This window comes from Hippopotamus amphibius, chromosome 6 (genome assembly GCF_030028045.1).
Source record: "Hippopotamus amphibius kiboko isolate mHipAmp2 chromosome 6, mHipAmp2.hap2, whole genome shotgun sequence".
NCBI lineage: Eukaryota > Metazoa > Chordata > Mammalia > Artiodactyla > Hippopotamidae > Hippopotamus > Hippopotamus amphibius.
In genome coordinates, this window is record NC_080191.1 from 54,208,204 (window position 1) to 54,784,919 (window position 576,716).

Below are 576,716 nucleotides of genomic sequence, written 5' to 3' on the forward strand. Positions count from 1 at the left end.
AATTTCTCTCTGACTTCAGTGACACTAAAATGCACTGCAAACAATGGTGCTGGCACAGTTCCAGTGTTCTGGACACTGCTTCTTAACATAAAATGAGTTCACAAAGGCTGGGGTTTCATTTCTGAGGATAACAGATACTTTAAATACTGTACACTTTTGTGTCTACACATACAAAGTAAAGCAGTGAATCGGGGCAATTATCCCTGTAATTCAAGTGTGCCCTTTCCTCCCCACATACATATTTTGGCTTTAATTATCTGAACATTTCAAACGAACAGTGTCTTTTTTTCCCCATGGATGGTCGCTTCATTTCTCTATTTTGAGTGTGTAAATTTAACGTATTCTCTGCTCCATACATGGAGACGAAAGTTCTGCAAATATATCATTTCAGAAGCAACACTTTTCCTTTTTCTAATGGAGAGCCACATAGCATCTCAAATATGATTCAACAGGCAAAAGATAGTTTGCCTGTGGAGTCAGAATCTCACACAAGCAGGGACAACTCGTCTCCATCCTCCAGCCCCAAGAAACAGAAGAGGACAGTAGAGGCCCTGCCACCAGGGAGCTGACAGAAGCTGTCATCCAGGAGGCAGGAACGCAGTTCACCTGTGGCCTGAGAATTATCATCAGACATGTTGACAGGCGTGCAGGCTGTGGAGGGAGGCAAGGTCTCTGCCAGCCGGTGAGACGATGGAGGGGCCCCCTCCTCTCATCCAGCAGGAGTGAGATACTGCTGTCAGCATCACTGATGGGTACGAACAGTGTAAGGCATGGATAGATTGTTCCTAGACACTTTGTGGAGATCCTTACCAGGCTTGGGGGTGGGAGTAAGGCATTTGAAGGATGAGATTGGAAATGTGCAGCATCTTCAGCGCTGGAGCACACATGTTGTGTGATTAGCTGGTGCCCCGAGGGCTTGGATGAATCACCCATCCCAATGTACTTGCGTTAGTTTAAGGGGAAAAATGCTCTGGTTTGGCAGGTGAGCCAAGGAGTCCTTTATTGCTGTTGTTTGTCCTTTTCACTCAGCTATGAAAGGAATGTGTCGCTTTCTTTCAAAACTGTGTAGACAGAGATAAGGACTTTGTCCCAGGAACCCTTAAGGGACTACAATTGAGTAAAAGGAACTCATTTAAAATACACATTAAAGTCATCCTCAGTTATGCCAGAATCTCTGAAAATGAAGGATTTTTAGGGTTACGAAACATAGGACAGGGGAGAGTAACCCTAAAAGACCTCGCATAACTGAAAGGGAAACTGTATGGTTTTCATTGTGTCATGGCTACTATTCCAAGGTTTCAGACTGCAAGAGACTCTAAAAGGTTCTTGGTGTTGAGCAGGAAAGTTTGTGGATTTCAAATAAATGCCGAGTGAGTGAGAATGGGTGTGTTCTGCTGGGAAGTCAGTGCCTTTGTAAACCAGCTGATAATGAAAGCAAGATGCCTCATTTCTGGAAAGAGGGGATCTATGGGGCCACATATCCAGGAGATGGCAAGAAGCTCGATTCATGAAAGCTGTGAAGGATGAGGTGAATGATTGAAGTCCTTTAAGATGAATGGCCCAGAAAAAAGTCTGTTAGCAAGTCCTGGGAACTGTGAGCAACCGATGTGGCCACAAGGATGAAGGAAAGATGAATTCAAGATGCTACAGTTTTCGTTTTCTGGTCATAAGTCAATATTTGTTTATGTCAGTTTACCTCAGAAGTAACATTTAGTCATGAACTGTTTTAACGTAATTTATTATTGATTCAGGCCGAAAACACCAGCAGGGGCCCTGCAGGGAATGAACCCCTTGCTTGGAGGTTGGGTTGTTCTGTTCAGTGGTCAATACCCTCAGCCACTTGCTGAAGGCTTGTGGTGCTTCCTCACAGATCTCAACTTTCCATTGCTTCGACTTAACGCCTGTCTACCTGCCTGCTATCCAGCCTTGATCATTTTCCTGCTAAAATCTCCAGGCAGGAAAGAGTCTACCCATTCTGTTCCTTCTTCAACCCCTTAAACTTCCCTCCCCACCTGCAGATGGGCCCTCCTGTCTCAAAGTCTTCCACGATGTCTTCTCTCCTCCCGCTCCTTCTCCTCTTCCTCCCCTGTCCTCCTCCTTTCTCTCTGTCTCCCCCACCCTTTCCTGGGCCCTCGCTCCCAAATTCAAATTCAGTGAGTTGGCTCATGTGTAGTTCTTCTCAGCCCTTCTTTGATCTTAAACACTTCTGACCACTATATCCTTTTAAGAATAATTTGTTTGCCTTCTGTGTTCTCGGCCTTTCTCTCTGATTCTGTATCTCCTTTCATCTCCCTTCATCCTCCCACCCCTTACCTGTGCACACCTTCGAGTCTCTATTTTTGGCACTCTTCCCTCTCCCCATCTTCTCAAGACCTTTCATTCACTCCACAGCTCCATCTAAATCCTTGTCTCCAGTTTTAATTTCTGACTTGCCTACAGGCAATTCAGCTAAACTCGGTGTGCATTGGGTGCCATCCTGAGCGTCCAGCTGCCTACAGGATACTCTCACTGTCCTTCCTGATGGCACAGTTAGCTGAAAATGCCCAGACTTAGCATCTCCGCTCCTAAAACTATTTCCCTTTGTCAATGGCCGCATTTTTGGTACCTTTCATCCTGCTTCCTGTCTTTGAAGTGAAACTACCTCCAGACCTTTGATTTTTTCTTATTGCTCAGTCCTCAGATCCAAGCTGTTATGTTTCTTACTTCAACAGGGCCTTCTGTGCAGCCTTTCCTCACCCCATCTCCCCAGATACGATTTTCATTTGCTTTCCTTCCTCTTTGACAGTTATTTCTGTGTCTCCTGTACCCGGAACTCTTCTACTGCTTCTTCCTGCACCAGGCCAGCCTTTGATCCTCCACACCTCTCCCTCTGCCCGTCGTTGCAGGGAGCCCACAGCAGCAACTGTAACCTCTGCATGAGAACTCACAAGTCTCCCAGCAGGCTGCAGGGTACAGTGGGGTCGGATTGGCCAGCGTTTGAACCCTAACTGTAGCACCTACAGGCTGTTTACTACCCAGACCCCAGAGCTGTAGATTCTTCCTTTGCAACATCTCGCACACTTTCCTTTTCCTGTTTCCACTCCCACCACCTCTGCTCAAGCCCACGCCATGGCTCACCCGGAAAGTGGCAGAAGCTCCTCAATAAGTCTTCATCCAGGTTCCTCTTTTCAACACACCATCATCATCATCATCGTTCTTGCTATGGTCTCTCTGTCATAGTCCACTGGAGGCTTCCGTATATATTCTTATCACATCATTCTTGTAAAAACCCTTTGCAGTATAGAGAGGAGAGGAGCACATGAATAAACTACAGATGATGAAATGAAGGTGTAGGATGACTGGATGATTGTCCAAGATTTCAGAGCTGGTGACTGGTGGAAGCAGGACCCACATCCTTCCAGTCCCAGGGTGTGAGCCCTGAGTTCCCTTATAGATTTCAAATGCTAAACAACAATCATATCCCTCATCTGCTTCAATCTTCCAACAGCTCTTCACTGTCCACAAATAGAGTCTAATGTCTTTAGCCTGGCCCTCTAGGTAGAACCCCCATGGTCTCATTCCGAATTATGTACTTCTCCAGGTTCATTTCCTGGAGGAATAAACCAATTCCTTAGGTACAATATCTGCCCACCACACTCCATACTTTGAGCTTATCTCCCACCTATGGCGTCTTTTATAGTCTATTATCCGCTCAGCAGCTAGAGTGGTTTTTTAGAAATGTGAGTGACAGTATGTCTCTGCTGTGCTCAAAATGCTCAGAATAAAATGCGAAGTCTTTGCCGTGGGACGCAAAGCCCCATGTGATCTGGCCCAACACTCCCTTCAACCTCATCTATAATTCACCTGCTCAAACCCTTGCTACCTTATTCTTCACCTATACTTTTCAGACACACCCAGTCTATTCCCTCCACAGGCCCTTTGCTTGTGCTATCCCCCCTGCCTGGGGGGCTTCATCTCTTGAAATCCACACAGTGCCCTCTTGCACTTCCATCAGATTTTTGTCAGAAGGGCTTTCCCAACTGCCTTCTTTAAAACAACACTTGTCCCCCTTGTCCTGCTTTAACTTCCTTTCCAGGGCCTCACACGACCTGGTTATAGTTTTATCCGCTATCTCTCCTCCCCCTAGAATGTAAGCTTAGTGAGAGCAGGGACTTTGTGTGCTTAGTTTATTCCTGGATCCCCAGCACCTAGAACCATGCCTGGTGCATAGTAAACCCTCAATAACCATCTGCCAGATGAATCAATCAATCGATGAAAATGAGGCTTCTTGTCATTTACTGTCTCCACATTCTCACTCAGGCTGCTCTTTCTACTTGGAATTTGTGGAGTATCCACTTTGCACCTGACCTTGCAAAAGAATCCAAGGCCATGCCACCTCAGTCCCTCAGTCCATCCCAGTTTCTGGACCAATTCTTGTACCTCCTGAGCATCCCCAATCTCTCCAGCAATTGGGCTCACGCTCATCTACACTCCAATAGCAATGTCCTTGCGTCCCTTTTATGACATTTATTGCATCCTATCTGTGGAGTGGATATTTGTGTATGCATCTCCACTGCCCAACCAGACCACATTCTCCCAGGAGCAGAGACCTTGTATCTATAACAGTTCTGGGCACTCACCTCGACACATAGTATTTGCCTAAGTAGAGAAGTATTTATAAAGATGTTATGAGAGTGTGATTGCATAGTCAATTACATTTATACATAGAAAAGTAGATATAAATGAAAGACAATAGGCTAGATGTAAGATCACAAATCACAGAGGGAAGAGAAAAACGGAAAAATCAAGAACAGCATACATTTGTGATCCTTCACAGAAGTACATACCCTTCTTTGGGTTCAACTCTTCCCTTAAGAAAATGACCTGGAGAATGTGATTGGTTAACTTAAGATGACTTTATATCCGGACAAAACTAATTCAAAAAGATAGATGCATCCTTATGTTCACAGCAGCAGCCAAGACATGGAAACAACCTAAATGTTCATCAACAGGTGAATAGATAAAGAATATGTGGTACATATATACGATGGAATACTACTCAGCCATAAAAAAAATGAAATAATCTCATTTGCAGGAATATGGCTGCAACTAGAGGTTATCATACTAAGTAAAGTAAGTCAGAAAGAGAAAGACAAATATCAAATGATAGACTTACATGTGGAATCTAAAATATGGCACAAATGAACCTATCTACGAAACAGAAACATTCACAGACATAGAGAACAGACTTGCAGTTACCAAGGGGGAGGGGGAATGGGAGAGGGATGGACTGGGAGTTTGGGGTTAGTAGATGCAAAGTATTATATATATAATGGGCAAACAAAAGTCCTATTGTATAGCACAGGGAACCATATTCAATACCCTGGGATAAACCATAATGGAAAAGAATAGAAAAAAGAACGTATATATGTGTATAACTGAGTCTCTTTGCTATGCAGCAGAAATTAACACAACATTGTAAATCAACTATACTTCAATAAAAAATGATTTTTTAAAAAAGATGCCTCATCTTCATTTGCTCATTCAAAGTCACCAGCCACCATGGTAGCTGAGATGAGGACAGACATCCATCAGTCTTCCAGGCAAGGAGCCTGCTTTGCCAATGCCCACAGCTGTCAGCACTTTCCCACCGGCCTGTGACATTGTTCTGACAACCTGGTCATGGTCAGAAAGGTCACTGACCCTCAACAGGCTGAGGCCATGGGTCCGCTTCCCAGCGTCACTGGGGATCACTCCAGGCTGTGCACTGACCCAGCTCCGAGACCAGGGTCAGTGAGGTCAGCTGGCAGGAGTGAGCGGGAACAGTCACAGAACCATCATGCAAAAACCTTTACTGCAGAGTCCTGCCTGGCTGCCTCCGAGGTGAAAACTCAGAAGCAGGAGGTGGGAGCAGAGATGGAAGGGTCTCTGGGCACTCAGGCGACAGCAGCACTGGGCAGATGGGCTCAGGAGGGAGGACCAGTCACGGAGAACCGGCCAGAGTCAGGTCTGAAGGTAAACCAGAAACTCACAGGCAGGCCTGCCCAGGAGGCCTGTGGTAGTTGCACCAGCTGTGCTGGCAGCCAGTGAGCAGCTGCCCCGGCTTTGTCCCCTGCTGGCCCAGTACCAGCAGCCTTCTGTGTTCACCTCAAACTCATCTGCAGCCCTCTCCTGTCCACTTTTACCCCTCTCTCCCTCCCATGAGAAGCAGTGTGTGTGGCATCTGCAGAAATCCAAGGAGAGCCAGGTACACATCTGCAGTACAATGTTCCCATCTGCAAGATGGGTAGAATAATGTTTATCTGTTCCATGCCTCAAATGAAACCCTTGTGAAAAATTGCCTGGTAAACACTCATGGTTACGATATCTTTATTAGCTTTCTTCATCCTCCCAATTTATTCATTCCTCACCTTCCTCCTCTTTCCTTACCTGCCCCTTTACAAATCTATTCTAACATCATCAAATCATATTTGTAAAAATACAATGAAAACAAATTTAAAGGTACCAAATCCACCAAATGAGATAGTTTGTGCTTATGAGAACTTTATTTTTGTTCAGGATTCCAGAATACTACAGACACTATGTTTTAGAATATAAAAATTACTTGAAATTGATTGAAATGAGGCAGCACTAATTTTACTTCAAATCACCTTTGGTGGTTGCAGGAAACAGAGCTTGTTCACTCGGTGGACCTGAGGTCCAGGGTGATGTTCACAAAAGCGGAGTCTGGAGTCCTGGGTGGTGTTGTGCTGGCAGGAATCATTCTGGACCAGTTTCACACCTCCTACCTCAAAACTGCTCTCTCTGGCCAATAAGAGGCACTAAAATGTAGCCACCATTTGGATGAGGCAAGAGCTCTAAGCTAAAATGAAAAACTGTGTCAACTCATTGAGCTCTAGCTCCTTTCCAACTAGGAACAGAGAACAATCTGAATGATAAACAACTGTCTGTGTGTCTGACACAGAAGAGGGAGTTGTTTTAAAATGTTCATGAAGAAAATAAGGCAGGCAATTAAAAAGTTTTTGTCCTCAGAGAGTTTCTCAAGTTTTAAGGGGGTAGATAGATGCTGTATCCTCACTCTGGAATCTGGTTCTCTCTGGTGTGGGCATCCCTGGATGGGTACCCAGTAGGAGAACTTACCTGACTAGCCAAGTAGACAGTAGAGGATCCTGGACACGTGAGGAGGGTGGGATTTGGTGTTAGCCCAAGGATGCAAAAGCACTCCCAAATGCTACCCTTGTCAATGGCTGAATTTGGTCTGGACAAACTAGATTAAAGGAAGGAGATTTGATCTCCTATTTGTTATGTCCTACTGTCATAAAAACAGCTACCATTATTGAATACTTACTCTGTGCCAAATGTTACTCTAAGCGCTTTGCATTTAAGTCTTTATAGCAACTCTACTTACTGTTCCCATTTTATGGATGGGGAAACTGAAGCCCAGGGTTGTTAAGTCAGCTGCCATAGGACTGCCAGCCAGTATGTGATGGAACTAGGCTTTGAATCAAGGCACTCGGACTCCAGGGTCCAGTCTCTTAGCTAGATGCCTGCTTACCCTGTGCAAGGGGGTTTACCTAAGGCCAGTGGAAACTTTCCCTCTCCTCAGGACACTGACATAGCCAAAACTCCATCCCTCCCATCTCTGCCCGTACCTGCCAGCTCCCTGGGGCACAGCAGAGCTCCAACTCATTGTTCTTGCATTCTTCTGAAGGCTAAGTATATTTTCAAAAGTGCTAACAGCCGACCTTCCTAGTGGCGCAGTGGATAAGAATCCACCTTCCAAGGCGGAGGACATGGGTTCGAGCCCTGGTCTGGGAAGATCCCACGTGACACAGCTACTGAAGCCCACACACCCGGAGCCTGTGCTCCACAGCAAGAGAAGCCACCGCAAAGAGAAGCCCGCGCAGTGCAATGAAGACCAACGCAGCCAAAAAATAAAAACCCAAAAAACCAAGAGCAACCACAGCAAGGAGCAGGTCAGGGGAGGCTACATCCTCCATCTCCCCTCCATCCTGAGTTAGGGGCCAGTCCTTAAAGCCAGGGGCGGGGAAGGACTCATAGGACCCAGCAGTCCTGTGGCCAGAGCCAGGTTCCCCCAACCCTTCCAGGGAGGAATGCAGGGAGAGGGCCCAACATCTGTTGCTCCTCAGACACAAACACGTGCACACACTGGGGAGCAGAGAATTTGCTGTGTTTAATCCTCTCCCCAGTGATTACAGGGGTAAGTTACTGATTTCTGCCTCCAGGACTGAATTGCTTATCTCTATGTTATTTTCCATTGGCTCTTCCTTCTGCACTGGAAAGGCAGGCTCCCCTCTGGGGTTCTACCCTGGCCCGATGGCCCTGTGCAGACTGAGTCTTCCTCCCCGTTTTGGGTTGTGGAGTTTGCAAAGAAGAAGTCAGGCTCACGTGTTCCCAGAGTGACTCAGTGGACAGAGACAGTCCACGTGGAAGCTGGGGGCCCGTCGTCCTCACCTGACAAGACTGATCATTATCACAATCGCTAAACTATGAACTCTAGGAGCCTAGGGACAAATCCTTGTCCATTATTATTTCTCCAAACTCTAGAATAAGGCCCAGCATATGGGAAGGAAGGGCATGTGTAACTCAAACACCATCCTGCCTTGGAGGGCTTACACCCTCTCCAGGAGGATGCTCCATGTGCATCTCTAACTAGACACAGAGAAACTTCAAATGATGGCAGAAGTTGGGGGAGGAAGAAATGGCATCTGCTTGAGTGGATTCAGAAAGACTAGATGAAGACCCTGGCATTCGAGACGGGCCTTGAAGGACAGATAGGACCTCAGTAGACGGAGGAATGGGGGTGAACAAGGCATGCTCCCGGAAAGCACGGGAATATTCAGGAAACAAGGTGGTTTCCTTTGGCTGGAGCACAAGGTGCATGTAAAAGAGCAGTAGGAGCCAGAGGGAGGGTGGGGTTTGGCCAGGCTGGGGAGGCCTGGGCGCCTCCAGCAGCATAGCTGGTTCAGGGAAGCAGGAAGGCCAAGGTGAACAGGGCTGGCTGCCTTCCATGTTGTCCCGCCTCTATTTCTCATCTGGTTCCGAGAATCAATTGTTCTGCGTTAAGTGGATGGAGGGACTTTCCTAACCTCCTATCTGTGCTCGTAACTAGACGCAGTGGAGCCTGCAACAATGGCTTTCTATTTAGAATCAGAAATCAGGCTTTGCGATGGCCTTCTCCGAAGAGGAGGGAGAGAACGGATGGTGATCTATTTGTGGAAAGACTATAGGGAGAATGTAACAATTCTAATTCTTTCAAACTCCAATAGGCTGCTTTCCTTTATTAATAGCATACTCTGCTGGTGTAAAAGCACATCCTCAACTCCCCAAATTTGAATTATTCAACTGGACTCCTAAGTGGGAAATGCTGGAGTGTAAGAGTAACTGGCAAGCCTGCAGAGGTTTCTAGAGATAAGGCAAATGAGTAAAGCATATTGTTCATGTAAAATATTAAAGTGTTACAAATTAGGCTAAAGTCCCCTTTGACCAACCTCTGCTCCAGCCTCATCCCTCACTGTCCTCCCCAAAGCCTCTAGCAGCCATCAGACTGCAGCCACTCCCTGCGGTGAGCCCTGAGGAAACTCAGGATGTGAAAATACAGGATACTGGCCCCAGAGAGCGGGAGGTGCAGATCAAAGGAATGATTTCAGTGAGCCCAGACTCTTGCATCTTCCGATACAGAGAAAAGTACTGAATTCCTTAACTTGAGATATCTGGTTTTCTTTATTTAACAGCAATCTTTTGATGTTCCAGATTACCTGCCCTTTGTTGCAAAACTCCTATATATCCTGGCTCCTCCCCTCGCTTCCTCAGAGCATTATTTCAGAGTTATCTGAAAAATGGTCTCCCAGGCTACAGCCCTCATTTTGTCCCAAATAAGACATAACTTGCAACTCTCACGTTGTGCATTTTCTTGTCAACACTATCATTCTTCTACATATATTTCCAGAACTTTTTTCTATACCCGTTTAGAAAATGCATACTCGTGTTTTGTGTTCATCTACCTAGATGTATTGCTCACGTGGTTTCAAAATTAGTTTTCTAAAAGCCTGAAGGTGGAAAATGACGAGAACACTGAGTACGTTTTGCAGCAGAAATAGGAAGCTCTTCATATTCTGTAAATAGAGCATTTGTCCACTTAACCTTGGATTTTCCTTCCATGCTCAGGAAGGTGTGAAAGGACAAGTTGATCCTGTATTTTCCTGTTGGGTTCCTTACTTGCTTCTGGCAATTGCTGCTAGATTCCTCACCGCACACATCTGACAGGGGTAAACAGAGGGAGAAACCCAAGGATGGTCAGGGCTGTCACCCATTCTGCCCATACAGAGGTGGAGAACCCTCTCCCCACCAGCTGCTGGAGGGATGCTGGCTGCTGGGTCTCCAGACATTTGCACATACAATTTTGGTAAGGAAAACCTGCCTCAGCCCAAGAATGATAGCATTGTCTCCATGGCTTTCTTAGATCTCCACTTTAATGGTGACATTGTGCAAGTTCTCATGTCTTTTATTTTAACCAGAAAACACAGAGTTTAAAAGCCTTGCAGATAGTGGCTTTCCATCAAGATAGACAAGCAGGCTTGTTAGATAACTCATAGACTGGAAACATTTAAGTGACTTATTAATAAATTTAACAATAAAGATTTCTTCACTTGGATGATAAAGCACACCATTTGAGCACTTTTGAGTTCTCTTGCACTTCCTTTGGCCCCGAAGAGTATTAACACTCACAGCGTAAAACTTAGAAAGTCAGAATGCATTTTCATGTCACCTGTTGCCAAGGATCAGCTCTCTGGCTGAATTAACCACTGATTCTTATTCTGCTTTCTTAAAGTGACAAGCTAATATAACCTGTGATAATTTCATTAGAGGGCAAGCTAAGGACACATCACCCTCCCCTCTTTATTTCCACATGGCACTCAGAGTCCATTTCGGTTATTGTCAAATATTACAAAAGCTTCTCCTGCTTTCATTGCAAAGGCAAATGACAAATTGCTTTGAGGGTCGGGTTTTATGAAGATGATAAAATCCCCTAATAGGTTTCAGGTGCTTCTTTGCCACCAATCATGAGGCCATCTTGAGGTCACTGCACGGATATTATCATAGCTCAGTGATATTGATACGACAGGTGGGCCTGATGTTTTGCTTCTATATCTCTTTTAAAGTCTCTCCCTTGAAATTTTGAGGTCTTAGAGACTGAGATCTGCTATACAAAGGGAAACTGACTTTGCCTTCCAAGCTTCCGCAAAGATTCCATTTCTGGTGTGACCGTATAATCTTCAAGAGCAATTTTCCCTGCCTCCTCTTTGTGCTGTGAAGCAATGCATCTCTGCTTAGCACCAAGCATGATTCCTCATCAAAGCCTGGATGTTGCCTGATGACAGTATCCCAGTCACCTGACAAAAGCAGCATCGGCTTTGGGTATCAGACAGTCTTTTGATTCCCTGGAGCTGCTCCAGGTGGTCAAAAGACTGTCTGATACCCAAAGACATGCTGTGAGTGAGTGAGTGTGGAGACAATACTACAGATTCTGGAATCTGAGGTCCAATCTGATGTGGCAGCATCAGAAAAACATATTTGAAAAGAGAGAGGAGTGTACTATTCTGAAAGAACATTTTCTATGCCAGTCTTATAAATGGCAAGGTATCCATTACACTCAACTGTAAGTTTTGCTTAATTTTTAAAGCCTCATATTAAAATGTTCAAGGTTTATATTCAAATAGTTATTTCCAGAGGACTGTAAGCCCAATGAGTGAAGGAAACAGGCTTGGTGTTCCCTTTATCATGCCTCAAAGTGACAGCGTACTCAGCGGGTGCCTCAGGAACATCTCAGAGACATAAATAGCGGAACTCTGCTAATGCTGCTGTCACACTCAGAAAACCAAGGAGAGGCCGTGTTGCAGTACCTCCAGGAACACCATCCTCACCCTGGGATTCTCCGGCTCCTTCTGGGCAGAATATCACTCTCATCCTCTGTTCCCCCCCACCCACCCCACCTCCTGCTTAGGGGAAGAATGAGCACCCTGTTCCCAGCAGCTTTCTCTAAGTGGCTGCCGACAGCCCCTCTCCGCTGTCTACAGCCAACGGGGACCGGGATTGTGGGTCTCCACGCAGGCCCCAGGCCACATCCCATCAGGAGCTGAGTCTCAACCAAGCCCAACCAAAGGGACTCCACATAACGTCACTTATTTGTCTGGTGTGGTTTCCTCTTCTGAAGAAAAGGTCTTTCAGTTGTTTCAGCCTGCCTTTTAACCACAGCTTCCCCATGACCAGAAGGCTATTACATGCTGTTATATTATAGACGATTGCACAAGTCAAGGGCAACACTGCATCAGTTTCAAATAGGACTGCTCTCAGATTTGAGCCCCTGAACCTTCTAGCTAGGTGGCCCCAGGAAAATTCTCAACCTCTCTAGTGCTCCATTTCTTTATCAGCAAGGAGATGATGGTGTTGATGATGACAGTGAGGATGTGATATCTTTTTATATGGCTCTTTGTTGTATTAAAGGAAATAATACAAGCAAAGCACTTAGTAATATTTAGCAATATCGAAATCTCCCAATAGGTAGTAACAATTATTAAATTTTCTTTTCCAACTTCCGTGATCTTTCGTGTATGCTGTAATACATAGTATATATTTTTGTCTTTTTTTTCAAATTATTAAAAAATGCTAGACAATAGGCTGATAGCTCATTTGTCCATCATCCAAATACTAAACAGACCTCCGTGAAACAGATTAGTTGTATGTGTCCCACGAATGGAGAAAGCAGTAAACGAGGAGAAAATATCCTGTCAGAAATGCAGGATATTTTTTAAAGTGACTTCTATGATGAGGCCTGAGTATTACCAGGCTGTTCTCAGCATGGTCTTCCTCAGTATTACACAGTAAGAATTAATATTCAGAAAGGTAACCCTGCGCTACAAGATATGTATCAGTGAGAAAAAGATCCAATTATTTTAAGATGATATTTTAAGGCAGCAATATCTCTGAAGATTTTCTGTATTATGTATGCAAAGGAAAGGGAGTTCTGGTGACCCCCAAATTCAGTAAGCCATAACACCCCATTTCCCAAGGTTTTGTTTAATCCTGATGTCCTGAACTGAGTGAAGGACATTTGTGGATTGGAAGATTCCTGGCTGCGTGTGGTTGAACGAGTGTACACCACGTTTCTTTTTTCTGTCCTCCTCCAAGACCATGTCGTTAGTGATTATCTCTGGCTTAGGCCTTGAAGTAAAGCACAGAAAATGCATAATCAGAAGATAAGATTCCACTGAAAGCATTTTTTTTTTCATACTACTACACGAACCCTGAAAATACTTCTATGAGGCAAATATTAATATGCAGAAATTACTAATTCTGTTGTTAGAGAAATGAAGGACAGTAAGCAGTTGAAAGGCCACCTGAACTTCACAATAGTAGCTACTCTTCTCCAGCTAATTCATACCAGTATTTAGGTCTGTGGATCCCCCAATCACCTACCACATTGCCTTTGAAGACTTGTGAAAACCTGCAGTTCTGACTTCCCTTTAACCTGAATTTCACTGATTTGGGGGAGGATGACCATTTGGGGAGGGCTGTACTCTGTCTCCTGGCTGGAGGCACAGTAGCCCATTCACTGCACGAGTCTCTGAGTGACTCATAATGCAGCTGCAGATTTATGGCCAGTTGATGGATTTAGGGGCTGTTGGCTCTTTTGTTGAATTTCATATTAATAAAGAAGGGGGCTCTGTAAAAACTTACTGTTGCACGGAGGGAATGCATGAAGCATCACAGAGCAAGGATTATGATGTCTTTACAACGAAGAAGTAGGGTAGAACCATGCCTTCTTTCATCAGGTTCTGCAGTCTTAAAAGCAAGTAAGCTCTGAGGGAATTTACCCATAAAATTGGCAGGACAAACTAAACTCCAGCAATTATATATAAACTCCTGTTTTCCTCTTACCACCAAGAAGTTACTTTTACTGCCAAGACATAACGTGGTTTGTTTTTTTTTTTTTAAAGATCAGACATAAACACTCCAAGGTTGAATTCTGGCAAGTTCCCTTCTTGTCCAAGTTCTTAATTTATGGCAACATGCAGCATAAACATCAGTTTTCAGCTACCTAAGAGAAATCAAATCCTGGTTATGTAATATAACAGCATAAAGCTCTGAAAGAACACCCAAACTTGTAAAGGAGGGGACCCATTCCTCTTTTTTATGGAAAATCTCCTCTGGCATTAGGAGCTAATCAGGCTCTCAATGTACAAAACTGACTGTGAGATGCCAGGGAACAAGCATTCGCATTTGCTGTCCATCTGCTATGTTTTAGCCACAACGTATATCTTATTTCACTTATTGACACAACAGTGCCTCAAGGTATGATTTCACTCCATCATACAGGTGAGGAAAGTAAGACCAGCAGAGATTAAGTAACAATCTCATTAGGGTCACCTCAAGAAACTGTGGTGGGCAGGATTCTGAAAATGCCTCCTAAGATTCTATGGCCCTAAACCTCGGAACATGGCAATACATATACACAGGTGTATGTGTATATATATATATATATAATGAGATATCACTCCCATGATTATGTTATACCACATAGCTCAGCTGACCTTAAAATATGGAGATTATTCATGGACTTGATTTAATCACATAAATCCTTACAAGCAGAGAGCTTTCTCTGCCTATTACTGGAAGAAAAAGTCAGAGAGATTTGAAACATAAAAGGGCTTGATGTTAAAGATGGAAGATGGAGGAGACCACATGCAAGGACGAGAGAGATGCCTCTAGAAGATGAGAATGAACTTTAGCTTGACAACCAGCAAGGAAAATGGGACCTCAGTCCTACCACCGCAAGAAGCTGAATGAGTTTGGAAGTAGAGTCTTCCCCAGAACCTCGGATGAGGACACAGCTAGCCAACACCTTGCATATAGATCCTCAGCAGAGAATTCCACGGAGCCGTGCCAGATTCTGACCTACGGAAACCGTGAGATAACAAATGGGTGCTGGTGTAAGCCTCTACATTTATAGAAATCTGTTATGCAGCAATAGAAAAGTAACTCAGCAATTAAGTGGAGGAAATGAGGTTCGTACTGTGCTCCACTGGCTTTAACCAAGTCAAAAAGAAAACTTCCAGCCGAATCACAAAGCTGGCCTAAATAGGTTAACACAAAATAAGGAACTAACTTATCTCCATAAGAGATTAGAAACATTAGCTCTTGGTTTAGTATCTGCCTCCACCCCATCCCTGACGTCATCCTCAGGAGCAGCCACGCTTTTGCTGACGGACCTCTGTTTGTCACTCTTGTCGTTCATATTGTGTTGGTACCTTCATTCCATCAGGCTTCCCAATCTTCCAAAGAGTTTTCTCATTCATTATCTGATTTTCCTTTCACAACTACTCTGCAAGGCAGATGGGACAGGAATAATCATCCTCACACTCTGGATGAAAAAAACAGAGGAGTAAACCAATTCTGGCTTGCCTCCAATTGCAATGTTTTCCTTGAGATTAAGAAACCGAAACTCGGAGAAATTGAGTGACATGCCTGGATCACAAATATACTGGGTTTACACGTCCCGGCCTTCACAGTACCCTGAGCTGCAGTTCCTTCTCCCTCAGCCAGCAGACCCCAGTTGAGCTACACCCACAGCCTCCTTCCCAACCACACCCTTCTGACTTGGGTCCCCTCCTCACTCAAGGCCCTCCAGCCAAATGGACCTTCTTCCCAGTGGCTACCCCCTCCTGCCTCAGCGGCTTTGAAATGGCTGCAAAGGTTCTCTCTGCCTGGAAGATTTTGATCTTTCTCCTTTGGCATATTAACCCCTACTCATTCTTCTGATCCCAGCTCAAAGGACAATTTTAGGGACATCTCTCCTGAACTTCTAGAGTAGGTATAGATTGTCTCTGTATCCACCCTCATATCTTTGACTTTCCACAGCGGGCAATTGATACTGGCTTGGGTATTAAGTCATTGAAACGGATTCTCCCCATTATATGGCCATTCCACTAGGACTGGAATGGCATCTCTTTTGCTCCTCTGTGCCTGGCATGCCCCTGGCACGTACATGGGGCTCAGCAAATACTGGATGAATCAGTGAATGCACTTATTCATTTACGTATGAATGAAATCATGTAGCTACTCTTCATGCAGGCAAGCCATTATATCAAGTCCCTGAAGAGGTCAACGAAAGAGGGGACTTTGGCAATTCTAGACTACATCTTTCTACCTGCACCATGCTTATGCCAAGCCCAAGAAGTGAGGGTAGGGCCTTTCCAGTAAAAATGTTACATTCCCACCTCTTCAAAAAAAAAAAAAAAAAAAACCCTTCACAATTCTGACTGGAAAGTACCCTGTGCCCCCCTGAGCATTTCCTCCTTTTCACTGGCTGGTGTGGATGGTATTTCTCACCTTCTCACAATGACAGCTCTACTGACAGATCTGCTGAGAAAGAGCCATCCTCCCCTCCCCCAGGTGACTGGCTGTAACCCAGGCACACACTGGAAGCTGCCGTATAGACCATGATTCTCATGTGACTGGGTCTTTCTCTTCTCACAGCAGAATTCAGCTTATAAGAACTGCCCTCACATATTTAGTCATTCACAAATAAATTGGCACTTTTATTTTATTTTCTTAACATGAGTTATTTGGGAAATTGTACGAAAGATTGTACTAGACTGTTCCTTTCCAGTTCTGAAAAATTCTGTCAGTCTGTGATTTACTAGTTTTGCACTTCAGACTTTGCAGCCACGGAATCACAGCATTGTCTCATTTATTGACCAGAATTTTCCATTTTCAGAAAGTTCTATGGCAATGTGGAAAATGCCTTCTTCTATGAAGCGGGACATGAGTAATGCACTAAAGTTACTCTTAACCTAGGTTAAGCTATTTATCCCCTATGCATCTGCCAAGTAGTTAGCTGTCTAGTAAAAAATACTTTAGTAAAAAGGCTCTGACTTTAAAGAACCCATCAAAGAATCATCTTATTATATGAATAACTACCTTCAATTATATCAATTTTGTTTGTCGAGTTTTTTTTTTAATGTGTACATGCAAGCCTGACCATTATGAAATTAACTGTCCCACCTCTCTTATCCTATCATTGTCAATAATCACACACTGAGTGCACACCCAGTAAAGTAGTTTGGTCCCTTTTGCAGTTTTGGAGGAAGAGGATGTAGGCAATGCATGGTTTGGACATTCTGAGTGGGGAGCTTATCCCTGGGGTGTTTAGGAAAACCCAATACAAGAAGTGGAACTACAACTTCTCCTTGGAGGAAGGGCACCTCTCCTTAAAGAACACAAGAAAGCCCATCCCAGCCACAGACACAGAAATTCACATGATATCATCTAACATGGGAATACTACTTATTGGTAGATTTGGTTAATTGAAACATTTGAGTAGAATAATAATAATAATTATAAAGATAAAAGACAAGGTGATCAACAGGGGCTGGATTAATAGGACTTAAATAGTGGGCTAAGAAATTTGAACTTGATTCTAAACTAGGGAGCCAATGAAGTTTGTTCAAGGGGTGGCTGATGTTCACGTGAAAGGTACACCCTTCCTCTCCTATATGAGAACAGGTGTTCCTTCCCTTGTCTGTACACTGTGAGTACCAAGTTGAGAGTGGGGTTCCCTGGCTCAAGCATTTTTCTCTAACAATCCTGAGGGACTCTTTGAACACATAGTATTGTGAGGTCAGCAAACAAGAAATTAACATATCCACGTTACGGTATAACCCATATACAGTTTTCTTTTTCTTTTTTTTTTTTTTTTTTGCCCACGGGCTTAGTCAGCATGTGGGATCTTCCTGGAGCAGGAATCGAACCAGTGTCCTCTGCATTGACAGGCGGATTCTTATCCACTGCGCCACCTAGGAAGCCCCATATACAGTTTTCTAAAGCAAAGAATATATGTTAATATGTAAACAACAAACTGCAAATACTATGCAGACATCCCAGTAAAGTGTTTGAGCCTTTCTTACTAAGAAATCTGTGAGACAAATAAGACTGACATTGTGAGGCTTCACATCCATCACCTTCTTTTCAGACAAATATCTTTGTCCCAAGCCTGTCAAGCTCTTCTTTTTTCATCTTCCTGATTTAGGATAATTTGGTGATCCTTGTAGGTACCTAACTGGGCCACATTCTGTGATAATCCACAATGGATTGATTATTTCCTTTCATTGGAGATAGAATATAACTCAGAGATCAACTCCCAGTCAAGTTACAGCTTCTCAAAGTTAAGTGTGTAAGTAGAGAGACTCCCTCGACTATAATCCTAAACTCAAGCACATTTTTTTTCCACTTTACCCCTGTGCAAGCCTGGACAATGCTGACATTTAATTAGGCGTGTTCTCCTCCAACATGAGCTCTGTAAAACCACTTGCCTCAGCTTCAAGTGACAGCCCAGGGAAGAACTTCCTTTCTGGACAGGACCGCAGCATTGGTGGTGGGGGGCTGAGATGCCTCTTGGCTTGGGAAGAGCAGAGGCCTGGGGTTAGTGCAAAGAGAGAAGTGCAGGTTGCAGACCGTTGGGCAAGTCTCCCCACTACTCAGAAGGCTCGAGTCTTTGATTACTCTCTGGGTCAACACTCTTAAAGTCCTTCCTGGCCACACAGCTTGGTTTTCCTTTTTGCCATTTGGGGGCCCTTTCTGTGTTATTAGCTATGCAAACAGTGCCCTACTGAGATCATGCTGGCAGCAGCACTGTGCAGAGAGCATGGAAGCCTGAAAGTGGACCTGTCCCTGTCAGCAATGTACATGATGAGGACTTGAACTAAACCCAGAGTAAGAGGACTGGAAAGAATAGATGATAGTGCTTCATCATAAAGTATGATATTTTTAATTGTAAGATTACAGGAGATGTTTATTAATTGAATTAGCCCACATCAAGTTTGTCTTTTTTTTTTTTTTTTTAACTTGCTGAATAGTTTTAAAAGACCCCTTCTGTTCTTGAAAGGTGAAAGGATACATTTCCTAAAAGAAATAGGAGCTCAAAACACCTTGCTGGGAATATTGGAGTCAACTCTCAGGAAAGTATTTGGTTGCTGGAAAGTGATCATGAAATTGGGTTCTTCATAAACAAAGTCCTTCTGTAATTACAGAAAAACTTACTTTGAAACCAGTATCCTGAGCGTGCCTGGAGTTAATCTCATTACAAAGGACTCCAATCTACACAGGCAGTTGAGTCCGTGTAATTTGTGGGGTTTCCATCTTCTATCATATTTCTGTCCAGATATTTGGTAGGAGGGTTTTGTCTGTACCTAAGTCAATTGTCCAACTATGATGAATAAGTCGAGGGAAATTACAAAATTGAAGAAACCAATTTTTAAAAGAATGATTTTTAAGGTAACAAATTTAGAAAAAGCATGACGTTTCTTTGGCTTCTGATTTAATTTGTTTCATCACAAAATTCCAAAGAAAAGTGGAACACCTCAGAATTCATACACAATATGTTGATATTATGTAATCAGGTTTTGCTGAATTAAGTTGGAAAGAAAACGCTAATGGGAATAAGGATTTTGATAATATAAATAAAGTTGACTTTTTGAAGGGAAGGGGGCTGAAAAAGAAAAAGAAAAAAAAGTCTAGAGAGAAGAGATCTGTGTGAGGAGGCAGAAATACACATGTAAGAGTGATTGTGATGGGAAGGTGGATATCACTTCTGTTCTGAAGAGAGTGATACAAGAGAAACAGTTAGGAGATCTCACCATCTTTAATGGGTGTTACACATGATTCTAAATATTCAAGGAGGGACTTCCCCGGTGGCGCTAGTGGTTAAGAATCAGCTTGCCAATGCAGGGCACACGGGTTCAAGCCCTGGTCTGGGAAGATCCTATGTGCCGTGGAGCAACTAAGCCTGTGCACCACAACTACTGAGCCTGCGTCCTAGAACCACAACTACTGAGCCCTTGTGCCACAACTATTGAAGCCCCCGTGCCTAGAGCCCGTGCTCTAGGGTTAGGGTTAGGGTTAGGGTTAGGGTTAGGGTTAGCCACTGCAATGATAAGCGCACACACCACAACAAAGAGTAGCCTCAGCTCTGCACAACTGGAGAAAGCCTGCACACAGCAACAATACCCAACAAAGCCAATAAATAAATAAGTAAATAAATAAATTTATTTTAAAAAATAATAATAAATATTCAAGGTATAGTCACTGAGCAAGCATGACAGAACTAACATATTTAAAATATTTCATTTATTCTTAATAATTCTTAAGTTTATCCAGAATACTCTATGTTAATAGAGTCTAATTGCTAAAGGTGGTGAATAAAAGTGTCCCTAAGTTTAATAACAAAAGAATTTGGAGAAAAAAAATGTGTGAGATATTTATTATAAATTACATATATGAGAAAAACTCAGTTTACCATAATATTTTAGCAAATCAGAAAGTTTGTGCTAACTTGAAAGTATTTTGGGGTTAGAATGACATCATCATCTGTTCTCGTTTTTCAAGAAGTTCCCAGAAATAAAATAAAAACTTAATCGTTCTCCATTCACTGCTTAATTCATCTTTGCTCCCCCACATCCTCACACTTTCTTCAAAGACTACACTTTATGAGCCTACTGATAACTGCTTCTTCCATTATTAAACTCTTTAAATTTAAATTTCAGGTCTTCATATTTTCAAATATCAATGTTCCCCATTCAAAATGAATTTTCCTTTTTTTTTTGAGAACTTCATGGGATTTAATTTTTTTAATTTTGCAATTGTCTTACAGGATCGAGCTACATTTAAAAATTCATATTTTAACTTATTAACTATATAATATGAAAACCCAATTCTAGTTCATTTTGCAGTTGATGCGAGAACAACCTCAAAAGCCTGGTTTCATTGGAACTTTTCCTTCTAGAACTTTTGCTTGGAATAAGGTATTTTTTTATCCTTCAAGAAACAGCCTGCCACCATTAAAAATGGAAATGAAAAGAGGAAGGCCGTTCCGTTGGAAATCCAAAGCCTCCGAATTTGCCAGCAGCTTCTAAAGCGTTGTTACAGAGACCTCAGTGATGGCCCTGGGTAATTATTTCTAACATGATGTTGTGTCTGAGAGACAACTGCCAATTTACAGTCTCAAAGACCATTTGGGGGCATTAACGAATAGGAGTAATTATGGGGTTTCCCCCTTTTCCGCTGATCATTTTGTTCTCTATAATTAGTTCCCTTTTTATTCCTTTCTATAGCATGTGCATTCAGATCTTGAATGTAAAATTCCTTTTCTCACAGGCAGTAGGGTTAAGTCTGAAGTTGCATGGGAGAAAGGAAAACTAGATAATGTCTAAACTCCCAACACACAAGGGTGTGGGCTTCAGTGGGCTAAAAGTCCACTCCCCACACCCCCCACCATTTGTGTTAGTTCATGTACTAAGTGAGCCTTCTGCTAATTCTAAACCAGAAGCATAAATTGTTCAGTGTTGCTTTATTTTGGTATAATACCACTGAGAATGGTCTTTGTTACAGAGATATTCACTCATCTGCATAAAATAATATTGGTTTTGGTTAATTTTTTCTGCAAACATCAATATTTATAAAGCATGTATACATACATCTTACTTTACTATGTTGATCAAAACTGAGAACGTTTAGGCAATTGCAGGAGTAGATAAAATGATGATGGCGGCCATGAGCTATTTACAGTCCTTATTTTCACACATTTCTGTTAGCCTGGCACATTTCTGTAGTGCTTTTTGCATCACTTGGTGCTTCTTTGCTGTCTTCTTGCCCTGGCTGATACCTTAGGACCTCCTCCTCTGCTTGGGCCTCTTTAGCAGCAGGCAATTACACTTTTTAAGGAATCTGATGCGCTCACTACGCTAGTCCAATAATGGGTGGGATAACCCTTCATTATATTTATTATCCTTGATAGGTAATGAATTTACACTTGCCCCCTGGACACCAGGTCTTAACCCACTAGGCTACTAGTAAAGGAAATTTAGGCACCCTGTTGAAAGCTGGCAGTGGAGATATTCTGAAGTATCAGGATTTCTGGTGAATTCCTCTACCTACTTTTTTTTTTTAAGTATTTATTTATTTATTTATGGCTGCATTGGGTCTTCATTGCTTTGTGTGGGTTCTCTCTAGTTGTGGTGAGTGGGAGTTACTCTTCGTTGTGGTGTTTGGGTTTCTCATTGTGGTGGCTTCTCTTGTTGCGGAGCACAGGCTCTAGGCTCTCAGGCTTCAGTAGTTGCGGCATGTAGGCTCAGTAGTTGTGGCTCGGGGGCTCTAGGGCTCAGGCTCAGTAGTTGTGGTGCACAGCCTTAATTGTTCCGTGGCACGTGGGATCTTCCTGGACCAGGGATTGAACCCGTGTCCCCTGCATTGGAGGCAGATTCTTAACCACTGGGCAACCAGGGAAGTCCCTCTACCTACCTTTAAGCCCAACACAGCTAGATATGAATAACTGCAGACCTTTCTTATTTTATCTTTCACCCTGTAGGGTAAGCACAACTTCCTGATTTTTAAGTCTTCTAGTTGATTAGAGGCTTGAGAGACAGGAGCACCAGCACCAGCACCAACATCGCCTCTGATCACCGCTCCTGGTTGGAGAGAATTTGAAGGCACATATCCTAAGACGCATTTGCTTACATTCTTGGTTTTCTGTCTTCCCTACATGAGACTCTGCTGTAAGTTCCTTTTCTTACCCCAAATGCTTTAACACCATCACAATGTTCTAGATCTTTTTCAAACCAAATTTGAAATAGAAATAACTTAAAAAATTAAAAAGGATAAATGCTACCTGTGTTTTTCCTGAGGTGCTCCTATAATCCAGTGGACAGTATATTTCTGATCTTGGGTGATCATAAATTCAGTACAGCCATCATCAGCACCATAAAAGTTATCACCCAAAGTCATAAAATGAAAAGGAGGTATGACCCAGCCTTTTAACTCTGTAAGCTTTGCAAACATTAACTCCCACATGTGCCTGGATCAGTGACCCTGAAATGTGATTCTATACAAGACTGTGTCTGGTCATGCTGCCTTTCACTAGGAACAGCTGAGTTAGTGGGACACATGGAGAACCAGAATGCAGAGCCCCATGTTTGAAGCCCGCTCCGTCATTACAGTGTGTGGCCTTGAGCGAGTCACCGAAACTTCCTGAATGGCTGTGATCATGTATGTAATTTAGGGGTTATAGGTCTGTATGAGGCAGGATTGAGATGCCGTAAGAGACACTCCATGATCTCAAAAAGCAAAAACATTTCTTCTAGACCTGATGTTATTCAAGAAAGAAAAGGGTATGATTTGAGGGATCTACTGGTCTAGGCTGGTTGCCTTCAGATCTTTCTTGCCGTTTTCCTGCTCAGTATCACAAGATTGCAGGGGTGGTGGTGAGGATGTCCCTGCAAGGTGAGTGTTCCAAGTTCTGCATCAGCTTGGTTCATCCAAAGCAAGGTATTGAATTGGGGGGTGAAGGATGGGAGAAACCAAGTATTTCTCCCCCTCCGTGCCAGTGTCTAAGACAGTGGCTGTTTCACCAGCAGGCACCTTCCATCTGTAACACACCCCTCTCCCCACTCCTCCTGCTGGGGGTGATGGCAGCTTTCCAGCATTGTTAATTTCTGGACTGCCTTACTGTTTCCTATTGGATTCTTGGTTCTTCCCTCACTTGTGGAGGCAATTCCCTACATTAAACTCTCTCTTTTATAAATACTTTAAGTGGTTTCTGTTCCCTTCTTTGACCTTGACTGATATTAGTAATAGCATTAGGAAGACCTTTCACCAAAAAAATTTTCCTGATACTGGATGCATCATTAGAAAGTCATTCCATTGGATTCCATTGGATTCCTTTCCACAAAGGGGGAGAGCAGCATATTACAGCATGGAATGCTATATAACCGCATTTTTACAGCTCTTATGTTGTCATTTCATCCATCCATCCACCCATCAAATATTTTATATCTATTATGAGTTAGGAATTGAGCTAAGTGCTGGGTACATACAATGAACTAGATACACAGTGTGTCGGACCAGGCGATTTCAAGGTCACTCTCTAATGACCTGAAGGGCAGAGTGCACTTATTTGGGAGTCGGGAGTGATCATGCGGGTTAGGTGTCTAATGCTGTGCTTGGCACCCAGCATCAACAAAAGAGATTTCGCATTCCTGTTGCCAGGAGCCACCTCCCACCTCATTAATAAACTGAGGTGATATGAAGCAAGCTGGACAGGAAACGTAATAACCATTACATAGATAAAGAACCAAAGTTCAGAATTGTTATCTGCAGCTAATAAGTGTCAGTCTGCATCTGATGGTCACACCGCTTCACTGATTGCTTTACTCGAGGTACTCTGTGCTAAGAAATGTGCGATTATGTGGGGCCAGGGAGTGGGGTAAGAGAGAGAGCATTTTGCAGGGAACCAGGAGCTCCTGCTTCTCCTCCCTGCTTCTCCAAGTTGTCCCCAAACCCCATCTGTCAGACACTAACACAGTCATCAATAAGGCTCTTTGAATATCAGGTGTTTGAATCTAAGTGTCAGATGAGGGCCAACACCTAACTCACAGGATTGATAGAGACCATGAATGTGGTACATGCTGTATGGTGAGGGGCTCCTGCTTACTTCGTGGAAAGTAACAGCATCGAGAAACAGGGCTCCAGGTACTGGAAAGGGTCTGATCCAGCCTCCTGAGTCTCCACGTCCTGTCTGTGAAAGGAAACAAGCACCTGTCCTGCCGATCTCACGAGGGTATTGCAAGAGCAACTGAAACCATGCTTGTTTGAGTTACATTGCAAATCTTCCGTGGCAAATGTATCCTGAGAAAAACCCAGTTTCATAGATTTAGGTAATACAAGTCAGTTGTGGAGACAAAATAAATTGTCAAACAGAATATAAACTGCAAGTTGTAGGGAGAGAATTATGACACTGTGTGGCCCTATTTCTCAAAACCATATTTTATTTCAAATCTTTATGATAATTTCCATAAGTGTGTACATGCGTCAGAGTATATAAAAGGGGGAAATCAACAACAATAATAGCTAACATTTATCCAGCAAGTATGCCAGGAAACTTCTAAACCTTTCCTGGTCATTATCTTATGTAAATCAAAGAAGCAACTCTGTGAGGTAGGCACTATCCGCATTATTCCCATTTTACAGAGGAGGAAAGCGAGGCACAGAAAGGTTAAATAATTCTCTCAAGGCTACAAGCTAGTAACTGCTAAAGCTGAAGGTCTGTGAGCAAGTCACGAAAGAGTGCATTCTTACGAACTACAGAACCTAAGAGTCAATAGGCAAACACATACGACTGCCGTGGAGGGTGGTTCAGTGTTGGGAAATCACTTCGCATGCCTTTGGCGTTCATTTTAGGCACCTTCGACCCAAGTTATCATCTCACTACACACACAGCTGGAGCCTTTAAACACCTGTCTGGCTGTTTCAAAGGTTAGTCTTCTTTGCCTCCTTTTCCACTTTTACTTTCTCTAAGCAAAGGTTAGTTGGTACATTAACCGAGGTGATTAGGGTAATGACGCCTGAAAAAGAGTGCGCTTCCTCCCTCTTCGTACATATTATCACCCAAGAGCTTCTGTGTTAATACTAAAATGTCGACTTCAAAGAATTATTTGGGATATTATTTTTACAAAATCATATGGGAAAATATCAGGTCCAAGAGAAAGCTGAAGCTAAGAATCCCGGAAAACGAAGTGATGTGTCTGCGAAAACAGTAGCAGGGATTTTTTTTTTTTTTTTTTAATTTTTCCCCCCAGGGGCTGTAATTTGACTGCTCTCTTTGGCAAAGCTCCAGAGACAAGTCCAAGTGCTTAATCTCTCTCTCTTTCTCTCCCCCCTCCTCCTCCCCACCGTTCTCGCCCGGGCAGAGGGGAGGAGGGACCGCAGATCCGCTGCTCACGGCGGCGGGGCCCGCATCCCTGCGCCGGGAGGGGCGGGTCGGGGCGCGGCCGCCGAGCGGGCAACGCGGCCAAGCGGCGCGGCAGAGCCCCAGAAAGAGGAAGTCCGAGCCGGGGCGGCGGTGCAGGGCGCTCGGCGGGCGCCGGAGCCGGCGCAGCGCAGCCGCACGTTCCCGGGCCGACCCGCGAGCGCCGCCCGCGCCAGGAGCCGCCCCTCCCCCGGTAAGCGTCCGCTTCGCTGGACACCGGGTCCTTTTCCAGGGATGGGACCGCTCGGCCGCGAGCCCCGGGGAAGGAAGGGGACCCGGGGACCCTGGGCCCGGCGCCCCAGATCCGCAGGTGGAGGCGAGCGGAGCGCGCCGCCGGGTTCCTGTCCCCCGCGCGCTCCCTCGCGGGTGGGGGCCGGCGAGTTGGGGGAGCGCCCTGCCGCCGGGACCCGGGCCCGCCGCTGCCCGCCGCCGCCTGGAGGGGGCGACCCGCCGCTGGGCTCCGGGCTCCCGGTCCCCGAGTCCCGGCCCCCCAGTCCCCGGCGCTCCCGCCCCTCCACCCGCAGCCGCGGCGGAGAAGGGGTTCCTTCGTGCGCCCAGGAGTGTTACCAACTCAAACGGGACAGTCGGAAAGCGGGACCCGAATGCCCTCCGCCCTCGGTCAGCTCCCCACCACCGGGCCCGGGCGCTTGGCCCCCCAGGACCGGCGAACCGCGGTGGGCGTCGGAGGCCGGGGCTCCCTGGCGCGTTAGGCTTGGAGGATCCCTGCCTTTGTAGATCTGGCCTTGGTGTCCGAGCTCTGCAAATATGCCTTGGGGGGCGGGGGGGGGGGAGGTGTAAGCCGGTGGCCCGTCTGTCATGGGGGTTAATATCACACCTGGTCCACGGGGACTTTGCCGACCTTCCTGGCCTCGGAGGACAGCCGGGTTTGCTGTGATGCCCGCAGCCCGCCCCTTACCCCCAACCTTTGTGTCGTCGGGTGAGATTCTGGTTCTTAAACCAGAAGCCCAGGGAGATTCTAAATGGGAAAAGTCGTTAAACGGTGGCATTTCATTCGGTTCATGGGAAACAAGGAGGTGGATGACTTTTTAAATGCTTTGTAGAGTCTTGTTTGTAGAGCCGGTATTTCATTAAGTTCTGGTCCTTAACCATCCCTTTGTACCACCCTCAGGTGGTCACGGCTACTGCACATATTTTTGAAATTGTAGAGGGTGAGTCCCGGGAAGGCTGTTTGCAGCCGACATCACGGAAGACAAGGTCGATCGCAGAGGGAGATTTGGTTTGGGGGTTTTCCGACGACTGGGTACAGAACTTCCTTGTGTTTCCTATTTAAACCAGGGAACCAGCATGTTGACTCTGGGTCAGATGCGTCTTGGAACAGAATTCCAGGCCTACGTAGCTCGTGTAATGCTATAAAAATAGTTATCAAGTCTTAAAATCAGTGTCTTCAGGCTGCTCAGTTTCTGCAGTTGGCATATTTCTAAAGAATTTATAGACTTTGGACTTTGATTAAACGCTATTAAAACATTTCCAGGACCATGGTGTGTGGGAATAAGAAACTCCACTCTGACTTCGTCTTTGCCAAGTCAGACCTGAGCAAGCTGCTCCAGCTCTGGTGGCCTTGGTTTCTCGCTTAGTGAAGTGATTTAGAGGAACCTGAGAGTTTCTAAAGCTTCACGCTCACTCCTCACCGCCCCCTCCCCCAGTAGTACTTATTTGGTCTGCTATAGTTAAGATTTAGATACAAAAGTGATGGTTTGATATTATAGTCCTTTACCATCTTCGTGTTTGACTTCCCAGTTCCTCACTTTGCTTTTGGTCCTATTTGAAGCCTCCTGTCTAAGCCGCCAACCCACCTGAAGAAACATTTCCCCAGAGTTCTCCCTCCTCATTGGCTTCATCGTCATTAGGTCATCGACAGCCATTGCAGCTTGACTTTCCTTTTCCCTGGTGGAGCAAAGCACAGTGAGAAACGGTTACCTGGCAGTCAGATCCATGCCTGCATCCTGCTTTCCTTGATTTTTTTTTCCTGTTCATCTCCATCCTCACCATGGTCACCAGCTTCCTTCGGTGACTTTTTTTTTTTTGAAGTTGATACTCTTTTTAATTGAAGTATAGTTGATGTACAATATTATATGTTACAGGTGTATAATATAGTGATTCACGATTTTTTCCTCCAGTGACTTTAATATGGATGATGTTACCAAATACAAGCTTAAATATTTCCCTCTGAGACTCAACCTGTGCTTCAAAAAGATTAAATGATCACTTTTTAACAAATCAGTAGGAAGTGGCAACATAAGTTTTCAAAAGCAAGAATAACCAGTGTAAGAATAACCGTTTTGCTCTCCTCCTTTGAGGCTATGATTTTTTAAGTGATTTAATTAAGATTTAATGGCTGTAGTCTGACACATAAATATGGGAGATGTTTGAGTAGCACTAAATCTCTTGAGCCCTTAGTAAACTAAAAGCAATTCCTGGATCTATGCTCTGATTTTTAAAGGCTGCAATCCACTTTTTACAGATTTCTCATCCCTCCCACTTTGCAGGTAGTTGGTCTTTCAAACAGTTGCCATCTTTGAATCCTCCTGCAGGCAAGATTAGATCCATGGAATAGTAAAACTAGAATGGATCTTGGATGATCTAGCCCAGACCCTACATCTTAAAGATTTGGGAAAGAGCTAATGGTTAAGAACAAGTGCTCTGAAACTAGCTGACGTATGTATGAAGTTTGCCTCTGCAGCTCAATAGCACTGTGATCTTGACCCCTCTAAGGAAATTATTTAGACATGGATTATTTTATAATTGAGAAAATGTCACAGTCATAGTTGATCATTCTGTCCAGATTATCTCACCTTGGCTCATTCCTTCCTCTGTAAATTTAGGAAATAGTGACCTTTTCCTCTTGAGCAGTGCTGAGCATTGATTATTAGTAATGAAATAATCTGTAGTAAGTGGTGGGCACATTGTGTGCTTCCAGGATGATTACTGTTGATCAACCAAGTCCCAAGAGTGAGTGGTTTTGCTGGCGGTTACACAGCTCTCAACTGGCAGAGCTGTGATTTAACCCAGGTTCACTTCTCTTAGCCCTGGACTGCACTACCTAGAAATGGTGGTGGCACAGGGACATGTTTTACATTAAATGTAACAGTTCACTATTTAAGAAAAAAATACCTTGCCTCTTTTGACTCGAACATGGTTTCCAAAGCAAAACGTTCATGTATTCAGACAGCGATGAGAGTAGAAACATTTTCTAGGCAAAGACCCGAGGCAACCTAGTGCTTGTGTGTGGCAGGCATCTCAAATATTCATGTTTCATTACAGCCTACATCAGTCTTGCTTTATAAAATGAAGAGCTGACCCCAAACCGTTTGGGCCTTCAGAGCCATGGGCATCTGTGCCAAGGAGAACTTCCTAACCGCAGGGCCTGCCTTCAAGTAATTAAGAGATGACTACATGCTCCGCTTCACATTGCACGTGCTGATGAAAAGCAACAGATGCTTGAGCAGAGCTGATAGAAATACAGGCTGGCCATCCTTGCGCGGGGGCCCAGGCTGGCTGTTAAAGTTACTGGGCCACAGGTCATCCAGTTGCTCAGAACAACTGCATGGGTGCTTGGGTGACCCCCATCCCAGTGATTAGGAGTTGCCTGTAGATCTAGCTCAGTTTTCATGTTCGAGTCATGTTTGAGTATCTTTTCAATCTGTATACACAAAGTTACCCAAAAATGTTTCTCTGCTGAGATACAAGCCATGTGAAAATATCCAAACTTAAACATCTCCTTTTGGTAAATATTGAATGACTGTTTGACGGAAAGCAAAATGAGGCTGGATTCATGGATCCAAAAAATCCCTAACCCTCCTCTGCTTTCCCCCTTCCCACATAATCCTGGAGGAAGAGCCACTTGAAGAGTGTTAATGTTAGGCTGAGTTTTAAAAAGATTCCAGCTATGCCCACTTGCTGTAGTAAACGGATGTCTTTAATTAAGAAAGCTGTTTGGGTAAGCTTTAATGACCAGGGTGCTGCCGAGCCTGCAGAAGCCACTTATCACCGGCATTAGGAAGGTCAAACCATTACAGCATTTGGCCAAAAGCTAGCAAGCCCTTAAGTATGGGAGGACATCTTTGTAAAATATCAAAGACAAAAGTTGAAATGGGTGTGAGTATAATAATCGCTGAAACTTTAGAATTCTCGTCAAAGGAATCAATAAATCAGTAAGTCATCATACCGTTCAGCTGGCTCTAATGTTTGAAGTGGCAAATAGATCTTACCATGGTCCATTCTGTGTCCAGTCACATTAAGCACCAACTTAAATGGCCTGAGTGTGGGTACAAATGGAGGAGGAGGATGGGAAGTTCTAGATCAGGGGGTGGTGAACCTCTTCCTGTAAAGATCCGGATAGTAAGTATTTCAGGCTTTGTGGTCCATGTATATCCCTGTCTATATATTCTTTGATTTGTAGAAGGGGGGATTGGTTGTTTACATAAACCCTTTAAAAATGTAAAAACCAATCTTTGCTTGAAAGCCATATAAAACAGTCTTTTCACTGGAAATCTAAATAAATGTCAGTAAACCAAAAAAGGAAAAAAAAAAAAAAAACTGTGGCAACCATAGTTTGCCAGCTGCGTTCTAAATGAAATATTCTGTGATATCCTTCAGTATTTTCATGGAGCCCCCAAATGGAAAATTTCATAGGCTCTGTCTAAGCTGACTCACTATAGACTGACTTATAATCAAATCTCCTGTTACTCTCTTTTCCAGTCACTCTCTTTCCTCTTTACACCAGGCTTAGAAGTCTCTGTTAGACATAGCAATCAGTTGATATAGGAATGACTGCACCAGATTTCAGCCTTCATCCTTGAGTGAGATGCAGAACAGGGAGAGGAGCTCAGCTGGGATGGAACAAAGTCCACATTGAAATAGGTTATTGATGGAGATCACTGAACACATGAAATGAATTTCAAACCCCCTAGGATGGCACCCAAGGCCCCCATGCTCTCTTTTCGCCTAGTACCGCCCATGTATATTCCACATCTCTCTCACTCAGGATAATTCACAGAGCCCTACATGGGCTGTGCTCTCTCTCACCAATGGCGGGAGCCTTCCATACACAAAGTTTAAATATACATCTCTTCCGGATCTTATTGGGAAGAAATATGGGCCCCTGCACCCCTATATTAACACAGGACCTTACACGCAAAGCATATAGAAGGACAGAGAAATGTGGTGATCCCCAGTGGACAAATATTACCTTTCAAATTTGGGGTAACAGTCTTATTCTTCTCTGTAGCTTCAGGGAGCCTGTGTCACATCTTTGGACCAGTTGCAGAATCACCACTTCCAGGCTTTGTATGTGATACACAGTATAGCACCGATGTGTCTGGATTTGAAGTCAGGCTGCGCTGATATCTAGTCCTGGCTTCTCCACTTTACCTGCTGCCCCATCTTTAAAGTCGGTAATAAGAATGACCTCTCAATTGCTAGGAGTAAATGAGATTTTTTTTTTTTTCTCTGCAAAGCTTTTAGTTCAGGGTCTGACATGTAGTGATTGCTCAATAAATGGCAACTTTTGTTCATTCCAGAGTCATTTATTGAAAACCTGGTACCGCTAGGCATAGCAGTTGAATACAAGAGCCACGGTCTCCGTAGAGACCAGTAAGCGGGGAGAATCAGGGCGAGGGATGGGCCACCTTAGACTGGTGCTCCAGGAAGCCTGTTAGAGAAGGCAGAGTTTGAACTGCAGCCTTAAGGATATTGATGAGTCCTTGTTTCATCAAATCTAAGATGCTTTTGAAATACACCCTTCTTTAATACAGCATTAAGAAAGAAATGCTGTCAATAAAATTGACACAGTCTCTTGTGAGATGCATCCCTAAGTTGTGAAAAATGTACATCTTAGCAGCAATGAAAGGCATTGATATTAGTGCTCAATAAATATCCATCAGATAAATTAGTGGTGACTTCGTGGACGCATACAAGCTTCGGCGCTGATGGTTTACATTGTAACTGAGTTTGTCTCTTCTGTTTCTTAGGTCTGAAAGATTGACTTGGAACTAGCAAAGAGTAAAATATAGTAAATTAAAGTATCGTGAGACATCTGTGATCCAATGTGCTTTAAAAATAGTTTAAAACATTCGCTTTGGTCCTCTCCGTGAGCAAAGTGTCCTGGTGACTCCTGTTGAAGTGAAATTGGCCTGCGCATAACGTGGGTAGGAGTGTAGTCGAGCAGCTCTTATAGCCGATAATTCCTTCTGGCAGCTGTCTGTAGAGATGTGTGAATCTTCAATGCACAGAAATGCCTTCCTAAGGGCAATGAAGGCATTAGCTGGAGCTTATTTCCTTCTGTTTCCCGGATTTAATTTAACGTAAACACTGCTTCTCCCCTCTGTATCCCAAGGGGCTGATCATTCCTCTAACCAAGCAGGTCCTCTGTGATAATGAAATGGAGGGGGCTGCCTTTACAGCCACCCCCCCTTTCCTTCCTCTGGCACATCTCTGGGCTTTCACAGTCCAAGCAGTGTTCTCTTCTCTCTCCCCACCCTCCTCTTTGCTTAGAGAGTAAAATACTGCTTAAGTCTTCGCTTTCTGACCACCCTTTAAACTGATCCCTCGTCAAGATATCTTTCTGAACCCAGTTTGGAGCCTGCTCCAGCTCTCCCCTCCTGTCCAAGATCTCAGCTTCTGGATGGATGACTCAATGGGAGCTTTGACAATACCCCGCTATTTCTAGCTGTAATAAAGTGTGCTTTCATGCTGTTTTGACTTTAATTTCAACATGTCACTCAAGTCCTGTGCACACGTCGGCATGCCTGCCGTCCACCCATGGCGAGCGTGCCTTTTCCTCTGCTGCCTGGAGGCTGTTCCTTTGGGACACTTTCAGCAACCCCCACCCTCTCCCAGCAAAGTTCCCTTCCTGCACCCTGCCTGACTGGGAGGGGTCTGTCAGTGCTCCGCCAGGGAGGAAGCAAATGCAGACCTTGCATCCTTCCAGCCACATCCTTCCTCCCCCTTCTCCTGTGAGTGAAGCCCTCAGGCTGTAAGGGGTCTTCAGAACCCACACCAACTCTAGCTGAAATATGAGTCCTTGGAAACACGTAGATGTAAAGGAAAGCCCATTTGTAGGCATTCCAGGGATGCGTATTAACCATAGTCCAGCCTCAGGGTGATGGAAGGCTGTCTCCGACCTGTGGCCAGAATGCTGATCAGGGTGGAAGGGGTGTGTGAAGACGGGAGGCTACGAGGAAGGGGTGGGGCCATCGCAGAGTTCAGCTTCCCGTGGCCGTGTGATTACAGGCAGGCCTCAAACACTAACATCTGTGCTTCTCTGATGTGCTGGGAGAGAGGAAAAAACTGTAATCTGGGGCATAAATATACGATCCTGTGTTTGTTCCCTCTAACCATGTAAACCTGTTATTAGTTTAAGCATCTATGTTGTGCTAAAATATGATAGCTGCTTCAAAGGAGGATACGGTAGCTGGTCTGAAACAGCTTACGGTTTAAATACTCTGTTGTCTCACACTTTTTAAAATCTGAATAAACGAAATATATGAATTATGAAGCATAAGAGTCAAAATCAGGAATATAGGATTACTGAGGGCGGTGGGTAGAGGAGCATATTAGAGGAGACATGGACTTTAAAAGTGAATTCTTTAAAAGAAAACCCTTTGGGAGTTTGGGATTGACATGCACACACCACTATATTTAAAATGAATAACCAACAAGGACCTACTGTATAGCACAGGGAACTCTGCTCAATAATCTATACTAACCTAAATGGGAAAAGGATTTGAAAAAGAATAGCTACACGTATATGTCTAACTGAATCACTTTGCTGTACACCTGAAATTAACACAACATTATAAATCAACTATACTCCAATATAAAATAAAAATTAAAAACAAAAAAAGAAAGAAAACTTTTCGTGCCCTTCCCATCATAGATCAGCGTTTTTAGAGAATTACTTGCTGAGGACTAATGAGGGTGAGGCTGGAAGGGTGATGAGATGGACCGGGAACAGACGGGGAATGGGCACCCAGATGGGCTGATGAGGATGGGCTGTGTCTAGGAAAAGTGCTTTGGGAAATACTTGCAAGCTTTTGGAATATAGTTATGGAGAAAAATCTTGGTGGTCTTGGCTCTCTTCCACGTTTATATGAGATAAACGCTTCTTTTCCCCTCTCTCCTTTAACAGTTGTTTAGATTAAACTCTAAGGAATTGCCATTTAATCACAATACTTAATGATGTCTGATCTTGACACTAAAATGGCAAGGAGAGCAATGTGAAAATAATGTTTCTGTGGCATGTGGACCCCTGTGGCCCAGGGGTGTACCAATCACAAGGAAGCGTTACCTTGAGCAAGCTGGAATCCAGATGACTTCTTCAAAGTGTCACTATTAGGAAACACTCCTTTCTTTTTCTTTCTTTCTTCCTACCTTCCTTCCTTCCTTCCTTCCTTCCTACCTTCCTTCCTTCCTTCCTTTCTTCCTTCCTTTCTTCTTTCTTTCTTTCTTTCTTTCTTTCTTTCTTTCTTTCTTTCTTTCTTTTTCTTTCTTTCTTTCTTTCTACAACTTATTCTGATAGGAAAGCAAATATCAATACTATGAAGTTCTAAAAATCAAGTTGTGGGACTTCTCTGGTGGCACAGTGGTTAAGAATCTGCCTGCCAATGCAGGGGACACGGGTTCGATCCCTGGTCTGGAAAGATCCCAAATGCTGTGGAGCAACTAAGCCCTTGTGCCGTGACTATTTAGCCTGCGCTCTAGAGCCCGTGTGCCACAACTACTGAGCCCTTGTGCTGCAACTACTGAAGCCCGTGCTTCTAGAGCCTGTGTTCCACAAGAGAAGCCACTGCAATGAGAAGCCTGTGCACCACAATGAAGAGTAGCCTCCACTCACCAAAACTAGAGAAAGCCCATGTGCAGCAACGAAGACCCAACACAGCCAATAAGTAATAAGTTAATTAATTAAAAATAATAAAATAAAAATTGAATTGTGATGAGCGCTGTAATAGCCATGCCTTTCAAAATCCATAATCCCCCTGAAGAGCAAAAAGAGATTTATTTCACTGTATAATCTGCCACATCAAGATGTGACACTGTCTAACGTAATCCCGTAGTTGAAGAAATTTCCAAATAGGAAGTTAACAGGTGTTTGTTTTTACCTTCTTATATGAGTGAAGAAGAGAGCACATTTCTGTACTAGCTGAAGGCATAATAGCTAGCAACAACTATTCTAAAAAACTCCTTGGCTTCAGATTACTAATATGAGCAGAAAACATAGTTTGCAAATGTTCAGAAATGAAATACCATGCTCTTAAAAGGGAAAATTCTTACTCGATACTTCAATATGCGTAATAGATATAGCCATCAAATCTAATCCTTTCTTGCTTTCTTTGCTTGCTTATTGTAGTAATGGTAGTTCAAGCACTGTTTCTGTGACATTAATTATGGGGAAAATGGTGTGCATGGGAGAGATAAGTTTGTTTTTCTAAGGTCTGAATATTCAGAGTTGAAATGTGGGAATAGTCTGGAATTAGGCAGTCTATATATGTCATTTGAATGTTATTTGAAAAGGCCTGCTACCCTGAGGGTAAAACCATATAATAAAGATATTGTGAGGCTTAAATGAATAATGTATATATAGCACCCAGTACATAATAAGCCCTTGATAAATAATGGCTCTTTATTCTGTTTACTGGGTGTCACAGTTAAGTTTTATTCCCTGCTCCTAGACGTCTGGAACAATAAACCAACCTGAAAATAACTGGAAAAAAAATCTCAGTGCTAGAAGAATGGCCTTTTTCCGGAGGCAAAAGTAAGAAAGAGGGAAGAGCAACACTTTGTCCTGTTGGTTTTTACTGTAGTAGAGACAGAATAGTCCTTATACTCGGGAATTCAGATTAGAAGTAGCATATTCAACAAATAGAATTTCCTAAATTCTGGGGATACGTCGGTGACCAAAACAGACCAAATCGGGTGGAGGGGAGAAATCTATGTGACGAGTGCCCTAAAGAAAAGACGAGAACGAAATGGGGTTGGGGGTGGAAGCGGCATGCTGTATGCCTGGGTGGTCAGAAAGGCCTGAGCTGGGTACATTGAGCCAAGGTTTGTATAATAAGAAGGGACCTTAAGAAGGTATGAGGGAAGGACATTCTAGGCGGAGAGGAAAAAAATAAGTAGGGAGGCCCTAAGAGAGAAATAAACTCCGTAAGTTCTAGGAAAAGAAACGCAGGCTGTGTGTGAACAAGGAGGGCGACAGAAGAAAGTGGGAGGTGAAGGTGGAGACAGAGGTAGGTCCCGGATCTCATAGGTATTTGTAATATTGAAGGTCTTTATCATGGCTTAAAAGAGAAATATCATACAATATCGCTTATATGTGGAATCTAAAAACAAAACAAAACATACAAATGAACTTATTTACAAAACAGAAACAGACTCACAGACTTAGAGAACGAACTTATGGCTGGCGGGGCGGGGGTGGGGGGGGAGGAGGGGAGGGATAGTTAGGGCGTTTGGGATGGACATGCCCACACTGCTCTATTTAAAATGGATACCCAACAAGGACCTACTGTCTAGCACAGGGAACTCTGCTCCATATTCTGTAACAACCTCATTGGGAAAAGAATTTGAAAAAGAATAGATACATGTGTATGTATAACTGAATCACTTTGTTGTACACCTGAAACTAATACAACATTGTTAATCAACTATACGCCAATGTAAAATATAAATTTTTAAAAAAACAATAAAAGCACCATGCAAAGCCACTGGAGAGTTTGTAGCAGGGGAGTGACAGAATCTGACTAATTATCATTCAGTTGGGAGCAGTGGTACAGGGAGGATGCTGGCAGAGGAGGTGCAGAGATGCGGGTTGATTCAGAACCGGAATGTCAGCCAAGGCAGTGCAGCTCAAAGAGAAGGAATATATGAGATTCTGGGAGCAGTGTGGCCACTATTATTTGTTTTGACCTATCTGCCTAGCAGCCAGTCTCCATCTTTTATTTCCAAAGTAACCAAAGCAGCACGTGACCGTGAGTGATGCTCTCCATGAAGCCGTGATGGACAAGCTCACCTCCCCACACACCGCTCTCCCTTCCAGCTCCTTAGCATCCCTCATTTCCAGCACTTATGACATGGTATTGCTGATAACCATTAGTTGTCTGTCTTCCCCTCCCTCACTAGACTACTGGCTCCTTGAAGGCAAGTGTTTGAACAAACTAATTTTTCCTGTTACTGGTTGAGATGAGCTTTAAGGAATCTGGGCAAAAAGAAATCTCTGTTTTTCACAAATTAGTTGAAGACAGGAAATTCTGAGTAGGTAGCTAAATATCTGGAGAAGGACCAGGAGGAAGAGAAGAAGGAGGAAGGAAAGAAGAAAAAAAGAGGAGAGAGGATAAAAAGAGGAAAGGCAAAAGGAAAGAACAGGAAACCCATTGGGGAAATCCAGAGGAGCTCTGAGTGAACACGCCAGAAAGGTTTGTTCAGAAAAATGTTTTTGTTCAAAGGATTTTCTGTAAGATGAGTCCAGTAGCTATTGGTTTAAAAACTGTAGGGTCTGCAGTAAGTACAGTGCTGTATGAATATGTACGTCTGTGGCCTGCCTTGCACTGGTTTATAGCATGCTTGGAAACTTAGTGTTTATTCTGAAATAGAAACAACTAGAGAGAAATTGTAGTGGTCAGAAGTCTTTCTGATGTTCCAAGCCGGTTGAATGACCAATATGCATTTCCAGACTGGGTATCAGCCCTACACCAACACTATACACATACTCTCTTATGCATGGGCAGGGCACCCCAGACCCTTTGGTAGATTGTGAGTCTCTGGAGGCACAGAGATTATGCCGTATTCGTCCTTGTATTCCAGGTGGAGAGCATGGCCACTGGCACACTGTTCACCTTTAGTCAACTGTTTGACTTGAAGTTGGGTCCAGGTCTCTATTTCTACTGCAAAGTGGACATGAGAAGTTTGATGTTCACTGTGCGTGTGGGGGTTCTGGAGGAAAACCTTAATTCTAGTTTACCTTATTAGAGCTTAGAAATGTAAAAACAAATTTGAAAAGTCTATATTTGTTATTCTCATATCCCGAATTTAACACCCTTACTGAAAAATAAGAATATAGCTAAACCACATTGGTGTTATTTTCAGGTGGTACAATAATTGCTCTGTTCTTTGTAAATTTAGTTAACACAGGTCTTCGAAGGATCCCTTTATGTTAAAAGGAAATGGATTCTGGTAGCCTAGTTTTAGTTACTATGCCTATTAGAAAATAATCAAATGAAACAGTTCTTAAAATATTCTGATTTAAATTTTCTGGCTCAAATAGTGAGGACCGATGTGTTTCCAAATAAATCCAGAGAAAACCTGTGCAGCAGCCCATCTGAGCCTCCCACTCTTATTCACATGCCTTCTGGGACTTATCTTTTGGCTTTTGCACAATTGATTCAAAGTCACCCACCCAGAACTGGGCTCATAATCTCCATTTCCAGACCCACCTCTAACTTCCTGGGGTTGTTTTTTTTTCCCCTCCTTTTCCAATTCTTAGTTAATAGACCACAATTCTTGGTCAGGACAAGCCATTTTTTTTTTTCCTTTCCTGCCTTGTCCAATCCGTTAGCAATGACTTCCTAACTAGTTCTCCATCCATATTCACTTACTTGTGCCCCCTTCCCATCCTTTCAGATGCTTCGCTCTTGGCTCGCCCACCAGCATAGTTGCTGAGCCAGCGTGGGTTGATGTATCTAGAATACACATCTGACCAGTGACTGTTTCATCATAGAGGCCTCTTCTAATGGTTTAACCCAACGGAAAGGTTGATGGTAGAACTTCAGGTGGAGATCAAAGTTCCAGGTAGAGAGCCTTAGGTGTTCCTCTGGTCATATTCCCCCTCTCATATCTCAGGTCCAATCCGTAGGCAGACTGGGCTCTTCCTCCAAAACATCCAGCATCCTACGACTTCTCATGGTCTTCACTGCTGCCGCCTGGTCCAGTCCACCTGCTCTCTCCCCCTGGATTAGTGCAGTAGGTTTCGAACTGGTCTCCTGGCTCAGCCCCACACCCCCTACTGTCTCTTTCCCACACAGAAGCCAAAGCGATCCTGTTCCTAGGTTAGCTGATTCAAACTCCTCTAATTTTTTCCCATTTCACTCAGAGTCAAAAGCCAATCCATGGAACAGCCTCGGAGCTCTTCCCCGCTGGGGTCCCTGCCCTGCTCGCTTGCTCTGGTATATCTCCTGCTCCTCCTCACGTGCTCACCCTGCCCCAGCTCACTGGCCTCACTGCTGGTCCCAGATATGCCAAACAAGCCCCAGCCTCAGAGTGTTTTCATGACCTCTGCCTGGAACTTTTTTCCCTGCATATCAAAGCTTTACTGTCTCACGTCTTCCAGTCCCCTGCTCAAGTATCCCCTTATCAAAGAAGTCTTCCTGATGGTGCTCTAGAAAACAGGAACCCCACCACACACACACACACACACACACACACACCCCATAGCTTTCTTACCCTACTTCATTTGTATGCATAGCATTTACAAACACTTAACAAAGGATACAGTTGTTTCTTGTCTGTTCTCCTTGAGAAGAGAGGCCTGTGCTGCTCTTAATGCATTTCCAATGTTTTAGAACAGTGCCCAGCAGAGAGAGAAGCTTTATTTTTCGAATAAATCAATATCACCTCAGCAATTGCCATCTCTTGCCTCTAAATCAGGTCAATTCTGTTTGTCTGATACTATTGTACCATGTTCTAGTATGAGATCAGCGCCTGTGTTGTGTGTGGATGTGGGTGTGTTGGAGTAGAAGTGGCAGAGAACCTGCATTGTGACTCCACCTTCCTCCACCCACCATCCTCCATCCCTGCGCTCACCCGCCTGGGCTTCGGAAGAAGCTCCCTTTGGAGGTCCACCTGGGCCTCTTGCCTGCAGTGTCTGCTCTCTAGCACCACCCAACCCCGGGAAAGCTTACTCTTGTCTGTTCTCCCATATCTGCCTTATTCCTCCCCAGTACCCACAGCACCACTCAGAAAATACCAAGGCACTGCTTGATATTTAGGTCTAATCTTTTACCCTGCCTTCATCCAGAGGCTACTTATCCATCAAGATAGGCAGTGTGGTGTAACAGGTAAATATTCAGACTCTGGGGCTGGGCTACCTGGATTCAACCAAGGTTCCACCACTTAGAGTTTTCATGACCTTGAGCAGACTTTTAGCCTCCCTAAGCTTAGGGACCGCACCTTACAGATGAGGAAACAGTACCAAATTCTGGGGTTATGATGAGGATCAAAGACAATCATTCTTTAATGTATGTTTGCAAAACCTAGTTCTAACATAGAGAAAAGGTTAGGTAAATGTTCGCCATTGTTTTAACATTTCTTTGAAATGGGCATCTTTTAGAAAACTCAAATTGCTCTCTTCTTTCTCAGAAAACTGCATATCCTTTAATTACCATTTTATTGAACTTCATGAGTATTAATGCCTTATCTTGATGCAGTTATCAACTCATCCAGGTCTTATTAATTTATGTGTATAAAATAAATAAATACTGCCTGCGTATAGGAATACTGTGTTTATCCACCCTCCTCTCAGCATTTCCCACCTGCCTTCCCTGCTTTATTTTTCTGATTAGCACATGTATCTGCCTGATTGATACACCGTGAATTACTGTTTATCTTTAAAACTCCATGGAGGGAGGAATGCATCTTCTAAGTAAGGAAATTTCCAAATAAACACAAGTAGAGAAAATAGCATAATGAACCCCTACCTACCCATCTTCCAGATTCAACAATTATAAACATTTTGCCAATCTTGTTTCATGTTTCCCCATGAACCCCCTTCTTCCACTTTGACGTAGTAAAAGCATATCCCAGATGTCATGTTATTGTACCCATAAGTGTTTCAATATGCATTTCCAACTGATAAGAACATACTTTGCCATATCACCACCACACAATTAATATGCCTAATTTAAAAAATAGTTTCTTAATCTCAACTTTTTCTCTGTCCACAGTCAAATTTCCATTAGAGCTGGAGATTTTTGACCTGTTTGGTTCACTGTCACATCCCAAGTACACAAGACATACTGTAATATTTAAATAAATGTGTGGCTAAGTTGTGCTCTAAAATTTTATTTTTGGAAGACAATTCCATACAAACATGATAAATGGCGATTGTGATCTTGGGCTAAAAGAAAGCCCACTTGACACACAATGTCAATGTCTTTTAATGAGCAGATACCTTTGGAATTCTAACTTGGGACAGGTTGTCTCTGAACCTGCCTCTCTTGCCTCAGAGGAGTCTGAAATGCCACTCCTCCTCCCTTCTAGAACAGGAAATGAAGTTAGCATGGTTCATATTTTTAGAGTTGAATGGCCTGCCTTCTGATTATAAACTGTACTACGTATAAGCTATTTCTTCCTTCATAAAAAGGAGGATGATTGAAACTACTGTAGAGGGTAGTTATGAACATGTAGTGGATGAACTGTGTAATGGTGCTTGGCCTTTAGCAGCTGTTTAATGGACAATTGTGATATCTCTCTTGTTGCAAGCCACTGTTGTTGGCAGTTTCCAAGGTGAGAATTTCCAAGCCGGTGGGGAGTGGGGGGTGGGGAAGGCCCCCAAAGGTTGCTTGGAGGCAAGGCTACCAAGCAGAAGCGGGCCCTCCACCATGCTCCCTCCCCAGGCCTCCCTGGCCCTCCATCTAGACTCTTCTCTCTCTCTCTCTCTCTCTCTCTTTCTGTCCAGATCAGCCCTCCAGGTTTTCTCACTTTTGCTGTGGTCTACTGTGCAATGGTAAACAGTGTTTTAGTTTTACTTCTGGGCAGTACTGCTGCCTTTTTGAGAGTCAATTTGAAGAGCTTTAACTTCTAATGAGACTTTAAAAGTCGTTATAGTTCTACCTTCTCTTTTGAGTAAACATGAGAGAAAAGTCGTTGCGTGAAAGTCAGATTCTGTGCTCTCCTGTCACTGTCGATGGTTGTATCACCTCTCCAAAATTGCAGCTCTGTTTCTACCAACCCCCGAATGAATGACTGGGTTACCTTTTAGATGCCTCTCTAAGTAAGATTACTGTCAGGCACATCAGGGTCCCTAATAAATTCTGAGGTCACAACTAGTCTTGTCAATAACACATTGGTAAGTCACTTCTCATACTAGGTCTAGATGCAAGGTTAGTCTTCCTCTCCATCATTGGTCTGATACATGGAAGCGCCTTCTCGATTTCATGATTTGAAGGAGTTGCCCTCTGTTTCCAAGACCATACCTTGCTCTGAGGCAGATTAGCCTGGAATTTGAGGTGAGTAAAGCTTTGGATAACCTATAACCTATAACCTCAGAAAAGCTCAGTCCCTCTCCACAGCGCAGGGGTTTGAAAGCATTAGCTCCAACTCTGATAGTTTTGTAACCGAATATACACCCTGGAGCCCTTTTCCGCATGACATGTGTGGGTCCCCTCCCCTCCAACCAACCCCCAAGTCCACGCAGAGTTCTGTTTGCTCTGGCTTGGCCTCCGTCACCCCTCCGAAAGCTGCCATCTGCTTCATTCCCCTTTCTCCTCCATCACAGCCCCTTCTCCTTTCTAAATCTCCCCAGTGACTCCATCTGGTCATATGCATATACTTAAATTCTCACAACAGGAAAAATAATACAGATGGAAATTCACAGAGGCTAGAATTTTTTGTGGGAAGAGATAGACTGAAGTGGGATTGCAGTGAGCAAAGTCTGCTGTAAGGAATAGAGGTGAAATTCTAAATAAGGACCAAGGAGACGGGAAGGTGCCAGGGCATCTGGGAGCAGGTAGGCGGAGAATGAAAGGCAGTGTGAGGGCGAGGGTGGTGGTCATGAAGCTTTACCTCTGTTCCCATTTGCCTCCTGTCTTGTAGTCCCCTGTTGTGCCAAGGAGTACTGACTAGCTCAGGCAATGTTCCAAAGGCTTTGCACGTATTTACTAATTTCATGATCACAAGCACTTTGAATATGTGCAATCATTCCCATTTCATTGATGAGGTAACTGAGGTGTAAAAACAGATAACTTGTCGAAAGACACTCAGCTAATCAATGGCAGCCCTGGATCAGTGCTCAACAGACTGGCTTCAGATCTCATGCTCATAGTTCTTGGTGTATGAGTTAGGACTGGATTCAGCTGCAAGTGAGGGGGATGGGGGACACGGGACTCACAGGTCTGTAGGTCTGAAACTAGCAGGTAGCTCTCTACTCATAGGGACCCCAGCTCCTTCCATCTTGTTGCCCTGAGAGATGTCATTTTCATCATGGGCGGCCATATGCAGTCGGCCCTCCGTTTCCCCGGATATCGCATCTGCGGGTTCAACCAACCAAGGAAAGAGGTTGGTTGGCTGAATCCGCGGATGTGAAACCTGTGAATTCAAAACGCGCGGATACGGAGCACTGACTATATTTCGTGTATTGCACCATTTCATACAAGAAATTTGAGCATCTGGGGATTTCGACATCTGCGGAGGCCTCCTGGAACCAACCCCCCGAGGATACTGAGGGACAACTGTACCTAGTTAAAATTGAGGGTGGCTAGTTGGGGTACAGCTCTCTTGAGAGAAAAGGAAGATGACATTGCAAGGCATGGTATTCCAGGGGGAAGGAGCGCCAACAGCCAGCGTCTCTGAACTATACTGTTTGACTGCCTTGCAAAGCTGTGGCTCATGGTAGCTGCTTAAGTATTTGATTGACTCTTGGGGTGTCTTCCCTAAAGGAAAAAAAAACCACAATGTTTAACATCTGACGGGATGCCCCATTTAATTACAAATAAATATTAGATGCTAGTGTTTGATTAACAACTGGGCATTTCCAACAAACATTTCATCCTGGCAAGGGCTGTTTACTCACAGAAGGCCAGAAGCAGTCTCTTCTGGAGAGGAAACTTCTAAAGAAGCTAATCATCATAGGATGTCATTCATTCATGGTGACATTAGGAAACAGCTGAAAACTGATACTGTCTACTTGCCTCCTTCAGCTTAATGTCTTGTAGGAACTTGCTTTTTTGTCAAAGAGGTGTACTAGTTAGACACTTGCTTGAAGGAGTCCACATTTGGACTGAATTAATTAATCAAAGAAATGACTGAGGTTGTCATATTCTCAATCTACTATCATAGAAAAAAGTTGGTAAATGTGGAGTTCTAGAGTTAAGACTTCTATTGAGGGAGGAATGATTTAAACATTAATGAGATCAGAAAGAAAATCAAGAACTTGGATAAAAAAGTTTTTTACCGAGATTAAAAATTTGCAGAAGTTGTGCTTGAGTTAAATTGTATATTTGTCAGAAATTTAAATTCTGTGACTTTTCCTCTGTTGCATGTTCCCAGAGAATTACAGGAAATCCTTTCTAACAGGGTATCCTGAGTCGGAGGGTCTGTTAAGTTAAAAAAACACTCATTTGGTGGTATGCTTCTGGTGAAGATTATAGAATCCATTATGCTTCACTGAGTTTGAAGAACTGCAGTCACTTTAATCACACTTGTTTTCACGGTGGCCCAGAGAAGAATTAAGAGACTTCCTTTTTAAAAAGTTTTTGCCAAGACAGCGCTTTTATTCTCCAGTTGAGTCAACGGAATTGTCTTCTATTGGAATTCCAAAATCAGACTTGATGTCCCAGTGAAATTTAAAAGTAAATTGGTGAGAAGTAATTAACCAGTGAATTACGAGTGTGGCAAAATAAACGTGTGCTTTATAAGTGTTTTAACTACTCAGATGGCTGGGGACGTTCAGAAGAAGGCTGTGGGTTAGTGTGAAGCCTCGGTAGTGCAGAACTCTGTCTCCTTGGCAGCGTTTCCACGTAGAACTCAGTAAGGTTTGGGTCTAACTTGAGTTGCCCAAGAAAATTAAGAACAGTGATGGTGATGGTGAGTGGAAAATAAAGCTGCCAACCGGTGCGAGCGCCCTTGTGAGGCCAAGCTGCAGAGTGCTCACCACGGTTTATAAATGCAAAGGATTTCCTTCCATTCTCCAAGGACGTTTGACAGACAAATAATTGCCGCTTATTGATGGGCATATCAGCAGGCATTGTCTTGAGGAGGGCCTGGGGTGTGGGAACAGGTCTTAAGGGGTGATGAAAAGTGAATATGGTGTGTGCTGGTAAATGTTTAACGACCTATGGGGGTGGGGGGCTATGTGTGTGTGTGTGTGTATACACACAGGAGACATACATATACACATATATATATATATAAGTTTATGGTAAATTATGGTAATATAAAGGATGTGTAGCACATAGTTTGCAAATAACGATAAAAATTGATTCTCAGAGAATGCTTTTGTTGATGTTTGCTGAGCTTCTTATAGTCATAACCAACCTATTAATAAGTGAATTTAGTCTCAACATGAATATTGTTAGATATTTTCTTTGACATTAATATGACAAAAGTGAAACAATGAAGATGTGTGTCAGAGCTTCACAGGTTGTCAATGACACGGGCTTCCTCTGCTGAATTGAAGGCTGAGTGAATGTTTCCTCATTTGTTGGTGCTATTTTTACAGTGTTGTAGCTCCAGACATAACTCCCTGTTATGTTTTAATCTGTGCTATTAACATTTTCTCCGTCACTTTCTCAGACATGAAGAGAACAAATCAAAGCCCAGATTTGTAGCACTTGCCAGCTTCCATGGTGTAACTAGTCCCACTGTGGCTACTTTCAAGCTACCAGAGTTGGGGAGAAATGTGTAATATCATGACATTTTTAGCCATTAATATGATATTTCTACCATATAGGTAAAGTAGATGTCAATAACCTCAAGAACATAGGTAACGGTAAAATACAGTAAAATAATAAAGTGATGACTGTTGAGCATTTATACCTTTGTTTCTAATGCAATTTATTGAACTTTAAGATTATGTTATTTACATTTTAATGAGGACTTGAACAACAGGCTCACAAAATTCCTGAAATGTAACAGTTGGTTCTTGTGAGAGGATAAGGAAAAACATGTTGACTAGGAGAGGGTTAACCCTCAGGGTGTACAGAAGCATCGCGAGTATAACTGCAAGTGCACATCTAGGAAGTTTTTGACCCGATGAAACATATTTTGAAAAGCAGTGGTGATTTTCCTCCAAGTGTGGAGCAAATGCATCTAGGCAACTGAATACAGGTGGTCTCCAGGTTACTAAGGACAATTACAATCCAAAGGATGGGGCAGCCCCTGCCCAGCCATTGCTGGAGATCTCTCGCTGGTTACCCCAGGCTTTTTACTTACTTGGGGGTGAGGGGAGTAGCAGCAGAGAGAGAGTCTTTTGTGAAAAACAAGGGAAGAGAGGACTTCCCTGGCTGTCCGGTGGTTAGGACTCCGCGCTTTTCACTGCTGAGGGCAAGGGTTCCATCCGTGATTGGGGAACTAAGATCCCACAAGCCGCAAGCCACAGCCAAGGGGACGGAAGGAAGGAAGGAAGGAAGGAAGGAAGGAAGGAAGGAAGGAAGGAAGGAAGGAAACCAAGAGAAGAAACTATGGAAAGTGAAAAACAGTTTAGACTTCTTTTGGGGACAGAGCCTAGACCTTTGGCCTCAAGTGATGACTTGTCTCAAAATTCTACCTATTAAGGGATCCATGTTGGTTAAAGACAGGGGGTGGAGAAGTGGTTCCAAGGTCATCTCTGCTCTGAGTTCAGGGTCCCTTTTCACAGCCTCAGCACTCCTTCTTGTCAGCCACTCCCAGCTGCCCTCTGCTGCCATAAGTACGCTCATATTCTTTCCCATTCTCCACTCTTCTGCCCCTGTAGAGAATTTCCCAGCTTGCTCCACCTTAGCGTTTGCTCAGAGCCATCACTCATCTGAGCAAACGGAAGACCTCAGAATTCACACTCCCTTAGGGGGGCCACAGGTGATTGTAAAGATAGACCTGTTTTTCTGACACATTTTCATTTAAATTAATTCAGTGTTAATTAATTAACATTCATTAATGTTAAATTAGTTCGGCTTTATTCCTAATACCCACTGAGCCCCTCTATTAGTGTAGAGGAGTGGATGATGAAGTAGAAAGGAGGGCAGTTTTGGAGCAGAGAGCCTTTGAGGACCTAAGGGCAGCTTTTATGGAGCAGGTGGAGAGGTAAAGAAAATAAAGTGCATGCTTCTAGATGCTTTCTTTCATCAGACATGAAGGAAGAAATGTTCTTCTTTTTTCTCCCTCCCACTTCACGCTGCCCACAGCTCCAGAGACCAAGGGCTCCGAAGAATGCTGCTTGGACCACTTATAGTTTGGGGCATAAATTGATATTTTTTCCCCAAAAGTTGTGGTTGGAGTTAAGGAGGGTGTTTCTGTAGCACTGACATATTTAGGCTGCTGTATTGAGATTAACACTGACATTTATGCTGCTGTGTCTTCTACGTAAATGCCATGTTTATGTGATCACAGTCCCACAGTCAGCTTTACATTTTTATTGTCTTTACTTTTTGGTCTTTGTGTTTACTTTTGTTGTTTACTTTATTGTGTATATTTTTCTAGTCCTATTGCGTTTTTAATCTGAGAAGGGATTTTTGTATGGGTCAGTAGGAATAGTTCTAGACCTGTACTCCTCAAAGTTGCAGCCTGGCCATGGGCAGGAAGCCCCAGCCCCGCTGCGTTCTCCCCGCAGGAAGACGCCCTGACTCAGGGGCCCCCCCAGCACTGCCCGTTCCCGGCCACACCCAGGCCAGACCTGGCAGGTCCTGATCCCTCAGGAGGTTGCTGCAGCCTCCCAGCCTGTCCTTTGTTCCCCCTAGACCCCTCCAGTATTTGTGCAAGCGGGGAAGGGCTCTGTGTAAACACTGTCACTCCCTCCCTGACCATCGGGCACTCCACACCCTCTTAATCCAAGTGCTGGTGAAAAGAGCCAATTGTGTGTTCTGTTTTGCTTATCTTTTAAATTGCCAGATCTTTTTGACTGACTAAGCTTTTTTTTTTTTTAAGTTGTCTAGACTTCTGCTGTAATGAGTGTGTGTGTGTGTGTGTGTGTGTGTTCATTCAGTAAATGTCTGTGTGCCTATTCTGTGCCAGGCATCCTTTATTTGCTGTGCAGGCACTTAGGGTACAAGGGTGAACAAAACTGAGGATCTGCCCTTGTGAAGTTTGCATTTGCTGCAGGAGACAGATATCAACAGGTAAACCTCAGGTGTTACCAAGAGTGACCAGTGCAATGAAGAAGAGTCAGGCCAAGGTAACAGGATAGAAAAGGAACTTGGATTGGGCAGGAGGGCACTTTTTCTTACTGTTACCCAGATACACCTCATCTGTGGATGTTAAAAGTGGTAGCCAGAAGTAAATAAACTGCCATTTATCATATCTCTGTAAGAGAAAGAAAAACGTCCAGCTTCTCTTTCTTGGGTTGAATCTCCAAGGTTCCCTGACTTCAGTTTCTGGGCCTCAGTTTCCTAATGTTAAGATGCATTTAATAATAGTAATCGGTTCCTGGAGGTATTGTAAAGAGTAATGGAGTTAGTGCCTGTAGTGGGCGTAGAACAGTGCCTGGCAAATAGGAAGTCCTCAAACGGTAGCTCTAATGTACTGTAGTGATATGTGATGAGTATCTAGTGCGTGTGCCAGGAGGCTGTGCTCCAGAATGTCAGGATGTAGAGCTGCTGCTTCACCTGGAGGCAGTAAGTGAGGAACCTCAGCTTCCCTCTTTGTAAAATAGGATCCTCTTAGTCCACTAGCTGCAGAGGGTTTTGTTGTGCAAATCGGTTTAAGCAACTTGAGAGCACAGTTTGAAAACTGGGAACTACTATTGGAAATACCACAGCAGATGGTGGCATTGAGCACTAATAGGGCTCAAAATAACCTACTTAAAGTCCCTAAATATGAGTCCCTTCAAAATACACACCGTAATCATTTATACCCACATATCTTGTCCTCCTTTTATGATGTTTTCCCTTTAGGTGACATCTCATCTCTGGAACACCCTATAATTTGCTACGTGGTGGCGTTGGTAGTGCCTTATCACGCGGTACTCAGGTTCAGTTGTGTTGTTAGTGCAGTTGACCTTGAACACATTTGAATCCAACTCACATTTGAGCCTCTCTTTCCCTTATTGGTCCCTCCCACGACCCCTCCCCTGAGAACTCTGTCCCCCTCTGGGGTCTGCTTGCTCACGCCAGCCTGCTCTTCACGTCATACCAGGTGGAAGGAAGCAGAAAGCTGAGTGATGATGTCATATTGTGAGATATCAGAAGTATACTTTCGTTAAATGAATGAATCTTGATAAAAGCAAAAATGTTATATGAACATTTATTGTATATGTGTGAGGCACTATTCCAGATGCTATATGATGAGTAGTAGTTTTAGCCCAAAGATAGAGGATAATAGTTTGTTATTCTATGTACAATAACAAAGAGGAAGCATTCCCAGTTACAGGCTTCTTTGGAAATGGCAAAAATCAGAGTAACTGGAGCCACCAGGCTGTGTTCCAGTGTGGGGGCAGCGTGGTGGGCTTTGCCCTGTCTCCCCAGCTCACCCACCCCCATGGGGCAGTCTTTGGTGCCAGAGCTTCTCAGAGAGCATTGAGCTACCTCGAGAATTCTCCCCCCTTCTCCGGGTCCCTTTTCTTGAGCCCACTGACTCGGTTGGACCCACTAAGGAGATGCACACCCCTTGTCAGCTCGCCTCTGCCCAGGATGGAGTCCACAAGACCCTCTCCCCTCATCCTGTCCAGGCAAGCGTTGTCAAGGGGAGATGTTCCCAGAGGATGTGTTATTGGAGGTCATTGTAAGACACACACATGGGGTTTTACCACTACAGGAAGTTGGAAGCTTTTCCCTTAAATTGAAATGAGAAATCAACAAATGTTTGTTTCAATATGTCCTAAGTGCATAAAAGTGTGTGAGGCCCAACTAGGGGTTAGAAAAACCAAAGGGAATTTTAGAGTAGCACCTCCCCCTCCCAAGGAAAAAGACCTTGTCAACTGCAATTGTTTCAACCTCTCAGACAGAGAGGAGGTGGCACTTCCTCTTGTGACCAATAGATAGGAGTCTTAATTAGCATCTTTTGTTGTTCTTCTGTAGGAAATGAGTGAGCCAGCTTGCTGAGGCCACTTCTGTCATTTGTTAGGTATCCTGTGTGTCAGGGACATGTTCTTGAAGTTTCACTTCTCTTTTCCTCAACCTCACGCTAATGTAATTCATCAAGTGACACTGAAGTCACACTTGATGTTATCGTGCCTTAAACCACACAGGTGCAGCCAGAAAGAGGAAACCAGATGGGGAGGGTTTTTTCTCCTTTCTCACTTTGCAAGTTAAATAACCCTGGCGGGGGGAAGCAGCACATAGTTTTGTGAGAGCTCGCGGTGTTGAGCCAATGACAATACCATCTTTGGTAGTACTTTGTGAGGACACAGCCACCGTTTTAAATATTCTTTAGTAAAAAGCATTAGCAGGGCACCTGGGGTTTTGTTCTTAACTGCATTTCCCCACTCCCCACTCTTTAAAATCATGAGGATCTAGAGCAGGGGCCCAGTGTGCATCCCTAAGACCCTTTCAGGGGTCCATGAGACCAAAACTATTTTTATAGTAATACTAAGACCCTATTTGCCTTTTTACTCTCTTCTCTAATGCGGGTGCAGTGATGATTTCCAGAGACATGACGTACGACAGCACAACAGACTGAATGCAGAGGGAGGTGTGAGAATTCAGCTGTCTTCCTAAAGCCAGACATTCAAGAGACTTAGAAAAGTGCAAAACAATGACTCTCGCCTCACGAAATGTTTTTCGGTTAATACATACTATTTTTTACTAAAACGTGATTTATATGAACATGCCACGGATTTACAATGGCTCTTTTAAAATTAATACATATTTTGAACTTTTTTTAGTTTTAGTTTCTAATATGATAAATATTAGAATTCATAACCCACATCAGCAAGAGCTCTTTGGGGTCCTCAGTAGCTTTTAAGGATGCAAAAGGAGCCTGAGAAATCGCTGCGAACCACCAACCTGACACAAGAGCCCTCCGTGGAAGAGTACGAAAGGTCTGTGTTTCCCTCCTCCTTAGGGAGGGAGCAGGCAGCACCTTGGAGGGTACAGTCCCGTGTGGAACCCCACAGAGATTGCCTGTGCCTGGAGAATTTGTTACAGATTCTCACTCAGCCCCTTGGCCCCTGTGAGAAGACCCCAGCCTCTTCTTCCAGCTCTCTCTCCCATTACTGTCCTGTTCACAGCCCTATGTTGTAGTGCCTGGGACTCACTGCGGTGCCCTCCTGCTCCTTGTCCATGGGGTGCTGTTCCCGCACCCCAAGGGACCCCTGCTCAGGAGAACCCTGCCTCCTTCCGCATCCCCTCAGCTTTCCTCTTTGCTACGTTCTGTAGCAGGAGAAAACAGTCCCCACTTCACGGAGCAGCTGTGGAGAACAAGTGAGTTCATCTCCAAAGTGTTCAGCGCAGGACCCCACACAAAGTCAGTGCTCAGATGCAGCCTTCCATTGTGAATTAAATGATTTAATTCCCATTCAGATTACAACTCCTTGTGGGGCCTGGCGATGTGACTGCTGCAGGATGGTCTCTTTGAAAAAATTCAACCAGCACAATTTTAGTTTGTGCAAGAAAGATGGAAGGCTCTGTTACCATCCTCATGATCCTTACAGGTGTGGTGATCAAGGCTTCATCCTTACTTCAAACAGAAATTTGGGGATTTCTGTTTCGGTTAAGGAATAGGAAGGACATTAACCGAAAACTTTCTATGCCCCAGTCACTTTCCATAGTTTTGTTTTGTTTTTCTCCGTCATCACCACAATCAGCCTAACTTCAGCAGCGACAGACAGGGTTAGCTGTGGTCCCCAATGAGGAAATGGATGCCCGAAAAGAAGGAACTCTCTTTGCACCAAGGAAGAAATCCGTATTTGAAATCCATTTGGTCTGAAATAAAAGCCCATACTTTTTCCATAACAATCAGATGTAATGAGCCTTGATTGAGTTATAGGTCAAAAAAACTGTAACATAATCTTAGGATAGTATATTAGTTTGCTAGGGCTGCCATATCAAAGTACAACAGACTTGGTGCCCTTAAACAACAAAAATTTATTTTCTTACAGTTCTAGAGGCTGGAGGTCCAAGATCAAGGTGTCAGCAGGGCTGATTTCATTCTGAGGCCTTTCTCCTTGGCTTGTAGATGGCCATCTTTTCCCTGTATCTTCACGTGGTGTTTCGTCTGTGTGTGTCTGTCCAAATTTCCTTATCTTATAAGGAAGGACAGGAGTCGTATTGGATTAGGGCCCACTCTAATGACCTCATTTTCATCAAATTACCTCTTTAAAAACCGTATCTCCAAATACAGTCCCATTCTGAGGTACTTGGGGGTTAAGACTTCATCATATGAATTTGGGGAGATATGATTCAGCCCATAACAGACAAGTGGTTAACTTTGAACATGGACTGGATATGAGACGGTATAATAGAGCCCTTTTCACAGGTGCAATCATGGATTGTAATCCTACAAGAAAGTGTCACTTTGGGGGAATGCATTTTGAAATACATAGGGGTGAGGAGTGATACCTGTGTGTTACCTTCAAACAGTTCAACAACCACAAAAAAGTTGTAAGAGTGATTTAAAAACTGCAAAAGTCACCATAATGGGGACAGACTCAGAGAAAGTGTCAGCAAAATAAGCAATAAATGGGTTTTGTTGTGCAAAATACATGAGAACTCTTGCAGATCATTAAAAAAGACCAAAAAAAGGCCCATATTTTGTTTCCAGGAAGGAAGAGCATATAGAAATATTGCATATTTTCCCAAAGAGAGGGTGTGATCCTCTCCAGAGGTCTTCAGGCAAGGCTCAGAGTTCCTTGGCCTGGCTGAGTCTTCCTGAAGGCTAAGGATTGAACACTTTGGCCTTGAGAGATCTGTCCAAGTCCTTGTGATTAGGAGTCAGTTTTGATCTCCAGTGTGTTTCTGTCTGTGAAGGACAGTGGGAAGTTGGTTCTGCTCACTGCCTGGTACTCTTGAGTGAAGGGGGAAGCTACAACTGCTGCCCCCATGTTAGCTAACTCACTGCTTCAGACTTCACAGGGCTCAGGTGTACCCTGTTGGCAAGTTGTTCTGTTTTATTTTGTTTTGAGGGGGGTTGTTTTTATGTTTTAAGTTTCAGCTATGATACCAGCCAGGTATTATGGTATATGCCTAAAATAAGTAAAGCTTTTTTTTTTTTTAATTTATTTTTTATTTATTTATTTAATTTATTTATTGGCTGCATTGGGTCTTCATTGCTGCACACGGGCTTTCTCTAGTTGCTGCGAGTGGGGGCTACTCTTCATTGTGGTGCGCAGGCTCCTCATTGTAGTGGCTTCTCTTGTTGTGGAGCATGGGCCCCAGGCACGTGGACTTCAGTAGTTGCAGCACACGGGCTCAATAGTTGTGGCTCACGGGCTCTAGAGCACAGGCTTAATAGTTGTGGCACATGGGCTTAGTTGCTCCGCGGCATGTGGAATCTTCCCTGGGCAGGGCTCCAACCCGTGTCCCCTGCATTGGCAGGCAGATTCTTTACCACTGCGCCACCTAGGAAGTCCAAGTAAAGCTTTCTGAATAGGTGGTTATCAATTCCATTTCAGAAAGCTCAAAGGCCCAATATCAAAGAATGCCAGCCCATTGGTTAGTGTGCTTGAGGAATAATATCCCATCAAGTATTAGGAATAGTTCAGCTTTTATCCTGAAACTTGTGTATGTGTATGTGTGGGTATGGCAGTTTCACCCTCAGTTCAGGTCAAGGCTATAAAAAACTATTTAAAGTTAGATATCTTTGCACTCAACTGTTAAAGTCAGGAAAGCTTATGAATGAGAATAAGCAAATAAACCGTGATTTGTAGTGAATGGGCTGCTTTGAGAGGCAGGGAAGATGGAAAGTCACTGTCTAGACTCCATGGTGTGGTGAGTTCTCTTGTCACATAGATCAAGGGGAGAGTTTGCTCCCAGGCTGTGTTTCCAGAGGTGTGATATAACAAGTTAAATCAGCAAGTCCATAGACAGACCTGTTTGTTTATACCATGTCAAATTCTGGACAAAATATTTATTGGAAGAACGAAAAATATTTATGTCTTGAAAGGCATTGTCGAGGCAGACAGCAATGGGAAGAAAGTTTTTAATCATTTTTCTTCCTGAGGTCTATTAGAAGCTACAAAATCTACTTTGAAATGACACACTTGCAAGAGAATCAAGGACATTATTCTCTCTACTCTTGAATCTCGCTAACATTGCAACAATCTCTGCTCCAAATTGAAAATTTTTCTTTGTTCAGAAGTAAGGTTATCATGGTTTTTTCCGTTAAGAAGAGTGAACATTTCCATGGGTTATTGTGGTGCAAATTTCAGGAGTGAAGAGAAAGAAACTTGAGCTTACAAGTAACAGTGGTCTTTTTTTAAAAAAAAGCAACACTAACATCATTTTTGAGAAGAAAACTTAAACATCTGGTTTCCTTCTGGGAAACTGCACTGTTTTTTTGACCTTTATCTTTAAAAAAAAAAAAAGTCTTTACTAGTCTAGTTTGCAAGTATGAAGTTAAAAGAATTACTACATACCTGAAAAATCCAACATTGGCACATTGACTTTGTTTATTAAGATTATAGGGTTAACAAAACCGGATATACATGTGTCCTGCCTGGCAAATTAAATGTAAATATCCGTGTCAATATATGCTTGCCACAATTAGGAAAAGATTTCCACAGCACTGTTGCCTTGAGCATCATTGGAGGAGCTTATTGCCATCTGCGATCATCAGGAACTTAAATCCCGGATTACATAGATAATAACAAACAATTGCCGCTTTGTTGACTTCCAAACACGTTGCTGTGCGATGTGCAGGGAGTTTTATGGAATGCAGACTTTAGTCCATGTTTTAAGAACAGATATAGGCCTCCATTAATATTTATTTTTAATGATATCCTTTGTAACCACATGATGATGGGATTTTTAAATAGAAGCCATGCTGGTACAGAATCACTACTGCAAATTTAACTAGTCTTATGTCCAGCATATGGGAAACAGACTGAATCCAAAGTAAATGTTTTAAAGGTTTGGTAATATTGGAATGATTGTCTAAGGAAATGCTGTTTCTGTAGAAAAGCTGAGCGATGAAGCCATGATGTCGGCATTTGAACTCCCACTTTTAGAGGTTTGAAATGTAATGTGTTTCAGGTTGTTTTCTTCTCTGAGTGGGATTTTCTTGTTTTACTGTAAGATGCCACTGCTGTTTAATACGTGTATATTTTTCTTGGTATAAACTTCAAAAGGGATGTCGACCTAGTAGAAAACTCCTCGCCTGAAGAATGGCATAAGGCAGCAGCTTTCCACACACAGCATTTCAATTCTGGTTTCTCTTTATATTCCTTTGAGCTCAATTTTCAAAGAGTCCTTAGCAAATGGACATTTGTTTGGGGGATGGTATTTGGGTAGGAAAACACATGTACACACATACCTGTCCCTGCCCTGCTATGTTATACCCTCTCTATCTAGATTATGTATTAACTTGACTCAGTCAGACAGACTTGGGGTTGAATTCATCTCGTTCGATAGAGTTGGTTAATATTCTGCCCCTACTATTAATGGCCCCATTATCTAGCAGAGAGGATAAGATGATTGCATAACCATTGTATTATTCTGTAAAATAAGAATCTGCTGTAACAATATCCCTGGGTGCCTCACAGGCACATAAGGTTAAGGAGTTCTGTCTAGTTGACAAGTGGTGACGTGCAGGTGATGAGGCCTCAAAGTGGGCTGGAAAGCAAGTGGAGACGCTCCCCCAAGAGAACGTGTGCGTGCGCACGAGTGTGTGTGTGTGTACATGTGCGTGTGCCCACATGCGGGGGGACATGCTGAGAGATTGATAGAGAGGAAACTGAGGATTCTAGCCTGGGAGACTAAACTGATGTTGGCCATGGTGGAGGAGCTGACCAGGGAACCAGTGTGGGTGTGAAGGGTAGGATTTCCCACTCTAGTTCCGGGTTTGTGATGACGTCAGTACATCCAGGTGGTGTGTACTCGGGACAGTTGAGTTGAAATAGAGAGTTGAGCACAAGGACACATTGCTGCTTGGAATATATGTTTTTGAAAGCCATTTGGCAATTTGTATCAGGCCTCAAGTGTCTGTACCCTTTGACCCAGTAATTCCGTTTTCAACATTACACCCTAAAGAAATAAACCTTTCTATACACCTATTATATGCAAGCTTTTACATTGCTGCAATAAACAACCTAAATTTTCAACAATAAAGGATTGAGTTATTTATGTATATTCATCCAAGAAACTATTTTGTGTAATTAAGATTTCCCAAGATTTTATCAATGATAAAACTAAAATATGTAAGATGTGAGAAAGGAGAGGATAAAATCAACATGGAATAACGTACTTTAAAAAAAAAGTTAACACTGCATAGAATAGAAAGGCAGGAAATTAGATAAGAATGCTAATAATAGTTATCTTTGAGCTTTGTAAAAAAATTTTAGTGAAGTATAGTTGATTTACAATGTTGTGTTAATTTCTGCTGTACAGCAAAGTGATTCATTTATACACATATATGTACATATATTCTTTTTCATATTCTTTTCCTTTATGATTTATCACAAGATATTGAATTTAGTTCCCTGTGCTATACAATAGGACCTTCTTGTTTATCCATCCTATATATAATAGTTTGTATCTGCTAATCCCAAACTCCCAATCCTGCCTCCCCTACTCCCGCTTCCCCTTGGCAACCAGAAGTCTGTCCTCTGCGTCTGAGTCTGTTTCTGTTTCATAGGTATGTTCATTTGTGTTGTATTTTAGATTCCACATATTAGTGATATCGTATGGTATTTGTCTTTCTCTTTCTGACTTACTTTGCTTAGTATGATAATTTCTAGGTCCATACATGTTGCTGTAAATGGGATTATCTCACTATTTTTTATGGCTAAGTAATATTCCATTGTATATATGTACCACATCTTCTTATCCATTCATCTGTTGATGGATACTTAGGTTGCTTCCATGTCTAGGCTATTGTGAATAGTGCTGCTATGAACATAGGGGTGCGTGTATCTTTTTGAATTATAGTTTTGTCTGGATATGTGTCCAGGAGTGGGATTGCTGGATCATATGCAACTCTATTTTTAGTTTTTTGAGGAACCTCCATACTGTTCTACATAGTGGCTGCACCAGTTTACATTCTCAGCAGTGTAAGAGTGTTCCCTTTTCTCCATACCCTCTCCAACCTTTATTATTTCTAGACTTTTTGATGATGGCCATTCTGTGTGGGTGAGGTGGTACCTCATTGCTGTCTTGATTTGCATTTCTCTAATAATTAGTGATGTTGAGCATCTTTTCATGTGCCTATTGTCCATCAGTATGTCTTCTTTGGAGAAATGTCTATTTAGGTCTTCTGCCCATTTTTTTATTGGGTTGGTTTTTTTTGTTTGTTATCTTTGGACTTTTTAACACTTTGATTTTTATTTCATTTATACTTTCCTGTATTTTTCAGGATTTTCAAAATGTCTACAATTAGGGAAAAAATGTTTTATTTGTTAAGTAAAATTAAGGATATTTATCTGGTCAGCCTCTTCCCAGCCAGAGTGATTGAGGACATAGGCTATTTGAGGGGGTGGGGGTCTCTGAAGAGACCATTCTTTATGTTTGCCCAGTAAGTACGGTCCACCGTTTTCTCTTCAGAGCAGTCTCTACTTTGTTCAGCTGGGAGGCGAAGGGAAGAACAGTACTCAGGAAATAGGTCCTGGTTAGGACCCTGGCTTTACTCTGGATGTGATGGGAAGCCACTGGAGGGATTTAAAGCTGGGGATGCCATGATCCTGCAGATGAGCAGAATTGCCCTGGCTTCTCTGTGTAGACTCAGCCCTGGGAAAGCACAGGTATGGGCAGAGACATCAGTGAGTAGGAGGCTCATCACAGTCCTGATGAGAGATGATGGGGTGAGAGCTGCAGAATTGGTGGAGCAGCGTTGGACATCTGCCAAGAGTGGCCCACTGAGGTTTGTAGACAGCTTACTTGTGGGGCATTGGAAAGAAAAGGGTAAAAGATGAAGCCAAGGATATTAGCCTGAGCATCTGAGTGCATTTGGCATCATTTGTTGAGGCGGGAAACACGGGGGAAAGGCAGGTTAGCAAGGATGGGAAATTAGGAGTCTGTGGTCAGGCTGGATCTTGAAAAGGCGTCTCAGCTTTTAGTGGTGATGCCAGGTAGACACCTGGGTAAGTGAATCTAGTGTTCAGGAGAGACGTCTGGGGAGGAGATGGGCATCTGGAAACTATCAGCAAATCAATGATGTTTACAATCATGGAGCTAGATAAGATCTCTTACAGAGAAAGTGCAGGCAGAGAAAAAGCCCTAAGGCAGATTCTGGGGCATCCCAGCACTTAAAGGATGGATGAGGAGAAGGACGCAGTCCAGGATACTGGGAAGGAGTGGCCAGTAGGGGAGGAAAACCAGGAGTCCTCTCTCTCAGAAGCGAAGTGGAGAAGGCATATCACAATGGCTGCAAGGTCATTTGCGCATGAGCTACCATGCGCAGCAGGAGTTCTAGGAAAAGACAAGCTCTAAGTGTGCGTTTCAGGATACTTCTGCCCCTGCTACAACGGATTCAGGCCTTCCCTTTCTCCTCGCCAGCAACCACTCCCCTACTTGGCTAGCAGGAGGATTACAGAAGCTTCCAAGCATGGCTAGAGCATTCTGAAGATGGGGATGAAGGGTTGAACTGGACCCGTCAGAAGAAGAGGATTTGGGCTGGTGGAGGAGGTGTAAGTGGGAGCAGGGCTTTGTGGGGGTCAGGTTCCTGCCAGGGCTTCTTAGCCCCAGCTGCTCCCAGGGGCTGACTGCAGCTTTCTCTGCCACCACCACCAGGCTGTCCACCAGAGTTTTCCTGCTCCCTGGCCTCCTGAGGATGGGAGCAGGGTCATGAGCGTGCAGCGTTTCTGACATTTCCTGAAGCGTTCTTGGTGCACGTAGCAAAACATCCACAGTGTAAAGTTCTCTCCTAAGAAATGCCTGTTGTTATAATGCTCAGTGGAAAAAAACCAAAAGGTCAGAGTACACTAACTTGTTTACTCTCCATTCTCCATTATAAACAAACAAGCCAGCAAGACTGGAAGGAAAGCACCACTGTTTTGTAGGCATGATCCTCTCTGAGTTATAAGTGGTGCTTTTTCCTTGCCTTCCTTTACTCTCCAGGCTTTTTACAGTGAGCATCTATTATCTTTATAACTTAAGAAAAAGGTATATTTAAAGAAGTCTTGGGAATTCCCTGGTGGTCCAGTGGTTAAGACTTGGTGCTTTCAATGCCAGGGCCCGGGTTCAATCCCTCAGTGGGGCACTGAGATCCCGCAAGCTGCGCGGTGCCGGGGGTCGCAGTGGCTGGGGTGGGGGCGGAGAGTGGAGAGAAAAGAAAGAAGAAGAAAAAAGATTTCTTCCAAAGTTCAGTACACTTTAACAATCTACCTTGGCGATTTGGGTACCCAGAGGGCTGCTATCAGAGTCCCCGGTGCTGCAGTAGACGGTGAGACTTGGGGTGGCCTGGACATGGGGCACAGGTGGGGTGGGAGTGGTGGCGAGACGAGAGCTGAGGCAGCTGCTCAGGCCCCCCAGGCCTGCAGGGGAGTGCTGCCCGGGGTGGCCAGGCTGCCCTCCTGGCTTCCCTCCCGTCTCCCTCCATGCCCTGCTCCCAGCAGGGTGGCGGGGCACACACCGTTGTTAGGGAAGGCAGTCCAGGGGCCATCACACATTAGGGACTGGTGTGCGTTTTCCCTCTGGGTCTCCCAGTAGCCCTGTGAGGGAGGCCAGAGGGCGCTGCTGCCCCTCAGTTAGTTACCAGGAGGCTGAGGTCTGAGGGGTGGCAGCTCTAGCAAATTCCGTAGCCAGGACCAGAAACTCGGAACCTTGTTTCCTTACACCAGTCAACGACGGTTTTCAGTCTTTTAAAATCATAGCATCTACACAGAAACAAAGTTTTATATGGAAAGGTGTAGATGGATGTGAAAAATATAGAATTGAACAGCTTGGCGCAGGAGTGAAAAGTAAGGATACCCCCTCCCCCTCCTCGGGAGGGAGTATGTGAGGTGGGGAAGGGATTCTTTATGGCCGCTGCTCAAGGAGCAAAGATGGAAACCCACTGGCTCAACCCATGCTGAGCCGTGAGGGACGGAAAGAAGACACTCAGCCAGCAAAGGGCTTGGGGAAGATAGCAGACCCCTGGAAGGGCTTCTGGCAAGTTCAGTGTCAGAGAACTCTGGAGGAAACTTCCACAAAGTTTACAAGATGATTGACACCAAGCAAGAGCTGAACTTGCAGCAAGAGAAGAAAAATTTCTGGAGTGGGAAGCAAATGAATCGGCACACGGGAACGGACTCGTAAGAAGTGTGTGGACTGAAAATTCTCTGCTTGTTCCATGTTTTCCTTTTAAACACGACTGCCTAGAAGGGTGGAAGAGTATGGCCTGAGCCTTACTTAGGAAATGAAGAGAAAGAAACTCATGGTGAGGGCGAGATGAGGGACTGGTAGGGCTAAAGGGGAGATGAGAAAGATGTGCTTCTACAGTGGCGTCCGCTTTCAGACTCACTTTATTGAAGAGAGAAACCCCTTCCTTTAAGAATGCACGTGAGGCAGATTGGAGCATCTGTTTGTGATGGTGAAGTGCAGGGTGCTCAGCTGATGGTCACCGTCTTCACTGAATTCAGAGGTGGACGTGTTCATTGAAAACAGGTGTGGAAGGGAAGCCTTAGACCTACGACGTATGTGTGCTAAGGTTCTACAACGTGCTAGGACATCCAGCCTGGCTTTCTTCTGCCAGCTCAGCAGGACAGGGTTTGTCTTCATCCTCCAGCTTGTCATTGGTCACAGCCATCCTCCCTGCCCAGCCACCAGCACCGTGTGTCTGGAATCTCAGGTGGGAGCCTACGTGTTTGTGTGTGTGTGTGTGTCTGGGCACCGAACTCAAAAGTGGCTTCCAAAGCTTTGACTCTGGGGATTCTTGACTCACTTAGTCTAGTCCATTTTTATTGAGCTCCAGGTGTGTGCTGAACCCTTTGCCTGTTCCAACTTCCAAAAGCCATCAGTCTTTAAACTCTCAACTGGCTCTGTGGCTCCCTGTTTTCTTCCCAGCCATAAGTCCTTCCAGACACCCCATCTATGAAGTGCCTCTGTGTTCATCTTTGCCAGTGCTTTGCCCTGAGACCCTGTTGGATGCCACGATCCCCAGTCTTGACTGTGGCCTCTGCTGTCGAGCTCACTGCTGCTGCCTGGGAGAGAGAACCCAACAGGCCTGCCAAAGGCCATCTTCCAGGGGACCTCCAAGCCTGGGGGCCCAAGGGAGGTGGCCCAGGGCTGGGGCTGATGCAGGTGTCAGGTGTCACACTAGCTGAGAAAGAAGGGAAAGCATCAAGCACTTCCAAGGGCAGCTTTACAGACAGCAGAAGGGAGGAGGGGCCCATCATGGGCAGTGCAAAGGGGGACTACTCTTGAGTTCTAACGAAAACAGACAGTTGAAGTTTGGGCGCACATGGGGTAGGGGATGGGGTGGGGAGGGGGATTCTGCAAAGAAGCTCCAGTTGGAGAGTCTGCTTTGTATCCAGAGGCCACAGATGATGCCCTGTCTTACGTGGTGAAGTCTGGAGTAGCTTCTCCACTTCTCTCTGCGTAGGAATCACCTGCAGGTTCCGACTGCCTTGCCAGCTCCTCCCAGATGTCCTGCCTGGACCACACGTTGAGTAGCAGGGCCGTGGGGGGTGCCCCAGGGCGTGGCTGAGGGGGGTGTGTGCTGGGAGAGGTTAAGGAGACCCCCTATCAGGTTATTTTGGGGTCCTCAGTACGCGAGCTGGAGCTGTCAAGAGGGATGGCTGGAACGGAAGTAAAGAAAGATGGGAATGTGGGTGCAGATGGGCGGTGTCCCTGAGCGCTCCTCTGCAGAGACCTGGACCTTCAAAACACACACCCTGAATGGACGTGAGCCTTGTGGGAACTTTTGCAATGTTCGTGATCTTTGTTGTGGTCGTGATCCTTTTTTGACCAAAAGTCTCACAGCAAAGCTAGTTGGTTTCTGTATGACTCTCTATTATTTTAGTGAATAGTAATACTTTTGTCACAAGAGAGTCAATTTATGTTATTTGCTAGGGAGCGACTTGTGCATATTGGCTGTCAAATGTCCTGAATTTTACACAGACCACTTGGCTGTATGTCTGTATCATAGGCTTTGACTTCCAGAGCAGTGCTGTATTTTTATATTTTATATGCATATTTATATACATAAATATGTATATTCTATGTAACTATTATACATACCTATACATAAAAATCAAAGTAATTAAATCCCAGAATCTTGGTACCAAATGGTAAAGATTAGTCCAGTCCTCTCATTTTTATATGAACTATTGATTCAAGAAGAATAATGAATAAGTTGGGCATGTTCATGTTTAGAAGTCCTTCTGGTTCATTTAAGATCTAAATTACTAAGCTAGACCACATTACCACATTCTATTATGAATAGGATGAAGGGGACTCCTTTCCTTTTGCGAAAAGAAAAGCAGCTTTAGGCTTAATAGTAAGGTCGGGTTTTGCATTTCCACAGTCATCACCTGTCAGTAGCACAGGCATCCAATCTCTGGGAACAGTCATCTTTTGCATAAATATTATGCTCAGTCTGTGATATCATAATTTTTAATATTAAAAAAACTTACTTTTCATTCGTGTAATTACTTTTTCATAAAACCTCTCAATTATTGCAAAACAAAACCTTCCTTTACTTGTGTGTAGAATGGACATTTGAAAGCGACCAGGGTTCTGCCGGCCCTGGTTACCCTGAGGTTAGTGTTCACTCGTGAGTGTCAGCTGCCTGGGGGGACTTGACTCAGAGAACATGGTATGTCTTTTGAATAGTTTGCTTTATTTACTTGCCTTTCAGTGATGGCAACAAAGCTTTTCATGGTTGCAAGCACAATGTAAACTTGTTCTAATAAATATATGCAGTTCAACTAAGTGAATAGTGAGAACTCCTGACTGTTAAGCTGGTGGAGATAAAGGAGGGGTAAGGAAGGAGACCCCTCTGACAATAGATCTGCCAATACCAAGGTCCAGAGACCCATGCAGTCAATTCACTAATCCCGTAACAGGCAGCACAGGACTTGTCATAGGAAAGCAAGAATGATGGCCAGCAGAGGCAGCCTGCACATGTACCAAGCACCCCTTGATCCAGCAAAGCCTGAAGTTGCATCCTTGACTATGCAAACTGCCCTGCCCAGTGTTCTGTGACCCCCAGCTGCAGTACCGTTCTGTCTCTTGCGCTTTAGGTGAGATTCTCGACAGATGTGAATCAGCTCAACATGTTTGAGTAGTACCCTGTGGATGGCACTTTGGGAATGCCCAGAATTAAAGTTACAGCACTTCTCTCTAGCATATATAGTAGGGCAAAGGACATATCCCCACATATCCATTAACAAAATAACACAAAAGTATGCAGGGCGCCACACATGATTTATTGTCAATCTAGAAAGGGAACACTAACCTAACAGTAGGTGAAATCACGATTGATCTGGACAGAAAAGATATATTCCTGTTCCCCAGGGCCTGCATCTAAGAGGGACAAAGATAGAATAATGATGGTAATGGCAGAGGAGGAATTAGGCCAAGTGGGGAGGGTGGGGAGGTTTAGAGAGATGTGTAATGTGCCCATGTGCAATGTCTTTGTCTCAAACATACCATGTTTTTCCTGCCTCTGCCCCTGGCTCTCACTGTTCTCCTTCTACAAGTCTTCCCTTTTTTTTCCCCCTCTGGAAGCCCTGCATGAGCTTCAATTCACAACCTCCTGCTGCCTCCCCATGAGCATTCGTGGGCTATCCCAATCTAACCAAAAGGCTTCCTGATCACGTTTCAGCCCAGTTTGTTGAGTATTCTGTCCCCGTTGCTTCTGGGAAGGCAGAGTATCGCATATACATCGTGCAAGGGCAAGCACCGTGATGTACCAGGGATGGAGGAGAGCACTCTGTATGGGTGGGTTAATCCACTGGGTTGATGCTTGCTGAACTTCTGTTACCTTGTGTCAGGCACTGTTCTTGTGCTGCAGATGATGAGCAAAAGAGGAAAGCAGCGACCCCCTTGGAGCGCAGAGTTCAGCTGGGAATACAGACGGGAATATGGTATTACAGTGCAGGGGAGAGGATGCACGTGTGGTAGATGTGTGCAGAGTTCAAGAGCAAATGGGAAGGGCTGTTACTGAGTCCAACAGGCCAATAAATCGAGAGACGAGGTGTTGGGGCAAAGAATAGCCACTTTATTTGGAAAGTCAGTGGACAGAGAAGATAGTGGACTAGTGTCCCAAAGAACCAACTTACCCAAGTTAAAAATGAGGCTTCTGAAAGGGGAGGGGGTGTGGCTGGTTGTTGCAAACTTCTTGATGCCAGAATCCTTTGTTCTTGCTTCTGGCCTACAGGTCTGGTCACAATGCTCCTATAAACCTCCAAGATGATTGTTATTTTCTGTTCTGCAACTTATTATCTCTATATGAATAGAAAAGGTCAGAGCCTTGAGAATGGGGTATCATGTATATTTCAGGCTATAGGCAACATTCTTTTACACAGGTGCAGAGCTGGCCACAGGCAACAGAGCACACAGTCAGAACTGAAGCAGTAGATCCAACATGGAGTCAGGTTTGTTCTTTTCTGTTGCAGGACCTCAGCCCAAACCAGACTGATCAGGGAAGGATTCCCAGAGGAGCTCATATATGAACTGAGTCTAGAAGAATTAGCCATTAAGTATAGATGAAGAAATATTCATTGAACATGTAAAATGCATTTAGAAAATCTTGACAGGCACAAAAATGCAAATGCACGAGTTTCAACGCGTTTTCTGTATGATTATGTTAAGCCTTCTCAACAACATCGTCTTTGTTTCCTTAAGGATCTGACTGGTGCCCAGGCTGAGCTCAGAGCCCAGGGTGAAGTCTCTCTAGTGAACAGTGTGAGGAAGATTCAGAGGGTATCAAAGAGGTCTGTGACATGCTTCTCAGTTTATTCATTATTTAAACAACTTTTTGCAAAAGAGTGTATGTGATACATGATGATTAGGGGATGGGAAGGGAAAAAAACCTCATACACCTAAATTCTACAAGCCAGAAGTGGCAATCACTTGTAGCATTTTTGTTTTGCAACTTTCCAGATGTTTTCCCCCAAGCTTGTCTTTTTTTATTCTTCCAAAAATAGGATCCTACTATCCTATACATCCTGGTCCACAGCCTGCCTTATACAGCCAATATTTTCTGACTATATTGAGCATTTGTTAGAGTATAAACTCTATAATGAAGTGATTCCAAGTGCTCTTAACACCTGCAGTTTGCTTTGTGAGTCCAACAGAGATACAAAGAATCAGTTTTCAAACTTTTTATTCTTACATAGATGGTGTTGGTTGTAAGCCTAGGTGATTAAAAGACAAGGGAGAGGGGAATGAAGAGGAACTTTATCTCGAAGCCATGTTTTAAAGAACACTTTCTAAGACGTTTTGCCATGAAATGGTACGTATCACTAATGGTTGGTTTTATTTACTAGAAAGTTTTTGGTAACACTAGCAGGCTTTAAGTTAGAGGATATCAAAGACAAAAGTTCTCATGCCCTTCTAGGATGACTTCATTTGAATTTCCCTTTTCTAACTTAGTTGATATTTTGCTAATGATGTAATTATTTATTTAGGCTTTTAAACTATTTCTGTGCAAATACCTTTTGCAATGCTTTCTTTTTGTTTAAGCACCTTTTATTTATTTTTACTAAGACAAAAAACACACCACGTCTGGGAGCAACCAACAAATGGACTTGCTTTCCTTTGAAGACTCATAATGCAGTTTCACATTTTTGACTAGTGACTCTGGGCCTGAGGTCCCACAGATGAGACAGAGTTTCTGTCCTTGAGGTCACCATTCTAATGAAGAAGCAGAGCCAGAAACGCACTGCTCAGGGTTGCCGTCCTGAAGGAGGTCATTGGCATTGGAGCTGAGTCTTGAGGGATAAAAGAGAGTTGGCCAGGTGACAAAGTGTGGGAGTGACACACCAGGCAGAGGTGAGAGCAGGACGGAGTCCAGAGAGGCAGGAAAAGGTGCATCTGGCAGAAGTGGTACAGGCAGGCAGAATTGCCAGCACATGCAGTGCTGTGTGAGGCTCGTAGGAGTAGTAGAGCCGGTAAAATGTGGGGCTTTACTCTGATGGGTAATTAGCCAAGAGACTGTTATGAGCTGTTCTCCAGGCAGTTGAAGATGTAGGTTTGAAGGCTTTGCTTAAACTGTAAGTAAAGATTCAGGAGCCTCTGAAGACCTGTGCCTTCATCATCTCAGTGGCAGAACAAGGGAACAGAAGCACGAGTGGAGTCAACAGATGAGGAAAAAAGAGGATCATAAACAGTGACCCTGAAAAAATATGGTCAAGTAAGGAAGATGATAAAAGCGGAGGGGAGGACGAAGAGGGCACAGGGTCCAAAGGGGATGTTTAGCATGGTTGAGAACGGTCACGGGTATAGGCTGAGAGAAAACAGCCAGTGGCAAGGGAGAGTTTGGACGTCTGGGAGAGAGTGACGTACGGATGAGATTGAGGATGCTGGTGATGAGATGGCCTTCCTCAGTTCTGAGCATCCTCTCCTCTGAGCCTGCAGGAAGACAGTAAATAGAGTGAAGCCAGAGGTGGACTGTGAGTGCAAGGCCTAGGAAGTTGAGAGAGAGAGAGTTGCTGATGGCCTCATTTTCCTCAACATAGCAAGCTGCTTTCTGAGGATGGGATGGGGGTGAGTTAGAAGGTCTGTGGGGCAAAGTGAATGCTAAACCTGCTGCAGAGAGGAACTATAGAAGGAGCAGATAAGGATTAAGGCAGGAAGAGCTATCCCAGAACAGTCTCTGGCACACAACAGGTGTTCAATTAATGTTCAATTAAAAAGTAATGTCAAAAGATGGTTGACTAGCGTCAAGAACCCAACTGAGGTTGGCAACCACGGATTTATTGTGATATCATGATGCATGTGTGGTCTTTCTTCTGTTTTAAGTCTCAGAAATATAGTAGAAAGATGGAAAGTAGAAAGATGGAAACTAACCTAGTGTTGGTCTTTTCCTGGGAGTTGCAAAGTTCAAGAGTGGAAGGGAGTGAAGTGTGCTGTTAAGAGAATGGTAAGGGCATGAGCCAGGAGGATCTGCTCTACTAGGAGAAAAAGCAGAGGTTCAGGGGTTAAGGGGTGGAGGCAGGAAAGGTTGGAAAATGGGACTGTCACTTTTTATTATGTGTCCATAAATACCATGCATACAAAAGTTTCCTCATTTTTAAATGATGATATTCATATATTGTTAATTTTAAGTTTTCCTAAGATAAAATGAGAAGCAGTCTAAACCTCCAGCAACAACAAAGTACACATTCAAGTTCAAGGTGGTAATGCGAGAAACCTATACATGATGTTCCTGGGAATTTGTGATGATATCAGTTTCAGTGGGGTAAATGTGACTGTGAGGAGTCTCAATGTCCAGCACAATATTAAAAATCAAAAAAAAAAAAAAAAAATCAGGCCTTCCTAGGTGGTGCAGTGGGTGAGAATCTGCCTGCCAATGCAGGGGACATGGGTTAGATCCCTGCTCCAGGAAGATCCCACATGTGGAGCAACTAAGCCCGTGCACCAGAACTATTGAGCCTGTGCTCTAGAGACTGTGAGCCACAACTGTGGAGCCCATGTGCTGCAACTACTGAAGCCCACGCACCTAGAGCCCGTACTCCACAACAAGAGAGGCCACCACAATGAGGAGCCTGTGCACCACAACGAAGAGTAGCCCCTGCTTGCCGCAACTAGAGAAAGCCTGTATGTAGCAACGAAGACCCAACACAGCCAATAAAATTAATTAATTAATTAATTTATTTATTTAAAAAAATCAGACCTGGTTCTTTCTCCCTCCTGAAATATAGGATGGTGCTGAACTCATATTGATGGCTACTACACACGTTCACGTTGAGGGCCTGGCGCCATCCCTGTGTGGGTACCACTTATGTGCTGAGTGTCGTGAGTAACTAGGAGACGTGGAAGAGATTGCCTGACCATCAGACTGGTTTTTCATTTGGTTGAGGAGAAAAGGTCAACTAACCTGCCTTTTTAAATAAAGTGTGTGATCAAGTGCCCCACATGAGCAGTAGAGAATAATAAATATGAAAATGATTTTGCAGGGTAGAAAAAAATGTGTGGCCTAGGGTAGCCTAAGAAAGCTTGGTGGATTTGGTGAAATTTTAAACAGTAGTTGTAGAAAAAAGTATGAGAAGCTCAAAAGGCAAGTAGTATACCCTCAGTAGGTTATTCATTGCTATCTTGACTTTTGTAATTGAACCACATTCGAGGCTAACTTGAAAACTGCAAAGAGACCTGAAACATAACTTTAGGATACAGCTTTTAAAAATAAGTAAATAAATAGAAATAAACACTTAAAATATTTTAACACAAGAGTAAATAAATTTTTCCATCACTGGGTCAACTGGTGGAAATTCAGACATGGAAAAAACTAACTTTCAATTCCAGATCCTAAGCCTAATTCTGGGAGAAAATCCATTAAAGTAATGAAGTTAGGAAACAATTGAACAATGAATATTTTGTAGATAATACAGTGAATGCTGGGAGGTACATCACCATTTTCATGCTTTTGGATAATTATAAGCACCAACATCTTTGCCTAAGAGTTACCAGGCTGAGGTTTGTAACTGAATTCAGGATAGTAGTGGGTAGAAATTTATAGGATATTATCCTTCCAAGAAGAGGTAGGAGAAATTTTTTGAATGCAGAAACTTAAAACTACCCAGATTTTAAGCAGTTGAGTGACTCTTCCCCTGGAAAAATAATTAGTTCTCAATCCTTTTTTAATTTGAATATTCAATAGAGCTGTGGCTGGGAACCGAAGGAAATGAAAATGTAGGTGGATACGGTTCCTATCCATAAAGGGCTTATAACAAAATGCTTTGAGTTTCACACAAATGTTTTGCATTATTTCATTAAGTTTATTCCAGTACATTTCAATTAGTTTCCTGGAGTGCAAGTAAATTGCAGCTTTCACTGCTTTTTGAAAAAAAAAATTGTTTTGGGGAGTTGTGGAGATTTACGTGCTGCAAATTTCCCTTTTAATAAATGAAATTGAAATGTTTTCAATGCCCTGAAATAACAGAGTGAAAATTTTAAGTCTTATAATTAAAATGAAAATATAAAAGCTATGGAGGGACATTGTAGAGGAGTCACAGTTCTGTTGTTTTTTCTTTTGGAATTTGTGGATCAACTATATGTATATAATTTGTAGTTCAAAAGAATTGAGAAATGTGTCTGTTTAGGTCTAATTTTGTCTTTTCAATGTTTGTAATCTCAGTTGTCTTCACTCATGGGACAAACATCTCAGCTTATCTGGAGCTACATTTTTTAATCTTCCTTTCATGGGTTCAAACGTATTAGTAATCATACGTGTTTCCAGTGAGTTATGAATGTGGTTTTTTTTTTTATTTTTTCAGTTTCTAGACCCTGGATTTTTAAGATACTCAATTGATTTAACAGTTTTACAAGGAATATAAGTAAACACGGCCATGTTAAACATTCGTGTTAATTGTAAACTATATCCTGATTTCAGGTATGTTTTTAAAATGTTAAGTGTATCTTAAAATAAGGAAACTTGCTAAATGTGCAGTGATTTGGCAAGCACCCAGGAAAGCTGTCAAATGTATCAAGGGCCCTCATTCCCTGCACTCTGCAACACTCATGATGGATTTTGATTATGTGACTTGCAGAAGGCAGGACTATGGGCTTTTTCCATTTAAAATTTAAAATAATATCATCTATCTTTTGGGTGTTAACATTTTTAAGTTGAAGGGAATGAGACAATTATTATCTTTCATGGCTGTGTTGTCATTAGTAGATAAGTTAACGGCTTCCTATGCAAATAACTGGGGATCAGTATACATAAGATTTGCGTTCTCTTTAAGACAAAAAAAATTATCAAGAGATATGAATCCCTCTTCAGGGTCATCAGACAAACTTCAAAGTGTTAATGAGCATAAGAAGCCCTATTTTGAATTTTTATATGTTATGTAAATAACAATGTGGCATAAAACAGCTGGATCACAGTATGTCATTTATGGGTTTTTTTAAAGTTAGTGTAATGTATAATACTCATAAATGTCACACTTATAGAAAGGGAGCAGGGTGTCTTTTGAACAGCTTTTATGTAGAGGGAGCAGGGCCACTCTGGTTTACCCAGCAGTAGCTGTGGTACCATTGTAGCATCTAATGGCCTGTTATGTGATTACCTTTGCTCAGTTGGTCCCTGTTTTTGGTTCACTAAGGACTTCCTCCTCCTGTCCTTTCCTGCGAGCATCCATTCTTCACGAGAGTACAGATATGCCCCCAGACAAGGGAACAGATCTTCCTGTCCTTCATCTTGTTTGTACTCTTGCTTTCAAATCAGAGCTTAGATAAAAAAATCTGTGTTTAATCATTTTCGGTTAGCTTCATGTGTTTGGAGCCCTAGGTTTTTCTCACTTTGAAACGTTCTCTTTGTTAGCAGTTAAATGCCTCATGAATAAGACTTGACTTATTCTACTCTAAATAGATGTATTGTTTTAGAAATCCAAATCGTTTGGAAGGGGCTGAAATCGAACATAGAAACTTCATTCCTTAAGTGACAGCCACTTCTAATAGTCGCCATATTAGTGTCGGTTGTCACCAACTTATTTCTTTTCTAAAGCATCTATTGAACATCTGCTCTGCAAAATGAGGATATTAGCATCCTTTATTCATCTCTTCTCCCCATGACTAAGGCGACAAACTAGTCCTGGTTTACCCAAGACTTTCCCAGTTTTAGTACTGAAAGTCCCACGTCCAGGAACCCCTCCTCGCTCTCAGGAGGGTCCCCCCTTACCTATAAACTCCCAGTGTGTTAGACCATAATTTTTACAATATCATGGTAATACTTATTGTTAGAACATAACTATCAATGCTTGTTTTGCCTATAGATTGTTTCTAAAAATCAAAAGCCAATATGCAAATAGTATTCACTGTGGAGCCATGGAATCTAATAAGATCCATGGAGAAAGAAATTCTGCACTGAATCACTGAATTTTGCTGCTTGAAGGAGATTGTTACAACGGCTTTGATTCTTTATACACACTCCTCTGCTGTGCGGTTATATTCAGCTTCTACTGTTTTTCTGCATCCGTGTGTTGTTCCCTTCCTGGGATTCCTGTTTTCATTTGGTAGACGGTTCCCTGTGCGTAACTTTTTATATACAATATGCACGGATGGTAAGCTCTGTTACTGCATGTTGGGAAATGTCTGATTTTGCCTTCACACTGGATTGATAATTTCAGTCTAGATTCAAAATGATAGTTCCTCAACTTTGAAGGCATTGCCGCTCTGATACCTACAATCTACTGTAGCCAATAAGTCTGGTGCTAGACTGATTCTTCTAACTTAGTTGATGGTGTATGCGTGCGTCTATCTGTCTACCTCTGAAGCTTTGGGGAATTTTTACTTTATCCTTAGTTCTGATGTTTCACCAGTGATCTTTTGTTTATTAATCCTTTTTTGGTTTGTTTGTTTTGGCCTTTATAATCTGAAGTCTCCTCTAGTTGAGAATATTTTCTCCCTACTAATACTTATGTACTCTTCAGTTCTTCAGCTATAACTCCAGGGGATGGATTTTGGACCTCCTGGAATTGATTCTCCATGTCTTTCCTATTTTTCTTTCTTTTCTTTTCTTTTCTTTTTTTTTTTTTTTTTCTGTATGTTCTGGAGATTTTCTTGGCTTAAATTTTGCAGCCTGCTGGATGAGTCTTGAGCCATGTAAATTCTATTACTTAGTCCATTGAGTTTTCTATTTTGGCATTTATTTGTTTAATAATCTGAGGATGTTCCCATTCTTGTTCTTTTTTTTTTTTTTTTGCTATGAAAAGAATGTGAATATCTATGACCATTGTTCCAGCCCTTAAGAAAGTATTATTCTTGACAGTGATGATCTTGACAGATGATCTTCTTGGATTACTTAAAATTTTTCTTTTCTAGCATGAAATACTTCTTTAATTTGTCAGTCTGTAGATAGCATGTATTACTGTTTTCCACCAAAACTCCAGCTCCAACTAAGTTACTCACCTTGGTTCCTTGGAATAGTTTAAGCTTTTTAGCTTCCTGTGCTCTCCCTCTGTTCGGGAATGTCTTTCCTTCCATCTCCTAACTCCTCCTAAAGGCTATCCTGATTGCTCCCCCTGCACCTCATTTATACAGAAGGTCTGGGACCCCCTCTCAACCAGAAGCAGTCTCTCCTTTTTCTTAACATTCATGGAGCCTTGGGACTTCCCCGGTTGCCCAGGGGTTAAGACTGCATGCTTCCAATGCAGAGGGCATGGGTTCCATCCCTGGCTGGGGAACTAAGATCCCACTTGCTACATGGCACAGCCAAAAGAGAAATTCCTGGACCCTAGATTGAAACTTTCTTGCCATTGCCCCTCCCTCTCTCTTGTTGAGGGTCACCACTGCTAGAGCAGGATTCCTGAAATGAAGGCAGATAAGGGTGTCAAGAGGACGAGAAATTTCCCAGACATGGGAGGGATGGGGTGGGGAGTTCCAGTGAGCAGGTGGAGGCTGCCTCTGCCAGGTACCTCGTGAAAAAGGGCTAGTCCGCAGTTAGGGACTTACAGCGGTACCCCTCACCTAGAAACTTTATTGGACTGAAACTTAATTTTTCAGATTATTTTGTGTTCCAAAATTCTTCCAAGTAGTGATTAGTCAATAGATGACCAAAATAGAAACTGTTAAAATTCTCTTTACATAGCAGGGAATAGAATGATATAACCTGGATGCATTCCTAAAATTTCTTTGTGGTTTGGCTTCAGTAAATTACTACTTTACATACAGCTTTTAAAATATATTTAGACTTAAGTTTAAAGAGTGAGAACCACTTGTGTAAACATAATTGAATGCCATTCTTTTAATGAATGGGGTAATGTTATTTGTATTCTTTCTTCACTTCCTCTGGAAAGCCCATTTCTTCAGGGGAGGGCTTAAACTTATATTCACCTTGAAAAGTGAAAGGAATTCACCTTAGTGTATTTTAACTCAGCCAGAGAATTCTCACTATTGCTACTGAAAACTGCTTGGCCCAAGTCCCTGAGTATGATGTTTTTTTAATTGGATTATCTGTCATAAAATAGCAAATGACAGTGTATATGTCCCTAAAGCAGTAAATTAGTATGTTTCGGGGATTAGAATAACCCTTATTTTATGTATGCTTTCATAGAGAAAATCCTCCCTTTCCCTTTTTTTGAAAAGCAATTTTGCAGTTAGTGTTTCACTGAGACGGGAACCGGTGATGAAGGGCTTCCTGGGCGGGGCTAAGGAGCCTGGGTTCATCAGTCAGCAATGAGGGGCCTTCTGAAGGATTGAAGCAAAGAAGCCACGTGATCATATGTGTCATATACATGACAGGATGGAAGTAGGATTGGAGGCAGCCCAGAGGGGAGGTCGTGATATAACCCATGTCAGAAAGTAATGAAGCCGTGGACCAAGGCAGTAAAAATGGTTCCTGTCCAACTCTAAAATTTTATGCTGTATTAATTGTGCTGCCATTAGACTAATTTACTGGTTATTTTGCAAAGATTTAGCCCTTTTAGAGCTAGAAGGGATTTTGGAGGTTCTTAAGCAGTCCTTTCATTTCACAAATGGTAAAACCTAAGGTCCAAAGAAATGAAGTGATTCCTCTAGATCAGGCAACTCATTACGAGCCCAGCTTGGGCTTGGACCCAAGTCTCTTGATTCCAAAGCCAGAACTTCTCCTGTGATGCTTTCCCCCTGTCCTACCTACTCTCTGCTAGGCACTTTCCCAACCCCATGTCCCCCCTAAGGATCTGTCACCTGGTGGTTGATGACACACTGGGATGTTGACTGACTATTTTTCTCTAGTCAGCTCATGCCCCAGCTCTTCCAAATGACTTATTTCTAATCTTCCTCACTCTTTCCATATGCTCATTCTTGTTCATCGCATTCAGAAGATCTTGTCTCATAGTTCCTAGAGAAAATAGAAATCACCCGAGAACACACTGGGCTACTGCCTGCCAACAAATCTGCTGACACGCATCTGCTGGTCTTTATTTCTTTATTATAACAGCAAAAGTGTCCCGCCCTTACCTAATGCTGGGTCCCGGGCCCTGGGTCCCAGTTCCTCCTGTCTTTTCAGAGATATATTTTTATTATCTTTCCTGTTCTAGTATTTTCAACCATTTCATCTCTAAAAGATGTGTCCTATCATCATTTATATATCAACTGGACTTTTTCATGTAAAACCCTGCTTAGAATACCTGTCCAGTGAGCACATTTCACTCACTTATTCACTTAATAACTGTTCGTGAGCAACCACCATGTGCTAGCTGTTGGGTATGCTGTCATGTACAAAAGAAATGGGGTCTTACATGGTCTAATGGGGCAAACAGATGCTAAACAAATATCAGTACTTGCTGAACGTTTAGATTGGAAAGTGCAATCCTAACCAATTTTATGGTAGCAGGTCCTACATTTCATTGTTTTCATAGGTGCTATATTTCAGTTTCATAGTAAAATTTGTGGTAGTGTGTTCTCTCTAGAATATCTGTGCATTACCAGAGGCCTGGCCTTTGCTCTGGGTTTAATTGTAATATCACGTGACCAAACGCCTATGCTTTTATAGGCTATTGTACACACCAAATATCCGGGCTAAAAATGCACATAAACTGAATCTGAAGAAATATTCATCTTTTCATGGAGTTAGAAACTAAGAACCACATATATTTATTCTAAATAAAATTTATTCTGAAATAAATAAAAAGCACTTAATATAATCTAAACTTGCAAGATAGATTGATGAAAATCCTAATGATTTTCCGTGGAGAAGACCAAAAAAATTATACAGAAAGAATCATCTGTTAAGTTTAGACTCTACAAAATATTTTTAATGACATTCATATTAAGTTTGAGCCTTTTAAAATTAGCAAAATAACTGTGTAAGCACATACTAGGTATGCTAATGACAAATTTTATAAAAAGAAAAATTTTTCTCAAGTACAGATGTAAAATGACAAGGTTTCTTTGCATATGTCAGTTATCACCCACTAGTTTCCTCACGGGCTACATAATTCAATTTTAGCATTTCCCCTCTTTTTAGAAGTAAAAGCAGTCCACATTAGCAAAACCAAAGATTTCCAGGAAGTACTAGTTGCTGTAATGGTGGGGAATGTGTAGATGAATAAATCACTGTTTGGTAGGAACTGTAAAATGTTTTCTTGGAAGTCTGCCCTCCATATTCAGGTTTCCCTGAACCTGAAAGCCTATTGAAATATCCTCAAGATGAATGTTAAATAAAAACTCTGTGATATATTTGGTCATTCATTTTTTTAAAAAACTGATATGTCAAAGCCTGTTTTTCTTGACTGATGTGGAAAGGTTGAGGAAAAAAAAGGCCATCAGTGAAAGGAAATTACTTTTCTAAATATAACATTCTGAAGTGAGGTAACAGTTTTTTCCATATGTTGCTTGCATAAAAGTGGTGTTTTTACAGAAGTGTATTGCAGTACTTACCATTAAATAAACTGGCAACCACAAATTCAAATTTCTAACGCTCTCTCCCAAAATATTAGTTTATTAAATAGCTCGTATAAGAAAAAAACGATATCTTTGGTTTCCCTTCACAAAAATCTGTTTTACTTTTGAGCCAGTCCAACTTTAAAAACCACAGCTATTTGAATTCTGTTCATTTCAGGGAATTTTATGATGTAAACTAACACTGTTCATTTTCGTTGCTTATTCACATTCTTTTTTTTTTTTTTTTTTTTTTTTTTTATTTTTTTTTATTTTATTTTTTTGGGGGGTACACCAGGTTCAATCAACTGTTTTTATACACATATCCCCATATTCCCTCCCTTCCTTGATGCCCCCCCCTCGAGTCCCCCCCACCCTCCCTGCCCCAGTCCTCTAAGGCATCTTCCATCCTCGAGTTGGACTCCCTTTGTTATACAACAACTTCCCACTGACTATTTTACAGGTGGTAGTATATATATGTCTGTACTACTCTCCCGCTTCTTCTCAGTTTCCCCTTCACCCCCCGCCCCCTCCCATACCTCGAGTTCTCCAGTCCATTCCCTGTATCTGCTTCCCTGTTCTTGTCACTGAGTTCATCAGTACCATTTTTAGATTCCGTATATGTGAGTTAGCATACAATATTTGTCTTTCTCTTTCTGACTTACTTCACTCTGTATGACAGATTGTAGTTCTATCCACCTCATTACATATAGCTCCATCTCATCCCTTTTTAGAGCTGAGTAATATTCCATTGTATATATATGCCACATCTTCTTTATCCATTCATTTGTTGATGGGCATTTAGGTTGCTTCCATGTCCTGGCTATTGTAAATAGTGCTGCAATAAACATTATGGTACAAGTTTCTTTTGGGATTATGGTTTTCTTTGGGTATATGCCCAGGAGTGGGATTACTGGATCATATGGTAGTTCTATTTGTAGTTTTTTAAGGAACCTCCAAATTGTTTTCCATAGTGGCTGTACCAACTTACAGTCCCACCAACAGTGCAGGAGAGTTCCCTTTTCTCCACACCCTCTCCAACATTTGTTGTTTCCAGACTTTGTGATGATGGCCATTCTGATTGGTGTGAGGTGATACCTCATTGTGGCTTTGACTTGCATTTCTCTGATGATGAGTGATGTTGAGCATCTTTTCATGTGTTTGTTGGCCATCTGTATGTCTTCTTTGGAGAAATGTCTATTTAGGTCTTCTGCCCATTTGTGGATTGGGTTATTTGCTTTTTTGGTATGAAGATGCATGAGCTGCTTGTATATTTTGGAGGTTAATCCTTTGTCCGTTGTTTCATAGGCAATTATTTTTTCCCATTCTGAGGGTTGCCTTTTAGTCTTGTTTATGGTTTCTTTTGCTGTGCAAAAGCTTTTAAGTTTCATGAGGTCCCATTCGTTTATTCTTGATTTTATTTCCATGATTCTAGGAGGTGGGTCAAAAAGGATGTTGCTTTGATGTATGTCAAAGAGTGTTCTGCCTATGTTTTCCTCTAGGAGTTTGATAGTGTCTGGCCTTATATGTAGGTCTTTAATCCATTTGGAGTTTATTTTTGTGTATGGTGTTAGGAAGTGTTCTAATTTCATTCTTTTACATGTTGCTGTCCAATTTTCCCAGCACCACTTATTGAAGAGGCTGTCTTTTTTCCATTGTATACTCGTGCCTCCTTTGTCAAAGATAAGGTGCCCATATGTGTTTGGGCTTACTTCTGAGTTCTCTATTCTGTTCCATTGATCTTCCTTTCTATTTTTGTGCCAGTACCATACTGTCTTGATCACTATGGCCTTGTAGTATAGTTTGAAGTCAGGAAGCCTGATTCCACCAACTCCATTTTTCCTTCTCAAGATTGCTTTGGCTATTCGGGGTCTTTTGCGTTTCCATACAAATCGTAAGATTTCTTGCTCTAGTTCTGTGAAAAATGCCATTGGTAATCTGATCGGGATTGCATTAAATCTGTAAATTGCTTTGGGTAGTACAGTCATTTTCACGATGTTGATTCTTCCAATCCAGGAACATGGTATATCCCTCCATCTGTTTATGTCATCTTTGATTTCTTTCATCAATGTCTTAAAGTTTTCTGCATACAGATCTTTTGCCTCCTTAGGCAGGTTTATTCCTAGGTATTTTATTCTTTTGGTTGCAATGGTGAATGGGAGAGTTTCCTTAATTTCTCTTTCTGCTCTTCCGTTGTTCGTGTATAGGAATGCAAGAGATTTCTGTGCATTAATTTTGTATCCTGCTACTTTACTAAACTCATCAATGAGTGCTAGCAGTTTTCTGGTAGAGTCTTTAGGGTTTTCTATATATAGTATCATGTCATCTGCAAAGAGTGATAATTTTACTTCTTCTTTTCCAATTTGGATTCCTTTAATTTCTTTTTCTTCTCTGATTGCTGTGGCTAACACTTCCAAAACTATGTTGAATAACAGTGGTGAGAGTGGACACCCTTGTCTTGTTCCTGTTCTTAGAGGGAATTCTTCCAGTTTTTCTCCATTGAGAACAATGTTGGCTTTTGGTTTGTCATATATGGCTTTTATGATGTTGAGGTAATTTCCTTCTATGCCCATTTTCTGGAGAGCTTTTATCATAAATGGATGTTGAACTTTGTCAAAAGCTTTTTCTGCATCTATTGAAATGATCATATGGTTTTTATCCTTCAATTTGTTGATATGATGTATCACGTTGATTGATTTGCGTATATTGAAGAATCCTTGCATCCCAGGGATAAACCCCACTTGATCGTGGTGTATGATTTTTTTAATGTGCTGTTGCAGTCTGTTAGCTAGTATTTTGTTGAGGATTTTTGCATCTATATTCATCAGGGATATTGGTCTGTAGTTTTCTTTTTTTGTGACATCTTTGCCTGGTTTTGGTATCAGGGTGATGGTAGCCTCATAGAATGAGTTTGGGAGTGCTCCGCCTTCTGCAATATTTTGGAAGAGTTTGAGAAGGATAGGTGTTAACTCTTCTCGAAATGTTTGATAGAATTCGCCTGTGAATCCATCTGGTCCTGGGCTTTTGTGTGTTGGGAGATTTTTAATCACTGCCTCAATTTCTGTACTTGTGATTGGTCTGTTCATGGTTTCTATTTCTTCCTGGTTCAGTCTTGGAAGATTGTATTTTTCTAAGAATGTATCCATTTCTTCCAGGTTATCCAATTGATTGGCATATAGTTGCTTGTAGTAGTCTCTCATGATGTTTTGTATTTCTGAGGTGTCCGTTGTGACTTCTCCTTTTTCATTTCTAATTCTGTTGATTTGCATCTTCTCCCTTTTTTTCTTGATGAGTCTGGCTAATGGTTTATCAATTTTGTTAATCTTCTCAAAGAACCAGCTTTTAGTTTTATTTATTTTTCTTATGGTTTCTTTCCTTTCTTTTTCATTTATGTCTGCTCTGATCTTTACGATTTCTTTCCTTCTGCTCACTTTGGGGTTTCTTTGTTCTTCTTTCTCTAGTTGTTTGAGGTGTAAGGTTAGGTTGTTTATTCGATCATTTTCTTGTTTCTTAAGGTAGGACTGTATTGCTATAAACTTCCCTCTTAGAACTGCTTTTGCTGCGTCCCATAGGTTTTGGGTTGTTGTGTTTTCGTTGTCATTTGTTTCTAGATACTTTTTGATTTCCTCTTTGATTTCTGTAGTGATTCCTTGGTTGTTTAATAGTGAATTGTTTAGCCTCCATGTGTTTGTATTTTTTGCAGTTTTTTTCCTGTAATTGATATCTAGTCTCATGGCGTTGTGGTCTGAGAAGATGCTTGATATGATTTCAATTTTCTTGAATTTGCTGAGGTTTGATTTGTGACCCAAGATGTGATCTATCCTGGAAAATGTTCCGTGTGCACTTGAGAAGAAAGTGTAGTCTGTCGTTTTTGGATGGAATGTCCTATAAATATCAATTAAGTCGAGATGGTCTAATGTATCATTTAAAGCTTGTGTGTCTTTATTTATTTTCTGTTTGGATGATCTGTCCATTGATGTAAGTGGGGTGTTCAAGTCTCCCACTATAATTGTGTTACTGTCGATCTCCCCTTTTATAGCTGTTAGCATTTGCCTTATGTATTGAGGTGCTCCTATATTGGGGGCATAGATGTTTACCATTGTGATATGTTCTTCTTGGATGGATCCCTTGATCATTATGTAGTGCCCTTCCTTGTCTCTTTTAATAGTCTTTACTTTCAAGTCTAATTTGTCTGATATGAGTATTGCTACTCCAGCTTTCTTTTGACTTCCATTTGCATGGAATATCTTTTTCCATCCCTTCACTTTCAGTCTATATGTATCCCTTGGTCTGAAGTGGGTTTCTTGTAGGCAGCATATAGAAGGGTCTTGTTTTTGTATCCATTCAGCCAGTCTGTGTCTTTTGGTTGGAGCATTTAATCCATTTACATTTAAAGTGATTATTGATATGTGTGTTCCAATGACCATTTTCTGAATTGTTTTGGGTTTGTATTTGTAGGTTTTTTCCTTTTCTTGTGTTTCCTACTTAGAGAAGTTCCTTTAGCACTTGTTGTAAGGCTGGTTTGGTGGTGCTGAATTCTCTTAACTTTTGCTTGTCTGGAAAGCTTTTGATTTCTCCCTCAAATCTGAATGAGATTCTTGCTGGGTAAAGTATTCTTGGCTGTAGGTTTCTCTCTTTCAGGACTTTCAGTATATCCTGCCATTCCCTTCTGGCCTGCAGAGTTTCTGTAGAAAGGTCAGCTGTTATCCTGATGGGTTTTCCCTTATATGTTGTTTGTTGCTTTTCTCTTGCTGCTTTTAATATTTTTTCTTTGTGTTGAATTGTCGTTAGTTTGATTAATATGTGTCTTGGTGTATTTCTCCTTGGGTTTATTCTGTATGGGACTCTCTGTGCTTCTTGGACTTGGTTCATTATTTCCTTTCCCATGTTGGGGAAGTTTTCCACTAGAACCTCTTCAAATATTTTCACAGACCCTTTCTTGTTTTCTTCTTCTTCTGGGATGCCTATAATTCGAATGTTGGTACGTTTAAGGTTATCACTGAGGTCTCTGAGGCTGTCTTCTAGTCTTTTTATTTTTTTATCTTTTTCCTGCTCTGTGGCGTTTATTTCTTCCATTCTATCTTCCAACTCACTTATTTGTTCTTCTGCCTCAGTCATTCTGCTGGTTAGAGCATCTAGAGTATTTTTAATTTCAGTTATTTTGTTATCCATTGCTGTTTGTTTTTCTGAGTTCTTATGAACTGTTTCTTGTACTTTCTCTAATTTGTTATCGAGATTTTGTATCATTTTTACTATCATTACTCTAAATTCTTTTTCAGGCATTTTTCCTATTTCCTCCTCATTTATTTGGTCTTGTGGGTTTTTTTCCTGCTCCTTTGCCTGCATGGTGTTTCTTTGTTTCCTCATGGTTGTCCAAGCTTTTGGGGTTGCTTGTCCTGGTGATAGAGGTGTTTATAGAAGACTGTCCAAGCCTCAGACTAATGTCCAAGTATTGGATTAGACGAATATTCAGTTTGATGGCCCAAGGACATCTTTGCTATCACCAAGAAGCAAAGTTCGGTCAGGTTCTCCATCTGCCAAACCTGTCTCCATAGTGAAAGAAGATAGGTTTACACTTCTCTTCCCATTAATGTTTATCCATCCTGTACATCTGGAAATCCGGTGCGGAGTCCCCCGGAGAGGCGGGGCGCGGGCGGCCGGTTCCTCTGGGGCCCTGCTCGCGTCCGATCGGACCCCAACTTCTCTCGGTCGCTGTCGCCGGGGGCGGCTGGGGCGCGAGCCCAGACCAAGGGCGCTGCCTCACCGCCACGGAGGCACTGCCCGCTCGGCCCGTGAGGAGGGCGGGAAATCCGGCCCCGAGGTCTACCGGCCGGGGCGGGCCTCCACCTTGCCTCCGTCTGCGGGCTCCCGGCGGCGGCTACCGCCCCGGAGAAAGCTAACGCTGCAGCTGCTCTGGCAGCCGCTACCACCACCGCCCGGCCCAGAACGCGTCGCGGCCTAATGCTGTCATCCGCCGCGCCGCCACCTCTCTGCTTATTCACATTCTGAATCACTTCAAGTTATTGATCTCGGTTGAAAGAAGCTCTTGGATGCTAATCTATATTCCTCTAATCTATAAAAGGTGTTGCTTATAAAATGTTTCTTCTTAGAAATGCTCATCCCTTTCTGTAGTTTCCTGCATTTTATTAAGTACAGAATCTGCCAAAACTTTATTAACTTTCATAGTCACCTTCCTTCTTATTTCTGTCTGGACTTGAGGATCTTTGGAACGTCTTGTCTTACTCATAGTATTCCTCCACTGGTGTACTATTAAGCCCCGAATTCTAATATTAGAGTTATATTCTTTTTATGCTTTCAAGAGCACAGCGGGTAGCATGCTGCCTCTGGACGTTGTTGCTAGCTAGCTCTGTGACAGCCCATCCCACTGACTGGAGGTTCCTTGGGGGGTAAGATCGGAGATCTGTCCTAGTCACGGCTGGGTCCTCAGTACGCATGCCTGGTGCATCGTTGGTGCTCAGATGTTGGATGCATTCAGGTCATTTTAAGAGTAACACAGGTTGCTTGGGTGATAGGAAAATGAGTTAGGAAAGTGTTGATAACTGTATTATAGCACTTGCAATATAGCTACTCTCCAGTCTGTTGACCAGTATACATCCCTTCAAAGCCTGCTGTCTTGGGAAGAGGCTGGGCATTTTTCTCTGTAATCCTAGTGCCTTTGACAGCACTTGAATGAAGGTCATTCATTCAAGAAACATTTACTACTTCACATTCTTGCTCAGTGTCCCCTCCAACATTGAAAAATAAAGGAAAATGTTATTAGAATCCCCAGTTTGTTTGGCCAGCTTTTTTTATGAAGAGGCCCACTTTGCTCTAAGAATGAAAAAGAGAGGCACATACAGGGGAATATGAGGAAGGGGTCATCTAACTCCTAATCTCTGATTCAGTGTTAGAATTAAGGATCAAGTCATCATGCCAGCTGTTAGTCTCTTCAGAAATGTAAACAGGAAATGACAAAATCTAAGCTCTGGGTCATCAAAATCTGGTGTGCAGAGTCTGTGTTGTCTATCTGCTTTTGGTTTCCTTTCTAAAAGATTCACAGCCAACTTACCAATAAATATAGCCCAGATTTGGGAAGCATGCAGTATCAGCCTAACATTTCTTAATAATATATATAAAGAACATTTATTAATTCTGCCTACACACAGTTGGTGTGTGATCCTGTGGAACTGGATCCAGGAACTGATACAAACTAAAGACTGAACTTGTCATTTCATCAACTTATTTCTGTGCAGCACACTGTGCCTGACGAGTCATGCAAACCTGATGTATAACATCAGAGTCGAGTCAGTAGACCCTTCACTTGAACAGTTTTTTTCTAATGTATCTATTAAAATGCCACAGAAAGCAATTCATTGTATTAAGAGTTGCTTTATGTATGCAGTTTTCCCAAGAACACACCCATTTCGTAATTTGAGATGTATTCCTCAGAGACTTTGCTTCACTCACTTTATAACCTCCGTGCCTGGCACATAACAGGCATTTACTATATACTTTAATCAAATTGTGGGTAAAACGAGTACATTTACTGGTTAGGAAACCAGTAACTATTAGTTACTGAAAGATGTGTACATCTTCTCTGTAGTCTCTACTTCTAAATTCTAGGGTTTCAGTTTTTTTGCTTTGTTTTAAGTGGCTGAGACCCACTGGATCTCTTTAGAAACACAAAATGGCCAATTAGAGATATCAACTTAGAAATAGAAATTGACTTGCATTTCCAAGGAAAGCTATAGAGGGTCAGTCTTTGGAGGTCTGTATAGAATAGAAATATAGGTCTGTGCATAATAGATCCTAAATACTCATTGAGTGAAAAAATAAAAATTGAGTCTGAGGCATATAAATAATTGCCTGCTTGAATGAAACAATTTTGTGATCGTTTAATACTCTTATTCTTAAATATTTGATGATTTAATTTCCCCCCCTCCATTCCTACCTTGGTCAGTTTCTGTTGTGAGTTCTGTAGCTGATGGGGTTTTCTTGCTTATGTCTGAACAATTATGGGTACACATGGCATCCCAGAATCAAGACTTGGTTCTCTGAAATGAGTAGTAAACTTTTGACAAGAAAAAGCCAGGAACTACACTTCCTAACTTTTACAACTTCTCTGTATATTTCCAGATACATTTTTTTTCAAGTTAATAGCCTTTCTAGAAAAAGGAGGATACATTTTTAAAAGGTATATTCTCCAATGATAACAAAAATTAAGTTCCTAGAAACATATCTGATGAAAGATCTTTATGTAGACCCTGGAATAACTTTAACTTAATTGAAAGATACTTTTAAAAGATCTAAATAATTGGAGGGGGGATAAGGTATTCATAGATGATCTCATTATTGTAAAGATGTCAATTCTTCCAAATATAGATCCAGTGCAATCCCAGTCAAAATTCAACATGTTTTTGGTGGAACTTAGATTGATTCTCAAATTTATACAGAACAAAGATCCAGAAATAGCCAAAAAAATTCTTAAGAAGAAACAGGTAGAAGGATTTAGAGATGTTATTTATATTGTTATAAAGTCAAAGTGATTTAGACACTGTAATTCTGGCAATAGGGATAAGTTATTAGACCAGTAAGACAGTATTTCAGAAACAGGCCTACATTTATATAGAAACCTGACATGTGACAGAGCTGAAATGCAAATCAGTGGAAAAAATAAATTAATAAATGATACTGGAGTAAAAGCTTATCCTTATGGAAAAAGTGAAAAGGCACCCTGCCTCACAGCATACATAGTAATTAATTTCAAATGGATCAAGGACTTAAATATGAAATACACAGTTATAAAACTTTTAAAAGAAACGTAGAGGAATATCTTTATGTCCTTGGGGTAGAGAAAGAATTTATTAAACAAGACACAAAAATCATTACACTATAAAGAGACATATATAACTGCATTATATTTAAGAACTTTTCTTTGTCAAGAGACTGAAGATAAACCATAACCCATTACAGACGGATGGATTTACATTTTGGGGAATACATAAATAACTCAAACAAATTCATAAGAAAAAATAGTTCAGTAGAAAAATGGGCAAAATATATGAGCAAGTTTTTCACAGGAAAGGAAACTTGAGTAGCCAACACACACATGAAGTCATGCTCAACCTCAGTAGCAAATGGGAAAATGCAAATTTAAACCACAGTAATACCATTTCTCATCCATCAGAATAGCTGTCATAAAAATTTTATAGTATCAGGTATTGGCCATATATGGAGTGAAAGGAACTCTCATATATAGGCATACATCAGAGATATCGCAGGTTCAGTTCCAGACCACTGCAATAATGTTAATGTCACAATAAATCAAGTCACACAAATTGTTTGGTTTCCCAGTGCATATAAAAGTTATGTTTACCATATATGTTGTAGTCTATTGAGTTCGCAATGGTATTATGCCTAAAAAAAAATGTGTATACACCTTGATTTAAAAATATTTTATTGCTAAAAAATGCTCACCATCATCTGACAACACAGGGTTACCACGAACCTTGAATTTGTAAAAAAAGAAAAAAATGCCATGATTTCAAGGTGCAATAAAGCAAAGCACAATAAAATGAGGTATGCCTATACTCTGGGTGGAGTGTAAATTGGTACAATTACTCTTGAAAAAAATTGACATTACCCAGTAAAGTTCAACATGTGTATGATGAACAACCCAGCAGTTCCTATTCAGGTAAATACAGTGTAGAAGCTGAATACAGTGGCCATGTACAACATCGTGTGTGAATGGAAAGGAAAATGGAAAACAGTCGAAAGGTCCAACAGTAGAGCTTGTAAATATACCACCAAGTATCCGATGAAATTCAAATACTATCCATCAGCACAAACAATTACGCTGCAAAGTGACATGGAGGAATCTCACAGATGTAAGATTAAGTAGAAGAAAGCAAGTCACCTTGCAGCATGTAGAGGTCTGTTTTACAGTTGAAAAGCACACCGAATTGACCAGAATGAGATTCCTCCACATAGGCTCCTTTTCAGGCCCCACGTTTGCAGGATGGCTACAACGACTCTGGCCTCTAAATCTTGCCTGGTTCGTGTCTCATAGAAGCAGGAAAAGTTCTGCTTCCCTAGTAATTTTAGTAAAGTACCCCAAATTAGATCTCATTGGTCCTGATTGGTGTGGCTTGGGCCACGTGCCTATCCGTGCACCAATCACAGAAATCAAGGCGATGAAATACGATGAATTGTTTAGCCTCATTGATATTCAAAGCTCCTGGGCTGATAATAGGACAAAGGAGAGGAAATCACTGGTATGGTTGCCAGGAGGGGGGGGTAGATGGATTTGGGCTTCCAAAACTACAAAGAATATTATTCTGCCCCCTTTCAGTAGCCAAATGGAGAAGGTTTGTGTTTCACTAGCTATTGTTTCTTGCTTATGGTCTATGAAGGAAATGCGGCAGCTCAAAGAAGGGCAAGTGGAAGGGAGAAAGTGGTCTTTATGTTGCAGGGAACCTGCAGTCCCAAGTTACCTGGCATTCTCAAATCGGAATGGATAGACGTGGAGCGGCACCGCAGGAGGGCAGGTGTGGGGCAGACGCTGGACTCTAGTGCCAATACAGAGATTCCTTTTGGATTTATGTGATCAAACTGTGTATCTCCTCAAATTTACTTTGTTTTTGTCTACTTGACCATCTATGTTGCTTATTTAAGGAATACTTTCTTGTTACTTCGGGCAGGAACGCTGGGAACGTTGCCCTTTTTTCAGCCTTATTACCATCGAGTACATTATAGTCTACACTGGCCTAAAGTTCTGTGATTTCTGTCAGCCCCTTCTGTGGATTTTCACCCTCACTTTGTTTCTTCTATGAAGTTTATGTGTTGTGCTCAAGAAATAAAGACAATAGATTTCATGCTTATAAACAAATCTTTGCCTCTCCTGTATTTCAAATAGTTGACATTTGAGGGAAAGTGTCTGTGTCTTGGGTATTTTGCACAGTCATTATCCTAAGTAGAAATGTTTTTATCAGGCATGACTTTAAATCGTTCCTTGTTTAAACCATGCCAAACTCAGACCACCAAATCTGCTTTTATCTAGTCACTTGGTATCATCGTCCTCCAAAGCTAACAGGCCTTTAATTTTGTCCTAGTATAAAGAGTAAATGTGATCACTTTTGTGGGTAACTTTCATTAACATTCATTCTAGAATAACTAGAATTGATCCCATAGTTATTGTCAGAAACCCTTGGCTTTTAGTTGCCTCACTCTGTTGTCTAAAATGAAAGGTAAGCTTATTTTAGACACTAGCTAAAAAGACATGGTAACGTATTGGACTTATGTCTCCTTTTTATAAAACCAACCCTGACATTTTATTTATTTTTACTCTCAAACTCACATTAACTGTGGTTTGCCTATAAAACTTATTTTAAACATCATCTTGCATGCACTCCTGACTGTAAAATAAGTTTCACATTGTTCTTTGGCCAAAAGCAATAAAATGTGACCTGTTTTATCATGGTTCAGTGAAGTACAATTAGCATTTTGTTTTCAGAAATATAACATCAATGGCTAATTATAACATTTCCCTAACCTTCAAAAGTGTAGTGAAGTGTCTGGAGATATTTTTATGTCAAATTCTATTTGTATTTAATGCCCTGAGTATAATCTATTAGTGCATTTTGCACTTACAGCCGGATAATCAAATATTCTTAATGTGTTTTTTTTTCTAAAAATTCTATAGTGAATTTATAGAACAGTCTGTGAGATCAAGTATTCACTTATAAATAAGCCCCACTTATTGTAAAAGCCTCTTGCCGTTCTCATATTCCTATAATAACACTTCACCTTGCACAGACCAAAAATATAAATTCATTAGTTTACCTCATATTGAATTTCCTGGCTAGATGATGCTTTTTTTTTCCTTTTCTAAAAAAGTACATTTATACTTCTCAACATTCCTCATGAGGAAATCATTGACCTTAAACATTTTCTATATAGGTTCTTTAAACATAATTTTTCTGAATATGATCTGTTTTCAGATTATCTCTTTTTTCATTTGTTTGTGACTAGCCCTTGCTACCACTGGACAAAAAGCATTGTTTTTTTTTTTTTTTTGTATTTCACATGAGCTGATGCCACTTTTACTATTTCCAACAAGGTTGGTTTTTTTAGATAGTTCTCTTGAGTTTTCTAGGAACTCAGCCTTGCACCTGCGGATGGTGGTATTTGGTCTGTTCATTTCCTTTCTCTAATGCTTTGTGAGCATCTTTTTATTTTCTTCCTGACTTTTTAGCAAAAATGTTGTCTATTGGTGTTAGATCTTTTCAAAAATCATGGTAGGTGATCTTTCTATTTCTAGATTACTGAGAGGTTATCAGGTATAAGTGCTGAGTTTATCACATGCTGTCTTGTTATCTATGAAAATATGAGTGTGTTGATCTGAGCTATTGATAGAGCATGAGATTGATTTATATAATATTTACAGAATAAGCTCAGTTACTATTGTTGTGTCATTACTTTAATATACTAGAAATCAAGTGTTCTGAGCACTTTATTTGATATACTTCCATCTTATTTATGTATGTCAAATAAGTCTCTTACTTTTTTCCTTCTTTGTGTCTTATCAAGTTAGGTTATCTGATAAGCTTCACCAAACTGAAGAGTTTCATTTGTTTGATATCCTGAAAGCTTTTCATATAGTTTGGGAATTGTCTAATCCTTGAAGTAAACCATATTTCTTAGCTTTCCAGCTTTTATATTTCTGGTTCAGTTTTAATAATTAAATACCACCTTAGAAAACTGTTTCCATTGAGATGTTCAAATTTATTCACAGGGATCTTTTTATATGGCATTCTCAAGTTTATCACTTCTTCCATGTCTGTGATATATTCTTCTAATAATTTGAATTTCATGTTGGATTTTTTTTTAAATTTTATTTATTTATTATTTTTGGGAGGGTACACCAAGTTCAGTCATCTGTTTTTATACACATATCCCCATATTCCCTCCCTCCCTCGACTCCCCCCCACACCCTCCCTCAAGTCCCCCCCACCCTCCCTGTTCCAGTCCTCTAAGGCATCATCCATCCTCGAGTTGAACTCCCTTTGTTATACAACAACTTCCCACTGGCTATCTATTTTACAGTTGGTAGCATATATATGTCTGTGCTACTCTCTCGCTTCGTCTCAGCTTCCCCTTCACCCCCCGCCCCCTCCCAAACCTCGACTTCTCCAGTCCATTCTCTGCATCTGTGTCCTTGTTCTTGTCACTGAGTTCATCAGTACCATTTTTAGATTCCGTATATGTGAGTTAGCATACAATATTTGTCTTACTCTTTCTGACTTACTTCACTCTGTATGACAGACTCTAGGTCTATCCACCTCATTACATATAGCTCCATCTCATCCCTTTTTATAGCTGAGTAATATTCCATTGTATATATATGCCACATCTTCTTTATCCATTCATTTGTTGATGGGCATTTCGGTTGCTTCCATGTCCTGGCTATTGTAAATAGTGCTGCAATAAACATTATGGTACATGTTTCTTTTGGGATTATGGTTTTCTTTGGGTATATGCCCAGGAGTGGGATTACTGGATCATATGGTAGTTCTATTTGTAGTTTTTTAAGGAACCTCCAAATTGTTTTCCATAGTGGTTGTACCAACTTACATTCCCACCAGCAGTGCAGGAGAGTTCCCTTTTCTCCACACCCTCTCCAACATTTGTTGCTTCCAGATTTTGTGATGATGGCCATTCTGACTGGTGTGAGGTGATACCTCATTGTGGCTTTGACTTGCATTTCTCTGATGATGAGTGATGTTGAGCATCTTTTCATGTGTGTGTTGGCCATCTGTATGTCTTCTTTGGAGAAATGTCTACTTAGGTCTTCTGCCCATTTGTGGATTGGGTTATTTGCTTTTTTGGTATTGAGCTGCATGAGCTGCTTGTATATTTTGGAGGTTAATCCTTTGTCTGTTGTTTCATAGGCAACTATTTTTTCCCATTCTGAGGGTTGCCTTTTAGTCTTGTTTATGGTTTCTTTCACTGTGCAAAAGCTTTTAAGTTTCATGAGGTCCTATTTGTTTATTCTTGATTTTACTTCCATGATTCTAGAAGGTGGGTCAAAAAGGATCTTGCGTTGATGTATGTCATAGAGTGTTCTGCCTATGTTTTCCTCTAGGAGTTTTATAGTGTCTGGCCTTACATGTAGGTCTTTAATCCATTTGGAGTTTATTTTTGTGTGTGGTGTTAGGAAGTGTTCTAATGTCATTCTTTTACATGTAGCTGTCCAATTTTCCCAGCACCACTTATTGAAGAGGCTGTCTTTTTTCCATTGTATACTCGTGCCTCCTTTGTCAAAGATAAGGTGCCCATATGTGTTTGGGCTTACTTCTGAGTTCTCTATTCTATTCCATTGATCTTCCTTTCTATTTTTGTGCCAATACCATACTGTCTTGATCACTCTGGCCTTGTAGTATAGTTTGAAGTCAGAAAGCCTGATTCCACCAACTCCATTTTTCCTTCTCAAGATTGCTTTGGCTATTCGGGGTCTTTTGCATTTCCATACAAATCGTAAGATTTCTTGCTCTAGTTCTGTGAAAAATGCCATTGGTAATTTGACCGGGATTGCATTGAATCTGTAAATTGCTTTGGGTAGTACAGTCATTTTCATGTTCTTCCAATCCAGGAACATGGTATGTCCCTCCATCTGTTTGTGTCGTCTTTGATTTCTTTCATCAATGTCTTAAAGTTTTCTGCATACAGATCTTTTGCCTCCTTAGGCAGGTATTTTGTTCTTTTTGTTGCAATGGTGAATGGGAGAGTTTCCTTCATTTCTCTTTCTGCTCTTCCATTGTTCGTGTATAGGAATGCAAGAGATTTCTGTACATTAATTTTGTATCCTGCTACTTTACTAAACTCATCAATTAGTGCTAGCAGTTTTCTGGTAGAGTCTTTAGGGTTTTCTATATATAATATCATGTCATCTGCAAAGAGTGACAATTTTACTTCTTCCTTTCCAATTTGGATTCCTTTTATTTCTTTTTCTTCTCTGATTGCTGTGGCTAAAACTTCCAAAACTATGTTGAATAATAGTGGTGAGAGTGGACACCCTTGTCTTGTTCCTGTTCTTAGAGAGAATTCTTTCAGTTTTTCCCCATTTAGAATGATGTTGACTTTTGGTTTCTCATATATGGCTTTTATTATGTTGAGGTAATTTCCTTCTATGCCCATTTTCTGGAGAGCTTTTATCATAAAGGGATGTTGAACTTTGTCAAAAGCTTTTTCTGCATCTATTGAGATGATCATATGGCATTTATCCTTTAGTTTGTTGATATGATGTATCACGTTGATTGATTTGCGTATATTGAAGAATCCTTGCATCCCAGGGATAAACCCCACTTGATCCTGGTGTATGATTTTTTTAATGTGCTGTTGGATTCTGTCAGCTAGTATTTTGTTGAGGATTTTTGCATCTATATTCATCAGGGATATTGGTCTGTAGTTTTCTTTTTTTGTGACATCTTTGCTTGGGTTTGGTATCAGAGTGATGGTGGCCTTGTAGAATGAGTTTGGGAGTGTTCCGCCTTCTGCAATATTTTGGAAGAGTTTGAGAAGAATAGGTGTTAGCTCTTCTCTAAATGTTTGATAGAATTCGCCTGTGAATCCATCTGGTCCTGGGCTTTTGTTTGTTGGGAGATTTTTAATCACTGCCTCAATTTCCGTACTTGTGATTGGTCTGTTCATAGTTTCTATTTCTTCTTTGTTCAGTCTTGGAAGATTGTATTTTTCTAAGAATTTATCCATTTCTTCCAGGTTATCCAACTTATTGGCATATAGTTGCTTGTAGTAGTCTCTCATGATCTTTTGTATTTCTGAGGTGTCCATTGTGACTTCTCCTTTTTCATTTCTAATTCTGTTGATTTGCATCTTCTCCCTTTTTTTCTTGATGAGTCTGGCTAATGGTTTATCAATTTTGTTAATCTTCTCAAAGAACCAGCTTTTAGTTTTATTAATTTTTGCTATTGCTTCCTTCTTTTTCATTTATTTCTGCTCTGATCTTTATGATTTCTTTCCTTCTGCTCACTTTAGGGTTTCTTTGTTCTTCTTTCTCTAGTTGTTTTAGGTGTAAGGTGAGGTTGTTTATTCGATAATTTTCTTGTTTCTTAAGGTAGGACTGTATTGCTATAAACTTCCCTCTTAGAACTGCTTTTGCTGCGTCCCATAGGTTTTGGGTTGTTGTGTTTTCATTGTCATTTGTTTCTAGATATTTTTTGATTTCATTAGTGATTTCTTGGTTGTTTAATAGTGAATTGTTTAGCCTCCATGTGTTTGTATTTTTTGCAGTTTTTTTCCTGTAATTGATATCTAGTCTCATGGTGTTGTGGTCTGAGAAGATGCTTGATATGATTTCAATTTTGTTGAATTTGCTGAGGTTTGATTTGTGACCCAGGATGTGATCTATCCTGGAAAATGTTCCGTGTGCACTTGAGAAGAAAGTGTATTCTGTAGTTTTTGGATGGAATGTCCTATAAATATCAATTAAGTCGAGATGGTCTAATGTGTCATTTAAAGCTTGTGTGTCTTTATTTATTTTCTGTTTGGATGATCTGTCCATTGATGTAAGTGGGGTGTTCAAGTCTCCCACTATTATTGTGTTACTGTCGATGTCCCCTTTTATGGCTGTTAGCATTTGCCTTATGTATTGAGGTGCTCCTATGTTGGAGGCATAGATATTTACCATTGTGATATGTTCTTCTTGAAGGGATCCCTTGATCATTATGTGGTATCCTTCCTTGTCTCTTTTAATAGTCTTTAAAGTCTAATTTGTCTGATATGAGTATTGCTACTCCAGCTTTCTTTTGACTTCCATTTGCCTGGAATATCTTTTTCCATCCCTTTACTTTCAGTCTATATGTATCCCTTGGTCTGAAGTGGGTTTCTTGTAGGCAGCATAGAGAAGGGTCTTGTTTTTGTATCCATTCAGCCAGTCTATGTCTTTTGGTTGGAGCACTGAATCCATTTACATTTAAAGTGATTATTGACATGTGTGTTCCAATTACCATTTTCTTAATTGTTTTGGGTTTGTATTTGTAGGTTTTTTCCTTTTCTTGTGTTTCCTACTTAGAAAAGTTCCTTTAGCACTTGTTGTAAGGCTGGTTTGATGGTGCTGAATTCTCTTAACTTTTGCTTGTCTGTAAAGCTTTTAATTTCTCCATCAAATCTGAATGAGATTCTTGCTGGGTAGAGTATTCTTGGCTGTAGGTTTCTCTCTTTCAGGACTTTCAGTATATCCTGCCATTCCCTTCTGGCCTGCAGAGTTTCTGTAGAAAGGTCAGCTGTTATCCTTATGGGTTTTCCCTTATATGTTATTTGTTGCTTTTCTCTTGCTGCTTTTAATATTTTTTCTTTGTGTTTAATTGTCGTTAGTTTGATTAATATGTGTCTTGGTGTATTTCTCCTTGGGTTTATTCTGTATGGGACTCTCTGTGCTTCTTGGACTTGGTTAATTATTTCTTTTCCCATGTTGGGGAAGTTTTCCACTATAAGCTCTTCAAATATTTTCTCAGACCCTTTCTTTTTTTCCTTCTTCTTCTGGGATGCCTATAATTCGAATGTTGGTACATTTAATGTTATCACTGAGGTCTCTGAGACTGTCTTTTATTCTTTTTTCTTTTTCCTTCTCTGTGGCGTTTATTTCCCCCATTCTATCTTCCAACTCACTTATTCGTTCTTCTGCCTCCATCATTCTGCTGGTTATAGCATCTAGAGTATTTTTAATTTCAGTTATTTTGTTATCCATTGCTGTTTGTTTTTCTGAGTTCTTATGAACTGTTTCTTGTACTTTCTCTATTTTGTTATCGAGATTTTGTATCATTTTTACTATCATTACTCTGAATTCTTTTTCAGGCATTTTTCCTATTTCCTCCTCATTTATCTGGTCTTGTGGGGTTTTTTTCCTGCTCCTTTGCCTGCATGGTGTTTCTTTGTTTCCTCATGCTTGTCCAAACTTTTGGGGTTGCTTGTCCTGGCGATAGAGGTGTTTATAGAAGACTGTCCAAGCCTCAGACTAATGTCCAAGTGTTGGGTTAAACAGATACTAAGTCTAGGAAACACATACATGTATAAGACACACAATTACTGAATCCATTAGGACATAAGGCTCTGGAAAGACCTGACAGAACCCCAGTATGCTATCAGATATTCAGAGAGAAACCCAACAGAAGTTGACAACTGAAACAGAACAAATCAGAGACAAAAGCAAAAGTTAACAAACAAATAACACCTTACACATACAAACACTAATCCAGGGAGATTTTGTAAGCTAGAATCAAATATAGAAAAGAGCTAGAGTACCACCAGACAGAATGGAGATTCTCAGAATGAAATTAGACAATTGTACTAAGAACTAAGATAAAGACAAAAACCTAATATTAAATACCAAGGTGGTGCGTCATCTGGAGAATAAAGCAAGGAGTCTCAGCAGATCGATAGTGTTGCTTATAAGTATGTTAAGATAAAATAAACTAAAAATAGCTGGAAGAAAGGGGAACAGAAGAGCGTAGTGTGATTGGAAATATGCAAATAAAAAGAAAGGAATAGAAATGTATAAAAGATAGGCATGAAAGGAAAGTATGAGAGATATATTGTCTGTACTACCAAAAACTTAGCTAGATATAGAAGTATATAAAAAGGCAAAAAAATAAAAATAGAATTAAAAAAATCATTAAAAAATTATGTTATAAAACTTGTAGATCCCTTAGGACTAAGATCGTAATTAATAAAGGGAAAAAAAAAGAAAAGAAAAAAAAGAGAAAAAAAAAATATCCAGAACTGATCCCAGAATGGACCAGTTCAATAGGATTGATACTAATATTTCTGTTTCCTTAGAGTCTCAGCTGTAAGTGTCCTTCTGCTCGCCTTGGGTTTTTTTGCATTATTCTGTGACCAGCAGAGCTTCCTTTATTGTTCGTCTGAGGGTCGGTGTGTGGGGAGGGAGAGGGTACAATAGTGGCTCCTTTCCCTGGGAGTGAGTGAGCAGTGGCGCACTGTTGTTTCAGTCGGGCTTGGAGGTGCCTGTTGCAGCGGGACGCCGGTGGCTCAGGTGTAAACAGAAAGTCTCAGAGTTGGGCCTCTCTCGGGTTTTTTTTCCCTTCTCGGCAGCCTCCCTGCTGCTGGCATTCCAAGGGGTTTTAATCCAGCCCCGCCCGAGTGCCTGAGGGTGCTTGTTATCCCTGAGCACCTTAGGTGGCCCACAGGGCGTCTCTCCACTGCCTGTTGCAGAGGCTCCGAAAGAGAGAGAGAGAGGCTATGCGCGCTGCTCCTCCCCCCCCCCCCCCCCCCCCGCCCGTGAGCCTGCAGCTTCCAGCCCCAATCATGGCCAGGCAGCTCTCAGGGGCAGGCACTCCTCCCCGCGGACCTCTTCCCTCCTGTCCTCTCGGTCCGTCACCTTACTGGCAACAATGTTTCTCACCTTGAACCAGCTCTCCAGTTCCCACGCTCCCGCTCCCGGACCCTCTGTTCCACTATGATTCGATGTCTCAGTCCGGAAACGCTGAGCTGCGGTGCGGACCCTCAGTGTGTTTCTCACTCCCTCCCGTCTGCCACGGCTCCGCCGCTTCACCCTCTTTGAGCCGTCGTAGATGCCTCCCTACCGGTTATGTCGGGCTCCTTGCAGTCCTTTCTGGTGTCCGAGGTCGTCTGCTAGTGTTCAGTTGGTTCTCTGTGGGATTTATTGCGTCTTTTGGTGCATTCCCAATGCATCTGTGGAGAGGGATGCATTCCACATCCCTCTACTTCGCCGTCATCTTTTTCCCATTCATGTTGGATTTTAAGACTAGATTTCCCTGAAATCTGTCTATGAGGCGTTTCATTCTATAATGAACCAATGACTGTTTTTTAAATATTGAAATCACAAATTCCCACTTTTATTTTTTTTCTGCCTTTCCTATATTACATTTATTGCTGTTTTTGAACTTTAGTTTAAATATGCAGTTTATTTCTTTGTTCTCTCCAATTTAGGGGAAAAAAAAAAGTTACCAGTGTCACAAGTAAAACTGCATTTCTTACTCCCCATACAAAATGAAATTAACTCACTTTTACCATCTATCCCCACTTTTTCATAATGTGATCCAGGATTTCACACTTAGATGAGCTTAACTATTATAGCAATGTTTTTATTAGACATTTTTTCCAAAAAGTTGAATTTGCACTCTATTTGGACTGTTTTTAGAATAATTAGCATACTTTATTCCCTATTTACTGCTTTTAATGCTTACCACCAGTGGTACTACATGACTACTTTTTCACTGTTTTTATTTGGATTCATCCCTCAGTCAACTGGAAATATTTTCAAATAACTTTTGTTCATGAAGATACCTATCTGATACATTTCTAGGCAAATTTGTTTTTCCTATACAATGTCTGTGGTTCTTTCTTTTCAAAAATAATGACCAAAAAAAAAGCAACCCCAAATTTTACCACATCTAAGCATCACCCCCATTAACTTCTACTTTCCCAACTCAAGTACTTTGCAAAGGTGGAAACTGAGAGGAATTATTGGATACAGCCATGGAGAGGAACTCAGGGATAGAGTGGCCATGGCCTTAGAAGGAGGTTCCCATCCCGTGGAGGACTTGCACTTCAGAGATAAGGATACTTGGGCTGAGACTGAGTGAAATCATCCATTCTTCTTCTGCTCCTTGGAGTTTCATCTCTCTTCTTAGTGGAGGAAATGCTTCTTGGCTCCTGGCAAGTCATTGAACTTAATTTTTAGTGCTATTGAAAGTTCAAGTCTTTTTTAGATTTTCTGAGTATTTCAAGGGGAAGGGAAAACCAAGGATTGGACATGAGTACTACACCACACCCTGTAAGGTTTTTTTTAATTAAAGTGTTACGGTTATTGCTATAGGTCCACCATAGACCAGTAGCATAGATGTGACATTTTCCTAGGAAAATTATGGTCTTTTTGCATCCAGTATTCCTTTTGCCACTTAAAATTGGCCCAGATATCTATCCATGTTCCACTGAAATTATTCCGGAAAAGTGACATTTAAGTAAAAAGCAATTTATATTTTGTGTTTCTGCTACAGGTGGAGACGGATGTTAGCAGTTGATGGGTGAAGACACTGGAAAGGCTTCAACCATAAAAGTGAGCTGTTTTCATTTTTTTACCACTTGAGTATGAAACATGCTAAAAGATTAATAAGTTCATAATTTAGGTTTGTTAGGTATTTTTGTATAAGTGCCCTCTGTGAGCAAAATTTTTCTTGTTTTTTTTTTAACTATTTTGTAAAACAGAATAACAAATATTATAACCAAAGGGTGAAATACAAAAGAAAATTCATATTTCAAAGTGCATACATGAAGAATAAAAATGGAGTCAGGAAAAGTAAACCGTAGTGTGACCCAAATTGGAATCATTTCTTCCTGTTGGCCCTCTACTGTTAATGAGTCAGTCTTTTAGGTCATATTTTAAATGCTTTTCACTGGCCAGAAAAGTTCTTCCTGTTCTTTTAAAGTTCCTCTTTTTTCTTTAAGATTTAAAATCTCAGTCCAATTTTGTGGTGGTAGTACTTGAAGAACCACAATGAATGATAAAAGGGAAAGGAAGGAAGGAGATATACCCTTTTGTAAGGTCTAGGCAATTATTTTATTCTGTTTCTCCTTTCCCAAGTCCTTAATTTATCATACTCTGACCACATTATAAGCTATTTGTCAAGACTTGAAATGTTGAGCTGACGTTACTCAATCCCATATCGAATGCTTACTAGCATGGAAGGAATATGTGAAGAAACTCAGTCCTGGGAAGCATAACATTATCATTTTACTCATTTATACTTTCAGTTTTACACCAGGTCTTTTTTTTAACCAAACAGTAAAATAAGAGTAGAAGTAAAGCATAAGTGCGACAAGGGGTTAGAGTTTGCCTTTAACTAGCAAAATCATGAATGTTTGATACACTGCATTATTCTTCTTGAGGTACTCAAAGTTATTACAAAGACAAATGGTATTTTAATGGACTAAAGATGTCTTTGCTTGTGTTGGAGTTCAGAGTTCATCGGTATTTTGTTAACTGGTAAAATAATGGTTTTCTTACCTCAGATCCTCATTACTGGCAAGAAAGTCCTAGAAGTTCTTTTGTCTAATGTATGACTAGAACACTAAGTGGCTTAAAAATCAAGAGACTGAGATCCAGAGCTGACTTACCCACTACACACAGTGCCTGGGGTCTATGATACTTTTGGTGGCCCACAAAAATGTTTTAATTTTAATTCTTTCCCCAAAAATGAACAGGATAATAGTGCATATATAATAACGAACCCAACCTGGATTATATATTTTTTTTACCAATGCAGTCATGAAATACAATTTTTAATATTCTTTTTTATGGCGGAAGGGGCCAAAGTGCCCCAGAGCTCAAGAAAGTCATCACATGCCCCTACCTGGGTCACAGTCAGGCACACTGTATATATGTGACCGATTCAGTCATATGAACATTTTTTTCTTTTTTTGAAGAGGAATAATCATTTCTTTTTCAGAAATGAGTTCATAGGCTTGTCTGCTCATCAGAGAGATACACACACGGTTCTGTCTCCAAAGAAAGAAATGACATCTTGTTAGGTTAGATAGCTGTGGTTATTCATAATGTTTTCCTAGAGTAAAATAAATATTTCCTCCTCTGAGAGACCCATTGATGTTCTGTTTGCTTTGTCATATGATATGGAAAATAAAGGAAGGGAAAGAGGGACTAGCCCAGGATTCTTTGGTCCCGTTTTGGACAAGCATTTTTGCCTGAGGAGTGTGTGTTCCATGAGAACAGTGGTGACCCCCTCCCCCCGCTGCTTTGGGCATCTAGCATTTTAGCTCTTAGATCTTCCGTAGTTGCTGATCTGTGTGGCTGAGTACATCACATTTTCAATTACCATGACTGATCTGGTTTCGTTTGTTTCTGAAGCCATGATCTAGTGTTGGAGAAAGTATCTTTGTCGGTCTTCAACTTCAGTGACCACGTGAGACTATCTTCTAAAAGTCACTTGTTGATTTAAAGCTAAGTGTGTTGAATGTCTGATGAACTTTTCCAAAATTGGTACCCATCCAAACATAAATTCCCTCAGAGCCCAGTCTCTGCATGCTCTGCTGGTTGCTATCTACCCTAGAGAAAGCCAGACATAAGGGAAGCTCAAATGTTTGCTGAAGGAATGAATGAGCTAATTTCCTTCTTTAGAGAAGTCATGGTCCCCCCACCCGAGAACTAGGGCTCCAGGCCTCTGGTTTGAGGTAATAGCAGTGGAGATTGGATACCGGAAGGGCCACATCCCCAGTGCCTGGATGGGGTGGGTGACCCTACAGTGGCCAGCCTCCACCTCAAGACTCAGTTTACCCTTTCACAAAAATGGTTGGGTTAGAAGGAGCTTTTTTAGTTTTCTAGAACTTTATTTATTTATTTATTTTTGGCTGTGCCACGCAGCTGACCGGATCTTAGTGCCCTGACCAGGGATCAAACCCAGGACCCCTGTAGCAGAAGCAAGGTGTCCCAGCCACTGGACAGCCAGGAAATTCCCTTCTGGAGCTTCTTAAGACAACAACAGAAAAGACATTCTGATGACCTCCTCCAACGTCGTTCCCCTCTAGACTTCCCTCACCCCATGCCGGTCTCAGGCTGGTTCAGGCCCCCCCATGCTCCCTCTTCCTAGACCTCCAAAAGGAAGAAGTACCCCTGTATTTCTAAAACAATTATTTTAAACGTAAATAGATATAATTAAATTGTTAACCCCCCTCAAAAAGTCATGTTATACCTCTGGAGTGTTCTGAAATTGTTTGGGGTATGTAAGTGAACTGCAAAACCTCTAGTTCCCAGACTAGCAAATATCTGGGCATGTACACAAAAATGTATATGGCACATCAGTATAAAACAATAATCTATCAGTCTGTTACCCACAAACTACAGATAAGACCTGTTCTCTTCAGAGAAGCAGGCCAGTAGATGCCATTGGGTACCAACTGATCAAATTAAGCTAGGAAAGCACAAGAATGCTAGAGAGAAGTGCTGCTCTTTCCAGCTATTGAAGACTTAGTCTGGAGGTGTAAACAGGAGTCCACCAACCTGAATTAGTAGTATTTGGTTAGGTGGTCCCGATTTACAGAAATCTTTGAAAAATCACGGGTGTATAGACCTATTTTGCACCGGTTTTTGACCCCAAGGGAACTAGAATGCATTATTTTTCTCTCGGTATGATGTGTGTATGTGTGTGTTATTCAGTTTCAAGACTGTATGTTTGATGCAAACTATTTACATATAGAATGGATAAACAACAAGTTCCTACTGCTGAGCACAGGGAACTATATTCAGTATCCTGAGATAAACCATAATGGAAAAGAATATGAAAAAGCACGTATATATATGTATAACTGAATCACTTTGCTGTACAGCAGAAATTAACACAACATTGTAAAATAAAATTTTTTTAAAAAGACTACATCTTTGAAATACCACTAAAACAATGTGTGTACCCATACCCATATAAACGTATTTTATTCCTGGATAAACTTGCCTGTACATTTTAGTATTGGTGCCTTCTTGTCGAGGGTTTCACCTGCCCCAGTTCTTTGATGAAAGTGTGTCAGGGTGGAGTTTAGAAGCGCATAGCATAGAGCTGCCCAGGCAGCTGAGAAATGCCAATTAAATGTTCCAAGGCACTTAGCAGGCACTGGGATACTCGGGGCATCCTGACCTTTACAGTCCTTGCTGGCATTTTCTGAACCTTACTATGTGGCCGTGCTCCTCTCTGGAGGGTGTGAACATCACTCTAGCTTCTTCTATCCCTAGCTGAGGATGCTCACAGCTCTTTCATGAGCAGTTGCAGGAAGCCCGTGTGCTCTGTGATGGCTCAAAAGTCTTGAAGCTGAAGGCTTTGTGGGGTTGCAGTATTGTGGCTGTTACCCCTAAGACTTACAAACAACGCAGCAAAGGATGCTCAGGGAGGAATCGACACTGCACAGCCCTTTTCATAGCCTGTAAGTGACCTTGCCAATGTGTTCTAGGTCCCTGCAAGTGTTTTACTTAGGGCTGATAGATTTGTTGGAAGGCAGCTAATAGAAGAGTTATCAGTGGCTGCAACATAAATGATGGACATTGTGAATAAATCACTCATTATATTGAGCTAGACATTGCTAATAATATACCCATCTGGCGCAATTCTTGGCACTGAGCTAGAGGACAGGGACTTAATGCAGTGGGATCTTTAAAAAGTTATTGAGATGCTTTCCTTCAGTCTCTTCCATTGCAAATCCCTTGATTATCTCTTAACATGGAGGTGTCATGAAAATAATTTTTAAAGTATAATCAAATATTAAAAGTGTTATAATAACTAAATATAGTGCTACAAAAATATAGCACTACAAAAATATAGTTATGCATTCAGAAAGATGTACAGATTTGACTCTCTGGCAGATGGGCACCTCTCCTTTTTTAAAAAATATCTGCTTTTAAAGAGTTCCAGAGATGGGTTGCAAAACAGTGTGAGTGTACTTAACACTACTGAACTGTATGCTTAAAAATGGTTAAGATGGTAAATTTCATATGTATTATACCACAATTAAAATTTTAATATCTTCTAGAAGTTTTCACACTTTAAGCTAGTATAGACATTAGACACCCTTTTAGGGGGAGGGGAGTGAAAGAGGAAGACTTCGTCATTGTAGATCCTTCAATATAGCTGGGAAAGGTATGAGGGGAAGGTCCCATCCATTTTCGAGAGAAAAAGGACATAAATTACAAAAAAAAAAAAAGAAGAAGTACTTGTTTTCTCATGAAGGGATGACCTTTAGGATAAGGAACTATTTCCCATTCCTGCCATTGAGCATAAGAGGATTCTCAGGACAGTATGTTCTCAATTTTGTGGAATTATGGTAATAGATTTCTGTCAAAAACAAGGACAGGGAAGTGGGCTTCATGGTCAAATAAGTTTGGGATTTAAGCAAGGTTAATGATTCCTTTTTCTGCAGTCTCTTCTCTGCTGCCCTGAATGGTATGTCTTATCAAAGAGGCAAGGTTCCCAGACTTACTGAAACAGAATATCTCCTCCCTTCCCAAAGTCCCCTGCCTATTTGCTTTTTGACCTATAACTGTGTAGTTCTGTGGAAAGTAGCCAATTTAGGATCAAGTATGGAAAGAAGAAGTGACCAGCACAAACACAGAAATGGGTTCTAGGAAGAAATATAGATGAATGGAAGCCACAATTGTGACCTGTCTCTGTAGGAGGAGCCAAAGAGGACATTTGGAGAGCAAAGCTCTACACGGTGACTCCAAGAGCTCCATCTGGATAACCAGTCATGGAGCCAGCCCTCGAGTTTGCTAGTGAGGGAGTCTGTCCCCTTTTGCTCTCCCCTCAGACTGACCTGTATGTTCCACACATACAACCTGTGAGGCATCTTGAAGCATTTGGCTAAACCACTGGCTCAGGGATCAGCAGAGGATGACATTCAGTGTTCTGAAATTCTCATGTAGAAGAACGTTTCCTTAAACCTTTTGCTATTAAATTGCCTCCAACTCAAAAACATTTGATAGATTCTGATGGACTCTTTATTGAAAGAGATGTAGCATAAAATTATTTAGCATAGGTTGTTATTGATACATCATTAAGAGTGATCTGTTTCAGGATGACCGTTTTATAAATGAATGCCTACTTTGTGTAAAGCACTAAGTGTTGTGAGGAATGCAAAGGCAAGAAGACCAAGCTTCTGTCTTTGAAAGGATTATAAAGTGAGTCAGAGAAGGTAAAACATATCTAACAAGTAACGTTTCTATGAAGCAGTATGTGATGAAAGGTGATAATAGAAATTTAGAGTTCCAAAGGACTTAGAAAGGTGATCTGAAGAGCCATACTTCCCATATAAATTATTCACTTGGGGATGTCCCATGTCTTTGAAAGTAATACTTATTTTCTGTTGGGTAGAGTTATCAATTAAGTCAAAATCATTTAATTATTATTCAAATCATCTGTATCCTTACTTAACTTTTTCTCATTTGAGCTGTCATTTTCTGAGGGAGGTGTTTTGGAGCTTAATTGTGTGAATGGATTGCTAATTTTTTCTTTTAGTTCCATCAGTTTTTCCTTTGTCTGCATCAAAGCTGTACTTTAGATATACAGAGGTTAACAGGCTATTTGCTTGTTATGTAGCTAGGTGCAAGATAATTGTTGTGTTTTGGAAATCAGATAGAATATCCAATCCCCATGAAGTATGGGCTCGCAGAGGATTATTGAAGGTCTCATGTTTTTAACATCTGCCCCGATGATGAACCTGGGGTAGACCTGTCCAGGGCTTGCAAAGGGGCCATCTAATAGGCACGGGAAGGCCATCACATAAAATGTCAAAAGAACCAGATGCGTTCAGTGGTGCCAGCTCTGCTTTCGGCAGCTGTAGATAATGAATCCAGTGTCTGCAACAGTTAGTGGTAATATTTGAGAAACTTGTAGAAGCACTGGACTAGATTCACCAAGCTTAGGAAGTCAGTACAGCACAATTATCCACCATAGCTTTAGGTGATCAAGGCCTGTATTCATGTTGACTGAATAAAGCCAACATCCCCTCTGCCTCTGTCTTGGCCCCTTGCTTCGTCTCTTTCCAGATTCCAACTATCACTGTTTCAGCTGTAGTTTCCAAGGTACGCATACTTGTAGAAATCTGTGTTTTATTGCCTTACACCATCATGCCTTTTCTTGTGCCATAAGGAAAGCCTGTTCTGGAGGAAGATTACATTTGTGATAAAGACTTTTTAGAGTTAAGTCGGGTATTAAAGCAATCATTGTGTTTTAAATTGAAAGATGTGGAGTTGCAATTGATCTTAAGTCCTGTATTAAGTAGAGTATTTTCTTTTAATATTCTTTGTCTTAAAAAATGTGGAATTGGATATCTTAAAATGTTGTAACTTCATATATATTCCTTTGATTTCTAAAGCATAGTCATTCAAAGAAAAACAGAGTTTAGCAATTTCACAAGTCCTCATAAATGGAATATTATAGCAACCAGGTTCTTAAGCAAATGATCACCAAATCCTTTTTCTCTGGTTTCCCTTTTCTCTCTAAGCCCTCTGTCTCATTTCTAACTCTTTTTTGAGTGTTTGCAACTGGGGATCTCCCAGTCACCTCTAAGGCCACTTGTTCCTAAAACTACCTTTTAACTCCTACTTGAGGAAAATGAAGATTTTTTTGTGCAGTCTTATCATTTCAAGTGCACATTTGACCTCTCTCTCCCTTCCTCCCCCGCCCCCACCTCTACCCCTGATACCTAAATTGTCACCAGGTCTCACTAAATTTACCTCCCCATCTGTCTCAGCCCTTCTTTTCCACTTCCACAGCCTTCACAGAAGGGAAAAATGAACAGCTGGGTGTTTGCAACATGCTACACACTATATACTTTTTCTTATTTCATCCTTTTAGCTTTGTGCATTTATCATCATGAATTGGACTTCACAGGTTAGGAGACTGAAGTTCTTGGAAATTTAAGTCATTGTCCAAAGTCACACAACCAGTAGTTTTAGAAACAGGATGACTTGTAAATGCCCAAGTACAACTCCAAGTCCAAGTCCATCATCTTCTTTGCTGCCCTGGAGTGTGTGATACCGCCCACAGCTCAACCATGCCGCGTGTCTCCATGGTATCACACTGGAGCGGAAGAACCAGATTCTCTTTCTCTCTGGTTTCTCCAAATTCGTGAACCTCCATTTCATTCTGTCCACCAGCCTGGTCCACGCACAGGGCTGGGTTAATGATGTCATACGTCTAGTCTGAAATTCACAATGGTACATTGTTGCTTGCTCCATAAGCTCTGACTTATTTCTTTCTTTCCATCTTGAAGTCAGCTGTTCTAGAAAAGTGTATTTTCTGCCACCCAGAACTCTCTCTGCTCCTTGGAGTTGGTGTGAGGGAAAAACTGTGGGCTCTGGGGTCAGCTGGACCTGGGCATGCCATCACTGCTCAACGCCTTCCTGGGAAGCTACGGGCAAGTTTTTTTTTTTTGCCATCATCAGCTATAAAATCATGATGATAAACTCAGTTCAGTTTAACTGTGGGTCCAGAGAGTGCATGTACAATGCCAGCTGTAGTGAGAGGCTGGCAGGCTCTCAAATGGAGCTGGAAGGCAGTCTCAGTAATACTATTATCTAGACCTTATCTATCCTCTTAAACTCAGTTCAAATTCCTCCTTCTTTATTAATGACTCCAGCCTGATTTTATCTGCCTCCTCCTATATCAGCCTCAGAACAATTCATTTAGCAATTTTAATTATGTAGTGCCTCTTCACACTACTTTGTGGTCTTCAAAATCCTTCTTGAAATGCCTTCTTGAGTGTTCATTCCTGCTCTGATGGACTGAAGTGGTTCAAAGGCAGCACTAGGTCTTATGCATACGATCTATACAGTGGTGCCTGATATGTAACTAACTATTCACAAACTTTTTTGATTCAAAATTAAGAAGGTTCACACATTTTCATGTGAAATCAATAGCCTGCCATTCGTTTTAAGTACAGAGAATTCCCAGGTAAATTCCTCCAAGTAGCATGATTAGTCCAAATTTCTTTGCTCGTAGTGCTGAATGTGAAGAATATTGCAGAGTAAACTTTGAAACGCCAAGAAATCTTACTACCCAGTATTTCTAATAAAACTGTGCTTTAAACCCTGGGCAATCTTAAAACATAGCTGTATATACTTTCATGTTTTATTTTCTTGGAGTACCTCCAAGTTAGGAAATACTCTAATTTTCTTCATAACTGTTATTTTCTAGGCCTAATTTTTTTTCTTGGGCAGATTTTCATTTTTCCTTTTTGCCTCTTCAGTCCAGATAACTTTTTCTCCCCTCCTCTCCTGGCCAGGTTTTCCACTGGGAGAGTCTGGTGGGAAGGATGTTGGTGTAAAAATAAACCTGAGGAAGAATCAGAGAAGATCTCTCTCTCTCTCTTTTTTTTTTAAGCTCTTTATTGGAATATAATTGTTTTACACTCTTGTACCAGCTTTTGAGGGAGAAGATCTCTTTTAGAGATAAAAATGTGGTGGCACTTTTAAACTGCAGGAATCGTTTTGTTAATTACAGGTCTTTTAGTTTTATCTAATCACCCCATATTCAGAGCCAGTTTTTAAAACTCCATGCTTTATCATTTCTAACTGGAGGTTTGGGGATCCTCTCTTTCAACAATATAAGTATTGGTGAAATTATCATTTAAAACATGTTATAGGCAAGTTTCACCTGCCGAAGTACGTGTTCCATCCTAAAGTCACATTTAAATGCATTTGCAAAATCTATTTTAAACAAAAGTTATATTACTAATTTTGGCAGTATTTGCCTATATGGAAAAGTTATTTGTTAAAATATTTACTTAAGAAAAAAGAAGTCTCCTTGGTCTGCAGGCTTAAAGTTGTAAAACTGAACTGCGTGAGATCTTTTGGAAGAACCCTTCCCAGGGGAATGGTCTTCTTCCTTCTTGCGGTCAAGGAGATGGGGTGAAGGTTGGAAACCACATCCCACATTGGAATGCCCAGCTCAGTGACCTCATCTCCCTTGTCCATCTGGGAGGCAATTCTAGATAAAGCCCCAAAAGATGTAGACTCGGCACACACCACCGGTAGGATCTAGCAAGATCTCTCTCTTAGCAAAATGAACTTTCCAAAGAAAATTTTCAAAAATTCAAAAATTTTCAAGACTATTTGAACAGTCAAGACTAGGATTCTGTAGGGAAGGACTGGTAAGGATTCAGTCAGTAAAATCATGTGTATGCACAGCATATGTTACACGTGGGCAATCTTCAGTTTAAGCCAGGGTTGTTTTCCAAAAGTTCATTTGAAAAATATTTTGGAGTGTATTTTTTCCTCATTAGACATAAAGCTATGCATGGGAAGTCCTCTGGCAAACAGAGCCTGTTTAACCCATGTTGTACATGGAAAGCAGTTCAGGCCATTTGGGTGGCCAGTTGCCCGTACTAATACTCTTCCCCACTATTCACATAAACAATTGCAATTCCAATATTTGTAAAACTTCTCACAACTAGAAAATGTGGCATAAACATTTTTATGAAGCCATGTTTCTTGATGTTGGGGTTTAGAGAGACACGTATTGGCTATAAAACTATAGTTACAAAAACCTGAGTAATCATGTATAAGAATAATTCAAGAGAGCTTCATCAACATATCAAAGCAATAATAGAAGCACATTACAGTTATATAGCACTTTCAAGTTTGATATATTTATAATTAATGCCAGTTTGAATTTTGAAACTCTGAGACGCAGGCATTCTTATTTACTTTGTGCAAGAGCTTAGGGGGGAATACTTTGAAATGAACCGTAAGATGAGGCCTGGTATCCTGAGGGGAGAATCAGGAGACTGTAAGAGTGATGCCCTGTGTGGGCCTCTTAGGGAGAGGAGGGAGGAGTAAGTAATGCAGAAGAGTGAGCCAGGGACTTCCCTGGCGGTCAGTGGTTAAGGCTCTGCGCTGCGCTTCCACTGCAGGGGACGCAGGTTCGATCCCTGGTCGGGGAACTAATGTCCTGCATGCCACACAGTGTGGCCAAAAAAAAAAAAAAAAAAAGGAAGAGTGGGCTGTAGAAAGGAGGAAGATACATATCATATAGCCATCCTCCCTTGTACATCCCGAAGTGAGAATTGCCTGGCTATGGTGATACTAGGTTGAAGGAGAGAAGAAGGGGGAAGGGAAGGAAATCTTTGCCTTTCAAGTCACCATCTTCTCAATCAGTGTTACCTCCTGGTCTCTGAGACATAGTCTTCCATAAAAGCACTGATAACCTATGGTTTGATCCCACATTTGAGAATCATTATGGATTAAAAAGTTTTTACAGGGCTTCCTAGGTGGCGCAGTGGTTAAGAATCTGCCTGCCAATGCAGAAGACATGGGTTCGATCCCTGCTCCAGGAAGATCCCACATGCCACGGAGCAACTAAGCCCGTGTGCCCAAAAAAAAAAAAAAAAAAAGTTTTTACAGGCAGAGTGGAAACCCTATATACCATGAGAACCTGGAACACATTTTCCTGTAGAAATAAACAACCATTTACCAGGAGTCTTTTGGAATATGTTCCATTTTTAAATTGGTTCTGCCTGTATATGTACAGTTGAGTGAGCCTGAGAAGCGAATAGTTAAATGCTGGATTCTCGTGGAGGATGTAGGGCTTTTTGCCTTTGGAACTCAATGAACTGTTGTACCTCTTTACATCTAGAAACCAGTCTTAACGGTGTGTTTCTTAGACACGAAATAAAATTTCTAAGTTTTCCACGTTTATAATTTTTATGAACATGAGCTTTCCTATCTGAGAAACTTTAAACACTTATGAAAATAATTATAATGCTCATGGGGTCACTTTAGAATACAGAAACCAGATGGTAAGAAGTTCGTTGACATGACCAGCTGACCTGCTGTGAGATACTGAACACTTCAATTTATTTTTCTTCCTCCATGATCATTCTTCTGAACATCCTGAAAGACATCCAAGAAAACTTTTTCTTCTAATTATTTCCGACTACTTCTCAGAAGTTCATTCAGACTTATAATTAAACAAATCATCCATGCTTTGGGAGCACTAATTTAAACATCAAATGTTTGTATTTATATATAGAAAGAGGATTAATTATCTCTCCCCACCACCAGGTTTCAGCCCTAAAGGCAAGTTATTTAGTTTGGTTCTTCTCTTGTGTACTGAGCAGTTGCTCAGCAAATGGGTTAAATAATATGGTATCTTGATTCAGGAAAATGTGGTTCCCAAATGAGCCATTTAGAGAAAATAACATGTGACTGTGAGTAGAAGGGATAAGGAGGTAGATATTTCAACAAAGCAAGTTTTTGGGAAGGGAGAAGTGGAAAGTAGATGTTAGGTAATCAACCAACAATGCCTATAAAATTGGGGCTATTATATTTAATTGTTGCAGCCTTATTTCTAAATAAAACAGTTCTGAGTATACTCTTTCCATCCCCAGCTCTTATCCCTATATACTATTGCAGACTTTCTGTACTTCTACAAAGTTCCTCGAGTTATTTCTTGGCACCTTGGAGGGAGGGGGAGCACATCTCATATTATGAACAGCTGTGGTGTTGTCTTCACCTTCTGATCTAAATTGCTGAGCTCTCCGTGTCTGGAAGGTGCCTGAAATCCAGCCAACACTGCCATCCAGTATCACTCACACACAGCCCACCCTGGGCCAATTGGTGCTTTGTTCTTTGGAGCATGTGCCAGAGTCACGCTATATTCTGTGCAGAATTGGGGCAGGTGCTTCTAATATCTCATGGAGTTTTAAGTGAAAATTACTCTGTTAGAAAATACTTTCTGCTTTCTATTCCTCTATCTTTAGAACTCAGGCATAAACTATAGAGACAGGGCCTGAGGACATTAGACCCATAATTGAAGGATGGCTTCCAGGCTTCTGCCTTGGACAGCTGGGTGGAACTAGGTTATAACCAGGAAGACAGGCTCCTTGTGGTATTTAGCATCCAAGTTACATAGATCAATGTAGGCAATTTCGTTACCTATTTATCCTTTATAATGCTGTATATATGGGAAAGTGAGTCCTCTTTCCACCCTGGCAGGACTCTGTATAAAAGAGGCAAGTTATATAAATATATTGTGGACATACAATGTGGACGAAATGTATTAAAAGGACCAGATGGTCCACTTTCTGCAGTCTGATGTAGTTGTCTGAAGTAAGCCAATATATTCAGATTGGAATATTGCCAAGAGAAAAAGATTTAAGAACAAGGGTAAACTCGGCCTTCCTCTCAGCAAGCTGAGATCACCACAGGATAACACTGGCTTTCCCCTTCAAGGGCTTCTTTGGTCTGGCTCTGTCCAGCTGAATCTCTTGTTACTTCTCCATCCCATACCGCCTCTGCTACATTGGTCCATTCACTGCTGACTTGCATCTGTTTGTCATCTTGTCTATTCATGAAATGCCCTTCTTCTCTGCTTGCTGTAGAATCCTACCCTCCAGATAACCAATAAGCCTAGTGTCTCCACCTCTCTCTGTACTCACCTCAGCCATACCTAGGTGTTAATTTTAGACACCAAAAAGATCTAGTCCTAAATATCTCATGTTGCTCATAAGGGAACTGAGGAACAGAGAAAGTTGGTGTCATCACCAAATTTACACAGCAAGTTTATGTCAGAAACTGCATTAAAATCAAGATGTCTTGTCTTCGAGCCCAGTATACCAACTGCATTTATAAAAGTCTTTAGTTTTTCTGCAAAGCAGGTATGTATATAGATACACACACATATACATTTTTTTTAAACTTATGAGCAATAAGAAAGATGGGTTTTAAAAAATTGATTTGCTACATTAGTCTGTATAGAGGTGGGAATGCCAACTATTTAAATCTTACAACATGAAAATTGGGCCTGTTTGAACTTATATTAGGGCTGGGTTTATATTACCTTTGGTTACCTAACTACTAAGACTTCAAGTTTCTAGCATTCCCAAATATATGATCATCAGACTTTTAAAATCTTGTATTGCTGTAGACGTGACTTTTAAAAAGAATTTCCACACGTGGACTTTATGGGTACCTAGTCTTTGACTAAGGATTGACACTAAGAAGGCTGCTCGTTTCTACTATCTGTTCAATCAAGTCTTTGTGTTTTCAGCAAACATAAGAGATAGTATCATGTTGTCTTATTGCAGCACTAAGATGGGGTTAAGGCAGAACGGATTTCTGTTTGTAACATACAATCTAACGTTATAAAGTATCTCAGTTTCCAGTGACAATGTCCAAGAGTATCATTAATTTTCCTTGTTCATAAGAGTGTAGTTTTTCCTATTTGCTATAGATGTGTCTAAACAATATGTTTTATTAACTCAAGCAGAAATATCTTCCTACATTAAAATGACCTAATAGCATATGGTTTTCCTTGTGTGTAAGGAGCATATGCTGCTTGGACACATTTAGAAAAACAAAATTCAGGCGTATGGAAAGATAGGAAGTGGTGAAAAGCAGAATTGACCCTCCTTTAGAACTAAAAGTGATATGAAATCCACCAACAATAACAAGTGAAAATACTGTGTATTGTTGTCAACTGCTACCTGTTCCTTGAAAAGATTTCTCAACCAGCAGGTGTAAAAGGTTTCAAGACCCCTTGTCTATTTATGAGATGTGTGTCTAAAGAGATATAAAGAGCAGAAGTATTTGAAGGTTGACTTGTATAAAAGAGTGTATATAAAATACTTATATACAAATAGGTCTTTCCAGGAATATGAAAGGAAGATTCATTCTAAAAGCGTACCTGCTGTTTTTTTCAGCTTGTTGTCAGGTGTGAGAGATTTTCTATGCATCGGAGAAGGGTCCCTGTGCCCATATATTGCTGTGCCCTGGTGCTTCCGCTAGGACTGAGTGTGAACCTCCCTACTGTCCGTACCTGCCAAGAAAGGACGTAAAGCATTGGCTGCCCTTCCTGTAACTTTTCTGAAAACATAACAAAAAATTATCCCGGGAGCATTAAACACCAGAACACCTTCTAGACAAAATGCAAAGTGATTCGGTTCTTTACGGCTCCCTCAAATATTTTTCAGCTCCCTATAGTCTAGTTCCAAAGGAGGAATTATGGTTTTCTCTGAGAGCCAAAAGTTTCCTTTGTAAATTCCTGGATTTTGGGGGGTGATATTTTTTCTCTTATAATAAAATTTAACAGTCCATCTGAGAAATTGTACCGGTATTGAGCATAGTTTCTATTTTGGGGTTGTTGGAGGCAATTGTTGAGTGCTAACCTCCTCATTGATCCGTTCGGACTCACTGGTTTCCATGGAGACTTGCTGGCTCACGACCAAATGAGAGCTCAGCATTCCTGTCAGCTGGGGTGCAGTGTTCCCAATCAAGTCTGACTTGAAATACTTGGACAAAGGACTTTAAAATCAGAATGCTTTATACGTCATCTTGAAAATACGGTGATTATTTTGGGAGAAGAGTGCAGCAAAGGTTTAAAACTTTGTGTTTCATGTATTTAAATTTTGCTTCATTTCTGGAAAACTAGTCTTCTGATGATACAAAATCCACAGTTTCTCCAGTCCTCCTGCTCTGTACAAAGTAATACAAAGCAGAATATCTCATTTGACCTTAAATGTAAATAAAATGAGAGCCAAGTTATTGTGACCAATATTTTTCATGCATCTGGCAGTAATCTTTTTATTTTATGGCAGTGAAGACTCAAAGTAATTGTCGATCCTAATTTATTTTTAAACATTTTAGCTTAAGCCTTCTTCTCAGGGCTTCTTTGTTTCTCTCCCACCTAGTATTGTAGGATGGCTAAAATAAGATCACTGTAAATACCAGCGTTCATTTTTTTAAGTCAGTCATTTGCACAAATACACTGTGGATTCAGGAGAGACAGAGGGAAGTTCCTGACTTAGAACTAGCCCTCAAATAGAGATGGGTGGGAGCTCACAAGGCTCATAACTGTAGAGAGCTGGGATGTGTCTTTATTGTACAAAAAGAGCAGGAGCAAAGAGAAAGAAAATATGACTTTGGCCTGGGTGTGTGGGGGTTGATGAGGCATCTGAGATGGCATTTGTGCTCCTACAGAGGGCATTCTATGACCTACTTTGATGCCCGACTCCCTTGCAATTACTTCTGCTCGAATCCACAAGGCTTCACTCTAAGGGGAGAATTAACGCTTTAGCTAACATGGAAAATCATGAGATGTTCTTTGGGGGAAACTTTATCTAAATTACTTTCAATACTTTACTTGATGCCAGAGTTACCTGAACTATTCATTTAGATCCTTTCGGCGGAATCCTGTGAAGCAATTGTAAAAAATGATTCTTACACTCAATCACGTTCTTACCAAAGGTGTTCTCCATGCTGACATCACACTGACCCAGGTTTTGACCTTGAAATGTATTTCTGATTTCCCTTTGAAACCATTCCTGAGATTACTAAGGGATTTTTGTATTTAAAGAAAGACATGGTTTTATTAAGTTTTATCCCTGTTCCTTCAATGAAATAGATGTTTATTTTTCTTCATAAACCCCACGGATTTTGATAGAAATATCAAGAAAAACCATCAAGGAAAAGATTTTATATAATATTTTCACATGTGCTTATGTTTTCAAAGTAAATAAGCAATGAGGAATCAGTTTTCAAAAATCAGTAATGGTGGTGGTGTCTTTCTAATAAAAAAATTGACTTAAGTAGATTCACTTTTCATAGCCTCTCACTGACTTTTATTTCATTAACTTTATAAGGGCTGTGATCCATTTTATCATATTTTTAAAGAAATGGATAAGATAAATGTTGGGTTTTTAACAAAGAATAAACCCAGGAGCAAAGCATAGAGCTGGAAGGATAGTTCGGAACGGCAACATTAAGATACTGAGCAGGGCCACCACCTACAACTACACAGACCCACTCTACACACACCACCAAATGCTGGTCACAGAGGCGCCGGCAACAGGGCCCCCTGGAACTGTGCCAACCTGTCAGCCCTACACCTAAGGGTTATAAAAATGTTTTCACCTTTTTGGGTTCCTTCAGCAAACTTTTGGGTTCCTTAATTATCCTAGGATTGTTGGGGAAACCCTGGATCACACAACATTCATAGCTAAAGGGCCTTTTTATTGTGGACCCCCAAGAGTAGTCCATTTGGCCAAGGCAAATGGCCTATGTTACAGCTCCTAAGTTGCTGTTTTTCCCCATCCTAAAGCGTGCTCCTTTAAAGAGGAAGGGGCAAAGCCATTATGGGTAAAAAGGAACCAGACCCCGAGACTGTGGAGGCATTGGTTGAGTCAGGAGTCCTCCCCAGCTCACTTGCCCAGGCTTTCACACAGCCAGCACTTAAGGACGGGCTCCATATGCCAGGCACTGGAGCGGCTGCTGAGGATACCATGGTTACCACGGAGGTGACACTCACAGGTAGCCTAGAGCTGAAAAATAATTGTAAAGACCATCATAAGTGTATAATTACACATTGTGATGAGTGCTATGAATGAAGAGAACAGCGCACTCTTAAGAGAGTGGATTTTCGTTGGCAGGAAGGCCGATCCTGAAGTTGGGACATGAATGATAAGTGAATGAGTGAAATCCAGAGCGTGTAGAGGCTGGTGAGCAGTGATGAGCGTGGCAATGAGACGGGACTGGTGAGGCTGGTGAGGGCTGTATCGTGCATGGGGTTGCAGGCCATGTTGAGCAGTCTGCTTCTCTTCTAAATGCAGTGGGAACATACGGGTTTTAAGCAGGGGAGTGATATAATCCAGCTTAGTTTTTTGAAGGTTTGCTCTTTGGGGTACAGAAGGAATTGCAGACAAGAGTGGAAAGGAGGTAACCAGTTAGGAGTCTTTTCTTTTTCTTTTTTAATTGAAGTATAGTTGACTTATAATATTTGTTAGTTTCAGGTATACAGCAAAGTGACTCAGTTGTATATATTTTTTCAGATTATTTTCCATTATAGGTTATTATGAGATATTGAATATAGTTCCCTAGGCTATATAGTAAATCCTTGTTGCTTATCTATTTTAGGTATAGTAGTTTTTATCTGTTAATCCCGTACTCCTAATCTATCCCTCCATCCCTCCGTTTCCCCTTTGGTAAGCGTAAGATTATTTTCTATGTCTGTGAATCTGTTTCTGTTTTGTACATAGATTCATTTGTATTATTTCTTAGATTCCACTTATAAGTGATATCCTATAAATCATATAATATTTGTCTTTTTCTGTCTGACTTATTTTACTTAGTATGATATTCTCTAGGTTTGTCTATGTTGCTGCAAATGGTAGTATTTCATTCTTTTTTTATGGCTAATATTCCTTTATATATATGTGTGTGTGTATGTGTGTGTGTGTGTGTATCACATCTCCTTAACCAATCATCTGTTGATGGGCACTTGGGTTGTTTGCATGTCTTGGCTATTGTAAGTAGTGAGGAGGCTTTTCAATAGTCTAGTCAAGAACTAATGGTCCCTTGAACAAATGGGATCCCTGATATTAAACCAATTACCCTCCAGGGCACACAAAAGATGTGCAGATGTTATCGAGGAACCACTCTTTAAATAATGGAAAAAAAGCATGTGACCAGAAGTCTTCTTCCCTTAACTACTTCACACAGTATAAGTGGTGCAAGGACTCCCTCTGCCTGGGTTCTCTCTATACCATACAGAAAATTAGAGCCTGATTCCAGCATGGTCCACATGAATAATTCAATGCTACGAGGTGCTGTGCAATTCTGTCCAAATTCTAGAAATTGCTGCTGCCTCCTCTGCTTTCTCCTTTGTTCCTTGAAGTTCTGGGGGGACTTGTATTGAAGTTCCAGCGGGCATTTGTATTGTTTGTTCTTGGAGAAGAGTGAACATCAAAATTCAGGATGATTTGACAATTGTCTGAGAAGTTGAACCCTTTGAAAAGATCTAAGTAATTGCTCACTGTAACTATAAGCTTATATTGAATTGAAGCTATATTTCACAAATAGTAACATGGAGGTGAAAAGAAAATACAAAAAATTTTGTCATTATTGCCTTGACACATATGTGTAATATTATTAGTATAAACTATTTAACATATAAATGTATGTAGTAAATATACGCAGTAAACATATACATATATTAAGTTGATTATAATGTATAAAATATATTTGAGGAATTTTTTCAATTATATTTTATGTGAAATAGTTTCTGTTTATTTATTTATTTATTTATTGGCTGCATTGGTTCTTCATTGCTGCGGGCAGGCTTTCTCTAGTTGTGGAGAGTGGAGGCTACTCTTTGTTGCGGTGTGTGGGCTTCTCATTGCGGTGGCTTCTATTGTTGCAGAGCACGGGCTCTAGGTGCACAGGCTTTAGTAGTTGTGGTACGTGGGCTTCATTAGCTGTGGCTTACAGGCTCTAGAGTGCAGGCTTAGTTGCTCTGCACCATGTGGGATCTTCCCGGAGCAGGCATCGAACCCGTGTCCCCTGCATTGGCAGGCGGATTCCCAACCACTGCGCCACAAGGAAAGTCCCCAACTATTATTTTAAGCACTATTAAAGCATTGATGCATAATACCTTCAGCTGTTTGTTAATGTAGTATAATTTTTTTCTTTGAATGTTATGATATAAAATCATATCAAAGATTTTAGAATTAAAAGAAATTTTTTAAGATGAGTAGGTATAACACTCCTTTTTTTTTAAACAGAAGTAAATAAAAGTATTTCCCTATTATGGACTCAAAAAATCATAGTCTACCCCTCTCCAAAAGAGAAATACAGGCACAGTCCAAAGTGACTACATTTTTAGTCGGTAATTCAAAGAATGAGAAGAGAAAAATATGACTATTTATAGTTTTTTGTAGATGTTTAATTTCATTTCCACACAGGTAATTTTATAATGAAAGGGGGGTGAGGACTTCTCATGTGTCTAGTTTGGGTAGGAGGGAAGGGCACGATGATGGGTAAAAGGAAGATAACTGGTCCCCTCTGCTGCCTTCCTTTCTCTTTTAGTATTTCTGCAGGTAGACTCATAGCATGAGTGTCTGCTTCTAACTAGCAGGAAATAAATAATTCAGCATTTTCTGCTACATATCAACTCTCTGCTTATTTTCCCCCTCAAATTACATATTCTGGCAAGATTTCTCACTTGTTAAAATGTTTAATTATTGTGTTTGGCAGTCATGGTTGGTTGCATTCTATAAACAGATACCTACTTCAAACATTGAACCTGATTTTTTTCATAGTCTGCCAGAAAGTGAGACTATTTGATGTGCAGTTCGAATGCTCTATTTCTGATTATATAATTTAGGTCTGGGAATAGAATCTTGGCATTTGTCTACAGTCCTTACACCATAGAAAATTAACCTTTAGCATCCTCTTTAAAAGGGAAAATCTTCATGGATACAAGTTCCAAAACCACTATAAAGGTAAGCGTCATTCTATTAAAAGACCCTTTTATCTTCAAGCATATGCACATGTGTCTAAAACTGCATTATTTTTAAACATTCTGTGTAATCTGTGACCTCTGCAGAGCTGTAGCTAACTCAGCCCCCCATCCTACTCAGTGTTTAGATGAAAAGCCTGCTAGACAAAGTTGCTTTTCTTCTGCCTGTCTGTAGCCAGTGCTTGCTATGAGATGCTGAAATATATTCAAAAACACTTCTCAGGGCACTAGACTCCCGTTTAAGGCAGCGTATATAGTTGAGAAATTAGGTAAACCAAAGCCCTTAGTGGACTATTTTCTCTCTAAACTCAGTTTCTAGAAGAAACTCTCCCTCCCCACCACAAACACAAAGTAGTTAAACATGAGGGATTTATTTAAGGAAAAAAGATAAACCTCCAAAAGTGTGTTATGTGATCAGTTCTCATTAAATCCTCTTCACCATCTTCTCCTCCCAGGGTCTGGTGCTATTCGCCTTGTGGAGTTGACCCCAAGGCAAAGCAAGAGTCTGAATCATCAGAGGAAGGTTAAATTAGCATTTGGACACCGTACTTACTTATTGAGTTGGGAAGGTGTATGACTTCAAAAAAAAATTAACAAGAGTTGAAAGAGTTTTTTATTGTTAACCCTGAAGTAACTAGAAAGTTCAGTTAGGCAGAACATCTCATCTCTTGAGGAAATTGAGTAATTGCTATTTTAGTTAATAACAATGACAGAACTAATGACCTCAGAGGCCAAGCGCTCTTCTCCCTGACTTCCCCAGAGTCAGCTTCCTACCGGGAAGTTATAGAAGCTCATCTGAAAATGATATCCGCCAAAATGAGGAGTGGAGAGATGGTTGGCTTCAAGCTCTTGTTACAAAACAGAAATAAACTTACAGACATGGAAAACAAGCTTATGGTTACTGAAGGGGATAGAGTGGGGGAGGGTGGGGGAGGGATAAATTAGGAGCTTGGAATTAACAGATATACACGACTGTACGTAAAACATATAAACAAGAACTTACTGTATAGCACAGGGAACTATATTCAATACCTATAATGGAAAAGAATCTGAAAAAGAATATATATGTATATGTGTATGTATATGTATAACTGAATCACTTTGCTGTACATCTGAAACTAACACATTGTAAATCAACTATACTTCAATTTAAAAAAAAGAAAAAAAAAAAAAGAAACAAGCTCTCGTTACAGATTATTGTAGAACTAGGTTTATGGCACCTGGGTTTCACTGGTACTTCAAATTGCATGATGCCAGATTATACTTCACACCTTTCCTAGAAAAGGTACATGCAAATTGGGAACCGTTTCCTCTTTGAAAATGTAAACCCAAAACTTTTGTAGCGTTGATGACGTGGCCTGGCTGAGTCGTGTAATGATTCCGGGCAACGTTGGGGGAGCTTATCACGTGACAGCAGGCAGCGTGGGCTACGTGCTTTGCAGGCGCTTTGTGATTTTCCTGGTCCCATCCTGTGATAACAGCTCCCGACAGCTCTTCCTGTTCCTTCTTGCCCCCTTCATTCCACGTCCCATTGCCTGCTTTGGGAACTTGCCTAAAGTCACTCAGCTCCTAAATGGCAGAAGCAGGACATGCACCAGATCTTTCAGACACCACAGCGCATGCCTTTCACCACCTGCACTGTCTCCAGTGCATGCTCTCACACAGACTCATGTGTTCTTGCTCTTTTTCTTCTTTCCCTCATGCTTTTCAGTTGGGGTGGGGGTTTGGAGGAGGGAGGTCCTGCTTCACAACCTTGTCTTTCAGTTTTTCATGTTTCTAACATATTTGAGAGTATCCCCTTTCTTTTTTACAGAACCTTCATCTGTATTCTGTTTAACTTTGGTAACCTTCTAGGGGATCCATAATGCATTTAACTAGGTTCTCAGCCACTTACCAGCTAAATGATCCTGTGCAAATTGTTCAGCCCTTCTGAGCCCTAGTTTCCTCATCGGTAAAGTGGGTGCAATATTACTTTTTCTTCAGAGTGATTTTATGTAAAGCACCTGGCATGGCGCTGGTGTACACCCTTTCTGAGATAGTTTTATGATAGCCTCTTGTCTGTAATGATAAAACGTATTTCCTTTAGTGGAAGATTAAGCACAAGGATAATTTAAATCTAAGATGATAAAATTATATAGCAAGAATGAGCCTACAGAAATATTTCTTGCAGATATCATAATAAAAAACCTATAAAGTATAGATGAATTGAGTAAAAACTAGTAAAAATTATTAACCACAAGATATAATATGAAAGAGAAAAATTTCTAAGATTCAGACCACATACCATAAAAGATATGTATACCTCGACAAACTCCCAGTGAACTGAAGAACTATGGATTTGGAGTAGCACAGTTTCAGCTACAGAGGGAAAATTTTTGTTGAAAGAAATGAACTTTGAAAAGGGAAAGATGGGAAAGTGTATTTATATAAAATTCAAAACCTTTTAAAACTAAAACAGAGTGAAAGCAACAAAGTGAGAAAATATGCATGGCAAGAATTAGAGACTTGATAACACAGATGAATTTATATAAATGTGAGCACAATATCAGATTCTAATTAAATAAGTGGTCCAAGGAAACATTCAGCTATTTCACCCAAAATAAAACAAGTAGAAAATTTAATTTGTATATTCAACTTCAACAAATTTTAAAATAAATTTTACACCTACCAAGTAAACGAAAGTCAAAGGCCAGATCTGGAAAGGTTGTAGGGAAAAGAGATATACTCCTTCGTTATTGCTGATGATGTAAATAGACTCGACCTTTAGGGATAAAGCCTGGCACTATATAGTAAGAACTATCAGTCTTCCTTTTAGATCCTGTAGTGCTCTTCCTGGGAATTTATCCCAAGGATATCATGAAATAAGCACTTATTGAACCACTGCAGTGTGAGAAGCTGTAAGAAGCAGAGATGGAGCAGATAGATTCTAATCTGAAGGAGCAACTAATGCAATTTAAAGGCACTAAAATAGTATGTGTTCAAAAATGTTTTCAAAGAGTTAATCATAATGGGGAAAAAAATGCAGGGTAGCCTAAGTGTCTGACAATGCGGGACTCAGCATTTCCCTGAATCACCCACCACCCCGTGACCAAAACGCCTCTTTTCTTCCACGCACCCCACGATGCCTCCACCACAGGCCTGAGCCCCTCCCTGACTCCTCTCTCTCCTCACACCCAACCCTGTGGCATCAGTTCCCAAGCCATGGGTATCCCCCCTCCAGCTGTTTTCATCCGGGTGACCATCATCTCTTTTTTAGCTGCTCTTTATCTCCCTACTTGCGTTCTTACTTCATCCAATCTGTTTTCCAACTTCATTTAGTGTCTTCGTTCAAAATGCAGATCCAGTCATGGTACGTCTCAACTTCAGACCTTTCAAAACCTTGTCATTGCTTCACGATAAAGTCAAACTCTAAGATATATAAGGCTCTTCATGGCCTGGTTCCTGCTTAGCTCTGTAGTCTTGTCTCCTGTTTCTCCCCCTCTTTATACCTTCTACACACACACGCACACCAGTTACTACCTCACTACGTTGCTTACAATTCCCTCAAATGGGCACCCTGGGTCTTTGCACGTGGCATGCCCTATATCTACTCCTCACCTCATCCTGAAACTCCAGGCTGGCTGATCCCTGTGTATTCCTGTTTGTTCCTCTGGATTCAATTCATATATCATCCCCCGCCCAAGGCATCTTCATGACATAGACCACTTTCTGATATACACAGATACAAGAGGAGGAGGCCCACCTGTGTTCACAACATCTGACCACCCATTGTGTCGAATGTTGTCTTTATTGGGAAAGAACTTCTGAATTCTGAAAACTCTTGTCTGAACAGTCTGTTTCCCATTTAACTTGAGGCAAAATATATTATCCTGCTTAATCTCTAACATAGTGAGTTGTAATACTAGCTTTTATACTATTTTACTGACAGTGGTAGCTACAACCATTTTAAATTATATATAAGAATAGCACTTCTTTGTTCACTTCCTTGCTGTCTGCAGAAACAAGAACAGATATCTGGGACTGCCAGGTTTAGGAGCCTTCAACAACCATAGCCAAAGAGGAAGGAGGGAAGGCTATATCTCCAGTGGCATCAAGGGGGAGGTTTAGACCATTGGGAGGTGAAAGGGAGGTCACCCCAGGAAGGAGCTGACCTGGTTAAAGCTGCATCTCTCTGAGACTGCCTGAATCCCGAAAGCTAGAAAATATAGTAAGTCAACTATTGATTAATTTAAAACCCTAATAACAAATGTTTTCGGCAAGAGTAAAGAAGGAAACCTTTTAAGGTCTCTTCATTGTGTTCCCTTGTCTTTGATGTCAGTAATATTTGTGACCCTTTAAAGGTTGGTATGAGTATTACCTGGTACTTAGAGACCAAATGGGGGAAGAAAAACGGTAAATATGTTTTCTCACATTTTCTAGTCAAATATTTTAAAACTGCTTCCAATGAACACCTAAACGGAGGGGCGCCTGCACAAGCTTTAATAATTCTATAAAATGAGCATGGAGACATCTAACTCCTTATACCACTGACAACTCTCCATATGTAAACAAGAATTATTTCTTAAAAATAATCCACTAACTTCAGGTGCCATAGTAAACAGAAGTTTTTGTATTAGGTTCAGCCTGAATTACCCATCTTGACCTAATCTAATTGATGGAAGTGGTAGGAATTACTTTTGTGCAGGCAGGGATAAAGACTAATCCCAGTCAATCAGCGCCTTGTAATTAATCCACATACTCTTTTTAAAAGAGAGAGAGAAATGTTGGCATTTCTCTGGTTTAAGGTTATGCACCAATCTAATAGAGAGTTCTACAATTTTATAGGGTTCAATTTCAGGGTGGAATTACAAATAACAAAGGTTTTGCTGTAGCAGGTGGTTATTTCTAACTGCCAAGTGTTGAGGCTTCCTTGGGAATCTGTTTTAACCATCCATATGGAGTAAGTGTATGAGTGTATGAATTAAAGACAAAACATTTAGGTGCCTTTTAAATATGGCTTGAAAACATGGGCTTTATCGTATTCGGTGAACATTGATACTGCAGTTTTTAAAACCTGAAATCTTTGAATATCAATTAATTAATTGGAAGTCAGTCTAAACATATCACCTTTTATTTCTGAGAAAATAGATAATACACCCCTGAAAAAAAGGACAACAATGTTAATAATTTTATAAACCAATATATTAAACAAATTCTTATAAAACTGCATATATAAATGAAGGTGCCACGCTAAAGGATGGTAGCTTTGCCTTACTTTGATATAGAGGAGAAAATAAATGTGGAAATCATTTTTGCAGTATATTAAGTATTTGGCATGAGAAGGCACCATTGCCTCTTCTTTATGCCAGTTGCTGTGTTTTTAATAAAATACACATTTAAGGGACTTCCCTGGTGGCACAGTGGTTAAGAATCCACCTGCCAATGCAGAGGACACGGGGGAAGACAGAGCTTCAAGAATAAGGGAGCGGCCAAAAGTGTCAGATGCTGCCAAGAAATTATAGGAGAAGGAGACGGGTAAATACCAGTGGGACTGGGAAGCATTATACTACAGAGAGCTGTCTGGGTGATTGGGGAAGGTGAGGCGAAAACAATTATAGGTTGGAGTGAGCTGGGGAAGAAATAAAGAGAAGTACAAATGGCCCGCTTTTGATTTGTACTCCTGAGTAGAAGAGACCTACAGCTGCAGGAGGATACAGGGAGAGTCAAGGGAACGTCTTCTTAGATGGGCGAGTCTGAGCATGTTTTCCTGCTCTTAGGGCAGGTAGAGAAGAGATGCCTTTGACAGCTAATGCATATCTCTAAAGAGCAAGCCCTGCTTGTGTATGTGCGAATCCAAATTCTACATGAATTTACAAATACATTTGTCAGGGATTAAGAGCATCAGCAGAAACCACACATGTGTTATGGCACGGAGGGGATTATATTGTAGTGCTGGGTGGATGTTGGCGCAGCAATTCCGATTCAGAGCAGTTCAGCCTGGGTTGTGGTTATCACTTAGAGAAAGGAAACGAGGATAGAGCATCACCATTTTCTTTTCGTTTTCCTTTGTTTTAAACCTTTGTAAAATTTCCTCCATGTTCCTCATGTTGAGAGCTGTACAAACACAAATGGCTCCCCCACCCTTCAGGTTTCGAAAAGAGGTTTTATCTCCCATCCCCTAGAGCAGTTAGCTATGTTCAGCTCTCATCCCTAAATGTGGTACTTTGATCCAAAGACCATTGCCAAGTCCAGAGCAGAATCTCAGTGGTATCTGAGTGAGAGAACCAAGCGATCCAGAGTCAGCTTGAGGCCCCATAGTGTGGGGAGACTGTCAGACTTGTGGATGAGCCATCGAAGTCCAGATTTTGCCCCGCCTCAGTTTCCTCTCGGCCTTGAATGCGGCATGGAATTGGAGCAGCTAGTCCAGTGCTGCCTGGATCAGCCTGGCAATACTCACTTGCAGTTCAGCCTCCTCGGCAGTGCGTGCAGAGCTTGCTGTCTTACATCGTTGTTCCAGCCTTGATGTCTAGAAAGCCTGTAAACAGACTCTCCCTTTCCTACAACTGACTCTGCCTCAATACACCTGCACTGTGTAGGTCAAGGGCAGGCAGGGGTAGCCTGCCTCCAAAAGCCCCCAAAGTAAGCCTGCACTTGCTGAGGCCACCCAGCTGTCAGCTTATTGAATGAGACCTGAGCCCTGCTTGGGACCCTGACCCTCTTGAAAGAGCCCCTCACCTAAAAAAAGAAAGAAAGAAAGAAAGAAAGAGAGAAGAAGAAAAAAAAGAACGGTCCCCTCACTCCTCACCTGTGGGCAAAGCCATCTGAAGCTAAATCAGCTGACAGAGTCAAAATTACACATGGGATAAGGCTTAAAGCTGCTCACCAGGTCACCCAAAGCCAATGGTATGACCATAAAAGCCAATGGTTGTGGGACTTCCCTGGTGGCACAGTGGTTAAGAATCCGCCTGCCAATGCAGGGGACACGGGTTTGTTCTCTGGTCCGGGAAGATCCCACATACCGAGGAGCAACTAAGCGCATGCTGAGCATGTGCTCTAGAGAACCACAACTGCTCAGCCCATGTGCCACAACTACTGAAGCCTGCATGCCTAAAGCCCATGCTCAGTAACAAGAGAAGCTACTGCCTCGAAAAGCCCGCGCACTGCAACGGAGACCCATCGCAGCCAATAAATACATTAAAAAAACAAACAAAAAAAGCCAATGGTGGCACCAAACAATTTACTGTAGATTGCCAAGTAAACACCAGTGGCCCACAGTTAGTACAGCAGCCGTCAGAAGCATCAATCTTCAGGAGTTATTTTGTTCCCCAAATGCCATGTCCAAGAGCCAACCCACCAGATGTTGGGGCTTGAGGGGAAAGGGCAACTAAGGCCCTCTCCTTCCATCCAGGTTCTGAACCAGTTTGAGAATTTGAAGCAAAGGAGCAAGGCAGATGGAGACTAAACCCCTGGTTTTATTACTGATAAAATCAACATTGGAGATTGTGTCTTATACCCGTGGGCAGGTGAGCATCCTGATACTCAGCTCGCATCAGAAGCCTTCCCACCAGTAGGCTGAACAGGGGCAGCCCTCCCCACTTAGGAGCAGAGCTTTCCTGGGAAGTAAAGCAAAACCCATGCTACCTGTGGCTAGTTCTCTGCCAAAAGAGCCAAAGAGTGGGGCTAGATTACTTCTGCCCGGTTTTCCCTTCTACATTTGCTGATCTAATTCCTGTTTCCTGCCCCCAAGAGAAATGTGTGTGAGGAGTCGAAGAGAGACCAGGAGCTCTTGGAACCCCACCCAGGTGGAAGAAAACTTCAGGAGTCAGGAAGAAATTCTCCACATAGCTGACCCTCCGCCCCATAGCTCCTTCCTGAAGTAAAAGCGGGAGGTCAGATATTTGCTACAGAGAAGGAAGCCATCCTGAGTTCTGGTAGCTCAATGCATATGAGCAGTTGACACCGTATCATCACAGCTTGACATGCACTTACACCATCAGCATTTGCTCAGAGCCCTCTGTTTCCCCAGAACCAGGTCCTAAGAGGTTGCAAAGAAGCATGTGGCTGAGTCAGCCCTCATCCTCTTTAGAAGGTGGGTGGGGGCAGTACTTATGTTTCTGAAATTTAGAGAATAGTTGGTTAACTCATAGACACTAGAGAAAATTAGAAGCAAACATCCATGAGCTGATGTTTGTTGAGAGCCATGTGGGCCTTTACGGAGCCTTCAGCGTGATTCTCGCTTTCTAGATATTCTGTCTAAAGAAAAAGTGTGTTTCCTTCCTCAGTGTGCCCCTTTTCCAAAGTGGAGTGGGAGGGTATCTTATAATAAGACTGGTGGGGGTTGAGGGGGTTGGGATGACCTCATGGGCTCGAGGGTGAGCCGTTTCCCTTTGCATCCTGGTGAAGGGCCTCTGGCAGGCCTCTGGCAGGAAGTGGATGTATAGGAACTGGGAAGGGTGGGGTTGCCCTCCGCAGGCAGGACATCACTCTTCTTCCTCTTCCTGACCACATTTCCCACAGCAGTCATGGTCATTGCTCAGCTTCCTGCCGGGGAAAACCTTGGCTACGAGCGTCCACCTGCTACAACCAGCAGACCAAGGACAGCAAAGTGTTCCCTGCTGCTGCGAGGCCTTGAGTTTCCATGCGGATCCCTTGACAATGGTGCGTGGGGCCTCAGACATCCGAGCAGAGACGGAGCCGTCCTTTGTGGGGTGGGCGGCGCAGGATGTCCCTCCCTTGGCAAATCTTGTTCTGGCCCAAGACCTCCCAGGCGAGCGAAGCGTGGGGGTCTGGGGTGGAGAAAAGACAAGGCGATGTCCTAGAACTGCTGCCACAGCCAGGGTGGCTTCGGGGGCAGAGCAAGCAAGGGGGCTTCACGGGAGGCTGAGGGGGTCAGGCGGCCCTCTGGGTGTGCACGTGAAGGGTGGGCGTCGCTGGGTCCCGGCCCCCGTGTGGGTTTTCCTCATCCAGCAGACTGGGAGCTGGTCCCACACACTGTGGCCACCTTACCATGAAGGGTGCAGACTTCAAGAAGCTCCCAATCAAGAAGGTTCATTTCTTCAGACCCTCTTTGATCAACTCCAGGCTGGCGGGGGCAGCTAGAGAACACGCAGGCTCCTGGGGGTGGTCTTAGACCTGGGAGAGCAGTCATTGCGAGGCAGGCCCCAGGCATCTGTGTTGTATAAAGTGTTTCTGATGCACAGCGAGGCTCGTGGGCAGCTGGGTGAGTGGGTCAGACGTCGAAGGCCGCAGCAGAGCGGGCAAGCGCTGCGGTTGTGAGCCTGGGGACGCTGAGAACAGAGGAGCCGGACCCACGGGAGGATTCAGGGCTGGGGCCTGGGAGTTTTATTTCAAGCATCCGTTGGCCCCATCTACCTCCTTTCTCACGTGCTTCCGTCTCACCTCGGTGGCGGATAACAGCAGCTGTGCCGGGTCCTCGATGTCTGAACTGGGGCGGTTTGCTGTGCTTCTGGCCACGAGCTCTGTGTCTCCCACTCTGGACTTCTGATTGGCCCACTCAGGATGGGTGGCTGCTGTCTGCCGGGATCTCAGATACGTGGCAGCGCTAACGGTCGAACCTCAAAGAAGAGCTCCGTCTGAGGGCGTTAGTAGATCTCTACAGTCTTCAGGGCTGATCTTTTGCTTTCAGCATCACTGTGTTATCTCCACCACCTCACCCTGAAAATGGGGCCAGGTGGCCTCTGCTCGTGCTGATAGGTCCTCTCCTGGAATCCCTACCACCCTGCATTCCCAGTCGGCCCAGGCTCTTACAGTTGGACACAGAGTCCCCTGAGAGGTGATGCAGGGTAAATGCACACACTGTGTTCCTGCCTCCTGACTCTGTCCCCTGATGAATTCCAGTGACCCCGGACCATCCTCAAGACCCCTGCTTAATCCCTCACCTCTAAGCCAGGACCAGACCCCAGGCTCCCCTACTGTCCTTCCTTGATGCCACCCCACTCCCACGGGGGTGTTCCCAGCAGAAGGGAGGTTCAGACTGTCTTTGTTACTCTGGGGGTCACAGGAACTGAGAGACTGTTGAAGGCGTCTTTCCTCTTTTCCCTAAAGGGCAGGTAACGTTGCTGTCTGAGCAGTTCCACCCGGAACCCCAGAAGCACCAGCTCAGCCCTCAGGGGCAGAGGTAGCTGCCCAGGCCAGAGGGAGCCCCCACTCCGGTGAGGAAGAGGGGAAGGCGCCACAAGGTGGTGCCACCAGGACCTGTCCCCCCTCAGCAAAAGTTGCTGCTCCGTGACCCCACACTGTGCCCCAGATGCATATCTGAACCCCGTCTGAGGTCAGGGGACAGAGAACAGAGTCAACAGCTTCCTACTGTCAGACCATTTCAAATCCCCATGCTTCATTTCTGCCTTCCCTCCACCTGCCATGATAGCAAAGTTTCTCTACAGTTTGGGAAAGTCAAAACAATAAGCAAATGAGGGAAATTTCGACTAAATGAATATGTAAAATATGTATCTGCAGAACATGACTGCTTTTCAGTACACTGGAGGCTTAAAACAAAAAAATACTGTAAATGAATCTGGAGGGATTTGGGGAATTTGCCTGCCTCCTGCAAAAACAACCTTGATCTTCTTAGATAAGGTGTAGCCAGGGAAGAGAGACAAAAAAATGAAGTCAGGTAGTGGATTGTTTCATCTGCTCCATCTGTGTAATCCGTAACCATCATTAGGACAGAAAATAATATTGAAAGGCTCAGCCTGCCTACAGTTAATTCAGGCTGAATGAATATAGCGTACCAAGGGATTCTAGAACCTTCTACCACTTGCCCCTCCCATAGCTTTAAGGCAATCATTGGTCTCTAATGGATGTGCACCTGGCATCTTGACCAGTAGGGGGCACACGTGAGCAGTATACTCTGTGCATGAAGCTCAGGTCCCACCTACCAGTCTGAGGCAACTCCAGCTAGCTCACCAGGAGGGAGGAAAGAATTAGGTCATCAGAATAAGTTCATTTTTTAAGAGTTCTTGAGCGTTTACATGATTGTGAATTTTTATTAAATCCCCATAATCAACTTTCCTCACCCACAAAAGCTGATATAGTTCTGTGATAAGAACACCCAGACATTAGAAATGCTTTTCATACATTGTAAACAAATTCTGTTTATCTAGACGACTGGTTCTCTTTGGAAAGACAATTGTCCAAAAGCTATTCCAATTTGGGAGAGAAAATAAGCTGGGAAAAGAGTAATAGATACCGAGAACATGCACCCCTCCTCCACATCCACAGTCATTTTTGTTTGTTTGGGGAGTTGGGGGGGGTGGTTTAAGTTTATTGAAGTATAGTTGATTTACAATGTTGTGTTAATTTCTGCTGTACAACAGAGTGACTCACTTATACGTATATATCTTCTTTTTCATATTCTTTTCCATTATGGTTTATCACAGGTACACAATCATTTTTAAATGTTGAAAAGTTAGGCTTTACTTCTTTAAGTGAGAAATGAAGAATTAAAAAAAACAAAACACAAAGCTCTTCTACAAAGGAGATTGGCACTTCTGTAATATTGACCATCCTCTTCTACTGACTGGCTCTCTGGATACCCCTCATTTTTGTGTTTGCTGTTTTCTGCTTCTTCTCATCTCCCACTTTCCCTGGGCCTCCTGGGGAAGGATCAACAACGCAAGGGTGCGTGTGTGGGTGGAGGACGAAGGCAGGTGGAACCGCCCGGACCTGTCTGTCTGGGGTGCAGCACCATCGCAGGTGGGTGAGATCCTCCTGACGGCGGCAGCCTGACCGGGCTATCCAGCCCTCCCGGTCACCGAGCAGCACCATGGCCACCTGGGGGACATGCTGTCCACAGCCATGATGGGGGCTCTGGTCAGAGGATGGAGGAATCGAAGCTCTCCCCGAAGGGCAGAATCCAAACTCCTTATTCCCCAGAGAAAGGATGGAATTCAGACTCGGGGTAGGTTTCTGACTTTGCAATGACTGTATGATTTTATTTTTAAAGAGTTCAGGAAGGTGATAATGAGCTTTACAAGCTTTCCCCTCCTTCAAATGGAGCTGAGAAATCTAGAGTCTGTTTTTCTTCTCAGGTTATTATAAATTATGGCTAACTCGTGGTGGGAGGTTCATTTTCTCTTTTCTTAGTCAAAGACATAGGGACCTTCAGTAGTCACACAGTACAAGATCATTATCTCACCTTCTTTTCCTTCAAAAGCTTTTACTTTAAGATGTAATCCTTGTTCTATGATATATGTATTTGACTAGTAAGACAGAAAAGGTTTATTGGCTTTTGGCAAATTCTAGTCTAAATCATATCACTTTGTTACTTTCTGTATGGTAAAAGTAGTTAGCTTCTGTGGATAAACAACAAAGTCTTAATGTAGAGCACAGGGAACTATTGATATGTTCAATATCCTGTGATAAACCATAATGAAAAAGAATATTTTAAAAATGTATATGTGTATATAACTGAGTCACTTTGCTGTACAGCAGAGATTGGCACAACACTGTAAATCAACTGTAGTTCAATTAAAAAAAAATAAGTAGGTAGCTTCTGGGTTTCCCCATTAATTATTTTTATTTTTTGTTACTGTTGTTTTAAGGCAGCAGTAGAATTCGTGACCAAAATGTAGCTCTCCTGTTAACTTAGTTCCAAAGGCTGTGGTGGCCTTTTCTGAAAGAAATTTGCATTGGAATGGAAAATCTTTGGAAATTCCTGGCCTCATTCAGTTCTGTCTAGACCTTGGACTTCTTAATGATGCTTACTTAGAAGGGAACTCTTTGGTCTTACTGATGATTGACCTATGAGAGAAGCACGGAGCCAGCAGAGGAAGCAGGAGTGAGCCCAGAAGAAATCAACTCCTGGGGGCTTTCTGAGCTGGCCTGCTGCCCTCAGAAGGCTTCTGTCTGACCCAGAGCCCTAAGAAGGCCCCACACAGTAAATGCTAACTGTTCCTTCATTTCAACAAGTATGTATTGGAAGCCTGTATGTGTCAGGCATTTTTGTAGATACTGACTTACTCTGGTCTCTAGCTAACCTACAGTTGAGAGGTATGAAAATTAAATGTTGTGATTTGTCTGACAGTGGTTTCCAACTGCTGATGGTATTCAAAAATAATCAAGCCAAGAGACTATTGTGAAAATGGTCTAATAAGTTTATTCGTGGCAAGATAGTCAATTTCTTATTTAACCAGAAATGCAAAAGATAGAAGGCTCTGCTGTGTTCTAAACTGCCAGAAGCGTTAGTGATTATTGGTAACATCTGGCATTCAGAAAGATGTGTTTCAAACATTGAGCAGCCAGTTGAGCTCCTAGTATATTTACTTAACAACATTCAGAGCTTTACAAGATGGCAAAGTAATATGCTAACTACCATGTGAGGGCTTTTTTTAACAGCTTTTATAATTTACATGCCATATAATTCATCCGATAAAAGGGTACAGTTCAGTGGTTTCTGTTACATTACATTATTCATTTTATAAGTTGTGGAAAAATCTATATAACACAAAGCTTGCTATTTCAACCATTTTAAAGTGTAGAGTTGAGTGGTGCTAATTACATTCATAGTTTTGTACCACCAACACCACTGTCTATTTGTAAAATTTTTGTCACCCCAAGCAGGGAACCATGAAGCAGTGACTCCCCATTCTCCCCTGCTCCTACCTTTGGTAACCTCTAACCTACTTCTTGTCCCTAGGTATGTCCCAATTCTAGTTATTTCAAATAAGAGGGATCATACAATATTTTACCTTTCACATCTGGCTAGTTTCACTTAGCATAATGTATTCAAGAGTTATCCACAGCATGTATCAGAACTTTATTCCTTTTAATGGCTGGGGGAATATTATGTTTTAATTCCCTTCTATTTTATTCTCCCTCCCTTAAATATACTGTAATTTCTAACCTGGTGATAAAAGAATCTTCAGATATTTTTCAGTCTACTGGTAGTTTTTTATTTATTTAAAGTCTGAAAAGACTCTTAGGAAGGTATTTATTTTCAGTTAGCTCTTTAAAGGCAGGAGCCATAGGTTAATCTTTTTAAAAATCCTTTTTATCCCTAACATCTAGCCCAAGTCCTGGCCTAGGGTAGTTATTCAGCAAATTTATCTTGAGATGGACAGATGAATCGTTTATAAGGTTTTACTCTTAGGTACCAGGAAAGAAATTTTCAATAAAAAATAATATAAGCTTTACGCTTTAATTCTTTATTTTCTGGAGCAATGGTATTTTCTTTTGATGTAAAAATTGCTAGCGGCAATTATTTCGCACTGCATAGAATCACTAAATATCAAGAGTAGGTTATATTAATATATATATATAAATATAATATACTTATGTTATTACATAATATAAATATTTAACTGTGACATGTCAAAAGTTAACTCAGGAAATCTGGCAATGCCTAGTTCATACCAGTTTAGAGAACATTTGGTGATTTTTGTTGTTGTTGAGGGTGATCAGAGTATCCCAGCTGCTAAACAGTGTGATGTCAATCAAGTCTTCTCAACTCATAGCTGCTCTTGACGCTCTCTGCACAGTTACTCTTTCTCAGTTCTGGGCTCGGCAGCTGGGAGCAGTCAAACTGAAACAGAAGCTGCTCCAAGTTGGAGAAGCCCTTTGACACCTCACTGGAGTAAGGAAATGGGAGGCAAGGGTGGATCTGGGTGACTCACAGTGTTCATCTTTAAATACCAAACGTAACTATGTTTCTGCCAGTTTTGTCCAAATAAGTAAGGGTGTATGTGTATGGGCAGTCTGACTGTTTCAAAAGCTGTGAAGGACCTGAGAGAAAGGAAGAGGACTACAAAACAAAGCCCTTGATGAGGACTTGGAAATAAATCATCAAAGGATGCTTTTGCTGTAGATGATTCCCCACCCACTTTCTCAATATCTAACCAAGGACAGATATTTGCACATTTTATTTTTTTAAATCTATTTATTGGAGTATAGTTGGATTACAATATTGTGTTAATTTCTACTGTAAAAGCAAAGTGATTCGGTTATACATATATATACATTCTTTTTCATATTCTTTTCCATTATGGTTTATCCTGGGATACTGAATATAGTTCCCTATGTTATACAGTAGGACCTTGTTGTTTATACATTTTAGATGTAATTGTTTGCGTCTGTTAATCCCAAACTCCCAATCTATCCCTCCCTCTCCCCTCCTCTCCCTTGGCAACCACAAGTCTGTTCTCTATGTCTGTGTGTCTGTTTCTGTTTTGTAGATAAGTTCATTTGCATTTTCACATTTTAAATTGCAACTAAGTGACTTGCTTTGTTGAGTGAAATCATGTCCATTTTAGCGCATGTACTATTTCAGAAGTTCTATTCTTCAATGAACCTCCTGTGAATACCAGAAAAACTTGGCCGTGTCGCTCACTTGCAGTGTAGCAGAGGCAGCACCCACCATTCACTTTGCCTGTTGTCCTCCCTGCTTATCTAGATGACGAGCCCAGTTAGAGCTCCATAGCTTGATACTCTAAATCCACCATGGCCAGCGTCCCACGTAGGGTAGGCACTTAATGACAATTTGATAGCAGGGCCTTCAGAAACATGACTGCAGAATGTTATCAAGTAAGGAGGCTGGTTTTCATAGACGGACAGCCTGTATAATCTATCTTGATGCCTTGTAAGTCATACCAGGTACTTAAGTTATTATTGCTTTTCTCATTTCAAAGGCATACGGACTACCATTGGCCTCAATATAAAATAATAATTTCTGACTGTAGGACTCTACACCCTGTAGTCGAAAAGAAAGCCCTTCCTTCCTCATTTCTCTGTGACAGCCTGTAATCATCGTTGAGTAATTTTCAAGATTCTTTCTAAACCACCATTTCCTTCATTATGTTGGCTGGGGAACAGCTTCTCCTTGTATGAATGGGATGGTTCTCATTCCTTTGCAAGCTCAACCACCCACCTAGTAAGAAAAGGTAGCTGTAAATCTCAGCCAACTTTCTTTTTCAACAATTATGCTGGGAGCAAAGTCAGATGATAAAGTCAGCTTACCACCAAATATTTACTGAGGACCTGGGAGAAGTTTCAGGTAACCATTAAAGAGAATATAAGTTCTACCCAAACCTGATTCCCTCATTCAGCTCCAGCCTAGACTTGAAGGAACAGGGATCAGGGGTAGATCTGGGTTTCTGTACAGCTAGAACCTGGCCCAGCTCCTTCTTTAGGACTGGGAGCAGTTTTAGATAGCCTGGTTAGGCTTCTATAAATTTCAACTGGAATTTTTAACCTTACCCCATATACGGCCTTAGCAACTTTAGGCAAGGGTAAAGTGAACACTGAGAAATTGCATAGCACAGCTTGGTGTATGGTTTATTTATAAACTAAAGTTGTTTTATCTTTGTAAACCAAAATTAAAATTAACTCCATTTTATAATGAATAGTAATAACTAAATATGAAAATAATGTTTTAAAATAATTTATCTGTTGCTGTTTTCTGATGGAATTTAATAGATCTTATACTCTGACCTATACTAAGTTTACTTAGTTTAAAAGAGCTATATATCCCTTTTCCCATATTTCCCCATAATTAACTATGTAATTACTATTTGATAAGAGCCCCTTATTTTAATTAGAATAATCATAGGGCTTATGATTCAATAAATATTCACTGAGCAACTGCTTGTGTGTAAGACTAATGGACATACTAGAAAGATAAAAGAATTACTAAGGCGTCTCCTTTTTTTTTAATTGAGGTGTAATTGACATATACCATTATATCAGTTTCAGGTGTACCATATAATGATTTGATATTGGTATATGTTAAGAAATGATCACCACAATAAGTCTATTTAACATTTGTCACCACATGTAGTTACAGATTTTTTTTCTTGTGATGACAGCTTTTAAGATCTATCTAAGGCTTATCTTTGACCCCAAAAGCATGTTTGTGAGCTAGAGAAAACAAATATAAAGAAATGCAACAAATATAATAGGAATAAACAGAATTAAATAATTGGCAAATGTATATTGGAGGAAAAAATGATTAATTTTAAGAGACAGTATAGTTTCCCAAGTAAATAGAACTTGAGTTGGGCCTTCCAAACCATTGAAGATACTTTCAACTCTGAAATTAGGGCTAATAGAAAGTGAATATTTGGTTTCGTTACACTTTCAGCTATTTTTCACTTATGAAGGTTCTACTAAGTCAAACTGAAGGCTTGAGATTATTATAGTTATATACTGTCAGGGGCAATTATAGTATAGAAGCAAATTCACTCAAAGGCCCCGAGTGCACTGTGATTTCTATACTTAAGGAACAGTGGGAGGAGCATCTCAAGGGCAGGCACTTGCCTGAGCAATAGCCTGGAGGCATGAAAAGCTGACAGTATTTGTAGGGAGTATTGAGTGATCCAATATGGCTGTAGTACCCGGCCAGATCCTAGAAGGCTAACTGCCAAGGTAAGGAGTATGGACTTGATCTGTAGACCATGGGAACTATATCAAGCTTTCCTGGCAGAGAAAATTCAGAGTTTTAGAAGAGAGCCATGTAAAGAGATGGCTTGGGGCTTCCTAGGTGGCACAGTGGTTAAGAATCTGCCTGCCAATGCAGGAGACATGGGTTTGATCCCTGCTCCAGGAAGATCCCACATGCCGCAGAGCAAATAAGCCCGTGTGCCACAACTATTGAGCCTGCGCTTTAGAGCCCGTGAGCCACAACTATTGAACCCATGTGCTGAAACTACTGAAGCCCACATGCCCAGAGCCCGTGCTCCGCAACAAGAGAAACCATGGCAATGAGGAGCCCGCGCACCACAATGAAGAGTAGCCCCCACTCACCACAACTAAAGAAAGCCTGCGCACAGCAAAAAAGACCCAACACAGCCAATAAAATTAATTAATTAATTAATTAATTTTAAAAATTCTGTAAAAAATAAAATAAAATAAACAGATGGCTTGAAGAAGCAAGAAATTGAATTTAGCAAGATATATTAAAGAAGTCATTGTAAGCATTCAGCCCAAAACTATGAAACTGACAGTAAGGAGAGGAAGGATGGAAAGAAGAGACATAGACTTAACTGATTCTATTTTACAGCCTGTGTACAAGTTATTATGGCAGTTGCTTATTAAGCTCCATTGTCTCAATGATTGTACCCATGGGATTATAATTTATGGAAGTAACTGAGTGATAACACAGAGAGATTAATGCCACTAAAAGATTTTTATTACTTACATTTCTCAAGGAGAGGGGTGGGTGGCTGGCATGCCATGTAGGGCCACATGGAGAAGCACCAGTCTTGGCCAGGAGGCAGAAAGAAGTGAGAGGAAAGCCTAGGCCAAACCTTTATTGGGGTCTCCATGTGGCTGCCCATGCAGGGCAGGGCAGGGCCCACAGCTTACGATTGGCTAGTTAGTATAATTCCAGCTGGCCTTGGGGCATGGGGGCTTCCCCTGGTTGTCTGGTACCTGGCCTTGGGTTCTTTATAAGAGTTAGATAAGGGTTAGGAGTAGAGTATGGGCTCTGGATCACAGGGGAGAGGTAAACAACTTTGGCTGTTTGGTCCTAGAATTAATGGATGCTAAATAGACAAATACAAAATCTAAGAAAACACAAGTTTAAAGATCTCTGTACGTATCAGGACACTTGGCCAGTGCTTTGTATGCATTATCTCACTTACTCCTCTCAGCAATCTGCAGTAAGTACCAAATTGTCCCCATTTTACACATGAAGCGATTGAAACCCAAAGGGCTTCAACGATTGACCCAAGTTCATACAGGTAATGATTTCTCCAGCCAGATTCAATCCTAGTCATGGTCCACTCCACCCCCTGCTCTGCCCCACACAGTCTTCTCCACTCAATTATTCCTCACTCTGGGCTCAGGACGTGAGACTAGTCCTGCTGAAAAGGGAGTGGTAGAAACTTGTAGAAGCTTCCCCAGAGCTCACTGGACTGGGGAACAGAGGTGGATTCATGTGGTTCACTGTGTCTCTGTAAGTCTTCATGTTGCTACCTGCTTTGTCAGAATAGCGTGAAGATGTATTTGCATACTGGTGGCCTACCATTCAGCACGTTATAATAAGCAAAGAAGTAAAATGTCTTAAGTCTAAGCACTGTCTCCTCCCTTCCCGGAAACTGATTCTTGACGTTTGGCTTTTTTCCCTCTGATCATTTTAACTCTGGGACTTGGAAGCTCTCATGTCAGCAAACAAAGCCTTTGGCAGACTCTTGTCTCCTCTGTGTCATGAGCCCGTGATCCAAATTGCCTATGGAAGAGGCTCTGGATTCCCGGGGATAGACTCCGAGGTCCTGCATCAGTCACGACCCCGTTTGGTCATGGTCCAGCACGGCTCCGTGGATCAGCCAGCCGCTCCCCATGAGGTCTGTCTCTTTGCAGCCGCCATGGCGTTGTGTTCTCACACATGGCTGCCTCCTCACTCCCTCTCTCCACACATCTTCATGCATCACTTCCATGAAGAGCCAGCTCCGTGCTCAGCCTCTGTGGGAAGGTGTCCACAACACACATAAATCATGCAGGCACACACAGGAAGCATCTCCTTTGCACAAAGCCATGAGGGGGATACAGAGGCATGAGTGGCCCTGGTCAGGATCTCAGAGAGCTTGTGACTGGCTTGAGAGGTGGGGTAAAATGGTAAAAAACGCAAATAACACCTCAGAAAATGGAGGCTATGTCACACAAGCGTTTAGAAGTTATTCCCCACCAAAGCGGTGCCGCTCTGTATCAATTAGTTATTGCTTCGCTCATCTTCACCTTTCTAGTGCTTCTGATGGTTTACCTGGGCACTTTCTCTCTTGAACTGGGCTGTGAACCATCAGAGAGAGGCATCACAAGTCTAGTTTATAAGAGCCTTTGCAGAAGGAACATGGCAGCAGTCCCTGTTTTCTACCCACCAGAAGGCCGGTTATATGGGGATCGTCCCTGTCCTTACATGCAGAGCTCAGCTGCATGGAGTTAGCATAGCAAAGCGGGTAAACGTATCAGCCCCAGAGTTAGACTGTCTGGCCTATATACCAGTTTTACCGCTTCATAGTTATATGACTTTGAAACTTACCTCATCTCTCTTGTGCCTCATTTTTCTCAAGTGCAAAATAGGGATGATAGCAATACCTACCTTTTAGAGTTGTTATGAGAATCAAATGAGTTATTATTTTTTTAAGCTTAAAAATGATACCTGGCACATAGTAAAAACTCATGTTGTATGTGGTCCTCATGACTAATTCCCATCTTTTAGAGGTTTTTCTAGTCAATTCCTAGTAACTGTCTTATCCTTATGAGTCATCCGTTCCATTAATCTTCTCTTCTAGTGAATTTTACAAAATCAAAGTTTGGAAACTTGAGCATAAGCATTTCCCCTGGAATACTGGAATTGTTGGTGTTTTATCATTTCTGCATGGACATTTTAGTAGCTAACAATGGCTTTGAAAAGAATTGGGAAGATACACAGCATCTGTTGGTCTCCATGTTGGAGTTTCTGTTGTGTTTTTGTTTCCATGTGAACTTGTTTTTTTTCTAAAGTTTATAAGCCTTTTGCTTCACGGTGAGATTCAGCAACACGTTTCCGTTCCAAAGAGCAATATTTGTCCTACTTGAAAATCAACCCTGGTTTCCATTTTCTTTACAAAGAAGTCGCTCAATGCTTTTATGCTTCCAGAACTTGCATTTAGCTTGATGTTTTCACAAATGTAATTTTTTCATGTTTGATCTTTTTGAAAAACTACTTAAAAGCTGGAAATATATCATATTGTCCTTTGGCTTTTGTTTTGTTGGTCTTTTTATTGATGCTGAGTTGCCTTTAGTTGGCCTTCATTTGAAGTAAAGGGTAGAAAATGTTAGGAATTTACTACAAATACAACTCTGGTCTATAGACTAGGAGCCTAGACTGCGGAAAGTATTTCTTCCTTGTAGAGAAAACGGCTGATTGCCCTTTCCTTGAAATGTTAAGGTACAGGACAGTGGTGAAGAAGACAGATCTGGGTAGAATCCTGGCTTCTGTGCTTCCACGTGTGTCACTTTTGACTTGTTACATAGTTTGCCTAAGCCTCAAACTGCCCAGCTTTGAAATGGGGACAACCGAATTCTTATAAGGACCAAATGAGACCTTATAATTCTTGTAAGGATCACCACGTGTTCACAGCGGCGCTGAACAAACACAAGCTCGACGACATCCATGATTGTTACTTTGCAGAGATCCGACCTGAGAGTTTCTATGAGGATCTCTATCTGGCCATTGACGTTTTCTTGAAAACAAAATGTGCCCCCCTTGAATGGAGGAGATTTTGTGTAAAAATATCTGTAAAGTAACCAGGGGTGCTTACTGAAATCACTCTAGAAGGGCGGGGGCAATAAAAAAAAAGAATTCCAATTTCGAACCTTCACCTTCAAAAAAATGTTACTTTATCATTTTCTTGACCACTTTCACAGCCAGTCAAATGAACCTGGGGTGCTCTTTGTGTAAGTTAGGCAGAGAGTACAGAAAACTGGTTTTAGCCTAAAATAGTGTCCAAAGCCTTGGCTATATATCAAGGTTGTGATGAGGGAGAATTCAGATCACAGAGAATATTTTAGAAAGTCTTCCCTCTGTAAATATTTTTAAAAGCCCATATATCTTTTAAATTATTTCTTTGATAGCTTAAGTTGAAAGTCTGGGGTGCCTGGCAGTGGAATTCATGCTAAAACCAGGAGACTGAAGGTGATGCCGCCGGAGGTGAGGGCTCTGTGTGTGAAGTCTTTTCCCCCTCCTCCCCAAAGCCCTGAGCCACTTTAAGGCCTGCGGTGATGGCAGGCTGCCAGCTCTGGAAAGAAAAAAACAAAACAAAACTGCAGTTTTCATTTGAAATCAGAGGATGACATTTAGACACTTCTTAGTCTTGCACTAAACACTTTGACTATCTAGTTACACACGCACACATCACATGAATGCACACACGCCTGTCCTTCTTTGGGCAGCACCAGTGCTGGGTCCAGGGTCTGTTTTCTGCAGCTCCATTGATCTCACTGTGTGGGTGTTTGTGAAGAAACAGCATCTCTATCCAAAATGCATGAAAGGAATTTTTAGCCAGCTAGGATTTGAAAAATGAATCACTGATTCATGAGCATCATTTTACAATTGCTTTTTAAGTCCCGGGATATAAGAAATCATCTGTGCAAGGGACAAAGGTTTCAAGGTAAATACTCTTAGTGTGTTGAGATGTTGTCCACAGGTGGTGTTACAGTGGCTTAAGAAATCAAACTTGAAAACAAGAAAAAAAAAGAAATCAGACTTGAAAGCTGCTACGGAAGTGATTGTCTCTCTTTGTTTTTAATAAATTTATTTATTTACTTATTTATTTGCTGCGTTGGGTCTTCGTTGCTGCATGCGGGCTTTCTCTAGTTGCAAAGAGCAGCGGCTACTCTTTGTTGCAGAGAGTGGGCTTCATCATTGCAATGGCTTCTCTTGTTGTGGCGCATGGGCTCTAGGCACGTGGGCTTCAGTAGTTGCGGCATGTGGGCTCAAGAGTTGTGGTTCGCAGGCTCTACAGCACAGGCTCAGTAGCTGTGGCACACGGGCTTAGTTGCTCCATGGCATGTGGGATCTTCCCGGACCAGGGCTTGAAACTGTGTCCCCTGCGTTGGCAGGCAGATTCCCAACCACTGCGCCACCAGGGAAGCCCCTGATTGTCTCTTTACTTGTGATCTGTAAAATAGAAGACTTTGTTGTATTTCCACTTGTGATCTGTAAAATAGTAGACTTTGTTGTATTTCCAAGAGTAAAATCACTTTGGAACTACCAAGAAAATATGCAAAAATTATGCTATGGCCAACAAAAAATTTTTGGTTTTGATTATTTTTGTGGGTTCCAATTATATATGTGTATGTGTATATACATATATACTGTACTAAATTTTGCTAAAGATTGTTTGGAAACCATATGCTATTATCAGAAGTACCTTTTTTTTTTTTGGCCACACCACATAGCATGCAGGATCTTAGTTCCCCGACCAGGGATTGAACTCATTCCTGCTGCAGTAGAATTGTGGAGTCCTAACCACTGGACCATCAGGAAATTCCCTGGAAGTGCTTTTAAATATATGAATACTTTTAAGCATTTAAAAATTTCTCCATGAGCTGAAACAGGGTGTATGTGATGATTTAAATCTGAAAGAGTAAGGATCATTACAAACAATTTGTCAACTCTTGAGCTTAAAAAAAAAAATGGATAAAATGGTAAATTTTCGATTACTTAGGCCGCAGAACAATTTGGCATGCTGTAGGCAATGGAGAGAACACTGAACTTGGCCTACAGCTGTCTAGCTGTGTACCTTGGGCAGGTTATTTGAGTACTGTCTCGGTGTCCTCAGAATCTTGGGGGGTGGGGGGAACTGAGCTTAGGGCCCCTGCCCTTGAAGGAAGGAGTCCTGGGTAGGTGGGGACTAGAGGAGGGGAGTGGGGAGACTTCAGGACACTCAACTGGGATGTGAGTCAGAGTGCCTGGGGATGGGGAGGTGGCATCAGTGTGGTCCAGGACAAGCTTCTCCTATTTCAGAACCTTGCCCAGGGCTGGCCCTGGAAGGGAGGAGACTTCGGCAGGAGTTCTGCTCCATCATTTAGAATTCCAGTGACCCCAGCGGGGGTCATCAGCTCTTTGTGTACCAGTGGAGGCGAGTGTGGCTTCTCCACCCATTGAAACATCTGTTTATTCTGGCTGGCCTCACTGGGGACAGATTGACACAGACAGCTTCGCCCATGCAAAGGAGAAATGCTGTGTTTTGTTTCCTAATACCAAAGCCACTTTTTTAGGGCGAAGAATCCAAAATGTCACCACATCATTATCTGCTCAGGAAAGTAGTTCTAGTCGTTTTTGACAGACCTGGAGGATCTGCTTCTTATATGAACTTCTAAAGACATTTTGTTCTTCTGGTGGGCTGCTGCTGCTTTTTTTGCTTTTATATTTCAGCTAAAGAGCAAACGTTGGCAGATCAATTGTGTTATGTCAATTTTGAAAGATATTTGTTAACAAAAGAAGTTGTTGGCTTGTTAATAGTTGAACTCCCTAGCCTATGTATTATGCAAATGAGATACAGGGGAAAACCTCACCTATTCCAGCTGATTGAAATATTCTGTTTTAGTATTTCCAAATACATATATAAGAAAACAGAGTGTGCTCACAGAAAAATATGTTGGGAGCCCTTAAGGAGTTGATAAGGCTAATTTGTAATTAACACAATGTGGGGAAATGTAACAAAATCCAATTACGCCAAGCCAGGCAATACAGAAAGTTCTGAAGCTCCTCATTTATCCCTCTATGACAGTTGTGCAGATCGTGTGTTTGCACAAGGATAGGATTTGTGTACGAGTCTCGAGTTCACCTCTCACTTTAAAAGAGGCTAAGTGGCTTCATCATAAGCTTTCATATCTATAGCTGATTTGGAAAACAGGTTAATCCGATTACAATTGTTAAGCTCAGTCTCTGGGAAAAAAATTTAAGTTCTTTTTTCAGAGTCTTATAATGTATACAATTTATGAGCTTAACATTAATCTTTTTCTCATGGCCAGAACATACAAAGGCAAATTTCAAAGTAACACCAGATGAGAGTGATTGTATTCACCGCCTTTACATCTCCTTTTAATTTCTTCTCTTTGTTCTTATGTCCTTCACGACTAAAGTGTAACTGTCCTTAAAACTGGCGAAATTCGAATATATTCTGTGGTCTGGCCCTATGTCAATGTCCTGGTTTTGTTACCGTACCATAGTTACACAAGATGTTTGTGTTGGGGGAAACTGGGTGAAGGATACAGGAGACCTCCTTGTACTGTTTTTTTCCCAACTTCTTATGGATTTATACTTATTTCAAATTTTTAAAAATTTTAATGTAACTGTTCTCTAGAACACTTATCTGAGGTCTCTAGTGTCTAAGCAGGTATTCCAATACGATGCTTTGGTTCAGTACGTGACTTCCAAGTATTAAGTCCTGTAAGGTTTTGTAGGTAACAGATAATTGCCTTGTAAATGTAGATGCTCCATAAATGCTTCTTGGGGTCCATAGTCTCTAATCACCTTGCTCATGGGGAAGAGAGACTTTTTTTCCCCCACATCTTTATTGCTTTAAAATTTTGTGTTAGTTTCTGCTGTACAACAAAGTGCATCAGCTATATGTATACATATATCCTCATATCCCCTCCCTCTTGAGCCTCCCTCCCACCCTCCCTGTCCCACCTCTCTAAGTCATCACCAATCATTGAGTTCATCTCCCTGTATTATGCAGCAGCTTCCCACTAGCCACCCGTTTTACATTTGGTAGTGTGTATATATGTCAATGCTACTCTTTCACTTTGTCCCAGTTTCCCCTTCCTCCCCCATGTCCTCAAGTCTGTTCTCAACATCTGCATCTTTATTCTTGCCCTGCCACTAGGTTCATCAGTACCGTTTTTTTAGATTCCATATGTATGAGTTAGCATACAGTATTTGTTTTTCTCTTTCTGACTTCCTTCACTCTGTATAACAGACTCTGGGTCCATCTACCTCACTACAAATAACTCAGTTTCATTCCTTTTTATGGCTGTGTAATATTCCATTGTATATATGTGCCATGTCTTCTTTATCCATTCATCTGTCGGGAAGAGAGACTTTTGGTGATGAGGTCCATCTGCTTACTCAGGTCATGCCCTTTGGCCCTCCCTACTTGCCCAAGCAAGTGGGCCAATCCCTGGGCTCTCTTAAATACCAGGAGCAATAGTGTGGAGAGCTAGCTGACGTTCCTTGAGCACCTAGTATGTGCCAGGCTCTGTCATGCCGTATACTCATTAAATCGCTTAAGACTCAGAATACCCCGGGACAGCACAAAAATGAAGCAGTTTTAAGTGTGGTGAGTTTAAACAATCATTAAGTAATGTCCCTACTTTCCAAAGAGGTCACTCTACTAGGAATCTTAACGAAAGGCAATGGATCCTCTCAGCTAAACAAATAAACAGAAAAATTTCCTTTTGATTTATAATGCAAACAAAAGAAAACTTTGAAATTGTCTAAGCGTCCTCTTCTGAGAATAAACACTGGCCATCATCCATGACCCGTGCTTGTTGCTAACTCCTGCTATGTTTAGCATCGAAAGAGTCAAATTTCAGATCACACATTTTGGTAAATGGCTCAGGATGAGAATAATATTTACTATCGGCAGTAAGCAGGTTTGTATTGCTTCAGATTGGTGATGTGTGGGGGTAGGTGGAGACATTCAGAACCAAGCTCCAATGTCATAGTTAATCATGGTGTCACATGCCTGCCAGCAAGAAGCTTCCAGATGTCTTAGCTACATCGGGAGGAAGACAGCATTCCCTGGCTCTGCTCAGGGCTACTTGAGCAGTCGCCCTCTGACTCTCCCATCATAGGGCAGCTCTTATCCACCATTTATTGGGAAGATGCAAAGTGAGGAGAGCAGAGGCCTCATTCTGGCTTAGCCACTAACTAGGTCATTGGTTCTTTTTTAAAAAAAATTTTTATTGAAGTATAATTGATTTACAATGTTGTCTTAGTTTCTGATATAAATCATTGATTCTTTTTTTTAAGCTCTTTATTGGAATATAATTGCTTTACACTGTTGTGCCAGTTTGTGCCGTACACCAAAGTGAATCAGCTGTATTTATACATGTATCCCCATATGCCCTCCCTCCCATGACTCCCTCCCACCCTCCCTATCCCAGCCCTCTAAGTCATCACCCATCTAGATCATTGATTTTTAAAACATGTTCCTAAGACCAGCAGTATCAACACCATCTGGAGACTTATTAGAAATTCTCAGGCCCTGCCCCAGACCCACAGAAGCAGAAACTCTGGCAGTGGGACCATTGATCTGTGTTTCACAGGCCTTCCAGGTGCTTCTGAGGCCAGCTCAAGCCTGAGGGCCACTCGGCTAATTTAACTTGGGTGATCCTCCTTCCAAGCTTCAATTTCTTCTTCTAAAAACTGGAAGACTTATATGTAGTACACTATTTCTAAGGCCTCCTCTCTGAACTCCAAGGCACACATCCCAAGCCCTCTAATTCTATCCATGATGTAGAGCTACCCATCTGGAAGTATTACATAGTGAGTGAGGGGACAGGCTCTGAAATCTGACTGCCTGGGTGCCAATCCTGGTGCCCCCACTTGGTAGCGCTGTACCCCTGAGCCACCTACAGAATGATCCTATTCGTTGTATTTTTCACCCGTAAAAGTGAGGTGATAGCACCTGTGTCCTTAAGGGTGTTGTGAGGATTTGATCTCAAACATAGCATCTGGCACACAGGAAGTAAGTCACACCTCAGGTGTTAGCAGACCTGTCTCTCTCCACCTAAAAAATTCTGGAACTTTGAGGATGGGATTTGTAGTCATACAGCTTTATTTCCTATGCCTGGGCTACACATTAAAAATACGCTTGAGCACTTGCTAAAGAAATGAGATAATAAATTATACACGTGAGAATTTTTATTCATAGGAAGGCTCCACGTTGGGGTATGTCTAAGGATGGCGTGAAAACTGAATTTTTTAAAATAAACTTATTTATGTATTTATTTATCTATTTATTTATTTTTGGCTGCGTTGGATCTTCTTTGCTGCGCCTGGGCTTTCTCTAGCTGTGCGAGTGGGGGCCACTCTTTGTTGTGGTGCTCAGGCTTCTTGTTGCAGTGGCTTCTCTTGTTGTGGAGCACGGGCTCTAGGCTTAGTTGCTTCACAGCATGTGGGATCTTCCCAGATTAGGGATCGAACCCATGTCCTCTGCATTGGCAGGCAGATTCTTAACTACTGCACCACCTGGGAAGTCAGAAAACTCAATTTTTGAAGAATAAGCAATTATTCTTTAAGAAGACATCGGTTGTCATCACAAATCTGGCAATGGGGATGCCTATAAGAGCTGTGATTGCTTCCATGTTATAACCAGAAAAAAATGAATACGATGAGTTTGGACTTATCTGTGTCTTGGGTTCTTTTTAACCATTGGATTATTGTCTATTCATAACAGGAAGGAAACTAACATGATTGGGTGTCCGTTAGGTGGCACGCACCTTGATGGGTGTTTTATAAGGGTCACATCAATTAAATCGAATAGTAACCCTGTGAAATAAGATGGTCCTGACTTTAAAGAGACTGAAGTTGATTGAAATTAAAGTTCATGATCATGGGACTTCCTAGGTGATGCAATGGTTAAGAATCCGCCTGCCAATGCAGGGGACACGGGTTCGAGCCCTGCTCTGGGAAGATCCCACATGCCACGGAGCTACTAAGCCCGTGCGCCACAACTATTGAGCCTGTGCTCTAGAGCCCATGAACCACAACTACTGAGCCCATGTGCCACAACTGTTGAAGCCCACGTGCCTAGGTCCTGTGCTCCACAAGAGAAGCCAGTGCAATGAGGAGCCCGCGCACCCCAACGAAGAGAAGCCCCTGCTCACAGCAACTAGAGAAAGCCCGTGTGCAGCAACGAAGACCCAATGCAGCCAATAAATAAATTTAATTAATTAATTAATTAATTAAAAAAAAAAAACCTGCTCTTAAAGTTCATGATCATAGAGTAAGTTATAGATCCAAGATTTGAAAGTAGGTTTTTCTCAATCCGTAATTCACCCTTTGGCATCACTAACTTAACTATTTATTATACTTTTAAAATAGAAAACTAAGTTTCCAACAAATGAGACCTGAACATCTTTTGCTACTTCACAAACACAACTGGACAATGCAGTAGCTGTCTAGAGCTCCAGCATATAGAGCACCTTTCAAAGGGCACTGGGAACCTCTCACCATCAAAAGTGCTTCTTTCATTTGCACCTACAAAAATAAAGGACCTCACCTAAGCCTGTGTTTTCATCATCATTCTCCTGTCTGTGTGGGCCTTTGCGTGAGAAAATGGCCAGCGTCCTTGGAAAGGTACCAAGCTGCCAAGGAGGGGAAGCCACACCCGGCTTTCCTGTCTCACCGTAGAGAAAATCCTACTCTTCTTTACTGTGTCTCTCCCTCCCGCCTCCTTCCCATAATTTTATTCAAAGTGAAAGCAAGTTAGGATACACAGATTATCTACTGAGGGTTTTTAGACTTTGACTTAGTTAATACTTAAAATATAATTCTATTCTGTCCCTTAGAAAAGCTCTATTCTACTTGAAGAGCTCTTCTTGTTGTAGAAAAAAAAGTCAAGACGTTTTGTTTTTTTTTAACCTTAATTTGGAGGTATGGTAACATTCTTGGGGCACAGCTGTGGCCCTCCACCCTGGAAATACGTAAGAATCACTTTAAGAAAAAAATCCTAGTGCCCTGGTCTCGCCCTCCAGAGGATATGCTGTTCTTGAAATAACATTTGATTATTGTTTAATACGTTGATTTCTGAAGACTTGCAGGATTTTGTGTAGCATCTTTACATAGTTGAACATACTTGGTGCCTTTGAATTTGCTTATATACTGTTATTGTCCCTGACAATAACTAAAAACTAGACTTCTTTCAAGTCCTTTTAATTTGGCTGACTTAGAATCTTCACTCTTGTGATTTTCATTTGGAGTTTAGAAAAGAGTTTAGAGATAGCAAATATTTATTTTCTATTGGCCTTGAAGTTTAGAGTTGAAAGAATCCTCAATGATTAATGGTCCAACTCTGGTATTTACCTGTGAGGATGCTGAAACTCAATCTAGGTTGATTCCTTGAAGTGATGGAGGAGATGACCAGGATCCCAAGTGCAAACCTACTGGTACCAACCCAGCCATCTCCACACTGGCGCCTGAGGGATGGGGAATACCCCCCACCACACAAATGCACTCTTGATTTTACCGTTGGCTTCAGTCCCAAGTCTTCATCTGGTCTCCTTACAACAAAATTGCTCAGATCTCATGTGGCTCTCAAGGGCCTCTCTTATCCTTTCAGAACAAGCCCAAATATGGAGACTGAAGTGGTTTTTCCTACAAAGCACCTCATCCTGGACTCCAACCTGATTTCTGACTATTTCTAGGTATTATATTCTATTCCTCTTCTGGGGAGCCTCATTTTAAGTGTCTGAGGTCTCTATTTTATCACTGAGCCCATAAAGTGTTTCTTCTTTGGGGCGATGGAGTAAGGGATGCTGAAGAAGGGGTTAGCACGATCTTGAGCTCCCCTGAAACAATGGTGCCCAACCTTTATAATGCACAAAAATCACCCGGGGAGTGTAGTTACCAATGCTCATTCTGGGTTCCCGTCCCTAAATATTTCAATTTGGTGTTCTTGGGCAGGGCCCAGCAATCTGATTGCTTGTTGAAAATACAAGCTGATGGTGACTGTATTAATCAGCTCAGGCTGCCGTCACAAGATACCACAGACTAGTGGCTTAAATAACAGATATTTATTTTCTCACATTTCTGGTGGCTGGAAGTCTAAGGTCAGGGTGCCAGCAGGGCGGCTTCTGGTGAGGCCTCTTGTCCTGGCTTGCAGAAGGCTACCTTCTCCCTATGTCCCCACATGGCCTTTAGCTCTGTGCAGAGTGGAGAAAGACCTCTGTTGTCTTTTCTTCTTCTCTTTTATTATCTGAGTTCCCGGTGTACAGCGCTATAATTCAACATCTGTATGCACTACAAAGTGATCACCTGCACAGTCTGGTTACCATCAGCCACCATGCAGTGACCCCTTTCACTCATTTCACTCACCCCCCAGCCTCCTTCCTCTCTGGTAACCTCTAATCTCATCTTTGTATTTATGAATTTGTTTTTGCTTTATTTGGTCTGTTTGTTTTGTTTTCTTATACTCTACATATGAATGAAATTATATGGTATTTGTCTTTCTCCTTCTGACTTATTTCACTTAGCATAATGCCATTAAGGTCCAACCATTTCATCACAAATGGCAGAATCTCATTCTTTTTTTATGGCTGAGTCATATTCTAGTGTGTGTGTGTGTGTGTGTGTATCACATCCTCTTTATCCATTCATTCATCAATGGACACTTAGGTTGTTTCCATATTTTGGCTACTATAAATAATGCTGCAGTGAACACAAGGGCGAGGGGTGCCTACATCTTTGCAAATTAGTATTTTCATGTTCTTCAGATAAATACCTAGAAGTGGAATAGCTGAGTCATATGTTAGTTCTGATCTTAATTTTTTGAGGACTCTTTATACTCTTTTCCTTAGTGGCTGCACCAGTTGACTTTCCCACCAACAGTGTGTGAGAGTTCTAGCCCTTTCGTCTTATGAGGACTCCAGTCCTACCAGATTAGGGCCCCACCCTTACGACCTCGTTTAACCTCAGTTATCTCCTTAAAGGCTCTACAATTACAGTCAAATTGGGGGTTAGGGCTTCACCATATGAATTTGGGGGCGGGGGGGAGAGTGCACAATTCAGTCTATAACAGTGCCTTAGGGGATGGTGAACCACACCTGGAAAATGCTGGTTTAGAGTGCGTACTAACAATCACTGATTTCATTCATCAAACACTTGGTTTACAACACCATTATGATAACTGATGTATTAAAATTTATAAATAGATTAAAATCTCTAAATGTCTACAAAAGAATGAAAAGCAAAGTATATTTTGAAGGTATGCCATCAGAATATTCATTTTTATAAACTATCAATGGTTTAGCTCATCTTCAGAGGAAAATTTTTCCCCATTTTTTTAATTGAAGTATAGTTGATGTACAATATTATATGATATAGATGTACAATGTAGTGATTTCCAGTTTTTAAAGGTTATACTTCATTTATAGTTATTATAAAATATTAGCTACATTTCCTGTGTTGTGCAATATATCTTTGTAGCTTTTTTTTTTTTTGGCACACAGGCTTAGTTGCTCCGCGGCATGTGGGATCTTCCTGGAGCAGGGATCGAACCCGTGTCCCCTGCATTGGCAAGCGGATTCTTAACCACTGCGCCACCTAGGAAGCCCTGTAGCTTATTTTATACGTTACAGTTTGTACCTTTCAATCCCCTACTATACATATATTGCCCCTCCCCCTTCCCTCTTCCCACTGGAAACCACTGGTTTGTTCTCTATATCTGTGAGTCCATTTCTCTTTTGTTATATTCACTAATTTGTTGTATTTTTTAGTCTACATATAAGTGATATTATACAATCTTTGTCTCTGTCTGACTTGTTTCACTTAGCATAATACCCTCCAAGCCCATCATGTTGCTGCAAATGGCAAAATTTCATTCCTTTTTATGGCTGAGTAGTATTCCATTGGATATGTATTCACCCCATCTTCTTTATCCATTCATCTGTTGATGGACACTTAGGTTGCTTCTATATCTTGGCAATTGTAAGTAATGCTGCTGTGAACATCGAGGTGCATGTATCTTTTTCAATTAGTGTTTTTGTTTTTTTGGATATATGCCCAGGAGTGGAATTGCTGTGTCAAGTGGTAGTTCTATTTTCAGTTTTTTGAGAAACCTCCATACTGTCTTCCACAGTGGCTGCAGCAATTTACATTCCCACCAACAGTACACGAGGGTTCCCTTTTCTCCACATCCTCGCCAACACTTGTTGTGTTCTTTCTGATGGTAGCCGCTCTGAGAGATGCGTGGTGATAGCTCCTTGTGGTTTTGATTTGCATTTCCCTGATGACTAGCAATGTTGAGCATGTTCTCATGTGCCTGTTGGCCATCGGCATTTCCAGAGGAACTTTTTTGCTTTTTAAATAAAATCATGGAATGAGGTTTATTGGAAAGGAATCCCCTGCTCTCTAACACTTTCTCATCACGGGGTTTCCAGAAGAGCATCCCAGAATAAAGTCGTGGGCACCATCCTGTCCCCTTTAGACCTGAATCAGGGTTTCCTAGGCCTCGCTCTGCTCTGGCCCTCACCCTGAATGTCTAGGCTATCACCTGTGTCGAAAACATGTATCCTCGTAAACACGCTTCAGAATCATGAACAGAAACGTCAGCAAGCTAAGTAGCCTGAAGTTTGTTAGACTTTCCTGATCCGTCTCTGTCTGGAGGAGCTTTTCCCCTCAGGGAAGATTTTAGCTTTCTGCTTTTCTACCCCATCAGGATTAGGGGAAAGTAGCTGGTTTTGTTTTTCTATCCCCCTCACTCACTCCCCCCTCCTCACGCTCCAGAGGGAAGAGATCACATATCAGAGACATTTCTTCTTCAAAAGGGCTTGGGTATGCCCGCAAATCCTCATTGAGGCCTCTGTGTATTAAAATTTTTATCTCCAGGGTTCAGAAAGAAATAAACACTGGGATGGGGTACAGGATGGGGTTTTTTCCCCTTTCTAGGAAAAATGCTGGTGATTAATGCCTTTGGGTATCTTCTTAAACGCTCAGTGTCAAAATGAATAAATGCTCTTCACAGTGAGGAGGACTGCTAAGTCCTCTTTTTTTCTTGCCCTCAAACCCAATCTTACAGCCCTTGTTTATTTTGATGGGACTAGGATCTCCAGTTCTAAGTCTTAACTTCTGTCCTATTATTTTTTTTTAAAAGGTACAACAAAACTAATATTCTATGAGATTAGAATATGATATGTGAATTTTAACATTTATAGTTGATCTTGGCTTAAGAGTATCAAAAGCGAGTCCTTACTTCAATCCTTGGGTCTGTGTGAGGGACACTCAAATGTTGCCAGACAACTCAGTATGTCATTCTTCCAGGGCTGTGGTTTTTGTCTTATTGTCCTAGGATTTTTATTTTTATTTTTTATTATTTTGGGGCACTTTTTTAAAAAAAATAAATTTATTTATCTATTTACTTATTTATTTGTTGGCTACATTGGATCTTCGTTGCTGTGCATTGGCTTTCTCTAGTTGCGGTGAGTGGGGGCTAGTCTTCCTTGCAGTTTGCGGGTTTTTTGTTTTTGTTTTTGTTTTTTTGGCGCGCAGGCTTAGCTGCTCCGCGGCATGTGGGATCTTCCTGGAGCAGGGATTGAACTCACGTCCTCTGCATTGGCAGGCGGATTCCCAACCACTGCGCCACCTAGGAAGCCCAGTCTGCGGGTTTTTTGTTGCGATGGCTCCTCTTGTTGCAGAGCACAGGCTCTAGGTGCACGGGCTTCAGTAGTTGCGGCACACGGGTTTAGTAGTTGTGGCTTGCGGGCTCTAGAGCGCGGGCTCAGTGGTTGTGGCGCGCAGGCTTAGTTGCTCCATGGGATCTTCCCCAACCAGGGCTCAAACCCGTGTCACTGGCAGGTGGATTCTTAACCACTGGGCCACCAGGGAAGTCCTGTCCCAGGATTTTTAAATGTCAAAAATTATGACACCAAGTTACCTGGGTGTTTGGTTTGGCAGAATTACCAATTCAACTGCTTCTTCCACCTTAATTCCTCCACAGAGACCCTGAACACTTATTGATATGGTAAAGGTTTGTGAAAGCACTAGTAGAATAAAGACTTTAGTTAATAGTAAATGTGGAAAATGAGAATAAAAGCTAGTGAGGTTAAATGGTAAAGACAGTTCCACGGAATTCCCTGGCAGTCCATTGGTTACAACTCAGTGCTCTCACTGCCTTGCGTGCAGGTTCAACCCCTGGTCAAGGAACCAAGATCTTGCAAGCCAGCCATGCGGTGCAGCCAAAAAATAAAATAAAATAAATTTAACTCAGTTATCTTAAAAAAAAAACACAACACAGTTTCAATTTCCTGACCCACAATTAGTATTCTCCCCATGCTGCTACTGGAAACATTTTCCCCTTATTCCCTTCACTGAGTCTTTCCATGGTGGTTTTGGTCTTATGGTACTTTTTTTCTTTGCCTAATCTTGTATGAAGTAACAGACAAGTGATATTTTTAATTCTTCATGTTTCACTTTTATGTGACTTACAATTGAAGAGAAATAAATTGCTCTTACAGTGTCATTTCTAGTAATCTGGTCATTCGAGGACTACTGGCCTAGTATACAATGTAGTGTCCACGAATCCATGAGTGTGACCCAGAGTCAAATGCTTCCAGGCTCCAGAGCCAGGTGGGTCCTGTAAAAGAGTGAATGGAGATGAGTGTGGTACTAAAAGGAGTGGTGGGACCTGCAGCAAACTAGAAAGTACACGGCCAAGGTGAAGGAACAAGCTTAGCTCCACCCATTGCTGCTGAGTGGGAATAGAAGTCAAGTGGTGACCGAAGCTTATCGTTTCTTTTTTTGGCACCTCCTCCCCAAGCAGAAAAATCTAGATTTTTATGTGAAATATTGATTTGTTTGTTTTGGATTTCTATTTTCAAAATATCTTGATTTTTAAAATTTGATTATCAATTCAAAAACTTTAAAGCCAGTGTTGACAAACAACACGTCTTCAGGTGACACCCTGTCTGCTCCGCCTCCGCTCACAGCTTCCGGGGAGTCTTCAGCTCACACCAGCCTCCCCAGCCCTGTGGGTCTGGGTTAGGTCATAATAGAAGACTAAATTTTACCAGCTCAGTTGTCCCTTGCCACCAGCACAGGGTCCAGATCTCATTCCCTCTACTCCCAGGCAGTTCCCCCTGGCTCCCCATTCCCCCTACCTGCACTGCCACTGCCCTTTGCCCCAGGATGCCCACCCTCCCAGGGGCCCTTGCCCTGAGATATTTGGAGTCTCCAAGCTCCCCTGGGAGTTCACCTGGTTGCCACCCAGCCCCCACCCCCAGGCTGCAGATGTTCACCTCTCTCTCTCTCTCTTTATGGGAAAAGAGCTCCCTTTCTTCTTATGTTTTTCTCTTAGATACTCTCTCACAGATAAGTTGCTTGAGCTGTTATAGCTGTTCTCTCTCTCTCTCTCTCTCTCTCTTTCTCTACTCTCTCTTTTCTTTTTACCACCCAGTCTCTTCTTTCTCCAGGACGTTCACAGGTTGCCAGGGTGGCTGGGGTGATGTTTCCAAGTCCAAGGTTGTACTGCTCACCACATGACAGGCCAATAAATCAAGAGATAAGCTGTTGGGGTGAGGAATAGCGACTTTATTTGGAAAACCAGCAGACTGAGAAGATGCTGGGCTGGTGTCCCAAAGAACCGTCTTCCCTGACTTAAAATTGAGGCTGCTAAAAGGGGAGGGGTGTGGTTGGTTGTTGCAAACTTCTTAGTGTCAGAATCCTTTGTTCTTACAGCTGTTTACCTAGGTCAGGTCACAGTAAACCTCCAGTGAGACATGTTATTCTCTGTTCTGCAGCTTTATGTCTCTATGAATGGAAAAGTGTTATACCTTTAAAGGCCAGAGCCTTGAGAATGGGCTATTCTGTATATTTCAGGCTATAGGCAACATTCTTAACTTGCAGAAAAAGCAATAGAATACAAAGGTTAAAGTAAAAGGGACAGATCCAATATGGAGTCAGGTTTGTTCTTCCCTACAGTGAGGCCAGCCTGAGTAGTTGCCACATATGAGATCAGAAACCAGTACTTCCTCTGACCCTCATGTACTTGTGCTAATTCTATTTATCAGGCCTGACTTCCTTCCCCAGTCTCTCCCAGGACCACTAAGTCTTTCATTACTTCAGCTCTCTCACCTCCAGCCCCAGCCTCTGCTGCCCACAGAAAATCTGAGATGTACACCTGAAACTTGAACTGAATCCCAGTTTCAGATATTGTCAGGATTCTTTTTCTAGGAACTAATTAAATAGGCCCCTTGAAAATCAGTCAATCAGTCACTCACTCAGTCAGTCCATCCATCAATCAAAACAAGGAACCGGGTTAGGGACCACTATAAAGATTCTCCCAGTCTTACCCACCCAATTTCCCTGGAGGCTCAACTAGGCCACCCATTACAGTGAATTTGTTCGAATCACCATCACTGCATGTTTTCTTAAAGTATACGAGCTCCTAGGATAATTTAGAACTAGCCATGCTTTCCATGACCTGTGGACTATAGGAGCATAATTTTTGCAGTTATACAGTGATATCAACTTTTATGTGACCACTATTCCAGGAGTATATTAAGGCAGGTACTTAATTGGGATGCAACCCCAAATTATATCCCTCTGTGGTAAAATGAACTATTCCATAATCGATGTTCTAACTTGGTTACCAGAATGAAATTTTGCAGAAAGTGGAGATGATGTCAGTGAATAAGTAATCTTGACGCTAGGTATTGGTCTACTGTCAGATGACATTATTAAAAATCTTTGTGGAGAATCTTTCTGTTTATAATAGATGAGTTAAGGTGTCTTACCACAAGTTCTGCTGCATGAGGAATTACAGATCATTTGAAGCAGTTTCCCTACACAAAGGCCACATGCTCTTGGGTTTTGTATCAAATCATGGTTGTCTGACTGTAGTAGTGGGACCACATTTAAGAGCCTCAAGTTATATGAGAGCCTCAAAAGAGACTGTGTAGTTAAGAAGTGGGTCATCATGTCAATACATCACCCCTAACCACAGAATTTTGGATTCGAAGATTTGGAAGGCGTTCTTTTTTATTTTAATTTGTCTTATCGAAGTATAGCTGATTTATGATGTTATGTTCATTTTTGCTGTACAGAGAGTGAGTCAGTTATATACATATCTATATTCTTTTTCAGATTCTTTTCCATTATGGTTTATCACAGGATATTGAATGTAGTTCCCTGTGCTATACAGTAGGACCTTGTTGTTTATCCATTCTATATATAAGTTTTCAAAGGCATTCTTGAATGCCGTAGGCTCCAGTGTGTTCACTTTACTAATCTAGAAGGAATCTGGAACCCAGAGAGGTAAGTGACTTGCCCAAGGTGACCCAATTGTCTAGGAGAGCTGCGATTCCACACATCCCATCTTCGGGTCTGTGTCCCTTCCATGTGTCATAAGCGGTGAATGATGGTTTGGATTGAACAAAATAAGCTCAGCTTTGGGGGTGGTTTTTCCTATGACATCACTAGAATGATAGCCGTCCTTGTGGAAATCTAACTCCCCAGTATTCTCAGAGCAGCTTCATTCATTGGGGTTTACATTTTGTCGTGTCCTAATTTGCACAGATTCCTAGGCAGATGTCTTATATCTGGAGCCAACTGGCACCAAGAAGTTGTTCCTGGGTTTGGGTGTCCTGGGATAGGTGATCAGATGGTCCTGGGAAGTACTCAAGGCTCACATGTGCACAGTCAGTCCCTAAGTGCCCTAGAAGTAGCGCCACCAGCTGAGTGGGGTAGCCCCTCCTCCAGGCTGTCCTTTTGTGACTGCTTCTCCCCGTCGACTTCTTTGATGTTCATTTTCATCTGATTATACCTAGATGAAATGCCGGGCAGGGCAGTTTACATTGTGATTTACTGTAACCACACCTTATAAGGGGCCCTGTCCAAGTGGTTGCTCAAGAACAGTCATGGTTACTACCCAGGCAGCTCTGCCCAGTGTCTGGAGGGGGAGAAAGAAAAGCCCAGAAGAGAGAGGCTGATGCGTGCAGATTAGAAGGTGGGTTACCCCAGAGTAGAGAAGGAAACGAGAAGATTTTTTAATAAGGAGGCAGAGTTACAGTAAACATAGTTATTAATTGTGGTATGCAAGAGTATATTTGCAAATAAGATTAACCAGAGAAAAATCTAGGTCGAGTGGTCACCGTGGGCCTAATGCCAAGAACACCAGCCGTCTACGCTTTCGGGAAGCAAAACGATCTGGATGATCTCTTCTGTCTGCCTGGTTTCCCCCAGCTAACTTAGCCTTCAGATGTCAGTTCACACACCCCTCCCACAGGGAAGCTTCCCTGACCACCCCAAACCTGGCCTGGTCCCCCGAACATGTTTTCACAGCCCCCCATGCCTTCTCTGCAGAGTCTGCACCTTGTGTGGAATTAATCACTTGTTCGTGCAATCGCTCAGTGTCTGTCTCCCTGGTCACACTCTGTGCCCTTTGAGGACAGAGTGTTGTTACTGCATCTAAAAATCTGATCTAAGAGGAGCGGGGAGAACATTTTTTTCCCAGAGGCCGTTCTCCAAAAGGGGTGTCTTTTCAGTATTTTTTGCAGTGGTAAGTAGGCATGAGGATTGTTGAGATTCTGAAAACATTTTGGTGGAAGCTGCAGGAAAACAAGATCTTGAGATGCATGAAGAAGGTGGTCCAGGGGCAGTGCCATGTTCAGCACTTCCGTGCTCCCCACAGCCCAAGGGGCACCTCCCCCTACCACCCCCTTGAACCCTGCCTCCAGGCATCACTTAGGGCAGTTACTCAACAAATGTTTTTTTAAGGACTTTTATTGAAATATAATTGACATACAATAAACTGCAGGTATTTAAAGTGTACAATTTGATATTTTTCCTTATTAGTATTGTATATATGGCAATCCCAATCTCCCAATTCATCCCCTGAATAAATATTTTTTAATGTGTATTTATTTATTTATTTGGCTGTGTTGGGTCTTAGTTAGCAGCACGTGTGATCTTCTTTGGGTCATGTGGGCTCTTCATTGCAGCTCGGGCTTCTCTCTAGCTGTGGCGCGGCCTCTAGAGTGCCCGCGCTCAGTAGTTGCAGTGCATGGGCTTGGCTGCCCCAAGGCATGTGGGATCTTAGTTACCTGACCAGGGATGGAGCCCTCATCCCCTGCGTTGGAAGGCAAATTCTTAGCCACTGGACCATCAGGGAAGTCCCACTCAATAAATATTTGAATGAAGGGACAGGTATGAATGGAAGACCTGATAGCACCTCAAATAATTAACGAACTTCAAAATGGAGGTGAGGTGTGATCTGAATTGTGTTTTCCTATAGTAGTCCTTGAAGAACTTCAGCTCAGTGTGAGAAGACTTTAAAGATTAGATTACTTTAAATCTAATAAAGATTAGCTTGCCCAAAGTGTGATGAACTAGCTGAGCAGGGATCGAATGTCTGGTCACAGTCTCCAAGCAGAGACCAGCCATGCTTGGTGAGCTCTTGTAAGTGATCATTCAAACACCAAATAAGGATTTAGATCAGAAAACCTCAAAGTATTTTCCAATATTGAAATACTGTTATGGTGGGATTTTAGTCTAGCTATCCTCCACTCACAAATAAACTCCATAAAGGCAGGGGTTGATACCCATTTTCTTCACTGCTGTATCTTTAGTGCTTCTATAGTACCTGGCACATACTAGTTGTCCAATAAATATTTGTTGAGTTAACAAATACATCAGTAGATATCAAATTCAAATATGTCTCTGGCATAGAATAGATTTTAATTATTTATTTCATTGACCTGAATCAAGCAGCCAGTAAATCAAAAAGGGCTAAATTTGGGCAGTATACCACCTAGTGAAAAGCTGTGGTCAAACATGAGGACTAAGCAAGTGAAAGCAGACTGTTATCAGCTTTTCAGACCAGAGAGTCTGGAGTCAGTATGAAATTGTATCAGCTGGGGACCTGGCAAGAAACTGGATTCGCTCGGCTGGTTCTAGCGGAGAGTTTAATGAGCGGGCAGCTTCGCTGAAAGTGGTGTGGCCATGGGAGTCAGGAAGGAATGTGTGGCACCCAGAGACTGTAGCAACGGCGCGAAGCCTAACCACTGTGCTTGGGGACAACCCACAGGGACCCTGGACGGCCAAGAGGACAACATGGAGTTAGGTGAGCCCAGTGAGAGCTGGAGCCATGGAGGCCGGGCTGCCTCGGGTGTAGCTGCTGCGAAACCCCAGATCCCTCATTGGCCAGGGGGCAGGCAGAAAAGCCCTTATTTCCTTCTCCTCCTGCCTCATAATATGGTGTGTCCCATTAGCCAAACGCAACCAGAAGCCACCCAGCAGGGAGCAGGGTGTGTGGAGAAGGATGGGGGTGGGGAAGTGTCGGCACATGGGGAATCGCCTTCACGTAATTTTTTAATTTGATTTTTAAATTTTATATATGTTATTTCTTCTACTTTAACTGCACAAATAATACCTGTTCCTTAAAGAAAAGGTAGAGACTAGATCCCAGTGGGTAGTGGGGGAGCTTCCCCTGTCATCCCATCTTTCCTGCAGCTTATGGGGATGTTTTGGCTTTTTCTCCTTCTTTCTCGCCTTCTCTCTCTTCTTTTTCTTTCCTCTACTTATAAAGGATTTGAAAATTTTTATTCAGAATAAACCAAAATAAATTTGGTGCCACTTGTTTCTTAGCCTAATTAAGATTAACCCTGTAGCCTAACAGACAGCCCTATTTCCTTTCCTTTGTTCTGTTAACATAAACAAGTTACTTCATGTCCCTCTGTGGGAACTGGGAATTAGGCAAGTGTTTAGACACACAAAAACTCTCAGCAAGCTTGGCTCTCAGCTTGGATACCAAGTAATTAAACATAAGATGAAAGATGAGTCCAACGGCGCTCGTTCTCTAAGACTGTAAAGGAAATATAAATTCAGGCGGCCTCAGCTTGCTGTTATTGTCAAGGTGAAGTTACTATTTGCTTTCTATATTACTTGAAGGGCAGTTTGAAAACAGAGGGGAGAGACAGTTTAGGAAAACAGAGCAAATGCTCATGGATACAGATCTTGTTACATCTGAGCCGTTGCTTCGTCACATTCGTCATGCTTGTCATTATCTATCTGATGCTTGTGCAGTCCCGCGGGACAAGAGCTTGCAGAAGGCAAAGCCATGTCTATTCATTGAGCCCAGCATGGAACCTAGAGTTAACTAGGTACCCGGTTAGTGAGCGTGAGTTAGTGGTCGCCGCTCTTAGTTAAAGTAGAGAGAAGGTGTGGAGGGAGACGGTCAGCAGGTCGTTCCTGCGTTTGCCAGAGCTCTGAAAAGCAGAGACCGGGACGCGTGGCAACAGACGGGTGTTTAAGACTGTTGTAATACCATAACTAAGGCAGCCGCCTCATTACGTTCTTGGGTTTAAAAAAGAACCTACAAAATAATAAATCCCTTAGAGAGGAATAGATTCTGCTTTCCTAGGGTGGGATCTCTATTTGGCCTTTTACAAATTTCTGCCGGAATGGGGTTGTTCTTGAGAATGGGTTCAGGAGGCCAAATGAATAGAAGCTCCAACCACCCCACTTCAGTTCTAGAAATTAGATAGCCTCTCCCTGGGATGAACCCATTTACTCTCAAGTCATACACCTAGAGGTTCAGCTGTCAGCCACTGTGATTTTTTGTTTTTTAAGAACTTTTATTGAGGTACAGTTAACAGACAATAAACTGCATATATTTAGAGTGTACAATTTGGTATCCTAATCTCCCAATTCATTCCCCCCCAACCCTCCCCACTTTCCCCACTTGGTGTCCATACATTTGTTCTCTACATCTGTGTCTCTATTTCTGCCTTGCAAACGGGTCAATTTGTACCATTTTTCTATAGTCCGCATATATGTGTTAATATACGATATTTGTTTTTCTCTTTCTGACTCACTTCACTCTGTATGACAGTCTCTAAGTCCATCCATGTCTCTACAAATGTCCCAGTTTCACTGCTTTTTACAGCTGAGTAATATTCCATTGTATGTATGTACCACATCTTTTTTATCCATTCATCTGTCGACGTCAGCCACTGTGATATTGAAGGTAGCTTTGAGATTGGGGAAAGACGACTGATGGTAGTGATTCTAAAGAATGGCAGTTGCTGGAGGGAAGATTCAGAAAGAGCTCAGAGACTGATTCATAGCCGCTCCGGGCAGCTTGTCTATGTCTCCTCTGCAAGCTTACATCCTCACCGCTGCTACTTTTGAGAACTGTCTCTCTGAACCCACCATCTTGGAGTCTACAGGATGGGGGTGCAGCTGGAGATGGCGAGCTGAGCCCTCCCCATCACCCCATGCTCCTGGAGCTGTGCGGGAAAGGCTGGCCAAGGGGGCTGTCTCTTTCCTCAGCCAGGACGTGAAATGGTTTTGCAAGCTCGCGTAAGGGTTATGAACCTCCATGGTTGTCACTCTGAAACTATAATAGAGTCTTGTTTTAATTATTATTTTGGAAAATACTGCTGCAGGATTTCAAAAGAGTCTCCAAGCCCCTTCTACAAGTTCAAGTACATTTTTTTAAAGAGCGTTTTCAAAAGTATAGATTGCGTTGAATGCCTTTAGTTATGAATGGATTAGATGTGTGTTATCTCCCGGAGAAAAATGTGTCTGGAAACAGACTGCATTCTTAGAGGGATAATTAGTTCATTGTGCTTAGCACAGCGAGTCCTCCCATGGTGTCCTTAAAGATGGGACTGATCTAAGTATTGAAAGCAAAAGACTATTTGTAACATATTGCTTGCTTGATATCTAAAAATTGTTCAGTTCAAAAATAACTAAGACTTGATTTCATCATCTCTGGACAATAAAGACCAAACAATCCTAATAAAAGGACAGAGTGAAAAACAGAGCTAACGATTATCACAGAGACAAGAAGTGAGCCCACGGAGGAACTCCTCAAACAGCACGACTTTAGCAAACAATTCTAATAAAAGGACAGAGTGAAAAACAGAGCTAACAATTATCACAGAGACAAGAAGTGAGCCCACGGAGGAACTCCTCAAACAGCACGACTTTAGAGTCCCCAGGATGTGTGCCCTTCCAGGCCATCTCGGTTGGTTTTCATGGCAGACTGGTATATAATGGAGAAGTTAAATCCTGACTTGGTTGGCAAGGTAAGGGTGAGTCGGGGAAAAAGTGTTGTGAATTTGTGTGTTTGTTTTCTAAAGTTTTCTAAAGTTCTTAACATTATGCCTCCATACTGACATTTTTGTGCAATAGGGGATGAGGAATTATATTTTAAGGTGGATAATTTGAGTACTGGTAACTATTGATTATTTATTGTTTGGTTTCCCTAGTTGGATTCAATACTCCAGGAGTAACAGGAAATAACACTCCTTTCATTTAATATCTCCTAGACTTGAGGGCTTCTGTCTGCCTTAAACCTATGTCTTTTGCTGAGAGTAAACACTTCGTAAATTTGTGAAGACAAAGTCACTTATCATTAAAATTATTTCACTTTGAAAATAGTCCTTGAGAAAGAGAAAAAACAGATGAGCTCTTTTGTTTGTTTAACAAAGTATACAGTGTGGTTTATACAACAATAGCAAGGCAGTTTATAGCTGGTGACATTAGCTGGGTTGAGTGTAGTCTGGAATAGTCTATATAGATTTTTAATAAACAAAGACTGCAGTGCAGAAGGGTGTTAGTACATGATATTTCACTTTCAGGAGGAAGGTCACTGTGTCCTCCTATGGGGCATCAAGGGGATGTGTGACACCTCCTGGCGTACAACTGACTTTAATGTTTAGCAAATTTATTCTTTGGCATGTGCTTAGAAAATGTAATCTCATGCCTTTTTCTTTCAAAGAAAAAAGTTCTAACACACTAAAAAAAAATTGAGTGTTTTGTCAGTGGCCTGTGCATTAGAAAATAGTGGATTTTACCATTTGTCTTAGGAAATGTGTCACAGTGGCAATATCTTAAATCACAAAATAAACAGGTCCCCCTTCCTCTGGCCTTTAAATTGTTACGCTCCATATATAAAATATTAGTTGTGACTTGGAATACCCCTTATAACTTCTAGCACCTTTGCATCTGAAAATGTAAGATGCCTGTCTGAATCTGCCTTTCCCAATATGGATGATGTGAAGCAAAATCTTTCCTTGAATCTGAAAAACGTATGCATGCCTTTGCCCTCCTTCCTTTCCCCAGGCTGCTCTTTCATCCTTCATTGCGCAGCCTCCTGGAGCTGTTGCCTGGCTGCACAGTCAGCAAAGTCTGTCCATTAGGTCAGATCCTGCTCAGCCCCCAGAGCTGCGTGTTATCTGTGCTTCCTCCCTGCGGCTCCCAGCCCTGCCACACAGCCCCAGTCCTGCCTCCTTCCTGAAAGGCCCGTGTGGATCCTCGGAGGGATACTCAGGCTGATGACAACACCGCGGCAGTGACTCCGTAACCCTTCCTGGGGCTGTCAGAGCTGCAACTGACCACTCTTACCCTAAACCAGAAACAAGCGGTTTCTCATAGTGGACTTGCAGGCCCCATGGCAGATTCTGGGAAGAGATGTTTTTAAATGGCAGGGCTTTCCGCTCTTCCTCCAGTTAGGCTGCAAGACTGGCCAGCAGTTGACTGGCTGGCTGGCTGGTGTCCTGCTGGCTGCAGGCATGTCCTGTGGGTGCTGCTCTTCTACCCCTGGTCCCCAGGCTTGACAAGGATACCGTGAATAGCTCCCGTGCTTCCTGTAGCCGGTGTTGGAGGGAATTCACAAAAGCCGCGTTCCAGTGAGCGTGTCTTTTCCACCTAACAAGGCATATATGTGCATTTATCTGTGGCCAATCTCACTATCATTTAGAAAGAGATTTTGCTGAGCAAAAACAATCTTTATACCTCCCGTTAATATTGGCAAATAAAAATTATGCAGCCAGAAGTGGCACAGATACTAGTATTCGTGCCTTTTACACGTCATGGGATTAATTTTGCTGCATGCACGGAAGTCCAGTGGCAAGACAGCAGGACACCTGCAAGACCTGCTGATGACCCCATGTAACCGGCGTGGGGGTGAGATGGGAAGGCCTGGAGAGCAAAGCCATTGCAGAGCTGAAGTGAGGTGATCAGTGGCCTGAAGAAAACACTGAAGAGCTCCGCTGCTCTCTGGTAGGAAAGAACCTTGAATGCTGCTCAAAAAATGTAACTTTCTCCTCCCTTTCTTGTCCTCTCTGCTCTTGTGTGTCTCTGTCCTCCCTCCTGGGCCCTGCACACTGCTTATCTGTTAATTCACCCAGCAACAAAATCTTTCCGATGCTCAAGTCTCTTCTATAAAACAGCATAGTATTTGCAAATAACCTGCACCCATCCTCCTGTCTACTTTAAATCATCTCTAGATTATGTATAATACCTAATACAATATAAATGCTTTGTGAATAATTATAAACACAATGTAAATGTTATGAAGTTGCCAGTGCACAGCACATTCAAGTTTTGTTTTTTGGAACTTTCTGGAAATATTTCTTTTGGAATATTTTCCATCTGTAGTTGGTTGAATCCATGAATGTGGCACCTGCAGATACAGAGGACCAACTGTACTTGGTGCTGGGATAAATATAAAGACAGTGTGTGTGTGTGTGCGCATGCGCATGTGCGTGCACACAGGTGTGTTCCGGGCTCTGCAAAAGCTTAAAATTTTAAAAAACCTAGATTCAGAATTCTATGAACCCCCCATGTTTGTGGATGCAATATAGGGTGGTTCCTTGAAAGTTACATGAAAGGTCTTTATTCATACAAGGTAATGATTTTGCAAAAGCAGGAATCACAGGTGAACAAATCACTGACTCATGGGACATATATGGCCTGTGCTGTCACTTCAGAGCTGTCCCTCAAGCTAAGTCAGTTGTCCAATGTAGAAGTTATAGACTTCCCAGTAGCTACACTCAAAGTAGCTTTGCTGTTTTTGTTCACTTGTAATATACACAACTTTTCTCAGAAATGACTTTTTAAAAATACGTTTCTTGGGGACTTCCTAGGTGGTGCAGTGGGTAAGAATCCGCCTGCCAATGCAGGGGACACAGGTTCGATCCCTGCCCCAGGAAGATACCACATGCCTCGGAGCAACTAAGCCCGTGCACCACAACTATTGAGCCTGCGCTCTAGAGCCCACGTGCCACAACTACTGAAGCCCACGTGCCTAGAGTCTGTGCTCTGCAATAAGAGAGGCCACCACAGTGAGAAGGCCGCACACCACAACGAAGCGTAGCCGCTGCTTGCTGCAACTAGAGAAAGCCCATGTGCAGCAACAAAGACCCAACACAGCCAATTAAAAAAAAAAAAAAAAAAAGTTTCTTGGCCAAAAAAAAATCCAAGTACATTAAAACTTTATTGGAAGATAAAGGAGTTAACTTGTCATCTGCAGATATGCACAGAAAACAAATGAGTCAAGAAGAAGCCAAGAGGGACTTCCCTGCTGGTCTAGTGGTTAGGACTCCTTGCTTCTGCTGCTGGAGGTGTGGGTTTGATTCCTGGTCGGGGAACTAAGATCCCACATGCCACATGATATGGCCAAAGGGAAAAAAAAGCAGCCGCAGCAGCAGCCAAGAGCCTCTGCATATAGCACCCCATCACAGAATTTAGGTCTTTGTGTCTTCCACATGAATATCAAATCTATAGCATAGGAAGGTTCCCTGCTCCCCCAGCTAATAATCCAGGGTAGGAGAGAGACAATTAGAAAATAAATATAAGACCATGTGACACTCTGTAAACAGTCACTTAAATGGAAAGAGTAGTGGGCAGGAGCGGTTGTGGAAGATTAGGTGTGGCTCATGAGATCTGAGCTGACTCTTAGTTAAGCAGAAATGGAGGACTTGGACACAGGTATGGGGGGGTGTCATTTTGGGGAGCAAGAGATCGCTGTGGAGGACAGAATAGAGGTTTAAGAGAGTCCCCACAGCCCAGGGAGGGCCCTTCCTCTCAAACTGCCTTTTCAGCATCAGTGACTTAGTGATTTCCATCAGTGAATTTTGTGGGAGAGAAATCATTCCAACAAGTTGTCTTCTGAACTGACTGATACATTTCCATCAAAATGGCCCACTGAAGTAGCCCTGTATATGTTCAGCCTTATTTGAAAGGAAATAGGCATTAAAACAAATTATCCTATTATGTTGTTAGTTTAAAATCACTTAATAGGCATAATAGAAATAGCTATATTGAAGATGATCAGCTAATGTTATTTTCCGTAACCACAAGTGAATGCTTTAAAGGGAACTTCTATTTAAAGGATTTTGATCTTCTGAAATAGTTTAGTTTTTGGTATCTGTACGTGGGCATAATCTATACTTTGAGTTTTAGCTCCACAGCGCAGTGGTATCAGTTTTCAAGAACATTTTTGTACTCCTGAAGACCTTCATCTAAAGAACTCAGTCTCTTTCTCAAATATGAACCTTTCGAATCTTGATATAAAAATAAATATAGCATATTAAGAAAGACAAGTAGCCTTAAGGGAATGGAAACCCAAAATAATTTGAAGTTCTCTCCTGCCGAAGTGTGGGAGTTAGATCCTTCTGTCTTTACTACTTAGTATTTATGAATATAAAATCACAGAACTAAGCTGTTTTTCTAAGAAATGTCTGTAAGTTTACATTTTAGGCATTTGTCTTCAGATAGATTTTTCAATACTGTTTTTAAAACACTCAGGCTTAAGAGTATCCCTAACTTCACTTACTTCAAACTGCATTAATTATCTCATTAAAGGAAACTTCCTTCAGCTGTGCGTTATTTCTGCCCCACCCCCATCCCCAAACATCACTTTAAAACTTATGTGAGAGTTGTGTCCATTTCCTTTGAAACAGACTTAAAATTTGGGACGTGAACTTGAAAATATGAGAGCGCCGAGACCTTGCCGCTTTTGTGGAGTTTAATGAGAACGGTGGCCTGAGCCAGGAAGGTAGAGCCCAAGCAGCTGTAGGCGAGTGTGGGTTGTATTTGATGTTCACAAAGGAATGGCAGTCAAGGGGTGTTGCTCAGCGAAGTGTGCATTTTCAAGTTACCCACAGTGGTGTCTATTGTCCTGTTTCTCAATTGAATGATGTCATGTTTCATTTAAGGCTCTTAGTGATGCTGAAGTCTGTGGTCTGCACACCAGGGGGAAAAAGGCAGGGAGAAAGTTGCCAATCAGGTTTTTGTAAAGCCTTTGTGTGTTGGGTTTTGAGAGATAAAAGCTGACTCATGCAATATTTCTACGGAAGGAGCTGCACAGACTAGTAAAGGCTTCTGGTTTTACCTGACTGAGCTCCCAGTGAGGTCACTGCATCAGCTGAAGGCAGACGATGTGGCTCAGCCTGGGTAGAGCCCAGGTAGGAGCAAATGTGGATGTGCCTGGGGAACCGATGCCCGACACCCTCGGTCCTGCCTCCTGGAGCAGCGGAACCCGTCCGCCACGGTGAGAAACTGTCGCGGGGGTTTTCTCCACCACACTGCGCAGGGCCAGCAGCTTGCCTGGATATATTACAGTTGTTCTGTTACTAATGCGAGGCACTGAAAAGAGTTCTCCAACAATGGAATTAGTCTAGAAGGTGATTTTTTTATTCCTCCACCTGAACTGCAGTCTGTCTCCAGTGGTGTTTGCCTTGTTTTGCTTTGGATTTGATCTTCCCTTAAAGTTAGGTTGAAATAATCTAGACAGCTGATGTTGGTGACTCTGGGGAGAAAACTAAAACCCTAAGTGTTCGTGCAGCGACTGCTGAGTATTTTCATGTGCTTTCTTTATGAGGCTCACGCAGGTTAAGCTAGGAGAACAAAATAAATGTTTGCAAATTTTGTGCTTAGCAACTCTAGTGTTGAAATGTAGTCTGAGTCTAGTGGTAACCAAAGTTGATTAAGTAAATGCAGTTTCCATGTTGAGTGTTTATTGGTAGGAAATTCTTTTGTTAGGAGGAATAATTGGAGAGAAAAAGGCATGGATTGTAGTCAGTGCTGTTGCACGTTGGAATCTGATTTTTATTTTGTCTTTTAATTATTTTAATTTAGTGTTACTAATATATTTGGGAGAGGATGTATATATTTGAGAGAGGATGTATATATTTGGCATTCCTTTTCACTAATCATATTGAACATGAAATTATTTTCATTTAAAATATTTAAATATTTGATACCTACTGAGGATGTGATTTTTTATTTCTTTAAATAACTTTTTCTGATTATAAAAGTGATACACTTATTGAGGAGAAGTGATATTTACAGGTAAATATCAAAGGAAAAAAAATCATCCGTTCTCCTGTTTGGTAACACCGATGACAGTATTTTATTCTACATCCTTTCGATCTTTTTCTAATGTGGATAATAAGTAGTATTTTAAATTATAAATTGGGATCACAGTGGACCTATGTTTTATAAAACACCCATTTTACTCAACTGTGTGTTATGACCATTTTCTACACCCTTAAGGATTTGAAAGGTCAGGACATTTAATAGTTTTACATTGTACTTTATTCACTCAGATCTCTATTGTTAGGCACTCTGTATTCTCTTCCTCTTTTTTTCTCTGAGAAAATGTTTAGCGTACTTTATGGATGGTTTATTTTCTCAGAGTGCTATTGTTAGCTACTTGGATTTCTCCTCTTCTTCCTCCTCCTTTTTCTCTAAGAAATGTTATTTAGCCTAATCCTCCCTCTCAAGTGCGCAGAGATGTTTTTGGAACTGAGTGTGCTGTGCGTGTGTATGCAGCTATCATTGTGTCGTTACTGCCTTGAGACTGATATTTCCACACGAACAAGAAGGAAGCCGGAGCATAGATTATGATTTAATCTAAATTAAAAATAGAGGTTTTTTTAGCCTTTGGCAAAATCAGTGATGTATATTTCATCATCCAAGACCTGGCATTAGGAGAATGTAGAAGAAAGTTGCTCTTTTGTGGTTACTGCTTGTCCTGTGATTCCAGCTGGGAATGGGCCATGCAGATGTGGCATCCAGTGACTTGGTATTTATTTCAGAGTAGGAGCTGCATCCCCATGGTTGGATGGGACCTGAGGAAGTCATCTAGTCCCGCTGCCTCACTTACGCATGAGGAAATCAGAGACTCAAAGATCGCAATACAAACCTCCATGGTACAGAGCCAGGGCAGAAATGCAAATCCTCTAAAGGAGAGACTGTTATGTCATAACTTGGTTTCTGGCTGGTTCGCTGAGCTCTTTCTGTACACACAGTTGGGCACATAGTCATTCATTCACACACACACACACACACACACGCTATAAGCACATTGGTATCGTGCACTTTATACAAGTAGCTTATGTTTAGCGCATCATTTCCTGATCTCTAAGCTCTTTTTCCACCCTATTCTATGAATTAAAGCCAAGTATAAGAAATAGTGGACTAGAAATCAGAAACCATAGTCTCCGATTCACAGTTCAGCCTCGAGCATGATGTTACCTAACCTCTGTATCTTTTTTCCCATCTATAAAATGTCCTAAAAGTAATGACACATGTGAATGAACCGTGAGGCTTTGGGGGGTGGGGGTTGTTTTGTTTTGTTTTGTTTTTTAAGGATACTTTTGATAGAGCATTAAAGCACTGGCATATCATGGGAAGGCAGATCTGTTATAATAGAGGCTGTTCGGGTTATCTCTTGCTGCATTACAAATCACTCCAGAACCTAGTGGTTTGGAACAACACCAATCGTTTCTAATCTCTCCAGGTTTCTGTGAGTCAGGAGTTCAGGAGAGGCTCTGCCAGATGGTTCTGGCTCAGGGTCTCACAATGCGTGTCGTGCCGTCAGACATGACAGGGCTGGGGTCATCTCGGAGGCTGCTCTCTCCTAAGTCTGGTGCCTGAGCTGAAAACACTCAGACAGCAGGGGCCAGATCAGTCTGGGTCCCTACAGCTTCTCTCTGCGTATCAATGTGGTCTCACTACGTGGTTTCTCCAGCACATCAGCTTCAGGATAACCAGACTTTTTAGCGTGACCCAGCTATTGCAAGGTCCTTCTGTCTTCAGGCTCTGCCCTACTCTAGGGCGTTGGTGTCGTCTTCATGGTTCAGGCAAGGTCCCTGCCATATCTGGGTCCCAGTGGGAGGGGGAAGGATGTGGAGGAACAACGTCTGATGCTTGAGAAATGGACCCCCAGAGGAACACATTATCTTTTCTACTGGTGAGACCTTGACTGCGTGGCCACATCTAATGGCAGAGAGGCTGGGAAGTGTGCTCAGCTGAAACTCTATTCACTAAAGAAGAAGGGGGAGTGGGTTTGGGTGGACAACTACCAGCCCCTTGAAAGTGACAGCAACCCACAGTGTAGGTTTAACCCCACCGCATAATCACCTTCACCTGCCTCACTAAGTCACCTCCAAAAAGCAGAGAGTAAAAGTAAAAACAGCTGCATATTCATAAAGTGCCGAAGGGAATTCCTTTAGGTCCTCTTTTAACCAAACTGGCATGCCTGTGACCTCAGATGCAGAAATTCTGGAGTCACCATTTAGCTAAGGCAATTTAGCTAGTATATTAGCTGCGTTAGTTAGCAATATCTAACTCAATCCCCACTCAACTGGAGGAGCCATTATACCGCTTAGTTTTCACAGATTAGAAAGGAATCACTTAGTAAAGTAGCTGAATATTTAGTATCAGACTCTACAGCGCGAAGAAATCTTTGATTCTCTTTCAACCCCTCGCCTCTTGTTTGAACAAGAGCATTTCTGCAAAGCAGTTTTTCCCATCCTTGATCTTCTTGTCCAGATTTTTGCTTTACTGACTCTTCGATGGTAACAAGGTTTTTTTTTTTAATTATTTTGGAAAGTTTTAAAATTTACAGAATATTTGCCAAGATAGTTTGGAGTTTCCAAGTTTCCTTTCATCCAGCTTCCCCCAATGTTAACATCTTGCTTTACCAGAGTACACTGGTCAAAACTAAGAAATGAACATGGTAAGAAGATATTTTTTCCTTCTTCATTACCAAACAGCTACAAATAAGAACGAAAATCATGTTCCATGGGTTGAACACTCTGAGCATCAAAGAACATGTGTAATTGTAGCCCTGAACCTACCATTAATACATGCATCATGTTGATATTTTAGAAAACCAAGAGATAGAAATTCACGTTGATATCTGGTAGCTTTTATTCATTGAGCCCTTCATTTTTAACTCAGAGATGTATAGAGGATTCCTTACATACGTGGTGTTGTCTTTGAAATATATAAATGAGTATTTTTTTATAACTTTGACTCTTACAAGTTTACTTGTTTTTTAAATCATGAAGTCACTTTACAACTTGGAGGCTCTCCCAAAGCCTGGCTCTGTATTAAATGAACATTGCTGGCTGATAGAATAACTTCTTGCTGATACTTTAGTCTCTCTCTTTCTTCCTCTTTATAGGCAGTATAATAAGGAATTACGTAATTTTAGTTATTCACTGGTCCTGAGCAATACACATTCTCTTGCTGTCCATGACGGTCCTGCCAAGGAACTCCGATTAGGTATTTGAAGTCTAGAATAGCAATGAGTGGAATTTGGACATCCTGATCACTCCTCCCCTGCTGTGCATATAGTTCTGCCTGGCCTTGGAAAGCTCTCCTCGGGGGTTGCGACAGGGAGTGGTCAGCTGTGACCCCATCAGTCTCCCTTTCAACTTGTAAACATGGTCAGAGAAGCCTGGACTTTTCCTGCCAATGAAAGTTCTACTTCACCCCTAAATCAGCCTCAGAGGCAAGTTAGAGCCAAGAAGTGCTACTTTTGATTCTGGCAGTGACATTCCAAAGGAGGGCAATTAAAATAGTGAACATTTGAAAAGCAAACAAAGAAAAACCAAGGAATTCAAACTCTTTCACCTAGAAAAACATTAGAGAGCCTTGTCGTGAAGTAAAATATGTGCAAGTTATCTACATGGGAGCTATATAGCCGTATTGTTCTTTTTACTGGGGATGGCACGAGAAGGAATGTTTTTGATTTGATGGATTTGGGGCTACAGTATTCCTAGTTGTAAGAATCAAGGCCCCTCTACACGTGCTTCCACCACCACCACCACTTCCAGGTTTACCAAGGCTCAGAAGGACCAAGACGCTCAAGGCGGGAAAATCAGCTTATTTTAGGGTGTTCAGTAGACTGTTGCTACATTATTAGTCCTGTGTTTGAGATTTGGTAAGAGAAAGAGCGAGATTTTGAAAAGGAAGGCAAAGCAAAGTAGCAAATTACCCAAATGTTAACACAGCCACCAACATCTTTCACTCAAGGCAGAGGATAAAGCTTTCTTGCCCTACAGTTTTCTCTCTGGGTGTTTCCGTTTATCACGGGAAACCAGCTACCCCAACATCCAGTACCCAGCGCTTGTCTCCCAGTTTTCGCCAACTCATAACAATGTTGTATATTAATGAATGGAGTAAAAAAAGATAAACTTCAAATTGTATGCACCTCTTCATTCACTATTGTTGGAACAGAAGTATAAGGAAACAAGTTTAAATCTTATAGAATAATAGAATTATCTAGAAGATTTCCAGATGAGCACTGTCCAACTGAAATACAGTGCAGGGCATGTATATATTTGTAATTTTCTAGTAGCCACATTTTAAAAAGTAAGATAAAACCTGTGAAAATAATTTTAAGATCTTTTATCTAACCCACTATTCCACAATATGATGTCAACATGTAATTTATATAAAAATTATTAGTGAAGTATTTTATATATTTTTGTTTCATGCTACATCTTTGAAAGTTGGCATATATTTTACACCTGTAGCACATCTCAATTTGGATGAGTTGCATTTCAAGCACTCAGTAGTCACATGAAGCTACTGGCTACTGTGTTGAACAATGCAGCTCTAGACATAAATATGAATAATTGATGAATTGTATTAGGAAGAATAAGCCAGACAGGGTGGAAATCAAATTATTTTGAAGGAGGTGAGAACAAGACTAGACAGTTTTTATGAGGTATATTTCCTTACGTGAGAAAACTATAATTATCTTCTAAGCAATGAATCAACATAAAAAATGTTATCCATTAACAAATGCAGTCCCCTATTATATGCCATTATATGACCTAGCTTTAAATGTTTCACTTCTGTCATCGGCAATTTTGGAAAGTGTTTAATTTGGGGCAGAAAGCTTGGCTAAATACTAGAGATACCAAATATCTCAATATTCTGTTTTATAAAATGCCTGGTTGGCAGTCTGAATAGGCTGGACCAGTGGCCTAGAGTACAAGCCCTGGTACTGGAACACACGAAGCCTTCCTTGGAAAGAGGGTCCAGTTCATGCTTGTATATAAGATTCATCCATGAAGGGTTCCCTGTTGACCCGAATTTCATATCCCACTTTTTCCAGCCTTTGAAAGTATAAAAGGCACTATCAGCCCTAGCAGCCCAACATGGCCTTCTCTAAAATGTTTTCTGAAACATCTGGCAATTTTTTGTTCCTCTTTAATCCCTCGGTCTCTTGGCTGGGTAACTTGGAGTGAAAGTAAGTAAAGAAATGAGTCTCTCTCATGTTCATTTTTCACCATCCTGATAATGAACACTTGCCGAGTTATATAACTGTCAAATATGGTTTTCTCTACTGGAGAGGAGGTTGATTCTCCTCTGGTTGGAAAATCACTTGTCCTGGAGACAGTGTATCCAAATCTGTGGGGAGTAGGTTGATCTAGACCTTTCCAGATGCTCTTTCATTTAGAGTAGTATATGCAACTTATGTTTGGTCCTAGCTCATTGTCTCATTGGCCCTTTGCAACCTTAAAGAACCCTTATATACGTCCCAAGTTAGTGCCCATTCCTGAAAGTGACATCAGCCTCATGGTTATGGCTGTGGTGGATGCCGTTGTGTGTCTGCTCCTAATTTGAACTGCCCAGGACTCTCTTAACACCAATCCCAAACACGTGTAAGCATGCTTTGCTGCAAACATACCTAAATGCCTGGCTGCTTCTTGGAGCCTTCCAACACTCAAGTTCAGCACAAGTGCCTTTTAACTACTATAACCAATCCACGTTTTATAGGCCATAAAGTTGTTACAGAGAAAGCAGAAAGAATATTGCAAAAGCTTTAAAAATTTGCGGCAAATATACCATGTGGTAGTGGTTATGCTGGTAATTTACTCATTTCCTCCACATTTTTTAACCATTCCTTCTTGTTGACCCAAGTTATTCATAATGTTAATATTTACAATATAATCTTGTGCTAATATTTGCAATGAATATAAACTATCTAGAAAAAGTCTGAATGTTGAAGGATATAGACTTGATAATTTTTTTAATTAATTTATTTATTTATTTGTTTATTTTTATTTTTGGCCCATTGCTATGCACGGGCTTTCTCCAGTTGTGGCGAGTGGGGGCCACTCCTCATTGCAGTGCACAGGCTTCTCACTGCGGTGGCTTCTCTTGTTGTGGAGCACAGACTCTGGGCTTGCAGGCTTCAGTAGTTGCAGTTCGTGGGCTCAGTAGTTGTGGCTCATGGGCTTAGTTGCTCCACAGCATGTGGGATCTTCCCGGCCCAGGGATCGAACCTGTGTCCCCTGCATTGGCAGGTGGATTCTTAACCACTGAGCCACCAGGGAAGCCCCAATGGGTTTTTTTATATTTTAGAAATATTGGTACCAGCTGTTTGATCATCTTTATTATTGTCAAGCCAAATTCATGTTCCTTTTGAAAAAATAATCATTAATCTATAATCTTGTTGTATTTGTCTTATTATAACCTTCCATACCTAAGTTTCACTCTTTTACTTTTCTAACAAGACCTATAAACATGGATTTCGGTGGATTTTGAAATGAAGCAAGTTTTCATTAATCCAACTCTTTATTATGAGGCATTTTGCGTCTATAAACCTGAGATGGCATTACTAGGGGGATAATGTGTGGATCCTGCCTTACAAATGAAGAAGATTGGAACTTTGTGTGTTTCACCGAAATAGCTTCTGCAAGTTTAAAGTCCATGCAGGGTCTTTTTTTGGATCCAAGATTTAAGTGCTATAGACTTTAAGTAACCTACTGACTTTGCAGATATTCTCCTCTTATTCCCTTTTCTAAATACTGACAGCCCCATTTCTTTAAAAATGGTTCCAGTGTTTATTATTTAATCACATCATCACACTGTCATGTTATCTGACTCTACGTGTGGAATATGTAGTTCATCAAATATACTCTGTAACAGCGTAACTCCATGTATACTGTGGAATGCCAGCTTTCAAGAAAAGATTTAAAGAAATGTGATGGGCCAGTTAAGTTTTAAAGGGGATGTGGGTCTCAGTATTTTGGATTTTCTTGCCCAGTATTAGAAAATTATCGTCCATGCGACACTTTCTTTAATGCTGTGTACAAGTAAAAGTTTAAAATTGTCAGCATCGTTAAGTCAAGCAGTGGTGCTTCACGGTTGGTAGCTTAAAATTTTGTGGAGTTATAGTGGAGTACTTAAAAATCTAGGACAGTGTTTCTCAAAATACTGTAAGAATCATGTAGGATGCATTTTAAATACATAGCATCACCTGTGGTGCTTGTTAAAGCTCTTGATTCCTTGTGCCCTCAGCGCTGAGCTTTGATTTAGTAAATCTGGACTAATCTGCTCTATTAGTCATCCCAGGTGCTCACACTTTGAGGCCATGGATGCAGTACTTCTCAGACTTTAAAGTGCATGCACATGGCATTGGTGTCTTGGTAAAACGCAGACTGAAGTTTGGTAGCTCCATGGTAGCGCCGGAGACTCTGATTCTGATGTATTTCCAAGTGATGCTATAGAAACTCCAACTTTGCAGCTCAATGTCCCACTGGTATCTTTACATTTCCATCTATACCTAACTCACTGCCTTTTTACTTTTGACCATGTAGATTGAGCTCAGTTCTAACCACCTTTAAACCTTCTGTTTGATATGTTTAAAATACTTGCCTACCTTGCTTATCTTGTCCTTTTTCTTTTTAATGTATATAGATGTGCGCCAGTTGCATCTTGAAGTGCCATCAGCTGTAACACAAGCTCCAGATCCTAAAACCACAGCCAGGCCCTCCCACCCCCGAGAACTGAAAGCCATGGAGCTCTCGGACAGCGACCGCCCGGTCAGCTTCGGCTCCACATCATCCTCGGCCTCCTCCCGGGACAGCCATGGTTCCTTCGGCAGCAGAATGACCTTAGTTTCAAACAGCCACTTGGGCTTGTTTCCCCAGGATAAGGAAGCAGGGGCCATAAAGCTGGAGCTGATGCCAGCCAGGCCGTTTTCCAGCAGCGAGCTGCAAAGGGACAGTGCAGCCGGGCAACAGAACGCGGATGAAGGCAGCGAGAGGCAGCCCTGGACCCAGCTCAGAGTGGAAGCCAACGGGGCGACCAAAACAGGGACAGAATCGGCCACCAGCCCCAAGCTGCTCTATGTGGACAGAGTTGTGCAGGAGATTCTGGAGACCGAAAGGACTTACGTGCAAGATTTAAAAAGCATCGTAGAGGTAAGGCAAACTGTTGATTTTTTAAAGTTTGTCCTGCAGGATCAACATGCTTGCAAAATAAAGAGCAAGGCCAGGTGTCGCCTAAGATGCAAGAGTGGTGTGAATGTTTAAGCAAATCGTAAGAGAAATGCTAGGAGCAGCCTCTCTTTGTTGAGATCCTCTCAGTATTTGCACTCATGAATTGATTAGGTGTTAGGACCAAGAATGGTGATACCAGCGTGTACACTAGTGTGTTGTGTTAGTGAATCCTGCCCCAAAGGTCTGAGAGTCCCTGGCAGAGAGTGGAGCAGACAGAGGATGGAGGCTTCCTGACTTGCTGGTGTCAGGTGTGTACTAACTGAGCCGGTCAGGCCATCTTCAGCTTAATCACAATTGTCTCCTGGTGTCTGGAGCTTCCAAAACTTTAGATGCCTGTGTCTCACCACCAGAGATGGATTTCATGTGCCTGGGGTGTGGCCTGGGGGGGGGGGGGAGGAAATTATGGAAGATCCCCAGGTGATTCTTTTGTGCAAACAAGCCAGGCAATTGCTGTTTGATGCTGTTTTCTACATTGGTTGGTATTTGAGAGAAGGTGGTGATGGGTGGAGAAAAACCCTGGGCTTTGTTTTAGGCATTTGCTTTTCTTTTATAGTAAACAAGTTTGCATAGATTCTTTGACTCCCTGCAAATTGAACTCAGCTCAGGTACCAGATCACAGAATCTGGAAATGCAGTTATTAATTTATTGCTGTGGTTTTCCCTGTATTATTTTTCTTTTTTTAAATTTTTATTTTATATTGGAGTATAGTTGATTTATTCAATTAACAATTTGACTTTAATTTAGAGAGAGGTTTTTAAGGATAAAGTAAGAATTACGAGAGCAGTTCAGATGTTAATTCATTCTCAATTAATGATTTAAAATATTAATATTTCAAAGGCAAATTGGTATAAGACTACACTCCCTTTGCTGCCTAGTACAAGCCCAGATTCTTTCATGCATCAGTGCCTACTTCCTGTTTTAGACTTTTAATCTAAAATGTGTTTTGGAATAACGTGGTGGAATATTTGCTGATGAGGACATTTTCCACCAAATACGTACATTCTTATACCTTTAGGGAAAAAAAAATTCTGAGGCACGATTGTGTGTTGAGTTCCACAAATGATCGAACCAGACACTGTCTACTAAAAATAGTTATGACCTAACTTCCCAGTAAAAATAGAAAAATCAATTGATGCTCAACCAAAACAATATGTGATACCAAATGTAGAATAAACCAGGCCAATTGTTTCTTTAATTTCAACAATGATGTCATTTGTACTTGAGAAGAAATACCTGTGAAACTGCCAAAAATTTTGAAACCTCTCAGGAAATTTATGGTTGTCAAACCTTTCTTTGGTCTATCCTTTTTTCTTTCTTTCTTGGAAACTTTACCACTTCATCAAAACTCACTTCACTGACAGAGAAAGCTTTAGTGACTGAGCTGGGATTCCATGAACACTCTTGTTTTTTCTGAGGCTAGTTGACAAACCTTAGATGAGAAGAAAGAAGATATGTATGAAAGAAAACAGAGCAAGATAGAATTTTTTCCCTAAGGAAGTTTTATCAGAAGTTTTATTCCAAGCTGTCCAGATGTTCTTGCCTTTTTTTCCTTATCAGTGAATTACCCATGTTTTATACTAGGGGTTGATGGACTTTTTCTATAAAGGGCCAGATGGTAAATATTTTAGGCTTTCTGGGCCCTAAGCTGTCAGTTCTAACTGCTCAGTTCTGCCACTGTAGCCCAGCAGTAGCCTCAGACACTATATCAATGAAGGGGTGTGGAAGTTCCAGGAAAACTTTAGGGCTGGGTTGGACCCAGGGGCCATGGTTCACCAAGCCCTGTCTATATTAGACTATAAATTTGTGCCTGCATTTCATCAACTGTAAAAAGAGACCAATAAATAATACCTGCCTTATAGGGTTGTTATTATGAGAATTCAATCAGATAATACATAAAAAGCCCATACAACAGTGCCTGGCACGTGGTAAGCAATTAAGTGGAAACTGTCATCATTACGGGCCTCTTCTGAGTTTGCTGGTTGAGAGGGAACATCATTTATAGCTGTGCTATGTCTTACCTGAAGTCTTTCACAAAAATAGATTGGTAATTCATTACAGCAGAAATTTAATTAGGAAAAAGTAATTTTATATTGGTGATGGGACTTCCCTGGTGGCACAGTGGTTAAGAATCCACCTGCCAATGCAGGGGACACGGGTTCCACCCCTGGTCCGGGAAGATCCCACATGCCTCGGAGCGTCTAAGCTCGTGCACCACAACTACTGAGCCCATGTGCTGCAACTCCTGGAGCTCATGCTCCACAAGAGAAGCCAACGCACTGAGAAGCCTGTGCACCGCAACAAAGAGTAGGCCCCGCTCGCCACAACTAGAGAAAGCCTACACACAGCAATGAAGACCAAACACAGTCAAAATAACAATAATAATAATAAATGGGTGATTCCAACATTATTATTTTGAAGGCAATTGGGTTATTTCTAAAGAACCCACGGAAAATCTAGGTGATACATAATTAGGGAGAGGAAAGATGAAGAAGGGTGTTGGGAGGGAGGGTGGTTGGGAGAAATGTCCCAAACGTAGAGGGAGGCACTGGGTTGGAAGATGTAGATGCTGCTTTGTTCCAAAGTCACCAGGATGCTTTGAGTCACATCCCCTCCCCACCTAGGAAAGTGCAGAATCTCTTCAGATCCGAATCGCTCATTGCAGCCTCTTCTTCACACACTTTTGTATGTGACCACCTCTGTTTCTCAAGATCACAATTTTCACAGAATGGTTAGACCCGTTTTCTCTAGTTCTTTCCTTTATGGAGAGTAACCAAAGATTTTCCAGCTTGCAGCAACTTTACCCAATAAAGACGGTTATGAGGGGTATTCTTTTAAAATACAAAATGTCAACTCCTTTAAAAATCTGTTTTCCTTGGTCCATTGCTAACCTGTTCTTATAATTCTGTAGTTGAATTCTCTAATATCCTCGATTTTTCAAGGGCAGAATTTTCAGCTGGGAAAAGGACTACTTAGTAACAACCCACCATAATAAGCTCTCAGTACACAAAGAGACAGAGTATGTTCATTGACGTTCTAAGAAAGAAGGATTTTGGGGGAAAAAAAGTCTAATCATTTATAGAGATAACTGGAAAGTCATTTTTCACTTACGCAATAGCACAAAATTTCGGGCTGTCCTCACTCTACTGAGTTCCCACTAATTAATATCCTTCAATAGTCTCAGTTTAATTTCCCCATAAGTAGTGCATTTTACCTGTAGTATGTCCTATCCATATATAATCCTCACCACTCAGGTTTAGGTTTAGTTCATAGAATTTATAAACAGAAACATTTTTGTGAAAGGTCATAGATATATATATCCTGATGTAAAAGATGTTATCACAGTATGCTTTGATAGCTGAACATGGTACCAAATAACATCAAAGTAGCTTATTTCTGGGAAGAGACCCTGCTGACGTTATCTGGGCAATAGGATTCTCAGATGTTGGTTACAAGGCAAAGAAGGATGTATGTCTTTCTTTCCCTATGTAGGGACATTGTATTAAAATAATCCCAAGTATACTGGTATTTTTTTTCTTCCCCATGCCATTTTGGAATTCAAAAATGAATTCCTAATGCTGTCCAAAAATTTCACTGAGAAATGCTATTGTTTTTATTGCTATTGGTCTTTAGTCCTTGCATCCTCCCCAGACCCTTTTCTCTGTCCCCTGGGCCCCTCCCAATGGCTACTCCATCCTCTGCTCCTTTGCCTGGCATCCTAGTGATTTGCCTTTGTACACTTTACATTTTAGAGAGAGAGAGGTAAGGTCTTGACTATCACCCATACTGAAAGAAACAATAGAGCTGTTATTTCCATTTCTATATATGGCTCCTAATAGCATTCACAGATAAAATGAGATAATAAGTATGAAAGCAAGTTTTAAAAGTTAAAAGTAAAATCGCCAAAGATACAATTTGTGGAGAGAGAGAAATTCATCGCTGGAAAGTAGGAAATAAGGGTTTCTTTCATGTTTAATGGGACCTTAGATTGAGCAGAGACTCTCATGGGTAGAGGGGGTTTCTTTAATCTTTCTAAATAATCTATAAAAGAGCCTTTGACAGGCTCATAAGGCTTGGCCCCAGAGATAGTTCATGGCCTGTTTTAACCTTTTAGGAAAGTTTTTAAATAGTTCATAACATCATATAATACTATGTAGTTAGAAGTCACATCCCTACTACAAAATGGCATCTTTGAAGTATAAGAAATGCTAAATTAAATCATCTTTGGAGATGTTGAGGACGTGTATTTAGTGAGGAAAAAGTGGGTAAAATATTAAAAGTAACGTGAGTTTATTTTTTTCTACCATATTCCAGAAAGCTAAAATACTTTTTCAAGCACCTTTATCCGTACAGTGTGTTAAAAAGTTAAGTGATTATTATAGCCTGTGTAAAATTTAAAGAGCCAAAGCCTTAAGCAATCCTTGTTGAAAGCATTCAGCTTTCAGCATTTCAGCATTGTTCAAAAGCTGTAGTTACACAAGGATTAGACTGTTGATCTCCACCCCCCAACTCTTGTATTTATTGGTCAACACAGACTCTTTGTTTATTGTATGATAGTACAGTGTCAGGGTAGGTGGACGAGAGAAGGATGCTTTCACACGCTTAGTGACATGAAACACACCGAAAGTTCTTCTGCCCGTTGCCATAGCTTAGAGAAGAGGCTGCCCTTAGCACCAGAGGTATTCATTAGTGGAAGGAGAACTCTCTTACACTTGGGAAGCGAGCCTCTCCCAAATCTGTGCACAGTGAATGAAGGAACCCAGTGATCAGGCCCAGGGCATTTGTGCAGTGACTCCACCGTTGACTCTGCCTAGAGACTTAGCTCTTACGCTGGTGAGGTGACTTAGACTTGGATAAAATGGAATCTGAGTGGGCTTTTGTCCTGTGCCACCCCTCAAGGACAACACTGTCGAGCTTGGAGGTGGTTTCTCTTGAAGCCTGGCTTCCTGTGGATTCTGTTGGAGAGAGAAGATGGTTTGATGTGGAAAGGTCTGTTTATGGCTCTGCTACTCTTTTCCCTTGGCTGTGAGAGGATGGCTTTGCATGAGCATTTCCTGGACCAGCTGTAACCACTTAGGATAGTTGACAAGAGGAGGAAGGTTTTGAACCAAGGGAGAAGGCTGTTTTTGCTTTGTTTTGTTTTAATTTATTTATTTTTATTGTTTTATTTCTTGGCTGCATTGGGTCATCATTGCTGTGCATTGGCTTTCTCTAGTTGCGGAGGGAAGGGGCTACTCTTCATTGTGGTGGACAGCCTTCTCAGTGTGGTGCACAACCTTCTCAGTGTGGTGGCTTCCCTTGTTGCAGAGCACAGGCTCTAGGCGCTCAGGCTTCAGTAGTTGTGGCACGTGGCCTCAGTATTTGTGGCTCGTGGGCTCTAGAGCGCAGGCTCAGTAGTTATGCCTAGTGGGCTTTAGAGCACAGGCTCAGTAGTTGTGGCGCACGGGCTTAGTAGCTCCATGGTATGCGGGATCTTCCAGGACCATGGGTTGAACCCGTGTCCCCTGCATTGGAAGGCAGATTCTTAACCGCTGCACCACCAGGGAAGCCCCAAGGGAGAAGGCTATTGAGATGCAGCGAGCTGTCATAGATTTGATTGTCTTTTTATCTGCAGATGTCCTCACTTACTACTTTCCCTCCAGTTTAAATAACATTTATTAAACTGACACTTTTTATGATGTTCATTTAGACTAACATTTTTTGAATACTGAGGAAAATATGTGTTCAATGCTAGAGTGTAGGACTTGGCAGGGATTGTTTTTAACGAAGGCTTGTTATGTGGGTGGATTTAATAAAGAACTTACACTGTAGTACTTGCACAATGTAATGTTCTTTTTCTTTTACCTGGCATTTGAGCACTTTTATTTGAAAGTGTCTCTTTATGTTTCCTTCCAAGGGCTTTTATCATAATAGGAGAATGAGATCTTTCCTAAAACCATTTAAAATCTATGTAATTTGGAAGCAAACCTGTTAAGTAGTTTCATGCTTATGTAGAAGTTATTCCTCAAATAGCACATCTAACGACTGTATGTGAGCCCCCCAAACTTCACTTTGACTCTTGGTTTCCATGCCTTTTTGTTGTTATTTTGCCCCTCCTTCCCTACCCTGCCCCACTCTCCTCTCTTGTCACCTTAACAATGACAGAAACTTCGAAGGTGAGACCATGGTGGTTGTGAGTGGTCATCTCTTCTACTGTTTGCAGCTGCACATGGGAGGGAGGACAGGGATCCGGCCTTTTACGTCTTTTGTCCATTTGGAATGTTCTATTCATACCTTCTGATTTATTGTCAATGAACATCGAGACTAGTTCAAGGTGGGCAGCATTTAGTGTAAGCAAAGTGAGTTGAGGTTTCCAGAGCTGCTGTGCAAAGGTAGCTGTGGGCTGTTCACACAAGTGTGTGTGTACTTATGAATGATGTTAGTTTATTCCCTCCAAATCATTCTGGCCAGATCTTGAGTCAAAACTTAGGAAGATTATTCAAAATAACTATATTGGTCAGATTCTCCCGGGAGTGTGGTAGACAATGAGTATCACCAACGTGAAACCTTAAGCTTTGTGACCATGCCCACCACCTCAATGAATCCGAAAGGCTGTAAACATACTACATAGCTACCACGTCTAAATTTTCTAGATATGTGCCTTAATAACAACAGAAACACTAAAAAATAACATTAACAGCAACTAATATTTCAGTACTTATGGTATTTTAGGCACTGGATTAAGCCCTTATAGCCTCACCCACAGCCCCATCATGTGGGTACTATTATAATTTTCTTATTTTTAGCAAAAGAATATTCCATGTACAAAGAGTGAAGGAACTTATTCAAGGTCTGTAAATGGTTAGTGGTAGAACTGGAAACCAAGTTTCACTCCAAAGCCCCTCTTTTACTATTACACTCTTATTGTAGATCTCCTGTTGGAGTCTAGAAGAGGCGCAAAGATTGTGGTCTCCTTCCTAAGCTCTCCAGAGCAGGGCGTTGCAACAGCAGCACAATAGACATTTGGGGCTGGATAGTTCTTGGCTATAGGGAATAGTCACGTGCATTATAGGATGTTTAGCAGCAAACCTGGCCTCTACCCACTAGATGCCAATAGAACCACCACCATCCCCACTCATGACAACCAAAAATGCCTCTAGACATTGCCAAATAGCCCCTGAGGGACAAAATTCCCTTGGTTGAGAAACACTGTTCTAAAACTTTGGAAGACATAGTGTATAAGGGTAGGCTACGCCACAGTAACAAATAGGCCCAAAATTTAGGGAATTCATACAACAGACGTTTCTCCTTTTACAGTCATGCATGTGTGTATTCAGGCTAATGGGAGCTATGCTCCTCCATGCAGTCATTCAGGAACCAAGCTGATGAGGCTCTGTCCTCTTCAGCAAGGGGCTCAGAAGGTTGTTCTCGTTGTGCCATCTTGGCTAAAAGGACAAGAGGACATGGAGACATGCCCTGGGGAAGGGGCTGGGGGTCCTGGTGGGAAAGGGGTGGGGGGTCCTGGGACAAGCATAGAAATGGCTCACCCCTTCTCTCATTCCACATCAAACTCTAAGTTTGGAGATATATTCTAGCTGTGTGCCCAAAGAAGGTAGGAAACATTTTTTTAAATAAATTTATTTACTTATTTATTGGCTGGATTGGGTCTTTGTTTCTGTGCGTGGGCTTTCTGTAGTTGCTGAGAGTAGAGGCTACTCTTTGTTGTGGTGCATGGGCTTCTCATTGTGGTGGCTTCTCTTATTGCAGAGCACAGGCTCTAAGCGCATGGGCTTCAGTAGTTGTGGCACATGGGCTCAGTAGTTGTGGCTCAGGGGCTCTAGAGCATAGGCTCAATAGTTGCGGCGCATGGGCTTAGTTGTTCCCTGGCATGTAGAATCTTCCTGGAGCAAGGATCGAACCCATATCCCCTACATTGGCAGATGCCACCAGGGAAGTTCCAGTAGGAAACATTTTTGTGAGCAATTGCCAGTGTCCACTATGCATTATATATAACTAAAACATTTTCATTATAAAACTGACACCATGTATCCCACCATCACTAAAAGTAAAGATAAAAATACATAAAGAAGAAAGCAGGAAAGATTTTGATGATGCTTACTGCCAAGATTATAGTTAGTCTCTCTACTAAATAACCCCATAGAATGTTTTAAATGGAATTGGACCTGGAACAGATTCAGATCAGTGTACTTTTTCTTGTTCCTCTCTCCCCTCTTTCATGTCTCCATCACCACCACCCTCTTTTTCTCCCATGATTCCTAAGGCCCTCCCCTCTTTTGTTTTTGTAGTTTTTCCTATCCATATGACCTGTCAGTGGGGCTCTTTGGAATTATTGAACATGGTAGCATTTCAGTTTAAAAAGAGGGCTTCTGGGTCTAGCATAGTTCAAAGGCAGGGACTGTGCTACTCTTGCTAGTGTTCTGGAAATCTTTTGGGTAGACTGGAATCAATGATGATAATGGACTACTGCCATCAAACCTTAATAGAATGATGATTTTGGAAGCTGCAAGTTTATTGCCACATTGATAAAGTTTATAGGAAAATTGAATGCCCTCCTTTTTACTGCCCTGCCCTTCTTTTAAACTCATTTCTGGTAGCCATTCTGAGAAGCCAAAATGAAAATTATGGACACTTAAGAACAAGTAAGCAGTGAAAAACCTAATTGTTGAAATTGTTTTAATACATTCTTGGGCTTTGCTCACCCTGAATCAACTGACATCATCATGGATGGTTTTCCGTAAGAAGTTGAAGTCAACTCGCATCCTTCCAGAGGTGAACTTGGAGAAAGTAAATTTACCATTGATAAATAATAGTCAATTTATATTGTTAACCTTTATGTGGAGTACAGTTTTCACATCACTAAGAACTTTGTACCAATAGCATAATGAACACCAATTGATATATAATTATGGATTTAGTGATTTCCTCACTGTCTCCTTGAGAATACTAAGCCTCAGGAAATGGAAAAGTCACCCTTGAGTTCCTGACAATCCTGACTTGTGACTTGCTTGAGGCTGGAACCAATAGTTGAGGTCAGTCTGAAGCTGTCCTGGTTATTGGAGGCCCTGAGTCAGGCTTTGTAACCCATTCTCACCAAGAGTTCGTGATCTGAGAATAGATTATAGTTGCAGATTGTTTTTAGCTTCCATATCATATGTCTTATACCCAAGAAAGAATATAGATGATAGAAGGAAAAGGCTATATTAATTTCAAAGTGCCTACAATCAGTTCTGCTATAATTCAACATATGACATGTGTGCTCACTCCCTGTGCAAAATCATATGAGGGAAAAACACGGAAAAATGGGTTCCAAGCACAATACTCAAAAACATCATCAGTGACACACAAAAAAAGAAAGATAGGAATCTAACAAAAATGGAGGCAGCTTTATACATGTTAAATGGTTAAGAAATACATGCCTTCTATGGGAAATATGATACTTCACCTTGGAAAAAAAACCCTGAAACTTCTTGTGGGAGCCACCTGGTTCCCACAGCTGCCACCCTCTATGAGAGGAAGAGAACAAAGGGGAGTGAGAGGAAAAAGAGTGAGAAAAAAAGAACAATAAAAAGGAAAAAGAACAAGAGGAAAAATATAAAGTAGGCTAAGAGGAAGGAGAGAAAAACTGAAGAGAGAAGAAGCCATGTGCAGCGTTGCAGTTGAGTTATTATGAAGTAGGGTTACCTAACATCGATGCAAAATTGATATACCTGCCATGGATGGGTGTGGCTGTGAGGCACGCAGGTAGACTGAGGTAGCTGGTAGGTGTTTGGAGGGGTGGGGGTGTATTTGTATTCCTCTGCTGCTCTCTGGAAGTGGCTATGCTTTTCTGTGTTCACCTAGCATTTATTGTGGATACAATCCTGCCTAAGCAAAATTTGGAAATTTGAATTTAGTTCGAGTTACTCTCTAGTGTATTCATCATGTGGGAACACACTCATGTTTTCAAAGCAAATGTTACAGCAGAACTGACTGTCCTTATTCTCTGGAGTATTATGACTTGTTACAAATGGGTCTCACCCCTCCCCCGTCCCCTTTTCTCAGACCAGAAGATTGAAGAACAATATACCTGTTGTCAAAAAACATGATCTTCCGTTTATGTTAAGTAGAACTAATAAAGACAATGACAAATATCCCTAAAGCACTTTTTATTTCCTCTCTGTAAGAAAAAAAAAAAATGGTTTAAAAGAATTTCAAGCTCTCTTAGCAATTTGAGAGTTTATTCATATTTCTGAAAACTAACAAATAGATTTCTTACCCTAATCTTGGACCAACATATGATTACTTGAAAATGCCAATAGTTATGGAGTTGTCAGAAATTTTTCTTTCACTGAAAGGATTTTCACAATTTGGTCAAATACTCTTACGCAAACTATAGCTCTTGCTGTCTATAAAACTCATGACACCAAGGAGATTTAAGGGGTAACAGTGTATTTCTCATGTTAAAATTACAATATTTTCCACCTGTACTTGCAGATTCAGAGTTAGACAATGTATTAAGGGAAAGGATAGACTGACTTACAGACATAACTGAGTACAGTGATTTCTTTTGCAAGATCAAGCACTAAGAAAAATACCTGCAACTAAAAAGTCCCTTCCCATTTTATTAAGCTTTTCTTTTAAGGCAACATTTTGATTTTTGATGAAAAGGCATTTCAAAAACTTCAGACAGGTGACTGAGTAGCTATTATTACTGGTCTGCTAAAGAACTGCTAATATATTTCAAAGACTGCCTGTGGGCAAAATTCTGTTGAAGATTTGCTAAAACCAGTCATGTTCAGTTGGAGTAGAATTACGCTGCCTTTTGGATGTGTGTCATCTTATATATTCAATTATACTGAGTGGGTAGAAAATTATAGAATTCAGGAAATTGTGTTCTCAACAAACCAAGCTTCAGTTAGGAGTAATTTCCCATGGCTGGAGATTTCTTCCAAAGGAAACATGTTGCTTGCACCTTGTGAAGCTAATCACATCAAAGAATCTGCCCAGGTCATTTGACAAGCCTAAAGCAAGCTGGTGTCAGAGCAACCCTGCTCTGTAACACCTAGAAAAGGAAGAGGGAGGTTGGGCTGATGTGGGACTTGTTAGCCTACATAGTTTAGTAGTTAACTGTTTTCTGATCATTCATGCTTTCAATTTCTCCTCTGCCCACCAAGACTACTCTGCCACTTAAGGGGGATGGCATTGTTCCATACAGCAGCTTGTGTGGAATGTTTTATATCTTTTTAAAGCTGGTAAAAAGTATGTATGATATTTATTATTTTAACTATTTTAAGTGTACAGGTCCATGACGTTAAGTACATTGACATTGTTGTACACTGAACGACATCACCGGCATCCATCTCCAGAACTGTTCTATCACCCCAACTTGAAACTGCATACCCATTAAACAATAATTCTTCATTCCCTCTTCCCTCGGCCTCAGGCAAAACTTTTTTTATTTTTAAAAATTGTGGTAGAATACACATAACATAAAATTTACTGTCTCAACCATTTTTAAATGTACGGTTCAGTGGCATTATGTACATTTCACAATGTTGAGCAACCAATCCCTAGAATTCTTTTCATCTTGCAAAACTATTGCCTGTTAAACAATAACTCCCCATTCTCCCCACCCTCCTTCCAGCTCCTGATAACCACCATTCTACTCTCTGCTTCTGTGAATTTGACTACTTCTCATGCCTCACATAAGTGGAATCATATAGTACTTGTTCTTCTGTGACTGCTTGTTTCACTCAGCATAATGTCTTCAAGGTTTATCCATGTTGTAGCACGTGTCAGAATTTTCTTCCTTATTAAGGCTGAATAATATTCAGTTGTATGTCTATATCATATTTTGTTTCTCCAGTCATCTGTTAGTGGACGCTTAGACTGCTTTGAATAGCACTGAATTTTTGATTCAGTAGGATCATGCAAAGTTTCAGAACTGGAAAATAACTCAGGGACGTCCAGCTGACTATAGATTCTGAAAGGGTGAGGTGTGTTGTTAAGTTGGTACTGCCAGCGATCAGCGCTGCCGTTGGCACTTAATAGGCCATCAGTAAACATGTGCTGAATGAATGATCAAGCTCTGTTCAGTCATTGTTATAGGTAAGGAATGGAGAAGCAGAGAACCAAGTGATTGCTCCAACTGGATGCAAATCTTAGTTCTGTCACCTACTACCTTTGATCTCAAACAGCTATTCAACTTCTGTAATCTTCGTTTTTTCTTCTTAAAATGAAAGGTATTGTGTGCCTCATAGGATGTTGTGAGGATGAAGGGAGGTAATGCCTGTAAAGTGCTTTGCACAGACCTGGCACAGCATAAACTTTTAACAGCTGAAAGCTGTTCAAGCCCCAGACCCTGAAGCTAAGTACTGGCAGTTCCAGGACTGTATCCATTTCTTTTAGAAACAACTGGAAAAATACAAGAAACGTGGTCAGGGAACTAAGATCCCACAAGCTGCGTGGCACGGCCAAAACAAAAAACAAAAAAAAGGAGGGTTCTCATACATACTTATTAATGACATTTTCTGGAAACACATTACTTTTCCTGCCCGTTTTCTGCTTCTCAGCCATTGACAAGGAGGAAATTGACATGGACGCATGTGAAGGGTGGAACTTGTCACTTCTATACCCAGCCACCACATAGTTTAGACAAAACCAGAGCAGTGGTACAGAGGGGAAGTGGGAACAATTAGGGTCACTTCCTGAGCAACTTCTTGGGACACATCTAAAGCAAACTGTGGAATTACCTTTTTGCCCCTAGCACAGAGATAGGTAGCTTTTTGAGGATGAGAAATTGTCTCCTGCAAGACCAGAGAGTCTGAGCTTGTCCACTTACAATAATTAACAGACCAATTGATACTCTAGGACCCTATCTTGCCAACTTCTGTTTTGAAGTAGGAGCTGGCTCTAAAGTTCCAGGTCCTATTTGAAAGGAAGAAGGAAAAGAAGTTTAGTGATAAATTGCATAAATTTACTTAATATTCAAAATTATCTAGAATGTTCTAGGTACTATTTTTGGCAAGAAAATCCGCTAGAATAAAATTCCTAGTTCAAAGATAGGACAGAGTAAATCATCATAAAGATCCCTTATGAGAAGCACACAGTTAACAAGTCATCAGCTAGATTCATACCAAGGATGATAAGGCCTCATAAACAGGTTCAAAAGGGCTGTTATTTGGGCAATTAAAAGCTGTCACCTAAGAAATCTGGTTAGGTGGAGCACCTAAAAATAGGATATTTCTAAAGCAGAGGCTATACTTAAGTATCACCTGGGGAGCTGTTACAACTCCTACCCCCTCAGGTGCACCCTGGACTAATGAAATCTGAATCTCCCAGGGTGCTATCACTTTTTCTTAAAGCTCTCCATATTCCAGTAAGCAATCGACATTGAGGTCCACTGTCCTAAAGAGATTTTTTTCCCCTTTGTTATAAAGCAAACAATAGACATTTAAAGGCAGCACAGGTTACCCCACCCACCCCCATCTCCTGTGACAAAATGGTGAAAATGAAGAAGAGCTAAAATCTGCAAGAACTGTATCCTAACCCTGACTCTGCCATTTCCCTTTGTGATCTTGGATGTTACTAAACTTTTCTAAGTTTCAGTGTTTTCACCTGTAAAATGGGAATAATGGGATTGTTGTGAAAATAAAACTATCCATGCAAAATGCTAGCACAGTGCTAGGCATATAGCAAGCCCTCAAGTGGGAATGCTTATTAATATTAATATACTTAGTATTATTTGGAAAGGCCAGTAATTTCTGGTACATTTAAAAGCATCGTAATATTGTTCTTTTTTTTTTTTTTTTTAGTTTGATTTATATATTATTTTATTTTATTTTTTTTTTTTATTATTATTTTTTGGGGGGTACACCAGGTTCAATCATCTGTTCCCATACACATATCCCCGTATTCCCTCCCTTCCTTGACTCCCCCCCCATCGAGTCCCCCCCACCCTCCCCACCCCCGTAATATTGTTCTTGCTATATATGTTAACGTATTATTTCATAAAACTATTTTAACTTTGCAATTTAAAAAGGATGTATCTTGTTGCAATTTTTAGTTTATCTGATATACTTATATGTAGCTGGAATTCATTTCTAATATCTTATGGGGCTGCCAGGGATGCAATGGCAGAATGAAATTATTTCCAGAATTTTGGTTTGAGCTGAACTAAACTGCGATTGATTGAAGGGACAGAGCACTGGTCTGGGCTCCAGCCCCACGCCGACAGTCAGCCGTGCACCATGCACAGCCAACCAGGCTGACCTCAGCTTCAGCCTCTGTAAATGAGTCTAATTCAAGAAGCCAAAATCTAAAGATGACTAGAGGTCTCATCTCCTCCAGCCTCAGCTCTCAAGAATGTAACTAGGAAATCAGTGAGTCCTTTGAGCAGCCAAAATAGATATTTCAAACGCCAAACAGTAAATCCTGTGTCTTTACCCAAAGAGAGGCCCCAAGCTCTCACTAAGAGCCTATTTACTCTACATGTTTAAAGTAAGCTTAATTAGGGAATTCCCTGGCAATCCATCCGGTGGTTAGGATTCTGGGCTTTCACTACTGACAGCGGGGTTCAATCCCTGGTCAGGGAACTAAGATCCTGCAAGCCACACAGCATGGCCAAAAAATTAATTAATTATTTAAAACAAGCTTAATTATTTGGTTTCCTAGCCCACAGCAAGGGGAGGAAGGGGGCCGGAGGAGGTGGATGTGATGGCACTAAGGAGCCAAAGAAAGAACTCCTTAGTAAATAAATTACTGTAAGGCCATTTAGACTGGGTACAAACTCACCTCGTCACCCTGGTTTCACTTGTGAATTACACCCCGTAGCATAACCAGAGTCCTTACTAATGAGCCTGACTAGCAAGAACATTTTTTATGGTGTTTGATATAGCATCTAAAATATATCGCCTGATGCCTGGTCTTCATAAACAAAGTGATTTTTTAATTATGATAATTGACTTTTTAGTGACATATAGTTGGTTTACGATATTGTGTTAGTTTCAGGTGTACAGCAGAGTGATTCAAATATAGGTATATATTCTTTTTCAGATTCTTTTCCATTATAGGTTATTACAAGATATTGAGTATAGTTCCTTGTGCTATACAGTAGAACCTTGTTGTTTATCTATTTTACACATAGCAGTGTGTATGTGTTAATCCCACATTCCTAATTTAACCCTCCCTGCCACCCCAACCCCCGGCCAGTTTCTCCTTTGGTAACCATAAGTTTGTTTTTTATGTCTGTGAGTCTGTTTCAGTTTTGACTTTTTAAATGTTTTTCACTGTTGTAAAATATACATAACATAAAATTTATCATTTTAAGTGTACAATTCATTGGCAATAAGCGCATACCCAATGTTGTGCAACCATCACCACTATCCATTTCTAGAACGTTCTTTATCATCGCAAACAGAAACTCTGTACCCATTAAAGAATAATTCCCCATGCCCCCTTCCCCAGCCCCTGGCAACCTCCAGTCTACTTGCTGTCCATGAATTTGCTAGAATCAAACAATAGTTGTCCTTCTGTCTCTGGCTTCTTTCACTTAGCATAATGTTTTCAAGGTTCATCCATGTTGTGATGTGTCAGAATTTCATTAATTATAACTAACTTTTAATACTTAGAGAAAATTCTTATGCACTGACTGATCCCTTAACAAAAGTGAGATGTCCCTTTATAAAAAGTGAGACATCCTTAACTCTGTAAGGAGGGGTGTTATGAAAATAATAAAGGTGTGATGAGAAATTACAAGCATCTGTCCAACCCAAAGCAAAATGGAATGCTTGTTCTGAATGTTTTTGTTTTGTTAAACTAACGTGAAAGAACCCATAATGATTCTTGTGCTTGAATCTTTGACACAAACACACATATATACACAACCCAAAAGAGGCCACATAGAAACTGGAAAGAAGCTGCAGCCTGTCTCTGATTTCAAATGGCAAAATCACATTGAGGCAAAATTATTCCTGTTTTCTCTGAATGCTGCTTAAAGAACATTATACGGGTGTGTGTGTGTGTGTGTGTGTGTGTGTGTGTGTGTGTGTGTGTGTTTGGGGGGAGGCAGGGTGAGCCATTCCTTTAAACTACACTTTAAAATATTTTCTTCTGAAACAAGCCTTTTTTCCTCTTTGGACCAACAAGAAATATTACAAGTGTTCCTTCAGTTTTATAAGGGGGCTTAAAGTTAAGTTGTTAACCTTCAAGTGGGAGATGAGTCAGGAGGCGACCGCCACTCTGGCCACTGCAGCAGCCTAGGATCAATACAGAATGGCTGAAAAGACTGCGCTTTTGTCCCTTTTGCCATAAAGCAGTGGATAAATCACTCAACCCAGGGGGCTGTTTATGGCCTTGTAAATGGTGTTCCCAATGCAAATGCACGCAGAGAAAAAGGGTGAGAGTTAATCTACTTTTGATTAGAGAAGCGTTTCTTTTCTTGTGCAAAGGCGGGAGTTAGGTGGGTGGGAAGAGAATTAAAAAGGAACGCAGAGTTTGGGAACCTTTGTCATCTTTGAGAGGCTGTGTTGTATAAAGGCTGTCCCAGAGACCAAGGGGAGGGGAGGAGGGGAGGGGCAGGAACAAAAGAAGAACACTGGGTTGGGTTAAGATTCAATACAACTTTTGCCACTTGGAGAGCTTGAGAGATCTGTCAGGGACTCATTAACCCTTGCCTTCCAGGCTCTGCTTCGCCCCTGTAGCAGATGGATCCACTTCACAGGAATTCACTATGCAAACATTCAGTGCTGGGAAAGCTACAACAGAACCCCTGGTCCTTGTTGATGTCACTTTCGTGGGAGAGAAGGAGCTACAAAGAGATTTTTAGAGCACTGGATGTTGATTCCTCTGGCTTCCTTTATCCTGGAATTATAAACGTAAATGCCCAGGGGAGCCTTTGACCCAGACAGAGAGTGGGAAGGATCAGAGAAAGATTCCTGGAAGAATCGCCAAAGAGGAGTTAGCCAGGTCCCGACAGTAGGAGGGACAGTCTTGGCAGTAAGAATGCAATATGTAAAGACGGTGACTCATGAGAGAACAGGGGACGTTCCTGAAGGTACGGAGCGAGCGCCTGTGTGCTGGGGAGGGGCGTGGGGGAGGAAACAAGAAAGTGATAACAGATGAGCCTAGAAAGATAGGCAGGGGTGCAAGCCTTGAGGGCCCTCCCTCTGAACATCACATTTGAGCTCAAGAAAGATCACTCTGGATTCATTCTGAAAAGCTGGAGCGGGTGGGGCCCACCACGGAGGGAGTAGGTAGAATGTCCTTGCCGTAGTCCTGGTGGAGAAGAGCAAGGAGACCAAGGCCTTGGTGAGGGAGCCGAGGGCTGTTTCAAAAGAGCTACAGGTGGGACAGGCAGGAGTTCTCGTCCAGGTGGACAGAGCAGGTGAGAGGGCCGGGGTCTGGGAGACTTCCGAGTGTCATGGGGACTCTGAGTGCCTGTGTCTCCCCTAACAATCTTCACACCCTCTCCCGACAACGCCGCTCAAGGACTTCGCCTTCCTATGACACTCTTACTACCAGGGGGCAGAGAAGGGTGGTGGGTGAGCTTTTTACTATAATTTGTCGGTGTGCAAGTAGAGTGAATTTGCTTTTGAACCAAAAGAAGTTCCGATCTGGCTATCTCCCTCTTCTACCAAGGAGGGACCTGGGATACACCAGGCCACACAGCAGCTGCTGCTGCCAGCCAACGTGTGCTGGGCACCCATGCGGGGCGCCTTACATGAAGCTTGTTGTTTAACCCCCTGAATAATGATCAGGTGGGTAGTTGTATTACTTCTACTTAGCCGAGGCAGTGAGTCTCAACAAGGCAAGTAACCCACCCAAGGGCGGCTCTCAGACCCAGGCTGCCTGCCTGAGTGGCTGGTACAGTTCCCACCACACGGCTTCTGGAGCCGGGGCTGGCGCCAAGGCCTTCGGGAGGAACCTGCTCTTCTGTCCCCAGTGCCGTGCTCTGCCCTCAGGTAAACCTGCTGTCCTGGGAAAGCAGGTCTGCAGCAGATGGAAACTGCTGCAAGAAAAAGTGTGTTGAGATTATAAAACAACTGCTATAGAAATGCATCCTACACAATCTCTTGAAAAATCATTTATGAAAACTTCGTCCTATGAGGTGTCCCGCCCTGCCCTCTCTTTTTCTCTCTCTCCCCCTCCTTCCATCCCTTCCTCTCTCTCTTTTTCAGTTCTAACTAACAAGACGGCCATGGACATTGTGCTTTGGATTTAAGAGAGGAGAAAAATTAGTTTTCCCCAAATCACACGTTTTACTCTGTGGGTCTTTGAATTGGAACCAGGCCTCCAATACAACAAAAGGAAATCTTTGAATTTACCCCATTCAAGAGGCCCAACACTCTTCAAAAAAGTCAAGTTTCTGGGGAGCGTCCCATCATGCCGGCCCACCTGCATCCCACTTTTCCCTTCACATAGCACCTCTTCCGGCTCCCCTGGAGGTCGCCAAGCCCACGGCTGTTTCTATGTCAATAAATAACTTCTGGTTAAGATTATGCTATAATGAGATCAACAGCAGTATAGCCAGGGAAGCAATAAGATATATCCTTAGTGCTGTTCATTGTTTCAGGTACAATGAATGGAACAGTTTCCCCTATGCATTTCCATGTGCAGCAGTGGATTACCTAATGCCACCAGAGTATAATCACATTCATCCTCATTGAAAAACTGCCCATAAAGAGATTGGTCCCTGTATAGGTTTTTCATTTCAGCATCGTTGTATTGCAATTTTCAAGTAGAATGACTTGACCTTGGGACTTCCCTGGTGGCCCAGTGATTAAGAATCCACCTGCCAATGCAGGGGACACAGGTTTGAGCCCTGGTCTGGGAAGATCCCACATGCTGCAAAGCAACTAAGGCTGTGTGCCACAACTCTTGAGCCTGCAAGCTACAACTACTGAGCCCACACACTGCAGCTACTGAAGCCTGCATGCCTAGAGCCCGTGCTCCGCAAGAGAAGCCACTGCAATGAGAAGCCCATGCCCTGCAATAAAGAGTAGCCCCTGCTCCCCACAACTAGAGAAAGCCCACACACAGCAACGAAGACCCAATGCAGCCAATAAATAAATAAATAAATAAATCTTTAAAAAAAAAAATAGCTTGACGTTAAGGGTCATCATCAATCTGTGTGACTCAGTAGATGGGAAGTTGAGTCATGTCTTCCGGCTTTTTCCTCTTTCTATTTAATGTTGTCCGGGTAGCCCCTGTCTTGGGCTCCCTGGACAACTTTTATTTGTTTCAGGGTTAGCGTCCCAAGTAAATTAACATAAATTGCTCTAGGCTTCTGTGTCTAAAGCCTTGTTTCTTCTCCATCAAGTGAATGCTACTTGAGCACCTACTGTATACAGAGCAATTGCTATGAGAATTGCCTATATCACAGTTCCTGTCTCAATAAGAGACTAAAAAGTGTTCCAACTCATTAAATAAGTCACATAGTTAATTACTGTCCCATACATCATGAAGTCAAGCATATACTAACTGGTCATGTGTATGTGGCAAAACTGACTGTATCTGTTTTAAGGGGCCATTATTTGGTATCCTTATTTCCAAATGCCTGGTGCTCTAGAATTAAGAGTCCTCAGATGAGGTATGGGTGATTTCTTACTTTCAAACAGGAAATGTTTTGCTGAGAAATCCAAGGCCACATTTTGATGTTTAGTGAAGGACTTTAAGCCATTGGTGTGTGAAGTGATGTGCAGAACTCTGGAGGAGGTCAGAGTACCAAGGACAAAAATTCAGACTGACCTTTTTTTTAATTTTTACTTTTATTTCCTTATCTATTTTTGGCTGTATTGGGTTTTCGTCGCTGTGCGAGAGCTTTCTCCAGTTGCGGCGAGCGGGGGCTACTCTTCATTGCGGTGCATGGGCTTCTCATTGCGGTGGCTTCTCTTGTTGCAGAGCACGGGCTCTAGGATACGCGGGCTTCAGTTGTGGCGCAGGGGCATGTGGGATCTTCCCAGACCGGGGCTTGAACCCATGTCCCCCTGCAGTGGCAGGCAGATTCTTAACCACTGTGCCACCAGGGAAGTCCCCAGACTGACTGCTGTCCAAAGAGTGTGCCAGAGGTTACTCTCATAAACTGACTACGATACATGCTCCCCTGTAAATCAGTAAAACCCCTTCCAGGGTCACTTACCCACCATCATGAGGAAGCTTTGCTACACGGATCTGCATTTCTTTGTACATTTCATTTCAGTACATCAGCCCTTTCCCCTGACAAAAGCCATGCTTTCAGAGCTGCTGCTTCTCTCTTCACTATTGATTGATCTTCATTTTATAGTGATTGTTGATTCTGTAGCTTTTAAAACTCTCTGCTTTCCAGGCTTTGCATTGTTTAAATTTTTTTAATATACTTAAAAGTAGCTTGGTGCTGGGAGAGCAGGAAAAATTCATTTGTCGTGTTTCCGCATGATTGGCTTTGTAAAGGACTGTGTTCCTATGGGGAGACCTACATAGAGTCATGCAAATAAAGAGGGATGGAATGACCAACCCTCGGGGGACTGGCAGGGGAAGTGGGATGCTTTGAAGGAGTAGAGAACCATGCACTAGTGAGAAGGAAGAGAACTTGTGAGCGGGATGGGAAAGCGTGAGCCACTGTTGAAAGTGAAATGGCAGAGCTGAGAGCTGGTGTGCTTGGCTGATGGAAGAGCAGGCCTGGGATATGTGTTGATGAACACATGAAGGAAGTGGGTTCATCCTGTGAGTGGACCAATGTTACTTCAGATACAGTACGTGACAACCCTGGCACAAAGCAGTCACCTAGTGAGTGAGAGCTGCCATTTTGGTAGGCTCCAGACTCATACCTAATAGAAGCTACATTTAGTCCCAAAGTCAGCAAGCTTCTTCTACTGTCTAAAGGTACTATGTTAAGGACTAAAATCTTTGAAGCAGTGGTACGGGGTTCGGGGAGCCAAGCTGTAGTCAGCTGGTACTGATTTGAATGCAACCAAGTCACTCTCTGCGTGAACTTGCGGAGCAATTGAACCTTTCTAAGCTTCCAATAAAACGGACTTAATAACAGGACTCACCTCCTGGGGTTACTGTGAAGATTAAATGAGATAATGCACATAAAACGAGTGAGCTCAGTACCTAGCACCAAACCTTATAATAGTAATAATAATAATGATAAAGCTAATAGAAGTAGTAGTAGTAAATAGCAGTGAGGAGGAGTGAAACCTCAGATGATCTAATAATGTAAATCTGTTTTACTGATCTTTTCTTTCCCATGTACAAAACCTCTTGGGCTTTATTTAATTTTTCTTAATTACCACGTTTCACATTACACCAGCAGTGCCAAGGCTGTAATTGAGATGAATCAGTTTCTTATTTGCAGTCCTTAAAGCTTTACCAGCACATAATCCCTCTGCCACCTCATCAGCCTTTTCTTCGTTTTTCCCCCTGAAGGACTGCAGCCACATCTAATTATATCTGTCTGCTTCCTCACCTCATTCAGGACCTGGAGAGTAAAAAGGGAGTATATGCTAACTAAAGTTAACCCAGTGAGGAGGAAAATGTAACAGGAGTCAAAAGAAAGTTGGGGTGACCAGAGGGCTCGAGGGCATGGTAAATAAACTTCCTTCCCTATCTCATCAGCACCTGCTAGGACTCTGGTGCCATGCTTTACTGCAGGCAGCCTGGGAAACTCTCTGGTTGACCATTTTGAAGATTTTAAACCTATTTTATATTTATTCACATTCAGTAAGCACATAGATTATCCCAGAAATGCTTTCCTCCTTTTTTGGTAGCTAGAAATGATGATTGGATTAAAGAGTACAAAGAAAAAAAGTAAGGGTAGGTTTCAAATAAGTATGGAAAGATATTTCAGTATACAGCAGGACCTCTTCATGGACATGTGTCTACCTCTCTTATTTTAAGAAGAGCTTTTGCATATGAGAACATTGTCAATGTAATTTGAAAACCCTAAGCACATTTTTTAAAATAAATATTTAACAAAGCAATCGAAAATTAAGGATTTTTTTGCTGCTATTACAGAAGGCACTTCGGTAAGAACTTTTCTATTTGTTATAACGAAGGCTAATAGAAGAGATTAATTTTAGTGTTATATTTGTACCCAGCTTCTTAATTATAACATTTTTAGATTTATTTATATACATTAAATTCTTCCTCCTGATCAATATGAAGTATTGATTTTTTTAGTGTATGATATACTTTAGGTGCTTAACACATTTATTCATTTATTTTTTGAAATTTATTTATTTGGCAGTGTCAGGTCTTAGTTGAGGCATGCGGGATCTTTCATTGTGGTGTGCGGGCTTCTCTCTAGTTGTGGCACATGGGCTCTAGAGTATGTGGGCTCAGTAGTTGCAGTACACAGGCTTAGTTCCCTGGGGACTGAAGCCGTGTCCCCTGCATTGGAAGGCGGATTCTTAACCACTGGACCACCAGGGTACTTCCCTGGTGGTCCAGTGGTTCAGATTTTTATAATGGTTGTCAGAAGTGTACCAAAAGATGGGCAAATAGTTGCTTTAAGGACTTTAATATATGAATGCTAATCCTGTTTTTTAATGTACTGCTTGTATCATTAGATTACTGTAGACTGCCTGTTCATAAATATTTTCTGCTTATAGTTTTTGGGGAAAACCAAACAAATATTCCCTGATATTTGCTCTTTCTATTCAGTACTGCTGTTTTTAACAGAACTCCTGCTCCCCTACCCCCTCCCCAAGTTTCTCTTTCTGGGAGGAACTGCCAGCCCCTCCCCCTCTCCAGGTCCAGCTGTCCTGTCTCCTCCCCAGGGGCACCTCCTACCCCCACCCCCTTCTTTCAGGAGGAAGAAGTGAAACAATAGAGGGAACTGAGCTGGCACAGGTGTCATTTGTCACAGCTTAGCAAGAAGGCCATTCCTGGCATTTTTTACTGATGTCTTAGGTATTGAAACTATTATGGAAGGTAAATGAGGCTGAAACCTCCCTGGTTTTTTATTCTTCTTTAACTTAAATATCCCAGAGCATTAATACTGACTTCCACATATGGCTAATTAAGATCAGCCTCTATACCATCAATTAGGAAAACTCTAATGAAAACTGATATCAATCATATCAACAACAGAAGCTGCTTTTAACTTGAAATTAATTGGGGTTTCAGTCCTGCGCTTGCATGTGTGGGTCTCTCTCTTCTTTCTCTTTTTTTCTCCCCTTTCAGGCTTTCTTCCCTCTTTCTCTTCCTGCCTCATTTCTTTCCTCTTCTTCTCTTCTCTTCCCCACCTCGCTCCTTTCTCTTCCCCTCCCCCATTCTCCACAACAGTGTTGGCAGAAAGGTTTGTCCTGTTGGTGATGTATTTTCAGTACAGTTCTCCATGGTGGGGGTGGGGGGAGCTATGTTATATAGACTCAGGGACAACATTGTTCCCACAGTGAGAGCTTTTGTTTCCAGCCTGATGGGATGGCCAGAGACCCCCACTCGCATGTCTTTGGCTCTGTCTTCCTCCCCCATGGATGTCAATAGAGGAAGAAAAGAGATTAATGTGAAGATTAGATTTCTGATGCTTTATCTGCAGGCTACAGCAGGAACTTCCACTGTAAGCCCTGTTTAGTGGTTTATTTGGTAGAAAGATAAAATGTTTCTTTCACTTGAAAATGTATTCTTCTATACTCTCACAGCCCTTTGTAAATAATTCTTATAATACTTAAATTGTTATACGATGACTTATTTCTTTTTCCCTTACTCCCTTGTAAGCACCTAGAGGGTCAGGGATCCTATCTTACTCGTTTCTGAATGTCCTCTCCTGCAGTTACTAGCGCACAGGTCTGTGCCCCTGCAAAAATCTTTATTACAGTAATTAGGTACATTATAATAAAGCTATTGAATGGAATACAATGTAGCCGTTATAAAGAAAGAACTGTGTTTACATATAGGAGTTATGTGTATTTACATACACGGAACGGAAAAACAAAGTTGTGAATCAAGCATAGAATCTCATTTTTTACAGGTAAAATTACGCCCCAGAACATGACCCAGAAGCATGCACACCACATCTTTATTTTGTTTATTAATTATTTTTAGTATGGTTGCTTTACAGTGTTGTGTTAGCTTCTGCTGTACAGCAAAGTGGATCAACTCTATATAGATGTGTGTATAATCTGCACTGTTTTTAGATTTGCTTCGCATTTAGGTCACCGCAGAGCACTGAGTGGAGTTCCCTGTGCTATGCAGTCGGTTCTCGTTAGTTGTCTGTTTCGTACGTGGTAGTGTGTGTATGTCATTCCCAGTCTCCCGGTTGATCCCACCTCACCCCCCTTCCCCGCTTGAGAACCACCTGGCATAGCACAACTTTAACCAGACTTACTTCTGGGAAGAGAGAGGGAAGGCCCTTGAGAAGGAAGAGGGAACTTCTTATTTCACACGCTCTGACGTGTTAGAATTTTGTTTTCTACCTCATAAAGTGAAGCTGACCAGTGTCAAGTTGGTCAGATAGACAGGACTGTCTGCCCAGACTTCCCGGGAGAGGTGCTCCTCCTTCTGTCTGCCACCTTTCCTCTCGTCCCTTTGCCCTGGCGCTTATGGTCACTTTCTGTCTTCCTCTGTGCTGACCATTGCCAGTTATCGCCTCTGGTCATTCCAGGCTTCCTCCCTCCATCTTCTCCTTCCCTACACCTCCCACCAGCCTGCTCGTGGATGGGTGGGTGGGTGGATGGATAGATGCACAGCAGAGTGGATGGATGGTTAGATGCACGAGTGGAGGGACAAGTCAATCGACTGATCCTACCTCTTCTCCTGTTACTGCCCTACCACTCTCCTTCCTTTACATCCCAATGTCTCAAAATGTATGTTCAGCTATTATTCCACTTCCACATCAGTCTGCAGCTCTCTCTGGTTACTGGATTTGGGACTCTGTTATCCCCCGAGTTTCCCTGAGACTGTTTCTGAACAAGGTGGTAGCACATGTCTGGCACTATGCTCCAAGATCCTTGGAGCCATACGAAGCCCCCCCCCTCCCCGGCCATGGCTCCAACTTAGGGGCGCAACCTTCCATCAGCATGGACAGGGTTCTGTGCTGCCCAAGGCCTCGCAGCTCTGAATTTGCCTCGCTGCTCTCCTCCGCAAGGGTTCTGTGGTGTTCTCACTGCAACATGGGAGACTCTCTGGAGGTACCATGGCCTGCTGATGCCCTCCGAGGTTGCAGTTTGCTACCACTGAGACAGTCCGAAGCCGCTTTCTCATGGCCAGGACTGGACGTGCCCCGGGCCCTGAAAGTTTGGAGGACATTTCGGCCCCATGCTTCTGTCACTGTTGCATAGGACAGGGCCCAAAGCTGCACAAAGAGCTCTCTCAACAGACAGCTCAATTTTTCTTCTTAAATCCTTTGCCCAGCAAACCCCTCCTTGGGGATGTCCTACAGTCTCCCCCATCTTTACATGTCCAAGACCAAGGCACTGTCTTCACCGCCAGGCCACCATGCTCATCTCTTCAGTTCCCCTGGGAATGCGGAGAGAAAGTGCATGAGTGGGGATTCGGGCAGGGGCCTGTGATTGTGAACCCGTCGTGTCCCTCATGATGTTCCCAGAGGACAGCATTTGTGCAGAGGGCACAGCTGCAAGATAAAACTCGAATTTCTTCTCCGAGTCTCCTCTAACAAGAGCAGGATGAGTGACCCTGAGCCACATGAAGACCTACCATGTAGATGAGCGAGGCCAAAAGATATGCCTTGTCTCCTTTTTACCTTGAATCCCCAGAGATGTCTTTAAGTGATCGGTCTGGGTGTGAGGCAGTCCAGCGCAGAAGGTCTCAGTCAGCCAGAAAGGCCGAGAACCACCCTGCCAAGGCTTCTGCAGGTTAGCTTTCCCTTCCCAGCCACCTGGGAAAGAAACTCAGAAGGAAGGATGCAAGCTGGTAGAGGCTGCAGCTTGGAGGGAGCACCCAGATCTCTCCAAGCTGCAGCCAAAGGGACAAGGAGACGAGGGGCTGGCAGTGTCCTTGCTGGGAGCCAGGAGAACAGCACCCCTCCTCCTCAGAGCTGAAGGTTAGAGAAGAGACTCCTTTCTCCTGAAAGCTGTCCTCCTTGACTGGCTCCTTTTTCTCAGTCTCCACATCTAATTAATACAGCTCCTCTCTGTGGAACTTGTGGAGGACTGGCTCTGGTCTTACCTGTGCTGCTGCCCGGGTCTAACTGGCCTCCAAACTGGCAGTTTTATAGCTAGTGATTCATTTTCTGATGCTGGAATGATCTTTGGTCTCTTGGCATCCATCAGTGGTTGCCTCCACCGACAGAGCACAGAAGGTTTTCCATGATCAAGCCTATCCTGACTGCAGCCTCGTCTCACTTTGAAGCCCCACCTCCAGGGTCTGTGCCCTCTTCCCTCAAGCCATCTCAGCTCCTTTTTAAATTTTTATTTTATTTATTTATTTGGCCATGCCACATGGTATATGGGATCTTAGTTCCCCAACCAGGGATCAAACCTGTGCCCCCTGTAGTGGAAGCATGGAGTCGTAACCACTGGATAGCAAGGGAAGCCCCTCAGCTCCTTTTAGTGTTCTGACTGCACCCTGCATTTCGTTACCATGCGCCCCTTTACTCTTTTCAATCTTCCTGGATGTTGTGTCTCCTTCTAGTTTCTCTCTGTTCTAACTCGTGGTCCTCTTTAATGATTCAGCTCCACCATCACCTCCTCTAGAAGTCTTCTCCCTGCCTTGGAACTGCCCACTTCCTCCTCTGCCTCCTCTCTCCCATGTGCTGAATATTTATCAGTCATGCTGCCTAAACACTGTATTGTACTTATTTGTTTACACTTGTCTTTCAACTACACAGGGGGCTCCTTGGGGGAAGGGATCATGTTTTAGTCATCTTATTTAATTCCTAGCTTGTAAAACAGAATTTGGCACACATTCTTATGACCTCAAAAAGAGGAGGGAAGGAGAGTTTGTATGAATAAATGTGAGTGCTTTTAAACTATAAATTGATGTACAAATGTAAGTTATTGTAGTATCAACAGCATCCCAATGTAATACATGAAATTTGGAGGCAAGTTTTATATAAACAAATGATTACTTTCCAGTAAAGGTGGAGGAGTTGGAGAAACAGAAAAAGATGCATCCTCCAAAATAAAGACCAGAAATCTTACATAGGGGTTATATAAAAGGGCTTAGAATTCAGAAGTACTAATACAAAAATTAGACCCAAAAGAAGAAGCCAAAGAAAAAGAATTTTGAAACCTGAGCAGGAGGATTTAGGAACATAATCTTTTCTTCATTTTGTTTCTACAATGTGACTACCTTTAAGAAAACATATTAAGGTACTGATCTAAATAAATCCTTTTTCTTCTTATGGTTTATCATCATTTTCATGTTAAACAGATTATAATTTTTAAACATTTTAAACATTATTTTAGAGGAAAAAGGGAAATAGGCATGGGGGTATTAACTTAATTCTTTCAGAGCATCTTAAAGATATAAAGTGAGCTACCAAGGACATTGAGTTTGAATTCTGTCTCAGTTCTAGAAGTATCCTTTCTCCAGCATCTCTGCTGGACCGTTGTCTAGACCAGACCTTCTCAAACAATCTATGGTGAGGGACAAGCATGTGTGTGGGTGTGTGTGTGTGGAGGGGGGGTTCCTATTAGCCACACACTGACACTTTTGTAAAACAAATTACTAGAATTACTAGAAAAACAAAATAGAAGATACTAGACATGCAAAATACAAGCCCAAATTTATCATTAGATTCAATAAATATCATTCTGTCAAAATGCTATAAAAGTTTTTCAAGTTCTGCACTTATCTTGTTGTAGATCAGTAACAAACAGTTTGCAAACTGGCTCCTGTCCATTTATCACACTTCAAATAGCACCAAGTTCAACTTCACTTGGGTATTTTCAATAACAGACACCACAGGAATGAAAAAGTTATTGAGAAGAGGGCACACATGTACAAATCTTACAGTGGTGGAGATGTTGATTAGAAAAGAAATACTTTAGGGACTTCCCTGGTGGTCCAGTGGTTGGGAATTCACCTCCCAATGCAGGAGACAGGGGTTCTATCCCTAGTCGGGGAACTAAGATCCCACATGTCACAGGGCAACTAGGCCCGTGTGCAGCAACTACTGAGCACACGAGCCACAACCTGAGAGAAGCCCGAGCACCACAACTAAGACCCAACACAGCCAAAAATAAAATAAATATTAAAAAAAAAAAAAAAAGAAATACTTTAGGCAAAATTTATAGTAGTATAATAAAAAAAATTTTGAATGGTATAAAGCTATTTTTTGTGTGTATCTCCTCCCTACCCGCCTCAAAATTAAGTGAATTCTTTGATCCTCTTGGAGAATCATTGTTTTCAATGCAAAAGTTTTAAATTGATCTTTCATTGTTAACTGTAGGGTAACCATGGGTACTGACATCAAGCCAATAAAATTAATAAGCAGCGTGACAGGCTCTAATAAATTTCATTGGTGTCTTTACTCTGTCATTTGAGCACGGAATGAACTATTATTATCACTGAGCTTCAAACCTCTCATTTTGGCTTCAGATAATTACAGCTGGTAATGCAGTGCATGCAACAGTAGTTTTCAGTAACTGGTTTAGGGTTCAAGTATCATATTTAAAAGACTTAATTATGATCAGTGGGGGAACACGTTGTGGCTGTATGGCTTTGATCTGTTTTCTAGAGTGGCCTGCAAAAATTTGGACTCCTAACGATCTATTTGCTCAACGATTTCAGAAAACAAGCAGCTTTTAAAATCTAGTTCCTCTACCACGGACTCTGGGGTTTTGAAACTCTTTCATTTGGAGGTGGGCCATCCTCTGTTGGAAGTGGGCCATCCTCTGTTGGAAGTGGGCCATGGTTCTTTGTCTCTCACCCCAGATGAAATTCTTCAGCCCCCTTAACTCAATCTTTCCCTGACATGAAGAATTTAGTATCAGGTTTCTGCAAAATGAGCCAGTTTCTCACTTAAAGTGAGAGAAAGGATTCTTCCTTTTCTCCTTAAACCCCACTGCAGCTGACCAGGTGAATCTGGTAATGTGTGTGTCATGCTGCTGTTCTGTGTGGATCACGCCTGCCAATATCCTTCTGTTTCACTTTTTAATTTCATAGTCATCTATAACCTTCTGTTTTACCTTCTTAATTTTGCATATGATGTGTCCTTTTAAAATGTTGATCAAAGTAGTAACCAGCTATCAAATATAAGCATTCAGTGCAGTTAAATATTAGCCCATCTCTTTGTACCATGTGTAATTTTATGACACTATCAAGGAATACATTTATTTATGTATTTATTTTGAGGACGCCTGAGTTAGATTTATACTTGTTCAGAATGCACTCTTACTTCAGTTCTAGCCTTCTTTCACTTTTCTTATTTGGGCATTATCTCTGTAGCCTGTACAGATTCTTAAGCTCCTTATAATTGTTTCATTCATGAAAGTAAGGAGGCTGCGTCTTGCTCTTGTGGGTTTTTAATGGCAATTGCACTTAAACCTTGGGAGTCTAATTTCGTATTGAGATGACCACCAAGCTTGTTAAAACATAAAAAGGCTTATGAACATCGGTTCATCAGCATGACCATGATTTTAGCAATAAAGAACCAGAATGGTAAGTTATTTGACGCAGTCTGTGAACCGTGCTGCGGAGACGGTTCCTGATGTAGCCCGGCCTGTTTTTCATTTGAGGAACAAGAAGGGCGTGAGAGGGTGGCTGTGGCTTATTAAAAGACAAAAGCAACAATTATCTGATGGTTCTTACATTTCAGCTTCTCCTTTCACTCGTTGTGCTTAAATACTATTGTGTTTGCGACTGGCCACTGGAATGTTGTTGAGTGCTGGGATTTTCACGGTCTGGCTGACTTTTCCCAGGGTGGCTTCCCCAAGTGCTACAGAACTCTGGGTGATGTCTGGTGGAGAGCCATCCTGCATTGTTCAGCCCAGGGCAGGGGACTGTATTTATTTTTGATTTTACGTTATTTCAGCTGTTTTCACTTTTTTCTTTATTGTTTTCGTGCCTCCTACCGAGTTCTCTTGTCAAGCCTGGCTAGGGGGAGGGGACACTCAGTTATGGACTCAGCACACAGGGTGGAGCGCAGTTTTCCCCTCTCTCAGCAGTTCAAACAGCTTCTAAGCCACGTGCCTTTAACCCGCTGTGGGTCTGGGCCCGCGTCAGCTCCGTTGGGAGCTGTTTCCGTGTTAAAATACGTAAACTCGTTTCAGATTGTCTGTGGCTCCCTAACACAGCCTCTTGGGCAGCAGAAGTGAGTGACAGGCCTGTTTTATTTTCTAAAGTTTTTTTAAAATAATCTGGTATTTGAGGATAAATTTAGTTCTAGACTTTAGCAACTGATAGCTTTCTCACTTAAAAAGTTACCTTTAAAACAACTGTATCACATTTCAGATTTTTTTTTTTTACTGCACCACATGGCCTGCAGGCTTAGTTCCCCAACCAGGGATTGAACCCAGGCCATGGCAGTGAAAGCGCTGAGTCCTAACCACTGGACCGCCAGGGAATTACCAAATTTCAGAATTTTTGTTTCTGGTTTCCCAGTATATGAATTTTAGAGTATCTTTTTATCCTATAAATCAGTCAAGGAGACAGCAGGCAATGTTGTTATGCCAAAACTCTGACTCTATGGGTAACCGTGGTCATTACATTATCCATCTAGGGAAGTGCTAGTACATTTTGGGGGTAGGTATGTCAGTGTACACAAACTCCTTCTCCTTGCTCAAACTCCCTGCTCTATAAGTAGGGAAGTATTATCATTATTAATATAAGAGAGAGTCTGCATTCTCATGGTAGAGTTAATAAGCACATTAGTATAATAATTACTAATAAATAAAAACAGATATGAAAGATTTATCACATAATTAAAGATGACTTGGAAAAGGACAGGAGTATTTAAAACATCCTTCTCTTTGATTTCACAGGATTACCTTGACTGCATCAGGGACCAAACGAAACTTCCTCTGGGGACGGAAGAAAGATCAGCCCTTTTTGGAAACATACAGGATATCTACCACTTTAATAGGTAAGTTAATACTCAAAAGATTGTTCTCACATAATAGCATTATGAATTTGTCTCAAATGAACGCTGCCTAAGAAAACTGACCTGAAATCCCTGATTTGACTTCATAAATTTTTGTGGCCTGTCATGCCATGAAATCTTCTACCTAGAGACATGCTTGTTTGTATATGAGCCTCACAGTTATTCAAAATCCCATCCTGCTGCATCCTGCTGGCTCAGAGAAGAGACCTATTCGCCCTGACAGAGCAGAGGCATCTTTCTTCTACAACAGAACATGAACAGGGCATCCAAAAATATATGCTGGCTTTGTCCGCAGCATCCCCACCTCCACTGCATTTTCTAAAAATTTTCTTCTGCCTAAGGAGTAGGCAGGAGAGAGTAAACACATGATAAATACTTTAATCATAACAGATATTAATTCAGATTAATAATTAAAAATTGCAATGCTTAATTTAATTCAAACATGTATTGAGTACCTACTGTGTAGCAGGCACTGGGCTTAGAAAAGTGTCATGGTAAACAAGACAGACAGGGAGCTGAAGGGGATGGGGCGAGCAGATCAGTTCTTATAATGTATTGTGGTACTTCTTGGAAGGCCAGGTAAAGAGCACAGACTCTGGTTTCCAACATCTCTGGGCTTGCATGCCAACTGAGCCATGTATATATTCTTTGGGGAATTTTAAACAGAATACAGATGGTCCCCGACCTATGATGGTCCAACTCATGATTTGACTGTACAGTGGTGTGAAAGCAAGATGTGTTCAGTAGACACTATACTTCAAATTTTGAAGCTCCCTGTCAAGCACACCGTCACGAGGTTAAACAGCCAGTACACTTACAACCATTCTGCTTTTCACTGTCCGTACAGTATTCAATAAATTGCATGAGATATTCAACACTTTAGTATAATGGAGGCTTTGTGTTCAATGATTTTGCCCCAGTGTAGGCTAATGTAAGTGTTCTGAGCACATTTAAGGTAGGCAAGGCTCAGCTTTTGTGTTTGGTAGGTTAAGTATATTTTAATGAATTTTTAAAAATAAATTTATTAACTTGATTTATTTTTATTGGCAGTGTTGGGTCTTCATTACTGTGCGTGGGCTTTCTCTAGTTGCGGTGAGCAGGGGTTGGGGGCTACTCTTCATTGCGGTGCATGGGCTTCTCATTGCGGGGGGGGCGCGGGGGGCAGGGGGGAGGGTTTCCCACTGCGGTAGGTAGCTCCTTGTGTTGATGAGTGCAGGCTTCAGTAGTCGTGGCTTGCTGGCTCTAGAGCACAGGCACAGTAGTTGTGGCGCTCGGGGGCTTAGTTGCTCCGCGGCATGCGGGATCTTCCCAGACCAGGGGTCGAACCCGTGTCCCCTGCACTGGCAGGCGGATTCTTAGCCACTGCGCCACCAGGGAAGCCCTTTAATGCATTTTTGAGTTATGATATTTTCAGCTTACCGTGGGTTTATTGGGATATAACCCCATCATAACTGGAGAGGGATCTGTAGAAGAACTAACTCCCTGACTTCGTCTGCTCAGATCTTCCTTTCTCAGTAACATTTACCCGCGTGCCTTCTCTCTTTCTCCTGCCTTTGGCAGTTTCTGACATACCCTGTGATTGACTTTTAGGTCCGCTGCTGCTTTCCTCCCCACGCCCCCTCACAGAACCCTCCCTGAGGGCAGGGATCTGCTGGTTTTGTTACTACCAAGGGCCTTAAACAGTGTCTGGCTCACAGGACCCTCCAAACTTTTGTGGAATAAAGGAACAAATGGAAACAATAGGAATATCTACCTCATAGGGTTATTGCCAAGCTTCAGTGAGCTGATACACCTTAAGGGCCTTGCTCAGTGCCCGCACAGCGTAACCAGCACCATATTAACCAGTGATGACATTGATTTTGTTATAGTAAAATCCCCTTATCAAGTTCAACAATGCCCTGTCATTGGATGACTCGACCATAATGCAGATTATAAATCCTGCCGCTCTTTGCTCACTGAAGTTGGTATCTGTGAGCTCCTTGAGGGCAGGACCCAGCTCTCCATTGCCATCCCTAACATCCGTGTGGATCCCTGACACCTCACCCAAGCCTGGCCTCTGGGAGGCGTGTTTGCGTTACATCAACTCATCCCTTAATTTTGAAAGCCTGGAATATGAAAAAGTGTTACAACATCTCTTTTATTGGATTCAAATGACTTTGAAAACAAACCCAATTTGTATGTTCCAAGGCAGTGGTTCTCAACGTGGGCTACACACTAAAATCACCTGGGAAGGATTGTGTGTGTGTGTGTCTGTGGGGCGGGGCGGGGGGGGGGGTGTTACGTTTTGGGGGGTTTTTTTTGGTTTGTTGTTGTTTTTTAATATGATGACTCCTACCCCCAGAAGTTCTGATTAATTGGTCTAGGGTGGGACCAGGGCATCTGGATTTTTTAAAAAGTCCTCAGATGTTTGTAATTACATGCAGCCATGGTTGAGAAACACTGCCTAGATAAAATAAACACAATAATAAGAAAATAGAGAAGGGGCATTAAAAAATTGAATTAGGGGAAATTCCCTGGCAATCCAGTGGTTAGGACTCTGTGCTTTAACTGCCGAGGGCCTGGGTTCAATTCCTGGTCAGGGAACTAAGATCCCACAAGCCCAGCGGTGCAGCCAAAAAAAAACAACATTGAATTTAAGGAATTTAGAATCTGTGTGTTTATTAGCAATGTGCTGGTGTCAGAGCAGGCTACCATTTAGCAGTCGCTGAGGGTAAAATCCCAGGAGCCCCTCCGTGGCTTCTCTGCCCAGATCCCACCAATGGCACAATAAGCCAGGAAGAGGAACCAGGCCTAGATGCTGGGAGGCCCTGGCCTGAGACTTCTGGTGGTTTGGCTGTAAGTTGACTGTAATGACTGTTTATCTAGGGCTTGCTTCTTGCCAGAGACCATAAAGCTTTATGTGCATTGTCACTTTATATAAGTCTGGGCTTCTCTGACTCCAAACCCCAGGCATTTAGCCGCATTGCCTCCTGCCAGAGAGGAGCCCTGCTTTTCAGATCTTGTTTTGTGGCATAGTCCAGGAAAGGTTTTCTATTCCCTGGCACTTAAATCTTCATGTGTCTCCTAATTTAAAGGAAGATAAGACTGAAGTAGCCCCCCCCCCATGTCAACAAGAAGGGACCTTAGCTGCAAAAGTTGCAAGACTGAGAAGATCTTTACATGCCTGAGTCATTCTCAGTGCTTTTCTCTTTGGTGTTCTCTGGACGAGAAAGTCAGACGTGACTAAAATAAACTGAATCAGGGTGAGTGGATGATACTAGATGAGGCATCAGTGTACTGACACAGTTCTGTGTGACAGTGTTCATGCCTATCCCTTTTGTAGGTCACGTTCGTGTATCTCCTGCACATACATTGTCTCATTTAATACTCTTAACAGCTCTGAGACAGAGAAGATGCAAAATGTATACATATTGATTAGACACAAGAATCAGTGTAGAAAGTCCTTTGCTCAAGGACATAAAGCTAGAACTCCAACCTAACCTATTTCGAACACCTGGTTTTGTCAAATATCAACTGATATTCTTATTATTTTTTAATTATTTTCAAGAATATCTTCCTGTTTAATTTTTACAGTTGAATTGTCTGTACTATTTTGTCCCTATTGGCTTTTATTTCCTTTCTCTTAAATTTGGACTCTAAATTTAGAGCTCAAATGTCTTTGCTATTATATTTGATCAAATAAGAGTATTGATGTGACTTTTTATGTTGATGCCTTATGAATCCTCTATTCCATACCCTGCATCAGTTGATTTCAAAGATATAGCTATCTGGTAAATCTATGGTTAAGGCTCAAAATAATTTTAAAGTCTCTATTACTAGTTTAGGTCCAGGTTTTTCAACATAATATGCTATTGTGCTCAACTAAGCAAGATTTAAACCTCTAAAAATTAAAGAGGGCAAAAAGAAAATGGTTTTATGCTGGCCTGGAAAATTCAGCTGATTAGATTTTGTTTTTCAGGAAATATTCCCAAAATACAGGAAAGCATAGAGTACTGTGATAAACACCCATGAAGCACCCCCACTCTATCAAGGCCTTCCCTTGTGCTGTAATTGCTTTAGAAAGTCTGGAAAGCAAAAAGCATTATAAATAATGCTGAGTCCCCTGATATACCCCTCCTGACTGCATCCCGCTCTGTGGAGAATGGCACAGTGATGTGCTGGTGTACCAGTTCTCTAGGATGGGGACAAGCGAGGGGAAATCTGGGATTTATAGTGTTTGCCAACTTCTGTGGTGTAAACACACTCATCACAGCACATTTCAAGCTACTAAGAAGACATTACTAAACATGGAATTAGGAAGAGATGTACAGAATTGGCTCAGAAAAGCCAGTATAATCTGGCTCAAAATATCACTGTGACTGTAACTGCTGTCTAAGACTTGGTGTATCATTCCCGAGTATGATTTTTGTTGCCATGACTATATATGTAAGTATTTATTTAAAATACATTGCATGCTTTAACTTATTTCAAAAATGGCATAAATTGTGCCAACCTTTTAGAAGTTTTTTTTTTTTACTCAGTGTTGCTTTTGAGATTTATAGCTCTACTTGGCTTATTTTAACTGCAATGTAATATTCCACTGGGGGATATGTTACCTTGCACTTTGCCGACTGCAGTAAGACTAAGCCTCTTTCCTTGTTTTTTGGCCACTTTGATTTCTTCTTTCTGGCTCCTATCCATTGCCCATTTTTCTGTCAGGATGTTTCTTTTTCTTATGGTTGTATAGGAGTTCTTGATGAATTCTGCCCGGAGATCTTTGTGGAGTGTGTGTTGCAAACCTCCTTTAGTATGAGACTTGGCCTTTAACTTTAATCATGGTTTCTTTGAAAAGAAGTTGTAAAATTCATGTTTGACTACTCTAAGGAAATATAATTTTTATAGTATGTGGATTTTGTGTTTGCTTACAAAATTATCTACTACTCTCAGTTTGTAAATACAGCAAAACCTTGATTTGCAAGCATAATTCGTTCTGGAAACATGCTTGTAATCCAAAGCACTTGTATATCAAAGTGAATTTCCCCATAAGAAATAATAGAAACTCAGATGTTTCATTGCACAACCCAAAAATATTCATATAAAAATGATTACAATACTGTAATATAATACATAATAATAAAGAAAATACAAAATAGAAAGAAAAATAAATTAACCTTCACTTACCTTTTAAAACCTTCGTGGCTGGTGTGAGGGAGACGAGAGAGGAGGGTTATTGTGTAGGACAATTTTGACTACCACTAACGGAATCACTGCTATCTATTGGCTCAATGGAATCTTTTTCTTTTCATGCAACTTTAACAAGGAACCTATCCGATGACACTTGCTTTTGCCTCCTTTTGAGGATTTCGCAGAAGTGTGACATTGCATTGTCATTAAACAAATTCATCGCTCACACTGCTACAGCCTTATTCGGGTGGTGCTTTTCTACAAAAATTTGCACTGTTTCCCACATTTTACATATCTCCTTAACCTCATTTGAAGTGATGGATTCCTCCGCCTTTTTCTCCTCCTCCTCTGCAGACGAGATCTCCTCCATAACCTCTTGCTGTTGCCTACAATGCAGACCCATCAGTTCCTCAGTGGTCAGCTCCATTGGCTCAGTTGTGATCATGTGACATTTGGTGTCACGCACTACTTGTATTGCAAGACATCGCTCGTTTATCAAGTTAAAATTTATTAGAAATGTTTGCTCGTCTTGCGGAACATTCGCAGAACAAGTTATTTGCAATCCAAGGTTTTACTGTATACTCTATATTTTCCCTAAAAGTCTTAAAATTTTGCTTTTCACTTATGTCCTTAATATAGCTAAAATTGATGGAAGTATGGTATGTGACAGGAAATCCAAATCCCTATTTTCAGGTAATTCCCTGGTTGTCCCAACAAAGGGACTCCTCACTTTCATTGCTGAGGGCATGTGTTCAGTCTCTGGTTGGGGAACTAAGAACCCGCAAGTTGCACGGCATGGCCAAAAAGAGAAAAAACAAAAAACCCTTATTTTCATATGGCTAGTCGATGGTCCCATCACCACAGACTGAAAAGTGCATCCTGTCTATGCTGATTGGTAGTTCCACGTTCCTCCCAGGTGAAGTTCATATGTATGTATGGGCCTGTTTCTGGGCTCTGTGTTTTGTTCTGTTGTCCTCTTTGTCCATCCTTACTCCATACTATATTGTCTTATTTGTTAAACCCATATCGCTCTTCTTCAACAGTGGCTTAATTTAGCATTCTTAACTCTTAGCACTGTCAGGTGGTTTTGTTTGTTTGTTTGTTTTTTGTTTGTTTTGTTGCATTGGTTTGTCAAGCTCCATGAAGAACTCTGTTGGGCCTTTTATTGGAATTCAGTTTAATTTATAGATTAATTTTGACAGAAACTTTGAGTCATCCTGTCTGTAAACATATCTCTTCAATCAAGCTTTTTTAAAATGCCCTATAATACTGTTTTATAGTTTCTCCATCACATTCATACACTTAACTTTTTAAAACTTATTCTTTTTGATGTCATTGTTGACTAGAATATTTTTTCTATTTTAAATTAGCCATTATTGTCATGTAGGAATGCTTTTAGTTTTTACATGTTGATACTATATCCAACTTTCTAAACTGTCTCATCAGTTCTAATAATGATTTCTAGATCCTTTTGAATTTTCTATGTTGACAGTGGTGTCTGAAAATGAGGAGAATTTTTTGTCTTCCTTTAGAGGTCTTCTACCCCATATGTTTATTTTTCTTGTCTTACTGATTTGGGTAAGTCTTCCCATACAGTGTTGATTTGATGTTGGCATTCTTATCTTCTTTCTGACATTAGTAGTAATGCTTTAACTGTTTTAACATTAAGTATGATCTTTGTTCCAAGACTTAGATAGACACTGGTTTCTATTTTGCTAAGATTTTAGTGTGAATAAATATTGAATTTTATTGAGTGCATAATCATCCTTTAAGAAAACTAGCATATGGTTTTTCTCCTATTAATAATGTGGCAAATTATATTAATAGGCCTTCTGATTTGAATCATATACAACTACTAGAATAAACCCTACCTGGCCGTGATGTTTCATGTATTTATGCATGATGAGTTTGATTTGTATTTTTTTAAGAACTTTTTCACGCATGTTCATAAATGACAGTAGTGTATGATTTCTTTCCTCTTACCGTCTTTGTACAGTTTTGCCATATTACTAGATTCAAATTGTTATTTATGAACTGTTTTGGAATACAATTGAGATTTCATTTTTGTTTTCTTTTTTTTTTTTTTTTTTTTTGTAGCCAAATCTTTCTCTCATAATCCCTATAATAGCCTAGAAATTTAAGATGCTGGTGTTTTGGTGTCTGGAAGAAATTCCCAAACGGTCAGGAAACTAGCTCAATCCAAAGAAACCACTTTCCCCATTTTAACTTGCCCCTAAACTCCCAAAACTTTTTTTTAACTGCATACTAAAGAAGAGCTGTCAATTGTTTTTTACACAGCATCCCTTTCTTGTAATACAGAAGAGTTATCTCAACTGTAATTTCAATCTAGCTTTAAGGATAAAGAGTGAGGAAGTAGAGACCATTCCTCCACACTGGAATTCTATTTTTAAATTATTTTTTAGCAAGTTAAAATCATCTAAGCTCTCTTCCTTCCTCAAAACATGAGTAAAATTTTCCTTTTTCCTTCAACCCTTTCTCTTTATTCGGTATACCTATGTTGTCATTACTGTGTATAAATCTGGGCTGAATCTAATAGTATAAAGATGAATGACATCATTGTGTGGCAGAGGCAGTAAGTCTTATAATCAAGGAATGAACAAAATGCTTTGAGGACTCTGAGGAACAAGCAGTTAATTTTGTCTGAGGGGCTAGAGAAAGCATCACAAAGCAAGTAACTTATGTCTCAAGACAAAAAAATTATTTGGGCCATGCTTTTTTCCTCCTTTGAAATGTGCTTTAGAAAGCAAATCATGGGATGCATACAACAATAAGGCAGGGGAAGGTGGGGGAAGTTTTCTTTTCTTCGAATGCATTTTCATACCACCCAAATGTCCTTGGCTACTGCACAATAGTAGAAATACATGTTTACCCACAGGCTTTTTTCAAGTAGATTTTTCAAGGCCAGTGCCCATGTATCAGTGAAATTAATGGGGCATTTGGTACTATTAACCTCACCCCATTTTCTGTTCTCTCGTGCACATGTACCTCTGTGGATGCAACAAGTTAAAATGCCAGCTGACCTAGTTGGGTGGGTGGGAAAAGGAAGTGGTGCTTAGAGTCCATTGCAGACCGGAAGGGAAGAGGCCCTGTTCCTGAATCTTGTTCAGTGTAAGGCAGTAGAATCTTCAAGGTCATATTACAGTTCCTGGCTTCGAGTCCATATCAGGGGTCAAAGAAAATCTTACATGGAATGTTCTGTAAAAAAGAACTGTGTTTCTTCTAACTGCCCATTGAAAAAAGGAACTTGAACTCAAGTAAGAAATCTTTTCTTTTTCATGCTCCTACTCAAAAAGGAGGAAATATTTGGAACAGTTGCTCTGGGAAAAGGGAAAATACCCCAAACCTGAAGGTAGAATGACTCTAATTTTAGCTCTGAGTACAAAATACAATCTATGAGTCACTCCTTCCTGCTAGTGTACTTGTAAAGTTGTTCATTAGTTACACTGATGCTATGAGAAACCTAGTCCCCACCCCATTAGGCTGTAACTCTAGAAGTACAGTCTGTTTCTGATCTTTGTGGGGGTGTATTATTTTATAGTTAGTTGTCTTCCCACATCCTGTTGTTCACCAAACACCAGCCAGTGGCTTCTTTTCTATACCTCACACAAGAACGCACCATGTTCATTCTGTCCTCAGACTCGCTACCAATTTCTTTCTTTTTTTTTTTTTTTGACATACAATAAACTGATTATATTTAAAGTGTACAGTTTGATTTTTTTTCTTATTAGTAATGTATATATGGCAATCCCAATATCCCAATTCATCCCACCCCAACCCCTCCCCCACTTTCCCCACTTGGTGTCCATATGTTTGTTCTCTACATCTGTGTCTCTATTTCTGCCTTGCAAACCAGTTCATCCGTACCATTTTTCTAGATTCTGCATATATGCATTAATATACAATATTTGTTTTTCTCTTTCTGACTTATTTCACTCTGTAGGACAGTCTCTAGGTCCATCCATGTCTCTACAAATGTCCCAGTTTTGTTCCTTTTTTACAGCTGAATAATATTCCATTGTATATATGTGCCCCGATTTCTTAAATGACTTTCTCTTCCAACCCTCCCCAAACTCAGATCACCTCCTCGGAAAACATTCCATGACTGCTCCAATGCTCGTGCACCCCCACCCAGCCTCAGTCGCTCTCTGCCACACTGTCCTCTTTATTTCCTTCATAACACGTAGTACAATATCGTATTCTGTTGGGTTTTTTGTTTTTCAGTAAAACCAATACTTTACTATTTTTCACATAAACATTCATATCAAGCAATATTGTATGTGAGTTTCTATTGGTAAAAGAATGAAATTTCATTAGTTTTTTTAAATTTTTATTTTATTATAATAAGAGCACTTAACATGAGACCTACCCTCTTAAATTTTTAAGTGTTCAATACATCATTGCTAACTTGGGTACAACGTGGTACAGCAGATTCATCCTGTTTAGCTGAAATTTTGTGCCTGTTAGCAACTCTTTCATTTACTCTTTTTTTTTTAAATAAATAAATATATTTATTTATTTACTCACTTACTTATTGGCTAAATTGGGCCTTCGTTGCTGCACACTGGCTTTCTCTAGTTATGGCAAGCAGGGGCTACTCTTTGTTGCGGTGCTTGGGCTTCTCAGTGTGGTGGCTTCTCTTGTTGTGGAGCACTGGTTCTAGGCACGTGAGCTTCGGTAGTTGCAGCATGGAGGCTTAGTAGTTTTGGCTTGCGGGCTCTAAAGCACAGGCTCAATAGTTGTGGCACACGGGCTTAGTTGCTCCAAGGTGTGTGGGATCTTCCCAGACCAGGGATTGAACCCGTGTCCCCTGCATGGGCAGGTGGATTCTTAACCACTGCGCCACCAAGGAAGTCCCTCCTTCATTTACGCTTACCCCCACCCCCTGGTAACCACCATTCTACTATCTGATTCTATGAGTGTGACTATTTTAGATTTCTCGCATAAGTGGAATCATGCACAGTTTGTCCTGTGACTTGTTATTTCACTTAGCATAATGTCAGATTTCATCCATGTTGTCACAGAATTTCTCCTTTTTTAAGTCTAAATAATATTTCACTGTACATTTTCTGTTTCTATTCATCTTTGTCCATTCATGGGCACTTAGCTCGTAACCACATTTTGGCAATTGTGAATACTTCTGCAACGAACATGGTAGTGCTGATATCTCTTCAAGACCCTGATTTCAATTTTTTTGGATAAATACTCCAAAGTCAGATTGCTAGATCATATGATAATTCTACTCTTAATCTTTTGGAGAGCCTCCATATTGCTTTCCGTAGCGACTGCACCATTTTGCATTCCTACCAATGGTATACAAGCGTTCCAATTCCTCACATCCTTGCCAACAGTTGTTGTCTTTTGTTTGATACTGTGTTGTTTATTTCTTCAGTTATTAACACTTATCACTCCTGATCAGAGCATAAGCACCATAGGACAGAGCCTTTGTCCATGTTCTTCACCCCATCGCCTCAGTGCCTATAACAGTGCTTGACACACGAGGCTTTCAGTAATCACTCTGTTGAATGAAGAACAAACGGGGTGGTTGGCCAACTGTATCGGGATGATTGCTCTGATGACAGGAGCATGAAAGAAATCCGGCTATTTCCTCCTCACTGTTTCCATTATTTTAGAAAAGGGTTGTAAAGGAAAGCTGGCCAGGTGACTTTCACAAGGCCTCCCAGGCGGGCAATACCAGGCTGAAGACACCATGATGCAGAGTCTAGCCCTCAGCTTTCTTGAGTTGATCAGGAAACAAATCTTTCAACAGTTGTGTTTATAACAGAGTATGGGACTGGGATTCCAAAGCCCTGATACTAATCCCAGCTATGCCACTAATTATTCGCTGTGTGACCTAAGGTAAGCCACCCCCCTTTTATGAGCCATGGTTTCCTCACCTGAAAATTAGGGGTTGGGACTGGAAGGTGTCTGAGCTCCCTCCCAGCTCTGGTTCTTGAGCAATGAATACCATTCATTTACAGATGAGCTATACTAGATCCTGCCTGGGTCCCCTGAGACACTTCCTCCTACCAGGAGATCCAATCTGGAGATGAAATTAAACCTCAGAGGGGAGCTTGATGAGAGTGTAACATTGAGAACACAGGGAGTTAAATATTGTCAAGGAGTATTTCTATTAAGCCTTGAGAAGTAATATGATGGATTCTACTCAAAATTCTCTGTTCAGAAAGAAGATTTATATTGAAAGGCCTGGATACAAAACCTACATCCAGAGCACTCCATCTTCTAGTAGTGGAAAACACTGGTCCAGATATGTTGCTTCCTTTGCTGTTCCTTTTCTTTGACCTTTTCTCTTACTTTATCCACTATTTATCAATAGATCCCAATGATTAGATTTCAATTGTCTTTAATTTAATCACACCAATCTTTCTATAAAAGATATTGTTGCAAATATCAGAACTATATTTAAACAAAACAAAAAATAATCTTACAAATGGTATATTTTATAGGAATATTAGGAAAGAATGTTTGAAATTGGGACTATCCTGAAAACATGCATTGGTAAAAGTTCCTTTCAAAGTGCAAGATATCAATGGATTATAATGTAACAGGATATAGTATGTAACGGTTTCAGACTCCAACAAACCTCTAAGAAACTATCACTTGTTGAGTTTCAGTGTATCATCAAAGAAGGATATCCGTACTCATCTAAAATGACATTGAAATGCTCCTCCTTTTTCCAGTGACATAACTGTGTGAGGCTGTTGAATGCAGAGCATATATGAGCACCCATCTGTGTTCTATTAAGGTAGACATTAGAGATTTGCAAACAATGTAAGACAGTGCTACTCTTCTCACTAAATTTTGTTTTATAAAATCTAATTTTCAGAGAAAGTTACTTGTATTAACATGTACTAAATTTATAATTAAATGAATTGTTCTTTTTAAAATTATATAGCAGTCTTAATTTCTAATAAGTATTGATATAATCCACATAAAGGATTTTTAAGAGGTAAATAGGTCTTGCCACCAAAGGGGTTGAGAACTACTGCCTTGAGTAAGGAGCACCCCATGCCAAGCTCCACCTCTGTACAGAGTTTATGGTCAGCATTGTGGCATCTTACCTTCAAACAGGAAAGAACAAATGAAGATCCCCAGGTATTTGGGGAGAACCTCTAACAAGAACGACAGAAGCAGGACTTCCCTGGTGACACAGTGGTTAAGAATCTTCCTGCCAATGCAGGGGACACAGGTTCGATCCCTGGTCCGGGAAGATCCCACATGCCTCGGGGCAACTAAGCCTGTGCTTCACAACTATTGAGGCGGCACTCTAGGGCACGTGAGCCACAACTATTGAGCCCACATGCCACAACTACTGAAGCCCTTGTGCCTAGAGCCTGTGGTCTGCAACGAGAAGCCACGGCAATGTGGCACCACAACGAGAAGTAGCCCCCGCTCGGCGCAGCTAGAGAAAGCCCGTGTGCAGCAACGAAGACTCAACAGAGACAATAAAAAAATAAATTAAAAAAAAAAAAGAATGACGGAAGCCAAAATGATCAGACAAAGGGCAGTCCAGTGGAAAGCCAAGGCAGGAGAGGTGAGTCCCAATTCATCATCACCATCATCTCTTTCTTGGAAGTAAGAGAACATTTTGCACTCGCAAAATAGAAACATAAGCATCCAAAGAGCATGTAAAAACAAGCAAACAAACAAACCACATTTTGAAATTAAAAATCAGATAGTAGAAATGAAAAAATTCCATAGAAGGGATAGCAAATAAACATGAAGTCTCTCAGAAAATAGAATGATAAACGAGAAGATGGAAAATAGAAGAGGAAGAATAAGAAAGATTAGAGTATCTAATCTAATGGAGTGGAGGAAATATTAATATTTCCTTAATATTATTAAAGCCATAATTTAAGAACAGAGGTTCCCTTGCTTTTTGGTCCCAGGATCTGTATATGCTTAAAAATTACTAAGTGCCCAAAAAGCTTTTTTGTTTATAATTTATGATGTTTTGTTTACCATGACCAAAATTAAAACTGAGAAACTGTTAAAATATCAATGTATTCAATAGTAATAATAAATCCACAAATTTCTAGAAAAATGTACTACTCTTCCCACTAACATTTTTTGTGTTGGAATTGTTTTACATTTTTACTAATCTTTTTACTGTCTGACGTACTAAGAAGACAGCTGGATTCTCGTATCTGCTTCTAGTTCTTTCCATCTGTGATATCACAGGTCATGTAGCCTCTGGAAAGGGCACTGTACTCTCGCGAGAGAATGAAAGTAAAAAGTCCAATAGTGTCCAAGTATTTTTATAAAAACATTGACCTTAATGGACTTCCTGACAGGATCTCAAGAACCCAGGGGTTATTTTGAGAACCGATGCTCAAAAACACTTCCCAAATATACAGATTGGCTCTGCGCATGAAAAAAAAAGCCCTGCCTCAAAAACCAACCATCGCAGAATTTCAGAACCATATTAACAAACAGAAAACTCTAAAAGCTTCCAGGATAGAAACACAGGTCACATGGATTAAAATGATCTTGGACTTCTCAGCAGCAGCATTAGAAATCATAAGGCAGCAGATGGTGCCCTGAATACTCAGAGAAAAGAGCTTCCAACCAAGAATTCTATACCCACTAATATTATCAGTCAAGTATGAAGGGAGAACATTTTGAAACAGGAAAAGTCTCAGAAAATTTACTGCTTGTTATTCCTATTCAGAAAGCTGCCGGATGATAGAATCTCCCAAAGGAGAGAATATAACTTACATGGTATCTAAGAAACAAGGCATCCAACATAAGAGCTAGGGAAAGGCATCAACAGAATGGTGTTGAAGAGAGGACCCAGCAGGCCTAGAGAACACCTCTCCAGGTGGGTGGGGAAGGACAGTTGGCTCTGGGAGAGGTGGGGTGGTCGCCAAGAAAGAACACAACCCATAGATGATCTGATGTTTGAACTCTGTGAGACGAGGGTTACACTTCTGGTGCAAAGTTTGAAGGTAAACGAGTGGAGTGTACTTTCAAAACAAAGCAAAGGGGCTTCCTAGGTGGCGCAGTGGTTAGGAATCCGCCTGCCAATGCAGAGGTCACGGGTTCGATCCCAGCTCCAGGAAGATCCCACATGCCGCGGAGCAACTAAGCCCGTGTGCCAAAAAAAAAAAAAAAAAAAAAAAAAAGAAAGAAAAGAAAAAGAAAAAAAATTGAGACCATTTTAACTCCAGGGAAGACATAGTTGTACAAGAAAAGAAATGTAGTTATGGTGTACTCCAAGGCTCAGCTGAGAATAATATTTTCATAGCCTTTAAAATGTAAACTCTGACTTTGAATCTAGTTAAATTTCGTAACAGAGCTTGTTGAGAAGATGGGAGGAAAGGAAGCTTGGGGAAATTACGGAGTAAATATCTAAAACTGAAAAATAATGAAAATGCATTACCAGCATGTTTGGAAACAGGAGTACATACAGCAGAAACAGCCAGGAACTGAAAGTGTTTCTGCCAAGCGGCAGTCGAGAATGAGAAACAGAAAGCAAGAAACTGTAGAACTATTTTCATCATAATCCCTGTAGAACTGTTTAACCTTTTATTAAATATGTTATACACAGCTAATTAAAATAAACACTTAACATATGGGCTTCCTAGGTGGCGCAGTGGTTGAGAATCCGCCTGCCAGTGCAGGGGACACAGGTTCGATCCCTGCTCCAGGAAGATCCCACATGCCGTGGAGCAACTAAGCCCGTGTGCCACAACTATTGAGCCCATATGTTGCAACTACTGAAGCCCATGCGCCCTAGAGCCCGTGCTTCGCAACAAGAGAAGCCACGGCAATTAGGAGCCCACGCACCACAACGAAGAGTAGCCCCACTCACTGCAACTAAAAAGAAAGCCTGCGCAGAGCAAAAAAGACCCAACACAACCAATAAAATTAATTAATTAATTAATTTAAACAAATAATAAAAAAACAAAATAAACACTTAGCATACTAAAGTACATATTAATTCAAGCTACATGGAGTGCAATTTGGAAATGTGTTAACATTTAGACTGAGAATGCCCTATGATCCAGCAATCCCACATATAGAATTGTATCCAGCCATGGGAGACAGGTTACATTAATGATGCTACATCCACACAAGGAAATATTATACAGTTAGTTACTCAAAATAATGAATCATTAAAAATAATATAGATTTTCATCTGAGGAAAGAGATTTCCTCCCCAGGCGTATCTTTCCGTTAGAGCACTATCTCTGTTTATAATTTTGTATTTGTCAGTGTGATTTTTACACTGAATGTCTGACTCTTCCAGTGGATTTGAAGAGACCAGGAACCATATCTCACTTGTCTCACTTGTGTGTTTGTTCTTAGTGCTTTGCACAGTATCTGGTACCTGGAAAGCTATTGGAGAAAGAGTAAGTGTGTGTAGGCATGCATGCAGATGTTGACAAACGGTTTGGAAGACTGAAGTATTAGGTAGGGCTTATCTCTGGGTGGAAGAGTTACAGGTCAGACCTGTGTTCACACCCCTGCTCCACCAGGGGCAAGTCCCTTATCTAAGCATTGGATATGACAAGAGGCCCTCGGTTATCCAATTAAATACGATTCTTTGTAAATGCCTTATAAATGTTTAAACTTCTAAGTTATTTAAAATGTCCTCAACCCTCAAACTACAACCTAATACATTCTGACTTTTATTTTTTTATTAGTGAACTTCTACAAGACTTGGAAAACTGTGAAAATGATCCCGTGGCCATAGCAGAATGCTTTGTGTCCAAGGTAAGCAGGGTTCATCTCTCTGAGCCAACCAGGACAGAGACAGAGCACACGTTTTCATTTTAAAGTTAAAATGACCGGTGTGCTCCGTATTGGATGAAGTTTGCCACTAATCTCTCTCACTCAGAGTGTTTTTTTTCTCCCCACTAGCTAGGAAAAAAAAATACAGTTCCCAGTAAGTCAGGAAATGGTAATAACTTAGTAGCTGTCCTAGAACTTGTATAGTAGCTAAATGATGTTACATATCTTTCCTAGGAAAAACTTTAAGCTTGGGAAGAGGAGAGTCCAGAATAGAGGAATGTTAGAAAAATAAAAGCATATGTAAAATACCACTAGACCAGTTACAAAAATCTGTTAGAATCTAAATATTTTAATTATATATTCTCTAAATAAATATTCTTTAAATATTTTATTCATATTTATTCATTTATCCATTTTGTGTATTTTATACTTCTATATATATAAAATATGTGGCACTAGCCTAGTAATTTGGGGGATAAAGAGAAGCAGAATTAATCTCCTGCCTCTTAAAAATACACTCTAATTTTCCTACATTTTTCTTAAGTTGCATTGATGGTGTAGAAAAATACAAAGGAAAGGATTTGACTTAAATTTTAAATTACAGTCAGTTTATACTCTGTACCTAGATAAGAGATAGAAATCTGAAAAATACAAGGGGATTCTTTACAATATTGCTTTCTCGATGTACTACGTACTGTATATAGAATCTTATCTCACGTTTCTCTTAAAAATTCAACAGCTTTTGTTTAGAAAACCTCTAGCAGAAATTGTTTTTGCAGCAAAACTTCATGTGATTTTCACAGTTGTGGTTTCAAATATACAAAGGTTGAAGCAAAGTTCATGACGGTGCTTTGGGGTCAACCAAGAGTTAGCACCTCATTTAGAGTCCTGGAGTCCAGTGTGAACTTGGAGATGTCCTCCCAGCCTGGCTGGGCTCTGGGCTTGTTCCACAGGGTCATTTCTGATGATCCAATGGCTTTGAATCCAAACATAACACTCTAGGTTCTGCTCAAGTGTGGTTCCTTAAAGGCAGTTGAAGGGCTTGTATATAAAACACGCCTGACTTTGTGGGTGGGGGTGTGTGTGTTAACATACAAAATGTTTGTGCACACATGCTTACACACACAGTTCTTTTCACAAGTGGCCTGTGTTATAGTGAATTCTCTTGCAGGGTAGCAATTTGGAAAAGGAAAATGAAAGAGGGAGAAATGGGTAAAAAGATATGCCGAGTATATCAAAGAAGCTGTGTTACAAGAACCACAGCACATAAACAACATAGAAGCTTTTGGAAACATTGGCGCTTTTACTGGTAACTGTAATCACATGTTGATTAAAGATGGTCCGGCATATGCTTAGCTCTGGCTTAATTATTCACATAAAAGTTTGTTTATGTGTCAGGTTGCCAGCTCCCAAATCTGATTTCTCGTTGTGATCTTGCCAAGTTTAATGAGAAGACTGATTGCAGCACTCCCCACGCTCGTGTGTGAGCAGGGGATCGCGAGGGAGGGTGTCGTTCTGGCGCAGTCCACTTCTTACTTAGCACCCTGAGATTTAGAAGATGTTAGTTACACTTTCTGAAACACAACCAGCTGCTCACCTCTGGGGAGGAATGGAAAGTGGGTTTCATTGAGAGGCCATTAATGAAAGAGGTAAAGCTGGCAGTTGCCGTCTGCTTTTATTTGAGTCACTGGGGTTTCCACAGAGAGTCACATTTGACCTTGCTTTTGTGGTATGGAGAGGTGACAGAAATCCTTCCTGATAAGAGGAGAATGCAGTACTGCTTACTTGCTGCCTGTAAAAGAAGAAGAAGCTGTAAAAGCCATTCTCGGGAGGGATAAAAGTCCCTGCCAGGCGGGCCAAGCTCTCCCCCAGCTGAACATTTATCTGCATTCAGGACTCTGGAAACACCTGGAATGGATTTCCTTGGTTTTCTGCCTTCACCTCCACTCTCATTTCCATCCCTTATCTTGACTGTCAGCCAGGCTGACGTGGGCATCATTTAAGAGGGAGAGAAAGTTTGTCTTCAGAGACCAACCTCCCCTTAACCTCCTCCTCTCCCCTGACGCACGGCTCCCCCCCCATTGGAGCCTTTCTCTCTTCAGTGCCTAAGCAGGCGTGCGCACGCACGCGCGCGCGCGCACACACACAAACACACACACACACACACCACCCAATTATTGAAATTATCCTCAAGAAAGTGCTGGTATCAGATATTGGTATAATTGGAGTGCACTCAAGTCAATGTCACCTTACCCCTATGCTATTTACATAAGTAACCTTTCTCATAGTGTCCTGTGAAAAGTACTCAGAAATCAATGTGTGTGTGTATGTGAGAGAGAGAGAGAGAAAAAAGGAGAGAGAGAGGTGGGATGGGGAGAAACTGACCTTATGGCAGAAGAAACCCTAAAATCATACAGATTGCTATACTCTGGTTATTCATTCAATAAACATTTGAATCCCCTCTGTGTTCAGTTGGCCAGCTCTGACTGTCATATTTTGGTTCTTTCATAATTAAATGTCTCATTTTGACATCATCTATAATTGCAACTTGAAAGAATTGAATAACCAGAAGAAAATAGAAGAAAATATCTATTTTTGTATAATTTTTTTTATCATTGCCTTTTTTCTCCCTAATTACTTCTGAAAGTATGGGTACATATATCATAAGAAATAGATATTTAGGGATTAACTAACTAGGAGTTATTGACTTGTGTAAAGCTGTTATTTGAATTGTCCACAGAGCTTATAAATCCAAGATCCAGTATGCATTTGGCTTTATAATAAGAATTTGTCCCTGATTTAAATCAAAACCATCTAATTTAAGATAGGAATAGAGCCATGATGTCACTAAATGCACAGAAATTCAGTGGTGCAGAAGCCTTGAGGCTTTATTAGGGTAGGTGTGTGTAGGTTACATAGTTTAGATACGTTTAGATATGTTTTCATTGAAGCCATTGTGTTTAAGTTTGATATTCCACATGATCCTAAAGGTCCTTAATTTTGAGGAAATCGGCCTGATAATTGTTAAATCCCAGGTTAAGTGCAGCAGGCAGCAGGAAAGAAGCAAGAAATTGAAAGAGTGTGAGCAAACCCAGAGAAAGTCTCCAGTCAAATGTTAATTTCCTAGAAGACCTCAGGCAAATCACCTTGCCTTTCTTATCGCTGGAGCTGGGTGGGACACTCCAGTGCCTTCAGGAGTTAAGCAAGTGAACACAATGGGTGAATGGGCCCAGGTGGAGGCCAGAGCCATCTAGGTACTTCTGTCTCAGGGACAGAAGTGTTATGTGAAACTGTAGGCCCAGGGCCAGTGGATCTAACACTTTTTCAAGAAAAGCCAGAAATCAAGATATTTTTATCTTCTTTTAGAATTTGGCAATTAACTTAGATTTTTTTTAGTACTATGCTAAAAAATTTGGCAGCATACTAAGTTGGCAAGGCCATGGGGAAACAGACACTCCTGTAATTGTGGGGAAACAAAATAGAGCCTGTAAAGGGGAATTTGGCTATATCTAGCAAAATTACATCTGATTTCACTCTTTATTCCAGCAATCCTACTTCCAGAAATCTATTCCAAAGATATAGTGACAAAAACTCAACAAAGGTGATGCTATGCTTTGTAGTAGTAATTGTTACAATTTACAAATCTATACAATATATAGAAATATATATTTTATATATGCATAGGTACATATGCATATATAAATATATGTATAGAAATATACAATATATGGAAACAACCCAAATGTCCATAAACAAAAAGCCGGTTGAATAAACTATGGTATATCCACATAGGAGAATAGTACAAAGCAGTAAAAGCAAATAAAGAATATCTCTGTACACTACTAGAAAGGTGTGGGGTGGGGAGTATAGCACTGTGGTTCTCAGAGTGTGGACTCTGGAGCAGCAGCAGCAGCATCATGTAGGAACTTCTTAGAAAGCAGATTCTCAGGCCCCACCCAGACCTACTAAATCAGAAGCTCTGCGGGTGCAACCCACTAATCTGTGCTTTAATAAGCCCTCGAGGTAATTTTGATACTCAAGTTTGAGAATCACTGGCATAGCTCGTTTTTATTTCTTTAGAAATGGAGGAGGTTGTATCTATATTTAAATGTATATGTTTAAAAAAATAAAAAAGGATAAACTGTAAGATTAAAAATTGGTTCCTGATGGGGAAGAGAGGGAATAGTCTAGAAAGGGAAGGATTAGAAGCCAGACTTCTTTAAATGTACATTTCCTTGGAGTAGACTTTGAAACCATGTATCTATTTTACATAATTATAAAACAAAGTTTAAAACAGTCTTCAAAAATTGAAAGAGAAATGAGACAATGAGCCTAATTGTATATCCAGTTTGTGGCATGACCACACAGAGGAAATTCCAATCAATTGAAAAATATGCAGTAGACAAAATACAGCAAATAGGTCCCTAACTGTTTTCAGTAATGATATCATATATGATGGTATTCTGAAATTATTGTGTATATTGTGGGATAAAGCAAATGAGTATTTACATTTGTGTCAATGAGAACTGGAATTGGCAAGAGAAACAAAATACAGAGTAAGAAAGAGGCAAATTAAAAACACTATAGTCCTGAATCTGAGTTGCAAGCATGAGTATGAACTAAGCAGGTATTTTAGCTTTAAGAAAACACCATATTCCTAGCTTTGTCCACTGAAAAACCCTAGGAATAGTAATTAACCTAGTAGCAAGAGCATCCCTAAAACTCAGATTGTGGTTTCCACATACTACTTCCTATCTAAAGGAATCAGAGCTCCGGGAAGAATGAGTGTGGGGAAGGAAATGTACAAGGTGGTCTGGAACATCTTGTCATATCAGAAAACAAGGAAGCCACTGGAGGCTGTAGGTCAGGTCACGAGTGATCAAGAAGAGGCTCCTACTGGGCAAAGATGGGATCATTTGAGCATCAGTAAAGATAACTAACTGAAAACAGCTGAAAATCATGAAATGTGTTTATATTCATGAAATCACAGTGATATTAAAAAAAAACACAAGCCCTTTATAGGATGTTAGAGAACCAATGCATTATTTTGAAAATTAAGGAAAAGAATCAAGCAGTTACTCTTGATTCTTTTCCTTACAAACCACAAACTGCAGGGTAAGTAATCTAAGGCAGTTCCTTTTTTTGGAATGATTCTGGCTAATACATGAGGACAGAATAGTAGAAATACCACCATTTTGCAACCCCCCAGGAATGAACAGATCTAGGCAATAATTACCAATGGTTATTAACAGCACAGAAAGAGAGAACCAGACGTCACATGCCTCCCAGTTTAAGTACCATCCAGCCTATAATGTGCTCAGGCCAAATTATGAAACTAAATCCAATCAAACCTCTCCTAAACCACAAAGAGTGTGGAGGGCAGGGGAGCAGAATAAAGGAAGCCCTAGGTGTGTGATCAGCAAAATTGAGACTGTGGGAGACTCTGCAGGACAGACCATCTGGTTTCTTCAGTGTAATTGCAAGGAGAAAATAAGAGGGGAAATTTATAGATTAGAAGGGACTTAAGAGATATCAACAATATCAAGTTGCTGTGTGTGGGTGTTATTTGGATTCCAAAGCAAACAGCAAGCTATAATTTTTTAAAAAAGAAAATAGGAAATAGGAATAATGATGATGAACCATCATGATATTATGGAATTATTTATTTTTTTATTTATTGATGTATAGTTGATTTATTATTTATTTTATTGAAGTATAGTTGATTTTCAATGTTTTGTTTAATTTCTCCTATACAGCAAAGTGACTCAGTTATACATATGTCTATTCTTTTCATATTCTTTTCCATCATGGTTTATCACAGGATATTGAATACAGGTTCCTGTGCTATAGAGTAGGACCTTGTTGTTTATCCATCCTATATGTAATAGTTTGCATCTTCTAACCCCAACCTCCCCGTTTAAGTACAATCCAACCTATGATGTCCTTCCCATGGAATTATTTAAATATGATAATAGCACTGTGGTGTTGCTTCTTTTTTAAAAGTCCTCATATTATAAAGGCATATACTAAAATATTTAAAAGTGAAATGATATTATGTCTAGAATTTGTTAATGAGGGAACCTGGAATATGATCATAGCAAAAGGCAAGAAGCCCCATTGATTAGCCAGACATTTAATGCATTTGACGCATTGCTGCCACACGACATGCGCACAGAGGAGCAGACTTGGATCCTGCTCTCAAATAATTTTCAGCTTCGTAGGAGAGAGAGGGGTTCAGTAGTTCAACAAACATTGTGTGCCAGATGAGCACAATATAGCCCCCTCCTGCAGGAACTCACAGCGTAGAGTGGGAGACAGACATATGCAGAAAATGTCCCAATTGTTTGGCAAATGCTGCAAGATAGATTGGTATTGGGTGTTGTGGGAGCCCAAAGTAGGAGCAGTCGGCTCGGCCTAAGAACTCAAAGAAATCCCCTTAGAGGAAATAAAGTTCAATGTCAAAGGGTGCCTAGCGGCTACCCAGTGAAAGATGGGGAAGACAGTGGGCAGAGAAAACCACACACACAGGGCTTGAGCATGTACAGCATCTTTCTTGTGCCCTGCACATACTTCCAACATGTTCTGACCACATGATATTTAAATCATCTACTTATATTTCTCTCCCACACTGCAAATCCCCCAGAGGACCACGAGCACCTGGGGGCAGATACCCTATTGCCTTCCTCTTCCTATTTGTCTTCAGATTCATGAAACACAGCAGATGCTCAGTAAGTGTCTAATGAACTCGAGTTCATGTGGATTCTAGGTATAACTCAAGGTAGGTAAAAAGGCACGGGTGATTGCCACAGGGGCTCAGGAGACAGGCCACTGTGGGTAGAGAAACAAATTTAAAGGTATGAATGATGTGTCTTTCATTTTTAATTGAATGTTGATTTCCCTGCTTTTTTAGCCTATAAACTCTCTTTTGTTTCCTTGCAGAGTGAAGAGTTCCACATTTACACCCAGTACTGCACTAACTACCCGAGGTACGCCCTGTGAGTGGGCAGGAATACTTTTGCACACCTTCATATTGTTTTAAGTCAGCGCATGCAGTGTATGTAGTTGGTAGCCGTTACGTGCCTGGCGCTGTGCTGAGTATTGTGGGAAAACTGAGCATGCTGAGAACAGATCGCAGGGGTACCCAGATACCGATCTGTTCAGGCCTGGGGACTCCCCAGCAGAGCCAGCACAGGGAAAAATTGTGAAAGACCTTGAAAGAGACCAAGAAGATTGTTAGGTGTCCTTCAGTGGAAAACTAAGTAAATCAGTTGTGTTCGGCCAGAAGTTTTATCTGTTAACCCTTTCGCATGCGTGCTATGTTTTTAAGAATATGGGGTGCACTGCTAATGAGTTTATATAATCTAGCCAGGGATAAAATATGTTACTTTTTTGTCATATAAGTTTTAGGAACTACTTAAGTTTTATGGAGTTTGGAGAAAGGAAAGCTCATGATAAGCTTATGTGAGAAAAGAGGACTCATCATCTCACCTGGATCATTGCTTCAGTTTTGCTGACAATGGGGGTGCCAACAAGAGGACCATTTAGGGAGCCGCCTCTGGACAATATAGTGACTGTTTCAGTAAGGGAGTATGGCCGGAGACCATGGCTCACACTGTAGGAAATTCTTTTCTCTGCAGAAGACATTTATTGAGCATTATTGATTTTGAAGTACTGCACTCAAGCCTATAAATACAAAATGTGGTTGAATTTAGTTTTCCCAGCAATCTAGAGATATTGAGAGACTGAAGAAAAGCAGAACACAGAGGACACACTGACAGCACAGTGCCTGGCCCCTGATAGGTCCTCAACAAGTGCTAGTTCATCATCATCCGTGCCCCATCCCCACTGCATGGATGACATCATTGAGCCTCCAGTAGGTTTCTTGCTTTCACAGGGGTCACATAGCTGATACATGACCAGATCTGGCTGGGATTTGAACCGAGGTTTGTCCCGCCTCAGACCTCATGCTATGACATTCTTGTAAAGTTTCAGAAGCTTTGTGACTCCCCTCGCCCCATACCTTTCTACTGTCTGTTTGCCCACATGCCTAGCCAGATTCAGGTTATGTTAGGGATGAACTGGGAAGAGAGCTCGGGAGATTTTATCTCCTCTGTAGCCAGTCTTGGTAGAGACATGCCCCTAAGAATAAAGTGGGTGATGGGGTCCACCTAGAAGAGAAGCCAGTAGACTGAGTCCCTCATGCCACTGTGTTCGGGAAGAACGTGGGCCATTCCTGCTCGAGGAAGGAAGCGTGAATTAAAAGACATGAAGCCAGAGGCTCAGGCTTACTGATGGCAAAATACTTCCCATTGGAGGATTTCCATCTCCTCCTCTAAATATTGGTCAGGATATTGTGGTATGGTGATTTATTTGGTTGGTGGTCAAGCAAGCCCAGGTTTCCCTAAACACAAAACAAAACAAAACCCCATATGCAAATTAGTACATTTATCCATATCCTTATCTGTAGACCCAACCAGTTTATACAGTTTCACTTAAACAATGTTGTTTCCACCTCTCTCCTGAAGATATCAGGAAATTGTAGGATGCCCCAACGAAAGCCGTGGTCCTTATGCTAAAAGCCAGCATTGCACCACACCCTAATGCAGAGAAATCACAGAATCAGCCCTCAGCTTCTCCACAAAACTTCCTCCTATGGGAAAGGAAAAAACATTCCAACTCTGAAGAATCAACAAAATTCCGGACCCAATTATCAGGATCTAAGATGCAAGAGAGTCTTGTTTGGAGGATTATGTCTGTGTAAATTTCATTATAAACATGTCATTTGAAGAAATATCTTCTGAATTTGCAATTTTGGAAGTTTATGTTAAGAAGATTTTTCTGACTTAGTGATAAGAATGGAGGGTACAAAATGAAGGCAGCTTTTTATAAACTAGGCTGCTTCAGGGTCAGGGGACAGGCCCAGTCGTTTGTGCAGGACATTTTGGAGAGCCTGTCCTTCGTGGAGCACAAGTCTAAGCTTGGTGTACACCAGCAGCAAATAGGAACTCCTATCCCTTGCCTTCTAGCAGTTTATATTCTTTTGAGGGTCAGAACTGAACCAGATACAATAGTGGAACCAGCCATTAGGAAAGATCAAATCGATGAATACAAGTCGATGTAGTACCAGCTCAGTCACGTGTAATAGAAGTTAAAGATGCATGAGATAAAAGAGGAGTAAGTCCCAGCAAGGAGAAGTCAGGACAGTTTCCGTGAGGCAGTGGTTTTTATCTTGGGTCTGACTTTGAAGAAGGAAAGAATCGTATTAGCAGGGAGACGCTCCCCAGGCCCTCTCAGTGAAGCAGGCACATCTGGTTCTTGCCCAACTGTGTGCTTTGCATATTCATAGAAAAAGATGTCCTCCCGTCCCCTTGCCTCCCATCAGTTTGCTCTCTGAGGCCCGAGTTTCCCTCCCCTGTCTTCACAAGCCGCGAGCACCAGGTGTCTCAGCCCATCTGACAACACATCTTCCCCCTTCGGATCCAGGCTGGTGATATTAAATGTCACGTGCACACCTTGACAGATGTCCTTCTTCATACCAGTCACGCCCCAGTGACTTCCCTGGGAAGAGGCACAAGCTCTCCCTCTTGTCCCCAGGGAGGGGCATAGACCCACTCAGGTCATTGTCCTCAGATGTCTCCCTGTGACCTGAATCTGGAGTTCAGTGTGCTCAGGATTTCTTGCAGGTGTCTTATCCTTGGGCAAGAACTCAAGACTTCAGATGGTTAGAAGGCCAGTGGGCAGCTGATTCTGACTCTAAAGAATCTTAGAAAAGTCCCTAGGTTACATAATAAAGAATAGTTTTGAAATCTTGACTTAAGGGAATAATAAATTGTTTGAATAGATATTTCTCCAGGCAATCAGGCACAAAAGGGATTCTGATCGCTTAATTAGGAGACCTCCATCCATGTCACTTCCTTCCAAGGAGTTTTATTTTGTTGCTTGGTTCTGTTTTTCTAAATTAATTCTGAAAACATATTACTGGCTTGGGGAAAAAGGGGCTGAAATTACTTCCACCTGCTTCCTTCTAAGTTATGAGACCATAAGATTTTAATTTACATGTGTGTGTGACTACAGAAGCCCACCAACTTGCTTTATGTGTAAGATATGAGCATTGTTTTTCAACCTTCCCTCTAGGATGTTTGGGGGCCGTACTTATTGCCTCTAGGGGAGCTGGGGTGGAGGAAGAATTCTGACCCACTTTTCTAATATGCTCTGTAAGGCACGCTTCTTAAGGACCGAGGTTATCCAGCTGTTTCACAAGCTGAATTCAGAATGAGGAGAGACACTTGGAAATAGAAAGAAGGATCTGTTCAGAGATTCTCAAAGGGAAGTTCCTTAGGGGATGAGGTCTCCAAAGACCTGCACGTAATGTCACACACTTTGTGCATTTATGTAAAGGCAACCAGCAGAGCGGTGGCAAACGTCCAGTACAGGGCTGGATCTACTGGGAAGAAGGCACTCCTTTTTCTTAGTACAAAGGTGCCTAGTCCTCGCGATCTAACTTGTGAAAACTGAATACAGATGTGTATTTGAGCACTGCACAAAGATGCCCGGATGGGGCATAATTAAGGGCTGACATTCAATTTAAATCCCCTTTGCCGAGGCCTGTGTACTGGCAAGGGCAGCATCTCCCTGGAGGAAGGAGCTTGCTGCTTAGATGCCACATATCCATGTTTTACTGCCTTCTTATGGTATCTTTTTCTAATTCATGCACCTTTTCTTAACCGTCCCAGAAACATTCTAGCATCTATAGTTCTTACCTGTTTTAAGGTATTGACACACTCTGGCATTTAATTTTTGAATACTCACGTTACGAGTTACAATTTAGATTTTAAAATATTTCTTCTTCTTGCAGATCCGTGGCTGTGCTAACAGAGTGCATGAGGAACAAGGTGCTGGCCAAATTCTTCAGGGAACGTCAGGAAACTTTGAAACACTCTCTGCCTCTGGGGTCCTATCTCCTGAAACCAGTTCAGCGGATTCTCAAGTATCATCTCCTTTTGCACGTAAGTTTCTGCCTGCACTTGAAGGATGTTCTAGGGGATGGGGATTCTGGGTGTGTCTATTAAGTTTAGGAGAGAAAAAAAAAGCTGTGGACATATGGAAACATTTTCCACACTCATACTTTACAACTGACTAATCTGCTTTGAGGAATCCGAGATATTTATATTCTAGGCCTGCAGCGTCATTGACAACAGCCAAGTAAAAAGATTCATTTTAGCTCTGATGGTGATAGGGGTCAGGAGTCCTTCACTCTGGGCAGTGGCAGTTTCAGGCAGGGAGCTATCATCTTAATGGACAACAGATTTTTTAGTCATGTTTTATTTTATTTCCATGAGCCCGGTTCAGTAGGCAGTTGGGAGTGAGAGCTATTTGTCATAGATTGGCTTTTGTAGGAGCAAAGAGAAGGGACTGAAAGGGGAGAAGACAGATGAGCAGCGTGATGAATGATCTTTGAGCTGGGCTTCGCATCACTTCAGGGTCTGTTTTCTTTATATCATTTCCCATTATTTGTACAAAACTCAAGGAGGCTTTAGGAACAAAAGCAGACATAGCTCTCACACATTCTCATTTCTTATCCTCTAAGGAAGCTGATAAAAATGGGGAATAGTGTTCTTAAAAGTAATTGCACTCTGTGAGTAGGGTTGAGTGCCTTTGCAGCTTGAGAGAGGATAGTGGAGTGGTTAGGAGCAGGGCTCTGGGGCAAGACTGCCTGGTTTCAGATCCTGTAAATTTCCCATGTTCATGGTGCCTCACAGGCAGGCAATAAAAATAAGCTATTATTTTTCTTTTATTATTTTTAATACTACATTAAAAATCTTAAAGAGATTTAAATCCAGTGTTCCTCTCTCTATCAACATGCCTGCAGTTTACATGTATCTCTTTTTAAATGATTCCAGGTTTCTAACTTGGATAAGCATTCCAAGGTTGCTTAGTTCACACGCATTAAAAATTTTAAGAACTCTTTATGATCCAACTTTATCAGAAGTTTCTCTGCTTTGTCTGTTGGCCTGCGTGGCTCATCTTGGAAGAGGTTTGTGTCCTATGAAGCCACATCAGGGATATTACTTTAATTGTTAATCTGGTATTGATGACCTCTACATTTAGTGGAATTAATTTGCTAAACCAGTGTTCAAATAATTCTTTAAAAAATACTAGCTTTCCCCAGGATAGATTTTCGCTGGACTCTGTTAATATGGCATCTAAGACCAGTATGTCCCAATAATCTCTGCTTACGGCTTTCTAGACAGCAAGTCAATCGGAAGAAAAGTCTCAGATCTCCATTACTTAAGCATGTCAGATATAACACGTCAAGATTCTTACAAAAAGTTAACTGCTAGAAAGCACTGCCCTTACCCTCTAAATTAAAAGCCAATGTCTTAGTTCATGCTGCTATAACAAAATACCATAGGCTGGATGGCTTAGACAACAAATATTTATTTCTCACAATTCTGGAGGCTGGAAGCCCAAGATCAGGGGACCAGCAAGGTTGAGTTCTGGGTTGCAGACTGCCTTCTTCTCCTCGCTTCCTCACATGGTGGAAAGAGACAAGACTGCTCTGTGGGGTTTCTTTTATGAGGGCACAAACCCCATTCACGAGGGCTCCACCCTCATGGCCTAACCACCTCCAAAGCCCCCACCTCCTAATACCAGCACATTAGAGGTTAGGATTTCAAGATATGAATTTGTGGAGGGCACAAACATTCAGTTCATAACAGCTGAAAGTGAAGAAAAAGGGAAGAACAGTGGTTAGATTAATTTAAAACTAACTTCTGCTTGCCTGAAGTATTTTTGCTTTTATAGTTGGTTTAGAGTGTTCCTTCTATATCGTTCACATCACTTTGAAGTTGTGTAGCCACCCGTGAAAATCCCCACAGGAATACACTCTGTACTTCTGAGTCTGTTTATTGATGAACAGGATTGCCTCTCAGACTGAAAGAAGAAATGATTATTTTTTATTTAAAGTTTGCTCTTAATCTTGAACTTACCTGGGAGTTGTTAGTTTAGTGATAAAGTTTCACAGGACCTTTCTAACAGCTGAGTCTGAGTGTAGAAAGAAAGTGTAAATTCCTTTCCAGTTTCTAGCTGGATGAAAAATTTGAGGATTCAGTAAAAGTAAACAAAGTGTGACTATAAAACAATGGAACTAATCTTCATAATTTATAAGATTCAACCTCCACCCTTGAGCTTAACGTCTGTGCATGATAAGTGTCATAGGAACAGTCTAATTGACAACATCTTCTTACTCTTTCAGATACTTGCATTGAAGTTTAGATACTTACAACTTATTGTTGCTCTTTTAAGGACATACAGCTTCAATTAAATAAGCATTTATTTACCACCCAGCTCTCTGGTGGGCAGTGCTGAGAAGATAAAGGATTAAAGGAACTATGCAATAGTCCCTATCCTTAGACTCACAGGAGTCTAGGGACATGTGTCTTATGTACTTAAAAGAATTAGAATAGATTAGAATCCTGTCCCTTTCTCATCTCCCTGGAATTGTGGAACTCCAGTGTTCAGTTAAGTGCTGGTGTTACATCTTTCTGACCATCAGAGAGTGAATACTTGAACCATGCGCTCTCTCTCAACACTCTGAAGGATTATCTTTAGTGGGTTTCATTTGGGCTTTAAGGCCTTGACTACATAAAAATATCTTGCTACATAGGTATTTTTTTAACATAATGTTCACTATTTTTTTTTTTTTGAGGCCATTACATATTAAGCCGTATGTGTTAGTTTTGCTTCCTCTTTGAGAAAAAAATGCACACACACACATATACACATATTTCCTATGTCATAAGAGTGAGAACTGTATTACTGGGAACTGTACTACATTGGCCAACAGGAGGTTCAGAAATCTCCAACTATAATATCAACCCTCCTATCTATCAATACTAGTCACGCTACTATCTCTGTGAGACTTAATGGCATGTATATACTTGTTTTGTTTCATCCTCCTTGTCAAATTCCTCCTTGTGAAATTCAACGATTTCTGTTTTTCCTAGCTCCATTTTTATTCGTATCTTACCATCTTGTTGTAGTTATTTCTGGTAGTTATCTCAAAATCTCAAGGTAAGTTGGTAAAGCATAAATAAATAAGCAAAAATAAAATGAGAAACTAATCATAGAAGGGCCATTTGTTTCATTGAATATATGAGAAAAAATTTTGAAAATAATTAGGGTGTTTTGTTTTTAAGGAAATAGAAAATCACCTTGACAAAGACACAGAAGGCTATGACGTGGTGCTTGACGCTATAGACACAATGCAGCGCGTGGCCTGGCACATCAACGACATGAAGCGGAAGCACGAACACGCCGTCCGGTTACAGGTGAGGCCTCAGGGTGGCAGTGCCTGGTGGGGCTGTGGGCCTGTGACTTGTTATCATTTCCCAAATCAGATATTAAGGCTGTTCAGTGTTGCAGTCATTCATGGTCTTCACAGATCCCCCTGAGAAAAGATCAGGACATGGGTAATACTGATCACTGTTTACTGTGGCTATTTAAGTGAAAGTTACATTGTAACATTCAAACTAATCCTTCGCTCATAGCCCCTTCCTTGACCCAAGTTAAAAATTTGAGTCTCCCAAGCCCTTATTTTATATTAAATACCAATAAGTAATTCTTGTTGAAAGCAACTTTCTCCAAACTGTTTAAAGGGGTTTAAAGCCTCTATTCCTCTCTCACTAATTCATGCAAAATCACAAGGTGGTAAACGTGGTGCTGGGGCAGGGGACTCGGAAGAAGGAGAGCTAAGCCTGGAACCAGGTCCTTGGCAGTTTCACTGGGGAGGAGACTTCACCAGTGCCCTTTAGATTCCTCACTTTTAAAACAAGACACATCTGCTAAGGTCCCTTCCGTTGTCAACATTTTGAGCCCTAAATTCCTGGGAACTTTGGTTAGATGTTAAGTCAGCAGTCACATCCTGGGCACCTCAAAATTGCACTATTTATTTTATATTTTTTTAATTTATTTACTTAATTTGTTTATTGGCTGCTTTGGGTCTTCGTTGCTGCACATGGGCTTTCTCTAGTGGTGAGCAGGGGAGCTGCTCTTCATTGTGGTGCACGGGCTCCTCATTGCAGTGGCCTCTCTTGTTGCAGAGCATGGGCTCTAGGCAATTGGGCTTCAGTAGTTGTGGCACATGGGCTCAATAGTTGTGGCTCACAAGCTCTAGAGTGCAGGCTCAATAGTTGTGGCATATGGGCTTAGTTGCTCCGTGGCATGTGGGACCTTCCCAGAGCAGCGCTCGAACCCGTGTCCCCTGCATTGGCAGGTAGATTCTTAACCACTGCGCCACCTAGGAAGTCCCAAGATGCACTATTTAAAAAGAAAAAGTCACGTGGGCTCAGAGGCTAGTCCTAGGCTCCTGGTTGTCCCTGGAGTAAAAGCAAAGCCTAGTGTGACTCCATGCTACGCAGAGCACCTACATCCAATTAGGGGGCAGGGGTGGGGGAGAAGCTACGTTTTTCAGCCCATACATCTGAACAAAACTCTAGGTTTCATCTATAGGCAGCCAGAGTGTGGTACAATGCAGTTGACTATGAGAAATCAAAGGAAGACGACATTCTAATCTTCCGGGCCATATCTGCTTTGTGTAGCAGTAAGAAAGGTTTGAATGCTTCATCGTTCAAGTGTTTTGTGGACATAATGTCAGACATGTCTGTTAGATATTCAGAAATGGCTGAATATCTGGTTTTTCATAGCTTATGAGTCTGTCTGGCAGTTTGAAGACACCGCTAAATCAGGCTTACCCCCATTTCTATCCATTTCTACCTTCAACAAATGATGTTTTGGGTGATTTTGTGGGATGCTTAATTAAGTGCTGTTTGTGAATGTTTTCATTTTTCCAAAATAGCAAAGTCAGCTTCCTTTAAAAACGTTGATAGGGACATACAATAAATCCCAAAGAAACTTCAAAGTCGTGTTATCCATTTATATTTATCAAATTCCATTAAAGACACAGTGGTGAAGAAACATTCATTTCCTTTCTCCAAATGAAGGGGATTAACATCAGGAAATTTCTGAGAAGATGTATCTTGTGTGATCTTTCTCGGGATTTCATTTTGAGTTACTTGCATGTGGTGTGACTTCAGTTTCTGGAAGGAGGTTTTTCAAGTCAGTAGCTCTGAAGGTTTTTGTCCGGGGAATAGAGGACGAGCACATCATGAGAATGACCTCTGAGAAGGCCACACACCAGCAGCCTCTTTACTTGGCTTTTGAAAGACAACTCCACTGCTTTATCAAGGGATGGCAAGAAGTAACTGTCAACTTGTAAATTAACAATTTGATTCGTTTCAGTTAACCCTTAAGTGACACCAGCCATAAATGTAGATTTATGTCATGGACCTTAGACACCATCAGACACCACGAAGGGCCCTTAGACCCCATTGCAGATATTTAGACACCATTCTTGAGGCTCAACAAACGCGCCCCTGTGTCCTCGCCACCTTGCCTTCCCACCTCCTGTTTGATCACAGGGAACGTTCACTTTTTCAGGAGATACAGAGTTTGCTCACCAACTGGAAAGGGCCAGACCTGACCAGCTACGGGGAGCTAGTGCTCGAGGGGACCTTCCGCCTCCAGCGGGCCAAGAATGAGCGGACACTCTTCCTCTTCGACAAGCTGCTTCTCATCACCAAGAAGAGAGATGACACGTTTACATACAAAGCTCACATCCTGGTAGGTCCGAACAGGGGTCCTGGGCGAGGACTGGGGGTTCTGGTTCTGCTCCCTTGCGAGCCTGCCTCCCCGTCTCTGCTTGCCCCTCCAGTGCGGCAACCTCATGCTGGTGGAAGTGATCCCAAAGGAGCCCCTCAGCTTCAGCGTCTTCCACTACAAGAACCCCAAGCTGCAGCACACAGTTCAGGTACCAGCACCCCCGCACCTCCCCGCGAGGCTCACCCTTGTGCACGATGAGTGCCACGTGCCAGGGGACCTTTCTCACGCTTTCTGGTCATCCCGTGTGTGTCGCATCTGGTCCAAGGGTTCTAGGAGTATCTGTGTCTTGTGAGTGGTGGGTTGCATGACTGCCCACGTCTCTTCCTGGCAGGCAAAGTCGCAGCAAGACAAACGCCTGTGGATTCTGCACCTGAAAAGGCTGATCCTGGAAAATCACGCAGCGAAGATTCCAGCTAAGGTAAGGGCAACAAACAGTAAAATGGAAAGGAATTCAAGTTCCAGGGAGACAGGCTGGAATAAATGTGCACCTTCAAAATTAGCACAGTTGATGTCATACAGAGTGAAGTACGTCAGAAAGAGAAAAGCAAATATCGTATATTAACACATATATGTGGAATCTAGAAAAATGGTACAGATCAACCGGTTTGCAAGGCAGAAGCACAGACACAGATGTAGAGAACCAACATACGGACCCCAAGGGGGAAAGCGGGGGGGTGGGGGTGGGGTGAAGAATTGGGACATATATGTGCCAATATGTACAAAATAGATCACTAATAAAAAAATAAATTGGGCATAATTCTGTGTCTTAAAAAATTGACAGTCGAGAGAGAGGCTACATAAGGGATCAACTGAACCAACCATTTATACTGAAAAGAGTCACATGTAGGGAAATTCTGTGGAGATTTTTGGGGGTTTTTTTGTTGTTGTTGTTCCTTTTGAAGCTTGAAAGAAGAAAAATAAGGAAAGGACTGTAAGAAAATTTCTAGAGAACAAGTAGAAAATAAAGGGACTTATGAGAATTCTTCAGAGGTGTGCTAAGTACCTAGGGTGAATAAAGCTGGCTCAGGTTCTGTGGGAAGCAAGACCGAGACTCGCCCGTGAAGCAGTTTGCAGACAAGGGAGCTACTCACAAAAATGATGAAATGTTTGCTAAATGTGATGAATTAATTAATAGAGGTGTAAACCAAGTATTGTGGAAGAGTAAAGTGTTCTATTTTACAGCTGAGTGAAGAAAGGAAGGAAAATGCCTTTTACCTCAGCCTTGAAGGATGAGGAATCTTTTTATTAGATGGGGAAAAGAAAAAGGAAGACCAGGCTGAGAGGACAGCATAAACAAAAATAGGTGTGAACAGAAGCCCTGTGTTCCCAGCACACAGACTGTGCTCAAATGGAAAGGTCGAGTCCTCAAGAGATGGAGCAGGAGGTGAGATTAGAGAAGCGGAAAGCAGCCAGCTGACCTTTGAAGTGCTTTGAACACACACATTGAGGAGCCTGGATTATCGTGGTGGGGAACTACTGAAGGTTTTGGAGGAAGGGGGTGGTGTGGTCTGCCCTGTGTTCTGAGAGTGTAACTTTGGGACAGTGTGATGGATAAGCTGGTGGAGTGTGACTAGCGAGAAGAATTAGTAGGCTTCCGTAGTGGTCTAGAAAAGAGATGAGGAGCACCGCCAGGGAGCGTAAGAGAGGGAGGAGAGTCGGAGCCCATCGCAGAGGCGGAGGGAACAGGATTTTGCCCACCAAGTGCAGGAGAAGAGGGAGAAATAAGACTCGAGGATAAATCAGGAGTTGGGCCAATAGGATGGTGTTGGGAGTTCCAAGACAGGCTGCCAAGGGAAGGAACCGGTTGGATGGACCTGAGAGGGAGGAGCAGTGACACATGTGCAGAGGTGCAGAGGTGAGTCAGCTGCAGGGAGAGAGGCAGGTCTGTCCACACAGCCAGTCACCTGTGTTCTGAGAGTGTAACTTTGGGACAGATTTGATAGGAGGGCCCATACAGACATGTAAAGGAAAGACGGACCCGTGGGAGTCCCAGCATCTGAGTGGCCAGCAAGGGTTGGGGGATTGGGAGAAGAACGGAAGGAAGAGAGGCCAAGTGAGGCAGTAAGAAAACCAAAGGATCGAGGCGGGGGGAGTCAAGGAAGGGAGGGAATACGGGGATATGTGTATAAAAACAGATGATTGAACTTGGTGTACCCCCAAAAAAAATAAATAAATTTAAAAAATTAAAAAAAAAAAGAAAAAAGAAAACCAAAGGAGAAAAATATGATAACAAAGGAACCTCACTGAGAAAGAGTGGAGTAACTGTCGCAAGGGCTGCAGAGACGAAAACAGATTCAAACAGAAAAGTAGACATTAGATTTGGCAACTAGGAGATAAGGGAGAGAGGGCATTGGGCTGAAGAGAAGGGGAAAAATGAGAAACAGACCAGGTGTGGCCTTCTTTTTTAAACAAAGTTCAAAAGAGACAGACGGTGGTAGTTTGAGGAGAGGTAAGATCTAAGCGAGATGCTTTGCCTTCTTGAAGAAGGTCATGGACGCATCGGCAGAGGGGCGAGGGAAGGGAACAGGAGACAGTAAAGACCAGAGACAGGACACCCCTGGGAATGTAACTCCAGGGAGATGGCAGAATAGGATCATCGTTAATCCCCAGATTTCAGGGGGCCATGTACTGTAAATATAGCCTCATAAAAACATTAGATTGTAAATTTAATGATGGAAGCTCAAAACTTCTTATTTACTGAAAAAGTAGGCAAGAACTGCTAATGCACGCCGCCATACGTAACAGTGTGGCTTTTTCAAACTTTTAAAGGATGGAAGAAATCTCATTGGTCTTAGGAACCAAAAAATTGATGCAGCTCCAAATAAAAGTAATAAATCTATTCACTTCTTCTACACTAATTACACTATTTGTATTAACTTTACCAGCAGGTATAGGGGTTAGTCTTGGGAAGGGTCAGAAACATCTTCCCTGAGCTGGGGGAGAAGAAAAATGAGAGAGGATAAACTTTGAGGCAGACTTGAGGCAACTTGAAGGGTTCACCTTCATTGAAGTCGGTGGTGATGGCACCTACTGGGTGAGTGAAGCAAAGTTGGGGCTGTGTGTGCGCGGGGACGTGCAGAGGTTCCGAACACGTGCTAGAGAACACAGGCTAGCGAGTCGGTGGGGATGACGACAGTGATCTGTGAAAGGATCCTAGACCCCCACTGAAGACCCCCCATTCATCACACCATGAATCAGCGTGATGATTCAGCAACTTGGAAGCTAGTGTGAGGAGCCCTGGTGCATGTGGGTTCCCCAAGGCTGAGGATCCCCAGAGCGATGAGGGGGAAGGCTAACTGGGCAAGGGAAGGCAAAGTGCCAGCCGGCTTCCGATCGGTAGGGACCAAACATGATTTCCAGGCTGAGTGGAGCGTGAAGCCAACCAGGAAAATAGGCACAGGTCGAAGGATAAGTCAGAGAACTGGTTCAGCAAGAGTTAAGGTGGAGAGATGAGAATACAGAGATCTGTAGTTGAAGAAGGGATTTTTGGAATCCCACCTGAAAGTGAGGGCACCTCTGGGTGAGGCTAAGGCTCTGGGGGCGGCTGTGATTGTGCGTTGCTATTCTGGAGTGGAGGGAAAGGTTATGATACCCTAAAGGATACAGATATCCATGCATCTGGGCAAATGGTCCATGCTGGGGCGGGGAGGATGAAGTGGAGCCGTAAATGGGATGATGCCTATGAGAGTAGAACTTGGTGGAAAATAAGGAGATCTGAGATTTCTGAGAAAGGAAGTCTATTTGCTCTTTGCATAGTTTTTGAAAAGTATTGGGAGCTTGTTCTCAGGTGCTGTCACCAGTGATTCTGTGCCCAGGAAATGAATGTGCATAGGGGTGTGCTTTGACTTCAGCATGAGTCTCATCTCATCAGGGTGTTCCAAGGTGTCAGGTAACTCATGCAGAGAGCCGATTGCATTTTCTTCATGGTTAGTCATTTGTTCGCTGACCTCGTGCCTTAGACTGTCCTGCTGAGCAATGGCTGGGTGTCTTTGATGTGCTCCACCTCATGTTTACCTGTCCCTGGGAAAATCAAAACTGCAGAGGGATTCTGAAAGGCAGGTTTTGGCCATTACAAAATGAAACTATCTTACAGATCTTCCTCTTTCTCCCACACAAGGCGTGTGCATTCCCTTTATGTTTTATAATGGTTAATAGAGTCACAGTAAAATTGTGCTTTTTTGTCTGAGTTCCTGATCTTTAAGAATGTAAACATTCTATTTTATTTTATTTTATTTTAGCTACAACTTCTTGAACACACAGTCATTGTGCTGAGTACTTTATATTCCTATTCCACCCTTAGCAAAACACCATATAAAAAAGGTCTGTTCCAGGGCTTCCTAGGTGGTGCAGTGGTTGAGAATCCGCCTGCCAATGCAGAGGACACGGATTTGATCCCTGCTCCAGGAAGATCCCACATGCCACGGAGCAACTAAGCCCGTGCGCCAAAAAAAAAAAAAAAAAAAAAAAAAAAAAAAGGTCTATTCCCCCCATTCTAGAGAAATGAAAACAGAGGCTCAGAGACAGTAAGTAAATAGCCCAAGTTTATAGAAACAGTACCTGACCGAGCCCAGATTCAAACTCAGGTCTGTCTGGCTCCAAAGAACATCTTGACCACATTGTTCCCAGGGAAAATGAAAACACACTTATTTAATGTACTTTATCCACTGTAAGGTTACAATAATTTTCTGTTTTGTTTAAGCAGGATTAATTACTAAGTTGAACTTTTCACTTTTCTCAAGATTATTTCTTAAATTATTTTCAATATATATTTAGTTTTCAATATATATTTACTCCTATTAAATAAAATAATTGCATAATGGGAACAAACATTAAAAAAAAAAAATGTACCACCTCTACTTGTTAACACAGTAGTTAACACAGTAGAGGTTAGTTTCCTCCTAACCCCCTTCTGGTCCTTTAATTCAGTGATAGTCCCTGGCTGACCCCTAGTGGAAAATGTGGGAATAGTACATTTTCTAAATGAAAGGTCAAGACAAGAACAAAAGTTCCTAAAGTCAAGTTTATAGATACCAAGAAACTTCCTGGAAATTAGCCATATGGTCCCTTTGTGTACATGGTATATAAACTTTCTTTCATCCAGGTTAATTGGGACTAAGGTGCTGGTAGAGACTGTTGCATTTTATACATTCACATGGTTCTGTAAATGCACTTTGCAGAAATTGAGCTAACATTTGTGTCTGAAATTAACTTCAACCAGTAACCTCAAACTCTGAATGTATGATAAAAATATCAGTTATAAAAATCTAAGCATTTTTCTCAAAATTAAGGTGACTGCATCAAGATTTTTTTTTTTTTGCCACGTAGCCTAGCCACTTTTACTGTGATATCAAATAGTGTGACAAAGTATCAGTAAAATTATTTTTAAAGTTATTTTTAGCATAATGTTTGTAGGTTCGGTTACACTACCTTGGAAAATGAAAATGACATTAAAAAGGCAGGAAAGCCTACCTGACTTTTTTCTTCTTTGAATCCTCAGGCAAAATGATTCATGTTAAGGCCATTAACTTATCTTTTTATAGTTCCCTAAACATTGATAACATATGGCAACAATTACAGCAAAAAGAAGCCTCAAAGCGATAAACTTCAGAAGCTCCAGGTTGAGGTGGGGAGGAGTATGCGTGTAGGCGAAGCAAGAGCCAAGGTTATCAGGGCCATCCCCTGCGGGAGTAGATGGTAACTAACTTATGTTGAGTGCCTGTCATTTGGTCCTGGTAGCAACTTGGAAAGGTCAGTCCTATCTTACCATCTTAAGGGTGAGGAAACATATGCGGAAATGTGAGAGCACCTACCTAGTTAAGTGCTAGAGCCAGGTTCACAAACCATGTCCTCCAGGGCCCTTCCCCATCACTGCAGCTCTTTCTCCCTCTCTGGGAGATTCTAGGGCACACAAAAGTGACGGTAGGCGCAGGGATGCTGCAGGGAGCTGGGAAAGTTAGCTGATGATGATTGAATAATATTTGAAAGGAGAGAAACAGAAGAACAGTCCAGCAACTATATTTTGCATTCAGTTCAAGAGTTACAATGCCCCAATGACATGGGGAGGGCTGGTGGTATAGATCCTAAGCCCTATCCGTTGAGCCTTTGTGTTGAGGTCTGAGCACGGGTTGGAAAAGAATTTCCAGACACAAGGCAGAATGTAAGGAAGATAGAGTTTATTAGAAAGAAGGGATGCTGTAAAGACAGTGGGACAACTTCCTGGCAGACCAGGGAGAGCTGACCCTCTGGTGGGCTTGCATCTAACTTTTATAACCCCAAGACAAGGAAAATTCCTGCTAAGAAAATGGCATTAATCGACTGGTCAGTGTGCCAAAGGCAAAGGTGACATTAGGTGATAGGCTAGGGTCCTATATGGTGAATACCTTCCCTAATATGGGGTCGAGTTATCAGCTAGCCCAAGTCATGAGTCAAAGATTGCTGTGAGGGTCGGGTTAACTCCGGAATTTGGTTGCTATGAGGGTCGGGTTAACTCTGGAATCTTGTCTTGTGGCTTTGGCATAGGGCGCCACACTTTGGTTCCATAGATCAGGGCTGGATTCAATAGAGCAGGGTTGGGTAGCAGGAATTTAGATTTTATGATAAGCTGCTCAGCCAGGTTCTGGAGCCTTTAGTGAAAGTTTTTCTCTCTCTCTTATTTTCCCTTCCTCCTCCAACTGCCTCCCTTTGTCTCTTTCCTCCTCCCTTCCTCCCTTCTTTCTTTCTAGGTTGGGGCCGTAAGCTTAGCTCTGGGGCACCACTGGTGTACCCACACAAGGACGCTCATCCCTTTGAATCCCTTGAACTATGTGTTAATACCTAAAAGAAATGAGGTGTTTTTTCTAAGCTTTCAAAAACTACTCATTCAGGCGGGATAAGACCTGCATTAGGATTGGTAGTTTAAAGAAGAAGCAAAAAAAGGTCATTGCAATTATAGCTACACCTTCTTTCTTTCAGGCCAAGCAAGCAATACTTGAAATGGATGCCATTCGTAAGTTTTGTTTTCTACACAGTTTGAAATCTCGTTGTCTACTTGTATCTATCACATTTTCCATCTTCAATTTTATAGAGAATGTCAATTGTGAGAAAGTAGTCGCTCTCTATTCACTGTTTTAACACACAGAGCCAGCCGGCAGTGTACCCTCTTCCTAACCCACTGAATTGTTTCTTCACTGATTTCTCCTGGTTCATCTGTGAACCGTCCCCTCCCCACACCCCCACACCCCCTCCCCCACCACAGCTCGTCACGTCTCTGCATCAGCTCACAATGTAAGATACGCTTCTAGGGTCACGTCTTACCTCACCTACACCACCACCAAAAAGGAAGGTCCCACAACGCATTTCCCACCTCACCCCATTGGCGGAAGATCTATGTTGATTATCTGCAAGGATCACGCTGACTAGATAAGTATTGGTTTTCCTGATGCAGCTCACAGTTTAAAAGTACAACTGCCCCTCCTATGTGATTGTGTTTCTAGACTTCTCATAGCAGGCAGAGAATAAATGTAAGTGAGGTCTTTCCTATAAAATAAGACCTGTTCAAAGCACTTAGCACATTCTTCTTACCTCTCAGATTACATAGAATTTTAAAAGAAGGAATAGCTTTAAAGACTTACAGCCAGGTCTGACAGACACTTTTACTTAAAACTTTCTAAATAAGTTACTTATGAGGAATCTTTCCCCGGATGCAAACACTGACTGATCACTTACTCCACCCTACCCTACGCTACCCCACCCCACCCCACCCCCCCAGCCTGCTGGCTGTTAATTCTCGGGTCGGGGGAAGAAAGAAACATTACTGAAGTAGAAAAATGAGCACCACCACTGTCACTGAGATTCCCCATTGCATGTCCATCAGATCCCGAGAAATCATGCGAGGTGGTCCCCACCAGAGAGCTAGGCTGGGGCTCCCTGCCCTGTGTTCTCTGAATCCATTTATTTTATTAAGTGGAAATCTCTCTAAGATTTTTTTTTTATTGAGGTATAGTTGATTTACAGTTTTATGTAAGTTCCAGGTATACAACGATTTTTAAAGATTATACTCTGTAGTTATTATAAAATATTGGCTATATTCCCTGTGCTGTACAATATCTCTCTTATTGATTTTATAAATACGTATATATGTGTATAATACATATGAGTATTCTGACGAGAGCACAAGGTCATCGATGGGCATGTAAGAGTTAGGAGAAAAGGTGGAGGAAGATGAGGAACCAGAGAGGTCGGCTGTTCAACATGACTAGCTACATTTGACGACGTTGTTTGCTTATTCCCAAGCCCTGGGCTAGCTCGTAGACACCATTAAGATTCCCTGAACACAGAATGATATCAAGCCTCTAACCGGTGCCTTGTGCCTCTCTGCCAGGCCAGGCTTAGGCCAGAGCAGCTCAGCCTAGGAAAATAACCTTACTGCCCTACCCTAACTTTGGTCTCAGCTGCCTGTGAACAGAAGTAGGCCAGTCCGTTGGACCAAATGACCTCATTGAGATAACGTTGCCTCTGACAGTGGAGAAGTGTATCTGTTCTTTACAATCCTCAAAACTTTCTCGCACTTCAGACAGCTTTGGAGAGCCTTAACCCCAATCTGAAGAACACCAGTCTACGTCTACATCCTAAAATTGTTTACCTTCAGGCTTTAGGGTGCAGATGGCCATTGAATATGCTTCCGTACTTTGGGATTAGACCAGATTTTCTTAATCCAAAATTTGTGTACCCCTTAGATGAAATAAAATGAAAATCCCTTTCCTGAGAAGAGAACCTAAACCACTTATCAAATGTTTGAGGAGCCATGTCTAGAAAAACATGGAGAGTCACTGCCCTGGAGGACAGCTTCCACGGGGGCAGGATGGGCTTGGTACCCTCCACCGCCATGCCAGGCACAATGCCTCACAAAATTGCTACCTAGATGGAATTCTTCAGGTGGTTTTACCTCGACAGGGCCTCTGTTGTGGCCCCCCACTGCAGTCTGTCATGGACTTTGGTAGCAAGTTCAGCTGCAGGGATTTTTATGTTCGTGGAATTGTCTGACCTCTGTGGGTCTTAGAGTTGCAGGTGAGTCTGCGTGGGAGTAGGAAGGTATCACACCTTACACATTTGAACTAACTTTCTAGGAAGGGGAAAGCCAAGATTGTGGCTCTTTCAGCCAGAGAGTGAAAAAAAGAGAGTACAGAGAAAGAGTGCCTGTGTGTGCCTGGTGGGTGCTGGGTGGGGGTGGGAGAGGGGATGTGGTTTAACTTCCTAACACACTCCTGCAGGTCTCACAGTACACACAAAGTCTTGAGATGCACATTCAACACCAGTTATGGAAGGAGGGGTTCTATCACGCCTGAGGCAAAAGAGTAAATCCAGAGGTATCCCAAACAAGTCCCGTCCACTTTCTGAGACGTTATGGAACCCTTCATTCTTATAGATGCCTGTGGTTTTCACTCTACAGATTACCCAGGCTTCTGTTACAGTCCGGAGGGGGAGACGAAAGCGTTTTGTGGCCCTAAAGACGGTTCTGCTCCATATCGGCTGAGAAGAAAATCTGGTAAATAGGATGTGGTAATCAAAATAATTATCGGGTTTTAGTCGTGAAAGTCCCTTTCAGTCTGACAAAAAGATGTTTTCTTTCTGGTTTTTGAGCACCCTGCCAGTTTGAATACATTTGAGGCTGCCTCCAGGTGGGGCTCTCAAGCTTTGGTTCTAAAACTCTTTCTACTTAACTCTCTATTTTCCAGTGACTATAAAACATGTCAATCAACTCAGTTAGCTTTGTATAGATTTTACCATTGGCGTGCAGGTACTTAAATTCTATTGACTATCACTAGTGAAAAATTGTATCCTGTAAGTAACACATACCAAAGATTATTCAAACCTAGAATTTTAACACACATTTGCTAAACCAGACTTCATGTTGTATTCCCTTAGTCCTCAGATGTTTTTTTTTTTTCATTTATGTCAGCATTAATGAGTATCTACCTAATTTCCTGCATTGTGGTAAGAACTGGGAATATAAGAATAATATACAAGATTCCTGCTTGCAAGGAGTTTATAGTCTAGTGGGGGAGTCAAAAAAGGTTGAAGAAATACCAGTTCATACAATGGAGCTGTGGTAGAGGTTGAATGGAAGGAAGAGTGGGGAGACAGAGAGGTGAACCCTCTAGGTGGGAGAGAGAAGGCTACACAGAGCAGAGGACCAGTACCCCCGATGGAATCTGAGGGCTGAGGAGGCTGATGGTTGGGAATAGCACATGCAAAGGCCCTGAGACTTGAGGCAGTGTACTTTAGGTCAGACAGCTATTGCCAGGTGTTTGGCCTGGCTGCAGGGTGGGCCGGAGGTGGAGGTGGGCATGGTCAAGTGTAAAGAGATGTGTCTGGAGAGATGGCAAACTAGGGCCTGATCATGGAAGGCCGAGTAGACCAGGCAGAGGGTTTGAACTTGATCTTGCAAGCTGTGGAAGGATTTTAAGCAATGAAATATTTGCCTTTTAAAAAGAGAATTCTGGCTCAATGTGGAAAATGAAGTAGGTAGGGAGACGGGATGGGAGGCTGTTCCTCTAGTCCGAGTGAGAGATGGCAAAGGGTTGGAATAAGACAGTGGAGACCGGGGTGGAGCGCTCCTGGAATCCCACAAGACTGTGCGGATGAAAACAGGAGAAACTTAAAATGATGGCCTGGTCGCTAACTAGGGAAGGTAACGTGAATGACGACCAAGGTAAGAAATGCAGATGGAGGAGCAGATGTGGGGGAGACTGGCGACCTGAGACTGGGACATGTTGAGTTTGCTGGGTCTGTAGGCACATTGGGGACATGTCAGGAAGACAGTTGGCATCTGAGGTCTGGGGCTTGGGATAGGGCTCTCGCAGAAGACTATAAAATTGAACATTATCTGCTTGTAGGTGGTAGTTAAAGCTAAGAACATGGTGCTACTAGTTGGTAGGGTTGGTTTTCAGTTAGGTGATTCCAGATTGCACAGCTTAGTGTTTATCCTACAGTTTTGACAGAGTGAATGTCTTGTTAAGTATCTCTAAGCAATCAGGATTTAGGTGAATTTGATAGAAAATTTCTAGAGCTCTATTCATTTGCCCACAAGCTAATAACTCACTTATAAAGAATTGATTTGGTTTTGCAAATGATTCTGGCCTTATTTTTTCTCTCAGAACCTTCTTCAAGATCACATAAAGTTTTGAAAACCAGTGGTAAGTCCTAAAATAACTTTTTTTTCCCATTCTTGTTATTATCTACTAAGTCAAACCATACACAGAAAAATAAACACCAGATGAATTACAGATTAACAGATTTAATTAACTTCTATAAGTAATCGTGCCCCATTATAAAATGTAAAGCTAAATGACATAAAATGTTTGCAACATGGATAATAAGCATAAAGAGATTAATGCCGGAACTTCCCTGGTGGCACGGTGGTTAAGAATCTGCCTGCCAATACAGGGAACACGGGTTCAATCCCTGGTCCGGGAAGATCCCACATGCCACGGAACAGCTAAGCCCGTGCGCCACAACTACTGAGCCTGCACTCTAGAGCCTGCAAGCCCACAGCTACTGAAGCCCACACGCCTAGAGCCCATGCTCTGCAACAAGAGAAGCCACCACAATGAGAAGCCCATGCACCGCAACAAAGAGTAGCCCCTGCTCTCTGCAACTAGAGAAAGCCCTCACGCAGCAACAAAGACCCAACGCAGCCAAAAATAAATAAACTTATGTATTTGTTAAAAGAAGAGATTAATGTGTGTGAATGCTGACGTAAGACATCTTAGACATTAAAAAAAAAAAAAGTACTCTTTTTTTAAAGGGAGAATATAATTGGACAGTTTCACAGAAGAAACACAAGCTGCCAATAAAATTTACAAATGGTCACCCATATTAGTAATCAGAAAAAAATCATACATTTAAATGAGATAGAGGGGAGAACGCTGTGGGCTTCGCCAAAAGAAAAGAAAAATAGGCACTCTGAAACTATTGATATATAAATTCCTGCATCCTTTTTGAAGAAAATTTGTTAATGCCCATTTAAATTTAAAATGTGCATCTGCCCTTGAACCAAGAATTTCAAGTTTTTCACTTGTAGAAATTTCACAATGTACACTTCCTGTGTAGAAGTACCCAGGCAGCGTGCACAGAGGAGTATGTGTGTTCTTTGCAGTGTTTGTAACAGGACACCACATAAGATGCCCGTCTAGTGGGAAATAGTTTAAAAAGTTGTAGTAAATCCTGGAATAATACATGGAATATTCTGCAGCTATCAAAAAGAATCAAGTACATATCTGTCTGCTGATAAGAGTGTCCACATATATTTAGCAGGAACTGCAATTTTGCATATTGCACCTTTACTTTAAAAACAAACAACAACAACAAAAAAAAAACCTGTGCTTTGTTGTGGGATGGGGGTAGTGGGCATGGGAGCTGGAAAGATGAACATGGAACTTTTGAGTGTGGCTGCCTCTAGGGTAGAATTTGTGGAGAGGGTTCAATCACCTTTTATTTATTTACTTTTTAAAGATTGATTGATTGGCTGCGTTGGGTCTTCGTTGCTGGGCATGGGCTTTCTCTAGTTGTGGCGAGCAGGGGCTACTCTTCATTGTGGTGCATAGCCTTCTCATTGCGGTGGCTTCTCTTGCTGCAGAACATGGGCTCTAGGTGCATGGGCTTCGGTAGTTGCGGCACATGGGCTCAGTAGTTGTGGCTCACGGGCTTAGTTGCTGCTCGGCACGTGGGATCTTCCCGGACCAGGGATCGAACCCTTGTCCCCTGCACTGGCAGGCAGATTCTTAATCACTGCGCCACCAGGGAAGTCCCAATCACTTTTTATTTTAAATGCTTCTGTAATTAAACAGTGTTTAAAGATTAGACACACATGATCAGGGTATCCTAAGGGTATCTATGAGGATGTGGCTGGTACATCGCTCCCCCACAATTCCTCTTGCACCCTCCTTAGCACAGCGCCAAAGTGATCCTGTCAATAACTACAGTATCTTTCAATGAAAGCCAATATAATATTTAAAAATTAACAGTAGCATAATCTTACGTTTAAGTGAGTTTCATGGCTTAGGGCATGTGGATTTTTTTTTTCAGGTAATATATATTTGCGTCGGGGGAGGCTTTTGAAACTGTTACTATGAATTGTTGCATTGCTCTCAGGGATTAAGGAAGGCACTCATTACTTAGATGTATGTAAGGTTGTTTTACATATAGTGCAAGATCTATACTTGGATAACTGAGAGACATTTTCTAAAAATTAAGTCTAAAGAGCCCAGAGGAATCTTGGGCTTCAATTATTAACAATAAGTTTAAAAGTTCTATAAAAGATGAGTGCTTACCTATGTATGAGATACATTTTTAATCCTCAAACTTAAAAAATAAAAAAACTCTTATTTTTTCAGAAACAGCACAAGACATCCAAAAGGTAAGTACTACTACATTTCTTATTTTGAAATGTTTACTTTAGGCACCCTTTATACCTACCCTTTCCTTATATATCTCATCTCCAGCTTATCTTCCAAGTGTAAACAATTATTTTACATGTTGAAATAGATTTAAGTTAGGGCTTGTTCTTATCAACTCTCCCTCCACCTCACTGTCCCCAGCTTCATCTCTCAGAACCAAGACAATGATTTCTTCATCCTTCTGCCCCACGTCTCTACTCAGAAGCTATTACCTTAGGGTGTAACACCCATACAAGCTAATGTGGTCCACCCCACATTGCCCTATGCCTCTGTGCATATAAGACCGAGGCTCTTGCATCCTGAGTACTTGCTCCCTTTTCAAAGCATCAGCCTTCAATCACAAAGATCCCCTTCTAAGAATATGGTCCTGCTGCTGATATAAGAGGTGTGATCATATGTGGTATAATGAAACTTCACTATATCAAATTTTGATTTTCCTTCATCTAATAAAAGGTTAGGAGAGGAGGAATAAAAATGGTATGTTCTATTGGAAGACGTATATTCAAATTTATTACCTATGAACAATAAATATTGTATCCTGACCTGAGTAAACCATGTCCAATATGCCTACTGACTGATTAGCTTAATTAACCATTCTTAGAGAGCTGATCCTGTCCTCTTGTTCCATGTTCTGTATCTGCAACGATGTGGCTGTGAAAATCTCTCCCCAGGATTCCACTTACTCCACTCCTGGGCACGGTGCTAAAGTGACCCTGTTAATAAATAATATATCTTTCAGTTGAGATGTTTAAATGTCTAAAAATCAAAATCAACACGGTCTTATCTTTAAGTGATTTGCTTAAAATTAGAGCATGTGGATTTTTTTCAGGTAGTACATATTTCTGCTTGGAAGCTTTTGAAATTTATTAACACGAACTGGTTCATTGTCCTGAAATATAGCATGAGATTTTGATTTTTTTAAAAGTACACCTTGTTTTCATAAACAAACACTGGGAAGGTGCCAAACTGTGATCACTGAGCAAGCCTGGTTTAGTGCCAGGTGGAGGAATCACTCTATTAGTCCTGGAGATTCAATCTCAAGAGCTTCTCAGGAACTTTCTACAATAGCGATCAAGTCTCTGTATGGGGACTAGCTAAACTTTATAAAATCTGAAGACAAGAAAGGAATAAAGCACCAATGTACTTTTTTCCTCAGTGGTAAAATTCCATCTCCTGACAAAAATGAATTATACTAAATGCAGGGAGAGATGATAGAGATTAACATTTCCCCCAGAATATACATTCTAAAGCTGTGTGTGTGTGTGTGTGTGGAGAGAGAGAGAGAGAGAGAGAGAGATGGAGGGAAGGAGAGAGGGAGAGAGATTTAGCTCAATATAAGCTGTGGATTAAGACATGAACTCAAATCCATTTCTGCCGTTTATAAGCTGTATGACTGTAAGCAAGTTGTTAAAAATTACCAACACTTAGTTTCCTAATTTATGAAAGAGTTATAAAGACTAAATGTGATATGTTTTTTAATGTGCTTAGTACAGTGTTTGGCACAAAGCAAGTGCCGCATATATTATAGCTGTTATCATATTATTAAATAACCATAATGCTGAGAATGTGGGAAAATATTCATCTTGAGGGCTCTGCACTACTTGCTTCTGTGCTGTGTCCAATCTGTATAGTGATTATTTCTAAACCTAAGAGCTTCTTCAGTTCTCCTGATGATTTATTTGATGTAAAATTTCAGCTTCCAAAATACTGCTAACTTCACTTCAAGTGTGGTTACCTTTCGAGACTTCCCTGGCCGTCCAATGGTTAGGACTCTGCGCTTCCACTGCAGGGGGCATGGGTCAATCCCTGGCAGGTAACTAAGATACCACAAGCCAGGAAGCGTGGCCAAGCAAAAAAAAAAAAAAAAAGAAGTGTAGTTACCTTAAAAATATACTTTGATACTAACAATTCGGGTTTCCTAATTTTCTAAAATGTCTGGAAATTTTTCTGGAATGAAAGATTTTAAGAAGGTATTACCTCTGGCTGTTCACAAAATTGTTTTGTTACACTTCCATAGTGTTTTGTCATGATTTAACTAGCTGATACTAACTTGTTTTATTTTATAAAATGTAGTTACTGGGTGCCTATATTTTATCAACATTATACTGGTGCAATCTAAGAGGAAAGGGGAGAAATATTAAAGGGTAAATGAAAACAAACAAAGAAAAAAACCCAGCAGAGCCATAAATATACTACATTATATGTATTTGTGTGTGTACATATATCTGTATGTGTGCATATTCATTGATTCCTAGTCCTCAAATGGTCCACAGTTTTACGATTTGAAAAAAGTGAAAAGATTAAATGACTTCTTAGACCTTTTTAGTTTTAAATTTTTAATAGAAAAATAACATTCAGGATGAATTTTATTCTTGCCCTCCCTGATAGACAGGCAGGTAGGGAGACAGACAGACATATTAATAGGTGGATATTCCAAGGTAATATGTATCCCAGTTTCATTGATCAGTGATGAAGAATTCTTGCTAATTTGACATTTCCAATAGATTAATATCGTGTTTTGACCAGAAAATATGTCCCTGGTACTAATTAGTTTGAACCTATCTTAACCCTTTCAGCTCTTTGACGCCAATCCCCATACCCACGGGGGGCATCGGAGGGCAATGCATTCATTCCCTACCTGCACAATTGAGCTGCATCAGGAGAGTTTCCAAGTTGTAAGAGACCCATTGTGTTCTATGATTAAAAATCATTAATGTCACTCATATTTTACTTCCTAACAGGCATCTAAATATTACTTAAGTGTATTTTGAAAGAAAGTAAACATTTCATTAGCTCAATAGTGGATTAAATTCCTGCAACAAAGGCTCTTTTGCTTAGAATCTGTAAACCAAGGCAGTGCTGATCGGGTTCTTGCAGGTCTGCAGATTTAAAGGAAAACCCTTGGGGGTGCAGCCAGATCACTGACAGGGGTGTTTCTGGTCCACTGGAAGCCACGATAAGACTGCTAAGAATCAAGCCCCAAACAGAAACCAGATACCGTGGCCCTCGACACCTATATATATTCATTTAATGTTATTTGCCAAGGACACATCGCAATTATTTGAAGTTGCTAAGAGTTCTCTGTGTTTAGCTGACTCCCTGCAGTGCGGTAAGGTATTTGGAGTCAAACCTGGGTTCGCATGCTAGCTTTTCCACTGACTAGGGAGAGCAAGTTACTGAATCCTAAAAGCTTAGATTTCCTTACTCTGAAACTGGCACCATCATATCTAATTCAAAGACTGATTGTGAACATTAAGTTTGGAGAGTGCCTTCAAATGGCCTAGGCTATTTCTAAGTAAATATCGGTTCCTGTCCTTTCTGCCCCCTTTTCAAAAAATCTGCTTTTCAACTCAGTTAAAATCAAATCATGTTTACTGATCATTTTCTTTAAAAAGATCACAGTCTAGTGGGAGAGGCAGTGTGTAAGTACAGGAGAACATCCTAAGTTCTGTGTCCTGCGTGCTGCAATTCAATCCCTACGTTTCTATCCTCCTCAGGTTTCCAGAGGGGAAGGGTCTCCCCAGCTGACTTCAGCAGGGCCCTCTCCCGCCCAGAGGAGCAGTCCGCCGAGCAGTTCTGCCATCATCAACGCACTGCGTGGGGGCAGGGCCGTCAGAAACATCTGGACCGACCACCAGATCCGGCAAGCCTTGTTTCCCGGTCGAAGGTCCCCGCAGGAGAACGAGGAGGATGAGGATGATTATCAGCTGTTCCTGCCATCCTTCTCCTCTTCAGATCTGAACTCTGCCCGACTGTGTGAAGATGGCACGTCCAGTCGACCTTGCAGTTGGCACATGGGACAGATGGAGTCTGCGGAGACCCCCAGCTCTGGCCACAGGGTTGTGCGGCGGGCCAGCAGTGCTGGCGAGAGCAACACGTGTCCCCCCGACATAAGAAATAGGGACGGTGACAGCTCTCAGTACAGCTCCGGAAGGGAACTGCAGAATGACCCTAAAACAGGGGGGCGGGACGGGATGACTCCCTTCGGGTCCTCTATAGAGTTGACTATTGATGACATAGACCATGTCTATGATAACATAAGTTATGAGGACTTGAAACTGATGGTTGCTAAACGGGAGGAGGCTGAAGCCCCTCCCCCCAAATCAGCCAGGGACTCTGCTCGCCCCAAGAGCACCCCAGAGCTGGCCTTCTCAAAGAGGCCAGCTGGCCCCGAGAAGAGCCCTCTGCACTCCAAAAGAGATGGAGCACCGCCAGGCCGGGAGGCCTGGAACCAAAGCACACATGAACTCCAGGTGGTGGAAGAGAATGTCTACGACACCATCCGGCTCCCAGATGCGCCCTCCCAGGACTTCAAGCGCAGCAGCCTAAAGCGTCCCAAGAGGAGCACCTTCCTGGGCCTGGAGGCCGACCTCGGGTGCTGTGACAGTCTGCGGGCCTCTGTTTCCCAGGACAGCCTCCAGTTCAGCGAGGACGAGCTGCCCTACCCGCCGGGACCCTCTGATAGTGATTATCTGAGTTTGCTCTATAACTCCTTCGGCTGCAACTTGCCCATAGCCGATCGGTCCATCTCTGATAAACTGTCTGAAGAAGTAGATGAAATCTGGAGTGACCTGGAAAATTACATCAAGAAAAACGAAGTCAAAGCCAGAGACCGGCTCCTGGCGGCGTTTCCTGTTAGCAAAGACGATGTGCAGGAGCGGCCTCTGGCGGGCAGTGCGCCGGAGCGGGGCGCGCGCTCTTCGCTCTCCCTGCCCGCGGGCCGGGCTCTCCAGGTGCCGCCCAGAGACAGGCCGGGGCCGGGCTCCTGCACGCTGGACCCAGCCCCAGCCTCCAAAGACAGCTCCTGCCTGAGTCTCCACCGGCTGTCTCTGGCCAGTGACCTGCCACCCACGGAGAGTCCCTACGACGTGGCCGGCGGCAGCCTGTCCCCTGTGGACCTGGAAAATCCTGACCCCAGCATGGACAGCGCAGACAAGACCAGGAACAGGGTTTTCCTGATGGCCAGGCAGTACAGTCAGAAGATCAAGAAGGCAAATCAGCTGTTAAAGGTGAAAAGTCCAGAACTGGAGCAGCCGCCCGGCAACCAAGTGCAGAAGCCAGTGCCCAAGGACCTGGCGGCCATCCTAGAAGAAAAGAAGCAGGGCGGGCTCGCCATCGGTATGTCTCCCGAGCTGCCCTTCTCCTTGTGAGGACCGGGAGAGAGCCACATTCTGGTTCTCAGTGTCCTTAGCACTGTGACGTTGCTGTCACCCAGGCGTTCATTCTCACAGCCAGACCACAGATTCAGACACCCATGGATGAGGCCAGCCCTACACCCACCGAATAGCACCAGTGGGAGCGCAGGAGGGTCTGGAGGGTTTTCTGGTGTCCGTGACACCATCACTCCAGATGTGATGTTTGAAGCAGTTTTCTCTGATATAATCTAAAGCTGAAAAATAGCTATCAGTTTCACTGGTGGCATCTAGAGCTTTTCCCTGTGTATCGATGTGTTAGGAGGAGTAGCTGGGTAGCAGGGTAAGAGTTTAAAGTTTGGACGCTTATGGAATAGGATCTCGCTTTGCTCCAGAATCCCAACAAAAATGCCTACTCATCCTAACAAAGACAAAAAGGAGCCCTTTTTGCATTTTTTAAGCTCTTTATTGGAATATAATTGCTTTACACTTTTGTACCAGCTTTTGAGGTACACCAAAGTGAATCAGCTGTATTTATACATATATCCCTATATCCTTCCACCCTCCCTGTCCTGGCCCTTTAAGGCATCACCCATCATTGAGTTGATCTCCCTTTGGTTTTTGTTTTTTGTTTTTTTTGTGGTTGTTGTTTTTGTTTTTTTGATATTTATTTATTTATTTGGCTGCGCCCGGTCTTAGTTGCGGCATGCAAACTCTTGGTTACGGCATGCAGGATCTATTTCCCTGACCAGGGATCGAACCTGGGCTCCCTCCATTGGGAGCGTGGAGTCTTAGCCACTGGACCACAGGGAAGTCCCTAATTTATTTATTTATGTGTGTATATATATATATATATTTTAAGCTCTTTATTGGAATATAATTGCTTTACACTCTTGTACCAGCTTTTGAGGTACACCAAAGTGAATCAGCTGTATTTATACATATATCCCTATATCCCCACCCTCCCGTGACTCCCTCCCACCCTCCCTCCCTGTCCTGGCCCTCTAAGGCATCACCCAACATCGAGTTGATCTCCCTTTGTTATACAGCAACTTCCCACTAGCTATCTCTTTTACAGCTGGTAGTCTATATATGTCTATGCTACTCTCTCACTTCGTCCCAGCTTCCCCTTTGCCCCTCGCCCACCCAACCCCATGTCCTTCAGTCCATTCTGTGCATCTGCATCCTTATTCTTACCCTGTCACTGGGTTCATCAGTACCATTTTTTTTTTAGATTCCTGCATTTTTTTTAAAGCTGTTCACACTATAACTCAGCAATTTTTCACGTGTTGCATTTACTAGTTGCTTTTTTTTTTTTTTTTGAATATCTGCTTTAGTGCATTTAAAACCATCTCATTTGGTATTCTCATGTGTGCTTCCAAGAAGTTTAATTCTTTGAGTCAAGCCTCCTTTTTGGAAAGAACCAAACCAGGATCACAGGTAACATTGGTACCATTAGGGTTAAAAAAGTGAGCTAGATGATCACCTTTGACTTTTTCTCTATTATAGAGAAATACATATCCCCTGGCTAAATTACACAGGGTATTTGCTGGAAGGCCATTGATATGAATAAAACACAGGATTGTCATGGAAAATAAAAAACCCAAGGGTGCTCTCACCTGAGGAGTTTTTCACCTCCAGACTCAGAGAGATTTCTGGGGTTGGCCCTAGGAATCTGAATTTTTTTAAATGAGGACTTTCCTATTTTAAGAATCCCTGCCCTAGATCTTCTTACAAAGGATTGCCTCTGTATCAAAAAACCAGGGGACTTCCCTGGCGGTCCAGTGGTTACGACTCCCTGCTTCTGCTGCAGGGGACACAGGTTCATCCCCAGGTCGGGGATCTAGGATCCCACATGCCGCATGGTGCGGCTGGAAAAAAACAAATGAATAAACAACAGCAACAAAAAGTAAAAACCAGATGGCTCAGTATCAGGGCACATTTCGTTAGCTTGATGACGACATGGCTCATCTGGGCCAGCTGGATGCCACTAAGCTCCTTTCTCTGGGACCTCTCTCTTAGGTGGAAACCAGAGATTAACAAGGGGATATCTGAGTCCCAAGTGAATTCAGAAGTTGCATGACAAGAATCTGTAGGAAAAAAAAAATTTTTTTTTTAAGTTTGGGAGCGTTTAAGAATTATCTAAAGCCTTCCTTGTTTTCCAGAGCTAATCATACAGTAAGATTTCTTAATACATAGGGAAGTTAAGTCCTGGAATTGCTTCCCGAAGGATTTTACAGACTCTCTGTGACTCGTTCTTCTTCTTTTTAAGTAAAATAAAGGTTAAATGTGATTTCTATATGCATGTGAGAGACTAGATCACCTATATTTTTCTCCTTGCAATCATATGTTTGAATTAGTTCACGTCCCTTTTCCAAAGCTAGTGTTTGCTAAGCTGGTTTGTTGTTACACATAGAAAAGTGACTGAGTTCCAGCTGCAGGCGGACTGTTTTGGAGCACAGGTGGCATTGGAACCAGTAGTTTGTTGGCAGTTCAGCCACTGACTGAATCCGCGCTGGGCCTCAGAATGAGAGAAAATATAATACCAAGGTTTCTGGTGGTGATGGATTGATTACGCCTGCAGACCATAGTTTAAAAAGCGGTCATTGCCTGAGGCCAGATGTTTGGAATATGGACCATCCGTTAACATGCAAAGTTCTAACCCTGGTAGAAGCAAGGTCAATCCTGAATCATTAGGGCTTACGACCACCTTGCATAGTTTTCTTTTTTACCCACCTTGTAAATATTAATAGATTCCCCTTTGGGGTTTTCTTTTGCTTTTCTTCCACTTTTGGTTTGTTCTTTTTGTTTTGCCTACTGGTGTCTCCTTGGGCTCCTGTAGGATCTTTTTTCAATTTTGTGTCTGGGCCCTTTCTTGACCCGGTGGGCTACTATCCACATTCTCTCCAACCAAGATCTCTCCAGTCATCTTCTGAGAGTGGCATCTCCCCCTGCTGGCTGGCAGAAGCGTGTCCCTAAGACCTGCCATCTCTCAGACCTGAGGAATCTTCCATCTGGGTGGATCGAGACCACTTCCTGTGCCCACCAGGCTTTCAATCAGTTGACGTGATGACTCCTTTTCTCTCTCTTGTTTATCTGGGCACAGAACGTCGTAATCGAATGGACCGATTCTCCAGACTACTCCGTATGGGCCTTGCCACTTTGCCAGGAGCTTGCTCTCGGTGTTGTGCGGAAGGAGGAGCGCCCTATTCACCTGCTGAAACTCTCCAGCACCTTTATTGAACTCTGTAGCCGGGGTCTACAGGCCCCGGGCCAGACTTCCGCCTATAAATCACCCAACCAGGTCTAGTCCCTCCCACCTTTTGGAGCCTATTGTAGCATGCTGGCCATCTCGTTCTGTCAGGCCTCTCTCTTGACAGTCTTTGAGGCCAAGGAAGACTTTGGGTACCCCTGCCCTCCCCCAACCCCCCCCCCCCTTTTTTTTTGGTGATGTCTTTCATGGGAGAAAACTCCATACAGGCTTGAGGAATTTTCTTCCTTGTGTACAGTAGGGAAGGCAAAATAACATTTTATGCTCTGCGCTACATCCCAAGTAATATCAGAAACATTGATTTTAATCCTCTATCTTGAAAATAGTGTATTTCATACTTCTCTCAACAAGGCTCACTTCAAATTTTTATCCAGAATCATGAGTATTCTGCCTTCTAAACATGCAAAAGAGATATATACCAGAGAGAGCCCTGAGGTTGTCACATAAGGATAATGTACATGTTCTATAAGGACTGTTACTGCCAGAACTAAGAATGAGGGGGAGTTTTGATCCACCTGACTAATAGTAAGCTTTTCAGGCTAGAGGTGTCATCTTGGGCTGGCTATTTCCTGTACATCTGACTAAGGGAATCTATTTAAGGACAGCCTTTGCTCTGAAAGCATGTCTCATGTTCACGTTGGCCTCAAGCCAGTTATAGACTCTCTAAGAAGTCTATAAGCTTAGAAGGTCAAGTGAAGACCAAAAAAACAAACAGGCACAGTATATTGTCTATGTGTGAGATACTTTCTATTCCAGATTTATAAATGGTCAACTTTTTATCATCCAAAGATAAACTGTGCCCATTGTGAGTTGTCTATAATATATATGTCTACATAGTATTTTACGAAAGGCTGTTTTCCTGCTTCCTCTTTTCCTGCTAAGCCCAAATTCTAGGCTGCGTTTCCACTCTCAGTAGTATAGTCTTAGGAAAAGCACATTTATTTTTAACACATGTTGAGAATAAATGAAGGCAGTCCAAAAATTATCTGAGTAATTAAGTAGCTCTTGAGACCAATTTCTGTCTAGAACTATGCTTGGTTTCCTGTGGGGATTGTTCTCTCAGATTAAAAGCTCATGGGCTAGATGGAATAATAAACCAGCTTAGATAAAACAACTAGCAACACAAGATTGTGTGCATATGGGCATGCATGCTTACACCACCAGCAGCTAAGTATTAGGGCGCGTACTAGTATATAAGACTTCAGAGAAATCAGTTAGAAAAAAATGCAGGGAAGTGATAGGGCTTATAGAGGGTCTTGAAAGGTAAATAGGATTTGATTAAGCAAAGGAAAAAGAAGAGAGTGTGATAAAGAAAAAAAGGCATGAGAAATACTATGGATATTTTGGATAATACATAGTTTCAGATTATCTGTTCCATCATGTTCTGAAGTCAAGAGCTAACTGTTCTTACAAGATTTTATAGCTAAACTTTGGTGCTGCAATAGTTTGGCTCTCACTGCTTTCTCACTAGTTGTCATTTTCTTGGAACCTTGTGAAAGTACAGAGCCTTCCTGATTCAGCTGTGGGACCAGGCTCAGAGCCACATTGTAGCTGAGAATGGCTTGGGAAGAACCATCTTAACTTTCAGGTGTGACTGCTAACCAAAGACAAACCTAAAGGTCCAGTTAACGTTGGTTGGATTTCATAGTTAACGAAACGTTGTGTATTTCAGGATGGTTAACATGGGCACCTTGGTGTCCATGTAGACTTTCAGTCTCTTAAGGGGTTACCAGATCTTAATTGGTATTGAGAGTCTTTACTATACCCTTTAAGGAGTAATAGCGCAAGGTTTTGATACTAGAAATTCTAAACTAATAATCTCTGTCCTTCCAAGGAATTTGGACTTGAAAGTCTCAAGGATCTGAATGAATGTAGGATCTATAATGAGAAGATAAACACTATTTATCCTGATTCCGGGGAGTAAGGGGCAAGTAATCTGAGGGGTGCAGTTAAAGGGCACACAGAATAACAGCACATTGTTTTCTGTCTTCCTAGAAGACAGACTGGAAAGAAATGGCAGAAACTCAACTAAATATTTAGTTTAAATTCGAAGAATAATTTCCTAACAACAGGTTACTAAAAATATAAATAGCTTGAAGAGGAAGAAAATACAATATCACTTGCTGGTCATTATATATAGGATAGATTCCCTTTGTAGAGACTATGTTGATGTGGTCTGAGCGATTTATAGGATTCATGGAATTCTTTGATTCTAGGGTGGTCATGTGGGTACCTGGATTGGGAGGTGGGGGGGAGACAGCTCTTGAAACTGACATCTCTGGGCTCTCTCTTTTAAATCATTCCTGGCCCAAGAGAAGTCTCTATATCTATATCATGGTTCTGTTCATGTCTTTAGAGATGTCCATACTCAGAAGTGGAGTAGACAGAATAATGGCCTCATAGCTTAATTTGAAGTGGCAGTAGCTTTCGTGGAAATAATGGTAACATCCTGTTCTGTTCTGCAGCCAGTAATAGAGAGCACTAGGTTATCGATTATATGCACAGGATGGTTCCTTCTTAATGTCTTGGAAGCATAGACTTCAGTGCCCGGCTTCTCGGTGATGGGAAAGGAGATGTGGATCAGTCAGTACATGAGGTTTTGCAGTCCTGGAAGGGACGACCTCCCGTCGACATCCCCAGACAGTGGCAGTGGAGGGCTGCCTGGAAACAAGAAGTGCAGGAACAGCCTCTGGGAGCAGACTCTTCTGGGAGTAGTTGTCTGAGAGCAATCCAGACTGGTAAGGCAGGGGTAGCCACTGCAGGCTGGATTGTGGTCATGCTTCTTGAAATGACTACTTGAGTTATTTTTCATCGACCAGGGTTTAAGTGCTGACTTTCTCATTTTTATGATGCCTGTTTTTAGCACTGACACTAGTCCGTGCTTGTAAAGAACACTAGAAATTTTCATTACAACAGGGAACCCTTGCAGACCTGCAGCTGAAATAAAATAATCCAGAATTAGATCAAATTAAATGAAGCGTTAGGTGGCTTTTTTATTAAACTGTGGATGATTTTGTTAGTTTGTGTTGCTTAGTATTTGATGATTTCTCATTCTCAAACTTAAAAGTCCTGTCTACTGTTTAAATTTTTTAAATATGTTGTTAGGATGTTCTTATTTTTTAAATCTTCACATGTAGAAATGACTTGTATATTTATTGTTTTAATATTTGCCTTCCAGGTGCCAGAATTGCTGAGTATTCCCAACTGTATGACCAGATCGTATTCAGGGAGACTCCCTTTAAGACTCAGAAGGATGGCTGGGCCAGCCCTCAAGACTCCGCCAACCTCGGCTCTGCATCACCTTCCCACACCCTACATGGTAGTGAGGACTGGCTTTTGCATTCAACCTATAGTAATGGAGAGTTAGCAGATTTCTGTCCCCGGCCAGAGCAAGACTTGAAGTCCAAATATCCCACTTTAGAGATCAATACAAAAAGTACCCCAAGACAATTGTCCGCAGCTTGCTCGGTGCCTTCTCTTCAAACCTCTGACCCTCTGCTGGGCTCCATGCAGAGACACAGCGTGGTGGTCAGCCAGCCAAACAAAGAGAACTCCTTTCAGGGCCATCTTTACAACTCTCTGGGTCGGAAAGGAATCAGTGCTAAATCTCAGCCTTATAACAGGTCCCAGTCCTCTTCCTCCATCCTGATAAACAAGTCCGCAGACTCCATCAACTACCCTGGTGAAATGGGGAAAAAGCAGCCGCTATCTTTACACAGAAGCTCCAGGTGGGAGAGTCACCAGGATTTGCTGCCGGGTATTGCCGACTCAGGCCAACAGGGCACTGAAAAACGCTCGGATCTCACACTCCAGGACTCACAGAAAGTTCTGGTAGTAAATAGAAATTTACCTTTAAGTGCCCAAATAGCTACCCAGAACTATCTTTCCAATTTCAAAGAGACTGAAGGAGACGAAGATGACTATGTGGAGATCAAGTCAGAAGAAGATGAGTCAGAGTTAGAGCTATCTCACAATCATAGAAGGAAATCTGACCCAAAGATTACGGATGCTGACTTTGCTGACAACATCTGCAGCGACACCACCTCTTACTCTTTGAATAGCCCGTGCACTCCAAAAAAGTCAGTAAGCGGCAAACTTGGGATTTCACCATATCTGACATCATACAATGATTCTGACAAACTGAATGACTATCTCTGGAAGGGACCATCTCCCAATCAGCAAAATATTGTCCAGTCTCTAAGGGAAAAATTCCAGTGTCTTAGTTCAAGCAGCTTTGCCTAAGGTTCTCAAGAGTAGCTGCCTGAAATAACTTCTTACTATGTTCATGCATTACAGATACTGAGAGGTGTTTTGTATGTACCAGATTAAAACAGTTTTGTAATAACCAGAGATGTAAAATATACTTTCTTTAACAGCACAACTTTTTGAAACAGCTGGCAATCCAGCCGGGATTGTACTGTAGCATGTCAGCATCTAACACTGTGTTTTCTGATGCTGACAGTCTTCATGTTTCATGTAAGTCAATCTTACTTGAAAATTTTTAGGCTTTTTTTTTTTTTAACATGATGGCCATAGTATTTTTTCCCACATCCTGACAATTAGTGCCCAGACTTTAAGAAATGCAATAATCATCTCCTATTATCCAGAAACCACAAGTAGTTTTATCCTAGGACTCAAAGGCAACAAAGAGGCCTTTTCATGTTTTTTAGGAAGAAAGGAAACTAAAGCTGTTTAAAGGATTAGGCTTACCTCTGATATTTTTGTTAAATTTGTGACAGGACCCTAGACTAACTTAAACCAGGGATCTCTAATTAGAGTATTGTCTAGGTTTTATGGTTTTAGGGTTTCCATGCTGGGATTCCTACATCAGTTCATTAAAATGCAGAAAATATGTAATTATTAGAAATTAGAATGTAGCATGACCAATTTTCTGTAAGCAAAATCCTTACCTGTCTTCCTGAACAAGGCCTGGAGAATGTGCTGCTCGTCGTTTATTTTATGTTTAGTGGGGTTAAATGAATGATTCTCCTAATGGTTTAAAACCAAATACAAGAAAATGCAAATTGACTTATTAGAAAAGATGGGTTGATATCTGGATACAACTTGATTATCTCATTATATGACAGCTGGGGATATAGGTATATAATGGGGAGTAGATAGAACCCTTCATTAGCTTTTGTGCCTGTTTCTAATCAACACGAAGTAAACCATAAGCTAAACTAAAACAAAGCGCTTTAAGGCTGCCCTTCCCAGAGCAGTTTTTCAGATGTCCTTTCATAAGTTTTGTACTCAGTCCAATGACCTGATCCCAGCCTTGAGAATTTTATTGACTGCAATGAAATTTTCTAATCCAGACATAACATAGGGGTCTTTTTTCATTGTTTGGGGGCATATGGAAGAACGGAATCTTTGGTTACTAAGTTCTGATTAATCACATCTTACTTTTATTCTGTAGTTATGGTCTTTAAGTAGCAGTTCTATTGTGATGTTATGTACTAATACAACTCTTTATGGAAGGAAACAGAAAAACAAAAGCAAGACCTTGTGAGTAAAATGCAAAATTAAAGAAGCTAAAGAGAAAAATGATGGCGGATTTGTTGCCACTTTATAAAAATATTCTATTTTATTGACGACTCCAATCAATGCAACAAGAATGTTTTCTCAAACAGTGGCCTTTGCATTTTCACTTTAAGCCATTTTTACCTTCTGTGGCCCCTTCCCCACCCTCTCAGTTTTCATCTTAAAAGATATGATAATCTGTGTAGGGAAAGGGGATCCGGGCTTTTCATTTAAAGATAAGCAATGATATTGACTTGAATCAGTGATATCTATGTACCATAATTCTTTTTCTCCCTTTAAGTGCTATGCCTCTTTTTCTTAGCTGAAAAACATAAAATGTGACCACCCTTATTTTATAAAACAGGTACCTGAGGCATTCATTTTCCTTTTTAAGTAACAAAAAATAACGTAGGTTTCTTCTTTCTCTATACTGTACTTTCTTCTTGTAGCTTATAAAACAAAGTCCATATTGATGAGCATTGTTCTGGAAACATTTCTTCTTTCACTGCCTTTCTTTAAACATGATATGAGTTTTCAAGATTAAGCAGCATCAGAAAAGAGAAGCACTGTAACAGTATAGATTCTCAGACTTGCTAGAGGTATTTCTTAAGTGCGTTTACAAAACAGTTACCTGACTTTTCTCGTCCCAGGAATGCAGTTCCCCACTTCTCTGCTTTTTAGTTTGTAAGACCCAAATTCTGTATTATCCATATTACTGTGGCATCTTACTCTCAGAAATTATTAATTCTCCACACCAATGTCCTGTTGCACTTTGCTGTCACTTATAGGAATATACCCCACTGCACGAAGGCTGCTGTCTTACTGTATAAAATGTCTGTATGGTTGTCTTTAGGTTCTAGGACAAATCTGTAGTTCTATACATCCCTTCTGTCAGCCAGGATACAAATTTTGACATCTATGTATATATATATAATCAAGTTCATATTTTCCCTCAAAGTTATCCATTGAGTGCTTTTGTTTAAAATAGTTTCTTTGGGGGGTGGGGTAGGGATGTATATAATTGGGGGAAAAGAGTTATATGTACTTAAATGGATGTCAAGTTCTTATTAGGTCTCTGTACTGAAGGTTCCATTTTTTTTTATAAGTTCACTTTTCACCTACTCTATTCTTTGTGCAAAAAAAAAATGCATCTAGGAAAACTTAGTTTAAATACTGTATATATGATAATGAAAGTTAGTAATGCTCATTATTTAATAAAGTTTGTAAAGTACAAAGTAAAATATAGTGTGAAATAATGTGTTTATTCTCAAAAGATGAAGATTTTTCTGAACTACACTCAGTTATAATACTTTGCCTTGTCTTAAGTGCTATGCAGAAAATGGTTCAAGGCAGAATTTCCTATTGATTCAGTGCTTAGGAATCCGAGCTTCCACTGCAGGGGGCACAGGTTCAATTCCTGGTTGGGGAACTAAGGTCCTGCAAGCTGAGCAGCACAGCCAAAAAAGAAAGAAAATGGTTCAGGGTAATGGTGATATACCATGTTTCAGTGGCCTGTGACAAACCATTTTCTATATCTTTTAATTACTTTTCAAATATTGAATTTAGCCTGGGATTATCATACCCTTCTCTGAAATTCCCTTTAGAAAGTGCCTTTCCTGATAACTGGCTTTGATAGTGTGAGAAGATCTTAGAGCAGCCTAGCGTGGAGCTGTGGGATTGAAGTCAGGTGAGGTAGAGGGGAAGGGCCCAGAATGCTGAGATTTTTTTGGTGCCAAAAGGCAAACTTGTCTAGTTTACTCTGGTGGTGCAAGCCCATGGGCAAAGCCCACTTTGTGTATCTATGAAAAACAACAGAGCTTGATTTTCCAGACAATGGCTTATTTGCAATGCATCAAACAATAGGAAAGGAAGAGAAGCAAAGGGTTCCACTTCATTAGTTCTAAAACCATGTTTATTCAGCTCAAACGTAAAAGAACAGGGCTCGGATAGTAAGTAAATCATCTGCTCTACGGGACAAACACAAGCCACCAAATATTCTGTTGTTTGTATGGCAAGCTATGGCTCTCCATATAAGCATCACAAGACCATGAGCAAGCAGGTTCTTTCTTGTATAGACTAGTGAAATCAGAAGCTATAAACTGGTGGTCAAAGTCTGAATCTGGTTTATACAGTTTTTAAAAGGTTTAACATAAAAATCCAAATTTCCACCTTAAAAAAAAAAATTAGATCTAACCTGCTTGGGCCTGGATTCTAATGAGGTGACTCCAAGATCTGAGGACGGAATTTAAAGGTGAAAATCATCCTAAAAGGTGGTGATGTAAGCCGATAGGGTAGCGGGTCTCTGGAGAAAGAAACAGGCATGGCTTTCTTGATATAAGAGAAGCCATTTTTGGCCTAAGCCATTTTGGAATCTAAGCCTGGCCCAAATCCTTGCCCTTGAGCAGGTCTCAGTAATGATCTCAAGGGAACAAAAGAACAAACTGTTATTAGGCAAGGGAAGTAAAAACGGCAAAGATAATGTATCAGTTGTAAGGCCTCCCAGTTCTTTTTCTTTTTTAAAATATTTATTTACTTAGGCTGCGCGGGGTCTTCAGTGTGGCACTCAGGATCTTTTTTTCAGTTGTGGCATCACGTGGACCCTTAGGGCATTCTAACTCTTAGTTGCGGCATGCATGTGGGATCTAGTTCCCCTACCAGGGATTGAACCCAGGGCCCCCTGCTTTGGGAGCGTGGAGTCTTACCCACTGGACCACCAGGGAAGTCCCCCCAGTTCTCTTGCAATGGTAAAGATTAGCCTGAAGTGCTCAACTATCCGAAGGAGATCAGTGAACACAAGGGATGGTGATGTTGATCTGGCTTCCTACCCAGTTGTCTTGCCTGCCTTCCTCATTTTCAGACTTGTGCACCTCTAGCCTCCTAAATCTTAGCACAATATTTCTATACACAAACAGAATCCAATCTTCTACAAAGTCCTCCAAATCTGCCTCTGCCTTTATAGGAGCTGCTCCCTTTGCCTGCATGGCCCTCTCACTACCATCTAGGAGAAAACATGCCCAGTCCTCAACACTCAGGTCAAAGATCACTATGAAGAACTGCAGAGGGTCTGGGATTTTACTCAGCTTGTACGCTAACAAGTGAGCCTGCCTCCGTATCAAAGGTCATGATCCCTCTCAGTAGGACCGGCAGCATGAACTTCACATGTGCATTGGCTTCCCTAGCTTCCCCAGGCCCACAGGGGCTCGCAGAGCAGCCCAAGTACGTGCTACACACGTAGTGGGTTAGTTTCACAGCCGAGGAATACTGGATTTAGGAATCCTTTATCTTAAAGAGCTACTGGCAAACCTGCCCAATCTGTGACCCTGGAGGGCGGCATTATCTTTACACTGTGGGCAGCAAACATATCTGCCCTCTGCCCTGGAGGGAGATACTCTATCTTCCAAGGTTGTTTGCTATGCAAATAACCTTGCAATGTTAGCCTAGAACAAGATTGTTTGATACAGGACTGGAAGAGAGGCAAAATGCAGGAGGCCCGTAGAGGAGGTCTCAGAATAATCACATTGTTACCCCAAAACTAGATTCCCCTCTTGGTGGGTGTGGAGCCAAAAGACACAACCATGCCAGAGGTCCAGAGAAAGATTTATTACTTGCAACAAGCAAGGAGAACACCGGGGATCTTACCCAAAGCAGTTGTCTCCCTGAACAGCAAAGTTAGGGTGAAGTTTTTAAGCTAAGGGTACATGCATATTCATGAAGGGGCTTGAGCAGGAGAATTCAGCACAGAATTGGGGCAAAGGTCGGCAGAGTCCAAGCTTTAGTTGACTGAAGTCAGAAAAGATCAACTTTGTTATCCTTTAGGTTCCAGTTGATCTGCTGAAGCTTCTTATGACTCTCCTTCTCCAGGTCTAGGAAGGTGCTTCTTTTTTTTTTTTTTTAATTTATTTATTTATTTTATTGGCTGTGATGGGTCTTTTTTGCTGTGTGCGGGCCTTCTTTAGTTGCGGTGAGTGGGGGCTACTCTTCGCTGTGGTGTGCGGGTTCCTCTCTTGCTGCAGAGCTCGGACTCTAGGCGCGTGGGCCCCAGTAGTTGCAGCACATGGGCTGTGGCTCATGGGCTCTAAAGCACAGACTCAACAGCTTTGGCACACGGGCCTAGTTGCTCCGCGGCATGTGGGATCTTCCTGGAGCAGGGATCGAACCCGTGCCCCCTGCATTGGCAGGCGGACCCCCAACCACTGCACCACCTGGGAAGCCCAAGGAATGTGCTTCTTCTTAATACTTATAACACTCTGAACCTGCAGGTTTTATAGCTTTCCATCAGTATGCCTGTGTTCTATACAGTTCTGCACAGTAAATTCTGACACCCAAGCTTATGTCTGTCTTGTTCAGAGTTGATTCCTTCACTCTAGCATAGAGGCTGGTATAGAGCAAATGCACTCTTGCTCTCTCTATATACACATAAATACTATATTAACCTCCTATATTAAGGATAGGAAAGGGAGAAAGATTTATGGAAGTAAACTTCAGGAACTTTCATATTTCCAGGTTTATTTCATGGTGAAGTGTCAGGATCTCATTTGGAGAGAGATATGTCTGAATCTGTTTATCCCAAACTCAAATATATATTGGTTTACTTAGGATAAGTCAACTACACTGGGATGAAAGGGCTCTATTGTGTTGGAGCCCTTAAAAATTCATTCACTCACATTCTTTCCCTCGTGAATGCAGGTAATTTCAGTGCACTTTGAGATAACATTTGGACATAGGTCAAAGAAAGTTTGTTTCCTATAAGGAATATATATATCTTTCATCTGGAATGACTTCAGGGTGGGGCCCAAGAGGGAAATGAAGGTGAACAGAGGACAGAGGCCTCCATGGTCATCCACAGGAGGATTTGAAGAGGCTGCATAAAATACTTTAACTGGCTTAATCAGCACAGGCATTTGTTGTCCTAGACTTTTTTTTTCTTTTTTTTTTTTTAATTGCCTGTGTTGGGTCTTCATTGCTGCACAAGGGCTTTCTCTAGTTGCAGCGAGCGGGGCTGCTCTTCATTGTGGTGTGTGGGCTCCTCATTGTGGTGGCTTCTCTTGTTGCGGAGCATGGGCTCTAGGAGCGTGGGCTTCAGTAGTTGTGGTGCACAGGCTTAGTAGCTCCGAGGCATGTAGGATCTTCCTGACCCAGGGCTCGAACCCATGTCCTTTGCATTGGCAGGTGGATTCTTAACCACTGCACCACCAAGGAACCTCTGTTGTCCTAGACTTTAAACTGATTTTTTAAAATTACATGTAAGATCACAGTTAATCATATTATAATGGGACAGACCTTAGTTCAGTGTCAAACACCTAAAATTTTTTAAGATTAGAAAATATGATGTTAATTCAGTTAAAAAAAACAACCATGTGGCTTCCAGGTGAACTTTATTATACTTTTTTTTTTTTTGGCCCTGCTGTATTTGTGGGATCTTAGTTTCCCCACCAGAATTTGAACCAGGGCCCCACCCCCACAGTGAAAGGGCCGAGTCCAAACCCACTGGGGTGCCAGGGAATTCCCTATTATACTTTCATGTGAGATCTAATGTAAAGATCTAGAGTATCGCTTTAAAGGTGTGGATCACCATAGCTTTTGGTGATGACTGAAAACAGCCTCCAACGTGTCTTCTTCAGCATGGCCTGAGCCATTTCCATGATTAGGGATTCCAGTCACAAGTCAGTTTTTGTGGCTCACCGTTCCCGATCAGTTTAGCTTAGACATGCAGTTTTAACTTGATCTTTTCTGCTCAAATCTCTCTTCCATACAGAATACTTCGTGAAGTGTTGGGAAGTCTTCTCTGGGGCATGCCGTGCCGAGGTGTGCGATTCACGAAAATGCCATTTCCTTGCAATTCAATATGATCTGGAGGGTTACCTTCTTATATGAAGATGTGGCTGTGTTGTTTAGTCTCCATTTCCCTGTGCTGTTTCTTCTCCACTTAACGTTTTAAGCAGTTATAAATCTTCTGAGAACTGCTTCTGCAAAGGGTGACTGGTAAATGTTGCCACCACAGGTGTGGCCCCAACTGACCTTCCCATCCCTCCCCCAGCACATAGAAAGCCTTCAACACACAGCTACTGAACAAGCAAATGAAAGAATATTATTTCTCACATCAAAACTTGAAACGACACAAACAATATCAGGAAAAGGTAAAATAAATTATGGTCTATCCACAAAACAGATTAGATTACAATATATAACCATTAGAACTCATGATTTTGAGTACTTTCCTTTCCCAATTTCACGAAAATGGATATAGCAAGTGAAGAAGAGACCTATATACATAATATGGTTGCAATCTTACAAAACAATTTAAAATCAAATTAACTGATCAGAATTGTTATGAGGACTTCCTTGGTTGTCCAGTGGTTAAGACTTTGCAATTCCACTGCAGGGGGCACAGGTTTGAGCCCTGGTTGGGGAAGTTCCAAATGCTTCATGGTGTGGCCAAAAAAAAAAAAAAAAGAAAAAAAAGGATAAGGAGGAGGTGGGGGAGGGGGAGGGGGAGTAGAGGGGGGGTGGGGGAGGAGGAGGAGGGGGAGGGAGAGGAGGAGGAGGTCTGATTCAAATTTGAGAATTCCCTGTTGGTCCAGTGGTAGAATTTTAAGCTCTCACTGCCATGGCCCAGGTTCAGTCACTAGTCAGGGAACTAAGATCCCGCAAGTCATGTGGCATGGCCAAAAAAAATAAAAAAGAAAAGAAAAAAGTCAAAATCAACATCAACAGTTACAACTTGGCAATAGTGTTGTGGGTGATTTTTTGTTTTTACTTTATGCTTTTCTATACATACATTATAAATAAATAGTATATATATTTGAAAAACACACTCCATCATGCCTACTACAAAAACAAAACAAAACAAAACAAAAACCCACACTCCAGCATCAGATCCTCTGGTGTATTCTATAATTCTCCTCCAGAAACAGTTAAGCATTTCATTTTCATCACCTCAGAAAACAATGATGTACCCATCAGCTCTCACCTCCAATTCCTCCATTTCTCCTGCTCCCAGCCATAAGCAAACCCTAGTGTTTTATGTTTCTATAGAATTGCCTCTTCTGGACATTTCATATAAGCAGGATCATATAGTATGTGGTCTCCATATCTTTTTAAACATTACTGTGGTTGGCACTTATCAGATGGACCGGCAAATTGTTACTACCCTCGTGGAGTTACTGTTGGAAACTCCTGAGGGTAGAGACTGGATAAGTTAAAAAAAAAAAAAAGCTTTTCTTTTTCATTTTTTCTCTTTTTTCTTTTTAGCAGTTTTAGGTTCACAGCAAATTTAAGAGGAAGGCACAGAGGTTTCCCATAAACTCCCTGTGGACTAAGTGATTTTCATCTTCATGGCCAGTGGCCTGTGTTCAGCAGTGTCTAATGAATGCCCATTAAATGCGTGGTCCCCAGTTTATAATGAGACAAGCCTTTAAGGGTTTTATGACTTGCCCAAGATTTATCAGGACAGTAGGTGAACCAGCCATTCAAGTCTCCTTTCTGACCTTTACATGTTTGTGTAACCAAGCAGGACCCTATGGGGCATTCCTGGGACAGACCACCCACCCCCCACCCCTGCCCAGTCCTTCCAATGTCCTCCACCTGCCTCTTGTTTGTAGAAAACCTTTAGCCTCCTAGACCTTCCTCAAGTTCCAAAGAGTAAACATAATCAGAGAAGCGAGAAAGTGCAGAAACAAAGCAAAACAAGCAAGCAAGACCAAATAATAATAGTTTAGCCATTAGAGAAAGTCAAAGAGCTTTACTTCCTTCTCAAGAGCTATAGATAATATTCTGAGCCATGTCCTTTGAGCTGTTCTGAAGATACTCAACCCCCTACTAGCGATGTCCATGAGCTGATCACACATTCGAAACCCTCTTCATCACCCTTCCTTTAAAAACCTCTGCCTGAAAACCACTGCAGAATTTGGGGGTTTTGAGCATTAGTGGCCAGTGCTCCTTGCTTGGTGCCTGCAGTAAACGCTGCCCTTTCCTTCATCACAACCTGGTGTCAGTAGACTGGCTTTACTGCACCCTGGCTAGGGAACCCAAGTTCGTTCGATAACACTTGTACAGGATACAACTTCTGTGATTTTGTTTCCTCTTGTATAAAAAGGGGGTAGTATCTACCTCAGGTTTGTGAAATGTTGCTGTACCCTCACATGTCAGACGTGGCAATCAGCCTTAGAGTGGAAAATATAGACAGTAGTATGAGATTAAGACATGATCATTGAAGGCAGGCTAACCAAACTTGACCTCTCCAGACCCCCGCATCCTCGAGGCTGAAAATCAGGACAAAACGCATTAGGTTTTTTCTGTTTTTTGTTGTTTGTTTGTTTTTTAGGATTTAACTCAGTGTCTCTCCAGCACCCCGTACAGGGCTTAGCTGATGGAAAACCAGTGTTTAAAATTTGTAATTTCATTCTCACTTTACTTGGGAAGTATAATCCTGATAAGATTATAAACAAAGTATCTCGATTTGAGGCAGCTAAACTTTACAGAGGTTAAGTAACTTGCCTAAGGCTACAAAATCAGCTTTTGAGCGCCCAGGCCCATACTCTCTTCCCTTGTTTCGTCGCCTCCAGCCTGATAAATCCAATCCCTGGTATCTAAACCTACTGCTCTTCCAGGCAGCAAACTGCCACCTGAAGGCAGGATGTTACTGGCATCCTAGGCGGAGGATGACCGTACAGCGTCGGGGCAGTGCGGGAGCCCCATCCTCATGCCCCACCCTCTTCTGATTTTTATCCCTAGCCAAAACTCGAGTCTGTGATTGAAAGTGCCGGAAAGTTCCTGACGTCCAGGCAGCTCCAGCAGCCCCGCGCCCCACAGGCCCCCGCCTCCCCAGCGTCACGGCCCCCGAGTGCAGTGCCCCCTAGGGGCCCCCTCTCCGCTGAGGAGGAAAAGACAGGACCTTCCCGCCCCTGGCCCGTTACCGGCCGGGTCCGGTCCTCCCGCCCGGCGCCCGCCCCGCCCTCCCCCGGGAGGGACGTGAGCCGCTGCGTCTCTGGGCTCCGCGGCCGCATCTCCGCGTCGCGGGAGGACCCGCGGCCTCCGGCTCCAGCCGCCGCGCCTCCGCGGCACCGCCCGCGCCTCGCCATGAGCGCGCGCCTGCCGCTCGCCCTGCGCCAGCTCGGCCGCCTGCAGCCCCCCGGTCCGCCGCGCCGCCTCCGCGCGCTTTGTCGCGCCAGCAGCGGCGGGGGCGGCGGGGAGGGCCTGCTCGGGCAGCGGCGGCTGCGGGACACGCAGGCTGGGAGCAGCCGGGGCCCGGGCAGCCGGGCGCCCCCAGCGCGGGACTCGATCGTCCGGTGAGTGCCCGGCGCTCGCCGCCGCCCAGGGCCCCGGCGGCCTGGGGGTGGGGATGGGGGACCCAGGGGGTGGGACGGCCGGAGCGCTCGAGTCTCGGCCGGGCCGCGGGGGCCTCCGTGGGGGTCCGCTGAGCATGGGGTCGCGAGTGTTTGGTGCCAACTTTTCTGGGTGACAGTGGCTGGTGGGGGCAGCGCGGGCACCGGGAGGGCGGGCAGGGTGCGCCGGTGGATGGAGACTCGCGGCGGGCCCAGGTCGGGGGGCGGGGGATCGGGAGGGCGTGGGCATCCCCGGCGGGTGTTGCGCCGCTCGGACAGCGTGCCCCGTTCCACGTGCACCTCCGGCCGCCTTCTCTGATGCAACCGCGCCGGGCGCGGCCTGGGCAGGAAAGGGGCGGCGCGGCGAGGAGGAGGGGCGCCCGCTCCCGCCCGCCCGCCGGCTGGTCGCATCCTGGGTGGGGTCCCAGGCGCTGCAGGCCTGCGGGGCTCCGGCGGGCGCCCCCGGCCCAGCGATCGGCGTCGGTCCGCACGGGGGCTCGGCGTGCAGGACGCTGGCTGCGGGCGGCGTACTGTGACGGCAGTAGGGTCTGCCCTCTCTCCAAACGCCGCAGCCTCCTGCGCGTGGGAGGGCTGCGGCCCGGCCACCCGTGACGCGCGCAGGGCCGCCGGAGAAGTCGGGGCCGATTCGTTCCCAGCGTCGCTGCACCGCGGGCACGGCATCCCCAGCGCAGCTTATTTCCAAAGTCCTCTCCTGAGCCACAGGCGAACACTGCTTGGGAGCACCGGGCCGGCCTTCCGCTGTCTCCACCGGAGGCGTTCTTGGGTCCCCTTCCACCCCCGTACACACCCCGCCTTGATTCTCACATACACCCTAGCCGCTCTTTCTAGCCCTTCGATGGGAGCGAGGGGAGGTAGAGCCTTATCTGGCTCTTCCTGGAGAGATGTGTTAGCTGGGGAGCCAGCTCGTGTAGAGGGAAGCTCTCAGGACATGCCTGCGGGTGGCGGGAAAGCCCTTTCTTGCCTTCCCTAACTACTAGGATTCCTAGTTCCAGAATGCCGTGTCACCCAGCAAGCGGTTCACTGACATCCTCTTCCGTTTTCCTTCTGTCGTTCATTCTGAACAATGTGCCCTTTTTCTCCCTCTGTTTCCAAGGCGCTTCAGGATGTGGCCCACGACTCCAAGGACTCTTTCGTTTACCTTGTCTTCTCTCTGGATGTCGCGGTTAGGTCTCTTCCGGTCATTAGATTTTAAGCAGTATACAGCTGAGGTCATCTTAAAGGGTTGTTACCAAACCAGACTGGGCTACCCTGCCTCGCCAGATGTGCAGTAAACCCAGTCTACTGACACCGGGCTGTGATGTAGCCAAGTACAGCATTTGTTGCAGGGAACCAAGCAGGAGAGTGGAGGACAAGCCTCAGACCCACTCCAACTTGGTCTTTGAGTTAGAGGGGGTTTTGTTGTTGTTTGGGGTTTTTTAAAGGGAAGAACTAAAAAGGCTGGACTTCATCGTCGTGTGACATTTCATTTCTTAATTGTAGCTTCGGCAGTTGGGATGTCTGGTTTATGCTTCTCTGGCCAAGTGGTCCTTGGCCAGAGGTCTGTTAGCACATCTTGCCCTGGAGAAACAACCTGAGTTTGTAGTTAATGATGATACCTAGGACAGCAATTTTAGTACGTTAATGATGTTACTAACAACAGCATTTTTAGTCATCTGACTCTGGTTAATTATTGTTCATTTAGTACAGGATTAAGGGGACAAGAAAGGGGATAAAGTTTTGGATAGAGAGATCAATGGTAAACTGGTTAAGAGGTTTTAGGGAGACTTGGTTTCAGGGCAAGGGTCCAAAGGCAGTACAGGAGGCAAAATCACCTTCCAACCAGAAGTTGACAAGGCACCTTTTCTCAAGCAGGGCAGAAAAATCCCTGATTAGAAACATTTATGCTACTATTTAGACTTATTGAAATTGGTAACTCCTTGCTTGCTTTACTTGGCACAGTAAGAATAATGTAAGAATAAGGAGTAACTCCAAGGAATGAAACATTACACATGTAACAAGTTGTGGGGGGAATTAGCCAACTTTATTAGCTGAGTTGGTGACAGGTCTGAGCTTCTATAGTCTTGTGCCTTTCATTTTCTTGACGGGTGGGCACTAGAAGTGTTTCTGGGAAAATTGCTTTTGGAAGGGGTGTTTTTGGTGTTCAAGGGTGGCTTTGAGGCACAGAACACTGTACAATATAAGAACAAAGGTAGAGCCCTTGTAGTACACTTCTGTAGTAAAGAGCTTGTCTTTACCAAGCTCTCCAGATGACCCTCACAAACATTGCCAAGAACCACTTGGGACCTGCCCTCCAGTGCCTTTTTACACTAGACAGAAATGAGGACCCAATCTGGCCTAAATCACAGTCAAGAAAGGCAGGGTATCTGCAGCACATGGTCCTCAGCCACATGTTGGACAGAAGAACCTTGCTCATTTGTAAGGTGATTTGTGAACGTTCACGTGTAGTCTGGTTTATTGAACACAACAATACAGTTGTTTCACTGGGAATCAAGTTGCTTTATCCCAAGTGTTTAAAAACAAACAAAAACCTGCTAGCTGCAAGCCCACCTAGTCTATCTCTTCTAGCCCAGTGGGCAGGCTCATCCTGGTTGGGGTTTGAAGCCTTTAAATGTTTTCTGAGCACCCCTCTCTCCTTGTCCACCTTTTTGAGCAGTGCCCGCCAGTTACATTCATTAAATTCTTCTCTGAAAATGGGGAGAAGTTTTGCCCCTGGACATTTTGCCCTGTCCCTTTGCCCATGGCCATGTATTGCTGATGGGATCTGGCTGGAAGTTTACCTTGCATTTTTTGAAAGCTGTTGTGCATGCAAGACCTTGGTGGAGACAAGAGATGAAACTTAAAGATGGTCTTAAGCACTGAAGCGTGGGTACTGCCTTGGCTAAGCCTTTTATCTATTATTATGAGAAGAAAAAACCAGCCAACTTTTTAAAATTTTTAATTAATATTTTTTAACTAAAAATTTTTATTGAAATATAGTTGATTTACAATGTTGTGTTTCAGGTATATAGCAAAGTGATTCAGTTATACACATACGCCTATATGCCTATATCTATATGTATAGATATATCGTTTTCAGATTATTTTCCGTTATAGGTTATGACAAGATATTGAGTATAGTTCCCTGTGCTATATAGTAGGTCTTTGTTGTTTGTCTGTCTTATATATAATAATGTGTATCTGTTAATCCCAAACTCCTAATTTTTACCCCCACCCCCCGCCTCTGGTAACAGTAAGATTATTTTCTATGTCTGTGGGTCTGTTTCTGTTTTGTAAATAATAATATTTCATGTGGATAGTGGTGCAAGGTAGTCTCTGAAATTGCTCATCCCAGGAAATTACAAAAAGAGAGCTTGCTCTGTACCATGTTTATCCAGGTCTTGTGCTAAGGGGAAGGTGCTTCCTGCTGGGATTTTCAGGAGGTCCAAATGCAGATTTCAGGGGCCCATAGGAGTGAGAGGCTCTTTCCCTGAGAGGCCTCAGGAGAGTATCCAATTCTGGTGCCTCCCCAGTGTTTCTGCAGTGTCTGCTTCCCATTCCTTCTATGAACTCTGGGACCTGGAGCGCATATCCTGACCCACCACTTATCCGACAGCAAGCCCCCTCCTCAGTCCCCTGTGTTTGCTACCCTCCCCAACACCCCACCAATGTTTGCTTTCCCCGTGGACCCAAACTCTTTTCCTGGAGTGGGGGGCAGTATCGTGGAGAAAGGGGATTACTGAACAAAGAAACCCAAACTTTTTGTTACAGTAAACTTGGAAAATGCAAGAGAAAAATTCACCCCTAAAAAATTATTTAGTCAAATAGGTGAAATCAAGGACTACTGGGAGTCTTTGACTTTTACTAATCTAGAATTTTCAGCAGCTGGACAAGAAACCCCATAACATTACAGTACTTTCCCTTTCTCCAGAGGCCATTCATGACTGTTGCTTGGTGTCTGAATCCTTTGCATTAAACATTTCTGGATCTCACCATGGTTGTTGCATATAGGCAAATACGCAGCCCAAGATTTTAAATTCCGTTTCAGAGATTCCCCTGGCAGGCTTTTGACAACCCATAAGACTCAGTGTTTGTTACCTTTCTTTTAGATGGAAAAACATTTATATTGTACATTTCATCTAATGAGCCATATTAAGGAGAAAAAAAGAAAATTACTGTTAACATCTAGTTTGTTTACCTCTGGTTATTTTGAAAATTAGAGATTGTCACATTTTACAGCGGGTATTTCATGACGCTTCTCCTGCCCCTCCCTCCACCCTTTCCACACTTGGAGGAGTGTGTCCTCCTGCTGTCTAGTGAGTTTCACTTAGAGATAACAAACCTTCTAAGAAAATGCTTCCTTTCCATCCTTTCTAGTCATTAACCTAGACCTGACTATGTTGTTTTTTCTTTCTCAACCTAGAGAAGTCATTCAGAATTCGAAAGAAGTTCTGAGTCTATTGCAAGAAAAAAACCCTGCCTTTAAGCCAGTTCTTGCTGTGATTCAGGTAAGCTGAGACCGTGGTTCTGTCTTGCTATTTTAGGCTGCGTTTCAATTTAGAAGACAATTGTACACAGACGAACAGCTGCATTTCTTGTCGCAGAAGTCCCATCCGGGCTTAGGGGAGGGAAGAAGAGGCTCCACTGGAAATGCTGTCGTTTCCCCCTTTATCTGGTCATTTTGCTGTTTCAGAGTCACAGGTTAGGTACTGCTCTGAGTCTGTCTCCTTTTGGTATGGTTGGCTTCCAGAGGTAGGGAGATAGGCGCTCACATAAGTTGCGTTACACAGGATATACTGTGGTCCATTATAAAATGCTGATCAGATGTGATTTGAGGGGGATGGGGAAAAACATTCCCCTTTGTTTCTGTGGAAGACAGATGCTTGCTGAGACATGGTATTTGGTGATCTTACTTTTAACGCCTGCCATGAGTCTGAAGGACTTCCAAGCTCCATATCTGTCTCCTAGCCGCGACTCCTTTGTTCCCAGCTGCAGCCGGCACTGTTTGCCACCCTGTTGGCACACCCAGGTGATGCCAGGTGCAGGGAAGTGGTGAGCTGAGCCAAGCCTGGAAGCTCACACAGCCCAACAGTTGAGCTGCTGCTATTGTTGGCGCGTGCTTAATGTATCAGAATAGCAGCCTCTAGTTTCATCAGTTCTGATTTCAAGACTGGAGAGCTATGCTCAAGTGACTTGCATTCTTTGGGGTCTGTTTCCGCATCCCCTACAAAGAAAAGTGAACTGAGAGCCTGGCCTCTGGAATTCTGCTTCCTTGATAGCTTTTCACCTCAGGGCAAGTCACCTAAATACCTGTCTTTGGCGTCCTCACTTAGAAAAGGATGCTGGCTATATGGCTATATGTGCCCAATGAAGACTATTATTTTATTTTAAAATATGACATACCTTGAAAGCCTGAGAAACTGTTAATAAATACCAGCCATTAGTTCCCTTTTATGAGCAATAAGATTCTGTTTGTGCATTTCCCGTATCATCTTTGTAGTTAGATAATGTATAATCACAAAATTAGTCTTTGTACTGTTTTGTGCGCTTTCAAGATATTTTTAGGTTACATTCTCCTTGCTCTCCTCTCCCAAGGCAGGTGATGATAACTTGATGCAGGAAATAAACCAGAATTTGGCTGAGGAGGTAAGGATTGTTATTTTCAAAAATTCATTTTAATGTTTGGATGTTAGATTCATTTTCTTTCAGTGACAAAATCACCCTTTGTTCTCTTCCCAGGCTGGTCTGAACATCACTCACATCTGCCTTCCTGCAGATAGCAGTGAAGACGAGGTAATACAGCAGCACACTTGACCCTTACTTTGTGTTCCTCTTCAGTCCTAATAGACCTCTTAGCATCTTTTAGTTGTGGTCGGAACTGACCAAGCCTTTTCTTAGGGCTGAACTTTTAGCGGGAAGAGTTTACTTTTCCCACTAGTGTGGATGCTCCTTGATCTGTCTGTCCCTAACCATATGTTTGTTTTCTTCTTTTTTTTTTATTGAAGTATAGTTGATTTATAATGTTGTGTTGTTGCAGAAAAGAACTGATCCCATGAGAAACCAAGCACAACACTCAGAGAGTTGGAGAACTCAGGTTTATTGAGTCAGCGGACCCAGACAAGCTAATGCTCCAAAATTCTGGGGCCCCGTTTCAGGGGAGTCTTCTCCTTATATAGCTTAAAACATACAGCTATAATTGGTACAAACTGATTGGCTGCAAATTACTATAGGTCACGGGCAGTTACAAAGTGAGGGAGTTGCCATGGGTTACCCACATAGTAGGGGGTCCTAACAGGAACTTGTAGGAGCCGGACATTCCATTCCTATCAGGACTAAGGTCACAATTTGCATTCTCATATTGGTTGCAGGTTGACGTTAATGGTCACTTAACAAGTCTGTGTGCAAAGGGTCTCAAACAAAGGCTTGGGGTGGGTGCCTGAGAGCTAGACATTCTTCCCTTATCTGATCACTCTTAGTAATTCATTTTACTGTTTAACTGAGAGTGGCGAGCAGGCCTTTGCAAGATGGAGAGTAAGCAATTACAAGTATGGAAGTTTCAATTTCCTCATCAGTGTTACATTCTAGCATATAGCAGAATAACTCAGTTGTACTTACATATTCTTTTTCATATTCTTTTCCATGATGGTTTATTACAAGATATTGAATATAGTTCCCTGTTCTATACAGTAGGACCTTGTTTTACCATATGTTTCTGCTGATGACGTGAGCTATGACATGGTGACTTTGGCTGTGTTTCTTCAGCTGTAGCAACAGCATGGTCTAGTGGAAATTGTCAGTGTGTGGAGGACTGGTTCTGGTCTGCCGTGTCCTGACAGGTGGTTTGACCTTGGGCCCTTCTTTGGTTTCTCTGGGTCACACTTGCCTTGTTGATAAGATAAAGGACAGCATAATTTTCAGAGTCCTTTTCCAGGCTAAACTTATGTGAATCCTTCAGTGGTGTTTTGGGGCAGCTGATAAAAAAAAAAACACCATGGGGTTCTTTTGTTGCTATTGTGTGTGCTTTAGCTGTTTCCGCCATCAGGGAGTAATGTTGCCGAGAAAAACCTGGCCTCTGTTCACCGATGCCGAATAGAAATATGGAGACAGAGCTCTGGAGGAGTAGAAAGGAATCGCTTTATTACTTTGCCAGGCAAAGGGGGAACACAGTGGCTGTCACCTCAAGAGCTGTGCCCCCCTCCCTGGGGAATAGGGAGAGAGCTTAGAGTCGGGGCTCGTGGTCAGGGGTAGGTGATAAGGATCAAGGCGGTAACAGTCCCGCCTTCTCCTGATGGGTCGGCGATGAGGTAAGGAGGAGTCGGCATCATCAGCCTTCAGGTCCAACTGGTCTGGGGTCTGCATGCTTGTGGGCAGCTACCATCGTTAACTTCTCGCACCTGGAGGGGCTTCAACTTCTGCAAAATAGCTCAAAGATATTGTTGTGTGTATTGTTGCTGGGGAAACAGGACCTGCCCCAAGGCTGCTCTTGCCTGTTTCTCCCAGGTCACATACATCCCCTCCCTTCATTAATTAACAACTGCTTGAATCTGCCCACTGGAACTCAGGGAAGGTCATGGAGGCTGAATGAAGGCTGTTTTCCTATCATCAAAGAAATAGGGGACACAGAAAAGCTTTGTGCCCAGGAGCCCCACAGAGCTCTGCTCGGTATCAATACCAGCCCTCATAAGTGTCACCTTGAGCCTGGGAGAAGCAGTCACCCCCATAAGTAGGGCCTAGGAAACTGGACCACAGACCATCCTGGTGTCTGGTCCTTCTGTGGCTAGGTTTTCTTCAGACTGGCCATGGCAGTGATGAAAACCTTAAGTAATCTGGAATTACACGGAAGTTTTTTGTAGGTGAATAAAGTTTACAAGTAGGCAGTCCCTGGCTAGTGTGTTGGCATCATGGCGTCTTTAGAAACTCAGGCTTCTTGGATCTTGCTGGGCTGCCACCTTTGTTGTGCTGCTTCATATCCAAGATGGCAGATTCAACACTACAGATCACATCCACATTCTAGCCAGTGTCAAAGAGAAAATAAATCCAGGGACTTCCTTGGCAGTCCAGTGGTTAAGACTCCCGCACTCCTACTGCGAGGGGCGCTGGTTCAATCCCTAGTCTGGGAACTAAGATCCTGCGTGCCACAAGGCGTGGCCAAAAAAATAAATAAATAAAAATAAATCCAGACTTGTGAGGAGAGACATGATCCAAAAGGATTACTGCAAGGAGGGGAAAGGAACTGTTAAAGGAGTACACTCAGCCCATAAGCTCTGCACACCTTTGAGAGGTAGGCAGAGGGCTTTTCTAATACAAGGAGGGGTAGAGAAGGCTAGAGAACCCAGCAGTGAGAAAAGGGTTGAAAGGGTGGCTTGATGGGATAGTAGATGAGAGAATGTTTTACCCTGAGGCCAGCCTGTTCTCACAGGGAGGTGGTGGTTGGGGGGCAGCTGTCCACCAGTCAGACCCAGGGTAGGTCAAAGTTTAGGAACTTGGGGGAAGGAAAGAAACTTACCAAAGTATGATTAACAAGCATTTTGTTCTGATGCCTCAGTGGAGACCAACAGTTCAGCTAAATCATTTATGAACAAAGAATGGGAGTTTGTGGGGTCTGTGTCTGGCCTTGTCCTAGGTAGATAAGGGATGGTCTTGTCAGAGTCATATGGGGAAGGTGGTTCTTTGCAGTACACAGAGGGTGGGGGCACTTCTTAACCATCCCTGTTTTCCAGGATCACAGGGCTTAGTTCAGTCAGTTCTTATCACCAGCCAAGAAAAAGGAAGGACAAAGACCAACGTCAGGACCCCAGCCTCTTTCTTAAAAGTCACAATTCTGCTTCCATTCCACTGGCCTGAACCTAATTGTTTGGCCTTGCTGCAGAGGGGGCGAGAAATGTGGTCTTTATACCAAGTAGCCTTAGATCATTTCTTTTTTTTTTTTTTTTTAATTTTATTTATTTATTTATTAGCCTTAGATCATTTCTTAGCACAGCTAAAAATTGAGTTCTTTACTAAGGAAGAACAGAAATTGGATATTGGGCAAATAGTTTCTACCACATGTGCCGTTGTAAGATATTACAAAGATTAACACTTGTCCTACCAGTACTAACAAAATGCAGAGAAGTTTGGTTTCTCTCTGCAGAAGGACACTCATTTTCTGCAGTAGCGTTTGCCTTTTTTAGGATTGTTTTGCCACTGGTATTGATAGCCCTTGACTTTTTTTTCCCTTGGCTTATTTTTTTGACAAGAAGTCACTTAATTCCCTCTTTTTCTTTGAAATTCTGATAAATGGGAATGTATATGATGGTGTTATTATGTTGGAATAGAGTAAGGATCTTTATTAAGATTTTGTTGTTGTCACTAACCTCTAACTACCAAATTGTAGTTAGAGATAACACTAGTACCCTCACTGCATTCTGGCTGGGCTCTGTATATAGTTGCCACCCTCTCTAACCACCCCCTACCCACCATCACTCCATTAGCCCTTTACCCTGCTTAACCTGAACTATTTTTCTTTACATTTATCAATTTCAGAGATTATACTGTTAATATTATTGGTGGTGGTGGTGGTGGTGTTGTCTTCTCTACTAGAATGTAAGCTCCATGAAGGCAGGGTTTTTTTTTGATTTATTATTTACTTATTTATTGTCTGCATTGGGTCTTCATTGCTGCCCACGGGCTTTTCCTAGTTGCAGTGAGCAGGGGGTGCTACTCTTTGTTGTGGTGCTCGGGCTTCTCATTGTAGCAGCTTCTCTTGTTGCAGAGTTCGGATTCTAGGCACGCGGGCTTCAGTAGTTGTGGCACATGGGCTTAGTGGCTCCACGGCATGTGGGGATCTACCCGGACCAGGGATCAAACCAGTGTCCTCTGCATTGGCAGGCGGATTCTTAACCACTGCACCACCAGGGAAGTCCCTGAAGGCAGATATTTTGTTTACAGCTATATTTCCTTTACAAGGTAGATATTCAGAACATTCAACATTTGTTGAATGAATGACAGAAGGATGAATATTAAATGCAACAAAATTTTCTTGCCAAGTTTTCTGAATATATCAAATAGCTTTTTCATGAAATCATGAAATAACGTCATGATTTTTGCTAGATAGTGGAACAAGAGTGGTAGACCAACACTTCTCACGGTGAGATCCGTATCTGCAGGCTAGAATCTCTCTTAATTATGAACAAGTAATATTGCTAAGTGAAATCCTGGCATAAAATAGAGAGAGACCAGAGCATTGCTTATTTAAAGACATACCTGGCCATTCAATAACGATTATATTAGCTTCCCAAACTGCTTTGGTCTTTTTCATAAATAATGAATCATTTTAGTGTTTCCTATAAAACGGAGCTATCTGTGAGAGGTTTTCTGTCAGAAGCCTTTGGAAATATTTTCGACTCGACATGCCATCCGGGTCCAGAGAACAGGAGGGCCTGAGTGTCATGGTTAGTAAGCTTTAGTTAAACACAGTGTGTTTGAAATACAGGCTCCTCTGGGTCAGGTGGGAATGCTTGAGGTTCCTGCATCCTGGCCTCCCAGAAAGCTGGCAGTGTGTTGGGCTCAAATCTGATCGTGGACAGGGAATTGTCTTTCACTAATCTCAACTTTATTAACTGTAGAGCATTGATTTTGTTTTGTTCTGTTCTAGCAGAGAATAGAGCGATAAGAAAGACTTGAAGTCACTAAAAAAATTCAGCCAAGCTTTTATAACCATGGTGAGACAGAAACATAGACTTCTTCATTCGGCTTTACACCAGGTCTTCAACAAGGACAAAAAAGAAACTAAAACAGAAGCATTTTTATGAATCTGTTTCTTACATAAAGCATCTTTTGTCGGGTCTTATTTCTGGGAAACTGACTTTAGTTTTTGCTTTAGATTATAGATGAGATCCTCAAGATTAATGAAGACACCAGAGTGCATGGTCTTGCCCTTCAGATCTCCGAGGCCTCATTTAGCAACAAAATCCTCAATGCCTTGAAACCAGAAAAAGATGTGGACGGGTGAGAACATACAAAAGAAAACAATCGACTCTTATTGCTAAACTAGTTTTTCTACTGTGAATTTTTAAAAATTCTTTTTGAATTACATCAGTAATTAAGACACGAAAGAAATCATTTTAAGTATTTCAGGAGTTGGAGGGCTTGTTAAATGCTGAAAATACACTTGCCCTTTTATAGTGCTTGGGTACTGCTTTGGAAATAAGTCACATTCACTTGAGAAGTTCCTGTCTGACTTACAGAGTCCACAGCCAGCTCTCCTCTCCTGATAGCTTTTCCTTGATGATTCTGCCAGACCAGAGAAGAAACCCAGGGACCTGCTTCTCCAGCAGTAGAGTATTCTGCCTTAGTCTGAGGCCAGTGGAGAAAAACAAAGCAAGCACTTACATTCATAATGCAAGATTTTATTTGAAATTTGAGGGAAAAACCTTGAATATCGGGTGCTCTGATACTGGTCTTGGACCCATGTCATGTCGTGACATAAGCTTCAGGGGACAAAGAATGCTGCCCATCCATGTGGGAGTGCATGATGTTTCCTGGGGTTAAAAGCCTCATTTTCCTACATGGAAATAAGACATTTTTGTGCCGTGGCCAAAAAGAACATAATATATTTAGCATTACGGGGTCGTGAGCAAATTTATAACGTTAGTCTTGCAGGGGCTGGATTGAGTGTCCACCACCTCACTGACACATTCAGGTTCTCCCATTATCCTCGCCTTCTGTTGTGACTTAGGGCAGACTCAAACACGGGTGGAAAACTTGTCATGAAAATCTCTGACCCTATAGCAAACAAACCATAAAAGGGAGAAGAAGCTCTAGTCAATTAGAAAACATCCAGAATCTCAAGTTATCACACTGTAGTTTCCAGTCTTTCATAAAAAGAGAGAATTATGAAAACTCTTCCGAGTATCTCCATTTTGTTACTAACCTGTATTGAGACCATCAATTTAAGCTAGATAATTAGGGACTGTTTTGTCCTGGATTTGACTGGGGAAGAACACAGAAGGCATTGAAAGGACATGGTACCTCATTTTTTCCCTTGATTTCTTTAAGGAGATAAGTACTGATGTCGAGTGGGGATCGGACCTTAAATCCAAGTCTTGCTAGGTCACCCTGATTTCTAGGTCCTGGACTTTGATGTTGATGGAGATGTAAATGTCCTCAGGATAAAGTGGCCGCAGGACCATGGCGTTGCACACGTCCAGGGCCACCATTCCACGTAGTCCATTGAACGGGGCTCCCTGGACTGTGTGCATTGAAGCCCCATGTGGCCTCAAGCTGTGGTCCTGCTGTCCAGGCAAAACCAGAACACCCAAGGTTGTCCTGACTCATAGGGACCACATTGGAGTTGCCTGAGGGACTGCTGTAAAAGCTACTGAGCTCTATTCTTGCCCACTCTTTAATTTCTATTTAATTATTTAATATATCCTATCTATCTGTCCACAAAAATTCAATTAACTATCAAGTTAAGAAGGGAAAAAAAGAATTTTATTCGAGCCAAACCGAGGATTATAACCCAGGAAGCAGATTCTCAGGAAGCTCTGAGAACTGAGAGCTGGGAAGGAACACTGTTCTTTTAAGAAGTTACATCGCTAGTGTGAGAAGAAAAAAAAATTATCTTTACAGTTGAGTGGGCATTCTCATCTTTGAGGAGCTCTGGTTAATGTTTAATGCAGATACACACTGCACATGACGGAGGGAAGAGGCCCAAACAAACACACAGAGAGAATTTTATATTTTTTTCTTGTCCTGGCTTAAAAGATAAATTTTATTTTATCATATCAAATATTGACTTGGATGCTATTCAGGATTAATACATGTGAATTACAGATGAGTGAGTTTTGGCCAAGTTTTGACTTACTTATTCCCTTATTTTTGGATCCAGAGTAACGAATGTAAACCTGGGGAAGCTGGTACGTGGGGATACCCACGAATGTTTTGTTTCACCTGTGGCCAGAGCTGTAATTGAACTTCTTGAAAAGTCAGGTATGGTGCTCCTTCAGAAATGTTGCTCTTGGAGCCTCCTAGGTGGCGCAGTGGTTAAGAATCCGCCTGCCAATGCAGAGGTCATGGGTTCGATCCCAGCTCCAGGAAGATCCCATATGCCATGGAGCAACTAAGCCTGTGTGCCCCCCAAAAAAAGAAGTGTTGCTCTTTTCTGTTTTTTTGGTATTTACATGAGTTTTTAGTAAGGATTTGTTTCTGGAAGATACTTACTAAAATACAGAAGTGATACTCAATGTCAGCTTTATTTTTCTCATCTTTTAGGAGATACGAATAACTGTGGCAGATTTTTCTAATTGGATTAACTGTATTATAATTTTAAAGAGAAGCTGGTAAAGATGAAGGATTAACCTGTGTTTTCTCAGTTTCTTCATGAAATCCTCAAAATAACCGCAATGAAAAATGTTTCAAGTTTCAACTTCTCAAATCTGTCAACATGTAAACCTGGATAGGTTTTATATTTAAGACTTAAACGAAGAAGCTGTCATATACAGTTTAGGGTATAGAAACCTAGATTAGGATCTATCAGTGAGCAGTATCTCCTTGCAGTAATTGGAATTTAATTTTTTCTCTACACCAGCTGGAGTGAAAAGGAGACAGATGCTCCTCCTCTACACCCAAACATGAAATGATTAAACAAAAATTCCAGCATTTACACCAAAGTTCTATTAGAAGGTTAACTTTCAACATATACCTCTAGGACATTAGCCATTAAGCTGAGATATTCCACAGAGACAGTGTTTTTCCATCACGTGGATAATTAGGATGGTGATTCTGGGTCACTCTACCATAAAGTTTGCAAAGAAGTAATAAATTGTGGCCTATAGTCATCGTAGGTTTGGTGCCTAGAGGGCCAAGTTTTAAAAGGCTATTTTTTTGCAACCAGTTAAGCCGACCATGCTCTTTTCCCCATGGGGGCCCGGTGTGCAATGGCTGCAAACAGCAGCCTCCTCGGTAGTGTATGCAGCCTGTCTGTCACCTGTATGGGTTGCCCTAAGGGACCTTGGAGACAGCCGTTTCCAGTAGACATTCATGTCTGGCATGCTGTCCCCAGTCTAGCTCCAGACAGGTGTGTGCAGTGCCTTTGGAAAGCCCCAGGGCACAGTGGCCAGGGTCCATGTTGGCCAAGTCATAATGTCCATCTGCACCAAGCTGCAGAGCAAGGAGCATGTGACTGAGGCCCTACACAGGCCAAGTTCAAGTTCCCTGGCCGTCAGAAGTTTCACATCTCCAAGAAGTGGGGATTTACTAAGTTTAATGCAGATGAATTTGAAAACAGGGTGGCAGAGAAGTGGCTCATCCCAGATAGCTGTGGGGTCAAATACATCCGTAACTGTGGCCCCCGGGACAGATGGCGGGCCCTGCACTCCTGAGAACCTTGGTGCTGTTCCCTCCATACTCACGCCTACCAATAAATACTGCTTTCCTGTCCAAAAATTAAAGCTCTTTTTCCTTACATTAAAGCAGTATGGGAGAAAGGCTTTGAAGTTTTGATTATAATACTGAATTTCCATTTGGTGGGTAGGTGTTAACTTAGATGGAAAGAAGATCTTGGTAATAGGAGCCCATGGGTCTTTGGAAGCCACCCTGCAATGCCTGTTCCAGAGAAAAGGGTCCATGACAATGAGCTCCCAGTGGAAAACACCTCAGCTTCAAAGCAAGGTAAGCATCTTTCATGTTGGAAACATATCCTTAAACACTTATATTAGAAAAGGAGGAGTAGAATATGTGGGGAAAGACAAGAAAAGGACTAGAAATGCTTAGGCTGATCATTTAACATAAGAACAGCAGAAAATCTCACAGGATGAAAATAAAAGCAGAGATTACTGAAATAGGAATCAAATATATATGAGGCATTATCGGCAAAGCCAAAAGTTGGTTCTTGGAAAAGTCTAGTAAAATAGACACACCACTAGCCAAAATAATTAAGATGAAAAGAGAGAACGCCAGCAATGTTAAGAATGAACAAGGGGACATAACCACAGAAGCAAAAATTAATTTTTAAATAGAGTATGAGCAACTTTATGCTGATAAATTTGGAAACTTGTATGGAATGAGAACTTTCCTAGAAAATGCTACTTACAAAATGGATTCCAGGAAAATTGAATAGTCTAGTATGCATTGAATCAGTCTACCCATCAAATAAGCAAATGAAAAAGACAATAGATGGTTTTAAAAATGAGTTAATTACCACAGTCAAAAAAACAGAAGACGGCAGAACATTTCCTAACTCATTTTATGAGTTCCCAATGCGGACAATGACAAGATGCTATGGACAGTTACAGGCCAATTTCACCTATGAACGTATATGCAATAATCATTAGCAAAATAGAAAACCAACTCCAGCACCAGGTTGGGGTTATCATAGGACTGCAGGGGGGATTTAAGGTTAAGCTCTGTTAAAATGTATTAATGTAATTCACCATGTTATCAGATTAAAAACTATACTTTCACCATAGTAGACACAGAAGAGTTATTAGATAAAATTTTAATATTCATCATGAGATTTTTCTAAAAAAAATCCTCTTAAACCAGGAATTTAAAGGAATTCCTTAATCAGATAAAACATCTATAAAAACTTGAGTAAAAGTATCGTTTAATAGTGAAATACTAAAAATCTTTTTTTTGTTTGGCTATACTCCATGGCTTTCGGGATCTTAGTTCCCTGCCAGGAATCGAACCCAGGCCCCGGCAGTGGAAGTGCCAAGTCCTAACCACTGGACCACCAGGGAACTCCCTAGAAACATTTTTTTACATTTTTCTTTTTTAAATTAGGAAAGACAAGAGTGCCTGTTATCAATATTCCTAATCAGTATTGTGTGGGAATTCCTAGACAGTGCGGTAATATGAAAAAAGAAAGGAAGAAAAGGGTAATTTCATAATGATTGGAAAGGCAGACATCAAACTGTCATCAATCCTGGGTAATATGATTACGTAAAAAGTCCAAAAGAACCTACTAAAATATCAGAATTACTAAGAATGCATCTGGGTTCTTGGCTATAAGATCAACACGCAACTTCGTGTACCCCCCAAAAAATAATAAATAAATAAATAAAATTAAAAAAAAAAAGATCAACACGCGAAACTAATTGCATTTCTAAACACCACCCCCCACAGTTAGAAAATTAATTTTTAAAGAAATAACAGCTTATGATAACAATGGGAATTTAAGGTGGTTAGGGATATATTTAACAAGAGTTATTTCTGGGACTTCCCTGGTGGCGCAGTGGTTAAGAATCCACGATTCCAATGCAGGAGGCCCAGGTTCCATCCCTGGCTGGGGAACTAGATCCCACATACATGCCACAACTAAGGAGCCAGCAAGCCACAACTAAAGACCCAGTGCAACCGAATAAATAATTTAAAAAAAATTAGTATCCAATAAGCATTAAAAAAAAAAGACGAACATAAAAAAAGTCATTTCTGACCTTTTGAAAGAAATTATATAATTTTGATGAATGTCATTAAGAAGACCCAATTAAAAGCAGAGATACCATACGGATAAGGAGACTCATTGTCTTAAAGATACTAATTCTCCCCAAATGAATCTATAAATTTGAATCAAAATCCTGACATAACATTATTGTATAGAATTTGACAAGCTGATTGTAAAATTTACATGGAGGCATAAGGACAAAAACAAGACAATTGTGAAGAAAACCAGAGCTGTAAATATTAATAAGAAGGAATTTTTAAAAACAGCATTCATCGGAAAAACGCAAGTTGTTGAAGGCTATGTTTCATCTAACACCATTTATATAGGGTTAAAATCAATACCACATATATATTTTTAGGGCTGCATTATACAAAGTAAGAGTATAAAAAAAGGAGTGGAAACTGTGAACCAGATCAGGAAAACCATGACAGGACAGAGATGTCGAGGTAGATGGAGAGGAGACTAGGGGACCTGCACTTGGGCTGGTCATGCCTTTTCTTAAACTAGGCAATGGGCAGGATGTCCAGGGTGTTATATTATTCTGTTACCTTTTCATGTCTGAAGTAGTTAATAAAGTTTTTAATTCCAAAAGCTGACAGCGAATTTCACAAATTTCAAGCAAAGTGAAGTTAAATTAAAAGTGCATTAAGCACAATAAATTCCTCACATCTAAAAATACACATTCCCCACTTTGCAGCGTGAGGGTGGAAACCAACAAGCTGTAGTCCTGTCCAGGAGAGGCAGGCCTCTCGACTGAGGTTTGTAATGTTTGAGTGGCAGGTGGATCTGATATATGCAATTCCTTCTTGTTTTAAAACAGCCCAGGGACATGGTCTTGCAATTAAACTCAAACCTATGTGCTTTTTTTAGTGGTCACCACATGGTGGCAGCCTATTCAAGAAAATTCAAGGACAATATTTTGTACTTTAGAGCCCATAATTCTGGGTTGGGAGGCTTAGAGGACGAGGACAGTAAACTTGCCCTGAACTGAATAGCTGTGACGAAAAAGAAAAATGCCTTCACTGGCAATTCAGTGTTTTCACAGCTGTCACTGATACTTTTGCTAGTTGTATCTGTATTTTTGAAAAACAAAGACATCTTTCAAAGTACTTTTTTTATTATGGAAATAAATCACCTTGACTCTTTTGGATAAAGCCCACCCTAACTTTGAGAAAGACGATTATGAGGCTTTACTCTCTAGAGAATCTAGAAATTGAGTAACATTTCTGTTTCCACATATCTAAGAAGATTCTCTTTAGTAGCTGACATTGTGCACATATTTTGTTTTTTTAAGTCCTTCGTACTTACAGCGGCACCACTGTGAATTTTGGAGGCTGTCAGCTTTCACTCTTTTTATTGCTTCAGCTTTATAGCCAGAGATATGGACAAATTCTGGGCTCCCCATACTTGTCCTTGAAGTTCGTTTGGTCTCTGGTGTTTGGCCCTCTCTACCTGGCCTCCTTAGGCACAACAGGCTCCCCTCACAGCACAGGATAAAGGCTGAATCTTTCCATTTTTTGTGCGAGCAGCCAACTTCACTTGCCACTCACCTCCCGCTGATGTGCCTCTGTGCTTCGACCTGACGTTTGACTTTTCACTGTTCCTGTATTTCATTTCTAAAGCACAGGCCATTGCTGGGCCTCCTTTCAGAGGGTCCGTGGGTCCTATGCAGACCACAGTGTTGGCAAAGTGTAGTGCAAAGAACACCCGAGCACACACATTAGTGTCCTGGGACAGCTGAATGGGACAGGCTATGTCCACCCTTGCCACACCCTTGGAAAACCTTCACTGTGAGAAGCCTTGAAAGTATACATTTAATAACAGATTGGTGGTTTTGTTTTCTACTTCCATCAGCAATGCCTTTTGAGATTGTAGTGCGTTGTAAGTGCATCTTAACAGTGCATTTTAAGATGATAGCCCATTTAGCTTCTCACTGTCAACAGTGATAAATATTAGGAAGAGAAAAGAGCAAGCAAAGGATTATGGCTGTCAGGTCCCAGGACGTTATCTTTGAAAAGCATTTCTTACTGCTTACTTGTACGCGACATGGTGCAAAAGCCCCTGTTGGCCATATGGTGGGGGATTTCCAAAACCAGGAGGGTGAGGGTTTGGGGATCAGGGGGTGACTGTAACACGGGAATCCTGTCCACCGCCTCCTAAACTACATGCAGCCTTTCAAGTTTGGGATGACCTTGAAGCAGTCGCAGCCTGCTGGAACCCTAGGAACTGCCTTTGAAGGTCTGGAGTCAGAGACAACATTTGTGTTCTCGGGAAGCAGTGGAACTTAGGCTTTGGTGCCAACAGCTCTGGATTCAAGCCTTAGCTGTTTAACCTCTGCGAGTCTGTCTCATGTGTAGAATGGGGATCGTAAGACTCCCTGCCTCATGGGGCTGCCGTGAGAATTCAGTGGTCGTGTCATTGTCAGTTTGCTTAGCACAGGACCCCTGGTAATAGCCTGGCGGCTGTTGATGGTGAGTCGGGGAGGACACTGCAGGTTTCACCGTACAGGTGTGCAGTTGATGTGGAAATGGAAAGGCCGGGCCGTCAGTCACATCGTAAGGAGTTAATAAAAAATGGAACCCAGGGTTCCTCGTGGGAAGCCTGGTACACATGCTGCCAACATATGGCTTGGGGGGAGGAGGGAGTCACTCTGTCTGTGAGGTCTCCCAACAAAACATGGAGGCTGAGGAAACTAAACCAAAGCAAAACTAAGAGACAGTGTCCCCGAGAGAACAGGTGCCCCGCTTTGGCTGTTCCGGGCTCTCCCTCTGGGCCTCACCTCCGCGGCTGTGGACCTCTGCCTTCCCTGATGCTTGTGTGATGCAGAAGCCACTGCACTTGAAATCAGGTCTCCTGGAGATTCCTGCTCACTCCTTCCAGGAATAGTAGTCCTTCCTACAGCTTTGAGGAACACTGACATCGAGTCCGTTACATAGAAATGGATCCCTTCTCTATCAGCCTGCCTAAATCTAAGGATAGTCTTTAGGCTCTGATGACGCGTAAAATCAGTGGAGCCTGTTCGTGAAGTCAACTGAGGTTTGCCTTCTTAGAGCGCTACAGAAAACACAGTAGACATCTGTATTTGGTAGGTTGATAGTTTATGCCCCTGAGGGTATCATTGAAAAGTAAGAATAAGTGATGCTTTGGAGCATCACTCCTCAGCTTTGAGAAACGTTCTGCATTTACATGGGGGGAGGGGAAAAGTGTCTGGGCATTGGTCCACGGTAGCCGCAGGAAGCCAAAAGCTCTGGGTGTGATGTGTTTGGGTCGAGCTAAGGAGTCGCCCTCCGTCCTCCGCCCAAACGTAGGCCCCTCACTCAGCTCCCCAGGCCCCCGGGATGGAATGGAACCCCTATGTAGGAGGGGACAGCCATCCACCCCGTGAGAATTGGCCTAGATTTGGAGATGCCCTCTTCCTCACCCCAAGGAGTTCACTCTGATGCCAAAAGCAAATGTTCTGCATTTAGTACTTATGAGGCAGAGTGGTACCCTTCCCAGGGAAGAGAGGCTGACAGGCACCTCAGGGCCGTGCTCGCACCCCTCACTTGCTCCACTGGCTGGAGAGCCTCTTTCTGAGTCTGCGGTCGGATGCAGCTGGAAGATGATGGCAAAACGGCCTGCAGCTGCGACGAATCAGGTCAATCCCAGCTGCGTGTGTAAGAAATAACCCACAAATAAGAGAACCGTTTTATTTTGTTTTTCTCAGGGGATCTTGTTTCTCCTTCTGAGCACAGAGATTGTCAAAACTACCACTAACAGAAGAATGAGAAAACATAGGTCTTTCACACTTGAAGGATCAAAGTAGGCCATGTTTTTGAGCAAAGCTAAGTTATCACACAGTCATTTCCAGTTTAAATTCAGTACATAGCATGACTCTTACAAACTTTAAAAAGTGAACTGGAAAATTCTAAATATATGTGTATTATACGTATGAGATCTTGAAAAAATAATCTGCTTTCCAAAGACTATGGGGAAAACCCTAGCTTTTATTTTTTGGGCAAGCCACGAGGCTTAGGGAATCTTAGTTCCCTGACCAGAAATCGAACCCGGACCATGACAGTGAAAGCGCCAAGTCCTAACCACTGGACCGGGAATCCCCGGAAAACCCTAGCTTTTGAACTGGACTAGATTGCAAGTTTTTGGTTTTTTTTTTCTTTTTTTTTTTTATATTTATAATTTTTAATGCATTTGTCTTCTAAACTGGGTAGGAAATTACAAGTGTAGTTTCAAACCAGAAAGACAAGCATACTGACTTTTCTGGAGATCTTTATTTTTTCACACAGCTTGGAGCTACCGACTAGTGTCTTTTCACTTCTTGTAGGGCAGGTTTAATGGTGGTAATGGACTCCCTCCATTTTGTCTAATATGCAAATGTATTAATTTCTCCCATTTTTTTTTTTGAAGTACAGTTTTGCTAGATATAGAATTCTCAGTTGACAGATCTTTTTTTTTCTTCCAGCACTTAATTTTTTTCCTTTTAATTTATTTTTGGCTGTGTTGGGTCTTCGTAGCTACGTGTGGGCTTTCTCTAGTTGTGGCGAGCAGAGGATGCTCTTCAATGCAGTGCACAGGCTTCTCTGTGGTGGCTTCTCTTGTTGCAGAGCACAGGCTCTAGGTGTGCAGGCTCAGTAGTTGCAGCACACCAGCTCAGTAGTTGTGGCTTGAGGGCTCTAGAGCACAGGTTTAGTAGTTATGGCTCATGGGCTTAGTTGCTCCTCGGCATGTGGGATCTTCCCGGACCAGGGATTGAACCCGTGTCCCCTGTATTGGCAGGCAGATTCTTAACCACTGCGCCACCAGGGAAGTCCCTCTTCCAGCACTTCAAATATGTCCTCCCACTGCCTTCTGACCTCCAGGGTTTCCGATGGGCATGATAATTCTTTCTGACCAGAGAGGCTACATTTAAACCAGCAACATATGGTAATGGCAGTAATGACAGCTAATAATCATTGAGTTAGTGGTTACAGTGAACTAGGAATGTCCTTCACTCATGTTATCTTGTTGATTCTGCAGCCAACCCATTAGGCAGGACTCTTACTCTTCCCATAACACAGATGAGGAAACTGAGACTCGAGAAGTAAAAGAGACTGTGCAAATATATATAATTTTAAAATGATAGAGGTGGCAGTACAGCCAGTATCTTTAGCCACTATCCCATGGCTAAAGATACTCTTATTCTAGATAATCACAAAACCCAATCTTTAAAAGAACCTTTAAAATCGAATCTTTAAAAGCCCAAAGTATCAGACCACTTGGATGGGGAACATCAGAGGGACCAAGGACCAAAACATTAGACTTGGGTTGAGTTCACCATTGTTTCGTTCCCACAGTTAATAATCCCACAGATATCTTCCCAAGAAAAGGAAGCCATTTCCTCCCTGAGCCTTGGCCTCGTGTCCACCCCTCCAGGCTCACTCTTCAGAAGTCATGTGTCCACCCTCTTGAGAGGGCAGGGTGAGGGATACCCTGCTCGGATGTGTGGACACACAGTACAGCCTCATTGATGTGAGTCCCTCCCCGCACTCCACCCCCTTGTAATGGGAAAGTGGAGAAGATACCACCCACTCCAGGGTACCACAAATCTTGCGTCAAGCAAATACCAAGGTTACTGAGTAATGTGTGATTAAGTGACCTGGGTAATGTAGGCTCCTGAGTTTCTTTGATAGATTTTTCAATATTCATGGGCTGAAAATCCCTTTGGATGTCAGCTCCCATTTTTCTCACTCTTGCTTCTGCCTGATCATTGTGTTACTTATTAACGCCAGAGAAGGAGGTGAATAGAACTTTTTAAAAAGCCCCCAAATCAGGCCATTTATATTTAGCAGTGTTGAGAAAAGGATCTGTGCGAGAATCTATTGAAACTTGGCATGAGGTCCAGAGGGGGCGTGTAACGTCTCAGATAGTTCAAGGCATGTATTGCACAAAGGAAGGGCTCCAGGTTGTGTCCTGCAGAGAACAGGCCGGTGACATCACCTCCCATCCACCTACAGATTGTCTCTGCTTGCCTGCCCGCACCATCAGCAGAGCCTGGCTCCATCTTTTACCCCTTCTTCTCCAGCCTAAATGCTTTCTCAGGATGTAGAATTAGAATACTCTAGTTGGTAGGTCTTCACATAACCTATAATGATCAAGCACCTTATGTTTGTAGACAGATTTCTTTTTCAAAGCCTTTTCATATATTAGCTCACTAGCGTTACACCCTGAAAGCAAGGTGTTATGTACGGTGCCTCGACTCTGGTCATGACAAGGAGCAGAGCCTGAACTTGAATCTGGGTCTTGTAAACCCCACCCGCTGGCTCTCCCCTCTGCACCTCAATTTGTCTCTGTCAAGTGCAGCTTCTTCACTTCTCAGAGGAAGCAACTTAGGCCAGAGAGTTACTCAGAGGGGGTGGGATGCAGAAATCTGTTGATATGCAACCTAAAGTTCAGAATGGAAAGCACAGGTGTGGCAGGAAATGCAACACTGAATTTCCCACAGCCGCATCAATTCGCATTAACTTCAACAGAGCATAACCGTAAATCACAAGGTCGACCTGCCTCTGTGAAGCGGCTTGCTGCTTGTGGATCTTTTCCACATTTTTGTGCTATGTGGTTCTGAGTCTTTGTCATGTTAGGTTATCTCTCATCACACATACACACATGCACACACATGTGTGAGCACGCACTCTCTCTCTCAGCCCTACTTTTTAGTTTTGTTTCTTCCTGGGATGTGTGAAAGCGGATTATTCTTGATGAGTCACACACAGTATATCAGCCATTACTGGATTTGAGGTTGCATTTACCTTTTATCCTCCATCACAATTTATGTGAGAATCAAGTAAACTAGAAGAGGGATTAACTGTCTTTTCTATCATTTCGGACATTACTGTTTTTGATACTCTCTTCTCATACAGTAAATATGTTGAATGATGAAGACATGAACTTTTTAGAAAAAGGAAGGTCATTTATTATCCTTTGGGGGAAAAATTTGGGAGATAAGTGCTGTAATCATACTCCCAAATTATCCATTTGGTCTGTAGTCATTCTGATTTATGCAATAGGTTTTAATTTTAAAAGCCAATAATGTCCTACTGATCACAGATGAGAGTGGAAACAAGAAACATAGGCAATTCCTGAAAGGAAAAAAATTCTCCAGGATGAGATCACTTGCTAAAGTGGGGGAGGTACCTTTTGCTGAGTCTGTCATTCTCTTATCTTGCCAAAGTATTACAGCATCTGAATGAACATGGTTTGACATTCTTTTTCTTTTTTTAATTAATTAACTTATTTTTGGCTGCAGTGGGTCTTCGTTGCTATGTGTGGGTTTTCTCTGGTTGTGGTAACCGGGAGCTACTCTTCATCGTGGTGTTTGGGCTTCTCATTGAGCTGGCTTCTCTTTCTGCAGAGCACGGGCTCTAGGCTCTTGGGCTTCAGTAGTTGCGGTGTGTGGGCTCGGTAGTTGTGGCTCAGGGGCCCTAGAGGTCAGGCTCAGTCATTGTGGTGCACGGGCTTAGTTGCTCCGAGGCACGTGGCATCTTCCTGGCCCAGGGATCGAACCCGTGTCCCCTGCATTGGCAGGCAGATTCTTAACCACTCACTACTAGGGAAATCCCTGACATTCGTATTTGAGAGTATTCACACAGTTATTTTGATGTTCTCATTTGATAGTTTGCTTAATATTGCAGGAAGATACGGATATTGATCCATGGGTACAAAGCAAGAATCCTTTGGTAGATGTTCAGTTAATTCAAATACAAAGTTAGACATTTTAAGTTTGAATAATTTATGGATAAACAGGGCCTCTGCTCATGAAAAACTGTCTCAGTGAAAAACTCTGTCTCAGTGAAATCTCCATAGGCAGGAAAGACACTGGACTCAAAGGGCAAGAGTTTACCCAGGCATGGTTGCCCATACCTATTTCTATAATAAAGTCACTGATAAGTTCCTAATTGCCCAAAACAGAGTTTTTTGCTTTTAGCTTGCTTAGCCATTGGGCATCATTGGAACCGGTTGATCACACCCTTTCTCCTTAGCCTGCTTAAAGCCACTATTCCTCCTTTCCTTTAGATGATTGCTCCCCAGGGAGGCGCTTAAACACCTTTTTCTTCACCTTCTACCCATTTCCTTTGGAGATCCTGTCCAAGCTTCCAGTTTTCACTACATCTATCAATATAACACAGGAAAATCCTAACCTGCATCCCCATCCTTCTGATCTTTCTCAGTTCCAGGCATCCAGTTTCCTACCAGACGGGTCCTCTGCCTGCTGTGGTATTGGGCTTTCCCTCTCAGCCCCTCCAACCCTTCTCAGTCCAGCGTCCAGAGTCATCTTCCTAAAACACATCTGATGGTATGAGGGCAACCAGAGTAGCCTATTCTGACAGCTCTTTATCTCTTATGAAGAAGAGGCCAGCACATTCGGGAATTTGGCAGTTATTGAAAGAAAGTGATGTTTCGTAAAGAAGAAAAACACTTCACTCTTTTTAGGACTTTGCCTTGAGATAGCCAAGGGGCCTCCACGCCACATGAGAGTTCACAAACACTCCCTGTCATTACAGAGCACTGTGAAGACGCTTCTGCAGACCACAGTGCCATCTATAAAGCCACTCGGCTGACTCGCACTAACTGCAAAGTGTCCCAGTTCATTGAAAGTGAAAGAACAAGGGCTGGGTCACCTCCCTCGGGACCCCTCCCTGTACTCAACTGTGTGTGACAGCTCTCCAGCTGTTGCACGGGACTGCCCAGTGTTAAACACTAGCAAAGCATTGAAGTATTTTACCAACTGTGTGGGTAAAATAAGTAGAAGTCAAATGTTTGTTTCTCTTCCATATTCCAGTGGTTTGCCTTGCGCCTTCGTCTCGAAGACCCCAGCTCTCAGATCTTGTGGGCAGGGATTTTTTAATTCCCATCCTCAGCAACCTCCGTGTCTGCCCCAGGTGGCACTTGAGGGATGGCAGGGGAATGAGTGTATTCACTCAGGACCCCGATCTCTTATTCTCTTCAGTCACTGTAATTTGAGAGGCACATCTTGGCTGGCACATCTTACCTGTTGTTGATCTTTTTTTTTTTTTTTGGTAGGAGCAAAAATGTGTTTATTTAAATCACTAGCATGGTATTTTTACATTAGCATTACAAATTGAATACAAACATGTATCCAATAAAATTTTGTACCGAAACTGAGACTATACTTCTTTTTTTTTTCCTTTAAGAACTTTTATTGAGATACAATTGACATACAATAAACTGCATATGATTTTATTTTAAAGTAATGTTCTTTATTTTGAACTTTCCTTTTTGAATTGTGTTGATAACTTTTGGAGGATGTAGAAGCAGGTTTGATAGGTCTCAGGTAATTTAATCACAATTCTTCAGAACATAGCTCCAAGCCTTTTTTTAAAAGCCTATCCTAGGGCTTCCTAGGTGGCGCAGTGGTTAAGAATCCACCTGCCAATGCAGAGAACACGGGTTTGATCCCTGCTCTAGGAAGATCCTGTAAAAAAAAAAAAAGAAAAAGCCTACCCTAGCTTTCTGTATGCATACAAATCTCATACCTGAGATTCATATATGCCCTTTCAAAACAAGTGATATAAGATAAATCCTGTCTTCTAGCTAGGAAGGTAGAGCTGTCCTTTCTATAGTTTCCATTTTAAAATGCATATCATTTGCTAAACATAAAATTGTGATGTTCCTTATAACTTTGCAAGTCCTATCTGGCCTCCCTCTCTCCCTCCCTATTCTGAGACTTGTCCCCTCTGACCCCCACCCCCTGAAAAATCAGTGACTTCGAGAAAAATAGTTTTCATGGTATCTAAACCCTCTGGCATTCCCACGTGCTCCACACTAAATGCCTGCATATCTGTGTCTTGGAATTGTTTTAACATTTGGTCTTCTGCCTGGGGAGTGGGCAGTTCGCTAAAAGCTGCTTCCACTCCGGTATCAGCAGAGAAGGCAATACTCTGTTATGAGTAAAGTTTCAAGCCAGGCTTTGGCCAGAGTCCTTCCCATTAGGGAGGAAGAAAGTGGAAACAGCCAGCAAGATGATAATTCTCCTTGAATTGTAGCTCTTTAAAAACCTTGCCTGGGCCTCCGTGGGTTATTTATTGATTTAAGCATCTAGCACTTTTCCTTTCCAGAAAGAATTAGCATCTCCGATGCGATCACGACTAAGAGAGAAGATTTTTGTCTGTTCTCTGTGGAATCGACTGTCCCCCAGTTGCTTGGTTGCACAGCCTCCTTTCGAGTTGAGCCTAGGTACACAGTAGAGGAGTCGGAATGAGAGTTCCAAGATTTATAGGTAATGAAAAGAACAGGTTGTACCAAAGACACCACATGTAGGAAACTAAGTGCTCTTAGGGGACTGGAGTGAACCTGTGATCTTTGGCTTTTTCCAAAATGAACATTGCAGTCTTGAGCATACTAACTTCCTTTTTGTAGATGTTTTAACGTGTGCTATTTTTGCCACTGAGCCTGGAAATGTAGCAAAATGGTGTTTCTTGTCCGGATCACTTGCAACAAGCATTAAACATTTGTGCTTCTCTCGAGTTTTACTGTGGTTGAATGTCTGCAGTGGTAAAGGGACACATATATTTTCTTTTTTTTTAAGAACTTTTATTGAGATATAACTGACATACAATAAACTGCATATATTTAAAGTGTACAATTTGATTTTTTTTTCTTATAAGACACATATATATTCTTATCAGATGTTTAAAATCCTCTTTCCATAAGAACACATTTTTCCTGTAACATCACCTGCACGTCTAATTGCCTTTCAGCTCTATCTGTAGAGAACCCATGTGGCATTACCGTACTAGATTGCTGGTAATATTGGCTGTAAACCTTTTTTTTTGTAATTTGTTTTATTTATTGACTGCATTGGGTCTTCACTGCTGCATGCAGACTTTCTGTAGTTGTGGAGAGTGGGGCTACTCTTCATTGCGGTGGCTTCTCTTGTTGTGGAGCACGGGCTCTAGGCGCGTGGGCTTCAGTAGTTGTGGCACACAGGCTTAGTTGCTCCAAGGCATGTGGGAACTTCCTGGATCAGTGCTCAAACCCGTGTCCCCGCCATTGGCAGGCAGATTCTTAACCATTGTGCCACCAGGGAAGCCCTGGCTGTAAACCTCTAAATTTGAGTTTCACAGTGTTGTGGCTTGGACATTTAAAAAGTGGTTTTTGCAGTAGGGACCTCTTTTGAATGTGAGTAATACAGACTCACAGAGATACCATTTTAACGTATTCCTCTTCCAGTGCCTTAGTAAAGGGAGATGCTGAAAAGCAGTAAGCACTGTTGGGCTCCTTAGTGGTCCTCAGTGAATTGCTTTCCCCTAGTTGCATGATCCAACTGATCCGTGTTTCTGGGGTGTTAGCCTACGAGAGTTGGCTTCATCGGCTTTGAAAATACGTGCATTTAAATGTTCACCATGCTTCTCCTCTGTCAGGGGAGCTCAGAGCTGCTCTAGATCTTGGATTTCTTATTCCCAGGATTCCCGAGACTTTAACTGATGCAGCCTCTTGCCCAAACAGTGTTGTAGACTCGGCCTGAGGGGCTGGGCCTGTTCTTCCTTGTGATCTTCAGCAATCAGCATGTCCAAGCTGAGAGTGGGTGAGGACCAGTGGAGCCCGTTCACGTCCTGGGTTGCTGGGTGTTTGGATGGGGGTCGTGGCAGTGGGAGTGCTTTTGTGTTTTGTCTTCCATTCCTGTCTGTTTGATTCCGAAGAGTCTGCCGTCGGTTGCAGGGCAGCGGAAGGGCCAGCGGCAGCACTACGCAGGGGAGTACGGTCAGCTTCCCTCGCTCTCCGCCTCACAGAGGATCGAGCGTTCCAAGGCTGGGTTTGCTGCGGAGACAGGGCGTACCATAGACGTTCTTAAACGTACCGTTGAAGAACAGTTCACTTGTCTATTAAAGGGGTATAATGACACCAACCTCCCATATTTGTGATCTGACATGCGCAGTTGTCGCTATTTTCCCCACGGGTCTAAGAGTCAGCTCTCTCTCTCCACGTGTGGATCCAGTTTGAAGTCATCAGTTGCTTAGTTGGTACTGGGACAGGTGGTCATTCTTTTAGTGAGGCCAGAGCCGACCTCAGCCTACGTCATAACCATCCTTCCAGACATGTTCCTCCTGCGCTGTGTTATCAGAATACAAACCGGGCAGACGTGAATGTCTTTTGTAGTAGTGGTTGCATTCTTTCCTTTTTCCTTAAGGGAAAAAAGAAACAACCGAAACAGTCTGACAAGAGACTAACCAGGACCTCAAGGAAAATGAGATTCTTTCCTGAGCTCTTGAAAATTCTTCCATGGATCTAGTAAAAGTTCCATATGGGTCTAATTTTGATTGTGCAGTTGTACCAGTCTGAAAGCCCACTGCACTGGTCAGTTCTTAACGTCGCTTCACTGCGACCAGCCCTATCTCCCTCCTAAGTCAGGATGCTGCATGAGTCAGGATGCTGTCCATCCCATTCGGCTTGCAGTCTCCTCCTCCCATCAGTGCAGTTTTCTCGGCCCCATCCTTTTTCTTGATATTGCAGTTGGTGTTGAAAACACATAAATGATAACACTACACGTAGTATATATGCTACAGTGACTACCCTGAAGAATTTTTTTTTTTAAATAGGGGTAAACTTTATTTTCTTTGTTGTTGTACAGATGATGGAATGTGCAATGATGGAATTGTTCTCCTCTCCCTCTTTTTTGTTGGCTTTGCTGTGCGGCATGTGGGATCTTAGTTCCCCAACCGGGATGCAACCCGAACCCCCTGCAGTGGAAGCTAGGAGTCTTAACCACCACTGGGCTGCCAGGGACGTCCCCCTGAAGAAATTTTTAAAGCTTCTCTTTTTAGGATATGATAGTCACGTTTGGTTTGTACTAATAGGAGCTACATTAGTAAATTAGTAAAGTGATCCTGTCAATGCATCAGTGTGGAACTGAACTCTGGAACTGCGATTGTCATCTGTTACACTGAAGGCACTTGACATTGATCGTCACATCTTTACGCTACAGCTGGAAATGTGTGTGGTGTTTTTCTTTTTCTTTCTAGCTTCATGAGGCTGACATTGTGATCCTGGGCTCGCCCAGACCAGAAGAGATTCCCTTTTCTTGGATTCAGCCAGGAACTACTGTTCTCAACTGTTCTCATGACTTTCTATCAGGTAAATGTCTTCAAATTGGTGCCAGGCCACTGATCAAAATAGGTAAGATTGTTATGAGAAAGGTTAACCTTTTCATACAGAAGAGCATGTTCCTGAAACGATGGTCCCTGTCAACACACCTACACAGTTAATGTGCCTGCTTTTTGGGTTACTTGATATTGGAACAGTATTGGAACCATATTGTCGAGCAAAGAGCAGCCGAGGTGTCCGTTGCAGTAGCGGCCTCCTCTTCCTCCTCCTCCTCTTCCTCCCCCCTCATCGAAATGTCCCCTGCTGGCCTCTAGCGTCAAGCAGTCAAGTCAGGTGTGACCTAAAGTAGGTAATTTGTACATGTGTGAGATAAAGTAGAAATAGTGGTTTTCACAGTCTTTCGAAACACAGAAGAAGCCTTTCTCCTAAAGCAGTCTTAGGTGAACCTCAACACGTAAAAGCAGACGAAAACACAGCGGCCAGAGGTATGGGAGTGGAGACCAGCTCCACTGTGTTTGTAATTTCCCTTTGCAGTGACCCACAAGCATTGCCTTGGAGCCTCAAAGTCACTTCAGAACACTGTGAAAGTCACGCTTAGAAACAGAGAGGCGGTCTTGTCCTAGGATGGGTACTGATCTTTGATGGTATTTGCCAAGGGATCCAGGAACATCCTGGACCACAGCAGGTCACCCTCAGGGTAGCTGAAGCTGTGGGGCCAGTAGAAACTGGCCCAGCAGGGACATCCTTAACTCATTCACAGAAAGACGCTCAGGCTAAGAGGGCTTTGTACCACACCCAGCCCACCTCCTCAAGTCCCTGAGTGACGTGTGTACAAGAGGCAATGGCAGAGGGAGACAGCCTTCCTTTTTATCTGTGGCCTTCAGATTTCAACATGGAGGACAGGGGCTGTGCTGAGCTGGCCCAGAGGACAGCTTTTCTTCCCCCAAAGCTGGTCAGAACTTGGGCCAAAAGGAGTGGAGGCCTTTACTAGTACAACATTGGAGTTCTAGACCTTGAAACTTAGGCAGCCCCAGAAAACAGAGTGAAGTAGAGAATAATATCAAGGAGAAAAAAATATATACCTTCTGATCTGGTCACCTTGAGATAACCATTTTACATTTTTCCATTAAAAAAGCATTAAACTTAATTTTATTGGAATAAATAAAATAATACGCTAAAAGCTTTACTGAAATTCATTTAACTGTTTCTTCAAAGAGAAAACTAATGCACCTTCCTCTCTAGGAAATGTAGCTCCTCCCAGAACTGACCAGATTAAAAACCAACCCCTTGGAACTGAAGGGTGCAGGGTGGTTTGGGGTGCTTTGAAGGGAAGATGCTCAGGAATTTCCCAGAGTGCTCATGTGTTCAGCTCACAGATAAGCACACACACGAATGAAGCAATTAGAGGTACAATGTAATATGAATGTGAGATTAGTGGCTCTTTTTAGTAAACAGAATGCAGGTACTAAATTACTTCTTTGAAAATATATGTAGTTTCTGGGTATAACTTTTTTTTCCCCCTGGAAAAAGCAATGTCTAACCCATTGACAGTGGACATGCACTACAGGTTTGCTCAGAATCCTAGTTGGATTAAGAAAGTCAGTTATGACTGTATTATTATTTTTTTTTAATGACTGCTTCCTTGCTACAGTGTTTACTTGCTGTATTTTATTAGAGTTTTATGTTTAGGAAGATGTTGGCACAATCCCGGCTTGAGGTAGAGTCTGCTTTGATGTTCTTTTGGGAATCCCTCTGAGCCGTTTGATTACATGAAGGTTGATAAATGTTTTACTGATGAAACGGTGCCCCATTTCTAATTCTAATAAGTTTCTTTTTAAGACCTTTATTTTTTTTTAAAGGTGTTTTATTTTATTTTTATTTTTAAAATTTATTTTATTTATTTGTTTTATTTTTGGCTGCCTTGGGTCTTTGTTGCTTGAGGTCAGAAGAGTTAAAATCATTTCTATTTTACTCTTACATTTTTAAAAATTAATTTATTTATTTATTTATTTATTTTTGGTTGTGTTGGGTCTTCATTGCTGCACAGAGGCTTTCTCTAGTTGTGGAGAGCAAGGGCCACTCTTCTTTGTGATGCTCGGGCTTCTTATTGCAGTGGCTTCTCTTGTTGCAGAGCATGGGCTCTAGGCACACGGGCTTCAGTAGTTGCGGTTCGTGGGCTCAGTAGTTGTGGCGCATGGGCTTAGTTGTTCCACGGCACGTGGAATCTTCCTGGAGCAGAGCTTGAACCTGTGTCCCCTGCATTAGCAGGCAGATTCTTAACCACTGCATCACCAGGGAAGCCCTGTAGGCATTTTAAAAACAGTAGATTTCGATGTAACAGTTCTCTTGAGGGAAAAAACCAGTAAGACCAAGCATTATGTTTTAATGATTCTGTATGTAGACTGATGCTGTATGTAGACTGATAGTTTATTTTCAGTTTATCTAGTCCAGTAGTAATAGTTTTATTGATTTTTGAATGCCCAGTGCCCATAACAGTGCCGGACATATATGAAGGGCTCAGTAAATACTGAGTGCTGAGTGAGTGAGTAAACAGGGACTCAGAATTGTACTCTGATTGCAGTTTTAAGTTAGTTGCAGACAGACATTTCCTTGAACTTGTCTCCCATTTACAAAAAAAACAGAGCCGACAGGACAAAGGCAAAGATGAAAAATGCTATGTTGATTAAATTCGTGAACATTTTCCAGTCAGTACTATTTATAATAGAATTTCATTTCTCAATAGTCAAGTTTTAATTTTAGCAAATTTGATTAGTATGAAAATTTAATCTATGAATAAATTGGAGAAAGGCCTTTTCCCTCTCTTTTATATGTAATTTTCCACTTTAAACAAATGAAGACCTTTTTCAAGCATTATTAAAAGGAACATTGCTTTTATTTAAACTTAAGAGGAAAAGAATTTTTAATATACTTATGATTGGGTGAAGGCAGGGCTTTATAATGAAATTTTCATAGTCATCTTAATGGTACAGGGTTCCCCTCCCCCCCCTTGTAAAAATAGATGGGATACGCAGATTTATGATGAGGTAATTCTATAGAGGCATTTTATTGAATAGCTAATCCCTAGAGAGATTTTTTTGATGGCTGATATCCCAGAAGCAGTGCACGGAAAACAATTACACCTAACTTGTTGGACGTGTTCACCCTTCTATGGCATGAGTCTAATGTTTAGATTGAAAACAGGGACATAGCAGTGTTCAGTTTTCTAGCTATAAGAATAATTTTATTTTTTAAAAATTTATTTCGGATGGAAGACGTGGTCTATGATTTTGTAACGCTCTGCTTGCTAAAGGTCAGAATTCATCTGAAGCAAAACCCTTGTGTACCCTAATATTCAGACTTAATTTCTTTATGTACCAAATGGGACAAAGGAAAAACTGGTCTTAATACTTGGGCCCAGAGAAGAGTATCAAAACAGCAACTTTATGGGTCAGAGTAGTTCATAGCATCATTTTTTTTTTTTTTTTTTTTGGGGGGTACACCAGGTTCAATCATCTGTTTCCATACACACATCCCCGTACTCCCTCCAAAGCATCATTTTAAGTAAACATAATTCAGGGGCGAGCCCTGGGCTGCATCCCAAGACTCATGCTGATCAGAGTTGCTAAAATTCCCAGAGTGGTCTCAAAACAGCTCCTATTAGAAAAGGATTGTTCTGATTTCCAGGGAAAGTCTTATAACACTTTAGCCTTAAATTTTCTAATTGTGGCAAGTTTGGTTATTATAAGAAAAATTATAAATGAAAGGCCATCTTTTAAAAGTCATTTGCTGACTTGTCCGTGGAGGAAGGAACTGTGAGTTAAAGGGGAGTATTTAGTGGGAAGTGAAAAGACCCATTTGGTTTGGGATGGGAGCCTTGCTGGACTCACAGAGTGAGTGTGGACACCCCTCCGGGTGGGGCCCTGCCTCTACACAGGCAAAGGGGTGAGGTAATGATTTCCTTTTTCGATTCTCCTTAGCCATGAAATTTATTAAGAGTGTAGTATTCCTGATTCACTGAGTTACCATCTTAATTGCTTCAATTTCTCCAGATTCAGAACTTTTAATCCATTTTAAGATTGCATCGATTCCTACTACACAAGCAATAGTTGGTTATGATAGAAAAGTTTTGAAGTATACAATCGAAAAGAAGAAAATAGCTCACTTCTGACACAGTCAACTTGAGACAACCGTCTTAGATTTTTTTCCATTAAAAAATTACACTCAATTTTATTGGATGGAATATAGTAGAAGGAAACGAAAATAATATACTAAAAGCATTACTGGAATTCAGATAACTCTTCTTCAAAAAGAGAAATATTGGTCCCTATAAGATTCTCCTAAATTTTGAAATATGAGTGTATGTGTCTTTTGTGTTGTTTTAAAGTCTTCATTGATTTTAGCCACGTTCTATTTTATACAGGACAGGGGCTAAGAGTTTGGGAGAACTTATTCACTGTGTAATTCTATAGGTGAAACAGTCTTCAATCACATGGGTATTTGTGATTATATTCCTGTAACATGCATTTGTAACTTGAGATCACATCCTAGAATGCAGCTTTTTTCTAATTTCTCCATCACTTAAAGATAGAGGTACGAATGAGGCATAGTGGCTAGATAAAAACTTTTAGATCAGATCTCTAGTGGTTCAAACAAAACAAAACAAATCTCATCTCTCACTCTCTAGACTCTTGGCTTTTGCCTAAATAGGATTTATCAGACTGAAGTGTTGCTAATCTTTAAACAGTACCTGAGGGATATGATTTTCCAACATCCTTAATATATTCGTCAGTAGAACGTCACAAAGCACTTACTCTTAAGTGTTTCCTGCTCTTTCTTGCAAAGACCTGTCAAGAAAATGGATAATTTAAAAGTAGAGTGGTCCAAAAAAGAAGAAAATAGTTCCTTATTTCAAAAAAGTTACTGTGAGCAATGTTTCTTTTCTCTAAGAGAGAATGCAGGCTAAACTATTTTACATGTGTTTACTTTTTATAAACTTCCCAAGTGCCAACCACAGTAGAATTCTTATAAAATGCTTCTCTGTTTTGAAACCCAGGTAATCCTCAAAATTAATGTCCTAAAATATAATTTCTTAGTTTTGATGCAAAATTGGCTCTGTCCCTTTTATGACAAGGATTTTTAAACCTTATCCAAGAAAGCCCGATCTTTCACACAAAGCTTTGACTGGGATTATCCTATTGGTGTTTCAGTCCTCCTTTTTATATAGGCTTGGCCCAAAAGTTCATTTGGGTTTTTCTGTAAGATGTTATGGAAAAACCCAAAGCAACTTTTTGGCCAACCCAATACTTTGTATTCATACGTGAAATTGCTTTGATTTTGTATGTATTGTTTAAATATACAGTATGCCAAGCACTTTACTTATCATATCACATTCAGTTCTCACAAAACTCTACAAGGTTGAACAACGTTAATTAACAGACCCAAAGTCACAATTGCCAGTAAGAGGTAGAGGCAAGATTGTAAGCCAGTCAGACTCTAAATATGTGGTGCAATTGAGAGCTCCAAGGCCTTGCCGAGACCCCTACCTGGTGGTCTGTCTGTAGCTGTGCTGTGACATCCTGACTTCCTTAGTTGAAAATGAGAACCTCATTCAATGTCCTGGCATTTTACAGGAAAGCACTGGCAGTAAATGACAATATGCTGAAAGTCTTTTTGCTTTTTTTCCCAGGGAAGCTTGGATGCAGTTCTCCCAGCGTCCATGATACTGGTCCCATTGCAGATGTGAGTCTCCTTGCTGCTGCTCTGCGGATTCAGGTGTGTCTCACACAGCTATTCGAGAATTTTTAAGTTAGGAGCTTCGATGAGTAGTTGCTAAGATTTGGAAGTGTTTTCTGTTCAGCAGATCCCGTGTTACACACTTTACCAACATGATGGCCCTCAGTTCTTACAGCGATCCTGTGAGGCAGTATTAGTCTCGTTGGATTGATGAGAAAATGGAGACTGGGAAAAGTTAAGTTACCTGCCTTTGGTCACATGATGAGTATGGGGCAGCGACCCAGATTAGGGTCCTCTATTAGTTATCTATTGGTGTGTGGTAAACTACCCCCTAGATATAGCAACTTAAAACAACAAACATTTGTTGTCTCAGTTTCTGTGGGTCAGGTGTTTGGGAGCAGCGTAGGCGGATGCTCTGGCTCGGAGTGCCTCCTGTGACTGAAATGAAGATGGCGGGCTGCACTCATCTGCAGGGCTTGGCTGGGGCCGGAGGAGCCAAGACGGTGCCCTCCCATGGCTCTTGGCGTGTAGTATTTAAGTCCTCACTGGCTACTGGCAGGATGTCTTAGTTCCTGATCACCTGGGTTTCTCCATGGGGCTGCTCACAACGTGGCAGCTGACTGCCCCCAGAATGAGGAGGAAACTGCAGTGGGTTTCATGACACAGTCTCCAGAGTCACCCACTGACACGTTCTCTTTTCCTCTTTGCTGGAATCGAGCCACCAGTCTCGTTCACAATCCAAGGAAAGGAAATGGGGCTCACCTCTTAAAGACAGGAGTGTTAATGAATTTGTGGCCATCTTGTTGAACCATCACTATCTATGTGACCTGAAAGCCCAAGATCTCCAGTCTCCACTACGTAAGCTGTGCATTCGGCTCGCGCCGAAGCCTGCAGTGAGGGTGCCAGCCACCAGAGGCATTACGTAGCAGTAGAGAAACCTGAGCCTCTAGTTCCTGCCACAGTAGAATTAAACAAAAGCAGGTTATAGTTCATTTCTTTCTTAATACATGCAATACACAATTAAAATGTTTTACTTCAAATGGGGTGTAGTGCATTTCTGTAAGGCAAGTGTGCTACGTTTTGACTAAAGGCAAATTTTATTTCTGTATGTATGTGTGTATGTGTATATACATATATATATGTGACTATTTAATAATTCAGTTTGCTTGTTCTATTATATCAACTGTAGAAGGATTATGCTTGCAATGGTGTTGCAAATTTTGGAAGCTGAGCGTTCCAGCTCACCATTCATGCATTCTCACGTTTCTCTCATTTTTCTTTTCTGAGGTGACGCTATAACTTTAATCCATGTACTGGATGCCTCTAGTGAATGCCGCCTTTTTTTAATAGTACTTGTATCTCACATTTTCTTTTAAGAGAAACCTGCACATTCAATTACATGTTAATAAAAGTATTCCTGATGTTTGGTTGGATTATTATGCAACTTTTACTCCTTTTCATGACATAATATCCATGAGCGATATTCAGTATTTTCATAATTTAGATGCAGAATCCGTCAGCTTTTAGTATTCTAACATTCTTTCCTTCCTGTCCCTACTGAAGAATGTGGTTAGTAGCGGGAGGAGATGGTTCCATGAGCAGCAGTACCGGAGGTGGAGACTTCACTGCTTGAAGCTTCAGCCTCTGTCCCCCGTACCAAGGTACTCAGCCGACTTGTTTATGCTGATGTCAGCTCACCGAAGTGCGTTAAGATATCCAAAGTTATCCATTGGGTGGGGGCGCAACGTGATGTTCTGGCTTCGACAGTGGATAATTTTCTCTAATCAAATTGCTACACTATTTTTTCTGTCTCTTGATTCTTCTAAAATTAAATAATAATGAGCATATTGACTATATTCTATCAGTTCTAAGATGTAGATTTTTTTACTTCTGCGATCAGGGTGCACCTCTGAGTCAGTGATGTACCCTGTCTTCAATGGCAGTGTTTTCTCTTAAAATAGTGGTGTCTTAGATTTGACAGAATATGGTAATTTGGAATATGCTTTTCAGTGTTAGAAATGCCCAACACACACATCAGCTTGGTGATCAGGGCCTTGTAGATTTCTGCGCTGGCAGTAAATGATCCACCAAACCAAACACCATTCCACGTGGGAACAGAGCTCTGCTTCCTTCAGAACGTAGTGGTATCTCCTCTCTGACTGGACTCTCTGGGAGGGTCCAGATGGATATTTTCTTCAGCATGGTATTTAATGAAGTGTAGGCTACATATTCCCTCTGTATAAATTTGGAAATACACACCGCAGGACAGTCTCAGCATGTGATTTTAGAACAATTCGCTAGATAAGCTATCTGAGCCAGACAAATGCATTTTCCAGCCTCACAGTGACTCCGCCATGGCCACGCCTCCTCGGTGCATTGGCCCAGCCGCCTTCCTGCAGGGCGCCCATGAGGCCAGCGGTTAACCAGGTGATCCTGTCTGCCAGCATGGAATACACAGAATGTAGGAGATGACACCGCCAGGAATTGACTCATTTTTCACTTGATGACCAACTGCTTTTCAGAATTGACCTCTGTGTCCCTGGGCCACAGCCGAACACTATGGTTCGATTATACCCACCAGGCTGGTGAAACCCTCCAAGCTATGTTTTCACCCCTCAAATAGACTAAACATCTTAGTCATCTTCTGTGTTCATTAATGCATAAATTCCAAGGAATGTTCTTTGTAATATCATCCGTGTAGTTGTGCAATCTGTTTCATAAAATATTTTCTGAGGTGACTTATATTCTTATAGAGCCTTCATTTTTAAAAGTCAGTGACCAAATTCTACTTATGGAGAGCTAAAAAAAATTAAGAGGGACTCAGCCAAGTTGTATACCAAAGTCTTTGTACAAATCCAAATAAATTTCACTTGAGGGGAAAAGCCCTTAAATTGCTTAACCAAATTTGACTTCTAGAGCCACTGGGGAAAGAAAGGCAGACTGAGTAGTTTATAAATCACTCAGAAAATCAAAATGATGTCACCATCACTCTTCAGCTAGGGAAGAGAGAACCTTGGAGGTTTTCCAAGAGTAGGCTCTTCAATTTAGGAGATTGTGTAGGAGGAGGGAAACAGAAAAGAAGGTGTAGCCAGGAATGCAAAATGAAGTGAGAGCATGGACAGTGAAGGTGGGGGAGGAGAACCAGAAAGGAAAATGGTAGTGGACCCAGGGAAGGGGTTACCTGGCTGCAACCACCGAGCTCCGCCCGCATCTGGGCTGAGGCGCACTTCCCCCTCTCCCGCTCTAGTGGGCTTTGCAAGTAGGTTTACTGTTACCTACTCCATGGGATCATGGAGGAGAATATAAGGTAGTATGAGGACTGAGAGTAGATAATGTGCAGTAACAACAGGAAAAAAATAGAGCAGGGGGCTGCCTGTCAGTGGAGAGACTGCTGTGCCCCAGAATAGGGGCCCCAAGGCAAGTCAGGAAACTGCTGCATTGTCAGATATCAGCCCACAAGACCAAGTCACAGACAGGTGGATGGGCCGAACCCCCAGTTAAAGAAGTGGATGAGCTCAGGAGCCCCAAAAGACTCTCTCTGAGAAGCTCCGCATGTGCTGATTTTCATAGAACTCCTGTTAAGATGAGCGGGTGGTGTGTGCATCTTCATCAGTAAAATACAATAGAATCGTTCAATTGTTGGCCCAGCAACACTCCGGCGTTCCTAAAGTTTCCTATGTCTGAACTTGAGCTGCAGGCACCAGCTCCATTTACCGACAGTTATGTAATTAATGAAATATTTTGAAATATGATTTTGGACTTGAACTAGGGAAGAGAGAGGGAAAGTATGGACAGAGATTAAACAAAAGAGCATTTCCACATTTTTGAATCACCAAGAGACATGTGGCTAGCCCAGTAAGAAAGCATTATGCAATAACCCCTCTCTATTCCTGGTTAAAGACTTCAGCGATGACCTGTAGAAAACTATCATGGAGTTATCTTTAGGGGTGGCCTTTGGACACATTGTAATATGCCATCGCTCCTATGGCCCAGATGTATCCTTATACCTGGGCAGAATTCTAGAATCTTAATGAGTTTTTATGAGTTGCTTCTCTGTCTAAAGCAACGTACTGTTTTCTCATGCACTTTAATTGTTAGCAGTTGTGCATAACCCTACCTGGGAAACAGGACCGCAGAGCCATTTGATTTCATTGCTGGCGGGTGTATGGCTGTTTGGGACTCTAACAGCGACCACCTAAGCTGAGCAGACTCTCTTACCTCTTACGTTTCCCCCACCCAGTGATATCGAGATCTCAAGAGCACAGACTCCAAAAGCTGTGGATATCCTTGCCAAGGAGATAGGATTGCTTGCAGATGAAATTGAAATCTATGGCAGAAGCAAAGCCAAAGTACGTTTGTCCCTGCTGGAAAGGTTAAAGGACCAAGCAGATGGAAAATACGTCTTAGTTGCTGGGTGAGACTACTTTTAAAATCTCTTTTACTAAGAAGATATGTTTATGAAACTCTCTTCCCGATTTTATATCTGTCACCACACCCCTCAGATCCATCCTCTGCTCCCCAACTTGACATTATTTTGTCCGTTTCACTTGGCAGTCCTTCATGTGGCATGAGGTAAGTTTTTATTTTCAGTGCCAAACAAATGAGTCTCCCGCACAGAATATAAAGTGTAACGAGTTCCTAATCCCGGACTTTGCTTTTTGCTTCTCATATTGTGTTTTGATCACCCTGGTTCCCCCTCGGATTTTTCATTTCGCTTTTTGTGATAAAAATCAAAATCAGAATCGAAAGAAAAATATTTTGAACCGAACGGGGTATTTTTTTGTGTTCTACTTAGAAATAACATTAGAAAATGAACAGGTAATTGTGTGAGACAGACTTTTTGATTAGTGCCCTTAATATTTATGAATTTGCATTAGAAAAACTCCTCTGTCTTTCTTGCATTTCCGCATTAATGCTGCGCCATTGGCATTTGTGTTGCTCCTTTTATAAAAGGCAAATGCATGGTTTTTGTGACAAGAAGCATGTGCTTTATTTTGCCTCTTTTTAAAAATGAAATACATTCACCAGCTGAAAAACGATAGAAAACAAGGGATTTCACATGTTTACTTAATGTGACCCGAGGGAACATCAGGAGACCACATAAATTCCTTTGTTGTCTTGAAATGTCATTGCATTGACTTCCTCATGATATATAGACCGAGGCTTGGGGCACTAAATCCTGTTTGTTAACAGGCAGAGACATTTTTTATAACCAAACTTGACTCATAGTTAGCTTGGTTTTTACATATCTAATTATGCACGTAAGTGCTTTATTACTTTTCCTGGTTATAAAAATCACGCACACTTGTAAAACTATTCGGAAAAGACAGAAAGTATAAACAAAAACATATAAATGGCTGTTCACGTTTGAGACCATCTTGACACAGATGCAGTCTGTCATAAGTGAGATCATTGTACACATGCTATTCTGTAAGCCGCTTGATTATTAACAATATGCTGTATACCTGCTCACATCCCAGATTCTTCAATGTGCTGGGGGATTGGGCTTACGGGGGTGGGTACAAATGCCTGGGAGGAGGGTTACACATCTTCCCAGCACCGAGAAGCACGGCTGTGGCTCAGCCACTAATAGTAAAGCATGTTTCTAATTCTTCAAGTGTATTGAGGCAGAAAAAGGGTTTGAAAATATCATAGAGATGTCCCACAATGTATTTAACCAATTCTCCATTGATGGGCTCTTAAGTTGTTTCCCATTTTTGGCCATTATAAGCAGCGCTGAAATTAACAACCATGGGCATACGTACTTGTGCATTTATCCAATGATCTCCTTAGGAAGAAATCCCTCTATAGAGATGAATTCAATTTTTCATACCTACAAATAAAGATAAAACTACAAATAAAGCAAGATGGCATCCATAATATCACCTCTTTAATGGTGTAATAACTTCTTCATAACCCTACCCCCCACCCCACCCCCCCATCTCCTTCTGTTATTGTTTTCTAAGAGCAGCGGACAGCTAGAGTCATTCGGTGCCCGTGTTTTTAAGGAATTCATACCTTGCTGCAGTTGTCTGTGGCTTAAACCTCTCTCAGACCTCCAGGCTCACAACAGCTGGATTCACAATCCTAATGGAATCCTCTCCAATCTAGGACCCCAGCCCTGATGTCCCCATAACTGAGCTGCAGGAAACCTCTTTGAGGGGAGATATTGACCCCAGATGAGACACCCTCTGGGGCAGATCTGTGAAAGGAGCCAGCTGACTGGGGGAACTCCTGGGTCCCAGAGTTTGGAGCAGACATCTAGCCAGTGTTGCTTTTCTGGAAGTGTGCTCGCTACAAGTTTGTTTACAGTGAATAAATTAAGTCTTAGATATTAAGAACTTCAAAAACAAATTTAGCATCTTATCCACAGACTTGCTTCCCTTCTTCCAGGCTGTAGGTGCTCTTGGTAGGTGGGTTTGCTGGGTTTTTTTACCCTGTTTAAGAGAGGAGGAGTTAGGAAAACTCAGGAGGTTGTGGTCTCAGCTTACGAAGGAAGAATCATGCAGCCATTTTTTCACATGGAGTGGCTGTGATTTACTCTGTTTTGGGCTTGTCAGTATTGTAAATAAAAGCACAAATCTAGATATGGCCCTGCCCTTCCCTGGGAACACAGAATTGATACTTCTAAAATAACACCTCTGATGGTATTGTTAGCAGATTCCTAAGCTGAAGCCTTACTGTCAGGGCCTGGCCTCCAGCCACATGCCGGAGAGTGACCGCCAGCCTGGCCACCTAGGATTGCCACTACGTGTTGGTCCATACCCAGTGGGACAGCATCCCACGCTGTCTCTGCTGGCCTTCATGTGTGTAACTGAGCTGAAGAAGCCAGGTTGCCATGTTTTACACAGAAGCCAAAATTAAACCTGAATTCTCAAGTAAACAGATTTAACCCCAAGAGATCAAGAGTTCTTTTTCTGAAATTGTGGTATAAATTCCCTCACATAAGGAAGACCTATGAAGGAACAAAAATCAAACTGTGTTCCTTTCACCTGCATTGAAAAAGAAGCTGTGGGGACTTCCCTGGTGGCCCAGGGGTTAACACTCTGCACTCCCAATGCAGGGGGCCCGGGTTCCATCACTGGTCAGGGAACTAGATGCCACATGCATGCCGCAACTAAGGAGCCCGCCTGCCACAACTTAGACCCAGCACAACCAAATAAATAAATATTAAAAAGAAGAAGAAGAGGAGGAAGCTGTGAGGGTAGGATTTTGAGATGTGTATATGCATCTGTCACAGAGCTTGAAGGTTTTTAGAAAAGATATACCACTAAGAGAGAGGAATGAACTCCCCTCACCAATGCAACAAGCGATATATATTTTTTTAAGTGTGTAAACTGCCTTTGTTATGTAATCTTTTGATAGCTAGATGTTCAAAAGGCAATCATTTATAATCTAAAATGAAAACTTCATTTGAAACAAAATCACCTTTAATTTTCCTCAGGTCAGTTATGGAAAAGTGACATGATCTGGCCCTTATATGACAACTTCTTTAGAAGTATAAATTACCCGCCCATTAAATGGAGAGTTTTTTTCCATTTTCTGAACTTTTTTTTTTGAATCTGAAAATAATATTGACCTGTTGAATAAAAATTTAGCATAAAGAAAATAAAAAGGAGAAAATGAAATCTCTCATTACTCAGAAGTATTCAGAATTTTTATATTTCCTTCCAGGATTTTATCTCTGCATCTGTCCTTTTTACACATTGAGATCATGCCCTAAGTACCATTTTGCGTACTGCTTTTATCCCTGAAGACATAATGTACGTCTTTTCTCATGCTTTATAAATACTCAAATGCCCAAGTAATTTTTCAATAAACCTAAATAACAAAATATTATTTTACATTTGAATTCATGTATAAATGTGATTTAAATATATCAACAGTGGGATTAAAATATAAAACCATGGGATTAAAAAAACTTTCTACTATTAATAACCCAAATGCAAAACAGATTAATTCGTTTTAAAAAGCTATTCTTCAAACTGTAGAATTTCTTATTCCATCAGAATCATCTGTATTTCATCAGCTACACTTCACATGGTATTTACACCTACACATCACTTTATTTGCTCAGCCTGACAAAATGAAAAGTATTGGGAATTGTTCAGGGAAATATGCCAAAAGAATCTTATGGGCTCTTGAGTTTTACATATTTTCCCAGTTACACTAATGAAAAGGAATTTGTTTGAGAACTTGACTCGGAGTGCAGCTGCAGGGCATTGAAAGTGTATGCAGAATGGTCTCCATCCACCCTTTACTGATTTCCATGCAGAAGTTTTTAGAAACCTCTGAATTGCTTGCACCGAACAGTTAAAAAAGAGGCCCAAGTTCGAAGTCTGTGAATAGACTGAATTTCACATTAAAGAAAGATTAACTATTCACATCACCACTTTGTTCTCTAGGGTGCCAAATACCTGATTTTATTTTATTTTTGTTTATTTTTTTGTTTCAAATCATTTTGGTCAGTGTAAAAATAACATATTGATTTTTCTAAGATTCCTATTTTCTACCTTGGGTAACTATTTAAATATCTGTGAGTTTTTCTTCTATTTGCATTAGTTACAATAGAAAAACAGAACAAAGGTATTTACAAGCGGCTAGGGACTTTGAACTATTTGTCTCAGTCAAGTGTGATGGGAAACACACCCAAATGGACCATGGTTATCCATTTTTATCTCTGGCTTTAAAAGGTTTTTTAAAAAACCTTCCAAATCCTGCAGATGCCTGGAATGAGCAATACGTATTCATATGCTCTTTAAGCAAAGAGTTTTGGAGTTCGCAGTTCGACCCGTGGCTAATGGCAATAATACTGTGCAACAGGATTCTCGATTTTGAAAACGGATCAGTTTTATGACTTCTCTCTGCATAAGCAATCTGTTTGACCTTTGAGTAAAAGCTTCTTTCTAACGTGTCACAGAGCACTTCAATTCATTTTTAGTGTAGTTGCCAATGAATAACGTTTTGTCTTAGAAAAGGTGTCATTCCTTCCCTAATGTTTTCTGCTCATCTGTGCCTGGACAGGTGACAGAAACACAATGGAAATAGTCCTTCACTTCAGCAAGCTTGCAGTAGTAATGCCTTCTGAAAAGTTAGATAACAAGCATGAAATGAGTACTGTGGGAAGTCAGAGGGAGCAGATAAATCTCCTGGGAGAAGATGAGTGAGATAGTGAACAAAACTCACAGTTCTGTCTCCATAAACTCCAGGCTTTTATGGAAAAAGAAATTAGGTTAACGTGGTGCTTATTCTTTCCTAAGTCAACTTGATAATTTGGAATCTGAGCTAAGGATCGTGAGACAACAATTAAGCCAAATTTTGGTGCCAAATGTAGGAATGAGATGAAATAAAATTTTTATTGTAGCTTTCCTTTGATTGCTCCCAATAAATATTTGCTACTTTCTGATTTTCCTGAATTGTATTAGTTGGCAGAACGTTGAGCAGTCCTGTGTTTCTAATTAAGAGTTGGATGGTTAGCTGAAGTTTTGGGGAGGTCATCTCTGGGCGTGTCTGCTTTTGGTTCTCTCCAGCAACGATGTGAGTGTGTCCTTAGGGATGAAAATGTAATCCTTCATGTGACACATTTAAGTAAAGCCCCTGTTCCTTTGCAAGCAGTAAATGGCAGTAGAGCACTTAATCCACCCTACATTTGACCTGCATGTTCTTTACGTAAGATTGTGATGCCTGTGGCTCTTGGTTGGAAGTGTGCTTCACCAAGCAGCGTCCTAGTGGGCTCACCAGCTCCCTCCCAGTGACCTCCTTGTTGCTAAATACAGTGATCACTCTTCACTGGACCACATTTGAGTCTGCGGACACTTCCTTGATTCCCTTTGGAGATTCTCCTATCACACCTCTGCCTCCTGTCAGGGTTTCCCTAAATTAATACTGCTCTTTCTCAGTTTCCTTTTGCTCTCTTCTTCTAACCATTCCCTAAGAGACAATGTTTTTTAACAATTCTGTCTTTATCCCTCTTGTACTCTGTTCTCTTTCACTGATGATCCTTTTTCCTATGCTTTAAATTACTCATTATTGATTACGATCTCCATCCAAAGAAGTAACCTCGTAAAGTCAGATGACTTGTCTGGGTTTAATTTCCAGCCCTACTGCTTACTAATTATGTGGCCTTGGCCAGGTTACTTAAAATCCCTGTGCCTCAGTGTCCTCATCTGGCAGATTAAGATTAACCCAATAAATATAAAGTGCAGAACCTAGCATTGTAACTACCACAAACCCACCCTCACTTTCATCTGGCTGATGTTTATCAGGTCTCAGCTTAAATGTTACTTCCTCCAGGAAGCCTTCCCTGCTGTCCCAAATCTACTTAGATCATCCTCCGATGTGCTCTCATAATATAGTCTAATTGCCCTGTCTCCTCTGTCTCAGTGTTTCTCACACTCATTGTAATTACTGATTTATCTTCTCTCTCCATATCTCTCATCGGCCAAAAGCTCTGGGTGGTCATCATTGTGTCCCCGAGGTCTAGTAACCTTACGTAGTGGTACTTAAGAAATACTTGCTGAAAGAGTGATTGATTGTATTGCTGTGGTGGTTGGAGATAGTTGTATTGCTTCCTTATGGTCACATCACTGGGTTTTGTTGTTGTTTAATAAATTTGTTTATTTATTTATTGGCTGTGTTGGGTATTCGTTACTGCGTACAGGCTTTCTCTAGTTGTGGAGTGAGGGCTACTCTTCATGTGGTGCACGGGCTTCTCGTTGCAGTGGCTTCTCTTATTGCCGAGCATAGGCTCTAGGCTTGTGGGCTTCAGTAGTTGTGGGTCACCGGCTCTAGAGCACAGGCTCAGTAGTTGTGGCCCACGGGCTTAGTTGCTCCCCGGACCAGGGATCGAACCCGTATTCCGTGCCTTGGTAGGTGGATTCTTAACCACTGCACCACCAGGGAAGCCCACATCGCTGGGTTTTGCAGACCAGAAAACTCTGTCATCAGTTTTGTTGTGGTTGAGTGTCCTAGACAATCTGGCTGCCAACACCGTCTATCCCATAGAAGACTAAATCGTAAGCCAAGATAAGTTTTTAAACTTGTGACAGTGGTTAGAATATGCTAAGGAACAATTTCATGGGTCTTTACTTGGGAATGTAATACACACCTGTCCCATTGCTCAATACTCTGATGTTATGAACCTGTGATGCTTGGCTTTGAAGGGTGTGTGCTCAGCTGTGAGCCCCAAGACCAGAGGTGACCTCCTTAGTGTGCTTAGCATCTGTGGACTTACCCTTTCCAAATATTTGAGGGGTTGTTGTATGGGATTAGGCTGAGTGTGTCTGTAGGAGGCTACAGGAATGCAGACATCTCCTCTTTAGAACAAAGAACTTGTCTAACTGTAAGTTTTTGGGAAACAAATGGACCACCCTGGAAGTAATGAGCCTCCAGCATAGTTTGGGTTCAAACATGGCTGGCAAGCCCTAGACACTGATACCAAGAAGGAGATGGATGAATGGGGACATTAGAATCCCTTGTAAAATGAGAGTCTGGCCATGCCTCACCGCGCATGGACCAGTGACTTAGGCCTGGTGCCCACTTAATGCCCTCAGTAAATGGCCCTGGAAGAACAAATGCCAAATTGTCCATCAGCAAGAAATGACATCCGCTTAATTATTTAAATCATTTTGATGGGTAATGCTTTGCCATTTCTTGAAGTTGATAATGTTATTGGCACTATTGCTGAATAACTTTTCTTTCTTGGCACTATTGGTAAAGATGTGTCTTTTTTTTTTCTTTAAGAACTTTTATTGAGATACAATTGACATACAATAAACTGCATATACTTAAAGTGTGCAATTTGATTATTTTCTTTTTCTTTTTCTTTTTTTTAGAAATGATAATGGTGCTTTATTAACAAAAATTTGGTAGTCAAATTTTAAGATATTGTAATTATTATAAATAACAATAATTTTAAAGAACTTTTATTGAGATACAGTTAACATACAATAAACTGCATGTATTTAAAGTGTACAATTTGATTTTTTTTCTTAATAGTAACGTATATATGGCAACTCCAATCTCCCAGTTCATCCCAGTTCATAAGATGTGTCTATATCTTGACTTTAGCTTAAGCATGGCCTTTGTGATGTGGGTAGACTATAAAAAGGTCCAAGGAAGTTGAATCATTCAGTGATTCTGGAGTGGCCTGGTCTCTGCCAGTCTCCTCTGATTTGGTCTTGTACCATAGATTGATTTTGCATAGGTTGTCTAGAAAATATTCTTAAATTTACCATTTTTCCCCCCAAATCAGGATCACACCTACCCCTCTTGGAGAAGGGAAGAGTACAGTTACGATTGGGCTCGTGCAAGCGTTGACTGCCCACCTGAACGTCAACTCCTTTGCCTGTCTGAGGCAGCCTTCTCAAGGACCGACATTTGGAGTTAAAGGTAGTTTATTTAACAACTAGTAATACTTTTCAGAGCAAAATTCATCACCAACAAATGTGGAGTTAAAACTTACCAGAAGAACCGATACGTTTCATCCCTACATGCTCTCTCCCCGCCTCACCCCACCCCCGCCCACCTCCCTGCACTCTTAGTAGGTGGTGGTCACCCCGACTTGATCCTCCTGCAGAGACAGCTGCAGGTGGGGGTCTCAGGGGAGCTCCTCAGGAAGCCGACTCCCTTGCTCTCCTTGAGCAGTGGCTGGGCTCTTGCTCAGGACTCCAGCCTCGAGCAGAACCCTCCATTTCATCAGTACCTTCTTTACTGAGTGGGTTTGAAACTCTGCTATTCATGCTGGTGTTTTATCATCCCAGCCAAGCTAAAAGGCCTTTGCATCAAAACCGTTAGAGACCCCTTCGGTCGACCCCCAAGCCTCATCTCATCTGAATTGCTGTGTGGGGCCTGAGGAGCTCTGGAAACTGGCTTTGGACCAGGAGATGTGATGAAATTCCTCTGTGGCTGTGCTCGGGCTGAGATCTGGCACCTCCACAGTCACTTGTCTTTCTTCATTGATTGATCATGAATCATTCTTCAGCTCACTTTATAACAGCATTTATTGCTGCAATTACTGCTTGTTCTCCATTCTTTGCGGTTTTTAGCAGTATTCTATTTATATTACTGCTACAAATATTAGTAACTCCTAACTTTAAGTACTCTTAGAATGTCATGCATTATGTAGTGCAATGAACACTAGAATTGGACAAGAAGGCTGGGGTTTTATTGGTGGCTGTGTCTCTTACCACTCTGTGACCTTTAACCAGTCATAACCTCTCTGAGCCGCATCTGTAAAAGTGTAAAAGGTGTACAGTACTAGGCTTACCACATTGTCATGAGGACCAAACAGTATATAAAAATAGGGTAAACTGTAAAATGATATGGAAGGTATCATTGTTTTAAGAAAGAGGAGTCTTTTTAGTGTAACCACTTTACTATTTTGAGGGATAAGCAGTACAACAAGTCATATACTATTAACTAAAATAAACTGACAGAAGTCTGTACTGTGTACGTCTGTTTATCAGATAGATTTTTTTAAGGAAAGCTTTTTGGTACTTAAATGCATGTGCTATTTCGATGACGCGTAGCCACATAGATCTAGTAATAAATTCACGAAATAATCTCATGTTTGCTGTAATGACATTTGCTATATTCTGCTTATCCCCCCCCCCCCTTAAACAAAGAGACCAAAGTCCTTCAATTATGTAGTGGCGGCATAGGGTGAACTATTTCCCCTTCTGTTCTGCTTCGCCAGAGAGGTAAATGTTTCTCACTGCATGTTGTTATTACATCTTGGGAGTGCGTGCCTCCCTGTTGGGTTTGGGGAGCTGTGTCCCTGGGCTCCTGTGTAGCTGTACTTGGCAAGTCATTTTAAATGGTACCTGTTCTGTTGTTTAGGAGGAGCTGCAGGTGGCGGGTACGCCCAGGTCATCCCTATGGAAGAGGTAAGATTTCCAAGAGACATACGTCTTGTGTCACTGTTTTCCCCTCCTGGAACCTTTTGTCTGTGCATCTATAAATACAGGCCCACAGTACTTTATGTGCAATCCCAAAGTTTTAAAGGCTCTGAAAACGAGAAATGTTTGCCTGACTCAGTTGGGGGCAAAACCTGACATTTATTGTTATGAGCTACTTATGGATTTTGTCTATGCTACTTGGTGTAAATATTCTTATATTTTGCTGCAGAAATATTGTTTTTGAGTAGTGGATGCTCACCTGGACCCTGCTTGGAATGTTTTATAAATAAATCATGTGTACATTACACTACCTTTCTACATCCCCAAAAATTCTGAATCCCAAAATCCACCTCAAGACTTCTGGATAAGAGGATGCAGAGCGGCATCTCCATTGGTCACCTGTTATTCTGCCAAATTCCGGAAACTCTGGACTCTTCACTTCTGTAAATTGAGATCCCAGAATGAAATGCAGTTGGCCGTCTGTATCCACAAGTTCCACAACCAACTACAGCTTGAAAATATTCAGAAAAAAGAAATTTTTTCCCCAGAAAGTTCCAAAAAGCAAAACTTGAATTTAATGCACACTGGCAACTATTCCTGTAACATTTACATGGTATTGGATATTATAAGTAGTCTAGCGATGATTTAGGTTATACTGGAGGATGTGCGTTAATTTTATATGCAAATACTGCACTATATTACTTACGGGACTTTGAGAATCTGTGGGTTTTGGTATCTACAGGGGTCCTGAAAACAGTTGCCCGTGAATACTGAGGGACAACTGTAGTTCCAAAGAAAAATGGTCTAAATGGCCAATGGTGTCCATTCTTTTTCTCCAAGACCACTTTCTACACCCTGCATAACACTTCTAGTCCCCTGGATCTAACCAGTGACCAGGTCCCATCAGTTCCACTCTCCACATCGGCCTCTTGGTTCAGGTCCTGAGAAGTCTTCCTAAAGCCCACGCCTGAGCAGGTTCCTTTCCTGTTGCGTATGTTTCCGTGGTTACTCCATCACGCTCCGTCCAGTGTAGCTCAGCAGGTCCCCATGTGCTGCCGCTCCGGCTCCGCTGTCTTAGGTTCCCAAGGCCACCCTCCCTCTCTCCACCCTGTCAGACTCCTTGCCCTGTTGTCTCTTGGTTCCAGGGGTGGAATGTTCTTCCCTTCCTTTCCTGCCCTCCCTGCCCAGCTCACACATCTAGGTTCTGTTCCACCGCACAGATCCCCTCCTACTCTGTGCTCACCTCTGTGTCGACCCATCCGCTTTGGAGACTTAGAGCCCATAGACCCCAGCCCTGAGCAGCGAACCCAGCACGCAGGAGGTGCTCACTAGGAAATATTTGTTGATTTTGTTGAAGGAATAGAAAAGGTTTTTTACCCGTGGAGGTGTGAGCATCTTGGAAGCTCAAGGGAAATGTTGGATAATCTTCAAATATTGGGGGTGGGAGTGAGAAAGAATTGTCCAAGGCTTTGCTGAGAAAAATAGCCCCGGGCCACACACCTGCACGAGGATGAGTAATATTCACAAGCCAGGAAGCTCTGGAGCCAGGGGGCCAGGTTGGGTATGGAGTGTAAGGAACGTGGCCCGGGGAACAACTCAGGACTGTGCCACCGAGTACTGAAAGGGCATTGGTGTCCTGCTGTCATATGGCGTCACCTGCTTGGCCCAAGTTGGGCCAAACTGAGAGGCAGGATAGTTAGAACTATCTCATGATGGATGAGTGGGCAAAAGACAGTCATGCAGTTTATTCCTTGAGTTCCAAGGACCTCTGGCATCTTCTCCATCTCTCCATCCTCAGCTCTGAGCACAGTGCCTGGCGCTCAGTAGATGTACATTGATTTGAATATATGAACAGACAGCATGTACTGGAAGAAACTTAATAATCATAGGAAAGTGTTAGAATCAATTCAAGATGGATTGAAGAATTGAAAGTGAAAATAAAATATAAATAAAATATTTAAGTGAAACTATTAAGACTTGAAGGGTGAGAAAGAGCCAGTCTTGTAAAGAATAAAGGAAAGCACTCCATGCAGTGGGAGTTACTTGTGGGAAAGCTCTGAGGCGGGAAAGGGCTTGGCCTCTTGAGGGAAAGAGAGGGCACTGGTGTGGGTCAGAGGTTGTCGGGGAGTGGAGGGAGATGAGCTAGGGAAATGGGGCTAGCTCTTTCAGGCTACTGAAGTTCACAGCCAAGAGGCTGGATGTGATTTGGAGTATCATGGTCAGCCATTGATGGGATCTTGACAGGGTAATAACATGATGCAAATTGGGGTTTATATAAAAATCACTCTGGCTTCTGTGCAGGGAATAGATTAATAGGGGCCTGGAGTGGACAGTAGGAGTCCTATAAGGAGGCTATGTAAGTAATTCAGGGAAAGGATGACGGTGGCTTAGCCCATGATGGTGGCAGTGAGCATGGAAAAAAGGATGACAGTGGTTTAGGAGATGTTTGCTGATGTTAGAATGCAGAATTAGATGTGGGGGATGAGAAAAGGGTAGGAGTTAAGGATGCCGTGCAGGATACTGGGCTGTGCAACTCTATAGAATCATTTATTGAAATGGAGGACCATTGAGTGAGTAATGGGCATAAGGCTGATACCCTGGTAGTGCAGACAAGGGTGATGGTCCAAAGTGGAGAGTCCTATTTGGGGTCTGTGGATATCCAAGTGGACATCAAATAGACAGCTGGAAAGAAAAACTCAGTTGTAAAGTGGGCAAAAGATTCAATAGAAACATTAGAAAAGAAATATTAACCAACCAATCAGTGTTTATCTTCACTAATAATTGGACACACCTTTTCAACTACTAGATAGTTGCGAGGCCTGCGGGATCTTAGTTCCCCAAACAGGGATTGAACCCGTGCCCTCTGCAGTGAAAATGAGGACCCCTAACCACTGGACCGCCAGGGAATTCCCTTAAATGAACTTAGTTTTTTAGTCCAAAATTTACTTTGCTTCTGAACTAACTGATTTACTAGTTTTTTGCAGGTGGTATTTCAACCCTTTCAAAAAAAAGCAATTTGGTGATATTGTCAAGACCCTTTAACTTAACAACCACACTGCTAGAAATGTATTGCTTGTTAGAAATTAATTATTTTTAAAAAAGCTATTTGCATGTACTTTAAAGTGCTAGTCTCTTTGCAAAAGTGAAAATTTGGAAGCAACTTAAATATCCAGACATCGGAGGATAAAAAATCCTGTTACATCTGCATGATTATACAGCCCCTATGAACAGTAACTATACACAAATGAGATTATTACACAATAAGTTATTTTAAAAAGAAGTTACCAAATTACAAATATGCTAATTCTATAAATAATAATGTGATTATTGTAAGCACATGAGATTAAACGAAAAATAACATAAATATAGAATTGTGAGTGATACATTTTTTTCTATTTCTCAGGCTCTCACATTCTATATTATTCTGTTGCTATTGTGTATTTTATTTCCTGCCTTATTCCAAAGTACATTTGATATGGTACTATTTTCTTCACTATAAAGCAGTGTATAAAATTACATGAAAAAAGAAAACCAAAATAAGCAATCTAGTTATTAAGTCCATCAGAATTGTTTCACTGTTAACCTGAGAAAGGAAGAATTTGCAATAGAAAGTCTGTGCAAGTGTTCTTTGTTAAATGGAAGATCCTGACATTTTCTGATTTAGGCTATATAAAACAGATCCTAAACACTGTAAGTGTGTGTATTAGCATAATATTTTGCTTATTCAGAAAGTCCTTCAATATTGTGATGGTTGTTTGAAACAAGCAGAAAGATGTTTCCATTTCATTTTATAGTTCAACCTTCACCTGACCGGGGATATCCACGCCATCACCGCTGCCAATAACTTGTTGGCCGCTGCTATCGACACAAGGATTTTGCATGAAAATACTCAAACAGATAAGGTGAGAAAGGCTGCTGGTTGGCCATTTTGGGCATCTTATCCTGGGACTCCTGGATGAAGAAATTCATGAAAAAACTTTTGGAGTCCAAAAGTTCTCTGAAATTCTATTCAAAATTTTGTGAGTTGGTATATGCATCCTTATTTCTTAAGGAGAAGGTCTATACTTTGGTCAGATTCTCAAATGAGTTTATGACCACTGCCGAGATGCTGGGAGAATTATGCTAGTTGTACTTTTTAAGCCAAATAGTCTTCGAGATGAACTTTTAGTTTTAAAGGTAATTGGTAGATAAATTCTCTTCATTTTGCCCGTGGGTGTGATCTCTGGTCTCTGCTAAGGGGATTGGAGGGAGATCTTTTTAAGATGCTAATGTTGCAGGCAGCTATCCTAGCTATCCTATTAATCAGGTCAGAGCCCTTATTGGGCCTCAGGGGTGTGCAGTTTGAGAGGTAAATCACAACACCTGAAGGGGACAGACTACTAGATGCTAAAAGTGGGAATTTCTGGCACATTTTACAAAGGTCCTGACATCCTCCAATTAAACTAACTTCCTAGTGAGCTTTTGAAGCCAAAAATATAGAGATAAATTTTAATTTGATAGTTATAAGGCTGTAGATCAAGAAATATATTTTCATGCAAACTCTTTACCATGTGCATTATTTCAGATCTAGTCAGATTTATTAAAATGACAGAACTTAAGTCTAAATTGTTTACATTAGCCAAGAATTTTAATAGGGTCTGTAATCTAAACTGTTTGGTTATAAATGTAATGAACTTTGTCATATTCTGTAAATTGTCCAAGTTCACGGTTGGCCCTTAAACTTTTGTGAGTTTTGTTTTTATTTTGTGTTTCTAGGCTCTGTATAATCGACTGGTTCCTTCAGTGAATGGTGTTCGAGAATTTTCAAGAATTCAGCTTGCTCGGCTGAAAGTAAGTTTCTAGTTAACGGTTCTTTAAAAAGAAAATACCCTGGAAACAAATCAGAAAAATTGTCAAAACCAGAAATTTTGAACTTGATTTGATTTTGGTTTTCACATACTTTTTTAGATATTGAACTCTCAGTAGACAGAACAATGTAGCAGAGATTGGGCAGAACTAGACGTCTGAGGCCTGGATCCTGCACCAGAGAGCAGGTGGACACATTAGTTCACCCTTGTAGATGTCAGCTGCTTCATCTGTAAAAGGAGGGGACCACTTTGCTGAGAACTCTTGTCAGCTAACAAATGAGGATTGCTAAGAGTCTTCCTTTTTCATGACATTTCTTAACTTTTTAGAAAAGCCTTTGAAAATTCATCTATTTCACTTTTCCTTGTAACAAGATACTAAGATTGTATTTTTGTATGTGCTCTTAATTCTCATCCATTTTACCATTTTCTAGTGCTATTTGCTGCTTAATGTCCTACTAATCACATAGATTTTCCCCTTGCTTTTTTTTTAAAGGTTAAAAAATAATTTTAATGGTATAATTTTACAGGCACTGGTTGGTGAGAATTGGTTTAAAAAAATCCATCCCCTGGCTTCTTACTGAACCGAGTGCAGTTTGTTGAGAATAATACACAATATACTCTTCTCAGCAGCTCCGACGTTTACACTCTGTTTCCCAGATTCCTTTCTTATGCTTTTTCAAAAACTACTCTCTTAGAATGTTTCCTTTATAGAAAGAGATGCATTAAAACTTTTCATTTTTTTTCTCACGGAATCGGAAATAACTTGAAATGTAGCTATAAACATTAAATTATTGGTATTTGTATCTGAAAAGCACTAGTGAACTCTAGCATCAGTTAGATGGACGGTTATGCCCCCTCTGAGCACAGCACGTGGTGACCATGTAGAGAGCCTCAGGCCATGACAGACAACACCACACCTGCCGGTCACCTGTTGTTTGAAGGGTGTATTATTACAAATGTCAGTGTCTTCCATTTAGGAGGTGTTTGGACTCATCCATTCATTTATGAGTTGGACTAACCTACCATTTACTCAAAGTTCAGCTTAGTTTTTAAAAGGATTTTCTAGTCGTGGACAAAGTGAAAGTAGAGGGATAATTTGGTTCCATCTTGCTTTCTAATCCTTCCAAAACCTATCACATTTTGTTTTTCTTAACCATTAGAAACTGGGAATAAACAAGACTGATCCAAGCGCTCTGACAGAGGAGGAAATGAGGAAGTTCGCCCGTCTGGACATCGACCCCTCCACCATCACGTGGCAGAGAGGTAGGTGCTGGTGGCCAGATGGGGAGGGTGCCACGTCTTCCAGCTGGAGCTCTTCAACTGATTTCACAAACACACAACTGTATTTCTCCCCACGGTCTTCCCAGCTTGCGTTGCATAATCCCTCCATTTATTTCGGTCACTGTTATTTTACCAGCCTCTTCTCTCATCCTTGTCTCCTATTTAGGAGAAAAAGCTGTCCCCATCCACCGCACCTCGTCCAGATTTCCAAGGACAGTTATTCTTTTCCTGTCTCTCCTCTGGCCTCTTGTCTCTATTTGGGGGGGGAAAGTGTCTGTGTCTCTCCCCTTATTAGTCCTGCTGCCCTCTCTACCCTGCATCCTAATTTCTTCCTTTCTCTTCCTCACCGCCAGCTCTGAGCAGCCTGGAAATTTGTATTTTCAGTCTGGAACTTTGTCTCTGAGTCTAGTGCTTGCAGACACTTGCTAGAATTCCTTCCAGCACTTCAAATGTCGGGTGGAGGGACGTCTGTCCTGACCTCCCTGTTTTCCTCTTTGCCGTGACGCCCCCTCTCTTCTCCCACGCTGCCCTCCACAAGGGTGGAACAGTGGGAAAAAGCACTAAATGTGAAGTCAGGAGCCTTGAGGGGGTGTCTCTCCCTTAGCGAGTCACATACCTGTTCTGGGCCCCGTTCTCTTGGAGATGGAAATAGAGACGATAAATGGATACTTACAAGAATGAGGTAATAGCACTTGATAAAACCTACTGCAGAGTTAGATGGTGTGTATTCTTGATCCTTCCTGTGTTGTTCTTCTCAGGCCTCCCCTCCCACCACCTTTCCCCATTTCTACACATTTCCAGAACATTTTTATCTGATGCCTGATTTACTGCGGTTACCTTTTAGTAGATTGTCTTGCTTCCATTTCCACCAGGGGTGGAGCCTGTGACCTTGTCTCTTTAAACTTTTCCTAGTAGGTTCATAGTGCAGAGAGAGATGTCCTGTCACCTCTTTGCTCAGAAGCCTCCGTCCTGGGGGGGTAAAATGGCCATCACGTGGCCTGGCCTTCAGGACCGCTGCCCTGTGGCCCCACATACCTTTGCTTCCTGTCTGCTTCAGCCCTCTGCCCACCCTTGCTCCATCCCGTCTCCACCCCATCTCTGTCTCGCCTTCCCAGACGCAGCTCAGGCCCACCCCTCCACGAAGCTTTCCTCCTGGGAGTCCATTCAACCTGTTCACTAAGAATTTAGTGACATGGGAAAATAAAGACCAGAGACCCAATCTTGACTCTGCCATTTATGAGCCAGGCAACTTTGGACAAATGACTTACTTTCCTCCTCTTTAAATGGGGTTGTAATAGCAGCCTTTCCCACGGGCGACTCTGCTGCAACATGAGAGTACTTTCCAAACCCTGATGATCATAGATGCCTTTGTGGTAATAGTTGTGTGAGGTAGTTTTCCTGTGTGTCTGTGACTGCCAAACTGCTGAAGGAGAGTAGAATCTTTTTAGAAACTTTTATTAAAAAAAAGATTTTTTTAAATAATAAAAGTAGTAATATTATATACAGATTTTGGAAATATCCGAAAAGAATCAGAAACATCTTACTGTACTAATAAAACTACTATTCATAGTGGGGTTTTTTTGGTATATCACTTGAATTATAATTAGGGGTATAGATTTTATATCCTCCTAGTTTGATTTATATCATACTAAGCATATTCCATTTTTGTTAGCTCTTTGTTGTAATGGTCATTTTTAAATAGTTCCAGAAAAGTCTTTTGTGGATGAACCACAACTTACTTAAGCATGTCTCTATTATTGAACAGACCAACATCATTTCTAATTACCAATATGAATATGTTCAGCATTTTATTGGGAAGTCTACTAACTTTTTTTTTATAACTAGGAAGAGTAATTATTACAATACCTTTATATCTAAAATGCATCAGCTTTTTCAAGGCATTTGTGAGTTTGTTACTCTTAAAACTTTTTTGTGAATGAAAAATTATGCAGATGGAAATCGATATATTTTAAACCTAGTGTGGGGATATGCTGAAAAGGAAATTTTTACACAAGGACATTCTTCTGCTTTTGCATTGTGGCTCCAGCCGAGGCAGCCAGCAGAATAGGGCCACGGCTCACCCAGTGCGTCTTGGAAAAGAGAGGCTACATGATTCCTCGTATGTACCGAGGGCCACCATACAGATTACATTCTCTCCAAGGAGCATGAAAGGACTGAAGTGTGCTGTGGTTGCAAATCACTTTTAATGGGAGTGACAAAAAATAAAGTAAAAGAAAATTACCCCAGGTAAATACTAGAATTATATTATTGTTTATTGCACTAAAGTGATGAAAACATGATTGCTATAGACAAGCCACCTGGCAGAGAGGAATTTGGAATGACAGTTGAGAGCTAGTTTGGCTCTTATTCCTGTGAAATAGGACTCTTCCATCAAATTGGTTGAGGTTGTTTAATAGTAGGGGTTTTTCGGTTTTTGTTTGTTTTGTTTTGTTTTTGTTGTTGTTTTTTCAGGCAATATGGGCTTACAGCTAGAAAGAGTATAACCTTTGTGATGAGATTAGATGCTTTTATAATTTGATAACTAGAGAGGGGACACTCAAGGGCTCCATGGGGCTAAAAACCTCTTCTCAGACCATATGAATGTTGCGTACTTAATGGTCACCTCTTCCCTTTCATCTTGTGTAAGAAATCTGACTGGTGCCTGTTTTATCCTGTGCTTCCTATCAGAAGCTTGAAGGCCTCTTAAGTGCCACAGGGTGGAACTTGGAGCCGATAGACTATTCCAGAAATACATGGTATAAGCAGAAGAAACAGTGGACATCGAGTCTTTTTATTGTTCCTAGAGGGATGTGAATCCTGCCTCTCAGAGCATCAGAACCCCTGGGGCCTCACAGGCCGTTAGAACTGACATCCAGGGAACTGACATCCAGTTACTGGTTCCCAGCAGTGGCCAACCGCCTTGCAGGGAATCAATATAGTTCTTCTGCCAAAACCAAAGTAGTGGACCTACCCCCGATGTCCTACCCCGTACCGCCCAGTCCCTGAGCTGGTGCTGGTTGCCTAATAAGCCACTAGGCACACCCTGGATGTCCCCAAAGACGCAGCAGTGTAGTCATAAAGGGACCATCTAGGGCAAAGAGTGAAAAACCAGATTGCTCCCCTCTTCAAGGTCCCCCGTCCACGCCTACCAGCACTCTACACATCTCCGCTTGGCCAGTGAGTGCCTTCCATCAGAGAGCGACGTCTTGTCTGTCTTTGTATCCCTGTACAGCTGGCCCAGGACCTGCCACAAAATTGGTCCTCAGTAAATAGCCCTGAAATGAATAAGTGTGTTTCTCATTCCATCCTTAGCTCTACCACTTAGAGACCAGGAATGCTGTATCACTAACTTGGCATTACCTTCTGGTATCTGTCTTTCTTGTGTATCAGTTTAATCCTCATATTTCTTGTCTTACGTATCATTGCCATTTCACATGTGTCTTTCCATGGACATCGAAAGCCGGGTGAGACACCCTGCTCTACCAGGGCCGTGCTGATAAACAAGTGCACAGGTGGGCTTCTGATGCCGCTGGTCATAGTTGATCTTCCTAACTTTGGCGGGGGAGGAGGGAGGTATTGTTTATGTTTTCTTTGCTAAATAAAAACCAGCTGAAATTCCAATAAAGAGGTCACATCAAGATTGTGTATACTACACATGAGAAGAGGAAATATTTTTCCTTCATATGATTCTGCACCCTTGGTCTTAGGAATGAGTGCTAGCTACTGGTGATATTGAGAGACATTCCCTTCTCTGTATGTCCTCTGTTTATGCCTTAAAGTCATAGAGAGGTTTCTGTGTGCTTCATGAGGGCTGCTTGGGTGTCTGTATGGGTGTGTGGTGATGTGAGTATATATACATGTGTGTGTGAGAGAGAGGAGAGTATTGTACGTAGAGAAAGAGACTGGCAGCACGCAAGTCAGGGAACATCAGAGGCGGGCAAGGTAGGCACGTTGGCTTGTGCTTCGTGTGTGAAAGAAAACGTTCACGTTTTTCACCCTACAGATGCCTGTAGTCCCCAGATACACAATTCCCGTCACCATTTTTGTCAGCACCATATTAAATATTCAGTAAATTGGATCTAAGTTGTCAGTGTGGACGGCTTGTTATTTGATGCCATGTAAATTATTGGTGGAGCCTGTGTCCTTCTGGCTTTGATTCTTGGCATTGTAAGTTTGGTTTTCACACACAAAATGTAAATCAGTGCGATGCAGACAGGCCAGTGAAAAGAGAAAAGAGAATGGACACCTACTCTAATTACCATGAACTTCTTCCCCCGCCCATACTACTTATTTATTTGGGGGGGGGATATGGTAAACTATACATAGCATATCATTTTAATCATTCATAAGTGTGCAGTTCGTGACATTAAACACATTCACAAGTCTTGGGATGGTTACACCATCACCATTAACTATACCTCAAACCTTTCATCATCCTCAACAAAAACTCTATACCCACTAGGCAGTAACCACCATTCTACTCTCTGTCTCTATAAATTTGCCTGTACCTCATACAGGTAGAATCATACTGTATCTGGTTTATTTCATTATGCATAATGTTTTCAAAGTCCATCCATGTTGTAGCATATATCAAAAGTTCACTGATTTTATGGCTGTATAACAATCCATTGTATGTCTGTACCACGTTTTGTTTATCCATTCATCTGTCAGAGGACACGTCGTAGTTTCCACCTCATGGCTTTTGTGAATAAAGTTGCTGTCATCACAGGTGTGCAATACCTGCTTTCAGTTCTATTGGATATTTACCTGGAAGTGGTGGGTCACATGTTCGTTTAATGTTTAACCTTTAGAGAGACTTCACTGGCTTCTTCTTGTGCCTCAGGTTTCAATGTGAAGAGGACACTGCTTCAGAAATCCTTTTCCCTACTACCTGGTCAAAATATCCCCTCCTTTATTTCCTTAAGGCACCCCCCACTTGCTGGGTGATCGTTAGTTCATTTGACCCCTTTCTGTGTCCTCCCACGGGATCATCAGCTCATAGAACCCGGACCTTGTCTCCTGCTCTCCGCTGCCTCCCCAACACCCAAAGCAATGCCAGGCACACAATGGGCAGCCAGTCCCTGCTTGTTGATCGAGTCCTCTGTTCTCTTCTCTTTCAGTTGTGGATACAAATGACCGATTTCTACGAAAAATAACCGTCGGGCAGGGAAACACAGAAAAGGGCTATTCCCGGCAGGTAGGCGGCGTTTTCTCCAGGAGGGGCTCTGCTCTTGCATTTATACTGGCCGAGACCTGGCTCTCTGCCTTCCTTCTCTCATTCTTCCACCTGCAGTGGCCAGTGGGCCCCCACATGGTAAGGTGTTGTTTCCGCTCCCTCAGAAGGCAGAAAGTCTCCAATATTATTTTGCCATCCTTTTTCTGTGTGATTTTAGCTGTGTTTCTGGTAAGAGCCATCCAGGGTGTCCCTTGCATATACATGCTAACAAATTTTATTGCCAACCCACCCAGTTAGTACTATATCTGCATAACAACTGAAAAATGAAAATCTCAGACACATTACTCACGTTCCATATACCAGCGAACAAACACCGAGTTATTGGGCTTAATAGCCTGAGAAGTTGTTAAGGATAATGTCTTATTACCCAAATCCAGAAAATGTGGAGGATAAATTATCATGTTCACCTTCATTTTAATAGGCCTCTGATGTGGGGCAATGGCACTTAGGGAACATAAATTTATTCTCTGCTTTTTCAGCCAGGCGCAGCAGACCTCTAAATTACTATTTTTTTGTAGTAAACTGTATACCTTAAGACAGCTCTAGGTTTATGGCTTTTGCAGGGTTAAGTTTTTATTAATCTAAAAAGAATTACTTTTACTATAGTATTCAGACCTCATACCAAACAGACTTTGGATCTTTTGAAACATTTGAACTAAAAAGTGAATGTGAACAAGGTCCAACTCTGTAGCACAAGGAACTATATTGATTCACTATCCCGTGACAAACCATAATGGAAAAGAATATAAAAAAGAATGTATATATATATATATATATGTGTGTGTGTGTAACTGAATCACTTTGCTGTACAGCAGAAATTAACACATTGTAAATCAACTATACTTCAATTTTTAAAAAATTAAATTTTAAAAAGTGAATATGAGGATTGAATCGAGAAGATAAGCTAAGCCCCTACAGCATCCCTCCTCCAAATCCTGGAACTTGCATGCACAGACAGATTTCAAATAGTCAGTATCCCTGCTCGAAAACCAGAGTCATGGATACACACTTTGGGGAAGCTTCTGAAAGATGGGAAGATGGAATTGGATTGGTGGAGAAACACACAAACCAAAATATGGTGGGAGTGTTGGAGGGGGTCGCTACAGTCAAAGGCATTAGATACCGTACTTCTCCCATACAGGAGAGGGATGGGGACAGCTCCCAAGAAGCTGGGGCACAGGCACCTTCCTGGGACACCTGCACTGAGACACAGCCAGTGGATGCGTTGGTCTCAGCCTTGGGGCCCGGCCGTGGCGGGTGGCTCCCATCACAGTCAGTTCTGTGCTTCCTGGCTGGCAGTAAAAAGCGTATTGTTCAAGGAGAAACAGTATATTGTGATACTTAGGAAAGGACAACCTTTTGCACAGAGGGTAACCTAAGGACTAATCCTGTGAGTGACTGCAGGATGGGAAGCCAAGGAGCAGGGTGTCCTCCTCTCCTGAATGTCTGGAGACAGAAATGAGGTCCCTAGACAAGAAAAGGGAGCATCAAAGCTGGAAATGAACACCAGACACCACAAAGAGAAGCTTAGATGCCCTAGATGAGATGGCAGATAAGAAGGGGGTGGGTTTGAAGAGATTACCATCAGTATTCTCAGAGGATTAAGAGAACTATCCTACAGGGATTGAGAATTAGCTGTTGTGGAAAAAATGGGTTAAAATCTTGGAAATAAAATTATGGTGTCAAAATAAAAATCCAGTTAGCGGATTGAAAAAGAGAATAAGGTTAACTGAATTAGAGTGAAAAGTTCAATCCAAGAGAGAGTCTCTCAGAACATACTACCAAAAGGAAAGCCATAGGAAATATAAAGGAAAAAATCTAAAGGCATACGACATACACCAAGAAGTTCTATTAGGCATCTCATAGTAGTTAGCAGTGAAAGTAGTAGAGAATGGAGGGAAGAATGTATTCGAGGAAACAATGAAAAGGGAAATTATTGACTTTAAGGAAAATTTAGAATTTTCATATTAAAAGACTCTAACAAGTGCTGAGCAGCATAAATGAAGTAGACTCACACCTAGACACATCATGTTGAAATTTCACAACACTAAGGGTAAAAAAAACAAAATTCCGAAGAGCTGCCAGAGAGGAAAAAAGTCTTGATTACTCACAAAGGAGTACGATTCAGATTGTCTTCAGACTCCTCATTGACAGCACTCAATGCAAGGGAACACTGGGAAAACTGATTTGGAGTTTGGAAGGAAATGGATTTTCAACCTAGAATCCTTAAGCAGAAAGGAAAAAAAAAAGGAACAAAAAATACAAAATAAGCTGGCTGGAATTAGTCGAAGATAGTAGTTGCTATAGATATGAACTGGCATTGACTTTAAATACAGAAACTAACGAATAGATAATTTTGACATAATAAAAAATTAAAATCTTCCATATGGAAAAATGATTTACAAAATCAGTAAAAGACCAGTAACAATCTGGGAGAGATTATTTGCAATAGAAATATAACAACGGATTAAGGCGCCAGACAGAAAAAGAATTTCCTAAAGTTAATAAATACTGCACTCAGCAAGGCCTTCACTGGTCGCCTTCTTTAAAACTGCCCCTAGGGTGTTTGCAGTGTTGGGCTAAAATAAATAACCTGTAACACACATGTAATGAACATAATAAGGTAACATATACACACATTTTTGTGTAATCTTCCCTGATGATATCCTTGGGACAAATTCCCAGATCCATAATTGCAGAGTCAGAGGATACAGATTTCAAATGTTCGTGTAAATTTCCCCATCCCACTCCAGGAGAGCCATGTGGATTCACATCCCTGTCAACGTGGCTTATATGACTTTTGTCTAAATTGGCGATAAGCAATAAAAATAATCTCATCTACACCTTTATGTGACTTTGAAATATTTTATTTGCAAAACAGAAATGAGCAGCCCTCTAATGGCTACACCATTCAGGCATAAAATGAGTAACTGTATTTATATTGATCCTTATTTCATTTTTGATATTGCTCAAGATTCAAAATTTTGAAATCATAACCATTACAAATGAAGACCTTATATGGGTGTTATATATTCCACCTATTACTTACACAGTTAACATTTTAAGGCTACTTCTAGCCTGAGGTTTTGTGCAGAAAGTTTCCTTATTTTTAGTTATTTTCACATGCACTGTTTTTAATGAAACGGTGGTATAGAAAATCCTAAATTTCATACAATGAAAAACCACTTACATTTGGAATGGGTTATAATGAGGATGTAATAATTGAGTATACCTGCATTTGACTTTCAGTTAATACGTTTTCACTAAATCAGTGACTACTGAAATCTCAACCAGGAAATAGGCAGAAAGCTCCTTCTTTGCTTCATTTCCTTTCTTGCCGGTGCCGGAAATGGACAATAAAATGTCTCTTGAGGTGATCCCGCCAGGGCACAGCCACTTTCTATGTAGGACTGAACTTGTCTGGCTCACATGCCCCTTGGGAAGGAGTGTAATGAAGTGGTTTTGTCCAGTGGCTGAATTAGGAGGAGGAGGACGTGCGTGTTCCTTGTGTCTCTTCTGGTTCCTGTTGGATTGTGTCCAGCTTGGAATCAGAGCCAGGAGAGGGAATAGGAAGATGGGAGCATTTCTCAGGAAGGAGCCGCTCTCCAGCATTCGTGGCTGGACAGTTCATGATCTGGTGTGGCCAAGCTGCCGCAGACAGCTCAGAATTGATCCCGTGTCACCTTATGACTGGGGGTGGGGGGAGGTAACACAAGTCGAGGGTCTCCTCGCCGCCGTGCTGAGCTCTAAGTCTCAGAACCATCTTCTTTCACGATCTGCTCCTCATCTCTTTGCTGGGCAGACACAGGCATCCCCCTTGACACATGTAAGTAACAGTGAGGGTAGTCGGCAGACTCTTCCTTTATTCTGCCGATACGCATTGAATGCCTACGCTCATGCCTCCAAGCTGGGGACTCAGGAGCAGACCCTCCCCAAACGGTCCCTGCCTTCATAGCACCTACAGTCCAGTGGTGGAGACCAGATCATCACATGAATAATTACAAGTCTGAAACAAGCTACAAAAGCAAATCTGATAGTGCTATGAGCTGCTGTGATGGGGGGCCTAGCCAAGCCCGGTCACGCTCAGCAGAGCAAATGGAGAAAGGTGGCCCCCCTAGGGAGCAGCGAGCCCAGGCCCGTGCACGTGCATTCGAGAATGGCCCATCGAGGATTAAACTCCGAGCCTCCAAGAACTGAATTGCAGTACAGCCCCCCGTGGAAATGGCCGTCCAGGTGGAGCTGCAGCTGACCAGTACCTTGGCTTTTGCTGTTTCAGACGCAGTTTGACATCGCCGTGGCCAGTGAGATCATGGCAGTGCTGGCTCTGACCGACAGCCTCACGGACATGAAGGAGCGGCTGGGCAGAATGGTGGTGGCCAGTGACAAAAACGGGCAGCCCGTGACGGCAGATGATTTGGTATGTCCATCTCAGAAACTCGAGAGAGCTCGCTTTCCCTGATCTTTTGTAATCAGGAGAATGAAGGTTTTCTTCATCTTGTGTCATTGGGTAATAATGGGAATTCAGGGAATTTCGGCACACGTTTTCCTGCTCACAACCCGGTTTGTCTTACAACTTCATCATGTTCTCACAGGCATTCATAACGTGCTTCTACCTGACTGCGAGCAAAGCACATGAAATCTATAAAACACATGAAATCTATTTTGTGTGCTTTTCATGGTTCTTTTCAATCCTGATCTCTGTTCTGCCTGGGGTGGGGTGTTCCTCCAGCAGCCTCTGGCTTTTTTAAAAAAGTGTGATCTATGCCTGCTTCAAACTGAGGGCAAATCACCTTTCCAAGAATAAGAAGCGACTCCACCGTGATGAAAGGGAAGATTAAGTTGAAAATGGCACATTTTTGGCTCCCGCCTGCTCCCTGGGCACCCTGGCTTGTTTAGGTTTGTGCCTTCGACTTGGGTTTCACATTATAAAAACAGAGGCCCCCGGAATCATTCTTACTCATGTAGCTTCTTCTGCGTGAGCTGATGCCTCTTACAAAGCTTTCTGGCACACCAGCACCTTTCTCAGTGCTTATTGTAACTTGGCATGCTAGTCTTTTTTCCTCTTCTTTTTAATACCCACCTTTACCATTAACCCTCATCAGTGGTGTAGCTTGTATGTATTTATAAGCACATAGTAGTACTTAGTAGGACACACATAGCCATTACTCTAAATTTAAGCTCACTTTCCCACATACTGAGTGACATACCATAGTGGAGTCTGTTTTGTTTTTCTTTTTTTTTAAAAATGTCATTTATTATTTATTTATTTGGCTGCGTTGGGTGTTGCTGTACACGGGCTTTCTCTAGTGGCAAGCAGGGGCTACTCTTCGTTGCGGTGCTTGGGCTTCTCTTTGCGGTGGCTTCTCCTGTTGCAGAGCACGTACTCTAGGTGGGCAAGCTTCAGTAGTTGCAGCACACAGCCTCAGTAGTTGCGACACAAGGGCCCCAGAGCACGTGGGCTTCTGTAGTTGTGGTGCACAGGCTTAGTTGCTCCCCAGCATGTGGGATCTTCCCGGACCAGGGCTAGAACCCATGTCCCCTGCATTGACAGGCAGGTTCTTAACCACTGCGCCACCAGGGAATTCCCCATAATGGAGTCTTAAATGCACACTGATGATTGAAAAACTGTTGTGAAAAGGAGAAAGGCAAATTAATATTTTATAATTCCAAGGGTTTGGCATGTAATTTTAAACCTTTGCCCAAATGTCTTGATTACCTTTTGGCTTCTTTTGAAAAGATGAATCTGACTGACTCAATAAGTCTTGTCAAGTAGATTAAATAGATATATTTATATCAGCAGCCCGTGGAATGCTTAGTATAAAGCTTAAAGAGAAAACCCAAATCCAGGTTGCTGTAAAAGTGCTGCTTTTTAAAAATTATCAACATCTCAACATTTCTCCCTAAACTAGCATATTACAGTTTCTGTATAAATATTTCTCCATATCCTCTTAATCTTAGATATCAATAAATACGTGTCAGGAGTAGTTTGAAACTTAATCCACAAATGTTTCCCTTGACTTAATCTTTTGGTTTGTGATAAAACTCTTGGATCTGAACCAAAAAAACCCAAGGTTAACTCTTTTTAGTTATCTTTTGCGTTTCTTGTTTACAAAAGGTACCTAATTTCTTCATATGTTTATAATATGTAGGTTACAGTTCTTGCAATGTTTATTTTGTACAATAAAGTAGAAAGTAAATTTGATTTTTAAAGAAATCTTCAATGATTAAATATTATAAAAATACAAAAATAGAAATTGATCATATAAGAGAAACATTTAACATTGTTGGTGCTAGAAGTAGAAGAAAGTAATAATCAAATGCGCTTTAGAGAAATGGAAATTCTCTGGATTCTGCCGCCCGATCTGTTGCACGCCACCTTTATTTTTTCAGGGCCACATTCACATGCATTTGCTTGTATTGTGGCCTTCCCATAAGTGACTAGTTTGTTGAAAGATACTTGCCCAGTGTCTAGAAAAGGTGGAGGGGAGTTTTGTTTTGTTTTTTTAAAAAGCTTCCCTTCGTGGCCTCCTTTGACACACTGTCCTCAGTAGCTCTCAAACTTCATCCCTGCTGTAGCTCTTCCTCCTCCTCTTCTTTTCCAGGAATGGGATAGGGAACTTAGAGAGAGCCCGAGTCAAGCTTCATAGGGTTGGAAGGAACCCGCCACAGTCTACATACAAGTGGCATCCGCTTCACTCTAGGCAGACATTGCATCAGAAATGGAAAACAAGAAGCCTTTCTAACGCAACAGTGTTCTGAGTGCCTTCTGTATCTGCGGGATGAGAGGTCGGGAGAGGGAGGGAAACCAGAATGGGTGCCTTTAGACACGCCCCTTTCCCTTCATCCCGTCTGTGTAACCAGCCTTGTTTTTGTTCTTCATCTGATTTCTTGGGGGCAATAGTGTAATCTCTGGTAATGAAAGTAATGTGCATAATTGCGAATTGAAAGATATGGCAAACCTCTTATTTTCATCAAGGAAGGTTTTTTTTTGTTTTTTGGTTTGCTTGTTTTTTTTAATGCAATGACTACTACTTCCCCATGACATCTTAGAAGGGTTGCATGCATTCAGGTGGAGGAGAGATGGACAAAGGCAAGAGCACTGTGTCACCTGCAGCTCAGAGGTGATGGCAGCCCAAGGAGATGCCCACCTAGGAGGCAGGCTGGTGAGAAACGGCTGAGACAGTCACCCTGCGAATGATCTTTTGTAAATAATCTAAGTGCTTTTTTCTTTCTCCCTTTCCTTTAGGGGGTGACAGGTGCTTTGACTGTCCTGATGAAAGACGCGATAAAACCAAATCTGATGCAGACCCTGGAAGTAAGTGATTTTCTTTTCATAGACATTGTCGACAGTGTAGCATTAGTTAGATTGCTTGTGCATTCCCACACGTGAGTCTTTCCAGCCAACGTGAGCCCGTGATGAGCGTCAGAATAACTGCTTGGTCATCCCCCCAAAAAGTTAAAAGTTCTCTGATATGACTCATATCTTGGCTAGTGAAGTGCTAATTGATCAGAGAAGCTTAGAAACTCAGTGTCTGTCTAGTATCTCAGTAACTTGTGTAGCCACATTTATCGCGTTTACATGATGTTTTCTATGTTGCATTTTTTGACTTAGCTTCTCATAATCCTTAAGTTTGGGGAGTTTTGGGTTGTTTTTGTTTTTTCTTTAAGCAAAACAGAGTATTCAATAAAATTTTAAAACACACACAGTAAATGCTGAGAATTGTTTTCCAGGAAAGTGTGCTGTGCTCCCTTTTTTAAAAAAGTGTGTTTTTTTGTTTATGACATGCTCAGTCAGGGCTGACACAGCTGACACGTCTTCCTTCTGGAGCACTTGTTCTCTTGCTCTGGACAGCTCGCTTTCCTGGACCTTCTCAGTGGCCCGGCCTCTCCTCTGCTTTCTTCTCACTTCTCCAGCTACGCTTTCCTCCAGTATCAGCCATGTGATGACCCTTAAACTCTGGTTCTGAATCTCCTGACCTCAGGATTTCAGACTTGTAGGTGTGATTACCAAGAGCTGCTTGGGTGGGTAAAAGGCATTTCAAAGTTATATGTAAAAAAAAGGATCTTTGATTCCTACCCACCTCCTACCTCCTCCCAACTTATTCCATCCCCCAAACCTAGTCAGTGGTTCGAGCCCAAAACCCAGGAATCATCCTGCCAGCCCCTCCCTGTCTCACCCCTGCAGAGATTTCCTCCATGTGCTGAGTCTCTGACCTGCCCCTTCTCTCTCGCCTCTGCCACCAGTGTGCCCACCTGCACCACCACAGACAGCCTCCCACATTGGGCTTGCTTTTTTCACTTTCTTCCAAATTTCTTTCTCCACTCAGAGCCAGAGATCTCTACCTGAATCAGGTTCTGTCGCCCTCCTGCTTAGAGTTGTTGGGCAGTCCTCCCTCTGCCCTGGAAATCCCACGGCATCCGGCCCGTTCCCCGCTTCATCCCTCACTCTCAGGTCTCTGCTTTATGCGGACACCAGTGCCCAGAATGCCCCTCCTGCTCCTCACCTGTCTGGTCCCTTCCCATCCCTCAGATCTCATGACCTTTAAATAGCAGCCTCCCCAGGTCTCTCGTTCCAACGAAGCCCCAGGTACTCTGTCCTGTCACCTTTTTGTCATTCTCGGCGAGGCACAAAATGTTATCTGAGAGTCCCTATTTCTTTGTTTACTGTATTTCTCCTCCCATCAGGATGAGAGCAAGACTTTTTACATCTTGTTCACCACCACATTGCCAGCTTCTAGAAAGTTCCTCACACATACAAAATGCTCAGTAAACACTTGTTGAATACTTAAGTAGATACTTATTATTTTTATTCTATTGCTCCTAAAAATATATACATGTTAAATAATGAATGAGAAGAAATATACAAAGAGACATGAGTTTCCTTCCTCATAACACTTCCCCCTCAAAAATAAACACATTTTTAGGGATGGTCAGCTTAACTGTTTTAAATAATTATCTTTCTTAAATTAAAAATTACTCCCACCTTTAAAACATTTCCCACTCTAAAAGGCTAGTTTCCTGTTAGTGATTAAATTGCTGGGTTAGACTGTCCCTAAACAGTTCTTATTGTACTCACATTTTGGTTTATTTTTTTCGCTTAAGACACGAGTCGTTTTGATGCATTGGGCATTGTTTGAAAAATGAACACAACATGCACGTATGAACTCTGCTACCTGGGTCCTCAATATTCATTCCAGATTTACCTGGCTAATCGGTGACACTAGGAACCTAAGTCAGCAAATGATCTAAACTTCACTGGTTAATGCACAGACTCTGCTTTAGTGCTCATGTCTGAACACTTGATTGCTTGTCCCAGAGGAGGTTATCAAGGGTTCCATTGCTGCAGGTTGCCAGGAGACCAGTAGTTCTCAACCCTGGCTGCACATTAGAATCTCCTGGAAAGATTGCTGATGCTAAGCAGTACCCCAGGCCAAGTGAACTATAGAATGTTTGGCAGGTAAGGCTTGGATACCCTGGGTGATTTTCGCATATATAAAAGCTTGAGAACTTCCCTGTGGAAGAGAGAGAATAAGAGGTCTTAACGTTTTGCCTTGGGTTAGCCATATGCAGTGGTTGAGGGAAACACCCGCTTGCTGCAGTCTTCTGTCCAATATGGGAGCTACTGGCCACTTGTGGTTATTTCAGTCTAAATTAGTTTAAATTACATTCAGAATTCAGTTCTGCAGTCAGACTAGTTACATTTCTATTCATGTATTTCCTTCTTCCTTTATTTTTACCAGCCACATTTTAAGTGCTCCGTAGCCACACGTGGATGGTGGCTACTGTATTTGGGTAGTACGGATATAGAATATTTCGAGCACTGCAGAAAGTTCTTGTAGATAATGCTCTTTTAGATCTTTGGTAAGCAAGGAGCAGTTGAAGTGTTAATCTTAGGAAATGTTTGAAAAGTCCATTATGGAGAATATTCATAGCTTTGTCATAGAAACCAAGATAGGTCCTGTTATTACTTTCCTAAGTGTTCTACATATAAAATAAAATGTTGAACTCAGGATAGATATTTTTATGTATTTGGGTTAGTGATAGAATTTCTTAGACAAAGTATTAACTCAGTGTACTTCATCACATAAGTATAAATATCAGTTGAGTGTGTGAGCATTTGTGTCTGTGTTTGAATGTCCAACAATGATGTTCTAAGAAGTTTTCTATTTAAACCACATACTGGGAGTTCAAAAACCAGGGCTGTAATACTGCTTTAGTGATTAATCCACTGTGTAGCCTTTAATTTAATGTTTTAAAATAAATAAATTTGTTTGTTTGTTTGTTTGTTTGTTTATTGGCTGTGTTGAGTCTTCGTTGCTGCACACGGGCTTTCTGCAGTTGTGGAGAGGGGGCATTGTGGTGTGCGGGCTTCTCATTGCAGTGGCTTCTCTTGTTGTGGTGCACAGGCTTCATTAGTTGAGACACACAGGCTCAGTAGTTGTGGCTCGCAGGCTCTAGAGAGCAGGCTCAATAGTTGTGGCACACGGGCTTAGTTGCTCCGTGGCATGTGGGATCTTCCCAGCTTAGGGATCAAACCTGTGTCCCCTCCATTGGCAGGTGGATTCTTAACCACTGCGCCACCTAGGAAGTCCCCTTTAATTTTAAATTAAAATTAAATGCTACCACTCTAGAGTGGTTATCCTAGGAGTGGCAATGAGTTTATGCTGATCCAGCCACACCCTGTCACCTGGAGATCGGTGCTTGGTGCTTCTCAGACAAATGGCCAGGGTGCGGGTTGCAAGACATAAAGGAGTGAAGCCAGCCACCCACCCAGGGATGGAGCCTGTCACCTTGTCTCTTTAAACTTTTCTCACTGGCTCCGCTAGCTTACCACAGGCAGCCGCATCCTAGAACTGGCAAGGCTAGGAGGTGATGGAGACATTAAGGAGATCTTTTAAACAGTGTTTTCTTCAGAGCACTTAAAAGGTTTATCTGCACAGAAGTAAGAAACTATAGATGGGTAGACAGTTGGCTATCTAGACAGTAAACATACATGTATGCCTTTCCATAAACACATATTCCAGCATTATTTCCATAGATATTTGTATGACCTTATTCGGACCCCATGACTGTCCCTTCTGAGGACTTTGGGGGGGAAAAGTAAATAGAAAACTCAGAGTGGCTCTGATAAATTCTTTTTCACTCTTCGTGATAATTTTTCTTTCTCTGCCTTTCTTCCTGCTTTTGTTCAGGTCTCTCAGCTTTGAAACATGTTCACTCACAGCCCATCCTGGTTCATGGGAATTTTCCATGGCTCCCAGGCCCCATTCCCTGCATCACTCCCTGCCTTCCCCCATGTCAGTGAAAGGGCAGCCTGTATTTTCACAGGTGGAGCCAAGGCTTCATACACACAGACCTCAGTGGCCCTGGCTGGCTGTGAATAAAACCTGAATGTGGGTGATTTTTTTAGGTAGGGGTACAGTCTCTTCTCTTTGACAAAAGAGAAATATAGAAATGAAAGTTAAGAATGATTATATGACAGATTTTGTTTAAATAATTAAAATCTAAGTTTTTGAGAATTCCTTTATTTTTTCTCTTGCCTTTTTAGTAACTAACTTTTTGCTATGAGTGAAATTTTTCTCTTGTTTTAATAGTTACCAGGTAACTTAAAAAATTAACAGGTACGATAAACTGTGAGAAAGACAAAATTTTTAAAAGTCAGAATAGGATTATTATTGTAAATATAAAAATGGCCTATAATAACATGTACTTGCCCTGCCATGATTCCCACAATTCATTTATCGTGTTGATTTTATGATTAGATTTTTCTTGAATTGGTTAATTTCTAAATGGGGGAAAAAAATTTAAAGAAGCCTCTTAGACCATCAAGGTTTAAATCCATTCTTTTTAAGAATATAATGCAGAATAATATGAAATAAGGTTTATTTTGTGGTCACTGAGGCAGCTAAAAACAGTGGCTTATCAAAGTTATAGTAGAAAATAACTGATTCTCATAGCTTTTTTTTGGGAAGGCGTCTTCGTTGCTGTGTGTGGGCTTTCTGTAGTTGCAGCAAGCAGGGGCTGCTCTTCATTGTGGTGCACAGGCTTCTCATTGCGGTGGCTTCTCTTGTTGTGGAGCACGGGCTCTACAGCGCAGGCTCAGTAGTTGTAGTGCCCGGACTTAGTTGCCCTGCCGCTTGTGGGATCTTCCCAGACCAGGGCTCAAACCTCTGTCCCTTGCATTGGCAAGTGGATTCTTAACCACTGTGCCACCACGGAAGCCTCTCATAGCTTTTTAAAATTTGCTCTTCCGCTTCCACAGGGCACGCCTGTATTTGTGCACGCCGGCCCCTTTGCCAACATCGCCCACGGCAACTCTTCAGTGTTGGCTGATAAAATTGCCCTGAAACTGGTTGGTGAAGAGGGATTTGTAGGTAAGTCACTTCTTTTAAACTTAGTTGTTGCAGAATATTGAAGAAATCTAAAAGATGTTGGCTGAAACAGCGAGATCCATTCTGACTTGAAATATATTCTCATAAGCCCACCTTTCAAAGATGGCCTCAGTACTGGAAAAGCCCTAAGGCCTGGGCTGTACTAGTGATGTGACGTTGTGGTTGAACCATAGATTCTGATGTCAAGTGCATGTGGTTTAGAATATAAGCTCTGACACTTATACTGACTATGCGACTTTGGGTACAGTGTAATGACCTCTGATCCTCAGCTTTCTCATCTGTAAAATGGTGATAACGATACTGTATCAAACTTTATAGGGTTATTGTGAAAACTAAATTAGATTATTTATTCATTCAACAAATATTCATTGACAACCTAACACATACAAGGCATGCAACTCAGAGCTGTGGCTATATGGTGAGCAGACCTAGTCCTGCCCTCCTGGAGTGTTCTGTGTGTGTAATTTAATAGGAGAAAGTACTCATTAAATGTTAGCCATTGCTAGCAGTAATAGTACTACTTAGTTGAAATTAAATCAGTCCAATCTTCGTCAAATAGGAGTGTGCTTTTCTGGCCTAATGGAGACAAAATTCCCAACCATTAGACTAGGACATTTTTATTGGTAGGACTTCAGATGTTTTGCTGCTTTCCAGACATAAAGAAGGGGACATTGCCATGGAGTTTGCTCAGTCCAGCCCCAACCTCCCCACAATACTAAGGTTGTAAGAAAACAAAAGACAGAGAAGGATTCATGGAATAGCATCTTTATTGACATCTGAGGCATTACACTGGCAGATTTTCACATGCCAACAAGTAGTTTCCATTCACCACATGAGTGCCTGTAATCATCAAGTCTAGCAGTTGGTTCTTTCACACTGATCATTAGCCTTGTATCAGTCTCACAAGTGAGTTATTTTACATGAAAAGATTCTACTGGATGAAAGATCTTAGCTCTGCACTTTTACACTTAGCCATTAAAAAGTTCACTCAGGGTCACTGAGTCTGCTTTAAGAATTCCTTGTAGACATGCAGTCAGGATCAAATGAGGATTTCTCAAAGGTCTGTATTATACAGCTCTCGTGTACTTTGCTGCTTCAGTACCAAATCTACTATGAGAGTGGCTAGACATGCTGTCTAAGTGGATTTGCTCAATTGATCACAGCATAATTGTAGAGCTAATGGAGGTGGTTGAGGAAGGGCAGGCACTGAAAAATTGGATGCTTCCGTGAAGTGTAGGTTCTAATGCATCAACTCCACACATAAAAGAGCTTCTAGAAGAAAGCACTCTATTTCACTCTGACAGAGCTCTCTGCCTCTGTACCAATCCTTCCTTTATCAACACATATTTATAGAATATGTGTTATCATGGCAAAGGATTTTTAAAGGCATATGCTGGTAATGTACACAAAGCATACTAGCTCTCTGTGTGACCTTGGACAAGCCATTAGCATCTTTGGGCATGTCCCTTGTAGACAGTCTCATCTGACAAATGAGAAGTTGGACCAGATGAGGAATTGGGTCTGGTTAGGAAGCTGTGGACCCAGAGTTAGAAGCTATGGAATCCTACCTGGTAATATGATTTGAAGCAATTTGCTTTTCTCTAGCGCTCAGTGTCCTCTTTGATAAAGGGAGAATACCTATGCTACAGTATTTTAATGAGTAGTATCAGAAGAGAAAGTGCTTTGTAAACCTAGAGAACTATGTAAATGTCAGTGATTATGTGAATTATTTCTATAATCTCTTCTAGTCTAAGAGGTTGTAAGTGGAGATAGTTCATTGACAGTGAAATCTGTCCACTGCCAGAGGGTTTAGAAGGCTGGTTCTAGAGAGTCAGAGTATCTCTCTTAACTCCTTTCAAGTTGTGTATCTTTAGGCAAGGTGACCCTTCTGTGACTCAGTTTCCTTATCTGTAAAGTAGGGATTTTAATAGGACTTGCCTCCCAGGTTTGAGAAGGATTAAATGAGACCATGTGTAAGTCCTGGCATGGCACCTGACACATGGTAAGACTGGACAGTTCGTAGCCACTTCTCATTATTATTCACTCCGTTATTGATACATGACTAATAGAGGTTAAATTTCCTTTTTTATTTAGTTTTTATTTTCAACTGTGGCAAAATGCTTATGACAAAATTTATCATTTTAACGTTATTGTGCAACCATCACCACCATTCATCTCCAGGACTCTTCCTCTTGCGAAACTGAAACTCTGTCCCCATTAAACAATTCCCCATCTCTCCAGTCCCTGAAACCACCCCTCTACTTTCTGTCTCTGAACATGACTCTTCTAGATACTTCACACCAGCATTTTTCCTTTTGTGACTGGCTTATTTCACTTAGCATAATGTCCTCAAAGTTCACCCATGTTGTAGCATTTGTCAGAATTTCCTTACTAATTCATTAAGGCTGAACAGTACTCCGTCGTTATGTATATACCGCATGTTGTTTATCCATGCATCTGTCCATGGACACTTGAGTTGCTTCCACCTTTTGGCTGTCGTGAATAATGCTGCTGTGAATGAGTGTACAAATATCTCTTTATATCATTTTTAATGTATAGCGATCATGGTCTACTGTATATAACTGTAACACCAGTGACTTAGATCAGTACCCACCACAGGACTCAAGACCTGTGGTGCTAAACGCTCACGAAGGTGGTAAATTGATGATGTAGGTCCATGGAATGTTGGGAGCAAAGTCCGTGTCCTGAACAGCAGGAACAGGGAACAATGCTCTTTCCCTGTTGCCTAGTCAAGCCTGGTCTGTACTCTAATTCATTCCTTGAACTTGGATGAAATTCATGGTAGATTGCTCTCACTCCTAGTGGTTTTTTTAAAATATTTTTTAAAACATTCCTCTAGTCACTTTCAGTCACAAAAAATAATCTCATTTTATGAAAAGGATGTGTGTCCAGTCTCATGAAAATCATGAACTCCAAATTGCATTCACCCCTCCTTCCTGGGTCTCTGCCTCTGGGCCATAGTGCGAAGGGGAAGGTGGCTGCTTCTCTAACCCCCATCACCTTGTTCTTAGGCCACCTCCAGTCTCTCCAGGGTTGGATCTTGGCCATTTCATGGTAGCAATCTAGCCTTTTCCACACTCTTGGCAGAAGACCTCTGGGCTGTATATCTCCCTTTTAGAAAATTCTGCTGCTGGTTCCACACCTGATCTCTGGGTACCACAGCCCTTCGACCTCTCTGACCCGCTATCTGTGGGAGTACAGTTACATCCCTCACATGACCTTGCCATGGACTTTTTCTTTTCAGCTCATAGACATTTTTCATAGCCCAATCCACCAGTGTGTCTCCAATGGCAGTGTCACTATCCAGCCTTTCCAGTTGCTCTGTTATAGCCTCACTCACTAGCTCCAGAAAAGGAAGAGCAGCTCTGCCTTCTTTCCACTGGGGGCATGGAGTGGGACTGGCACATCTATCACTTTCTTTGAAGACATACTTCCCCTGCTCTACCCCTGTCAACCCCCTTGAAAGATATCTCTTGGACTAAGGGATGCAAAATGTATTTTCAAACAATTCCTTTGCACGTACTGCTAGGACTAGCATCATCCTTTGGCATGTAAGCAATTGGCATGGTTTTGGGGCATCCAGCAAAAGCAGAAGACTCCCATCTAACACCCTTCTACACAAGTTAAATGCAGTAGTACAGGTTTATCTGAAGTCTGAGGATGAATTCATGTCCATAGAAATGTCGTTGTGTATAGGAGACTATCTTAAGACACAAAAAAGCTCAAACTCAAAGGGAAAAGATTGATAATTTGGATTACATTTTAAAAAATAAATTATTCCTGATAAAAGATACAAGACTAAAAAAGCACATGACAGATTGGGAGGGAACATTTTCAAAGATAATAGACAAATAACTAGCATTCAGAATATGTAAACCACCATGGACTACAGAATGATTAAAAAATAAACAAATAAATAATTCAATAGAAAAACCAGCAAAGAATTTTTGTAAAAGGTAATTCACAGAAAAAGAGCAGTTAGACAGAATTTCTGGTCAAAAGAAAATATGTTTAAGTCCTTTGAAATAATTTATATCTGTACACATTTATTGAGCTTCTGCTGTATGTCAAGTAATATAGGGCAGGAACTGGGAATCAAAGATCAGTAAGACATGTTTCTTACCACCCCCACTCCACCCCCGTAACTTATAATGTGGGTGTGAGAGACAAGCCCAAAAACAGAATCTGAGCAGTGAGTACAATGCACTTATGAGATTTAATACCACATTGATTAATGAGGAACCTTAAAAGATGATGGGCACCTCTTAAGTGAAATTTTCTCCATACTACTGGTTTTGCTAAGGTATGTTTAGTCTAATTTTTGTTCTATCCCAACACTCACAAGGAAGGGATTATTTTGTCTCCTCTGCAATGATTATTCTAAGATAATGGAATCAATATTCCAGTTAGACTTAAAATAGAGTGGAGTTTAATTAATTCCATGAATTCCTTAGAACAGACCAAAAGGCTTCATGAGATTTGGGGGGGCAAGTAATTTCTATTTCCCCTTTAGTCAACAATCCTTGTGGGGGTCCACTTGACTTACATTTATTGCTGTAAAGGCAGACCTTTTTTTGGCATCAAACCCCAATCGTGTTATTTTAAAAACATGGAAAGAAAGTAAAAGAAAACAGCATTGAGTTTCTAGGTTTTTAGAAATGATCTTATATTCAGACTATTTGTAGGGATTTCAAAATTACACATGAACCTTGTTTTTTAAAATTTGTTTTCTGCTCTCTTAATTGGTTTTGATTCCAGTTAAGAATATCTTGCCTTCACTCTGGAATGCAGTGTCCACGTGCCCAGCTTTATAGCCAGCGGTTCTTAACTGCCAGTCATCGGCCACCCCTCCCATAATTAAATACAGAATTACATATAGGAGTATATATATTTTAAAAAGTCTCCACAATTCTCATTACATTCTCAAAGGGATCTATGACTCGAAAGAGTCATCTCGCAGCCTAATGGATGTTGTGTGCCGTTTAAGCCAACTCACTTTGTGATCTCTGTGAAGATTTAGTGGCTGTTTTTGTTTTGTTTTATTTTTTTAATTTTTATTGGGGTATAGTTGCTTTACAATGATGTGCTAGTTTCTACTGTACAGCAAAGTGAATCAGCCATATGTATACATTTATCCTCTCTTTTTTGGATTTCCTTTCCATTTAGGTCACCACAGAGCACTAAGTAGAGTTCCCTGTGCTATACAGCAGGTTCTCATTAGTTATCTGTTTAATACATGTTAGTGTATATATGTCAATCCCAATCTCCCAATTCATCCCACCCCTCCTTTCCCCACTAGGTGTCCATACATTTGTTCTCTACGTCTGTGTCTGTATTTCTGCCTTGCAGACAGGTTCATCTGTACAATTTTTCTAGATTCCACGTATATGCGTTAATATATGATATTTGTTTTTCTCTTTCTGACTTATTACTTCACTCTGTATGACAGTCTCTAGGTCCATCCACGTCTCTACAAATGACCCAATTTTATTCCTTTTTAGGGCTGAGTAATGTTCCACTGTATAGATACACCATGTCTTTATCCATTCATCTGTCAATGGGCATTTAGGTTGCTTCCATGACCTGGCTATTATAAATAGTGCTGCTCTGAGCGTTGATTTTCCAACCACGTTTGACACCCTCATCCAAAGGCCAAAATGTCAAGAAGTCACCTAATTGATTGTGAGTCTTCTCCTTGGTAGCTGCAGAACATCACACACACCTAGGCTGGGCTCTCCGGCTGCCTCCTGGGTACATAAGCATAAACAAGCAATGCAGCAAGAGAGTAAGACTAGACCATTGCCCAATTAAATCATGTGCTGGACTTGGCCTTGAACACTTCAGGATTAGGATTTAGTGATGAGAATGCATAGCCGTAGCATCTCTAAGGCAAACTGAGTAGAATTGGCAAACAAAGCCTTGGCAATATTTTCATTATAAGTGCTCCCATTCTCTGAGCCATTCCCGAGCTCCAGACCTGTGCTAAAGCTGTCACATACATTCTCACTTATTCCTTAAATAATTCTTTTGGGGTAGGTTTTATTATCCCCATCTTACAGCTGATACAACTGCAGTTTACCATGATTATGATACGTGTCCACCATCACTCAGCCAATAAATGGTGGAGGGTGCAACTTCCAGGCTCCTCTCACCCAAACCTGAATAGGTGATAAACTGGCCCATTTGCTTACAGTGGTATTCTCATTTCTCTTTACCTGGTTCCCATCCACTCCCATTAAACACTAATTTGTTTCAGATAACCGGTCTACAATAGACAGTCTCATTTAAAATGAGTACCAGTATAATTATATTGTGCTGATATAGAACAACGTGTGCAAACGGTAGTGGAATACATTTGGTTGTTTTGTTTGTTTGTTCCTTCTCTTCTTCTGTTACCACTTTAAAAGATCTTTTCCCCCAATATATTGCGAATTAAATGTCTTACTGAGTCACACTCCCAGCTCCTCACTGCTCCCCTCAGCTGCATCCTTTGACAAACATTCTTCGTAACATTTGTGTTGTTAGATTTTTTTAAGTCTTGCCAACCTGATGGTAGTGAAATGTTATTTCATTATAGTTGTGAGTATAAGCATCTTTATGGACAGTTCAGAGCATTTGTGAATTGCTTATTTTCCTTGCAGCTGTGTAGTATCTGTTATTAATTTATAGTATATGCATTCCACATATGAACACTTGGCCATTCTGTGGTGCAAATGCGTTCTCCCACGTGCAGCTTATCTTTTCAACGTGTTCCTCGTAGCTTTTGCCTTTCCATCTTTTGTCTTTTTGTTTTTGTTTTTGATTTTTGTTTCTGTTTTTGTTTTTTGTTTTTTTTTTTGGCCACACCATGCAGCACACCAGGTCTTAGTTCACCAACCCGGGGTCGAATCCCTGCAGTGCAAGCTTGGAGCCCTAAGCACTGGACCACAAGGGAATTCCCTTCGTCCTTTTTCTTTATGGTCATTTCTGGTCATAAACATCATCTTGTGTTGGTTCATAAAATGTTGCCCCTTACACCTCTTACCTTTAATAATCTCAGAATTTATGTTTGTACATGTCATCCCTTTTTCTTTAGTCATAACATTTGTGAAACTTTCCCTCCTCTGCAACTCTTTCAGAGGTGTTTGTCAACTCCGGCCCTAAAAAAAAGGGCCAAGATATCTCAAGAGATCTAAGTCAATGCTCAAGGCCAGTACAGGTGCTGGTCAGCTGTTTGCTTTGGGACCTGCCCCTGGAACTGTTTTTTTTTTTGTTTTTTTTTTTTTTAATTTTATTTTTTTTGGGGGTACACCAGGTTCAATCAACTGTTTTTATACACATATCCCCATATTCCCTCCCTTCCTTGACGCCCCCCCCTCGATTCCCCCCCACCCTCCCTGCCCCAGTCCTCTAAGGCATCTTCCATCCTCGAGTTGGACTCCCTTTGTTATACAACAACTTCCCACTGACTATTTTACAGTTGGTAGTATATATATGTCTGTACTACTCTCCCGCTTCTTCTCAGTTTCCCCTTCACCCCCCACCCCCTCCCATACCTCGAGTTCTCCAGTCCATTCTCTGTATCTGCTTCCCTGTTCTTGTCACTGAGTTCATCAGTACCATTTTTAGATTCCGTATATGTGAGTTAGCATACAGTATTTGTCTTTCTCTTTCTGACTTACTTCACTCTGTATGACAGATTGTAGTTCTATCCACCTCATTACATATAGCTCCATCTCATCCCTTTTTATAGCTGAGTAATATTCCATTGTATATATATGCCACATCTTCTGTATCCATTCATTTGTTGATGGGCATTTAGGTTGCTTCCATGTCCTGGCTATTGTAAAGAGTGCTGCAATAAACATTATGGTACAAGTTTCTTTTGGGATTATGGTTTTCTTTGGGTATATGCCCAGGAGTGGGATTACTGGATCATATGGTAGTTCTATTTGTAGTTTTTTAAGGAACCTCCAAATTGTTTTCCATAGTGGCTGTACCAACTTACAGTCCCACCAACAGTGCAGGAGAGTTCCCTTTTCTCCACACCCTCTCCAACATTTGTTGTCCTGGAACTGTTTTTAAATCCATTTACGCTGGCACTCTGTCTCCCCAAGGAAGAAAAGCCAAAAGGATGGTTTCTCCAGCACTGCTTACCACTGCAGAGATTAGAGCTTCCTTCTAGAAGGGTTCCAAGCATCATCTCTTCCTAACTCTTCGTCCTTTGATGCTGAGCTTTACTCAGCAGTGATACCTGGTCTTTTGTTTTATTTTTTTTTTTTTTATAAATTTATTTATTTATTTATTGGCTGCATCGGGTCTTTGTTGCTGCACACGGGCTTTCTCTAGTTGTGGTGAGTGGGGGCTACTCTTTGTTGTGGTGCGCGGGCTTCTCATTGCAGTAGCTTCTCTTGTTGCGGAGCACGTACTCTAGGCATGCGGGCTTCAGTAGTTGCGGCACACAGGCTCAATAGTTGTGGCTCATGGGCTCTAGAGCGCAGGCTCAGTAGTTGTGGCATACTGGCTTAGTTGCTCTGAGGCATGTGGGATCTTCCTGGAGCAGGGCTCGAACCCGTATCCCCTTCATTGGCAGGCAGATTCTTAACCACTGCACCACCTAGGAAGTCCCTATTTTATATTTTTGTTCACACCACATGGCTTGAGGGATCTTAGTTCCTCAAACAGGGATTAAACCCGGGCCAGGGCAATGAAAGCATGGAATCCTAACCACTGGACAACCAGGGAATTCCCAATACCTGGACTTCTGGCAGCGTAGTTTCTATTTGCTTTTCTCCATGATGCATTTGGGATGGGAAATTAATAGAAAATATGCCCCCGCCCATCTCATTTCTCTGTCTCCCCTCTAGAAGTGCCAGCCATCCTGGTTTTTGGGTATTGATGTCCAGGTTTTCAGTTATTGCTGCTAACTTACATATATTCTTTGGTATATATCAACTATTTTCAAAAACTGTTTTAAAACTTAGGAGTAGGACTTAATTACAGGTCACCAAATTTTACAACCTGATCTTCCAGTGCTTGAGTGGAATTCAGTGAGAATAATACTAAGTTAGACTGATTTGGAGGGAGATTGGTTTTGATGCCGGTATGGTTTATTGGCCATTTTCAGCTATAATACTGAAAGTCCAGTTAATGGAGACGATTTTTCCTCAGAGCAGCCATGCATATTGGATTGCAGGCTTCAGCCACCTGCATTTGAATTGTTCCCTGCTGTGTGCTGGCCGTGACCTTGGGTAGATCAAGTAACCTCCCGGAATCTTGGTTTCTCCTTACCTTGCTCAAGGTTTGTTCTCAGGGTGAAGTGCAGTAATACTGGAAAAGCACAGACTCTTGCCCAAAGAGAACAGTGGACTCCAGCTGCTATTACCACCTTAAGATGGTAAGGATCTTTACTTTTAAGATATACCTTTACAAATGCTAATACATTCTTTCAAGTGAAGAATATGTGTGTTCTGACAATGGATAACACGACTTCTTGTTCCCTTCTCAGAGAAAGGTGTTTAAGACAGTTCTGCCTAGAAGGAATGTGAGACTCTGAGAGGATCTGATAACTCCTTTAGCTTGGGAATTCTTCTGGAAATAAAAAAATGGTACTGATGAACCCAGTGGCAGGGCAAGAATAAAGATGCAGAGTAACAATGACGTATATACACTACCAAATGTAAAATAGATAGCTAGTGGGAAGCTGCTACATAACATGGGGAGATCAACTCAGTGATTCGTGATGACTTAGAGGGTGGGAAGGAGTTGCAGGAGGGAGGGGATATGGGGATATATGTATAAATACAGCTGATTCACTTTGTTGTACAGCAAAAACTGGCACAACGATGTAAAGTGATTATATTCCAATAAAGAGCTAATAATAATAATAATAACAATAATAATAATGCTGTGTAGTTATCAGGGAGAAAGCAGGATGCCCTGGAACGCAGCAGACTCACAGGGGCATATCACTCCAGTACATTTCCCTTTTTTTTTTTAATTATTTATTTATTTATTTATTTATTTATTTTATTGGCTGTGTTGGGTCCTTTTTGCTGTGCGCTGGCTTTCTTTAGTTGCGGCGAGCAGGGGCTACTCTTCGTTGTGGGGCGCGGGCTCCTCATTGCCGTGGCTTCTCTTGTTGCGGAGCACAGGCTCTAGGCACGTGGGCTTCAGTAGTTGCGGCACATGGGCTCAATAGTTGTGGCTCACGGGCTCTAAAGCACAGGCTCAGTAGTTGTGGTGCATGGGCTTAGTTGCTCCACGGCATATGGGATCTTCCTGGAGCAGGGATCGAACCTGTGTCCCCTGCATCGGCAGGCAGATTCTTAACCACTGTGCTGCCTAGGAAACCCCCATTTCCCTCTTTTACTCTGAAACTTATACTTGCTCACTACTGAAATAACAGGAAAAAGATTTTAGAATTTACAAAAAGAACTTGGTGTTGTATCTTCTCTAACCTGTTGCACCTGGCAATCTACCACCACTTCTCCATTCTCTTGTCAACAGGTATTTAGGTTATTTCCAGTTGTTGTGTTATTATAAACAGTAAATGTTGTGGTGAGCAAACACACTTGCTCTTATCTACTGGTGTACTTGTGCAAGAGCTTTACACTAAGAAATAATTAAATATGCTGGTAACGTCCTACATGGGAGTTACATAAAACAGTTTCATGGAGAATTTTCCCTTGTGAAAGCCTCTCCCCCTTCCTCCGGCTGCTCCTCCCTCTGAAGATTCTTTGCTGGAATGTCTTCTCGGTGCCAGGGCTCACCTTCTGCTCCTTCCTTTTGCGGCTCTACACTTTCACCCTAGAACTTGACTACCATCTCCACATCTGGCCAGGACCTTTCCTTGACTACCATATATCCAGATGCCTCATCTATCCAGATGCCTCCTAAGACTTAAACATTTCTAAGCCATTTTCTTTTTTTCCTTAAGAACTTTTATTGAGATACAGTTGACATACAATAAACTTCTAAGCCATGTTTTTGATTCTCTTTCCTTAGGTCCCAAACCTGCTTCCCCATCTCAGTTGATGACAATTTCATTCCTCTGGATGCTTTTGTCAAAGGCCTTGAAATCATTCTTCCTTCCTCTTTTTTATTGACACCCCACACCCGGTCCATCAGAATGGATGTGACCCAACCACTCCTGGCATGTGGCTACCCCACCTGTTTCAGGTCACCACCATCTCTCTCCTGGGCTTTGTGACAGCCACCCCTCACCCTCCCTGACCACAGAGTCTGTTTCCATAATGCCACCAGAGTGGTCCTGTTGAAGCCTAAATCAGACCCCATTCTGATTCTGCTCAGACCGTCCATTTTTGTATCTGTCAGAATAAACCCAAATACAACTCTCCCACCCCCACCCCCACCCATCCCCTAATCTCATCTCCTGCCCTGCCTTTCCCCCAATTTGCCCAGCATCTGGCTTGGCTACTTCCCGCCTCCTTACACATCAGGTCCTTTGCAGGTGCTGTTCTCCCTCTCAAAGCTCTCTCATAACTACATGGTTTGCTCCCTTCCTCCTCTCAAGTCTCTGGCTATGTGTCAGGGAGGCCCTGTGCCTGCATTCCAGCTGAAAGAGCACCCACCCCCTCCCTAGCACCCCTTCCTCTGCGCTGCTGCTCCACCCGGCGTGCAGGCGTTTGTGTCTCTCCACTGGATTTAATCCTTTAGGGCACTGGGACTTTGTCCCTTTTGTTCACTGCTGTATTTTCAGCTTCTGGGTAAATACTGAATAAATGACTCCTCAGTTCAAAGAACTCCATAGAGGTCAGGAGCATCCATAAGTTTTCCACCTCAGAAGTGTAAGAATTACAAACATGCATTCTAAGGACAGCCCTAGTTCAGATACCAGCCCTGTTCCTTATCTGCTGTGACTTTGAATGAGTTATGTAGCCCAAGGTGTTCTTGAACTCAACACAGCCACTTGTTCTTTTTATACCAAACACTTGACTATCCTACATAAAACCCAGGTACTGTAACCTTCTATAGATAATTTCAAAAAACAATGTAATGTATTGTGATATAAATATTTTTGTGGTAACAGATATGTATTTCACTATGTATTAATTAGAGGAAATATTTCAACTACACTAGAAGATATTCTGAGTGGTCAGGTGCTTGCACAGACACAAGAATTTGCTCACAGGACAGCCACGAGTGCAGAAGAATTAGGCGTGTTTTGGCAACTCAGATGTCACAAGTGGTTATTGGCATTGGTGATGCGATTTTCTGGGAAAGTGAACATCTCTTGGCAAAGTTCCAAAGAAAACAAAAGTCAGCCTTCCTTCAATTGACAATCTTGTTTGCATCCCTTAAAAATGGGCTACATATGGATAGCTTGATTTGGAGTTTTTATGTAAAACGGACTGGGGGGAGGGTTCTAAGTTCATATAATCACAATCAGGCGTTCCAACTAAAAGAGTGGAGGGAAAACCATGTGAGGCAGGGACGAATCTTTGTGAGACGTCCTGCGTGATGTAAGATCTCCAGCATCCGGGCCCCGCCCTCCTCTTGAGGACCTGCTGTGTGCTGGGCATCCTGCTGGGGACTTTCTGTGGGTTTTATGTACAGGTTTATATGTCTTATACCAACCCTAAGAGCCAGTTACCATAATAACCCCCATTTTACAGGTGAGGAAACTGAGCATCTGAGTGAGTTAGTTGCAAAGGCTAACAGCTAGTCCAAGGGCGCAGCAGAGATTTGAGTTTAAGCCCTGGCCCAAGCCTTTGCTCTCACCACTGTTCTTTACTGCTTCCTAAATATCCACTTTCATTCTGTATCATCATCATCCCGTAGCCCGACGCTTAGCACATAACCAGCACTAAATAAATGTTTTAATAAAAATTGTTAATAAAAAATTAATAATACACATCAGTTTACTGAATAACTTATCTATGGGTAAACATGTCTGGGTATCCTCTAGGCTTTTTATGGTAACCACTGGCCTATTTCCCTGGTGGTTTTCTGAGGCAGTAATTAATTAATTAAATAAAAAGAGTAAACAGTTTTGAAAGGAGTTTTGAACTTGAGGAATGTCTAACCTGACCTTGACTGTTTCTTTGTGTGCCGTGAAATGCAAATTTATTTTCAGTGAGTTATCTAGCCCATCCCTATTTAGGATTTATGTGTATTCTAAATAATGTGCTCCTCATGTAGTTCTGCTTACCATCATAAAATATGGAATTAAAATAAGACCCTTGTCAAAACACTGTCTTGCAGGGATTAGTGCTGTGAAAGTTAACATAAAATGATTTTTAAATGCATAGGCTTTTTGAGGATTAAAAATAAAAATATCCACTATGCAATGACTTTTAAATTTATATTTTATAACTGCTATCTTGCCCAATCTTGGCTGTCAACTCTCAGCCCCAGGATGCTAAAAAGAGTCCAACTACCCTTACCTAATGTATAAATCGTAGTTTAGAAAACTGCAGTTATATGAGGTTGTTCTTAACCTTTTAGCAGTGTTTGATATAATTACAATATTGTGCTGTTCTCATATAAAGAAAACCTAATCGAATTTTGAGTAAGGAATATAAAGAAACTGGCCATCACTAAATGAATAGTGTATTCTTGTGTGGAACTTTATACCTTTTGGGGGAGGGGAGAGAAAATTGGATTATTAGGACTTTCAAAAAGTCTCAGCCTCTTGCTAGCTTCAATCATAAGTGTTGTTTTAGCCATTAATGTTTTGATGCAAGTAATATCAATTTTTAAAACTACTTGAAGTTTAAAGGAACTGTGTTAAGTTACAAAGTGCTTGGGCATCCAGTTCAAAATAAAGCAGGGTAAAGAAGCAACTCTTTCCTTGAAGAAAGAGGTATCTCAATGGAATGGTAAAGACCTTGTGCAATAGAAGAATTTAAATAGATTTCAAAAACAGAAACTAACAATCAGCATCATATTAAATAGTGAAGTCCTAAAGGTACACGAATGTGCTCAGGCCATGACAAGAATCCTTGTCACCATCATTATCCTAATCACCATCATTATTCATCGTTATTCTGCAGCACTAGCCAATGAATAATAACAAAACAAGAACAGTACGAAAATACAAATCTTGGAAAGGAAGTGATAAATTTTCTGCTGTTTACATACAGTATGATTGTATAATAGCAAGTTCAAGAAATTTATTTTAAGTTTTGATTGGTTATTTGGATGCAATGTAAATATGTAGTAGTTTTTCTTTATATTAGCAAAAAACAAATACTGTAAATGGGGAATATCCTGTTTATATGTGTCTCCAAATTATAAAATACCTAAGGATAAATTTAATAAGAAATGAGCATATAGAAAGAAAAGTATAAAATTTTATTGAAAGACACAAAGCAAGACTCTTGAATCTGGATCACTAGTAAGACATACACCATGTTCTTGAATGGGAATAATCAGTATTAATCATGCCTCTGTCAAACTGACATGTAAATTACTATAAACTTACTGTGCTATACCACACCATACTATATAGTTATGTTGGGGAAGGAAAAAATTTCGCTCTACCCTTGTAAATTTTTCTGGCTGGCCTAATAGTTAAATTTATATGAGACATTAACAAGAGAAAAACCAAATTTAATTATGTACGTACAGGGAATCAGAACATGAGAGATTCCAAAGACAGGTAAAATGAGGTATATATGTCATCCTGGACTAGGGGTCTGGGAGAAAGACAATTCACAGGAAGGTGAAAAAGCAAATATTTGGTGAACAGATGTTTGCTGGGTTATACAGAGACAGTGGGACACAAAGAAGACTCTGGTCTCCAGACCCTGCCGAATGCCCCCTACCACACCTGCCCAGTGCCCCCGACCACACCTGCCCAGTGCCCCCCACCACACCTGCCCAGTGCCCCTGACCACACCTGCCCAGTGCCCCCGACCACACCTGCCCAGTGTCCCCCGACCACACCTGCCCAGTGCCCCCGACCACACCTGCTCAGTGTCCCCGACCACACCTGCCCAGTGCCCCCGACCACACCTGCCCAGTGCCCCCCGCCACACCTGCCCAGTGCCCCCCGCCACACCTGCCCAGTGCCCCCGACCACACCTGCCCAGTGTCCCCGACCACACCTGCCCAGTGTCCCCCGACCACACCTGCCCAGTGCCCCCGACCACACCTGCCCAGTGTCCCCCGACCACACCTGCCCAGTGCCCCCCACCACACCTGCCCAGTGCCCCCGACCACACCTGCCCAGTGTCCCCGACCACACCTGCTCAGTGTCCCCGACCACACCTGCCGAGTGCCCCCGACCACACCTGCCCAGTGTCCCCCGACCACACCTGCCCAGTGTCCCCCGACCACACCTGCCCAGTGTCCCCCGACCACACCTGCCCAGTGTCCCCCCACCACACCTGCCCAGTGTCCCCCGACCACACCTGCCCAGTGCCCCCCGCCACACCTGCCCAGTGCCCCCGGCCACACCTGCCCAGTGTCCCCCCCGCCACACCTGCCCAGTGCCCCCCACCACACCTGCCCAGTGTCCCCCGGCCACACCTGCCCAGTGCCCCCCGCCACACCTGCCCAGTGCCCCCGACCACACCTGCCCAGTGCCCCCCACCACACCTGCCCAGTGCCCCCCACCACACCTGCCCAGTGTCCCCGACCACACCTGCCCAGTGTCCCCGGCCACACCTGCCCAGTGCCCCCCACCACACCTGCCCAGTGCCCCCCGCCACACCTGCCCAGTGCCCCCCACCACACCTGCCCAGTGCCCCCGACCACACCTGCCCAGTGCCCCCGACCACACCTGCCCAGTGCCCCCCACCACACCTGCCCAGTGCCCCCGACCACACCTGCCCAGTGCCCCCCGCCACACCTGCCCAGTGTCCCCCACCTCATATTCTTGGTGGTTATCTGGTGATAGTGCTCTTTCTGGACCAGGCCCTTTATCTAAATTCTTCCATGCAGTTAAGGAGGAATTAAAAAGATAGAATGCCTGAGTCTGCTATTTCATAAGAATAATCAACATAAAATAAGCCTCATGCCAAAGAGACCCATTTTGGGGTGAGAAATTTTGATCTCCTATGGTTACTGAAAAAGCAGTAGAGGAAGGTGAGCTTCATAGCTAAATCAATAACAACATTTGTCTAGTTTTTTCTTTTTTAAGACCTATTTATTTATTTATGGCTGCGTTGGGTCTTCGTTGCTGCGAGCAGGATTTCTCTAGTTATAGCGAGCAGGGGCTATTCTTCATTGTGGTGCGCGGGCTTCTCAGTGCAGCGACTTCTCTTGTTGCGGCGCTCGGGCTGTAGGCATGCGGGCTTCAGTAGTTGCAGCACTCATGATCCACAGTTGTGGCACACGGGCCTTAGCACGTGCAGGCTTCAGTAGTTGCTGGGCTTAGTTGCTCTCGGCATGTGGCATCGTCCCTGTGTCCCCTGCATTGGCAGGCAGATTCTTAACCACTGTGCCACCAGGGAAGTCCCTGTCTAGATTTTAAAAGAATAAATCATGAGGATAGCCAAGAAAAAAATTTTTAAAGAACAACGATAGGTGATTTACCTAACTCTAGATATCAAAACAAGATAATACTGCCATAATAATAAAGGGGAATAAACAAAGAACACTGATATAAAAGAATACCCCAGAGTGTCCTTAATTAGACTCATTCCATTGTATATAGATATTGATAAAGACGACGTTTCACATTAGTGGCCAGTGGCTGCATTGCTGATTAAAATGATGTTCAGACATTTGGCTATTAATTTTTAAACATAAATTTTGGAGTCCTTCATCACAATTTATTCCAAATAAAGATAGATTAAATTTTAACCTGAAAGTTAAAAAGCTTCAAGAAAAAATCGAAAAGTATGATATTATTGGTGTTACATTAAGGTTATTACGAAGAATAGATGTATATAGAACATGAAAATAAGTGCACAGTATATTAAGTAAAAGAAACCAAGCTGCAGGGACTTCCCTGGCAGTCCAGTGGTTAGGACTTGGTGCTCTTACTGATGGGGCCCCAGGTTTGATCCCTGGTTGGAGGACTATGATCCCACACGTTGCGGGGCATGACCAGAAAAAAAAACAAAAAAAAATCAAGCTGCCAAACAATATTTATAATGTGTGTCAAGTACAAACATTCTGACATTTAGACACCAGCAATGTGAGTACCTTCTTTGGATTACTCTCTACCCCATTTCACCCCAATCTTGTTTAGTCCTTTTTTGTTTCTTTTATAAAATTGCATGAATGTTTTGGTCAACTGGATTGTTTTTACTTTTTAGGGTCAGACAATAACTTAATGAAAAATTCTGAAAATATTTAAAACAACTCTAAAGATAGTTTTTTTGCCTTCAAAAACCATTTCTTTGTTTAGCACATATGCAGAGGAGATAGAATTTAGAGTGAGAACAGTTCTTAAAGTCAGATGAACAGGAAACCCTCTAGAGTCCTACTGTGTGTCCTCTTGTACTGCAGACTGACATACTGCTTTCTGCTGTCCTGAGTTAAATCTGTGTCTGGAGCTTTCGATTAGACCCTCTCTCACTTACCTTCAGTGGCATAGCTTTGGGGCATCTATCAAAGAGTTACGGCTGCTCTCAGCCTCTGAAATTTTAACTTTTTCATCAGCAAAACTTTTAGCAAATCTCACATCTTTTCTGAATTAGAATTGTAACCTTGACTTCAGTCCGAGAGTAACTGTTGTGCAGAGAAAGAAAACACCGCATAACGTTCAAATTATGTGCAAACTGAAATGATAGAAGTAAAAAAAACTCTATCATGTTTCTAAGTAGGCTTTATTTTCACAAAGGAATCAGCTAGGATTAGGTTCATCCACACATAACAGCAATAGTGAAAAAAAGTGATCCAAAGCAAATATGTTTATCTGTCTGGCACATAAAAGAAATCCAGGCTAGGCAATCTCAACTGGTATGTCACCTACTCAATCATCAGGAGGTGCCTAGTAGCCCAGGATGGTTGTAGAGGCCCCAGCCATCACATCCATATCTCAGCCAGCAGGAAGGAGAATGAAAGGCATATCACCTTTTCAAGAGCCTTTCTGGAAGTCATACAACACTTCTGTTTACATCTCATTAAGAACCTTGATCTCATAGCCATACCTAGCTGTAAGAGAAGCTAAGACGTTTTCTGCTTCTGTATGGGCTCCTTTAAATAGAAAAGTGAGGTCAGCGTGATGAAGAGGTTCAAGAGGTTTTCCCAGACTCATAACTGAGTTAATGCCAAGTCATCCATGTCATCATTTCCTTTTTTTTTTCCAACATCTGCCAGGTGGCCAGCCAGGCCTTAGAGAGAGACCTTTGACTTCCCTACACAAACATGCTTAGGATTGTCTTCTAAATCAGCCAAACCGACTGGCCCACTTTCATTCTTAAGTATATGAAAGATCAGTATTTTCCTGTGTAATACAAATAATCATATTTTTATTATCAGTACTTTACCCAAGTTGGACCCACTTCTAGATATAAGACCAGGCTGGGTACATGCCAAGAGCAGGAGAAAGAGACAGGTGGCACAATGGGGGTCTGTTCTTTGTTTATACAAAATAAGAATGATGCCAAACTTTAGTTTCAACTGCTTCTGCACGTAGGGGTGGAGTAGAGGTGCAGAGGTGGGGATGTGAGAATTATTCCCGACGCTTTGTTACCTTCCCCTAAACTAGGTCTTCCTGGACATCTCAAGGGCATGTTCCTCTCTCAGCAGTACAGAGAGATTTGAGAACATAAATTACAGTGAAAATGAATATAAGTGCCTGGTATGTTTTCTCCTGCACATCACATTTTCCAATAATATATCAATAATATGTTTCTAATCGTATATATGTTCACTGTATAAGCAGAAAAGTGTTATTTTTAAAACAAGCCAAAGAAAAAAATATGCTCATGCCTCCTTTCCAGGGCAGTTATCTTTAGTTTGAGTCATGTAAATAGGAATTACTGGCCTTTTCAGTGTGCCCTCATTTGTTCTGTTAAATCAGATTCTTCCAAGATCTGATACCATTGGACAGGCAGGGGGGCTTGTCTCTAATGCTAGTGAGCAGGTCAGACACACTGAAGAAAACTTGGAAGGAAGAACTGTGGAGACAGTTCCTGCTTCCACACCCCAAGAAAGAGCCACTGGGTCAGTGAGAGTGACATTGCGCCTGTGCCCCTAAATATAATGATAGCTGCTGATTACACTGAGATCGGGGCTGTCATTCCTTTGAGCTACCTGTGCTGTTTGTCCCCATGCTGTGTGGTGTGGGGCCAGGTCTGGACAATCATTAAATTGATCTTGTGAGAAACCAGTAGGGCCAGACACAACTGTAACACCAGTCGCACTGTCTCCCTTCCTAGATAAGACATCTGCAAAGTAGAGTCTGGGCTGCTGGCTCTTGGATGTTTTGACTGAAACCCAGAGCATAAAGTACATTTTATATCACAAAATTCATGCACACAGGTGTGCAAAAATGGAGTCAGTGTCTTATGAAACAAGATTACTTTCTCTTATCATTTGTATCCTAATATATCCTATCCCCCTTCTTCTTCTTCTTCTTTTAAATTCTTGTTGCAACCCAGTAAATCGATTCTGTAAAACACTAATGGGTCTCCACCTTCAGTTCACAAATTCCTGCCCTGCCTGCTTTTATTTAGCTAAATATGTTGTAGACTCTTCCAGCTTTCAAGTTTAAAATGTTTTCCTTCCATCTTAGTTTCTTTTTCTGTAACAGAAGTTGTGATACTAGGAATGTTGGTAGATTTCATTTGTTTTCAAACTCAGGAATCTTGGTTTCTCTTACTGGGTTTCTTGCACTCAAAGAAGAAGCTAATAGAGGTTTTTGGATGTTGTTTTTCTTTCCTGGAACCTTTAAGACAAAGTATATTTACCTTTTGACATTTATGCTTTTTTACTCCTTTTTTTTTTTTTTTTTTTTTAAAGAACTTTCACTGAGGTATAATTGACATACAATAAACTGCATGTATTTAAAATGTACAGTTTGGTATTTTTTTCTTATTAGTAATGGATATATGGCAATCCTTTTTTACTCCTTGGGTTAGTTTTCATAAACTGCTCAATGAAAAATGTTTTATTTCATCTTTCCATTATTTTAGATTAAGACATTTGGTTAGCAAAGGCTTTCAGAATTTGTTTCAAGTTATTTTCCTAGTGTCCAGTTCTCAGGAGCTGCAAGAGAAGAGCTCTGCCCAAGCAATCATTCAAAAGTCCAGGCCTCTAGCCAGAACTTTGGGATACCACTGTTTGCCAAAAACAGAACCCTGGTCAAAGCAATGGCATTGTACAAGTGCTCACGATGGCATCTTTGGATAATGAATTTGTGAATTTAATTCAGTTGGATTTTTATAAGGGAGGTAAAAAATGGCATGTATAGTTTAATTTTCATCTAAACATTTTTTTCAAAATCAAGTTTCACTTTGGTCAAAATCATTTTACAAAACAAGATGTGTAACAGTGGGTTCAAATAATGTGAACCAGTGTCTGTACCTAATTAATTCTCAGGAGAAAGGAAATTCTGGGTCTGGATACCAAAGTACATCTAAGTAGTATTACTGGTATTTTCAAAGTTTTCATTACTACCAAAAACAGATAGTTCATGTGGACCTATGTCCTTTTTATACTTTCTCTTTCCTTTTCCCCTAATAAATCCTCTGTAACCTTCTCATGCTTCTATAGGACTATCAGACTTACCCTAATGTGTGTAAACACTGCCACCACCAAAAAGGTAAGAAAGAGGAAAGGCATATGTTAATATTAATGTTGGTTTTTTTTTTCTTTTTTAGCTGGTTTCTTTTTCCTTTATATCTCCTAATATGTGCCCATTTGAATCTGTATACTTGATGGAAATTTGACCCTAAGACATCTAATAAAACCCAAGAGCAGACAAATCCGTAAGAGCAGAAAGGATTGAATTTTTTGTAAAATTTCACAGACTTAAGATGGATTGGATCCTTAAAGTTAATACGTTCTAAATCAAGCTTCTCCCCCCTCGCCTTTTTTTTTCAGCTGTAATAACAATGTAGAGCTTCCCTTGTCATTTATTGATTAATCGTGGTTTACTTAGTCTCCTTCCAATCATTGAAAAAATAATTAAAATCCTCGAGCCAGCCTACCTTGAGCTCCAATTCAGAATTTATGTGCTTCTGTGACTCTGAACTCACTTTCCATGAGTTTATCTGTAGACAGCTGCAGCTGAGTAGACGTGTTTACACAGGGCAGAAGAAGGCAGTTTGAAGGGTCCAGTTTCCATTTCCTTTAGCATTGTTCAGGACTTAAAGCCCACAGTGCTTCAGAATGAAGCCTAGTCCGGCATATACCTTATTTCTTCCTGTGCAAAGGTTTTGTTTTTATTTCTGATTTGTCATGAGGAAGTTAAGTGCTGACTGAATGAAAGCTACAGTTTTATTTCTCCCTCTGTTTACAAGAAATTCTTTTGAGGATTCTTTTTTGCAGATGTATTTCGTATCTCAGCCTAGTCTGAGCTAAACTGATTGCAAAGGCTAGTTCTTCTGTGAGACGTCTAACAGTCCATAGAATCGAGTTCATGTCCCAAAGTCATGGGGACTCACTGTGTTGTGTATTTGATATATATGTTGGTTGCATGTATCATGGTGAGAAAAATTATTACCATTTTAAAGTGGCTGTGAAATCTGAAAATTCTAATCTGAGTGCACACAGAATAAAGGACTGCTTGGTGACATAGTAAGGTGGAAATTCAGTTTGCTTTGATGGTGACAACATTCAGGCATATCAAGTAGACAGAAACTCAGGGAAAACTTTCGGTGCCTCAATTTAACTCTGTCTCAGAGCCCAAGGAAGAAGGTTTTCCCCAGTGTAAAAGCAAAAACGAGAATTTCAGATCTAAAGTATTTGTTGCCTTGTCTTCCACTGTGGTGTGTGGTTTGGAAAAGAAAACCCAAGCTAGAGAGTTGGGGTTGCTCATTTCCCCAACCAGTGCTGGAGGATGGATGCCTGGCTGGAGGAAGCTGGGAAGACACATTTGGGATCTGACTCACCCAGTGAAAGGTGGTGAAATACCCCCTGGCTCCCAGAATACCATCTCGTTCTCAAGAGGCCAGGTTGCATGCAGAGCAAGTATTCTCTGCCTGTGGCCTCTGTCTGCTGGTGCTGAGTACCAAGCCCAGATGGAGGTGGTCCTTGCAGCTTCCTCTCTGGGACATCTTTCTTTTTCACCAGTATACAGTTACCAGCACTGTAGGCTGAGAACTGGGAGAGGATGTGATTCATTATCCCTAAATGAATTGCTCTAAGAGAGAAAAGAACTTTCTGAATAAAGAGAGAGGGGGAAAGAGACAAAGAATGGAAGGAAGGAAGGAAGGGACAAAGGGAAGAAGGAAGGAGAGAGGGAAGGAAAGGAAGGGAATATAACGGAGAAGAAGACTGCAGATTACTTACTTTCTTTTACCACAACAGGGCCACATTACAATCAGAACACAAGTCTGGGGTTCAGGAAAAGAATCTAGAGCTACATCTTCGATATCAAATCTCACACAGTGTCGAGATTTCCATCTTGGTGCACAACTTGCCAAGCAGCTGAGTTAGAGAAATGCTGCAGGATCCGTTATACACGGACAGGGCAGGACAGGGTGGGGGCATAGCCTGCAGTCACATGGACCATGGTTTCCATGCAAGCTCTATCGCCTTCTGTGTGACCTTGGAAAAAATTATTTAAACTTGTAAATTTTTAGCTTCATAATCTGTAAGCAGAGGAGGAAGGCGATAGTGAAGTGAAGTGAAGTGAGATGGAGGGTATCTAGTGCTTTGCCGGGCACACAGACTTGTCAGTAAATGCCAACGTCTGTGCCTCTCCCCAAGCCCCAGTTTCTATTTGAATAGCTTTTCCCATCATATGTTTGTTACTACTAAGACGGATCATTGCCATCACCTGTGTGTTGTCCTGGATTCCTTGCTTACTTACGAAGTTGGTGCATCAGTCACCAGTGAGACACTACTTTTCATTACCAGGAACTGCTGTGTTGTAGTAAACACATCATTGACACAGCACATCAGACTTTACTGAGTGGAATTTTTACTCATATTTCAGGGTCTAATGGTATATAAGGTTATCGTTAACATAATCTTGTACAGCCTTTTTTTTTTTAATTTATGTATTTATTTATTTATTGACTGCATTGGGTCTTCCTTGCTGTGCGCGGGCTTTCTCTAGTTGTGGCGAGCGGGGGCCACTCTTCATTGCAGTGCGTAGGCTTCTCATTGCGGTGGCTTCTCTTGTTGCAGAGCACGGGCTCTAGGCACACAGGCTTCAGTAGTTGTGGCACACAGGCTCAGTAGTTGTGGTGCACGGACTTAGTTGCTCCACACCATGTGGGATCTTCCCGGAGCAGGGATCAAACCCATGTCCCCTGCATTGTCAGGCAGATTCTTAACCACTGTGCCACAAGGGAAGTCCCCAGCATTTTGTTCTAATCCAGCAAATGGGTTTATAATGTTCTCAGGCAGAGTGTCTAGAAAGTACAAGAGTCCTTTGTCATGCTTGAACTAGAGCGGAGTGTCTACCTCTTTGGGCATTTTGGGTGGAAAATTCTAGATTTTTGTTGTTGTTGTTTTGTTTTGGGGGGGGCGGTGGCTGTCGTCTGCTTTCTAGGATGTTTAGCAGCATCCCTGGCTCCTACTTACTAGATGCCGGTCACAGTATACAAAAGTGGCTCCAGATACTGCCGCATGTTCCCAGTTGAGAACCTCTGAACTACTCTTAAGGTTGTGATTCCATAAAAATGGATTCAGTAAATGGACTAACCCGTGAGATCATCCAGAAGTAAACATGAAAGAGAGTTGATTCAAAGTTGCCTACATACTGGTAAACAATTAAACATTTTAAAGTACCAAAGGGAATTCAAGCAGGAGAAAAATGAAAAGGTCAGAAAGAAGTTCCTTTGTCATTAGGTAATGAATGAATCTTTCCTGGCTTTGTTATCTTAAAAATGTGCTGGCAGCCCTGTTTCCTCACTAAGTGAATATGAGGGCATATTGATAAATGCTTAGATGCCTGGCAGAGGAATAGAGGTTCATTAATTATTAAATGAGAAGAATTAAAGATTGTTCTTAAATTCTGGGGTGTATTTGTTTAATCAAGAGTGCTTTGGGGGGGATTTCCCTGCTGGTCCAATGGCTAAGGCTTCATGCTCCCAATGAAGGGGGCCCAGGTTCGGTCCCTGGTCAGGGAACTAGATCCCATATGCTGCAACTAAGAGTTTGAATGCCATAACTAAGGCCTGGTACAGCCAAATACATACATACATACATACACACGTAAATTTTAAAAAAAGAGTGCTTTTGGGCAGAATGGCAAAGCTTATGTAATACAAAAAAGGAGAGCTCTGGGCAGGCATCAGAGAGACCTGGGACGCCATAGTGGGTTCTGCATTGTTATCTCAAGAAGAGAGCTCACCCAACACATAGTAGCCCCGAGGAGGTTAGAGTATGTTATCCCTAAAGGTGCGTCATAGCTCTAGAATTTTATGAACCCTTAGCTTATGGGACCTGCCTATGATGTCATGATATTAATGCTTTTTTTTTTTTTTAAGGTAGCAGATCAGTGATTACTCTAAAATCTGAGTCCTCATTGTCACTGCAACTTCTGTGTGTAGAGCAAGTTGGGGATGTGATAGAATAATTTACACATAAAAATCATCTCTCTGCCTCATTGAAGATTTTCACAGATAGCAAGTGTGCCTGCGGTAGTGGCTTTTCTGTTATTATTTTTGTTCGGTTTGTACCATGTGACTCAGGGTGTCCCAGCGGATGGGCGCAGAGAGCCAGCCTCCTGGTCGTCCAGTATTGGTTTTTACCCAGAGCTCTGTTTCCTATGCAGGTTACTAACAGTATTTGTCCAAATAGTCCCTTCCCAAAGCAGACCCACTAATAGTTCCTTTCTGAGCAGATTATGGATTTTAAAGTTCAAATCAAGCCAGGCTACAAAATTGCTATCTACTAGCTTCTGTGCTCACACAATCAGAGCATCGGTCAACGTTTCCTGTTTCCATTCATGCTGTAAGTTGAATAGCTCTAAATACCCCGCCCCCCCGCCCCCCAAGATTGCCAAGACAAAGAAGTCTTGTGGCATCGGCAATTTTTTGCAAACCTTTTAAAACATACAGCTTGTAGGAGTCTACATTATGTGCTTTTCAGGAATGCTAGATCATACTATATGTACTTGCTTCATGACTCAAGACCAAGTCTATACTACAATCCACATTAAACAATTCCTTTGCCCATATGTCTTTTAGAATTTATGGAGCGCAGCAAAGACAGTAAGGGAATAAATTGCTTATTTCAGGTCAAGAGGAAAACTGAACTTATGGGTTTTCAATGTCGACCAGTCCCAGGATTTGCCTAGGAAGTGGAACTTGCCCCCTTCTCACAACCAGACACCGCACCCCCCTTCCCCATGGGACTAAGACGCAGATACACAGCACTGCACGATGTCCATGTCCAAGTTAGTTCTTGCTGATGACCCATTATTAAGTGGTCCTTACTTTTGGAATGACTGACCCATCAACATATCTTCTGTTTTCCTTAGCAGTCTGATATTTGAAAACAAGTGAAAATACATGCAGTATTTCAGAGCAGTTTCCAATGGATGAGAATCTGGCACTTCCTTCTGTTTTCTGCCCGTTATTTGCCTCCATAGTTCCTCTGCACTTGGAAGCCACAGTCCTAGACCTTTATTGCTGCATCTTGTTTCCTTCCCTAATTGAAGTTCTCTGTGTTACTATGCTTCCCCTCCCCCATATGAAATCAATCTTGTCCAGCTTATGTAGACATTTGAGATGATCATATCTTTTTCAGATATGATCTGTATAGCTCTTATTTAAACGGTTTTGGTATTTTTTTTAAAAAAAGGTATGATAGGGAGCTATATGAAAATTATTAATTCTGTTTAAATTCTATTTTATGTGTCTATCTACCTTTCTCTATTGAATGGTAGCTTTTACTTTATTAAATCTTTTTTTTTTTTTTTTTTTTTATGTGGCACACGGGCTTAGTTGCTCCGAGGCAAGTGGGATCTTCCTGGAGCAGGGATCAAACCTGTGTCCCCTGCATTGGCAGGCAGATTCTTAACCACTGCGCCACCTAGGAAGCCCTGGTAGCTTTTACTTTAGATCACCACCAGCTCCCTCTCTGAGAGTTTCTTCTTTTCTAGGTACTGTGTTAGGTATTAGATATGCAGAGATGAATAAGATATGGTCCCTGCCCTCCACGTGGGCTATCACACATATGTCTAATTAGGATGCTACATGCAGAGAGAGCTGTGGGCTCCGTGGGGCAGCAGACCACAGGGCTAGGAGGGGCAGAAGGGGTAGCTTCCTCTGCCTGAGCAGATCATTGCAAGCTTCTAGGAGATAAGACATCTGAGCTAAGGTTTGCGGGGAGAGGAACATTCCAGATGGGGGGAGAACGGGGTGGGGGGAGGTTATGACAAGTCACGTGGTGTGTGTGGGCTCTCCAAGAAGCGTGATATTACTAAAACATGAAATACGAGGCAGAGGGTGAGGAAAGTGAAGGTAGTTACATTAGGATGGCCTTGGGTTTTATGTTTTCCTTTGGCAGCACTGAACTGATGAAGGTAGGAGAACTTGGTGACAGCACGTGAAGGCTGAGGAAGAGAAGAGTTTGGGTTTCTTCTTTAAGAGAATTTGAGTGTTCAACTTTTGCAAGGAAATTAAACGTTTATAAGTGAAGTGTGCTACTAATACATTTGTGACCAAAGCGTTTGAAACTTTCTGTTCCCTTTGGTTTGGTTTGGAGGGATATACATTCATTCAGTGCCTACTATGTGTGCCTTGCAGTGTTAATCTCTCCAACAGACGTGGTCCCTGTCTTCATGGAGTTTACATTTTAATAGGCGAACTTCAAGTGGACATGTGTGTCCAGTTGGAAAGACTTTAGAGATCACTTGATTAAACCCCATTATGTGAAATGTACATAATCGTCTACTTCAGACTATAGGGTGACGTTAACCAGTTTTTCAAATATTCGTAGCATAGCTACATCGCTTGTTCAAAGGAAGTATAGTAAAGGGAAAGAAAATGACTTGCAGCTATGTTCGTTCCAGGTTGAATACTTTCAAAGGAATGTTTTTCAGTTTGTCAAAAGCATATCAACAGTCATAAGAAAATTTTATATCTTCTGGCACCATACTCTCACCCTTGGGAATTTATTCCAAGAATATAATTTGAAAGAGGTTAAAGCCCATATGCACAGATATTTTGCAGCATTATTTATATTGGAAATAACCCAAACATTTAATAACTGGTGGAACAATTCTGCAAATCTTGGTACATCAACTTAGCAAAATTATAAGCTGCCACTTATAATCATAAATTTTGGAAGTTTATAGTACAGAAGAAAACTGTGAAAATGTTAAAGCAGAAGAGCAGACTACAAAATTCTACCTATTCTATAAAAATCATATAGGAATATGAGGTACTAAAAGGAAACCGTAAAGAATTAGGACAAGATGGTTGGCTAAAATAAAAAAGTGTCTGAAATTGTGAGTGATGTTTTATTTTTATTTTCTTAATTTTTATTAAAATGTGTGTACTCAGTGAATGCTGGGGACAAATATCCTCGTTTATTCACGTTAAATGGTTATTTTATCTTAGTAAAAATTTTTTTACTGCCCATTCCTGTTTCTGCTGTAAATTACGGCCTTGGTTGTACTGTAAGCATATAGTGCATATTCCATAAATATTTACTTTCTATTACATTAATAGTATTCCCTTCATAGAGCAGTGTGCTTCTCTCCAACTTTTAATGGGCATTCGTCTAACCGGGGGATCTTGTGGAAATGCTGGTTCTGACTCAATAGTTCTGGGATAGAGCCCAAGAGTCTGCATTTCTGATAAGCCCCCAGGGGCTGCTGGTGTGGCTGGTCCAGAGCTCTGCTTTGTGTATGAAGATGCTGCTGCTGACCCAGTGTCAGGAGTGTTATCTGGGAAGGCAGTGCTGGATACTCTCCCTGCTGTAGCCGTAACTGCCTCAGTAACATCCTAGCAGTTTGGGCGCAGGGGAAAGGATGGTTAAAGATGAGTGTCCTCTGTGGTTATGAAATAAAGATACTATCTTATCATCAAGCCTGATGATCAACCTCCAGTCAGTTGACTTCAATTTTGTCCATCAATTCTATGGCCAGATGGCATTAAAATAAATGATTCTGTGTGTATCTTATAAAGAGTAAGAAAAGATCGTCTATGCTAATTTTGCTAGCAATGTTCTTTGACACAGTTTGGAACCTGAAGTTGAAGATCCCATCTGTGTTAAGAAAAGCTTTCTCTTGACAGTCTGTATGGAAAGAAAAATCTTGGTCATGGCAGTGAATCCTTAAGGAACAGTGGTGTGAAGCAGAGTAGAGAGTCATCTTTTTACAGAATGTAAGGAAGTAGGACATTTTCTAAAACCGTGGAAACATCTTTTTACCTTTGTATACGAAAAGCATGCCGGGGTGTATAGTAACCTTGAACGTGGAGGAGAATTTGTCATCCTTTCAATTTTAACCACACCAGTGATTGTCAGAACCTACTGTTGTTTTTAGAAGATAATAGCAAGTTTCAAACTTAATTCTCCACAGTGACTGAAGCTGGCTTTGGTGCTGATATTGGCATGGAGAAATTCTTCAACATCAAGTGCAGAGCTTCGGGCTTGGTCCCCAGTGTTGTGGTACTGGTGGCGACGGTGCGGGCTCTGAAGATGCACGGAGGTGGACCAAGTGTAAGTGCCCTGCTTCCTTTCTAATAAAATAGAATGAAGCAGAATTGAGCCCTCAAAACAGTCAAACCTGCTTCATAACTACAGTTTTCTAGAATGTCTCCCTTTTCACAAATCACCATCACAGGGCATTTAGAGTTCAGTGAGATCAAGTAATTAGTAACACCCACAAAGTTATTTCTAAGCAATATTTTGGAAAGGAGCATAATGTGACCACTTTTTAGTACTAATGAGTCTAAACTGAAACTTATGTCAACATTTTATAACCCTGCGGTGATGGGAGGATAGAGGCTCTGGTTGCTGAATGAAGAACAGAAGGGTTAGAGTGATTGGTTTCGTGGGTGAGGTTGTTCCGTGTTTGTATGGATAGTTTTTTGGTTCACTGATGCTACATCTCATCAGATTTCATCTAGCACTATTTTCCTTCTGTCTCTGTTTATTATGATTTCACTTTAGAATTCTGTTAGAGCATTGGATTATTTCTAAGAGACCTTTGCTTAGAAAACACAAATTCTATTTTAAAGTCTTCTTTTAGAAGACTTTATCACAAGTCTTTATCATGTATAGAGTTCACACACATCTGAAAGGGAGTTCGTCCTTTCCACAGCAAAGGTGTAGGGTTTTGTTTTTCATTTTTAGGGATTTCCAAAGGGAGAACAAGAAATGTTATACTGATTAATCATTTTTAAAATAAAATCTTTGGAGTATCATTATCACTTATTACTATTGATATATTACACAAACCGCCAAATCTGATTTCTTAATTGATGTGCTGTATGCACAAACATCACACAATGATTAATTACATAGCATAAACAAATAACAAGTTTGTCATCATGAAGCACCATAATGTGCATTGCTTAATCATCTTAGCAGGAGATGATTTGTCCTAGGAGAGGCAGACCCTTGTCTTATATCATTTTGTCCTAGGAGAGGCAGACATTTTACAGATGAGGAAGCTGGGATTTGATGGGTTTGGGGGATGTGAACAGTGTCACCAGGCCAGCAGAGCCAAATCTGCAGCCTGGGGCTGAGACACAGATCCTCCACTTTTGTCAGACATGCAGAGCTGAATATGAATGAAGGGTAAACCTTTTCTGAATCCCTAGTCCACTCATTAATACCAGACACTTGATATGTAAGATAAATTGGAAATTCCTTCTCCCCGTTTTGCACCCTGAAAATTATAAAACCAAAGGACTTTAATTCCGGAAAGGGCTTAGAAATTGTCTAGTCTGGTTCAGTCTTTACAGAGATAAAATTACTGAGGTGCAGGAGGATTCCAGGTCTTGCTTAGTATCCTACATCTGTTTAGGGGACTATTCAGATGTGAAATCAAGGTCTCTGGACTTCTAGTCCAATGTTTTGCACACTCCAGTCTCCTTGTCCTATAAAACTTCACTGCATGACTTATAGTGCTATTTCAGTTCATCTTTATGTATGTGCTCTATTTTACAGTGGTTGCAATTTTCACTCACCTTAATCCTTGCTACCTCTTCCACTTCCACTTAAAGTCATGGTTCCATGCTAGTGATGATTGTAACGGGGCTTGAGATTAGTAGGCACAGATATGGGTGGAGGATAATAAAAGGGGAAAATCAGGAATCCAGGTGAAGCTTAGCATCCCTCTCCTGGACTCCAGAAGAGCTTCTGCATCGTATTATTTTGAGTGTCTATATCTGTCTCTCCCTACTCAACTCTGAATTCCTTAAGTTGTGTATTCCTCATGTCTGGCATAGTCTGTATCAAGGAAATATTTTCAATAATTGAATAATAAATGAACTTTGATCTTCTTAATTCTGTATTCTGTATTATCCACCTCCGTGTCGTTCCTTCTTACTTGAAACAACCCCATAGTAATGTTTTTGATCCATTATAATTTCTACTTCCTTTTGATATCATTACATGAATAACCACGGCTGCCTGTTATGTTTATTCAGCTTGTTTTTTTTCCATAATTTGTACAGTGGAAAATCCTATGACCCTTGAACTTGCCTCAGTCATATCCTGTCTTCCAAACTGCTGACCATTCTTGGTGCAATGGAAGAACTAATACTTTTGGATTTAAATATGTCTTTTATAATTAGTCCTTTAAACATAGTTTCTTAAAGAGGGTTCTCCACAGCCAATAGGATGTGTATTTATGTAAAAAGTTTGTTATAAGGAATCGGCTCACACAATTATGGAGGCTGACAAGTCCAAAAATCTAGAGTGGGGCCACTGCTGGAGACTCAGGAGAGCCAATATTCCAGTCCCAGTCTGAAGGCAATCTGTTGGAAAATTTTCTCTTGCATAGATTCTTTTTTTTTTTTTCCTTTGACTCAAGTCTTTTTTTTTTTTATTTTTTATTTTTTTATTTTATTTGTTGGTTGCGTTGAGTCTTCGTTGCGGCACACAGGCTTTCTCTAGTTGATGCGAGTGGGGGCTACTCTTCATTGTGGTGCACAGGCTCCTCATTGTAGTGGCTTCTCTTGTTGTGGAGCATAGGCTTAGGCACGTGGGCTTCAATAGTTGTGGCACATGGGCTCAATAGTTGTGGTACATGCGCTGTAGAGTGCAGGCTCAATAGTTGTGGTGCATGCTCCATAGCATGTGGAATCTTCCCAGAACAGGGCTTGAACCTGTGTCCCCTGAATTGGGAGGCGGATTCTTAACCACTGCGCCACCTAGGAAGTCCCTGCATAGATTCTTTTCATCCTAGCAAGCCTTCAACTGATTGGATGTGGCCCACCCACATTATGGGGGACAGTCTCATTTACACAGTGTCCGTCAATTTAAATGTTATTCTTGGGCTTCCCTGGTGGGCATCCAGGGAAGCCCAGTATCTGGGCATCCCATGACCCAAGCTGACACACGAAATTAACCATCACAGTCATTACTGATTTTTGGTGTGTGGTGTAATGACCAGAACTAATTTTATTTTTTCTTTTTTAATAACCAACTGGCCTAGCACTGTTTATTTTAATTCGTCCCTCCTTTCTGATATTCAAGCCTACTTTGTGATAAATCAATTCTCCATACACTATAGGTCTTTCTCTGGGATCTTCATTTGGTTGCACTGGTCCATTTTACACAATTTTGGGTCTGTGCTACACTGAGAGCCTGTAGTGCAAGCTCTCCCTGGTAGTTCTCTTTCTTCATGTGTGCCTGGCCTTTATCAGCCCTTTTCACTTCCATATGTATTTTTGAACTAATCATAAAGTCCCATAAAGAATCTTTTTAGGATTTTATTTTATTTTATTTTATTTTGGAATGTTGTTAAATCAATAGATCAGCTTTATATCTCAGAACTTGGTATATTTCTTCACTGATTTAGGTCTTTTGAAATATATTCTAATAAATATTTACAGTTTATTGTGCAAAGGACTTCTACATCCTTTTACTGATTTGTTCCCATGTGTTTTATATTTTTAAATAGTTTCACAGGTTACTTCTGTGTTCTTTTATATATATGTGTATATATACACACACACAGACACACACATCTCTCCAATGAACTCTCTAAATTTTTTTGAAGGTATAATTGACACACAACGTTATATTAGTTTCAGGTGTACAACATAATGTTCTGTATTTGTATATACATTGTGAAATAATCACCACAATAAGTCATTAACAAAAATTTTTCCCTTGTAATGAGAACTTTTAAGATCTACTCTCTTAGCAACTTTAGTATGCAGTACAATATTATTACCTATAGTCACCATGCTCTATATTAAATCCCTGTGACTTAAAACATTCTGTTATTAATTGTAGTAATTTAGCTATAGATACTTCAGAGAGTTCTATGTGGTCAATCATATATGAAAATAATGACAGTTCTGTTTCTTCCTTTCCAATCTTTATACTTTTTTTTTTCACTAACCATTTGTTTCTGTTGCACTGCAGTATTAAATTGGTGTGTTAATAGCAGGCATCCTATTCTTATTTCTGATCAGCAAGAGAATGCTTTTAATAGTTCATCACCAAATATGATATTTTCTATAATATTTCAGTATATGCTTTTTATCAGGTTAAGAAAATTGTCTTCTGTTCCTGTTTGTCAAATTTTTTTTAAAAAACTTTTATTGAGATACAGTTAACAGACAATAAACAGCATATATTTAGAGTGTACTATTCAGTATCCCATTCTCCCAATTCATCCCCCCCCCAACCCTCCCCGCTTTCCCCACTTGGTGTCCATATGTTTGTTCTCTACATCTGGGTCTCTATTTCTGCCTTGCAAACCGGTTGATTTGTACCATTTTTCTATAGTCCGCATTTATGTGTTAATATACGATATTTGTTTTTCTCTGACTCACTTCACTCTTTATGACAGTCTCTAGGTCCATCCATGTCTCTACAAATGTCCCAGTTTCATTGCTTTTTACAGCTGAGTAATATTCCATTATGTATATGTACTACATCTTTTTTATCCATTCATCTGTTGATGGACATTTAGGTTGCTTCCATGTCCTGGCTATTGTAAATGGTGCTGCAATGAACATTGGGGTGCATGTGTCCTTTTGAATTACGGTTTTCTCTGGGTATATGCCCAGCAGTGGGATTGCTGGGTCATATGGTAACTCTATTTTTAGTTTTTCAAGGAACCTCCATACTGTTCTCATAGTGGCTGTATCAATTTACATTCCCACCAACAGTGCAAGAGCGTTCCCTTTTCTCCACACCCTTTCCAGCATTTACTGTTTGTAGATTTTCTGATGATGCCCATTCTAACCGGTGTGAGGTGATACCTCATTGTTGTTTTGATTTTCATTTCTCTAATAATTAGTGGTGTTGAGCAGCTTTTCATGTGCCTCTTGGCCACTGGTATACCTTCTTTGGAGAAATGCCTATTTAAGTCTTCTGCCCATTTTTTGATTGGGTTGCTTGTTTTTTTGATATTGAGCTGGATGAACTGTTTATATATTTTGGAGATTAATCCTTTGTCTCTTGATTTGTTTGCAAATATTTTCTCCCATTCTGAGGGTTGTTTTTTTTTGTTTTGTTTTGTTTTTTTAAATTTATTTATTTTATTTATTTATTGGCTGCATTGGGTCTTTGTTGCTGCACATGGGCTTTCTCTAGTTGCTGCGAGCGGGGGCCACTCTTCATTGTGGTGCACAGTCTCCTCATTGTAGTGGTCTCTCTTGTTGCGGAGCACAGGCTCCAGGCGCATGGGCCTCAGTAGTTGCGGCACACGGGCTCAGTAGCTGTGGCTCATGGGCTCCAGAGCACAGGCTCAACAGTTGTGGCACATGGGCCCAGTTGCTCCATGGCATGTGGAATCTTCCCAGGGCAGGGCTCGAACCCGTGTCCCCTGCATTGGCAGACGGATTCCTCACCACTGCGCCACCTAGGAAGTCCTGAGGGTTGTTTTTTTGTCTTGCTTCTAGTTTCCTTTGCTGTGCAGAAGCTTTGAAGTTTCATTAGGTCCCACTTATTTATTTTTGTTTTTATTTCCATGACTCTAGGGGGTGGATCAAAAAAGATCTCACTGTAATTTATGTCGAAGAGTGTTCTTCCTGTTTTCTTCTAGGAGTTTTATAGTGTCTGGCCTTACATTTAGGTCTTTAATCCATTTTGAGTTTATTTTTGTGTATTGTGTTGTGTTCTAATTTCATTCTTTTACATGTAGCTGTCCAGTTTTCCCAGCACCACTTATTGAAGACGCTGCCTTTTCTCCATTGTATATCCTATATATTCTGTTCCTGTTTGTCAAATTTTTTTTACTAAATATATGGTGAATAATTTTCTTCCTTTATTGAGATATGAGTTTCCTTATCTTTAAACTGCCAACGTCATCAGTTTCTGTAAGAAACTAGGCCAAAAAAGGGAAAAGTAATGAGGGTTATTTTTAAATGGTTTAGAATTTGTTTAGAAGGATGATGCACTCTGTATAAATCAGGTATTAATCATATTGTGAGTTCCCTCTTATGCTAGGATAATGTTGGCTTAAATTAGAATCGCCTGAGAAGTTTTTAACTATCAGTGATCCTGGGTCGCACTCTCAGAAATCCTGATTTAATTGGTCAGGGTGGAGCCTCAGGCATCTGTGATTTTTAAAAGCACCCACAAGACTTTGTTCAGCCAGGGCCACCAGTTATTGGTTTAAAAGCACAAAACGTACTTTTTCAGTGAAACTTCCCCAAAACAGACCATGATTTGTTTTTTTTTCAGATCTTAATCAGAGTAAACAGTTTGATAGGATTATTCTTAATTTTTATCTTTTCTTATCTCAGGTTACTGCTGGGGTCCCTCTTAAAAAAGAATATACGGAAGAGGTAAGAGTGTAGAATTATTCAAATCCAGTTAACCATTGGCTAGCAGTTGAGTCTCAGTCAGGGAATAGGTCCTCTACCAGTGACCTCTTAGAAAAGCTCTTTTCTAATAAGTGGGTGGGGGAAGGGATAAAATCCATTCAGTTAACTCTCCAATCTTAAGAAAAGGTGGGTGTGGGCTTTCTGTCCAGTTCCCTACCACTGGGCAGCCATCTGAGCAGGCCTTGTGGTCCTCAGCACAGAAAGGTATATGAAGCTTATATTCATGTAATCTTTTGATGTGGCAGATACTGACTTTCAGAAGATACACAATTGGCTTTATGACTCACTTGAGTAAATAGACTCTGATTGACTGGCAGCAGTACCTCTTAGCTCCTACAGGTGGCGCCAGTGATTTGAGTAGGGACTAGCTGGACAGTGCTTGTCACCCTCCTGGGACCTTATGTCTTCTTGTCCACCAGCCCACGGAGAGTGGGCACGTTGCTGATGTCCTGGCTGTCAGTCCACAGCAGAAATAGCTGCTTGGCTCAAGACCCAAATATGCCATTGGATCCAGAATAATTTTAGACTTTATTTGGAAAATGAGCCTCCTTCTTCTGCAGCCATCTTTTCTTGGAGGAAAAAAGTGATTGATGGCTGTCTTTTATAGCTTCCAGAACAATAAAGTGAGCGTAGATGGAACCAAAACCTGCCAGAGTGGGCCTGCTGGTGTAGTTTGGCAGGGTTGATGGGAGGTAATACAGGCGGTCTGGTTTTCTTACAGAACCTCCAGCTGGTGGCAGACGGCTGCTGTAACCTAGAGAAGCAAATTCAGATTGCTCAGCTCTTCGGGGTCCCTGTTGTTGTGGCTCTGAATGTCTTCAAGTAAGTCAAGCGTCCTACTTTAAATGTGGTCACATCTCTGGGCCTCTCTGTGAACTGCATTTGTGTTTTGAGGACGTTTGGCCTTTTCTCTGCTTCATCTAAAAGTATAGAGAAATACTCTGCTCATTCTATTCATTTTGGTTTTCTTTGGATTGGTTTTACTTTAGCAGAAACAGAAGTGTTTTCAAATGTTATCAGGTAAATGAAATCTATATAGTGAGTTACCATTTATTTGGCTTTTTTTTTTCTTCGTAATTCCCCCCAGCATTTCTGACAGAAAGACTGTGGATGATCAAAGGGATACGTTATGGAATTTTCTCAATAAAACCCTTAACAACTTGAAATTTTGGAGTCATGTTAGAGAGGGTTTTTTTCCCCATGCTTTTCGTAAAGTCTGATTTATTTAAGCACACTGTAACCACTTTTGATGTTTAAAATATATTCAGTGTTTGGGAGCAAAGTTCTCTATAAGCAGTTAGTCTTTCTTTTAAAACATCACTAAATGAATACAGATGCAAAACCACAAACATTTTCATCACCAGGAGCGACACCCGCGCGGAGATTGACTTGGTGTGTGAGCTTGCGAAGCGGGCTGGCGCCTTCAATGCAGTCCCCTGTTATCACTGGTCGATTGGTGGGAAAGGGTCGGTGGACCTGGCGCGGGCTGTGAGAGAAGCTGCAAGTAAAGAATGTCGTTTCCAATTCCTGTATGATGTGCAGGTAAGATCCAACACAATGATAATGGTGCCTGACAGGTCTTGCTCCTTAACTGTGTGCCAGGCCAGTGCTGAGAGCTTCGCATGGGTTGTCACAACAGCTCTGCAGGTAAAGAAACTGAAGGTTAAAGAGGTTAAGCCTTCTGACAGGCCCTGTTGCCAAGGTACCCCCGCTCTTTGGCTCGAAGCCTGTGCTCTACACTCAGGGCAGAGGGGCTTTGGAGTACAGGCTTCAACAGGGCTTCCACAGGAACAAGACTTTTGAGCAACTTCATAAGGCTTGGGATACCATGGGCAGTATTTTCCTCTTCCATTTCTGCTATAGCCCCTTTGCATCTTGGTTTTCTTGAGCTATGTCTAATATATTTTTAAATTTTTTTTTTGAATTGTGGTAAAATACATATAATATAAGTGACTGTCTTTAGATGAATAGTTCACTAGTATTAAGTAGCTTCACATTGTTGTGCAACCACCATCCATCTCCGTAGGGCTTTTCATCTTGCAAAACTGAAACTCTGTATCCATGAAACACTAACTCCCCATTGCTCCTTCTCCTCTGTTCCTGGCTGTCTCATACCAGTGAAACCATAAAGTATGTCCCTTTTTTGACTGGCTTATACACTGTCTCTGTCTTTTTAGGCTGCTATAAGGAATACCATAGTATTGGTTTATAAACAACAGGAATTTATTACTCATAATTTTGGACGCTGGGAAGTCTAAGATCAAGACCTCAGCAGATTCGATGTCTCGTGAGGGCCTGCTTCTTGTTTCATAGATGGCAGTCTTCTCACTGTATCCTCATATGGCGGAAGGAGGGAGGGATCTCTCTAGGTTGTCTTTTGTAAGAGCACTAATCCTATTCATTTGAGGGGTGCACCCACATGACCAAATCACCCCAGAGCCCCACCTACTAATAACACCAACCTAATCACCCCCAAAGGCTTCACATCCTAACATATCTCATTGGGAATTAGGCTTCAACATACCAATTCGGGGGGACACAAACATTCCGTCTGTAGCATTTACTTAGCATAATGTCCTCTAGGTTCACACGTGTTACTGCATACATCAGAACCTTCTTCTGTTTTAAGGCTGAACAGCAGTCCATTGTGTGTTTATTGCACTTTTTGCCTGTCCATTCATCTCTCAGTGGTCCCTTGGGTTGCTTCCGCCTCTTGGCTATTGTAATGGTGATGCTATGAACATGTGTGTAAAACTGTGCTTCCAGTTCTTTTGGGTACATATGCTGAAGAGGAGTTGTTGGATTGTCTAGTATATTTTTAAACACAGCTGGATAATGAGCGTTCAGTCTGACTCTCTGAACTTCCCTGGACCTCACTCTTCTCAGTTCCTCTTTGCTGCCACCCAAACATCTCCATTCTGAATCTGCTGGCTGCTGCCCTGGCTGTTGGATTTGTCCTCCTGGGTAGTCCCTGGTTGCCAGAGTGCTCAGCCTTCACACTGGTGGGCTCTTCCTTCATCCCTCACAAGTTCTGTTGGAATTGAGTGTAGAGTTACATCCTCAGGAACATGATAACTTCACAGCTAAGGAGGGCTTGTCGTGTGCCAGGGATATGGGCACTCTGTGCTTGTTAACTTCTTCCGTCCTTACTTCCCTGTCAGGTAGAAACTGTTGTTTTTCCCGCATTTTACCTATAGGGAAACTAAAGTAAAAAGAGATTAAGTAACCTACCCTGTGTCCCACAGTCAGACGGAGGCAGTGCTGGGGTGTGTGTGGGATGAGGAAGGCCATCCTTATGCTCTGGCATACAGAATCCAGTGCTGTGTTCAGAAGAGGGGGTTAGGGTGGGGTGGGGGTTCTGCTCAAAGAGGCAGCAACCGAGTGACCCACCCGAAGAAGGACCACAAGAGGCAAAGAACCTATGCCAAATGGGGTCACTATAGGTACTCAGTAAATATTTGTGGGAGGAAGGATTTCAGGAATGAATTGGGATGGTTAGCTCAGAAAAGGTGTGTTCAGAGGTCATTTTATGAATGAGAGACCCCAGTGTTCTGGCTTAGAGAGGTGGGGGCAGGATGTGACGGTGGGGGGTGGGGGAGGTAGGCTTGGGTTCTACAGGAGGAAAGATGTCCCAATTAGAAGCTGTTCTCTGGAGATGTTGAGCATCATGCGGATGCAGCCCTGCAGTGGGCTCATCATGGGGATGGAAGCCAACTCAGATGGTGGCTGGCCAGGGGAACCTGATGTTCCTTCCTGGGCCCTGATGCCCGGGTGAGCCTGGCTGGGTTGGGGTGATTAGGTCATGAGGGTGCAGCCCTCATGAACCGGTGCAGCTCAGGCCCTTATACACAAAAAACTGTCAGGAGCCACCCGGGCCATCGCCCCCCTCTGATCGTGAACCACCCTACTCTGAGTGGCGACGGCAGTTTCTAAACGAATGATTTCACAAAGGGAATGGTTTCACAACGCATGGCTTTTTCAAGGAAACCATCCAAAATGAAAAGGTCAATAAATAGAAGCAGTGTTTTATGAGTTACACTGTCCTAAACATGTACTAACCCTAAGATGAACCCTTTTCGTTTCCACCAATATTGTAATTTTTTTTTCCTGAATTCCCACGTTTTTTGTGAAGATAATGCTGTGGATGTCTGCTCTTCCATGAAAAGGGGAATAGTTTTATAACAATGTGGTCTAAAGTCTTATATTTGATAGGATTCCTGCCTCTTGCCCAAACACTCTATTCCCTTTTGCTGTAATGCAGAAATTAGATTTGAGCTGTGTACTTGCTTCTTAGAGAATCAGCAGCTCAGCCTATTGTTGCTACACGACAGTTTATGAAAAGAGCTGTTGCTGCTTCTGGCTCACTGTGCACTGTCTCCCTAATAGCTCTGTCCCTCACATGTCGAGTCGATTTTAGATAACATAAGACCATTTACAATCGTGTCTTGTAACAATGTAGAAATCTGAAGTCATCGTTGCAGGCGGTGACAGAGCTCAGGCCACGCCCTCCCTCCCAATTACATGCATAGTCAGTGTTGGTGAACCTTTATGGACTAAGTAATGGTTTTCTTTTTCTTTTTCTTTTTCTTTTCTCTCTCTCTTTTTTTAAAATTTTTACTTAAGTAATAATGGTTTTCTTGAAACCCTTTGTTTTCCTTCCCCCATGACTAACACTTTGCTGTTTGACAGCTCAATAGGTATGAAACTGCCCTACAGGAAAAAAGAAGTGATAAAACACCCTGCTGCTTTGCTTCTCTGCACAAACTGGGCTTCTGGGTACATTTTGCTATCACCCCAGATTCTGTTCCACCAAGAATGTGTTCAGCATAGGACTGATGGCATCTTAGTTCCTGCTTCAGCCCCGCCTCAGTCTTGTGTTAACAGAAGAAAGACACCTGAGCTCATTGGAGGAATTGGAAATAGTGTAGGAGCACAGGGCGTGATTGCTCTTGTGTGGGGCATAGAAATCATCTCAAAATCCCAAATGGAAAGAGGAACAGCTCGAGAGAAATAGTGTTTACCTGACCTCAGAGACAATGTGAGACCAGACAACTCACAGAGTATGAGGCTTTCTGATGATGTGTCCATTAGTTAAAGCAAGAAACAAGCTGCTCTTCTGACTCAGCACTCTGTGCTGAACTTTCAAAAATTGAGGGAAGGAACCACTGTTCTCCAGAGAAAATTCTGCACCTCTTTTACCAGAGTAGCTTCTAACCGAAGAGCAGGCACCTTTTGTTCATGGTAGTAGAGGTAGCTGTTGATTAATTCAGAATAATTATATTTAAAATATGGAATAGGAGGCAGTGGCCTAATTACTCAGGGGAAGTTATCATATGAGAATTAATATATTGAAACTTGAACTACACTGCACCATTTCCTCTCAACCCTTAACGATGATCACAGTCCCCCTTTCCTTTAAGGAGCTGTTAGAAGTCCCCCCCACAAAAACACAACTTTTTTCTGTTATTAATTTTGGCGATTATATCTTGACCAATATAATATCTCCACATCTGCAAGCACCCAGGAAAGTAGTATAGCAGAGGAAAAAAATGAATCTGTATTTACACTTTATTAGTTAACAAATCCCTCTTCCATACATGATTTCACGTACATCTCATCCGATTCCATGGGGTGTGTGAGCTCCACTGTATCTTAAATGCAGAAACAGGAGCTCAGAGAAGGTGAGGGACGTGCCTCATGACGAATATGGACATTCGATGGAAGAAGTATAAAGGGGTCATTTGGAATTGAGTTCCAATCTTTTTTTTTTTTTTTTTAATTTTATTGGCATATAGTTGATTTACAATGTTGTGTTAGTTTCAGGTGCACAGTGAAGTGATTGTCATACATATACAGATATTCATTCTTTTTATAGATTCTTTCTCATACAGGTTATCCCCAAATATTGAGTAGGGTTCCTTTCCGTGTGCTATGCAGTAGGTCCTTGTTGTTTACCTGTTTCACATATGGTAGTGCAGACGTGTTCATCCCAGACCCCTAATTTATCCCTGCCTCTTCCCTTTCCCTTTGGTAACCGTAAGTTTGTTTCCCATGTCTGTGAATCTGTCTCTGTTTTGTGAATAAGTTTGTTTACATCGTTTTTTTAAGATTCCGCGTAGAAGCGATGTCATATGATGTTCGTCTTTCTCTGTTTGATTTACTTCAGTATGATCATCTCTAGACCCATCCATGTTGCTGCAAATGGCATTGTTTTGATTTTTTTTTATGGTTGAGTCATATTCCATCGTGTGTATGTACCACATCTTATCCATCCATTCCTCTGTCGATAGACATTTAGCTTGGCTGTTGTAAATAATGCTGCTATGAACTTTGGCTTGTGTGTATCTTTTCTAATTAGGGTTTTCGTCTTTTCTGGATACATGCCCAGGAGTGAGATTGCTGGATCATACCTTAGCTCTGTTTTTAGTTTCTTAAGGAACCTCCATACTGCTCTCCATAGTGGTTGTACCAGTTTACATTCCCATCAAGAGTGTAGGAAGGTCCCCTTTTCTCCACACCCTCTCCAGCATTTACTGTTTGTAGACTTTTTGATGGTGGTCATTCTGATCATGTGAGGTGACACCTCATTGTAGTTTGACTTGCATTTCTCTGATAATTAGTGATGTTGAGCATCTTTTCATGTGCTTTTTGGCCATCTGTATGTCTTCTTTGGAGAAATGTCTGTTTAGATCATCTGCCCATTTTTTGATTGGGTTGTTTGTTTTTTTGACCTAGAGCTGTATGAGCTGTTTGTATATTTTGGAGACTAATCCCTTGTCAGTTACTTCATTTGCAAATAGAGTTCAAATGTTGACGAGACCTCCCACTATGGATATAAATGTGGGGACAACTCTCTGAGCCTCAGCTTCCTTATCTATAAAATAGTCTCTGATATTAACACCAACTTCACCCAGTTGCTGTGAGGACCAAATGAAATGTCCCAGAGTAAAATGCTGGGACATAGGAGGGTGGGACTCTATGTCAGCTCTTCCTTCTGTCACTTTCACTTCAGGAAGAGAGGGGATTTCCTGAATTGGCCTTCAAGAATTGTCTTGTAACTCAGGTAACTTTGTTGGGCTACAGGGTTGGTTTCCTGTTCAAGTGGATTAAAACCAGCAATTAGCAGCTCCTAGTGCACCAGGAGTGAAAGGCACCCCCAAATTAAAGCAAGGTATTTAGCTTTCTTTCTCCACTAGAATTGGGAGCCATTAGCGATATAATAAAAAGTCAGTTGCTTTTGCAAAGAATGTATGGCACCAAAAGTCCAACTGAATGTTGTTTATTAAATCCGGAGTGAAGGTTGAAAACCAACTCCACATCCCTCCATATCCTTCCTCTATCCTTATAAACATTTTGAGGTGTAACCTTGACAGCAAGAGAGGATGGTGTTTGTTTTTATTAAAAGGTCTTTCCTGTTCCTTGTGTGAAGCCATTCTCTTGATCACAGCAGGGCTAGAATCAAGGGAGATCAAAACAGACTGGGAGGGAAGACTGTCTAGGGCCACAGTCAGCACCGCAGATTTCTGAACTATTGCACTTTCACTGCCTGTATGTTTAGGAGTGTTTTCTCCCCTGCTGGCAGGGGATGGGGGTGGTTGGCTGGTTATTGAGGAATTATGTATATTTCTTAGGATTCAAACCCATTGTTGGTAGAGTTTTGAGAGTTATCCTTTAATTGAACTCCAGACATTTGCAACTAGAGCCTCAAATGTTAAGGAAATAAAATGCATATGTGTAACTACTTGTGTATGTGTGTGTGTGTGTGGGGGGGGGTGTGGTGTTAATTGTTGTAAAAAAATATATGTAATATGAAATTTCCCATTTTAACCATTTTTAAACGTACAGTTCTATGTATTTAGAATGTATAATAATGTGTACATTCATACTATACATATAGTTTCTTTTTTAGAACTTTTATTGAGATACGGCTAACATACAATAAACTGCATATATTTAGAGTGTACAATTTGGTATCCCAGTCTCCCAATTACATAGAGTTTTAATTCATACATCTCTGTATGTCTTCTGTATTTTACTGTAATTGCTGAACAACACTCTAAGGAGAAAGGATGATCTTTCTTTCTATGCCCTTGTCCCTGTGCTGTTGTCTCCTTCTCAGGGGCTTTGACCTCCCTGTCCTCAGACCTGCCCTTGGTCTGCCTGTTCCCACCAGTCCTGTCGTCAGCGCTCTCTCCTTTCCCCGTTTTGTGCAACTGATTGTTTGTTGTGTTTTACAGGAAGCTGCCCCTTATGTTCCCGGTCAGCTAAGAATCTCATTCAGAATCCATGTCTCTTCCCTATGCACTCACGTTCTGCTTTCTTCTTTATGGTTGAGCTCTGGTCATCCAGCCTGAACTGCTTTTAGCCCCTCCCTCATCAGCCTCTTCTCACCTCAAATTCCCACACTGCCTCCATATCACACCCTTCTGCAAACACACTTCAGATCACTATCAAAACTGAAAGAGAGGCCCCCCAGTTTTATATCCATAGTGGGAGGCCTCGTCAACATTTGAACTCTATTTGCAAACGAAGTCACCGACAAGGGATTGGTCTCTAAAATATACAAACAGCTCATACAGCTCTATGTCAAAAAAACAAACTGGCCTCTAAGTTCTCTGTCCAGTCTCCTTTGGCCTGCAGTGCCTCACTCATCTGCGCGGCCTCCCGGCTGTGTTTGACAGGTCTCTTCAGAGCTGAGCCTATTGTTAGATCCAGCCCAACTTACTCTTGCTCAGTGCATCCTGTTCATCCTTTTGTGATTCTGGCAAAGCTTCCCCCAGCCTTGTCTCCTTGAAGCTAGAAATAGCACCCGATGAGAAAGAAACAGTGCATGGCACAAGGATTCCTATAGTTTCATTTAAGTGCTTTCTTCTAACTCAAAAAACGGAATGTCACCATGGTGGAAGTTTCTAGAAATGCATTATTTCATCCAAAATTATGGGTCATGCAAGAAAGACAGGGATGTAAAATGAACTGTCAGTGTCCCACTGCGTGTGAGCCAGTCACTTCTGCCATCACTCCATCCATCCCCTGGCCTTTCTGACTTAAATTCAGATGACGTGAGACCACTCAGTAGAGAAAGTATCCATTTTCTCAGCCTGAAAAGCAAGCAACAGTATTTAAATATTATCACAGGTCTATTAAAGGCCAATTCAAAAGAGAAAACGGCAACCTTAGGATTTGAGGAGGAAATCACTCAAAACAGCACAGGCTTCCAGTCACCCCAGGATCTGAGAGGTGAGGGATTTGTTTTCACAATTATTTTATTTCAGAAAATGATTTCTTTTTCCTTTCATGAAAGTAGTTTACTCTACGCTTGAGTGAGACTTTGAATCAATCTTAGACCAGAAGATTTTTCTTTGGCAGCACAGCTCCAGCAGGTGAGTGAGAGAAATATGGTGCCTGCCCAGGAAAATGGAGCCCAGGCTGCCCCTTGTGTTCATTCATATTAGTCTTACAACACGCTGAGGTTTGCAGGGAGGAACAACAGGTGTGTCGTAAAAATACATGCACATCAGGACTTCCCTGGTTAAGAATCTGCCTGACAATGCAGGGGACATGGGTTTGATCCCTGGGCTGGGAAGATCCCATATGCCACGGAGCAACTAAGCCCGTGTGCCACAACTACTGAGCCTGTGCTCTTAGAACCACAGCTGTTGAGCCCATGTGCCACAACTACTGAAGCCTGTGCGCCTAGAGCCTCTGCTCCACAACAAGAGAAGCCACCGCACTGAGAAGCCCACACACCACAACAAACCTGCTCACTGCAACTAAAGAAAGCCTGGGTGCAGCAACGAAGGCCAAATGCAGCCAATTAATTAATTAATTAATCAATTAATTTTTTAAAAAAAAACATGCACATCATCAGGCCAAGCAAGTGGTTACCAGTCCTTCCTCCTCCTTTGGGTGAAATCATTAAAATCATCTATTCCTCTATATTCCTTTCCTTTGGTGTTGCTATAATGTTCTATTTAAGAGTATACTGCACAGGGAACTCTACTCAATATTCTGTAATAACCTAAATGGGAAAAGAATTTGAAAAAGAATAGATATATGTATATGTATAACTGAATCACTTTGCTATACACCTGAAACTAGCACAACGTTGTAAATCAACTATACTCTAGTGTAAAATAAAAATTAAAAAGCAAAAACAAACAATAAGATAAAATAAAATATTTTAAAAAATAAAATTTTAAATTAAAAAAAATTTTAAATAAAATTAAGGATAAAAAGCAGGGAACCATAGTGAGAAAAAAATCCTCAACCAGTAGTAAAAATCTAAAATTTTCCCACTAGATGAAACGAAATTCAAATGAATCAATATTGAATGAGCAGGGACTCCCTGGTGGCACAGTGGTTAAGATTCCCAGTGCAGGGGCCTTGAGTTCAATCTCTGGTCAGGGAATTAGTTCCCACATGCATGCCCCAAATAAGAGTTTGCATGCCACAACTAAGGAGCCCAAGAGCCGCAACTAAGACTGAACACAACCAAATAAACAAATAAAATATTCAATGAGCAAATTTTAAACACAAGGCACTATATTAGTATCACTTAAGCTTGCTCTGTTAGTCACTATGTTAATCCCTTTGCATATTTGGTCTTAGGAAATATAGTCCTCAAGATGACCATCTACAGTAAATTGGACAGACAAACAACAAAGAATACATAGCTTTATTTGAATTCCTGTGACCTGAAACAAATCAAACTGAAGGCAAAAAACAAACAACAAACAAAAACAAGTATGTCATGTCACTCCTGTGATGTGAATGTGAATTTCTTATCATTTCACATGGACAAACGCAGACTGTCTGGCAATGAGCCTTTTTTCCTTTCCCAGACCCCAGTTATCTCCACCACACATCCCAGTTGTCTTTAGAGACCAAGGTTCTTCTGGGATCCTTCTGGGGTGACCTGTTGCTCAGGACCAATGAGCCAGCAGGGCTAGCCGCTCAGGGAGCTGGCTCATGGCAGCCGGCACGTACACCGTGGGTAGCTCAGATGTGCTGGTTTCCAGCCAAGGACATGCTTTGTGTCAAAGATACAAGGGTCTGTTGTTCTCAGCCACAACTCCCATGACACCAAGGGGATGCTTTATTAGAGCATCCCCCTGGAGTAAGCTGGTTTCATGTTATATACTTTTATGTGAAGTACGGGAAAGGCCATTTACCAAACTGCACTTGTAGATCACTGAAAATCCATGCTTCATTTAAAATACAGAATACAAATTGAAATACTTACTATATGTCCAGAAATTTCTATTCGACTTGCAAATTTATAATTGATTTCTCTCTTTTAATATTTTATGAGCTTTGGAGACTTCTTGCTGACATTACAGCACAGGAACAATTAACTTACATGAGTTCCACTCTAGGCCTTGGTAAAACAAAAGAACAGTGTAGTTTTCATTCACTGTGGTGGCTGAGGAAACAGCAGTGTGTTCCAACACTTCAACAGTTGTGTGCTTAAAAGATAGTGGAATACTGATAATAGAGGATTGTGTGCTTTCATGGGTCTTCTAAGAGACCTTCAGGGCTGCGGACTTTAGAACCTAATGTCCAAATAAGATGAGATGGCCCCAAAAAATAAGAAAAAAACAAAAATAAATAAAAATAAAAAAATTAAAAAAATTTAAAAAAAGATGAGATGGCCCTATATTATAAGACCTTCATACTTCTTTATTGTCCTCAATTCTAGCAACTTCTTTTTTGTTGTTTTATTGAAGTATAGTTGATTTACAATGTTGGGTTAGTTTCTGGTGTCTAGCAAAGTGATTTATTTATATTTATATATATATATATAGTTGTATTTATATATATATGTATATATATATTCTTTTCAGAAAAGAATATGTATATTCTTTTTCAGACTCTTTTCCATTATAGGTTATGCAAGATATTGAATATAGTTCCCTGTGTTATACAGTAGGACCTTGTTGTTTATCTACTCAAATATGGTAGTGTGTGTATGTTAATCCCAAACTCCTAATTTATCCCCTCCCACTTCCCTTTTGGTAACTGTAAATTTGTCTTCTTTGTGAGTCTATTTCTGTTTTGTTAATGAGTTCATTTATATCATTTTTTTAGTTTCCACATATAAGTGATATCATATGATATTTGTCTTTTTCTGTCTTAGTATGATAATCTCTAGGGCCATCCATATTGCTCCAAATGGCGTTTCATTCTTCCTTATGACTGAGTAGTAGTCCATTGTATGTATGTACCATATCTTCTTCATCCATTCTACTGTGGATGGACATTTTGGTTGCTTCTGTGTCTTGGCTATTGTCAGTAGTGCAGCAGTGAACATTGGGTGCATGTGTCTTTTCGAATTAGAGTCTTCCCCAGATGTATGCCCAGAAGTGGGATTGCAGGACCATGTGGTAGCTCAATTTTTAGTTTTTTAAGGGCCCTCCACATATATTCTCCATAGTGGCTAGCACCTTCATTTTTAACGTTGGTTCTATTTCACTTTGTTTTTGTCCATTTTCTTGTCACCAAAAATTTAAGTCACTGCTTTTCTGAAGTTTATTCCACTAAACAGCAGGTCTTAAATAATGTAATGATTCCAGAAGTCTTTCCAAGAAGGATATGCTATCTGACTTTGAGTAACTTAATTTCTGTGAGCCTGAATCACCCTATCAACACAAGGAATGTGGTGAAAAGTGAAGGCCCCCACATCCTCCAACCTACCTTCCCGGTGTCACTCAGCCAGGCTTCCAGATGGGCAGACTCTAAGCAAGAGACTGTAGACAGTCAGGGTTCTTTTCTAGAGCTGTGCTGCCCAGTTCAGTAGCCACTGGTCACAGGAAGCTATTGAAATTTAAATTAACTAAAATTAAGAGCTCATTTCCTCCATTGCAGTAGTCCCATTTCAGCTACTTAATAGCCACACGAGGCTGGTGGCTACTAGCCTGGAGAGCATGGTCGTAGAACATTTGCAGCATCAGAGAAAGTTTCCATCGGAAAGCCCTGTTCTAGAGTATTTCAGTTATTTTATACATTTAAGAGGTTTGGGAGGAAATTAATATAGAATATGTTCAGAGTTATATTCCTGGCGAAGATGGAGATTTAACAGTGTTAGTTCCAAAATGATCAAAGACGCCAGGCTTTGTGGAGTAGCTTATGAGTACATTGTGCATAATATAAATAGAGTAGTCACTCTTTCCAGAGGAAGCGTTGTCTTTGCCACCATTCACACCTTTCTCCTTGTGTGAAATAATCTTTGCTCTTATTGCCTATTAAAATGTCTCACGTCCTTCAAGCACCATTCAAGTTCCTTTTTAGGTCCTGCCTGCTTGTGCTGATTTCCATGCCTTCCCCCGCATTCTGTGATCTTCCAACATCAGCAGTAACACATATGCAGAGCCTTCATCACACACTCCATTCTGTCATACTTTCCTGTGTCATTGTCCCCACCCCATGACACCCCATGGTCTTTGTACACCATGACATCTTGAAAGGACTTGCCGTGGATGCTTATGCATTCAGCAGGTGTTTGTGGAGTGGCTGCTGATTGCAGGCTACTGTCCTAGACATCTGGGATGTGAGGAGGAAAGCGGTGGTGAATAGATTGATTTGTAAATATTTAGGGAGTTGGAGGAAAGCCAGGGATGTTAATGCATACACATTCATAATGTATTTTACCATTTTATTTGTTTTATAAAAACTACCACTTAAAACAGAGCAGCACAAGTGAATATCAAGTTCAGATCAAGATCATTGGACTCAACTTGGCTTTTCTTTAAAGATTACACTTCTCCCTGAAATCAAGCAGGGAAACAGCAGGAAGTTCCTTGCCTGCTGTCACAGTATAAATAGGTTGTATGCAGTGGAGCTGCCTTATCAGTGCAGGTTTTAGTTTTGATATTAAACCCCAAAGTTGTGTTAACCAAGATATTCTTATTTATTTACTTGTACACATAGCTGTAAAAGAAAAATTGTAGCAAGAGTTCAAAGAGAACTTTGGTCTTGGAATTCCTAGCTACGTGATCTGAAGCACTTTATTCATCCAGAATGGGGCCATGGGACACACACCAGGCGGTGATGGTCCTTCTCTTAGGCTCACATTGCACAGCTTTGTGCATGTCGAGGCCGGCAAGAGTACAGAACTGTGTGCTTCAAAATGATTAAGGTGGTAAATTCTCTGTTATGCGTATTTTACCACAATTAAAAATTAAATATATGGGTTGAAAAAAATTTATGTTTAAAAACTAAAAATAAATCAGTTAAATACCCACTCACACCAATTCCTTCACTGTCATCCATTTACTGTTACCTTGTTCACATGTGAGTTTTTTTAATTATCTTAAAAGTCACACTCACTGACTTCCTGGTTTCAGAACAATCTAGAGTTCAGTAAACAGTGCATTCTGTTCATTAAATGTGTCACGAGTTGTGATAATCTGTTTTGTTTTAACTCCGGAGAAAACAAAGGTTTAGTTAACCCTATTGCCCTCACACCATCATCATAATATTACTTAAGGTTTGTGTAGCATGGTATTTACAACACACTGCATTGCTTAAGTGCTTGCAGTGAAATGAGTGCAGTGGAGTGTTCACATCTCCATCCTAGGAATGAGGTTGCATGATTCAACCAGTTATAAGAAGGGTCCGTGTTCTTCCTAAGCCCTCCTGCCCCACAGGCGTCGCCCAGCTGCTCTGTAGTACCTGGAGGGCTAGAGAGGCCAAGGTGAGCGAGCATGCTTGGGGGATACCATATCCTGTGAGCTGCCTTCCCCCGATGAAGTGTGCTCCTTGTGCTTGCTGTGCGAGTGCTAGAAGTATCTTCCAGCATCCTCTTAACTTTTATTTCTTAAAAAGGCAAGGCCTTTCTTGACCCTCAGAGGAAACGATAGCTTAAGTGCAGCGTGAATAGCAAGCACTTCAATGTCCGTCAGCCCGTGCTGATGACTGAGATCTAAGATTCACATAAAAAGTCCCCTTCCTGTTGTCTCCAGCGCATCATCACCTGACCTTTCTTTTATAACTATCACATCACGCAGAATCCTTGCTTTGTCAACAGGAAGTTCAGAAAGTATTTTTTCAGTTATTCAACTGTATGTTAACAACCCACTCTGTACTCCAGGGCCTGTACTGTATCCCACCTCTAGGTGAACAAGAGGAGGTCCTTGACCTCAAAGAGTTTATGGCTGTTCTCAATTCTTTGGGTAACGAATGTGGAACCTTTTACATTAGAAGTTACCCTCGAGGTTTTCTCTCGCCCAGCCTCAGCTTTGCACTCATGCGGTAATTCTCATGCAACAACCCTGAAGATAGACCCAGCTTACCCTAAACTCTGCCTGAGTGAGGCAGCTCTGGTTATTATTGCTCTTCCTTAAACATTTCCTTCTAATTTCTGTCCTTGCTTCACCTTCTGCCTTCCTGGAAAATAATGATCATTTCTTTCTAGAGTTGTCTCTTCTAGAGGTGGAGAATTCTTCTCTGATTTCTCTTGTGACGTGGTTTACAAAAGACTCCTTGCCGTTCAGTAGATTTCAGCGTCCTAGTTTGATGCTAGCACTGTTACCATTTGAGGTCCCTCAGTGCATCCCAGGAGAGCGTGGGCTAGCTAGCTCCCGAGACAGTGCTAGCAGCCACTCACTGCCAGGCCCTGCTGAACCTCTGGTCCCGTGAAACACCCAGGTCACGTCAGAGCACTGCAGTATCATTCGGATGGTAAAGAAGAGAATGCCCACATGTGCTTCAGGAAGGTCAGTACAGGCTTCCTGGAGATGCTGGCCTTTGAAATAGGTCTTAGATCACTCAGGGAGTTTTAGCAGAGGTTGATCTTGAGTTTTTCTTACTTTGGTACATTTTAGGAAGGTTAGACTTGTGGTACAGTAGAGGGTATATTTGGAGTGAAGAGACCAGTTAGGAAGCTTTCCTGGTAGGAGAGACCATTAACATCTCAACTAAGAGCACTTCAAAGGATCGTCTTCCCCACATCCTCATATATACTTGATATTCTCATCCTTTCAGTTTTGCTCATCTCATGGGTGTGAATTGGTTTTTCATCATTTTAATTCGTCTTTTCTTGATTACTAATGAGATTGGGCATTTTTTCATACTGTTATTAGTCACTTTTGCCTCGTATTAAATATCTGTCTTTTTCTGAATTTATGGGAGGTTTATGCATTCCAGTAACTAATCTTTTAAATATTTGCAAATATCTTTTCCAAGACTATTCCTTATGCTTTATCCTTATTTTTGAGGTCTTTTTTTTTAATACAAGAAACTTTAAATTTTGATGTCAAGTCTACAAATCATTTCCTTTAAGGCATAGTCTGTTGTTACCTTATTTAAGAAATCCTTCCCTACCTCAGGGTAATGAAAAGAGTTCCCAATTATTTTTTCCCCAATATGTAGAGTTTAGACTTTGAGGGTTTTGCCTTTGTTCCATGTTGGACTTATTTGGGGGCCTGATGTGAGGCAGGAATTTCATTTTATTTCTCTCCAGCCAAAAGTCAGTTGGATAGTCAACACTTTCCCTGTTCTGTGCCACGTCTACTATATACTATCCCACACCTGCTGAGGTGTCCTTCTGTGTTCTTTCTTATCTTGCCTTGATTAATCATGTCGTCCTGTGCCCAGTACCACATGGAATTATTTAGCATAGTTTTGTAATATGATTGATACCTGGTACAGCAGGTCCCCATCTTTGTTCTTTTGATTTTATTTATTTTTGCAGTTATCTTACCTATTTATGCCATTACTCTTCATTATGAATTTTAAAATTGGTTGCCTGAGTAACCTAAGTGCTCTCAGGATTTTTATTGGAATTGGATTGGATTCATAGATTAAGTTTGAGACACCTAACCTCTATTCAGTCTCCTCATCCATGAACAAAGTATTGCTCTCCATTAAGTCAGATCCTCTTTTATGTCCTTCAATGAAAGATCATGACTTGCACCTTCATTTCTTTTTTATTTGTTGAAACATCCAGTATTTCAGTTACAGGCCACAGAACAACTCTACAGTATTAAAACTTGTAGTAATAAAAAACACATTTTAAAGCAGTTTGAGGTTCTATTAGGTTCTCCTGTTAGGTTACTCTCCCTCCTGTGTATATCACAGCAATTCATGCAAACGTACCATTCGCCACTGCCCAGCAAAGTCCTTGAGGCTTCTGCGCCTGTGTTGATGTCCATTCCATCAGCACTTGGTCCAGCAGCCCTTCACTGAACCAACCAACCCACCAGCCACTTTCTTTATGCTGATTTGTTTTCTTCGCACAGTGAAATTAGGAACAATGTTGTCAATGCTTTGCTTGAATGAAGAGTCACTGTACCTATGGCACATTCCTTTCCTAATCAACCATCCTTGTCTCTTAAGGCCACTTTCAGTATTTTATTAGCAACCTATATCCAGGTGTTGCATCCAACATTATGGAAGACCTTTCCATCTCCTCCCCACACACTTGTATGCCCATATCTAGTCTTCCTGGATTTTTCCCATTCTCCTTGATGTCTCATACTTTGCTAAAGTGACAGTAGGTTCAACATCTGGTTTTCCAATAAAGTGTTTGATCACATCAGCATTTATATTAAAATCTCAACCCATTCCTGTTCACAAAACATATATATACATATATATATGTATATATACACACACACTTGTTCTTTAGGACTGTTGTGTTTTGTGTTATATGACTCAGGTTGAGGCCACTTAAACACCAGCACTATTTAGTTAGGAGACTTTTGTTCTGACTTAAAAGACCATGAAATAGCATAGTATAAACATGGTTTTTTGTTTTTGTTTTTTTGTTTGTTTGTTTGTTTTGGCCATGCCACGCAGCTTGTGAGATCTTAGTTCCCCAACCTGGGATGGAACCCACGCCCTTAGCAGTGAGAGCACAGAGTCCTAACCAACTGGACCACCAGGGAATTCCCTAATTTTTTTAGAGGGATGCAGTGGATAAAAATAATTTAGCTAGATAAGCAGCCTCAGAACTGGCTGAACATGTAAGGCTTCTTATTTGCTCACTGATCTCTGATCTGAAAATTTCAGTACATTAAGGATGATAGAAAAGTGCTTCAGATACTACAGTTGATGAGGAGGGAATCTGGTAATGAATTTTAAGCAATTACAGAAAGTCTCACTAAGCTTTCCCTTAATTCTTTAACCATATTTAAGTTAATGATTTTGTTGTCATTTGTGTTTCTCCAGCTTCCAATTGTGGAAAAGATAAGAACCATTGCCCAGGCTGTCTATGGAGCCAAAGATATTGAACTCTCTCCCGAGGCACAATCCAAAATCGATCGTTACATGGAACAGGTAAAAGTTGTACTTATAGGGGAAAAAAATCCAGCTCAAGTTTTTCAAATTATTCACCCTAACCTGAGAGCTGGTATATGTCCCACCAGCTGAACTTGGCTTAAGCTACTCTGTGGTCTACAATGTTGACTATAATTAGAACATTATGGTGAGAGTATATGCCTTCTGACATATACATCATTGACTTTTATGGTTATAAATGTGTCTAATATATGCGGTATCCATGTTTACTCGTGGTGTGTGATCTTCAGACCCTGTTGGTCAGCCAGAAACATTGAAACTGTTCTTGGTCGTGCAGCCGTGGAATCAGAGTTAAATGATCTGTAGTGCTTCCTCTTATTGTCTTAAAAATGTTAGCACAATACCACGTTAGTCAAATAGGAGTGCAGCACATAAGGCTGGAGATGCTTGGTGTTCTTTTTCATACAAGTGCTTCATTGGCTTGGTGCTGAGGTTGTCCACAATGGCCGAAGGCTCCGTCACCTTCTGCTCTGCAGCTGGCTGCGACTCAGCAGCGTGCGTCTCATCCTGTAATGGTCACATCAGAGAGGCTCCACTGCAGCGTGTTCAGCCACCCTGACCAAAAGAACCATCTGCCTCAAACTCCCCCTCCAGTTTGCTGTGATCATATAGAAGTCAGGGCTCTTTAAGAGCTTGCTGGCAAAAGAGCTTCATGATATCACTGATCTATTTTTTTTTAATCCCCCAACTCCTAAATCCTATTTAAAGCGTATTTAATGTTTTGTCATATGCAACAAGCTCTGACCAGAGTATTATGACAGTCAGCAGTTCACTTCTACTTAGAATTTTCCAAGAGCTTAGAATGCTCTTGGCTCGTGCTTTTAAAAAAAATAAATGACTCCCAGACATTGCTGTACATACTGGCATTGTTCTCCAGTGAAATTTGCACTCATGTGCAATAAAATGAGTAAAATAAGGTCATTGTCATGAGGTGCTGTGTGTTTTTTCCCATGAGTGTTTGATATTGCTATTTAAGGACTATCGTTGGTTCTCACATTAGGTCCTTCCTGCCTTTTTCTCGGACTTAAAGACTTCTTTCTTTTCTGAAGTAATATGGTGATGGTATATAACATATTGGGTTTTTTAAAAAATATGTTCTTACTGGCAAACTTTTAAATTGGCAAACCCATATCAGTTCACAAGATTATTTCAATATTTGATTGATCTCTGAAACCCAAAATTCTGGGCACCATATCTGTAGAGCAATTGTGATTGCCCCCCTGCAGATTTTTGATGAGTTTCTAAGAGAAAAAAGAACAGCCCCACCCCCCAATTAATAGTACTCTGAAATATCCCAAATAGTTTTAGGTTGAATCATAAGAAATTCTGTGAGGGTCACCTCTGAAGATTGCATTCTTTTTATCTCTGTCTGTCCACCAAGGGAGTGTTCCTTAAAAGTTACGTGTCAAGTATGTGGTTGTAATTAATTAGCAGAGTCTCTGAGGAGGCACTGTGTATGCTTAATCAGGACCAGGCTGCGAGGACACTGTCCTTTTTGTGAGACCCCACATGTGACTTCCTGCCCTTTCACCTTTGGAACTCTGGGTCAGGCATCGCCTTTGGTCCTTAAAAATAAGAGGCTTAAATAGTGACCTCATCTTAGTTCATATAATGTAATCGCAGATCAAATAGCCATGATTCATAAAGCAACACAAAGAGGCCCTTTGCTTCCTGACAGCCTCTAAGAAGAGTGAACAACGGGACTAAAAGCCTCATTACGGAGCCTTTCTCCAGATTACCTTTCTGAGTCCCGGATATTAATATCCTTAGAAAGTGGTTTCTACAGCTGCTGCTGCTGCTTTGCCTGCAAATAACCCCTTTTTCTTCAAAGACACACAGAATGCTGCCTTTCTGTAAAAGAATTATCCAAAATAGGTAATAGACACCCTCAGCTTGCCAGGTGATGATCTCCTGCTGATGGGTTTTTGTCCCATCTTCTTGTTCAGTGAACAAGCAGTAACAAGCACTGCTGTGTGTGGATCTGAGCCGTGGGGATTCTGTGGAGTGCAGGTCAGACAAGTACAAGAGACATTTATGCTCGAGGGACACCTCTCCTTTCCTTTCTTACAGGGTTTTGGAAATTTGCCTATCTGCATGGCAAAGACCCACCTTTCCCTGTCTCACCAACCCGACAAGAAAGGCGTACCCAAGGATTTCATCCTACCCATTAGTGACGTCCGGGCCAGCATAGGCGCTGGCTTCATTTACCCATTGGTTGGAACGGTGAGTGTGTGACATTCTCCAAAATCCTTCCCCAGTCTGTGTTGTCTTGATGCCTGGAATCCTCTGGGCACGCCTTACAGACCCAGTATTGGGAGGTAATTAGTAGTATTTGCTGTTTTCCTAAATACTCTCTTCCACCATGAAAATACTCTCTTCTGCCATCGTAGTCTGGATTTTTCTTTTCTTTAGATCACGTGTTCTGGATCCCTTGAGTCATAAAATTGATTATTCCTCCTCAGAACACGGAAGAGAGTAACTTGATGGAGCCAGTCTGCTGTTGAAATGGTGGAGTGGCTTAGTCTAGGGCTTCTGGATCTTCACATCATTGCACTCAGAGTAATACGACTTCCCTGCAGTGGGATAAATGAAGGCTGCTACCATGTCCAAGAGCCAGGACTGGCCCCCTGCCCCAGAGCTGGGGAAACCAGTCTTTCACCCTCCACCTGTCTGTCAGCCCATGAAGTGGGGAGCCCTGCCTTAGAAAATGAGTGAATGACATGAGTCTCATATTTGACCTTGTTGTGAAGGGACAGTGTTGCTATGGAATGGTTATTTATGTCATTGAATGGTATTGTCATTTCAAAGCTTCTCTTTGGTTGGAGGAGAGATAGCACAGAAGTGAAAACTCATCAAAGCACTTAAAATCCACCATGATGGGCTTAGTACATAAAATGCTTCATTTTAGCTACACAGTGATATGGTAACCATCCACGGCTGAAATTTGTCTTCTCGTCTTGGGATGCTCCTGGATTAGATTCAGCACAGAAATTCTTCATCTCTGTTGTTGTCATTGTTGTTGTTACAAGCTGACCCAAGTCCAAACAGGAAACATAACAGTTTTTAAAATAAGCCACGTGGCTCTGTTGTTTAAGCAACGGATGGGTAAAAAGCGCATAATGAGTACTGAGCTGCTTGCCTTCATATTTACACATTTCATCTGATATTGGGCAAAATGTTTTCAATAAGCGTTTTTTTTTTTTTTTCTTTTTGAATTCTTAATGCCTGTGAGGCACAGAGATACTAAGAGGAGTAGATGTGAGGAGTATTGGTTTGAACAGCACAGAGGCATCTAGGAAGTGTGGTGTTGGTTTTGGCATTTTAAATGCCCTCAGGGCACAGGGGAGGCAATAGCTATTTCTTACCAGGTTGGGGGGCAGGGGACGTGTGGAAGAAAAAGACTCAACCTCTGAACCGCAGAAACAGTGAATTTTGACTCAAAGGCACAGAAATACATGGTCCCGTTCCCAGGGTGGTTCTGTGGGGCTGGAGTCGGATGGGGGCTAAGAGGCTGAGAAATGGGATTAGGGTAAGCAAGACCAGGCCGGAGCGTTAAGGATCTCAGCTGCCATTTTAAAGGCCTTGCGTTTTATCCCGTGGGCACTGGGAAGTGACAGTAAGGTGGGTTTTGTGCCTGGTTTTTATTCTTTCTCTCTCCCTCTTTTTTTTTTTTTTTTTTTTTTTTAACCGCACCTCACAGCTTGCGGGATCTTAGTTCCCCAACCAGGGATCGAACCCCCACCCTCAGCAGTGAAAGTGTGGAGTCCTAACTGCTGGAAAGGACAAATGTCTGATTTATATTTTAGAAAAATGGCTCTGGTAGCAATGCGGAGAATGTTTAGAGGGAAGAGAACCAGACCCAGGGAGACATCAGCTGAGGCCAGAGGTAATCGAGGTTGGCATGGCAACCATAGAAGTAAATATGGAGAGTAGAGACAGCCACCTGCATGTGGCTCGAGGGAAGGGACACTTCTGGCCTGATTGGATGGTGATGCTGTCAGTCGTGGAAGGAACACAATCAAGAAGACAGATGGGCGGGGCCAGAAATGAGTCTGGTCTGGATGTCGAGAGCTGGAAGGGCTCAGGGCTCATAGGATCTATAAAATGCTCTGTGAATCCATTAGAAATACAGACACAACACTCAGAAGAAAGGAATAGGCAGGAAGAAGGCCCAGAGAGCTTTAAAAATATACGTGAAGGCAGACACAGGGGAAAGGCAAGAATAAGCACAAGAGAAATAAGAAGCGATAAAGGATGGTACTTGGAAAACATCCATGTTTACAGAGCCGACTGGGCAACAGGAGCCCCCAAGAGTCTGGACAGAAGCATCGCAGGCGGCACAAGGAGACCAGGGACTAACCGCAGGAGCCAGCAGTGGAGTTTCCCATTGAGGGAGGGGCAGCAACAGTGCTGGAGGAGAGAGGAGGGTTCAAACACAGTGAGTTCTGAATGGTGTTTTGGAAAGGGTACAACTGAAGGTAAAAAGATTCAGGGCCGTGGTCCAGGGAGCAGCAGAGGGGGAGGGGACAGACTGCAGAGGGGCACCGGGGACCTTCTGGGGGTGATGGAAATACTCTGTATTTTAATGTGGTGGTGGTTCCATGACTGTATACAGGTGTCAAAACTCATGGACCTCCATGTTTTTAAAGGGTGAAATTTATTGAGTATAATTTAATCACAGCCCAGTTAACAGAAACACAAGCAGAGCTTGCTTTACGTTCTTTGGAATGGCCTCAGTGATGGCAGCCCCTCAAGGCCAGAGATCTGGGCTTCAGTCAGTGAAGGCCTTTGCTTAGGGGAAGAGTACAGCCAGGTAGTACCGGTCCAGTGGGACCAGGGACCAGGGGCCACGAGGGTCCCAAAGAGCGTGAAACGGTGGGCACAACTGAGGAGGGAATTAGCCGAGTTCATCACCTGCCCTGCCTCGTCCTGCACAGATTTGGAATCCCACAGTGGTTCTCCCAGCAAATTCATTCATTCATTGATTCATTCAGGCCACTTGCACGTGGCCCTGGGCTGTGTGCTATGGGGCCCCCAAAATAAAGCATCTTTCTCCACTTCAGGCAGCTTGTAGCTGGTAAAGGTAGATAGGCATGAGTTAACAAAGAAAATGGTTTGGTGTAAAAAATGTGGTTTGGTGTAAACATTGTGAATCAATTAACGATACCTTCACCAGTCTCTGAGCATTTGATAGTCATTAAATATCTATCGTAATTTAAAATCTTTGGGGGTCACTAAGCACATAGGTGCTATGACTCTCCTCCCATCTCAACTAATACCCCCACATCCACAGCCTCGTAAGGCCAGTCCTGGAACGTCAGGTTCCATCAGCCACAGCTTGTGTGGGTGCGACCACTAGTCCATACCTCTGTCCCTCTGCTCCTGTTTTGGAGCCCAACTAGGTAGAAAAGGAAGGTGTGACCAGTCCTTGAGGGTGGCTTCAGCCTGGCTGGGTTCCCTGAGGAGGAGGTCGCCCTGCCTCCACCCCAGGCAGGGCTGTGAGCATCAGGGCCCTGCAGTAAAATCCTCTGACACAATCGAGTGAGCAGCAAGGAAGGAAGTGGTGCCTGACGAAGGAAGTTCCTGGAGGTCAGGAAGCATCACGTGGAGGCGGTGGCCTGAGGTCTGCTTTCTATGACAGAGCAGGAAGCCACTCGTGTCCGGGGCAAATGCACCGCAGGAGGCCAGCACCGCCTAATAAGGGCTGGTATTTACTTTTACTTGACCCCATCCTGGGCCCTGCCGTAGTCTGCGAGAATGCTTCTAATGTTCATCATCGTGTGGGAGACATAGTGTAGTAATTTCCTGCTGAGATGACCGAGGGAAAGGGGGGTGGGCACACTGGGGGGACGGGTTCCTGCAGGTGGGAAAATTCTAGCATCATGAATCACCCTGCCTTGTAATCACTCCTCATGTGCTTGTTTGAGTGCCTCGGAAACACACATCCATCTCTCCACTCCAGAAAAAATTCCCAAACTTAGACCTCAGAATCAGAAAGCTCCCCGTTCATTCATTCATACCTATGGGGTGTGAGGTGTTGTAACCACATGGAGGTGAACAAGCTCCAGTCCGCTCCCGAGGGGCCTTATGGTAGATGCTAGTAAATAAAATCATACAAGTGCAGGATGCTGTGCGCTTTATAACAGAGGAGAAATCCCTGCTGGTGTGTCCCTGAGGGAGGCACGTTCCCCTGGCCACCTTAGTAGGTCTAAAAGTGGAGAATCTCAACGCAAGCATGCCCCTCCTCAAACAGTAAACATCTCCAGCTTTGCTGACTTTGGGAGATCACGCAGTGAATGGTGACGTGCTGGAGAGTTCAATTTTTTTCCCTTCCAGATTTAGTTTTCTCAATATTTACTTTTACCCTCCATCCTTACTTATAGGCCAGAGTTTTCTACCACTGAATGATTTCATTATGTTTTCTTTAGTTACTGCTTTAATTGGAGTTGATCACCACTTAGTAACCTATAGTTGGTGTAGATCCTTTACTAGTACATTTCACTTCCTGGTGCTGTTTTTATAGAAGCAGGTGTGCATGGGTTCCTCAGCTAAGACCATCTAAGACCTTTGCCCCATCCTTACATGCACTGGCAGTTTTTTCCATCTCACTGTAAATAATTTTTCCTTCCTAAAATATCTTCATTCCTATTAAGCTCCATATGTATCCTTGCCTCTCTTTAATGACATTATCCGTTTATATTCTTTTCGTCATATTCTAGAAAGCTACAAAAGAGAATAGGGTTCTTGACCAACACACCACCACTTAGTACATCTCCTTGTAAGAAATAGTTTAGCAAATCCAGATCTTTGATGTGGGGAGAAAAGAACAGACTGTTTTTAAGATTTTCCAACCCTGTATACTACAGATTACCCTGTTATGTTATGTTTCCAAAAATTCTTTCAAAGCTTATGGTTTATAGTGTTCCATAAATCTCGTAGCTTATAAAACTTTTCCAAAACAATCCCGCCCCCCCGCCAAATTTAGTAGGTGGTCTTTGTCTAGTGGTCCCATTGCCTTGATATTGTCTTTAGGTTTTTATAATTTATCAGGGCTATTTAATCATTTGACATAAATTTCATGATGTAAAAATATTGATAGGTAAGCAAAGTTTATGAAATTCTATTATTGGGATGTAAATTACATTTCATACAGAAAAGATTAGAAAGACACCAAAGTGTTAACATGGGGCTGTGATGTTATGAACAGCTTCTTTTCTTTACTTTTCTGCTTATTTCAAATTACTGCGTCAAGCATATGTCCCTTTCATAACATGAGAATACAGTAAGTAGGGAAATGATAAACTGAAAATACTTGGGAAAATGTTTAGCCAAGGGCCAGTTAGTTGCAAGGGAGTCAGAACACATGTATGGCAGGTGGAATTAGGCAGGTAGAATCATCTTGCCCTTCCTGGCTGTCTTGTAGTATGTTAACACCTGAAAAATGGGACACCAAAGAAAGGACAAAAGAGCTGGAATGTTCCTATAAGAAATGCATTCCTGAGCGTGGTTTGTCCAAGTCTTGTCACATGTTTGCTGTCCCCAAATTCTGCTAACGAAATGCAAGATCGTTTTTTACATGTTAATTTATCTTCTTGCTCCTGCCAAAGGCTGGAGGGAGGGTGAGTACCTTCTTTCTTCTTGCGGGGCTTCCTTACACAGTGACGCGTTGTCAGAACAGTTGACTTGGAGAGGTGTCCAACCAAGTGTGAATTCCTAGGAGAAGTCCATTTGAAGTTATTTTTGGGTGTATGGGACTGTTTTCCTTTGATATCACATTGAGGCAATGAATTGGCTCCTGAAGAACTTAGATGTCTTCTTGAATATGAATTCTTCTTTATTGACAAACTTAGGGCATAAAATTAGGACATAATGGCTATTAAGGATGAGAATCTGGGCGAAAATCTTGGGCTTAAGCCATCCTGCAGTTTACCCAGAAGGGATTAAGACTTCCTACAGCATTTATGTGGTGTTTGGTGCCAGTTAGAGCACTTCTGGGGGACATAGTGGGTACTTGAAACTGTAAAGAGACTCCTAGTGCTTTGGCCCAAGAGACTGATGAGGAGAGAAAAGCATCTAGGCTGAGGGGCTGTAAGATGCAGTGGGTCAGAGCTCCCGGGTCCATCCCAGGTATTGGTTCCCCACTCCTTTCCTTCACCCTTCACTGTGGTCCCTGTGCTCTTTCTGGAGTAGAGGATGTGATCTTGGAACTGCATGTTTACATGCCATGATTGGACCCATCAGAGCATGGAAATCTGTGCAAGGAAAGGGAACTGAAGAATCAAGGTAAAACCCGCAGCAGCTTATTGAACGAGCAGAAGGGCACTGGTTTGACCTACATTTCCACTCTGTGACCTGACCCGGCCACATTTCTGCCCAGGTGCCCCACTAACGGCCTCACTTAGCTTGACTCTAGAAAGCAGGAAACTGCTGGAGCATGTTTGGGAAATCAGTGATGTCATCCACAGCGAATGCTGGGTGGAGAGTTACTCTTCTGGGGGAAGGGGGGCCGGTGAAAAAGCAACCGGGGCCCCACCCAGCCAAGTCACTGCCGTTTTCTTTCTCACATTTCAGTTAAGCTCACTTTGCTTTCTGTTCTACTCCCTCTCCTGTAAAAGTATGTACTGAATGTTTCATTTCCGCTGGATCTGATTCAGGTCAGTGATGAAGTTATTCTGCAGCTCGATGGGGAGATGTTTTCTTCGTGGCACACCAACCCTACTCGGGGATGTGTAGTTATAAACTTGGTCCACTTGGTCAGGCATGAAGGTGAATTAATTCAGACCTTGTAGGTTTCAACCCAATGCACTACTCTTCATGTTTTCCAGGGATTCAGAACCAGGTATATACACTCAATCCCCAAGCTGCCTTTAAATGAGATGGGTAAACAGTTGTGTTGTAAAGAGCTCCCTGTCACATGAGATGGAAGGTCCATCAGCAGCTCAGCATCAGGTGTATTTCTTGCAAAGTCACCCACTCCTCCTCTCTCCTTTCCCTCAGTTTCCTCTTGCTCTACCTTCCTACCATCACCGCCCCACCCATGCACAAATAAACTCTTAGCTTATTTTTTTTATTGGAGTATAATGGCTTTACAATGTTGTGTTAGTTTTTGCTGTACAATGAAGTGAATCAGCTGTATGTATACATGTATCCCCTCCCTCTTAGACCTCCCTCCCACCCCACCCCCATCGCACCCATCTAGGTCATCACAGAGCACCGAGCTGAGCTCCCTGTGCTTTATAGCAGGTTCCCACTAGCTATCTGTTTTATGTATGGTCGTGTATTTATGTCAGTCCTAATCTCCCAATTCGTCCCACCCTCCCCTTCCCCCCCCCCCCCCACCGTGTCCACATGTCCATTCTCTACGTCTGCATCTCCCTGCAGGTGGCCTTCCTAACTCCTGTGTTCCTTGGCCACCTGAAATCTCTCTGATTAGTTTGAAGTAACCCAGACTCTCTTCACACACTGCCCGCAAGCCCCCCTCCTCATCTGGCCTCACTTTCTTTGTTTTGCTGTGTCCTTTCACCCCATTCCTGGTCGGTTTCCTCTTCTCTACCCAGCTTGGGTCTCTCTCCGCCTGCTTTTCCTTATCTCTGCATCAGAATTTCCTGCTTTCTGCCAAACGTGCGCTTCCTCTGGCGCAAGCATCCTTCGCTTCCTCTTATCCTGACGTGGCTGCACCGAGTTGCGCAGTTGCTTTGTGACCACGCCCCCTTCCCGGTGTCCAGAGGAGAGGCACTCGTGTGTCTGTCCAGCAGGAGTGAACTCATCCCTGCCTTTTCATTATGGTGTGTTGCGGGGAAAGGAAGGTGACCAGCAGCATTCTCGATTTCCAGACACTATTTATCAGATTGATGAGACAGAGGAAGCTCTGTGACTCAGGAAAATGATATTTACCCATCTACCACATAAGGTCATCTAGGTCCAGTCCATTTGCTGCTAGGATCTTTTCTTCCTGAGTTTGATGCTAATTTATTCTTAGCATAAATATAAAATACTTCAAATGAAATCCGCCTCAACCAAGGAAACACGCTGAATAATAATGTTACCAGATATTTCTGTTATTGAGTTAATTTTTTTCAATCGGGTGAAATTTTTAACCCACTGTTATTAATCCCGATGTGTAGGCTCTGTCTTGCTGACTTTCTGGGAACCTAGAAAAGGGTGCTTGTGATGCTTAAGGGTCCATGCCTGTCATCCGCATATTGATCTTTTGTTTTCTCTAGGGATTGATGAAATATTGGCCCATTCCTCTTCCCCTTCCATCTACTTGTTTTTTTTTCACATTTAGTAGTTTGGATTCAGAGCATACAATTGCAAATCAAGATATACGCAGGTCAGAAAGACATCCATAAAATTATCTGGTACTCAGGGCACTTCTCTTTATTCTTTGCCTCTTTGTTGCATTCATTATACTTTGTTATCCCAGTCTTTACTAAGAGGGATGTAGTCGGAAGCAGCTAAGCAGTTTAAGCAAAGGAAATAAAATTAATACAGACTGAAATACCAGCTTTCAAATTAAATAGCCGGGCCACCCTCAGAGTCACTTTGAACATTTAGTGGGAATGAATGAATAGGAAGAAAAACTAGACTTAGAACAAAAATATGGCACTTCCAAACTGGGATTGTAATTTGCGGGGGGAATATAATTGGTAATATCTGGAACTCATAGCTGTTCACAGGCTTAACTATGTATGTGTTCATCAAAGCATCCACCCATGGACATCAGATTAAAGGTTAAAATAAAAATAGTGTATGTCCTTGTAAAACATTTATGGTGTACTGCTTTTGGAAAAGTTGGTTGTCCCCTGCTGTTTTCTGGGTATCATTCAGAATTCAAAACATTTATTCCAGTGAGTATAGCCAGCTCTGATTAAATCAGGGAATAAGTGTAAAGTAGGTATTAGAGAAATAATTTATGTTGGGTTAAAGTGATCAAATGGAGGTGTTTACACAGTCCCTGGAAGACCCAGAGTGTAGCCACATTGCCACCCTTCTGTCAGGATTTCCTAGGGTGCCTGCATTAAGTATCTGCCCCAGGCCATTAGGAATAAAGGTACTACAGTCTGCTGAGGGGGGAACGTAGGGCCAGGAATACAAGTCCGCCACCATGGACGTCGGTCTCCTGTTTGCGACTTAACCCAACCCCAACCCAACCTAACCCCAAGAATCAGCTCTGGGGAGCATAAAGCCTGTGAAAGGTAACCTGCCGTGCTTCCTTGTACATTCCAAAACCCATCATCCAGTTCTCAGATTTATCTGCATTTCTCACTCAGGCGCGCCTCTGCATTTGTGCTGCCAGCTCCGCCCAGCCAAGCTCTGTTGCACTTGTTTCCTTTGGGGGTCCTATCCCTTTACCAAGTCGCCGTGCCCAGAGGCTCCTGTTAATCCAGGCCTCCCTGGGGTAGGGACCCTGCCTTCGGTTCCCTTGACCTGTCCGCAGTTGGGAGTCCAGTGCTACATACATACAGTGTAGAACCCAGTGTGGTGGGGGCCAGCCAGCTGCACAAGGGCACGGGGGTCCTTAAGGCTGGTGTGACCTCACAGTACTAGGATCTCCGCTCTGTCCCAGTTTGGAAAAGCGTGTCTTGTTAGAAGCTAAGAGGACAGGCTCGAATACCCACCTTTCTTATCTGCTCATAACTGCAGCCTTTCGGGGGTGGGGGGGCAGTCAGTGCTGTGGTTCTTTTCAGACCAGTACTGACCAACAAGGCTATAAAACCAGGTCTAAATATATTTTTCTTGGACTGTGTTTAGGTGTGGACTTAAGGATCAAATATCCCATCAAGCTGTATCACTTGGTATATGGCCATTTATGTAGAAACAGCTTGTCACATTATATCTGTGTATCTCAGCCCTCATTTCAGTTGAAATAATAATAATAATAGTAATAATAATAGCTGTTCTTACTACAGGCCAGACACTCTTCTCAGTGCTTTATATAGATTAACTCATTCATTACTCCTCATACCAGTCCATGAGTCAACTTAGTGATAAATGACCAAGGGGAGTTCTAGTGCTCCATGAATATTAAGGCTTATGCGGGACTTCCCTGGTGGTCCAGTGGTAAAAAATCTGTCTTGCAATGTAGGGGATGCGGATTCGATCCCTGGTCGGGCTACTAAGATCCCACGTGGGCAACTAAGCCCGCTGCACCACAACTAGAGAGCCCCGTGCCGCAAACTGCAGAGCCTACTCACTCGGGAGCCCATGCGCCACAACTAGAGAGAAGCCCATGTGCCACAACTAAGACCCAACGCAGCCAAAAAGTAAAAATAAAAAATAATATTAAAAAAAAAAAAAAGACTCATGAGACCTTTGCCCAAGAATAACTTAGATTTTGAACATCTTGCTATTCTCTTTTCAGTAGCTCAGACAGTGTGTATCCCTGGTGCTGTGTGTGCTGAGCATGGAGACGTATAACAAAGCATTAAACGTGGTGCCACCCTCAGGGGGCAGTTTAGATAATAAGGCATCAGTACCGGGAACTTAGAGCAAATGGGTTTTGCAGTTTGCTTGCCACAAGGAAGGTGTAAATGAAAAATGCAGTAAAACTTCAAAGAACGCCAAGACCACAGTGGGTCTCTGGGTAGGCTGGGAAAGTTGGTTAAAGATTGGGGCCTTGAATGAAATACTAGTGTGTTCGAGATTTTGTAGGTGGAGGGCCAGCTGGCATCACTCACCTGAAGGAGGGAGAGACAGGGCAGGAGCCCTAGAGTGCATGTGGTGGGCCCAGGATGGGGACAGTAATTTAGAAATGGAGAGGAAGGTATGTAGCCGGGGAGACCAGTGGGAGTCACAGAAACTGACCATGGAGGGAATATGAGGAGAGGGTCCAAGGTGACCTCTGAGGATGTGGAAGGAAGGACGCAGAAAGAGCAAGCTGGTGTTTCAGTGGAGATGATTGACTGGGAGCACCATGTTTGAGGTGCCTGTTGGATTTCCCTGGCAAGTCATCCATCAGCCAGTTAGAAATTCATTTTTGGAGCTCGGGAGAGAGGCCAGGGCAGAAACATGGGAAGTTTTTTTTACATAGGGGTGATACACAATCTCTAAGTTCCCTTCTAATTCAAAACATTCTTGCATGTCTGATATGCACTGTGCACTGGGTGACCAAGATGGGAAAGACACTTGGGGCTGACAGACTGACAGATGCAAGCAAAGTGCTGAAGACACCAGGATGTAAAGGGACATGAGGAAGAGGTGATTGCTTATCCAGGAGGACGGGGGAACCGTGCAGCCATGCCCAGAAGTGCCCTGAAAAAGGAGGTGTCCTGAAAAAGGGTGGCATTTAGCCGGGAATCACTCGAGACAGCAGTGGGCAGGCCCCTGACCACAGAGGGCCTTAGACCCTGTAGTTGGGAGTTGAACTTGACCCTGAAGGCAGTAGGAGTGAGCCATCAAGCCCTTAACCAATGGCATGATGTGATCAGAACCAATGGCATGATGTGATCAGACCATCCCCAGGCCTCTGCCTTGCACAGCTCCAGGGCGCCCTTTTTAGCAGTATGTGTGGTTATCCCCGGAGACGTGCAGGGCCACCTCCTGCGTGTCCACAACTCAAGGTCTCTGGGTTATTTTTTTTTCCCTATAATTTTTTTTTTTTTTTTTTTTTAGCAAATTAGCTTTTTCTGTATATATAAATTTATTTTTATTTATTGGCTGCGTTGGGTTTTCATTGCTGTGTGTGGGCTTTTTCATTGGGTGGCTTGTCATCGCAGTGGCTTCTCTTGTTGCAGAGCACGGGCTCTAGGCATGCAGCCTTCAGTATGCAGCACGTGGGCTCTAGAGAGCAGGCTCTGTAGTTGTGGCACACGGGTTCAATAGTTGTGGCTCATGGGCTCTAGAGCACAGACTCGGTAGTTGTGGCACACGGGCTTAGTTGCTCCGCGGCATGTGGGATCATCCTGGACCAGGGATCAAACCCGTGTCCCCCGCATTGACAGGCAGATTCTTAACCACTGCGCCACCAGGGAAGCCCTCTGGTCATTCTTTACTGCCTTTGAGGCAGAAAAGCAAAACTTCCACCAGTTTCCCTCCCCCAGGCTGATGCACCCTGTTCCAGGATGGACTGTGTACTGGGTAACCAGGAAGCTGAAAATGTCAAAACGGGCAGCTCTGAGCTGTGTCAGGGGGCAAGTGTCTCTGCACTCTTTGTGGTCTCCTGTAGTGAAATACTATTTCTATGTCCATGTAGTCATTAAGGCTCAATAATTTGGTTTCTGAATGGACTGTGATTTGCTGCAGATCAGAAGCTTTTAAAGTTGTTTCAAGCTACATTACACAAATAAAGAGAATTGTCCTAAAAATAAAGGAAGTAATCTCTTCTCCATTTGAGACACCATGCATTATTTGTCAGACTTGCACAAATATTTTCAACCCATTAGAATCCTCTCTTTTCAGCTCTATTCAGCTCTATCACAATTATTATAAGCCCATGGGGACCAGTAACCTGGGTTTCCATTATCTTCGCTGTCTTTTTTTTTTTATGGCAGGACTCAGGCTGCTTCCAAGTGGCAAAGAGTTAACTTGTCATCAAAGCTATAAAATCACAATGATATGTGAAACATTCTCCCTGAAGTGTAAATCCAAAGTACTGCTCGTGTTAAGAGACATTTTTTTGTTTTGGCCTGAAAATAATTATAACAAGGAGGGCGAAAGGTCAGTTCAAGACAAGTGTGGTCAGTCCAGCTCCCAGATCCATGATGTGGTTGGCGTTCCCTCCAAAGTTTATAAAATAATGAGTTTAGTAAATGACTCCTTTGTAGTCCTTTATGCCATCTCACACCCACTAATTTATGGAAATACTCTTCATGTGGGTAAAAATTATTGCATAGGTAGCTGTAAGTTCTCTATTATTTACAATAATTACAGCTTTTTTTTTCTAAGCTGTTTTAACAGCTGGAGGTTGTTATTTTAATTTTGATAAGTTTGTCACAAAGAATGGAATGTGCTCCGTTTTGGAGATGGAAAAGTTTGAGTAGGGACAGAGGAGAGAGACATCACCTAACAACAGGATTCCAAAAGGAGATCTATTTGACTTCTTTGAAGTGCTTTTAGTTTCCGTTTGACACATAAATTGGAACCTGCTATCTTTCTTTGGAGTAGAATGCATTACAGAAGGTGGTGGTTGGGGGTGGGGCGGGTGGTCTGGAGATTGTTGCCAACACATCACTGGAAAAAGAACAGAAGATTTCAGGAAGAAGAAGAATATTAAGTGTATTAGAATTTCAGACAGATTCTTGTTGTCTTTGGACAGTAGATAGTTAATAGTATATGGAAATCATGATGGGGAATCTCTGCAGCACTTAAAAAAAATGCCCATAAATCCCTCTTTAGCACTTCCTTGTGATCACACATTCAAGCTGAGGACAAGGATGGAATGTCCTGTTCATCTCAAGTGCACCGGGCTACTCTGCATCTTACCCTGACATCCTCTCCCTCTTCCTGTGTTATCAACATGCAGACACTGCTGTCTGTGTATTACTAAACACAAACAAACAAAAACTCTGTCTATAATAGTTCAGGAACTTTTCACAGATCTCCTATGGTGGTTTTATTTCTTCCTTATCTTCTCTATTGAGCATATAAGCTGACAGCTTTCTAGCCCCCAAAAAAATCCATTCTTTTCCACTAGATGTAATGTGTGGTGCGAAAAGGATTCATTGAAAGGAGGGTTAAAGCTACTAATGTCTGGATAGTTTCAGGACCAGAATGATTGTCTCTAAATATATACAGTGGCTATATGTTTATAATGCTTAATGACTTGGAGAAATAACTGGTTTGTTTAGTGGGAAAATAAATGGGGATTCATAGAGCATAATGGGAACAATGTAAAAATGCATAGAAAGTGCAAGTAGAAACAAAGGGATGTTTGCTTAAATTATAATTACAAAAATTAAAACCATAATTAGCGCTAACATCAGAGCCAGGCAGCGTTTTCAGCAGTATATGTTAACTCATTTAATGCTCACTGCCCTTGTTTACACAAAGATAAGCTTAGGACAGAGACGTTAAGTAAATTGCCCTGATCATAGAGCCAGTAAGTAGTAGACCCAGGATTCAACCCCAGCATTGCCTTCTCAGAAATATTATGTCATCCTTCTGCTGATGATATGGTCTTATTTTCACATCCTATCCATTACTGGACATGAGCCTTGATTCTGGTAGCCATCCAGTTAGAGAGAGTGGCTTCAAACGATCTGTTCTAACGCTAATCCCATTATGCGAGCAGATGGTGTCCAAAACCTTATTCCTTGATAGCTGTTAATGCCATTATAGCTGTAAAATTGTAGTAACGGAGGATAAACTTTCTAATTTTTTGGTTGCTTAGTAGAAAGCTATGTTGCTCAAAAGGTAAATTTCTCATTGTGATGTGTTGACATTTTTCTATGGCTTTTCTGGCTGAAAGTCTTGCTTTGGGTATCTTCTAAATCAGAATAATGTTACCCATTTTTTTTTGGTGTGGATCTTGTTGTTTCTGTCACCCATGAATTAATGTGCTTAAGGAGGTTAAGGAGGTCCAGAATTGGCTTCTGCTGGCCTCTCTCTCTTTGGGATGGGTCATCTCTTTAGGTGAGAGACTTGATTTGGTTCCTTAATTTCACAGAAGTACTGTCCACCCTACCACCCAAATGATTGTTCTGCTAGGCATAGGAACCCACTCAGGCAGCATGATAGAATAGATTCATTCCCTGCCGTCACTGGAGATTATAACCCTGACCTGTCGGCTGCCTGACTTTTTATCAGATGTCAGGCCCAGCACTTGGCACACAGTAAGTTCTAGTTATTGAATGAATTTCTTCTAGTCTTAAGTGACAACAACGTTTTAGGGTTATTTACTTTGTTTTCTGTGCTTCGTTCGCTAGGGAATGAAAATACCTTTTCAGGGCACATCGTTAGCCTAAGAGTTTTCCCCTTTTTGCTTGGGTTGTCAAGAAGTTCTAAAACTAATAAACAGCTCAGATCTAATAATTATAGGATGCGTGGATCACACCCCTACTTTCTAACAGGATCTTGACATTCATTCAGTGTATATTTTCCTAATTTCTGTCAATCTCATTCTTAAACTTTATTTATTTTTAATATATTTATTTATTTATTGGCTGCATTGGGTCTTCATTGGTGCACACGGGCTTTCTCTATTTGCGGCAAGCGGGGGCTACTCTTCATTGTGGTGCCCATGCTCTTCATTGCTGCGGCTTCTCTTGTTGCGGAGCATGGGCTCTAGGCACGTGGGCTTCAGTGGTTGCAGCATGTGGGCTCAATAGTTGTGGCTCACGGGTTTGGTTGCCCTGCAGCATGAGGGATCTTCCTGGAGCCAGGGATCAAACCCGTGTCCCCTGCATTGGCAGGCGGATTCTTACCCACTGTGCCACCTAGGAAGTCCCAAACTTTATTTTAAATTAAGCCTCCTTAAGTTGTTTGCTGAAAACCCGCACCTTCCGAAACAGACTTCAGAAGATTAGAGGCAAAATAGAAATAAAGATACCACCCAGAATGCTCCAAGGTTGAAGAGATCTAGGCTTTCCAAAACACACGCACAGGCGCACACCCACCCACACACACACACAGACACACACACACATACACCTGTGTATACAATAAAATATATTCCCACCATATCTTTCTTAATTAAAACACTACCCAGAATAGTCTTACCTTTTAGGAAAGCAGTGCACAAAATCCTTGTTTTCATTGCCATTCGGGGACAACTCATGGCATATAGATTAGCGGTTTCAATTTCTTCTTTCCTTGTTTCATTTCCGTACCTAGTAAGAGCTTAAGCTGATTTACCACACTGACGTTTTAATGAAATACAAATAGCTTCACAAAGAGCCGAGAAAGATAGGTATCTAGTGCAGTTTGACACTCTGGGAGGATCGGGACCATGTTGGGGTCTGTAATGGAGCAGGAAGTGTGGGGGCACAGATTGTCAGGGTCTGTCACATCCATTTTTGGCCTTCGTCCTGATGGTGGAGGCTGATTTTCTGATCCTATAGGAAGCTTGTTGGTACTCTTTGCAGAAACGTGTTGTTTGCTTGCTTTTAAGGGTAACCTACAGGCTGACAACCATCAAGCATCATGAATTCCATTGTACACTTGCAAATACTTCAGTAAGATAGATGGTAATTCATCTACAGAAGCCCATTTAACCCTCAAGATAGAGCTATACCATGAAAATTATGGCTTGTGGGATACGTGTAATTTGTCCACCCAGGGTCCCCTCCTTTCCAAGGATTCCTGCCGCCTTCTGCATGGCTGGGTGTGGCCTGGCCAAGTGAGTTGTATAGAGGTGCACCTGCAGGTGTGGACCACAGATTGTTTTTACTGTTTTAACTTACTTGATAACACTTGAACCAATATTGCGCATTTCACAAAAAAAGGAATTTTTTTTTTTTCACCAAAAGTGAGACAGCATTAAGATGAAGGGCAGGATGGCGCCATGGTGAGCACCCGAAATAAGCCTTCGCCACAGCTCAGCTTAAAGTCTTGCCTCTGCCACAGACCAAGGCCCTTCACCTCTCTGATGGGACGATGGCCTCTGGTTCCTGTCAGCTCGAAGCCACTCTGTTTCTAAACTGGATGTTGATGGGGGTTCTTTTTATAAAATCAGAGTATAAAAATTTGAGAATGTCCTCCTTTGTGAGAAATGACAGCTACAAAATAATGCAAATGTTCTAAAAGCTATCAGGTACTTCCCTAAGTATTAAGGCCCTTCTCTTACCATTTTGTTAAGTAACTTGTATTCCTGAAAACATAAGAAATATGAAGTATTCACACAGATTGGCATTTCTCCAGGGTACCTGACCTTGAATTTCAGACACTCAGCCTGGAGGTTGGCTGTGCTCTCTGTCCTGCAGGCATGTGTATAGATCAGCCCTGAGATGGTAAGGAAGGGCTCTTCCTCTGTGTGTTACATAATGCACAAGGGAGTCGTCAGTTTCATTTACGAGTAAGTCAGTGTTTCCAATGAATTCTGGCTTTCCTTGATTCCAGACTCAAATCCTTCATGTACTGTAGGAGTGGCGCAGTAGAGACTTGAAGAAGGACATTAGGATTTAAGTGAAGGGCAAGGCAGGCCAAGGTCGGCAAGCGGACATCTGTAAGATAAACGGCACAATCTGTGGGAAGCAATTCAGAAAATCTGCTGAAAACACTTCAGTTGATATTTACGTAGTGAAGAATCAAATGCATTGCCCTGGGGTGAGGATGGACAGAAGGTAGAGGACCACATGGGTTTCAGAAAAGGGAGCGCTGGAGAAGGTGATTTTACTGTCATCACCAGGAGAGTCCAGGGCAGAGAGTTCTGTCCTTGGCAGTGACTAATCCTCTTCCTTGAGATGCACTTCAGATACTCAGGCTGACAGTGATGATTCATCAGGCCATCAGGCTTAATGAATGCATCACCGTGGGACCACACAAATACCTTATTTCTGATTCACTCATTCAGTATTTATTGAAGACTGCTGTGCACGAGGCCATGAGGAAAAACAAACAACAAAGGCCTAGGCCTTGCCCTCAAGGAGTTCACAGGCTAGTGAGGGGCAGCAGTTAAACATATTAGCACCTGAAAGAGCCCTTTCTGAGAGACAGAGGGACACAGAGGTGCTCCAGAGCCCAGGGAAGCAGATGGCACTGAGAGCTGGCAGGGTTGGGGAGCCCAGGCTGGGCGTGGCCTCAGCCTACTTGTGAAGAATGAGAAGAGGCCAGCCAGGTGACATGGGACAGGAAAACAGTATCACGGTGAGAGAGAGCATTGAACTATGGTGATCGTGGGTGCATACTAACAGGAAATTTGGAAGGAGTGTGAGCAGTGACATTGGGCAGGAAGGCAAGGCCCAGGTCATGCGAGCCCTTGAGGGTCAAGCTTAGGAATCAGAACTTGATTCTACAGGACCTGTGAATTTTAAGGAGAGCCATGTCATCATTGTGTTCACAGTTTAGAGCCATGAATCATGCAGCAGTCTGGAGAGCAGATGGAGAGGAGGGAGACTAGAGGCATGAATACCTGGTTAGGAGGTAGTAGTATTGATAGTTAGGAAGGCAAGAAATGCACAGCCTAGACAGACTGCGGCAGAGGCAGTGGAGGAGGAAGACATGGGTACCAGAGAAATGATGGGGGTAGGATGAGCTAGACTCAATGAGCGGGAGAGGGGAGGAGAGAATTCAAAAATGGCTCAAATATTTGATTTGTTCCCCTGGTGTGTCAGGTTGTCATTTACTTAGATAAGCAATAAAGGAGGAAAAACCAATTTTAGAAGGCAAATAATCGTGTTGGGGAACCGAAACCACCCCCAGTTTCAGTGATACACTAGAGGGACTCAAGTGTAAAGTCACACTCACAGTTACGATTTATTACAGCAAGAGGATGTAAAGCAAAATCAGCCAAGGGAAAAGGTGCATGGAGTGAAGTCCAGAGGAACGTAGGCACCCTCTGCCTGGCACTCACCAAATTCCAGACTCCCGTGAGGAAAGCAGGTATTCAGTGGAAATCCTTCCAAAAGCCAAGTTCCCAGACACCAGCCTTGCAAATAGGTCTAAGGGTAGCTTTCTCAGGCCTGCTATGTTAACTCTCTTCTGCACAATAGCGACTTCCGTTTTGAACATTCTGAGTCTGAAGCATGTGTTATTTATAAGTTCAGGTGAAGATGTCCACTGGGCAACTGGCTATTGGGTCTAGGGTTCGAAAAAGATATCCGAGCTATACATTAAAGTTTCTGGAGTCATTAGCACTACCTACATCACACAGAGAGGAAGCCCAACCCTGGATGTCTCCCAGCCACCATGCTGGAGGCCATCCAGTTCAACTCTCTCATTATGTAAATGAGAAAACAAGGCCCTTACTATGGGGCCTGGCTGCACTTTTCCGTTTCAAGTCTGTTGCTCTTTCCATCATTCCGTACTGCCTTCTCAAAATGTCAGTCATACATTGCCCATCATGAATAAAATGGGATTTAGATTATAAATAGACTTTGTAAGATTTTTGTTTATTTATTTTTGGCTGTGTTGGGTCTTTGTTGCTGCACATGGGCTTTTCCTAGTTGTGGTGAGCGGGGGCTACTCTTCATTGCCGTGCACAGGCTTCTCTTGTGGAGCGTGAACTCTAGGCGTGCAGGCTTCAGTAGTTGTGGCTTGTGGGCTTAGTTGCTCCACGGCATGTGGGATCATCCTGGGCCAGGGCTCAAACCTGTGTCCCCTGCATTGGCAGGAGGATTCTTAACCACTGCGCCACCAGGGAAGTCCCATGTTTAGTGCAACTTAGTTTACAAGGAATCCTTGGACCCTGAAATGTCAAGTTCATCACATCCAGGCCTCCACCTGGAAGGAATGTCTAAGCAGCCTCTAAGTCAACCATTCATGGTCAATCCACTTGGATTATCAAAGGGCAATAAATTATTAGGACCTTTCCCATCTCTTTCCTTTTGTGTCCCTTCAACAGATTTTTATGTTTCCACTTTGTTCACCACTAGGAATAAAAAGATAAATGTGGCAAAGTCTTTGCCTTCAGGTTATTTATTCTCCAGGGTCAGGAAAGAGAAAAACACAGTATATTAGGGGTGTGTCAGGGGCAAGAGTAGGTAGGGTGACCCCTTGGATATAGGAAATGAAAAGAAGTCAGACTCAAAACATGTTGATTTCTTGCTTGAAGCTCTGATAAAGGATAAAGTGGAACTTGAAAACCATCAAATGAGGTTGCTGCATATTTACTTAGTTTTGGATTTCATTCCTGGGTGGCCTTAAACTTGGATAGACAAGTACTAGAAAGCAATATGACTGTAGTTCTGTAAGATATCCATTTAACTCAACACATGTAAGTCAGCTTTGGTCTTAGAAGTTAACTTTGGTGCCTCCTCTGATGCCCGCTCAAGCCCTTTAATGGCTAGATTGGATGCACTCACAAGTGTTTGCTGCTTTTTGTGTGATTGTTAATAGCCAATTTTGCATTATTCTCAGTTGTCTCAGGGGAGATCATGAAATATGTACAGAGTCAAACTTAATGGTAGAATGTTGATTTTAAAATAAGTTGCAGGTCATTTGTATAGTCTCAAAATACATATTAAAAAAAGAAACTATTTCCCTCTCGAATCTTTATTCCTATCTCAGCTTCATTTACCGCCTCATTTGTCATCTAAACAGTCTTTGTCCTTTCAGCTTTCAAACATGATTAATTGATGGTGTGCAGCGTAGCATAAGAAAAAGGCTGAATATTTTGTAAGATGAGTAATCTAGTCAAACGCCCATCTTTCTTTTATACTTTACCAGCAAATATGTCTTACACAGATGTAAGGGCAGTTTGCTTATTTCTCTGTTCAGAATTTTTGTCCTTTTAGCATAACATGTTTCCTTTCCATTAAGCTAGCCAAAAATAATATTGACAAATTCATGAAGCCTTCCATCTGATACTGTTGCAAACTTATGCAAATATATTTAGACAGTTAAGTGGATAGAATAATTAAACAGCCAAATGTCAGGAATGGGAAGGGGGAAGTAACATCAGCTGTCACTTCACATTATCTGGACTCAAGTGGGAAGTTAATGAAATGTTTGAAAATACACCTTCAAAACCAAAGACTTGAATTTGAGCTCCAGTTTTTTTTTTTCAAGAGGGCAATAATTTGAATAAAACACAGTGTAATATTATAGTTGCTGCAGGGAGTTATGGGTATTTCTAGGAGTGTTTGTTTTCAGCACATGCTACTTAGAACTTGAAAAGATATTCAGTGTCTCTTTGTCATGAATCTGTCCACTGGGAGCAGGCCACTCCTAGATGAAGTCACAGGTTGAGAGGTTCTCAAAATACATAATCAAATTGTTGGTCTTAAAAATGCTATTTTAAAGTCTTGAAAAATCAAAGAATGAAAATAAGGTTAATATTTGGCAAAAATACTCAATTCAAGGAGTTGTCTCTTTCAAAACTCTGAATTCACTTACATAGTTTGCTTCCAAAGAAATTCACTTTGTATGTCATAAATTTAAAATTTTTCTCTTTATGCTGTTTCTTAAATTCCTGATAAATTTCCTTGAAGTGTTCAATTGTCTCTAACTTGTTGGAAATAGAGGTTTGGTTGGTTTGGGGTTTTTAAGTCCAATTTAGTGAAGATTGGCTGAATACCATTGTTCCAAACAAAAACCTTAAAATATTGAACGAAATCATAGCTTATCCCTTTTCAAGGTAGCAAATGTTTGCTAATCTTGAAAACTGCGTTAATATTCTTAAATGACCTCCTGCACATTTCTTTACACTTTTGTAGCTTTGGTGTGATTCAATTTAGGAATGCCCTCAGTGCCACTGCCATCCCCAGAAGCGGCTGGGGGCCCCTGTGAGCAAAGGAGGAGCTTTTCAGGCAAGCAGATGAGCAGAGAAAAGAGGGTCTGCACGTCTACGCACATTCTATGCGAAGAGCCTGGCCTGCCTGGGCCACCCCGGCTCCATCTCCGAGGCCGCTTCTCATTGCTCTTCTGCACCCCACCCCCACCCTTCCCAACTCCCGCCGAGCAGCCCCTTCTCCAGGCTGCGGGCTTGGGCAGGGTCTCCTCGCCAGCGAGGTCTGACACTGTGCTTACCAAAACTCACTTTGGGTTGCAAGTAAGAGAAACTCAACTCAATATAAAAGGAGGAACTGACCCAGATAACAAAGTTCTAGGGTTGTCAGGCTCTAGCCACTGCTGCCTTCTGGCTTCTGCTCTCCATGTCTCAGCCCTGCCTCCCTGGAAGGGATGCCCTCCGTATCACAGAGTGACCTACTTCAAACGTAAAACCCACTGTCACAGAGGAAGACGAACTTTGTCTCTTCCACCAACTGCCTACCAGTACGGTTGACCCTTGACAACACCAGGCTTAGGGGCACCAGCTGCACAATAGCAAATCCGGGTATAACTTGTGGAGGGTTCTCTGTATTCGAGGTTCCATACCAGCAGATTCAGCCAACCACAGGTCGGGTAGTTCTGTAGTATTTACTGTTGAAAAACATCCCCATAGAAGTAGACCTGCTGCAGCTCAAACCCGTCTTGTTCAAGGGTCAGCTGTACACAGGAATCGCCTGATGGCCCTGTTTGCCCCACATCATCCTGTCCTGACCCATCAGTGCGTCCAGCCAGGCAGTGACTGTCAGGCCCATACAATGGGCGAGGCAGACCCACCTGCACGGCACGGAGCAGCCCCTGCAGGGACTGAGAAGCCAGGAGAAGAGTGCTGGTCAGCAAAAGTAAAATGGATAGCTAGTGGGAAGATGCTGCCTAGCACAGGGGGATCAACCCGATGATTGGTGATGCCCTGGGGGGGTGGGATAGGGAGGGTGGGAGGGAGGCTGCAGAGGGAGGGGATGTGAGGATATATGTATAAAGACAGCTGATTCACTTTGTTGTACAGCAGAAACTGGCACAACAGTGTAAAGCAATGATACTCCAATAAAGATCTGGGGAAAAAAAAAAAAAACCTTCACATACTCTCAAACTATCATTAGCTTCAGAATAAATTTATCATGTGTAAAAAAAAAGAGTGCTGGTCAGGCAAGACCCCCAAAGGCTACTGCTCAGACTGTGCCTGGTCTGGGAAGTGACTAAATCAAGTGTCTCCCGTGAGCCAAAACTACTGTTTGTTTATTTATAGATAGAGGTTGGCATGGATGAAATACAAAGTCATTTAAAAGCATAATACTCAATTTATAGCCATTCCTTCTCATTATGCATTTCATGTTGAATGCATTGTGCCCCATGGGAACTAATTTTCTACTTCAAAAAGAGGTCTCCATACAAAGATTAGGTAGCATTGGTTTTTTCTAAGTAATGCTTTGCCTTGAAAAGAACCACAGGAAAGATGTGTTACACGGTCCTTAGTCTATTGCTGGCTCTTCCCCAGAGGGCATCCTTTTTGTGATGCTTGAGTCCACCATCCTCACTCCCACCCCCACCCCCAACCACGTCCTCTCAAACTTAAGGTTTCTCACCTTATTTTTGCAAAATTTCTGCAGTTACTCATCTCATTGCTCTCCTGTTGAGCCCATTAAAGCAGTGTATGTAGGTCTTTGTAGTCCTTATTAGTGTTAGAAACATATCAATTTGATTATTATAAAATCAAATTATATTAGCTTGATCCATTTAAAATGTCAATAATTATTTAAGTAGTTCTTTAAATCGTAATTTGTGTTAAGTTCAAAAATAATAGATACCAGCTTATTGCCTGATGACACTGGAAATAAGATTGCATCTTAATATTTAAGTTTAAGCTGGGTAACGTATATACACACACGTAACTCTATGTACTGGTGACGTGAAATCTCTCAAACTCAGTGACCCAGGCTTGCCACGTGGTTGACTCTTCTCCAGAAATCGGAACATGGTGGCTGCTTACAGCCCGGCGTCACCACTGATTCCTTTTCTTTCTGCTGATGCTCTGCGCACGCCAGCCGAATGAACTCTCCTGTCTCGTGTATCGCATGTGGACCTCTAGCGCGTGTAAACAGTCTATGCTTATTCTTGACTGCACGTCTGCAACTCATTGAGGCTCTAAGGGAGACCCAGGAGGACTAGAAAGGAGCATTTGAATAACAAGTTTATTCTCAGGCGTGGCAACATGAAAGAGATGGCTAATGCTAGTAAGGTCGTAACACAATTCCGATTAACTCCATTGGCAAGAGAGGAGGCTTTTGGGTAAACAAACCAAAATAACAGCTAGAATTCAGATCTGATAACTGTGTTTTGATCAGATCAAAAGATGACGAAAGATCGTTTTTGCTAGTCCTCCTACTGCAGCAACAGAGGCATGCTTCCCCGACCATTGAGATTTTGTGGGGCCCTGATGCATTTTGCCCAGTGACCCATTAAGTGGAACTTGAGCCAAGATCTTATCAGTGATGGAGACGGAGACGCCTCAGGATATTCGAGTATCGCTTTTCACTTTTTCTTCTTGGGCATGGTTATTAACGCTACCAGATCTCTCAAATCCTGAGGCGTTTCCTTGTGGCTCCAAGTAGCTGCTGTGGGTCAGGTTCTTGAACTGAGGGTCCAGTTACAACTTCCATATGCTTCCCAGCCCACTCTCTGACTTTCATTCCTTTTCAGTACTTTTTCAGACTAATCCCAGGAGACTCAATACTCTGAATACTCAGCCCAATTATTTTTTTTCAAACGTTAAATAGAAATTAAGCTTGATATGGATTGCATAAATTTTTTAACCGAAAAATCCTTCACTTACAACCTAAGACAGTTAATCTTGAGAGCATATAAATGCTAAAAATTTAGGAACTTCCTTAGGTAAGCCAGAACCTTCTCATTTCCTCCCACACTTAGCATTGTCAGCAATGATGCATTTGCAGGAAGGGATCGTCAGTATCCTTAAGAATGATATCAGTACTTGTCCACAGCCTTATTTCTTTTGAACTCAGCTCCGTTTCTTTGAAGCACTGATCACAGTATCCAGCTTTGATTCCTTTCCTGTGGACTTGTGCCAGTCTGCCTGATTTCATTAAGTTTTTGGAAAGGGCTAAAACTATGGTATCGTTTTATTGCGATCCTCACATCAATCATAATTTGGGACGGTCTTGGTGAAAGATGAGGAATTGAGACTGGGAGTATAGAGCAGGCTGGTCTAGTGGCGGTGGGTGGGGGGACACAGGGAGTAATGATTTTGTATTCCAACTCCAGGCACCTCTACCGCAGGGGCTTTTAGCTGTGGCTTCATTCCAAAGTGATTGCAGTTATAAGGCCCATACCTAGGTATATAGAAACCATGCAATTTTTAAAAAAAATTTTATTGAAGTATAGTTGATTTACAATGTCATATTAGTTTCAGATGTACAGCACAATGATTCAGTGTGATTGATATATATATGTATATAATACAGAGATATATGTATATATATCAGATTCTTTTCCCACACAGATCATTACAAAATATTGAATATAGTTCCCTGTGCTATGCAGTAGGCGCTTGTTGGTTATCTATTTTATATGTAGTAGCATGTATATGTTAATCCCGGATCTTCCAGGTTTACAGCCAGGAAGGGTAAGGTATGGCCAAGAACAAGCAAGTTACTCCCTTGCTGACTTAATAGGCCACAGGACTTTTAGATGTTGGCTGTTCATCACAAAAGCTAAATACTGCAAATTCTAGCTTACTCCGTGTTTTTTCCCTTTACTACTCCTCACCCTTGACCAAACTTTCCATTATATTGTTTTCCTGTTGCAGCCCTCTCCCCTGCATTTATAACTTTTTCATCTCAGGAAAGTGCCCCTCTCCCTGCCTTCTACGCACCCCCCCCACCCCCAACAAGTCTCATTGATGCACTGCGTGTGCAGGTGTGTGTGTTTCCGTGCACAGGAGAACACTACCTCTTTAATATCAGTGATACACAGAAGACCTGGTTGGTCATTAAGAGTTCATCCTTTCAGCCTTCAGGTGACGCACAGATAGATAGGCTCACCACCTCTAACCCAAGTGGAGCAGAAGGTTTTGCCCTCTGGTGAAACGTCACATCTCTAAGAACTCAGGTGTTTTCCCAATGAAAGAAAATTAGACTTCAAGGAAGCTCCCTGAGGGTCCAGTGGTTAGGACTCAGCACTTTCACTGCCACGGGCCCGGGTTCAATCCCTGGTTGAGGAACTAAGATCCTATAAACCACGTGGTGCAGCCAAAAAAAAAGAAAATTAAACTTCAAGTAAAATATTTATCTAGAATCTACAAATTAGGTGTTATGAATTTTATTCTGCAAAAGAGAACTCCATGAATTAAAATCTTTGAAGTAGATTCTAAGTAAAAAATACTATAAATTAACATCCTACCATTTATATTTAAATATCTTTTAAACTGAGAATGACTTTCTCCCAGTAGTCTCCCAGAACATTAAGAATATATGCCAGGTTAGTGTCCCTGACCTTTCACTTTTGGAAAATGTGTGTTGTGTTGAACCAGTAATCTAGATTCAAACACCATCACCAGCCTCTGTCTTTCAGTTGACACCTGCACTTTACTAGTTATACAATGGTTTTGGTGTCTTTAGGGAAAGTTAGAGAATACCTACAATCAAATTCTTCATCTCTCTTGGTTTTTATTAAATACTTTTGTCTGTGAATTGTCTTTTACAACAGAGATCAACAAACATTTCCTGTAAAGGACCAGATAGTAAGTATTTTAGGTGTCGCAGCCTGAACAGTCTCTGTCCTCACTACTCAACTCTGCTGTTATAGTGCAAAAGCAATCACAGACAATATACAAACAAGTGTTGCTGTGTTCCAATAAAACTTTATTTATAAAACTAGACTGCTGGCCTGATGTATGGTGTATGGGCCATAATTTTCCAACCTGTGATTTAGAAGAAAGGAGAGGTCCGTGAAATATCATGTTTGAGTAATAAGTACACAAAACTGTCTCAGGACCCACCCCCTAACCTCTTTCCCATTGGGAACTGTTTTTAGTTTCCCAATGTCCCTCTGTACTGATGTGAATGAAATGAAAAGAGCTGAGATGCTGTTCCCTGAGGCAGATAGCCATCCCTATTCCTTTCCCCCATGGAAATCCCCATGGGCTGCAGGGAAGGGAAGCAGCTGACCTGGGAGCACCCAGCCTGCCCCAGTTCATGGAGGGAATTCAAAGCCCCACTTTAGGTCACTTTGCCTCAACTCTAAAATATAACAGCATATGAAATATTGTTTGTGGACTTGCCACATCTAGTAGACATATATGCTTGAAATTAAATTTTCATGTAACCACCAGATTTGCTTTTGGCTTGTGGAAAATTACATCATGATAGGTAGAATGGTTGTGGAGGGGGGAAATAGAAGGTGGAGGAAGTAAACCAAAAAGTGAGATTGTAGTCAGAAAGGGACACGACACTAAGCTGGGAGACACGTGGTACTGATAGAACTGTTTGCAGTGTAAAGTGCATCCACATTGAAACTTTGTGTTATTTATGTGCAAGTTCATGAAAAATTCAGGCTGTATTGGCTGGGTTTCTGTGGGAAAATAGCTGATGGGCTGATGGTATCGCTCTCCTTCAACATGCTAGAGAATTACTCAGACGTTTGTCAGATGCCTGGGCCACATATTTATTTGAAAATGCGCCATCATGGGAAGCTTTCATTCACTAAGGTCACTGAGAGGGCAGCAGAGGGAGGCACACTGAACTTCAAATGGTTCTTGCAGCTTGTGTCAGTAGCAGAGCAGTGAAGGAAGGCTCTGACTTGCCAAAAGAAGAAAAGTTCAGAGAAAACTGACTTTGTTTTGATTGAGAAAAGCAGATAGCTGAGCAGTTTAAGTAAAGAATTCTCTTTTTTATTCCTGTTTTTCAGTTTATAAACATAAACATAAAATGTGTATTACCTTATTCCTAGTCATTCCTACAATTTTCTCTTATGTTTTTCTATTCGTATAATTTTATTCTTAGACTACTTATCTTAAAATCAATTTCTGTCATTATATGTAATAATATGTTTCCAATAACCTTGCTCTTTAATTAGTGGTGTAGTCTTTAAAACATCCATCAAAGGGAATAGTGCATAGCTCCCACACAGGGCCAAAGAAGGTCTTGCAGTAGTAGGGGAAAAATTAATCCTAGACTAAACACAGTTCTGGTCCCACCCAACAAAGCTTTAAAAGAAAAACCCCCTAAAATCAAATTGTTTCCAAGTAACTAAACTGTATCCCGGGATAGAGTATAAAAATATTTATAAATACAAAATATACAGTATGCAAAAAGATAAGATGTCTGACATCCAATTCAAAATTAGCAGGCATGTAAACAAGTAGGAAAATATAACCTATAATGAAAAAAATCAACCAAAATTAATGCTTGAATGACACAGATGAGAGAATTACGGGACAGGGACATTAAAACAGTTATGACAGCTTTTCTTTATGTTCAAGAAACTAGAAGAAAGAAGAAGAAGAAAACAAAGAAGAAAAGATTAGTTAACTTGAAGACATAACAATAGAGATTATCCACAATGAAGGAGGAAAAGGTTGAAAAAAATGAAAAGAGCAATCATTGAGCTAGAATCCCATAGAAGAGAAAAGAGGATTGAAAATATTTTAAGACATAATGGCCAACATTTTATCTAATTTTATGGAAACACTACAAACCCACAGATTCGAGAAGCTTCAGAGAATCCCAAGTACAAGAAGTGTGAAGAAAATTAGATAGATCAAGGCACGTCTTAATCAAATTGCTTAAAACCAGTGATAAAGAGAAAATCCTAAAGGATAAAAGACAGAGGAACAAAGATAAATTGACAGCTGATTTCTCGTCAGAAACAATGCAAACTGGAAGACAGTGGGGCAACATCTTTAAAGTACTGAAAGAAAATTCTCAACCTAGAATTCTCTACCCATTTAAAAAAAAAAGATTTTTTTTAGACAAGTAAAAGCTGAAAGAATTTATCATTAACCAACCTGAAGTATAAGAAATGATAAAAGAAGTCCTGCAGAATGAAAATTATACCAGACAGAAATCTGGATCTACTCAAAGGAATGAAGAGCACCATGAAATAGTACCTACATGGGTAAACATAAAGACTTTTGGGGGCTTCCCTGGCAGTGGTTACGAATATGCCTGCCAATGCAAGGGACATGGGTTCAATCTCTGGCCCGGGAAGATCCCACATGCCGAGGAGCAACTAAGTCCGTGCACCACAACTATTGAGTCTGCGCTCTAGAGCCCAAGAGCCACAACTACTGAGCCTGAGTGCTGCAACTGCTGAAGCCCACGTGCCTAGAGCCTTTGCTCTGCTACAAGAGAAGATACCACAATGAGAAACCCACACACTGCAACAAAGACCCAACACAGCCAATAAATAAATACATAAATAAATATTTTTTTAAAATAAAATAAAAATGAAGACTTTTGAATTCTCTGAAAGATAAGTGACTCTTTAAAGCAAAAATAATAGAAATGTAGTTGTGGGGTTTATACAATACATGGAAACAAAATGTATTACAGCAACAAGTCTAGGAGGAGACAAATGGCCCTATACTTTTTTTTTAGATTCTTACATTGTATGTGAGGGAAGATAGTATCAGTTAAAGGTAGACTGAACAGTTAAATGTGTATCATAAACACTAAGGAACACCAGGAGTTATAGTTAATAAAACAACAAAGAAATAAAAATGAAATCATCAAAAATACTCTATCCAAATAAAGCTGAAAAGGAGGAGAACAAGAACAAAGAATAGCAAGACAGTCGATTTAAACCCAACCATGTCAGTAATCACATTAAATGTAAGTGGTCTAAATACCCAAATTAAAAGACAGAGATTGTCAGATTGGTTAAAAATGCAAGATCCAGGTATATGCTGCCAACAAGAAACTGACTTTAAATATAAATACATTAGTAAGTTAAAGGAAATAGGCTGGGAAAATGCTAATTCTGACCAAAAGAAAGCTGGATTGCTGTCAAAATAGAACTAGAGCAAATAATATTAACAAAGGTAAAGAAGGTTGTTTCATATTTGTAAAGGGGCCATCTCATCTACAGGACATAACAGTCCTAAGTGTTTATGCATCTAATAACAAACCTTCAACATAGATGCAGGAAAACTACAAGGAAAAACAGACAAAGCCACAAATATAGTAAGAGATTTTAAAACCCTTCTCAGAAAAAATAAACAGAAAATTAATAAGGATATTAGAAGACTTGAGCAGCACTATAATCCAACTTGACCTAACTGGATTAAAAGAACACTGTACCTAATGATAGCAAAATACACATGCTTTCCAAATGCAAACAGAATATTTGCCAAATAGACCATATTCTGGGCCACAAATTAATGCTCAATAAATGTTGAAGGGTTCAAATCATACAAAATATCTTCTTTAACCACCGTGGAATTAAATTAGAGATCAACACTGAAAGACATCTGGAAAAACCCCAAATATTTGGAAACTAAGCCACAGAGAAGGAGAAAACATTTGCAGATCATCTCTCTGATGAGGATTTGTATATGGGTAGTAAATACATGAAGATATGCTTATCATCATTAGTCATTAGGGAAATGCAAATTAAAACCATGATGGAATACTGCTACATAGCTATTGGAATACCTAAACTTTAAAAGACTGACCATATCAAATGTTAGTGAGGATGTGAAAACAACTGGAACTCTCATACAATGCTGGTAGGAATATATAATAATACAACCCCTTTAGAAAACAATTTTGTCCTTTCTTTAAAGGCTAAACATGCACCTACCATATGACCAGGCCATTCCATTCCTAAATGTTTACTCAAGAGAAATGAAACATATGTCCATATAACAGTCTGTACCTGAATGTTCATAGCAGCTTGTTTTGTAATAGCATACAATAAACTTTACACTTGAACATGTGCAGCTTATTATATGCCACACAGCTAAATAATGCAATCTGTTTTTAAAATAAATTTACTGAAAGTAGGAAAACGAGAAAAAATTTTAAAAGAGAAAGATAAGTGCATTAATTTTTTAAAATTTTCTATGCTACATAACAAAGTATCACAAGTTTAACAGCTTTAAAAAACAACACCGAACCCAGCTTAGCTAAGTTGCCTGCTTCAGGCTGAAGTAATGCCATCAGCTGGGGCAGTGGTCTCATGTGAAGCTAGGGATCCTCTTCCAAGCTTGCAGGGTTGTTGGCAGGTTTCAGTTCCTTGCACTTGATAGGACTGAAGGCCCAGCCTTTTTCTGGCTGTCAGCTGGAGGCTGCACTTAAGTCTCAGAGGCTGCATGTGGTTTTTACCACCTGCCCTTCTTAGGGCTTCTCATAGCATGGGGGAAAGTTGAATCTGCTAAGACAGAGGGAGCCCATCACCTTTGCCATGTTCTCCTGGTTAGAAGTTGTCACAGGTCTCACCTGCACTCAAGGAGGGGTTACTGGGAGTTACCCAAGTATATGTCCACCACAATACGGTACAGCAAATGGAAGCAGAGACAATAGAAAAGAATCCCCAGGATCGTGACAAAGGGCGATCCCACCATCAGCTGTTTAGTAGGCCTGCAGGATGAGGGGCGCCAGCAGGATGGCTGCAAGGAAGACTGATCTCATGCATGGGGATATGAAGGGATGACCAAGGTGTCCGAGTGCATTAGTGCATGAATGATAGGCCTGTAGAAGGCTCAGCTAATGAAGACACAGGACAGTTATTAACTCTAGGAGAATTGGAGTTGTACAAGAATGAGAATGTAATCAGAATATGCATGATGGCCTTCCTGTGAATAGTATTTACATTGTCCTAATAAATCCTGATTAGACCCCAAGTAACGATAGCTCTTTATTTGAGCCATGGAAAGTAGAGGTGGGGGAGCACAGGTAGTAGGATATAAATGAGCTAAATCCTCATCTTCTGTATTAGAAAGCCAAGAGATAACATCTGAAGTTGCAAATCAAGAAAGAACAGTAATGATAAAAAGAAAGAGCTGAGAATTGATAGCGGTTGCCTCTAAGGAGTTGGAACACAGCTGGGGCGGGGCAGCGGTGGACAGGGAACTGTCGTTTTTTATAGTATGCCCTGAGAGACACTGTGACCTTTTAAGCCACGGACATGATTTACTTTGATGAAAATTCAATTTACAAAAAAGAAATCCATCATCTTGCTCTCTTGACGTTTCTCCTTGTTTTTAATACATGCTGTGTGTGTGTGAGAAACAGAAAGTGAGCAAGGTGCACGGTTGGTGAGTGATTTAGAGGTATTTGGTCCACAGTTTTCTTTTTCCTCCACTGCATTCATCCAGAGGAAGCAGGTCTCGTGGCTGAGGCGTCCCTGCCTTGTTAGGGAAACCGGGTGAAGAAGGGGAAAAACGCCGGAGGGACAGCTGGGTGCTCGCTTCCCAGGCAGGATCTGCACCCCCCAAGTCCTTTAATTACCATCCGCCCTTGTGATGAGAGATAGTGTTCTGTTTAGAGAAGCAAGTAGCATGGCTAGGAGTCTTTCAGTCCAGGAATTGGAGAAAGCTCACTGGGGAAGCATGTTTTGTGGATATTCATAAATGTACACGGAGGAAAGGAAATACCCACATAAGGACGACGTGTTCATTGGCTAGGCCTGCCCTAATAAAGTACCGTGTACTGGATTCCCCAAGAAACAAGAGGTTTATTTTCTCGAAGTTCTGGAGACCAGAAGTCCAAGACCAAGATGTGGGCAGGGTTGGTTTCTCCTGAGGCCTTTCTTCTGTGCACGTACATCTCTGCGCTGTTCCTCTCAGAGGGCCACCAGCCTTACTGGAGAAAGTTCCCACCCTTGTGACCTCATTTAATCTTAATGACCTCTTAAAAGGCCCTGTCTCCAAATACAGTCATGTTGAAGGTTGGGGCTTGAACATATAGATTTGGTGGGGAGACACAGTTTAGTCCATAACTTACTGTTAATCACTTCTAGACCCGTCTGAGGTCCTGAGCATTCAACTGGGATCTGGTCTGAACCACTTAAAAGAAAAAAAGAAAGAGAAATAGAGATGGCAGAATAATATAGGCCTCTAGTATTTAAAATAGTTAAATTAGGTGGCAGGGTGGTCATGAATTCTTTCCTAATTCAGTGTCCTGGTCAAGCCTTGCCCAGTTAGTAAACACTAGATGAGATAACTCGTCCCCTCCCCCTCCTGCTAGGCTCCCCCAGACCACACTCCTTTGCCTCTGTCCCAGGAGAGCTACAAAGGGGACATTAAAATAATGGATACAATTTCCCTCTGTCTTATGTTTTCCTGCTGCAGCAGCTTATTATCTCTGGGGAGGAGCTTTGCCGGGGTTGGGCGGGGGAGGGGAGGTGACAAGAAAAGGGAAATGCTAAATTACATGGGCAGCTATGACTTTGATAACACGCTCCTTGAAGAAAAAAGACCAGCTCAGCTAAGTAAAGGCAGTTTTCCTGCCCCCACGCCCTCCTCCTCCTCTCTTCCCTTCCCCTTCTCTCTTCTTAGAGGAGTTACAGAATAATGATTTAATTGCCAGTAGGACCTTGGGATAAAACACATGCCCAGAACATCACAGTTCATTTTCAGAAGATGAGCTTCTCAGAAACCAGAATTTGATTCCTTAATATTGAGTTTCCAAACAATGACACGTTATTAAATTGGTTTGTTTTGCCGAAGCTGGTGGAGATTCTGCTGGCATGCCACCTGTCCGTCAAAAGCCTGGGGAATGAATCCACTGTGAAATCTCAAGCAGGGAGGAGCATGTGTAAAGAATTGAATTCATGCTCCTGCTGTTCACAGCATCTTCTTTGGCCCTCACAGGGAGAGAAAACCTCTTTTCCTACAGACTGAACTAGGTTTAAAATCATACCTGTTTTTAGCCCCTCATCGCACTTCTGAAGGTTTCTCTCTCAAAATACCTGTCGTCAGTCAGAGGCCCCTGATTACTTGATACTTAGGTCTTCGTTACTGGGTTTAGCGTCAGATTTGATTGTCATTAGTAGGAATGACAGAAAGGGGCTTTTTTAAATTGTTTATAGAGCCAGAAAAATTAGGAGAAAATCTCATAAAACTAATGCACCCTTTTTTCTTACTAAAAAAACAAATAATTAGTCATAGATCAGATTTGTTTCCAAGTTTCCTTTTTCAGTTTTATCATAAATAACTTATAGCACACTTCATATAGACAATCAGGGTTGTATCTTCTGTAATAAAATAACAGTTGTATCCATTGCGTATTACACACTAAGCTAGGGTCCTTTCTTACTTTATCTCATTTTAATTTTGAAATGGAGCCTATAACGTAGATCTGTTTATGCTTATAGTGTAGTTCCAGGCGAAGAACCAAGACTCGATGTAACTTACCCAAGTACACAAGTAGTGCAGGAACGGATCCCTTCCCCTCACCCCTCAGAGTTGCCTGGGTTACTCCTGCCCATCAGACTTTGGTTACCTCTTCCAGCCTTGGCACTCGTGGTTCCCATTCCTAATTAGTCCAGGGAAAGTCACACAACCACCTTGAGACGGTTTCCACACCTGTCATGGGGCTACACAGGCCTCTCCCGCCTCACCTGTCTCACGGGGCTGTTGGCAGGCTCAGCTGTGATCCTTATGGAGAAATTAGGAGGGATTGGGAAGAAACTCCACAGCTCACCAGTCGAAATGAAGGAATGGAATGTGAAAATGTAATAGGATGTGTAGGTGTGACCTTTACCTACCATTTGGTAATGAAGAAGAACAAGGCATATGATGAATGAATAAGAACAAAATAAGTGATAGAGGAACCAGCTGGCTGATCAACAGTAGCAGTGTTTTAGAACTGTTTTTCTTGGATTTTGCCTATCCACCAACATTAGTTACCAGAGCAAATTCCAAACATAGTCACGGAATATCTTCCCTGAAATTTTTTTAAAAACTGATGTTACTTTTAGGTTATTTCAGTGGATAGTAGTGACTATTTATACTGTTCAGATGGGAGTAAATAATCCATGTCTCCCAGCTGATCTTTAAAGAGTAGCAAACCTGTTATTTTTAAAGAAAAAGTCTAAATGTTACTGTATGTGTATTATTTTGGAAAATTTTTAACAGTCAGAAGGCATCATTTACTCACTGCTGACTGCTATGAATAGTTTTTAAGGTGTAATTTGGAAAGATGCCACCCTGGGTGTAAGCTGTGTAACATTTTCTCGAATAAATATTAAAGTTTAAAAGGAATCAAGATTAAAATTATAAAGTAAATGAATTTGCTTTACAAATTCATATAAATTTATTTACATGAATACTGTAGCTGAAATCTCCGTAGCTTGATAGGACGTGTATTCCCATTGCAAAGCAGCTCATAACATTTCTTTGTGCAGTTGAAGCACACATGCTGCCACCGAGGGGCAACAACACTCAATGCCACGGTGTAAGGGAGGCAGTAGGGATCAGTAGTTAGGTCTAGGCCTTTGAAGCCTCGCTCTCTGCTTTTGAATTCCAGCTTCACCAGCTGTTATGCTTTTCCGCGCCTTATTTTCCTAATCTGCAAAATGGGGATAATGGAACTGTAATAACTTGGACCTTGTGGGGTTGTAGGAATTAAATGAGATTCAGGGAATGGAAAGTGCTTAGCAGAGTCCTAGAGATATTACCATTGGAGTTGCCAGGGCACCAAATTATTGTTTTGAAAATTGGTGAATAAAAGAAAAGAATCCGGGGAAAAATAATAAGGAGCCACTGAAGACGACATTCTTTCTCGCACTGGATATCACGGGGTCTGGCTGTGTGGCCTGGAGCTGCCCACACAGAGCAGGAAGCCTGGGGATGAAACCAACACCCAGAGGACAATAGAGAGAAGCCCTGGGGCTGCATCAGGCCACCTCTGGTCTTCCAGACACAGGGACAGGACAGACGGTGTCTTACTGAGCAAGCCAGCTTGGGGCGTTCCTGGCAACCACAGTTGAAAGCTGACTAAGGGTACCATCCTTAAAATCAGAACAAAAAAAAGGAAAATATATTATTTGGTGGGGAAAAAGACTTCTCAAACGCACAGTGGTCTTTGAACTTAAAGCTGTTAGTCCTTTGTAAAATTTGGGTTCTTTAGCTTATGCGTGAAAGGTGCCAAACTTCTTCGTTTCCTTTGTCGACATCCGGTCGGTCAGACCCTTCTGCTTCACATTTATTTTTCTTTTCTTCTAAAGAACATTCCCTAATCTCATTTTCCAAAAAGGCAGGGCCCGTTTACTTTACATACACAGTTGATCCTTGAACAACAGGGGTCGGAACAGAGTGGGTCCACTTCTACACAGATTGTTTTTCAGTCTAAATAGGACAGTATTACACAGTCCGTGATCTGCATTGGTTGAAGCCTCAGATAGGGAGGAACCTATACCAAGGGCCAACTATAAAATACACCTCGGATTTTCAACATCGCGGGGCAGCAGTGCCCCTACCCCCACGAGATTCAAGGGTCAACTGTAGAATGTGTTGGCAACAACGGTTCTTGGGTCTCCTCACTCCAGCCACATTCCTTTGTTTAGAAATTACCCGTTACCTCTTTTAAGTTTCAATCTCCCTGAAAATCAGATTTGAAATTGCACATGTAGAATTATCCAATTTCTGTACATAACTATATAAATACATGTTACACAGTCACATAGCTTATTTAAGAATAGAAAATTTCCAGAGACTTTGCACAAGAAATTGTTTAGAAAGGGGTCACCTCTGGGAAGCATTATTAGGGGAGCAAGACTTGGCTTTTTACTTCTATTATTTTTTACTTCTCAGTTGAAAGTATTTTCTTTTTGAAAGTGTTTTTTGTTGAAAGTAAGTGTTTTTTTTAACTAATGGAAAAGTTAGTTTGGAACAGACTTCTTACCACTAAGAGTTATAGTTTCCTTTACGAAAGAAGAGGAGTAACGGTACTTGCTCAGTCTTTTATTCAAGGCCATTGAGATAAATTGGAATCGTCCGCGCTCTGTAATACTGGCCCAATATGTGAGCACAATAGAGTCATCTTTATGGTGATTGAACTTGACTTCCATCTTCAAAAGTCAGACATTAAGAATTTATTATGTTCATTCTTTTTATATGAAAAGCAAAGAATGAAAAAGGTTTTTTTTTTTAACTAAAAAGTAGAAAGTGACCCAAATAGTCTACTTTAATGGTCTGTCCCTCTGGAAGCAGGAACCAGGTCCTGGTCACCCTGGTGTCCCCATAGCGAGTGCTCAGTAAAGGACTGTGGGTTGAATGAAGCACTCACTGGCCACCAGGAAAGGTAAATGCACTCTGACAGGACATGCTCCAAGCACCCACAGCATCCCCACAGTCATGGTCCGTGCAGGTAGATGTTACCTGACCCAGAAAGAAATCCCAGAGCCTCCCTCACCACTAAGTCAAGCAAGTGGAATCCCAGTGGTAGCAGCACTATTTTCATTGTCATGATTTTTAATGCCTCTCTTCTTTCCTTTCAATCACTTGATGTTTATACCAGCCATTTTTCCTCATGCATCATCTTAGAGTATCTTGTCTAATTATCCAAATGACCTTTATATATAAATGGTTCTGTCCCTCACATTCAAAGAAGAGGGAGAAGGGAAGAAACAAAGAAAAAGTCCAGTCCTTTAAAGCTGTTTATTCCCTGATTCTCTAATCATCCTCCCTTTTACTCATCTATCTAAAAAGGTATTTATTGCCTAGTATTGCTAGGCACTGTACTTACAATTCAGAAAACACTTTTGCTCAATAGCTTAAATTTTTGAGTTATTATTTCACCAAAAAGAATCTTTTTATTTAAATTACATCATCGTATAGACAGCCACTCCAGTTTTTTTTTTTAATTTATCTTGGCTGCGTTGAGTCTTCGTTGCTGTGTGCGGGCTTCTCATTGCAGTGACTTCTCTTGTTGCAGAGCACAGGCTCTAGGTGCACGGGCTTCAGTAGCTGCAGCACTTGTGCTCCATAGTTGTGGCACTCGGGCCCTAGAACACGCAGGCTTCAGTAGTTGCTGCGCGGCATGTGGGATCTTCCCGGACCAGGGATTGAACCCATCTGCCCTGCATTGGCAGGTGGAGGAAAGAAATGTGTAGAAGAGATTCCATTTTGGATCAAAATAGATGTGAGTTCAAATACTATTTCTTTTCTGAATTAAAATAAATCTGGATGATTTATCCAGTAGGAAAAAGTAGTAGATTTAGGGAGAAGTCAGAAAAGAAATTATTTCACAAACATAACAAAACTAACTATAGCAAGATTTTGGTTAAGTGGTATGATTCTATCACTTTATGAAACAGATTTTTTTGGTCATTTTTCTACTCATTCTAAGAGTATTTTACTCTTAATTCTGAATGACAAGTTTTAGGTATATGAATATTTTCTCTTTGCTGGTTTTAATGAATGTTTATAAAGACTATTCCTTTATAGACATTCTTTTATAAAGTCGCTTATAAATTTGTTTATAAAGTCGTTTCTCCAAAATAAGCTTAACCCAAAATCAATGATTTGGAAGATTTCATTGTAGTTAAAATTAGGGGCATGAAGGGCGAAAGCTCTTGTTTTTCAGCCTTTGTAAAAGAATCCATTAATGCAGCATGACAAGTAAGGACAATTTAGTGGCCCCTGGTTATTTTAAGCAGGAGGCCTTCTTCAAGGGCACACAAATAAAGTCAACATAATCACCACTGACCCCAGGCGTGGGGCCAGAGGTCAACTCCCAAGGGCTGTCCAAATTCTTCTTTCCTGTAGTGCCGTGCTGACTCCTGTCCGGGGCTCCAATCCTTTGGTCACAGAGGTTTTTTTTTATTGGAAGAGAATCTGATGCGAATGTGTAAGGTCTTGTTAACATAGTGATGCCTTTGACCTAGAGAGTTAATTTAAATTAGAGATGGGGCAGCTTCACTGTGGCTGAATGTGATTGCTCATTTCTTAAACTATAAAAAGCTGGTCCCTTTCTCCAAATCCATATATAAGGCATCTTAAAATGCTCATGTCAGAATGCAGTTAGGTAGGAAAATTTGGTGTAGAGTAACTGATAGGAGTATGTAGCCCAGGCAACTGGAAAAAATATGAACAGTTCCCACCAACGTCCTTTGTGTCTGATGTCTCAGTGCTAAAACATTAAGCGTGGGTTTCTTTCTGGGGTCTCCTAGGAGCAACCACTGTAGTAACCAGAGAAAAATGTTACCCCCCTGCTAGGCACAGAAACCTCAGGGGGATAAGTAGCCATCCACATACCTAAAGTTTTAAAGTACGGGAAGTCCCCACCTACAAGCAAGCTGTGCCAGAACTTCATTTGCAGTTCATTGCTTGGAACCCAGAGCACATTTTCCTGAAGACATGCAGTCAGGGGTGCCTGTATTCCAGGCAGGCCTCAGAAGCCTTTTTAGCCCATAAAATACTAAAGTGCAGTCCTGCTCAGTTATCAAGACAGGAGCTGGCCACTGTAAATCTACATGTTTTGTGCATCTGGCCACGTGGACCCACCTCACTTTCACTCTCACAGTCCAGGTGGTTATGAGGCCGCAGGTACACAGGTTTCCTCCCCGACCTGGGAAGAAGTAGCAGCACTCAGTTCAGGGTGAAAGGGCTTCCCCCTCCCCTTCCTCCTTACCACCTCGCCCCCTTCCCCAGGAGCTCCCTTAACCGGGGCAGGGCTTCTCAGATGGAAACGTGCACACAGATCCTCTGGGGATGTGCTGAGACTGCAGATTCTGATTCAGCGGGCTGGGGTGGGCCCTGGGATCCTGAATTCCCACGGGTTCCTGGGCGATACCAATGCTGCTGGTCCACAGACCCCAGTTTGAATAACAAGAGTGTATCAGTAGCATAGAGGGCAAGAGCGGGTGGCGGACAGGGAAATCCTGTCACTACAGAAAGGACCTTGAGAGTGAGAGACCTGAGCTCTATGACAGAGGCCTTATCTGGGTTCCTCTGGTGCTGAGGACTTTGGGCCTGGTGGAAAGAGCAGGTAGTACTGAAATCAACAAGGAGCCACTTGTGCAGGAGCCTCACACTCTGGGTCCTGGACCCGTGTTTAGTGTGTGGGCATCACCAGAGGAACCCAGCTGGCTTCCACAGCTCACCAGGGGTCTCTGGTGCAGGTGGACAGAGTGCTCTTTGCAAAACCAATCTGGAAACTATGCAGCAAAGCAGTGAGACACACGGGCCTGGTTTTAATTCTGTCTCCACCACTGACTAGCTGTGTGTCCTGAGCACATGCCTTTGTATCTAAATATCCTCTGTCCTCATCAATAAAGTGAGGCTGAAATTAGTGCCTACCTCTAAGGGTGATGGGGAACGTAAGTTATCTATGTAAAATTCATAGAGTATAGAGTGCCCAGATAGTGGTGGCAGTGGTGGTGGCAGGGGAGGAGGTGGTGGTGGTGGTGGTTAAATGAGTAATTTGAGATTACAAGCTACGTAGTCCAATTTCCCATTTTGTTGTTTATTACTTGTGTGGCCTTGGGCAAATGATTTAACACCTCTAAACCTCTGTTTTCTTCCTTGTAACACAGAAACAATAAAAGTACCTACTTCATAGGGTTTGGGGGAGATGAGAAAAGTAAAGCACTGGGAAGTCCCTGGTGGCCCAGTGGTTGGGACTCCGAGCTTCCTCTGCAGGGGACACAGGTTCAATCCCTGGTTGGGGCACTAAGATCCCGCATGCTCGCAGTGCGACCAAAAAGGAGGGAAAAAAATAGTATGAAAAAAGTAAAGCACTTACACAGTGCCTAGCACATAGTTAGTTTTCAATAAACAGCAGTTATTGCTAGTAAAGTAGGCCAGCTATCTGGAGAACAGGAGTTTTCAAACTGTGCTCCAAGAGTTAAAGATTTTACAAAAATGTGTCTTGGGGGGGTGATCAGGAGGCCATCACCACACCCACTGTCCCCTTCAGCCAGAGGGGCTCATCTTTGTTGGGCTTCAGCATTAAGATCTGACTTAGAAAAAAGATTTTGAAAATCACTCTTTTGGAGCTTTGGTGTGCTGTGGGACCGTGGGGGGATTTCATTTCCTTAAACAAAGATTGAAATAGCAGATGGTGAATTTAAAAAGATACATGTATATATAAAGCAAAGTTACATGCGGCTGAGTTGAATTATATAGTTAATATATGTCATTAGATATACAGTGTCCAGAGTGATCACGCTGCGGCACTGGCTAACATATAACCTTCTGTTCTCTCCCCTAGATGAGCACCATGCCAGGACTGCCCACTCGGCCCTGCTTCTATGACATCGATCTTGACACGGAAACAGAGCAAGTTAAAGGCTTGTTCTAAGTGAACAAGATTTTCACAGGACCCAATTCAGGTAGGCTGTTGTGCTTTTTCTCCCTTCCTTCCTTCCTTCCTTCCTTTTTTCTCTTTCCCTTGTTCAAATGTCTTTCAATTTTATTTTGTTTTGTTTTTTGATATTTATTACAGAAATGGTCTGATAAGTAATTACCTCACTTGGTTACTATGAATTCCTACCAAGTTACAGCCATGCCCTCGGTCACTCCTGGGTGTGGATATGCAGTGAGATGGTCAGGTCCTTGGTGTGCTGGACCCGATTCCATTGAAAGTCAATCACACCATCTCTAAATACAGATTTGTTTAAGGCATCTTTTGCCCTAACAAAGGAGCCCTGTAAACTCATTATTCTTTTTCCATAATTAAAACTAATATCTGCTGTCATTAACTACACCAGCTGTACCTTCCTCCCACATATCTCTTGGTACAGAGTTAGAATCATGTGATAGAGAACTCCCAGTGTTTCATTTCCTGGGGCTGCCATAACAGTGTCACAGTTAGGCGGCTTAAACAACAGACATTTGTTCTCCCACAGTTTTGGAGACTAGAAGCCCCAAGTCACGGTGTCATCCAGGCCCTTGCACTCTCTGAGATTCTGGCAGAATCCTTCCTGGCCTCTTCCTAGCTCCTGGTGGTGGCCTTTCATCCCTGACACTGCTCTGTCTCCCTGTGCGTCTCTGTCTCCACGTGGCATTCTCTTCCTAAAAGTACACCAGTCGCACTGAATTGTGGCCCATCTTATTGACCTCATCTTAACTTCATTATACCTGCAAAGACCCTGTTTCCAGTTAAAGTCACTCTCAGAGGTACTAGGAGACCAGGACTTCAACATACCTTTTGAGGACACAATTTAACCCCTAACGCCGTCGCACAGCAGGTGGATTGGGCTCTTATACCACTGGAAAGATTCACAGAGATAGCACAGATCGTCTAACTCCGAGGGTCCTGTGAGTCACAGGAAGGACAGGGCCGCAGACATTAGAGCCCTTGATGACCCAGGATCCATCCGCACAGTGTAAGAGGTGGGGCTTGCCTTGGAGCTGGCTTAGGCGCCCACAGAGGGGGGCCTTTGGTCTCGTTCCTGGCTGCCCCTTGGACCTGCAGCCACACCTGCTGGCTTCTGTCCTAGCTTCTTCCCAGCATAAAGAAAAATGACCACCCCCCCAATCCTCCTCCCTGGAAAACTCCCACTCGGAGTCTTAGAGACTTGGAGCTGCTTTTCCCCATCCCATGTATCAGATACGTCCTCACCACGTTCTCAAGGCACATTCCCTCCCCCTAGACAACCTCATTCCTTCTTCCCACTCCCTCCTGTTCCTGTTCCTCAGCCCAGCACCCGTCCCTCTTGCCAGCATATTCTGGGCCTTTCAGATGAGCTTGCTTGACCTAAAGACCCTTCTTTCCAATTGTCTCTTGAGTTACGCCCTAAGCCAAGCACACAGAACTCTCGCTTTGGTTTGTGTCACTATCAGTAGTGAACACAGGGAGATTTTTTTTTTTTTTTTAGTAAGTCTTTGTCACTAAAACTCCGAAGACAGGCTGTGATGGGAAAAGTGAGTGACACATCAATACAAGTTGTGGAATTGTTCGGTTTGGGTTATGTGTGTGGTGTTTGATGTTGTTTGTATGTGTTTTTTTGCTGAGGAGTGGGACCTGTATTTAGTTTTAACCACAGTCACATTTAGTGTCTTTGTCATTTCTGAAAAAGAAAACTCTGGAAAAGGAACTAATGGAGACTAATTTAACAGAGAAACCCATAAACTTGAGCTTTGATAACAGAGTTATTTTGGTATTTTGATATGACTCTGTGTGTGTGTGTGTGTGTGTGTGTGTGTGTGTGTGTGTGTGTGTGAATGTCTTGGGTTTCCCAGCCAGGCCTTGGGAAAATCACAATATCATTCCTCTTAAACTTTGACCCTTGTCCAGACTAATCTCCCTTGTCATGTCAACCCATTATGCTACATTTCTGCCACTTGTGATTTTCTTCAGAACAAGTATGTGCAATTCTTTCATCTCTCTTGGATAGATGAGTTTTTTCCAGCCTTTTGGTCCATTTTTATTTGCTGTCCAAATAGGTCATATAAATGCAATTATGCCTTAATTATTGCAGTTAAGGCTCAGGTTATATCAGGTGTCGTATCCTTAGCTTAGCAGTATCTACATCTAAATCCTTTTGTTCAAGTTCCCTGACAAGTATCCCTCTGGACTTTATTCAAAGACTGAGCAGGGGGACTTTCCTAGTGGTCCAGTGGTTGAGACTCCACACTTCCACTGCAGGGAGCACAGGTTCGATCCCTGGTTGGGGAACTAAGATCCCACATGCCGCGGAGTACAGCCAAAAAAAAAAAGAGAGAATTAAAAACAAAAAACAAAGACTGAGCAGAGGGTGGGGGTCAAGACACTGGCCTGTGGGGATTCCCTCCAATGGGCCGGGCACTGTGCTCAGCACCTCTCATGCGCAGTCACTGCATCCTTTGCAGGCAGGTGTTGTCCTGCTCCCTGTGGTCATGGGAGAGGGTACCTGAGGGATGGCCCTGATCTACTGGGTAGCACATTAGAGGAATAATATTGCCTTTCCACTGCTCGGCCCTGCCTCTCGTTCCACAGCTGTAGCAGGAATTGCTTTGCCATCTCCAGTCACGTGTCACACTGGCCTCAACACAGTGCGATGGGTAGTAGTTATTTCAGAGCTGCAAAAACTCTGGCCCAGAGACATCAACAGGTTGCACAGCTGATAAGTACAAAAGCCAAGACTCAACACTTACTCTCAGTCTCACCCCATCCTTTCTGCCCTAAACCAAAAGATTTTCACAGGGTAAATGAACTTTGGCCCTTTCTGGAAGATGGTAACCAGCTCTTTGAACAGACCCATAATTTGGGGATAATTGGGTGTTTTTGCTTTTGTTTGTTTGTTTTGTTTTGGCTGCATTGGGTCTTCATTGCTGCACGCAGGCTTTCTCTAGTTGTGGCGAGCAGGGGTTACTCTTCCATTGAGGTGCAAGGGCTTCTCATTGAGGTGGCTTTGCTTGTTGTGGCTCATGGGCTCTAGGTGCGCGGGCTCAATAGTTGTGGTGCATGGGCTCAATAGTTGTGGCACACGGGCTTGGATGCTCCGCCGGCTATGGGATCTTCCCAGACCAGGGCTCGAACCCATGCATTGGCAGGCAGATTCCTAACCACTGCACCACCAGGGAAGTCCCCGGGGTGTTTTTAATAACAAAAGATAATTTTGGGGGTATTAAACACTATGATTTTGTAAAAATTCTTTTCAATCAAAAGTATACTAGAGCTCTCTCTTACTTAACTCGCTTATTGAATGGCATTTTCCCACTCACTTATCCAAGGCTTCTTTCTTCTATGTGAATTGCCAAATCCTGTTCTAGGCTTGGTAGGCAGTGTTTCAAAACCCATCACTTGACGCTGCTTGAATAATCGCAAACGATCCAGTGTTGTAAGAGAAAACCACTGTACAGAGCAAACATTCCCTCTCCGGGACTCCTCAGACCAACGACCCCGCAGACGTTCTTCCTGCTTCCTGTCCCCTCCCACATACTGCAGGCAGGGACCACTCCTGCTAACAGTCACAGGTCTGTGGCTATTAAAAATGCATAAAATAAAAATGTTAAGACTTGGATGATAGCTTAGACAGATTCGGGTATCGGGAAAGGAAATGTCTGGTGGGTGGTTTTGCTCACATCGTGGTCAGACTTCAGATCTTTCTCTGAACTCAGCTGCAGGGCATCACTCTCCTTGCAAAATGTGTTGCAGATGTGACATGTCCCACGTAGCAGAAGATGCTCATTGATGACTGCTGTCTTTCCTTCCACTTCCTCACCATCCCTGCTTATCTCACCCTCTAGGAAATGGTGTGAGACTTAATCTGAATGGGAGGTGCCAAGAAATCACCAGAATTTGAGCTCTTGCTTCTTCTTTCAAAGCTTCCTTGTTGTGCTTTCACCATTGTTAGAATAAGGGCATGATTCATTCTTTTGGATGTTACCAAATAGAGCTAATTCAAATAATTATTTGTCCCAATGAAACTGATCCTGCGACATTACTGGTCAGTCTTTTGTTTGAAAATAATTGGATTTGGGGGTTTGATCCCCTACCCCCCGCCCCTTGGGTTTCTCATTTTGAAGCTTTATCACATTTCTGGGCCTTGTCAGGATTCAAATGAACTCCAGAAAGCCTGGCAAATTTCCTAAAGGATTCAGACACTGCCTTACTTCATTCTGATGTGCAAAGTTTTGATTAGTACGGAATCATATTGACTCTGGCCCTGCTATAAATGTTAGTTACTACTTAAGAATTGTTTTTCTGGAATTGCGCACACAGAAAGGAGTGTAATACCTGCTCATGTCTCCCCTAAACTGTCTTTGGAGTAGAAATTTTCAATGGCATTAATAATTCGACATTAACCCTGAATGGCTGCTGCTGCAGGCCCTCTGTGCACAGGGCCTCTTAGCCCCAGGCTGGAGGCCACTCAGTTCCAGGGCTCTTGGGAGAGCTCCTGGGCTCTCCGATAAGTTCTGTCTTTTCAACAAGCAGCTGAAAAATTGTGCATCACCGTTGTTGCTTCAAGAAAAAGTTCTCAGTTCCTCACCGCGAGCCCTCCTTGGGGTAGAGGGAGCCCCTCTTTTCCGACTCCCAGGCAGGAGCCAAAACAGGCTGGCAGCCCAAGCTACTCAAATAAAAGACTGTGATGATCAAATCTAAACATGACATCTTTAACATCTCTAAAAGATAGTGATACGCAAATCTCCCCTTTCTAACTAAAATGGAATGTTTTTGAAGCCTAACCGTTGTGAAATTCTTAATTAATTCACTTTTAAAAGAAACTTCCCGGGAAGTGGCGGGGGTGGTTCTAATATTCTTTTTTTTTTTTAAATAAGGCAAGAAAAACACTGTTCCAGCAACCTCTGCAAAAACATGATTTTTCCAATAACTCTACATCTATACATGGTTAATAGAATATATAAGAAATTATTGTTCCGTGAGAAAAGTCAGAAGAGGTTCAGTTATGGCATTAGTTATAATCTACTGCTTGCTTTAAAAAAAATTAGAACTTGGAAGGTGGGGCAAAAGTTGTAACCAAATGCTGTGAACATGAAGTGCTCTCCGTTTTGCAGAGGCCATTTTCTAATCAGACATTCAGGCTGATTACTAAGCACCCAGTGACTATCATGCAGCTTCACTAGTGAGAGAAATAGACTTCGTTCGCCTCAATGCAAAAGCAAATCTCAAAAAAAATTCATGATACAAATGATTCTCAATTATTCACGTCTCAGGTTTTAAAAAATTGTCAAACTGTGTCATCATCAACTTTACAAATACCATCGAGGTTAACTTTTCATTGTCTACTTTAAAGTCACTTTGGTAGAGTATTTAACTTTCACCTCTCTTATTCAACAACGGGAACCAATAAAAAATGGTCATCAGCAAAGAGAAGCCAAGAGCCATTACTAATAATTAACATAAGGGTAAATACAATGACATGTTCTTAGTTTAGTAGAAAGGAGAGAACTTCTTCCCTCCCCTTATGGGGGGTGTGTGTGGGTGGGTGGGTGGTGTGTGTTTTATCCCCGTGGCTGCTATAACAGATTACTTAGTGGTTTAAAATATCAGAAATGTATTCTTTCACAGTTCTGTGGGCTAGAAGTCTGAAAACAGTATTAGTAGGCTGACATCAAGGTTCCAACAAGGTCACACGCCCCCCAGAGTCTCCAGGGGAGAATCCCTTCCTTGCGTCTTTCAGATTCTGAGGGCTGCCAGCAGTCCTTAACTTGTGGCCACACCACTCCAGTCTCTGCCTCAGTGGTCAGTCACGTTGCCTGGGCACTTTGTAATTTCTTATTATTTACATACTATGATTGGATGTCTTACATAGTCTATCTTCCAAAAGATTTCCCTCTAAATCAACTTCTACAATTGTTTTTTTCCCACTGAATAAACAATAAACAACTGATTCACTTGCACCTTCACTATTGCATTTCTGATGTTTTTTTTAATTTATATTCAGACTTTGTATACTTTTACCAACCCTTTGAGTGTTCTGAAACATAGAACCACAGACTCTAAGCCCCTTTAAATACAAAACGATTGATATGGAGGTTGCATGGTTAATCTGCGGGTCTTCCACCGAGCCCACCCTGCTCTCCCCCAGCATCCCCTTTCCCTCCCCAGGAGTCACCGCCTCGCATCTAGGGTCACCAGAGCCACTGATGGGAGGCTGGTGCGTCATTGAGAGGAGGGGCGAGGTCTGCACCAGGCAAACCTCCCTTCCTAACACTGAAAATCTTTTCTTTTTGTTAATGTTTATTATGCTTGTGATACTTCTGTTTTCTGTTTACTTCCCTGACTTGAATCAGACATCAGGGAAGTATTTGAAATTCTTAGTCCCCTGCCCTCATCACCGTCTTCTCTTCTGAAGCTAATCAAGCATCCTTTCCAACTCCAGACCCTGCCCTCATCCGTGGGAGGCCGGCTCACTGTATTCCAGCCGAGTTTGAACTCTTGGCCCAGTAGATGAATTCCTCCGTGTATAAATGCAGATCAAAGGCCAAGTGCTTGCATTTACATTTCTCCTGGTGAACTTTTTTTTTCTTTTTTGAACTTAGGTGTTTTGTTTGCTTTGTTCTTTTTAAAATATAGTTGGCTCACTTCTTTTCCTAAAAGATTGCAGGATTCACAGTGACAGAGAGTTCTTAGTATCCTTTGAGGGAAAACAACAAAGCTTTAAGAAATTCCAGATCCACTCACTTCCATTCTTGTCCTAAATGCATTTTTCAGACCTTGCTGTCTGTGCCTACTGTAAAAGAGAAACTGAAATCCAGGGCAACAGGATTGCTAATCTAAAACCCTGGGTATTCTCACTTGACAGGACCCTGGAAATTTGTAGATTCCAAATTTAGAAGTCATGGAATTTTATCCACAGCCCCCAAGCAAAATCTTTTAGGAAATTCAGAACTGCTGCCTGCTGTGTCCATGCTGGCTCGGTCCTGAGTGGTGCAGAATCGGATTCTCCACTGCTTATAAGTCAAAAAGATTCCAAGCAATGATCCCAGCCTTGTCTTGTGAATAGAATCACTTACCTGCTCTTGAATTTTCTTGTGGTCTCCAAATTTAGAGCTATAATATGTGAACAGTTTGACACCAGAGGAAAAAGCTGTTCTTAAACCACTGAAAGAAAAAAAATTTTTTTTCTCTTTTTCAGGCTCCACAAACACAGACTACACTCCTTGCCTTTTTGCAGCTGGAGAAGAAAGTGAATTTGAAATATGCTGTTACGCAATGCTGGGGAAATGGTGAAATAGGCCAAAGATTTATTCTTTGTTCAAGACGAATTCTGTTTGTGAGAGAGTGTAGCGTTCAGGAAAAGGACCTCCACCAAGCCTGAAAGAAACTAATTTATTTTTCTGTTTCTGCGAAGTTTACATTATTTCCCACTGCTTACACTTTAGCATGTTTATTTTATGGGGACTGAGGGATTAAAAGAGTGTGAACTAAAAGGTAACATTTTCCACGATGCGGTTTTCTATTTTGTCTTTGCATTGAAAATAAACATGTATGTAGAAAACCAACCAGCAGGTTTTCAGTGCCAGATAAAACTCTCGGCTCTCTAGAGGTAGCTGTTTATGGTGGGGTTGTTACCTGACACCAATTTCCTGGAAAATTGTGACTGCAACCAGAGTTTTATAAACATAACAAGGAAAAAATAACAGACAGAGAAATATCAGGTCAATTGTGAAATCTTCTGATTGCTGGAAAGTTGCAATATCCTTTGGAACAAAGTGCATTTTATATCCAGAACTACTTTTCAGTGCCAGTGAAATCACTTACCTAAAAACTAATGGGTTTGTGCTAGTTTCTTCCAACAATGAATGAATCTCAATGGCCATTAAGCTCTCACAGGCCCATAGGGCAAGAGAAGTGACTCTTAAAGGTCGGGGAGTTGGCAAATGTTTTTCCATTTGTCCCGCCCTTAAATTGTAGTAAAGAATGTTCTATGGCCTGCTCCCCGCCTCCTGGGAGTTCCTGACCCTCTCTTGTTTCCATTGTTTTCCTACAATAATATAAAATTACATAAAAGTTAGGACAAAATCAAGGATTCAGGAACAAACAAGCAGCGATTGTCCTCTAAGCGGTATAAGTAAAATAGTCACCATAAATATCTTAAATGTCCTCCAGGCACATCCTGCAAAAGTCCTTGCCATCAGATCCCTGCTTTCTCAGACTCCACCCTCAGTGACCCTGCTTGTTAGCTGCTCTGCCCATAATGTATCTTTATGTGCAGTTTAATTGGTTCCAAAACACTGTTTAATAACTGAAAAGCCTCCCCATGTAAAGACTGTCCATCCCGAGAATAATCTTGCTTCGTTTCTGAAGTGTCACAGTCCCACTGTCATCCACCCCACATGGACACCTCTCTGTCCCTGCCTTTTGTTTGAGCGTACGCCTCTCCACGTATACCATGAACTAGTATCTCTGATATAGAAATCTATTCCAAGATTGTGAGGGCTCACAGGCAACTCTTCCTCTGTGTAAGCAGCCTTTCTCACATAGTAATTTTTAAGTAGTTCCCTTCTGCTTGTTATTTTCCTCTGCTATTTAAAGTTTCATTTTCTGTTTTTGAAAATGTTTTAGAAAAAAGTTTACAAACCTATGCTCCCAGGGCTTTTGGCGAGAGACTTCTTTCCTTACCTGCTTTCACCAGGCAACTCACCAATTCATCAAAAAAAGGAGAGAAAAAAAGCATCCTGGACACGGATGTGGGAGAGCTTCTCAATACTCACACTGAAGGACGTATAATCCAGGTGTTGCTGGGAACTCCACAGTTTTCCCATTGTGTGGACTTGTTTTAACTCCTCTAGATGTCATCACTCACATTCCGATGGATTTGTTTTCTTTCATGCACTAACCCTACTAGGACACACTCCTGCTGAGCGATAAGCAGTCTCCCCAAAGGAGAAAGGTCTTTGGCCAGTTAATGAATGGGCTCATCACTTCATGATGACTGAGGCATTCACGGGCAGGAGAAGATGTTATTTTAGAAAAGAGCTAATTACCTACCATCTCTTCTGAGGCTAGGGCATTGAAAAAAAAAATCACATAACCTTTGGCCCAGTGGGTTTTAGATAAAAATCTTCCCAAGAAGGGTAGATCCTGATTTCTCTCTGCCTCTGTAACTGAAATGTGAGAAACTACTAACAGACCAGAAAGGGTGAGGACTCCAGTGACCCACCATGGCACACAGAGACGTGTGGCCTTGCTCCCTCTCTGCTCGGGGTCCTGGAGTAACACCTGCAAAGGTTAAGACACAGATCAGAATGATCTTCCGAAAGCTGACAGAGGACCACACCATTGGGCTTGACAAAAAGCAAGGGAGAAATGAACGGGGAAAGTAGCAGCAAGGCAATTAGCCAATCCATCCCTTAATAGTCTTTTTATTTCTCTATTTCTAGGATTATTCTCTTTGGTTTAACTGGAATGGGATGACTCCATTAAAAAACAATACATGAGCATTCTTCACAATAGGTATTCAAAGAGAATCCTCCTGTGTAACATTTCCCAGGGATTGATTTTTAGCATAATTTACACATGCTGGTGGATAAGATGGTGTGTGAAGCTTATTTTATTTATTCCAGGAAAGTTCATATACACATATTTGCCCATTGCTTTTGTATAAATGTGTATGTACAAGGGAATAAAAAGTAACAAGTGCACTTTTATAGCATTTGTTACAAACCTATAATTCATATCCACCAAAAAAGTTGAGCATTGTGGCCAGTTAGTAACCAGATCTTCATTGGTACCTTAAACTCTAATGCAGCCATGGATAGAGAGACCCCAAAGAAGCTCTTATAGCTACGCTCTAAACAAGGGAGAGGGGCCTTCCCTGGTGACACAGGGGTTAAGAATTCGCCTGCCAGTGCAGAGGGGACACGGTTCGATGCTTGGTCCGGGAAGATCCCGCATGCCACGGAGCAGCAAAGCCCAAAGCCCATGCGCCACAACTGCTGCGCCTGTGCTCTAGAGCCCGCGAGCCACAACTATCGAAGCTCACACACCTGGAGCCCGTGCTCCACAACAAGAGAAACCACAGCAAAGAGTAGCGCCCGCTCTCCTCAACTAGAGAAAGCCCATGAGCAGCAACAAACACCCACAGGCCGCCAAATACATTTCAATGATAATAATATTTAAAAAGTAAAAATATACAATTTGATATTTTTTTCTTATTAGTAATGTATATATGGTAATCCCAACCAAATATCAAATTGTATACTTTAAATATATGCAGTTTATTGTATGTCAATTATATCGCAATAAAAGTTCTTAAAGAAAAAAAAAAGTAAAATATAAACAAGGGAGAGTGCTGAAATCCAGGAGTCCGTGAACTTGGTTGGGGAAAAAAGTACATCTTTGTATTCACTAACCTCTAACTGTAATGTAGCATTTCCTTTGGTTATGAATGCCAGCAACACACCACAGCAATAGTCATGGCACCTGTGTCTGTCACAGGAGAAATCACTGATGTGCTAATATTACCGTTTCTACAGACAGTCATAGTAGCAATTATGCCATCACAGTGGCCCATCATCTAACAACATGGAGTTATTAGACATGCCACTGTCCTGTTATTTCCTATGTGAAGAGCCACATATATTGCTGTAATCAAATCTGATTACCTTTTCAGTATTTTAATAATTGCATTTCACTATTTGTTCTGTGTTATAATCCTTCATGGCATTTAAAGATATTCTGAGAAGGGCTACACAGCCTTCGTTTGGCTGTTTAAGGGATCTATGGCACCAAAAAGGGGTTGACCCCTGGGGACTGGATGAATGTCTAACCTCCCAAATCCTGCAGCCTGTTGTGCTGTTCTGGGATGTTAATACATCTGCATCTGTGCTCCAAGCCATCCCCAAGGGCTCCCGGTCTGTATCTGCCATGCTTGTTCTGGGAGTAGCCCAGGCAGCATCTGTCACTGGAGTCTTCTCAAGCCTGACTCAGACGAGGTAGAAGCAGCTCTGGAGCTGTGGAGTGCCGTGGCGACGACGTACAGCTTGTTTAGCAGCCCCATCCCCTGAGCCATCCCCTGAGCGCCCACCCCTGCCTGCTTTGGGATCAAAACTTTCCCACATGGCTTTAGATGCTGCCCCTGGCAACCAAGGTTCCACCTGACCTGGTCTCCCCAAGGCTGACACAGACCCTCCGCTTGCGTCCTAGTTCTGGGGACCACTGGCTCAGGCTAACCACAAATGCCATTCCCACAAAATGACGGGTTTTACTGTACAGTTTTCCTGATAAGGGATCTTACCATGGCTGAGTAACATTGTTTAATTCGTTGACTTGTTTATTCTACAAACACCTGTTGGGCCGCTACCAAGTGTGGAGCCGAATGTTTTATGAAGAAAAAGAAATCGACATGCAAGGTCCAGGACTGAAGGGAACATGGTGTTCCCCACTGTATCCCCAACCCACAGAGCAGTGGACAGGATGGTCGTCGTTGATCAGTCAGTCTTTTCTGAGTGAATTTATCCATCCACTCATCGTGCATGTGTCGGCCCACTTCCCGACAGCAGTGACTGGTGCTGGAAGCGGGGGCAGTCTTGCTGGGACCCTGCCCTTTAACCTGTGGGGTCTGCACTAACTCTACAGAGTGAGCGTCAGAATTGAATCGCGTTGTAGGACATCCAGTTGGTGTCGGGAGTGTACACCAACGGAGGATTTCATAAGCGAAGGATTTTAGTTCATTCATGAAAAACTATTGAGATACAGAAATACCAAAAGTTTCGGAAATCGTGGGTCAGATTTTGCGGCCTACGTCACGTCCCTGACAGATTGCTCACAGACTCCCATGTCACACTTTGAGAACAACTCATATTCACTTTTTGGTTTTTTCTAATATTTAATTTTATTTATTTATCAATTTTTGGCTGCATTGGGTCTTCATTGCTGCATGCGGGCTTTCTCTAGCTGTGGAGAGAGGAATCTACTCTTCGTTGCAGTGCATGGGCTTCTTGATCCTGTGGCTTCTCTCTGTGGAGCATGGCCTCTTATTCACTTTTGCATTAGCTATTGGTTAATTAGAAGATTTGATTTGGTTTCAGGCCCTTAGCCATTGAGAGATTTCTGCTAGAGCCCATCAATTTCCTGAGAGCAAGCCATTGGCCATAGACCTGGCCAGACACCACTGGTCACTGGAGATGAGATACTAATTTAAATAGCCATGTCCCTTCCTGAAAGGCCAGGGTACCTCTGCCTGGCAGCTGTCTGTGGGATGTTACCTACAGTTGCACCATGTTCTGAATTTGCATTAACACAACCATAGATTCAGGGGATTGTCCAAAAAGCCATTCTCAATGATGACTCTGGGCCTTCCTTCAGGTCTCAGTAAGATGGTTGATTCTAGGACAAAAGATAAACATCACGAACCAAAAAGAATGGCGAAAATACTTCATAAAAATGGAGTAGGACCATGTAGTTTAGCCATCACCATGAGATGAGAAAAGAATGAAATTCCCCACCATGCCACCCTCCCGTGATCTCAGCCTTATCAATCGGGATTGTCTTCCTAATTAATCTAATGCTCCTCCTTTGTGCTGCTTAAACTCTGGGGTAGGCACCTCTCCAGGTGCAAAGTGTGGCCACCTAACCCAGCATTGCTTTCCTGAGTCCAAGCTAAGATGGACAGTTCTCATGCAGCAACACTGTGACCGGCCATGGCCAGTGTATTCAAGGTGAGCTAAATCCACGTGAGCTAGCTGAACACTGAAACCCGCTCTGGGCAGTTAATAGCATACTCCCAAGCATTTGGGCTAGTTTTACTTACAGGTTTTTGAATCGTGATTTTTTTTTTTTTTTTTTTTTTGGAGGCGGTCTCAGAACCATCTGCATTAGAGTTCCCTGAGATGCTTGTTAAAAATGCAGCTTTCCACCTCCACTTAGACCTAGTAAACCCAACTCCCTATTATTGATCCTGGGAATCAGTATTTTAACAATTCACTAAATTATTCTCCTGCATCCTAGGTTTACAAATTAACCCAAACTCCACTTTTGTATCACCGTTGTGCCTGGCACAGTGCTTAACACCTAGAAGATGCTCAGCAAAGGCTTGTTGGAAGGATGAGTACACATTTCTCGCAGTCCGTCTCCTGGCCCATGGTGGCCCCACATGCACGTTATACATTGTGCTTACAGCCCTCTCAATTCCCGATACCCCTTCAGAACCAAGGAATTAAGTTGTGTTTTTTTCATGGCATTTCTCTCCTCCCTTTCTCAGCTGTGGCTTCTACAGGCTTCCAAGCCCCCCAGATTTAATCCTTAAACCATCTCAGGAAACACAGACCTCTTAGGAAGATTCAATGGACAACGAAGAAATACATGAAGCCGGTCAAGTTCAAGATCTCTCATCCCAGACTCGTGTGTAATAATCCAGTGCTGGTTGAGTGCCTGCCCAGACGCGGCCTCACACTAGGCTCTGTGGAGTAACGAGGATGATCAAGGTAGGGGAGGGGTGCTGGTGAAAGGGTCCCAGAAGCCATTGGGAGGGTCCTAGAGGGAGGGGATGGCTTTCCACCCATCTGCCAGGAGCTGTTTATATCATGCTTTTACGTTTGTTTTTATAAATTCACACTCAGCGGCAAGGCTTCCCTTCTCTTTAGCACCCTAGGTTTGTATTTAAGCCTCCCGAAATGCTTTCTAAAATAGCAAACTTTCAGATACGCCATCAATCATATTTCATCCCACGATTAGAACGAGACTCAAAGCAGGTTTGTTCTGAAAACAGCCCTTGTCTCCCCCGTTTTGGCAGGGCAGGGCTCAGAGGAGAGCGATGTAATTGCCCAGACTGAGTTTGAGGTTAGAGTGTTTATGTAAAAAATCCGCTCAACTTAAATATTTCTCATGGTGTGGTCAGGGCCACGAACCTTTGCCCGGGCTCACCACAGTGAATGTCATCTGTTTACTCAAGCCTGCGCGGGCATCTCTGTTTATGTGAAAGGACCCTGCTAATTTAAAACCAGTTAATATGTTCAATCGTACATCATGTTGCTTACGTATTTTACAATAAGGATTGCAAAGATAATTTTTCAAAGTAATCAGACCGGTTAACATTTGTGTGTGCACTGATGAGCAGACATATTGAATGAGTGTTCGCTTGGCAAAGTCTTACAATTAAGGAATTTTTCTTCTCCTGATAATTACATGAACCTGATAATGTTCCTCCAAGCCAGCCTCCCGATTACCTTCCCCCTTGATAGAGACAACATGTACCAGACAAACAGCTGAGACAGACACCCCAGAGGGACTGGAAAGGCTCTCCTGGGGGCAGAACTAGCCAACTATATGAGAAATGACGCTTTCCAACTTCATCACGCATCTGGGAGCCAAAGGATGTTTCAGGGACCAGGGGAAAAGATGCTGAGTAACACCCCCCTCCTTGCAAGGCATTTTCTACTGTGGCTTCATTACTGAGGTTGAAATGTGAATTCCCAGAATATCAGACATCCCCAGATTCAAATGGGAGTACAGAAAGGCATTCCAAAGCCAAATGTAAATTATTTTTAAATTATTCATGCCACCTCGATCGCCATTAGGAGAGATAATTGAACTAACTGTAAATATGTATAAACACAAGTGACAGAAACAGAAACATCCACAACAAACTACAGATGAACAGAAAAATCCACTTAAGTGCTGAATAATTAGGGAAGAGGGAAGCCAGGGGAGGTGGGAGGCCACAATTGTGGAGTGATGGGTGATTTGGGACTCAACTGCGAAGAGCCAGCGAGCTGGGAGCTGGCTTGTAGAAGACGAGGGCTGGGGCTTGGCAGAGAGGAAGGGGGAGTGGTGAGGGCTGGGGAGGGAACGTAAGACGAATCTGTGGTGGGTTCTGGTTTCTAACAAATCTGAGCTCAGCGAGGCAAAAGTGGCAGATGGAGCCCCGGCCAACAAGAAAAAAAAAGAAAGTACGCACTATACGAGATGTTTGAGGTCCCACTGGAACCTCCGGACACAGCGCATGGAAATAACATTCCATCAGCAGCCTTCCACCCCAGGACTGGCCCCCTTCTCTGAAGAGAGAGCTAGGGGTAAGATGTTCTTAGAAGCAGCACGCTCCTGTAGCTAGCAGCAACTGATTTGGGAGCAAGAATGTGTTACCTGGCAAATGGTTTGGGGCTCCTCTATTTAAAAAAATTTAGAGGGTTTGGGAATTCCCTGGTGGTCCAGGGGTTGGCACTCTGCACGTTCACTGCCAAGGGCGTGGCTTCAGTCCCTGGTCTGGGAACTGACATCCAGCAAGCCGTACAGCGCAGCCAAAAATAAGTAAGTTAAAGTAAATAAAAATTAAAAATTAAAAAAAGAAGTTTACAGAAGGTGGTTTGTAGAAGTTGTGACTCAAAATACTTTTTAAAAAATTCAGAGGGTTCAAAGCAGCTAGTGAGAACACACAGGTTTTAAGGGTAAAAATATGTAATGCTGTCCCCCCAAAGGCTGCCGTTCACCACCACAGCATGTTCCCGTGCAAACACAGGAAGGTAAACAATAGAGAAACTCAGTTCAAACCCTAATGAAGTTGGCAAGCAACCTGAGAATGAAAGCCCCAAATTAGCTGGCAATATTAATCGTTCCTAAAGGAGAAATCAAGCATGAAAAATTCAGCTCCTAGCAGATTTTGAAGCAGGATCAGAGATTTGAGCAAATGTCCCTCATCTGTGCAGACCCCTGACGGTCGCTGGCAGGTCCCAGACTGAGCCGGGTCAACGGTCCAGTGAGGACTGAGAGTGAAGGAGACCAGCCCTGTGGGGAGGATCAGGAACAGTCTAGATGACGGCTCACGGCAACCTGGATAACAACAGGCACAGGAAAGAAGCGAGCAAAGGCCAGGCTCTATCTTGTTACGTGCCAGAGAGGCTGTCTCCAATGTGTGTAAGAAGACAGTAACTTTACCACGGAGCTTGTGCCCTAGCCTACACGGCCACCAACCTCTCCACACCAGGGCTTTCCCCTCAGTGTGACCAAAGCAGGCAAGTGTCCTAGGAGACAAAGCTTTCTTTCCACCCTGCCACCAGCGCCCCCGCACTGAGGATGGAAGGGCAGGGGTCATCATTTGTGCAAACCTACCAATCACACACAAACTCCAAATAGACATCACAGTGCTGACACTGGTCCTAGACCTGAGTTATGGGATCAAAACAGAGAAACTACAGGGGAAATTAGTGATATTTCCACCCATATGTTTTTAGGATAATCGTGTTTAGGATTTTGTGTTCTTACAGAATTGTCTCTGAATACTGTACCTAGAGAGGAATAGCATCTTTGATCGGGTATTCAATTAAACTTAAGAAACATTTTTCAGTGTTAAGTACTTATCCTGTGCTCAGTACCAAGCCCAGGCTCTAGGGAGATACAGCCAGGATGGATAAGGACTTTACACAGAGCAGGTAGGCAAGTACATGACGGAAATGTAATGCACAACAAGTGGACGATTCCTGATCATTGTTACTGATAGTAATATTCCTATTTCTGCTGTCAAAAATCCAGAAACAGCTAAATTCAAACCATCAGATCAATAAAATAGTAAGAGTTTATTCTGCACTTAAGAAAAGTTCACAAACGGGGAGCTTCCAACCAACAGTGGAATGAAGCACAGAGGTATGTGTTATATAGAACAGCTTATATAGTGCAAATTTGGAGGCTGTTTATTTTTTTTACAAGGATTGGTTATAGCATTGAAGTTTTCCCTAATGACAGGGAGTTGGTTAAAAGTGGTTATCTTGTGCCAGTTTTGGAAAACAGTTTAAGTTTCATTTATGATTTTCAAAGGCATTTACAAGAAGCGGCCCAAGCTAATGTCACTTGTGTTGCAAGATAAGCTAAATTAGTTTCACTGACATGGCTTAATTGGTTTTATCTGCTCGGGGAACTTTCAAGTCTGGTCTCCATTTTGTATTTTACATTATCACACGAGTAGCCAATAGCAGTAGCTGCTCAAAAATTTTTTCGTTGACTGAATGAAGTAAGCAATTCATTGTCAACATGGACATTACAGTTGCCCAGGATGGCAGCAGGAAACGGGACAAAGAGAGAAGCCCTGAGTCAGCTTCGCTGGGGAGAGTGCAGGCTTGCCCTGGAGGTTGGTAGAAAATGGCAGTAAAGGATGGATACACCCACCTCGCAGTGGTTTCATCCATGTCCAGGGATCAACAGTAATGCTGAGTGAATAATTCCTTACGTTAAAGGAATGAGACTTTTTCCTTAAAGGCTTCCTGCATCTGCTCAAATACAGCTGACCCTTGAACAACATGGGTTTGAACAATGAGGGTCCACTTACACGTGGATTTTTTCAATCGTGAATGCTACAGTACCACCTGATCAGAGGTTGGTTGAATCCGTGGATGCAGAACCAGATTGAAAAGGATCGTGTGTGTGAGGGGCCACCGGTAAGTTGTGTGGGAGTTTCAACGGCGAGGAGGGTCGGCCCCCTCGGCGCCCATCCCGCCGTTCTAGGTTCAGCTGTCCTGTATCTAAGCTGCGGCTCGCAAGCCCGAGGGGCAGCATCCAGCGGTGTGCTGGAGTCTGAGTGGTGGGAAGGGGCCCTGGAGGGAGCCCTGCGAAGTGCCAGCGAGCCAGAGGGCGCGTCGAGCTCGGAGAGCCGGTGCCGCCAGGACCTCCAAGGACAGGAAAGCTCCCACACGTGCAGCCGACCCTGAGGAAAGAGTCCTACCTGCTCCCTCAGAGGCCTCACCTTTTAAATGTGAAGCCCACAGATGAGGACCAGAGGGAGGGCCAGTCCTGGGCTCCCAGGAAAGCTGGTGATGCCCTCCCCTGAGGCAGCCACCCTAGATCACTCTCCCCCTCGTCTGCCAACCAAGGCACCTGAGGAAAGGACTCGCGAGGAACTGCACTCGCTGGTGTGCTTTATGAATGAATGGAACCCACTGTCACTTAACTGCCCATCTGCTGAGGGTGTTTCCGTTTTGACGTGAACTGGGTAGGGCTGTGCAGGCCGGTGGTGAGGCATCAGAATGGCCAGGTACAGCTGTGCCCCAGGGACTCAGCCCCCCGCTCCACACACTGAGTCATCACAGGCAGGACAAGTGCTTTGAACTGAGAAAAGAACAAAGCTCTGCCGTGATATTTCAACGGCAACAGGGGAATTTGAGGAGCCATCAGCCTTCACGGTTTTGCCAAGACAGCTCTTAGTTGCCTTCAGCAGTGCAACCCAGGGTTTCCCCAACAGCTCTGCTTCCTCGAACTCCAGATCACCTGCAGCTCTGAACTGTCATCTTTATTTTTTTTAATTTTTATTGAAGTATAGTTGATTTACAATGTTGTGTTAGTTTCAAGTGTACAGCAAAATGAATCCGTTATACATATACTTATATCCACTCTTTTTAAAGATTCTTTATCCCATATAGGCCATTATAGAGAATTGAGTAGAGTTCCCTGTGCTGTCCAGTAGGTCCTTATTAGTTATCTATTTTATATATAGTAGTGTGCCTGTATCAACCCCAATCTTCCAATTTATCCCTCCCCGCAAACTCCAGGTAACCATCAGTTTGTTTTCTACATCTGTGACTCCACTTCTATTTTGTAAATAAGTTCATTTGTGCTTTTTCAGATTCCACATATAAGTGACATCATACAATATTTGTCTTTCTGTGTCTGACTTACTTCACTCAGTATGACAATCTCTAGGTCCATTCATGTTGCTGCAAACGGCATTATTTTGTTCTTTTATATGGCTGAGTAATATTCCATTGTATATATGTACCACATCTTCTTTATCCATTCCTCAGTTGATGGACAATTAGGTTGCTTCCATGTACAGAAATTACACTACTTGTTTCACAGGGTTGTTGTGAAGATAAAATGTGTGGCAAATGTAATGTGCTTAATACAGTGCTGGCGTGAAGTCAGTGCTCATCGCTAAGCTATTTTTCTCATTAATATTATCATGACAGAATTCAGGGTATTTTTTTTAATGAGTGATTGAGATTTAAAGGGGAAAAGTGATTAAGAAGCACTAACAATTCCAAAGAGAGCAACCATAGAGCATGGCTCAAAGATTTATGACAAAACTCAGTCCTGGATGTTGAGAAAGGGCGTGAAGCTTTCCTGAACATTCCACCAGCTGAGCCTGCTGGTGGCTTCTTGGGGAGGCAGGAGGAGCCCAGGCTGAGTCATTCTCAGTGGTCCCTCAGCCTGATCCCATGGAAGCCTCTGATCCCAGCAGCTGCAAAGTCACAATTGTGGGCAAATAGACCTTGTGTCTTTTTTGCCATGATGGTTCTGTTTGCTCTGATCACTGGCATTGTGTTGGTTTCTGCTCCTGGGATGCATCACCAGTTTAAGCATCTTAACCTTCTGTTTCCTTTAGCTCTCAATCTCTTTATAACCTTCTTACTCCAGACCCCAGCGCCATACAGGGAGGTGTCCGAAATGGCCACTGGGACAGTGTTGGTCTGGATCAACATCTGCTTTGAAGGTGTCAGGCCTGATATGAAACCATTCCAGGGAGGGAGGGAGTGCGTGGGCAGGGAAACAACGTATCTCACATAAACTGACCCTTCAGCCTTTGCAGCTTTGGTTTCCCAGGGGCGCAGTCAGAGGCAGGAGTTTGGTTTTGAGAAGTAAAGATTTAGCTTTAACAGCTGGGCGGTCATTGTGTCCCAATTGCTTTCCTTGATGTGAGTTGCCATTGCTGGTCGGAGGCTGTTATTTTCCTCTATGTGTTGTGTAGGATTCAGCCCTTTCCTGGGCAGAGAGAGCACATTCCTTTCTTCCCTTAGTCACTACTTTGGCATTGGTGTGAAACACTCCAGATGAGGGACCACGGTGCCTGAAGCATCCTGGAGGGGAGAGAGGGCAGTGGCCGGGGCGAGAATGTACACTGTAAAGAGTGGCGCCCTAGGAAGTTTGGGGCTCCTCTCCAGCCCCCAGGGCAGAGCCAGCATCACCCAGGGCCAGGGAGTGGAAAACAGAAAGCATCTGCAGCCCGAAAATGAATGATGTGTTCCTAAGTAAAGATGACCCCAAATCATTCAAAGTTCCACTAATAGCTGAAGGTGAAGAGGAGAACTTGTGAGATTTTAAAGTCATAACTATATGCTAGTATACCCTGGAAGTGTATTTTCCCAATTCAAAATATTTTTTTCCTGACTCAAAAGTACATTAACAGACCTTACATGAACCAATGGGGTCCTATGAAATGAGAATCTGATACAGCTGGGGTAAAAAACAAAAAGACAACAACAACAACAACAACAAAATCTCAAGCTTAAAACTTGAAATTAAGTTTATTTTTTAAAATATGTGTAACATTTTGTAAAAAGGGAAAGTAATGATTGTTTAATGGGTGCAGAGTTTCAGCTTGGGAAGACAGAAAAAGCCCTGGAGTTGGAGGGTGGTGATGGTTATGCAGCAGTGTGATTGTACTTAATGCCACAGAACTGTATACTTACAAAGGGTGAATATGGTAAATTTCATGTTATGTATATTTTGCCACATTAAAAATAATTTTTTAAGTACTTTCATTGATACACATTTGTCTCCTCATTTGTATGCATTTTGTCTCTGGAGTTTAGATAAGCTCTGGTTCTGATTACTAGAGTCTACTCTAGCTAGTTACGTGACCTTGAACAAGTCATCTCACCTTTCTGGTCTTCAGTTGCCTCACTGGTAATAGGAGAAATTTGAAAAGAATTGTCTGTTACAGCTCTGATAGCCAAAGATTAGTATTTCTTGAGAGTGTGCCATGTACCAGGCTCTCTGCTACACTTTTTATCAGCATGACCTCATTTAATCCTCACAAGGATCCCGTGAGGCTGGTAGAGTTATCCTCATCTGAAAGAGAGAGGAAGCAGAGGCTTAGAAGTTTCAGTGACTTGTCCACGTACAGCAAGCAAGTGGGAGGAGTGGGATTTGGACTTAGGTCTGTGGGACCCCTGAGCCCAGGCTCTCAGCTGCTGTTCAGTCCTGTAGGAGGGAGAACGTCAGAGCCAAACCACCACAGAGCCTTCTCCCTGGAAAAACTATTAGCTTGGAAAATAAGACCAACATCCAGCCAGGAGCCAATTCTGCTGTGCTTTCTTATTCCACTTGGTGACAATGCTGTAGCCTCCTGAGAATGGGGTCTGAAGGGCAGGCAGGAAGCAGGACTGGCAAGTTAGCCAGCTTGCTGGCTCCTGCAAAGTCAGGTCTTCACAGTAAGTTTCATTATTTTGCCCTAAAGTCATTAAAATCTCCCCGAATTAGATGCATCCTTATTTCAGCATAATTAAAATATGTAGGAGAAAAAAGGCCTTATTTTTAGGTTATTTTTCTTCCTATCTTCCACCACTAATACAATCAACAGTTGGTCACCTGAGAATCAGGGCCCTGAAGCAGACACCAGCTAACTCTCAGTTGAGCAATGAAGATTCACCGGCTTTCAAATATTCTCCAGGTCTGTTTCAGCTGTGATCCTTTCTGTCCCCCTTAACCACAGCATTAATTAGGGCTCTTAGCAAGAAGCATATGAGGCATGTCTGCGTGTTACCAATGACCCTCAGACAGAGAGGCAGAGAAAAAAGCAAGAACATTGGCTGCCCGTGGGATATTGCAAAACCATGGTGTATTTGCATTTGTTGACAAAAATCATTGCAAATCAACCTAGGAATTAGATAGCAACAATAACAACAAATCATTGGAACATCTCTACACTGACACTATATAGTCATCAAGAATGAGTCAGATCTCTAGCGAAGCAAATCATTTGTCCAAATGAATGAACGAAGCTTTGGAAGTTGAAGCCAAGTTGAGCAATCATCCCTGAGGACATGGAGATGGATCTGAAAACAGTAATGAGATTCTTAAACAAGAAGCAACCAATGCCACCACAAACCACCCGGAGAAAGAATCACAAGGACACAATGGAGGGACAGATCCGGTGCAAAGAGCAGGAATGTAAACCCAAGTGTGCCTTTCCCCCCAGCATCACAGTGACTAAAGCACCTCACCAGCAACTGACAGCTGTAATCAGCATGTGACCAGCATTTGGATTCTGTTGTATTTACTTGTGCTTAAAACACTAAACACACACAGACAGACAGACAGACACACACACACACACACTCAATTCTTAGGATTCAAATATTCTCTTTTTTTTCTATAAAGTCCGTAATTCCAGGGCCTTTGGTGATAACTATATATAGAAATTTCTGCATTGGATACTAACTACCAATAACCAAAATCTGTTACCTGGTACGGGTAGAACCCAGTAAGCAGCACTGTATTGGTTAGTTATGGCCACATAACAAATTAACCCAGACCCTAGTGACATAAAGCAACTATTATTATTTATCATCTCTCACAGTTTCCATGGGTCAGACATGTAGATCACAGAAGGAACACTGTCTTATCTCTGCTCCTCAAGGACTGGGGTGTCAGCTGGAAGGCTTTCAGGGTGAACACTGGAATCATCTGTGGGCTTGGTTACTCACATGTGTGACAATTATGCTGGCTGTCATCTGAGGGCCTGACTGGGACTGTTGGTTAAAACCTCCACACATGGTCTCTTCATGTGGACTGGGCTTCCTCACAATATGGCAGCTGGGGTCCAAAGGCAAGCATCCTTGGAAGAACCTTGGACGCATCATTTGGAGAACCAAACAGAAGCTGTGTCCTTGTTAAAACCTAGCCTGGAAGTCATACAGCTTTGCTTCCACTGTACTTCATTGACCAAGGTAGTCACAAATCTCTACCCAGACTCAAAGGGAAAGAACACAGACCCACATCTTAATGGGATAGATGTCAGCCACATAGAAAGAAGAGCATATAGAGTGGGATACTTATGTAGGGATGGCCATCTTTGGAAGATACAACATGCCCTTACAGAATTCTGCTTTAAAGCTGATTTCTACAGGAAAGTGCTCCATGGTTCAAAAATTTCATGAACAAGAGAGTCTTAGGTGGATTCTAACAGATAATTGGGGAATATTTGGTGTCTGGTGACATGGTGGGTGATAGGATTAGAAAGGTATGTTAGGGCCAGATTTCAGAGAGTCCTAAATGACATATTAAAAGTGTGGTCTTTATTCCAGGGACACTACAGGAGCTACAGATGTATTTTCAGCAAAGATTTCTCTCAAAGCCCTGAAGAGAAGGGATTAGAGAAAAGGAGAGGCAAGACCAATTGAGAGCTAATTAAAGTGGTCCAGGACTTCCCTGGTGGCACAGTGGTGAAGAATCCGCCTGCCAATGCAGGGAACATGGGTTCGAGCCCTGCTCTGGGAAGATTCCGCATGCCACGGAGCAACTAAGCCCGTGAGCCACAACTATTGAGCCCAAGTGCCGGAACTATTGAAGCCCACGTGCCAAGGGCCCGTGCTCCACAACAAGAGAAGCCACTACAATGAGGAGCCTGTGCACCACAATGAAGAGTAGCCCCCGCTCACAGAAACTAGAGAAAGCCCGTGTGCAGCAACAAAGACCCAACACAGCCAATAAATAAATATATGAATTAATTTTAAAAAAGGTGGTCCATGTGAGATGTGTCAGGAGTCTGGACAATGACATTTACCTACATCTCCGAGCCACCAGCCTACACCATCTGCCCATTTTGCTCCTCTCTAATTACAAATTCAGTGGGGACCCCAAATAGTTTCAACATCTAATATTAATAGATTATAGGTCTTAAAGACATACATTTGATATGTAGTTTGTATTTGTAATCATATATACACAGCATAAAACAGCTTGCCTTAAAATAACATTTACTTATCACATGGCTATGACATTTTATAAAGCATTGATTTTGCTTATAAATCCCACAAACTTCCTCCGACAGCTTCTTCTTAGACTTGTTTTTAGTGTGTTACTTGACTATATTACTCTGGTCACTCTGTCCTCCTTTTCTGACTTCGCTTAACCCTTAGCATAAACCAAAGTCACTGACCAAACCATGTCCCTGGTCCTCTAGACACCTTGACTGATGGCTGAAATATGATTCAGGAATTCTAGGGATCCAGGGGGTGGGGAAGGGGCAGCGGCGTGCCACAGACATCGCTAAGAGTCCGACGACAGTTCACAGGGAGTGCGGGCACCCGTTGTCTCGTGCGAGGGACGTGGCTTTGGGGTCCTGGCCTGAATCAACAGGCTCCTATGAATCCACTGGCAATCGTCACCTGGAGAGGACAGAGCGGGCACGGGTCCTCGGGCCTCTGAAATGAAGGCGCTGTCTGACTTGAGGCAGTCCCTCCTCTCTCTGAACGTCAGTTTCTCAAGATGAGAATGGTAATGAAGACACTTACCCCCTGGAAGCAACGTCCTGACGTGCTGGCCATCTGCTTGGAAATCTGTGTTCGCTGATGGGCACGACCAAGGCGAACGTAACCTGTCCTTTCAGCCGACTCTGCCGAGGTTGCTTTTACAGCTATGACTGGTAGTTTGGTTTACTCTTCGATTGCTTTATTTAAACTCAATTCTAGTTATATAAACACACCTCAGCAGAATTTATAGGCTGGCGTGTCTTTCTATCATAACTGGCTTGTTTTTCTTCTTGAAACAAACTCTAGAGTCTAGACTTTGTCAGGTTGATACATGAGTGTGGGGACTGTTTATACCAAAACCATATACACATTCCAGACACGTGCCTTGTTACGGATCTGAAATAAAAATGATGAGCCTTTGACTTATAAAGAGACATGAAAGAAATCGTTTGAAGTGCAAACTCTGATCTATTAATAAAAAGAGGCACAAAGGTTTCCTCAAAATTTGCTTTGCTGCTTTTGAAGAGGTGATTGTTAGGAAGACAGCAACTTTATTTTTATTTTATTTTATTTATTGATTTGGCCACACCACGCGGCATGCAGGATCTTGGTTCTCCAACCAGGGATCGAACCCGTGTCCCCTGCAGTGAAAGCGCAGAGTCTTAACCACTGACCCACCAGGGAAATCCCAGACAGCAAAGTTAGATCAATTATGGGAGAGAACTTGTTCATGATGCAAACTCTTCCACAATGAAAGGGGCTGGGGAATCTCTAACTAGTGACGTTCCTCACAGGGGAAATGCTTAAACAGAACTGATTGACCACCTTCAAGAAATGGTAGGAAAGGGTTTAATTAACCAACAGAAAAGAGGACATGTTTGGAGGTATCTTTCCATTCACATACCCTATCTTAGATTTTTCCAATAACCCTATGAGGATGAAGATAGGATTGTGTTAATGGTTCAGTCCTAAAAACAGATCTCTGCAAACAGTACATGTGGAGATCCTACTGTGGGTGGGGGTACGTGTGTGGGGGAGGGGTGAGGATACAGGCGTGTGTGTACACTGCTGGGTGTTTTAGGTCAAGTGTGTAGTCCAAAGGGCATATTTCTAAGCTTTCAAAACACAGACAAAAATTATGCTCAATAAGTCAGTCTCCGGTGGCTTCTCCTTTCTAGGGCTGAGAAAACAAACCTCAGAATAGCAAAGTTTACTTTGCCAGCCTGTCAGAGACTTAAGACTGTTGGGAGGGGGTTTCTAGTAAAGACTGGGCCTAAAGCAGTGTGGAGGGAAGGGGAGTTCTCGGTCCTTCAGAGGGAACTGACCTTCACGGTATGCTGACAGTCAGACTAGCGCTAAGGTACATGAGGTGCAAATCAGTCCCTGAAGCTTGGTGGTGACGGTACATTTCCATTACAAATAAGCTGGAATGCCACGACTGGGTCTCTTCACAACCTCAGATGAATCAGCACATGGAGACTGATAAAGTTCAGAAGCTGTGTCTTCTAATAAAAAGGCAACATATATACATGCCGATGAATGAGTATACACATATGAATATGCATATATGAATGTATGTGTGTATATATGTATGCATACACATTTGTAAATATATATACATTATATACTCATCTGTATATACACATTCTTATATATGGGTGAACGAGTACACATATATAATGTATACATACATATACATATATAAATATATGTACAAATGTGTATATATATGAATATCTATATAATGTATATAGATATTTACATACACATGAATTCCTTCTCCATGTACTACCAGAGAGTGAAAATACAGAGATGAACCTGTGCTCTCATCGCTAGGATTAGAAATGTGACCTACATTAGGCTAGTGAAAGCCGATCCTAAGACTTTGGGGAGTGGGGTTTCTGAAGGAACAAAGTACTAGTTTTTCCACTGAGGTTGCTGAGTTGGTAGGAAGTAAGCCTGCAGTTGCCAGGGTACCACCTAGACATTGGCATCTTGAGAATGAAGCCAACAGAAGAGAGAGTGAAAGGTGGAGTCAGGGACCATATCCTGATGGCATCCGGGATTCAATCACGACAAAATCGATTCAGTTACTGAGCCAATAAAAGCACCCTTCACATTACGTCCATTTGAGTTAAATTTCTATCACTTGCCATCTCAAAAGACAATAAATTAGAGCAAAAACCAAGCTTACATGATGTACTATGAAGAGTTCAAACCTATGCTCCCAAATGGCTCATGCTGGGGTGTCTGGCTGGGCTGCCTTGAACAGGCCCAATGAGAAAGGTTCAGCTTGGTGATCATTTCGAAACCTTCTGATTCCTGTCATAAACATTTATTGTCTGAGCTTCAGAGCTACAACTGTATCTTTTAAAACATTTTTTGCTTTCCAATAAGGAAGGCTCATGAATCATTGGGAGTTTGGTCTGTGTAGTGATTGTGGAAATATAAGTGATTCCGCAAGTGATTCCCAATGCGTCCTTGAGGATTAGCGTTTTATAAGGAATACTGAGATATATTTATCTTAAAAAATAATGCTCATTTTAACTTGATTTTTCACATTTGCTGAAGTAAAGTATGTTTGTATGATCTCAAATGAATTGCGTTTGGGCCTGGGTTCTCCATTTCTTTATCCTGTGTTAGCTCATGTTCTTTGTCCTCAATTTATGATAAAATGTAGAAAACTTAAGAAAATTATCTCATGCTAAGGTCTAGGGGAAGCAGTTGGCTATACTGAACATTGGGAAGTTCTGTTTCCTTTGAGGGACGGTGGAGTTTCCAAATTCACTTTGCTAAATATACCTATTTAATTTGCATCCAATTAGAGAAAAGAGCTGAATAGAACCTGGAGCATGAGATACGAATTCATTAATTCGGCAGTCAGAGGGCAGGTTAGGCACAGCCATCACCCAGATGAATGCATTTAAATTGCTCTAATCTACAAACTGGAGCCAATGCTCTGTAGTTTGGAAGTTTGCAAATGTTTCCTTTACAACATGTTTCCTGCAACCCTCAGAAATAGTGCTGATGAAGTCCCACTTGTTAGAAGCATGTTTTTTAAGCTGAGGAGTGATGTGATCAGTTTTACATTTTAGAAAGATTGTTTTGATGCTGCCCGGAGAATGGACTAGAGGAAGCAGATGAGGTAAAAAGGCCATTTTAATGACAATCCAGTTAAGAAATGACAAGGAGGTGGCCCAGGAGAGTGGGAGACAGTAACTAAGAAACTTCAATTAGGGACTTACCTGGGGGCGCAGTGGTTAAGAATCCGCCTGTCAACTCAGGGGACACAGGTTTGATCCCTGGTCTAGGAAGATTCCACAAGCCTCGGAGCAACTAAGCCTGTGCGCCACGACCTCTGAGCCTGCACTCTAGAGCCCACGAGCCACAACTACTGAGGCTGAGTGCCGCAACTACTGAAGCCCTCGCACCTAGAGCCCATGCTCTGCAACAAAAGACACCACAATGAGAAGCCCGCGTACCACAACGAGGAGTAGCCCCCACTCACCGCACCTAGAGAAAGCCTGCATGCAGCAACGAAGACCCAACACAGCCAAAAATCTAAACAACAGAAAAAGAAATTTCGCTTAGTAGGGCTCTGATAGGGGGTTGAATGGCACCCCCCCTAAAAAGACATGTCCACCCAGACCTGTGAATGTGACCTTATTTGGAGGAAGGGCCCTTGCAAATGGGTTAAGAATCTTGATGTGACATCATCCTGGTTTAACCAGGTGTGTCTATTTGGCATCCATTCATCACAGCACCAGTGACATTAACTATATTTTCTTATTTTCTGCATTCTTGATGGTTTGGCATTTGGAGGCCTTACAGACCCAGGAGAGACTGCCCTCCCTCCCAGCTAATTCCTAAAGATACTAACAACCTGCTCAGGGGCACACCTTTCACAGGCAAACTAACCAACCCTGAGTCTATATCCCTGACCACCTCCTTATCTGACTCTCACACACCAAGCCATACTTCTCCTGCCGTCAATCATCCCAGGGCCGGGTACCAGGCAACTGGAGACCACCCTGTAGCCCAAAGCCTACCAGAATTATTCAGAGTAGCCCATCTTAAAACGTTTACCCTGCCCTGCCTTGCCTTTGCCACAGAAACTCCAGGAGAGACTGGGACCTAGGATTTCCCCTCCTGCAGCTGCCTCCTGACCAAATCTGGGGCTCCCCATGAGGCCTTGAGTGGTATGGTGTGCCCCCCTTCTCCTGGGAAATGGAAGTAATACATGTGTTCAGTGGCACTGACCAATCTATCTTGTCACTCAGGCTCCATAAATAAAAATCCTGCCAGTACAAATGAGAGCTGTCCCTAAATCCAATGACAGGTGTCCTCGTAAGAGATGGAAGGGGAGAAGACACAGAGACACACACAAGGAAAGGGCTGTGTGAAGGAGGCAGAGGCTGGAGTTATGTTGCCACAACCAAGAAGTGCTGAGATCCACCAGAAGCAGAAAGACCCTTTAGAGGGAGCATGGCCCCACCAACACCTCGATTTTCGCCTTCTGGCCTCCGGAACTGTGAGAGAATAAACTTCTGTTATTTTAAGCTACCAAGTGTATGGTAATTTGTTACAGGAGCCACAGGAAATGAATACAGCACCCTACCAAAAGACATTTCTAAAAATTATACCTTGTTTTTTCTTATCTAAAAAGGGGGATACTACCACCAGTTTTAGAGACTAAAAATCACGTTCTTAAAGCAGCTCAATCTTGTTCTATGAAGAAGTTCTACAGAGAAAAATGTCTCCCACTGAGCCGGAAGAAGAATGTAATAACACTTTTTTTGGGGGGGGAAGGGAAGTAGCTTTAAAAACACCTCTCTTCTTGGGACTTCCCTGGTGGCGCAGTGGTTAAGAATCCACCTGCCAATGCAGGGGACATGGGTTTGATCCCTGCTCCAGGAAGATCCTACATGCCCAGAGCAGCTAAGCCCATGTGCCACAACTACTGAGCCTACGTGCTGCAACTACTGAAGCCTGCATTCCTAGAGCCCATGCTCTGCAACAAGAGAAGCCACCACAATGAGAAGCCTGTGCACTGCAACAAAGAATACCCCCACTCTCCACAACTAGAGAAAGCCTGCAAGCAGCAACGAAGACCCAACACAGCCGATAGATAGATAGATAGATAGATAGATAGATGATAGATAGATAGATGATAGATAGATAGATAGATAGAGAGATGATAGATAGATAGATATAGATAGATGATAGATAGATAGATAAAAATAATAATATAAAAATAAAAATGCCTCTCTTCTTTAGGAGTAGAAAGGGGTGGGGATGCAGTTATTGCGAAAAATAGGAGGATGGTGGACAATGCAAAGCTCCAGCTGAGGTTTAAAAAATTTTTTAAACAACGATAATAACCAAAATTTATTGAGCTGCTACTATGGGCCAAACATTTTTTTTATTAATTTTTATTGGAGTGTGGTTGCTTTACAATGTTGTGGCCAAGCAGTATTACTCACTTTTTGGCATTATCTCATTCCCTCCTTCCAGTAATCTTATGAGTACTGTTATGTCCCCATCTTCTAGATGAGAAGCACGAAGTGATACCTGTATAACCTGGTGAATAAATTTTCCAGCTGTGCTGCTCAGGCAGGTGTAAGAACAAAAACAGCTAGAAGGTAAGACTGATTCACAGCTGTGCAGCTGTTGGTTAAGAGGTGGGAAAAAGACAAGGAAGTAAAAAACAGTGGTTTACTCATTTACTCAACAGATTGTGTGAATTTGTTCAAAGCTGAAAAATTAATTCAAAACACGACTCAGGAGATATAGAGTTGTGCTGACCCTAGAGCTTTCTATTGTAATGGAAATGTTCCAAAATTTGCACTGCTCACACTACTTACAATAGCCAAGACATGGAAACAACTTAAATGTCCATCGACAGATGAATGGATAAGGAAGATATGGTATATAAACACAATGGAATACTACTCAGCCATAGAAAAGAATGAAATAGTCATTTGCAACAACATGGATGGATCTTGAGATTATCATACTAAGTGAAATTAGTCAGACAGAGAAAGACAAATATCATATATTAATCATATGTGGACTCTAAAACGACACAAATGAACTTATCTATGAAACAGAAACAGACTCACAGACAAACGGAGCCTAGACTTGTGCTTGCCAAGGGAGAGGGGAGGGATAGGGAGGGGAGAGGATGGTTGGATTGGGAGTTTGGGATTAGCAGATGCAAACTCTTACATATAGATAGATAAACAAAGTCCTACTATATAGCACAGGGAACTATATTCAGTATCCTGTGATAGGATTTCTTAGGTGGCACAGTGGTTAAGTATCTGCCTGCCAGTGCAGGGGACACGGGTTCAATCCCTGCTCCAAAAGGATCCCACATGCCAGGGAGCAACTAAGCCCATGCACCACAACTATTGAGCCTGAGCTCTAGAGCCCGTGAGCCACAACTATTGAGCCCACATGCCACCACTACTGAAGCCCACGCACCTAGAGTTCATGCTCCGCAACAAGAGAAGACACAACAATGAAGAGTGCGCACAACGAAGAGTAGCCCCCGCTCGCCGCAACTAGAGAAAGAGCGTGTGCAGCAATGAAGACCCAATGCAGCCAATAAATAAATAAATACATTTATTTTTTTTTAAATCCTGTGATGAACCATAATGGAAAAGAATATAAAAAAGAATATATATAATATGTATATATGTATGTGTATATACATATATATCTGAATCACTTTGCTGTACAGCAGAAACTAAAACAACATTGTAAATCAACTGTTTCAATAAATTTTGTTTTAAAAAATAAGGAAAACAGGGCTTCCTAGGTGGCGCAGTGGTTAAGAATCCACCTGCCAATGAAGGGGACACAGGTTTGATCCCTGCTCCAGGAAGATCCCACATGCCGCGGAGCAACTAAGCCCATGCACCACAGCTATTGAGCCTGCGCTTTAGAGCCCGTGAGCCACAACTATTGAGCCCATGTGCTGCAACTACTGAAGCCCAAGCGCATAGAGCCCGTGCTCCACAACAAGAGAAGACATGGCAATGAGGAGCCCACGCAACACAACGAAGAGTAGCCCCCACTCACCGCAACTAAAGAAAGCCGGCGCACAGCAAAAAAAAAAGGCCCAACACAGCCAATAAAATAAATAAATAAATAAATAAATAAGGAAAAGAATTTGGACTGTTAATCCAGTGACCTTAGCCACCTCTGTTATTGTGCACTTGAGATGTGGTTAGCACAACGAGGAAACTGAATTTTAAACCTTATTTAAATTTAAATAAGCATATGTGACTCACGACTACTGCATTGGATATTGCAGATCTGTGGCATGCTGGAAAAGAAACAGCTAGAAGGGAGTTGGGAAGATGAGTGGAGGGAGGGACTAGAGGGGTTTGTTAGCAGATTTAATGGGCACGTGCGAGTGAGGGAACTGAAAGGACCCAGGAGGGTGGTGTCAGAGAATGGGATACTGGCCTTTGAGATTTCAGAGGGTCGTCGTTGCGGTTGCCAAGATCCAAATCGTATCCAGGGAGCATATTACAGAGCTAAAGAGAAACAAAGGTGATGAACACCTTGGCGTAGAGGATGTCAAAGAAGTGATGGGTTTGGGTGTGGAACAGGCTGTCCACATGCAGTGGAAATCGTCCAAGATGGTGGTCAAAATGGACATGGAGAGAAAGTCTGAGGAAGATTGTCACAGCCCAGTGCATAGGGCACAGTGATCCCTGTGGACAGAAGGAGAGAGGTAGAGCTGGGGGCAGGGCTGTTGGGAAAAAGTGGACATTGGCAGAAGGTTAGAAAAGCCAATAAGTGGAGAGTGGGATGTGGGAGGATGTTTTGGATGGAATTGCAACCCCCCAACATTCACGTTGAAGCACTAATCCCCACACCCCAGTGCCTCAGAATGTGACCTTATTTGAAGATGGGGCCTTCACAGAGGTAATCAAGTTAAAACGTGGTCCTGAGGGTGAGCTCTAATCCAACATGAGCAGTGTCCCTCTAAAAAGGGGAAATTTGGAGACAGATGTGCATAGCGGAAAGTCAACATGAAGAGACACAGGAAGAAGATGATCATGTACAAGCCCAGGAGAGGGGTCTGGAACAGATCTTTCCCTCCAGCCCTCAGAAGGAACCAGTCCTACCAACACCTTAATCTCGGACTTCCAGCCTCCAGAACTGTGAGATCATACATTTCTGCTGCTTAGATTGCCCAGTTTGTGATAATTTGTTAAAGTAGCCCCAGCAAACTAATACAGAGAACCACAGAGCAGTCTTCGGTCTATCATGGAATTCTCCCAGAAACTCGGGGCTACTCACACAAGTTAAAAGAATTAGCTTGAGGCGAGTACTTGATCTGGTTCTCACACTTTGACCTTTTCCTCTTTTTCTCTCCTGGCAAATAAAGGCTAGCTTGCAGCCAACCAGCTGTCCAATAATTAAGGAGGTGGGGAGGGAACACATCAAAGTGGCAAACTACACACTGTCCTTGTTACTTGAGTGATGTGCTGCCTACTCACTCCTTTCCTCCCAAGGGCCAGAGGACTAAATGGCCCGCAGTTGTCTTTGGGAAGGGTTGAGTACGTAAATTGGGGAGGATTTATCCATTTGGTTAAGGAGCATCCTGAATACCAGTGTCTAGGCAAATGCCTCTAGTGTTTTTATTCCTGTAACCTCAGCTGCTTCACCAAGTCTCAAGTATGTGGCTTTCCTCCCCCTCTCTCCCCACTCCACTTTCTCCCGGCACCCCACCCCCACCCCAAGTTAGCCATGCTTTGTGTGGATCTTGGGCAATGCAAATACAGAAGACCCAGATCTGGGACAAAACTCCTCTTTTCTATTTGCCCTCCCTCCCAGCGCTGGCTTTCTCTCTTCCAGCCTTTTGCAACTTCACTTTAACTGAGAGATCCTAGGAGCTTAAAGGCAACTTTCAAATCTCAGAGGAGGACATCTTAAAAGCGATGGATATTAGAAATCAATTTGATCACCTCTCAGAGAAAGCAGGAATATTTAAAATCTGTATCAATGTAGCACCAGAAAACAGATTTTTAGACTGACAGATCACTGTTTAGTGTCTACTTAGACCATTATTTTTCGGTAGTTAACACAATACAGACCACCAAGGCGTTATTGGAAAACTGATAAAAGAGAATGAAAGTGCACTTGGAAAATATGAAATTCTATATAAATTGTAATCATCCTTCTTAGCCAAGGTTGCTCTTCCATATTGGCTTTCATCCTCCATGCCTTTCATCATCTCTCATTATCTTCATTGAATGCAGCTGACTATTCAATTTTGTGTTCTATCAACTTTTAAGCCATGGATACTATACAGATGAGGGAGTTTATTTTGCAGAAGACTTATAGAAACTTTGGGAGTTCCTCTGCTTCCATAGAACCCTTTGTGGGACGAGGTAGGGAATAGATAGATTAGATAGATAAATAGATAGATAGATAGATAGATAGATAGATAGATAGATAGATAGATAGAAAGATAGATAGATAGATAGATATAGATACATGGTCCAAGGATTTTTTAACTACAGAAACCTCAATTAAGTGGTCGGGAGACCAGAAGGGGGCACTCTCACGTTCTGTGACAGTTGCAGAGCCCAACAGGAAGAAGAAAGATTCCTCTTCTTTCCTGACAAAGACTCAGCCAATGAAGAGCCCTTTCCTCTCTATAAAAGGCTTCCCCTTCCCTTGCCTGTGGGGACTTGCTCAAGGCTTACCAAGGCTACAGACTCTGAATTGCACTTCTCTGCTGAACTCAAATAAATGCATCTTTGCTGGAGAAATATCTGGCAGTCTGTTTGTTTCGGGTCAACAATATAAAAATATCAATATAGACCAGGGCTCAGCAAGCTTTTTCTGGAAATGTAGCCTTTGCAATCCACATACTCTGCCACATATTCTTTGTTCTTAATACAACTCATAAATGTAATAACCATTCTGAGCTGTCAGCCCATGCAAAAACAGGCCACAGGCCACAGTGTGCCACAGGCCTTGATATAGGCCATCCAGATGTAAAAATTTATTTGTGTTTGGAGTATCATAGAAAATGTAATCAATGATGACAGTGTGTCATAAGTAGGAAATAGGAAAATAGAAATGTTTAAAATGTGATTTATAATAACAATTAGGAATAATCTGATCTGAGCATCTTAGGGCCAATTTTTTTTAAGCAAATGCTTTAAATATTGAATGTTTAATATTTGGATATTCTAAAGTTAACTTTTAACCTTGGAGGGAAAAAACCCTTCACCTGGCTTTTCTCATATCAAATTGGAATTTTATTTTCTTGTTTTCATATGTATCTTTCCATCATTTTCAAAGAGAAAAATGGTCTTCCCCACTGAAATTTCTTTTGTGATAGACTTGAGTTGAGTAAATGAAGGAATGTGTTTCATCAAAATTTGTTTGTTCAAAGCAGAAAGATCAAAGAATATGTGGCAGAGTATATGGCTTGCAAAGGCTACATTTCCAGAAAAAGCTTGCTGAGCCCTGGTCTATATTGATACTTTTATATTGTTGACCTGAGAAAGAGTCAAAGCCCAAAAGTAGCAAGGAGATTTGTATTCTAAGCAGCCAATTACTAGCCCCCAAAATTTGAGCAACAAACTTGATTTTTTGAGGGCTCAGTTTCTCTCTCAAATAAACAATCTAACCTTACACCTAAAGAAACTAGAGAAAGAAGAGCAAACAAAACCCAAAGTTAATAGACAGAGAGAAATCATAAAGATCAGAGCAGAAATAAATGACATAGAAAGAAAGAAAACAAGAGCAAAAATCAATAAAACTAAAAGCTGGTTCTTTGAGAAGATAAATAAAATTGATAAACTCTAGCAAGACTCATCAAGAAAAAGAGGGAAAGGACTCAAATCAATAAAATTAGAAAGGAAACAGGAGAAGTTACAATGGACACCATAGAAATAAAAAGCACCATAAGAGACTACTACAAGCAACTATATGCCAATAAAATCGACAGCCTGGATAAAATGGACAGATTCTTAGAAAGGTATAACCTTCCAAGACTGAATCAAGAAGAAATAGAAAATATGAACAGACAAATCACAAGTAATGAAATTGAAACTGTGATTAAAAATCTCCCAACAAAGAAAAGTCCAGGACCATATGGATTCACAGGTGAATTTTATCAAACATTTAGAGAAGAGCTAATGCCCATCCTTCTCAAGTTCTTCCAAAAAACTGCAGAGGGAGGAACACCCCCAACTCATTTTATGAGGCCACCATCACCCTGATACCAAAACCAGACAAAGATAGTACAAAAAAAGAAAATTACAGACCAATATCACTGATGAATTTAGATGCAAAAATCCTCAACAAAATACTAGCCAACAGAGTCCAGTAACACATTAAAAGGATCATACACCATGATCAAGTGGGGTTTATCCCTGGAATGCAAGGATTCTTTAATATATGCAAATCAATCAATGTGATACACCATGTTAACAAATTGAAGGGTAAAAACTACATGATCATCTCAATAGATGCAGAAAAAGCTTTTGACAAAATTCAACACCCATTTATGATAAAAACTCTCCAGGTGGGCATAGAGGAAACCTACCTCAACATAATAAAGGCCATATACAACAAATCCACAGCAAACATCATTCTCAATGGTGAAAAACTGAAAACATTCCCTCTAAGATCAGGAACAAGACAAGGATGTCCACTCTCTCCACTACTATTCAACATAGTTTTGGAAGCCCTTGCCACAGCAAGCAGAGAAGAAAAAGAAATAAAAGGAATCCAAAGTGGAAAAAAAGAAGTAAAACTGTCACTGTTCGCAGATGACATGATACTATACATAGAAAATCCTAAAGATGCCACCAAAAAACTACTTGAGCTAATCAATGAACTTGGTGAAGTTGCAGGATACAAAATTAACACACAGAAATCTCTTGCATTTCTCTACACTAACAATGAAATATCAGAAAGAGAAATTAAGGAAACAATTCCATTCACCATTGCAACAAAAACAGTAAAATACCTAGGAATAAACCTAACCAAGGAGGTAAAAGACCTGTACTCAGAAAACTGTAAGACACTCATGAAAGAAATCAAAGATGACGCAAACAGATGGCGGGACATACCATGTTCTTGAATTGGAAGAATCAACATTGTGAAAATGACTGTACTACCGAAAGCAATTTACAGATTCAGTGCAATCCCAATCAAATTACCAATGGCATTTTTCACAGAACTAGAACAAGAAATTTTATGATTTGTATGGAAACGCAAAAGACCCTGAATAGCCAAAGCAATCTTGAGAAGGAAAGACGGAGTTGGTGGAATCAGGCTTCCCGACTTCAGGCTGTACTACAAGGCTACAGTGATCAAGACAGTATGGTACTGGCACAAAAATAGAAATATAGACCAATGGAACAGGATAGAAAGCCCAGAAATAAACTATGGTCAACTAATCTATGACAAAGGAGGCAAGGATATACAATGGAGAAAAGGCAGCCTCTTCAATAAGTGGTACCGGGAAAATTGATCAGCTACATGTAAAAGAATGAAATTAGAACACTCCTTAACACAATACACAAAAATAAACTCAAAATGGATTAAAGACCTAAATGTAAGGCCAGACACTGTAAAACTCCTAGAGGAAAACATAGGAAGAACACTCTTCAACATAAATTACAGTGAGATCTTTTTTGATCCACCCCCAGAGTCATGGAAATAAAAACCAAAAAAAGGCAAAATAAATAAGTGGGACCTGAGGAAACTGCAAAGCTTCTGCACAGCAAAGGAAACTAGAAGCAAGACGAAAAGACAACGCTCAGGATGGGAGAAAATATTTGCAAATGAATCAACAGACAAAGGATTAATCTCCAAAATACATGAACAGTTCATCCAGCTCAATATCAAAAAAACAAATAACCCAATCAAAAAATGGGCAGAAGACCTAAATAGGCATTTCTCCAAAGAAGACATACAGATGGCCAAGAAGCACATGAAAAGCTGCTCAACATCACTAATTATTAGAGAAATGCAAATCAAAACAACAATGAGGTATCACCTCACACCCGTTAGAATCGGCATCATCAGAAAATCTACAAACAGTAAATGCTGGAGAGGGTGTGGAGAATAGCGAACTCTTTTGCACTGCTGGTGGGAATGTAAATTGATACAGCCACTATGGAGAACAGTATGGAGGTTGCTTGTAAAACTAAAAATAGAACTACCATATGACCCAGCAATCCCACTGCTGGGCATATACCCAGAGAACACCATGATTCAAAAAGACACATGCACTCCAATGTTCATTGCAGCACTATTTACAATAGCCAGGACATGGAAGCAACCTAGATGTCCATCCACAGATGAATGGATAAAGAAGATGTGGTACATATATACAATGGAATATTACTCAGCTGTAAAAAGCAATGAAACTGGGACATTTGTAGAGACATGGATGGACCTAGAGACTGTCATACAGAGTGAAGTGAGTCAGAAAGAGAAAAACAAATATAGTATATTAACGCATATATGCGGAATATAGAAAAGTGGTACAAATCAACCAGTTTGCAAGGTAGAAATAGAGACCCAGATGTAGAGAACAAACATATGGACACCAAATGGGGAAAGCGGGGAGTGTTGGGGGGGGATGAATTGGGAGATTGGGATACCAAATAGTAAACTCTAAATATATGCAGTTTATTGTATGTTAACTGTATCTCATTAAAAGTTCTAAAAAAAAAAAAAAGTGTATGAGTATCAGATTAACAGTCATGAAGTCTTTTCGCATATGATTTAATCATGCCTAAATATGCCAGTGCTCAAAATGATTTCCAAAAGCCCATTCAAGCGTAAAGGAAATATTCATCCCTTTTCATCCATATATCCATTCTTTAACAAAAAAGTACCAAGACCTGGGTACCACAACTGGTAAGAAAACAGAGTTTCTAAGGGCAGAAAACCCTGCCCTTAGAGGGTTTATAGCCTCTGGAATTATTACAATCATGACTCAAAGAGAAGGAGGAGCAGTGCTGGGGCCAAACACCTGGTTTTTTATGTTTTTTAATTTTTTTTAATTCTTTCTTTTTTCAGCCGTGCCTTGTGGCATGTGGGACCTTAGTTCCCCAGCCAGGGAGGATCAAACCCATGCCCCCATATTGGGAGAACGGAGTCTTAACCACTGGACTGCCAGGGAAGTCCTAACTGATGTTGTGCTTTGCTTTAGGGATTCCGAATCTTCTGTGATTAAATAGGTTAAAATATATTCATTGAATAGGCATGGGATGACTAGTGAGTAGCTAATAATACATTTAATAGGCAACATTCAAAAGATAGGAAAGGAGCATAGGGAACTATATTCAATATCTTGTGATAAACCATAATATAAAGAATATGGAAAGGAATATTTTATATACATAAAACTGCTGTACAGCAGAAATTAACACAACATTGTAAATTAACTATACATCAATAAAATATTTTTAAAAAGATATGAAAGAATCTGCAATCAAAAGGCACTGTGCTGGGTCACTGCAGTCAAAAGTCAAATAGGGTCTCTCCTCCCAAATTCATGTCCACCTGGAACATATATATGTGACCTTATTTGGAAGTAAGATCTCTGCGGATGTAATCAAGTTAAGATGAGGCCGTGCTGATGAGGGTGGTCTTTAATCCAATACAACTAGCGTACATACACACAGGGAGAGCACCTCATGACAATGAAGGCAAAGACTGGATTGGAGTAATTTATCTACAGGCCAAGGAATGCCAAAGACTGACAACTAGGAAGAGGCAAAGAAGGATCCTCACCTTAAACCTTCAGAGAGACACTGGCCCTGCTGACACATTGATTTCCAGAAGCTAGAAGTCTGGAATCAAGGTGTGGCAGGTCACGCTCTCTCTCTCTGAAGGCTCAGGGAGGATGGGGGATAGGGCGTAGGGATCCCCTCCAGCTTCTTGTGTTGTCAGCCATCTTTAATGTTCCCGGGCTTGAAGCCGCATAACTCCAATCTCTACCTTTGCTGTCACGTGATGTTCTCCCTGCGTGAGAACATCTTTCCTCCTTCTTATAAGGAATCTCACTACTCCTGTATGACATCATCTTAACTAGTTATAGAAACAATGACCCTATTTCCAAATAAGGCTACATCCTGAGGTTGCAAGAAGAAATGATTTTTGGGGTGACACTCTTCAGCCCAGTACAGGTGGCAACTGTTACATGGAAGGTGAGTTTTGCAAAGTAGAGTGTGGAGAGTGAGAATCAGTGTAAACACAGAACTGTGGGAAACTCCTCCAAGGAAGGGAAGGAAGGAGGTTGTAGAGCCCACCCAGAGACCTGAGGAAGGGTGGTCAGAGAGGCGGGAGGAGAAACAGGAGAGAGGGATGTTCTGGAAGCCAGAGATACCTAGGGATGGGGAAGCGTTGACTTCAGTGAGAGCAGTTTCTGTCGAGTGATGGGGTCAGAAACCAGAGTACAGAAGGCTGAAGAGCAAATAAAAGGTCTTCTAGTTCCAAATGTGTGCGTGTTGTTGCTATCCTGTCATCTGTTTTTCTTTTTATGAAATTGTTCCTGTAATTGATGCTAAAAGCACTCACAAAGAAGGATTTTAGCTCTGTCCAAGGTGTGTTTTCCCACATCTCTGGCTGAGAAGTGAAGTCAAGTGAAACGTGGTACCTCCTCTTCTCTGCACCCCTTTCCCATAGAGCCACCTGGACTCAATGCCTTGGGTATCACTAGGCTTATAAATGTGACCCAAAGAGAAAATGCTAAAGGCAAGGAAAAGTGCATTTGGCCAGAACTTTTATGTGACAGGTGGAACTTCTACCCCCAGCTACCAGTTTGGCTTAGGAAATTTTTAATCAAGTTCCCTTGATTCTATACTTACATGCAAAAAATTTTTTGCAGTTTACAACACATAATGAATTTTTATAGCTATTTTACAAACATCTTATTTGAACCTCCACACATGTTTCTTGGGAATTCCCTGGTGGTCCAATGGTTAGGATTCTGTGCTTCCACTGCAGGGAGCACAGGTTCGATCCCTGGTCGGGGAACTAAGATCCCACATGCCTTGCAGAACAGCCAAAAACAACAAAAACCAAAAAAACCCACCTGTTTATTAATTCCTAGTTTTATCGTCATTTGAAAGCTGCAAAACTGAAGCTCCAGAAATTATGTTAAATTGCCTAAAGTCAAATGGCAGATCGATGGGGAAACTGAGATAAGAGCCTAGGTCTTCAAAGCCAAACTTCATTCTTGAAATAGCCAGGGTTGTTCAATGGTGGCTCCATGATCCTGGGTAAAGTGAAATGGAGTCCCAGTTTCATCTCTTTAGTCCTCGCCTCCTCCTCTTCCTCCTTCTTTCCTTCTTTTTATGGAATTGATATTTGACTGTCATGGTCAGGCCTGTGTTAAAATGGAGATACCGTGGTGAATATGCCAGGCACTATTTATCCTGCCTCATGGATGTTAGGACACCTGCAGATGGGCAGGAAGCTAGCAGTTAGAGTACCATGTGCTCAGGACTGCATCGGGGAGGGCACAGGGGACCAAGAGGGCGCCAGGGAGGCAGTGCAGCCAACCCAGACCTGGATGGACAGAAAAGACTTCCACGAGAAGTTACACCTGGGCTGAAGGGTAAACAATGAGGTGTGTCAGCCACACACACACACACACACACACACACAAGAGGGACAGGCAGAATCCCCATGAATTTCTCACCAGCCTCCTCTTCATGCAGCCCCTGTCCTGAGTACTGGCCCCATCAGCCATCTCCTAGGCAGGCACACTTCCAGGAGAAGCAGAGGCCCAGGTCTGTAGTATCTGTGTGGCTGTTATTTAATCCTCACCTCTCCCTGACTAACAAGGGGAGGAGCAAGAGGGCTGGGAGAGCTCCCACCTTGTTCAGAGCTGTACCCCAGATGACGAGCACAGAGCCTGGCAGAGCCAGCACTCAAATCCCCTGAAGGGAAAATGAATCAGAGCGATGGCATCTCCCTTTAAAACTGGCCGTGATACTCATGGCAAGGAGGGTCCGGGAAGAGCCTGGGGTAGAAGAAGCTCCCGCATCACAGGGGTTTGAAAAGTCAGAAATACACTCTGCAGGTGCTCAGGGTCTGTTGTCTGCCTTTGATCACAAGCCCTCATCTGGCACTTGGTGAATGTGCCTCCCCAGCTGGAAAGTTCCTCCGCAATAGGAGAGATTCAGGTTGAATGAAACCCAATTGACAGTTAATGGGGGCATTTGGGCAAATTCAGCTCCAACAGCAATAGTCTCTACTCTGCTCATTCGCTAAAGGAGCTCCTACTATCAAAATTCTTCTTGCTCTGGGCGTGAAAGAAATGTGCACCAACCAGTACTAACCAACTAGTCACTCTTGATTGACAGTGACAGGTAGGTGATATCAAGAGCCCCCAAAAGAAATTTTAATCAAGGTTCCTTTAATCTTTGCGAGAATCTCACGTGAAGCGGGGCCTCTGTGTTCCTTGCGCTGCTCTCCCTACGATGCCCGGCCTCTCCTGCTGTATTTGTATTTACTCTGTCCCAAGTTGAGTGACAAGATGGCTCTGATGGAGACAAACCTTGAGAGTGGCTGTTGTCCAAGCCTAAAGCTGTTTCCAGCTGGCCCTAACCCTCCAGATGTTTCTCTACAACAGCCGAACAGAGATGGGGGATGGCCTGCTCACTGTGCTGCAGTTTCCTGGTGACCCTGACTGTGCCCTCCCCTTGTTTGTGACCCTGCCATGTGCATCCCCGGTTAGAGATGCAGACTTTGGACCACACCATCCATTGACAGTAATATTTATGGAGCACTTACTATGTGTCAGGCATAGGTATTCATCCCCATTTTACTGATGTGAAAACTGAAGCACAGAGAATGTAACTTGTCCAGAAGGTGCAGAACCCAGCCTCAGGCAATGGAGGCACCATGCTTATCTTTTTTGTTGTGGCCATTTTGCTTAGCCAACATGCAAAACAAATGTTTCACACTTGAAAGGGGTCTAAAGTGACTCAGTTACACCCTTTAATCTGGAAATTAAAGCTGGCGAAATTCCAATCAAGACAAAGGCTGCACAGATACTCCTTTAAAATGTTTGACAGGAATGACTTCAGGTTTGGGGGGGTTTATTTCTTGGTTTTTTTTTTTTTTGGCTGGGTTGCAAGGAAATCTTAGTTCCCTGACCAGGGATAGAACCCATGCCCCATGCAGTGGAAGCATGGAGTCCTAACCCCTGGACCGCCAGGGAATTCTCAGTCATTCCCAAGAGAGAAATGACTTTGGATTGGAGAGGGAGCTGGATGAGGACAGGCACCTTCTTCATCTGTGTGCTCAGGACTCAGCAGGATACCACTACTGAGTGCCCAGGAAGTGTTGAATGAATTTGGGGAAGTGATAAATGGTATCGTGTACTTTCTTTTCTGAGACAAACATGTTGAGCAGTTGTTTTGGCCTCCTGCTAGACAAGTTAAGCCCGAAATGTAGTAAAGAACAAAATCTAGTCCCTGCCTTAAAGGAGTTTCCAGCCTCCTGGGAGAATAGACTAGTGCAGACAATTATGCAAAGTAGGGTCACAGTGGGTGTGCGGAACATGGCACTGAGGGACCACATGGTGGGTGCCCTAACCCAGTCTTGAAGGGTGGGGGTTGGTCAGGGAAGATTTCACAAGGACGTAACATCTGAGCTGAGGCCTGGAAAGGGCGACTTACGTGTGTGACAATGGCGGAGGGCAGCCTGATCAAGGGCCTGGAGGTAAAAGAGCGAGGATGGCATATTAAAGAATTTTGAGCAGTACACGGAGCCTGGTGACCATGGAAGGGGGAAGCCTGGGGGTCGCAGGATGTCTTCAGAGGAGGCCCGAGAGGTAAGGAGGGGCCAGATCACAGAGGGCTTGTATACATCCAGCTTGGCTGGGCCTCGCCTATTTCTCAGCAAAATTATTAATAGTGTCCCCGTCATTCATAAAATATCCCTACTTGGACAATCAATTATATAGACATCCTATTACATAATATAGACTAAGGAGTTGGCCTTTATCCACCCAGTTGCATTGGAAATGAAGAGAAGAGGACATATGTGAGAAACATTAAGATGATAAAATAAACAGGATCTCGATTAGATCTGGGGGGAAGGGGAGAATGAAGAGGCCAGCTGTGCCCATGCATAGCTGACAACCTGCTGTCAGCGGGTCTCCATCACAAATCACTTGATTTCGGGGGTTTTGTGGGGATGTTTTTTGGGGTTTTTTTTGGCGGTGTTGGATCTTCACTGCTGCAGGTTGGCTTTCTCTAGTTGTGGGAAGTGGAGGCTACTCTTTGTTGCAGAGTGCGGGCTTCTCCATGTGGTGGCTTCTCTTGTTGCAGAGCAACGGCTCTAGGCACATAGGCTTCAATAGTTGCAGCATGTGGGCTCAACAGCTGTTGCGCATGGGCTTAGTTGCTCCTCGGCATGTGGGATCTTCCCAGACCAGGGATTGAATCCATGTCCCCTGCATTGGCAGGAGGATTCCTAACCACTGCACCACCAGGAAAGTCCCTTTTGTGTTTTTAATTCTGATGTCTACATTTTAAGGAGACATGTGCTATGGGGGCCTGTGGATGTGTTTTTGTTTTTTTTTTTTAACATTTATTTATTTATTTACTTACTTATTTATTTACTTAGGCTTCACCAGGTCTTAGTTGCAGCATGCAGGATCTTCATTGCAGCATGTAGACTGTTAGTTGTGGCATGGATGGGAGATCTAGTTCCTTGACCAGGGATTGAACCCCCGACCCCTGCATTGGGAGCACAGATTCTTACCCACTGGACCACCAGGGAAGTCCCAGGGTTTTGTTTTGTTTTGTTTTAATGAATGCAGATTCACCTCAACCTAGACCCCCCTCAATCAGAGTCTCTGGGTGACGAGCCAGGAAACTTTAGGGTTAACAAGCTGCCCAGGTAGTTTTCCTGCAGGTGAAGGATGGAAACCACAGGAGCCTTTAGTGAGGTGAGGGAAGGGAAGCAGGGAGGGCAGTAGGTCTGATCTGGGGCGGCGGGGTGAGCTGGGTATCCGGGCAGAAGTGGACCTCAACCCCGGCGGGGCTTGGAGAGAACATAAACTAAGAGCCATTAAGAGCTAAACACCACCTGCACACAGGCATGTCAGCTGTGCTCACACTGAACGACCTGTACTGAGCAGAGGGAAGGACAACAGGAAGAGGGAAGGCTAAAGAGCCAGGCCTCCACGGGGAGCAGAGGGGGCAGGAAGGGAAAATCCAGGAGTGTCGCCCCCATGCAGGATGTTCCCTCGCATTCCTGTCGGTCCCGGTCCTCCTGCATCCTGTACGGGTCAGGGATGGACCCCAGCCCCTGCCGCCCTCTGCCCCCGAGAGCCTGAGATGGAGCTGCAAATACAGCATATATGCCTCTGGGTTCCTAAAGGCTCATTTTAGGGGGAAAGAAAAGAATTTTAAAAAAAGAAAAAGAAAAGCCAAACTTAGAACGACAGGCAGGCCTCAGAGAAATTACAAGTTCAGTTCCAGACCACCACAATAAAGCTAATATGGCAGTAAAGGGAGTCACATGAGTTTTTTGGTCCCCTGGTGCATATAAAAGTGATGTTTACACAAAAACAATGTACATGCCTTTATTGAAAAATACCTTATTGCTAAAAAATGCTAACCATCATCTGAACCTTCAGCAAGTCTTAGTAGCGACATCAAAGATCACTGATTACTGGACTTCCCTGGTTGCACAGTGGTTAAGAATCTCCCTGCCAATGCAGGGGATATGGGCTCGAGCCCTGGTCCAGGAAGATCCTGCATGCTGCAGAGCAACTAAGCCCGTGCACCACAACTACTGAGCCTGCGCTCTAGAGCCCCTGGGCCACAACTACTGAAGCCCACACGCCGAGAGCCTGTGCTCCACAAGAAAAGAAGCCACTGCACTGAGAAGCCTGTGCATCACAACAAAGAGTAGCCCCCGCTCGCCACAGCTAGAGAAAACCTGTGCAGAGCAACGAAGACCCAACACAGCCAAAAATAAATAAATAAATTTCTTTTTAAATAGAGCAAAGATCACTGATTACAGATCACTGTAATACATATAATAATTATGAAAAAGGTTGAAATGTTGCCAGAATTGCCAACATGTGACACAGAGACACAAGGTGAGCAAAGCCATTGGAAAAATGGCACTGATAGACTTGTTCAAAGCAGGGTTGCTGCAGACCTTCAATTTGTACAAAATGCAATAAACAAAGCGCAGGACTTCCCTGGTGACGCAGTGGTTAAGAATCCGCCTGCCAATGCAGGGGACATGGATTTGATCCTTGGTCCAGGAAGATTCCACATGCCTCGGAGCAACTAAGCCCACGCACCACAACTATTGAGCCCATGTGCCGCAACTACTGAAGCCCACATGCCTAGAGCCCGTGCTCCACAGCAAGAGAAACCACTGCAATGAGGAGCTCGCGCACCACAATGAAGAGGAGCCCCCGTTCACCACTAATAGAGCAAGCCTGTGTGCAGCAACGAAGACCCAACATGGCCAATCAATAAATAAATAAATAAAAAAATTTTAAAAACTAAAAAATAAAATAAAGCAGAGTAGAATGAGGTGGGTGGGTGGGTGCGTGTGGGTGTGGACTTGGTCAGGAAAGGGAAGGCCGGGTAAGTCAGCCTGTCGGGGAAGCAGCAGCCTGGGAACAACAGCCGCCCCAGGCGGAGCTGAACACTTGCCTCCCTTTTCAGGAAAGGGCTGGCTGTCTCCGCAGCAGTCAGCTCCAGGAAGGCGGCTGCTGGCGGGCTTCTTTTCGATCACTAGCACTTGGACTCAGATCATGCCGGGCTGAAGCCTGTGGATGCTTTCACTCCCCTTGGCTCCCCCCCGCGCATAACATAGTCGCCTCCTGTAACTGCTGATGGCTGTCATCCACCTTCTCCAGAATGTCCACATTTCTTCTCAAAGGCAGAGTCCACACGGCCACGCGTGGCCAGTCCACTCCGGGCTCCTCATGCCTGTTTGCTAGACTTGTAACAACTGTCTCAGGACATTGCCTGCGTCCAGGTGATGGCTCCTGGGGAGCAGCCTGTCTTTCTCAGCAATCTAGGAACGGAAAACATTCTGCCCCATTTCTTATCTGGGTGGTTTTTGCTCCTTACTTAATTGAGCTAGTATATGTCAGATAATATTCCAAATTTCCCCAACTGTGTTTCTCAGAGCAGGAGTACTAGCGTATGTTCTTGGCTCAGTGATCAAATAAAGTGGGAGGGAAATTATAACCCCATCCATCTCTTCAAGGTTTGCAATGACGTGAGCATGCAGAAGGCTCTGAGAAGTCCTGCAGTTGTCTAATGTAGCATCTTCTGCTCATTGGCTTACTCCTGACCATCTAACTGCCAGCATCGATTTCTGACCTCCCAGGAGTGAGGGCTCTCTTCGTGCTGGGTTAACCCCTTCCCAAGCCCATCCCCCTAAAGCCCCCGAGTAGCAAAATAACACTCCCCTCCCTCCATGTGGCGGATACAAGCTTCAGGCTTTTTTCTTCCCCCAAATAAAATGTCTTTTACTGCTTACTATTAGTATTATTATTACAAATACTTTTCACTGTTATTATAAATTACGCATTAATTACAAAGAGAAGCCAAAGATCATAAAACATCTACTCTCAAGGAAAACCACTGTTGACATTCCCTTCCAGATTTTTCTGTGTATGTATACATAATACATGCACTTACGTATTTTTTTAATGAGATCATACCATCATGTATTTTTATACAAGAAAATTGTAGTATCTTTCCACATCAATAGTGACATTTCTGTAATGTTATTTTCATGGCTACATAGGATTCTTCTGTACGGCTGCACCATAATTTATGTAACTGATCCCATGTGGTAAGGCATTCAGATGGTTTCCAACTTTCCTTTACTCCAAACAGCACTGTGATGAACATATTTAGACTGAAATCCTTGCATGTTCTCTTAGTTATTTCCTCAGGAGAGACTCTCAGAAGAAGAATCAGAATGTTCTTTTTAGCATGGGGCTGAGATCATTGGTGCACACCAAGAATGGGCAGGTCTAAGGCTTAGTAATGCACAGGATTCAGCACTCCCCTCCCTCAGGTATGCTCAGAGGCCCCGTGATGGTTCTGACCAGTTTCCTGTGGCTGCTGCAACAGATTACCACAAACCTGGAGGCTTGAAACAACAGAAATGTATCCTCTCAATTCTGGAGGCCAGAAGTCCAAAAGCAAGGTATCTGCGGGGCCAGCCTCTCTCTGAAGGCTCCAGGGGAGAAGCTGTTCCTTGTCTCTTGCAGCTTCTGGGGGGTCAGCATCCCTTGCCTTGTGGCTGCATTGCTCGTCTCTCTGCCTCCTTCTCTGCATGGCTTTCTTCTCCTCTCTCTGGGTCTGTGCCTCCTCTTCTGTCTCTTCTCATAAGGACAGTTGTCTTTGGGGTGTGCTCTAATTGGTGAGCGCATGTGCGTGCGTGCACACACACACACACACATTAGCAGTGGCCTCCCTGTTAAAATGCAATCTCATGTGGAACCCCAATATGTAAAGCGATGAAGTCGAGCTGTGTGGCTGAGGCGGGGTGCAGGGAGGTCAGAATGCAAGGCACATGCCAAATCAAGGACACAGTGGATTGTAGGGACTCAAGAACTCAAGCTCTTGCTGTCTCTTTAAGGAGGTCAGAGGGAGGACCAAGTCGTACTTGGTTTTCTGGAGGAGAACTCCTTCACACGCTCCATCTCTGGATCTGGGTCTCGGCCTACACAGGCCCTGTCTGCTTCCCTGCCCCGAGGAAAATCAGGCACCCAGAGAAGCCCTGCACGTGATTAGCTGCTCTTGTGCGAGCATCACATGGAGGTCCTGATTTACAGTTTTTTGAAAAGCAAATCATTCACTATCTCAGCAAAAGCCCTCAAAGGACATTCCTAAGTTTCAGTGGGAGGAAAATGAGTTGCTTTATGAGCTCTTTCAGCATGTTTCTGAACTGTTGAATGTTACAATACGCTGCAATGTTATAACCTTATCTATAAATGGGGCCTGAGTGTCAAACACAGGCTGTCCCTGAACTCACAGACGATGGCATTCCAGAAGTTCATTTGCAGGCGAGTTATTTGCAACTCAGAGTGCCTTTTTCCATGTATTCTGGGTTAGAGCTCTCAAAGCTTATTGATTCCTACTGTGAGCAAGACAGAGCTCGAGTAGCTCCCTTGACCTTGACCCCAGGCCTCAGAGACCTCCCAAACTCTGAGTCGTAGGCTCTACAGGGCCTGAAAGCAGGACTGGAAGGAGAGGGAGAAACCTGGCATAGAGTCTCCCAGGGGTTCAGCAGTCATGGGGAGGCACCGAGGACCACAGCATATGGGAATGAGACCGGCACCACGGGGGCAGCTGCAGAGGGCCAAGGAGATCCAAATGTTCGGACACAAGCCTGTGAGGCAGGCCTACCTGTGTTATTGCTACCTGACGAGTAAGAATTCAGAGGCTACGAATGGCCATGGATTTTGAAAGGTATAGTAAATACCAAGGGCGGCTGTCACAAGTAACACAAACTGGGCGGCTTAAAACAACAGAATTTTTATTCTCCTACATCTCTCAAGTCTAGAAGTTTGAGATCAAGGTGTTGGCAGGACCATGCTCACTCCTGGCTTCCTGCTGTTGATTGTAATCCTTGGCCCTCCTTGCCTTGTAGCTGCATAATTCCCCTCTCTGCTTCTGCTGTCCCATGGCCTCCCTCCCTCTGTGTCTTCACATGCCCTACTCCCCGTCTGCCTCTGGATTTCTTCCTGTGTCTTTATAAGTCATAAAGTCATTGGGCCATTAGATATGGTTCACCCTAATGACCTCATCTTAATTTGATTACATCTGCAAAGAGTCTATTTCCAAATAAGGTCACATTCACAGGTACCAGGAGTTAAGACTTCAACACACTTTTTGGGAGGACATAATTCAACCTATACCGGAAGGCATATAATCTATCATTCCACCCAAAATAAAAATTTCATCTGCATTGGCCACAATGCATAACCATAAAGCCTCTGTTTATTTTTTTAATTAATTCATGTATTTATTTTTAGTTTTTGGTTGTATTGGGTCTTCTTTGCTTCACGGGCTTTCTCTAGTTGTGGAGCGTGGGGGCGACTCTTCGTTGTGGTGTGCAGGCTTCTCATTGCAGTGGTTTCTCTTGTTGCAGAGCACAGGCTCTAGGCACACGGGCTTCAGTAGTCGTAGCACTCGGGCTCAGTAGTTGTGGCACACGGGCTTAGTTGCCCCTTCTGCATGTGGGAGCTTCCTGGACCAGGGATCAAACCCATGTCCCCTGCATTGGCAGGCAGATTCTTAACCACCGCACCACCAGGGACGTCCCTGTAAAGCCTCTGTTTAAATACTGCCAATGACAGACAGGCACTCCATTCTATTCTCAGTCATGAGTGACCTCATTTCTTAATGTGATCCAAAATCTGCCTCTCTAGACTTTCAGCCGTTGATTCTAGTTTTCCCTTAGGAAACTACATAGAATAAATCCAATCACTCTTGACAAAATCCTTTTATATCTATTAAGCCCTGCCAGTCAGCTTCCAAATATTTTCTTAAGGCTAAATTCTCCAGATCTTCACGTAACATGATTTTAGGCCCCTCTTGGCGTCATAGACATAGGACTCTGAACCTGGGCGTTGGTCTAGGCCCATCTTTAGTATAAGCTTTCAAAGGGGACTCCCTGGTGGGCCAGTGGTTAAGACTCCATGCTCTCACTGCTGGAGGCCCGGGTTCAATCCCTGGTCAGGGAACGAAGATCCCACAAGCTGCGTGGGGCAGCACCCCACCCCAATACCACCCCCCAAAAAAGAAGAGAAAGAATAGGCTTTCATGACCAAAAGCACACAATACAGGTATGGGCTGACAGACACAGGAGTCAGTGAGTTCACCTCCCAGGATCTGAGTGTTACACGTCTATTGAAACTCAAAATTGTGTGAGATTTCCATTTTGTTCTCGTTGGTTTGGGTTTTGTTTGCTTATTTGTCTTGCAGAGGGACACAGAGCTTCGTGGCCAAGCTAGACTGTTGACTCAGATCAAGTTTGCAGTCAGCTGAAATCTCTGAGCTTTTTCATCACGACTCCTCTTAAAGCACATTTCCCACGCATTACCGCACCCTTTCCTTCTAAACAACCTGCATATTGATTCCTAGTAAATGTCCTCTTACTGCTTTCATTTCTTCAATGCAGCACAAGACTCTTGTGAATCTTGTTCTCTCATTCCCACATTAGCCATCAAACCCAATTCTGGGTCGTCTGCCTTCCAGCATGAAAAGAAGAGGAAAGAAAACCAATATTTATAATATTTATCAAGACCCTACTAAGCTGGACTAGACAGTTGTTTCCTTTTTCATTGACGTCAACACACACATAGAAAAGCTCACAAACGTAAATATACAGTTCAGTGAATTATCACAAAGCAAATGTCTGTGTAACCACCCATGTCGAGAAAGAGAACATTAAGCTGGGAATGTTTTAGTAAGCTTTTTCTCTTTAAATCTTCAGATCTTTGTGGTGATTATTATTAAACCTGGTTTACAGAGGATGAAACAGACTCAGAAAGGTGAAGCAGCGTACCAGCATCCCACCAATGGGAAGTAATGAAGCACTGAATGACTCCCCATCCTTGCTCTTCCCACGGCTGGTGCTGGACTTAAAGAACAGGAGATGTGACCATCTACTCAGACAAGGTGGTAGGAAAGGCATCTGGAACAGGAGAAACCAGGAGAACAAAAGCAAGCAAGCAGGAGGCATTCCCTGGGGTCAGGTAGTTCTACGTTTCTGGAGCACAGGATTCTGGTGGGAGAATAGTGGTTGGAAATGAGCCCATATTGGTTAATGGGCTCACAAATCTGGATGTTATTCTACATCAGTGGAAAAGCCACTGAAGCTTCTGAGAACTTTGCTTTAAGACAAAATAATTCATTTTATAGAACCTTGTCCTTCCAGCATTGTCCTATCGGGTTGGTAGGCTATACTGCTTAATTGGGATTTCTGGAAGTCTTGGAAAATTGAGATTCAAGATTCAGGGGATCAGATATTTAAGGGTTAAAGAGAGCAGAAGGAAATGACAACACAAGCCCTTAGGAGGCTGGCCCAAGAGGCTGTCTAAAGGGCTAGAGATGGTTGACTATGGGGTCTTTGCCTTCTGCCAGGAAAAGTATATCAATAGCTGTGGCAAAATAGGCTAGAAGATTCCCATAGTGACCTGGGGCGGCTGACCATTTCTCTATAGGCTAGTGTGAAGATTAGTCATTTTCTGTGCAGGTTGGGGAACTGATTTTTTTTTTTTAATTTTATTTATTTATTTATTATTTTTGGGGGGGTACACCAAGTTCAATCAACTGTTTTTATACACATAGGGAACTGATTTTTAAAAGGAAAAATAAATAAGCATTTCTTTGAATATACCAAAAATAGGAATCAGTGATATAATCATCTCATGTGGCTTTTTTTTTAATAGTTTCACAAATTGTAGAAATAAATGAACACCAACCAAATGAGAAAAGCAAAGTCTATTTATTAGGAGCTCGCTATAAGAGAGTAGCACAGACATATATACAGTACCAACTGTTAAATAGATAGCCAGTGGGAAGTTGTTGTATAACAAAGGGAGTCCAACTCGAGGATGGAAGATGCCTTAGAGGACTGGGACGGGGAGGGTGGGGGGGACTCGAGGGAGGGTGGGGGGGGAGTCAAGGGAGGGAGGGAATACGGGGATATGTGTGTAAAAACAGATGATTGAACTTGGCGTACCCCCAAAAAAATAATAAATAAATTAAAAAAAAAAAAAAAAAGAGCTCGCTATGGCAAAGGAGCCAGCCACCGTCACCTGCATTTGGCAGAGGCTCAACAGCAGGCAGAGGAATGGGAGGGCCTCAGGTGCACCCTGGTGGAGACTATTGTTCTGAGGAAGTTGTAGGTGGCTAACCAGACGCGGGGCATCCATGTGGTCGGCTAGCAGTACGTATTTGGCTCTTTCCCTAGTTGGTCCTAAGCTGGAAGTGGGACAAAAATTAAAGCTGTCAATTATTAGCCAAGTCCTGGCCATTTGGAGCCTATTGTTATAGAAGTTATTGTTCAGCTCCTTGAATTGTCACTAGAGACAGCAGTTTGGTTTCTTAAAGTCTAACTTATAGCAGGGTGGCTTCCCAGCCTATCTATTGCAGACAAGGTTGCCAAGTTGGTTTCCTGAGCAGTTGCTACAGGTGGTGGATCGGAGTTCTCATTTTAGACTCTAGTCTAGCCACTGTGCATTTGTCTCTTGAAATGAACTAGGTGAAGAAATGAACTGTTAAAAATGCGAGTGGGCAAAGCAATAAAGAGGAACAAGACGGGGAAGAACTGCAAGATGAGAGACGGGAACCGTCTTGGAGGAGTGAGATCATAGTTTCTAATTTTATTTTTTGGTTTTTGGTTTTTTGTTTTTGGCCGTGTCGTGCAGCTTGCAGGATCTTATTTCCCTGACCAAGGATTGAACCCGGGCCCCCTGCAGTGGAAGCATGGAGTCCTAACCGCTGGACCACCAGGGAAGTCCCAAGATCACAGCTTTTAAAAATAACAGCCAATCACTCCTTGTGACCAGAGCACAGGAAGGGAAGTGAGGAGAGAAGAGATGATGGTGATGGAGGGACGACTGGGTCACCAAGGACCTTGAATACAAGACCACGGAGCTAAGAGTTGATGCCCAAGACAGTGGCGAACCACTCAAAGCTTTCAAACAGGACTGGCAGAGGTTCTGAAGTGTGATTCCAAAACATAAGTCTGGAAAAAAGTCTGAAACACCAATCTAGCCGTCTAGAAATCCTGCTTACGCCACCTGAAATGTCCTCTCCCTTCTTCCCTCTCTGTCTGACAAACTCGTCTTTGTCCTAAATTCAGCATCACTTCCTCTGGGAAGCTTTCTGAGACCTTCTAAAAGGCTGAGTTAAGCAGTCCCACTTTGGGATCCTCAGGGTACTTCTTATTCTCCTGGTCAGAGCAGAATGTGGGCTCCTGGATTCTCTCTCTCACTAACGAGTTCTCCTGAGAGGCGGGGTATGTCTAATTCATCTTTGTACCTCTACTGGTCGGCAAAGTGTCTGGGAAGTGCAGGCATTCAAATGCATGTGTTGTCGTGGCTGACTGGGTTAGAGGATGGGTCTGGGTGCTGATCTGGGGCTAGGGGCTGTGGGGGCTGAACCACGGTCATAGCGGTAGGATGGAGGTATTTAGGACATGGACTCCTAAATCCTGGTAGTCACCTGATCACATGGGAAATGTACTTTCAATGCAGATCGTCAGGCTACTTCTGGATATACTGACTCAGAATCTCCAGGGATAAGACCTCAAATCTGAATTCATTTAATGTCCACATGCTGTGGAGCAACTAAGCCAGTGTGCCACAACTACTAAGCCTGTGCTCTAGAGCCTGCGAGCCACAACTATTGAGCCCATGTGTCACAGCTACTGAAGCCTGCACGCCTAGAGCCCGTGCTCCACAACAAGAAAAGCCACCACAGGAAGATGCCCGAGCACGACAACAAAGAGTAGTCCCCAATCTCGGCAACTAGAGAAAGCCCGCACACAGCAGCAAAGACCCAACACAGCCAATAAATAAATCAATTAAAAAAATAAAAAATAAAAAAATAAAGTTCCTTGAGTGGATTCTGACACTCAGCCAGGTTTGAGAATCACTGACATGGGCAGTACCGTGGATCAAATTCTGGCGACTCACAGAAGGCAGGGATGAAGGGAACGAGCTGTCTCGGCCCTGGACTTGATCCACAAGGAAGACGGTAATGCCACGTGAGGGAGGGAGCAGAGGCAGAGGGTTATGCTGCTTTTGCACAAGTTGGGTGTGAGGTGCCCACTTGGATCCAGGTACAAATGTCCCTTCAGCAGCTGGGATTTAGGCATGGTGCTCACTAGAGCCATCTGTCACTTATGACCTTGAGAACTTGACTTTGGTAGGAAAAAGATCATGCTCCCATAATCACTGGTCTCTGTAGTTTGGCAGAGGCAGGTAAAACTTGCTTTTACTTGTTATAATTGATTTAGCCAAACAATCAGTACTGATAATCCAGAAGAAGTACATTTAACCTGCTCTCTGTAGTCCTAGAGTGAATTAGCATTTGCATAGTTGCTTATTTCTGACAGTTAAATGCTTTAAACGAAATTAAAGGAAAGATATCTTTGCTAAAATATGGACTTTAAAAATGATCACTTTTAGGGGACTTCTCTGGTGGTGCAGTGGTTAAGATTCCATACTCCCAATGCAAGGGGTCCAGTTTCAATCCCTGATCCGGGAGCTAGATCCTATGTGCATGCCGCAACTAAGAGTTCTCTTGCCACAACTAATGAGCCCGCCTACTGCATCTGAGACCTGGTGCAACCAAATGAATAAGTAAATAAATATTTTTTTAAAAAAACAAGATCACTTTTAAACTCTAGTGAATGTTACTAATTGACTTGAAAGTCTGTTTTTACAAGCAAATTCTGGGATCCATAAACAGATATCAAGACTCCACCCCTACCGCAAAAGGACAAAAATCACGTACGCAAAGACATCTGACCTAATCAATTTTCAAATTAATCTGAAATTACTATTTGAATTTAGATTCTGTAAATGTCATGGGTCATTGCCCTGGGACACAGATAGAAACCTGATCTACTAAATGACATGAAATAGAGAACAGAGTAATATCTCTGGTGAATATGAACCAGCCTTGGAATCCATCTGGATAATTTACATAAAAATTGGATTTTCCTCTCCTGAATTATCTTTTTATAGTGGACACCTGTAATACTGTCTGTTCGCTTCCATTCTCCACCTGTACACATCTACATGGCTACTACAGGAACTGCTTTGTTTTTATCAGGACCCCATCCCACCAGTCAAAGATCATTGGTCCATGGCTAGGCACCCCTGTCCCCATGGGCTACTGTCTCTCCTGCAGGGTGTCTGACCCTGAGATCCAGCCTTGAAGGTAGTCCTTTCTAGTGCTAGAGAGCTTGAGGGTAAAACTTCAGACCAGACAGCAGCCATGTTACCTACCAGTAGCAAAAACCCTTTCAATGGAGAGAATGAAACCCAAAGAAGAGAATGAAAGAAACACTGCTCCTCGATAGCCCCTTGTTCCAGAAGCTTCTGAGGCCAAACTGGAACCCTGACCTCTCAGTCTGATTGGTTCATTCTTCTTTCATCTGTATAATCCAATAATTACTTTCAGCCTAATCTAGAGGAAGATGGGTTTCAAGAGTACCAAGAGTAATCACCGCTTCATACAAGTTGACTCTCCAGCTCAATCTCTGACATGCTAACTTCCCTTAGAAACAAACAGTTGTAAAAGGAATTGGTGAGATGAGATGGTTTCTGTTAAGGGTTGAATTGTGTCCCCCCCAAAATATCAAGTCCTAACTCCCCAAACCTCAAAATTCAACCTTCTTTGAAAATAAGGCCGATGCAGATGTAATTAGTAAAAAGAGGTCACAGCAGAGGAAGAGTAGGCTCTTAATCTGATACAGCTTCTGTTTTTATAAGAAGAGACACTGAGATAAACAAGTCCTACTGTATAGCACAGGGAAATATACTCAACATCTTGTGATAAACCACAATGGAAAAGAATATGAAAAATAACGTATATATGTATAACTGAATCACTTTGCTGTAGAGCAGAAATTAACACAGCATTGTAAATCAGCTATACTTCAGCAAAATTTATTTCTTTTAATATTTATTTATTTGACTGCACGGGGTCTTAGTTGCAGCAAGCGGGTGTCTCTCTAGTTGTGACGTGTGGGCTCTAGAGCGCGCAGGCTTAGTTGTTCTGAGGCGTGTGAGATCTTAGTTCCCCGACCAGGAATTGAACCCACATCCCTTGCATTAGAAGGCAGATCCTTAACCACTAGACCACCAAGGAAGTCCCTAAAATTTAAAAATAAAATAAAATAAAATAAATTTTTAAAAAAGAGAAACACCGAGACAGGGATACAAAGGGTGGAGATGGCCATGCGACAACAGAGGCAGAGAGCAGAGCCAGGCATCTACAAGCCAAGAATTGCCAAGGATTTCTGGTCATTCCAGAGGTAGTGGAGAGACAAGGAAAGATTCTCGCCTGCATGTTTCAGAGAGAACATAGCCAAAGTGGTGATTGCAGATGTTTCTTTCTTTCTTTTCTCTTTCTTTCTCTTTTTCTTTCTTTCTTTCTTTCTTTCTTTCTTTCTTTCTTTCTTTCTTTCTCTTTCTTTCTTTCTTTCTTTCTCTCTCTCTCTTTCTTTCTCTCTCTCTTTCCTTCCTTCCTTCCTTACTTTTTCTTTCTTACCTGCTTTCTTCCTTCCTTTCTTCCTTCCTTCCTTCTTTTCTTTCTGGCTGTGCTGGGTCTTTGTTGCTGCACATGGGCTTTCTCTAGTTGTGGCAAGCTGGGGCTACTCTTTGTTGCGGTGTGCAGGCTTCTCATTGCGATGGCTTCTCTTGTTGCAGGAGCACAGGCTTCAGTAGTTGTGGCACATGGGCTTTGTCGCTCTGTGGCACATGGGATCTTTCTCGACCAGGGATCGAACCCACATCCCCTGCATTGGCAGGTGCGTTCTTAACCACTGTGCCATCAAGGAAGTCCCTGAGGCACCTTTCTAATCTCCAGAACTGTGAAACAATAATTTCTGTTATTTTAAGTTATCCAGTTTGTGATACTTTGTTTGGCAACCCTAGGACACTAAGCGTCTCTAAGCTACTTGCTATCTAGAATTGTACTGCTTCAGTGCTATTGTGATGTTGAGAAGGGGCAAAAAAAATCAAGCTCTTCCCTTTTCTATGTTCAGGAAATGAATGCCTAAATCAATGGGGCTGGTGGGATCAGCAAGGGGGAGTAAGACTGGGATTATAGACTTTTCCTATAATGGCACTCCTATAAAGTAGGTGTCAAATAGAGGTTGTGTACTGAGGCTTGGCTAGGGGGTACTTCAGATAGTATCTGACATGGAGCAGATGCTCAAAACAGATTATTCTCCTAGATATATATATTATATCAGGAACAGAAAAAACACATTCAAAAGAGGTTTACTATGAGCTTTACCTCCAGCCCCACGCCCACTCCAGCCCCATGGTGCTTGGTGACACTCCTTTTTTGGACTTTTGGCCAAAGTTTCAGGATGCTAAGGCCTCCTCTTAAAGAAACGTTTATTCAGAATGTCTTGGCTTTACCCAAAATACAAATCTCTATTGGTTTGTGCTGTGCTGTTTTAATCAGAGGAAAACCTAGTTGGAAACAAACAAACAAACAAACAGAATCATCTTTGGCCTCCAAAGCTGCCACCTCTCCCCTCAAAGGGGCAATTCTTCACACGTTTTCCAGTGTTTAGAGACTGTGTGAGTGTGATCGCAAGTAGATTTTCACACAACTAGAAGGTGAGAGTACACTGGTTTATTGTCCTATGAGCAATTTTTCAAATTCATGCTTTCTCACTCACTCTAATACAAGAATTTAATTGTATTTATACAAGATAAATCTGGATGTTTCAGGAAACTTTAAATTGTTCATGCTAATTGAAAGTGGGTATGTCAGAAATATAGGAGATCTCGGACTTCCCTGGTGGCACAGTGGTTAAGAATCCGCCTGCCAATGCAGTGGACGTGGGTCCAGGAAATCCCACATGCCTCGGAGCAACTAAGCTCATGCACCACAACTACTGAGCCTGCGCTCTAGAGCCTGCAAGCCACAACTACTGAGCCCAAGTGTTGCAACCACTGAAACCTGAGCACCTAGAGCCCGTGCTCTGCAGCAAGAGAAGCCACCGCACTAAGAAGCTCGAGCACCGCATTGAAGAGTAGCCCCCGCTCACTGCAACCCAGAGAAACCCCACACACAGCAATGAAGACCCAACATGGCCAAAACTAAATTAATTAACTTATTTATTTTAAAAAAAGAAATATGAGATCTTTTAAAAAATGGGGGAACAGGTGGGTGAAGGTGCTGAAAGCTTTTAAAATATTTTTTATAAAATATAAATATATTTTAAATATTTTTTGTAATCAGATATGGAGTTTTACTTACATGGGAAAACTAAGAAATGCTTTAATTGTATTTTCATAGCATCAAAAAAACCACAATAAATACATTTCTTGTTCTGTGCTTGCTATTTGTTCCTGTATTCTTTTAATGAATATTTAAGGGATGCATAAAATATATAAAACGTGTCATAATAGACATAAATTTAAGGTTCTTGTTCTCAATGTGCTTATAATCTAATGTTAAATTTCAAGACAAGACTTGGGTAGTTAGAGACAATACAGAGCTTATTCGACTTACAATGGGGTTACATCCCCATAAGCCCACCGTAAGGTGAAAATATCATTACGTCAAAAATGCATTGAATACACCTACCCTACTGAACATCATAGCTGAGCCTCACCCACCTTAAATGTGCTCAGAATACTTACTTCCACTAGCCTACAGTTGGACAAAATCATCTAACACAAAGCCTATTTTATGATAACGTGTTGAACATCTCGTGTAATTTATTGAACGCTGTCCTGTAAGGGAAAAGCAGAATGGTTGTGTGGGTACAGAATGGTTCCAGGCATGTTGGTTGTTGACCCTCGTGATGGCCTGGCTGACAGCTGTGGCCACCGTTGCCCAGCATCACGAGAGAGGATGTACCACCTGTCTCTAGCCCCGGAAAAGATTCAAATTCAAAAGTCAAAGTACAGTTTCCACTGAATGCGTATTGCTTTCACATCACTGTGAAGTTGAAAAATGGTAAGTGGAGCCATCGTAAGTAGACGACTGTCTGTATATGACTAAGTGCCAAAGGGACGAAGAGCCTATCAGCTACGTGAGGAGCAAGGTGGGGTGGAGGGCCTGAGTTGGATTGGAAGGAACGGCTCAGATCTGGAGGAGAGTCCTCTTCAGGCAGGAAGATCAGTCCCAGCAAAGGCAGAGGCAAGAAAGCACCAGGCATTTACGAGATAACAGAATCAAGAATTTCAGCATCTCAACAGACGGACTAGTCTAGTACTTTTTCAAATCATGTTAAACCACAGATCCCTTTATTTAACTGAAAAAGTGCTTAGAAACAATATATAAAACAGCCAAAAGCAGAGCTGAGCTGTCTAGATCAGGGTGAATCTAGTGGGAGTCAGTCTTGAAAGACGGGAGAAACGCTTGTATAACCTTCAGAAGAGAAAGGTAAAACGAGGGAGATAGAAGATTTTGTTAACACACAGGAATAGAATTAGATAAGTGGAGAACTTCCATGCCCCTGGGTGGAGAAATGTTTCTTGTTATCAAATTAATGTATAAATTTCATGCTATTTCAACTCAAATCTCAAAGGAAGTTTTGTAGAACTTAATCTTTTTTTTAAGAAAAAAGAGTATAGGGACTTCTCTGGTGGCACAGTGGTTAAGAATCTGCCTACCAATGCAGGCGACACGGGTTTGATCCCTGCTCCAGGAAGATCCCACATGCCACAGAGCAACTAAGCCTGTCCACCACAACTACTGAGCCTGCGCTCTGGGGCCTGAGTGCCACAACCACGTGCTGCAACTACTGAAGCCCACGTGCCTAGGGGCCGTGCTCCACAAGAGAAGCCACTGCAACGAGGAGCCCAAGCACCACAACGAAGAGTAGCCCCACTCGCCACAACTAGAGAGAGCTCACGTACAGCAACAAAGACCCAATGCAGCCAAAAATATAAAAATCTTTAAAAAAAAAGAAATTAGAGTATAAAATTAGGGGAATAACTCTAACACTTAAAAATATATTGTAAAGCTGTGATAATTTGCTTTATAATACTACAATGCTTTATAATACAATGTTATTAGATTTTATAATATAGAAAAGTGTGATAATGGTATTCAACTAAACAGACAGATCAGAGGAATATTATGTAAAGTCCTGAGATAAACTTTATTATACAAGAAAATTAAATATATGATAAAAAGTTATCACAAAAATCAATGGGGAAGATAAAGAAAAATGGAGTTTTGTTTAGGAAACATTGGTAGGTCATTTGGGAAAAAAATCCTATTAGTTATTCACTACACATCTACACCGAAATAAATTCCAGATGATTTAAGATTTTAATATATTTTACAATATAAAATAGAATTAATTAGGTAGTAAACATCAGGATAGCAAAATGATATCCTCTACTGAGAAGTAATTAAAAAAATCAAAAGATGAACAGATTTTACTAGATATGATGTTAAATTGCCCTAGGTCAAAAATAAAAATAAAATCAATAACCAAAAAATAAAACACCAACAGGCTGAAAAATGCAAATAACAACCATGACACAAAGCTAACAGCTGTTTTATACAAGTTCATAAACAGATAAGAAAAATCACTAAGACGTTGCCCCTAAACATAGACAACCCAGAAAATAAAATTAGTAAGCACATATATTGAAAGATAATCAAACATATTCATAATCAAGACACACAAACTTTTTGTCATTCTGGTCAATTAACCTTTTAATAAAAATTAATATGAAATTCCATCCATCTGAAAATTAAAATATTTTTAGATATCGCCTAAAAATAAAATAATACTAAAGCTTGAGAAGAGCTTGATGCACAAAGACATTCAGAGCAGTATTGCTATTTACAATAGCAAAAGCCATTATATAAAGGAATGAAGAAATTAACACACAACAGAAGATTGGTTAAGTAAAATGGAATATACCAACTTGATACAGATTAGGCATTCATTTAAATTTTTTTATATAAAAACTATGTAATTAAAAATGATTTTATATTTAGTGGTAGCAAAGTTACTCCTGGGACATTCCCAATGCTTAACACAGTGCCTGATGCACAGTAGGAAATCAATACAAATTTGGCAAATGAATGAAAACAGTATGATTTTTGGCCATGTTAAAAAAACAAATAAACAAAAAAACTACTTAGAAAAAAAGAGTGCAAAGAAATATAAATAATGGTAGGAGTATTGCCTCTTTTCTTCTATAGAAAAGTAGAAGAAAAGAGGTGATGTCCCAAAATTGCCTGAGATATACTTAGCATTGTTTACCAAACTTCAGAGTTAACCGAGTATCCTGTATTTTAATTTGCTGAATCTGGCAATCTTATGAGACATCAGATTTGATATCCTTAGTTAATTTTTTTTTCTTAATTTTTGAAGTCTGCTGAATAGAGCAGTCCTTTTGATGAGCACTTAATTGAAAGTAGGTGGTTATTTTCTTCTCATATATCATATGTGTGTGCACACATTTTTCTGCATAGAAAAGGATAAAGAGAGAAAGAAATCACCCCAAATTTCACTACGTAGTGATAACCTCTGCTTACATTTAAGACATTCTATACATATATGTATGTACAAATTTACATATGTGATTTTACATACATATAGAATCATATCATATATGCTTTCCTGTTATCCTGCTTTTTGCTGTTTATGTTTTCCTTGACGGCCAATTTCACTGCCTACCCAGAGGTCTGACTTCCATAAAATCCCATTTACTTGCCATTCCCGGGGGCCACCAGTACATGGGCTACATATGCAGACGATTATCTAGTAGTTTATTATTTTTATGACAAACCACACAGTGCAGGCTTACAGAGGGGCCCCACTTTAGAGGGCAAGTCCAGAACCTATTATCTAAGCCCTCAAGGAGTCTTGAAAAAGACACACAATTTTGTGAGAAGCACATTCACAATGATTTCTATTTACTAAGATTTATTTCATCTCACTTTACTAATTTTGTTCAAGAAACTTACTAAATAGTTATGAAAACATGAGACAATGAAGATGGATATTTGGGAGAGATACTGATTACCCAATGAGATCCTAACATCGAGTTCAATATTTATTGAGTAGCTACTATCCGCGAGGCACAAGGGTTAGGCACACAAAGATTATGAAGACCAAGAAAAAGTGCTCCTGTCCTGGAGGAAGCTTAAACTTACCCAACAGGAAATGAAATAGACATCCAACCATGATTCTACCACGCAGAAATAATACTGTTAACATTTTAGCGTATGTCTCTCCAGATGTAATAGTTATATATATAACAGCTAACCCTCATGGAGTATTTATTGTGTGCTGGCTTTGTTCTGAGAGTTTTGCTATTCACTCAATCTTCAAAATTGTATTGCTAGGTACTATTCTTATTCTTATTGTGCAGATGAAGAAACCTAGGGCAAAAGTTGTTTAACTTGGGGGACTTCCCTGGTGGCGCAGTGGTTAAGACTCCATGCTCCCACTGCAGGGGCCCCAGGTTCCATCCCTGGTCAGGGAACTGGATCCCACATGCATGCCACAACTAAGGACCCCTTGAGCGGCAGCTAAGGAGCCCGCAGGCCGCAACTAAAACCCGGTGCAACCAAATAAGTAAATATATATTAAAAAGAAAAAAAAGTTTAATTTGCCCGAAATTACATGGCTACAAAGTGATAGGGCAAGGATTCAAATCCAATCTCTCTCAATAGCTGATGATAGATAAATAGGTCAGATCACATCGTTTTGGAAAACAGATTTTGAAACAAGTAGTATACCTCATTTATTATGTGCCAATCACCCTTCTAAATATATTGATTTTACATATGTTGATTTATTTTATATATAGTGTTTTACATATGTTGGTTTATTTTATCCATTATGTCAGCACATTTTCTTCATCCAGATATTTTCAGGGACCACAAGTGACTTTAAGAACTTTACGTGGTGACAGAATGCCAAGGAGGCCTGGAGCTGCCCTGCATTTCATCAGAGCTTCTGTCAGTAAATTCAGGGTTTTCTGCCTCACCTGAGAAGCCAGGTTGCTTCCATGGAGCTTTTCAAGTCTGCTTTCTTAGGCTGGAATTTCATGATCATATCTGAATAAGTTTATCTCTGAATCCATTTCCAGGAAGGCCTGGGCTCAGCTCATACATGCCCAGGCGCAGGTGGGCTATAGTCCCAAACCTTTAGATGTAACATTTCACCCATACACCTGAAAAATGTGAACAGATTTTCTCCAAGCCATGAGGTAGTTTCATGTTAGCAGACTCTCAGCTGTTGATGAGCAAGAACCTTTGAAAACAAGATCAGCCTCCCGAGAAATGAGCTCGCGCTCAAAGAAGGGCTGACCCGAGAGGGGGCGCTGTCCCGACCACAGGAATCCAAGTACCTCAGCAGCATTCACTGAGGCTCCACCACCATGAATGTGCCCAGGCACAACTTTAATTGCCTCTCATCCTTTTCTTCCTCTTGGGCAAAATGAATCATAAAGTTTATATTCACTTTAGTATATACTTTTTAAATATACCCTATAAAGCCATAGGTGTAATGAATTCAAGATGCCCACATCACAGAAATTCTGCATACACGCTGTGTTTTATGATTTGGATCCAGGCTTCTTAGGATTTTCAACAAGAACAGACTTCAGACTTCCAGGGACACGAGGGACAGTGATAGGAAGTTTCAAACGACTGCTGAGTTTCAAAGCTATTGTCCCATAGCCTGAGAGTGCCAGAAGGTAAGTAACAAAGCAGCACGTTTCCTCATGTGGTGAGAGGATGGGTCCAGGTTGAGATGCTCAGGTAGGAGGGACACTTGAACTTGCTGTGCCCCTTCTCCTGGCCTCTGTGTGCCCTGTGCATTGTGACTGGTCCCCGAGCACGTGGCCCTGTGCACATTTCTGCATTTCTGGGAAAGCCCCGCCTTGCAGGTGCCAGAGAAACACATTCTTCAGAAGGGGCGGACTGGCCAGAAGTCTGTGCTCATTATTGAAGGAAGAGAAGCGCCTTCGGGAAGAATTCCAGCCTACAAAGGCACTTTCAAAACGCGGTGAGCTCAGGTTTCCCGGAGATTACACCGCCACTTTTTGTCTCGACCCCCAGCCCTACCCACCCCCCCAAATCTAGCTCTGGGAAAAGTCCCTAACCGAGCAGGCAGGGTCCATTCATTGTGAACCCAGATCACCAGCCCTCAAAACCTCTTTGCTCGCACCAAAGTGGGGTTCACTTATTCCACTTCAAACAGCAGGAGAGTCCCCAGTCTAGGGGAGCCTTTAAGAAGTGGGGGCAGGGAGGGGTCACATTTTCAGCTTGGTTCCTGCTCTGCAGCTTTCTTATGAATGCAGACCAATTGTGCACAAATGTGGCCAGGACACATGCAGAATATTCACATGAAATGTAAGGATCTCTTGTTCGCTGTAACATTAGCTGAGGTTTCAAAACACAGAATCCAGGCTGAAACTGCCGGGCCAGCAGCGGGAGGCGGGTTGTCTTAGAAGCAGATGGAACAAAAGATTGGGTTCCCAAGTTCCTAGGGTGAAGCAAAAGGGCAAGATGTCAACCCAGGACCACCCAGGGAAAATTAAATACAGATCAACTTTTGATGGCTTATGTTAACAGAGGGGAGATGGAGTTTTGATCTTGGGAAAAACAACATGGTAAGCTTTACCCGTAATCGCTGTATACCACACGCCTGCTCCACTGCTAAATAGCCACAAATGCACAAGTGGAATGGAGGCTTCTGTTTTTTCCATCACCCAGCCTATCCTGCCAGGGCTGGAAAGCAGGGTGTAGCACCAAAAGAAAGAGACTCAGGGTTTCCCAGACTTTGAACAAACGGGAGAAAATGGGTCCTACAGGGGTCAGCTCTCCTTTCTCAGCTTCAGGTTGGGGCCAGAGGCCACCTAGGCACTGCCTTGGAATGAGGGGCAGCCCACCCACCTTCATCACCTGCCCTCTCACCCAACCGACCTGCTGCCACCGCTACATCACCCTGGGCTCTTACTCACCTGGGATTGCCGGTGAAATCAAACTTTTTAACTCTATTCGTTACCCAAATCTGCTGTCAGCTGTTTGTTTATTTTTTATTTATATATTATGAAATTTTCAAACATACTCAGTGGAGTGAATATGGTGCAACAAACCCCAGATTCAGCAATTATCAAGATCTGTACATTTCTTCATCGGTCCTATTTTTCCCATTTTTTGTTTGTTGTTTGTTTTTTTAACAGCAAATCCTAGGTATCATGTCATTTCAGCCCTTCATACTTCAGGAAACATCTTTAAAAATACAGACATTCTCTGGGACTTCCCTGGTGGTGCAGTGCGTGAGACTCCATGCTTCCAATGCTGGGGGCTTGGGTTCAGTCCCTGGTCAGGGAACTAGATCCCATACGCATGTGGCAACTGCAACTAAGAGTTCACAAGCCACAAGTGAGGAGCCCGCGTGCCACAACTAACACCCAGAGCAACCAAACAAATAAATAATAGATCTTCTCTATGTAACTACACCTCTGTCACTCTTAAAAAATTTAACATTAATTCCTCAATATTATCAAAATCACAGTTCATACAGATATCCCATTTCACAAAACTGTCTTTTTAGTTGTTGGTTTGAGTCCATAGCCAAAAAAGAGCCAAACAGTTCATGTGGTTGTTATGCATCTTAAGATGCTTTTAACCTATAGCAATTCCTCTTGCTTTTTTCTTATTGCCATTGACCTGCTGTGGCAATCAGGGGAGTTGCCCCTCAACCTGAATCTTTTGATCTACCTCTGTGATCTCTATCCCTGTCTTCTACCCTCTGACAGCAGGTTGGACTTGAACAAGAAGACATGACTTGCACTGTCTGCAGACACCCCTTCTCCAGACCAGAAACTTGGCAAATCTGGCCCCAACTTACCTTTTCCAATATATGTTCCAAAATAGCCCATATGTAGACCTTCCATTCTAACCAAGCAGGATTATTTACCATTTCTCACCCACCCTTTACATTTTCCCAGCTCTTTACTTCTGCTTTTCCCATGTACCTTGCTTAAGAGCGACTTAGCACTTGCTTATGTGAATGTGCGATGGTTTGTTATGGCATGGCCTTCAAATCCCGCACTTTCAAAGCCCACACTTGGACCAGAAGCAGAATTTCACTCTGCTCTCCCACCACCCACACTCTTCAACCAAATCCAGAGCTCCTGCTCCTGGGCGCCTCCCTTCCCCCCTTACCTCAATCCTCCTGGTCCTGCCGGCTTCCCTTCTCGGCACATGTCACTCACGGCTCTCCGGCCCTCAGCGCCAGAGCCCTTAGTCCAGGGATCCGCAGCCTGTTAGGAACCGGACCGCACAGCAGGAGGTGAGCAGTGGGCGAGCGCGTGAAGTCGCATCTGCCGCTCCCCATCACTCGCATTGCTGCCCAAACCGTTCCCCCTCCACTGCTCACATTACCGCCTGGACCATTCCCCACCCCCTCGCCCATGGGAAAGCTGTCTTCCACAAAACCGGTCCCTGGTGCCAAAGAGGTTGGGGACAACTGCCTTAGTCCATCTGTTCCACTCACTGTACAAATCCAGGATCTGTTCACCCATCTGTCCTCTCTGCTCCTACTACAGGCTGCTTCGAGAGAAGAGAGAAACACACAGACAGTTGTCACTGGAGGTGTAGAGTTGCCTGCCCCAGGTGAGCCTCGTGTCACCCATTGATCCGATGACTTGTCCCTGGTCTGCTCTTTCGGTCCCTTCCCTCATTAGCCCCTTTCAAGAAATATACAGAGAGGTACTGGTTAGGTATTTTGTAGAAAGTTCCTCTACTGGAATTTGATTTTTTTCTTATGATGAGACTGGGGTTATGCTTTTTTGGGGAGGAAGACCACAGAAGTAAAGTGGCATTTTATCACATCTGATCAAGGGTATGTACTACCAACCTATCACTGTGGATGCTGACCTTGAGCATCTAGCTGCAGTGGGATGTGTCAGGTTTTTCTAAAACCATGCCCCACCCCTTTCCATACTGTGCTCTTGGAAGGAATCCATGATAATGCAGCCGGCACTTGAGATGTCGGGTATTATGCCCCACCTCCTGGAGGGCAGAATTTTTACGTAAATTATTTGGAATTTTTCCGTATAGAAAATTTGTCTCGTCTTCCTATTTACTTATTTATTCATTTATTTATATCAGTATGGATTCGTGGATATTTATTGCATACTCTAGGTTATAATTCCAACACTAATTTATTGCTCAGATTGTTCAAGCGTTGGGAACTCTTTCCGTTGGCTCTTCTGTCCCTTTGATGTTAAATGTTGACGAATATCATCAAATTGTTTTCCATAAATGTCATACTTGTATATTCCCACCAATAATATGTGTGATGCTGTCTTTTTCCCAATCCCTTGTCAATACAGCCGTTGCCAGATTTTTTTACCTTTGTCAGTTGAAGGAAAGCCATGGCGTCTCACTTTAGTTTTACTTGTATATCTCACATGAATTAGGCAAAGCAAAGTTTCATAGTAAAGGATCCTGTGCATTTCCTTTCCTGGGGCTTGTCTCTTAATATCCTTTTCACAACCTTTCCACTGGGAAGTTACTCTTTTATATTAATTTATAGAAACTCTTTATAAATTAAGGAAATTGTGCACTTACATATCTTTTTCCCCTACTCAAGTATTAAACCCCGGATTTAGGAACATGTTTGGGTCTCAGTCAAAGCAGAGACCCTGGCAGATGATATATGTTCAAGAAGTATTCCTCTATCATAAAGCTTTCACATATCTTAGGTTTTTATCCTAAGGAAAACAAAGCTGTACACACTTTTCCATTTGGACACCAAAGGAAAAAGAAATATTGTGCCTCAGGCTTCTGAGGAGAGCAGAGGGCAGAACTTGGTGCCCTTGAAAACAGTCTAGGGTAGGAACTCCCTGGCTGTCCAGTGGTTAGAACTCCATGCTTCCACTGCTGGTGGCCTGGGTTTGAGCCATGGTGGGGGAACTAAGATCCCGTGTGCCGTGCGGCTCTGCAGAAGAAAGAGAGAGAGAAAGAAAGAAAGAAAGAAAGAAAGAAAGAAAGAAAGAAAGAAAGAAAGAAAGAAAGAAAGAAAGAAAGGAAGGAAGGAAGGAAGGAAGGAAGGAAGGAAGGAAGGAAGGAAAGAAGGAAGGAAGGAAAGAAGGAAGGAAAGAAGGAAGGAAAGAAGGAAGGAAGGAAGGAAGGAAGGAAGGAAGGAAGGAAGGAAAGAAGGAAGGAAAGAAGGAAGGAAAGAAGGAAGGAAAGAAGGAAGGAAAGAAGGAAGGAAAGAAAGAAAGAAAGAAAGAAAGAAAGAAAGAAAGAAAGAAAGAAAGAAAGAGAAAGAAAGAAAGAGGAAGGGAGGAAGGAAGGAAGGAAGGAAAAAAGAAAGAGAGAGAGAGGAAGGAAGGAAGGAAGGAAGGAAGGAGAAAAAGAAAGAAAGAGAGAGAAAGAAAAAGAAAGAAAGAGAAAGAAAAAGAGAGAGAGGAAGGAAGGAAGGGAAAGAAAGAAAGAGAAAGGAAGGAAGGAAGGATGAAAGAAAGAAAGAAAAAGAGAGAGAGAGGAAGGAAGGAAGGGAAAGAAAGGAAGGAAGGAAGGAAGGAAGGAAGGAAGGAAGGAAGGAAGGAAGGAAGGAAGGAAGAAAGAAAGAGAAAATAGCCTAGGGTGGTTATTGGTTCTTGGGACAGGTGGGTGGGGGTGTAATTTTGAAAAGCATCGTTGACACACCAACTGTTTTCCATTTTCCTTACACACGCTAAAGAAGGAAAGCTCAATAAAGTCTTTTTCCTGGTGAGTAGATAAGTAAATGAAACAAACACAAGTATAGAATCTGCTCTAGTCCAAGTTATAATCTTTTGTTCTTTCCCCTTTCCCCTTTCTTAGTGGTTCTTAATCTTTTGAGGTTACAATCCCTCAGAAAATTTGATGAGAATTGTATACCCTCTCTCCAGAAATGTCTGCATAAGATGAAAATTTTCATGTACAATTTCATGGAGTTTGCGGGAACTTTGAAGCCCACCCATAGATCATCTGGGTAAGGATTCCTAACCTGGGTCTGTGGACAAGGCGTTCATGGAAAGGCTGCTTCTTACCTCCTATCCAGCCTTGGGTGAGTTATTTATCAATAATAAGATTGATAACAATAACGTTATTATCTCACAAGACTGTTGTGAGGATCAACTGAGAGCATGTGCACAGACACTTGGTCATGAGGTCATTAACTTCGTGACTACCTGCTGTGAATTTCTAGGTCTACAGGAAAAGAGATGCCTACAGTTCACTAGCATATCTTCAATGAATCCCGGTCTAGGAAAATCATCACTGTCTAGTGGGACAACACTGCCACACTCACCAACTACTGCAAATTACCTGTCGTATTTAGCTTGGTGGCGTTTAGCTCCTCTATACTATTTAGTAGGACCCAGGCAGACGTAATCAATCTTTTTCAGGGTCTTATTTCAGATTCCAGTATTCACTGTTCACCTTTGCTGTCTCTCTCTCCCAAATTCATCAAACAAATAAGATTGTATTAAAGTTCCCTTGAAAAAGAAACCTTTCCAAACCAAGCCCGAGGTGGTTTTCTTACCAGCTTCCCGAACAGCTGAGATGAAACCAGACAAGATGGTTTCAAATTCTAAGACACCAGCCAGCAGGCAGAGCATCTGAAGATGGGGCTTTTGAGCCGCAATTCCACACAACAGTCTTCCTCGTGGGTTTCGTTAGAGAGAGCATTCTAGACATAGAGGTTCAGCAGGCCATCCACCCTGCCTGCTCTACCTCACGGAGGCAAAGTGCACATAAACCCAAAGGCCACTGCATAAATATTAACATGTATTCCACCTATTGTAGTTCTGCCCCTCCAAGACCGTGAGACACTCTGCTTGCCTGGGCGGCTGAATCCAACAAGACTTGGGGTCAGCACCATGCCAGATTACCAGTGTCTAGAACAAGGAGCTGTGTGTTTCTTTTTTTTGGCCGAGGGCAGGCGGGATCTCAGGTCCCTGACCAAGGATTGAAGTGGGGCCACGGCAGAGAAAGCACCGAATCCTAACCACCAGACCACCAGGGAACACTCAGCTATGCATTTCTTAAAGTAGAGAATTATTCATTCATTTATTTCCAGAGTTTTAGTAAGCACCTCAAATTCCAGGCATGTTCTGGTAACTAGGGTTAGGGCAGAACGTTTAGATGACATTCTGTGTCTCATGGAACTTACATTCTAATTGGAGAAAACAAAAAACCTCAAAAACAAAACAAATAGTATTCAAAATAATGGCAGATAACGATGAATTCTAAGGAAATGAAAGAGGGTGATACAACAGGAAAGGTGGGGAAAGCATTACTTTAGACTGGAAGGTAAAGCAAGTCTCTTCTGAGGAGATATAATCTGAGCAGAGACTTAAATGACAAGAAAGAATCAGCTGGGGAATTCCCTGGAGGGCCAGTGGTTAGAACTTGGTGCTCTCACTGCCAAGGGCCTGAGTTCAATCCCTGGTCATGGAACTAAGATCCCACAAGCCACGCAGTACGGCCGGAAAAAAAGAAGGAATCAGCTGGATGCACATCTGGGGAAAGGGCCTTCTAGGCAGGGAAACAGCTGGCACAAATGCAGGATGAGCTCGATGTGTCCTGGGAACAGAAAGAAGACCCACCAAGTAGAGCACTGAGAGAAGGTGAGGGTGCACCAAATGATGTCACACGTGGGCAAGGGCCACCTCACATCAGCCTGATGGACTCTGTCTAAAGTGTGTCATTCATGCTGACTGCAGAAGGAAGCCATCGGAGGGTCTTCAGCAGGTTTCAGATCTGTAGGGTTGTGGCGCGGGCACCTGAGTGGATGGTGGCTACATTTGTTAAGATGGGGAAGATGAAGGAAGAGCTTATTTGTGAGCCAGAAGGTTAAGATGGATAACAAGTTCTTTTCCAGATCTCTTAAATTTGAGATGCCTGTCAAACAGTCTTGGAAAAGTCCAGTAGGCTACTGAATTTATGAGTCTGGTGTTCAAGAGAAAGGTCAGAACTAGAGTTATAAATTTGAAAGTCATCAGCACATAGATGGCATTTACAGCCATGACACAGGATGAGATCATTGAAGGCAAAACTATAGAAAAGAAAATGGGCTTCAAACTTTAGAATATGGGTGAAGGAGTCAGCAAAGGAGACCAAGAAGGAATGTGAATGAAGTAGAAGGAAAGCCAGGAGAGGGTGCTGCCAAAGGAGCCAAGAAGAGATGGTGCATCAAGAGGAAGTGGTCACCCCTAAATGCCAGAGTGAGGCCAAGGGAGGTGATCACTGGTTTGGGCAAAGTGGGATCACTGGTCATCTTGACACCAGTCGTTTCAGTTGTGTGGTGGTGAGGGAGGCCAGAAGGCAGGAGTTGAGGACAGAGTTGAGTAGAAGCAGGACAGACATTTCTGAATTGGGGCAGTTTCTGGAGAATATGCGTTCAAGGTTTTTTGTTTGTTTGTTTGATTGGTTGGTTGGTTTTTTTTAATGATGGGTCTGCGGTTGGGAAAATAGAGAGGGAGAAATTGATGACACCAGAGAGAGAAAGGAAGCTCCTGTAATGAAGTCCCGCTTTGCAACCTCTTTCGAGGATGTGTAATTTATTCTTACTTCAGCTTTCTCCGAAGTAAGAATAAATTAAATATATGGGGTGTCTTGGAGTATTCCATGCTACACTGAGAGCTAAGTGTGGGGAATGTGGGTGGGTTGGGAGGGTGGGGTCAGAGAAGGAAGAGAAACTAGCATTTACTGGGAGTATCATTGTATCTGGCAGACAAAGGAACTTTGCAGTACTTTTTTTTTTTTTTTAGGTTTTGAGTATTTACTGCCTTTATTTTGGTTTTGGTTTTGAGCGTGGTAGAATACACATAACATAAAATTTACCATTTTAACTATTTTGGGGTGTACAATTTAGAGGCATCAAGTACTTCACAGTGTTGTGCAATCATCACAACGCTCCATCTCCAGAACTTTATTTTCATCCCCAAACAAAAGCTCTATACCCATTAAACATTGACTCCCATTACCTGCTCCTCCCAGTCCCGTCTCTACTTTCTACCACTGTGAATTTGCCTCTTCTAGGTACCTCATAGAAATGGAATCCTACAGTATTTATCTTTTTGTATTTGGCTTATTTCACTCAGCATGTTTTCAAGGTTCATCTACAATGTAGCTTACATAGGGATTTCATTCCTCTTTGTGACTAGATGATATTCCATTGCGTGTATCTACCATAATTTGTTTATTCATTTATGTGTTGGTGGACTTTTGGATTGCTTCCACTTTTTGGTGCTGCTATGAAGATGGGTGTACAAGTATCTGCTTGAATCCCTACTTTCAGTTCTTTGGGAGCATAGATCTAGAAGCAGTCCCATTTATTTTTGTTTAATACTCACAGCAATGCACGGAGAGAGCTTCTTCAGGCTGGGACTGGTTTCCTTCCTCATTCCCTCAGTGGGCCGTGTGCTCCCAGCTCTCGGAACAATCCCCCAAACTGGATACTGGCCATTGCTTTTGCTCTCAGCCAGGCTCCGCTTCCAGATGAGCCCCCGTCCTCAGCCTCGAGCTTTTAAAGCTTCTGTGTTTGCCGAAGGGAATCCATTCCACACGTTCTGGTGGAGAAGGAGGGGGAGGCAGGTCATCCCTCTCTGTCTTCCCGTGGTGACTGCAGTGAGGGTTGGGGTGCAGACTTACAGCTCTGGGGTAGTTTGGTGTAAACGCTCAACACGTGCGCTTGTAAGTGAACTTCCACCTGATCCTTCAGATCCTTTTGAACTGGAAAGGGCATTCTCTCCTAAAATTGTGCTCTTTCTTTCTTCTTATTATTATTTTTTGGGCACACCAAGCAACTTGCGGGATCTTAGTTCCCCTACCAGGAATTGAACCCCGGCCCCAGCAATGAAAGCACCGAGTCCTCATTACTGAACCACCAGGGAATGCCCCTGTGCTCCTTCTTTAAAGAGCTAAAACCTGACTTTTCCAGGGAGAGACAGGTCCTCTGATAGCAAGCAAGTCACAATACCATAGTCATTGGTATATTTTGGACATGCTAAAACAACACTTTAGAAGAGAAGTCATCATGATATCATGATGATAGATTGAGCTGGGGCAATTATTTGTAGAAAATAAGTAAAATAATAGAACAGCAACAGTTTTTTAACAGCTAAAATTTCCTGTCACTGCTATACAGGAAACAGGATAGTCTCTCCCTTAAGGTATGAAAGTATTTTGTGATCCAAAAATAGCTGGTCTCAGCATTGTTTCTGCAAAGTTTCCCTTAAAATAGGATTTTGCTTTCCTTTTAAAATGTTATGAACTGCATTGATTCTACAGAACTTAGTTCTTTCCAAACAAATAGTCCTGGAACAAAACACAATTTAGTGGCCCAAGAGGTGGGGGGATGTAAATTCTTTGTAAATATTTCTGGATCCCTTCTGGATTGCAACAAGCTAGTGAGGACCCCGGCATTTCTCCGGGGAGGGGAAGAGGAAGGCAGGAGTTGGGACTTGAATCTCAGAGACAGGACACCCTATATCATAGCTTTCTCATTGCCACACATAGGTAGGTGTGGTGTACATGAATACACAATTCCTTTTTTTATCCAAGGAGGCAGAGCGCATGGTAGAGTGCCTTTCTCTTATTTTCTCTGTATTTATTTCAATCTGTTCTTATAAACTTCAAACAGATCTTAAATTTATCCTCTTTACCTAAAACAGTTTTTACATACTCTGTTCCTTAGTTATTAACAGGCGAGATATTTTTCCCGGAGTTTTGCAGGGTTTTGTGTATTTTGCTTATTGTTGTTTTGTTTGTTTGATAACGCTTGTTAGACTTGGTCCTCAACTTTTTTTCTTTCTGTTTTTTGGTTTTTGGGTTTTTTTTAGGTTTCCCAGTTCTCTTTCTAGAGTACTTTATTGCGGCTATAATTTTACTTTTTCTCCCATTCCTTTTAAATATTTTCATTTTAGCTTTCAGGTTACATTTTCTCGAATTTATTTCATACGACTGCTTCTTCAAAGCATACATAGAGAATAAATCAGGGTTTAGATAATTGTTGACTTTATGTTTCCAATTCCAATTGTCCATCCTCTAGGAAAATCTGTGGTGAAGGTTATAATTGTAAAATATGTTACACCCTTGTTTGGATTCATTTACTTAGAAAGATCTTTTGTCTATCCCATTTAAATTCCCTATATGGTATAAATCAAAATCATGAAAGCTTTTAAAAATAATGTTCACTTAATTTTTAATTCTATAAGTATGTTCTTTCCTACTGGAGTCAGGAGTAAGGCAAGAATAGTTCCTCTCACATTATTACTCAACATTCTTATAATTCTAGCAAACTAAATCAGACCAGGGAAACAAAGACACATAAGTATTAGAATGGAAGAGTGATGAAGGACAGATCACAGGTACACAAACTCTGACCCACAATTTAAAACCCTCAAAGCTCCAGAACACAAAAATATTAAAAAACACCTTTGGTGGGAATTCCCTGGTGGTCCAGTGGTTAGGACTCCAAGCTTCCATTATAGGGGGCATGGGTTCGATCCCTGTTCAGGGAACTAAAATCCCGCATGCCATAGGACACGGTAAAAAAAAAAAAACAAAAAAAAAAAACCAGAAAATTTATTTGTTAGCAGACCTTGACCTAAAATGATACCCAGGCTATTCAGTCTTAATTTACTCCCATCAGTGTTAATATTCATATCATTTGCAAATATATCCCTGCATTTAATTACAGGAAACTTCCAGAGACCCCCACTGGGGGGTTTTATGCTCCATGTCACCTTTCTAAAATTGAAAATATTCTGAATTCTGAGACACAAATGGCCCCCAGGACTTTGAGTAAGGGATTTTGTATGTGCAATGTACTGAGCAGTGTCGAAGGACACCAAAAAGATAGAAACAGCCATGCTGTCATCCAGGGCTCACAGTCAAAATTGAGACAGCAAGATATAAGCATAAGAAAAATTTTAAAGCTTTTGGATAAGACTTTAAACGAATACATTGTCCTGGTCTGGATTGAAGTGAAGAGATACACGGTACTGCCTGTGAACATTTATTATGTCACTGCCCCAAAGTTGTACAGGATTGTTTCATGGATAAAGCCTTGGGCCTGAAATATAGAAGAGATGTGCTTGACAAGGAGGGGAAAATAATTGTTTGTAAGTTCTATATATTACAGTCTTCCTGTTGAAAGCACCAGAACCTTCACTTAAAGTCCAGGCTTGGGCGAGCCTCCTCCTGTTGGTCACTGGGCTTTCTCTCCCGCCTCTCCCAGCCAGCTTTCTTCTCTGTTATTTCACTGTCAGGCAGGCTCTTGCTGCATGGTGGGTCCTCACTAGCCGCTGGGGATGTTCTGTTTATGATCCCTCCAGACCACAATCCCAGAGTGGGGAGAAAGAGAGAGATGGTCTCTCTTGCACCCATCTCAGTCCCTCAAAATGATGTAGCTTGGCCACGTTGGCATCTCCACCCAGACCTGTCTTAAGGAGTGATGAACACTGACCAGCTTGAGTCACTTGATAACTGACAACCACACAATAGTCACATGGGATGGAACAAAAGCAATTACAAAAGCAAAGGGTGCTGGGTAAGATTTATTAAAAAAAAAAAAAAAAGGAATAGATGTGTCCAGCCCCACACTAGAATCTTCCTTCTAAAAAGGACCCCTCATGACTAATCACTAGAGAAATGCAAATCAAAACCACAATGAGATATCACCTCACACTCGTCGGAATTACCACCATCAGAAAATCTAGAAACAATAAATGCTGGAGAGGGTGCAGAGAAAAGGGAACCGTCCACTGTTGGTGGGAATATAAATTGATATGGCCACTATGGAGAACAGTATGGAGGTTCCTTAAAAAACCAAAAATAGAACTACCATATGACCCAGGAATCCCACTACTGGGCATATACCCTGAGAAAACCATAATTCAATATTCATTGCAGCACTATTTACAATAGCCAGGACATGGAAGCAACCTAAATGTCCATCAACAGATGAATGGATAAAGAAGATGTGGCACATATATACAATGGAATATTGCTCAACCATAAAAAAGAATGAAATTGAGTTATTTGTAGCACGGTGGATGGACCTAGAGTCTGTCATACAGAGTGAAGTAAGCCAGAAAGAGAAAAACAAATACTGTGTGCTAATGCTGTGTGCTAACACATATATATGGAATCTAAAAAAAATGATACTGATGAACCCAGTGGCAGGGCAGGAGTAAAGACACAAACATAGAGAACAGACCGCGGACACGAGGAGGGGGGAAGGGGAAGCTGGGATGAAGTGAGAGAGTAACATTGACATATATATATATACTAACAAGTGTAAGATGGATGGCTAGTGGGAAGCTGCTGCATAGCAAAGGGAGATCAACTCAAAGATGTGTTGTAATGACCTAGAGGGATGGGATAGGGATGGTGGGAGGGAGGGTCAAGAGGGAGGGGACATGAGGATATATGTATACCTATAGCTGATTCACTTTGTTGTACAGCAGAAACTAACACAACATTGCAAAGCAATTATACTCCAATAAAGATCTGGAAAAAAATTGCTAAATAATCTTCTCTTATAAGAACAACCAACAAAGATAATAAATAAATAAATAAATAAATAGGACCCCTTTGCTTTGCTGCGGAGGACATGCAGGCAGGAAGAGGAAGCTGAATTGTAGCAGCGGTCATGCAGAGGATGAAGGACAGCAAGAACTCAGTCACTCTCTAGCCACAAGTGTTGACGTTTGTGCATCTGAAACAGGGACAGTATTCACAGGTGGATGTAAGACAGAGGGCTCAGGAAGGAGGTTTGAAAGTGCCTCATGCTAAATTAGGTATCGCTTAAGATGTTTAGAGAAAAGAGAAGTGCTTTGCTGGAAAGAATGAAACAGAATATTAGACATAGAAGGTATAACATTCATCTGTATGAATGATTTTGCCCCTGGCTGAGTCTAGGTTGGAATATTCTTTTTTTTTTTTTATAAATTTATTTATTTTATTTTATTTTTATTTATTTATTGGCTGCGTTGGGTCTTCGTTAATGCACATGGGCATTCTCTAGTTGCGGCGAGCAGGGGCTACTCTTCATTGTGTGCGGGCTCCTCGTTGTAGTGGCTTCTCTTGTTGCAGAGCACCGGCCCTAGGTGCGTGGGCTTCAATAGTTGCGGCACATGGGCTCAATAGTTGTGGCTCACGGGCTCTAGAGCACAGGCTCAATAGCTGTGGCGCACGGGGTTAGTTGCTCTGTGGCATGTGGAATCTTCCCAGAGCAGGGCTCGAACCCGTGTCCCCTGCATTGACAGGCGGATTCTTTACCACTGTGCCACCTAGGAAGTCCTAGGTTGGAATATTCTTGTGAGTAGTTCCTTTCTTCTTCAAAACGTGAGAAGTTTCTGGCTTCCTTCCTAACTGAGACAAGCTTGTGGGGACAGGCTTATGTTTGAGGGATAAGCCCTGGCCTAAAATACAGAAGAGACGTGCTTGACAAGACAGGGGAAAAGATAATTTATAATCCCTATGTATTTGACTCTTATAGTTGCAAACATCAGAAACCTGAATTGTATGAATTAAGCAAAAAATTAATCTATTGGCTCATTTACAGAAATATTTAGAAGAAGTAAACTATAGCCATTTTCTGATCAGGAGTTGATCCTATCATAAATATGATATTTTGGGATGAAGTATCCTATCTCCAAGCTGCAATAATCTTCTAAATAACTCGCTGAAAGTCACCCAGGGAATGATTTGTTGATGTTCCGGAAGAGGGAGGTACAAAGGCAAAGAAACTGTGCCTGGAACTTCTCTGAATAATGAAGTTACAGTCTCTATTTGCAAGTCATTGCAGAGAAAATCTTCCAGCAGATGATACTTATTCAGTCACATGTGCAAACCTAGATACTGCTTATATTAACATTGTAATTACATTTTGGATCTTCCTTTGTTTTGTCCTACAAGGACAAAGATTACGTCTACAATGTAGAAGTCAGAGAAAGAAAAGGCACATTTCTCATGGCATGGAGTAACCCCAATCTGCTGATTTAGACATGCACAAAGCTGGATAGCATCCAGCTATAACCAACCCCCAATCCATCATCACTTACTGAAGATTAAAGAGAGGAATGAGTGAAATCCATAATGTGCTAGGCATTTTACATATATCATCTTTGGAATTCTCACAACACTGAAAGGAAGGTATTATAATTCCTATTTTAATAGGTAAGCAAAATAAGGCGCAGAGAGCTTTACTCATTTTTCCATGGCCTTCCATCTCATGGGAAGTAAAGCCAGGATTCTAAAACCGAACTGTCTGGGGACTTCTCTGGTAGCACAGTGGTTGAGAATCTGCCTGCCAAGGCAGGGGACACGGGTTCTCGCCCTGGTCTGGGAGGATCCCACATGCCACAGAGCAACTAAGCCGGTGCGCCACAACTACTGAACCTGCACTCTAGAACCCGAGAGCCACAACTATTGAAGCCTGTGCTCCGCAACAAGAGAAGCCACCACAATGAGAAGCCCACGCACTGCAACGAAGAGTAGCCCCCGCTCGCCACAACTAGAGAAAGCCTGTGCGCCGCAACGAAGACCCAACACAGCCAATAAATAAATACATTTTTAAAAAAATAAAAAATAAAAATAAAACTGAACTGTCTGATTTCAGAGCCCGGGCAAGACTGGTTCTGGCTTCATGCTGGGTGGTGTCTGTGAGGAATAATTAAGCTGCGTAACACCTAGCTTTTCATCTCCTGTTACAAATCCTTCTCTCCTTACCATACATAGATTAATGGTCAAGATATAATGTAAAAAGCATAATCCAAGGAGCCGGGAATGCAAAGAAAAGTTTAATACAACTTTTGCCCATCAGGAGCTCACAGAGTATCTGGGGAAAGAGAACCCAAATATGATGCAATAAACAACAATTTAAGGGTGAGACTGGGCTAAGTAACCGGTGAGCAGAAAAGACTCAAAGGACATGAGAGAAGCTTGAGTTACCCCGCAATGTACATTTCCCTTCCTTGGTAAGACAGCTCCTGCCCCCTACTAGCTGGGAAAGAGCCATCTGCAATATAGACTACATTTCCCAGCCTCTCTTGTAGCTTAGTGTGACTGAATTCTGTCCAGTGGGATGAAAGCAGAAATGACAGGTGTAACTTCTGACAGGGAATCTTAAAGAGAAAAGCAACCTCCCTCCTCTTCCCTACCTGTGGGCGCTTCAGCAGCCATCTCAAACCATGAGGCAGGTTTGGGAGGAAGTCACTGGTGGCAGAGCTACAATCTACTCCAGGCTGCCAACCTTCCCTCTTTCGTGTGAAAGAGAAGTAAATTTCTATCCAATGGAAACCATTGTTATTTTGGGCTTTTGTCATAGCAGGCAAATTTAATTCTAATTGCTAAAAGAGCACAGTTCTGCTACCACCTTCACCACCGCCCCCAAATCCTACTATGTGACCTTCAGTGAGTCACTTCATCTTTCCCAGGGTGGCTGGGAGAATCCAAAGAGATAAACCAATGAGAGAGCAGGAGAAAGTACTTGCGGATTTTAGATGGTCCGTTGTGACACAGTATGGCTGGGGGGCGGGGTGAGAAAATTAAAAGGCTATACACACAATACTACTCAACTCACAATTTTCCTGAAGTGCTTAATGAATAGCATGTGTGTGGGGCCGGGGGCGGGGTGGGGGGGGGGGGAATTGGGAGATTGGGATTGACACATATACGCTATTGATACTTTGTAGAAAATAGACAACTAATGAGAACATAATGTATAGCACAAGGAACTCTACTTAATGCACTGTGGTGACCTAAATGGGAAGGAAATCAAAAAAAAGAGGGGATATATGTATATGTATAGCTAATTCATTTTGCTGAACAGTAGAAACTAACACAACATTGTAAAGCAACTATACTCCAATAAAAACTAATTTTAAAAAAAAGAATAGCATGTGTAGAGCAATGTCTACAATTGTGTAGCACAAACTTTAAGTTCTTGAAGAATTCAAAGGAGAAAAATGCTGTTAGCTGGAGTAAATGATTAAGGGTTTGATGAGGGAGACGAGGTATGAATCCAATTTAGTTTGTAAGTCTTGACTCTTTTAGCTACAAGTCTTAGAAACTCAATTCAACCCTGCTTTTAAAAAAAGTGGGCAGGGTGAGGGTTGGTGGTTGGCTCATGTAATTGAAGAGGCAAGAAGTAAGCACAAGGAAGGCTGGATCGAGACCAGATGATGTCATTAGGATGTGGTCTCAGCTCTGCTTTCCTGAGCTCACTGCATGGTCTTAAGGCCCGTGGTGGCCTCTGGCAGCTGTAGATTCACAGCCTATCCGCTTAACAGCCCAGGTGGAAAATATCGCCTTCCTTAGGGCTGCAGAGAAGCCCTCAACCTACCTGACTCCCTGTGACTCTGCTTCTGCAGACCTGCTCATGTCCCCATCTCTGGAGTGGGTGGGGCATCCCTCCCAAACTGCATGGACTGAGGGTTTGAGAAGGGTGGTAGTTTAAAGGAAAAGTGAGGTGCAATTGGCAGTAGGAGAGAAATGGATGCTGGGGAGAACATTGTTCACATTTCAGGATAGAGAAGAGGAATAGCGAAGACGTGAAGTCTGAAATGAGTGAGACAGGATGGGCTGCGCGGAAGAGAAAATTCCTGAAGGCAAGAAATGTCCCCAGGGGACCCTTCTTCCTACTGTATTAGTTTGCTAGGGCTGCCATATCAAAATAGATGGCTTAAATAACAGGCATTGATTTTCTCACAGTTCCAGAGGCTGGAAACCCAAGATCAAGGTGCTGGCAGGGTGGGCTTCCTCTGAGGCTCTCTCCTTGGCTTGGAGGGGCTGTCCGCTCACTGCCTCTTCACGGGGCCATCCCTCTGTTCACACACACCCTGGTGTCTCTTCCTTTTCTTATAAGGTCATCAGTTATATTGGATTAGGACCCACTCATCTGACCTCATTTTAACTTGATCACCACTTTAAAGGCCTTATCTATGAACACGGTCACATTTTGAGGTACTGGAGCTGGGGGGTTAGGACTGCAACACATGAATTTGAAGGTGAGGGGGTGGGGACACAATTCAGTCTATAACACTGTTGTCAACAAGGACACTAAGGAGACACGTAGATCTGAGATTTCTCATGTAGTTATAGAAAATGCAATGATTGCAGCTGAAACGTCCAGGCAGCCAGGTCTCAGCAAATCTTCCATATGACCCTAAATCAGTGAAACCTGCCATCTTGAAAGATTAATCTGTCCTCTATAGAAGCTAGGCTTCTAGAATCTTCAGCCTTCTGGAAACCTGATCTTCATTGTGTTGAAGCATGGTCCCAACTGTGATAGTATTTGGAGATGGGGCCTTTGAGAGATGATTTATCCTGCCCTCGTGAATAGGATTATTGCCCTTATAAGAGAGGCTTCAGACAGCCATGTGAGGACACAGCAAGAAGATGGCCATCTGTGAACCAGGAACCAGGCTCTCCCCTGACATCAAATCTGCTGACACCTTGATCTTGGCCTTCCAGCCTCCAGAACTGCGAGATATAAATTTTTATTGTTTGTAAGCCCCTCAGTCTATGGGAGTCTATTATAGTAGCCAGAACAGACTAAGACAGGCCAGTGCACAGTCAAAACCAAACAGCAAACAAAAGAATCCAACCAAGAGACTCACAAATCTAGGTGCACTTGCACAAATGCTTTGCAACTAGTTGGTTACCTGTGGGGAAGGACAGTGACTCCAAGGCTTATTGGGAAATGCCAAGATGCATAGAGCAGGATGGGATGGAAGACCCAGCACCTAATATAGTGTTCCGTCCAGAGTAGACACACAGGAAGCAATGGCTAGACTGAAGTTACAAAAAAGAACAGGAAGAAGAAGAGAGAGTGTCTATGGTGTTGGTGAGTTACCTTTATTCTAACAACAGCCATAGGGCAAAACAACGTTAACATCTAGGGCAGTGGGATGGAAGAGGAGGAGCAAAAGCCACCTGCACTTTCATTCAGAAGCCCTTGAAGCTCTGAGCATGAAATAAGATACCTCCAGGATGCATCCAGAGAGGACGGGGCATGGGAGGGGGAGAAGGCAAGGGGTTATATTCCTTGATCATTAACCAAAAGTAGATTCTCCACCAGGCCTCACCTATGTACCTATTATCTCCCCATGCTATTTTTTTTCTTAGTGCTTATCGCTGTATGAATTTGTCTTATTTAATTGTTCAATTACTTTTTTATAATCTACCACCACCACCTCCAGAATATGAGCTCTAAAACAGAAGGACCTTTCACGGTCCTTGCTGTGTTTTCAATACCCAGGACAGTACCTAGCACATACTAGGTGCTCAAAAAACACTGCTGAATAAATAAAGGAGAAAAAGCATAGGATATGAGAGACTTTAGTAAAAGTGACTACACCCAAGTCATTAATAACTCCATAGATAGCTTGGCAGTCCAGAATGCTTCGTTCCATACAGATTATGGATAATCAACAAATTTTTGTCAGAAAATCTGTGGCATCATGAAAAATCAGCTTTAGTTGTTTCCCTGTCCTTTTGCAATATCAATAGTAAAAACATAATCTCTGAAGTGCCTTTACGAAGCTTTTAGTGTATATTATGTGCTAACCATGTCTTTTATTTTCTGTATTCTGATGCTTTGACATCTGGGGCCTTGCTGATCCTGCAGGAACTGCCCCTTCAGGGTTAGGAAGTTCCTAGAAATAGTAAAGAGCTTACTCATGAGTGTGCTTTTTAAATACAAACCAGGGGCTTCCCTGCTGGCACAGTAGATAAGACTCTGAGCTCCTGATGCAGGGGGCCTGGGTTCGATCCCTGGTCAGGGAACTAGATCCCACGTGCATGCCGCAACTAAGAGTTCTCATGCTTCAACGAAGGAGTGCACCTGCCACAACTAAGGAGCCCACCTGCCTCAACTAAGGCCCGGTGTAACCAAATAAATAAAGACAAACCAACAAATCCACTCCAACACCCCGTTTATCAGGCCCTCCCTCACATTCCAGGTCACTCTCCATCTGCCCTAATCACCACGGGTTCAGGTACCCAACACCTACAGATAGCCCCTGCGCCCCAGATCCCACGGAAATTATTCAGACTAACCATGCTGACCAAAGTAAACTCATGTGCGACGTGAGATGCGACCGTGCCTCACCTGTTCCTCCTCACAGAAACCACGATAACGTCTCCTACCCCCTCTGGTCCTGACCACCCCTGGTCCTTCCCCGTGTTGACCCTCCTGGGGTACGGCACACCCCCTCCTCTTGGGAATTGGGAGTAAGAAATTATATCAACTATCATCTCCTGATCTGTCCATCTTACTGTACCTCAAATTTCCTGTGAATACACTTTAAATATTTTTAAAAACAATATTTATGCTCAGTTGTGAGTAACAGAAAACCCAATTCAGGGACTTCCCTGATGGTCTCATGGTTGAGAATCTGCCTTCCGATGCATAGGACATGGGTTTGATCCCTGGACGGGGAACTAAGGGATCAATTAAGGAGGCAATTAAGCTTGCACGCCACAACTACTGAGCCTGCACGTCCGCGCTGTAGAGCTTACATGCCACAACTAGAGAGCCGGGGCACCACAACTAGAGAGAGAAGCCCATGCACCACAACAAAAATCCTGCATGCCCCAACTAAGACCCGGTGCAGCCAAATAAATAAATAAATATTTAAAGAAAAAGAAAGAAGAGAAAGAAAACCCAATTCAAACTGCCTAAAGCCATAAAGAAGATGTGCTGTGAGTTAAGAGTCAGGGCAGCCTCCAGGGTTAGTTTATTTCAGTCTCTGAGGATGTCCTCGAGGGCTCAGTGTCTTCCAGTTTCACACCCACATTCTGCAACATTGGCTTCATCCATCCACACCCAGGCCCACAGGCTTCCTGATTCAAGTAGAGGGAAAGGGACCAGGTCTCTTTCGGAAGCTGTCTCAGGAGAAGGGGGCAACTTCATTCTCCAAGAGCCCCAGCAAACCTCTTTGTAAAACTGGGGCATGTGTTCAACTCTGGCCAAGAATGAGATTCTGTAGCTGAGTTTGGGCCTCAGCCTCTTGTCCTTCCTAGACGTGGGAGGGCTCAGCTTCCAGGAGGCACGTGAGCTGCACTGGGCAGGTGTCGGCTCCTAAATGGACCCTGAGTGGTGCAGTTACAGGAAAAAGGGAGTGACCTTTTTAAATAAATTTATTTATTTATTTATTTGCTGCTTTGGGTCTCCGATGCTGCATGTGGGCTTTCTCTAGTTGTGGCAAGCAGGGGCTACTCCTCATTGTGGTGCATGGGCTCCTCATTGCAGTGGCTTCTCTTGTTGTAGAGTACCAGCTCTAGGCACGTACGCTTCAGTAGTTGCAGCACAAGGCTCAATAGTGGTGGCACACAGGCTTAGTTGCTGTGCGGCATGTGGGATCCTCCCAGACCAGGGATCAAACCCGTGTCCCCTGAATTGGCAAGCGGATTCTTAACCACTGCGCCACCTAGGAAATCCCAAAGGGAGTGAATCTGAGTGGCCCCACGATGTCCAATGAAGTAATATAGCAACAGAAGTATGAAAAACAAAGGGGCTTAAGATGATGTTCTGTATTGGGATCGGTGTTGTTTTAAGAAGATGGGATAAAACCTCACACGGTTACTGTAGGTAACACATTTGCAAGTAAAACCTTCTATCCTTGGTGGCTTTTACTGAGATTAGAAGGCGACAACTTCACTTCTTATGAGATATGATTCTGGTTTTGAGGTGGCTGTACAAAGAAAAAAAGTCATTAAATTTATATTTTTCATTTCATTCTTAAATTTTCCTGTTTTATCTTTCAAGGTTGTAAACTTGATGGGAAAAGAGGTCATATATTTTATAGCATAGTGGTATTTAAAATGTCAAGAAGCAAAAAAAGTCAGGGTACCATTTAGCCTGAGAATTTTAATGCCTGTTCATTGCTTTTCTTCAACAGTTTCTCTCATTTTACACATACACATAGATATTAGTGCCCCTGCCTGCCCTGCCCCCAGACACACACATTTAGTCCCGGGAAAGATATGACATCAAAACAGAAGCACAATTCTTTATTAGAGCATCAGAGGAAAGAAGGCTAATTTAATTAGCGTCTAGTCTGGAAGGAATGAAAAAAAAAAAGCATCTGTAATGTATAATAGAAAGGTTACTTGTGATCTGCTTCTTGAAAAAATGTCTGCCTGATTTATGTCTTTCTGCAGCTCTCAACAATGGATGTTTGCTCCCGTCTCTGCAACAGACACATTTCCAATCACCAGGCTTCTGTGGATTTATGCTCTCTTCCTGATTTAAACAGCAACTCCCAGAAAGCAATGGCTTTCAGCATTGCAAGCTGGAGGGTTTGTTAGACATTCCACAAGCATATATCATATTTATCACCAAATTAGAGATAATTGTGAGCCAAGAAGAAAAATTCTGAAATTATGCTACTGATTAGCCCAACTACAATTATTTTTAATACATGCATTTTGCCTTGATTTCTGCATTTGGGGAAAGTAATATATGGTATGAAAACAAGACTAGCAAGCAACATTTCATGTGTTCCTTCTAACAAAGCCGAATGAGAAAATGGATCTGAAAGCACTTTGTAAGTCCTGATACACATGCAGATGTGACTTACTGCTATTGATTTCATTATTGGTTAAGCTTTACTTAAAGGATAAAAGCTAAGAAAACTGCATAAGGTACTTTACTGGAAGGAATTCTAAGTGCATTCGAATGATCTATTTTACTTTCTAGGTATTTTAACACGTTCAGATGGAAAATCCCACCCTAATGAATGTTTTCACAGTTCAAGAAGTGGTCTGCTTGCAATCCAGTTCTTTAAATGGGCAAAAGACTTGAACAGGCATCTCACGAAAGTCACACAAATGGCCAATAAACATATGAAAAAGTGATCATGATTAATCACCAAGGAAATGCAAATTAAACCCATGTTTATTTACTACTCCATGCCCAACAGAATGGCAGACGTTGATAAATGCTACCAAGACTGAGAATTGACAGGGATGTGGAGCAACTGGCTTCTCACGCACTGCCGATGGGAGTGTAAATTGGTACATTTTGAAAAACTATCGGCACTGTCCAGTGGAATTTATGCACACCTTATGACCCAACACTCTCCGGTCTGTACTCACAGAAGGCAGAATAAAGACCATTCCCCTCCCCCAACGATGTCCCCGTCTTAATCTTGGGAACGCATGACTATGTTACCTTACACGGTAAAAGGTAAATTGCAGATTTGATTAAGGTTACAGACCTTGAGATGGGAAGATTATCCTAAATTAAATGGGTGGGACCAATATAATCATGTCAATCCTTAAAAGCCAGAAACCTTTCCCACTGTGGTCAGAGAGAGATGCGTGACAGAGACACGAAACAGGAAAAGATTTAGAAGCCACCACTGCCAGGTTTGAAGATGGAGAAAGAGTCATGAGATGAGGAAGGCAGAGGCTCTAGAAGCTGGAAATGCCTCTCAGCTGAAAGCCAGCAGAAAATGCAGACTGCAGTCCAAAAGCAGCAAGAAACTGAGCTCGGGCCACAGCCAGAAGGAGCAAGATAACGGATCCCCACCTGAAGCCTCCAGAAAGGAAGGCTGTGCTGCTGACATCTTGATTTCAGCCTGGTGAGATCCATGACAGACTTATCTCCAGAGCTGAGAGATAATAAATGTGTATTGCTTTATTCTGAGCACTTTGCGGTAATTTGTTGCAGCAGCAATAAAAAACTGATACAATACCCAATAGAAATGTGTATGTCTGTGCAGCAGAAAATGTGTACAATGATATCCACATCAGAATGATTTGTGGGAGCCCCATAGTGGAAAGCCCCATGTGGACATTAACAGGATAGATGGATGAATTAGCCTGGGTATACAACAGGGGTGTGGAGCAGTGGAGACAGGGTGGCAATGGGTCTCACAGAGTGAGGGGACGCAGAGGATGGAGACAGACTGTGTAGTTCCGTGGATAGGAAGTTCAAAACCAGGCAGAACTATATTCCCCTTACAGAGGTCAGAAGGGTGGCTGTCTTTGGGGGATGGGGGGAGACTGAGACGAGGCACAAAGGGACTTTGGGAGTGCTGGAACGTTCCATGTCTTGATCTGGGTGGTGTTTACAGGGTGTGTTTACTTAGATGATTGGTGAGCTTTTCTTCATGCATTTTGTACTTCAGTTAAAAAGTTCACATAGTAAGAAGTGGTCTGTTGGGATTAGTAAATGTTTAAAAAATTCACACTAAAGATCACTTTGTAATGGTTATCTTTTTTTCTCTCATTTACTTTTTGGCTTCCCTCTGATTTTTCATAACAGAATATTCCCCTTAGGCCAGGAGAGTAGAAAAATCCAGTGAAATGCCACTGAACATCATGGCACACATTTTTTTTTAATTTTTTCATCTTTATTGGAGTATAATTGCTTTACAATGCTGTTTTAGTTTCTGCTGTACAACAAAGTGAATCAGCTATATGTATACATGCATCCCCATATCCCCTCCCTCTTGCGCCTCCCTCCCACCCTCCTTATCCCACCCCTTTAGGTCATCACAAAGCATTGAGCTGATCTCCCTGTGTTATGCAGCAGCTTCCCACTAGCTATCTATTATCTATTTGGTAGTGTGTATATGTCAATGCTACTTTCTCCCTAGGTCCCAGCTTCCCCTTCCCCGCTGTGTCCTCAAGTCTGTTCTCTACATCTGCATCTTTATTCCTGCCCTGCCACTGGGCTCATCAGTACCGTTTTTATAGATTCCATATACATGCATTAGCATATGGTATTTGTTTTTCTCTTTCTGGCTTACTTCACTCTGCATGACAGACTCTAGGTCCATCCACCTCACAACAAACAACTCAATTTTGTTCCTTTTTACACTTGAATGAATTTAAACATGCCCACTTTCACATACTCTGCTTTGAAATTTCATTCCTTTATTATTTGTCCATTTATTTATTTGAAGATCATCAGCTTCTTTTCCTTAGCAGCAAGTATTGCCATTTTCTTCTATTTCCTTTCAGAGATTTTTCTATCACATCGTGTGTGTGTGTGTGTGTGTGTGTATGCACATACGTGTAATTTTTTTTCCTTTTTTTTCATGAATGAAGGCAAACAGTACATATGGGTCTGTCCTTGCTTTTCTTGCCCATTGAGCAAAGTTATAACTTTTAAGAGCTGATTTTAATAGATATAGAATGATCAATCACTTGACTAATTCCCCTATTGATAGACATCTAGGTTATTGACAATCTTTTGCTATGGTGAACTATGCTGCAATAAATATCTCTAAATGTCCGTTATTTTGCATAATCACAACTTACTTTTCAGTAATTTACTTCAAATCCATAAGTATTGATTGATACTTATGGATTTGAAGCTATGGTGGATGTTAAATTTTTTTCTGTATTAAAAATGGACCACCTACCTAGAAGAACACTGTTATTTAATGAATTCACTCTTCCAATGATAATTCAGTGCCTAACTTTAGGTCACACAAAACCTAAACAAGAAAATTAATATATATCTATAAAGGATATACTTTTGAAATGATTTTTAGTTTCCTAGGGCTGCTGTAACAAAGTACCATGGACTGGGTAACTTCAAACAACATAAATGTATCATCTGATAGTTCTGGAGGCTAGAAGTCCAAAATCAGAGTGTTGTCAGAGCCATGCTCTCTCCAAAGGCTCTAAAGACAAATCTTTTCTTTGCTTCTTCCTGCTTCTGGTGGTGCCCAGCAATCCCTGGCATTACTTGGCTTATAGATACATCACTACAGTCTCTGCCTCCATCTTCACATGTCTCTCTCCCTGTATCCCTGTGCCTTCATATGTCTATTTACTTATAAAGATACCAGTCACGTTGGATTAAGGACCCACACTACTCCAGTATAAACTCTTCTTAAATAATTATATTTGCAAGGACCAAATAGGGTCACATTCTGAAGTATTGGGGGTTAGAACTTTAACACGTCTTTGTTGGGGGCGAGGGATCAAGTCACACATAATTCAACCAATATCATGTTGAACACAATGTGTGTGTTCCTCCAAAATTCATACATCGTAATCCTAACCCCCATCGTGATGGCAGTAGGAGTTAAAGTCTTTGCAAGTTAATTAAGTCATAAGGTGGGGCCCTCATGAATAGGATTAGTGCTCTTACAAGCAGAGAGCTTGTTTCTCCTCTCTGTCTTCACCATGTGAGGACACAGCAAGAAGATGGCCGTCTGCAAGCCAGGAAATGGGCTCTCACCCGGCACCAGTTCCGCCAGCACATCGATCTTGGACTTCTTGGCCTCCGGAACTGTGAGAAATGAATATCTGGTGCTTAAGCCAGCCACTCTATGGTAATTTGTTATAGCAACCTGAACTAAGAATCCACAACAAGTAAAGTAGTCCATTTCGTACTATTTGAACTTTTTACCATGTTCATGTACCTGTTTAAAAATAGCAGTGTGGGACTTCCCTGGTGGCGCATTGGTTAAGAATCCACCTGCCAATGCAGGGGACACGGGTCCGGAAAGATCCCACATGTCGTGGAGCAACTAAGCCCGTGCGCCACAACTACTGAACCTGCACTCTAGAGCCCGCAAGCCACAGGTATTGAGCCCACGTGCCACAACTGCTGAAGCCCACATGCCTAGAGCCCGTGCTGCGAAACAATGAGAAGCCCACCCACTGCAACGAAAAGTAGCCCCCGCTCACCTCAACTAGAGGAAGCCCACGCGCAACAATGGAGACCCAATGGGGCCTCAGCCAATAAATAAATATTTCAAAAGTAAATAAATAAAAATAAAGAAGCATGCAAATTTCTCTGCTCTCTTTGGCCTCAGTGGGGAGGCAGACAACAAACAAATAAGTAAAATGAATCTTATGTTTAGACAGTAATAAGCACCAAGAAAGAAAATAAAATACGAAAGGAAAATGTAAAGTGTAAGGAGCTGAGTTAGAATCTTAGAGTGGCTGGGCTGTTTGAGGAAGATCGTGGGACCAAGAGGCAGCAGGATGGGCATGGTGAGGCCAAGGGCAGCAGCAAGGTCCTGGGAATAACACAATGTGTCATACTGAGGGCATAGGAGGAGGACTTGATTTGACTCTGAGTGATGTGGGAGCCCTTGGCCAGTTCCAGCAGAGGAGTGGCTGCTTTGTTGAAAACAGGCTGAAGGGGGTCAAGGTTAGCACCAGAGAGACCAGTTGGGAATTAACTGCAAGAATCCAAGCAAGAGATAATATGGTTTGGACTGGGTTTGTGGCTGTGGGATGGGGTGGGGTGGTCGTGATCTGACTATATACAGAAGGTAGAACCAACAGTATTTGTTGTCAGACAAGATTCGGTATGCAAGAGGACCAGCGGCAAGGATGACCCTGAGACTTTTGATTTGAGCAATTGAAAAAGATAGGGTTGTCATTAACTGAGATGAGGACACAACAGAAGGAGCAGAGTCAAGGGAGAATCTGGAGTTTTGGACGCATTAAGCTTGAGACAGCTATTAAACAGCCAAATGGAGGTAATGAGAAGGCAAGCATGAGTCCGGAATTCAGGGTAGCCACTCAGGCTAGAGATACACATTTTGGAGTCATTACCATATGAAGGGCATTTAAATCCGTAGGCTGTTGAAATCACATAGGAAATGAGTACAAATTGAAAAAGGAAAATGGGTGACTTCCCTGGTTGCCCAGTGGTTATCACTCCACGCTTCCATTGCAGGGGGCACGGGTTCGACCCCTTGTTGAAGAACTAAGATCCCACGGTAAATAAAAAAAGAAAATGAATCTGGTTTCTGAGTTTGAGAAACTCACGGCACATCCAGGTGGAGACTGAAAATACTACAAACACGCTCTGCCTGAAAATACAGATTTGGAAGATGCCAGCAAATAGGCAGTAGCTAAAACACGGAAGTGAACACTCAGAAATGCCAAGGTTTACACGGTGGGTATGGAGCAAGGAAGTGCAGATTTGGGAGTGGACCCGGGAGGAGGGGAGATGAGGGGCAGGAGAAAGGGGCATCACAGAGCCAGGGGAGGAGAAAGTTTCAAGGAGAAAAGTATAATTCCTTAGAAAGGTAAGTGGGATGCAAACTGAACAGGGACCACTGCATTTGGTACTTAGGAGGTTTTGTTGACTTTAGAAGTCAGATTGCAGTGGCTGGAGGAACGGATGGGAAGTAAGCAGGGTAATATTATCTGAAAGGAAAATAAACTTCATCTTCTGGCTTAATAATACGTTTCAGGTTGATAAATCACGGTGCTGACCTCTTTTCCCCTCCTGCTGTTTGGAGACGTCTGGGCCCTCATTTAGTGCTTCCTTTTGGAGGACACTGGCCTTCCAGATCTGTCTGACAAGCACAGCACTGATGCTGATCTCCACTCCTGAAACGTCCTTGTCCTTCACAGCTTCAAACACTACTCATGGCTCAGATCCCGACTAATCTCCTCCTGAAAGTCTTCCCCAGTCTTCCCAGCTGCAAATTATCTTTTCTTCCTGAGAATTTCTACAATATTTGTCTGTACATCTCTTAAAGTACACTTTGCTTTAAACTTTTATTATAATTACTGGGGTTCCTTGTATTTTCCTCTCTACTAGCTGAAAAGCGTCAGACAGGCTCCATGGCTGATTCACCTTGATATTCCCAAGAATATCATCTTTCTTCATATTTATACTAGATGTTCATATTTAGTACATGCTGGCTTTTCAATAAATATTTGTTTAGCATATTAATAAAGGGAGAATAACTGGACCCAACAAAATAGCATAAAATGGATTCCTACAATCTGACACAGTGTGCATATCTTTAGATTAAATGCTCTTAGCATTTGCAGATGAAAACAGGAATTTTGAATTCAGCAGAAGCGAAGAGTTAAAGGCCAAACATATAACCCAATTCAAAATATCCAAAATCCAGGAAGGTAAATGTCAGCCAAGGGTGGAATTGCTATAGTAAATCATGTTGTGGCTGAATCATGTCCCCTGAAAATTCATATGTTGAAACCCTAACCCCTGGTAGCTCAGAAAGTGACTATATTTGGAGACAGGGATTTTAAAGAGGTGATTGAGTTAATATGAGGCAGTTAGGGTGGGCTCTACTCCAATCTGAGTGGTATGAGAGGAGATTAGACACACAGATGCCAAAGGTGTGTGTACACAGAGCAAAGACCATATGAGAACCAGTAAGATGGCGGCCATCTACAAGCCGGAGGTCTCAGAAGGAATCCAATCTCCTGATACCTTGATCTTGGACACCTGACCTACAGAACCATGAGAAAATAGGTATCTGTTGTTATGTCAGCCTGAGCAGACTAATATACCATGGTAGTAAAGTGTCACGTTGCATGGAAAGAAGGATGGTTTGCAGTGGGACAAACCAAGACACGGTCTATTACTTTCTAGGTGATTTTGGGCAAGTAACTTTGCCTCCCTAAACCACTTCTCACATCACTACACTGGAGACAATAATTCCTCTGTGGTGGTTGTGAGGATTATGTATAATATATATCTAGTACCTGAAGCAGAAGGAACACTCAAGAAAGGATAGCTCTTTTTTTTATTAGTTTTTTAATTGAAGTATAGTTGATTTACAATGTTGTGTTAATTTCTGCTATACAGCAAAGTGATTCCGTTATACATATACATACATTCTATTTCTTTTATATTCTTTTCCATTATGGTTTATCATAGGATATTGAATACAGTTCTCTGTGCTATACAGTAGGCCCTTGTTGCTTATCCATTCTGTATATGAGCTTACATCTGCTAACCCCAACCTCCCACTCTATCCCTCCCCTGACCCCCTCCTCCTTGGCAATGGCAAGTCTGTTCTCTATGTCTGTGAGTCTGTTTCTATTTCATAGATAGGTTCGTGTCGTATTTATTTATTTATTCTTTTTTTTCCTTTTTTTTTGCCATGCCACACGGCTTGTAGGATCTTAGTTCCCCAACTGGGAGTCAAACCCGGGCCCTCAGCAGTGAAAGTGCAGAGTCCTAACCGCTGGACGCCAGGGAATTCTCTGTGTTATATTTTAGATTCTACATATGAGTGATATCATATGGTATTTGTCCGGAAAGGATAATTGTCACAATGAGATGGAATGTTTCATAAGCATTAAAATGATTACTCTGAATACAGTGCAGCAGTATGCCTTTTATATTAAATATTACATTTATACTGATTCATTATTATTAATATATAACAAGATATCTAAGTATCAAATACAACAATATTTTAAATATATTAAAAATTAATAATATGCTATTAAATAAAAGAAAGCAAGATAAAAGTTATATAAAACTCCTAGTTACAATTGTATAAAAATTATGCATACTTGTTGACAAGATTGAAAGGTAATGTTTGAGAATGTAATTTTTTTTATTTGGATTGACAAAAATAGCTCTTTTTTAAATTAATTAATTATTGTATTTATTTATTTATTGGCTGCAGCTGCATTGGGTCTTGGTTGCTGCCGGCTTTCTCTAGCTGCAGCGAGCAGGGGCTATTCTTCGTTGTGGTGCATGGGCTTCTCAGTGCAGTGGCTTCTCGTTGCAGAGTGCGGGCTCTAGTCAGGCTTCAGTAGTTGTGGCACATGGGCTTAGTTGCTCTGTGGCATGTGGGATCTTCCCAGACCAGGGATCAAACCCATGTCCCCTGTATTGGCAGGTAGATTCTTAACCACTGCGCAACCAGGGAAGTCCCAAAAATGTAATTTTTAATGTTGAATCAGTTAGGACTTTTTGTTATGGGGGAAAAACTGAATTTGAGGTAATTTAGGCCAAAACTGAAATTTATTTACTCCCAGATCCCAAGGAAGGATTGAGCAATGCAGCTGTAAAAGAACAAGAAAACAGCTGGCCCACTGGAACAACTGGGACCAAGATTTTCAATATCTTCAGGTGTCTCTTTCCATCCCTAGATTCTCTGTTGGCCTCACTCCTATTCACTACAATTGGCTTTGTCTACATGCGGAAAACATGGCTCCCCAAGTCACACTTGCCAACTTCTGCCTCTAAAGAGGCACTCCCTATCTTCCCTAGTCTCAAACAGGGCTGTTGTTCAGCCAGCATGCACTGGTTATGGATATTGACAATCATCCCTGGAATTAGTTTCAAATATCCCAGGGCAGGGAATCATTGGTATTACCTTTCGTTCAATCAACCATAGGCAGGGGGCCAGGTCACATAAGAGCATGGCTGCTCCCACGAGCATCATCGGTTTGAAGTGAGAGAAGGAGCACTTCCCAAGAACAGGGGTTGGTCCTGGGCAGATTTTTTTTTTAATGTCTTCTATATGTGTACTTACAGCTTTTATTTTCCAAAAAGATAAAATACAATAACTTCTAAAAGGAAAAATAAAAACTGGGGGTGCTCAAAATCATCTTTCTTAATTTTATTTCTACTCCATCTTCGTTAGAATGCGTTTCAGCATCTCTGTCCAATTCATGGTTAATTACAGTCGCTATGTATTGGAAGTCCTCGCAGAAACAGAGGGCGACCGATGTCCAGCTTAGTGTCACCTTTAGCTCTGCCCTGGTTGAACATCAAAATAATTCATTTGTTTGTTGATAGAACAGGTTCATATATGATGTACCCAATTTCCTCCAGGATTTTCAGCATTCGGGTTAACTTTCATTCAACCTTATACTCACACTTTAATTTCCCCAAGGCATGAACCAGAAAAAAACAGTCCCCCACTTTGCCACACAGACATACCTAGGCATCCTCATCTTTTCCCTCAGCATATGTAGATAAAATTTTGAAAATATAAATTTGCATATAAATGCAAAAATCTATTTTAAAGTCTTATGTAAAGTCTTTTAGAAAGAGCTTCCAAATTCTTACTCCTGAATATTCTCTAGTAGCAGGAGATAATTTGACTGCTGAGATATTCACAGAAGAAATGAAAAAAATGATTAATTTCCGGACATGTTTAATATCATAGAATCTTAGGCTCATAATTGAGTGGTTGATTTCCAGTTTCTCCAGGTGCAACCACACCACGGAGAAATGATTTTAAAAGATGAAGCATTAGTGAGAGCCTAATAAATTTTTCAGGCCAGCTCTCAAGATTCTCTCAATTTCCTATGTACCATTAAAGAGTAACACATGTCTAGTGGTTACAATGCTCTGGTAGTGCACCTGGGGACAGAAATGACTGCATAACACAATAGGATCTGCCTAAGTGTCCAAACAGGAAGCAAACAAAAACGGAAATGGAAACCAGCTGAATGAACAAGCCCAGGGGAGCAGCCCTGACCCACAGTAAACCACCACCACGGGGACAACAATCACAGAAATTTCTGAAGGGTGCTCAGGGCGAATTTCCAGCAGAAACCCTTGAGCTCTCTGTGGTTTGCTTCTTTCCTTGGCTCATGGGGTTTATAATGGGGCAGCATTGCCAGGCTCAAGGGTCTTTTGCCCATACGTAGGGCACAGTATGGCAGAAGAAGCACCCTATTGCATATTGCTAGTCTTAAATGAAGGCTATCCTAATAAACACAAAATTGGAAGCAAAAATTGGAAATCAGGTCCAGTCCAACCTGCCAGAGAAGTGGGACCATAAATGTAATAAAGAATTATACGTTGTGATATTTTATAAACATTTGTTTAAAATTTCATTCTTTGAGAACTAATTTGAGAGTTCATATGATTCCCTCAACACTTGTTTTTTCACACTGTACTGGCAGCTGTCGAACTCTCCTTGGAGAAAGGTGTCTTGATCTTTCCTGAGATGAAAGCACTTCTAGTATAGATATCCAGTCAGTACTCCAGAACTCTGCCTGCCTCCACACTTCAATTCCCTAAGTGTTTGGGAATTAAAGTCATTAATCTTTTTCTATCTTTTTGTAAATCACAATGGCCTTACTGGCATAGTGATTAGCAATTGTAGCCTGAAAAGAAAAAAAAGAAAAAGAAAAGAAAAAAGAAAAAGAATTCTAGAGCAGCTGCAAGAAAACAGACAAACAGAACAGCTGGGAAGACCTGGTCTATTTTTGTTTTCCATTTAGTTGGCAAAACAAAATTCCCTTTTGGAAAGAATTCCTCCCCCCCCCAACTCTACTTTACTCCATTACATATTTCCTCTCTCTTTTCCTATATCTTTTATTTAATTTTGTAATGGTGTGGCTTTTTATTCCCTGGGCATTTCCTTGTTTTTATAATCCATTTAACAAATATCCACTGCATGCCTAGTATTCGCAAAATACTGTGCAGAGCACCCGTCAGCCACACAAAGATAAATTAAACATGAGTACTGACATCAAAAAGTTTATTATCCTAGGGACTTCCTAGGTGGTACAGTGGTTAAGAATCTGCCTGCCGATGGAAGGGACATGGGTTCGATCCCTGCTCCAGGAAGATCCCACATGCTGAGGAGCAACTAAGTCCATGAGCCACAACTATTGAGCCTGTGTGCCACAACTACTGAAGCCCGCACACCTAGAGCCCGTACTCCTCAACAAGAGAAGCCACCTCAATGAGAAACCCCTGCACTGCAATGAAGAGTAGCCCCTGCTTGTCACATCTAGAGAAAGCTCGTGTGCAGCAACGAAGACCCAATGCAGCCAATAAATAAATAAATAAATAAATTTTTTAAAGTTTATTATCCTAGTACAGCATATGACTGGCACATAAATAAGTATAAAAGGTGGTAAAGGACAAAAAAGAAATATAAAGTGACATAGAAAGTTAGAAGGAGAGAGATTTCCTTCCAACTTGAGGGTTCAGTGAAAGTTCACAGAGGTGTGTGGATAAAGGGCATTCGAGGCACATGAAACTATGAAAAAAGATGTGAAGGCATGAAAATAATTTTTTTAAAAGATGGAGGGATTGAGTTTGACTAGAAAGGCAGTTCTCAAGGTGTGGTCCCCAGACCATCAGCATGAGCATTATCTGAGAACTTGTCAGACTTGTCAACCCCCAAGACTCAGACCTACTCCATCAAAAACCCTCTAGTGGGGGAATTCCCTGGCAGGCCAGGGGTTAGGACTCTGTGCTTTCACTGTCCAGGGCCCGGATTTGATTCCTGGTCAGAGAACTAGGATCCCACAGGACACCCAGCAGGGCCAAAAAACACAAAAAACCAAAACCCCTGTGTTGTGACTCAGCAATCTGTGGTGTCACGGGCCCTCCAGGCAATTCTGATGCATATTTGAGTTTGAGAGTCACTAAATAAAGGCGGCTGTACCTGGGGGTGCATGGGGTGGGAGATTAGCTTTAAAAGTAACATTGGAACAAATGGGACTGCATCAAACAAAATCTTTTGTGCATCAAAGGATACAATCAATGGAGGGAAAAGGCCATCTCTGGAATGGGAGGAAATATTTGCAAACCATATATCTGATAAGGGGTTCATAGCCAGAATGTATAAAGGATTCCCCAACTCAACAACAACAAAAAATCAAATAATCTGATTTTAAAATGGGCAAAGAACTTGAATAGACATTTTTCCGAAGGAGATATATAAATGACCAACAAGTGTGTAAAAAGATTGTTAGCATTAGCAGTTATCTGAGAAGTACAGATCAAAATCACAGTAAAATATTACCTCACACCCATTGGGATGGCTACTGTCAACTTTTTAAAAAAAGAGAGGGAGAGAGAGAGAGAAAATAACGTGTTGGTGAGGATGTGGAGAAATTGGAACACTTGTGCAGTGTTCATGGGATTATACAATGGTGCAACCCCTATGCGAAACAGTATGGAGAGTCCTCAAAAAATTAAAAGTAAAGGTACCACGGCATCCAGCAATCCCAGTTTTGGATATATATCCAAAAGGATTGAAAGCAGGATCTTGACGACATTTTTGCACACTGTGTCCACAGCAGCACTACTCACAATAGCCAAGAGGTAGAAGTAACCCAAGTACCCCTTGTTGGATGAATGACTAAACAAGATGTGGTATATACATACAATGGAATATTATTCAGCCTTAAAAATCTAGGATATCCTACCACAGGCTACAACATGGAGGAAGCTTGAGGACACTATGCTAAATGAAATAACCCAACAAAAAGACAAATATTGTGAGATACCACTTATGAGAGGTATCTAAAGTAGTCGAATTCATAGAAGCAGATGTTAAATTGTGGTTGCCAGGGGAAAGATAGTTATTGTTTAATGTGTATGGAGTTCCAGATTTGCAAAATGAAAATTTTCTGGGGATCTGTTTCACAACAACATAAATATATTTAACGCTACTGAACTCTACACTTAAAATTGGTTAAGATGGTAAATTTTATGTGGTTTTCATCATAAATTTTTTTTAAAAAGGAAGTTTAGTATAACTGAAGACTTGAAATTCTCCCTCCTTGTCCTACCTGTGGTCTATTATGAGTCCATTACCACTTTCTTGTCTTTGGTCCTGGGCTTTTCTTTGTGGGAAGTTTTGTTTTGTTTTGTTTTTGTTACTACTAATTCAGTCTTCTATTTTGATTTTCTATTTCTTCTCGAATCACTTTAGATAGCTTGAGCCTTTCTAGAAATTTGTCTATTTCATATAGCTTATCTCATATGCTGGTATGCAATTGTTCAAAATACATATTTCCTTACAATTCCTTTTATTTCTGTAAGGTCTAGAATGATGTTTCTTCTCTCATTCATGCTTTTAGAAATTTGAGTTTTTACTCTTTTTCTCTGTCAGTCAAGCTAAGTTGTCAATTTTTTTAATTTTTTTAAAGATAAACTTGGTTTTTTTGATTTTCTCTATTATGTTTCTATTCTGTATTTCATTTATTTATATTATTATGTTTATTATAGCCTTTCTTCTGCTGGCTTTGGGTTTTGTTTTTCTCTTCTTTTTCCAGTGAAAGTTAGATTATTGATTTGAAATTTTTTTCTTTGTTAATATAGGCATTTACAGCTATAAATTTCCCTCTAGTCAGTGCTTCTGCTGAATTCCATGAGTTTTGGCATGTTATGTTTTTATTTCCATTCATCTCAACATATTTTCTAATTTCCCTTGTGATTTTTTTTCTTTTATTCACTGCTAATTTAAGGACTGTGTTGTTTAATTTCCACTTATTTGTGGATGTCCCAAATTCCTTTTTGCTATTGGTTTCTAATTTCATTCAATTGTATTCAGAGAATATATTCTGTATGACTTTTGTCATTTTACATTTTTTAAGACTTGTTGGGACTTCCCTGGAGGTTCAGTGGTTAACATTCAGGGCTTCCACTGCAAGGGGTGCAGGTTTGATCCCTGGTCAGGGCACTAAGATTCCGCATGCCAAGCGGTGCAGCCAAATAAAAACCAACAACAACAATGCCTTGTTTTATGGCCTAACATATGACCTATCCTGGAGAATGTTCCATGTATACCTGAGAAGAATGCATATTTTGTTGCTGTTGGGTGGAGTAGTTAGGTGAATTCATTTAACACCTGTCTGTTAGTTCTAAACAGTTTATAATATATAGTCCTTTTTTTAATTTTTATTTTATTTTATTATTTTATTTTGGCTGCATTGGGTCTTCGTTGTTGCCCTCAGGCTTTCTCTGCTTGCAGCGAGCAGGAGCTACTCTTTGCTGTGTTGCGTGGTCTTCTCAGTGTAGCGGCTTCTCTTGTTGTGGAGCACAGGCTCTAGATTCTTGGGCTTCAGTAGTTGTGGCACATGGGCACAGTAGCTGTGGCACACAGGCACAGTAGTTGTGGCACATGCACTTAGTTGCTCCACAAGTTATGGGATCTTCCCAGACCAGGGATCAAACCCACGTCCCCTGCATTGGCAGGCGGATTCTTAACCAACATCAGGGAAGTCCCTATAAGTCTTGTTTATTCTTCTATTTTCTTTTTGACCTCCTGTACAGCTGCTCTATTTATTATTGAAAGTAGGGTACTGAAGTCTCCAACTATTATTGTTAAATTGTCTATTTCTTGCTTCATTTCTGTTAGTTTTTGCTTCATGTATTTTGGAACTCTGTTATTAAGTGCATATCTGTTTATGTATTAGTTTGCCAGAGTTGGCATAACAAAATAGCCCAGACCGAATGACTTAAACAGTAGAGATTAATTTTTTAAGTTCTGTATCTTGGAATTCCAAGATCGAAGTGGAGCTGGTTTCTTCTGAAACCTCTCCCCTTGGCTTGCAGATGGCTACTCTCTTGCTGTCTCTTCACATGGTTGTCCCCCTGTGCACCCTGGTGTCTTTCCATGTGTCCTAATCTCCTCTTCTTGTAAAGACACCAGTCAAATAAGATTAGTGCTTACTCTAAAGGCCTCACTTTAACTTCCCTACACCTTCAAAGGCCCTATGTCCAAATATATTCACATTCTGAGGTTCTGGGTGTTAGAGATTCAGAATATAAATAGTGGGGGCAGGGAGGGACAATTTAGTCCATAACAGTTTATAATTGTTATATCTTCTTGAGGGATGTCATTTTTTGTCTCTATTAACAGTTTTTGTCTTAAAGTCTGTTTTTGTCTGATATTAGTATAGCCACTCTAGCTCTTTTTGGTTACTGTTTGCATAGTTTATACTTTTTCAAACTTCTACTCTCAACATACTTGTGTCTTAGAATCTGAACTGTGTCTCCTGTAGACAGCAAAAAGTTGGATTGCAGGGTTGTTTTTGTTTTTTTCATCCATTCTGTCAATATTTACCTTTAATTTGAATGTTTAATACACTTATGTTTAATGTGATTACTGACAAAGTAGGATTTGTGCCTGCAATGTTGTCCTTTATTTTCTATGTCCTATGTCTTTTTGTTCCTCTATTCCTCCATACTGCTGTCGTGTGTGTTAAATAATAATAATTAATAAAGATCTTTTCTAGGGTCTTCTCTGATGGCACAGTGGTTAAAAATCTACCTGCCAATGCAGAGTACATGGGTTCGAGCCCTGGTCCAGGAAGATCCCACATGCCACAGGGCAACTAATCCCATGTACCACAGCTACTGAAACCCACATGCCTAGAGCTCGTGCTCCTCAACAAGAGAAGCCACCACAATGAGAAGCCCACGCACTGCGATGAAGAGTAGCCCCTGCTCACCACAACTAAAGAAACCCCCAAAACAGCAAAGAAGACCCAACACAGCCAAAAAATAAAATAAATTACATTAAAAAAAAGATATTTTCCTAGATAGCTTCCTCCACAAGAGAGCAGACAGCAGTATCAAGCAGTATCAGCAGTATTCCATCTTGTAAAACTGAAAACCACAGCCACAGAAAGAGAGAGAAAATGAAAAGGCAAAGGACTTTGTACCAGATGAAGGGACAGGATAAAACCCCAGGAAAACAACTAAATAAAGAGGAGATAGGCACCCTTCCAGAAAAAGAATTCAGAATAATGATGGTGAAGATGATACAGGACTTTGAAAAAAAACTGGATGCAAAGATTGAAAAGTTTACCAAAGACCTAGAAGAATGAAAGAACAAACAAACAGAGATATGCAACACAATAACTGAAATGAAAAATACACTGGAAGGAACCAATACCAGATTAACTGAGGCAGAAAGGCGAATAAGTGACATGGAAGACAGAATGGTGATCACCACTGATGCAGAAAAGAATAAAGAAAAAAGAATGAAAAGAACTGAAGACAGCCTAAGAAACCTCTGGGGCAATGTTAAACACACCAACATTCGCATTGTAGGGGTCCCAGAAGGAGAAGAGAGAGAGAAATGACCCGAGAAAATATTGAAAGAGATTATAGTTGAAAATTTCCCTACCATGGGAAAGGAAACAGCTACCCAAGTCCAGGAAGTGCAGAGAGTCCCAGGCAGGATAAACCCAAGGAGAAACATGCCAAGACATATAGTAGTCAAATGGACAAAAATTAAAGACAGAGAAAAGTTATTAAAAGCAACAAGGGAAAAACGACAAATAACATACAAGGGAACTCCCATAAGGTTCACAGCTGATTTCTCAGCAGAAACTCTACAAGCCAGAAGGGAGTGGCAAGATATGTTTAAAGTGATGAAAGGAAAGAATCTACAACCAAGAATACTCTACCCAGCAAGGATCTCATTCAGATTCGATGGAGAAATCAAAAGCTTTACAGACAAGCAACAGCTAAGGGAATTCAGCACCACCAAACCAGCCCCACAACAAATGCTAAAGGAACTTCTCTAAGCAGGAAACATAAGAGAAGAAAAGGACCTACAAAAACAAAAACAAAACAATTAAGAAAATGGTAAAAGGAACATACATATCGATAATTACCTTGAATGTAAACGGACTAAATGCACCAACCAAAAGACAGACTGGCTGAATGGATACAAAAACAAGACCCATAGATATGCTGTCTACAAGAGACCCACTTCAGACCTAGGCACACATACAGACTGAAAGTGAGGGGATGGAAAAAGATATTCCATGCAAATGGAAATCAAAAGAAAGCTGGAGTAGTGATACTCATATCAGATAAAATAGACTTTAAAATAAAAAATGTTACAAGAGACAAGAAAGGACACTACATAAAGATCAAGGGATCCATCCAAGAAGAGGCGATAACAATTATAAATATATATGCACCCAATATAGGAGCACCTCAATACATAAGGCAAATGCTAACAACTATGAAAGAGGAAATGCAAGGCAGAAATAGAGACACGGATGTAGAGAACAAACACATGGACACCAAGTGGGGAAAGCGGGGAGGGTTGGCGGGGAATGAATTGGGAGATTGGGATACCAAATTGTACACTCTAAATATATGCTGTTTATTGCCTGTATCTCAATAAAAGTTCTTAAAAAAAAAGATATTTTCTAGTGATCATTTCAATTCCTGAGTTTTTTCTCCTCTTCATTTAGTTGTTTTTCTGGAGTTTTATCCTGTCCCTTCATCTGGTACAAAGTCCTCTGCTTTTTCATTTTCTCTATCTTTCTGTGGCTGTGGTTTTCAGTTCCACAAGATGAAATACTGCTGATACTGCTTGATTCTACTGTCTGCCCCCTTGTGGAGGAAGCTGTCTAGGAGGCTCTTGCATGCTTCCTGATGGGAGAGACTGATGGTGGGTAGGGCTAGGTGGGCGGACTCAGTAAAACTTTAATCTGCTTGTCTGCCAATGGGTGGGGCTGTGTTCCCACCTTGTTGGATGTTTGGCCTGAGGCCACCTAGCACTGGAGCCTACAGGCTCTTTGGTGTGGCTAATGGCAGACCTTGGGAGGGCTCACGCCAATGAGCACTTCCCAGAACCCCTGCCACCAGTGCCCCGTCTCCTCGGTGAGCCACAGCTGTCCCCCACCTCTGCAGGCAACCCCCCAACACCAGCAGGTAGGTCTGATTCAGTCTCCTATGGGGTCACTGCTCCTTCCCCCTGGGTCCTGGTACACTTTTTTGTGTGCCCTCCAAGAGTGGAGTCTGTTTCCCCCAGTCCTGTGGAGGTCCTGCAATCAAATCCCACTGGCTTTCAAAGTCTGATTCTCTGGGGGTTCCTCCTCCCGTCGCCAGACCCCCAGGTTGGGAAGCCTGACCTGGGGCTCAGAACCCTCAGGACTTCTGCAGTATAACTGTTCTCCCGCTGTTGAGTCACCCACCCAGCATTTATGGGATTTGATTTTAACGCGACTGCGCCCCTCCTACCATCTCATTGCGGCTTCTCCTTTGTCTCTGGATGTGGGGTGTCTTTTTGGAGGAGTTCCAGTGTCTTTCTGTCAATGATTGTTCAGCAGTTAGTTGTAATTCTGGTGCTCTTGCAAGAGGGAGTGAGTGCACGTCCTCCTACTCCGCCATCTTGATCCTATCCCCTAGTTGTTTTTTTACTAACTTTTTTAGTGGTTTTCTTAGTGGTTGCCCTGGGGATTGAAATTCACATCCTAATCAATAACAACGTAGTTTAGATGAACACCAACTTAATTTCAATCATATACAAAATCATTGCTCCTATATAGACCTGTTCCTTCCCCCTCCTTTGTACTGTTATTGTCATACAAGTTACATTTTATATGATGTATACACATGCCTTGTGTGCCCATCCACACAGATTTATAATTATTGCTGCATGCAATTCTCCTTTAAATTATATAAGAGAAGGAAAGTGTTACAAACAAAAAATAAATGTTGTGTTTTGTATTTACTGAGGTAGTTGCCTTCACCAGTGCTCTTTATTTCTCCATGTGAATTCAAGTTAGTGTCCCGTGCCTTTTCATTTCAACCTGGCTTTAGAGTTTTTTAAAGTACTCTCTTTAGTATTATCCTAGGGAGTTGAAATGGTACAGTAGAACACAGGCCAATTTTCTTTTATGGAGAAGAGAATTTTCGGAGGTTCTTTCTCTGCCATTTTGGCTGGCATCCTCTTCTCTTATACAGTCTTTGGAACCTGGATAAGAGATCCGTTCCCTCTGTTCAGCACGGTCCACATGGCCTGGGGCAATCCAGAAAACTGTGCTGAGGACAGTGCTAGTAAGGCACCCAATGCAGTGCTGCTATTAGCTATTCAAATCCAGAAGGACTTCCCTAAAGGAAATGGGTGCAGTTTTTCCTTGGCTTTGTGCTGAAGGCAGTACCATAAGGCTTGTCCCATGTGAGGTCCTCAGCTCCTCCTTTCTCCTTTCTCTCTTCCTCCACCCAGTCTCTAAGATAAGGCAGGCTTGGTGCCCACCCATGTTGAATTAGTCATCACCTGGTCTGAACCAGTTCAAGACCATGGTTCCTGCCAATATGGTGGCAAGAGCATCAATTTTAGGGTCAAAAATAACTTGGTCCAAACCTAGCCATGGCACTCACTACATGTGTCCCTGGAAAGTCCCTTAACATCATTGAGCCTCAGTTTACTTTTCTATAAAATGTGGTTAATAATATTTTCAGGAGTTCCTAAAAAGATTAAATGAAGTAATTAATTCAAGTAATGAAGTATTTGAAGTGCCCAGTATTTTGCCACGCATATAGTTTGTGCTGGAAAATAATAATTATGCCTCAATATTATCTGGGAAAAGGGCCTACTTTACAGCACAGGGAACTGTACTCAGTATCTTGTACTAACCTATGATGGAAAAGAATCTAAAAAATTGTATATATACACACGCATATTTGAATCACTTTGTGGTACCCCTGCAACTAACACAACATTATAAGTCAACTGTATTTCAATAAAAACAAACAAAAAAATTACCCAGAGGGTGATTTATATAGCCCTGTCTATAATCTTTTCCTTTATTAAAACCCATCATAGTCCCCAAAAGTTTTTCTTTATATCTAGCAAAATTCCAGGCTATATTTAACTCCTTTATTTTGGCCTAGGTTGGAAAAAAAAAATTGTCGCCGTGAGCTCTTGTTACCGTGACCCTTCACAGACTGTTAAAGCCATCTCTTGTCCGCTTTGTCATTAATCCAGATCTCTTTGGTCAGCTTGCTTGCCTCTTAGTCCCTTTATTCCTCTTCTAATGATCCTTTGCCCTCTTTTGTGCTTCTCTTCCTTCCATCACTTCCTATGTAAATTAATTGATGTGTTTTGTAGGTCAATGTGTTATTAAGGTCAAGGTCTGTGTCTCTGGGACTTGGATTCTGCTGTCAGCCCTCAGCCACTAAGACAACTCAAGACCGAGTGGAAGCTGCACCCAGAGGCTGAGAGGCTGCAAGAGAGACAAAGGCTGGATTGGATGGACAGTTAGGACAGCTGGAGACAACAGAAACCGTTTCTTTAGACCTATTTTCCCGAGGTCAAAAAAACCCAGAAAGTGGGGTAGGGTAAGGAGCGTTCAGGAATAACTATAAACACCAGCCTTGAACGCACATAAAACACAGGTCAGAAAATGCTGGGCCTACTTCATTATTTTTCACAAAAGAGTCCCTCAGACTTTTCAGTCTCTGTTGCTAATAGATGCTTGTCCTAAATTCTATTCATTGGCTCTTCCTTTGTTGGTTTAATTTTCATTATCTTGTCTACCCGATTGATTAGCACATAATTGCCTTACTCCTTTTTCTTACTGGTTCCCTCGGCATTTTTCTGACGGGTTACTCTTGTCCTCATTACAGATCTTTCAAGGTTGTGTATTTGATATAAGGGAAAGAACGAGATTTGGAATCTGAAGGCTCAGCCCTTGTGAGACGCACAACCTTGAACAAGTAACAATGGGCCCGTTTCACAACTACTTCCTGGAGTTGATAAACTTCTATGCATATGCAAAAATTGGGACATGGTAAGAACTCAAAAAATTATAGCTATTATTGCTGTTTTATAAAACTCAGGCATTTAACTTGTCTACATTTTTTTATTGAGTGCCATGGGGTTATTTGGCTAGAAATAAGGACACCTAACCCCTAGTCAGTGACACCTGTTCTTAGAGTTGGTTTTTCAAGAATAAGGATGGGCTGGACTGAATCGTTCACATGCTCCATTTCCTCATGACCAGTGGCACGCATTTGTGAGGATGGAGATTTAGACTGTATCTGTGGCAAAGATTGGGGTGGGTAGCTTTTTGCATCCCTGGGCTCTGTGTTGAATTCTCCAGATACTCTAGGGTTTTATCCAACTTTATAGAAGAAGCAACTGCAGACTTATTTTCTGTTTTTTGTTTGTTTGTTTGTTTTAATACCTCACACCCAGAGAATCCATGGTTTTGGTCTGTGGCAAGCCTCAGGTACCTGAATTTTTAAAGGCTCCTGAGTGATTCTTAGTTAGCTTTTCCAAATTAGGTAACTCAGCAACCCCTAACACCCAGATGCCAGGTTTTCATCCCATCCTCCACTCAAACTTTTACTTCATTCTTCGCTTTAGATGAACTGGTTATCTACTGCAGACTAGCATGTTCTTGATGCCAAAGAGTTAAACTGTTGTCCCTCACAGTTAATATTTGCAAAGTAACCAGTTCCATCTGGAGGAGAGTGTTTTTCTCAAAAGAGAGATTTTGCTTCAAGCCTTTAGCCACTTCCTCCTCCAGGAAGCCATCCATGATAGTCCAGGCTCAGCTCAGGGCCCTTCCTGCATACTTTGGAAATCTCCAGGACAAATCTCCAGTTTAGCACTTGTCACAGTTATATTAAAATGACCTGGGATTTCCCTGGTGGCACAGTGGTTAAGAGTCTGGCTGCCAATGCAGGGGACACAGTTCGATCCCTGGTCCGGGATGATCCCACATGCTGGGGAGCAACTAAGCTCATGCACCACAATTACTGAAGCCCATGCACCCTAGAGCCCGCATGCTGCAACTACTGAGCCCACATGCTGCAACTTCTGAAGCCTGTGCACCCAGAGCCCGTGCTCCACAACAAGAGAAGCCACCAAAATGAGAAATCCAGGCACCACAATGAAGACTAGCCCCAGCTCGCTACAACTAGAGAAAGCCCCTGCAGCAATGAAGACCCAATGCAGCCAAAAATAAAAATAACATAAAATAAAATAACCTGCCTACAGATCTGACTCCTTAGGGTCAGTGACTGTGTTATTTCCATCTTTGTGCCTGTAGCCCTAGTTGAGTGCCTGGGACACACGAGGTTCCCAGTTATCTGCCCCTTTTCGAGCCTCTGCTATGTGCCATGTGCACATATTTTCATCCTTCCACGAAGAACTTTCATAGTGAGGTCAAATCTGGGCCTCTGACATGATTTGCATCATGTTCTATTTCTGAGTTCTCTAGTTTGTAATCCCAATTATCTTCCAAACCAGAAATCTGGGCTTCATCCAGCACTTGTCTTTCTCCCTCCAGTTCGTATCCAATTAGTCATTCATGCCCTGTCCATTTTCCCTCCTGGAAATCTCTCTACCTGTCCCCTTTCGTTCTGGCCTCATGGCCACTCTCTTAGTTTCCTGAAATAGTTCCCTCTCCTCCGTCAAATCCTCTTCCAGTCTCTTCTTCTGAGAGCTAAAAAACTCTTCAGTGAAATGTCCTTCTCTGAGGGATGGATAAACAAACTATTCTATGTGCATACAATGGAACACTACCCAGTGATAAACAGGAAAAAGTACCGACGTAGGATAACTTTGAGGAATCTCAAAGACATTGAGCTGAATAAAAGAAGCCAGTCTCAAACGTTTATATACTATAAGAGTCCATCTATATGGCATTCTCAAAAAGACAAAACTATAGTGATGGAAAACAGATCAGTGGTGGCCAGTGGTTGGGGTGTGGGGAAGAGTGTGACTACAAAGTGGTAACAGGGAAATTCCCTGGCTGTCCAGTGGTTAAGACTCTGTGCTCCCAATGCAGGGGGTACAGGTTCGATCCCTGGTCAGGAAGCTAAGATCCTGAGTGCCACAAGGTGCGTCCAAAACAAACAAACAAAGGGGTAACAGAAGGGATTTGGGGGGGGGTGTAATAGAACTGTTCTGTATCTTGACTGTGGTGATAGTTACATGAAACTCTGTATATATTGAAATTCCTAGCACTGTACACCCCCAAAAAGTCAATTTTGGATATGATAATTTTTTTTAAATGAAAGTAAACAATTATAATGAAAATCCTATTTGTTGATTAATGAATGGAATATATGCATTAATAATTCTTACAGATGCAAAATAACACACACAAAAAAACCTCTTCAGTTACTTCCTAAAGGCCATCTGAAAATATCCTAACCTTTAAAAGATCCTTGGACTTCTCTGGGGCACAGTGGTTAAGAATCCAATTGCCAATGCAGGGGACACAGGTTCGATCCCTGGCCCAGGAAGATCCCACATGCCTTAAAGCAACTAAGCCTGTGCACCACAACTACTGAGCCCTCATGCCACAACTGCTGAAGTCCACGTGCCTAGAGCCCATGCTCCTCAACAAGAGAAGCCACCGCAATGAGAAGCCCATGCACTGCAATGAAGAGTAGACCCTGCTCACCACAACTGGAGAAAGCCCATGTGTAACAATGAAGACCCAATGCAGCCAAAAAATTAATAAATAGATAAAATAAAGCCATTATAAAAAATTTCATTTAATAGATAGCTAGTAGGAAGTAACTGCATAACACAGGGAGATCAACTCAATAATTGGTGATGACCTAGAGGGGTGGGATACGGAGGGTGGGAGGGAGGAGATATGGGGATATATGTATAAATACAGTTGATTCGCTTTGTTGTACAGTGGAAACTAGCACAGCGATGTAAAGGTATTATAGGCCAACAAAGATCAAAAGGAAAAACAAAGAAAGAGTATTTAAAAAAATAAATAAATAAATGAAAACACAAATGACCTTGGGACATGGATATGCATTTTTCAGAATAAAAATGTGCAACAGAAAGGAAGCTAAACCTCATTGGTCATAGAAATGCTGTGTATCAAGTGAGCAATTCTGGTTGTTACAACAAACAGAAACCTCAGACCCTTAACAGGATGAAAAACATATTTTTTATTATAACATTCCAAGACGAAGGTGTTGGCAGGGTTGCTTTCTTCTGAGGCCTCCCTCTTTCCCTGAGTCTTCCCTCTGTATGTGTCTGTGTCTTAATTGCCTCTTTTGTTATTCATTTATTTTTTTGATAGCAGTAATTATTTTATTTTTTAGTTGAAATATAGTTGACATACAATATTATGTTAGTTTCAGTGTACCACATACTGATTTGACATTTACATACATTATGAAATAATCCCCATGATAAGCCTAGTAACCATCTCCTCCCATGAACATCTTAACAATTTAATTCTTCCAGTCCATGAACCTGGAATATCTTTCCATTTATTTGTGTCCCCTTTAATTTCTTTCATAATGTCTTATGATTTTCTGAATACAGGTCTTTCACCTCCTTGGTTAGATTTATTCCTGGATATTTTACTCTTTTTAATGAAACTGTAACTGGGATTTTTTAAAAATTTTTTTTCTATCTTTTGTTATTAGTGTACAAAAATGCAACAGAGTTCTGTATATTAATTCTGTATCCTTCAACTATACTAAATTCATTATTAGATCTAATTGTTTTCTGGTAGTGTATTTAAGATTTTCTAAATGAGGCATCATATCATATACAAATAGTGACAGTTTTACTTTATCCTTTCCAATTTGTATTTCTTTTATTTCTTCTTTTCTGACTTCTGTGGCTAAGATTTCTGATACTATGCTGAATAAAAGTGGCAAGAATGAAAAAAAAACATAAAAAAACTTCATTTGAAAAAAAAAGAGGGCTTCCCTGGTGGCACAATGGTTAAGAATCTGCCTGCCATATATATATACACAATGGAATATTACTCAGCTATAAAAAGGAACGAGATGGAGCTATATGTAATGAGGTGGATAGACCTAGAGTCTGTCATACAGAGTGAAGTAAGTTAGAAAGAGAAAGACAAATATAGTATGGTAACTCATATATACGGAATCTAAAAATGGTACTGATGAACTCAGTGACAAGACAAGAATAAGGACGCAGATGCAGAGAATGGACTGGAGAACTTGAGGTTTGGGGGGGGTGAGGGTGAAGGGGAAGCTGAGATGAAGTGAGAGAGTAGCATAGACATGTATATACTACCAATTGCAAAATAGATAGCCAGTGGGAAGTTGCTGTATAACAAAGGGAGTTCAACTCGATGATGGATGATGCCTTAGAGGACTGGGACGGGGAGGGTGGGGGGGGAGTGGAGGGAGGGAGGGAATACGGGGATATGTGTATAAATACAGATGATTGACCTTGGTGTACCTCAAAAACTGGTACAAGAGTGTAAAGCAATTATATTCCAATAAAAAGAAAGAAAGAGAGAGAGAGAGAGAAAGAAAGAAAGGAAGGAAGGAAGGAAGGAAGGAAGGAAGGAAGGAAGGAAGGAAGGGAGGAAGGAAGAATCTGCCTGCCAATGCAGGGCACACTGGTTCGAGCCCTGGTCGGGAAGATCCCACATGCCCTGAGCAACTAAGCCCATGTGCCACAACTACCGAGCCCAGGCACCACAACTACTGAAGCCCATGAGCCTAGAGCCCATGCTCCACAACAAGAGAAGCTACTGCAATAAGAAGCCCTCGCACTGCGGAAGAGTAGCCCCCACTCTCCTCAACTACAGAAAGCCTGTGCATAGCAATGAAGACCCAATGCAACCAATAAATAAAAAATTTAAAAATTTAAAAATAAGTTTTAAAAAAAAAAGAAAGAAAGAAACGAGTTGGGTCCCAGGCCTATCTGCATCTGTTTGTCCTGTAATGCTCTGCAGTCTCCCCACAGGTTGTAAACTCCCAGAGGGCAGAAGCTGTTGCCTGTTATGATATTTCCAGTGTTTAACAAGGCCTGGGAGTAGTAGACTGTTTGAGGAATGAATGAATGAATGAATGAATGGTGTTCTAACCTCATGGATACGACCAAAACACATTATAAGGGAATTTGAAACTGGTGTTTTAAATTATTCTGTGGCCAGTCCTTCTATGGGGCCCCAAATACACATGGCTACCTATTCTAGATAAATCTAAAGAATTAGTGGGCAGAATTCCATCTAATTCTGAGTCCACAAGGGGGTTGGGGTGGGAAGGAGTACCGAGATTGATTGACTATATGCTGTGTCAGGCACTCAGCATGTACGCAGTTCTGTCCGTTCACTCTCCCAGGCACCCCCAGAAGCAGGGATTAACAGCTGCGTTTTGCAAATGAGGAACCAAGTTTCCGCGGCCTTGCCCAGCCTTCCAGAGTCAGTAAGTGCTGGAGCTGCTATTAGAGCAATAACTGTAGCTAATGTTTATCTCTTGGGCTTAAAAGCCTTGCATCTTTTATCTCATGGAATCCTCTTAACAATCTTGTGAGAATTGAGTTTTGTACCCCCACTTCACACATGAGAAAACAGAAAATGAAGACTTCGAGACAGGAAGCCATTCCTCCGAGGTCACAGAGCGGTAGAGATGGGTCTGTCTGACAGTCAAGGCTGTGTTCTGGGCCCCAGTGTGACACCTCCTTCTCTCTCTACCCAGTCTCCACTTGTTGTATGCACATGCCATCCCCAAGACCCAGGTGCCTCCTCTCACACTGCAATTCCTCTCTCTGCCCTCCAACTGACTAGAGACACTTCCAATCCGGGAAAATCCCAGAAAATCTCAAAAATTCACGTCACTGCTTTTATGACAACACAACCCTGACAGTGTTACTAATGAAGAAAGAATCTCTTCCAAAATGAAATCACAAACAAAGTTATTGGAGCCATAGTTAACTTAATTACAGGTAAACATTCCTGTTGGTTTCCAAACGTTTTGATTAAGAAATTACACTAGGGACTTCCCTGGTGGCACAGTGGTTAAGACTCTGAGCTCCCAATGCAAGGGGCCCCAGGTTCGATTCCTGGGCAGGGAAATAGATCCCACATCCCACAGCTGCAACTAAGAGTTCGCTTGCCACAACTAAGACTTGGTGAAACCAAATAATTAATTAATTAACCAATTACTTTTTTAAAAACGAAATTACACACTACTTTAAAGGGAGCATTTCTAGTCATTGAAACTACACAGTGAGGCCTTACACTTGTTAGCAGACATGAGTCCCAGTTATTCTGTACATTTAAAAAAAAAAAACCTTTATCCAGTTTGAATTCAAGAGGCTTAAAAAAGAAAGAAACAAACAAAACAAAAAACCCTCACAGCTACCTAGGATAATCAGTAAGAAGAGGAGTTTGGACTTTCTAAAATAAAGAAAGCCAGTTTTGACCTCCATTTACCCTCTGCTAGTCATCTTATTAACGGCAATGCTTCGCCACTCCCCACAAGATTTTGCTTACATGAATTATTTTATTATGTCCAGAACACACACTAATAAAGACGGCAGAGCAAAAGGTAAAAATCAAGAAATAAGAGAGGAAGGGACAGCTGTTTATTATAGGTAGAGAAGTCTTTGAACTTCTACTCCAGGTAGGGTTGGGAAAGACTGGGACTAAGAATAGCGACACAGCAGGGCTTGGTCCGCAGAGCCTGCAGGCGTTGGCAGATGAGGTGGTTGCCTTCTGTTTTAAGTTGTTTTCCGGTGGCTGATACGTCACTGTAACTGAGACTGAGTTCAGGTTTATTTCTCGCTCGTTCTCTGCATCCTGCCCTGGTTCTAGATGCACTTTTTCCCCACCTGGCGCCCACCCCACCCTCCTTTCCCACGGAGCCCAGCTAGCCCTGAAATCTGATTATGCTCCAGCAGGGCATCTGCTCCGTGCCTCTGTGTCATTGGCAAATCAGCTTGCAGGCCACAGGTAGTGCTTCTGGAGGATCAAGTGAGGATGCCTTGACTTGGCATGGCTGGGGGCTGTTCATCAGATAAGGCACATCTTATTCTGCTGTGCAGCTTTACAGCAAAAAGTCCTTTGGTTTCTCATTGGAAATCAGCTAGCAACACAAATCCTGTAAGAATATTAGTATTGACTTAAAGATTCTATTCTGGCTCTTTCTGCTGTTATTAAATTAAAACTCCAAAGTGTGGCTTACTCACATTTCCAGTTTTATCTAAGCTCCTAAAAAGAGCCTCAGGTTGGAGCATAAGTGAATGGAGACTGTAGAATGAAATGCTTTTCCAGAACTTACCCAAAAAGATGCCGTATGAACATGAGCTTCTGTGTGTTGGTCCACCTTAACATGTCCCTGACAAACAGTCCTTATCGTTTCTGCTATTAACTTTTCTTTCCTTTTGAGGTTATATATACTCCTCTTGAAGAAATTAACGATCTATTTCTGGTTTTAAAATCCCTTTGCCCAGCTCCAGAAGGGCACGGACCAACCCCCCAACCCCATGGCAGTTTTAGTGTGGATGGGGCTGGCTTCACCCCAAGAAAGGGTAATCCTGCAGACCTGGTCACCTGGTCAAGACTCGGTTGGTTACAAAAGAGCTTTCAGACTCGCTCCCAGGACCCAAGAACAGACTGCTTAACTGCTTCTCAGGAGGGAAGGGAGCCAGAACACCAGACCAGTTACAGAATTAAGATGGCTCCCACCCACCCCCTGGGTGTCTCTCTCTCTCCAATGCTGAGCCGTGGTCTCTGTTTCTCTCTGTTGTGTCTACTTCATCCTTTTCTTGATGCAAACTGGGTGATTTCACGGCTACTGAAATTGTTGCAAGGAAGAAAGTGGGGCGCAAGAGGATGGTCACATCCCAGTCTCAGGCGAGGCCCTGGGATGGCTGCTGAGTGTGGGTTCTTGGTTTCACACAGGAAAGAATTCAAGAGCAAGCCATAGGAAAGTGAAAGAAGATTTATTCAGGGAGATACACAGTCTATAGACAGAGTGTGGGTCATTTCAGAAGGTGAGAGGCGCCAGGGTACTGGGTTGTCAGTTTTTATAGGGGTGAGTATTTCACAGGCTAATGAGTGGGAGGATTATTCCAACTATTTTGGGGAAGGCGTGGGGATTTCTAGGAAGTGGGCCACCACCCGCTTTTTGACCTTTTATGGTTGGCCTCGGAACTGTCATGGCATCTGTGGGTGTGTCATTTAGCGTATGTTAATGTATTACAATGAGCACATAATAAGGCTCAAGGTCTAGTGACCATCTTGGACCTAGTTGCTTCCAGCCAGTTTATGTCATGTCCTCAATGGCTGTCATTCTTTTAAAGGTTGTGCCCTGCCCCTTTCCTGCCTCAAAATTATCATGGAAGAGGTAAAGTTCCAGGTGCAGATGCAGTTATCCTGAAACAGGAGGGAAGTTCTGAGATTGACCATAAAAGGTCAAAGTGGGAGGTGCCCCAATTCCTGGAAAACCTTCCCCCTTCCCCCAAATTATTGAATAATCCTCGCACTCATTAGCCTATGAAATTGCCCAGCCCATAAAACTAAGCACGCCATATTTGGGGGCTTCTCGCCTTCTGAGATGGCCCACACTCTGCCTGTGGAGTGTGTTTCTCTCCGAAGAAATCCACTTCTTACCTACCACTTTGTCTCTCACTGAATTCTTTCTGTGATGAGACATTGAGAACCTGAGCTTCATTAAGTGCTGAGACCAGGTGTGTGATCTCAGTTAAAAGACTAGGTTCAAGTCCCAATCTGAGTTGCACAGTTTCAATCCTAAACCAGGACTTGGTACCTCCTGAATTAGGCTGTGTTCTCTGAAGCAACCAGAGCATAGCAGCAGGAAGAGCCTTTTAGGCAGAATAAATGCACATGCAGAAGTATGAAGGTAGGAAAGACAAAAGCAAGTTCAAGGGTTGGTATGTTAAGGTTAGAGTTTGGCATTTTGGGGTCCAGAGTGAGAGTGGAGAAAGGGGAAAAGAAGGCAGGGATAGAACTGCAAAGGCCTGCATGCCGGCCTGGAAGTTGGCCATTCACTCTGCAAGTAGGGCGTGAGGAAAGGGAAGGGGTCTACGGAAGACTTTAGAGGAAGAAATGACACGACCTGACTTGCATCTTAGGAAGATTACTGGAGAAATTCAGCACCTCCAAGGATTAGAGGCAGCCAAGAACTATAGGTCTCCTCCCACAAGCTTGCTTCAGGTTGTGTGGAGCAATGAAAACAGACTCCCCAGAGCTCTAAAGTGGGCACAGATGCCCCTGTATAGCACCGGGAACTCTACTCAAGATTTTGTGCTGTAATAACCTATAAGGGAAAAGAATCTGAAAAAGATTGTATATGTAACTGAATCACTGTGCTGTACACTTGACACTAACACAACATTGTAAATCAACTATACTTCAATTAAAAAAATAAAGTCAAGAAATGATCATTCTAGGTGTTTTAAAATAAAAAATAAAATAGGCACAAACATTTAGGAGCCAGCAGGCAAGAAAATGATGTGTCGGGCGAGCGCCATGAACTCTTAGTTCCCTGCACTTCGAGGGCCAAGACACCTCACAGCAAAGAGTGACCAGGGCACGTAGGAGCATGTTCTGAGGGCAGGTGGCAGCAGGCCTCCCTCACAGAACCCTCGTTAATGTGAGGGGAGAGGGGGCGTTCCTAGGATTTCTAGACTTAAAGGGCCATTTGAAGGTGTAAGGCTCAGGGTTCCCCTGATTCTTACACCCACGCACACAAGAGGGAGGTGCCTGCGTAACGCTTCAACAGCCACAGGTCCTGATCCCCTTACCAACTGAAAACGACCTGTAACACCCCTTATTCTAGTCAATAAATCCTCCGGTGCCGATTGAGATATCTGGGTTGTTGTTTTTTAATTTATTTTATTGAGGTATAGTTGATTTACAATGTTGTGTTAATTTCTGTTGTACAGCAAAGTGATTCGGTTATACGTATATATTCTTTTTCATATTCTTTTCCGTTATGATTTATCTCTGGATATTGAGTATAGTTCCCTGTGCTATACAGTAGGACCTTGTTTTTATTCACCCTATATCTAATAATTTGCACAGACTGAGATATTTGAAGTGCCTGCTGGAGGTGGACTTCTGATTAGGGTCTTTATTTTTCCACTTTTTTTTATTTATTTAATTTATTTTTTTATTTTTAATGACTTTTATTGAGATTTAATTGACATACAATAAACTGCATATATTTAAAGTATACAATTTGATTTTTTTTCTTGTTAGTAATGTACATATCGTGATCCCAATCTCCCATCCCACCCCAACTTCTCCTCCACTTTCATTTTTTTATTTTTTATTTTTATTTTTTTAAGAACTTTTATCGAGATACAATTGACATACAATAAACTGCATATATTTAAAGCGTACAATTTGATATTTTTTTCTTATTAGTAATGTATATATGGCAATCCCAATTTCCCAATTTATCCCGCCGCAACCCCTCCTCCACTTTTAAAACCATTCAGTAGTACTAAGTCCTTCACAGTGTTGTTCAGCCATCACCACTATCCATTTTCAGAATTTTGTCATCATGCCAAAAAACTCTGGGCCCACTAAATGAGAACTCCCCATTCCTTGCACGCCCCAGCCCCTGTAACCACCATTCTACTTTTAAACATCAACTAACCATTTCTAGAATGTGGATTAAAGTTAACTTGCACAAACATACACATGTCCAACTGTGAATGGCTGTGCTGAAAATGTACATTAGGGCAATAAAACAAGATAGACTTGTAAGGGCCTGAATGATAAGGGTCTGCAGCCGTGAAACAGATGGAGGGGATCAAGTACCAAAACCTTTCAGGAGACAGAAGTCATCAAGTTTGGCTGCTGGATGAAGGGGTGAAGAGGATGGTGGAATTTTGCTTGACTTGCAGCTTTCTGGCTTAACGAACTAGCAAGTATGAACTACAGGAGGACTAAGTTTTTAGGAAAGGAGAGTGAGACCATATTGAAGTACAGGCATATCTTGTTTCACTGCACTTCACAGAGATTTTGTTTTGTGCAAAATGAAAGTTTGTGGCAACCCTGTGTCCAGCAAGTTTATTGATGCCATTTTTCCAACAGCATTTGCTTACTTTGTGTCTCTGTGTCACATTCTGGTAATTCGCACAATATTTTAAAATTTTCATTGTTATTATATTTTTTATGGAGATCTGTGAACAGTGATTTAATTTTTTTATTTTTTTAAGAACTTTTATTGAGGTATAATTGACATACAATAAACTGTACATATTTAAAGTGTACAATTTGATATTTTTTTCTTATTAGTAATGTATATATGGCAATCCCAATCTCCCAATTCATCCCACTTCAACACCCCCCCACACACACACTTTCCCCCCTTGGTGTCCATATGTTTGTTCTCTACATCTGTGTCTCTATTTCTGCCTTGCAAACTGGTTGATCTGTACCATTTTCCTAGATTCCGCATATACACATTAATATATGCTATTTGTTTTTCTCTTTCTGACCCACTTCACTCTGTATGACAGTCTCTAGGTCCATCCATGTCTCTACAAATGTCCCAATTTCTTTCCTTTTTATGGTTGAGTAATAGGGCATTGTATATATGTACCACATCTTCTTTATCCATTCATCTGTTGATGGACATTTAGGTTGCTTCCATGACCTGGCTTGTGAACAGTGATTTTAGATGTTATTATTGCAAAAATATTATGACTTGCTGAAGGCTCAGGTGATGGTTAGCATTTTTAGCAAAAAGGTATTTTTAATTGAAGTATGAACACTGTTTTTTTGAAGACATAATGCTATTGCATACTTCATAGACTGTATAGTATAAAGGTAACTTTTACACGCACTGGGAAGCCAAAAAATTCATATGACTCGATTTATTGTGAAGTTTGCTTTATTGCTGTGATCTGGAACCCAACCTACGAAATCTCCGAGGTCTCCCTGCACCTGTTGATATACGAGACAACAGTTAAATAATCTGTCCTGGACCACAGAGAGGGCTGGGATCTGGGACTCATTCGAACATGAAGTGGATACTAAAGCTGTGGATGACCTGAGCCACTCAGGACAGAGATGGAGTGTGAGACGAGGTGAGAAAAGAACAGGAGAGGGCCTGGGGCAGGCCTGGAAGAGCAGCCACATAGAAGGACAGTCAAAAGTACCTCTGCAGGAGACCAGCATGCAGTGGCCTGAGAAAAAGTTAGAGCTGAGAGGCCACCAAAGAAGAGATTTCCTAAGGGGAGCAGTCCACAGTGTCAAATTGCACGATGGGAACAAAGATAGGGGCTGAGGCCTGTTTCTCGGCTGCAGGCGACCAGGACAAGCAGAGAGCAGCCGGTTGCCGCGGTGGGGACAGATGCCAGATGGCAGAGAGCTGAGGAATGAAGGAGGGTAAGGTGAAAATCAATGTGCTGTAGGGACTGTTCTTCCAAGAAACTGGATTGTGAAAGAAATGCAGTCTCTAAGGGCATTGAGCAAAGCACAGTGGTTGTTTATTTTTAAATCTCAAATAGATTTAAGCATTTGTATAAAAGAAAAAGTCAACAAAGGAAGAGAATTCAGATATGTTCGGGGCGGGGGAAGGGTCCTATGTGTGGAGCCCATGGAGTGGCAGTGGCCCAGTGTTCAAATAGGAGCCCCTGTCAACCATCTGTTAGGATACTGGGAAGAGTGGCCTAAACAGCTAAGTTGCAGAATTTATTGGATCTCGGTGACAAGGAAGTACAGGAGATGCTCTTTGGCGGGGCAGGCCCGGGGGGGGGGGGGGGGAGGGGGGGGCGGAGTCGGGGCGGAGCGTGCAGGGGGCCAGGGCAGGGAAGGATTGGAGAACCCTGGTTCTTTTACAATATATTAACAGTTTCCACCTGGGGATATGGTTCTGGACACAGGCAGAGGCACACTCCTCCTATGGTAGATGGGTGACCAGGATGATCCACAGGCAGTGCACAGAGGGAGGCAGGGACCACGGCCTCCTCATCACAGCTGTCTACTGTGGAGGATGCAATAATGCAACACAAGACATAAGTACAAGGCCCAATGTTTACATATTAAAATAACAGTATCACATAAGAGTTCTACTATTTAATTTTGCTATGAGAATCTAAAAGTGGGCCATCTATTATTAAAGATCACAGTGCCCAGAAATGTCATATCCTAGAATCATTGTCTTTGTTAAATTAGAACTGAATGTGATTGGAATCTCGCATTTGGGGAATTCCCCAGTGGTCCAGCAATTAGGACTCTGCACTTCCATTGCAGGGGGCACAGGTTCCATCCTTGGTCAGGAACTAAGATCTCACAAGCCACAGAGGGGGTGGGGGTGGCAGAGAAAGAAAGAAAAAAGAAATCACATTTAAAAGACAGAGATGTTTAAAATCATTCCTTTCAATGAAAAGACAGAACCCTGCACATTTCCACCTAGATCTGAGAGACCTACTTGAATCATCTTCAAGCCAACCTATTGTGTCCTTTACCAATATTGATTTTAGTTGCTGCATTTATAGTGCTTTGCAGTTCCATCCATATGGAATAAATGGGCGACTTCCACTTGGCCTCCTTGGCAATATCACCTCTTTCACAGTAGACTCCTTGCCTTTCCTGGCTGCCACTCTGGATACCTCCTGCACCTCCAGGAAAACTCTTCCAGATCCTGAGACTATTCCACATTAAAATTGGGTATTTATTACTTATATATTTTAATGTTTTAATTAAGGTATAGTTGATTTACAACATTATACTAGTTTCAGATGTACAACATAGTGACTCAATATTTTTTATAGACTATACTCCATATAAAGTTATCACAATTAGGAGTTTGGGATTAACATATACACACTACTATATATAAAATAACCAACAAGGACCTACCGTATAGCACAGGGAACTATGCTCAATGTTTTGTAATAACCTATAAAGGAAAAGAATCTGAAAAAAAAAAGATATATATGTATGTCTAACTAAATCACTTTGCTGTACACCTGAAACTAAAACAACATTGTAAATCAACTATACTTCAATAAAAATAAATAAATAAATTTTAAAAAATAAAGTTACTATAAAATATTGGCTATATTCCTTGTGTTATACACTATATCTTGTAGCTCATTTATTTTATATGTAGCTCATTACATTTTATATGTATTGTACCTCTTATTACTCTACCCCTATCTTGCCCCTTTGGTATTTAAATTTACATATATTTTCCCCTCCACTATGAGGTCTGAAAACAGGTATTATTTTAGTGTCAACTTATAAAATTCTGGAGCCTCTCAAACAGCCTCCGGATATAAGAAAAAGTCCATTGTACCTACAGTCCTATTTAAACTGGTTTGAACTGAGCATCTCCTGGGTTTTTATTTGTGCATGGGATTATCCCAGCCCTCCCGCCTCTGTGGTCACTGCACAGGTCCGCTCTGTAGCAACGTCTTTGTTGTGAAATTGTTTGGCAGTTCTGCCTGCCATTTAGTGAGCTCATTTCCTGGTCGTACATCTGCCTCTGAGAGCTCGATCTAGATCTTGATCGGAAACTAAATGATGTGGCAGCCTTGAAGAGAGTGCCTGTCACCAAACTGTGGCACAAGAAATACCGAGGCCTCAACTCAGATAGGTCAAGTGACCACTAGGAATATACATTGGCTAAAAATTATAAGAATCTACCATCTTCTAAGTATCTAAAAATTCTTGGGCTTGCCAGTTCGAATGTAGATTATTTGGGGACTTCCCTGGTGGTCCAGTGGTTAAGATTTCGCCTTCCACTGCAGGGGGTGCGGGTTCCATCCGTGGTCAGGAAACTAAGATCCCACATGTCACATGGTGCAGCCCCCCCCCCAAAAAAAGTGTAGTTTATTTCTCCTTTAAACACATAGCATTTTTTAACACCTTAAAGCAACAGACATTTATTATTTCACACCATTTCTGAGGATCGGAAACCTGGAAATGGCTTAGCTGTGTGGTTCTGGCTCAGGGTCTCTCATGAGGTTGCATTCAGGCTGTTGGCCAGGGTTGTCGTCACCCCCAAGCTCATAGGGAGCTAAAGAGTCCACTTCCAGCTCAATCTCTTGGCAATTAGCACCATCAGTTCTTAGCTGGCTACTGGCAGCTTCAGTCCCTCGTTACATGGGCCCCTCCATTGGACGGCTCAGAAGATGGCAGCCTGCTTTCTTCAAAGTGAGAGATGAGAGAAAGAGAGAGAACAAACAGGAGAGTGGGAGCCTGTAGGCAGCCAAGGTGGAAGCAGAGGTCTCTTATATCCTAACCTCACAAGTGATACTTTCACATCTGCCATATTCTACCAGGTACGCAATCCAATCCTAGTAAAATTGCGCATAGCATTTTGCCTTGTGGTATTAGTGCTCCAAAGTGTTGATTAATAGAAAGAATATGTTATAAATAAGAATATTTAAATAAGTAATATATACATATATTGAAGCTAAATGCTTTTTTTTTTTTTTTTTGTAACTGATGGAGCATATAGTTTAAAAGGCTGGAGACCACTGCCCCGCAAAAGAAGAAATCCTGCTTTGAAAATATTTGCTAGGTGCCAGGCATTGTTCTTAGTCCTTTATATGTATCCTTACAATTACTCTTCATGACCTTATAAGGCAGACATTAATATTATTCTTACTGTAGAGTTGAGCAAACCAAAGCACAGAGAGCTTAAATAATTTGCCTGAAGTCACACAGCTACCAAGCAGCTGACCAAGACTCAAATCCAAGTAAACTAAGTTAAGAACAGTTCCTCTCCATTCCTCTCAACCGCCTCTCACAATCCAGTTTACCCTTCATTGACAATTCTCCTACTCTTTCAAGGACAATGCTAGGTCATGGGGAAACAAAAAGGATAAAATGTGGTCCCATCCTTGGGGAGCTGTGTGATGTGCGAATGAATTGATAGCCAGCCGCTAATGCCAGTGATGAATTCCTGGTTATAAAGCACAAGTCATTTTCCATGGACTTGACTGAAGAAGACTGATTTTCTTTGCCTGTAGCAAAGTGGTCCCTAGCCTTTTTGATTGTGTACTCCATCAATTTTTTTGAAATGAGCATTCAGATCCAATATACATATTTGTATTTATTTATAAATATTATACTTATATAGCTGTAGCACTAATATGTTAGGTATATCATATCGTATACTCAAATTAATCATTTAAATAGGATGAGATTAAATATGTATAAATAGAGTTTTTCCTGTTTTCTTTCTGTACTTCATGAGTCCTCTGAGAACCGGCCTGTTAGGGGCAGCCTTCCAAGATGTACCTTTGTGCCACTCAGAAAGGTCACTTATGAAAAATTCCCAGAGAATCTCAGTCTCAGAATTCTTAAGTTAGTGGGAAATTTTGACTCTAGGGTGCACCTGGAAGAAAGAATCTGAATGAAGGTGCTATAGTGATCATATTCAAATAATGCTTTTCTTTCTTTTTTAAGATTTTTTAAAATAAATAAATAAATTTATTTATTTATTTATCTATTTATTTTTGGCTGTGTTGGGTGTTCGTTGCTGTGCACAGGCTTTCTCTGGTTGTTGCGAGTGGGGGCTACTCTTGATTGCAGTGCACGGGCTTCTCAATGCAGTGGCTTCTATTGTTGCGGAGCACAGGCCCTAGGCGCGTGGGCTTCGATAGTTGCGGCACATGGGCTCAATAGCTGTGGCACTCAGGCCCCAGAGCGCAGGCTCAGTAGTTGTGGTGCACGGGCTTAGTTGCTCCATGGCATGTGGGATCTTCCCCGACCAGGACTCAAACCTGTGTCCCCTGCATTGGCAGGCAGATTCCCAACCACCGCGCCACCAGGGGAGGCCCAAGATTTCTTTTCTTGTTGTTTCCTTTTTGATATGGACCTTTTTAAGGTCTTTTATTGAATTTGTTACAACATTGCTTCCGTTTTCTGTTTGGGTTTTTTTGGCCCTGAGGCATCTTAGCTCCCTGACCAGGGAATCAAATCCGTACCCCCTGCATTGGGAGGTGAAATCTTAACCACTGGACCGCCAGGGAAGTCCTCCAAATGATTATTTTCAAAGTAGTTTTCCTCATTTTCTTGGTCTTAAGGACAGTTTAATTCCTATTGTTTCCACCAAGGCTTCCTCTAGAAAAAGTCCTCCAAGTGGCGAAGGCTGTAATATCATTGATCTCACCTCTTGTTTGTCTGCTATTGCTCCATAGACAAAATCCTCACCTACAATTGGTCAACACATTATATTTTGACCCCACAATGGTTGGTGAAATAACTCACTTTTAGGTGTTCCTATTTCATCGTCAAAAAGAAAAAAACAAAAGCAAACAAGTAAAAAGCCAAATGTGCCGGTTTACATGTCAGGTTTATCTAGAGTGCCATTTCACTGCCTTTGGGCCCTGCCCCAGATCGGCCCCTCCTCCTCTCTAAGCCCCCTACCTCCACCCCCTCCAAAGAGACCCATCATTGTACTTGCTTCTCCAAGAGTCTAGGGATCCCAGGACACTTGGCTTTGACTGCTAGAGGCCCCAGGAAGAGTGAGGAAGTCCTAGGTGAGTTTCCCCCACAGAAAAGTACCTCCCTTATCCTTGTTTATTTATTTATTTGGCTGCATTGGGTCTTAGTTGTGTCACGCAGGATCTTTTAGTTGCAGCATGTGGAATTTTTAGTTGAGGCATTCGAACTCTTAGTTGAGGCCTGCGGGATCTAGTTTCCTGATCAGGGATTGAACTCAGGCCCCCTACATTGGGAGCACAGAGTCTTAGCCACTGGAGCACTAGGGAACTTCCCCTCCCTTATCCTTAGATTCCCAGGGCTGGCAGAGGAATTCAGGAAAACACGAGAGAGGGCAGCTGAAGGGGTTTGGGGGGGGTCAGATGGGGACAGATAAGGGAATTCAAATCAGAACAGCAGTTTCCACAATGAATTATGAACCAGAACCAAATGAATTTATAGAGAGGGAGTGACAGGACACAAACTGGAACTTTGCAGTTTTAGGAAAGAAGAACTCCAATGAGGGCCAAGGCCAAACATTTTTACCAGCTCCACACACTTTCCTGAATCCCAACTGTGGCTTGGGTGGGAGGGAAGAGGCTCCCATTTAGTTATCTATTTGGCTTTGCATTTTGGATGATAATGCACTTAAAAAGAGTTGCTTTTGCAACTTATGCTGAGAAAAATCAGTAACAGAAAGATTATCTAATAATAAAAGCAATCATTCCTCAACTCAGTTGTTAATTTGTTCAGACCAAACCCATCTCACCCATCTCCCAGGGATCAAAGAAACCCAGGAGCCAGAGACAAACGGGAAATTAGGGCCTTGAGCCATTTCTTTTCAGGAACGGGGAAAGTTCAGTGTCTTCCTCCCTAGACGGGCAAATGCTATTTAAACTCTTCAGATCTTTAAAAATCCCCTGACTGCGTCTCTTGGCCACCAAAGTTAAGCATACCTTTGTTTTGAAAAAAGGCTAAGATGGTATTTTTCTCTGCAAATCTCCAAAGTATCCAGAAACCATTTTACTTAAATACAATGAAATGTGGGAAGTAGAAACTCTCATGTGGACATTTCTGGGGTAAGTCTAGCTCCACTGCCAGGGTTTGAGTCTTACTCTGCTAAAGTATCAGCTTCAAATATTGGTGGCTGCTATGTGCTGGCTGAGAGCTTTGCCATTACTGGAGCTTTTAAAAAATGTGATTGTAAAAGGTTACTAATTTCTTAATCTTGAATGCTTTGCTGCATTGCCTTGCATGTTGCAAATGTTTATAAAAAAGCAAATATATAATAGTTATTAAATATAGGCCAAAGAAGGATGTGCATTTTTTAAAATCCAGAAAATATAAACCATACAAAATCCAATTTTGCTACTGTTAAATTTACCTAGAAATTAGCATTTTAAAATCCAAAGCGCCCCTCCTATTCTTTATCTGATTTTTTTTATCTTATATCTGATATAATATTGCTGGATTCCTGTGTGTATTTTGCTAACTAAAGCCATGCTAAATACTGGTGATAAGAGAAGCAGAAAACGGAGTGGCCTTTACAGAAACTGTTCTTGAGTCTAAGACATTTCTTGCTTAATTTCTTGTTTGATCTGGTTCCTTTGAGGCCCTTCACAAGCAGGAGAATTGGAAATGATATTGGCCAGGATAATTATAGGTGGGTCCACAAATTCATTGGCAGATGAAGCTAAGGAGTTAAAAGAGTATATTTACACAGCAGGGCAGAGCCAGGAAATCTATTGTTTCTGTATTTTATCAAGTCTGATTGTTTCAGAGTTAACAAGCTTAGAAGCAAAACAAAATACCAACCTACTAGCACGGAGTTGACTTCTAATTTGGCTTAGTTTTCATTTTAAAGGGCATTTCAAGGATGCTGAAAAGTTGAGGAGACTGTAAGTGGAATAAAAACAGGTATCTTGGACCTTTATTTTAGCCCATCTGAGAATATATATTTTATTGTTCTTTTAAAAAAAATTAAATCTTTTTATTTAAGTTAATTGTAGACACACAGCAGTTTTAAGAAATAGTACAGAGAGTGCATAAACCTTTCACCCAGTTTCCCCCAGCTTCCCCCAGCTTCCCCCACAGTAACATCTTGCAGAACTGTGGTACATATCGCTCAGGATATTGACATTGATACAGTCAAGGTACAGAACATTCCCAACCCAAACATCCCTCTTGTTGCAGTTTTGTGGCCATACCCACTGTTTCCTCCCCCACCCTTCCCTAACCCTTGGCTACCACTAATCTCTTCTCCATTTCTACAATTTTGCATTTCGAAACTGTTACATAAATGGAGTCATATAGTATGTAACCTTTTGAAATTGGTGGTTTTCTTTCAGCATAATTCCCTGGAGATTTGTCCAGATGCTGCACATATGGGGAGTTTGTTTCTTTTCACTGTTGGACAGCATTTCACGTGTAGACGTACCACAGTTTATTAAACTATTGAATGTGTTAAAGGACATCAGGGTTGTTTTTCCTTTGGGGCTGTTACAAATAAAGCTTCTATAAACACTCATATACAGGTTTTGGTGTTAACATAAGTCTGTAAAGGTCCAAGGTGCAGTTGTTGGGTCATGTGGTAGTCACCTGTTTCATTTTTTAAGAAGCTGCCAGGGTGTTTTCCAGAGAGGCTGGACCATTTTCCATTCTTACCAGCACTGTATGAGTGTTCCAGCTTTTCTGCATCCTCGCCAGCATTTGGTGTTGTCACTGTTTTTTATTTTATTTTCACTATATATTTTTATTTTATCATTTATTATTTGAGCTATCCTAGCAGTTGTGTAGTGATATCTCACTGTAACTTTTTGTTTTTTGTTTGTTTTGTTTTAAATATTTTTTTTAATTTATTTTATTTTTTTATTTATTGGCTTCATTAGGTCTTTGTTGCTGCATGTGGGCTTTCTCTAATTGTGGAGAGTGGGGGCTACTCTTCATTACAGTGCGAAGGCTTCTTATTGCAGTGGTTTCTCTTGTTGGAAAGCATGGACTCTAGGCCAGTGGGCTTCAGTAGTGGCATGTGGCTCAGTAGTTGTGACTCGCAGGCTCTAGAGTGCAGGCTCAGGAGTTGTGGTGCAAGGCTTAGTTGCTCCATGGCATGTGGGATCCTCCCGGCCCAGGGATTGAACCCATGTACCCTGCATTGGCAGGTGGATTCTTAACCATTGTGCCACCAGGGAAGCCCTCATTGTGGTTTTAATTTGCTTTTCCCAAGTTGCACACTTTTTAATATATTTATTTTCCATTGTATATCCACTTTGGTGAAGTTTCTTCAATTCTTTTGCCCATTTTCTAATTGCATTGTTTGTTTAGTGTTGAGTTTTGAGAATTCCTTATATAGGTCTTCCTCAACTCACAATAGAGTTACATCCCAGTAAACCCATGGTAAGTTGAAGATATCGTGAGTCAAAAGTGCATTTAATACACTTAAGCTACAGAACATCATAGCTTAGTCTAGCCTATCTTAAATGTGCTGGGCGCAGCAGCTTCCTGCCACTGCCCAGCATCACAGGAGAGGCAGGTCCTACATATCACTCTCCTGGGAAAATATTAAAATTCAAAATTCGAAGTATAATTTCTACTGAATGTGTATCACTTTCACACCACCGTAAAGTCCAAAAATTGTAAGTCAAATCATTGTAAGTTGATGACCTTCTGTACATCTTATGCTAGGTCTTTATTAGATATGTGGTTTGCAAATATTTCCCCCCAATCTGTAGCTTATCTTTTCATTCTCTAACTGGGTTTTATGCAGAGCAAAGTTTTTAGTTTTGAAGAAGCATAATTTATCAGTTTTTCCTCTTATGGATCCCACTTTTTGCCTAGACCTAGATCCCTAAGATTTTCTCCTGTTTTTTTCTTCTTTCTAAAAGCATTACAGTGTTGGGACTTCCCTGGTGGCGAAGTGGTTAAGAATCCACCTGCCAATGCAGGGGACACGGATTCGAGCCCTGGGCCGGGAAGATCCCACATGCCTCAGAGCAGCTAAGCCCTTGCACCACAACTGCTGAGCCCACGAGCCACAACTATTGAGGCTGAGTGCTGCAACTACTGAAGCCCTTGCTCCTAGAGCCTATGCTCCACAACAAAAGAAGCTAGCACAGTGAGAAGCCTGCTCACCACAACAAAGATTAGTCCCTGCTCTCTGCAACTAGAAAAAAGCCTGTGTGAAGCAACAAAGACCCAATGTAGCCAATAAATAAATAAATAAATAAATAAATAAATAAATAAATATTAAAATAAAATAAAAGTATTACAGTGTTACATTTTACATTTAAGTCCCTGATCCATTTCGAGTTAATTTTTTTAAATAAGGTATGAGCTTTAGGTCAAGGTTTGTTTTTTTTGCCTGTGGATGTCCAATTGTTCCAGCATCATTTGTTGAAAAGTCTATTTCCCCTCCATTGAATAGCTTTTGGACTTTTGTAAAAAATCAGTTGTTCATATTTGCATGGGTTTAATGAAATTGTTATAGAATTATTTTACATTTATTTTAAAAGCATTTAGCAAGTCAACTTAAAAGAATGCAAAAGAAATGTTAGATGAACTTATCTGCCTTGCTTCAATTTATTCCTAGTTAAGATGTTTATCAGTTCACACTCTGATTATTTTCATGACTGAAGGCATGTGGGTTTTGGCTGACCAAATATTTTTCTATAGTGATTAAATTCTATATTTAGGAGCAAATATTCAACATTTCATAACCTAATGGTTTTCTGCCTAGGAATATGATAAGTAATATGTAATTGAATAGAAATTATTTTATATTTATCTGTAACCGTATATTGGAATAACCATCTTCTTTGGCATGATTTTAAAAAATAGAGTCTCACTATAAGATATTCCCACTGTAAACAAAACTCATTATACCATGAAACCCTATGTTGGGCCCTTTCCAGGTAGATTGATTTTCTTGGAAGGATTAGATTGGATATATGTAATTATGATGATTCCAGAGCATAGACTTTGCCCTCCCATAATATCATTTAAAAACTGTGCTAAAAGAAAATTGCTTTTCTCCCATATCTTTGCTCCACAACAAAAGAAGCTACCACAGTGAGAAGCCTGCTCACCACAACAAAGAGTAATCCCTGCTCTCCGCAACTAGAAAAAAGCCTGTGTGAAGCAACAAAGACCCAATGTACCCAATAAATAAATAAATAAATAAATAAATAAATAATTAAAATAAAATAAAAGTATTACAGTGTTATGTTTTACATTTAAGTCCCTGATCCATTTTGAGTTAATTTTTTTAAATAAGGTGTGAGCTTTAGGTCAAGGTTTGTTTTTTTGCCTGTTAATTCCCATCAGGAAGCCAGGTGGCATCAAGAAAGTCAGTTCAGTCTCAAGGCCCTAGAGCAGCGGTTCTCAGCCTCTGGCTACACATTAGCATCACCTGGGGAGCTTTTTACAATCCCAATACCCATGCTGCACCCTGGACCAATTAAATCAGAATCTCCGGGGTTAGAATGCAGGTATTAGTATTTGTTAAAACTCCCAGGTCATTCCGGTATGCAGCCAAGTTTGAGAACTACTGCTCAATGGCTAAGGTCTCTTCTGTTATTTCTTTATGAAACTTTATATTATTATAATTTATCACTCAATACTGTGAATACAGTGTACTGTGTTGTCATACTATGTGAACTTACATCTTTCAGGTTTTACTCTTCCTTGGATTATTTAAAAATTTCTAGTGTTCTTTTTATTTTGTTGGCAAGAGTAACACATATTCAATGTAGAAAATTTGGGGAAAAAGCAGGCAAGCATAATGAAGGGGAAAAATCATTTTAAATTCTATCATGCAGAAAGAATTATTGTAACACTGTAGTTTTTTTTATTAGGCATATACATATACATTAACATATATATATTCTGCTTTTATTCTTTTAATGTTGAGATGATATTGAAAATAGTTTTATGTTATTTTAGAAATCTGAAAAATAAAAGCAAAAATTAGTATCCATAGCAGAAAGTGTGAAATCACTATTGATTTTCACCTGTCATAGTTTTTATAATTTCACACACCTTGATCTGGGTCATGGATATAAGCAGGTAAGACATACCCTTGAATAAGACATTTTACATTGCTGCAAAACAACATCTAAGGCATATGACTATACTTCCCATAATATTTTCTCCCCTAAGTTGACAAAATAGTGCTATCATATGTAGATTTGGAATTATGGCCAAAAATGCATCATTCCCAGCCAAAATGGCAACTATTGTGTAAAGATAATAAAATTAATTTTTTTTCAAAATCATTCAACTACTTAAACTAGAATAAGGATATGAACCAGGAAAAACACATAAAGTGAATACAGACTTATTAAATACAGAATGGAATTGACTTCCTCTAATTCGGATTCAGATGCCAGTTGAATTTTTATTCTCTAGATTTCATCATCATGAATATATGCCTAAATATTTGCTTTACAAGGAAAAAATGATACATATTCACTATAAACATTTAGGAAAGTCACAAACAAACAAACAAAAAATTTATTTTTTTGGCCACACAGCATGGCATGTGGGATCTTAGTTCCCCGACCAGGGATGGAACCCACACCCTCTGCAGTGGAAGCTCGGAGTCATAACCACTGGACTGCCAGGGAAGTCCCCCTCACCGATTTTTTTTAAATAAAAATCACCTGTAACTATTGTGGGGTTTGAGGGTTTTTTTAAATTAATTAGTTAATTAATTAATTGGCTGTGTTGGGTCTTCATTGCTGCACAAGGGCTTCAGTAGTTGTGGCACAAGGGCTCAGTTGTGGTTCGCGGGCTGTAGAGCACAGGCTCAGTAGCTGTGTTGCACAGGCTTAGTTGCTCGGCAGCATGTGTGAATCTTCCCCAACCAGGGCTTGAACCTATGTCCCCTGCATTAGCAAGCGGATTCTTAACCACTGCATCAGCAGGGAAGTCCCTATAACTATTGTTAAATGCAACAACTCAATATAATTATGAGTGCATCTCAATATAATTATGCTGGGTAACAGAAGTCAGACAAAGAAAAGTATAGAGTATTCCATATCTATGAATTCCTATAAAATTGTGAAAAATGCAAATTATTCTATAGTGACAGAAAGCAGGTAAGTGGCTGCTTGGGAAGGCAAGGTGGGGACTGGGAGGGGCTGGGTAAAGGGATTACAAGGACACATGGAGATATTTTTGGATAAATGGTTATTATGCCCATTAACTTGATTGTGGTGACGATTTTAAGGATGTATGCACTTGTCCTAAAACCCATCAAATTGTACACTTTAAATGTGTGCAGTTCCCTCTATGGCAATTATACCTCCATAAAGCTGTCAAAACAATAAGGGACTGTCGGCAGCTTCCAATCATGGAATTTGTTCTGTAAAGTTTTGCTTGAAATACTGGATATTGCAATCACTTACTGGATATTATTTTCACTAACCCATCGTTTTTACTCAGGAAAACAGCCCATAATTTCACACTCTGAAATAAATCAGTGTTTCAAATTCTCCAACAGAAGGAAAAATTCAAATATTTTACTCATAATTTCTTTCACAGAATCATCAAAGAGCATAATAACATTCAAAACAGCATATCCAAGTGATTGTTTCACTTTTCAAAGTTACCATTGATTTGGTAGCATAAGCAAATGGGGATTTCGGAATCTTTTTTAATGTGAGTAATTATTGTCCCAATGAACTTTAATGAAGCAACGCATTGAGGGGAGAGAAGGAAGGTGAAATGTATCTAGTCTCATTATTGATTTTCTATCTTTTGTTCTGATTTATCACAGCTACCTCTCCTATAGATACTGCATTTGTAGGAGTGACAGGAAGTCATTAAAAACAAACAAATAAACAAACAAAAAGCAGCTAATAGAATCGAGATCAATCCCTGGAATTGATCAATCCCCAGAATCTCAGGACATCATCTGAGATTTGGATAGGAGCTCTATAAAATGGGATAAAATAGTCAACCTCTCTTCTATACAATTTTAGTAATTTTTTAGATCAAGCATTGGTCTTTTCATGGGTTCTTAATCACATGCAAGAAATAATGGAAGTATTTTTTAATGTCAGAGACAACATATAACAGATTTAAGATTCAAAATTCACAAAGGGATTCAGGTTAATAGAGGAACATAAAAAGCTCTCAATAATTTACAATGTATGTCTCTATAATGTCTTTTTTTGAGTAAGCAGTGTTGACGGATGAAACCAGTTTCCAGCTTTGAAAAGTCCGAAGCACTTTGCCTGGCATTTAACTCAATAAAATTTTGTTGAATTAATACGTCAAAATATATATTTTTAATGTTGAATATTTACAGGACCCTTTGTAGAATTTGTGAAGGGATTTGAAGTTGTTAGATTATGATAACTTGATCTGCCCTGGAGTGCAGAAACCTTCCAGGTACCTTCAGGTACACTCCATAAATGTATCCTGAGAAACTCTCTCTCCATATTGAGCAAATCATTTACTATATATGCGTTCAAGTCACTGTATAGTGGGTGGAGAGTAGCCCAATTCTAGAAAAACAAGAAGCCAAAGGTATATGGGCTTATTGGGGACTGCATTTCAGTTATATTCATTTATTTATTTGTTTACATTTATACAAATCTTGAGCAAAGTGGGAGCAGCTATGTTAAATCAGTTCTTTGTAAACAACTGGTTCTATAAAGGCTCCCACAGTTGCTGGAGGGGGAAAACGGTATATGTATATATAAATGATGTGAGTGAAAGAACGAACTGTCCCCCTCCAACACCCCACCTCCCTCAACCTTCACCTCACGGCTCCCTCGCTTTGTTACTTTAGAGTAATCTTAGCTTTGAGTCAGGAGCCAATGTTAAATCTTGGCAAGTGAAACAGATATATGAATAGCTGGCTTTATACTTAAACCCCAAGTAATACATTCCTTAAAAGTTAGAAGAGTAACGTTTGCCTATATATATAACGTATATTTACAGGAGGTTGACCTTTGAAATGTGTATGTTGAACTTTTTCTGTAGTTTCTATACGCATGTTGGATTATTAGCTGCTCATGAGTTGAATAAAATTATTAATTTGTCTAGTTTTCTAGTTAATCATCAGCAAATGCAGGAAAGGAGAATAGGAGTTGGGCTCTTAGATGACTTAGTTATCTTGATGTAAATAATTGTTCAGAAAAAAAAGTAGACTTTTAAGTGAGGGAAAACGTGATAAGTGGTAGTTTCAAAGGTGAAGAGTTGCCAGTTTTAAGTGAAATTGTCTGAAGGCTTTGTATGAATCTGTGGGGTAGAGTGTAGGTTTTAAATTCTGTTTTAATAACTATAGCTATTATTGTGCTTTCAAAGGTGCTGTATTAACATTTGTGAATTATCTTCAAACATATTTGAAAATGCTTTGGTGTATGAACAAGATGCCCAGCTATGACTCTAAATTTTATTGGCAAATCTTATGTGACTTGTCTTTCTGGAGAAATAAGCATTAGACATACAAGTTCAGCCTGCTATATGGGCAACGTGTATTTGTTTTCGAGAAATCTCAAACTGTTTTTATGAGAGCATTAACTCTCTCAGGGAAATGACTCTACCACCAACTGCCCCATGGGAGAAGATGTGCCGGGACACCTGCGTCCTGCTGTTTGGAGGAGAAAGGACTGCTGGTGAGAAATCGGAGTAACTGACAGCCTTGGACTGAGAAGTGGAAAATAGAGAACAGCTGCCTTCCTCTCCATCACTGACATGGATGCAAGCAATTCTGAAGTTGTCTCCAAAATTCTGGAAAAGAAAACCTCGGTGGCTTGATTTAAAGCCTTGAGTGGGAAGCACAGTAACTGTGCTAAGCATTTAATGAGCATTCGATAATTATGTGTTGAAAGAATGAATGAATGAATGAATGATCTTTGTAATGTCCTGAAGCCCTAAGTAGCATGTCCAAAAGGTTGGGACATCTCATTCCTGGGGATAATAAATTGCATGCTCTTCTTTACCAAAATAACAAAGAGCAAATACACACTACTATATATAAGATAGATAACCAACCAGGACCTACTGTATAGCACAGGGAACTATACTCAGTATCTTGTAATAACCTATAATGGAAAAGAATCTAAAAAAGTACATACACATGTATATCTGAATCACTTTGCTGTACACCTGAAACTAACACAATATTACAACATTGTAAATCAGCTATATTTCAATAAAATTTTTTAAAAAACAAAACAAAACTGAATGCATGATCTGATGATGAAATTTAAAAAAAATAATGAAGTATCTTAAAAAAAATAACAAAGAGTAGTCCCCCAGACTATGAGTAAGATGGAGAGGATCCTTTGGTCAATATAAAATCAAAGGTATTTAATGTGTGCATTTGTGTGAATCTACAAAGGAGCCCATTATTCTTAATACCTCCTTATCGTGGTGATGTTTCAGGCAGAATAGGGAGTACTAGAACAGGCACATTTCTTAAAGTAAGATTTTGCAATTAAAAAATAA

General features: G+C 42.0%; 2 protein-coding genes and 1 non-coding gene across 7 annotated transcripts; all 3 read left to right on the forward strand.

Moving 5' to 3' along the window:
• The first annotated feature begins 25,918 nt into the window (after positions 1-25,918).
• Positions 25,919-265,894, forward strand: PLEKHG1 (pleckstrin homology and RhoGEF domain containing G1). 3 transcript variants are annotated; one of them, XM_057738124.1, is made up of 17 exons: positions 25,919-26,048; positions 96,360-96,418; positions 173,092-173,597; positions 204,518-204,618; positions 220,488-220,557; positions 227,515-227,561; positions 231,431-231,581; positions 234,774-234,905; positions 237,073-237,255; positions 237,347-237,442; positions 237,626-237,712; positions 244,246-244,279; positions 246,722-246,817; positions 248,430-248,468; positions 250,668-250,690; positions 254,228-255,848; positions 262,312-265,887. In XM_057738124.1, the coding sequence occupies exons 3-17, from the start codon at positions 173,190-173,192 to the stop codon at positions 263,373-263,375; spliced, it is 4,152 nt and encodes a 1,383-aa protein (XP_057594107.1). In that variant the 5' UTR covers positions 25,919-26,048; positions 96,360-96,418; positions 173,092-173,189; the 3' UTR covers positions 263,376-265,887. The 3 variants fall into 3 exon arrangements, with proteins under 3 accessions (XP_057594107.1, XP_057594105.1, XP_057594106.1); XM_057738122.1 differs by lacking the exons at positions 25,919-26,048; positions 96,360-96,418 and adding an exon at positions 127,828-128,046 and having other exon boundaries at positions 262,312-265,894; XM_057738123.1 differs by lacking the exons at positions 25,919-26,048; positions 96,360-96,418 and adding an exon at positions 164,498-164,632.
• Positions 265,895-273,522: 7,628 nt separating this feature from the next.
• On the forward strand, positions 273,523-450,411 carry MTHFD1L (methylenetetrahydrofolate dehydrogenase (NADP+ dependent) 1 like). 3 transcript variants are annotated; one of them, XM_057739867.1, is made up of 28 exons: positions 273,523-273,940; positions 278,397-278,481; positions 279,569-279,619; positions 279,713-279,766; positions 284,835-284,959; positions 286,842-286,942; positions 288,486-288,622; positions 303,410-303,521; positions 309,178-309,263; positions 310,788-310,885; positions 313,465-313,638; positions 321,478-321,614; positions 323,064-323,110; positions 326,917-327,024; positions 327,878-327,952; positions 329,130-329,232; positions 334,371-334,447; positions 338,763-338,903; positions 341,733-341,801; positions 346,749-346,860; positions 375,455-375,594; positions 381,813-381,854; positions 382,615-382,715; positions 383,258-383,435; positions 400,062-400,169; positions 402,261-402,413; positions 442,730-442,850; positions 450,045-450,411. In XM_057739867.1, exons 1-27 carry the CDS (start codon positions 273,732-273,734, stop codon positions 442,817-442,819), a joined length of 2,913 nt encoding a protein of 970 aa, XP_057595850.1. In that variant the 5' UTR covers positions 273,523-273,731; the 3' UTR covers positions 442,820-442,850; positions 450,045-450,411. The 3 variants fall into 3 exon arrangements, with proteins under 3 accessions (XP_057595850.1, XP_057595852.1, XP_057595851.1); XM_057739869.1 differs by lacking the exons at positions 273,523-273,940; positions 278,397-278,481; positions 279,569-279,619; positions 284,835-284,959; positions 286,842-286,942 and having other exon boundaries at positions 279,745-279,766; XM_057739868.1 differs by lacking the exons at positions 273,523-273,940; positions 278,397-278,481; positions 279,569-279,619; positions 279,713-279,766; positions 286,842-286,942 and having other exon boundaries at positions 284,833-284,959.
• On the forward strand, positions 287,837-287,975 carry LOC130856209 (small nucleolar RNA SNORA70). Its single transcript, XR_009054501.1, has one exon. It is a non-coding gene; the product is annotated as a small nucleolar RNA SNORA70 (small nucleolar RNA).
• Positions 450,412-576,716: the final 126,305 nt, after the last annotated feature.

What these genes read in the sequence shown, in the direction of transcription:
- MTHFD1L (XM_057739867.1), top strand. Translation starts at nt 273,732, where the DNA reads ATGAGCGCGCGCCTGCCGCTCGCCCTGCGCCAGCTCGGCCGCCTGCAG. An exon ending in TTCAGCTTGCTCGGCTGAAA is followed by an intron (nt 327,953 to 329,129) that starts GTAAGTTTCTAG and finishes CTTAACCATTAG; the next exon opens with AAACTGGGAATAAACAAGAC. An exon ending in AAAAAGAATATACGGAAGAG is followed by an intron (nt 381,855 to 382,614) that starts GTAAGAGTGTAG and finishes GTTTTCTTACAG; the next exon opens with AACCTCCAGCTGGTGGCAGA.
- PLEKHG1 (XM_057738122.1), top strand. Translation starts at nt 127,929, where the DNA reads ATGCTGTCCACAGCCATGATGGGGGCTCTGGTCAGAGGATGGAGGAAT. An exon ending in ATTTAAAAAGCATCGTAGAG is followed by an intron (nt 173,598 to 204,517) that starts GTAAGGCAAACT and finishes TTGATTTCACAG; the next exon opens with GATTACCTTGACTGCATCAG. An exon ending in TACTGCACTAACTACCCGAG is followed by an intron (nt 227,562 to 231,430) that starts GTACGCCCTGTG and finishes TTCTTCTTGCAG; the next exon opens with ATCCGTGGCTGTGCTAACAG.